The sequence below is a fragment of the Cavia porcellus genome, unplaced genomic scaffold (assembly GCF_034190915.1).
Source record: "Cavia porcellus strain 051 isolate PalLab524CR breed Dunkin Hartley unplaced genomic scaffold, mCavPor4.1 scaffold_5, whole genome shotgun sequence".
Taxonomy (NCBI): Eukaryota; Metazoa; Chordata; class Mammalia; order Rodentia; family Caviidae; genus Cavia; species Cavia porcellus.
Window position 1 is genome coordinate 20,214,989 of NW_026947488.1, and position 576,716 is coordinate 20,791,704.

The 576,716-nt window shown below is 42.3% G+C and overlaps 5 protein-coding genes, 1 long non-coding RNA gene, 2 other non-coding genes and 1 pseudogene across 28 annotated transcripts; 3 read left to right on the forward strand and 6 right to left on the reverse strand.

The window, feature by feature from the left end:
• The first annotated feature begins 29,249 nt into the window (after positions 1-29,249).
• Positions 29,250-35,725, forward strand: Emilin3 (elastin microfibril interfacer 3). The gene is made up of 4 exons (XM_013150421.3): positions 29,250-29,923; positions 31,043-31,165; positions 32,262-32,485; positions 32,743-35,725. The coding sequence occupies exons 1-4, from the start codon at positions 29,757-29,759 to the stop codon at positions 34,542-34,544; spliced, it is 2,316 nt and encodes a 771-aa protein (XP_013005875.3). The 5' UTR covers positions 29,250-29,756; the 3' UTR covers positions 34,545-35,725.
• Positions 35,234-51,685, reverse strand: Lpin3 (lipin 3). 4 transcript variants are annotated; one of them, XM_063248349.1, is made up of 21 exons: positions 51,539-51,685; positions 47,983-48,041; positions 47,603-47,796; positions 46,118-46,213; positions 44,909-45,162; positions 44,644-44,727; positions 44,006-44,126; positions 43,495-43,843; positions 42,441-42,540; positions 42,162-42,322; positions 41,738-41,831; positions 41,594-41,663; positions 40,202-40,294; positions 40,085-40,128; positions 39,294-39,432; positions 38,221-38,369; positions 37,923-38,009; positions 37,539-37,691; positions 37,256-37,370; positions 37,065-37,168; positions 35,234-36,904 (listed from the first exon to the last, which is right to left on the reverse strand). In XM_063248349.1, exons 3-21 carry the CDS (start codon positions 47,792-47,794, stop codon positions 36,760-36,762), a joined length of 2,550 nt encoding a protein of 849 aa, XP_063104419.1. In that variant the 5' UTR covers positions 47,795-47,796; positions 47,983-48,041; positions 51,539-51,685; the 3' UTR covers positions 35,234-36,759. The 4 variants fall into 4 exon arrangements, with proteins under 4 accessions (XP_063104419.1, XP_063104418.1, XP_063104420.1 ...); XM_063248348.1 differs by adding an exon at positions 49,761-49,869 and having other exon boundaries at positions 47,603-48,041; positions 51,539-51,553; XM_063248350.1 differs by lacking the exon at positions 51,539-51,685 and adding an exon at positions 49,761-49,869.
• Zhx3 (zinc fingers and homeoboxes 3) lies at positions 51,507-225,840 on the forward strand. Of its 8 annotated transcripts, none has more exons than XM_063248346.1 (5): positions 66,985-67,228; positions 120,227-120,338; positions 121,239-121,298; positions 209,188-212,199; positions 219,326-225,840. In XM_063248346.1, the coding sequence occupies exons 4-5, from the start codon at positions 209,340-209,342 to the stop codon at positions 219,334-219,336; spliced, it is 2,871 nt and encodes a 956-aa protein (XP_063104416.1). In that variant the 5' UTR covers positions 66,985-67,228; positions 120,227-120,338; positions 121,239-121,298; positions 209,188-209,339; the 3' UTR covers positions 219,337-225,840. The 8 variants fall into 8 exon arrangements, with proteins under 8 accessions (XP_063104414.1, XP_063104416.1, XP_063104415.1 ...); XM_063248345.1 differs by lacking the exon at positions 121,239-121,298 and adding an exon at positions 153,201-153,266; XM_063248347.1 differs by lacking the exon at positions 66,985-67,228 and adding an exon at positions 67,261-67,712.
• On the reverse strand, positions 56,954-57,072 carry LOC111756194 (5S ribosomal RNA). The gene has a single exon (XR_002790670.1). It is a non-coding gene; the product is annotated as a 5S ribosomal RNA (ribosomal RNA).
• On the reverse strand, positions 153,501-154,123 carry LOC106027226 (large ribosomal subunit protein uL22-like; annotated as a pseudogene).
• Positions 225,841-228,127: 2,287 nt separating the features above from the next.
• On the reverse strand, positions 228,128-260,681 carry Plcg1 (phospholipase C gamma 1). Of its 2 annotated transcripts, none has more exons than XM_063248340.1 (33): positions 260,554-260,681; positions 259,819-260,133; positions 243,174-243,326; positions 242,969-243,062; positions 242,772-242,819; positions 240,592-240,676; positions 240,419-240,502; positions 240,155-240,189; positions 239,884-239,956; positions 239,684-239,785; positions 239,371-239,489; positions 239,196-239,281; positions 239,001-239,121; positions 238,157-238,325; positions 237,894-238,016; positions 237,709-237,810; positions 237,433-237,620; positions 236,938-237,138; positions 236,742-236,861; positions 236,468-236,648; positions 235,689-235,766; positions 234,826-234,929; positions 234,513-234,609; positions 234,185-234,254; positions 233,511-233,668; positions 231,990-232,086; positions 231,615-231,839; positions 231,381-231,529; positions 230,285-230,399; positions 230,008-230,169; positions 229,814-229,902; positions 229,539-229,723; positions 228,128-229,352 (listed from the first exon to the last, which is right to left on the reverse strand). In XM_063248340.1, the coding sequence occupies exons 2-33, from the start codon at positions 260,033-260,035 to the stop codon at positions 229,310-229,312; spliced, it is 3,873 nt and encodes a 1,290-aa protein (XP_063104410.1). In that variant the 5' UTR covers positions 260,036-260,133; positions 260,554-260,681; the 3' UTR covers positions 228,128-229,309. The 2 variants fall into 2 exon arrangements, with proteins under 2 accessions (XP_063104410.1, XP_063104409.1); XM_063248339.1 differs by having other exon boundaries at positions 239,884-239,959.
• On the forward strand, positions 258,756-274,076 carry LOC106027209 (uncharacterized). 10 transcript variants are annotated; one of them, XR_010047376.1, is made up of 9 exons: positions 260,735-260,917; positions 261,661-261,759; positions 262,221-262,394; positions 264,694-264,773; positions 265,092-266,303; positions 267,116-267,174; positions 268,396-268,645; positions 270,615-270,703; positions 272,149-274,076. It is a non-coding gene; the product is annotated as an uncharacterized LOC106027209 (long non-coding RNA). The 10 variants fall into 10 exon arrangements; XR_010047380.1 differs by lacking the exon at positions 272,149-274,076 and having other exon boundaries at positions 265,092-265,226; positions 266,276-266,303; positions 270,615-270,701; XR_010047374.1 differs by lacking the exon at positions 268,396-268,645.
• Top1 (DNA topoisomerase I) lies at positions 269,992-356,087 on the reverse strand. The gene is made up of 21 exons (XM_003467756.5): positions 355,823-356,087; positions 355,508-355,532; positions 328,296-328,398; positions 311,764-311,887; positions 310,369-310,424; positions 307,742-307,840; positions 306,728-306,803; positions 302,719-302,825; positions 295,291-295,406; positions 290,900-291,021; positions 289,833-289,955; positions 288,068-288,255; positions 287,662-287,806; positions 280,201-280,344; positions 279,155-279,340; positions 278,205-278,273; positions 277,566-277,680; positions 275,861-275,988; positions 272,801-272,895; positions 272,411-272,560; positions 269,992-271,288 (listed from the first exon to the last, which is right to left on the reverse strand). The coding sequence occupies exons 1-21, from the start codon at positions 355,853-355,855 to the stop codon at positions 271,186-271,188; spliced, it is 2,307 nt and encodes a 768-aa protein (XP_003467804.2). The 5' UTR covers positions 355,856-356,087; the 3' UTR covers positions 269,992-271,185.
• Positions 299,640-299,743, reverse strand: LOC111756187 (U6 spliceosomal RNA). Its single transcript, XR_002790663.1, has one exon. It is a non-coding gene; the product is annotated as a U6 spliceosomal RNA (small nuclear RNA).
• Positions 356,088-576,716: the final 220,629 nt, after the last annotated feature.

The window sequence follows — 576,716 nt, forward strand, 5'->3', positions numbered from 1 at the left end:
CTCAGCGGTGTAAGCATCTGCCTGGCAAATGCGAGGTCAGGCGTTTGATCCCCAGTACCAAAAATAAAATAAAAATAACCATTAGGGAATTATTACAGAAAGACCTGGGTGTCCTCTGCTACCATTTTTCAAGTAAGAAAGTATTACAGGCTTTACAGATCTCTAATCAAGACTTAGTCTTCCTTTCAGGTAGAGAAATAACTTACACAGAAGTAGTAGTAAAATCTTGGTTTCATTTTTTCTCAGACCCTGGTCCAGTAAATCCTGCATCCTTCTATACAGGCAGAATATACAGTCAGTCCAGTACACTGGGCTAGTGTCATGTGTGCAAGCCACAAGTGGCCTCATTTGTCCTCACAGCACTGTGGAAGCTGGATAGAGGAAGGCTGCAGCTAATCTGACTAATGCAAGCCAGCAGGCTTTCTCGGCTATCTCATGAGCCACAAGAAAGCAGAGCAGGGCTACACCTGACCTTCCCCTAGCTGGAGGAGATAGCACCCAGGCCTGGCTTTTGTAAAACTGGGGCAAGGGACTACACTCAAAAAAAACTGGCACTGGGAGAAATGGAACACTTGAAAAAATGTCACACCCTCTGGAAAATTCTACGCTTGATTCATTTACACAGAATTCCTTAACATGGTTTCTTACAAGAATTACTGTTCCTTTGTCTGACGTGGAAACGGCAGAAAGATTTCCTTCTGAGGTCAGCACAGTGACTAAGATCTTGATTCTAGACTGGCTGTGTCTTGGCTTCTCCAAACCCAGCCTGTGAGGTGCAGGCACTCCAAGGCATAGCCCCAAGACTTCTGGTGGCCACCAGATGTGCAGGGTGTCTGGGTTTAGATGGGAAATAGGGAAAGGTAAGTTAAGAACTGTCTCCTGCTAGGAAGATATTCCATAAGATCAACATGGAAGTGGAAGTCAAGATGGCTGTGATAAGCTAGGACTGCCCAGAATGCTGTGGTGCCGCAGTTCTGGCTGATCCCCAGCCCAAGCCCTGGAAGACAAAGGAAAGAGCTAGACTGAGGAAAAAGGAAGAGGAATAGAGGCCCTGGCAGAAATGCAGCTTCCATGGGGAAGAGGGAACAACACATGTATCTTCAAGTTTTGTTTTCTCGTCTGTAAAATGGGTATCATCATGACTTGTGCCTAAGGAATTATTGGTAGGGTTAACTAAAATGTCAAGTGCTTATTACTGTGCCCATTCTATAAGTCACTTATCTTTACTACTTTTAAATAGCAAGTGAGTAGGGATGGCCAGTCCCACTGAAAAAAAGAATATGGGAGAGGCAAAGAAGAGCTTGCTCCAAGTGCCAAGGCTCCAAGTACAGAGGGATCTGGGGTTGGGCTCAAAGCAGTGCAGGAAATGAACTTCCTGGTCTGACTCTGTCCCCACAGCCCTGTGAGGCCACATTCCAGGAGGACTGAGGGGTGTAAAGAGGCCACTGTGGAGCTGGGGATGGAGAGGCCTAGAGTTGCAAAGCCTCCCGCCACGTACAGTTGCCAGGCTCGGGAGAGGAGAGACATCCAGTTAAATTTTAAGTTTTGAAATAATGTTTTTAGTAAATACTGTGCAGTATTTGGTGTATACTAATACAAAAAAGAACTGTTTATCTGGAAGCCAATGTAAATATATTTTATCTGTAGTACATTTATAGTAGGCATTTCCTTTGGGTAGGGCTTGTTTAAAGTGCTTTATTATGCCCATGTTCTTGATCTCTGCAGGAACATTTCGAAATTACCTCAGTATAAGGGAACTGAGACCCAGAGACACTAAAAAACTTCCCCAACCATCTAGATGGTTGATGGCGGAGCTCAGCTTCAGGAACCTAGGACTGATTCAAGAGTAGTAATATGACCCATGGGGAAGCCAGGATAGAGGCAGGCTACCCCTCCACAATAGTATGATAAAACTATGAAACACACGGTGAATGGGGAGAGGAGCTGCAGGGGCCAGTGGGCAGGCAACTAACCCAGGGACATCTCTCCTTTCTGTTTCTGCTGTGCTAGTGTTCAGAGGCCTCTGAGCTGGGGTTCAGCCTAGCTAGGTCATCTTGATGTCCAAGCTCAGACTCACCAGCCTGGGCCTAAAAGAGGAATGACAGGGACTTGGGTACCTGCTCACGTAGAAGGGCCTGAGTGACAGACAGAAGGGAGATGGAAGGGAGAAACTGCACATGTCACCCAGCATGCTCTGGCTGTGACCTGTCCCACACATGCAGCACTGAAGATTGTCCCAGCACTGCTTGGTTGGTGCCTAGTCTGCAGGTCACAGTGTCAGGCTTTAACAGGCATGAGCTTATCTTAACATGTTCTCCAGATGAGAGCTGGTCACTGGTCACCTGCCTTCAGCAATATAACTAATGAGTAGAAAAGCAAGAATCTAGAAATAAGTGTGATTGCAAAATCTAGTATTATCCTTGCTCTGGTGTTGACTTCATACATGAAGCCACTAGACTAGGTTAACATTCATAAATAACTGAAGAAAGCAAAAGAATATTTCATGAACATGAAATGCAAATTTCAGTGACCATAAATAAAGTTTTACTAGAGCACAACTAACCACAATCATTCCTTTATAGGTTTTCTATGGCTGCTTTTGTGCTAAAACTACAGTGGTCACAGAGGCCCTGTGGCCTACAAATTCTAAAATATTTTACTGCCTGGCCCTTTATAAATAGTTTGTCAACCCCTGCCCCACATCGTTTCCATTAATAGATTCAATACAAAGCTAAAATCATTTAAAATATTGGATACTAATTCAAACATGGTTTTGTAGAAATGTGAATCAGTAGAATCAGAGATACATGTATCTACTTTTAAGATAAAAAACTTCAAAGCAGCTTCAGGCAGGTCTGTTATGGGGCCCCTCCCACGGCCCCAGGGCATTCTTTCACTTTGGTAAAAATTTGAAAGAGTGGCCCAGCCATGATGGGTCTTGTTTGTGCATTGTATAAAAGGAGTCAAGACAGGACAGACATGAATAAGCCAACAAGAAAGAGGAAGAGGACCTAAAAAGTGCAGGAGAGTTAGGAAGATATAGAGACCAAGAAGCAAAAACATCCATGATTAAGGAAGGAGGCCCACACAAGAGTCCTCAGTCAGTAGCTGTAGATTCACATCCCCCTGCAGAGTGGGCCGCAGGGAAGGCAGGCCTGGAGGATAAACCCAGTGCTCATATTCACCACTGAAGACCAGACAACAGGAAGGCTAGGCAATTTAGACCCAAAATGGTTCCAAGCCTGTCCTGGTTGCTTTTCTCTCATTGCTGAGACAAAATATTTGACACACAAAATGAAGGATGGAAAGATTTACTTAGCTTACAGCTTATAGAGGGCTCCGTCCTTACTCAGTCGGCTCCAAGGCAAGGTGGCATGGCTGAGCAAGGATTCATGGTGGCTGCAGCAGATACTAGAAGCGACCAGAGCAAAAGGGCAAAAAGGAAAAAGCATGCCTCTTTCCTTCCCTTACATTGTATGCGAGCTGCCCACCCCTGAGTGGGTACCATGCTCATACGGCCAATCACAGCGCTAGACAATGAACCCATCACAAATGCTAGATTCAGCCATCTCTATGATTACACACGGCTTTGGGGGATATCCAAACATAAACCATAACAAAGCCCATACCAAGGCTCTGGCCCAGGCTTTCTGGAAATCATGTCCTAGCAAGCAGAGCTGAGGGGAAAACAGTAAAGAGCAGATGAGACTCTATTCAGGTAAAGAGAGCTCTTCTCCTCCCACACTGAATGGCAGGGGACCACGCACTCCCCAGGAACCCCTTCCCATTGCCAGTTTCACAGAGTTGATGAGCCAGTCTTGACCTTCGTCTGATAGAGCTGATTAGTCAGCCTCCCAGAGGCAGTGGGCTGGCTCCTAGAAGCAGACTGGGACTTCCTGGTTTCTACAGTGGGTTTGCCCTGCCATTGGTGACTGTGATTCTGGTTGGAGACCAGGATGACCTGCAGAGCAATTAGATCCAGTAATCGTTGTCACCTTCTACTCAGCACCGGGTAGTGGGACTTGAGACTCAAGATTGTATCATTGCACTGCACCCAAGTCTCTTGTTGGCCTGTGTGATAGCACACAGTGTGTAATGTGACACAGAGATGGTGCTATTGGTGCTGAGTTGTCATGAGTGACAGAGGTCTGGGAGTTAAGGCAGAGGAAGTATCACAGTTTTTAAAAGAGAAAGACGAAAGTTTACCCGATAGCCTAGTAAATTTGCATTAGTTTTTGTGAGCAAAATTGTATAAAGAATTTTTAAAGAATTTACATTAATCTGCTTCAGCTGCCATAACAAAATACTACAGATTGGGTGATGTAAACAACAGACACTTATTTCCCACCATCTGGAGACCAGAAGTTCAAGATCAAGGTTCAGAAAGGCCAGTTGGGTTTCTGGTGAGGGTTCTCTTGCTGGCTTGCAGATGCCATCCCATTGTGGGCTCACATGCAATCCCCTCAGTACTGGCACATGGAGGAAGAACAAGCTCTCTGGGGTCTCCTCTAAGGATTCTGATCCTGTGGGATTAGGGCCCCACCCTGATAACCGCCATTACCCTTAGAGGCTCTGTCTCCAAACACAATCTCACTAAGGCTAGGGCTTCAATATATGGATTGGGGAGGGAGGCACAAGCATTCAGTCTGTAACAGGGTTTACTAACAGTCATAAAGAGAACAGCCATAGTGATGGGCCAACTGGAGAATGTTGGGTATTCATCCCTCCGTGTATGACTGCACACAAAGGGAGCTAAGAAACAGGTCTGTGTCCATCTAGAGAGACATCTATGGCTCATGGGCTCTTAGATAAAGTGTATAAACTCATATGCCTTTCTGGATGACATGAGTGTGATTTAAAGCACCAACTAAAGACAGTGGGGACTTGAAACTCAACATCTGTTGTCTATGAGAAGCTGCTGGTACTGTCCATAGCCTGTGGATGCCAGGTAGGAATATAGATTCTGCATTGCCTGATATTTCATTCATCAGAGGATGGAAATTCAGATACTTTTGTAAAATCCTCTGACCTTTAAGTGTGCAATAAATTCTGTCTTTTGACACCCCACTAGGCAGACACATGTCTGTCCACAGGTTGGGACCAGTAGGCAGCATACAAGTTTGTTGCTTACATAATTATAGAACCACAGTCACTGACAGGCTCCTGATGGAGCCAGCAGGTGGCCTGTGGGTATAGAACCTAGATGCAGTTAGAGGGAGGTGATCATCCTGTCCCCCACTAGTGTGTCAGCCGGATCTCAGAAGCAGGCTACTACTAACTGGTCAAGAGGCCAAGTAAGTGCAATGCACAGGCCAGACTGAGGTGATTTTACAGCGTTCCCTTGACCTAATCCATCATCAGGCCTCACAACTGCATGGTCGCCGTAACAATATTGGGATGATTATGTTCTCATCCTTCTCTGACCCCAGCATATTTGGGCTCCAGAATCCTGCTGGACTTCTGGAGAGTTAGTGGGCTAATACAGCTTCCTGCAGGTCAGTGTGAAGGGGAAAAGAATGGGTCCAGAAGAGACACAGGCCTGCCTCAGCTTTCCTTAGGTATCAAGCCTCTTTTCTGGCTCCAGTCTAGAAGACTCAGCCCAAGACAGCTCCATCTTTCTGACACCATTCCCACCCCAGCCTGTACTCCAGCTCTGATCCAGGCTTTTTCATTCACAGAACTTAGGTTTCCTAGGCCACAGATCAGACTGACCAAGGCTGGTGAGTGCAATCAGTGGGAGGGGAAGAGAAGAGAAAGCTGTTGGAAGGGTCAGTGAGGATTGGACCAAAGGAGGCAAACTCTTTGAGGGCATCCCATCCAGACTTCCGGGCTCCTTCTCACAGGGTACCCCACAAACTGCTCATGCCATGTGGCCACAGGCCTCCTCCAGTGCAGCCCACAGGTCTCCCACTGACAGGCCAGTGAGGGACACTGCCACCTGTGCCTATCCTAACCCTTAGGATCCATTCTTACCCACTGGACAGTTCTCTCTACACTCTGAGGTGCCTGAAAGAGCCTATGCCAACTGAGTGGAAATCCCGGAGTAGCAGTTGTGGGTACCAGTGTGGAAGGGTCCACGCTTGTGCCTCTGTAGGGCTGTGTCAATCAAGCCTGAGACTGCCTGTGCTAAAATTAGGTGAATGCTCAAACACCACCCCATGTTCTAACACTGGCTGGTGTCTGAGCATTAGGCTCCCCACAGGCATGGGAACCTGCAACCAGGCCTCCCACCCTGCAAGCATGAGGCCACAGAGACAGGCAGCAGCACATAGCTGCTGCTATGTGGGGTGGGCCCAGGGTCTCCATAGAAGGTTCACCAGAGCTGGGGCTGCAGGAGCCCAGAGGAGGCCTGGCTTCTGTATAGCCTAGGGCATCTCTGGGCCTCTCCTTCCTGTCAGTGGAGCTCTGCCTAAGCCTGGTGTTCCACCCAGCTCTGCCACCCTTGGCATGAATCCTGCGATGCTGTGTCCCCCTCCCTGGGTGTAGGAGGTCCTCAGACAAAGCTTAGCCTCAGGCTATGGGGCTCCTCGAGCCGGATGCTCAGCAACTGAGGTACCTATTTAATCCTGAGACTTGCAGCGAGGGTCCTAAACCCCCCAGGCAGGGTCCCCGCCTTCCTGTTAGGCCATTCCCCATGAGTCTTTTTATAAAGAGTTTGGCTGGGAGCCAGGGAAATTTTGGAAAGTGCATGGGCCAAGCCAAGCTGTACAAACCTGTCTTCCTCCCAGAACTGAAAGAGGCCAGGTTGTTCTCAAATGCAGAGGCGGATACAGGAGATGGAAGAGGGAAGAGAGCTATTTTAGGAGGCCTTGCACACTTGCAGAGCCCCCAGCAGCAGTCCAGGGAAGGATAAGATTGGTACAGCCAGAGGCAGCACAGTTGAGGCCCTGGTACCAAAGGTCTCCAGTTAGGTACGACATGGTGACGTAGATAACACAGTATGAAAATGCACATAAACCTATGCTTATGTGTACAGAAATATACATAGACACCTTTACCTGGGTAGTCACTCTGGATACAGTGACATGCACAAACATGCTCATACATACAGACACTAGAAGCACCCTGCAGACTGAGCAGTGCCAGGCCAAACCCAGGAGGCTAGGAGAGGCTTGAATTCCCTGTCAATCCAAGTCTCTGGGACCTAACACACATGTGCACATGTATATTTGTGAGCATATGCATGCGTGTATACAAACAAACACACACCTTGGGACAGAACCACTTTCTTTATGGGAGCTTTTTGGATCCAGCACAACATGCAATCAAGACCTTGTTCTGGGAAAGAAAGCACCTTTGTCTGCTGGGCCTGGGGCCACCAGAGCAGCTGCAGCCTTCCCCAGGATAAGAGCCAGGCCAGTTCCTCACCCCTGGGAGGAAGGTCAGGTCAGGCCTGGGATGGGGAGACGGGAGGTGGGGGGCTCTGGCAGGTGTTGCTACCAATCCCAGAGTGCACTGTCTGGCTGGTGGCACAAAGCCTAAAAAGTAAGTTGTCCCCCAGTCCTGCATCCCTGGTCTGGCCTTGTCCCCAGAACAACAGTGGTTCTGACCTTCAGCCCTGGTGCTATGCTGACCTGACCGAGGCCTGCTGTGTGCCTATAGTTTCTCTTTAATTTTTCTTTATCAGAGTAAATGAAGGTCAGGCTCTGGAATTACACAGATGTGAAATTAATAATCCAAGCATTCTGGGTGGCCAATGCAGAAGGATCACAAGCTCAAGCCTAGTCTGGACAATTTAGCAAGATACTCTGAAAATTTTTTTAAAAAATTAAAAATGACTGATGAGATAACTCTGGACAAAGGCCTTGGGTTCAATCCCTAGTACAAGATTGGGAAAGAGGAAAGGAAAAAAAGGATGAAAACAAGGAAGGAATGAAGAGAGGAAGGGAGGAGAATGAAGGAGCTGAGTTATAGCTTCATCACTCTCTAACTGGGTGATTTAGAGAACATACTAAATACACGTGATCCCTAAATCTGATCAATTACTGTGTCTGATACAACTGTCAGTGTTCGAAAGACAGAAGCAAGTCCTCTTGACTCACCCCAGAGTGTTCAGTGTGCTCCTCTCTGCATACACAGCGTCTCTGGACCTGGGAAAGCTGGCCAAGCCTGGCTCCAAGCAGTCTTTCCTGCTGCTGTGGTCACAGAAGGAGTAGGCCCCAGGTCCCCTTTGCAGGGTTAGCCCTCTTGGGAGCTCGCTGCTTTTGCCAGTTTTCCGCCCTCAGCCCCTTCCCACCATGCTCTGAATGTGCCTAAGACCTGCTCCCTTGAAGCTGAATACCCTGAAAGCCAAGCCTTCGTTAGGAACAACCCCATTCTCTAACTCAAGAAAAGTGCTATGGTTGCACGTGGATGTCCCCGCCAAAACTCATGCTGAAATTTAGTCCCAAATTATTAGTGTTGAGAGATAGTAGGAGAGGTGTATGGGTCACAGGGGACTTGCCTGCCTCAGGGGATTACTGCTGTTCTCTGCCCACTAGTGGGTTCGTTCTTACAAGAGTGAGCTACTCCAAAGCAATGCCGCCCTCTTGCTCTTTCTCTGTCTGCACACGCTGGTCTTTCCTTCCACTTCTCCACCATGTCATGATGCCGCAGAAGACCTGCACTACATGCAGGGGCCCAGTCTTGAAATTCCAGCTTCTAGAACTGTGAGCTAAATAATGTCAGGTATTCTGTGATAGCAGTGCAAAGTGAACTAAGAGAAAGTTGTTTAACCTTCAGCAAGCCTGTAGAGTAGCTGAAGCACCATTTGCAGACACACTTCCACAACCATGCTGGTCCCTCGCTCAGCAAATGTTTACTGGGTGCTTACTCTGCTAGTCCAGAAGTTGAGATTCAGCAGTGAACACAGACACCCAAATTCTGGTTCCTCACAACACGACTGTGTGTGAGCCTGCAGCATAACACGCGCTTGTGAACTGCAATCACCCTGCAAGGGCAGACACACTTCTTGCTTTGTGCCACCACAAAACCTTGGAATGCCGCTCTCATAGCTCTTTTTGTGGCTCCCTGATAAACTGTGGACATGAGATGTGCCTGGCCCAGAGCCTGCTGGACCCTCTCCCTGTGAGCTCTGCAATGGTTTTCAAGGGCATTCAGGTTGTGATATTCCTTGGTGTGGTTCTCTCTTTTGATCCTATTATAACTTGACACCTCTTTTCACTACTATACAATTATAAGACATCATTTAATCATAGTTCAATAACTTGTGACCTTTTAATAAAATCATTGTTTCTGGGGCGCAGTGGACTGAACCTGAAGCTCACCTAGGAGCGTGGCAGCTCAGTCCTTGTGCTGTCACCCTTGGTCTGCTTACCTGTTTCACGTAATATTGGTTGAACCCTTACCTCATTCCAGACCTGGAGAAGGGAACAACGCTGAGGGAAAGATTAGAATTCTGACAAGGACAGTCCCAGTCTATTTTCTGTTACATCAACTGACCACAGACTGGATAATTTAAAAGAAGAGAGATTTCTCTAGCTTACAGTTCTGGAGGCTGGGTAGTCTAGGCCCAGAGTACTCATATCTAGGGCGCTGGGGCTCCTTGCTGCTTGATAACAGTGAAGGCTATCATATCAGAAGACAGAACACATGTGTGTCAGCTAAGATCTCTTCCCCTTCTTTAAAGCCTAATCATGAGGGGTGGGGTCCCACCTGTGTGACTTTATCCAATCCTTACTACTTCCCAAAGGCCCGACCTCTGGCCATTAACAGGAATGTGGAGATTGTTGCACCAGGAATGGGAATAGGGGTCATTCCGACTAGGGCAGGGGCCTAAAAAGATGAGCAGAGTATGCCAATCCAGTGTGACAAGTGCTAGAGAGCCCAAGGGAGCTCCTGGGTGGGGTAGAGAAGTGTGTGGAGCAAAGATAGTTTTGCAGAACAGGGGCTGTTTGAGCTAAAGCCTGAATAGCAGTTGGATTTGTTTTCTGCAGAGATGAGGGAGGGCAGGCCAGACAGACCAGCGTTTGCAAAGGTCATTGAAATAGGGAAATGCCTGGATATGTGAGAAGGAGTGGAAAAGTGTTAGGTGTCCCGGGTGGAGACGGAGGAGAGAGTTTGGGCTGAGCCAGGGAAGCACTGGCATGAGACAGGGTCCTGACTGCCAAGGAGACCGGGGAACCCCTGCCACAGCGAAGGTGCCCAGCTCTGGCCGGGCGCTGCCCTCCTGAGCTGTCCTCCCCAGTTTGCACGCTCCAGCTCAGCCCCACCTTCACCCTGGGAAACTCTGCTTCCCTGTGGTCCAATTCTCCTCAACTGTGGCCCAGGGGAAAAAATACGAAGCAGAAATTCTTGTATAAGCTCTTTATATATTAAAATTGTTGATTTTTTTTTTTTTTTTGCTATTTGACCTTTATTTTATTTTGATGAAAGAAGCCTCACAACGTTATGTTGTTTAAAAAAAAACAAAACAAAAAAACCCTATCAATCTGTTTATATGTTCTCTGTCCTAAAACTGCATGACTGCTTTGGGTCATTTTATGGTTTAACTTCTAACATTCTTCTCTAACATTTAAACCTTTAAGCCATCTGCAGTTTATTTTGGTGTAAGGTAGGAATCTAACTTTATATTTTCCAAACCGTTAGCCAGTTGTCCGCTCCCATTTTCAGAGCACTCCATCATTTCTGCACCAGTTTGTTTATTTTTTTCAGACTTTCATTTTCCCTCTACTCAGTTTTTAAAGGCATAGTTGCTATCTAGAAAAAAGAAGGAGGAGGTGGAATATAGAAATGTATAGTTTAGAAGGGAAAAGCCTTCCCTTCTTACCTTCCCAAAGCAGTACCCACTAACACTTTGTTATAGCCTCTTTCTAATTATGTTGTAATACTTATTGGGTTTTTCTGAAATAGAGGTGCATAGAAGAGAAAATCCAAATATGATCAAGATCTCTAGATGACATTAAAAATATGTTGACTTTAAAAAAAACATACACACAATAACTAAGCATGGTGACGTATGCCTGTGTCTCGGCACTCGGAGAAGCTGAGGCAGGAATCTGGAAAGTTTGAACCAGTTTGGACAATTTGGCAAGACCCTATTCCAAAATAAAAAAAAAAAAAAGAACTGAGGGGGTGGCTCAGTGTCCTGGGTTCAATCCCCAATAGTATAAAAAAAATAAGAATGGAAAAAAACACACATATAATGTTGGAAGAGTTAAATGGTTCTGAGTGTTACAAAATAAAACATAAATATTTCTCCTTTCATTCACTGCAGTCCCATACCAAGCCATTATCCCTAAAGGTAACCATGGTTAAAATTTCTTACTGCTTTATTTGAAGTATATTTTTCTGCCATATTCCACATTTTCATCTGTAGACAACTCTATTTCTGGACTTTGTTGTCTATGACTTTTTCTGCTGTTCTGCTAGTAACGTACTGTTTAAAGCATTTGAGTTTTACCATATGTTTCAACAGCTGGGAGGGCAAGAAATTACATTTACAGAAATACAGTGATGATTCTATACTTATTTTCCATAAGAACTTTATGTCACACACACCCCCACCCACCATTTGATTAGAATTTCGTTGAAATCGCATTGTGCTCATAGCTTCATGAGGGAGGATATTTTCTTTTATACAGTGAGTGTCCCCTTTGACCCCTCTCTCTTGCAGCTGCATTCAGGCTCTGAGACTTTTCTTGTTTGGGAACTTGACTATCCTTCATCAGAGCATCTTGCTTGATGTTTGTCTGGCGTTACAGCTGCAGCCATCCAGGAGGAAAAAGATTGGCACAGACCTGGTTTCCTACACCGAAGGGCCATCAGATAGGAGAAGGATGTAAGCTGCTCAGCAAAGCTCCAGAGAACAAAACGCAGACCAGTTGGGGGTCACCCAGAGGCCGCCTTTGGCTCAGCGATCGGAAGAATGTTCTATCTGTTGGAGCTGCAGGGCCATGGAACAAGCTGCTGGGGGAGGCGGAGAGCTCTCCACCACTGGCTGTGTTCCAACGTTCCAGGGAAAAAGTAGCCCATGATCCACAGAGGCCTCCTGGTTGGTGACAGGCATGGGGGAGGATGCTGGGTCAGCAGGGCCCTGGTCTTTCCACTCTGCCCAGGAAGAAAGGTCCAAGTCTTCCCAACCCTACTCTGTCCTGCTTACTTCATTTCCCTTTTGCGATGACCCTGCCAGGTAGAATGGTGTTACTCTATCTTACATGCGAAGACAGGCATCTCAGCATGCCAAGTGACTTAATGAAGGTCACCCAGAGAGGACTGGTGCCGCTTGGACTGCAAAGCACATCCTCCCGAGAGCTGCCTGCCTGTGACTGTCTCCTGGGAATCCCTGCTCATGGTGAGAGCTGACAATAGAGGGCCGGGCACTCTTCCCATCTTTCAGGTGAGTAGCCCAGCGGGCAGCAGGAAGGCACCTTCAGCTGGTCTTCCATCCCTGGTTCTCCACATAGGGGCTGCCTCTCCCCCCGGGCAGCTCTCAGCTTGGCTCACAGTGTCCCCAGGGGGCCAATGGGCTTCTTGATTCCAGGCTGCACATCTGGAAGTTGACGCTATTAAAACAAACCCCATTATATAACAAACGGCCATCTGGAACCCGTTAGCACAGAGTTTTTAGAAAAAGAAATTGTTTTGGATGTGCTCTCTCCTAAGAATGTGGCAAAGCGCCCTTCCTTGGGCTGTCCAGGAACTGAGGGACCAGTGGCCCCTCCTGAGCCCATTTCTCAAGGTATCTCAGGCCAGGCCAGAGGTGGACTGGGCAGAAACGGGGGCAGAGTTTCCCCACTAGACAGGCAAGTTGGCTGGCTCCTGCCTACATCATCCCAAACCTCCTTTATAATTCAATTTAAATGCTTATTTAGCAAACACTTGCATGCCTACTATGAGCAGCTATTCCATATCATTCACATGCTGCCCCAGATCCCCCAACATCCTGAACCTACACCATCCATCATGGCTTAAGAGAAAAAAAAACGCATAGCAGGTGTGATGGCCATGCGCAGTATAGTTCCAACCTCTCAGGAAACCGAGAAGCAGGATCACTTGTTCATGAGTGTGAGTCCAGCCTGGGCACCATAGTGAGACTCCATCTCAACAACAAAGGACAAAGAAAGAGACCACAGACTTCCCAGGGTTCTAAACAGCCACACTCCAGCACTTTGGGACCTCAGCTTCCTGCAACATGAGACCTGAGCACCTTAGCTGATCGCTAGAACTCCCTAGCCCCCTCGGGCCTCTCCCCAAATTGCCTCCCTGCTCTTCATTATTCCTGGGCACAGGCATGCTGGAGACTAAGCATTGGCTGGGGCACTGTCCCCAAGTGACTTGGGCATGAGGGGGTTCTCTCTGGGTGGACCTTGACAATGAAAAGCCTCTGTGAGAATATGGCTAACACTGTCAAACAGAAAATTTATTTTCTTAATCCCCCCTAAGAGCCTATAATAAAAATATTCAAATATACAGAAAATTTGAAAGAAATGAACACCACCTAGACTGTAAAACTGTTAATAAGGTGCTATACTTGCATTGTTACCTATGTATCCCATCCTCAGGATCAAAAATAATTTACAGACGTCGGTACACTTTAGCCCTTAATACTATGCATGGACTTCATTAACTTGAGCACAGCATTTTGTTTCTGGTTTTCCTTGAGGCAAATTGACAGCATGAGATGCACAATTCTTTTTTTTTTTTTTTTTTTTTTTTTGTCTTTTTCGTTTTTATCGGTACCAGGGATCGAACTCACGACTGCCTGCTTGCAAGGCAGGCGCTTATGCTGCTGAGCTAAATCCCCAGCTCCTGAGATGCACAATTCTTAAGTGAACTATTTCAGTGAGCTTGACAAATACAGATATACAAATATAGTTTGCATAACTCAAACCCCTATCACGATAGACAATTTATCATCAACAGCAGAAAGTCCCCCCGTGCATCTCTAAGCCCCACTCCTACCAGAGGCAGCCACTGCTCTGGTCAATTCACCATAGCTAAGGTATCATGGGCTGAACTGAGATCTCTCAAAACTTCTAGCCTGAGGTACCAACCCGTTAGTACTTCCACATCAGACTGCATTTGGAGACAGAGTCTATAAGGAGGTAATTCACGCCAGGGATGTAGCTCAGTGGCACAAGCACCTGCCTGGCAAGCACAAGGTCCTGAGTTCAGTTCCTGATGGACCCCTCCCCCCCAAAACGAGGTAATTCAATAAAAATGAGGTCATTAGGATGGGCCATAATTCAGTATTGTCCTCATTTAAAAAAAAAAAAAAAAAAGGAGAAACAGGGTTTAGCTCAACAGCACAAGCTCCTGCTGGGCAAGTGTGAGGTCCTGAGTTCGATCCCTGGTACAAAAAAATAAAAAAGGAAATTAGGACACAGGTACACTGAAAAAAACCATGTAACAAATTCAGGAGGAGACAGTCATTTACGAGCCAATGAGAGAGGCCTCACAAGAAGGCAACCTGGCCTACATTTTCTCCGGAAGAGGCGGAAACCACAAACCTCTGTTGCTTAAGGCACCCAGTGTGCGGTACTTGGTACATTGCTTTACCAGCCCTAGCAGACTGATATACTAGATTTCCCTTATTTCAGGGGACGAGGGGCAGTTGAAAACATATTATCCAATTCAAGCTGGCCTTGAATTCACTATATAACACAAACTGGCCTCAAACTCACTGCGAACCTCCTGCCTCAGTTTCCAGAGTGCTGGAGTTACAGAGGTGACCCACCATGCCTGGCTTGCCTTCTTTAGAGTTTAATATAAATAAGGTGAACAGTGTGTTGATTTGTGTCTGACTTGGTTCGCCCAGCATTAGAGCTTTGGGATTCATCCATGTTGTTATGCGAACCAATAGTCTGTTCTTTCATTGCTGACTAATATTCCATTACATCAACATCCCAAAATTTGTTTAGAATTTGGGTAACTTGTTCTTTTTTAATAACAGAAGATTGTTTGGTAATGGTTCACCGTATGTCAGCTCCCGAAAGAGTGAAGATTCCATTCACAAGGGAGCTTCAAAATTGTGCATGTGTGCCCATTCACCCTGATAAAACTTCTTATACCTCCTGGAGTGAACAGCCTCTCAGAGATGAGATTCAGTTGGCATCACATCACTCTTAGCTATGCTAATGCAGACAAATTCGTATTATAGGGGCCTCAGATTATCATCCATTTAGTGGCAAATCACATAGGGTTAGACAAGAGTTGGACTCAGGAAGCTATGGTATTGGGTCTTATGCTCTGAGTCCTTAGGCAAGTCACTTCCTCTATCTGAGCCTCATGCTCCTCCCAGGGAAAAGAGGCTGATGATCCCTTCCTCACGTTGCTTGGAGACTGAAGGAGCTAACATGTCCAGTGGAGAAACAGCAGAGGCTCAGAAAGTGTTCTGTGTTGCAATTTGTCTTACTCAGCAGCCATCAGGGCCAAAACCTCTCACAGGCCGGGGCAGCAAATGTGGATTTATGGACCACCAAGAGCAGAAAACTAGCTTTCTGCACTGTCATATGCAATAGCTCAGACCAAGGCGCAGGGCGGTGAAGACTGTGTCAAATCACCAAGCTGCCAAGATCAATTAAACTGTGCAATCGTAGGAGAAGTAGTATTGTTAGAGTTTCATAAAACACAGTCGCAATGGTGGGATCAAAGTGCTTCCAGTGTGCCCAAGTTTTGCACGTGTTTGACTGTTTCCATGTGTTATTTTGCTCCATCTGAATGCGATAGTTCAGAAATTTAGTTCACTTTGTCATGATCATTTCTGGCAAAATGTGAATTTAAATTTGATAGTCTAGGAACCAATCTTTTATTGTAGATATTAATACTTTTGACAAAGTAGGAGAGATGCATAACCCAAATTTCCATCATTTGTTTTATTTCAGAAATTCTTTTCTTCTGAAAGAAACATTTTTCAACTTTGAAGTCCTTAGGAATTACTTTTTGGCATCATTTATCCACTCTGTCCCAAGTGGCCTTGAAAGGCAAATAATTTAACTCTGATGATGATATTTTTTGGCTTTCAAAGACAAAAGAAAATGTCTATAGTTTCACTTTGAAGCTTGTCAGAAGAAAATTCCTGTGACACTTATCATGGAATAAAAAATTTAAAACAAAAGATAATTTCAGATTTGGAAACAATGATGGAAATTGGATGCTCAGGTCACCTGCGGGATGTGAAGAGTCATTTAGTACAATTTCCTGTGGCCTAGTGGCATCTGAAGTGTTCATTTACAGCTGAGGATGCCGGGAGGCCCAGCACAATGGGCTGGAAAGAATTCACCCTCCCTCCTCACACGTCATCTTCACCGGCACCAAAAGCTTGGAAAACTCTCTTCATGGGTATATCGCGTCATGCCAAGACACAGCTGAGAGCATTTCCTCCTCAGGTGCATCATCACCATGACCGAAAGAGGTGTAGAAACTTCTCAACCACCCTTTGAGACCGCTCAGTTTTCTATGCACATGAGCCATGTAGTTATTTGTGTCATTAGGGACCTGGCTGAGGGGTTTGTTCATATCAATTGGTCTTCGCTTGCTTTTCTGAGGATTTTTTTTCTTTTGGGGGGGAATTTGGGGGAGTGAATGGGGATCAAACCCAGGGCCTCACACACGCTAAGCATGCATTGTGCCTCTGAGCTATATCTCTATTTTTTATAATCATGTGCTAGAGTTAATGTCAGTCATCTCAACATCTATGAAACTGAAAAACTCTCTCTCTCTCTCTCTCTCTCTCTCTCTCTCTCTCTGTGTGTGTGTATGTGTGTGTGTGTGTGTGTGTGTGTGTGTGTGTCAACAGGGCCTCACCAAGTTGCCAAAGCCGGGCTCAAATTTGCAGTTCTCCTGCCTCAGCCTTCCGAGTAACCAGGATTCCATATGTACATACCATGAGCCTCTCTCGAGCCTGAAAGTCCCACTTCCCTCTTTTCCCAGCTCCAAAACTGCTGCAGCAACTGGGTTAAGCTCCAGGGTCAGCCAGACCTGGCAGGTAGGGCACGGCCTAAGTGCTGAGAGGGCTGGCTCAGGACTTAGGCTCTCTCTGGGCTCGGCAGCAGAGAGAGCCTTGGTGAGAATCAGATCTCCACAGTTGCAGGAGAGAACTGGATGCAGGAGTCACCAGAGAAGAGCCCCAGCCGTAGCCTTGAGTGGCTTGAGGAGACACACACATCCCCTCAGCCCCAGGGGTGGCAGCTGCAGAAGCAGAGTGCTCCCTTCTGGAGCACAGCAAGGCACAGCGAGTGTGTCAGATGAATGTGGGCCTTGGGGACGTGACTGCTGCAAGATGACAGAGGAAGGAAAGGCTGCACCTGAGGAGATCCAGCATCCAGAAAGGAAAAGGCTGCGGTGTGCTGGGAGCTGCAGGGAGAGATCAGCTGCAGCCTGCAAGATGTCAGGAAAAAGAACACAAAACAACAGGAATGCCTTTTAAATAATCAGTTGAGAAGTAAAATTCTTTCCTAAGTGAGGAAACACGGTTTTAGATTTAAAACAAATTGGAGGGGGGATGGAAATTTGGGGGACCCAGTGAAAGTGATCATGCAAAACCCAAAGCAAAAATGTGCAAGAGAAAGGGCGTAGAAAAAAGTATGCACCTAAGAGACAGGGATCTAGGAGACATAATTCATGAATAATAAAAATAAGCATTAAAATCCTAGAAGGAAAAAAAGCACAAATGGAAGAGAAGCAATCATTTTTAAAATAGGAAGGCAAACTTTCCGTGAAGAATGCCCTGGGTTCACAGATTGGAAGGCTCCTGGAGTTCCAGGCAGGAAGAATGGAAAAAGACACACAACGAGGCAGAACCTGGGAAGATTCCGAAATTCCATGATTAAAGGGAAAAGTCCCGGAAGAAAACAAGTCGACAGCACTAGGAGAATCAGAGCAAAGTGAGTGCTGGGGGGCAGTGTGCATCACCTCCTCACTGCAGAGAGAAAGCCTTCCGGTACCAGTCCTGCTGCAATGGCAGCCTGACCAGAGAGTGAAACTCCACAGGGCCAGAGAATTTCCTCACACGAGAGGGGGAAAAAAAACAGGCATCTAATCAGGCGATAAATAAATCAGGTGGAGATGTGGAAAATGAAAAACCACAGTGAGGCATGAACCCATAAATCTTTGTGTGGTTAAGTCAGTGCCAAGTGTTAATAAAGATGAGACCGTGCTGTGGTTTGAATGACCTTCAGAGACTCACACGGATCCAGGTATTGGCGGTGTGTACTTCTAATCCCAGCTACTTGGAAGGCTGAGGCAGGAGGACCACAAGTTTGAGGCTAGTCTGGCAACTTATTGAGAACTCATCTCAAAATACAATTTTAAAAGGTCTGGGAGAGTAGTTCAGTGGTAGAGCTCTTGTCTAGCACATGTGAGGCCATGGATCAATCCCCAGTACTGAAAAAAATTCACATTTAAATGTAATTGTCACTGTGACTGTACTAAGAGGTGCAACCAATGGAATGGTGGTACAAACATAATCCCAGCACTCAGGAGGCTGAAGCAAGTTTGAGCCCAGCCTGGGCAATTTAACGGGATTCTGTCTCACACTGAAAAATGTTAAAAGGCTGGGGAGTATAGCTCAGTGCAAAGCTCCTGGGTTTGATCTCCACTGCCACCAGAAAAAGGAGGGGCCTTCAAAGATGATGAAATCATGGGGTGGGGCATGAATGGGTCAAGACCACCACAGAAGTGGGTAAATTTCACTCCACTCCCCCAACACCACCGTATCCTTCCCCTATAACTCAGCAAGAAGGCTGAAAGCTTCACCCACAGCAGCCCCTCAGTCTTGGACTTCCAAACCTCCAGAACCATAAGTCAAACGAACTTTTATGTACAGTTTACACAGTCTGTAGCATTCTGTAACAGCAGCAAAAACGGGATCGAGACAGATGGAATGTGTAAGATAAACACTAAATAAGTATTTTAAACAAGGGACATGCAATAAAAAGCATTGCTAGCCTACAACTAAATGTGCTAAATGTTCTTGGCAAAATGTAGCTGAGAAGGAGAGAGGGGTCCAGAAAAGCGTTTTACGTATCTTTCATTGGCTGGGACAGAGAAATAAAGGAAGAGAGCCTCTTGGTGAGAGGAATTAGCTGGCAGCTACTTACCATGGAAGTCTTTGCAGTACAAAACTCAGGAAAGGCAAAGTCAGTCCTAAAGGAAACCAGCATGTAGTGGAGCTTCCAAACTAAGAAGGGAAAAAAGATGAGTATCTATTGTCAGTTGTTTCATTTTTATTTTTTTTAACACTTTAGGATGTGAACATCTACACACATACTACAAAAGGGGGACCAGCAGAATACAGTAAAACCCCATGGACCCAACACTAGGAACCAGTTTTTTTTTTTTAATTGGTACCAGGGATCAAACTCACGACCGCCTGCTTGCAAGGCAGGTTCTTATGCCGCTGAGCTAAATCCCCAGCCCAGACTGTGTATTCTTAAAAATGGTCATAAAACCCTGTCGTCATCTTGTTTTTTGTTTTCCTACTAATTTCATTTAGAGTTTGCCGAAATTAGTGCTGGCCCTCATTGACCAAAAGATTTCTTCTCTTTCAGTTTTATGTCTGATCAACAACTCCAAAAATATGCCTTCACAAAGACTGACAGGCTGTGCTTTTTGCCTGGTAAATAATATTCTACTTTCTTCACAGCTAAGTTGTGTGTGTGTGTGTGTGTGTGTGTGTGTGTGTGTGTGTGTGTGTGTGTTGGGGAGGAAATCCTTGGGCATCCTAAGCAAGCACTCAACCACTGAGCTACATTCACAGTCCACAACTTTTTTTTTTTTTTTTTTTGTCTTTTTGAGACAAGGTCTTGCTATGCAGTTCAGCCTGGCCTTGAGCTCACTTTGTGGCCCAGGCTGGTCTTGAACTCAACGATCTCCTGCCTCAGCCTCCCAAGTGCTGGGATTTACAGGCATGAGCCACCACGCCTGGCAACAATTGACTTTTTAAATGGCACACAATTGATGAGAGTCACCAAATGCTAAATCCTTCTGATTACAAAGGTACAAAAATCTGTCATTGGCACCAAGCTATGTGTGCCTGTGTGTGAATAGAGAAAACCAACCAGCATTCATTTTCGCTCAGTGAGGGACACCTGGCTTAGAACAGCACCACTGACCCTCTGCTTCACTTTGGTGCCAGATGTTGGTGACTCTGGAAAACTCGGTACCATTGCTGAATTCCCAGTGCGTTCTTGACGGAAAAGAGCAACACAGAGTTCTTAACTAACCCAGCGAAAACCCCAGGCAACCTGAGTCAAAACATCAAAAAAATGGAAGAGTAGGAAATGTTGAGAAGCACATCTGTAAAACCAGACAGGTGGGCAGGTGGACACCAGCCAGGTAAGGAGGGGACGTGGAAATGCCAGCCAAGTTATTGCCAGCATTCCCATTTTCCTCTTTTTTTTTTCCTTTCTTTTTCTGAAAACGTGACTTCTTTTTTACATTGCCACTGTCTTAGTCCAGTCTCTGCTCTAACTGAGGCCCTGTGACTGGGTAGCTTATAAAGAAAGGAGATGTGCTTTGGCTCCGGGATCTGGAAATCCAAGAGCGTGAATCTTGGCATCTGCTCTGGTTCTGGTGAGGGCCAGATGCATGATAAAATGCATGACAAAAAGCAGAAAATCAAGCAGGAGCATTTGGAAGAGAGAAGAGGACAGAGGAGCGCTTTATAACATCAACCTACTCTCTAGTGAGACCATGATCTTCCAAAGAGACTAAGCCAGTCTTGCAGACGTTAAGCATTCTGAAAGGTCCCAACACCATTACACTGGCAACTGAATTTGAACAAGGGTTGATCAGGATGAGAGAGCATAGCAACCATAAAGCAAACGGTAGTGTCATGGTTCATGATTTACATACCTGGTTTCAGGTAGTTGATGACCCTTTCATGATTCTACGGGTTTTAGATCCATGTCCCCCTGAGAACCTGATCAGAGCACACTGATGCTTACCAACTCCTCGCTCCAGATTCTCCCTCACTCTCAAGATCTTCCCTGAAACCTGCTTATACCCCATAAGCAGGGGTCTTGTCTCCACCCTTCAGCTTCAGGGGCTGTGAACGGTGGATAGCCACTGGGTCCTTGCAGCACTACAGCTGGGGTATAACCCCTTTTCAAACTCACTTCTTCTGACCCTCATCTAAATAACCATCCCGCCTTACCCAAATGCCAGGATAATATCCTACTTCCCATTTAGAACAGGAAGCAAAGGCCACCAGGCATGGTGTCATATGCCTGTAATCCTAGCACTCGGGAGGCTGAGGCAAGAGTGTCACCATGAGTTCAAGCTACGTACATGATTTCAAGTCCAGCCTTCACTGTATGGTGAGACACTGTCTCAAAATAAAAAACCAAACCAACCAAACAACAACAAAGAAGCAAAGGCCATTCCTACTCCTACCGCCCACAGAATTCCTACTGCACCCACTTGCTGTGCTGGCCCTGTCCCTCTCCCACCCTTGCGCCGTGGCCTGGGTCCTTCCCTTCCAAGGCCTGGCCTCCCTTTCTTTTTCTGTCTAGAAACAGCTTAGCTCATCCATCCTGGCATTCCGTCTTCTTGGCCCTCACTCATTCCCACCCACCTGCCTTGGACTTGGTCCCTCCCTTCTCCTCTCTCAGCCTCTGCTGCACCCCTTGACCCTGCACCACTGTTGACCCTGACTCAGCCCAGCACGGCCCGGGTAGAGGGCACCGCTGCTTCCAAGTGCTCACCTGTAGCCTGAGTTTCTGAGAAACCTCTCCTCTTCTCTTGGCTGTCTCTCTCTGCATATCTCTGCCTACCTGTCTGTCTGTCTGTCTGATTCTCTCTCTCTCTCTCTCTGTCTCTGTCTCTGTTTGTCTCTGTCTCTCTGTCTCTCTCCTCCCCCTTCTCCCCACTCACACCTACCACCCCTAGTGCCCTTCCTCCTGCTTCTCTGATCGCATCTTTCTGATCTTCCGGGTCCTTCTCCTTGGTTTTCACCTTTAATATCTCCAGCTTTCCTCTCATACACGCCAGCTCTTTCGTAGATCTCTTCGTTCCCTTCATCTTAACTTTTGCCACTGAGCTCACTTTATCTCCAGTTTCAGACAAATGAGATGGTGCAGGTTCTGAACATTCATCTTGTTCTTGTTATGAAAACGTTTTTATTTGTCTCTGCCTTCCACTGCATTAGAAATCCTGAGCCCAAGCCTGTTCCGAAGAGGGTGAGCCTCCCCAGAGTGGAGTGGAGACATCTCTCTGCTCTTGGCAGGAAGGCCATCCTGACTGGCACATGAGTGCCTAAAGTCAGAGCCCTCAAGCTAAGGAACGGCAGCTTCTCTGCTGCTGACAATTTGGGCTCCAGCTGGGGCTTGAAGAGCAATCAAGTTTCTTCCTGATAATAGACAAAGGAGAAGAATGAGATTTGAGGGAGGACCCCCCGGAAAGGAACTCAGTGAGCACCAAAAGAGAGGCAGGGAAGGAGGAGGCTTACTGTCGGGTCTGCCTGACACACGGTTCATGCCCTCTGACCAGTCCTTCACCAGTTTTCTGGGGAGAGACGGGAAGTCACCAAGACCACCAAGCAACCAGTGATGCCCCAAAGGGGGCCCTGGACACCAGTGAGGTGCACATGCAGTAGGTTTCCTGATCTTCCACTAGAGGGCTGTGGTAAGCACACGCAAGTACCCCAGAGTGGGGAAGTGACAGCAAACAGAACATCCAACTATGGACATGTCCTCTTGTCCCCAGATATCCTTCTTCTCTAAGTCATCCATAGATAACCTCCAATTCAAACTGACTTCCCTCCAAACTTGTGCCACCCCTTTTCCTCATCTCCCCTAGAGGGACCCCCAAGTCAGAAACCAGGAGTCATCCTGACAAGTCACCAGACTCCCTAATCTCTCTGGGTACTTCTGCTGCCTTCCACCTTTTCTGATGAGCCAATGCTCTGGCCTGCAGCTTGGGTCCCAGGATGGCCTTCTGACCGTCATGGCAGCAACTGCTCTTCTTGTTGTCCTTCTCTAAGACTCCTTGGAGGGCAGCTGGTTGGGTAGTGGGGCCCTGCGTGAGAACAGGGACTCAGAGGAGGGCGGGTGAAGGTAGTATAGGGCAGTATGTGCAAAGATGCAGAGCCGCCAGGGAGGAAGACCCTGGAGCACAGCCCCATCACCGAGGAGAGAAGGGAAGAATCAAGTCTCACTGTGACAGCCTCCTGTTCACTTTCCCAAAGAAACTGGGGCTGCCAGCCATTGCCAGAAGGCCAAGAATGTGGGAGGTCCCAGGCCAGAGGCTTAACCTGGGAAGGCCCCAAAGGTCACATGGTCAGTTGAAGAGTGGGTAGGTAGCTCCAGGCTAAGGAAGAAGGCTTGGCTTTAGAGGGTGGGGGTAAGAGTGGTCAGGCCCCAGCATAGTATCCTTTTGAGTAGATGCCAAATAGACCACCTAGCCTGAAGCAGGAGGCAACAGCTGGGGCCCTGCCAGGGTTGGGCCCGTAACTCTGACCTCAGCCCCGACTCTTCTCCAGCCAGCTCTCTGAAGCCTGGTGGCTCTCCCTCCAGAATGCCCACCCTCTCAGTCCCAGCAGGAGCACAACCACCTGACCTAGAGTACCCTCCTTGTGGCTACAGAGTATCCCGTCTGAAACCCATGGTTCATCCATTCAGCAAGCATGGGCAGGAAACAGCCTCATATCCAGGTCCAGACTGGAGGCAAGCTCAGGGCAGGGACAAATATGGGTGTGAGGGAAGTGACCTCGAGTGGATTCATAGGGGCTAGAGACCAGGTGTTTCCCTGCACCACTTTCCCGGCCTCCACATTCCTCAGCCTTCACACAGCCCTCCCTGGGCAGCAGTGTCCCTGCCCCAGCCCTTCCCTCTGACTGGGGCACATTCCGCACCGCAGACCCCCTCTGCTCTTCCTGGGACTTCTCCCAACGATCATCTATCTGCCTCTGCCCCTCCCGGTCTTGCATCCTGGGCCCAGCTTCTCTGTGCTTCCTGCACCCAGAAGGTGCCTAGCAAATGTCCCAGTGAATTAAGTCACAGCAGAGAAGGTCTACGACAAGGACAGTGTCTAGATAAAGGTCAGGCTCTGCCTGTCCAAGCATGAACTTTCCATGGCAACGACCAGCCCTTCCCTCCCCCAGAGGGTATCCTGTTTTGGCCTCTCTGTAACGGCCCATCGCATGCCCGCTCCACTGCCTCCATCACCCGCGGGTAATCCTATGTGGTTTTTACTCTAGTGCCTGTGAATAGAAGTTAGAGGACAGTGAGTGGGAGCCTTTCCGAGGGCCTTGTACACACACACACACACACACACACACACACACATGCATGCACGCACACCTGCACACACACACGCGTGTGCACGCACACGTGCCTCAGGTCCTGGGCAGCTCCACTGCTCCTGGAGCCTTTTTCCTCCCTGCCTTAGACAGGCCCAGACACCAGCCCCTCCAGCAGCAGCAGCTCCAGCCCCCACTGGCACCAGACCAACTGTGCCACACACCCTTTGTCAGAAGCTACTGCCCAAGGCCTCCCAGCTCAAGGCTCCGCCTGGCTCTGGCTGTAGAGGACACAGGGAAGGCAAGCCCTGCCCCTCCTCCCTGAATTTGAACCCATGGGCCTCCCCTATCCCAGGCTTAGTATTTTGCTTCTCTTCTGCCTGACATCTTCCAGATGCCTTCCAAATCAGCCACCAGCCCTTCATTCTGAAAGTTCTGTTCCCTACTCTGAGTCTCTGTTTGCCTGGTGGCAGAGAGTTACAAGGGCTGCCCCATTGGTCCCCCACTACTCTACGTGATCCATGCAGCAATAGCCACACAAAGTTTTTCAGGGAGTTCTACATGCAGAACAAGAGTCTGTTAAGTCCATACCCTTCACTAAGGGATTCAAGGTTCCCGTTGTCTGGTTCGTATCAACCTCTGCTGGGGTCTGGAATACCCAGAGCTCTACAGTCTCCTCCAAACACACCAGGCTCCCTCCTGCCTCTAGGCCATGACCAACCCATGATCGAGTCTGGAGTGGTCTATCTCATGATGCACCCTCCGACTCTTTCCACAAGCTTAGGCATTCAGCTAGTCTGTCTCTGAGGACACATACCATCCTGTGGTCCCTTGTATTATGTTCCCTGACCCCTTTGTTTGCAGGTCTGCCTTCCTGTCTGGGCTTGGGTTCCCTAGAAGTGAATCCTGAGACAGAGTTGTGGGTTCAAGAGATTTCTTAAGGCAGGAGGATCTCAGGAGACATTAGTATATAATGAGGCAGGCAGGATAAAAAAGGCACATGGGGGAATTATTGTCAGGTAAAGTCTAGGTGGAGCCTGATTCAAGGGCTCTGCAACATAAACCACACTTCTAAGTGGTCCCCTGGGTGAGGAAGTAGCCTTTGTGTCCCTGTAGCAGCCAATCACTGGCTATGGAGTGGGAGGTTCATAACTTCTCAGGATTGGTGGCCATCATCAGCCAGGGGCGACTCACCAGACAAGGAGCAGATTGTGCAGCAGCAGTTATGAGACCTACAGTGGAAAGAAAAGATGGGAGAGGGAACTGCCCACACTGGCTCACCCCACACTGGCATCCCCCAGCTACATGAGCTACCCTGGGGAAACTTCCTGGCCACAGCCAGAGGGGGGATCGTTGCCACTGTAGGGAACTGGAAGGAACCTAGATATCCAATCTCCAGGGAAGGGATCTATGCGGAACCCTGCCCTACTCATGGAACTTCGGCTATGTTCCATGTAGATGGGAACTTTAGTCAAAGATCTCACCTATCCCTTATAATATCCATCTTACAGATAGAAAAACAGAGGCTCACAGGAGTGACAGGACTTCCACCTCTAAGTGGAAGAGCTGGCATTCAAATTAGTCTGAATGACTCACTGCCTAGTTTCTTCCCCCCAAAGCATGGAGAATCTGGTAGCTTAGTCATTCCTGCCCACTCTAAGAGGCTGGTGAGTCCAGGGTCTCTGTCCTGCAACTGTGCTCAGCTAAACTCAAATCCCCAAGGGTCACATCTGGCATTTGCAGTGGTTGGGAGGTCCACATATATACTTTGCATATAATTTGCATCATGGTTGCATCTGGTTTGCATATGTCCACACTGAGAACCCATCAGCACTGCACAGTTTTTAAATTGCTTCTAAGCCCTCTTACTCAATGGAAGACTACTGGACCTTTACAGAGTCCAGTTTCTATGATATCTGGACTCTCTGGGTTTCACCTTCAGACTGCATCTCTATCTCTCCTCTCCAGGATAGAAGAGGATACGTAAATAGCTGCCTTAGAAACTCATGTGGATTTGGGAGTCATTTGCTTTTTGATGATGATGATGCACTTGTAATAAAATGCTGAGTGAGCTCTGAGCATGCTGGGATTGCACACAGCACTACTGCACAGAACTTCCAAAGGTGGCCTCATGGGCAACGATGTGTACTCTTAGAAAGAGGAGACCTGTGAGGGTGGTGAACAGAACAAGGAGTGTGTGGAGCCTGTATCAGGGTTGATGGCACCACTATTTGGACTAAGGGACACAAGGGCTGATTTTTCTCTGAGCAGTGGGAGACTTATGTACCAGAAAGCTGGCAGAGTCAGTGCTTTCTATTTCTGTCTCTTTAGGAGAACTACATTCCATAATACTGTGTGTTCTTGTGTGGTGAGACCTCATTAAGAGAGGAGAGACACAGCCTAGGCAAAGCAGAAGGAGCCTAGAGCAGGGAGCAGAACCGTGATTTTGAGAAGCATGTGTTTGAGGTGCCAAGCAGCAGGGCTGCATGCTCACCACCAGGCGAACATCTTCCAAGGGCTCATTTTCAAATTTTTTTCTGCCCCTACGAGCTAATCCTTTCCTTCTGCCCCAGGATGCCCACAGAGGAAGGCAGAAAGTTTCAGGGTCCAGCAGAGGTTCTCTCATGTCTCCCCACTGGGTCAGTGATGGACTCTAAATGCAAGACTTTACTCCTGTGTCCATGCAGGAGGGTTGTGTCATCCTCCGATTTTCCTAAGGAGAGGCTGTAGTGACACTTCCCTGTCACAGGGGTAGTGAAGACTGTGACGGTGTGTGCATGTGTGCACATGAGTGGCAGTGCCGTGGAGGGTGGGCTGACTCTGTTCCTGTGTGTGGCCCCCTCGCCTGTCTCTATCCAGGTGGAGAAACTCCAGTGGAAGGCAGGGAGAACAGGACCGTCCGTCTCCCTCCCCTGCCGCCGGCCTCCCTAGGCTTCCTGTCTGGCAGATGCAAAGTGGCCTCATCATCCATGGGGAGACCCCAGGCTCTGGCTGCATCGAGCCAAGACCCCAAGCATCTCCCTGTGCTGACATCCTCCGCCTCCACCAGGATGGGGCCCAGGCCTGGCTCCCCAAACTGTTCCAATTAAACAGGGAACATGGTTTTGATGTCAGCCACCTGGGAAAGGGGGAGGTGGAGTCTAGCTGTCCTTCCAGCCCCCTGCTACATAGACATTTCCCACTTCAAGCAGGGTCCAGCCTCCTTCCTGTGAGTTGTGGGCCCCACATCTGGGGCTGGGGAAGGGAGTGAAAGGAAGGGGTGGGACCCCTTGGAAAAAGATCACAGCTTCTGGGGTGGGGGAGACTTCTCCCAAAGCCAGCTGGTGATGCTGCCAAGCAGTCAGAAACCAGCCTCTGAAGAGGATCCGGGCTCTATTCCTTTCCCCTCAGATATCTCTCTGCAAACCAGAAACTTGGTGGTTACAAGATCAAGAGCATGTTATGGATACTATGTATCTGCCCCCAGCAAAATGACTCATAGCATCTCTGTTAAGGGTTACAGAATAGAACATTCCAAGGGCGAGTAGGTAGGGTACAAGACTGTTTTAAGCATCATTCACTTGCCTAATCCATCCAAACTAGCTCAAATGGTAGATTATTGGAAGCAGACAGGGAAAGCCATGGCTTGTCACCAAATGACTATATATTTCAACCTGAGTTCCACGGTCCTGTCTCACCGCTCCTCTCCCCTGCCAACTCTCCTTCTCAGGTCCCTGCAGAGCCGTGGCTTCAGCGTGCCATGCTGTGTCCTCTCACTACCCTCAAAGGCCCTTGCAGTGGATTGAACAGAAGAACCCTGTCCTCCCAAATTCATACCCACTGGAATCCCAGCATGAAAACAGGATCTTTACCAATACAGTTACTTAACATAAGGTTAGGTTGGGCCCAAAATTCAACGACTATTATTCTTAAAGAACATACAATCACCGAAAGGAAACAGAGTGAAGGTGGCCACGTGAAGACAAAAGCAGAGATTAGAGGGACACCGGTACAAACCGAAGAAGTCCGAGGATTGGCAGGAGCCACCAGAAGCTGAAAGAGGAAAGCGGATTCTTCCCCAGAAGGGAAGGAAATATGGCCCAGCTAACACCTTTACTCTGATTTGTATCTTCCAGAATTGAGAGACAATAACTTTCTGTTGTTTTAAGCCTCTGACTTGTGGTTTTGACTACAACCCTAGGAAATTAATGAAATCCACACCTGGAAGCTGGATTCCCTTCAGCTTCCCTTCCACCATTTCAAAGCCCAGGAGAAAGGCTTTGGTCTGGTATGTGTACCCAGGAACTCACAAGCTGCTGAGGCGGGAAGCAGGGCAGGGCATGGAGGTGGGTTTCAGAGCTGCCCCTTCCAGTATCCCTGTACCATCACCTTACCCAAAAGCCGTTTCTTCACGTTTCTGAGTCGGATTAGAAAGGTCTTTGCAGGCAGGCCAGGAGTCCTGTGAATTCTGCGCACCAGCCAGACTCTGTGTGAAGACACATGGCTGTTGTCACCTGTGTAGATGAGACTAAAACAGGAAGTGCCACTCTGTTGAGAGAGAGTCAGGATTCAACAGGCACCTTGCAGATTAGAAGGTTAACAAGATCTGTTGAATGAGGGCAGCTACAAAGAACACTTCCAGGATACTAAGAATCAATCTCAAAAATAAAATGTGTAGGAAGCCTGGCTTAACACAGCCAAGACCTGAACGTTTTCGTCATCTATATACTCATAACAAACCAGAGCCAGAGCCCAGGAAGGGCAGTGGAGCATTCCCGTCGGAGGAGCCCTAGAGATGCCGGGGTTTGCATCCCTTATGGAGCCTGGAACAACACTGGTCCTGGGAGAAGCAGAGGGGCGGTGTGGCCACCAACCTGGGTTGCACAGGTTGGTGGGGAGAGGAGGCTACAGGGCTATCAGATCTCGCCCACACCCCCAAACAACCAGGAGTGAGGTGGCAGATGCAGCCAACCAACAGGGACCGCCTGGGGTCAGTTCCAAAAAGACGGTGGGGCGTGGTGTTGGTGCGCCCTAAAACACAACCATCCAGGGCCCCGGTCTCAGAGTGCACACGGACTTTTAAGACCAGAGTTTCTTGGCGCGCTGTACTCTGAGAGCCCCTTGCCCAGCCGACCCCAGGGCCGGCATCTCTGCCTCTCCTCCCGCATCCTTGAGACGGCGAGGTAGTAGCTGGGCGTGTCCGGGGGCCCTCCGAGGGCGCGGCGGCCCGCGCCCGCCACCCGGGAGCTGTCCCCTTCTTAACGCTTGCTTGCAGGCGGCCCCTTGGGCGCCAGCTCGGAGCTGGGGCAGGGGCTGGCGGTGGAGGAGGGGGCTGGCGGAGGAGAGCGGCGCGGGCCCAAGTTTATGCTAATCCGCGCAGAGCCCGCCTCCCGCCTCCCCTCTGCGGCCCCAGCCACGAGCAGCGCCGGCCACTCGGCGGGACGCAGCCACCGCTTAGCGCCGGGAAGCCGAGCGAGCGAGTTACGGGGGCCGCGAGTGGCCGTGGGAAGCCGGCCGGAGAGCGGAGGTGGCGGCGTGGCGGGCGGACACCCGCGGGGGCCACCGGCAGGGGCCAGGTGGAGCCGCGGTGGCCGCGATGGGTCGCCGCCGCCTGCCGGTCTGGCTGTGCGCCGTCGCGGCGCTGCTCTCGGGGGCGCAGGGCAAGGGCACGCCGCTCCTCGCTCGGCCTGTGCCGCCCAGCGCCGCCCGCTACAGCCTCTACACGACGGGATGGCGCCCCCGGCTGCGCCCGGGGCCGCACAAGTAAGCGCGGGCCGAGCGCGGCGGGAAGCGGGAGGTCGGGGCTCACGCTGCGCGCCGCCGCTCCCACCTGCCCAGACCCCGGTGGGCCATCGAGGCCGGGGCGTGGGGCGGCTGTGCCCGGACGGAGCCCTTGGCGGAGCGGGCGCGCCGTGCTCCAGGAGGCTGCGGGGCTGGCGAAGAAAACTAAATTGAGGGGGCCTGGCGCGGCGGCTGGGATCCTGGCAGTGCCCGCGGAAACCTTTCCAGTGAAGTAACATTTTCCAGCTGCGCCGAGTGCAAACTGTGGGCTCAGCGGGCCAGGTGGAGGGAGCCGAGCGAGGGCGGTCTGCCTGGGAGCACGCGGGCAGCACGCGGGGCTCCCCCGTGCCGCCGAGGCTTCCCGTCTCTCTGCCGGTCAGGGTAGGAGGTGGAACCGTGCACCCGGATCTCCGCCCCTTCTCCTGAGGCGACCCAGGTCCTAGCAACTCCTAAGGAACCCCAAGCTGGTTGGAGGTCATGGAGCTGCTGGAATCGCCACAGGCCTGGCCCATTTTTCTGAAAGTGGCAGGTGGCCTCAGTGGTCCCCTCAAGCCCTTTGGGAGGTGTTGGGAGAGTGCCTGTCCGTAGCCAACACACAGTGTGCTAGGGCACATCAGACAGCGCAGGCTTCCTGGAGGAGGCGTGCAAGACCTGGTCTAAGTGAGAAAAAAAATGTGCATCAGGGGAGAAAAGAGGACGAGTCTGGTCTCAAAGAAGCCACTCAGTTGAGATCTCAGAACTTCACAGGCAAAGATGAGGCATTTGGAACCAGTGAAGGTGGTGGAGGGCGGGAGGTGTGGCAGGCGCCTGAGGGAAAATCCAGGGTGGTCTCTTCCTGGGAGGGCAGCCAGACCAAGGTTCTGATTTGGTATGGCTCGGGGCCCAGTGGCACCCAGGGATCAGAATGTCAGCAGTGGAGCTGGGCCTGGCCCAGAATACTCTGGATTGCAGGTGAGGGCCCTGACTTGCAGGGATAAGGAGAAAAGAGGAAAGAAATGGGACTCTGGTCCCCCCTGCTGAGACAAACAGGTGGAGGAAAGAGGATAGGGGTGCCATTGGGCCTGACTCAGGCCAGATAATCCAGGCCACTTTGCCTTGTAGGGCCCTCTGTGCCTATGTTGTGCACAGGAATGTGACCTGCATCCTACAGGAGGGAGCAGAGCGCTACATAAAGGCTGAGTTCCGGCAGTGTGGATGGGGGCCCAAGTGCCCTGGGACAGTCACGTGAGTTCACCCCTGTGATGTGCTTGGGATCCCAGTGCACAAGCCCCATTTCTGGCTTTAGCTGGTAGCAAAGTCACCTCTACTGAAGTTCCAGAACTCCAGACATCTCACCTGAGCCCAAGTGGGCCAGGGCCACAGATCCCCTAGGTTTTGAAGTTATGGCAGGGGATCAGCCACAGAAGGATGAGGGGCAAGGGAAGTAGGAGCCAGCTAGGAGGAAGGGACAGAGGCAGTGGGTGGGAGAGGGAGAGAACCAAGGGTCACTTGGGCAATGGTTGATACCACAAGGGGGCCAGGACAGATGCAGGGAGAGCTGTGGTGACCATAAGAAGGGGGCCTAAGGGTGAGAGGTGGGATCCAGAGTGCTGGGGCTTAGGCCAGAAAGGCAAGCTGCATGGAGGGGGTTGTTACACAGAGACATGATGCATGGATTTGCACTTGGAGAGGTCCAAGTGTGTGTCTGGAAACAGAGCTCCACTAGGTCAGTGGGTGAGCAGGTGAGGCAGGGCCCCTGGTGAGCTTTTCCTGTATCTTTAGGTCTTCCCTCTCCACTGAAAATCAGAGGTGCCTTCCTGCCAGCCTGTGACCAGAGCTGGATTCCTAGAGTAGGCTAAGAGGAGTGGAAGGAACTACAGAGGGGCTCGTGGGAGTCAAAAATGGCTGCAAGGCAGTGGAAGGGACCACTAGCCGCAGGTCCAGGGTAATCTGTTCCCATCCACAAGGGAGGGCTTGGAGTTTTGTTCCCTAAGGTACTACTTTGAGCCCCAGTGGAATTTCTTGTGGCAACATGAACTAAAGAGGGCCCATGTGGTCTTGGGAGGATTGGAGCTAAATCTTTGCCAGCCTCCTTTCCAAACCAACAGGATGGATGGGGCTTCTAACCGGATCCTCCACTCAGAGCCTCAGGGCCCCTGAAAGGCCTGCTGCACCCCACTCTCTCTCACCTTCAGCATCTAAAAGGGAAAACTCTTAGGGTGGTGTGGAGGGGGGGAAAGAAACAAACTTTATGCCGGCATCTGAGGTTGACCCCAAGTGCCAGCCAGAGGACAGGACTCAGCCTACAGGTGTAAGATCTCGCTCTCTCTCCCTGGCTCAGGTACCGCACGGTGCTCAGACCCAAATACAAGGTTGGCTACAAGACAGTGACAGATCTCACCTGGCGCTGCTGCCCTGGCCTCACTGGAGAAAGCTGCCCCGAGCACCTCACGGATCACGGGGCCGCCCCACCCCAGCTGAATCTTGAACCCCAGATTCCCTCAGGGCAGGTGGGCTCAGGTCCGAGGCCCCCTCCTTACAGCCAAGCGGCCCCCAGTCCCCATGGTGAGTCCAACTCTGGATACCCTCCAAGGTGCCCAGGTTTCTTGGGCTCAGTGACAAGGACAGGGAGGGGACTGACCCAGGCTCCCGAGCTCTGGCAGGGTTGGGGAGGGTTTGTCTTCCATGAGTATGCTGGTGCAAAGTTGTGCCCAGTGAAAATGTAGGCCTAGAATAAGAAGCCTCTCGGGTGGCCTGGGCACACAATGCCCCGAGAGGGCCAGCCCAGTGATGCTCCTGGTGTCTCTCATCCTCTTTTCCAGGAAGGAAAGGTCTAGGGCTGTTTGGTGAGCGCTTGGAACGCCTAGAAGGTGATGTTCAGCGCCTGGCACAAGCATATAGTACCCTCAGTGGCCTGGTGGCCAGCCATGAGGACCCCAACAAGCTAACTGGGGTCCCCAGGGCTCCTGCTGCCTCTGTGGGCTTTGCGGCCATCCCTGAGGGGCATGTGGATCCAGGAGACAGAGCAAGAGGACCACTCACACCTCCCTTTGGTGAGATCCTGAGCAAGGTAACAGAAGTGAGCAACACGCTGCGGAGCAAGGTGCAGCTGCTGAATGAGGTGCACGGACTCGCCCTTGGCCACGAGGCCCACCTGCAGCAGCTGCGGGAAGCCCCGCCATCCCCGCTGACCTCCTTGGCACTACTGGAGGAATATGTGGACCAGCGGCTGCAGCGACTCTGGGGGAGCCTGCTGGACGGCTTTGAGCAGAAGCTGCAAGGCATCCAGAGTGAGTGCGACCTGCGGGTGCAGGAGGTGCGGCGACAGTGTGAGGAGGGCCAGGCGGCCAGCCTGCGGCTACACCAGAGCCTTGATGGCCGGGAGCTGGCCCTGCGCCGGGAGCTGGCCCAGCTGGGCACTCAGCTGCAAGGCTTGAGTGTGGCTGGTGGGGGCAGTTGCTGCAGTCAGCTGGCCCTGATCAGTGCCCGTGTGCAGAGCCTTGAGAAGAACCTGAAGGCCGTTGTAGAGGCCCACAAGGTCCCCAGTGCTCCAGCCAGGGATCAGCTTGAACATCTCTCTGCTGCCATGCTTGACGGAGGCGTGGATGGGCAGGGCTTAGAGACCTTGCTTGAGGGCCTAGAGACCCTCAATGGGACAGAGAGTGGAGTGAGGAGCTGCTGTCTGAGGATGGAGATGGGGGGCTGGGGTGTAGGTGGCTTTGGGTCCATGTTGGAAGAGCGTGTGCAAAACCTAGAGGAGCGCCTGGCAACATTAATCGGACAGCTAAACCACGACAGTGTCCCACTGGGCAGGTCTGTGCGGCCCCTCGTGCCTACAGAGCTGGCCGTGCTAGAACAACGACTGGTCTCCTTGGAGACCTCATGCACCCCCAGTACCATTTCAGCCACCCTGGACAACCTCGTGTCAGAGGTAAAGGCCTGGCAGAGCCGGAGCGAGGCCCTCCTACACCAGGTGGCCAGCCACACAGCTCTGCTACAGCAGCTCAATGGCACGGTGGCTGAAGTCCAGGGGCAGCTGGCAGAAGGGACGGGCAGTTCACTCCAGGGTGAAATCACTCTCCTGAAGGTCAACCTGAACTCAGTGAGCAAGTCGCTCACAGGCCTCAGTGACTCCGTCAGCCAGTACTCTGATGCCTTCTTAGCTGCCAACACATCCCTGGATGAACGGGAACGCAAGGTGGAGGCTGAAGTCCACAGCATCCAGGAGCAGGTCAGCAGCCAGGGCTCAAGGCTCCAGGCTGGCCACAGGCAGGTCCTGAACCTGCGGGGGGAGCTGGCACATCTCAAGGCTGGTATGGCCAATGTGGCCAGGGGGCTGAGCCGCTGCCAGGACACAGCCCAGGAACTCCAGCGTGCTGTGGGCCACTTCGATCAGCGGGTAGCACAAGTGGAGGGTGTATGTAGGAGGCTCAGCCTGCTGGCTGCCAGCCTGGACAGCTTGCCCACCGAGCCGCTTAGGTTGAAGGAGGGCCTGTGGGGCCACATGGACCAGCTGAATCGCACGCTAGCCCAGCACACAGAGGATATCGCCCGCCTCCGAGATGACCTGCTGGACTGCCGGGCCCAGTTGGCTGAGCAGGCAAGGCTAGGGCGAGCCGGCTAAGCAGGCTGGAGAGGATCCCAGTCCCAGATCACCTCAACCCTGGGGACATCATCCCAGAGCCCAATCTTACCCAGTTGCACATCCCAGCCTCCCTGGACCAACCCAGTTGCCACTTTAGAGGCCACTGGACCAATGGTTGTAGTCCAGCTTTGTATGACTGTCCTGGTCATCAGAGCAGCACAAACTAGACAATGCAGGATAGCAATCGAGGCGAGGATGTCATGCGTGAAAGCTAGGATGGACTTCAGAGAACACACATTCCATGGTCTGCAACTTGCTTTTTTAGACACATGAGTTAGCAATTGCGTAAGTCCTCCATGCCGGTTGTCAGACAGGAGCCTGTCCACAGCTCCCTTTGCACTACAAGGGGTTGTGTCAGCCCTTGGAGAGTTCTGTTGCCTTGTCTCTTGGCTTCTACCCATAGCCATCTGGATGAGGGTTCTTTTTTTTTTTTTTTTTTTGGATGAGGGTTCTGCAGGAAAGTGATCCCCACTGGAACTATCCTCACACCCGGCAGCTTCATGGATGCCATTTCTGAACCAAGGACCAGAAGCCACTAGAGGTTTTCAGCTCCCCACACATCCTTCAGAGCTAAATGGAAGCACAGAGACCCAAATGAGAGTTTTCTTTATGTTTTTGCTCCTCCCTTAAGGTGAGGGTTCAGGCAGCTGTAGATTTTTAGCAAAGAGTTAGATCTAGACAATCTGGAGACCCCAGTTTATTTTTTTCCTTTCCCAAAGACATTTTCAGGGCACCGGTCCTCTTCTTCCTAGTTGGGGAAAAAATCACTTCTGTTTCCCCAGGTCAGTACCTCTGTCCTAAGTGTAGCCTAAAAGAAGCCAGACCCTGAGAAAGCCATAGCTGGAGAAAAAGGGGCCAGGCCTTGCTTTTAACACCCTTACAAAACCCCAGTCCTGCCAAGATGATCACAAAGTGGTAAGAAATTCAGGTATGAAACCACCAAGGCACAAATGGAAAAATGCAAGTGTTCCTGAGGCCCGTGCAGTTCCCACCTGTACTGAGGCTGTCAGCCCTGGTTTCCCTCACAGTCGCTTGGGCCTCCTGTGTCCTTGGCAGGACCCCACAGCCCTGCCTTCTGGTTTCTGAACATTTGGTGCTATGCCCTCCACTCTGGTGCTGTGGGAGGAGGGCAGGATCTGGATTAAAGCTTTCAGCCAGTCTACAGGTGTTATTTTTTCATCAAAGGCAGTGTGAGGGAAGGCTGCTGGGGGTGTTGCCCTGCACCTCAGACGAGACCTCTCAGCAGCTGCACACTGCACTTCTCTGAAGTGGTCAGCAAACACCACCTGCCATGGCCAGGTTTGAGTCTGAGCCCTTAAGGAACATGCTAAGTGGATTGGGGCAGGGCCCAGGCATCAGTGGGGCAAGCAGAAGCCACATTCCCTCAGTCCTCATGGGACCCGAGTCTCTCTCCCTGATTTCAGAGGCTCCCTGGAGCATCCAGACTTGGGGCTGTTACCAGGGCACACTGAGGGGAAGCAGGGCTGCCTGGCTTAGGAGCTGGGGGCAGGGGTATGGAGGAGTTGCTTTTCAGAGTACAGGGTCCCAGAAGAGTATGACTTGAGCGCCGTGTTCTTTCCTGATGGCACTCAGCCTTGCCCTGCTGCCACTGACACTCTCTTCCCTGTGCATATGGGCCTCAAGTCTTAGCAGGGCATTCTTCTCTCTAACCTGTTGAGCTGAGGTCAAGTCCCAGAGTGGCGGGAATGACAGACACATCAAACACAAACCCTGGAAGGGCTTAGGTGACAAAGTCTTTGCTTTTTCAGTGCTGGAAATGGAATTTAGGGTCTTATACTTGCTAAGATATATCTTCAAACTTTTTTTGTGACAGTATTGTAATGCAGGCTGGCCTTGAGCTCACTTTGCAGCCCAAACTGGTCTTGAACTTACAACAATCCTCCTGCCTCAGCCTCCTGAGTGCCGAGATTAAGGGGGTGCATCACCAAGCCTGGCACCCTTTTTTTAGACAAGGTCTTACTAAATTGCCCAGGCTGAACTCACTTGCAATCTTCCTGTCTCAGCCTCCCAAACAGCTGGGATTACAGGAGTGTGCCAGTATGCCAGGCAGTAGCATGCTACAGGTCGAGACCACACTGCGATCTAGAACCTATTGCAACTGGCTTCCCAACCCTTTGCACCTCTAGACACCCAGTCCCAGAGCAGGCAGCAGGGAGGGGCTGCCAGGGGTGGCTCAAACCAGGGCATCAAGGTCCACAGCAGGCAGTGGCTGCCGCCAGTAGCAGAAGTTGCTGTACTCGGGGTTGGTCAGGTCTGTGCTGGGGCCTCGGGCCACAGGTGGAAAGAAGAGCTCAACCACCTCACTAAGCCGGTCATACCTGCAGGCAGAACAGGGTGGCGTTGAGGGCCTGAGTCATTGTTAGACCTTAGCCCCTGCCGCAGTAGATGAGGGCTCAGGATCCAAGGAGAGGAATAAAGTTGAGGCCCAAGAGGGACCAAGGCAGAGGTCAGGGGCCATGTGCCAGGGTTTGGTCTCACGTGGATTTGTGGTTTTTCATGAGCTCCTGGATGAGTTCTCCCCGGGGATTGACTGAGAAGATTCGAGATTCAGGTAGGCCTACCTGTCGATAGGCAAAGACATCCTGTGGGGAACAAGGAGGACACGGTGGTAAAACAGGCTCCTGGGAGCTGGGGGAGGGGCTCAGCCTCGGGTTAGGGGGCACACTCACATTGGGTCTATTTCCAAAGGCAGCATAGAAGGGCTGGCCATGGGGCAGAAAGAGCTGCTGGATGTCACTCAGGCAGGCGACCTTGAATACCTCTGGCTTCTTCTCAATCACCTCCCTGCAGTAGCCATGGCCACAGGCAGGAAAGGGTCAGAGGAGGGGCAGCAACCAGAGGGGGCAGAGTCAGGTGACAGCCCCAGTCCACCTGGGAACAAACGCTAGACTGGGCTGGCCATGCATCTGTCCCTCCCCGCAAGGACCCTGGGCTTGAGTAGGGGGCAGTTACCTGTGGAAGGCGGAGAAGAGGCTGCTGGGAGACAGCAGGATGGGGCCCATGGGGAGGCCGCAGCCACCCTCGCTCACCCACTGCAGGTACCCCTTGGTGAGGTCAGCCATGCCGATGGCCCGCGCGGAGCAGTAGAGGAACTTGTACCCATTTCTGTGGGAGGGGATGAGGTGGCCCAGTGCTGTCAGAGACTTGCCACTCCTACCCCACCCCTTGGCTTTGGCCAGCCTAACCCTATGGTTCTGGCCTTCAAGTCCAGAGGGCTTTGCAGGGAGGAGACTTAAGGAAAATGGCAAGATCAGGCCTGAAAGAGATGGCCTCAATTGCTGTCCCTGCTAGGAGCAGCTCGGGGGGGCCCTGCCTCAGTCCCATCCCAGCACTCACAGGTGGATTTTGTGGTAGAGACTAATGATGCCTTGATGTGTCCAATCTTTCCCCAGCTGGGGCAGAATGTGACCCAGAGCATCCGACCTGCAGTCAGAAAGGAAAGGCCACTCTGAGGCTGAGCCACATGGCCCTCATGCTCCATGGGCATGGCCCAATAGGCCCAGCTGCAGCCCCAGGCTGGCCTGCTGGGAAGGGAGGGCCTCCCGCACAGTCCCCTGCCTCTCCACACACCCAACACAGAAAGGGGTGAGTCTCCAGACCCTCCCCGCCCTCCTTGTGGTCAGCAGGGCCTCACTTGGTAATGGTGCCATCGATGTCAGAGATGATCACCTTGTCGTCCCATTTCCACAGGTAGATGGTGGCCTTGCAGCGGCAGGTGCCCTGGTACTGGGTGGTCACACTGAAGACCACATCATTGGCACCTTCATGCAAGTTCAGGCGCCACTGGGGCCAAGCAAAGGGGTGAGGGGATTGTGATCTGCCATGGCCAGGCATTATCTACCTCTTTCCACCCAGACTGTGGCCTCTCATTCTCTTCCTCCTCCCAGTTCAGAGGCCATTCGTAAAAGGTCCAAAGACAGATGCACACAGACCCACATGGGTAGAGAGTATCTATGCTGATCTGGGCTCTGCACAGGGCTGGCATAGGAGCCCTGACCCCACCACCACCTTTTCTCTCTTAGGATGTGAATCTCAAGACAAGCCAAATCTGTGACTCCCTTTCCAGGTTTCCAGGACAATCCCAATGCTTGGGCTGTTCTTAGAGGGAGACACCCCATTCTATATATGGGGCCCCCTGTGGGATCATCACAGGAAGCCTCTGCTGGAGCTAGGGTACTCGACTGAACATTTCTTTAAAGAGACCTCTTCCTCTATGTGGGCCATACAGGATGAGGGAAGCAGCTGTCTACCAAAGCCAGGTAACTTCCAACCCCTGGCCAATGCCAAGGTGAAACTGAGCCCCAGAGTACCAGATCGATGGTAGCTACCGTGTACCAGACTGGTCAGACCTTCCTGGACATTTCCAACATGGGTGCCACACTCAAGAGGAAAACTTCTTACTGCAGGAGCCACTGGTTACAAGCTTAGGAAACTATAGCTTGGAGGATGGGGGTTGCCCAAATCAGAAGGGCTGTTATCAGCGTTTGTTTCTTTTGGTTCCAAGGGCACACCCAGAACCAGCTTATTCACTGCAGGTAGATGTCTCAGTGAAAGCATTTGACAAAGATATGGGTTGGTATAGAAGAAGTGAGGGCCCTGTCTCTGTCGGTATTCAAGTAGAAGCTGTTAGGGAGTATGCCCAGAGCACGGATGCTGGCCTTTGGTGACCTGTGCCTTAGCGTGGCCCTGAAAGGCTGGCACACTTACAATCTGATCAGAAGAGAGACGGAGGGACTTCTTGTAGGTTGGAGTGTAGGCTGGGGTTGAAGGTGGTGGGGAGAGGGCCTCCAGGATCACAGGGATGTCTAGGGTATCATCATCACTGCTTAGGACTTCAGTCTTCTCCCTGCAGGCAGCACCCACACTCAGGCCACCTCCCCAGCAGAAGACACATCATATGAAGTAGATGTTTACTCTCAACCCAGCCTATGAGCAACCTGGGGCTTGTCCCGGTCCTTCCAAAGACTACCTTCCCCTCTAACGGCCACCATGGGAGCAGGGCAGACACTGGTGCTGGCTGGTTATGTCCAGATTCAGGACCTGCCCTGGAGCTGTTTACCTAAAACACCTAACATGCATCTTAGGACTTATTCCTAGTGCCATGCTTTGGTGTCAGCCAGTCCATCCTTGGTCAAGCACCACCCAACCTCAGATGGCTAGGTCACTTTGGAGGTGAAAAAAGGAAGCCAAGTCATCCAACCCCTGCATCCAGGCTGCAGAGAGAGAGAGGCCTCACCTCTCCTTAACAGTGGCAGCTGCATGTCCAGGCCAGGAGTCTGAGCACCTGTTCCAGCTCCCCATTTCCTGGCTAGGGGACATCTACTATGTCTCTAAATCTCAGTTTTCCCATCTGTGCAGTATGGACAAGTCTCAGGCAAGTGAAGGACTTGAGGAGAAGCAACCACAGCTGGAGAAGGGGCACTGCCCCATGTCCTCTGCTCCCTATCGTCCTCCTCCCCAGATCCAGCTGCAGAGCCCTGCCAGGAGCTCCAACTCACCCCTGCTGCTCCCTGGCTGTCGAGTTCTCCCTGTGGACACCATGCTGTGAAGGAACATCCATCAGAGTTCTGCCTCTTATCCTGTGCTTGCCCCGCCTCGTGTCCATGACCACCCACCTCCTCTGCTGAGAAATCCCTTCGTCGCCAGGAAAACCACCACCGTCCACCCTTCCGAGGCATCTTCTCCTTCTCCAGCTTGTCCACGGCGCTCTGTGGGCAGATGGAGGCTATGGCAGTATTCTTTCTGCACCCCACAAATCTTCCTTTCATTGCATATGGGTCCCCCTTGAATCTAGAGTCAGGATCAACCCTGAATAAATGCACTGTCACCATCCACAGGCTGAGGAGTCACGTTTACCTGCCGTCAGGAATTCCATGGGTGACTCATGAAGCTGTGCACAGGAGACTAGGGCCATGCCTGCTCCTCAGCCCTGCCCTCCTAACTCCAGCCCGGACCCCTCTTGGCCACCAAATACAAGTCAGCTCCTGCACAGAGTAGCTGAAGGAAGTGCTGCTCTGGGAGTTTCTCAAAAACTGGTATTCCATGCAGGATGCTGGATAAGACAGGAGAGCCAACCAAAGGAGGGGCAGTCTGCCTTCTCAGAAGGTAGATAGTGTCACATAAAGGAGGTACTAGCTGTCAGCATCTGATTGGTAAAGCTCTTTGGCTAAGCCTAACCTAACCAAAAACAGTGATTCATGCCAGAGTGGAGCCCTAGAAAGCTCCCAAAAGGGACAGACACAGGCTGGCAATGCCCAATAAGGCACTGTCCTCTGAATGAGGGGCCAGTGGCCCAGGAGGGCCAGGTAGAGCTTGTGGAAGAGAATCAAGAGGCTGGGCCTTTTCCACCTCTGGGCATCTGTACATGCTATTCCCTTCTCCAAACTTCTCAGGGTATGCTCACCCTCCAGTCTGCCCATGGAGCACAGGTTCAGTAACCCACCCTCCATAACAGGCTCTTAGAGCACCCCAGGCCTCTCCTTCCCAGAGCTCAGCTGAATTTTATACTGATCTAGGTGATTTCTTTAATTAACTCCGTCTTCCTAGCGGGTGGGACAGTTTCTGTGTGGTTCATGACTGCTTCCAGTCTGGGTCTAGCACATAGCAGGTGTTTAACAAATGTGTGCTGATTAATCTAGTAAGCACCCCTCAGCCCTGCCAGGAAAAGTAGTCTTAGGTAAAGGTTGGGACCTGTCTCCCTTCAGACCCAAAATCTCCCTATTGGAGGCATGTCCTAGGTTAGGCATCTATTGGATGTTTATGACCCTCTGGTTTGTCCTGAGACCCTCTGAAATAAAGTCCAAGTCCAGTAGGATCCACCATGGCCAGGAAACCTGGAAAGGTGGAGCTTTGCACACATGAGATATGAGTAGGTTTGGGGACCTCCGTCTCCCCTCTCTGAGTCAATCTTGCAGCCAGCAGCTGCAGATCCCAGGCTCATCTCTTCACTTGTTTGCTAAGGGCCCCTCAATTCCAAGCTATAGCCTCAGTGGTGTTCTAACCATTACCTTGGGTAGGTTCTTCTGGAAAGCTTGCATGCAGAGGACCATGGGGGCAGCCACAGCCCAGTTATAGTGCCTAGAGAGACACGATGGGTGTTGAAGTCACAGTGGGTGACTCTGGGCCACCAGCAGCCCCAGCCTCCTACTTACTTCTCATTGATTTTCACCACTAGGTTTGGGTCATCCAGGAGCCCAGGGTTTTTGGTGAGATCCTGGTAGGAGACGATGTGCTGGTTGAATTTCTCTGGGCACAGAGAACGAAGGATGAGCCTGGTATACTCCATGTGACCTGCTATCTCCCTCTAACTACAGCTTCCCATGCTCCACCACACATCTGGCAGGGGTCCTCCCTATCTGGGTTTGACATCTGCTCCCACCCTGGGAATTACAGGAAAGTCACAGCTTTGGGGCAAGCATGTGCTTCTCCGGTACTTGGGAATGGCCAGCACAGCTGGGCAGAGGATGGCAGGGAAGCTGCCCTCGCCTTGTCTCCTCAGTAGGTCTCTCCTGCTGTCGCCTGTCCTTTGGGCTCCATACTGATCCTTGGGAGGGCTCCATTCTTGGTCAAACATACCCTGGGATATGTTCCGGCTGTCAGCCAATCCACCACAGAGGGACAGTGCTATGACGCTGGCTGAGTCGGGCGTGGATTCTGGTACATGTTCAGAGCTGGGGTTCCCCAGGAGCTTCTGGCTGCAGGGTTCACTCCACCTCCTAGCTCCCAGCCCACAGTTGCTGGGGGCAAAGGTGTTGACAATGATATAAATACAAAGAAGAAATGGGTTCCCACTCTTCCCAGTCTCTTGACATGGACCTTTGGCCCCCAGGGGCCTTGGCACCTAAAACCCAGCACCTTTGAGGGAAGTAAAGAGCTGCATCCTCAGAGTCTAGGAAGGATAAATCATCCAGGTAGATGTCACTGTGGCCCAAGTGCTGGCTTTTCTTCAAAGAGCCTAAGGACAGAGGAAGGGCACATGCCAGTAGTTATGAACAGCAATGTCCCCTTGCCTTGTGACTCCCCAGCCAGTGTTGTCCAATAGAAATTTCTGCCATGATAGAAATGGTCCATGTCTGTACTGTCCAATGTGGTAGCCACTAGCCATTCATGGCTACTGAAAACCCTTAAAACAGGGTTGATGTGAGACAGAGAAACTATATGTACATATAATGTTTTTCAAACTGGAGATTGAACCCAGGACATGGATCTGTATCCACACCAATTTTTTATCTTTTGAGTCTCACTAAGTTGCCCAAGCTGGGTTCAAGCTTTTGATTCTCCTGTCTTATCCTCTCAGAATGCTGGGACCATGATGTACCATCATGCCTGGCTTGTTTAATTTTTAAAAACTACATAAAAGCCAGTGGCTATTGATTTGGGTGGTGCAGGCCAAGAACCTTCCACCACTCTTAAGTAAATCCAAGCCTATGAGCTGGAAATGGTCCATCTCTTCTCACTTCCTAGACTTCTTATAACAATCTTCTTCCCCTCCTCACTCAAGACTTACCAACCATCCTTCCTAGACAGGAAACCTCACTCCTGCCTGGGAGCCCTGACTCACGCTGTTTCCTCTGCCTAGGATTTGCCTGCTCCTTGCTTGGCCAGATCTTTATCATACATGACTTGACTCCAGTATCTCCTGCTCAGAGAAGTCTTCCCTGATCACTTGACTTAAGTAATCCCCATTCCAACTAATTGCTCTGTCCCCACATGGCCTATGTCATGCTCTTGCTGTGTCATGTGTGTTGTTTGTCTCCCCCAGTGAACTGTGTAAGCACCATGAGAGCTGGCACCAAGCATAGCTCGCTCCTGGTGCACAGTAGGTTCTCAGAGTGTACCTGAAGTTCCAAATCCCCCTGGAGGGTAACATGAGACCAGGAAGTAATGTGAAGGGTCAGCCAGCACTCACCTTTCCCCCTGGAGACTTCTGGCTGCCCAGGGGGAACAGGGGCCTCCAGAGTGGCCCAGTTCCATGATTTAGAAGCAGGAGGAAGGTTTGCATCCTTGGAGCTCTGAGCCTTTGTTTCTTTACCCTTTGGGGAGGGTTGAGGGGGATCCACCAGAGTTTTCCTCCAGGGGGACTCCATATCCGCCTGAAGCAAGTTATCGCTGTCCCTTGTTTGTGGGATTTTAGGTCCCAAAGGGCTCAGGCCAGCCACAGAGGGGGAAGAGGTGCTCGGTTCTCTCTGGAGAGGAGTGGTTGCTCCAATGCCACTTACAGGGACCACCGAGGACTCAGGCTGCTCCGCTTTGGCCACCTTCAAACAAACAGGGGAAGCTATGGGCTGGAGCTGGCCTCCCTTCCATGCCCCACAAAGCTTCAAGGAACGTGGCTGGAGTCTCAATCACTCCAATCTTGACCCACAGAGGCCAGGGAGCCCCTGAAAGGCAGAGACTGGGGGTTACAGAGAGGAACTTACCTTAGGCAGCCTCCCCCAGGCCCACTGCATGTGGGACTCAGCTCTCAAGGGACTGGATTCCAGTGTCCGCAGCTCCAACTCTGAGTCACTCTTAGGGAATATGAGCCCACCTGATGAGAGGCTGCAGGAAACATACTCAAAGACCTCCCTGTCCCAGTTAACCCACCCTTGGCCACCCAGCCCAGCCTGAGAGAAAAGTATGCACCGTATTTGTGTCTGTGTTAAACGCAAGATACACAAAGAAGTATAATGCTATAAACATTATATTAGAATTCCTATAAATCAAAAATAAGACAATCTAGTTTAAGAAAAAAAATGAGGGCGAGATGTGACTGCTTAATGAGCATAGGGTTTCCTTTGGGGGTGATGCAAACTTCTAGAACTCAATAGTAGTGGTGGTTGTACAATATCCTGACTGTCCTTAATGCCACTGAACTGAATACTTTGGACTGATTAAAACACTAAATTGTGTGTTATGTGTATATTACTTCAATTTTAAGAACCTGCAAAGGATTGACATTACAGAGAAATACAAATGGGCAGTAAACATAATAAGGGGTTCTAAGTCATTAGTCATCAGAAGGAGGCACTCAGACTTGGGTCTGGAGACCCAGCCTGCAGCCCATCTGGGCACTCACCTGTCCTGGGGGAGGCACTCGCCATCAGAGTAGGGGTAGATATCTTTGGACTGCAGTGAGGACTCCTCTTCCAACTGAGCACTGCTGAAGGACCACAAAGAAAGTTACCAACAGGGTAGGACACACCAGGCAGGGGACGGGAGTCTGGACAATCAGGGGCTTGGGGAGGTGAAGTGACCAAAGCCCAGAGTCATACAGCATTCACAGAAGAACCTGTACTTGCACCTCCAGGTTGCACCACAGCCTTCACCAGGTGCCTACTCACCCTGGGGACTCTGGCTTCAGCTTTCTCAGTGGGGACAATTCACCCTCAGCTCCAGCTTCCAGCTCCTCAGAACTAGACTCAGTTGCTACTGCATCTTCCTTTCGCCTGGATTTCTTCCTTCGACGCTTTTTCTTTCGCCCCACGATGACAAGGCCCTCAGGCTCACTGGCTGTGCCAAGCTGGGAGTCTGAGGGGAAGCCAGACAGGCCCCCCCAAGGGATGGGTGAGGTGCACAGGCGGGGGGGCACCTCCTCCTGTGGAGCAAGAAACAGCAGAGCTGAGGCGGATGCCACCACCTGCAGGCAACTTGAGGTCTACTAGAGGCCCAGGCCCTGCAGTAAACTCATTTAGAGTCAGGAGAACAGGTGTGGACACTGGGCAGAGGCATCAGCAGCATGGCCTTGTAGCCACAGCTCACCACAATGCTCCCTAAGAGAGTAAAGCAGCCCCAAACTCAGGGAGCCACCCACCACCCCAGAAGGCCAGCCAGAAACATGACTGTTGCCTCTCATCTCCTCCTTGGCCCAAGTCTTTTATAAATAATACCAATTTTTTAAAACTCTGCCTGATGTCACTTCCTCCCTGAAGCTTGCCCTGACTATTCTTAACCCCAATTCTAATTTCCTTCATTGCAGACACTAAGTAAGTCTATGACTTGTTTGCGTATCTATCTCTTATACTAGCCAGAAACTCTATTTGAAGGCAGGGGTCAGCCCTTGTCTGAGTCTGTTACATAATCTCTGGCATACAGCAGGGGCTTGACTGTACTTTGTAAGGTCAAACAGTTTCAGCTCGTCCACTGGCTTGTGCTGGGCCCTGCTTCTCCTTCACAGAAACCCTTCTTCATCCTCCACCCACGCACTTCTGTGTTCCGGTTGCACAGACCTTGCACCAGACCCAGACAAGGCATAAAGCCAGACTTTATGCCTCCCAGCCCCCAGCCATTCTTCATTGCCATTCTCCTCTGCAAGCTGCCCAGCCTCAGAGGGGGCCTCCTGGGTGTCCCTCAGGGGCCAGCTCAGATGCCCCCTCTTCGGAGACCTAGAAATAGTGCCAGCAGGGCCTCAAAGTCAGCCCCAGCTGATGCCCTTGCATCAGACCTCTCCCAATGGGGTACTTCCAAGGGTGGGAACAGTGACAAATCCCAAGGTCCCATGCAGAGGGGGAACCTGTGATGGGGCAGTTAAAGACTTGGATGGCAGCACTCACCTCATCGCTCTCCAGCTCCTGGACAAAGAAGGCCTCCCCATTTTCCCCCAGCTTCATGTGCAAGTCCACCGGCTCCCCATTGATCTCAATGTCTACCTGCAATGTGGAGGGAGATGCACGGTCCATCCGCAGGCCCCCATGCCTACGCTCTAGTCCACTGAAGACACAGCTCCTTGCTGCTCCAAGCTCTGCCCTGCTGAAACCTTCCAGTGCAGACCTTAGCACACCTGGCTGCTTGTCACTTGGTTTCCACATTCCTCTCCTCCCCATACCTCACAAGCACAGTGGCATGATCTATCTTGTTCCAGTCCTTAGGTTGTTAACCACATGCACAAAGGTGAGAATCACTGCTTACTGGGCACCCTGTGTGGGATTTTGCACAAATTATCTCTTTAATCTTCACAATGACCTCTTGCAGTCACTTCCGTTATTATCTCCATTTCATAGATGAGGAAGCCAAAGCTGGTGGGGAGGAGGTGTTCAACTATTTGTAAGGAAGTAGCCTCACAGCCAGGGAATCTAAGAACCCAGAAAACCTGAGTCTGCAGCCCAAACTCTCAACTTCTGAAGTACACTGTCTCCCATAGGCTACGCTTTCCTGTAAGCATTTTGAATAGTTCACAGTCACCTCAACATACAGGAGATGTGGGCCCATACACGGGACTGTGGGGCTAACAGAAATCTCTACTGTGTTCACCTGAGCCTGGTAAAGACCATGCGGGTTTACAAGGGAGAGGAACTAACCTTGGCATGTCCCCACATGTCTGGCCCTGAGACAGCATGATCAGTGTCCCTGTTTATTCTCCCAATCCATCCCACCATGATGAGGCGGTGAGAGCACATACATTTGCACAGGTGAAGCGACTGTGCTCAGAGCCATGAAGTGAGTTAAGAACAAGAGTGAGGTCTTAGTTAACGCAGCCAGGTCAGACGACTGTAGCACTTGGTCTGCCCCACCCGGCCTCTTCCACGGAAACATGGGGATCCTCCCAGGGGCCCACCCCCAGACTCCCAATGAAAATACAGAAGAGAAATTTGCTGGAAGGTCAGATGTCCACCTAAGAGAGGTGGGACAGAAGTAGACGTCCTGTTTTTAAAAGCCCACCTTGCAAAAGGGCCAGGTGTGATAGTGCATGCTAGAAATCCTACCACTCTGGGAGGAACTGCAGCGGAAAGTTGTAAATTCAAACCCAGCCTGGGCAATTTAATAACTTAGTAAGATCCTGTCTCTAAATGACAAAAATAAAAAGGTGCTGGGGATATAGCTCAGGGCAAAGGCCCTGGGTTCAATCCCCAGTATTGGCAAAAAACAAAAGTGAGGGGCTGGGGATTTAGCTCAGCGGCATAAGCGCCTGCCTTGCAAGCAGGCAGTCATGAGTTCGATCCCTGGTATCGATAAAAACGAAAAAGACAAAACAAAAACAAAAACAAAACTGAACTAAGCCACCATCTCACAGTGGCCACTTGGCCAGCCAGAGGACTCACCACCTTCTCCCGAGACCGCAGGACGCCCAGTTTGCCAAACCGGACATGGAAGGGCGAGCACCGGAAGGAGCCGTCCACTTGCTTCACCACCAGCACGTCAATGCCTCCGCTGAGTGTGGCAGGGTTCAGGCCCCGGTACAGCTCCTTCACCGTCCCGAACACCGTCTCTGCCAGCTGCCCCACATAGTTCATGGCTGGTTGTGGCAGAGAGAGGCAGCGCTGAAGACGAAGACTCCCCCTTAGAGGGCTCACCCTTCTGCAGCCTGGTCATCCAGACGCCACGGTTTATGCTGTATCCTGGCTGAGTAGAATGCCTCTGCGTACACAGCCGTGGGATGTGAGATGTTCCAAAGACAAAGGTCTAGCCCTGGCTCACCTACCGGCCTCCTGTGGGGCTGCTGGACAGCAGGTTTCCTTCTCCAACTGCTGATCCCCACATCTGTAAAAATAAAGGCACAAGGTATGACAATACCTGGGTGCCTGAGCTTCTAAATGCTGTGACTCACGGTAATGACTGTGGGGCTCAGAGGGCATGGCTCATTTAATCTGCACAACAACCCTGTGTGGCCACGCGAGTGGGTGTTATTACTCCTGTTTACAAGGGAGCCAGTTGAGGCTCCGAGAGGTGGAATGATGTGCCTAAGATCTCACATCTAGTGAGGGCAGGACCCAGGATTGAAGCCCAGGTCTCTGTGGTTCACATCCAGAGACTGGGGAGTGAAGCATTGGGATGATTCAAATTGTGGAGACAGCACAGTTTGGGCAAGGACGGGCCGTTCCATGAAAAATCAGCCCCAGGGCCCTGCTGGGTAATGAATGACAACCCTAAAGGAAGGGAGTAGGAGAGTGGCTCTGCTTGTCCATCTAGAAATGTGTTCTGCTGTCTTGTTGTCTTCTAGTTCTGGGGGTTGGAAGGAGACTTGCTGAGCCATTGTGGCTAATCTGTGAGGGATCAGGAGTGGGGGTACCCCGTGGAGCTAAGCCCCCACTCAGCCCTACTTCTGGGTCAGATGCCAAGACAGAACATCTCCGACAGCTGGGAGAACAAGGCTCCAAACTCCAAGTTCCTTTTTAGTTTTCCTGGTGGGATCATGTCCACAGCCTGAACCCAGGATCTTCAGGCCATAGTTCTCAGTTTGGACCAAGACTCAGCCAGGAAGTCCCTGAACCCACACTAAGGGCTTGGACAGAAGCTGCTTCTTTCCCAACCAGACTGGTCCTTCCAGCTCTCCCACATCAAGCAGGGCTGGGTGAAGCAGAAGCAGGCGACTGTGGCAGCACTGGAGCCAGGCTATAATAAGAGCGCCCTCCAAGCTGGCATGGTGCCCCACGTGGGTTCATCATTCCTGCCTTGGTGTCCAGGCCAGTGACTTGCTGCACCTTTGGACATCAGAACTATCCCAAGTCCACAGGGCACGTCCTCTCTCAGGCCTTGTATCATCAGAATCACTGAAGGACACAGCCTGCCATGTAAGATCACCTCTCAAAGTAGCTAAATCACCTTCACAACAATAAGTGGTTTATCCAAGCTCTATTAAGCTAATAAGGCCCAGATGTGTTTGTGTTATGCATGTGTGTTGGTGACTCATGTCTAGGTCTGTTGACTCCATACCATTGGTTCCTATAGTCTATGGTCCCCAAATCACACAACAGCTGTCTAGAGAGGGCAGCCCAGCCCACAGCCTTCTTTGTGATGCCTTGGTCCGCAATTCGGTCCATGGTCCAGCGGCATCAGTATCTTCCCCAGAAACCTGTTAGAAGTATAGAAACTTGGACCTAACACAACCTCCCTGAGTACACATCTGAATTGTCACAAGATCCTCAGATGCTGCTGTACCCTTTAATGTTTGAGAAAAACTGTCTTAGTGTTCACAGTCCAAAGCGTACTCTCAGAAGAGTCTGAATGACCTACTCAGGCAATGCTGCTACCCTTCCTGTCCTGGGATGGCAAACCAAACAGTGCATTCCTTCAGTCCAGGCCAGAACTTCATAAGCAATCTGAACTGCTGAAGTGACAGGGAAGTAAAATGAAACTCTTCAAAGTCTACAGTCATCTTGACATAAAGATTTGAGCCCGTGTGTCCCAATATCCTAAGACATAATCCTTAACGTGTCACTCAGATTCAGTAATTATTTCATCTGTGAGTCACCTACTTACTGTGTGCTGCAAGCTTCCAGAGACAAAAGCGCTCTGCCTGGACTCCATGGGAAAGGCAGAGCAGAGCCAGGATCTTGGCAAGCAGAGGCCCGTGTCTGAGCTGTCTGCCCTGCTGAGGGATGAAAGGCTGGAGTGAAGAGGATGGCGGCAGGGCCAGCTTGCTCTAGTGATCTCTCAGCTTCAGCACTGCTACCACTTGGTGCTGGAAAATTCTTCGTTGTGGGCTGCTGTGCAGGGTGCATCCCTGGCCTCTTCCCACTAGATACCAGAAGCACCTCCGATCCCCTACTCCAGATTGTGACAACTGAATTGCCTCCAAGCATTATAAATGTTACCAGGGGGGCAACATTGCCCCTGGTGGAGAACCACTGATCCACTAGAGATAACGTCAGAGATGGGCACCTAGGGGACTCGGATCCACTCATTAGTTTCTCAGGCAAGTAACTTGCTGGTCTTAAGTTTCCTTTCTATGAAACAGACCTCAATTGACACTGTTTTTAGCTCAAATGTCCTAGGAGTCTAGAATTCTTTCCTCTTTCTGTTCCCCTCTCCCACAAGTGGGATTTTCCACCTCACCTGCCTGCTCCACATTTCGGACTCCTCCTCTCTACCTCTACCCACCCTGGAGGACACATTCTTTTCCCTGGGCTCAGCTGTCTCCTCTTCCTCCTCCTCCTCTGTCTTCACCAGATGAGAAACTCTGTTGGCTCCCTTCCAAGGAACAAGTCTAAAATCAACACTTGATCGTTGTCCCCTGGAAGCCCAGACCAGAGCTTACTGGTTCCCTGCCCTTCTAGATCCTCTGCTCTTAGCCTCCTTTCTTCCTGCTGTCCCAGTTCAGAGCCTTGTTACCAGGTCCCCAGACCATGGGTTGCTGCAGGGCATAGAGTCAGGACACAAGACAGCCTGGATTCTAATCTGTATTATGCCAGATACTAGCTGAGACTTTGGACCAGTCACCTCACCTCTCTGAGTCTTATTTTCAGTCTTCGTTGGTGATTTTATTGAGTATATGTGAGTAATGAGATCATTTGTATAAAACTCCGCTGTGTAATGAATGCCCATGTGTCACCTAGCAGGAGCAGAAGCATCTTTTGGGGCATCATGGCAGCCCCACCCCCAGGCTGGCCCTGAGGGCCCTGGTCTCTGATGCACTCACTGTCCCTGTTAGTCATTGCTCTGCACAACCGTGGCCCCACTATTTGCAACATGAGCAGGTGGGCTCCAGGCAGGTCTTTCAGGGTGCCTTGTCCAAGCCTCAACCTCCACTCAGCACATATCTGCAGGCCTCCCAAGGTGGTTCACAGCTCTACCACTGGGAGCCAGAACAACTGCCGTAGATGGGTTTTCAACCCTTCTGGGCCTCAGATTTGAGAGGTCCAGATGGGTTAGGTTGGATAACCACTTTTAAGGAACACCACCCCAGCTCTCCAGATGATTCCCGGGGTCTCAAGGCCGTCTGGGAAAGGGTCAGACCCTGCGCTGCAACGGAGGACGGAATACCAGAGAGGTAGTGTTCTCCAAGGTCACACAGACGCCCTGGGGGAAAGCTGGGCCAGTCTCCACTTAGGCACCTCCTCTCTGGATTCCACGTTCTGCCCGCCTTTGGGCCGCGGAAGGAAAGGCAGGAAGTCGGCCCCTCCACCCTGGCGTTCCCAGCTGACGGCTACAATGCACTTGGACCCACGACCACACAGAAAGGAAGTTCAGTGGCGGGGGAGATGGACACGGCGGGAGGGGTCAGGGTCACCAGTTCCCTGGCCCAGGCCGGGCCCTACCTGGGAGGCTGCCCGCCGGATCCAGACGCGGAGCGGCCGCCTCTACCTGTGCGCACGGCTCCGACAGGTGAGCGCGCTGGGCCAGCGCTTCCGCCTCCCCCGGGACTGGGTGAGCGCTCGGCTCCGCCCCTTCCACCAGCAGGGTGGAACCCGCCCAGGTCCCAGCCCACCCGGAAAAGGCCCCGCCCCGCCCGCCTCCGCGCCCAAGGCCGGAGACCCGGACCCGCAGGGCTGCTACAGGTGCGGCGTCCCTGCGGGTACCCCCCTGCTCCCCTGCCGGGCGGCCGGGCGGAGGCACTCTGCAATCCAGCAGACCTAAATCCTCCTGAATTTGCTTCCAGCTCGCTCTGTGACCTTGGGGCAAATCCTTTCTCCAATCTGAGCCCGTTTCCTGCTTTGTTAGAGGGGCGACCACCTTGCATGGTGTTCAAGTTGACATGAAAAAGACTTGGGAGGTGCGTGGCGCTCCAATTTCCCGTTCAGGGACAGCTTTCTTTCTGGACAATCATGCTCACAGCCCATGGTTGTAATTCCGTATTTACGTGAGAGACTGATTAATATCAGTCTCTTAAAATTTTAATTGATTTAGTTGATTGACTTTTTTGCGGTGGTAAGGCTGGAACCCGGGGCTGCACGCATGTTAACTAGCGCTCGATCACTGAGCTACATCCCCAGCCCTGAATATCTTCTTATTTATTTGAATTTGAACGCCGTAAGAGCAAATCACGGTCATGCTTATGCTCCAAGGCTCAGCACAATGTCTGTCATACAGCAGGCGCGCAATAAATGCCTTGCTCCCCGTTCCTTTCTCCCCACTCTTCGGTCTAATCCCAGCGTGAGCTCAGTACCACCTCTGACCAGCAGAGGGCAGACGGTGACCGGCCTTCTCACCCAGTCCGTCAAGCGTTGTTTTCTAGCTTAGCTCAGGGATGTGCGCCCCATGAGCGCAGGGCTGGGCCTCAGATGGGAAGATCTGCCGCCTCTTGCATCGCCGGCGAGGACTAGAGCACGGAATGGCTTTTCCCTTTGGATCTGTGGTTCTCAGTCTTCTCTGGATCGAAGACCTCCCTGACAACCTCTGAAGATGTTCAGCTGCTGTAGACCTATACTGAGACAGATTAGAGGTGAAGGAGTTTACGGAACGAGGACACTGAGAAGGGTGGTGCGGAAAAGCCAGGTATAAAAAAAATACGGTAGGAGCCTGCGTTGTGGTTAATGCTTACAATGCCAGCGTTCTGGGAAGCTGAGGCAGGAGAACTGCAAGTGTGAGTCTAGCCTGTGCAAACTTAGGGATTTAGCAAGACCCTGTCTCAAAATACAAAATAGAAAAGGGCTGGGGGGGTAGCTCAGTGCAGAGTCCCCAGGTTCAATAGACATGCTGGACAGAGAGGCAGGGAGAGAGAGGAGGAGAAAGAAAAAGAGGAATAAGGGCTGGGAGAGAAGGAGGGACAGGGCAAGGGAGGGGAAGGGAAAGTAGTTGTGAGAAGTGAGAGGCCGCCATCATTTTTCTGTGACTCAAAGTACCTGAGCTTGTTTGGAAGTGATTGACCTCAGTTAGCCTCAGGTTAGTACCCGTCTTGAACCCGGTGTCCAGTTAGTACCACAAAACAGCATCGCCAGGAAGCACAGCAGTCTCAAGGTGCTCTGAGGGGTTTGCATGTCTCCGACAGTCTTATATATAACCACTGCTGCGACAGTAAAACTTGCAAACATCAGGAATTTCCCGAAGGAACCTGAGAGGGAAGGAAGGAGACGGTCGCAGCGGGGAGCTGCAGCTGCCAGAGTCCATCTACCTGTTGAGCCTCAATTTCATCTGCAAAATGCTGATAAAACTTACCTTGCTGGATTTTGCTGTGAGGAATTACAGCATAAATTAAATCAATAGTTCTGTCATTGCTGTCTGGACTGATGATCAGGGTACTGGAATTTAAACTCTCCAGATGGTTGTAATGTGTAGTCAAGGCTGAAAACCATGGAGCTAAATAAAATGGTGCACAGCACAGTAGGTCTGCAATGATGTTTGTCACACTTTTTAGTTTGCTTAGAGGCAGGATCTTATTTTACTGCTCCAGCTGACCTCAGACTCCTGAGTTGAGCTACATAATCTCCCGCTTCAGCCTCTTGAGTAACTGAAATTAGGAATGTGTGCCACTATGCCTGGCTTTATCTCAGTTTTAATGATGGAGCACAAATTGTTCTTTGTTAGGGGGAAAAGTTGATCTAAAGATTGTTGCAGAAATTGGATTTCCTCCTGTCTTGTTTCCAGAACTGTAAATCATAGGGTCAGAGATGGGCAGAGGCAATCCCTGGTAGTACGCCTTGTTCTAACACCCAGCTGAACTGAACAAGCAGAGACTGTCCCCTAGCTTGTGATTTACCTCATCGTCTCTGAGGCATCCTTCAAGTGTGCAACTGTCATGGTTGCTGTTTGCCCCATTTCTTGAGCTAAAAGAGGAGGCCAGTTTTTCCTCTTCTGGGTACACACCCTAGCTGGGCCTGTGCCACTGACAGCTGTTGGTTTCTCATTAATCCAGAGTGGAAGTGATACTTCCTTCTTTATGGAACTTTGCAGCTTGTGTGTCCCACCCCCTGCTTTCGTGCTGGCTGACCTGGCATGTGGCGAGTAGACCCTCACACCCAGGCTCATGGCTGTGATCATTTGTCCTCAGAAGCAAGACTGGCTTCTGGAAGCATCTCTTTGACCACTGCTGGTGGCCTCGATTAATGTGGGAAGGAACATAACAGACACTGGGGTTGTCTCCCAGCGCATGCATATGTGGGGGACGGGAGGCAAGCAACTGGTGTGCATAGAATTGCCAGGGTTTACAGATAGATCTGTTGCCTCTTGCACCACTGGCTAGGTCTGGACCATAGGTTTTTGAAGAATTCAGATAATGCCAATGAAGAACTCAGTATGTTGCCTGCACAAAAAGAAAAACCAATTAAATTTGAATTTCAGATACACAACACATGGTTTTTAGTATAAGTACGTCCCACACAATCTTTAGGACACACCACAAAAATGATGCATTATTCATCTGAAATTAAGATTTCACTGGATATCTTTTCCTTTCAGTTGCTAAATCTGGCAAAGCTATGTCTGTCCAAACAGGCAAATCTCCAGGACATGGCACTCGCCGTCCGTAATGGCCTCCCGCCCGACTTCCACCTGTCACTGTGCAGCTCCAAAACTCTTCATGGCTCCCGGCTGCTTCCACAGTGCAACTCAGATTCCCTCGCTGCTGTGCTGGGTCTCAGCTCTTCTTACCAGCCCAGCTGACCAGCTTGGCCTCCCTGCACTTTACTCCTGACCTTGTTTACCATACTTGGAATGTCTCCTGCCCGCTACCAAGCCGAGTTCTTCATTTGCATTGTGGCTTTAAATTCTCCAAAACCCAGAAGAGGGGGATCAGCAAATATTCTCATTTTACTCAAAAAGAGACTGATGCTCTAAGACAGTGATTATTTATTTATTTATTGCAGTGCTGGGGATGGAACCCAGGGTCTCCCAATGTTCCATAACTGAACCACTGAGCAACATTTCCAATCCTGACAGTGATCCCTAAAATGTGGCCCTTAGAGGAGCAGTAGTAACAATACCTGCAAACTTGTTAAAGCAAATATTCTCGGGCCCCAGGCCTAATTTGTGGAGTCAGAGACCCCGGGGGTGTGGTGGGGTGGCAGTGTTTTATAAATCCCTCTTTTTGCTCTCCTCAGGTGATTCTGATGCTCTAGTTTGAGATCCATTGCTCTAAGAAGCCAAGCAACCCCAGGAGTCTCACCCCCCTTATAGCAGAGGAAGAGAGATGGGAGAAGCCTACAGGCAGATTCTGATCTTATTGATACCATGCCTGGAGTCACACTGGGCATGTCCCAGGGACCCTACTTTCTCTCTCTGTTTATGGTGCTGAGGATTGAACCATTTCCCATTGAGCTGCATCCCCACCTTTTTAAAAAAATTATTTTCGGGGCTGGGGATTTAGCTCAGCAGCATAAGCACCTGCCTTGCAAGCAGGCAGTTGTGAGTTCGATCCCCGGTACCCATAAAAAAAAAAAAAAGGAAAAAGACAAAAAAATATTATTTTTTAGATCTGTCTAAGTCACTGATTCTAGGCTCAATTTGTAATCCTCCTGCATTAGCCTCCTAGAGTACTGGGGTTACAGGCATGCACCAGCACACCCAGCAGGGATCCCACAGTTTGGAGAGGCCCACAGGGGAAGAACAGACACCAATCAGGCAATTTTGTTGTAAACTGGTGAAGGCTGAGCTAGAGAAAGGCCAAGAGCCATACAAAAGGACATAGAAAGCTTTCCCAAGTAGACAGGTGAACAGAGCAAGGTGGAATTAGATGGAAGTGGGCGGGTGGTGTTCCAGTTGCTGGAAGTTGTTTGTACCACGGCTGTGCAGAGCCACTTGGAAGAGGTTTACTATTGGAGTTGGAGCTACGTGAGAGTGTTTTGTGGAGTGCCCTGCTCTCAGAGCAAATGAGGTCCGTTGGTATCCAGAAAAAGCCTTCTGGGTTCCAGTAGAAGTAAGCCCTGGAGAAGATGAATAGTGGTGGTGAGGGGAGAGCCAGGGGGCGCCAAGCTTTCCCTCTCCCTTAGATCAAGATAGCTTCTACCCTCCGGGGCATCTATAGAGAATTAACCACCAAGTGCATTGTGGGCAGATAGACCAGCACTTTGCAATTAGGGGAGAGGTGAGGATGGAGGAAGGAAGCCCCTTGTGATCCCCCGCCCCTAGCTGGAGAGGGTTCTTGCCTGGGCTGCTATCTGGGTTGCTTTTGCCACAGCTGTGCAGCCCCTGAGGACCTCTTCTCCCAGCCCTTTTGGGATTGGCCCAGGCTGTGATTACCGATCTTCTACTTGTAGTACAGGAGACTTCTGCTGCCAAAGAAACCTTTGCTGCCAGCTGAGGCCTGACCGGGCTTGGCCAGATTGCTTTACTAGTGCGGTAGGGGGCTGGGCAGTTCCAGCCTCTAAATGCCCTTCCCGGAAAGACAGGAGAATGCCGAGCCTTTTTGGAATTCATTTGTGATTCCTAGTCTAGAGAGGAATGCTGAAAGATCATTAACCACTGTATGAAGTAGAACTTTCTGTGTCCTAAAAGTTCTTTCAGGGCTTAGCAAATGTTCCTCACCTCCCATGTGTTTGGATCAATTCTCATGATATGAAACTCAAAAAGGGGCCAACACGGTACCCCCAACACAACACTTAGATACTACAGATGCTCAAAAACATCATACAGGGAAGATTAAATACAGGGGTGTACTCAATGGTAGAACATTTGCCTAACATGTTTGAGGCCCTGGGATGGATCCCAGCACCACAGAATAAATGAACAAATATGTAATAGAGAAGATCAATTTTTGCTGGATCTTGAAAAAAAATATATATATATATATATTTTTTTAAAGCCTACAACACCCGGTATTCCCATGCGGTCTCCCATCCAAGTACTAACCAGGCCCGACACTGCTTAGCTTCCGAGATCAGACGAGATCGGGCGCATTCAGGGTGGTATGGCCATAGACATATGCATGGTATATAATAGGGTAACAGAGAGACTAAGTGTTGAATAAAGGCACCAATTCTGGATAAAGAAACCACAAAGAGATCCCTCACTGGCCCTAAATGGGACAAAATCACCGAGATTGGGTAAAACCACAGATAAGAATAATTAAATGGTTTGAGAACATGTGTATGTTAAGATTGCTAATGGTATGCAATTCTTCATGTGACATTATTATTATCATTATTATTATTTTGGCACTGGGGATTGAACCCACAACCTCACACTTGCCAACCAAGTGCTTGGGCCACTGAGCTAAACTCCCAGCCCGTGACATTATATCTTTTGTTTTGTTTTATTTTTCTTGGTATTGGAGATCAAACTCAAGACCTCACATTTACCTGGCAAGTGCCTGGGCCACTGAGCTAAATCCCCAGTGACATTTTATTTTTTCAAATGTGCAACTGTTTTTCCAAAGATGGGGTCCTTTAGTTTTTCCCAGTGGATTCTCTCAAGCCTTACTTACGTTATTTTGAAACTACTGCCTGGTTACCATCTTTTTTCCAATCTAAAATTAACTGATCACAATTTGTCAATACTTTGTACAATTCTAGCCGCATTCCCAAATCTTTTTCATTGGCTCCATAATATTCAATGTCTTTGGCAAGGTTGACAGTTTTATTTTACTCTCCGCTTGCATGTGTATTCAAAGATCAATGTCATCTAACACTGGGATGCTGTTAAAACCAGTTAGCTCTGCTCAAGACTCTCAATGGCTCCCAGTTATCCTCCCACCATGACCCCCACTTCTCAGGCCTCCTGTCTCACTTGCCCCCTCCTTTGCCCTGCAGCTGCTGTTCACCTAATCAGGCTGCTCAAAGCCCTCCAGAGGCACCACCCCTTTCTACTGGTGCTTCCTCCACCTAGAGTGCTCTGTTCCCAGATACCCACGGCTACGTTCCTCACAACTCATCTGAGGTGACTTTTTTTTCTTTTTATCGGTACCGGGGATTGAACTCACGACCACGCACTTGCAAGGCAGGCGCTTATGCTGCTGAGCTAAATCCCCAGCCCCCTAATTTACTTCTGATGATGCTAGTGTTTGTCTCCCTCCAGAAGAATGTAAGCCCTGTGAAGACAGGACGTTTGGTCTGTCTTCACTGACCTCCAACATCAGTATCTGACACATAATTGGGCTCCAGTAAAGGTTACTGCGTGGAAAGCCACATCTTAGGTGATCTGGCCTCCACCTTGAAGTTTCTGTCCTTTGCTGTTACCCCTGGACTCTCTGCATGCTTCTGGACGCTGTCTCGGGGAATCAGACTTGTGGCTCCATGGCTGCCTGACTCAGGAGGACCTACTTAGTGTGCCAGTGTTTTGACCTTTTTGTGTCTTTGCCAAGTCGCTGGCATGTATGAAATACTCAATTCCAGTTTTGGTTTTTTTTTTTTTTTTTTTTTTTTTTTTGGTTTGTTTGTTTAAAGCAAGAGGGTTAAAAGAAAGAGTCAGGATAAGGGAGACAATGAGAGAAACAACAGATGGGGGAAAAAATACGGTCACAGATTTTCCTGGGGTCCCCACCCTGTCGGCTTTCCAGGAGACTCAGAGCAACAGCCAGCAGTGAGCCAGGGCTGTGTGCCACGTACGCTGAGCTGTGAGCCACGTAGCAGAAGCAGGGCTGTTGAGTCATGGGATGCTCAGCCACACTGCTTTGTAGAGTTTGGTGTGTAGAATATTTTTGTTTTTTATAGTCCAGCTGTCTGCATAATGACTTCCTTCCCGTAGCCTTGTTTAACAAAGTGTCCCTGAGTGACTGAGTCATTGGATTCCTTGCTGCTTTAGACACTGGTCCAAGCACCAACGACCGGTCCCTTCACGTGGGTGGAATCTTAGAGGACTACCGAAGAATGTGCAGGGAAGAGCCCTGTTGTTAACCTGAACTCTTCCCCCAAAAGAGCATTTCAAAAACACACAGTAAAAATAGACAAGAACTTCCATGTGTTAAGTTGCTAGGAAATGACCAAAGCTTGTATCGTAGCCTGAAGAATAATTTGTCAACAACTGCTGCATCAGTGCTAAATGATGTCGCGGAGGAACCCTGGGAATAGAGGCTCACTTGTCTTTTTGCAGTGTATGGGGCTCAGAATTACAAAGAGACAAAACCCTCAGGCTCAGCTGGAAGGAATATCAAGATGCTTAGGTTTTCTATAAAATGAGGATGTAGCTTTCATTAGTAAAATTAAGTACAAATAGAGCAGCTCTTACTCCTGGGAATAAAGCTGAGAAAGTTAGCTCAGCTCTCTAAGAAGACAAAAGGAGGTTATGGGCCGTAGTGATATTCATGGGTAGGAGATAAGCGGAGGCAAAGGAAGCCTGGAGAGATGAGTTAGAAACCTTTGTAGTTTCATAACGTAGAGTTCCTAGTGCAAAGCCATGAGTCAGATATACCTGCGACCACATAGATGGAATTTAGAGTGTTAAGTAGGGAAAACAGTAAAAGAGATTTAAAACAACATTTCCCCAGTTTTATTGAGATATAGACTCCATCACACATATTTAAAATACATGATGTGAGTTGTGATGTGTTCATGTTCTTGTGAAATCACTACCACAATAAAGAATAAAAAATAATATACCTATCACCCTGAAGTACAGAGCATAACTATATAGATTAACATGGAGAGAATGTCTTTGTCTGTTTGAGATAGGGTTTTGCCAAGCAGCTCAGGTTGATCTTGAACTCACTTTGTAGCCAGAGTGGGCTGTAACTCACAAAGATCCTCCTGCCTCAGCCTCCCAAGGGCTGGAATTTCAGGCATGTACCATCATGCCAAATAGATGTTTAACACCCACAGTGAAATGCAAAGGTACATCTGCTAGGTGACCCGAAAGTAAAAACTACCCTCAGAATTATGGGAAAAAGAGACAATAATTCAAAAGTATAAAAAATGTATTCACTGAAATGATAGCAGGGAAGGTTCCAAATCTAGAGAAAAAAATTCAGGTATGAGAGGCACATAGAACCCCAAATAGCGATGATCAGAAAAGACTCTCTGCAGCACAATAACCCAAATTCCAGAAATTCAGCAAAAGGAGAGAAGGATACAGTTGTTAGAGGAAAGTAGTGAGTAACCTAGAAAGGCAAGCTCATCAGAATAGCATCAGATTTCTCAGCACAAACCTTAAAAGCCTGGAAAGCCTAGAGTGAAGTTTTTCAAGCCCCAAAATAAATTATTTTCTTTGAAACTGTCTGTCAACCCAGACTTTTTTTTTTTTTTTTTTTTTTTTTTTTTTGGTAACAGGGCTTGAACTCACAACCTTGTGCTTACCAGGCAAGAGATTGAACCCTGAGCTAAATCGCCAGCCAACCCAGACTTTTATGTCCTGCAGAATAAGCCTTCCAAACTGGCAGAAAGTAAAGACTTCATGGCAAAGAAATCCTGAAGGAATAGGTGACCACTAAATCAGCACTGCAGGAAGTATTTGTAGAATCCTAGAGATAAGAGAGGCCATCAGTATTGAACAGTCCTAAGGAAATATACACATACCTGGGAGAGTAGCTGAGCAAAAGGAAGAACCAAAGGCATCCACACTGGAAAAATAAGGCAACGACAGAATTCAATAAACACCTTACAATAATAATGCTTCACCTGCCTTGCAAGCAGGCAGTTGTGAGTTCCATCCCCGGTACCGATAAAAAGGAAAAAGACAAAAAAAAAAAAAAAAAAAAAACCCCAAAAAAACAATAATAATGCTTCTCAATGAAAAGACACAGGTGGACAGATTGGATTAAAAAAACAAAAAGTGACCAAAATTTAGCTACAAGAGACACACCATATCCAAAAGGAAGCCCACAGGCTGAAAGTGAAAGCATGGAAAACAGTGCTTATTAAGTGGAGCCTGAAAACAAGCAGGAATAGCTATCATATTTTCAGATTCATCAGACTTCAGGCTAAAACTGGTCCAAAGAGAGAAAGAGGGCTGCCATATACTGGTGAAGGACCGAGAGAGATAAGAGCCATGCAAATATGAAACTCATAGATGGAAAGAAAGTATAAAGATCAGAGCATAAATTAGTGATGTGGAGATTAAAATATAATACAAAGGATCAGTGAATCAAACTGTTGATATTTTGAAAGGATGGGAAGGAATCTGGGATTACGGGATGGGAGGAAGTGAAGAGAAAGCAAAAACGATCGAGATGCCAAGGGAAGAACCCTGCTGGGCTTCTGGGGGGTTGGATGTGGTATGTATGTATACCAGTTTTCATCATAGTAAATGATGAATGCAGTTACTATGTATAGCGATGATATACTAATTTTAAAAATTGAGAAAAAAAGGTAAGTAAGTAAGGTGCCATTGGGAGACAGTATAGTATAACAAGCAGATGGGCGTTGGAACCAAACAGCTGAGTTTAAATCCCAATACTCCCTTTGTTATTCATGTGACTTTAAATAAATTAGCTCACCTAGCTTAAAGAAAGCATCTTTTAAAAACTGTTTCCTGAATTATAGAAATAAAGTTGATTTTGACATATTGGTTTTGTATCAAATAGTTTTGCTAAAATAATATTACTTTTAATGTAAATTCTTTACTTTCCCCGTACATATACAATAATATTTACAGATGATGTTTTTCTAACTTTCAAATTCCTTATGAAGTTTTATTTTTCTTATTTTACTGTAAAGTTCAGATCTCCAGTATAGCAGAATAGAAAGCAGTGATGGTGGACATCTATGTCTCATTCTCAATTTCAAGGGATAATGTTTAGTATTTTACTATTATGTATTTATCATGGTTTTGGGATGGTTAGTGCTTTTTAATCCAAGAAATTCCTTTTTTGTAAATGAATGGGTATGACATTTGTTCAGATGCCACATTGTGTCTACTAGGATAATTATGATTGGGGCTGGGGATTTAGCTCAGCGGTATAAGCACCTGCCTTGCAAGCAGGCAGTTGTGAGTTCGATCCCCGGTACCGATAAAAAAGAAAAAGACAAAAAAAAAAAAAAAAAACCAAAAAAACCCCTAGGATAATTATGATTTTTCTCTTTAATTTATTACTGTGGTGAATTACTTTTTGAGTAATCTTAATATTTTCCTGGAATACCATTGCTGGAGTTGAAGTTTATTTTCAATATCTATATGTATATTCAAGAATGACATGTCTTTAATTTTTCTATTTCATATTATCTTTCTCAGCTGCTTTACAAATTTGCCAACATTTGTTACCATCAATTTTTTTTAAAAGTTCAGCAGTTCTGATTTTTTAAATGTTAAACTTATTTATATTTCTAGAACATGGCATGCTTGGTTATGATGTTATTTTTATGGCTATATTTACTAACATTTTATTTAGACTTATTGTATTTGTGGTCATGAGAGATGGGCCCTGGCTTTGTTTCTTGTCATGTTTTTTGTATACATAGGTATTATTTCTTACTGAAGCACTTCCTAGAATATTTCTACCTATCTTTTTTAACTTATGTTTCCTTAAAGTGTCCCTTATAAACATCAAATAATTGTCTTTTTTGTTTAAATTCAGTCTATCAGGTTTTCTTATTAGAATAATTAGTTCATTCATATGATATCATTAGAGATATGATTCTCAATTTATACCCACAATCTTTCTGCTTGTTTTCTCTTTGCCCTACTTTTCTTGTTCTTTTTTTCTTCTTTGTTTTTTTTTTTCTTCTTTCTTTTGGATCTGTCAACTATTTTTCATTCTTACACTTTATCTTCTCTACTGGATTTAAAAATATTTCAGTTAAATATGCACAACATAGTATTTACCGTACTAACCATTAAACACTTTACTATTGTTAAGTATACTCATATAGTTGTGCGGCATATCTCCAGAGTTCTTTTTTTATCTTACAAAACTGAAACTGTATACTTATTGAACAATAACTTCTCCTTCCTCAGTCCTGGAAACTTTCACTTTATTTTCTGTCTATATGAAATTGATGGTCCTAGATATTTTATTTAAGTAAAAGCATATGGCATTTTGTTTTTTCCCAATGGTTTGTTTATTTAACTTAGCATAACTTCCTCAGAGTTCATCTATGTTATAGCATGTGTCAGAATTTCATCCCAAGTCTTGTGGTCCATCATACCCATACACTGTATTTTGTTTTTCCATTCTTCTGTCAATAATGAACATTTAGATTGTTTTCTTCTTTTGGCTGATGTGAACAATGCTGATAGCAACATGAGAGATGTGATTTAAAACTATGATTTGAAACTTTGGTGTTTACATTTTAAAAATTATTACAATAAAAGGCACATTACCATTAATCCTTCCCATAATACTACCCTTCCTTAGATCACACTTATTTGAATGGATTCAAAATGTTTATCTGTCATGGTTATTTTGACTTTCAGGAAGATCCAGAAGTCATATTGTGGCAGATTCAGTGAATAAAATGGATGAGGATATACCATAATATTTTTATTTGACAGAAATTGCCATACCAGAAGTGAATTGTCACACAGAGCATTGTCAAAATGGTGGATAAAACCACTAGTGCGCACCTGCCTGGCAAGTGCAAGGTCCTGAGTTCAACTCCTGGTACCATGATTTCCAGCACACTTTAAAATATACCTTCTCTCAGTTGTAGCTAACAACTGACTGATTGCACCAATTAAGTCGAATCTTACTTGTTTCACATGGTAAAAGGTTCGAGGCATCATTTCTCATACTGAAGATCCCTTTCTGTTGGCTACCACTAGCCAGTAGCATTCACCATATTTTCAGATCACAACTCAGGTATATGAATGCTTCATTGAGATCCTACTGTGGACCTGGGAGTTAGATATTTCCACTCACCTTTTATTGGCCAAAGCATGTCACATGGCCACTCCCACTTCCAAGCTGTAAGGAAATAGGAACCTATCATGTGTCTTCAGAAAGCATAAGGCAGTCACCTTTTCTTGGAGGGCAGAAGTTAGGATAAGGGCATTTTCCTATTTTGATTGTTATCCCCAAATAGGCCTCCTTTATATAGAATTCAGGAACTCAACAATTATGTCATTATCAGGGAGTTTGCCACCAAATGGAAACCATGGCTCTGTGGGGACTTCTATTGAGCTGTCACCTCAATCATACAATTCCTCTCCCTCTTCCCCTGGTGACTGCCCATTCTTTGATCCAGAGAGATGGGCTCCAGATGAGCTTAATGACCTACAAGGAGGTCATGACTGTTCTAGGGAAAGAGGATACCTGGTTCAAGTTGGGTTGGTTTAAAGCCTTTTCATCGGGACTTTGGAATTGGAATAGTTAGGGCTTTTAGTCTTTCTCTATGTAGTTGGAATTGTAGATTATACTTAGGAGTGGTTAGTACATACTTCTCATTTTGTTCTGAAAGCAGAGAAAACAGATTTCCAGCAAAAGTTCTATTATATTCCCTTCCCTTTGACCTGCCCAGAAGCTCTGCTAGGTTTTACGTCTGGCCTCGGAGAGACTAGCACTCTCTCCCTCTTACAAAGTTCTAACATTCCCTGTTTTAGATAAATTGGCTAGATGTATTACTGGTGCTTGCAGCTAACAAACTGGTATGTGTTCTTTGCCTTTGAACCCTGACACAAAAAAGTTCTTAAATATTGTCCATTTCCATAGAATGCAGGTTGGGATAATTATATCATATGAACTGTATTTCTGGTGGTTTCTTTCCTATTAAAGAAAGCTTCTCAAAATGTGAGTGTAAGTGACATTATAGGAATTTTCTGGAATCTGTTTAATCTTTTAGAGTAAAAAACAACTTGCCCTCCCTGGTGGACAGTATTTGTGATGTATCCTCTATCTGGTATTAAATGTATGTTGCTTTTTTTCCCCTGGACTCCCTTTCTCATCAACGCCTCAGGTCATCTCTGGAAAGCCTTCTAACACTGTCCTGTACACGCTTAATTATGCCCCCTTGAATCAGCTGGCATATCCATCTAGTGTTACATATTTCCTTCCACAGTATTTCTGACCCGCCCCCCCCATCCAATGCTAGGAATCAAACCAGGGCCTCTTGCATATACTCTACCATTGAGTTATACCTCCAACAGAAGTATATTTCCTTTTCTGAAATACTGAGTTCCTCAGGGATTAAGAGAGTTCCTTGTTCATCTTTGCATGTCTGAAGGTGTCTGGATCAGAGTAAGTGCTTGGAAAAATTTACCGAGTAAATAAATAGATTGGAACAACATATCCTATATATTCTCATTCATTCACAAGAAATATTAAGTACCTGAGCATGTCTATGTCCTTGATTTTATAGATGAGCAAAAAAAAAATTCCTGCTCTCAGGGACATTAGAGATAATACTTAGGGCACAAGGGTTAGGAGGAAAAGTAAAGCAGAATGAGGAGTGATAGAATGATAAGTGGTGAGATCTGATGTGTTAGTAGAGTATGAAAGTCTTTCTGGGAAGGTGACTAGAAGTAGAAATTTGGAGTGAGGGCACATATCTTTCTCATATCCAGGGGAAGAAAAACTAAGTGCAGAGGTTCTCAGGTAGGAGTGAGCCTACATGTTCTGGGAATAGGACAGAATCCTGTGTGGCTGGCTGAGGAATAAGGGAGAGGAAGAAGGTGCAGATAGAGGGAGGGAAAGGTACGTGGAGCGAGGACAGATCACAAAGGAGGTGAAGGCCCTGGAATAAAGAATTATTTTATGATGAAATGGCATACTGTTGGATGTTTTAGAGGAAGAGAGAGGTTTTAACAGGATCCATCTGCCTGCCGTGCTGAGCAAGTCGAACGAGGGAGAACAGGGAGAAAACTATTATAGTATTTCACGGAAAGAAGAATTATAAAGGCAGAGCTGAAAAGCTTTGCGAATGGCTATGATAGGAAGAGAGGAGTCAAAGATGACCAGAGTGGGTTGGCCTCTGTCACTAGAAGGATGGAGTTGACATTAGCTCAGATGGGAGAAGACTGTACAAGAAGCAAATTCGGAGGGAAGTTGGGTGTGTTTGACTCTGGGCATGTTAAATTGAATACACTGCTCATATTTATGTATAGGTTTACTCTTTGCAGGGTCTGAAGGTTATGTAATACACTCTCTAGTTAGTTTTAGTTATTGAACACCCAGGCAGAAAGCTTCATGTATGCTGTCATTTAATCCTTTCACTTATCCTATTGCATAGTTGCTAATATTTTATTGCCCTTTTATAGATGATAGGTAAACCCAAAGTCTCTCAGCTAATTATTAATCTTCCCCATTAATGTGTATCTGGGATTTGGACCCAGGTATGTCAGACTACAGAGCTGAAATTACAGGATTCTAAAGGTGGAGACCACTTTCTGATTGTACATGCCACAAACTTGGGTTCCATAACAAATAGCGTGCTTGGAACGTGTGACAGTTCAGCAAGAGGCCCACCCTCGTCCCATGCGTGCTGGTTATAGAGTACGGATGAAGAAAAGAGAGTATAATTGTAGCCAAGAAAGCTGATGCCTGAAAGCTCAAGTACGTAAAGACTTAATACTGTTAAGGAAGTGGTGATTGAAAGTTTGTTAAGGCTATTATTACTTTTAAGGAACAAGAGGATATTAAAAATAGAAGTGAAGCCTTAGGTGGAATAAAACAAAGATCAATCCCCGGTGTTGGAAAAGCCTGCATTGGGGAGAGGGGAACGGGACCAACAGGGTCCCAGGGTCCCTGTGTAGTCTGTCCCGGTTTGAAGGCATAGTCTGTTGTGGTCTTCCTTAGGTGGTCTGCTAGGAAGACCAAGATATGGAGTACAAAAGCCGGGAATGTCTGAAGCTACGGAATCAGCCTCTGAGCCTCTGCCTCCTCCCGCCTCCAAGCGGCGGAGAGCCCTACGCATGCGCCGGGGCCAAGGTCCGCTTCCCCGCGACGTCGGGGGCTTGCGCCCGCTCGGAAGCCCCGCCCCACGGCGCCTAAAGCGACCTGGGCGGGGGACCCCCGCCGACCACGCCCCCAGTGGACCCGAGCGAGACCGAGCGGGGCCGAATGCCTCCGAGTGCCACCGAGCAGAGCCGAGCGGCGGGAGTCGGTTGGTGCAGCTGCGTCCCCGCCGCTCAGCAGTCCGCGGCTCCGGCGCTGCCGCCGCCGCCGCCTCTGCGGGGTCTGCGTGGGCCGTTCAGTTGCCCGTCCGCCGGGAGGCAGCCCCGCGGCGCGGGGAGAGCAGCTCGGCCCCGGGCGCAGCGTCCGCTGCCGCTGCCAGGTGAGCGCCCTCCGCGGCCGGCCGACCCCGAGTGCCTCCGCAGCTGTCAGTCCTCGGTGTCTGTGTGTCTCCCTGCCTGTCAGCCCCCGTGTCTGCTCGAGTTCCTTCCCGCCAGGCCGGGCCTCTGGCCCGGCCTGTGGGCTCCGTCAGCCCCCTCGGCGCGCTGTCCTCGTCTTTCTGTCAGCCGCCAGCACCCCCATGCTGGGAGGCTCCGCCCCTTCCCCCCGAAGCCCTGCCCCGCGCCCATCTGTCAGCACCCCCGGCTCCAGGCGCGCGCCTTGGTCCCCGGGGGTCATTGTGCCCCGCGGGCCGCCCAGTGGCGAAAGGGCGAAAGGGCGTGGTGGAGGCGGAGGGGGCGCCCTCGGAGGCGCGCTGAGCCGCCGGGCCGCTGCCTCCTGCTGCCGGGATGGGGCAGCCCATGCCGCTGGTGTAAAGCTCGTCAGCTGCTCCGCGCAGGCAGCTGAGCCGGACTCGAACCAGAGGGGTACAGTAGAATCCTGACTTCTGGGGCCTTGTTTGCTCATAGGAAAGCAGTGAACGTGAAACCTGGGTGTCCCGGTGCTCCGAAAGGCGCATGAGAAGAGTTTGAGAGACTTGTTAAGCTTTCCCAGTTTGGGGTTTTTAAGTCAAAGAAGCAGTTGGGAATGATGGAGAAGTGGGTGAGATGCGGGTTTAGATGGCAAGTGAAAGTTTGAGTCATTTGGAATTTAATGGTTTGCGTTTCTGTGCAGTGATTGCGTTAGGCTTGCGCCCTGCATGAAACTGTTCTGTGCTGGGGATTGGGGAGGGTGTTAGGTACAGGGAGAGAGGGCAATATGTCTTTCCGTTTCAGTCTATGTGCATGGACACATAGTATATGTTTATCTACATATCCTAAATGTTTATTCATGAGGCATCCACATATTTTCAATTTAAAAAAGGATTATTGTAGTTTCCATTTATATATGTGTTTGTGTTCTTGTATGTGCTCTTCTTGATGTTTTTATTTGTGGTAACTGAGAATTGTACTATTTCAAAACTAAGAGAAAAAGCATCCTAAAACAATTGGTATTTTGCCGGATAATTCTCAATCATGAAGAAAGAGCCAAAAATGCACTTCATTAGCTGGAACAATGTATTCGAGCTTAATTTGTTTCTGAGAGACATACAGTGGAAAAATCCAGAAGCAGTAAGGAAGAAAATTCGCAAATGAATGAAAAAAGCCCTCTGTTGCTGCCTGGGAAAGATAGTATCGGAGATGTTTTAAAAGACAGAGTTACTGTGTAATGATAAACATATTAACCAAGTTGGTTTAGCGACCTTGATACGTGGAGCCACGCTTGGTTTGTGCAGTAGTTCATGTCAGGCAAGCTGCGGAAATGTGGTAATTTTTGGAAAATATGTTCCCCACGTTGCTTTTTTATACTGAAGATTTCAGACTAGGGTCGTCTCATGATGCAGTGGGTTTTTGTTTTAAAGATAACATTAAAAATTACAAAGTAATTCATATTGAAGGCAAAAAACAAAAACCTTAAGCAAAAGCATAAAAATCCATAATCTCACAAATGATAGTGAACCTCAGATTGGAATTTATCATTTTTAGTCTACAGACTAAAACTTTTGTTGAACATTTTCCTTTAACTTGTAATTGATTACGAGAGATTTGTGGTAGTTTTATGAGTAAGAAGTTGTGTTGCCTTTGTGATCCTTTTAAAAAGTCAGGTTGTGCCCCATCACAGCATAGAGCACCCCAGTAGTTTCTCTTAAAGTAAAACGTTTGCAATCGCCTACCAGGATGCCTACCTCGCTGTCTGAACTTTCAGGCCAAACCAGTCTCCTTGCTGTCCCTTTAAAACTTTGGGCATACTCCACCCTCAGTGCCTTTGGTTTTGCAGTTCTCTTTTCCTATAACTTTTACATCTTCAGGTGTCGCTTAAATGTAATCGTCTCAGCCTGACCACGCTGTAAAATTTTCTCCGTCCCTCAGTCTTCTTTAACTTGCTTTATTTACCAACACTTGAAAATATATATTTATATTTTAGCTTATTGTCTTCTTTATTTACCTTGAAGTATGAGACTTTCCACGAATATATCCTCAGGGCTCAGAACTGCACCTGACCTGAATGAATGAATGTTTGCTGAATGAATGAACAAATGAACATTCATTATCCATCCATTCATGTGATCTTGCTGGTAGCCTTCTAGATACCTATGTTATAAAGTGGAGTAATAGTCTCTTAAAAGTCGTGACATTCTCTCTTCTATATCTGAGAAGAAAGAATTTTACATGGTGAGGCTTATGATCTCAAAGAATTACAGTCTTGATTTAACTTGAACAGCTGGGGAACATTTTTGGCAAATGTTATTGGCGTTTCTTCTTATATGTTATCCCTTGTGTCATATAGGGAATCTTTGAAAACTATGAAGTGTTCCAATTATGCTTACAGCTGTAATTTCAGTTTGGTAGCTCTGGTGATAATGTAAGTCTCAAGAGCAGAGTGGATTTTTAGTGTGGCAGATACCTGGAGATATAAGTATAGCTTTAAAGTGGTTTCATTTTGGGGGTAGCTATAATACTTTTCATGGCAATTTTATCCTTTTCATCTCTGTTTTATCAGTTTTTGTATGGTTTAGAAGGTACACTTACTTTTAAAAAATTTTAAAAATCCTTGAGACTTTTGAGTATTTTACATCTCTCATATAACTTTTTTTTGTGTGTGTGTGTGGCACTACTAGGGATTGAGTCCAGGGTCTTTGCCCTGAGCTGTAGTCCAATCCCTTAGTTTTGAGACAGGGCCTCACTAAGTCACTTAGTTGCCTAGGCTGGCCTTGAAGTTGTGTCTCTTGTCTCAGTCTCCCAGTGTGCTGGGATTATTGGTGTGAGCTCAGCTTCATGTGACAGTTTTATCTTTCAAGATGAAACAATACCTGTAATAAAATATAACATTACACCTTCATTTAGAAGAAAGGAAAAATTGTATCTTGAGGCAGAATTTTTACAGAGACTATATGAATGTCAGGTTTTTGAAGATTTGAACTTCTATTGGGCTACTTTTTAGTGAGGTTTGTGTATGTGTGGGGGAGGAGGGAGGAGACTCGCTTCTTGTTCTTTTTAAAGCGAAGGATTCCTAAGACAAAGTCCAAAGATCTTTAAAAATTTGCTTTTCTTATGTTTCAAATATACAGGAGCTTGGTGAGGAAATCATAAATGAAAATTTTATTCTTTTAAAGGCCTAGAGAGACTGTGTGTTAATTTTATTTGTACTGCAGGCATTTGTTGAACGTGTATTTGGGCCATTCTGTGTGTCTTCAGTGTGTGCTGAATAACCGTGTTTGGTGTTAGATTGCTAACCAGGTCTCTGATTACTTCTCTTTTCTCTCAGCTGCCTGCTGTCATCAGCTTCTCTCTGTGAATGAGCTCGTCCAGTTGCAGGACCGCAGTGTCCCGCAGACGCGGCTCTTGTCTGTGCGCTCCCACTCCTCTCAGGTTCCAGACTTGCATGCACTTCAGGCCTTCCTGTTCGCTCTGCTTGCTGCTTCACAGTCCCAGAATGATCTCTCAGCTCCTCTTTCACACTTTGAAATTTGTGCTCCTCATTCACGACCCCTTCTTCCTACCCATTCACCAGCCTTCCCCGTGGTATTGTCATTACTACTCACTCATTGTTCAGACACCTAAAAGTCATCCTTCATCCTGCCCTACCCGGGTCCAAACCATCACCTTGGCCTGTGGGCCCGGCCTCCAGACATTTCAGCTTCTTCCTGCCCCGGGCTTTCTAATTCAGGCACTCTTTTCTTTTAGCAGGATGACTGTTTGTCTGCTGCCTCCTGCCTCGTTTCCATGCTTACCTTCTAACACAGTCTCTTTACAGCAGCCAGAGTAGTCTAACTAATAAATGAGGCCAAGCTGCCCAGGGTAGTGCCTTTCTACTGCGCTTACTGTCACATCTACGCTTTACTCTGAGGCAGCAGCCCCTGCCTCCCTCTCCAGCCCCTGCTCACTGGTCATCACACTTTTCATAAATTTCTCCAGTATGACAAGTTCTCTTTTGTGTTGGTCTTCCCTCAGCCTGTCACTGTGTCCCAGCTCCTTTTATAAAAAGATAATTCTCAAGCATCTACTCTCAGCCAAAATGTTTCCTCTGAGCAGCCTTCCTTGATTACCCAGCTTCCTCTACATCATTCTCTGCCTCAGTATATATGTGTCTCCCTTCTTGGTATTTCACCAAAAGTCCAAGCATTTTATTTTTATGCTTGTTTCCTTCTTTCAGGCTGACTTTTCCAGTGGTCTGCAAAATGTATTAGGGCAGGGACAGCCTTGCCTTCGTTATAGCACAGCCCTGGAACCCAGTGCTCTGCTAGCATCTAGAAGGTGCAGGGGCTCAAATATTTTCAGTAATTTTTAGAGCAGCTAACTTTTTTTTTTTTTTGAGATTTACTACGTATCAAGTCCACTGCTAAGTGCATTCACATGTTATGTAAATCTTTGGGAGAGCCTAGTAAGGCGGCAACTACACACACACATATAATATTTTTTTTTCTTTAGCTGAGAAAATGGAATTTAGAGAAATTTATAAATGTTTAAAGTTATACATCAAAGGAAGTAGTTAAATTAGGATTTTAATCCATGTGACTTCACTTTTGGATCTTCCCTCTTATCTATTACTGCTTTCTGATATGAATGGGGGAATGAATATGAGATATGCTATGATATTAATATTTGATAAATCCTCACGTTTGTATATGGGAGCATAAAAAACAAGAATGTTTTAGAGTGTTGTATCTCTCTCTCCCCCTCTCTAGTACTGGGAATGGAACTCAGAGCATCATGTTACACAAGCACTTTATCTACTGAGTTATGTCCTTAACCCCTTTTAATTTTTTTGTTTTGAGACAGGGCCTTGCTAAATTGCTGAGGTTGTTCTTTTTTTTTTTTTTGTGGTACCGGGGATTGAACTCATACTTGCCAGGCAGGCCCTTATGCCACTGAGGTAAATCCCCAGCCCCCTCCAAGGTTGTTCTTGAGCTTGCCATCCTCCTGCCTCAGCCATCCCAATGTCTGGGGTTATAGATGTGTGCCACTTGGTCCAGCCAAAAGTTTTTCTTAATAGTCGGTATGCCAGGCTCAGTTTGGTGGTGCAGGATTGTAATGCCAGTGCTTGGGAGGCTCAGTCAGAAGGAGCACTATGAATTTGAGGCCTACCTGGGCTGTGTAGTTAGGTCAAGGCCAGTCTGGACTACATAGTGAGACCTTGTCTCGAAAAACAAAACAACAACAAAAAAACCTAAAACCAAACCAAAACAAACAACTGCTGTGCCAACCAACATAGATTAGTTTGCTTTCAAACTAGGCTCTGTGTTTTAACTTTACCTCTGCAATTTTCTGTTGGTCCTTGGAAAAATTACTTTTCAATTTTTTCAGCTATAAATGGAAAAAAGTAGTTCTTAGTGTGGGTATGGTGGTGCATACCCGTAATCCCAGCAACTCAGGAGGCTGAGGCAGGAGGATTGCTGAGTTTGAGACCAGCCTGGGCTACGTAAATGATTCAAGGCCAGCCTGGACTACAGAGTGGGACTCTGTCTCAAAAAAACCAAAACCAAGCAACCAAAAAAGTTCTTAGTCATTGGGAGGAGCAGAATTACACACACGCACAGAGTCAGTGTTGGGTATAAGGAAAAAAAATGCTGGGAAAAGGCTTCTAGCATTCTATCACTGGTTTTATTTTTTTTTGAGGTATGTTGTAGTTTGTATCTATATGTCCCCTCAAAGCCTTATGCAGTGATGGGAGGAGTGGGCTTTTTTCAGAAGTGGCTGAGTTTGTGATTAATCGGTACTGTAATGCTGGAATTAAGGGTGAGTGATTGCTGGATCAGTCCACTGATTGGACTGGCACCACCCTAATCCAGGCAGACTGAATACAATATAAGGGACAGCAAGAGGTTTGTTTCATGCTGTCTTACTGCTTTTTCTGACTTCCACTGCCCCAACCACCGTGAACTATTGCCCCTTTGCCATGTGCCACCCTGCCTTGCAGCCAGCTGATTGTGGACTGAAACCTCTACAAACTGTGAGCTGAATAAACCTTTCCCTCTAACTTTGAGTGTCAGGTGTCTTATCTCAGCAACAAGAAAAGTAACTAAGATACACTATGTAGTTCAGGCTGACTTTGAACTTACTATGTAGCGTAGGCTGACCTCAAATTTATAATGATCTTCCTACTTTGTCCTCCTGAGTGCTGGGATTATAGGTATGTGCTACTATATCTGGCTTGGTTTTGAATTTATATAAATTATCAGGGAATTGACTGTTTAGGTTGAGATATATAATTCTATTGACATATAGAAATTTTATGTTTGGATTGAGGTTTATTAAATGGTTAAATGTTTATTAAATGCTGCTTTTTCTTCTTTTGTTTATTTTATTTTTGGTCCCAAGAATTGAACTGAGATCTCGAACTTGCCAGGCAGCCACTTATGCCACTGAGCTACCTCTCCAGCCCCACTGAGCTATTATCCCCAGCCCTCTTCTTTTAAAATTTTTCCATATCCTCAGGATTCTCAGGGTACAGAGATCTTTCAAGAGGCTGAACATACTACTTTATTTTCCTTTCACTAGTGAGATACTCATCACTGTACTGTTTACTTCCTCTCTCCCACAAGTGAGCCGACTTCAAATGACCCTGTGTAAATAATGGCCTAGTTCAGGTACAATGGATTCGACTACCTCATGATAGACTATCTGGGCACAATGGATTTTCTGATGGAATGGCTTATAAGTGAGTACTAATATGGTAGTTTCCATCATCTCTGTTAAATAGAGGATGAAATCTGTTAAGAATAAATGATAGCACATGGTTGTAATACAAGTACTCTGGAAGATGGAACTAGAAGAGTCTCAAGTTCTAACTCAACCTGAGCAACTTAGTGGCTTAGCAAACCCTGTCCCCAAATAAAAATAAAAATAAGGGCTGAGGATGTAGCTTCGCATGAAGGCCCTGAACTCAGGCTTCAGTACCACACATAAATAAATTGATAGAAAGCATTAGAGAAAAAATGAGAAGTTTTGACAAACAGTTGAGGTCAGGAAAAGGGATACTGATGCTGAGACAACATCTACCATGATCTCCGGGCAGTATTTAGAGCTCTGTTAGAGTAGGAGATCATGGATTGATTGGGAAGCCAGTAACATTCATTTATGTATAGTTTTAGGAAGAAAGAAGGCATATAGTTGGTTCGAGCCAGAGTTCAGGTTTGGTAGGGGTGAGTGGCAGAAGGACAGTGGAGCAGGGGAATTGAAATATTGACCAGAGAGTGATTAACATGATTAATAGACCCTAGGCTGCTGTGGAGGGAAAAAAGCCTCCACAAAGGTGTTGATGAAATTAGGGAATTAGAGTGATGAAGTAATAGAAGGACATGGTTAGAGCGGAATATATGAGTCAAAGATTTTAGAATTGTAGCAATAAATTACTGGGCATGGGCAACTCTTATGTTTTGCCACAAACATGAACCACTGAAATGAACTCAGTGAAGATGACCAAAGAGTTTATCCATTGGTTAGAGAAACCATCCAGAAGGATGGCAGCGTGTTTAGGGTAGAGAAAGGGACGGTGGGCCAGATCATGGAAGGAGTTAGGGCAGGGTCAGAGGTCCCAGCGGTGGAAATAGGTATTATAGCAAGTATGTAGGAGCCTCAAATCATCAGGGGATTTTTTTTTTCCTGAAGGAAGTAGAAATGAAAAACCTGGAAGAGTTATTGGTTGCAAAGTGTTTTTGCAAGAAGTCAGTTCTGGGCCAGGTTCATTATCTTTTTTTTTTTTTCCTTTTTTTATTGGTACCAGGGGTCGAACTCACGACTGCCTGCTTGCAAGGCAGGCGCTTATGCCACTGAGCTAAATCCCCAGCCCTGGTTCATTATCTTTTTGAAGTTCTCTCAGTTGAAACGGGCAGCACTGGTGGCACTGTGTTCCTAATCTGTTCATGAAAAAATCATGACTGTGTCTTCGTCACTTTCTCATGATTGAAACAGTCACAATTTAAAGGAGGAGAAGTTTATTTTGGTTCACATTTCAGTCCAGGAAGACAGGGTAGAAGAGTGGAGAAGGAAAGCTATTCACTTCATAGTGGCCAGGAAGAGAAAGAGACAGAGATAGAGACAGAGAAAGTGGGGAGTGGAGAGAAAGAAAGAACAAGAGAAAGAAAGGAAGAAAATATATGAGAATGAGACAAAAATGAGTATGAATGGCAGAGCTGGGAGGAAGATATCCTTCCTGGTCACACTCCCAGTGACCTGCCTCTTTTAACCAGACTCCACTTCCTAAAAGCAAGTCAGTATGTGGCCCCAATAATTCAGTCACCTTCCAAAAGCCTTGCCTATGAGCACATGAAGGCTTTGGGAGACAGTCTTGATCTAGACTGTAGCATTCTGCCCCTGCCCCCAAAAGATTTATATGCATCTCTTTATGCAAAACACATTTAGTCCATCTTTAAAGTCCTAACAATTTCCGTCATTGCAGAAAATCCAAGTTCAAAATCTCCTCTAGGGGCTGGGGATTTAGCTCAGCGGCATAAGCGCCTGCCTTGCAAGCAGGCAGTTGTGAGTTCAATCCCTGGTACCGATAAAAAAAAAAAAATGAAAAAGACAAAAAAAAATCTCCTCTAAAACTTAAGGCAAATTCAGGTGTGAGCTCCTTTAAAAGTCAAAAGAAAGTTGAACACTGGCAACGTATAATAGCACAGGATAAACATTCCCATTCCAAAAGGTAGGAACAAGGGGAAACTAATGGGGCCAAAGCAAGACCAAAACCAGCAGGGCAAACATTAAATCATGTAGCTCTGTGTCAAGTACCTGATGTAAAACTGTGCACTCCCACTGGCCTGGTCAGCTCAATCTTTGTGGCATTGCCAGCAGGAATCCTCATAGTGTGTATGAGGTGACCCTGATCACTGCTTGCAGCTCTCCTTAGATGTCCACATTCTTGGCTTCTACAACTTTTGGATCTCCACTGAACTTTTGGCTTCAGTTTCATAACTACACTACTGCCTTTTCAGGGCACACCTATAGTCTTCCAAACCTTCTGAAATCTGGGTAGAGGTCTCTGTGGCCTCACAGCTCTTGTAATTCTTCATGTCTGTAACAGCAGCACCACATGGGTGACACCAAGGTCTGTTGCCAGCTTGAACAACGACTGCAGAGATTTCTGAATGCTTGGATGACTGAGCAGTATGAAATGAATCCTGACAACCCAATTTCTCAGGCAGCTCTTTTTGTCAAGGTGTCATGTGGTTCAGTCCCCCCCCCCCCCCGCCCTTAAGGCATCTTTCCTGTTATCCTGATGAAAAATACTTGGATTCTTCTTAATGCTAATCTTAGCAGCCAAGTTCTCCCCTGCTCTAAATTTGCAGGCCCTTTTCTAGCAGAACTGAATACTTTTTAAAATAGGCTTTTTGCTACTGACTTTCAGTATAAACCTGGCTAAAAGCTACTTGCAGTACTCATGCCACAGTCTGAATGTTGGGCTACCTTGAAATTTCCTGGAGACTTTCATAGGTAAATGGATGAAACTCAAGACCATCTTCAGTGAAATAAACCAGGTGCAATATATAAACGTTGTATTGTCTCCCTAGTGTGAGAAGCTGAAAGAGTAAAGAAGATCCAAAATGTACAATAGATATTATAAAATGGGGGGAAAAAACTTCAAAAGGGAAGAGAAACTGGCATGAGAGAATGGAGAAAAGAAGGAAGGGAAAACCCCCAAAAGAATATAAAAGGTAATTAAGATAGTTATACTACTAATTTCTTTTTGTTTTTTTTTGTCTTTTTCCTTTTTATTGGTACCGAGGATCGAACTCACGACTGCCTGCTTGTAAGGCAGGCGCTTATGCCGCTGAGCTAAATCCCCAGCCCCCACTACTAATTTCTTTTAGTTCATTGAAAAGAAAAGTTTGTGCTAATATTGTCTGGACAATTAGACCCCGATATCTTGTAATCTAACTAACTAACAATACATAGTATATTGTTACCCTCCTATTAACTTGTTTTGAAATTTTGTTTTATTTTTTTCTCTTAAAAAGAAATTTCACGTGCCAGATTAGTCACCATCCTTAATCTCACTAACTACAAAGTCTCAGGAAATGAATAAAATGTAGACAGATTTTCTGCGAGAGCATAATAAACACAGCCTATCTGTCACCCAGCTGTCAGTGAACTCCTTCCCAACTGAAACCTCCTGAACCTGGTCTTTATGGTTTGTATTTCTATCAGCATTATGGTCTTCGGAGCTCTTACTAGGATCTTACATCAAGCTCATCTTACAGCATTTTAGGGCTTCTCTAGTGACATCTCTTTTTTTTTTTTTTTTGGTCTTTTTTCATTTTTATCGGTACCGGGGATCAAACTCACGACCGCCTGCTTGCAAGGCAGGTGCTTATGCCGCTGAGCTAAACCTCCAGCCCTCTAGTGACATCTCTTAACCTTTTCTAGTCTCCTTCCCCAAGCCAGTTTTAAAGGGTTCTAAATCTAAGTCATGTAGTCAGAGCAACAACCCTCCATCTCTGATATCAAAATCTGTCTTAATCACTTGCCTCATCGCTGAGACAAAATACCTGATACCTTCAACTTGAGAAATTTATTTTGGTTCACATTTCAATCCATGGTCAGCTTCAAGGCAAGAAGGCATGGAATAGGGATCTGGTGGAGGAAAGCTGCTTATGTCATAGTGGCCAGAAAGCAAAGAGGGAAGAAAAGAGCCAAAGAGGGAGATATACCCTTCAAAATCACAACCGCAGCAACCCGCCTCTTCCAGCCAGACCCTGTCTTCTAATAGCAAGTCAGCTATATGGCCCCCATGATTAAATTACTTCCCAAAAGCTCTAACTTTTGAGTGCTTTTGGCCTTTTGGGGGAAAATTTTGATCTAAACCACAACAGAGTACATGTGCTTAAAAATACAGATTCTAGGGGCTGGAGGTTTAGCTCAGTGGCATAAGAACCTGCCTTGCAAGCAGGCGGTCGTGAGTTCGATCCCCGGTACGGATAAAAATGAAAAAGACAAAAAAAAAAAAAAATACAGATTCTAGGCTCTCCTTTAAGTTCCCTGAAATAGAATTGGTAGAAGAGGAGTCTGAGAATATATATTCTTTATATATATATATTCTTTTTATATATATTCTGTACCTTGCACATTACTGTTATCCTATTTCATTTAATAGTATGTCACTTTATACCTAGTTTAACAAGAGCCAGTAAACTGAGTTTCTGCTGTGTGACATATCTGTGCAGTGTGCGGAGGACACAGATGTGAGAGGGCTAGACCTTAACTTCAGGAGTGCCTGATTTAGTTGGGATAAGCCCAAGACTATAGTGTCAATTGTTGCTTAAATTTCCAGCCTGCTGACCTGTTCTTCACATTAGGTTGGTCTCTACTATTGAGTGAGCCAACCCTTTAACATAAATCTCTTAGTTTGTGTGTATTCAAACACACATGCATACACATATATTGATGTATTTCATACTGTTTTTCATATCAGTCTAGAACACACTAACTGATACAGTATTTAATAAAAATACTTGTTATCACTGCAGAAAGAATAGTAAACAATGTGCTCATTGTTTAGCCATGTGCTTGAAGTGCTCATGGAATTGGAATCCAATAGGCAAATGTTGCCAGGTTGTGGAGAGATCACATGAGCGGTCAGGACTGGAAGTACATCCGTATAGAAGTCACCAGTGCACACCAGTAGATTGAAACTATGTTTGTGGATGATTTTAAAAAGAAGCACTAGGATATGTAAGGTAAGAGGAAGTATAAAGATAGAACTTTAGAATACCCCAAAATTTAAGGGAGAGATGAACAAAGAGGTATCTACACACCAAGAAGGTGTAGACAGAGATTAGGAGAATGGGGGTCATATAAATAAAAGCAGAGGAGAATTTCAAGCAAGACATAGTACTATGAACAGTAACAGAAGCATTTAGAATTATCCAGTGAATTTAGTTCCTTGGAAGTGTTGGGAGTGACTATTTCATTGTCTCACATTACAGTGGATAGAAAGAGAATTGTGTTGAAGGATTGTTGCTGCTGCTTGAATTGTGGACATAAGAAACAGCCATTTATCTAATAAGCAAACATACTTTACCTCAAAGAGGATAAATAATATATACATGGAGGTAATGTTACTAAGGTCATGCCTCATCCTAGCTGCAGGCTTTTGTATCAGTTTTGTTCTTTACCATATCATCTTCCTCTTATCTTTGTATTGTGTAGAGAAATAGTTGCTATAATAGACAGATCCTGCTGAAGCCTTTATAAGCTTCAGATAATAGACATTTTCATGTTCTTTTATAATCCAGTCAGGTAGAGTGGAGGAGATTCAGTCTAGATGAATCTTTGCTATCTTTAAATTGTGGTTTCCAAGGTTGCCCCAGGGTGTCAGTTGTTAGCCAGCAGAGTAGGGAAATAGGTTGAGAATTGTTGATTGTCTGGGAGGTCTTTATGCACCAAACCTAGGATGGGAGCCAGTGAGTAAGGCCAAAGGAGAGATGGTTAGGATGAGAAAAGAGGGAGGACTGAAGGGAAGATAAATTTGGGTGTTTGTGTTTATTTGCAAAAAGTTGTGGAGGAGGCTTTAGGAAGAGTAGGGGAGGATCTGTGAAGCTTTAAGACACCATGAGAGGCCACTTCTGTGTTAATGGACAGGAATTGGGAAGGGCTGAAGAGCCTCGGACTGGTTCCTGGTGAAGGCAAGTGATAACAAAGGTGAAAGAGGGGTACGCAGGTCAGGAGGGGTGTGGGTGAGAAGTCGAGATCTCTGTGACAGCTGTGGAGGCAGGCAGTGGTTGTCTTTTTAAGATGAGAATACTGGTGAAGGATCTTAACAAAGGCTGCACAACTAGTAGAGAACAGAAAAAAAAAGGCTAAGGCCTGGGCCTTTGGACCCTAAAGTGCCTGATAGTAAGAGCCAGGAAATACAGCACTTAGAGGACTGGAAAACATGGACTGTGAAAGAATTGGCTGGAGGGGACCGTGACAGGGTGTTGTATGAAGAATAATAGGTAAAGGGAGGCCTGAAGTTTAAACTAAATGTAGTAGATGAGTCAAAAGGAAGAATTCAAAAGGAGATGAAAGTCTATACCTCAGAGCAGAGATTCAGGCTGGAGAATAAAATTTGATTCCGTGTTGCATGTTAGCTCATTTCCTGTACTAAGCTAAGCTTTCTGTGAGTAGCTTTATCCATAGTCTACCTCCTCATGCTCTGCATTTCAACCCTTTGTGCTCTGGTCTCTGAACTCTTCTAGCCTTACCATGTTTTCTTTCTCAGCTTTTAAAATTTTTAAAAAAAAATTTATTATTTTCTACCTCAACTGTTGAGTCTTTTTGGCATTCTCTGGCCCTTTTCTTGTCCTTAAGTCCTCAGGCCAGCCCTGATTTGATAGTGTTCTCCAGGCTTCCGACCTTGGTCCTCCTGGATTTCCTGTGTTCCTCTGCATAGAATGAACTCTGTTTCTTCATCAGGCCAGCACCCACTTGTCTTTCCAGCTTTATCTCAGTGCCCCTACCTTGAGAAAGCCTTTCCTAATCCTGAGGCTGGCGCCACTTCTCCTTTTCTATTTCTTGTGGAGCTCTATGATAGCACTTAGTACCGTTTACTTATTTGCCTCTCCAGCTAATAGTGCTTAAAGGATAGGATTACAACAAAATACTTTATGATCTAGGACAAAGATTGCTTTGTCCAGCTCAAGTGAAAGCCACAGTTTTACAGTGAAGGTATGTACACCTAATTGAATGACTTTAAACAGAGTAGTCATCTCACTGGACCTGAAGGCTGGAATTCAGATATAATATCTTCTGTGAACAGAAGAAATTAATTTTGTTAAGATAATTGTGTTAGTCTTTATCTTCTGAAATGAAAAAGTCACTTAACATGAATTGCTTCAGGAGAGTTTTCATCTGATAATTTGAACCTTCACTCCCTCACTCCTGCTCCAAAATATGTTAATTGTGTCTTGTATTTTGTTCACAATTCTGGTTTTGTCTTTACAACTGCTTCCATGGTGACAAACACTAATGTTCTCCTGTGATGAACTGTGATAGCCCTGGAAAGCAGCAAATAGGCTGAATGAAAGATGACCTTCTGCCTTTATATCGTGCTTATTGTGGTAAAGCAAAAATAAAGAGACAGTGTAGTATACTGTATACAACTTTTGAATTTCTACTTCAGTAAAGTTTGAGGTGGTTAATGTCACTAAACTCACAGGTTCGTCTTTCAAATGTTTTTTTCTTCTTTTGAATCTTTCTTTTTGTCTTTCAGATCCAAACTCACTTTTTTAGGGGCAAGTAGAGCAAAGAAAATAAAATGTTGACTCACTTTCTTCTGATGACTGATTTTTTAGAATTTTCTTTTTTTTTTTTTTTTTGGTCTTTTTCGTTTTTATCGGTACCGAGGATCGAACTCACGACTGGCTGCTTGCAAGGCAGGCGCTTATGCCGCTGAGCTAAATCCCCAGGCCCTAGAATTTTCTTGACTTTTAACTATTTAGCTTTCTGAGCTCTGAAGGGCAAAAAGCAGTGTTACCTATGACTACATGAAATTCTTTTTTTTTTTTTCTTGACTACATGAAATTCTTAGCACGAGTACTGAAAATAATGCAACAATTCTACTCGTACTTTTTTAGTGTTGGGCCAATTATTTTTATGACTAAAACACTATAGAGTTGTTATTTTTAACTAGAATACCTCTCTAATGGAATAAGACTTTATATATGTAAAACAACTAAATTTGAGCCCTCATATTACTTTCTCAAGGCTTTGTTGTGAGCGCTTATGTGCCATATTTTGTGGATTTTGACTTACATTTATTTCTGTTGTCTAATCAAGGCATATATTAAGATTGTGAACTGTCATATAGAAGATGACCATAGAGTTTTCCAGTATGCCCACTGGTAGGATGCCAGCTCCTTTTCTGATTTGGTGACCTCTCTGTTAGCTCAAAAATACTCCTCATAGGAAACAACAATCCTGTCTTAGGACCTTTGGCTCACTAGATCTGACAGTCTTCCACACTATATGCAACATATATAACTGTTCAGATACTTAAAACTCAGTCTTCTCTTTAAGTACTTCTCTTTAGACTAGGGGTTGAGAGTTTCATAAGTGTAACATTATGCTAATTATGATCTTAATGAGTCACCACAAGATTTATGTATGTATTTATGGCTTCATAGATACATTTTTTAAAAAGTTGGCGGCTCAGTCCCTTGTTGAACTTACTCTTGACTGCAACTCTCACAGAGCTTTTCATTGAATGTAGACTTTCAAAAGTCTATGTATGTGTGTATGTGTGTGTGGTACTTGAGATTGAACCCTGGGCCTTTTTGCTGAGCTATATCCCCAGGTCCTCTTCCTGATTGCTTAAAAAAATTGAAAGTCTTGTTATGTTGCTGATTGCCTAGGCTGGACTTGTACCCGAGATCCTCTGGCCTCCACTTCAGAGTTTTCTTTCTTTTGTATTTTCATTGAAGGGTTTGCAGTTGGTTTGGGGCTGTAGCCCCAGGGGATTCATATTTTTTCATTTCCCATTTTCTCACGCCTGGCTCTTACAGTATATTTTAATCTCAGTGGTCTCACTAGCATAGTTTTCCTGTTTTGTTTTGTTACATTTGGTAACATTGTTATATACTTCCATGTAAAAGAAAACAAAAGGTTTCTAAGACTTTGAGGCTTGGTAAAATTCCTGTAAAACCATTAGAATTTGATTTCCACCTAGAAGAGACTTAAGCACTTCAGTGGGTCTGACAACAAGAGCTGGTGTTCACTCCTCACAGCCTGCAAATCACTATGCAGAAGACTATACAGTGTCATTTAGTGTCAGATAACAAGCCTGTTTTAATAATAATATATCATTAATAGTGATTTAATTGACCTCTTTTTTTTCAGTTTTATTTTGAAAGTAGTGAAAATACAACAGGACAGGTCAGAACAAAGCTAATAGAGATAATGCAGTGAAATTGGTACCGAACTTCACAGTAGGATACTGGGATGGTAGTAATAGGTAGAATGGTATATCTTGTTATCTTCACAATAGTTGTCCAGTCAGTTAGGTATAGCGAAATCAAAGCAAAAGCAGAACATTTAAAAACCAATTGAGAGTACAGAATAGAGCAAAAGAAACATAACAAAACAGTAAAAACAACCTTTGCCTTCAAACAGAAGATAGAAAGAAATCACCCATATTGTATATGGTCATCCTCCCAAGAGATGCTGAGACATCTATCCCCAGTAACTACGGGGGTGGTGGTGGTGGTTGATTCTCAGCCCGGGCCCCAGCAGGCTCACAGGAGCTGCTGGTTCTCCTCCTGGTCCACAACGAGTGCGCTTACCAAGAGGGCAGAAGAGTAAGCTGCCAAAGTCCCACCATGGCTGTATCTCAGGAGCTAACTGACCTGTTTTTAATGGGAAAGAAATAGAGGCCTAGAAAGTTTGGGATTTACTTTATATTTCACAGAGTATGAGCTCTTACTATGACCCTGCCGGTTTAGATCTAGTAAAATGAGATTAACTCCCTGCCAGCAGGCTTGACTGACCAGTGGTACATGTATGACATCTCATGCTTGACTGCAGCACTCTCACCATCAGTGTACAAGGCTCCAGATGGGCCAGTCATGCATGTATCATCAGTGGTTCAAGGCAGTGGGAACATGTTATATCTCTGTAATTTCTTCAGTCTTGGGATGACTAGGACCACTCCTGACCTCAGTCTAGTTTAAGCAAGTAATAGTGAGGTAGCTTGGCAGAATAGGCTAACCTGGATGAAGTATTTCCTTTGCTTTGCCTTTAGGAAACTTTGAGCACAGGCCGAATTGGGGATAATGTGTTGCAGTTAAAATTGAACTGGAGACAAGTGTCTGTATTTAGTTCTAACTTTTTATTGCATACACAGTCCCTGTGGACCTCAATTTCTTTACTTCTTCTAGGAGTTGGGACAAAGAGAAAGGTATATGGGAGGTTGGTTATTGCATGTCATTTCCCACTCAATGAGAGATTAAAATATCCCTTTTGCTTGGGGAGTTTGCTTTTGTGCTGTTTCTGAACTCATTTGACACAGTGGAAGGATGGGACATTTGCTGTGTTTCCCTCCCCAAGTTCCTAAGATATTGTGTATTGGATTCCATTATTAATTTAGGAGAAAAGTGTGAATTGTTGATTAAGACTGATTTGGGGAACGAACCAGGTCTTAAGATTGAAGATTTAAAATATAGGGGTGGTTCAATTCATAGGGCCCTAAGGGTTTAGAAATTGATACTCCTCTGGGTCTGAAGAGAGTGGCTCTGCTTTGGGACTGCTTTCGGTCTATTAGGGGAAGATAGGCTACTATTGGGAGTTAGCATTTTAAAATCATCATGTCTTTCCTGCACATGCATCTCAGACTGAGAGGAGCCCCAGCATTACCTGTTCTCTTCATGTTGATTCAGGATATAAGTGATTCTAGAGTGCTATAGAGAGAGCTAAACTAGAGTTCCAGTAGGAAAAATTGGCATTTTCAACTTGGGATAATTACAAGAGAATTTACTTAAAGAGGTGTAGGTCAGATGTAAAGGGAACCATAAAGGGTAGTGCAAGAATCCCAGGAGCTACTATCCCTAGCTCCAAAGGGATGGTGGACAGAAGTAGTTATCAGAAACCAGAAGAGATTGTCATTTGGAAGAGGCTACCTTGAGAGGACTTTTGGTTTAGAAATGCAAGCAGAATAAGTGGAGTGAATTCCCCAGTCATACCCTTCTTCTCCATTCCTGTTTTCCTTCCCCTGATCTCTTTCTGGGCCTTAGCATTGACTAATCCAATCAGAATTCAAAGGGCATAGGAGCCTGTTAATATAATTCCTAAGAATCAGCCTTCTGGATAGGGTAAAGAAATGTAGAGTGTATCTGGAAAGTTTCCAGTTTCATACTGGGCAGACTTTGTATGTGTGTGTAGAAGAAGGTGGATTAAAAGGATGAGATAAACATTTTTTCAGCATCAGTGTGTGCGACTGACTTTCTTTTGACATCACTATGTTAAGAGTGTAGAGAACTTGAACTCAAAAATCTCTTGGCCCTGAGTCAAATCAGTCCTAGTAGATCTCTGTGGTAACAGGTAGTAGTTAAATATTCGTCATATTTTTCTTTGTAAGCCATTCCCAAAAGCCACATTTCACAACATTCCTGGGAGACAGGAGAGGACTTAGACAGAACTGTCTTTTTTTTCCTTCACATTTATGAACTTGAGAAGGAAAAAGGAAAGGAAAAAAACTCAACTTGGCATGAGCGATGTTGAGTGAGAGCAAATAAGGTGAAAAACAAAACAGAATCCAGAAATTTAGTTTTGTTTTTACCCAGAGTTCATGGGCGTCTGCTGTACAAAGTCCTTTGACTTTCCACAAATGTTAAGTACTTTTCATAGTGTGAGGATCGTTATCTTTACTTTTGGAGTTTATGAACTTTATAGCTTTATAAAGAGCTTTATAAAGAACAGGTAACCAACTGAGCATGAAAATCAAACTGTGTCACCTTTGCCGTTTCATTTCTTTTTGATATACAGATTCTTTAATGAATTACAATTATTTTGGTTTCTATTGTTTATTATAAAGTTATTTATTGAATAGTCAGCAGTGAAGTAGAACTTTTGGGTGGAGAAGATCGTAACATACTAAAAAATAAACTTCAAGATTTTCTTTTTTTGTAGTTTTTATTCACATACTTGATTTGTACAAGATTTTTTAAACTTGATAATGTATTTTCCCTTATTTCTATGAATCCTACAAAATTACTTTATAGTAGTTTATAATTTTACCTTAAAGATTTACTTTGTGAATATTATTTTTTAATATTTATATCCTATGTTGTTCCATGAAAAGGATTGATTCTGGTTGAACATCAAGTGGTTTACATATGTTTTCCCATAGTATTCATTTATATCTTTAGATATCTAGTTCCCTACCTGTTGCTCTTTTATTCTTTGTGGAAGTGAGAAAGGAATTGTCTTTTCTTTAGGATGATTTCAGGAGTGGAATAAGCAACTCTGAAACAAGGATTATGAAATACAGTAGTTTTAGAGGAATGGGTGAGAAACAAGAGTGGAACTCAAATTAGTCATTAGGCAGATTTGCTGTTTAAATGCTAATGTGGATTTTTATTAAATCTTAGATTTTAAAATCTTTTACTAGAGCCAAGAATGGTGGCTCATGCTATAATCCCAGCATGCAGGAGGCTGAGGCAAGAGGACTGCATTAGTTCTAGGCCAGCCTGGACTACGTAGTGTGTTCAAGGCCAGCCTGAACTATGCAGTGACTACCTCTTTCAAAACAAAACAAAACTTTTACTAAAAAACAAGTTAGGTACTATTCACATACAAAATTTAGTGGATAGCCCTAAGTTGTATTTAGATTTTTAAAAATTTGTTCTGAGCTAAATTAAATACAGCATAATTCTAAATGAATCTTATAGTAGGTTAATGATATTGATCCAGTTATCTTCTAATCTTGTAATATTACCTTGGCCTGTTAGTCCCTGCTCTGCCCGCTGAGACAAGGTCATACCCTCCCTCCCTAACCCATTCTTCTCAGTCCCTTGAAACCCATCACTTATGTCTGTTCGTTCCAAAACGATACCTCTATGGCCAGAAAAGGCTTTCTTGTATAGTGCCTGTGACTTTCCAGTTACATTTCATTGGCTCTGGTTTGGATTTCAGGTACAACAGACAAGTTTCTTCCACTAGGCAAGAAATATTAGAAACTTGTTTACTCTCAGAGTCCTTACCTCCAGATGTACTACCTGGCACACAGAAGATACTCAGAAACACATTTGTGGTACAGATACATTGGGACAGTCCTTCAAATGTGTGAACACCACTACTATCTATCCACTTGGTCCCTCCTTCAAGTTTAATATCCTCCAGTTTAGCTAGCCCTCATGATAGAATTTCTTGATCCCTTTTCCTCTTTTTACCCCTCCCCATTTCCTAGGTTCACAGTTTGCATCAATCATGGTTAAAATGTGTGGCCAGATTTATCGGCTGTTCTCCAGAAGTGGTCTAACTTGCAGTAATTACAAAAGTGAACATCGCTTTTCCTTTTCTCTAGTAAATCTCTGGTTGCTTATGTATTTTTACACAATTTTCAAGCCTGGTCTCTTTCAGGAGGTGCCTGTGCAACTGTTTCCTTTTAGATTAGTGTCCCTTGGGAGTTAGTAAGGCTGCAGGTATCCTCATGTGCGTCATGAGGAGGCCTACGGGCAAGCACTATGAAAAGCCTCCTGCCATGTGAGCAGCTATCGCCTAACCCCATGCTTTTCAGACTGCAGTATGCCCACACATTAATTTGGGAACTTAGTTATAATGTAGATCTAACTTACTAGGTTTGGGTGCCACCTTTCTAAGTTCTGTGTAAGGTTATATTGATGCTGTAGGTTTCCCAGGTCATACTTTGAGTAGTACAGTGTTTTTTGGGTAAAGTTTGTGAATGCAGATTCTTCAGTGTGTGAATAACTGCTGTACCCAACAGAGCTCCCGCCAGCTGCGATCTGCTGATCACATGCACAACTCTTCATCTCCTGTCTCAGAAAGTAAGTAAAGAAAAGAGTGATTCTATTTAACCAGCTTTTGAGTGGTTGTGCACCTCTTTGTGCATGTTCAGTTGAGACTGTTTATTACAGGCAGACCAGCTGTTTTATTCACCATATTTGTTATCTTTTCAAATTGCTTATCATCTGGACACTCGATAAAATATTTATGTATATTGTTTTTTTGAGTGACTAATAGTATACTTTTATATTCCAGAAAGTTACCAAAAAACACAAGAAAAGGATACTTTTAAAAACATTGGTGGGGCTGGGGATTTAGCTCAGCGGCATAAGCACCTGCCTTGCAAGCAGGCGGTCGTGAGTTCGATCCCTGGTACCGATTAAAAAAAAAAAAAAGCTTAAAAAAAATTAGCTCAGTTTAGGGAAACAAAGTATGGGGCCTGGGGATTTAGCTCAGAGGCATAAGCACCTGCCTTGTAAGCAGGCGGTCGTGAGTTCAATCCCTGGTACTGATAAAAATGAAAAAAACATTGGTTACATAGTATGTACCAATAAAATTCATTTATAAGAAGTGTTCTGGAGCATCCAGATATTTTTACTCTATTGAAATTTGGATAAAATGAATGCATTATTGAAATTTTGTTCCCAAAATAAAAGATTCTAGCATAGATGATAGTCTTTGAGTATATAAGTGAATTCTGAAGACCACAGCATAGAGAGATCAGGAGCACCCGATCCCTCTTTTCTTCTAGCTTTGACTCTTTTACTTTAGGGGAGGAATGCTTCTCCCCTGTACTTGAATAAGGCAAATAACCCCATGACTAAGATTTCTTGGATCATTTTAAAGAATAATGATTATGGCAAGATTTAGCCCAAACATTGACATCTGCTTATTTTTAGAGTGCACTGTGACTTGATTATTGGGATATATGTTTCTGTCGTGAAGATTCCTTATCCTTATGTGAGATGAGTTCTTACTTCTCAGAGGCTTAGGATGAATAGGAAGAAACACTGAAATTTTGGTTTGAATCATTCTTAAACCTTGGGGTAGGGGCCTTGTGAGCTCAAAGCCTGTACTTAGAAACTGACTGGCATTGTTCCATCTCTGACTGGGCCCTTGAGTGCAGTGTTCTTGGGGAGGAGTAGGGTAAATGTAAAAAATCACAGAGTGCATTCTACCTAGTGCCCTTTTTATGGGAATTAATAACCCAGTTACTGCATCTGTCACAATACATACACATACAGTCTCTTAACTTTTACCTGTGCAGGTTAAATTTTATCTTTGTTTTCCATGTAATAGATGTGGTTACTACTCTGGAAGTCATTCTGCTTACTGACCATTAAGAAAGCCTTGCTCCTCTCACCTCCTTCACAGGTGGGGGGGGGTGAATGTTGCTGCTGTAGTTTGTTCTAATTTCCTTTCTTTTAAAGGTGGTAGTTTTCTGTGGTTGCCCAGATAATAGTTTCTCTTGTTCTGTTTGTTCCCAGAGAGTACAGTTGCAGCAGCAATCATGTTATCGCTTTAGCAGTTTTTATTTTGTAATTTAAAAATGTGAGTTACAAATTTCTATGACCCCATCATACAACTTCAGCAGTCTCAACACGCTAACAATTTCATTTATTTCCTATCTCATTTTATTTTTTTCTCTCATCCACCACCATAAGTACATCAGTTCATCTGTAATAGTTCAGTGTACAACGGTACCTAAGTTTCCAAACTTGTTTTTTGACTTCGGAGATGACCGCATTTATGTTTGTGTGGGGAACATGGCTACAGTTGTGTTTGCTACCTGATGTGTAGTTTGTGAATGGAAGCAAAATTTTGTGGAACATATTTATTTGACAACTGAATTGTTTATGAACAGAAGCATGGGTGAACTGAAGTAGTATGTATATTGTAACAGAAATATTAAAAATGTTTCTATTGATGTATAATACATTCAGAGAAAAATGAACATAAGTGCATTTTCACAATTCAAATGGATAAATATAAGCAACACCTAGATAAGGATGTCCAGAAACAAGACAGCGCTACACAGTGGGCTTTTTTTTTTTTTTTTGGTAGGAGTAAATGCAGTTTTAATCTCCAACTCACTCTTTACTAAATATTCTGAATCTCATCTGGTGAATCATTGGAAGTTTTTATACTATATTTACAATTTAACTAGATAAACATAAGTACATTTTCTTTCTATATCTATGAAACATGTATTTACTCTAATTCTGGAAAAAAAACCTGTCAAGAAATAACAAAAGTATTGTTAGTCTCTGTGTGTTTATGTCTTCATTATTGATTAACATGTTTAGATGATTTGACTTTTAATCCTAGAGATACTATATTTTTCAACAGAAGTTGAATCTTGTAACTAGATATTGAATTAGGATATTTCAAAGGAAAAAGACAGTAGCATAAAAGCAAAGCCCCTATTCTGTTGACTTGGTTGTTCTATTTTCAGAGAAAAATAAGCAGTAATGCCCACATTTAAGCCAGATTTAAAAAATGAATAATTTGGATTGATTAACTATGACTGAATTATGGAACTTTAAAAAATAACTGTAGTAAAATAACATACTCCAAATAGCAGTAATTCTTTAATCACATCTAACATCAATCCATTAGTTTTCTCATTGCTCTTTTTTTAGATTCAGGCTTTGTTTTTTATTAACAGACAATATAAAAATTGTTGTAGGTTTAAGTTCTATTTTAATCCTTGAAGCTTTTATTATTTTTATGTAGCCAGTTGTTTCATACACTTGCATCTAAGCTTACTGAGTTATCAGCAAAGAAAAGTATGTATCTTTTTAAACCAATAATTATTGCATCTTTGTTGGAAAACAGTATTTCAAAAGACTTATATTTTCTAAACTTGTATTAACTTGGCTTAAACTTAGATTTATAATTCCTACTCGTAGACACCACTATAATTTTCTGCAGAATCATTTGTATATTGATTTGCCTTTATCTGTCAGACTTAACCTGTTTCTACATATTCTTGGTTTTTTATTTTATGAAAAAATAAAATTTCATAACCAAATAATGAGATAACAATAGTTACTACACTGTGTATCATTATCTTCAAAGTAGTTGTTTAGTACAAGGCATAAACCAAAAAGATTCTTAAAAATGAAACGTAAAGATAGATTTATGTTTATCTATGATAAAGATAGATTTTCTTTTCAGAGAACTAAGATAGACTGTTAGTATAAATGAAACAAATTAGAATATATGTCTTTTAAATTTTTTTAAAAACATAATATGTAATTGAGGAAATATTTGAACTTTTCCATACTCTGTATTTATCTATTTTGTGTTTTGCTTTTTATTTGTGTGTGTGTGTTTACACAGACTCTCCCAAAAAAGGTATATATCAAGAAAAGAAAAACTTATGTAAATGTTTCAGTACCAAATTTATCAAGATGAGATTCATACAACTTACCTTTGACCTATACAATTACAAAAAGTACTCAAAGTGGTAGCCATTACCTTTCAGACGTTTATTAGTATGGAAAACTGCTGAAGTGTATATATATATATTTTTTGATGGACTCTGTATGTGTGTATATATATATATATGAGTGTATGTTTCTCATGTAACAGAAACCATGTGCTATGTGAGCTTGTCTGTCTTGACTTATTTCACTTAGTATTATGTTCTCTAGTTATATCTTTTTCTATGAAAGCTTTACATTTTTCTTTATGGCAGCACAACACTCCATTGTGTATAAATACCATACTACCCTTATCTACTCATCTGTTGATACACGTATACACTGTTTCCAAGATCTAGCTATTATAAGTTGTGCTTCTATAACGTGGCTATACATATGTCTCTAATATGATTTTTAACTCTTTTGGGAAGATATGCAGCAGAGGGATAGCTGGGTCAATAATTTTTTGAGTACTCTGTATACTGATTTCTGTAGTGTCTATACTAGTTTTATTCCCATCAGCAAGGTAATAAGATTCTTTTTCTCCACATTCTACCAGCATTTGTTATTATTAGACTTTTTATGACAGTGGCTCTCTCTAGGGTAAGAAGGTATTTTAGTGTGGTTTTAATTTGCATTTCTTTAGTAGCCAGTGATGATGAGCATTTTTTCATGTATTAATTGGCCATTTGTGCTTCTTCAATTGCCTCTTTTTTGATTGGGTATTTTATTTTGGGCAAGCTAATTTTTGGAGTTCTTTATATATTCCTGATAGTCAATACTCATTTTCCACATATTCTTAAAATTTTGTGTGCTTTCTGTTCTCTGATCTTTCCTTCTTATGTGGATTATTGACTTTAAGATTATGTGACTTCCCTTTCAGTAGTAAAAGAAGCACTGCTTAACCACTGGTTAGCCATATAACCTTATGCAATATCTTTACAATTTCTGTACTTGACATTTAATTTCTTTTCATTAGCCTGTATCAAACAACACCACGCATTGTTTAATATACCTTAAGGTTCCTCAAATTTATAAGTAGTGAGAAGCAAATTGTTAAGGTACTGCTTATCATTCCAGACTACAGTAGCTATTCACCATATCATCAAATGGCCAGACTTCCAAGCAATTCAAAGCAAAATATCAACAGCATTTTTCACAGAAATGGATAAACTATTCCAAAATTCATATGGAACCGGAAGAGACCCAGTATAGCAAAAGCAATCCTGAGCAAATAAGAGCAAAGCAAAAGACATCAAAACTCCAGATTTCAAGTTGTATTACAACACTGTGATAAAACAACATGATAGTGGCACAAGAACAGACAACTGGATCAATGGAACAGCACAGAGGGTGCGGAACAATCCCCAGCACTTTGACAAAGAGGTCAAAAACATGCAGTGGAAAATAGATACCTCTTTAATAAATTGTACTGGCAATCCACACACAGAAGAGTTAGTCCACTGGTTTCTCTCACCATCACTAAACTAAAATCAAAATAGATCAAAGACCTAAATGTTGCAACAGAAACACTTTCTAAACAGAACCTCAGTTGCACAGTAAATAGTACTAAGAATCAACAAGTGGGATCATCTCAAATTAAACAGCTTCTGCACAGCAAAAGAAACAACACGCTGAAGAGATAACCTACAGAATTGGGAAAAAATTTCACCAGTTATTCCTCAGATGATGAATATGTAGAATGTATAAAGAACTCAAAGAAATTAGAACCCCCCCCCAAAGAAAAGACCTATTCAGAAAATGGGCAAGTGAAATGAATAGATACTTCTCAGAAGTACAATCACAATTAAATACAAAAAGAAATGCTCAAATTTCTGGCCATGCAAGAAATGCAATTTGAAACTACACTTAAGATTCTATCTTTCCCAGAAAAAATTGCAGTCATCAGGAAATCAAATAACAACAAATGCTGGTGAGGCTGCAGGAAAAAGGAACCATTCTGCATTGTTGGTGAGAATGTAAACTAGTATAGCCACTGTTCTGGACATTTTCCCAAAATGTGGTTGAAAACATCATACCACAATGATCTGTGTGCATCCATATTTATAGTGGCACAATCCGTAATAGCCAAATCTTTTTTTTTTTTCATCTTTTTCCTTTTTCATCGGTACCAGGGATCGAACTCATGACTGCCTGCTTGCAAGGCAGGCGCTTATGCCGCTAAGCTAAATCCCCAGCCCCAATAGCCAAATCTTGGAAGCAGCCCAACTGCCCATCAGTCAAGCAATGTATTTTTTTAAAAAAGGAAATCAGTATGAAGATTTCTCAAAAAACTAAACTGGAAATTCCAATTTACCCAGGTCTTCCCCTTGTAAGAATCTTCTCAAAAGAGTTAAAGGCATAATATTACAGTGATACATGCATACCCATTTTCAGTGAAAAACATAGTTGCACAACTCATAATAGCTAAACCTTGTGAGGTGGCCTGTATGTCCAGCAATAGATAAGTGAATAAATAAAATGTGATATTTATCCACAATGGAGTATAATCTTGAATAAGCTGCTGTAAGGAATAAATGAGTCATTTCCAGGAAAATGGATGTACCTTGAAACCATGTTATGTGAAATAAATTAGACACACAAGCTTAAAGACTGCATGGTTTCTTTTACACAAAAAGTCCAAATATAAATGAAGAGTAAAATAAAAGGTAATAGAAAGCAGGGAGATAGATCAAGAAATGAGCTAGGGGAAAGAGAAGACAGGGAAAGGGGATGAATTATTAAGATGTCTTACATTCATGTAATACTTCCCCATAAATAATGTAATCATGTATTACAAACCATGTAATAGTAAAATATTTAAAAATAAAGTTATAAAAATACATATAGGCTTGATAGAGTTTAATCTGTGGGTTTCTTTAAAGTTATAATTATGATAGTGGTAAATACTTACATAATTATATCTATCCATTTATTCAGCAAACTTTCATTGACAACTTACTATTTTTTAGGCATGTTGTTGGGCATTTGGAATGTAGCAGTGAACAAGTAAAACAGGGTCATTTCTCTGTGGCATCTCTCACGTAGGGGACAAAAAGTTTTCTTCAGGACCTTGAATTGTTTAAAAAAAAAGAGAGGGGGACAGTTCTCATTAACATTGATAAAACTGATGAAAGAAAAAAGGCACATTTTTAAATGTTTGGTAGACATAGCCAGATCTTTTATTGGTATACTAAGATCGTGACCTTGGGATATTACCCACGCAGTGGGTAATAAAATGAGATGTATAGAGATACTACTCTATATCCAGTGTGATGATTTAACTCATCCTTTAAATTCAATTTTGAAGTAAAGCAAAGATCTCTTTTATTTTCTGTTTGACTATGACTTTAGAGCCACTCATTCATTATCTTCAAATTGGAGGCATAATTACATTAAACAACACAGTTGAAAACAAGTTATCATTTCAACAGTGACCTAGTGATAATTGAAGATGGTTATACATTCAAGAATGTTTTTAGAAAAAAAGAACATTTTTAGGGTCCATTAGTTACCATGTCTAAAAAGTGTACGGATTTCTTCTAAATATTTTCCAAATATATATGTATATTCAAATTTACCTCTTAGTGTTAGGCAGTTGCAAAATATACACAATTAAATAAAAAAATTACAAACCCTGAAATTCAAAGAAACTTGAAATACAATTTAGGATAGACTCCCTTGGTGTGAAAATGCCTTCAGCCTATTTTCCTGTATTTTAGGTGATGGAAAAATGTCAAACTGTAGACCAGGGATCACAGGAATATAACATAAAGATAGGAACTTATTTTTTATGAAGACAGGAGTGGTAGTACCTGTGGAAAATTATACCTACGCCAGTACAATTTTTTTTTCCAGTTAATATTCTGGTCTGGTAAAACTTGTCTATTCAGGCCAGTTTCTGCCTATTAATGTCCAGTGTGTTGCTGTTCCAGTAAATTTAGGTATTGCAGGAGGGAAATGTCCTAAGGGATTTTTTTTTGTATGAGGGTAATATGGGGAAGAAGGTTATCCTTGTGTTTTCCAGGCTGGTCTCAAACTGCTGGCTCCAAATAATCATTCTGTCTTAGACTCCCAAGTACACTATAGGCATGTGTCACTATACCAGGCCCAAGGGTCTTTTAATTTTTGTAGTTAACATTACAGCATACAGTTTTAACTACAAGTGCCTATCTGCAAGGTTGCTTCATCATTTAATATTAGCTTCCTCTAGAAGGTATAATTTAAGAAAGGAAGAAAATGCATCCAACGTGGAAGCCATGGTCTTATATAACCAGATCATGATGTGACATTCCATCATATATGCTGTATTTTATTTGTTAGAAGTGAGTCTGGCCCACATTTCAAGAGGAAAGGTCGACTAAGAATATGTAAACTGTTGTTTAAGTGTAATACCTAGATATCAAGCTAACTATCCTTCAAATATATAGGTGATCTCAAAAAGACAAAAAAAATATAGGTGAGCTGGACATGGGGGCAACACCCCTGTAATTCTACCACTTTGGGAAGCTGAGGCAAGAGGGTAGCAAGTTCTAACACAGCCTTGGTGACTTAGTATGACCTGTGTCAAAAAAATGTACAAAGGGCTGGGGATGTAGCTCAGTGCAGAGGTCCTACATTCAATCCCCAGTACAAAAACAGCGAATTCTTTCCCAAACAAATAGAAGTTTATCATGCACCGATCACTGCTAAAGAGTCGCTAAGTACACAAATGAATACAGAAGGAAAGAATGGGATCCCAAAAAGCAATATTAAAATTATAGATTCAACAGGACCTGTCTTTCTAACTGCCTTTTAAGAGTCTCAGCTGTAAATGGCTAATTTTAGGTAGTGGAAATGATTACTTTCTCTTTGTGTTTATTCTTTTGCATTTTTAATTTAAGAAGAGACGACAAATATGTAAAGAAAGCGCATACTAAATAATGACTGTGGGCTGGGGGATTTAGCTCAGTAGCACAAGTGCCTGCCTGGCAAGTGGGAGGTCGGGAGTTTGATCTCTGGTACCAATAAATAATTGAATACAGACTATTATTCTGATACTAACAATTTAAAAGTATAACAACAGTATTGAGATTTTACTCTTTATTAGGTATGTTAAGCAGTTGACATCTGTTATCATTGAGTCTTTAGTAAAACTGATGTTTTTTCACTCTTTCGTGATAATTAACTTTTTTCTGTTTGTACTTGTTATTAAAGCAGGGCCTTCACACTGAGCTATACTCCCACTGCTTTAATAATTTTTTTAAACAATATTGCTAAGTTGCCTAGGCTGGGCTTGCGCCTGCTGTCTTCTGCCTCAGTCCTTTAAGGTGCTGCATGACCATACCCAGACATCACTAATTATTAAGTAGGAAAGCCAGGATAACACAAGCCAATGGACAGCATAGCCCAAGAACCCAGGCAGGTCCCACACCAGACCTCATATACCCTTTTCTTTCTTTCTTTCTTTTTTTTTTTTTTTTTTTTTTTTTTTGAGGCAAATCTTGCTATGTAGTCCAGACTGGCCTTTTACTCACTGTGTATCCCTGGTTGGCATGGAACTTGTCTTGAGTCTTCCTGGCTCAGCCTCCTGAGTGCTGGGATTACAGGCATGCATCATGCCTGGTGACCTCATATTTTTAACTGCCACACTGCTTTCTCTCTTATGCCCAACCTTGACTATTTTGATAAAGTTGTTTATTGATGTGCAAAATTAAATCATACTTTTCTTGAAAATAATTAAAACTACACTTTATTGGATATAGTGCTATAGAATTTTATAAATGGAAGAGGTCTCAGTTAACTGCTTCAGCTCCTTTATTTTATTAGTGAGCAAAAGAAGGCCTACAGGTTAATTGGCTTCTCCAAGGTTATGCAGGCAGAGACAGCAAAATGAAGAAAACAGTTCTCTTGATACCAATATTAGTATTGTTTTCTCTAGAATCTGAGAACTGTCCTCAGAAAGGGTCAAGTTTCTGTTGTGGTGCCCTAAGAAAGTAAACGTTTTGTTCAAAGATGCGTAGTCTGAAAGCTGGTATTGTGTAACTAATATGTATTAATGGAAACACTTTCCATGGAAAGAGTAGCAAGTATCAGCCTTGGTCTCCCATAATTTACAAATTTAGGGTGGACATAAATGAGTAAAAGGAAATTATAGTTCAGCATTTTAGGTTCTATGAGAAGAGTGAAAAACAGTAGACAAGGAGCCCAGTATTTGGAGGAGAAAAAACAAGGCTGTCCAGGGAAAACTTCTTAAAGAAGTATCTAAGATGAAGCCTAAACGAACAGTAGCAGTATGTCAGCTCAAGGGAGGGTAGGAGAATATATAGAGGAAGTAGAGTACACTAAGTAGTGAAAGCAAAAACCTTGGACCAAGTGAATGCTTGCATCTTGGACTCTAAAGTAATCCAGTGTAGTGAGAGCGTATAATTCAAGGATAGCATAGAGCCTGAGGATAGGGGCATTTAGATTGATGGAAGATGGCTGGAGAGGTGAGAAAGGCCTAGGTTCACAGCATAATATACCTGGACTGGAGTCTGAGGATTCCAGGAAGGGATCCTGAAAACTATCCAGAACTAGAGTAATCAACTTTTGATGTGAGAAAAATTAACCCTGGATTTCAGAGAGCTTGGAGATTGGGATCTTGGTAAGAAGGGCTATTCTTTGAACACATACAGTATTCAGATAAATAATAAACAGTGAAAAACGATTTAGGAGGCAGAAAACTGGCAGCTGTTGGAAACTGATGGGAGATGGGAGGCAGAGGGAAAAGATGGGTTTGGCAGTGGAATATGCACTGAGATTGGCAGCACATGAGATGGATCAGATCTGAGGAAAAGGATGATTATGGTCTGGGATATTGTGGAGCCTACAAGGCAGTGGGTCGTACAAGAGCAGTCATTGGACAGCTGACTCTGGTGAGAGAACGCTGGCATTGGGAATTGTTGGCACGTGAGATGGGACTTGAAGCAACCAGAGCACGGGGGATTGGTACAGGACAGTGAATGGCCTGAGAGTAGGAGAGTCTGGCATGAAATGCTGCCTGGTGCTTCGAGAATAACAAATAAATGTTTATAAACTCACTTGACCAATAGTTGTATTTCCTTATAATAATTGCATAATAAGTATTCCTTATTCAGTAATTGAAACATCATGAAGCAAATATAAGTTTCTCATTACTTTGAGGAAGATAATTCTTTTTTCTATTACAAAAGTTGGAAAGTGGAGTGCTTTATGTAATAGCCCTTCCTCTCCCCTCCTTTTTTAAAGGTTACATAATAAACACATTCTTGTAACATCCCAAAATATTAAAGTATATAAAGTAAAAAGTTAATCTCTTTTATTTTTCTCACCCTCTCTCCACCCAAGACCTTTTAAAATGAGTTTCCACTTAACTTTTCCTAAGAGAAGCTGAACTAAGTTTAAGCTTGAAATTGGAGAATGTAATTCCTCATTATTTTCACCTCACAGTGCTTGTATCACTCAGGGTTTACTAAAGAAACAGGTATAACACAAGGTATACCAGTGTGTAAGAAATTACAAGATTAGCTTACAGTGGTCAGCCACAATGTCGAATGAGGGAGGATGCAGAGGGTGTCTGCTCCCTAGAGGTTGAAGGATCCAGCCCAAGAGCTGGAGCTTACAGCAGTGTCCCATGCAAGTCTATCTCAGGAGGCTGATAGGTCTGTCATGGAACAATGAAGAATATGATGGAAAGAGTCCGAGGCAGAAGCCAAAGAGTCCCAGGCAGAAGCCAAACAGTCTTTCCAAAACAGTCTGTCCTTGAAGCCAAGGAGACAAGGTTCAAGCTGAAGACAAGGTCTCAAGCTTCTCTGAAGAAGCAGCAATCAGTCCCTCCTTATTTGCCTTTTATTGTATGTAGGCTGCTCCCCTGGGGTGGATGTAGCACTCACACCTTCTGAGTCTGTGTGGTCTTCTCTGGCAGGGTGAGGATGTTACAAACTAGGCCTCCTAGCCACCTGCTGAGTCACTTAAAGTTCTGACCTCAAATTGACACAGTGAAAATATCCTACAAAAGTAACTGCTTGACTTTTGCACTCCAGGATGTAGAACTGCTGAATCACTCAGTTAAACTTCTAAACTTCTCAACCTGATATAATGTGTAAACTATAACAGTGCCTATAGTGTTAATGTTCAGTGACTGCCTCTCCAAGAGAGGTACTTGTGTTTGCCCTTACTGGTAGGTAACTTTGATTTTGTAAGATGTTCTTCAGTTTCATAGTTAATGAAGAGCTGAAGTGTTATCTTATGAACCTTAGAGTGTGGTACCATAATTTAACATAGAAGACAGAGTTCTCATTTCCAGGATATAGAAAATTGTTGGTATGTGAATTCATGCATGCATACCTCAGTGGACATATAGGATTGTAAAGTTTCTTTGATGATGTACTGAACTTTATAGTATACTTATTTATACCAGTCTCTAACTGATGAAAATAATTATCTTTAAGGTATGTTTGTGAGAAGTTGAATTAGATTTCCTATTTGCCCAGTTTTTTTTTTCTTTTTCATTTTTATTGGTACTGGGGATTGAACTCACGACCGCCTTCTTGCAAGGCAGGTGCTTATGCCGCTGAGCTAAATCCCCAGCCCCAATTTGCCCAGTTTTATTGTACGTAATGGACTTACATTTCTAGAGTTGATATTTACTCACACTTTAGAGATGGACTTTGTTAGACATGTTCAAAGTATAACTGGGTCTAGTGGATCTCTTAAAGCTTTAAGACTTTGCTGCTTAAAACTCCTTATGCATAAAAATTGTGCTTGACAAAGATTATTTGGTAGGTAGGATAAGAAGAGAAATTATGTAATTGCTTTGGTGTTTGCAGTATACCACAGGATCTACAATTTAAATGAAAAATATTCAGGAGTAATATGGGCAGAAAAATGATGGACTCCAAAAAATTAAAAAAGCACTTTATTAGCTGAGCTCAGCGGAGACACTGTCCCAGAAAAGCACCCAGGGAAGTGTGCTCCAGCCAGGGGCTGCAAGGAGTTATAAAGTAGCAAGGGGCAAGGGGCGGGGTCAGGGTCTGAGGATCATTTTGTCTCCATAAAAGGAATCAGGGAGGCAGGGAGGGGATTACATGGTGAGTATGTTACAAGGTTGCAGCGTAACTGGCAATTACACCTTTAACAGGAAGAGAACAAGTTACAGTAAGTACAGAATATTTTGGGTTTTTGAGCTTATAACAAGGGGCAAAAGCACAGAAAAGATGCTTAACTTTTAAAAATGCATCTTGCTGATCTGTTTGTTTTTTGGTCTCCATCTTGATAAAATGATACCTTCCTGGAGTTAGCTGTTGAAGTCAGAAAACTGGAATTTACCCGTCACAAGTCTGTCCCTTGTGTACAATCTACCCGAAGGCCTGCTGATGCTACCTCCAACACATACAGAAAACCCTTCTCCGCTGCCAGTACTTCCCCCACTGCAGAACCTCTGATAGCCTTCTGCCTTCGCTTTCTTCCATTATGTTTTCCTACCCTCATACATTCTGCATTTCAGCCAGAAATATCTTTTTGAAAGTATTGGTCAACTATGTTATTGTCCTGCTTAAAACTCTAGAATAACTTCCTTTTGCACTGAGAATAAAGTTTAAATTTCCTAACTCTGTCTTCAAGACTATATATCACATGACCTTGTACTAATAAACCTCATCTTCAGCACTCTTCTGTTCAATACCTTTAATTCAGTTTCTGGAGGAGATCGTCCAATCATTTGAACCTAACTTTATCTGTATGTGTAAAAATTTAGATAGCATCTATGTTGCCTCTACAAGAGCAGACTTTAAGTTTATGTGTACTTCTCTTTGCCTGCTCTTCACCTTCCCAGTTTTATATTGATTTTCTAAATTATATTCTTCTAAAAATTCTTTATTGACAACTCAGTTTCACCTCACATTTATTTTATCAGTAATTGTGAAGCTTTTACTGTTTTTTCTCTCTTTGTTAAACACTGTTCTTTGTATCCCAGATCATTTCTTATTTTGTGGATTTAACTTTAATTTGCTGCAGCACATGTTTCAGTTACTTGTACCCAAAATACATGGTAATAAAATTCATGGTTCTCTTGCATGCCCCCATTAACTTTATTTTGCTTTTATATTTAACCAGGTATATTAGACTGGGTGCAGTGGCCCTATCCCTTACTTTTCTACTATAGATTTGTATTTTAGTATAGTAGTAGCCAGCCCGAGTGCATCCCTATGGTTTATACAATGTGTCAACTTGAGAAGTCTAGAAGCTTACCTAAGTGATTCAGCAGCTCTACATCCTGGGTGTAGAGAACAAGCAGTCAGTCACCTTTCTAGGATATTGTTCATTATGTCAATTTGAAAAAGTGGTAACTTTGAATGATTCAGCAGGGAGCCAGAGTCCCTAGTTTGAACATCTTCAGCCTGTGCAGGAGGAGGGCAGGCAGGTGGTATGAGTGCTACACCCACCCCAGGGGAGCAGCCTGCATACAACAAAAGGCAAATGAGGAGGGACCAGATCACTGCTTCTTCAGAGGAGTTCCAGTCTTCACCTTTATCTTGGACTTGACTCCTGGCTTCTAGCACAGACTATTCTGGTTCTACCTGGGACTCTTCAGCCTCCCATCATAGATTCTTCAATGTTCCATCATAGATCCATCAACCTTCTGATATGGACTTGCATGGGACACTGCAGTAAGCTCCATGCCGTGGGCTGGACCCTTCAACCTCTCTGCATGCTCATGCTCCCGCATTCAACTTTGTGACTGATACTTATAAGCCAATCTTGTAATTCCTTGTACATTTGTATATCTTGTGTTGTCTATTTCTCTAGTAAACCCTGACTGATATATACAGGAAGCAATCTATGGGTTTACCCACTTGGCATGATATGTGCACCTTGGGAAACTGTATGCATGTGTGCAAAAGTGACAAAGCAGGATGTTTCTCCACTTTATGTGCTGTGTAACTTTGTTTTTCTTTTTACCTGAGCATCACAGAGGGTCCAGTAGACCCACACCACTCCAGAATTTATTCAAAAAAATATTCTTTTGCATTTTCTGGTAGAAGTGTCCTAAATCAGTACAATGGCACATGAAAAACCAGATTTGCAAGTTTTGGAAGAAATAAAAAATGAATCATCATATTACTCATGCATGGATGAGGAAGGTGATCCATTATGGTAAAATACATGCTTTCATAGCAGAAGAGAGGTTTGGGTGGATGATGGTGATGATGATAATGATGATGATGATGACTTTGATGTTGGCCATGTGACCCAAGGTTTCAGTGACAGTGAATGGAGCAAGAATTGAGTGATACAGATATAGCGAATGCAGGCCTACTTGATTCAGATAATGAAGAAAACAGAAATACAAGTACATATTTGAAATGTGAAGTGGCCATGCAACCAAATGGAATAATCCAGTGTTAGAACTAGGTCCAAAAATACAGTGAAGCTTTTAGTAGGGGTGAGAGATATTGAACAGAATGCCAGCACTGCCATTCAGTGTTGGAAATTGTACCAGATGAAATGCTACAAGGTGCTGTAAAATACATACAAAAAGATTAAATGCAAATAAAACATTATACACTAACAGCCAAATTCAAAATGTATTTATTAAGATACCTTACTAGCTGAACCAAAAGCATTCATAAATATGTTGTGCTTCACAAGACTTTCTCATGGTGATTAGAGGAATGTAAAAGACTTACTGAAAAGCAGTGGGTCAAAATATGACGTAAAAGTTTATGCTCTTGTAGATGAAAAGACTTACTATGCTTTCAGTTTAGACATTTATTCTGGAACTCAACCATCAGGTCCTTATCCATATAGTAATAAACCAAATGATGTTGTGAACAGAATGGTTGCTCCTGTCTCCCAAACTAATCGGAATGTGACATTTGACAGTTGATTTACCAATTTTCAATTGATGTTCCACAAGTTGGCCAGCACAGGAACTATATGCAGGAACTAAGCAAAAATTCGAAATGAAATGTTGCAATTTCAAAGTAGAAAATTGTATAGTATAATCTTTGGATTTCAGAATATAACAGATATAACACTGTCCTCATAAGAAAAACCATTACTCTGATGTCAACATTTCACCATGATGGCAGAATTAAGAGGGAAATCTTGACAAAATGGAAGCCTGAGATGGAAACTTTCTACAACAAAACAAAAGGTAGACTAGATTTTGTTGATGCAGTTGTTATGAAGACTACCTTGGGTGTGACAGTTGAAGCAAAACTTACTTTTGCTTCTATATGTTCTATATGTATTTTCATTGTAGTTCATATCAGAATTTACTTTTGATGATGTATTTTAGGTTTGTAAGCAAATATACAGCTGATGTATTATTTCTCTGGTGTAAGAAGCTAGAAGTGGAAATAAGGATCAAAATGTATAGTAGGTATTGTGAACCAGTAAGAAAATGTTCAAATGGGAAGGGGAATAAGGGAGAGAAAAAGTAAAGAAGGGAAAAGTTTTTAAAAAGTGAAAAAGGAAGGAAAAAATGGAAACAAAGCTTTTGTAAATGGAGAGGAGAAAAGAAATTGAAGGGAGGTGGGGGATGGGAGAAAAGAATGACGTTACAGCATGTACAGGTACAAATTCTCTGTGATGACTGTGATCATTCTGTAATCTAAGATGTACCAGTAAAATCTGATTGAAGACAAAATAACACACAGCTGGTATAAAAATGTTGTTTATTCTAAATGCACAATACATATTAAGAACATAATACTTTATTTTATTGATACTCTATGTTCCTGTTAGCAACACACTGTATAATATAATAAGAACCTCTTGACAAAGTGGTCAGTAAGACCACTAAAATGTCAAGTAAGTCCTGTAAAAAGGCCAGGAAAGCAAAATACATGTGTTGACAGTATAAGCGGTAGGTGTACATGGAACGTGCTGTTGTGATGTATGCAGGCTGCTTTAGGCCTGACAGTTGAAATAAAGTTTTATTTTTGTAAAGTGCTATTGATATTTTCATTGTGGTTCATGTAAGAATTTATTTGTGTTGTTCTTTTTTAGACTTGGTACACCAAAAAAAGTGTTAAATTCGATACCCGGTACCGATAAAAAAAGGAAAAAGACAAAAAAAAGTGTTAAAAATTTTGATGCTTTTTTATGAACAATAAATATTGAAAATTCAGTACTTTATTTTGTGATATTTTCCTGTTAAGTACTCATTGCTTAATAAAACTCAAACTTAAAATTCATAATTCATCAATAGAAATATTCTAAAGAATTCATGTGAGTCTGACCCATGTTTATGTGGCTTGGTAACAAAATTAGGCTTATGTTCTGGATCAGTGTTAGTTTTAGGCAAAAACAGAATTCTATGTTTAAACTTATTTTTTTTAAACACTGTAGAAATGAGTTCATATGTGTTTTTATATCTGTTACAGGTAAAAAGTCTGTTGCAAATGTAATTTCCCATCTGTTATGGTTAGTTTCCTTTTCCACAATTTTAGATTGTACGTTCTCTTTATTTTTGTATTTTAAAATTTTGCTAACTTGTATTTAGTTATTTCCTTTAGTATTTGTATTAGTTGTATTTGTATTAGTGTTGTATTAGTTGTATAACTTGTATTTAGTTATTTCCTTTAGTATTTGTATTAGTTGTATTTGTATTAGTGTTGTATTAGTTGTATTTGTATTAATACCTGACACCCGTAACTTAGAGGAGATGTTTAGCTGGGCTCGTGGTTTTGCGGATTCATTCCTTGGTTAGCTGGCTCCAAGGCAGAAGCATCATGACGAGAGGGTGTGGCAGAGCAGAGATGCTTAATCAGTTGAGGCTGGGAAGCACAGCAGGAGAACAGTAGCAGAGGAAAAGGTGAGAAACAAATGTGGATGCCAAAATCCAGCCTCCATGATCTGTCCATGCACATCCGGAGGTGTGCTTTAATAATCCTCTGAGCAGTTCCCAGACTGACAAAATTCACAGTCCAGCTTATCTTAGTATTGTTTTGAGCTACTTGGCAGACCCTTTTAACTGGACACTCCAGCCTCTCCTTAAGAGACATTTGGTCCCATTATTTCTTTAGTGATTTCTTTCCGTTTACTTTCTCCTTGTTCTAGAACATTAGACATCTGGTGGATATAAATTAATTATCTAGATTTTACTCATGTTCCCTGCTCATGTTTTCTAGTCTTGGTTTGAGAGAATTCATTAGTTCAGTTTCCCAAATCATTGCATGTACCTTTGGTCGTGTTCCTTTTTGCTATTGAGATCTCTGTTGAGGGATTTAAATTTTTAAAAAAAATTTCTTTATTCCCCACTAATAATTTTTTGTTATTGCCCCTAGTTAGTGTCTTTGTGGATTTGTTTTTTTTTAATTTTGGTTATTTTGACAGGCAGGTGCTTATGCTGCTGGGCTATATCCCTAGCCCTTTTTTTGTCTTTTTGAGACAGGGTCTCCCTGTGCAGTTCAGGCTGGCCTTGAACTCACTTTGTAGACCAGGCTGACCTCAAACTCACAGCAGTTCTCCTGCCTCAGTCTCCGAACTGCTGGGATTACGGGCATGTTGCTGCCACACCTGGTACTTCATAGATTTTTAAAGTGGTACTTTCATAGATCTTTCAGAGAACACTGTCAATGCTTTCTGCTTTCTTTGTTAACACTGTTTCCTCTGGAACTGGTTCCTCTGTTCAGTTTAGTGTCACTTTAGAATCTGTTATCTTTTTTAGAACTTGATTTTTGGTTGGGAATAAATGTTTCAGTCTATTGCTGTCTTCAAGGCTATGTACCACAGGACCTTGTACTAATAAACCTCATCTTCAGCACTCTTCTGTTCAGCATCATCAATTCAGTTGCTAGAAGAGATGATCCATTTATTTGAACCTAACTTTCTCTGTAACATACAATAAATTTAAATAGCATCTTTGTTCACATTTTTAAATGAGGATTGAGGTCAGTGATTTTCAGTTCTAAGGGTATATTAAATTATCTAGAGAGCATTCAAATACAAATGCCTGGACCCGTTTCCCCTTATAAATACTGATTCAATTGGATTGTGGTGGTGCCTAAGCAATTGAATTTTTATTTTATTTTATTTTATTTTGTGATTAAAGTTTTAAAAGTTCCCTAGATGATTCTTATGTGCAGCCAGGATGAGAAGTTGGTTGTACTTAGAATAGTAACTATGGTAGGTTGTGTCAGCCCAAGTATGATTGTTCTTTCCAAAGTAAGTTGAGGACTGGGGATGTACTTTGGGAGTAGACTGCTTGCTTGCTTAGCATGTATGAGCCACTAGGTTTAATAGTCACGGCCACACACACACCAAATAAAATGTAGAGAATGGGAGCCCTAGTGCTGCTAACTACTGCGTTGAGAGGCAGCTGACTTCTGGGTGAGTATGTGCATTGTTATTTGTAGTGCTCATCATTGTTCTCTAGCCTTAGCACTTATATGGGTGGTCCTCTACAGCTGACCCCTATTTCTTACAGACAACTATTCTCACAGCTTAGTGCTCTTGGGAACACTGGAGAATGCAGCTGTTTCCCAGACCTTTAATTATTCTCCTGACAATACGTGGCTCGCTTGTACTTCCAATTCAGCTTCTACTGTCTTTGAATTTGGGTTTGTATTCCCCCAGGTACACTGACATTTAGAAATCCCTTTTGTTTGGTTCCAGTTGAAAATTCTTTTATATGGTCAGCACTGCCATCAGTCATTTCCAATGGCTTTTTCTTGGAAGTTAATCACACTGTTTTCCTGTTGATACCTTTCCAGTTTATCCTGTGCTACTGTGAACTTATCCCTATTTTATATTGTTATAATGTGTTACTACTTTTATGGTAGTCTTTTCTATTAATCATTTCAAAAGGATAGAGAAGTACATTTTAATGCTTCATTATTATGATGAACTAGAAGTCTCCACTTTCTTGGGTTGTTTTGCAGTGTCAGACATCCAAGGAATTTAGCAGACTATTCACAGAAAAGAACTATAGTTGGTTTAATCAAATGGAAAAGCAATTTGATTCTGTTAGGAAAAATGCATTGAAAGTTCTAAGATACTATTTTTCTCATCAAATTAGCAGATGTGTGTGAAGTGGGGAGGTTATAGTGGAAGCGGAGAGTGTCAGAGAAAATGAAAAATTAAATGCTAAGAAGGATGTGGAATGCAACCATTCTTACATACTTCTCATGAAATAAAAAGCAGCACAATTTACATATGAACTGTTGTAGTCAGGGGTTATGAGGAGAACAAATAGAATCAGGACACAGAATTTATAATATTTTATGATGGTCACCCAGAGTAAAACGCAAGGAAGTGCAGGAAGTCTGTCCACAACACTAAAGACTCAGAATATTCAGCCAAAGGCCTGGATCCCACAGCAGTGTCCTGCATGAGTCCAGATAAAAACCTAGAACATGACAATGTCTTCCACAAATCCAACTGGAGGTCTAGAGCCCATGAAAAGGACTCACCAGTCTGTTTTACGGATCCGTGCTGAAAAGTCCCGAAGGTCAGCAGTGGAAGCTAGAAAGTCTGTGCTAGCGGGGTGAAGGAGCTGTGCTGGTAGGTTGAGTGTTCTACACTGGAGCAGAGAAGTTACACTCATAATAAAGTTCTGGGCTGCCCTGAAAAGTACAACCATCTTCAGTGATATGGAGGTCTTGAGCTCCTCTGATGGTAAGAATAGTCAAGTACATGCCAGAAATCCAGCATGACAAGTTTCTCCTGGAGATTAATGGCACATGTCTTCCCTTCTGGAGCCAGGTAGTGGTGCTTAATGTAAGGACCAGAGCTCCCCCAAAGGGAACCACAGCCACTCTCACCAACAAGGTCCTGAGCTCCTCCAATGACAGTGATTGAACTCACACTGCAGAAGCAAGTCATGATGAGCTCCTCCAGAAGAACCAACAGCTCAAAACAGCAATATTTAAGAGAGACCACAATGCCTAGCTTCTCCTTTTCCATGTCTCTGTTTATGCTGTCAACTTTCCTCAGGTGGAACATCTGTGCTCAGCACCATACTGATTTAATTCAGCTGGTGTTAAGTTGATCCTCAGTTTTTAATCCATGTCATGGGCCTTAAACACATTCATATTCTTTGACCCAGGAATTCAAATTCTGGCAGTCTATCCTAAAGAGATAATCATAGATGTACACACTAAATTATACACAAAGATGATATAAAGTAAACAAAACAATATTTCAGATGTCTGACAGATAATTTTTAGATTATAATAAATCCAAGCAACAAACAATTCAACAAAATGGAGCTAATGAAAGTGTTTAAAAAATTTTAATCACTCATACTATGATGCTAAGTGAACAAATATGTGCTCTAAAAACAGATTTATCCAAAGTATCAATTTTATTTAAAAAATGCAAAAATTAGCAGTCATGTATGTTACAATTTGAATTGTGCAAGTTTTTCCCCATTGTCTTTCAGTGTTGTTTTTTCCATGTTTTTACAATAAGTGTACAATAATCTGGAGTGGAAAATGAATACTATTCTTCAAATTGCCGGCTTGTCCCACAAAGAAAATGTGAATGGCCAGTAATTACACAAAAATGTTTAATGGTGGTAGCATGGAGCAAAATGCTCTATAAGATGGAAGTGTCGTTATATATGTTTAAGTGAAAAAAGTACCCGCTCATGATCTCATTTGGGTTAAAATTGTGTTGGGGATAACATTTAATTTTCTTCTTTATGCTTATGATTCTGACTTTCTTGATTCCCATCTTACATAGAGTCTTCATACACTTCATTATTTTCCACTTCGCTTGTATTGAATCTGATGAGATTGGGTGCATTCAGGGTGGTATGGCCATAGACTGCCTGTATTAAATCTGTATAATTCTTATAATCAGGAAATTTCTTCACATATAAAATTACAGGTTTCCATTGTCTACACTGAACTCTCCACTCTGAAGATATGCTAGAGGTATTTTTATTCCCCTAGTATAGGAGATAGAAGCTAGTGCCTTTGTACTGAGCTGCATGCCCAACCTTTTTATTTGTTGTTTTGAGATTGTCTCATTTAGTTGCTAAGTTGCCCAGCCTTAGTCTCAAATGTGTGATCATTTTGCTTCAGCTTCCTAGGAGCTGGGTTTACATGAATGGGTTACTACACCTTGCTGACATGCTGAAGATAATTCAGCATAGAGGTTAGAATAAGAGCAACTTGAGTGAATTCTGTATGTAATTAAGTATTAAGAATTAGTTAAATTCATTGATATGTTCCTTTAAAACTTTAAAGAAGTTTGTCTTTTGTTTATAAGAGGTGTATGTGAATACATCAAGTGTCTTACCTCTTTTTCAGAATGTTAGTCACGTAGATGGAATAAGATGGAAAATTGCCTCTGTCATTTTATTTTCTAAAAATAAGATACAAGACTTTAAAACTTCTTACTTTTATTCTTTCATTTGTTTGTTTTAGGGAACTGAATCCAGGGCCTCTCACATATTAGGCAAATGCCTACCACTGATTTATATAGCTAGCTCTTAAACTTCTAAATTTTAAAATTATTGATGTCTAATTTACATATAGCAAAATATACAGACTGTAAGCGTGTACCCAGATGTGTCCAGATTTTGCTTATTTTAAAATTGAGGCTGATTATTTTGTAGCTGTGTTATAAACCTTGGCATGCCATTTGCTTCTCTTTTCCTGACTAGCAGAGATGGCAAAGCAGGCATTTAAGAATTGATTCCCAGAATATTGTAACTAGGACCACCAAAGAGAAATCCGAGAACAAAACTGAAGCAGGCCTGCCAAGTCCCAAGTGGGAATATTAGTGGTTCAACTCTTGGGTGCAGAATGGCGTGGCTGTAAATTGATTGAAAGCTCTCTTTACAGACAGAAAAGGAGAGTAAAGGAAAAGGGGCTACGTGTCAAGAGAGCTTAGCATAGCCAGTCAGGGCCTAAGAAAGCCATCACCACGTAGGCTCAAATCATACAGTTTGGGGATGAAGCAGTTACTGGGCATGCTGCACCCTGAGCACGCTGAGAGTCAAGCAGGCATTTCTCACCCCCAGCCAGCCCTGTAGTAAGTGTCCCCAGAGTGCCTGATCCAGGCCTCTTTTGCGGGGCCTTGTGGACTGAGGAGCACTCACACGCCCCTGATATACTTTCAGCACACCACAGTAAAAACTCAGACTCTGGACTCTTGGAGTAGGAGACACATGCTTGATGACTTTGTCAGGGGATATACCCAGAGGAACCAGAGACTGAAGTGGCTATCATACATTTAGATTCTCAGAATGATATCATACCCTGGAGCAAAACTTGTGAGTGTTGGGTTTGAGAGACACAGGATAGCTCTTTCTGACAGAAAACACTGTCTTCTTATGCAATCTATTTCCCTCTCTGCTACTATTGACAACCAAAGAGAAGGTGGCCTTTACCGTGTCTTCCCAGGCATTGCACTTTTATCCCATTCCTGAATCTTGATACTCAGTTGAGGTGAACTGAGTGTAGTGGAACTAAGGAAATGTGGTGAGAGAAGTACAAAGTTAAACACTCTTAGAGGATAGAAAATTACACAGGCACATTAGGCCGTGGCAGTATCAAAAAAGAAGCCCTTTCCCTCTGTAGTGGGAGAAGGTTTTTCTGGTTCTGGGAGAATGTTTGGCAAAACGTATACCAAGAAAGTCATAGATGTTATTCTGACAAGCCTTGCTATACATGTGCTGAAGGGATCCTCTGACCACGTCGTATTGGGCTCAGTCACCAAGTATTTGACATGTATCCTAGCTCAGCTCTTACCCTGGTTATGTTGTCTGTGTTTTCCTTTAAGAGTCAGGTCCTTACCTGGTTATTCCAGCCCCCAGTTTTCCTAGGCCTATTTTTAAACTTTTTCTCTTACCCCTTACTCTTTTTCTCTTTATCATTAGTACCTATTAACTTTATAAAATATTGGGATTCAATGCATATATTTTGATTATATCCATCCCCCCATTACTCCTTTACTCTTTTCAGTTTAAAGTTTCTGGTAAAAAACAAAATAAACATTGACTCAGAATTACTAACTTTGTATTACTTTTTTTTGTATACTAATTTTTTCCCTGCCGAAGCACTGACTCTAAGCACCTTCCAGAAGATATTTTTATAACCTTTGATTTATATTATAGAATACATGGCATTGGATTTCTTTTTACCAGAATTTGGTTGCTGGTTGTTTATTTCAACACTTGATAGTATTTTCTGATTGAAGTTATTTATAGGCAATTTAATTCTTGAAGCACTTTCTGATTACTGGATCACCTTATAACATGTGTCTGACATGGGTCATGCATTGAGAGCTTTGAAAAGTTGGCACCAGACATGGGAACTGAATCAGTCCACTGCTCCTCAGACTCCAATCTGTTGGTCTCAGTTACTTTTACTTTTGGTGAATATATAATTTTTAAAAAATTGTTAGTCTTAGAAAGCCCCATATTTCTTCCTAGGTTACTATGTTGTCTTCAGTTCTAATTTGATGTGAGAGCAAAAAACAGATTGTGTCCAGCCCAAGGTATATTTATAACCCCAAGTGATTGTTCTCTTATTGGCCTTATCTGAAATTTTTTTAAAGGAAGGACTTTTAAAGTCCCCCTGATACCGAATTATAGTTGATACTTTGGGAATCAAATTCATGATCTCGTGTTCACCACACAGGCGCTTATACCACTGAGCTAAATCCCTGGCCCTAGTTGATACTTTAAACTCTGACTACCTATACTTCTTTAATCAAAATCTTTGGCAAAGTAACTAATGTTTCATAATCAGTTGTAGAGGTACTTGGACTATATGAATGTTCCTGTTACCATTCTGTGAAATCTGTTAAAACAGTTTACTCTTATCAGTGAACAAATATTGTTCATATCTGTTAACTCCTCTGCTAGTAACTGATGTTGAAACAATTACAATTCAAAGTAGTAAAAATCCTTGAGCTGTAACCTTTTTTAATTGACAAAAGTAAACAGTAAAACCCTAAATAATTGACATCTGTTAGGGGGATACTAAAATTGGATTCTTCATTGCAAAAGTAAGCTTTGTATTTTGTTTTTAGTACTAGGAATCAAACTCAGGACTTTGCTTTTGCCAAGAGGTTCTTGTGCCTCTGAACTATATCCCTTGTCCTAAACTTTGTATTTGTGAATTACTCCATGGTGTTAGAAAATAAACAAAGTAGATACAACTAAAGGAAGCTTTTTTTTTTTTTTTTTTTTTTTGTCTTTTTCCTTTTTTATTGCTACCAGGAATCGAACTCACGACTGCCTGCTTGCAAGGCAGGTGCTTTATGCCGCCGAGCTAAATCCCCAGCCCCAACTAAAGGAAGCTTAAACGTGACATTAATATCCTAAAATGAAAAGATATGACATGGTTCTTGGACCCAAAGACAATGTTATTAAGATGGCAGTACTGCTTGGAGCAATCTAAATATGCAGTATAATTCTGTCAAAATTCCAGGGGCCTTCTATGCAGAAATGGAAAACTGATTCTAAAGTCCAAATTGAAATGATCCTAACTAATCAAAACAATCTTGGAAATGAAAAATGAAGTTGGAAGACTCGAATCTCACTTTCAAAATTTACTGCAAAGTTATCATCAAAACAGTGTGGTACTGGCAGAAGGATATAGATTAGTGAAATAAAATTGAGAGCCCAGAAATAGACCCATATATCTATGGTTGATTAATTTTTATTTTGAGGCAGGGGTTCTTCCATGTAATTCAGGCTGGCTTTAAACTCACTAGGTAGCCAAGGCTGACCTCAAACTTACAGCGATTTTCCTGTTTCAGCCTCCCAAGTGCTGGGATTATAGGCGTGTACCACCACACCTGACAAGGACTGTTTTCATTATGTACCATAAATGCTCATACATTGTACTGGCATTATCATTTAATTCTGGGAACTGTTTTATTTCTTCTGTGACTCATTGATTATTCAAGAGTATATTGTTTGGGGCTGGGGATTTAGCTCAGCGGCATAAGCGCCTGCCTTGCAAGCAGGCAGTCATGAATTTGATCCCTGGTACCGATAAAAAAAAATGAGAAAGAAAAAAAAAAGAGTATATTGTTTTTAATTTTCATGCATTGGTATAATTTCTGTGGCAATTTTTTGGCCATCAAGTTCTAGTTTCATTGAGCTGATAGTATACATTGTATTATTTGAATTCTTTTAGATTTACTTAAGCATGGTTTATTGGATAGTGTGTAATCTGTTTTGAAGAATGTTCAGTATGCTGCTGAGAAGAATGTGCATTCTATTGTTGTTGGGTAATACTCTAGAGGTCGTCTTATTACATTCATTTTTTTGAAGATTTTGTTCAGTTCTCATACTTACTTGTTAAGTTTTTGTCTAGTTGCCTATTCGTGAGAGTGAGTATTGAGGTCCCCCACTATAGTTGTGTTGATGTTTATCTGATCTTTTATGTCCAGTAATACTTGCTTTATGAATTGGGTATGCCATTGTTTGGTGCATGTATGTTAATATGTGTTATCTGTTCCTATTGAATTGTTCACTCAACCAATATGTAGTGACCTTCTTTGCCTCTTCTGATCAGTTTTGGCTTGAAAGTCCACTTTTCTGACTATCGAGCAGCTACTTGTTTGTTTTTGGGTTCTCTTTGCTTTTAATCTATGAATTTCTTTTTTATTAAATGTGTTCTTAATATACAGGATATAGTTGGATCTTTTTCTTTATTCATTCTGCCAGTCTGTTTCTTTGATGAGAGTTGTTACTAAAAGGTACTAACTTATTTCTGTCATTGCATTATTTTCCCATTGCTGAGTTTCTATCCTTTCTTTCTACTTAACTACTTACCATATCTGGTTTATTCATTCTTTTGGACTTTTTTGGCATTCATAGCTGGATTGGAAGTTGGTCTCCTTTAGGGCTTGAAGCACTTTACTCCAAGCTCTCCTCACCTTTAAGGTTTGTGTTGGGAAGACTGCTGTAATTCTAATGAGTTTTTGCTTTTGAAGTGATACATTCCTTTGCTCTAACAGCTTTTAAGGTTCTATTCTTCTGTGGCTTTTTTGGTGTGATGTGCCATGGAGAGGTTCTTTTCTCATCTTGGCTGTTTGGGGTTCTCACTTTCTGTAGGTTAAATTCTTACCCTATGTTTGGAGTTTGTGCTATTGTTTTATTAAACACATTTTTATGCCATTTGTGGTATCTTCTGACTTTTCAATAATTCCAGCTAATCTTAGTTTTCTTTGCAACTGTTGAATTCATTTTTTATGTTCTTTTATTGTTTTTAAGATATTTTTTAGAAACATTGTCTTCATGTGGATCACATCTGCTGCCTATATTTTCAGTAAAAATTTTAATCTCCTGAGCTTCTATTTGGTATCTTCTTGTGGACTCTGATTTTTTCTGCTCACAGCATTCATGTTTTGTTAAGTTCAGCTAGTTTTTTATTAGTGTCTTCCACAGACTCACTGATTATTTTATTAGGCCTATTATTTGTTTAGTTATTTTTTTATTTTTATTTTTTTTTGTCTTTTTCCTTTTTCCTTTTTATCGGTACCAGGGATCGAACTCACGACTGCCTGCTTGCAAGGCAGGCGCTTATGCCGCTGAGCTGAATCCCCAGCCCCTAGTTATTTCTTTTTATATTCATTAAATACCTTCTTGATATGTTTTTCAAAAATCTCTCTTCTATTATCCTTTTGATTAATTTGGCTGTGAGGCTTTTGATTTTTTTCACCTCTGTATCCGGTGGATTGGTTTTGAGTGAGTTGGAATTTTTTGGAAAGCATTTTGTTGCCTGTCTTCTTTTGTTTTGTTTTTGTTTCTTTGTTTTTTTGTGCTGGGGCTTGTGGAATGATTATAGTGGAAGACTTTGTTACTGTTGTAGAGACATTTTTGGTTAATGTCCATTTTTCAGAATGCTCTCTTTAGCACTAATAGCATAGAGTTTTCTGTCTAAAGATTCATAAAACTTAATGATTGTAGAGATAAAGAAGGTGGAGGCAAGGAAAGTATAATTTGCAGTGTTAATCAAAAGAAAATAAGGAATAGAGAAAAGTGAGATAGGGGATCCTATTGAGAAGTAAAAAAAATTAGTAATATTAGATAATAGTAATATAAAAATTAAAAGGATGAAAAAGAAAAAAACCAGAGCAAAACAAAGGGAAAAAATAAAAATAAGGAAAGAAATTAAGGGAAAAACAAAACAAAACAAAAGAATAAACCCTAGAGAATTCATCAAGTAGCAGGCCCTCTCTGCAAACCAATGCCTTGCATGGGCTGCTGCCAATGCAGGGACTGCTAGACCCTTGCCTTTTCCTGTGAGTCAGTGCCATTTGCAGACTGCGGGGGAAGAGAACCAGAATTCACCAAGAAGCAAGCCTTCCCTGCGAACCAGTGCCATGCACGGGCTACTGCTGGCAGGGGCACAGCCAGAACCCAACCCCTTCCAGGGCTCAGGCTGGGAAACAAGAAGAGCTACCCCCAACCCCCCACCCCCGTCAGCAGCTGGCTGATCTGGAGAAACACAGGCAGCAATGGTAACTATTCAAGTGAAATGCAATTTGATGTTTGTGGTGGTAGGTGTTTCATGGGCTTCTCAGGTCTAGGGCCAGTGGTCTGATCATCTATTGAGAGGATAACAGTACTAAGTATGGCATCTATTGGGGATCTCCTTGTGAAGGTGATAGCCATTGTTAATTCTCTGTTTTCTTGTTTTGAAGTCCTATATCAGTTTCATTGGTTTAATAGGTTGGGTTTTATTTTGTTTTGTTTTGTTTGATTTTGTTGTGCCCAATGGCATGAGCAACAGTTTCAAAGATAGTAAGATATATTATGGTAGCTATTTTGGATTCACTGTTACCTTGTTTTGAAGTCCTTTATTGCATTCATTGTTTTGTTTTTATTATTCTATTCTGTTATGGTTTGCTTGATTTTTACTACATATGAAGATATCTGTAGCTATTTTGAATACAACAAGAGGCATTATGGAACCATTGTTGATTTTGTATTGTTTTGAAGTTCTGTGTTACACAGTTTTGTTTTGATTGGCCTTATTCTGTTTTATTTGCTTGGTTTTATTCTCTTTAAAAGGGTTTGGGATTCAGCTCAGGGGTACAAGCGCCTGCCTGGTATGTGTGAGATCATGAGTTCAAACCCTGGTACCAAAAAAACCCCCTATTTTGGGGGCTGAGGCTATAGCTAAGCAGCATAAGCACCTCCTTGGCAAGTGCAGGGTCCTCAGTTCGATTCCAGTACCAAAAAAAAAAAAAAAATAAAGTACTTTGCTGGGCTATTCTCTTTCAAATAAAATTTAAAAAACCTTAGGCCCACAAAAAACTGATGAAAGAAAATACAAGAGGAAAAAAGAAAAGAAAGAAATGGAATCAATTAAAAATTTTTTCTTTCTGTTTTTCAAGAGTAGTTTCTTTCCAGGCTCTGTAGTCATGGGATCCAACTAGTTATCATTTTCCCCATCAGCTTTTTTAGGGGCTAGTGCTGTAGACCAGGTCTGTTACTTCTCCCTGGAGCTATTAACTCCCCCATGCTTATCTTTTTCCCATGCTTATCTTTTCTCCCTGGGCATTGGCCTCATCTATGATCAGGTTAGTTTGTTGGTCAGTGCTTCTGCTGCCCAGTATTGAAGGGAAAATAAAACATACTGGGCTTGGAGTTTGTAGTTGGCCTCAGCTAGAGGGCAGAATCCACGGGGCAGAGTCTGGCCGAGGGCAGGCAACGCGTTTGTGGCACATTTCTCCTCTATTCCTGAGGGGTGCTCTCATCAGGATTCTTTATTGCACTTTTCCCTCCTCCATGTCATCTCCCATTGATTAAGTTTCAGATTTTACTTTTTTTATTCTCTGGTGCCCTGTCCTTCAATGTTTGCTAGTATAAACATTAAGTGAACCTTTAGTTAGTTAATTCTGTGCAGTTATTATTATTAAGTGGCTGCTTAATGAGTACCAGATTTTATTTTGGGACAAAGTAGAGGTAATTGGTTGTATAACATTGTGATGTTCTAAATGCCATTTTAAAGAATTGTTGTTTTTATGTTATGTGAATCTTACCTCAATTTAAAAAATTACATCAGATCGTTTCTGTGATCTCACAAATAACTCTGCCTTTGCTGTCATAGTTACCTTGTGACTGTTGGAACCCATGTGTTGTGTAGCATTAGTACATCGAGAAGCTTTTTGTAGCTGTGGGCAGGAAATCTTGAAGATGATGATCCCAAGTGGGTTTCTCCTTACAGTAACAACTGAGGAACATAGTTTTGCCTTTTCATTTTTATTTGTTGAAGGTGAGAAAACATGCTTGAATGGGCCATGTGTTATTTTAAAATGTAAACAGATCTGTTATTGGTTAGTTTCTTCATTCAGTTTGAAAAAACATGTTTAAAATAAGTTCATATCATTTGGAAAAAGAGCACTTTTTGGTTTTATGAAAATTTATAGTAATTTTAAAAGAATCTTAGAAATACTTATGGAATTGCAGTCACATTTTTCTAATAGTTTTCTGTGTTGCATAAGTAGAAATTTTTGTGACATTTTAAAAAACCATTGCAAATTTTTTTATTGTTAGTTAGAACTATCAGGATTAAGAAAATGCTATTTTCAGATCAAGCAGAGTTTGTGCAAAAATTAAAAACATTAATTTTTAAGAATATGTATACCTGTTTTTCTTGTTTGGTTGTTTTTGAAGGAAATTATTTAGGTTTTATTCTGATAAAGGATTTGAGATTGACAAGGGCTTCTTACTCAGAAAGGTTTCTACCTTTGCTGTTGATTATGGACCAACCTACAAACCTTTTTTCTCTCCTTCCTTCTGATGGTGAGGCTGATGTTGTGTTTGTGTATTTTTGGCACTTATTTTTCCAGATGTATTTTTGCTACTCATTTTGCATACTCCTACCTGCTTCTTCTTATGACCTAAAATATGCCATCCAGGTTGAGTCTGTAAATGTGAAGCAAACAAAGCTAAGTGGCCTGGTGGATTGAATCAATAGCTTTTGGCATCATTAGCATCATGTTCTAATCACTTAATTAGAGAGTAAAAGAAATATTTTAAAGTGGTGTGTATAGCAAAATGTTTGAAATGTAATAATCTAAAATAGTGGCTGAAGTCTTAATCTTCTGCAAAATAATTATTGCTTCTGATTTCCACAGCTCATTAGAAAGAGTTCTTTTTTCTGATGTTTATAGGATAATTGTTTTTCAGTACTAGGGATTGAACTCAGGGCCTCAAACACGCTAGGAAGAGCTTTATTGTTGAGCTACATCCCAAGCCCTTGTAAAATTTTAGTTTGAGATATAGTCTTGCTAAGTTGCCAAATGACTTTGAACTTGTCATCCTCCTGCCTCAGCCTCCTGAGTAACTGGTATTAAAAGCATGAACTACTATGCTCACTGTGATAATTTTTTAAATAAGAAAAAGTTAAGTTTTAAACTATGGAGAATTAGCATTTAGATTATTCAGTAAATTATAAATTAAAAAATTAATGAGTATTAACTAGGCATTGAACTACTTTAGTTACACAAGGACAGCAGTAAAAGAAAGTGAAAAAGATGGATGAGACTTTACCTTGCTGTAAAATTATATTTGCTTAGAGGTTTTTGCCTGTGAAAAGAAATATAGCACATTGTACATTTCCTAAGGGAATTTATTTAATTTTTGTGTGCTTCAGTTTCCTCAGTGGATGATTAAAATAGTAGACTCTACCTATTAGGATTATTATAAGAATTAATTATAAGGTCTTAGAATGGAGATTAAAATTGTAAAAAATAGATAATATATGCTAAAGATGTGACAGTGCTAGTGAAAACTAGTAACTACATTGGCAAAGGACGCTTTTTAAAATATATTTTTATTTAGTACCTATTCATTTTACAAAATATTGGAATTCAATATGGCATTTTCATATATGCATATATAACATATTTTGATTATATCCATCCCTATACTCTCTTACATGCCTCTCCCTTATCCTTTTTCCCTTGTCTAATAATAATCTTTCTACTTTCATGCTACTTTTAAAAAAATACCCCAAATATTAGGGAAAATATTTGATATTTGTTTTTCTTAGTCTGGCTTATTTCACTGAACACAGTGATCTCTAGCTCCATTGCTTAATGTGGTAAACTCCAGTTACACCCATTTTCCTGCAAATGAGAGTGTTTTATTATGGCTAACTAATAATCCATTTTGTTTTATATATACAGTACTACATTTTCTTTATCCACTCTTTTGTTGATGGGCAACTACACTGGTTCTATATCTTGGCTATTTTTGAATTATGCTGCAATAAATATGGATATGCAGATATCCCTATGACAGTAGCGGTGATCCTATGGCATGCATGTGGCAGTAGGCTGTTACCATTGGAAGCTCTAAATGTTTGTCACCACTGCCCTATTATACGCTGACTTTAATTTGGGTATATACCAAGGAGTAGTGTAGCTGGGTCAAATTATATTTCTATTTTTAGTTTTTGAGGAACCTCTGCAGATTTGTGTAGGGTATGCTGATGTACATTTCTATCAGCAGTGTAGAAGGTTCTGTTTTATAAGGATTGGCTTTTTGCGGGGCAAGCTATTTGCATTCACAAGTGTTCATAGTCCTGATCCTTTGTAATGTACCAAGGTCTGTAATGTACCAAGGCCACATATAAGTTAATTTTATCATTTCTTCCAAGTTACCTCACATCCAGCTAGGAGGGAAGGATAGAGATTTATTGGTATAAAAAGTGTTAAAAGTATAGATTTTGATGAATTATCTTCTGTTTTCAGAGAGAATTCACTGTTACCTAGCTTCCATTAATATGTTCTAGGTTCTTCTAAATTTTTTTTTTTAGCTTTTTACTGGTACCGGGGACCGAACTCACAACCGCCTGCTTGCAAGGCAGGTGCTTATGCTGCTGGGGCTAAATCTCCAGCCCCTTCTTCTAAATTTTTAATAATTATAAACTGCTGGCTGGTATCTTGAGACCCGTTTTTATTTTCACTGCTTGCTTTTATTTTTTTTTTGAATAGTTGTCAGAATGAATTAGGAAAGGAGGCTAATCAGATTGGCCAGCTCAGTTTCTTAGAATATACTTTCTCTTTTCATGAAGTGATGATATGGTGATTCTTTTACAGGACCTACTGCAGCTGTAGGACCTGGTGACCTTTTAAAGATGTGAATTGGGCTGCATAAATGGTGGGAGAAACTGGAGAAAACAATGAAGTAAAGGAAAAATATATTTCCTGGGTAAGAATGTGATTGATTCTGAATTTTAACTACCTTATTGCTACATCATTTACTATAACTTTGTAATGCTAAATTGTGACAGCCATATTTAGTGTTTATGTTGCTTTTAACATATTTTTAACTTTCTTTTTGGGTAATTTTTATTGCTGAAGCTCTTTGATAAAATTATTTTTGTATTAACCTAGAAAGCTATGCTGAAAATATAGTTAGATGATTTCTTAAGTCATTTGATAGGAATCTACTATACCTAAGGTTGATCATTGAATATTGTCAAAGCAGAGTTGTGTGTGTGTCTATGTTGTTTAGATTTAGGTCAAATTTCAACCTTTAGTCTGAGTTTATGGTATAAAACATATGCTTTGAAAACTAGTATGAATACCAATTATCCAACGTATATTCTCTAGTTGTAATATGTGTGGCATTTCTGGAATAAGAAACATGTAATTTAGTGTAGAAGATAAAGCAGATTAACAATCAGTGTAGACAGATATAATAGACTTCACTTGATGAGATATATGTGTCCTGCTGATACTTTGTGTATGTATGTGTGTAGTAATGGTGCTTGAACCCAAGGTCTTCGTACTGAGCCACATTACCCACCATTTTTATTTTTTCTCTTCAGAGTCTTACTAAATTGCCTAGGTGGGGCTCAGACTTTCAATCTTACTGTCTCAGGCTTTTAGAGTGCTGGAATTACAGGTGCATCTGGCCAGTAATGTTTCATAAATAATAATGAAAATGTTTCATATTATTTTACCGTATAAAATGAAGAAACTTTCTCTGGTTCTCTGAATAAAAGTTTTGGAAAGAAAGGGATGGAAATGAAGGCAGATGGTATAGGAGGCTGGGAGTTAGGTGCTGCAGCATCCTTAGATGCATGGTGATGTTATTCCTCCACAGCCTCCTGTAAATTTTCCCACAGTTATAATCTCTGGAACTTGCTGCCTGGCAGTGTTGATGGTAAGGCTCTTTTCTGTACTTCAGTCATGGACTGTAGCAGGATTACTCTCGGATGTATAACGTCTAGCTTGAATATTCTTTGAATATTAAAGTTAAATAAAGCCTTTCAGTGCCCTTGTGTATTCTCAACTAAAAATAGCATAAGATACACATTGTTGCTCACACTTACACTGACTAGCCTGACTGTGTTTCAGTCAGTCCAGAAATGCTTCTGCCTCTGGACCACTGTATTTACGTTCTCTGCCTGGAATCCTCTTCCGCCAGAAATCTACTTGGCTCCTGTCCTCCTCCTTCATGTTCCAAAATTTATTTTATCAGTGATGGCTTTCATGATGCCTTTAACTGAAAATTATAGTTTTTCACACTCTGGAATCACTATCTTGCTTTACTTTCTCCATATCAATTATCAGCATCTGGCTACTCCATATATAACTTTGATTGGCTGCCTGTGTGCCCTGCCTCCTCATTCATGTACCTTTTTTTCTTGAGCTCTCTAAGGGCAAGAACTTTATCCACAGGGTGTAAAACACTGCTGTACAGTAGATACCCAGCAAGTAGTTGTTGAATGAATGAATGAAGTGTGCTTCTGTTAGGAGGCTGATATAAATTTAGAGATGATGTGATTGGATTGAAAATAGCAGGAAAAACATTGTGGATGAAGCATCTTAAATTACATATTAAAGTTTAATAAACAGGAGGGTTTAAAAACCATAGTCAAAAATAGATCTTTGCCAGACACAGTGGTATGGGCTTGTGATCCTGGCTATTCAGGTGGCTTAGGCAAGGGACTGCAAATTCAAGGCTGACCTAGACAACTTAAGTGATACCTTGTCCCAAATAAAATTAGAGTAAGGGAGGTATAAATGTAGCTCAGCACTTCTAGGTTCAATCCTTGAAAAAAGTGATTTGATCTAGAATATGATTTAGAACTACTTCAGGTTTATAATTGGCAGACAAGACATTTAGATTTAAAAAACAGACATAAAATTTTAAGCAAAAATACCTGGAAAAGCTTTTAATGGTAGAAGATTTGTGAAACAAGCAAACAGAATGGTTCAAATGGGAAATGACTTGAAAGAGAAATTTTATGGTCAGGACAGAGATTATCAGGAGCCCTAGCAATGCCCGTTGTGTTTGGGGTCTGGTAGGTTGAGGACAGTATATCTGATGACTATGAGGTGCATTAGGGGGGATCACTCAACTCTGCAACTCAACTCTCTTTGTATATTCGATACATTGTGCTATTTCTATTTCATATTTAAGATATTTTAAAATTAATCTCTGACTTTTAAGAGTATTTACCATAGGCCAAGGATGTAGCTCAGTAGTAGAGCATGTGGTTAGCATGTGGAAGGCCCTGGGTTTGATTTCCAGTACTGAAAAAAACACATACTCTTTGACTTAGAAATTGTATTTGTAGGAATCTATCTCATATGTATCTTCATACAGGTGTGCAGCTAATCCTATAGTATCTCATCCTCTATTAAATCCTTATGCATTTGGATAGGCACTCAATAGCACTTAGACAGGGACTCTCACTCTCATCATTCTGTTGTGGCCGTGGTCATGTGCCTGTCTTCTGGCTTGAGTATTAACTGCCTGCTCAGTCTAAACTGCAATGGACTGAATATATTTGCCCACTAGCTAACTATATCTTTAGTTAGGTTTCCTCTTCCAAACTCCTATTCCTTTACAACAGCCTTTTTTTTTTTCCTGTTTGGGGATACTATTCTGCTTACACTTTTTGTATTGCATTTTTGGCTATTTAAATAATTAAATATGTATGACTTCTGGGAGAACATGGCGGACAGATAACAGCAACTACCGGAGGCTCTCTGAAAGACTTGGCTCAGAAGCCAGGAATGGTGTGGACTAAGGAGACATAAGCAGGTGGAGATATGCTCTGCTGACTCAGGAATGAACTGGGCTGAGAGAAACCAACTTGGAATGCAGTCCTGGTGCTAAAACAGGAACAGAAAAGCCTCAGTGTGGAGGCTGGACCCCGCGCCATTGGAAGCTGTGATTTGGATTTCCCGCTGCGCGGCGGCTGGCTGCCTCTACAGCGGCTCAGCAAGGAGAGAGACACGCGGAAGCTCTGAGAACGGCAATCTGTGAACGGAGCCGAAAACAGGACGGGCAGGGAGGCGTGCACTGACTTGTGGTGAGGTGAGTGAGAGAAACTGACACTCCAGCACAGTTTGACTCCAGCGGAGGACTTTCTGGGCCCGAGCAATCCTGCGGGAGCAGGGCGCGGTGGTGACTCCAGCCACACATCCCCCTCTTGGGTGGGATTGGTGAAAAGTGCCTGGCCTGCGTGACTCTGCCGGCGGACCCGGTAGGCTGTCCCAACCCAGATCCCAGAGCCTGACGGTGGCCGGGAGGAGGGGCGACGCGTAGGCTGCCTGGTCTGTAACTCCCTGGTGCACAGCGGTGAGCGGGAACACCTAACTGGCACAATTCGATCAGGCTGTGGCTGACTGGGAGAGAAGCTGGGCCTCTTATATAAGCTTGCATATATAAGGAACAGAGAATATGGGAAGAGGCAGCAACAAGAAAGGCTCCTCGGCCCCCAATTCTGAGAAACAGGCAATAGCGGACACCGTACCAATAGACATAAAGCGCCATATAGAGAGCCTCATAGACCAATTCAGGAATGAAGTTATCAACGACCTGAAGCTAGAAGTATGCAGAATAGTTAGAGAAATGCTAAGCACCACCCAAGAAAAAACAGATGGTGGAATGGAAGAACAGAAAAAGAGGGGAGAATTGTTTGATAGAGAAAACAGAGAAAGCATAGAATACATGAAGCAGGTTCAAAGGGACTACCAAGATACTAAGAAGTCTCTCGAAGACTGGCATAACAGCTTGAAAGAAACTAAGGACAGACTATCTGAACTGGAGGGCAGACTTGTAATATGGGAGAATGAAATGAAAAACTTCTTAAAAATAACAAAGAAACAAACAGCAATAATACAAAGACAAGAAGATGATAAGAGGATCCGTAACTTAAGGATTAAGAACATAAAAGAAGAAGTAGGGACACAAACAAGTGAACTACAAAAGCTACTCACAGAAATAATCCAGGAGAATTTTCCTAATTTAGCAAAAGGTAAAGATACTCAGATGTACGAGGCATACAGGACCCCAGCTACCTACAACCCAAACAGAGCAACACCCAGGCATATAATAATAAAAATTCCAGAAATTCAATACAAGAACAGAATATTAAAAGCTGTCAGAGACAAGAAACAGACCACTTACAAGGGAACACCCATCAGAATTACAGCAGATTTCTCTGCACAAACCATCAAATCACGAAGAGCGTGGGGGGAAATAATTCAAGCTTTGAAAGATAATAATCTCCAGCGAAGATTGAGATATCCTGCACAACTGTCCCTGGAAATTGATGGAAAAACAAGGTGCTTCCAGGATAAAGAGGAACTGGGGGAGTTTGCGACCACCAATTCAACTCTACAGAGAGTATTGCAGGATATTCTAAAAAAAGAAAAATACAAAGAATCCAGAAATAGTGGCGGGGAGGCCACAACAAATGGAGCAGAGAACAAAATGAAGAAGACAAACTGACAGCTACTGACAGAAAAAGAGCTCAACAGAAATGAGGCAGAGAAGATTGGATGATAGGAACAGCTATTTTGGAGAAAATGACATCTTAATAGGTAATACTGATTTAGTATCATCTTGTTTTGAAGTCTCATCTAGCTTTTGTCCTTCTGTCTCCAATGGTCTAAATAGGTTGTATCTTATTGGATTTTATTATGTACGATAGTATAAGCAAAAACCTTTTAAAGACAAGGAGATTATACAGAAACCATTGTTCATTTTCTGTTAGTCGATTCTAAATACTCTGTAATGCTGTCATTCTCTTAAATGGTTTTACATTGTTTTGATATACTTAATGCTACAGTATACAAAGTTGTACTCAAGGATTTCAAGGAAAGAGACAATATGGTAACTACTTTTAGGTTAGGATTATCTGGTGGTGAAACACTATTCTGCTTAAATGGTTATGTTTTGATCTGCGCTCTTTCGTTATGCCCTCTTTTATCTCAATCTCCACTCCATTATTTACTTTTTTATCTTTATCCTTTTAATTAAAGGAAAAAAATAGCAGGATATATTATAGTAACCCACTTTGACTTTCCATTACCTCGATTTAAAGTCCTGTATTACTCTCACCATCTGGTTTTTAACTGATGTTCCCCTATTCTGTTTTGCTGGATAGTATCAGGTTCGAAAGTTTAGGCATCAGCTGAGAAGATAATGAGATTCATTATAACGCCCATTCTCGTTGACTTTTATCTACTTTTGAAGACTACAATGTCTCCAATGTTTTGGTTTTGTCGGTTTTATTCTTTACTGTTCTGTTCAATTGTATTATAACTAACGATATAGGCAATTCTATTAGAGATAGCGGGAGGCATTATGGTAAACCATTGTTGATCACCTTGTATTATGTTTTTACATTATCTATTATGTCCACCCTTTTGACTTGACCGATTCTGTTCTGTTGTGTCACATTTGGTTTTACTCTCTTCCAAAAAAGCAATAAGAACCGTGGGAGCAATGAAACCCAAAATGTGTAATAGTCATGGTACAAAAGAGAGGAAATGAAAGTGCTCTAAACTATATAACTGCATGTATATTTAAGTGTATAAGATAGAAAATGATATCACAGAGTTTTATTGGATCATTGAACAGAACTGTTTGCAGTATCATTGATGGAATGTCCACTTTACAAGCTTTAATTTTGTGACTTGAACAATTATTTCTAAGTTGACAATATGTAATCCATTAACTAGTGATTTCCTACTGTTCATTTTTTTTCTGTAAATCTGTATAACTTGTACCCTTTCTCTTTTTTTTTCTTTTCTCCTTAAATAAAATTTAAAAAAAAATAATTAAATATGTAATAGTGAATATCTCTACTTGGCTACACATTGAAATCACTTCAGAAACTATAAAATAATGCCTAATCTCATCCCTAGAGATTCAGAGGCAGATTTTTCTGTGGTGAGCTATAGTATCAATTTTTTTTAAACTAGGAATTGAACTTAGGACCTTGCACTTTGCCTAGAAGGCACTTTTCCACTGAACTATATTCCCAGCCCATGAGGATCAGTGTTTTTAAAAGCTTTCCAAAGTGATTTTCTTGTGGGCTCATGTTTGGGGATCAGGAATACTACTTATTTTTCTATATTGGTGGTGACTCTAGTCACCTTGAACTTATTATAACCATTTAAATGACTTCTTTAGGCTCTATCAGTCTAGTATTATTTATAAAAATATTTTATCTCTGCCTTTACTCTATATGTATCACTGATTTATTTTTTCATTTTAATTATAATTGACAAAATTACACATATTTAAGATGTGTAATATGTTTTGAGATACATATGCCTTGTAAAATGATTACTACAGTCAAGCTAATTAACATATCCATCTCTATCTGTCCATATTTACAGCAATTGTAAATTCCTCCACTTAGAAAGCACTCTCTTTTTTTTGGTACTAAAGGAATTGAACTCAGGACCTTGTGCTTGTCAGGCAGGCACTGTGCCACTGAGCTATATCCTTGGTCTCAGAAAACACTCTTAAACAAAAATATATATATTCAGCATCTCACACCCAGAGACAGATTAAGGCAGTTGAGCAAACACATTCTAGATAACCTTTATATATTAGTGCATTTTTGAAAATAAAAAATTTGGTAATGCTGTATCTATTTTGTAGCATACTATTTTTAACAGAGTAGATAGCTTTTCACCTCAATAAATTCATGTCAGCATCATGATCTCATAATGATAAAATTAATAACTTTTTTTCCAATCTTTGCATTGTCCTCCCGGGATCCCCTTATCCCTGCACCCTTGTTTTGTTTACCTTGTCTAGTAATAGTCTGTCTTCTCCTTTCATACTTTATTGTTTAGATTCTACATACAGTATTAGGTAAGATACTTTTTTAAAGAATTGCCAAATTCCCATTATTTTAAAGGAAATAAGTCCAAGAAAAATAAGACAATAAAAGCAATCAAAACAAATTAGTGCAAATGATAGAGGACAGCCAGGCTGAGGTCTGGCTATCTCTGTGCTAAACTTCATTTGCAGACTGTAGGGGGAGAGAATAGAGAAAATATTTGATGCTTGTCTTTCTGAGGTGACAAACTTAATGTGATGATCTCCAGATCCCCAGTTCTATTTTCCTGCAAGTGACATAATTTTGTTCTTTATAGGTGAGTAATACTTCACTATGTATATATATCACGTTTTCTTTTACATGGATCTCTTGGTGTGCAATGACGTGGTTCTGTGTCTTGTATAATGTGAACTGTGTTTAAGTTGGGTGCGCAGACACCTCTATTGTATGCAATGTGATCAAATGATATGATGTTTAAAATTTTTGAAAGAATTATTACAGTCAAAGGTACATTGCAATTAATTCCATTTAAAGTATCCCTTCTCACTCTGAGCACATTTATCGCATTGTTCTTGCCACAGTCTGAAGTGGTTCTGGAAGTCCTCTTTTGTAAGTGTCTTTATGAAGTGTGATCAGACATGTGGAGAGTGCTGCTACTAAGTGCCATACAGCAAAAAAGCAGGTTGTAAAAATATTGCTGTGTGTCCTCGTCCACCTTATTTTCTGGATGTGGCACCATGTGATGTCTGGCTCTTCCTCAAAGTCATTTACCATTAAAGGTAAACATTTTTGAATCAGTTTAAGACACCAGCATAGCCACAGTGGTACAGTGAAAGGCATGAAAGGTGACTTCCAGAATTCTTATGAAAATGGCAAGAATAATGGGATAAGTGTGTTTAAATGAGGGGGTTATTTTGAAAGAGATCAATGGCAGTATATCCTTTTTTTTTTTTTTTTGTCTTTTTCCTTTTTGTCGGTACTGGGGATCAAACTCACGACTGCCTGCTTGCAAGGCAGGCGCTTATGCCGCTGAGCTAAATCTCCAGCCCCAACAGTGTATCTTTTACTATATTAAACTTTTAAAACTTTAAACGTTCAACATATTTTTATCACATACTTCACATACTGATTTTAACACCTTTGGATGTATACCAAGGGTATAGCTAGGTCATATGGCAGTTCTATTTTTAATTTTTTGAAGAACCTCTATACTGATTTCCATAGGGACTATGCTGAATTTATTTCTGACAGTCCCATTCTTGCCAGCATTTATTATTTATTATATTTTTGATGATAGCCATTTGGACTGCGATGAAATAGAATCTAGATTAGTTTTAATTTGCATTTCCCTAATGGCTAAAGATATTGAACACTTTTTCATATACTGTTTGGTCATTTGTACTTCTTTCGAGAAGTATCTGTTCAGTTCATTTACCCATTTATTGATTGGGCTACTTAATATTTTCATGTTAGGATTTTTTATTTCTTTATATGTTCTAGATATTAATCCTCTGGCAGAAGAGTGGCTGGAAAGGATTTTTTTATTCTGTAGGTTGATTCTTCGTTCTGTCAGTTATTTCTCTTGCTGTGCAGAAACATTTGTTTGAGTAGTTCCATTTGTTGCTTCTTGCTGTTACTTGCTGTAATACTATTCAAGAATTGTTTGCCTATGCCTGTGGCTTAAAGTGTTTCTCCTTTATGTGCTTCTAGAAGTTTCAAAGTTTTAGGTATCATGTTTAGGCCTTTGATCTATTTTGAGTTGATTTTTGTGCAGGGTTAGAGAAGACGACCTATTTAAAGTCTTCTATAAATGAGTGTCCAGTTTTACTGCCCCATGTATTAAAGAGGCTGTCTCTTCTCCTAACATTTTTAGATTGCTTGTTAAGAATTAGTTGTTTTCACATACTTGTTTTTGTGTCCTCAGTTCTACTCCATTGGTCTCCGGTGTCTGTTTTTATGTCAGTACAGTGCTATGTTTGTTACTATTGCTTTGTAGTATAATGTGAAATCAGGTATTGTGATGATTCTACTTTTGTTCCTTTGCCTTAAGATTGGTTTGGCTAGTTGGAGTCCATTGTGTTTTCATATGAATTTTGAAATTTTTGTAAAGAATGTCATTGGGATTTTGATGGGAGTATAATATTTGATTTATTTAAAAAGATTTTGGTCTAGTTAGGTATTTTTGTGAAAAATTTTGCATTGAATCTGTAGATCACTTTTGGTTAATATAGCCATTTTAGCAATATTATTTCTGCCAAACCACAAACAGGAGGAGTCTTTCCACCTTCTAGTGTCTTCTTCCATTTCTTTCTTCAGTGTTCTGTAATTTTCATTGTTGAGAATTTTTGCCTTCTTGGTTAGGTTGATTCCCAAGTAATTTTTAGTTTATTTTTTAACACTTTAAATTAGGATTATTTTCTAGAATTTGTTCTCAGATGGTTAGTTATTGGTTTAATAGAAAAACCACTGATTTTTCAGTGTTGGTTTTGCATCCTAACTCATTTTGTGTTGCTTTGCACTGGAAGGATCATCTGATACTATATTAATTATTTGTGATGCAGAATGCTTCATTTTGTACCTATTTTTAATGACTTCATAACTCACCTTATCAATTACATATTTTATCTTCTCAAAAGCTCTGCACATGGAAATTATTATTATTTTACTTTATGGGTCAGGAAACTAAGCCTCCATGACATCATTACCAAGCTAGTAAGTGGGATTGCAAATCGGGCTGTAATAACAAGTTCATGTTAGAAAAAGGAAAGGAAACACAGAAAGCTGGTAGGGAAGAAGCAGTGGTCAGCAAGGTCTACACACAAAGAAACCAGTAAGATAAAAAGAATCTGAGCCACTGGTTTCTCAGTTAGAAAACTAATAGCAACATCTGCGCGCTCAGTTCCACAAAAGACCCAGGTGTGCACTAGAGTCAGGAGGTAAGGAAATGCAGATGTACTGCAGTTTGGTGGTAGAAGAGGGAAGAGTATGTAACTATGATAAAATATCTGACGTGAACAACTTAAAGGAGGAGGAGAGCCTTACTTTGGCTCAGATTTCAGAGGTTTCAGTGTAGGGTATGCTTGTTTCAGGGTTTCTGGGTCTGCAGTGAGCCAGAACATCCTTTTTTGAAGGGCATGGGAGAGCAAAACTGCTCACCTCATGGTGGTTGGCAGCAGAAAGCATAGGGATAAGATACACCCTTCAAAGGCATGCCCCCATCCCTGACCTGCTTTATTCCGTATCTTTTCATGGTCATTGATAGAGTTAGTGCCCTCATGATCCAGTAACTTCTCTAGACCACCTCTGAACATTGTTGCATTGGAAATCAAGCCTTCAACATGGAGCCTTTTGGAGAACATATTAAATCCCAACCATAACACATCTGATCTGGGAGGCAGAGGTGGCCTCATTTCTGCTTGTTTACAGATGATAGCTTGAGGTATTCTGTTTGGCTTATACATTTTTTCTTTAAGGTTTACATCATAGATTGTCCTGTCTCCAGATTTTTGTCATTAATAAAGTAGCTCTTTTCATGTAACCTACATATTGAATTTAATTATTTGCTCTTTTCTCTTTCCTCTTCTTCTGCCTTTCTTTCCCCTACACATTAGTGACCTTTGCTAATTACAGTATATTCGAGACCCTGGGAGATCTTTCTGGGGGGAGGGAGGAGGTATGGGAGGACAGACAGAAAGAGACATAGACAGAGACACAGAGAGAGACAGACAGAGCAGATTGAAGAGAAGAGAAGAGAAGAGAAGAGAAGGAGAATTGATGGATTTCTGCCCATATGACATTTGCCGTCATCATGGTCCAACATGGCTGAGAGACCCCAGGAACAATTGCATATCAACTTGATGCTTCTTTCCTCAGCCCAAAGTAAAACCTCCTCTTCCTTTTACATGCATGCCAATGTTCCTCCAACCATCCTTACTATGTCATTTTACCCTCCTCCCCCAGGCAGACCTAATGCAAGCCTAATCACTTCTTTGTTCTAGTCAGAGGAAATCTTGTACTCTTCTGCAACACTCCCATTACCGCAATAAAGACTCCCCCGCTTTTCTCTCTGTCCCTGTCTGTCAACTGTGCCAAAAAACCTAATGAGAATGAATTTGTCATCTGAATTTTTTGCTCCCTTTATCTTCCTCCAGAACTCTAATTCACAATTGTATCATTTCTTCAGATTATAATTTGCTCGTTCTCTGACCATAAGAGAGCGTGGTGGTTTGCATGGGCTCCAAACTGGATATGATGGTGCATGTCTATAATCCTAGCTACGCTGCTTGCGTGGCTGAGAAGGAAAGTCTGAAGTATGAGGCCAGCCTGGACAATTTAGTGAGATACTATCTGAGAGAGTTTGGGAGAGAGAGACAAAGAGAGGGGAGGGAAGAGGAGGGGAGGGGAGCACAAGGGAGGGGAGGGAGGAAGAAAGAAAAAGAAGGAGAGGAAGAAAAAAAGAAAAGCAAGAAGGGCAGGCAGGCTAGGAATGTAGCTCAGTGCTTCCCTGGGCTCAGCACTGAGTACCACAAGAAAGAAAGAAAGGAAGTAAAGAAGAGGAAAAGGAGGGAGAGAAGAGAGAGGCAGGGAAGGAAAGGGACAGAAAGAAAATAATGAGCTGCTATGCATCTCGTTTTTCTCATCTGTAAACAGAAAGCAGTAATAGTATCTATTACATAATAGATCAGAATCAGAGTTGAGAGGGTTAAATGAGCCATTGCATGTAAATTACTTAGACACACATTAGGTAGTGTGTTACATGTTGCTATGTTGTTAGCTCTCCTTCATTCTTTCTCTGTCTTAAACATTTTTTCTCTTTTTCCCCTTTCCTTACCCCATATCTTGTCAAAAATGGCATCATACAAAATCCTGAAATGGTTACGTTTAACAGTATATCATGGACATCTTTCTATGTAGTTTGTTGTTCTAAGGATAAGTAGTAGGAGAGATGACCTCTTTCTGATTGTCATTTGGACCACACAAGTCAATGACAAATTTTCAGACTGTTAGGACCTTACATGTAAGTAGATAAATTCTGGAACCCAGATAGTACTTATTTGAGATTTTAAGGAGTTCAGCAATGAATAATTTTAACCTTGATTCAGACTGGCATCTGGAGTTGCAGTTGTCCATTGTGTGGCCTGATCTTCCCCGTGCAGTGTACAGTTGGCATTCATTAAAAAACTGGCCATAAAATTTTTATTTCTATTTTCAGAATAATTCTTCCAGAAACTTTTAGTTTTTCTACTATAGCTGTGTAATCATCTCATCTACACCTACGTTTAACTTCCCATACAATATATATGGCTATCTTTTTCACTTGTCTTGCTGCCTTGGCCACAACTTCAGAAATATTCAAAGTAATTACACTAGTCAATTTCCCCCTTTTTGACATTTGGCTTAGAAGAAGTGAATTATATCATCCTTTCTGTCCACATACCTGTTCTCTTTTGTTCCGGTATTTTTATTAGGGATCAGTGTTATAAAATGATTTTTTGCTAGGTATTTTTATTTAATATTTTGATTTTGTGTTATATTTATCTTGAGCTATCATCATTACATTCTAGCCCAAATCCTTATCAGTTTGGTTATTCTTTTATCATTTGATTTTGAGTTTTTCTTTAAAAACTGTGATTTTTTATTAATAAGACTACAGACAAATAGATTAGATATTTATATGTGATTTATAAAAAAAGAAATGAAGACGTTTTAGAGTACCTCTATCTTTGAGAGTTTTTCCTAGAAAATCTGTGAACATATATTGACATCAACATTTTTATATTATTTTTACAGGTCTCCTCTACATGAGTAATTTTCAAAGTATTTTCAAAATAGCCACTTACATATGTGTGATTTCACTTCATTGTGATTACTTTCATACATTTAACAATAACCATGTATACCGAATGCTTTCCCCCATTACATAGGCTTTGGCCACATATGACATCACTTGGAAGGTTAGCATCTCTTATCAACTGAATTTTTACACAATATTTCTTATATGCAGTTACTCCCCAGTGTGAGGCAAATTTTATATTTGCAAAGTGAAAACCTTGCAGGAAATATTTTTCACACTGCCTACATATATAGAGTTTCTCCCTTGTGTACATTTATTCCTCTATTTGATGGCATTTTTGTGGACTGAATGCTATCCACCATTGTTCAAATACATAGAATTACAACACAGGGAAAGTTCTTTCATGTTTTTCAACAATCACTCTGGTGGTGGAAAGTTTTCCTATATTCCTTATGTACATAGGATTTCTTCCCAGTGTGAGATCTTTTATGTCTATGAAATGAGAATTTATCAACAAATCCGTTCACACATTGCTCACATACATAGGGTTTTTCCCCAGAGTGAATGCTTTTATATACGCAAAAGCTACTATTAGAGCTGAAAGACATCCCAAATTGCTTACATAGATAGGGTTTATTTTCAACACTTCCGCATACTGAATGCTTGGCCACATTGTTTGTATCCATAGAGGTTCTACCCAGTGTGTGTTCTTTCATGACACTGACAGTGACTGTATCTGTTGACTGCTTTCCAACATTGCTAACATACATATTGTTTCTCCCCAATGGGGGGATCTTCTGTTTACAAAATGTGGACTTACGAGTGAATCCTTTTCCACACTGCTTACACTATATATATATATATATGATTTCTCCACACTGAAAATCCATTCATGTTTTTGACACAGAATGGGTGCAATGAATGCTTTCCCACATTGCTTACATACATAAGGTTCCTCCCCAATGTGAATTCTTTCATGTGCAAGAGATTATCATTTTGCCTGAAAGATTTTCCACATTGTGTACATACGTAGGATTTCTATCATGTATTTTATAACTTGCCTTTGTACTGAATGTTTTCCCACATTTGTTGCATACATAAAGTTTTTTACCAGTGTGAGTTCTTTCATGATTTTGACAGTGACTGAGTCTTCTGAATGATTTCCCACATTGTTTACATACCTATAGTTTCCCCGCAGTGTAGGATCTTCTGTCTAGACCATGTGAACTCATAAGCAAATACTTTTCCATATTTCTCACACAGATAGTTTCTCTGCATGTGAATTCTTTCATGACTTTCACGGTTACTGCATGTCCTGAATGCTTTCCCACATTACTTATGTACATAGGGTTTCTCCCCAGTGTGAATTGTTGATGTATTTGCAAGCTATAATTTTGGTTGAAAGATTTTTCACATTGCTTACATGCATAGAGTTTCTCCCTTGTGTGAATTCTTTCGTGTACAAGAAGGTTATGATTCTGGCAGAGAGGTTTTCCACATTTTTCACATACATAGGGTTTCTATCCAGTGTGAATTCTTTGATGTCTACAGAAGACATCACTGTGTCTGAAAGATTTTTTTCCCCTGTGTGAATTCTACCATGTGTTTTATAACCTGTCTCTTTACTTAATGTTTCCCCACATTTGTTGCATATGTATCGTTTCTCCTCAGTGTGAGTTCTTTCATGATTTTGACAGTGACTGTGCCTGCTGAATGCTTTCCCACATTGCTTACATACATATGGTTTCTCCTCAGTGTGAATTCTATCATGTGTTTTAAAATCGGAGGCTGTACTGAATGCTTTCCCACATTTGTTGCATACACAGGGTTTCTCCCAGTGTGAATTCTTTTATGTCTTTGAAAACCACTGCATGTACTGAATTCTTTTCCCACATTGCTTACATACATATGGTTGCTTTCTGGTATGAATTTTTTTGTTTTTTAAAGGAATATACTAAGAGTTAATGCTTTTACACGTTCTCAGTTTTACCATGTAACTCTCTAGTATATTTTCTATAATATTTTTCAATATAGTATGAAGAAAGAGAACTATTCTTCTAGTGTTTGTGGACATATGAACTCCCCACACTGATTTCTCTTATGGATTTGAACACTATTAGGTGTTGAGCAGGCTTTCACACTTTTCTTACCTACAAAGGTTTTCTGCCCAAGTTGAATTTGTTCACCAAGATCAGAGTTGGCCCCCTCACATTACCTGTATTGATAGGAATTCTCTTATCTTTCTCATTTTATGCTCTGAAAGGACTGGAAATCACAGCAGGATTCTCCATCTTCATTACATTTGTATTGCTTCTCTTCAAATCCCAAATAACTGTCTTGATTATATCTTAGAATACTTGAACACTTTTTGTCCTCTTCAATTTGCTAGTTATGTCATATTCTTCCATTAGTATTAATATTCATAAGTGTTTCCCACTTCATACCTCTATGATGCTTTCCTGCTGTGAGGGTGAGAACCCCCTCATCGTGCGCAAGGTCCATCAGCCTCCAGAGCCTGAAACTGCGCTGCGCAGAGGTGGGTACTGTCCTTCCTGGGCTGGAGCCTGGGGGCAGTTTAGGGAAGAGGGAGGCTGTGAATTTTGGGGGTCCAAGCCCAGGCTGGATTCCACTGCTTTGTGGGGGACCTTGGGCCTGTCATTGTCTGTAGTTTTAGGTTTGAGTTCTTTTGGGATGGATTCAGCAAATTCTACTCTGCTGTGGTGAAGTTCACAGCTACATCCTCAAAGGTCACTCTCTCCATCAGGTTACCATTGTGTGGCTTGAGGGTATCCAAGGATCCTTTGCAGCCTACAGTAAGAAGTCACAGAAAATAGAGGTGTAGTCACCTGCAGGCTCTCAACACTCTGATTTTATGTTTTTGTTTGTTTTTCAATGTATAATTCACTCAGAGTTGTCTGAGCCAGAGGTAGTGGCACACATCTGTATTCCCAGCACTTGTGGGGCTGAGGGCCAGCCTGGAATACATAATGAGACCCCGACTCTCAGAAACTAAACAAACAAACAAAAGCAATAAAAAGTTACCTATGACAGGGTTCTTTTTCTGCTTTACTGGGGTTTTAAAGTAAGTTACTTTAAAATTATGTAATACTTATAGACTAAAGATTGAAACTTAGCTGATAATCCTGTTCTTCAGATTAATAAATGTTAGATTTATTATGAAACTTTCTAAATATTTTTTCTCTCCCTCTCATTAATTTTCTCTTTTTCTTAAACATTTTCTCTATTTTTCTTTTTCTTTCTCCCCACCTTATATCTTGCCGAAATGTAATCATAAAAAATCCTGTTACATTTAACATTGTATCATGGACATAGTTCTGTGTCCTTGCAAGTATATCTACTGAATTCTGCATACTTCTTATCTGAATGGTTTTCCCTAGTGTAGAATGACCATAATTTATTTAACCAGTCCCTTTGGTGGATATTTAACTTATTCCCAATTTCTTGCTAATACTACATGAAACATCTTGGTACATGTTTGAATGTAGAATTATCATATGTGATAGGTAACTAAAAATAGAATTTATGAGTCAAAGGTGATAAGAGTTGGGATTTTTATATTGTGAATTCCTTTAGTTGTATGCAAAATGTGATGTTATTCAGTGTGAATTTTCCTAGTCTGACTTTATAGGTCAGAGGGACAAAAAAGTCATTAGCCCCCTCCTGAGAAAAAAATTACTCTCTCACAAAATTAACTTGTCTGAAGTCTGTGGTGGGACTGAGATTTACGTCTGTGGTATCTGACACCAGTGGTACTAAGAGGAAAAAATAGATTCAGGTGTAATACATCAAAACAGCCTCGCGTGCCAGTCTCTGAGGTGAGGCCATGGAAGTTCACAGTGACTTGTGTTTTTATACAAAATTTTTATAAGCAGAAGTAAAATAAAACTCACTGAACAAATTAATAATATGCTCGCATGACACAAATAGCAAGGAAAAGTTGTATTGCCTTATCATTTGGACTTTTTAAAGACAAGGAATAGGTTTATGAATGAGAGACTCAGAAATTCTTTTTTTATTTTAAAAAGAATAAAAACGATATTACAGAATGTCAAAAACAAGGTAACAGATTAACAGTGGTTAATATATTGCATTTTGTTATCTTCAAAATAGTTACTCACATTATAAGATTTAGACATGAAATTGATCAGACCAGATAATGTAAGCACAAGCCATTCTTTTCAGTACCTAAGAGATTAGTAGTATAATTATCTCCCATATATATGATATATAGAATTATCATATATATTCATATATCCTATATTCATATATCCATATATAAAATATGTGAATATGAATATATATTTTATATATTAATATATTCTCTATAGTCATATGTTCATATATATTCACAATATATATTCATATAATCTGTATATGAATTCTCTATATATTCATATATATATATATATATATATATATATGTATATATATATATAATACACTTTTCCCCGTTTTCTTTTCTCCTTTCCCCCATCCCAGTTGTTTCCTGTCATTTTGGATCTTATTTACTCTTTCAGTTATTTACCCTAGGGTAAATACAATGTTTACACATGTGAGTCTGACCTATTTCACTTATGAGTATGGTCTCAAATTGCGTCCAAGTTTATCCTTTTTTATAACTGAGTAATACTCCATTGTTTTAAAATTCCACATCTATCTGCCAGGGATTTAGTTCAGTGGCATAAACGCCTGCCTGGCAAGCATGAGGTTGTGAGTTTGATCCCTGATACAAAACACACACACACACACACACACACACACACACACACACACCCCTACACTTTTTTTATCCATTCCTTTGTTGATAGGCATTTGGGTTGTTCCTAGGATTTAGCTATTATAAATTGTGCTGCTATAAACATGGGTGCACCTATGTCACTGTAGTATGATGCTTTCAGTTCTGGGAAAATACCCAGAAGAAGAGTGCCTGGATCATATGGGGCCTCCAAACCTAGTTTTTAGAGAACTCTCCACACTGATTTCCACAGTGGTTGTGCCAGTCTGCACTCCCACCAACAGTGGAAAAAGCTTTATTTTTCCCCACAGCCCTGCCAGCATTTGTTCCTGGTTGATTTCTTGATGTTAGCCATTCTTCCTAGTAAGGATATCAGTCTTCTTTTAATTGACATTTCTCAAATGGCCAGTGATGTTGAACATTTTTTCATATATTTGTTTGCCATTTCTATTTCTTCATCTAAAAAGTACATACTCATTTCATATGCCCAATTTTTGGATTGAGTGTTTGAATTTGGGGGATCTAATTTTTTTTTTTTTTGGTGCCAGGAATTGGACCCAGACCTTGCACTTGCCAGGCCGGCACTTATGCTGCTGTGCTATATCCCTGGCCTCCTAATTTTTAAAAATTCTTTATATGTTCTAGATAGAAGTCCTTTGTCTAAGGGACATTTGACTAAAATCTTTTTCCATTCTGTGGTTTGTCTTTTCACTTTGTTGGTGATTTCTTTTGATGCGCAAACACTTTTAAAGATGATGAGATCCCTGTTACTGAGCCTTTGAAGTACTTTCCATGCAGTTTTTTTTTTTTCCGTTTTTTTATCAGTACCAAGGATCGAACTCACGACTGCCTGCTTGCGAGGCAGGTGCTTATGCCACTGAGCTAAATCCCCAGCCCCAACAGTTTGTGTTTTGTACATCAACTCTTTGTCTACTTCTATACCTTCAAGATTTCTACTTACCTTGTGTTCCAGTATATTTAGTGTTTCTGTTTTAATATTTAGATATTTGATCCATTTAGACTTTAGTGCATGGTGACTAGCTTTAGTTTTTGGCATGTGGAAAACCAATTTTTACAGCACCATTTATTAAAGAGGCTATCTTTTCTTCCAGTAAAATGTTTGGCCTCTTTGTTAAAGATAAGGTGGCTGAGTGTGTTTGTAGTTGTGTCTGCATCTTCTAATCAGTTTCACTGATCCTCAGGTCTGTTTTTTTGTCAGCACCATGCTGATTTTACCACAGGAGCTTTGTAGTATAATTTCAAGTCTGGGATTATGAAAGCATTGTATTTTTAATGAATTCTTCCCTCAGGATTTCAGCATGCATATCACTAAATAGAAGACATTATTTGCAAAAATTTTTTAAATTTAAGATTTTTGCATTTCCTGATAGTTAAATTTCGACTGTACATTTGCCTGGTTTGAGCAAATGTTTAATCGTGTAACCTGAATTCCTACCACGGTGTAATTAGTCAGAAAGATACCTTGTGCTCCTTCCTGGCCAATGCCCATCCCTGCTTTCAGAAAGATATCTTCTATTTTTGTATTTCATATTTATATACTATTTTGTACTAAAAAAGTTTAAAGTGACTGACTCAAGTCCATAAAATACAGAAAGAAAATGAATGAGAAGTAGGTAGAAGAAAAACCTAAGAGGGGATATTAAATCGCATCAGATGAGCATGTATGATATTCTAAGAACTTTTTAATTTTTTTGGTACCAGGATCAAACCCACAAACTTGTGCTTGCCCAACAGGCATTGTTCTGCTGAGCTAAATCCCAGGGCCCTCCAAGGACTTTTATAAGTAATGTATTACTCAATTCTCACAAGAAGTGTGTATAATTATTTCCATATTATAGGTGGAGAGACTACAAAATTATGTATCTAGTAAATAATAAAGACACTTTGACTCCAAAGTCCATACTTTTTACCACGTTAGCCCCAACAAGTAAGGCGACAGGCAAAATAAAAGCTTACTTTAATTTTAATATGGTTTCAAATGATAGGTGCGCAAGTGTTTGTAAAATTGTTACCTTATCTTCGGGGTAGTTTGGCCATGAGAGATGGCAAAGGCGGAGGCACTGAAATAGTCCTGTAGTTCTTGCAAAGCACTTTAAATTAAGGCTGATGTTTGAATTGTCCTGTGTGACCCTACAGATAGAATTCTTCCATATCCTCAGAGATAGAGGCAACATGTTAAAGAATTGATGCTAACAGTGGGAAATCTTGACTGCTAATGAAAGTTCTAGCAACATCAACAAGAAACATCTTATATGTGAAAAAAACTTGGACAGAGTTTTTAGTTGTGATTTTAATAGGTTTCATTTTTAAAGTTGTCTTAAGAAAGAGTAAAAGCAGTACTTAGGAAAGAATTGTAAGTCCCTAGTAGCGGATCTTAGAACTCTCCGATCTTCTGTATTCAGTGTTGAGTCTCCGTTATAATTATCATTGGATGTAAAAAAGAATGAGTGGCAAAGAATTGAGGATTAATTTGAGACTTATTACTTGAAATGCCAGAATAGTTTTCCACCTGTTTTAAGAAGTTGTCACAGAGGCCCTGGACATGTTCAGGAGATACTTTGAAAAAGAGGAAGACAGCCATGTTAAATTGATAAGTATGTAGCAGTATAAAACAAAAGAATTTCTGCTGGACAGTGGCCTCAGGGTAATAGACTGTACTATTTGGGGCTCATTTGGGCCTGGGGCTACCAGTGTCTGCTTATGTGATCTGGGGTGATGGAGTGAGGAAACTAAAAACCAGCTTTGGGAATTTAGTGACTTCGGTGACTGCAAAAAGGGAGGCAGATATTCAACGGGATGATTCTACTATCGGTACTCTTCTCCTGCCATTCTTGTGTTCCTTTGCTGTATTTTCGAGTTCCTCCCTTTCCTACTCCCTAGATCCCACCCACAAATCTTACAAAAAGGGCATTTCTAGGCCCTCCAGTTCTTTTGCCTGTATCTCTGATCCTCTGGAGAACAGAAAGGAGGGATGGACAGCCAATGCACTAGACCAGTATAGAAGGATCCACATGAATGATGCTACCACAATGTCTTTAATGGATTAGTTTAAAGAAAAAATTTCAAAAATAACATTCTTGTTATAAAAGTAATTTTTATAGTAGATGATCCTAAACACATAGGAAATCATAATAAAGATAATTGAGATTACTATTAGTAATGTCTTGATAGTATTCTTCTTTTTTTTTTTTTTTTTTTTTTTTGGTCTTTTTCCTTTTTATCGGTACTGGGGATCGAACTCACAACCGCCTGCTTGCAAGGCAGGTGCTTATGCCGCTGAGCTAAATCCCCAGCCCCGATAGTTTCATTTTTGCCATTTGTTTAGAATTGCTTAATGTGTGAAGCCATCTTATATATTCATTTTGTATCTTGCCTTTAGAATATTTGTCATCTTATAAAAATGTTCTAAATAATTTCCTGTGTCATTTATAAGCATCATTTTAATTAATTATTTCAGTGCTAGGGATTGAACTGAGGCCTTTACACTGAGCTACATCTCCAGCCCGTTTTAAAACTTTAATTTCTTTTTTAAATTTTGAGACAGAGTTTTGCTAAGTCTCTAATTTACCCAGGCTGGACTCAAACTTTGATTCTGCTGTCTCAGCCCCTCAGAATGCTGGGATTGCAAGAGTTTATCACCACATTTTAAACAGAGATTGATAGTCTATTATATGAGTTGCACTCTCTTTGGTTCACTTTATTGAATTTAAATTAGTTTCTGAGCTATAGGGATATACCTCAGTGGTAAAATGCTTTCTTAGTATGTGCAAGGCTCTGGGTTCTATTCCCAGTACCACTGTGTTAATTAATTAAATGTGAAGGTTCTTGTGAACAGCATATAGCTGGGTTACATTTCTAGCCCTGCTCCCATTCTCTGCCTTTTAATTGGCATACTTAAACCATTTGCACTTAAGGTAATTATTGTTATGTCAGGCCAGTAATTTATACTTTATAATTTGTTTTGTATCCTGATTCCCATTCTTGTTTCTTTTTTCTTCCCTTTCTCTGGATTTGTCGCACAATTTTGGGGTTTTATTTTGACTTTTTGTAGTGTCTTTGAATCTCTTTATATCATGCTTTTAGTAGTTGCTCTGCATGTTACAATTTTACACATATGTGATTTATTACCATCTCCTTTTACCACCATTTTAACACTTTTGGAAACATTACTTCTACCTAGGTTCCCTTAATTTCCTTTTCAAAATCTGTCTTGACCATTAGTTTATGCTGTAATTTTTGTTTCAGTCAACAAATATGATTTGTGAAGCCCATGAGGGATAGTCTATTATATGTACCCATATTTCTGCTTTTTCTTTCATCTTTTATTCTTTTCCAATCCTCTAGGGTTTCTTCATTATTTATGTTTTGTTTGAAGAACTTCCTTTAATCATTCTTTTATGGATACATTTTCTAGTGAGACATTCTTTTAGGTTTGTTTTGTTTTTGACTTCTGAGAATGTCTTTTTCCCTCCAGTATTAAATTCCAGCAGATATGAATTTATGGTTCTTAATTCTTTTCTTTGAGCATGAAAATTTTATGCTGTCTCCTTGGCTTCCATGGTGTCGAATAAGAAATACATTGCCATTTGAATTAATGTTCCCTTATAGATGCCATATTGTATGTCTTTGCTTTCAGGAGCATTTGTTTGTTTCTGAGACACCATCTCACTGTGTAATTCAACCTGGCCTTGAACTCACTCTGTAGCACGAGGTGGTCGCAGACTTGTGTTCCTTCCCCTGCCTCCTGAGTGCTGGAATTACAGGCGTTGATGCCACCATGCCCAGCTGCTTTCAAGAGTTTTTCTTTCTTTATTTTACAGACAGTATGTGTTGTGGTGTGGGTTTTTTTAAGTTCCCAATTTTGGGTTTGTTCAGTTGAATTAGTAGGTGTATATAGTAAAATTTAGAGAAATTTCAGCCATTATGTTTTGAACAGTTTCTTAGTCTTCTTTTTTTCTTCACCTTTTCTGGGACTTCGATGATATGGATATTGGGTCTTTTTTTATTGCCTCACAAGTGTCTAAAGTTGTTTTTGTTTGTTTTCAGCCCATTTTCTCTCATTTGTTTCTATTGAGTAGGTTTGTATTGATTCTCAAGTTTAATGACTCTGACCTCTTTATCCTGTTATTGAGCCCATCTAGAAAGTATTGTTTAAATTTCTGTCACTGTATTCTATAATTTGTATTTGATTCTCTTTTGTAACTTTTACTCCTTTGTTTAGATTTTACATTTTTTCCTTTGTTTCTAGAGAACTTGACATTGCTTGTTGAAGGATTTTAAAAATCCTTGTAAATTAATTCTGATCTCAGATTCACTTTGTGTGTCCGTTTACCTTCTTTTTTCATGCAAGCTGTGCTTTTTCTGGTACTTGGTTTGGCAAATGATTTTCAATTCTATTTTATCTATTATGTAGGAAACTTTAGGTTCTACTTACTCGTTTATTTCTCCTTCATTACTATTGCTTATTAATTTACAAAATGTTGAACCTCATTATATTTTGGTCATTCCACTCTCCAACTTCCCTTGCCCTAGTCTCTCTCTTCTCCCTTATTTCTTCCTCTTGTCTAAGAGTCTCCCATCCACTTTCATGCCATCTTTTTTAGATTCTACATATTAGGGAGAACACATGATATTTGTCTGAGTCTAGCTTATTTTGCTCAACATGATGATTTCTAGAGTCCATCCATTTTCCTGCAGATGACAAAGTTTTGTTCTTCTTTATACATGAATATATTCTGTTATGGTTATATACCACATTTAAAAAATTCATTCATCTGTTGATGGGTGTCTAGGATGGTTCCATACCTTGGCTATTGTGAATTGTGCTGTAGTATGGGTACACAGCTATCCCACAGCTAACTTTAGTTCCTTCAGGTATATGCTGACAAGTGGTATAGCTATATCATGTGGTAGCTCTGGTCTTACTTGTTTAAGGAGCTTGCATACTGATTTCCATAAAGGCTATATTGATTTAAATTCCTACCAGCAATGCAGAAGGATTCTTTTTTCCCTGCATGTATTGTTTTTTGTATTCCTCATGATAGCCATTCTGACTGGAGTGAGATAGAATCTCAGTGTAATTTTAATTAACATTTCCCTAATGGCTAAAGATATTTAAACTTTTTTCAGATATGTATTAGCCATTAATGCGACCACTACTGAGAATTTAGTTTATTTACCTATTTAAGGATTGGTTGGGCTATTTAATTTTTGTTATTTTAATTTTTTATATTCTAGATATTAATCCTTTGTCAGAAAAGTAACTGGCAGAGATTTTCTTCTATTCCATGGGCTGTTTCTTCATTGTGTTAGTTGTTTCTCTTGCTGTGCAAAAACTTCTTAATGTAATGTAGTCCTGTTTGTTGATTCTTTTTATTTTTTCCTACACACTTGGAGTTCTGTTCAGGAAGTATTTTGCTTGTGCCTGTGGCTTCTTGTATTTTCCCAGTTTTCCTTACTTCCTTGCTTGCTTCCTTTCTTCTTGTCTTCCTCTCCCCGCTTTTCTGCTCTGTCGCTGTCTCCCTCTTACGGTACTAGTCATTGAACCCAGAGCCTGCACACTAATCTGTATTCCTTATTCTCCTTTAGAAAGTTGCCCAGAATGGACTCAAACTTGAGGTCCTTCTGCCTCAGCCTCCTTGAATACTGGGGTTACGGTGTGCACCACTATCCTCAGCTTCCTCTGTTTTATTTTAGCATTTAAAAAATTTTGGATCTTGTATCTTAGTCTTTCTGATCCATTTTGAATTGATTTTTGTACAGGGTGAGATTTTTATACAAGGACCTAGTTTCAATCTTCTACATGTAGGTTTCTGGCTCTATTTATTAAAGAGACTGATTTATCTTCAACATATTGTTTTGGCTACTTTGTCCACAATTAGATGTTCATGGGTTTATTCCTGTGTTCTCTGTTCTTTCCTTTGACCTGTGTCTGTTTTTGTGCCAGCACCATGATATTTTTGTTATTGTGGCTTTTGTTTGTTTGTTTGTTTTTGGTATTGGGAATCAAACTCAAGACCTTGTGCTTACCAGGCAAGCACTTGAGTCACTGAGCTAAATCCCTGGCCATACTGTGGCTTTTATGTAATTTGAAATCAGGTATTGTGGTGCCTCAAGCCTTTCTCTTTTTGCTGAGGATGGCCTTGACTATTCTGGTCTTTGTGTTTCCACGTGAATTTTAGGATTATTATTTCTAGTTCAATGAAAAAATGTCACTGTTATTTTGATGGAGATTATATTGAATCTGTAGATTAGTTCTGGTAAGGTGGCCATTTTTGTATTAATTTTCTCAATTCAGGAGGGTTTTCCATCTTCTGGAGTCTTCTTCAATTTCTTTCTTCAGTGTTCTGAAGTTTTCATTGAAGAGATCTTTCACCTCTAATTAAGATTGATTCCTAGATATTTTTTCAGGCTACTATGAATAAAACTGTTTTCCTCTTTTCTTTCTCTAATAGTTTGTTGTTGATATTTTTAATAATTTCATTTCCTGTTACATTGCGGAATTCATTTTTAGGTTCTAAAAATCTTTTGTTAGAATCTTTAAGATCTTCTAAATATAGGATCATATCATCTGCAAACAAAGATATTTTGACTTTCTGTGTTCCTATTTGAATTCCTTTTATTTATTTTCTTGACTAATTGCTCTAGCTAAAATTTCAAGTAAATATTGAATAGGAGTGTTGAGAATGGACATGGTTGACTCCTTCGTGATTTTAGAGGAATCTCTTTGTGTTTTAGGGCCTTTATCTTGAATGGATGTTGAATTTTTGTCAGAACACTTTTCTGTTTCAATTGTGGTAATCATGTGGTTTTTATCCTTGATACTGTGTGTGTGGTGTATTTAGTTTATTGATTTTTGTTTGTTCAATCATTCTTGCATCCCAAGAATGAGAACAAATTGATCATGGTATATGACCTTTTTAATATGTTACTGAATTTGGTTTAGAAATATTTTATCAGGGATTTTTGTATCTATGTTCATCAAGGATATTGGTTTATTATTTTTATTGTTGTTGTTATATCCTTGTTCAGTTTTGATATGACCTGGGTCCTAGTTAAGTCTTCTACAGTATTTTAGTAAGCAGTCACCCTGCTTAGGTTTAGCACATAGGTTAGATTTTACTTTTGTAGAATAACAGTTTACTTTTTAGGGCTTTTATAATACTCTGTTGCTTTGCTTCGTTTACTCTGTGCTGCTTAGTTTACGCTGTGTTCACTGTCATTGTTGGTGCTGAGAGAGTTTTCCTAGGTGCCTCTAGGGGAAAGGAGTCTCTGTCCTGCTCAGATGAAGAGTACTTCATGGGGGCCCTGTAAGGAGAGGGAGAGTATTTTGCCAGAGTGCTTTATTGTCAGAGGGGTCCTAAGATATCCTGCTAATTGGTATTATGACTGGCCTGATATTTGGGGGTTGGGAAATACTAAGCCTCCCACTTTCTTCTTTGAGCCAAGGAGGGGATTATAAAATGCCCTGCTGTTGTATTATTTGAGGCCTGGAGTCCCTAACTCATCTTCCTTTTATTGTTTTTCAGACTTCTTTTGTTGCTTCATGTTATTTCCAGAGTTTTAAATTGTACTTGTAAAGCAGTAGGAGTAAAAATGAGTTAAAACAAGCTTGTCTGGACTCTAATAGTGTTCTATTTAACCATTCATTTTTGGATAATGAGATTGTTTTGAATGGTAAGTACTTTAGACATCATGAAGTATTGGGGATGTAGAGTTGAAGGAGGAGTCCTTCCACAGCTTTGAAATCTGAAAGGCTTTTTATACTCCATAGACCCATGGGCCTGGTCTGGTTAGCAGCCCAGTACAGGCTGTTACTCATCTGTCTTCTACTTACTTGGCTGGTGATGTCAGTTCTTCGTGTTTGCTTTACAGGCAGGCTTTTCTTGTTGTTCTTATGCTTGTTGAATAATACATTAGTTTGCCATACTTCTAGCACTGTTAAAACAGATCCATTGTCAACTTTGTAAGGTCTTTTCTTAGCTTGTCTGTTAGGTCACCATTGTCTCCCTTTTGGCAAAAGAATTTAAATTTAGCCATGCAAACTGTATTTGTGAATTGACTATAAGATATTTAATTTTTATGTAGGCTTTTTCTATTTCAGGACTACAAAGCAGTGACCTTTTCCCCATAAATTAATGTGAAAGACATTTTCTACTTGTGAATAAGAAATTTGAGGTCATTTCAGTTCTTCCAGAGTAAAGGTGCCTTGTTAAAAAAAAAAAAGCTAGAGAAATATTTTATATTGGAAGCCATGGTCATTTTGTATAGTTACAATAATAGTTTTGCACAAATAATTTCAGGTTAGAATTGCATACTACTTATTCCCACCCATTTCCTTTATTGGCTGTGACACACAGGAATTACGCCCATTGCTTGAGTAACCTTTTTGACCTTTTGTTACTTGGCTATAAATTGACTTGGGTCTTTTGCAAAAACACTGTGTGTGGGGGGGCGGATCTTTTTGTTAGAACCCAGCCAATTCCTGCTTCAGTGCAGAACAGTTTGTTCTCCTGAAGAAATGAGCCAGTTCAGTGAACAGAAAAACATAGCCATAAACTGGCATCGCCAAAAACTGCAAAAGCAATTGCCCACGTTTATTCCACAGAGCAGGGAACTTAATTTTTTTTTTTAAAGGAGACTTTGGGGAGAAAAACATACTTTTGAACTCCAGTGACTTTAAGCAAATGTAAGGGACTCAGAGTAAATTTTTTTTTTAAATTTTTATTTAAGGAGAAAAGAAAAGAAAGAAAAAAAAACAGTGAAGGGGTACAAGTTATACAGATTTACAGAAGAAAAAAATGCGCAGTAGGAAATCACTAGTTAATGGATTACATATTGCCATCTTAGAAATAATTGTTCCAGTCACAAAATTAAAGCTTGTAGAGTGGACATTCCAACAATGATACTGCAAACAGTTCTGTTCAATGATCCAATAAAACTCTGTGATATCATTTTCTATCTTATACATTTAAATATACATGCAGTTATATAGTTTAGAGCACTTTCTTTTCCTCTCTTTTGTACAGTGACTATTACACATTTTGGGTTTCATTGCTCCCACGGTTCGTATTGCTTTTTTGGAAGAGAGTAAAACCAAATGTGACACAACAGAATAGAATCGGTCAAGTCAAAAGGGTGGACATAATAGATAATATAAAAACATAATACAAGGTGATCAACAATGGTTACCATAATGCCTCCTGCTATCTCTAATAGAATTGCCTATATCATTAGTTGTAATACAATTGAACAAAACCGTAAAGAATAAAACCGACAAAACCAAAACATTGGAGATATTGTAGGTCTTCAAAAGTAGATAAAAGTCAACGAGAATGGGCGTTATAATGAATCTCATTATCTTCTCAGCTGATGCCTAAACTTTCGAACCTGATACTATCCAGCAAAACAGAATAGAGAAACCTCAGTCAAAAACAAGATGGTGAGAGTAATACAGGGCTTCAAATCGAGATAATAGAGAGTCAAAGTGGGTTACTATATTATATCCTGCTATATTTTTCCCTTTAATTAAATGGATAAAAATAAAAAAGTAAATAATGGAGTGGAGATTGAGAAAAAAGAGGGCATAACAGCGAAACAGGGCAGATCAAAACATAACCATTTAAGCAGAATAGTGTTTCACCACCAGATAATCCTGACCCAAAAATAGTTACCATATTGACTCCCTCCCTGAAGTCCTTGAGTACAACTTCATATACTGTAGCATTAAGTATATCAAAACAATGTAAAACCATTTAAGAGAATGACAGCATTATAGAGTATTTAGAATCGACTTAACAGAAAATGAACAATGGTCTCTGTATAATCTCCTTGTCTTTAAAAGGTTTTTGCTTATCCTATCGTACATAACAAAATCCAATAAGATACAACCTGTTTAGACCATTGGAGACAGAAGAACAAAAGCTAGATGAGACTTCAAAACAAGATGGTACTAAATCAGCATTACCTATTAAGATGTCATTTTCTCCAAAAAAAGCTGTTCCTATCATCCAATCTTCTCTGTCTCATTTCTGTTGAGCTCTTTTTCTGTCAGTAGCTGTCAGTTTGTCTTCTTCATTTTGTTCTCTGCTCCATTCGTTGTGGCCTCCCCGCCACTATTTCTGGGTTCTTTGTATTTTTCTTTTTTTAGAATATCCTGCAATACTTTCTTTTTTTTTTTTCTGCAATACTTTCTGTAGGGTTGAATTGGTGGTTGCAAATTCCCCCAGTTCATCTTTATCCTGGAAGCACCTCGTTTTTCCATCAATTTCCAGGGACAGTTGTGCAGGATATCTCAATCTTGGCTGGAGATTATTATCTTTCAAAGCTTGAATTATTTCTCCCCATGCTCTTCGTGATTTGATGGTTTGTGAAGAGAAATCTGCTGTAATTCTGATGGGTGCTCCCTTGTAAGTGGTCTGTTTCTTGTCTCTTACAGCTTTTAATATTCTGTTCTTGTATTGAATTTCTGGAATTTTTATTATTATATGCCTGGGTGTTTCTCTGTTAGGGTTGTAGGTAGCTGGGGTCCTGTATGCCTCATACATCACTCAGAGTAAATTTTAACTACGTTAGAAGTTTCTTTTCCAGAGCTGTTATAGTCACCAATGTTTTAACATATTAAACAGAAATATAGTAGAATTCTCCTTCCGCCTGCTTCCACAGGCCTCACAGATTGTGTTGAATCATATATTCCCTAGATTTCATCTGATCTGTCCATTGAACTGAAAGCAGCTTCTCTTTAGTAATACAAATACTTTCTAGGTGACTGCTGTGTTCAAGGTTGAGTTGGGTGTTGGCATATTTCTCAAAGAAATATGTAGTAGTCATTGAGTTATAAGAAAACATGAAAAATCATTATGATTGTGGGCCAAGTGCAGTAATAGAAAAACATAAAAGACACAGTCAGTACTTCCTGGACTGGATCACAGAAGTGGAGCCATTTGAGTTAAATTTGGAGACTGAAAGTTTGCCAGGTAATGGAGATGAATAATATGGGCAAAGAGGAGCAGATGTAAAGTTGACAGATGACAATGCAGCATGGAGTTTTAGGTACTAGAGGTAAAATTATACTTGAGTGTAAAGAAGAGAGAACAAAATGAAAAGGTAAAGAGAGAGGGGTCAGATCTCATGCATCCTAAAATCACATGAATAGTTTGAAATGTCTCCTGTAGGCTATAGGAGATACGAAATTCTTGAAGTAGAAAAGTGGCCTGGGGAGAATTAGGGAGGGAAAATGGTGAATTTTCAAGGAATCATGAATTGTGGTAAGCTCCTGCAGGGAGTCTCTGAAGACAACTACCTGTGTCCTGGAAAAGCACATACGGTTGTGATCCTGAAGAACAGACTGGGAGAGCAGTGCATACACAGCATGGGTAACTCAAGTAACTGCAGCAGTTCACAAATGAGAGGAGAGGATGAGCGCTCAGGGGCCACCGTGGGCTGGGGAGTGTAGGTAGAAAAGCAGGAGGGAAGAAGCCCAAAACTTGTACTGAACTTTAAACATGCCTCCCAAGGGCACTTTCACTTATACTGTCTTATTTAATTTTCATTGTGAACTTTGACCTGTTTGCATTCAGATGATTCCCACTGTAGCAGACTGAAATTTTAGAAGTTCAGTACTTTACCCCAGACCTAAGTGATTTCAGATTTGGAACCAGGTCTATCTGACTCCAAACAATGACATGATACCCTTGAGTAGCAGGTGCTATAACTGAGCCACTCAGTGTTTAAAAAAAGTCTTGAAATATATACATACTCATTATGTAAGAGCTTATTTCAGTAAATACTTGTACTACTATTAGTATTTGTGCAAAGAGATATTATATAGTAGTATTAATGCTAATTTATCAATATTTTAAAAGCCTCAAACATCAGATACATGATTTCATTTCTTAAAATCTAACCATTGTGAAAGAATTGGTTTAGGGAAAAGCCCAACCAAATTAGTAAAAAGTATAAATGAATGCTTAAAGAGATGTAATTTTAAGTATTCAAGGGTGTATGTAAATTCATGTTAGAACAACAAACTGTAGCTTTTAGAAACTAGAGGATCTTTTAGGACTAACATCGATTGATGTGGTAATTTGTAATAAGTGTTTGCTTTAAAAAGTCTCAGAAAACATATTTTTCAAGTAACTATATCAAGTAAACTGTAAGACCAATAAGTGATTTTTTTCTATGCAGCATTCATATCATAAATGATTCTATGTAGCAATGGATGCATGAAGTAATAGACTTCAGAGTCAACATAATGTATGACACAGCCAAAACAAACCTGGATTAGTCTCTGGTGGTTAATGGATCATTTGCTGCTGAGTTACCGTAGGGAAATACTGTCCTATTGGAGGTGTGAGTCTTGAAGTTCCAGCACGGAAGCCTACAGTTAAGTAATGTTACAAGATGTCTGTTCAGCATCAGCATTCCATTTTCATCCTTTTTGTGCTTGTTTCTCAAACTGAAGCCACACATTGTGAGTGCTTTTGAGGTAGAGAAGTACAGGAAATGTAGGAAAACTACCTCATCTCAAATATCTTAATTTTAAGCCTGTATGATTTAATAGCAGCACTAGTAAAAATTGCCGAGTTTTTAGGAAAATAATAATACCTACTGTGACAGAGCTGTGGAGCTGTAGCATGGTCTCTGACCAGAATTGAGGTTATATATAACCAGAAATAGAAAGATAGCTCTGCTGTTCTAGTAGTGACTGAGCAGTTGAGAGAAACAGTTATGTAACTGCGCATGCTCATTAGTTCTGCTATAAATGCACTCAGCAGGTTCTCTGTGGGTCCTTTGTGCACCTCAGCATTCTGTTGGTTGCTTCTTTGGTAGCTATGAGGCCTGAGCCTGGCCCCTAAGGAAATACCAGAGACACAGAATCCAAAACCCAACCCCTGGAAGTCTAGTCTACCGGAGCAGATGGACTGTAAACAGCCATAGTTCACGTCGAGGTGGAGGCTGTGAGGAAGTACAGCATGGCTGGGCCTATCAACAAAATCTGGGGTTGTGGTCTCCCAGGAGGTTCCTCAATATGTCAGTTTGCCTCCTTGCATCTCACTTTTCCCTCTGTTTAAAGATTATAATGCCTACTTGTACCCAGGTATTACATAACGTTGTGAACGCTGAATATGGTAACTCATAATGTGGCTTGACCAAATCTGGCATTTTGAAAATACTGTGTTCTCTGCTACTCTCCTTTCCTCTCCTTGTCTAATCCCAGGTCTTTCTTGTTTCCTTTTAGTGAGAAACATGGTCTAGTTTATAAACCCTGTCAGTAGATCTTGCTTAGTCCTTACAATTCTCCCTTTTCATTTTCCTTCTCCTCTTTCCTTCCTGCTTGTCAGGAATAAGTATCCCCAAATTTCCTTGCCACTTTTTCTGGGCAACAGCAGTCCAAAGATGAGAATGAGAAGTGGAAGATTGCCTGAGAAGGTAAGGATGGCATTGCAGTCACAGACGCATTTTGGGTCAGCATTTCTTCTCATTTAAGTCTCTCAGATCTCCCAAATGGTTTGAGAATTCCAGGCTTTCTGTCGCATTACCCATGTCTTCCTCCCTCACTTCAGTTTTCTGAAAGAAGAGAGTAAGAGCTTGTCCTTTCCAAGTTACCTACTTCTAGTATCGATTTCCTCCACCTATAAACATTTTATTAGGGGCTGGGGATTTAGCTCAGCGGCATAAGCACCTGCCTTGCAAGCAGGCGGTTGTGAGTTCGATCCCTGGTACCGATAAAAAGTTAAAAAAAAGAGCAAACATTTTATTGCTAGGCATTACTCTAAGGGCTCCATCATGTGTTCTTTTTTGGCTTGTTTTGTGTTAATGCCGTCAGAGTCCACATCTAAAGAAGCTGATGAGCAATCACTTGGAGTACGCACCAGTAATTAACTTTCCTATAGGTGCATGACCTCCGCTACTTATCTTACCTCCCTCCCCCATCATTTAGTTGTCCATATATTTACCTCTTTCCCAAAGGCAGTGATTCTCAGCTAGGGAAAATTATGCCTTCCAGGAAACATTTGATAGTCTAAGGACTTTTGGTTGTCACAACTTGGGAACATTGTAGGTTGGTGGTGGTGTGCTATTTGCGCTAGCAGCTAAAGGTTAAAGATGTTGTTAATACCCTGTGATGCATAGGACAGCCTCCCAGAATGTAGAGCCCTGTGTCCTACAATGTCAGTAATATTAAGGCTGAGAAACTGATATAAGAGTTTCTCATTAAGCCCTTTTTTTATGTCTGCCTGCCTCCTCCATGTCTATGTTGAAGGACTTTTGCTAATTTAAGAAACTCCTTCTTAGTGAATAGTTCCTCTCTCTCAAGTCTTCCTTCTTCCCTTATTCTTACCAAAGCTGATCCTCCCTCTAGGATTTATAACCTGCTGTGTCTATCATTCATTGCAGCACTCACCACCATTTGGCTTCTGATTGCCTCCTTCAACGTGACTTGTTTTTTCTTCAGGCAGCCAAGTGAGTATTTGATTATGATGAGATTGACCTTCCAAATAACATATATTACTGTTATATAATAATATCCCAAGGGCCCAAGCCTTGGCACTAGGAGAGTCAGCAGCACCTAGTGGAGTGACTTGGTATTTGGATATGCAGTGGAGAGGAACTATAATTTTCCAGTTCTGTGGCTAATAGATCTAACTTCCTTGAGCTTTAGTACCCACCTAGGAGAGACAAGTAATGGCCATTTCCAGAGAGTGAGACTGTGAGGAGATTTTAGCATGGAACCTAGTGCATTCAATTTTTTTTGCTTTTATTTGCATTTATTTTATGCTTAATTTATTTCCATGCTATAAGTTTTCTTCATTTTCTTCTGGGATAACTTTTTCCTCTGTGAATCTTCTGTCTCTAGTTTAGGAACAATTTGTTCCTTTTCAGTAAGGATCATTTCAACGTGGCACAGGGAGCTCAAACATGGATCATTCTCACCATAAGCTCTGTAAACACGGCAACACATCTTGGGTACGTGGTTCGTCTGCCTGTTTTTGATGATCAGACAGTTTGCATCCAAAAATCCTTAAGTTTAGCCTTACTCCCTGTATTTTTAATTATGTGCAACAAAAATTCAGCACTCTATTTGGGTCACCAGTCCTGTGTCTGGCCCCACTCTTGACTTGGGCAAACCTATCAGCTCCACTGTTGTAATGCCAAAATGGCACATATTGCTTCTTTAAAGTCATATCCATCAGATGCTTTGTAGCCTTTTGGATGTGCACACCCTTGATGGCCTGAGAAGTTTCAGAGGTGTTCTTAAAGTGAACGCACAGATTTGAGCCTCTTGATTTACATGATCTTGTGGGGTTTGCTGGTTCAAAAAGTATAGTAAACCATTTTCATAGGTCACTTCATGCCACTTTCAAATGTGTTTTGAATCTGGAAATGAAGCCAAGTTTCCATATGTGACCTTTATAATAGGTAGCTCATAGAGAAAATAGGTTCATCATTGCCTGGAAGGTAGCAATCTTAATTCACGATTCTACCTTATGAGAAACCCTTACTGGAGTAGGGCCTAAAGTACATCTTATTAACTGTGGAAATGCTAGGAAATACTGATACTTTTCCCTAATCCCATGGAAGCAGAGGGAAAATCCATATACCTCAGAGTTCACTCTTTTGAGGAGGAGATAATTCTCCTTCTTTTGAACTTTAGGACCCTAGAAATATACCCTGAGGATCCCTACCTGAGGTAGTCTGAAGTCATGTGTTTTGTAAAGAGACTGCAGAGAGTGAGAAGGGTACCATATCAGCTCACTCCCACAAATTTCTGGTACATAGAAATCAGCACAGAGGAGGTTAGTGATAATCCTGTGGTCAAAGACCATTTTCATATATCCTTAAGGCTAGAGTTATAACAATCATATAAATATTCAAGTACCATCTAGTATTTTTTCAGAAATATCAAACTTACTGTCATTGGGATTGGTGAGATAATCTTTAGAACATAGAGAAGTCTGGGAACATCAGGAGGAGAACTGGTTCCATCCTTAAAGAGAGCTTGGAAAGTTACTAAGGTATACAAAAATGTTAGTTTCTTATTCTATCAGAGGCTAAAGAATGAAGACATAATGAGTAGCTTATGGGTCAGAGGCCAGTCAGAGACAGACTGTGTCCGATCGGTTAAGTCTCAGTGTTGACAGGGCTTGCACAGCAACAGCAGTGTCTGTGGTGCCTCCTTACCTTCTTCCCTTACTTAGCTCCTAAGAATCTCAGAGCGTTTTGCTCTACATTGCATGACTGTGCTTTTCACTCAAATAGTCTGTCTTGTGCTGTGTACTCCTCCAGGATGTGTTTATTTTCTTGCCAGCCAGCAGTGCTGTGGATTAAGAATATAGGCTGTGGGGCTGGGATGTAGCTCAGTGGCGCAGCACCTGCCTGCCAAGCACAAGGCCCTGAGTTCAATTCCCAGTACAAAACAAAACAAAACAAATTGATGTAGACTGTGGAATCAAGACTACTTGGACCTGAGTCCCAGCTGTTGCCTGTAGCTTGGGTCTCCTGAGTCAAGTTATAGTACTTAGTCATTTTAGTTTCTCAGTGTGGAAAATCAAATGGATACTTAGCTCATGGTGTTACTGTGAGGAGCAAATGAAGTGAGCAAATGAATGTAAAGCAATTGGCACACTTCCTGACATATAGTGATTTTATTCAGCTAGTGGTGATCGTACTGCTTGATAAAAGATGCACTAGCTTTGAATTCTTCCCATTTCACCATATTGATAAAGTATCTTGTAGCGATTAATATTTTATTTGAAATAAATGACAGGTGCAGATGTACCCATAGACACGCACTCAGGATAATTTGAAGATGACAGAAATTTGAAATATTTTAGAGGCAGTGTTAGAGCTCATTTTTAGAAATTTGATACATACGGAGTCTAAAATGCGCCAACCTCTACTCTTTGCAAAAACTTCATTTGAAGGGAGGACATCTGAACTGCATCATTTCACTCTTTACTGAAATAACTTCACTTGCTTATGACTTATGTCACCTCCCTGTCTTCTGCAAGATCAGTGTAAAAATGGCCTCTTTTGTTCCACTATACCTTTCTGAAGTAAGACTGTAAGCCTGGCCTTTACCCGGTTTCCCATACACACTATTCCAAGATATTGAGAAACTCTTCTTGAATTTCTCACCAAGAGAATGTCTGTGTATAAATATATATTTTCATTTTTGTTAAATGATAAGAATGTCATCCCAAATTTATTGTCCTTCATATTGAGACCCTCATAATCAAATATAGTGTCAGCTGAAGGGTGGGGAATACCCTTCTCGACGTCTCTGCTACCTTCCTACTCCCTTCTGGAACACACAGACCGTTGGTTTTGTCTTCTGATAGGGGAGACATTGGTTCCAACTCCAAGGGTGGGTAACCCCACATACGTTGCCACAGTGATTAATCCAGTGGCAGTCTCTCAGGGGTTAGTTTACTAGTCCTAGGATGTAACACAGTGTAGACTATCTGAGTATTTGTGAGGACCGTGAAAAAAGAGTTCCTCAGTCTTCTGATAGACCTTCCCAAAGCCTTCCCAAAGTCTTTCTGTCCTGGATGTCACGGGAACACGAATCCTGAGGCTTACCTAACCCCAACTAGGGAAACTACTCTTGGAATGTATTTAATAAAGTGGAGAGGAAGAAACTGGATATGGGGACTCATCCCATAACTTGGGTGGCTGAGGCAGGAGGATTGAGAATTTGGAGCTGTAGTGAGCTACATAGCAGATTCCAGGCCAGCCTCAACTATGTAGCCAAACCCTGTTTCAAAACAAATAGAGAGAGAGAGAGAGAGAGAGAGAGAGAGAGAGAGAGAGAGAGAGAAAGAAGAAAGAAAACACAGGCCCTTGTTTTCATTGTACAGCTCTTGAATCAAACGCAAGCCAAATTGAAGCCACCCAACCTCTGAACTTTCCATTTCCATTTATGTGTGCCAGTAAACCCTCTGTGTTATGCAAGCCATTTTGAATTGTGTTTCTTACTTGCACCATGGACTCCAAATGGCACTTGGTAGATTCAGTTCCTTCTATTTTGTATATATTAGTTATTCTAACTGTGGCCCAAGACCCTATTATGGAGAAGTGGGACTAGGTTTCAGAAGAACTCTATTTTGGCAAGGCATAAATTACTTATATTTCTGCATATTAATTTTTTACATATACATGAATTAATATTTTTCAAGTTTATCTTCCTCTTTTGATTAATTAAATACAAATTCAGGAAAAACTACTGAACCAAGTAGGTTTTATTGTGTATTTTCCATAATGAATAGCTGTTAAAAATGGGAATTTCTTCCAAAAATTTTTTTCATTGAGAAAATATATGCCAAAACCCTACAAATTTTGGTAGTTTTCCCTAAATGGTATCTCATTAAATCTTCTTGGTAGAAATGTTTGGCATAAGAAGACATTGCTTAGGTAAGAGCTTCCTCCTTTCCCCCTTCTTTCATTAGTTACTCAAACTCTGTTAGAAACTGTGGAAATGTAAGTTTTAATTACCTTACCTAAGCCTTTTCCTCAAAGCTTTTATAGTTTATTTTAAAGAAAAGACACACATATCGTGTACATTATAGGGCATGGCTATTTTTAGAAGGGCTTTATTGGAACTTCTGCTGAGAATTACTCTATCAGAAGAGAACTCTGGTACCCTGTGTGTTGATCACTGCCATTTTGAAATACAGTGTTTGCTAAAAAACACAATACTCAAATTCCCTTTTCTTTACCTCTAGTATCCTACCACTAACCTCAGTCAGTAATTCTCAGCCTTTTTGAGCAATACACATCAGTTTTTGCCACAGGTGGAAATTTTTTTTTTTATAGGTGGAAAATTTTGATCTGTGCGTAATACACATGCATACACAGAATCACTAAATTTGCTACAAAGTATTCCAGAATTGTAACTGTCTCTTGCAGCATAGAATCTGCCTGTTTGTTCTGAATTAGTTAAACTATTCATTTGTCTGCTACTGTAGTTGAATGCAAGTGAGAAAGATTTATAGGGCAACCTTGAATTGTCTCCCAGTTTGATCAAAACAAAACAAAATCCTTACTATCTCTGGTATTTTATGTCAGAAGTAACAATGGCCCACTGAGCTCACCAGGAGTGTCCTGACCTCTTGTGCTACTTCTAGAATGCCAGATGGGAGGCCAGGCCAAGGTGGCCAGCTGGCTGTAGAACCCTTATTCTAAGATTGTGCTGCCACTTTCTTGTGACATTAGAGTCAGAAGCAAAAGGAGCTTTCGGCCAGTTACCCAAGGACTATATTCAAGCAGTGACCTATTTTTACACTGTAATCGAGTTAGGTTTCTCTTTTTCCCTCTCAAAGCAGTAATCTCACATTCCTCTGAGTACTTGAGAAGCCAGTTCCCTATTATCTCTTTAGCATGGTTATTTTTTATTTGACATAGATCAGTCTTAGCTGAGGACAGTAATGTTTGTCCCTTTTCCTTTTGTGGAGGAAGGGGATTGATTTATGCATATAAATTTGAGGGATATGAAAGCATGAACCAACTGAGGACAGATACGAAAACCTAATGAACTAGATAGAGAATGGTATTTGGGATTATAAATTCAAGATTCTGCTTTTTAAAATCCTAACCACACATCAGTTAATCACTTAACTGAGTCATCAGAGTTTGCTTGAGCTGCATATGTGCAGAGTGATAAAGGTGCAGGGATAAAGTGGCACAACTCTAATCTGTCCCCGTCGTGAGAGGAAGTTTGACCCACAAGTACAGTGCACTGTCAGCAGTGTGGCACAAGAGATGGGACTGGAACCAAGTCGTGGTTGTTGCTAGGTAAGGGGTGCTGTGAAAGGTGCTGAGAATTCTTGAAGAGCTTCCCAGCTAGGCTCTACCTACTGCTTCCTGCTCCTGCCTGTGTCACCTCTGTAGGCCCAGTGCCTGGCCTGTGTTGACCACTTAGGTATGTCTGTGTGTTTCATGCAGGGGTCAGATTCTTCAGGTGCATTTCTCATGTCTACTGAAGAAGACCTTCAGGGCAAGAGGAAAATGTGCTGCATGACTCTTTTTTTTTTTGGTACCAGGAATCGAACTCTTGACTTTATCACTTGCCAGGTAGGTGCTTAAGCCACTGAGCTAAATCCCCATTTTTGCAAAGGTAACATGCCTAATGGTGTGAGTTTTTAGACTTTAGGGCCTTTTCTTGTATCTTCTGCCTGGATGACAACATCTCATCCTTTAAGGCTGACTTTTGGGGCTGGGAATATAGCTCAGTGGCACAAGTACCTGCCTGGCAAGTGCAAGGTCCTGAGTTTAAGTGCTGGTACAAAAAAAAAAAAGACCTACTGTTAGTGTAAGACTTGCTATTGCAAGTTGTAAACTCTGCCTTATATTCTGAGCAACACTCAGCTGTTCATCTCTGGTATTTCCATTGCCTTTCCTTTCCCAATAGTGCTTAGAGACTTGAACTTTCTTTTTACACCTGTATCTATCTGTCTTTGCCACTGCGCTGTGAATCTTAGTCGTACTGTGTTTTATTTGTCTAGGACATACCAGTTGCTTAGCATGGTGAGTCATATGAAGGAAGTATAAGTGTCACATGAATAAAAGATAGCTCACGATATAGAGAGGACTACAAATATTCCTGATTGATTCTCAGGCATTTTTAACTGATAGTATGTATTTTGTACTTAAAAACAGAAAGACATGGTAACAGTTTTAGAAAAATAATCTAAGGAGACATAAAAAGTGGCCTGTTGGCATTCAGGCAACAAATTAGTAAAGAAAGACTGTGTATATAATGACAAGGCAGGGAGCATATCAAAGGAACTGCCACCATTCACTGGTTCCCTAACTTTGGTACATAATATGCTATTGCGTTCCATACAGAATTAACATTATTTGCAGAAAATATCTTCATCTCTCAGCCTGGAATGTTCATGTGCCAACTGATGTCCAAATCTGAATTCAGTGTTCAAAAGATTACTGGGAATTGTCCATGTTTCCTCACTATGGAAGTTGAGGTTGCTTCCTGGTGCTTCCTGGTACCAAATGAGGAAGAGTATAATATGTGTTTGGTAAAGATGGATGTAGATTAAATGAACACTTAAGATCAATCTTGTATGTGTCTCCCAATTTTTGTTGGTATTTGGACCTTATATTTTGACAAATACTAGCATATATCAAGAATCTTTCCTTGACTGAAAGACAAATATACACATCATAGGGATGCTGTTTCCATTTCATGTATCTACTTCTTTTTAATTCTCATGTTTCTGATTCATTTGAGGACAAGCCAGTAGAGTTTTTCTTAACAAAAGATTATTGAAAGTCTGAACACACCCTGCTCTTTTTCTGCTTTCCAACGTAATAAAGAAGAACTGGCTATGTTCTGTACTTCCTGGGTCTGTTCTGTTGTGTATTATTAACTCTTACATTCTTTGTTAAAACTAGACAACTTCTTATGCTGCAGCTTAAGTGTATTTTCAGTATTCTTTCTTTGGTAGGAATGGAGACCATATGGTCACTGTCATCTGTGTAATAATAATGATTGAAAATGGTTATTAAGCCACCCTTTGGCCTTTTCTCTGGTCTAGGCAAAATTGTCTCTGTTTCTGTGGCCATTCCCCATAAATCTCATTTTCTGATCCTTTAATCATTGTGGTGGCTTTCTTTGGAAAGTACATCAAAGGTTCAGTTTCAGTGCCTCTATGCTGGTGAGGCCTGGCCATCAACATTTAATGGATATGGAATGCAGTTGTTTTAACCATCCGATTCCCATAGCTAGTCTCCACATTCCCAAACTATTTCCAGTCCACGGACCATTAGGACTTCATTGTGGCACTCTTTATATTTTTGATTAAGGAATTGACTAGAATACAAATTTTAGCTTATGAATAATTGTAGCTGTTAGGTGATAGTCTGCAACAGCCTGATCTGTTGCATTTGAAATCCTTTTTTGTCTTCTTGTAGGCAGATAGGTTTTTTCATAATGGAAGATAATCCAGAACTTCCTTTTATTCAGTGTTGATTGACTCAACATCTATGACTACCTACTACGTGTTAGTCTATGCTAGGAATTGAGGACCCAAAGATAAAGCACAGGACTTAACTTCACAAAGTTCATAGTCTCGAAAGAGAGTCTGACAGTACTCAAAAAATTATGAAGTGGGATGTACAGTAGAAGATGGCATAAATGCAGTGGAAGTTTAGAAAATCTTTGCTGATATGTCGTACTTGAATCTGAACATGAATTAGTTCTTAGATTTAAAAAAGACTATTACAGGTGAAGGCAAGGAAGCTAGCATCCTAAGGGTGTCGTGAATTAAGTGTGGCTGGATATGAACTTGAGGGCCTGTGAGGTAACCAGTTGTCAAAAGGTAAAAAGAGGTCTTAGTAGCTACATTTTAAAAAGTAAAAATAAAAAATTACAAAAGGAGCTGTCAATATGTGGAGAGATTCTAAAATGCATGTTACTAACTTAAGCCGATTCCAAAAGCCTGCATTCTGTGTGATACCCATGACATTCTGGGAAAGGCAAAACTATGGGGAGAATAAAAATACCAGTGGCTGCCAGGAAGAGAAGTGAGTTGAATAGGCAGAACATAGAATACTTTTAAGGCAGTGAAATTAGTCTCTCTGTTACTGTAATAGTGAATGCATGTCAATTTGTCTAAACCTATAGAGTGTATAGCACTGAGTAGACTCTGAGTGATAATGATCTGTCACTATAGTTCATCATTTATAACAAAAGTATCAGTCTGATAAGGGATGTTGATTATGAATAGGTTATGCATATGTGGGGGCAGTGATTATGTGGAAATTTCTGCACCTTTTAGGTTCACAGCAGAACTGTGGACCTAAAATTACAGTAAAAATAAAGTCAAAGATGTCAATTTATGTTAATAATATATATTTAACTCAATTTTTCAAAAATACATTTTAATATTGAGGTATTTTATTCTTTTATGTGGTCTGTATTTTAGCACATAGAAGTTTTTGCTAGTTACATTTCAAGTACTCAGTACATAGTTACATGAGTACCTATGGCTACTCACAGCTGTGTTAGACAGGGCTAGGTTTGACTAACGCAAAAGCCTTGGCTCTTTAGGATCCTGGCGTCCTGCCCTTTGATTGCTGTAATGGTGAAAATAAGAGGAAGGGTGCTTGAAGACTTATTTTATTTGCTGTTGCCATCTATGATGCTTGGTGACTTGTTTGGAACATCTAGGGTAGTGCTGTCCAACAGAAGTGTAGTGGAAGATACAGGTGTAATTTTAAATGTTCTAGAAACCACATTGAAAAAGTAAAAAGAAATAGGCAATCCTTATTTTAAGAATGTTTTTAACCTAATATATCCAACATATTATTTCAAAATGTATTCAATATTAAAAATTATTTGTGAAGACATATAGACCACTGGAATATAATAAAGGGCTATAAATTAAAACACATAGGTTGTGATTTTTGATAAATGTGCTAAGTCTTTTTCAATGGGAAAAGAATAGTTATTTTAACAAACGATGCTGGGGAAAGTGAATATCTACATGCAAAAGAATAAATTGCATTCTTATTTTACAGCATATACAAAAATGAACTCAGTATGAATCAGATACATAAACAAAAGAGCTAAAGTTATATAATGCTTAGAAGTCACAGGGGAAAATCTTCATGATTTTGGATTAGGCAGTAATTTTTAAGTATGAAATCAAAGGCATAGTCAAAAAAGGAGAAAATAGACAACTTAAACTACATCAAAATTTTAAACTTCTTTGAATCAGAGGGCACATTCAACAGGTAAAAAGGTACACCTTGAAATGAGTGAAAATATTTCTAAACTATATACTTAATAAGAGGTAAATATCTAGAATATATAAACTCAACCCAGTTGGTGTTTAAGACTTAAGTGTGATGGAAGACAGTAAGGCAGCCATCTTTCAGAAAATTAGAGTCATCATGATGTGTTCTTAACAGAGTACTGCAAACTGAGTGAATTTTATTTCATTTAAAAATCTTTTTTATTTTAAAGAAAATAAAAACAATATTGGGTAAATTTTAAACAGTAGTTTACTTGACTCACGGTTCTAGAGACTGAAAAATCCAAGATTGATGGGCGCACACGCACGCGCGCATGTGTGTGTGTGTGTGTGTGTGTGTGCATGTGTGTGCACATGCACTTGCATGTACCTGTCTGTATGAGCAAGAAATTCATATGTGTTCTACCACTGAGCTACATTTCTGTCCCTTTTTATTTTTTAAGCTTTTGAAACAGGGCCTCGCCAAATTCCCCAGACTAGCTTTCAATTTGCTATTCTCCTGCCTTAGCCTCCCAAGTAGCTGGGATTATAGGCATGCACCACTGTACCCTGGCCATGGCCCTTCTTGCTGTACTGTAACATGGTAGAAAGGCAAGTGAGTGCATGAAACAGAGGAAGAAATTAGAGTACTGAGGATTGAACCCATGGGAGTCTCTGGCACTAAACTATATTCCCTACTCCCCACTTTATTATTTGCTATTTTGAGATATGATATCGCTAAATTATAGACCCCCTTGCCTTTCCTTCCCAGAGTGCTGGGATTATTAGCCATGTATTATCATGCCAGGTAAACTTTTTATTCCTAACTTACTCCTATAGTAACTAACCTATTCCCTCAATAATGGTATAATCCATTCCTAAGGGTGGAATTTCTATGACCTAAGCACCTTTTAAAGTTCCTACTTTCCAAAACTGTCAAGTCACAAATTTCAGTAGGTTTTGTAGAAACATTCCAACCTTAACACCATATGATCCTGCATTTTTAAAGTAGGAGATTAGGGTGTGGCCAGGTAGCTGGGCAAATGGACATGACCTGTCAGACACAGGGATCCAGGACACATGCACCCAAACGCTGCACCTGGGACCAATCAGAGAATGCTAATTCTTCTGGCACTAAATCAAGCAGGGGTTTAATAGAATGTCCCAGATCTGAAGTCAGATTGAGAGGTACAGGAGAGAGTTGTCATTAACCTCATTGCCACTGTAAGCCCTTTTAGTGGCCTGGTCAGCATTCTGCTGATCATACTTCTGTCTCTACCTTCAATACCTGTACTAACTGTAAAACCTTACTATCTTAGCACATTTCTTGTCCAGTTTTTTTTTTTTTTTGGTTAGGACAGCAAAAACCTGGAAAAAAAATCTGTTTCCTGGAATCTACCCCAAAGAATTGATAGTAGTGACCTCCATGTTCACAGTAGCCTATTTACAACAACCAAAAAGTAGAAGCAAATCAAGTATCCTTTGATAGATGAATGGATAAAATGTACAAACACATAGAATATTATTCAGCCTTAAAAATTGCTGAGCACTTTGGCACATACCTATTTGGGAAGCTAAGGCAGGAGAATCATGAATTCGAAGCCAGCTTTGGCAACTTAGTAAGACCCTGTCTCAAAAGAAAACAAAATGAGTAAGCATTCTAGTGCACGTAAGATCCTGGATGCCACTCTCAGAACAACTGTGCATGGGAGGAGGAAGGAGAAAGGAAGAAAGAGAAAAGAAGAAAAAAGAAGAATGAGAGAGGGAGACAAAGCAGAGGAAGGGAAAAAAAAGGAAATTCTGGTATATACGATAGACCTTGAGAACATTATAATAAGTTAAATAAATGAATTATAAAAAGGCAAATACTGTATTCCACTTTTATTAAATATCTTGAATACTTTATAATGTGTAAATGTATCTAAACCGAAGGCAACCAATTTGTATAAGTTAAGTTCATTGTGACTGAAAGCAGAACGGTAGTTGCCAGGGAGGAGAAATGGGGAATTATTGTTTAATGAGTACAGGATTTCAGTTTTACAAGATGAAAAGAATTCTCGAGATGGATGCTGGTTGTGATTGCTCAATAGTGTAAATGTATTTAATGCCACTGAACTGTTACAAATGATTAAGATGGTAAATTTTGTTATTGTGTATTTTACCATTTAAAAAATCCAAAAAGTAATTGTTTCTGAAATCATTAACACTTTATATTAGAAAAGAGAATAAAAGGTAATACAAATGAAGGAAAGAAGGAAAAATACAAACATGCCTAAAAGATAGCATATTGATTTAAAAAAGTAATGTAAACATGATTTAAGACTCTAGAAAGAACTTTATTTTATAAAGAAATTATTTAGATAATAGTTTACATTCCTTTTATTAATGTCTTCAAATCCAGTATATATTTTACCTTTATAGTATATCTGTTTATAAAAACCATGATTAAAGTGCTGAATAACCAGAGGTGTCTATAGTATTGGACAGCGTAAGTCCAGAATCTTTCGATAGGCTAGAAGCCTGCAGAAATTCTTTAAACCAAGGAGAGGCATGCACAGATTTGTTTGGGGATGTTAATGTGGTAGCAATATGAGTAGTTGATTGAGGGGGAAAAAGAGCTGAGATCTGGGAGCTTGCATGATTGTTTATGGCTTCCAAGCCAAACATTGGCTATGCAGATGATGGGGCCAGATTATTTTTGCTTCCTGATTTTAGCCCACTCCAGAGTGCCCTCTCTTCTTCAAAAAGGCAGTGGTATCCTCTGAAGTAGCTAGAGAGGGGGACATACACCACACTGAGAGTTTGGCTGCACTCTGGAGAACAGCAGTTTGATGGCCAGGAAAGACACTGAAGCAAACTATCCCAGTCCATTGGGATGCCAACAAGGAACAAAAGGAAGCAAACGGGAGGGGCAGACAGCTGCTGGCCAAGTTACACCACCCCTCTCCAGGAGGCAGGGGGATAATGAATATCAGGTGCTTCTCATCTGTCTCAAAGGAACTGAGTTATGGGAAAAGGTACAAGGATGATGCTGCTCTCTGTCGTTTATGGTGCGCTTGCTATTTATGTATCAGGTATCGTGTTGAGCCACTTATGTGCCTATTTTGATTTTTACAACACTCCTGAGATTAAGGCTACTATCTCCATTTAGAGAGGAGGAAATAGAGACTTTGAAGGCACAAGCATCTTATCCAGGGTACCAGAGCTCATAGGTAGCAGAATTAGGCCCATTCTAGCTCCAGTGCTTAGATTCTTAAGAGTTAGACTGTTTTTGTAAGAGTGGAGATAAGATGTCAGATTTGAAATATTGTTCCAAGATTTTTAGGATTTTATGACAAGCAGATAAAGGAAAGAAGGGAGAGAACTACATAAATTTGGAATGATCTGGAGGTCACTATTGGACGTCTGGATAAATGGTGCTATGGCCTGAATGTTTGTGTTTCCCTTCAACTCCTATGCTGAGATCCTTACTCACAGTGTGATAAGATTAGGAAATGGGGCCCTTGCGGGGTGATTAGGTTATGGAGACAACAGTCCTATGAATGGAATTTGTGCCCTCGGAAAAGAAGCCCCAGCTCCTCCTCTACATCTTGCATTGTGTGTGGCACAATGAGAAAAGATGGCTGTCTGTGAGGAAGCAGGTCCTCACATCGGACACAGACTCTACCAGCAATTCAACTTTGGACTTCTCAGCTTCTGGAACTGTGAGAAATAAGCTGCTGTACTTCATAAACCAGCCAATCTCTGGTGTTTTTATCTTAACAGTCCAGACTAACACATGGTGAGAAGTAAGATGAAGATCTAGGCTACAGGACATGGAAGCTGAAATCATTTTTTTATGCTTATTTTATTTTGTTGTTTGGGAGGAATTGAATGCTGAGATCATAGGAAGAAGCACCTATTTAAAAAAAAAAACAGGGATCAGTGGGAATTTTAAGTGCTAGATTTGGAGCTTGACTAGTGTATCAGGGCTGGCAAGGCATTTTGGAAGTCACCTGGGTACAGGAGATGGCAAAGTATTGGGCATGGATGAGTTTGCTCCCTTGTGGAGAAGTTGTAAAAGTGCAGGTCTAAAACCCTTTGAATTCTGCATGTCTTGAAATTCAAAGGGGCCAAGGAATTGTTGGAAAGGGCCACTTGACTGGTGACCTTGCACTAAGTAGTCTGAGCAGAAAGGGAGGAGGGAATGTGCCAACACTCAGTGGCTGAGAAAGTTGAATGAGCAAGACTGTGGCTGTCTGACTTGGGGAGGAAGGTTTGAGAAGGCCAATTAAAGGAATGGTTTTTGTTTTTATGATAGTTAAGTGGTATTTTAAGGAGGGTCAGATGAAATTTTATTGTCCAAGGTTATTATAGAAACAACAATAAAAAGCCAGTATACAACAGTAAACTAGTCTTTTTGTTTAAAAATAGATAAATAAAACTTGTACTACATTTCTGATGGTAGAGACATCACAATAGTTTTCAAAACATGACATCAAGAGAAGTTCTCAGAAATTTAGGAATAACACACATACCCACACACACATATATTAGCTAACATAATTATACTACTAGTTTCTTGTAGTTCACTGAAGAGATCGGTCTGTGCTTATATTGGTTGATCAGTTTTGCATGCTTGTGTCATGTAATCTGAGCAACTGCTTTAAAGACAGTAGTACTCAGTGTATTAACCATTGTCCACTTCCTATTACCCTGTTTTGAAATTCTGTATCATTGTTTTTATTTTTCCCTTTAAAATAAAAAATTAGGATTTTATGCTTCTGAAATCTCACAAAAAGGAAATAAATGCCCTTTTTCCCATAGAAGTTACCTGATCCTGATACTCTTGAGTGTCTTGCTCGTGAGTTTGTATATGTTTGTGCATGTGTGCTTTATGTATATACAGTCGTATTGCAGGAACGGTGAGGTATGTGGAAGTATGTGTATTTTATTTCTCCTTTGAAGATGGTTGTGAATAAACAGATCTTCAAAATTTTTACTTTGTACTACCATAGCCTGTCTTGCTTTGTGACTTGTAATTAACTTTACTGCTTTCTAGCTTAAAGAAGTTTCAGGTGCTGAGACCTATTCCTCCTTTCTGTAGGTCACCTCATTGCTCTGAGGTCCCTCAAAAACAGAGCCAACCGCCCTGAGGAACCCCCAAAGTACTTTCTTTTAAAATTTTATTTAAGGAGAAAAATAAAAAAGAGCAGAAAAAGGGTACAAGTTATACAGAATTTCAGAAAAAATAAACAGTAGGAAGTCACTAGTTAATAGATTACATATTGTCATCTTAGATATAATTGTTCAAGTTACAAAATTAAAGCATATAAAGTGGACATTCAAATAGTGAGACCGCAAACAGTTCCGTTCAATGATTCAACAAAACTCAGTAATATGGTTATCTGTCTTATACACTTAAATATACATGCAGTTATACCATTTAGAGCGCTTTCTTTTGCTCTCTTTTGTACTATGACAATTATACATTTGGGGTTTTATTACTCCCACAGTTCTTATTGCTTTTTTTTTGAAGAGAGTAAAACCAAATGTGACATAACAGAATAGAGTCAGTCACATCAAAAGGATGGACTTAATATATAATGTAAAAGCATAATACAAGGTGATCAACAATGGTTACCATGATGCCTCTTGCTATCTTAAAAAGAATTGCCTATATCATCAGTTATAATAAAATTGAACAAAGCAATAAAGAACAAAACCAATAAAACCAAAACATTGGAGATATTACGGGTCTTCAAAAGAAGATAATAGTCAACCAGAATGGGCGTCATAATGAATCTTATTATCTTCACAGTTGTTGCCTATACTTTCGATCTTGGTACTACCCAGCAAAACAGAATAGAGGAAAATCAGTCAAAACAAGATGGTGAGAGCAAAACAGGGTTTCAAATCAAGTTAATAGGAAATCAAAGTGGGTTATTACACTATATCCTGCTATTTTAAATTTATTTTTCCCTTAATTAAAAGGATAAAAATATAAAAGTAAATAATAAAATGGAGATTGAGGTAAAAGGGGGCATAACAACAAAACAGCGCAGGTCAAAACATAACCATTTAAGCAAAACAGTGTTTAACTACAAGATAATCCCGACATAAAAGTAGTTACCATAGTGTCTCTTTCCTTGAAATCTTTGAGTATAACTTCGTATACTGTAGCATCAAACATATCAAAGCAATGTAAAACCGTTCAAGGGAATGACAGTATTACAGGGCATTTAGAATCAACTAACAGAAAATGAACAATGGCTTCTGTATAATCTCCTTGCCTATAAAAGTTTTTCTTTATATTATCACATATAATAAAATCCAGTAAGATACAACATGTTAAGACCTATGGAGACAGAAGAACAAAAGCTTGATGGGGCTTCAAAACAAGATGATATTAAATCAGCACTAGCTATTATGATGTCTTGTTTTCTCCAAAATAGCTGTTCCTACCATCTAACCTTCTCTGCCTCATTTCTGGTGAGCTCTTTTTCTGTCATTAGTTGTCAGTTTGTCTTCTTCATTTCACTTTCTGCTTCATTCATTGTGCCTCTCTGCCACTATTTCTGGAACCCTGGTATTTTTCTTTTTTAGAATATCCTGCAGTATTCTCTATAGAGTTGAATTGGTGGTTGCAAATTCCCCTAGTTCCTCTTTATCCTGGAAGTACCTTGTTTCTCCATTAATTTCAAGGGACAGTTGTGCAGGATATATCAATCTTGGCTGAAGATTATTATCTTTCAAAGCTTCAATTATTTGCCCTCACACTCTTTGTGATTTGATGGTTTGTGCCGAGAAGTCTGCTGTAATTCTGATGGGTGTTCCCTTGTAAGTGATCTGTTTCTTGTCTCTGATGGCTTTTAATATTCTGTTCTTATATTGGATTTCTGGAATTTTGATTATTATATGCCTGGGTATAGCTCTGTTTGGGTTCTAGGTGGCTGGGGTCCTGTGTGCCTCATACATCTGAGTATCTTTACCTTTTGCTAAATTAGGGAAATTCTCTGGATTATTTCTGTGAATAGCTTTTGTAGTTCATTTGTTTGTGTCCCTACCTCTTCTTTTATGTTCTTAATTCTTAAGTTATAGATCCTCTTATCATCTTCTAGCTTTTGTATTATTGCTGTTTGTTTCTTAGTTATTTTTAACAAGTTTTTCATGTCATGCTCCCACCTTACAAATCTGCCCTCCAGTTCAGATAATCTATCCTTAGTTTCTTTCAAGCTGTTATGCCAGCTTTCAATAGAGTTTTTAGTTTCCTGGTAATCTCTTTGAACCTGCTTCATATAGTCTATGTTTTCTCTATTTTCTCCATCAAACAATTCTCCCCTTTTTTTCTGTTCTTCCATTCCACCATCCGTTTTTTCTTGGGTGGTGCTTAGCATTTCTCTAACTATTCTACTTATATCTTGCTTTATTTCATTAAATGCTTCACTTTTGAAGTCATCTATGAGGCTCCGGAGATATCGCTTTATGTCTATTGGTGCCCTGCCTGATATTGCATGTTTTGTGTTCTCATTCTCCTTTGTATTTACCTTTCCTGGATCAGTGTTCTCAGGATTGGGGGCCGAGGACCCTTTCTTGTTGCTCCCTCTTCCCATATTTTTGTTTCTTCCATACAAGTGTAAATAGGAGGCCCAGTTTTTTTTTTTTTTTTTTTTTTTTTTTTTGTCAGTTACAGTTTGTTTGAATCCGCCAGCTAGATGTTCCCACCCACTACAGCATAGTAGGGAGACACAGACCTGGGCAGCCTCTGCTGGGCTCTGCTGGGCTTGCCCCTCCAGGTCAGTCAACCTATTGAAGGCTTCACTGCTAGGGTGCACCGCTGGGTGCTGGGACCTGGTTTGGGCTAGCCTACTGGGTCTTAGTCCATGGTGTCACCAGGCCAGGCTGTCCCACTTAAGAGGGGAATATGTGGCCCAGCCGAGACAAGGCGACTCCGGTCTGGCCCTGCTGCCGCCTCTCCCGCCCAGGGCCCATACTACCACCGCTGCGGCCTGAAGGTGAGCATCCAGCCGAGTGGAGGCGACTCCGGTCCGGCCCTGCTGCCGCCTCTCCCGCCCGGGGCCCATGCTACCACCACTGCGGACCAGAAGGTGAGCATCCAGCCCAGCAGAGGGGACTCAGGTCTGCCCGCTGCCTCCTCTGGCCAAGGAGCACACCATAGCTGCTGGCCAGTAGGAGGGAGCTGGGCCGAGCTGCTGAAACCTGCTCTGACCTCGCCTGTGACCTTCTTTTGATCTGGAGAGCACCAGCACTACTGCCACTGCCTGGAGGAAGGAGCAGTCCTGCTGAGGAGGTTTGAGGCCTACTTATGCCATAAAGGAACCTTTGATAAGCCTGGGGAGCTTTGCCATCCAGGGAGCTGGATTGTTACAAAACATCCAATTCCTGGGAGATTATGAGATCCTTGCTCTAGGGGGTTGGGGGCCCAATGGGCTTGCAGCCACACTATACTGGACTTAACAGGATTTGGGATTGCCTGGACCACACCAGGTGGCCTTCTATCCCTCAGGGGAGCTTTGCTACCAGAAGGGGAAACTGTGCAAATTGAGGAAGCTTTAGGTCTACCTGAGAGGAGCCTGGCAAGCCTCTTTTAATCCAGGGGCTCCACTGCCCAAGGAGGGAGCTACTACAAGAGGAGTCCCAAGATCCCAGGACATAAGAATCAATTTACAACACGACCAGGGGAAACTCTGGAACAACACTTGAAACACAGTAATATAGGACAATGCTAAAACGAAAGACCAAAATGCAATCTCAAACATCCAACCCATCCCAAGAAAGCCTAGGAGCCATGTACATAGAAGAAAATACATGCCATATACCTGAAATACCTGAAACAATAGTAACAGAAATAAAGAAGCAGCTCCAGGAAGCTTTGAAGGAATTCAAACTAGAAATAATCTATCAGGTAAAAGAAGAAATAATAAAAGAAATGAAGGAGAGGCTGAACATATCTAAAGAAGACATAGCTAAAAAATTGGAGGAACTAAACAAAAGGATAGAATCTCTGGATGAACAATATGAGAAACAAACAATATATAAAACAGATGCAGAGATATACAGGAAATCAAAAGCTCCATTGAAAGTTGTAAAAACCGCCTGAATGAATGCGAAGATAGAATTTCGGACCTCGAAGACAAGATTGCAGCCAGTGAACAGGAAAGGAAAGATCTTTTAAAAATAACAAGAAATCAAGAAATAACAATTCAACACCTGCAAGATGATGCAAAGAAAAACAACATAAGGTTGATAGGGATAAATGAAAAAGGAGGAGACAATACAAAGGATGTCAAGAGGATATTTAGAGAAGTAATTGCTGAAAACTTCCCAAACATGAAATTGGAAACTGATATCAGGATCAATGAGGCATATAGAACTCCAAATAGCCATAACCAAAATAAAACCAGATATATAATAATCACCATTCCAGAAATTGAACAAAAGAATAGAATATTAAAAGCTGTCAGAGAGAAAAGACAGATCACCTATAAAGGAAAAACCTATCAGAATCACAGCAGACTTCTCAATACAAACAATAAAGGCAAGAAGAGCATGGAGTGAAGTATTTCAGACCCTAAAGGAAAATGATTTCCAACCTAGACTGATGTACCCTGCAAAACTGTCCTTCAAAATTGAAGGAGAAATAAGATACTTCCACAACAAAGAACAGCTGAAGAAATTCATGATCACCAAGCCAATCCTGCAAAGAATACTGAAAGACAGTCTAGATACACTTAAGAAAAAACCACTTAATAAAACAGACAATTAAATAGAACAGAAAGATAAAGATGCAACAGCAGAAATATAACATGTCACCAATAAACCAATATATAACAGTTATAACCATTAACGTAAATGGTCTCAATGCACTAATTAAAAGAAATAGACTGGCAGAATGGATCAAGAATCGAAATCCAACCATATGCTGTCTACAAGAAACCCATCTAACCCAAAAGGATACTCACAGACTGAAAGTCAAAGGATGGAAAACAATACTTCGTGCAACAGGAACCCAAAAAAAAGCGGGAGTAGCTATTCTGTTTGCAGACAATGTGAACTTCAATAATGATCAGAAGAGACAAAGCAGGTCACTACATACTGGTTACAGGAAAACGTCAAGAGGAAGAGACAACTATCTTAAATATATATGCACCAAATTCCAGGGTACCCAGTTATATAAAACAAGTAATAACAGAAATGAAAAACCAAATTAGCAGTAATACATTTATAACAGGAGATTTTAACACACCATTGACACCAATGGACAGATCAACAGGACAGAAAATCAGCAAAGAGATAAAAGAACTGAATCACACCTGTGAACAAATGGAATTGATAGACATATACAGAATATTCTGCCCAACAACAACAGAATACACATTTTTCTCAGCAGTACATGGGTCATTCTCTAAAATAGACCATATGTTAACTCACAGAACATATTTAAAGAAATGCAAAAAAGTTGAAATCATCCCCTGCATGTTATCAGATCATAGCGCTATGAAATTAGTAATTAATGACACAAGATATTGCAAAAATCCCATAAACACATGGAAACTGAATAACACACTCTTGAGTAATCAGTGGGTCACAGAGGAAATTAAAGAAGAAATTAAACAATACCTACAAACAAATGAAAACACAAATAAAACTTATTGGAATCTGTGGGATGCAATGAAAGCTGTCCTCAGAGGGAAATTTATTTCACTGAGTTCACACATCAGGAAAACAGAACTAATACAAATAAATAACTTGATGCTACACCTCAAACATCTAGGAAAAAAAAGAGCAATTCAAGCCCAAAGCCAAAAGAAGAGAGGAAATAATAAAAATCAGAGCAGAAATCAATGCAATAGAGACTAAGAAAACAATACAAAGAATCAATGAATCAAAGAGTTGGTTCTTTGAAAGAATAAATAAAATTGATAAGCCCCTAGCTAACCTTATTTTTAAAAAGGGAAGAAAAAGCTCAAATTCATGCAATAAGGAATGAAAAAGGTGAAATCACTACAGACCCAATAGAAATACAGAAGATCATCAGCACCTATATCAAAAACCTCTACTCTCAAAGGTTTGATAACACAGAAGAAATACACAGATTTCTAGAAGCATATGAAGTACCAAAACTAGGTCAAGAAGAAGTAAAACTGCTGAATAACCCAATTTCTATTAATGAAATCGAAAATGTAATTAAGTCATTACCTACAAAGAAGAGCCCAGGCCCAGATGGATTTACTGCAGAATTCTACAAGAAATACAAAGAGGACCTAATGCCGACACTCCTCAAACTCTTCAATGAAATTGAAAGGGAAGCAATCCTTCCCAAGTCATTCCTGGAAGCAAATATTACTGTAGTACCAAAACCTGAGAAAGACCCAACTGAAAAAGAGAACTACAGACCAATCTCCCTAATGAACACAGATGCAAAGATCCTCAATAAAATATTGGCAAATAGGATGCAGCAAGTCATCAAGAAGACTATACACCATGACTAAGTGGGATTCATTCCAGGTATGCAGGGATTGTTCAATATATGTAAATCAATAAATGTAATCCACCATATCAATAGAGTCAAAAGTAAGAACCACATGATCATTTCTATAGATGCAGAAAAAGCTTTTGATAAGGTACAACATTCATTTATGATAAGAACCTTACAGAAAATTGGAATAGATGGTCTTTACCTCAACATAATAAAGGCCATCTATGACAAACCAACAGCCAGTATCATACTAAATGGCCAAAAATTGCAGACCTTTACTTTAAAATCAGGCACAAGACAAGGATGTCCCTTATCACTGCTCCTATTTAATATAGTACTGGAAATACTAGCCAGAGCAATTAGACATGAAAGAAAAATAAAAGACATAAAAATAGGAAATTATCACTATTTGCAGATGATATGATACTCTACATAGAAGACCCCCAAAACTCCATTGAAAGACTCCTAGATATAATAAACAAATTCAGCAATGTGGCTGGATACAAAATCAATACTCAAAAATCAATAGCATTCTTATATACTAACAACAAAATCACAGAGAGAGAAATAAGAGAAGCTACACCCTTCACACTAGCAACCAAGAAAATGAAATATTTAGGAATTACTCTCATGAAAGAAGTGAAAGACCTATACAGGGAAAATTATAATACATTGAAAAATGAAATTGAAGATGATCTCAGAAAATGGAAAGACATCCCTTGCTCATGGATAGGAAGAATAAATATTGTGAAAATGGCCATTCTCCCAAAACTGTTATACAGATTCAATGCAATCCAGATAAAAATACCATAACATACCTCATAGATCTCGAGAAATCAATCCTAAAATTCATCTGGAGTGAGAAGAGACCTAGAATAGCAAGGACAGTTCTAAGCAGCAAAGGCAAGGCAGGAGGCATCACAATCCCTGACTTGAAGTTATACTATAAAGCAACAGTAGTAAAATCAACATGGTACTGGAATCAAAACAGAGCTGAAGACCAATGGAATAGATTAGAAGATACAACCACAACTACAAACACACTCAATCACCTTATCTTTGATAAAGGGGCCAAACAGGTTCACTGGAAGAATGACAGTCTCTTCAATAAATGGTGTTGGAAAAACTGGCTCTCCATATGCCGAAAACTAAAACTAGACCCATGCCTGTCACCATATACTAAAATAAAATCTAAATGGATCAAAGATCTAAATATTAAAACAGAAACACTAAATCTATTGGAAGACAAATTGGGTAAAAACCTTGAAGACATACGGGTAGGTAGAGAATTCATGAACAAGACTCAAACCGCACGGGAAATACTTCCCAGAGTTAATAACTGGAATCACATCTTATTAAAAAGTTTCTGCACATCAAAAGAAATCTCTAACATAGTGAAAAGAAAACCCACAACCTGGGAAAAAATCCTAGTGAACTGTCCCTCAGACAAAGGACTTCTGTCTAAAACATACAAAGAATTAAAAAAAAATCAGACCCCCAAAATTCAAAGACCCCATCCAAAAATGGGCATCGGAGATGAATAAACAATTTTCAGATGAAAAAATACAAACAGCAAATAAATATATGAAAAAATGTTCAGCATCACTAGTCATTAGAGAAATGCAAATTAAAACCACACTGAGATTTCATCTCACTCCTGAAAGAATGGCCAAGATCAAGAAAACCACCAACAACAAATGCTGGAGAGGCTGTGGGGAAAAAGGAACTCCTGCACTGTTGGTGGGAGTGTAGAGTGGTGCAACCATTGTGGAGGTCAGTCTGGAGATTTCTCAGAAAGCTGGGACTGGAAGCACCATTTGACCCAGCTATTCCACTCCTAGGCATATTCCCAGAAGAACTGAAAGCATCATACCACAGTGATATATGTGCACCCATGTTTATAGCAGCACAATTTGTAATAGCCAGATCTTGGAAACAACCTAAGTGTCCATCAACTGATAAAAAGTTGTGGTATTTTTATACAATGGAGTACCACTCTGATATAAAGAATGATCACATTGAGACATTTATAAATAAATGGATGCAGCTTGAGACCATACTCATAAGTGAAATAAATCAAACTCACCTGTATAAATACCGAATAGTTTCCCTAGTGTAAGAAACGATAAGAATACATGAAAGTATGTGATAATCATGATTCCTAGTCACACTGGTTTGAAGCCATATAATGTTTTCACTCATTAATTGGAATGGTTTTAATTTGGGTGGTTTTATTTTATTGTCTGTGATACTACAAATAACTATTTTGAAGAAAATAAGAGCGTGATAGCTAGCGCTGATTTAATATCATCCTGTTTTGAAGCCCCATCAAGTTGTTGTTCATTTGTTTCCATTGGTTCTAACATGTGGTATCTTATTATATCTTAATGTATGTGATAGTAAAGCAAGTTTTTTATAGACAAAGAGATAATATAGAGATTCATGTTTGGTTTCTGCTAGTTGGTTCTAAATACCCTGCAATAATTTCATTCTCTTGAATGGTTTCACACTGTCTTGATAAATTTGATGCTATAGTATACGAAGTTAGACTCAAATATTTCAAGGAAAGAGTCACTATGGTAACTACTATTAATGTCAAGCTATCTGGGGGTGAAACACAATGATGGTTAAATTTTTCGGTTCTGACTGGTGTTGTTCTATTGATATGTTCTTTTTTATCTCAGTCTCCCCCCCTTTTTCTTTCCTTTTTTTAAAAAAATTAATTTATTTCTTAGTATCTTTTAACTAAGGGAAAACTAAATTAAAAATAGTGCGATAGATTATAGTAATTTTTTTGCTTCTCTATTAACCTGATTTGAACCTCTGTAGTGTTCTCCACATCTTGTTCTGACTGATTTCATTAAATTCTGTTTTGCTTAATAGTATCAATTTTGAGGGTATAGGCAACCATTTGGAAGGCAACCAGATATTCTATGATGCCCATTATTATTTGATTATTATCTTCTTTGGAATCCTATAAGCTCTCCAATGTGGTTTTATCAGTCTTATGTACAGTTTTGTTCAATTCTTTTATACTAGCTGATATAGGCTACTCTTTTTAGGATAACAAGAGGCATAATGGTAACCATTGTTGATCACCTAGTAATCCCTTTTTTTTTTTTTTCTTCATTTTATGGTATGTCCATCCTCCTGATCTAACTGACTCTGTTTTGCTTTGTCACATTGGGTTTTTCTTTGGTCCGTCTTGTTTTGTTTTTTGTGTTTTGGCCTTTTTAAAATCTTTTTTTCTTTTCCTCTTCAAAGAAAAATGGAAGTAATGGAAACTAAAATGTGCGATTGTTAGCGTAAAAAAGAGAGGAAGGAAAGTGATCTAAAGGATATAACTGCAAGTTTATTTAAATGTGTAGGATAGAGAACCATATTGCTGAGTTTTTCTTGGATCATTGAACAGAACTGACTGCAATCTCACTGTTTAATCTCCACTTTGTATGCTTTAATTTTGTAATCTGGACAGCTGTTTGTAAGATGACAATGTGTGATCTATTAACTGGTGAACTCTTACTGTATATTTTTTCTCTTGAAATTCTGTATTCTAGCCTTTTACTGTCTTGCTTTGTTTAGTTTTGTTTTTCTCTTTAAATAAAAAAAAATGTAAAAAAAAGAGGGGAATATGTGACTAAAGTCACTGCAGCGTCCTGTTCTGGCTAGTCTGCCCAGTCCCAGAATGTCCCCTGTTGGAGCTTCCTAGTCTATGGAAGAGTCTCTACTTCCACCACTCACCACAGGTCGATGCAGGGCTCCCCGCCAGTCCCGCTCTCAACTCTGTCCACCGATTCCTGCTCTCAGGGCTTTCGCACTTCTCTCTTCCTGCTGTGCCAGTTCAGATATAGCAGCGGCAGCAGGAAATTCAAATTGCGGCTTCCAGAGGCGCGGGTTCCAGGTTCGGCGCTGAGATTTCATCTGTTCCTGTTACAACACCAGAATTGCATTTCCAGTTGGTTTCTCTCAGCTTAGTTCATTCCTGGATCAGCAGGGTATATCTCCCCTTGCTTACGACACCCCTCTCCGCACCATTTCTGGATTCCAAGCTGGTAATACCAGAGAGCCTCTGTAGCTGCTGCTATCTGTCTGCCATGTTCTCCCAGAAGTCCCTCATTCAGAGTTCTTGTTTCATGGTGTTTGATAGCAGGTTCACAGTCATTTTGACAAGTGAGGACAAGTGTCTTGGAACTAGTTCCAGTTTTTGGAGGTTTCAGTCCGTACTCAGTTGGCTCCAAGACAGGCGGGCATGGCTGGGCCGTAGTTCATGGCAGGTGCAAACAACAAACAGGAACCAGCAAAGAGGCCCCCCTCCCCCGCCCCGCCAAAGTACTTTTTAACTGGCTATCAGTGCCTCAATCTTTTGCGTGCAGGATAATAACATGAAAATGACTGATTCGGAAAATTCCTGGAAAGAAGTGTGGCTTTGTTGATCAAATCCAGTAGTATCCATTAGTTGGTCATCATAAGATTGGAAGTGGATTTGCATAGAAATACTCTGGCTAAGTCATAAGACCAATCAACTCAATGAATGGTCCTTAATTGTGTCATCTATCAAGAGGAAGTGGTAATTTCCTGATGAAATACCAACAGTATTTAAAATACTACTTATAATCTGAACACTATTAAAAATGCCCATGAGAAAAAAAAGAAAGAATGCTCTTGGCCAACTGAGGTGGAGGCACAGCCCTTTCCTGTTCAGGAGCTGGGCCCTGGTGCCCTGCACCTTTGCTCTGCACAGTCCCAGGACAGCACATTCCTCTCAGTGAGTGGCTGGGAGCACTTCTGACAGAGGGTGAGGAAAGGTTTAATTGCTCCTTTCCCTTTTTGACAAAGAAATAAATTTGAAATTTTACCTGTTGAATTTACTTAAATAGTGGAACCCCAGAGCACATGAAAGAGGAAAATCTTGACAGCAAAATAAGTTAGTGAGAAAAGCAAAAAGATGAAGGTAAACTGGTGGCTCTCATAACTGCTGTTGCTCTGCCAGTATTTAGGGTTGTGGAGAGTTTAAGGAAGGAAAAGAAGTGTGTACCTCAGCAAGGTAGCAAAATATCTTAAGAGATATTTACACTTCTGTTTTCACTGAAATATACTTACAGTAGCAAATAGGTGGAAGCAACCTAAATGTCCATCAGTGGATGAATAAATAAAGAAAATATGATATATACATATAGTGGGATATTTAGCCTTAAAAATACAGGACATAGATGAACCCCTGTAGCATAGATGAACCCCTGATAGCATGGTGCTGAGTGAAATAACAACAAAAAAGACAAATACTTTTTGCATCTAGGTTGTTGGTCATATTAATACTGGCAGTAGCAGCATAATGAAAATACAATTTCCATTTAATTTTCTGTTGGACTAAGTATGATTTCACTTATAGGGGTATCTTATGTAGCCAAACCCTTAGGAAGTAGAATGATATCTGCCAGACGCTATGGGAAGGAAGGGAATTCAGTGAATATAGAGTTTTAGTTTTGCAAGATAAAGAAATTCTTGAAATCTGTTCTCCCTAGATAATGTATTCTTAACGCTACTATACTGCATACTTAAAGAAAAGAGACTTTTATGTTGTGCTTTTTACTACAGTTAAAAAAGGTGGACAGGATAAAATAATTGATGTATCTTTAGCTAACACAGTTAATTATCCTCAGCAGTCACTGAGTGGGAGATGATGGTGATAGAAGAGCTGAAATAGCTGTAGTAAATATAATTTTTGTTTACTGTATGCCAGACAGTGTGAGAGTTGACTTTTTATAGTTCTTATAAATGCACTGAATATGGTGTCAGCTCTGGGATGTGATTTTACCAGTGAGGAAACAGATCATGAAGAATTAAGTAATATACCTAGGAATATACAGTTCGTAATGGCAGGGCCTGGGACAAAAACCAGCTCTGATGGTAGAGTTCTTAATCCTATTCTCAGATCCCATGCTTCATCCATTAATTCATCAAAAAGCAGTATTATTTGCCAAGTACTGGGGATACAGTAGGTATAGGCTTCGGCCTCACAGGAGAAGACAGTAGGTAATGAATGAAGATACAGTGACAAATTCTGATAAATAGTATGAAAGAAACAGGATGCTGTGATAGAGAACAATTCAGCATGAAATTGAAAGACCTACTTAGACATCTAGATGGCATGTTCAGAGTTCTCACATTCCCTGCTTATAAGGTAGAATTCAAAGAAGCCAAGAGAAAGAAAGCCTAGGAATTCTGTATCAGAATTATAAATAAATTTTTAAAACTATGTTCCTAAATGGCCTTGTGATGAAAGAATCTCAGTTCTGCCCAGTTCCAGCAGCATTCCTTTATCTGACTAGGTCACCTCACCTTAAATTCTTCCTGCGGGGAAAAAGAAAATAGAGCTTAGATAAGTTCATATTTTCAGGGGGAGAAGAATGCTGAAAACACACCGTCCATTCAGCTCTCTCCTGGTTGGGCGGCATCTTGAATTCTTTATTTGGTTCTAATTACCACACTGTGAGACACACAGAAAGTGTCTAAAGAACTGGTCACCAGAGAAATTGTGGGATGAATTCTGGATAATGAAAATACTACATACAGTACAAAAGGATAAGATGATGATCTTCAACTTTGTGGCGAGCCAGTATAGAGAAGACAGTTGATTGATCATGTAGTGAAAAGAATCAATGTAGGCTGTGCCTCAAAAGCAGACCTAAAACCTAGGAACCAGGATGATCTAAGAAAAAAATTTTGTTAAATGATCATTGTGAAAATGAGTCCTCGTGCTTTGGCAATATGCAAACGGAAGAATAACAAGTTGCTATAAAATGTATTAATTAGGAAAGAAATTGGACCACATATATTGTCTCATTTCTTCATATTGGATGTTTCTAAATTTGTTGTTATGTTCTTTGAGACAGGATCTTGCTATGTGGTTGAGGCTGGCCTCAAACTCATGACATAGCCCAGGTTGGCCTCAAACTTGCAGGCATCTTTCTGCTTTAGCCTCCTGAGTATTGGAATTATAGGCATGTGCCAACACACTTGGCTGAATTATTTCAGAACCATCACTTTAAGCGGAGGCAAATGAAAGATACTTAATTTTAGGGACTATATTATATTTAATTGTAGATGAAGTGTCCATGTAGAGCATCCCAGGATTTAAACCAAAACCACAGTTATTAAAAATTAGAAATGTAAGGGAGTTCTGCTTGGTCTTTGACCCCAATCACATATTTTGTTAAGGGCTTCTTTGTCAGCCCCATTAGCCTTTCATTTTCTTACTTGTTGCTTTTGTAACAACCTACACACTTTAGGAAATATGCTAACACTTTTTTTCAATCTTATTTTTGGTTTTCTGAGACAGGGTCTTGCTAATACAGTTCAGACCAAATTTTCACTCACTGTGTAGCTCAGACTGGCCTCAAACTTGCAGCAATCCTCCTGCCTTGCCTACCAAGTGCTGGCATGCACAACCACTCCCAGCTTTCTAATTTTAATTTTTTGCTTTGACTACAAAGGAGATTCATATTGTTCAAAATTTAGAAGAGATCGTAGGGAAAAGCTTCCTTCAGCTTCCTCTTCCTGTCTCCCAAAAGCAAACAGGATTACTACTGTCTCATATTTTTTATTATCATGTATGTTTTTATTGGTAGGTTTGTAGTACATGATGAATACATTCATTGTGGGCAGCTGATACATGTACACCTCGTATCTTATTCATTTTCCCCCTTCCCTCCCTTCCTGTCTCCCTACATCCTTAGATTCCCCTTCCCATCTACCAAAGGTTTATCTTTTGGTTTCCTGTCATCTTTTTTTTTTGATCTTTAAATATTTATACTTTGAATTTCTCATATAAGAGAAATCGTGTGCTATTTAACCCTCTGTGTCTGATTTTACTTATATCCTTTTTTTTAAAAGGATATTATAGTTTTTGTTATAGAGGTCTTTCACTTCCTTGGCTAGGTTAATTCCAAAGTATTTAATCTTTTGAAGGTATTATAAATAGGATTTTTTCTAATTTCTTTCTTTGTATGCTCATTGTTGGTATATAGAAACAATTGATTTTTGTATATTTTGTATTTTGCTTTTTGCCTGAATGTTTATTAGTTTTAGGAGTCTTGTTGGATTTTGGGGGGTGTTCTGTGTATAGGATTATGTCATCTCTGTATAAGAGTAGTTTGACTTCTTCCTTATGTATTTTTTATATCTTGGAGATCTATTTATCTATATATATGTATACATCCTTTTTCTTTCTTTCTCTTGTCTGATTACTCTGGCTGAAATTTTCAGATACTTTATTGAACAAGTCTTAAGAGTGGACACCTTTGTCTTGTTCCTGATTTTAGAGGAAAAGCTTTGTTTTTGCCCATTAAGTGTGATGTTGGCAGTGGATTTCTCATAAATGGCTTTTATCAGCTTGAGATAAGACATTTTTATGCCTATTTTCATTTTTATCGGTACCAGGTTTATACCTATTTTCATCAGAGTTTTTATTTGAATGAGTGAATGCTGGATTTGGTCAGAGGCTTTTTCTGCAGCTATTGAGATAATCATGTGATTTTTTTTCCTTCTGTGTATGTGACATACTAAATTTGTTGATTTACCATATGTTGAACTTCCTTACATCCCTAGGATAAACCCACATTGGTCATAATGTATGGTCTTTTATAAATTTGTTGCACTGTTTGCCAGTAGAGTATCTTTTTGAATATTTTTGCATCTATATTCATTAAGAAAATTATTCTGGAAAAAAAAGAAAATTTTTTAGTTTTCTTTATTTGTTAAGTGCTTGTTGTGTTTTGGTGTTTAGGCAGTCCTAGCTTTCAGAAATAAGTTTGGCAATCTCATGCTCTTAAAATTTCACTGACAAGTTTGAGAAGTATTGGCATTAGATCTTCCTGAAGTTTTGGGGTCCCGGGCTTTTGTTTGTTGGTAGAGCTTTTACTACTGTCTCTATTTAGTTATCTCTTATTTGGGTTTCAGAGTTTTTATATCTTTAGTTTGATTTTGGTAATCCATGTGTGTTTAGAAATTCTCCTTCTAGGTTCTTTATTGTAATACAAGTTTTTGAAATAGTTTCTTATAATTCTCTGGATTTTGGTGATGCCAATTATAATTTCATCTTTGTCATTTTTAATTGCATTGATACGGGTTTTCTCTTTAACTTTTGGGGGGTAAGTTTGGCTCAGGATTTTATCAACTTTGTTTATTCTTTAAAAGACCCAACTCTTTGATTCATTGACCCTTTGTATTGTTGTTTGTCTTAGTTTCATTAATTTTTAAAATTTTTTATTTTAAAATTTTTATTTTAAAGAGAATAAAAAGAAAACAAAACAGAACAAAGCAAATCAGAACAGAACTATGCAAGCAACACAGCACTTCACAATAATACAAAAGGATATCAAGAGTGGCTACCCTAATGTCTCTTGTTTTCTTTGAAATAGTTGACCATACATTCACATACAATAATAGCAAACATAACAAAATAGTATAAAATGATTCAAAAGAATGAAAGCATTATAGGACTTCAAAACTAGGTAATAGGGAATGAGCAATGGCTTCTGTAATATCTCATTTTCCTCAAAGTTGTACTATCACACATAATAAAATCAAATAAGGGGCTGAGGGTTTAGCTCAGCAGCATAAGCACTTGCCTTGCAAGCAGGTGATTGTGAGTTTGATCCCCAGTACCGATAAAAAAAAAAAATCAAATAAAACACAACAGGATAGAACCAATCAAAACTTTCGTTAATTTTTGCTCCTGTTAATTTCAGGATTGAGTTGCTCTTGGTTTTTGGGAGAACTTCAGATGCATCATGTTAAGAGTATTCTGGCACAATAGAGAAGTAAAAGTACAAAATGAACAGATGTATTGAGTTGAACACGTGGAAAGGAGCACACAACCCATGGCGGCTGGGCTGTCTCCTTCAACCAGATACAGAGAGGCAGAGGGCTACATGACTTCTGATGAGAAGTGGTGCATGGGGTGGATATTGATGATGTGTGAGAAACCGATTGGAATTCTCTGCATGAAAACAGGAAGGGGAGTTGCAATTAGGGCTGAAGAAGACGAAGCAGGAAGTGGTAAGCAATCCCACTTTGGCCTTCTGCCATGTTAGACCACCGCCATAACAGTACAGTAATTTATACTGGGGCAAGAACCTTTCATTCCTGTTTTTGTATTGTTAGGAAAAGGGCGAAGACTATCTCTTATTACTTAATGCTGCGTAGGGGAATCATGTTAGGGTTTGGGGGGTTAACCAGATGACAGTTGATGCCCATGTAGAAGCTGGTACCAGGTGTTTCAGCCAGGACAAGGAATTAATCATTGGTGAACACTCACATCCTAGATTGGATAAATAAAAATATAAGGTGCTAGGAGGAGATAGATCACTATCATAATTAAAGGATCCAGGAAAGGTAGAAGGAAAAGTGCCCTTGATCTAAATGTGTCGTTCCATCAAGGCCATGGTGAGGAAGAATCTGAAAAATAAGTATGGGGTTAGGAGGAGTGAAGTTATAAGAGTAATTATTCCCCCATCTGAAAGGGTAAAAGTTAAAAGTGTAAGTAGGTAGGGCTTGTTTTTGGCCTAGGAGTTGAGCTAGAAAGAATAAGAAGCATGAGGAATATAAGGCCTGACAGTTGAATCATGTTTGGGAAATTATAGAATAGGGATGGGGAGGGCTGTGGCTGTGTCACTGTAAGGAAAGTAAGATCCTAGAACCACAGGAATCTCACATTTAACTAAACAGCTGAGGGTAGAGAGGACTAAGATAGTTGTTACGTAGAACAAAATGAAGACAGTTTTATGCATGATGTGAGAGTCTTTAAGAAAGACTGCCAAGAGTCCTACTGAAAAAAATAACTAATAGAATGTAAGGGATCAGGAACAAATAGGATAATAAAACATGACTTAGCCTAAAAGTTGTGGCTGTGGGGCCTCGGTGACACAGAGACGGGTGGGAGATAAAAGATGAGATGACCACTCAGGATGTTTAGATTCAGGGTTAGGAGGGCACCGCTTAGCTTGAGTGATGTCGAACCAGGATGGCAGTCCAGTAACCTTGACCACAGTTGAAGTTCTGAGGAAGACCAGGTAGGAGCCACTCCATTTTAGTTGTAGTCCTGTTGAGAGATCTGAGGAATTAAGGCTGGGTCATTATCTGACTGGATACTCTGAAGTAGACTAAACCTTGGGATGATTTTCTATAATAGAACTTTAGTAACTATATCAACAGTCACCCTGGTTGTGGGAAAGGATTTTATCCTGAAAAAGTACAAACAAAGGTGAGAAGATATTTGAGAGTTTGTGGCGGCGCATGTGTATAAAATCTACCTGTCAGTCCTGACCAGGGATGTGTCCAAGAAATTGATGAGTTGGAAAGGAAAGGGTTGGTATGTGTCCCTGATGGAGAGGGTCTAGTATAGAGATGACAGGTGTAAGTTGTTGAGACCTGAGGGTGTCTGGGTCAGTCTACATAAACACAAAGGAATTCTGACAGGCAGGGTGTCGGGGATGGTAAAAAAGCATCTTTAAGGTCTAGGACTATGAAGTGAGTATTGGAGGGAGGGATATGAGAGATCATAGTACAAGGTTTTGGCACCATTGGGTGAATTGGGGTAACAGCATCATTGATTACCCTAAGGTCTTGTATCAGACTATAGGACCCATTAGGCTTGGGTACCAAGAGAATGGGAGTATTATAAGGTGAATGGGTCACCTGTGACCTCCATGGTCACAAAGAAAACCATTGTCTAAAAGACACTTGATTATAGGTTTAAGTCGCCATAAATGTTTGGGAGCTATAGGATATGGGAAAGTTCAAGGAAGAATTGAAGGATCCCAGAGACGAATTAAAATAGGCATGACATGGGTAGCGCAGGTGGGGTTGGAGGTGTTCTCAAACTGTGGGATCGACCAGAGAAGAAGGGAGAGGGGGGAGTGGCTTTGCGGCACATTGTGAGGGTGTTAGGAAGACTAGAGTTGTGGGGAGGGAGAAAGTAAAGGAGAATTTAAGCTTTTGAAAAGATCCCTACCTAAAAAAGGGGTGTGGGACATATTGGGAATTACTAGAAAGCGATGGGTAAAGAAGAGAGTCTGGAACCTGCATGGAATAGGCCCTGTCCACAGGGGCTGTGTAGATTGACTGTCAACACCCACTACAGAGACTGAGGACTTAATACAATGGCCTGAAAATTCAGGAAGAACACTATATATGACCTCCAGTGAGACTTGGGGCTCTGAGAAGGATACCTTAATGGGGGCTGAGGGCCCTGAGCCCCATCAGTCTTAAGCAGCAAGTCCAAGTAGATCAGTCAGCAATGAATGCAGTGGTGATGAGATCTCCTGTGAGGGCGGGGATCTAGACTGGCAGCTAGGACAGTCACTCTTCTAAAGGCCCTTGAGATTGCAGAGGGACATTCTCTTGCCCAGTGTCCTTTTTGTTGCGCCTGAAGCATGGTCGGAGAGGGGCTTGGGCAGCGCCACCTTGTCTCAGTTTACCTATCTCAGAGCTCCAAGTGTCACTGCTAAAAGATCAGATTGTTATTTTTCCTTTTGATTTTTATCTCTGTTGTTGAAAACATGAAAAGCCTTACTAACAAAGTCTCACTGTGGGGTTTAAGGGCCAAGTTGAGCCTTTTGTCTTGGGAGCTGGCCTACAGCAGGAGGTATATATCTCCTCCATGGTCACAAGACATCTGTCCTCTGTGCTGGCTACTTTGAGGCCCTGTCTGACTGCCTATAATATTTTTAACTGACTTAGCTGCCTGTAGCATTTTTCTCTGAAGAAGTAACCCAAACCGCCATGAGGGATAATGGGCAGTGACCAATCTGGCTTCTTCAGGCTGAAAGGGGTTGAAGTTGAATGGCAGTCAGGGATACTCTGCAGAGCTTTTAACTAGTGGCCCTCAGGAGGTAGCAGGCATTTTCATCTTGAGTAGGTGTATAGCTTTAAGTCTAAAGGAAACAAAGGCAAAGACTCAATTAAGTATGCAGGAGTCAAATAATAGAATCAACAGGATATTTGTGAGTATAATTTTTAGTAATGGCTTCCCATAAAGAAGACAAGGATAAGGTCCAGGAAGTTTTAGAAACTGACATATCATTCATTTGTCATGCATAAATTTAGATTTTACAGTGATACAAGTACCTCCTGCACTGTTAGAATGGCTGCTGTCATCTGAATTTGGAGGATAGCCTGTTTTATTAATTTTACCTTTTTTAATTTAGGAGAGAGTTAAGCTGTGGTGTCATTTAAGGCCAGTTGAGTATAGTTAATTGTGGCCCCAATATACATCATATAACCTTTTTCTGGAAAAGATCTGGTGGACCTTAGTAAAAGAAATCCAAAAGGAATTTATAATTATCTCTGACTTTTAGTCATCCAGAAGAAAAGATTGATAACAGTACAGTGTAGTAAATTCCATAAGCTTAACATAGAACATTAAATGGAACTACTATTTTCTATTAACCATGAGTGTTTGAACATTTGAGCACTGAAGAAATTTGTGACATTGTTTGGACCACTAAATATTTAAGCATCTCTAAGTATAACATATACATTACATAAATTTTTGTGTAAAAATTATTATTTGATCAGTGACCTCATGTTGGTTTGACTTGGATCTCCTGGCTGGAGCACACGAAAAAGGCAGAGGTCTGCATCTTAAAGAAAATGTTTGTCATCATAAGCAATCCCAACTTTATATTTGAAGGCTTGAATATACTATCAGATACCATCAGATCAGCAACAATGAATTGTCTTAGTCATATGAACTTTAGTTGAGGTGTCTCCTATAAAGCTAGATATTATTGGGGCCTCCGATTAATGAATAAGAGCTGGTTAAAGTTACCAAGTGGCCACTTTCTTATTCATGAATTGAAGGCTTGTCCAATGTCTCCTCACCTCAAGGGATTTTGTTTAACCAGTTTTAGCATCATTTTGAATAGCTGGAAACCTAGGTGGAAGCATGCTTTTTAAATCTATAACCCAAATAAACCTTGATTAAATGATCTGAAAATGTAAAAGAAGAGGAAAAAAGATTGTTGAGCTCAAATAAAAAGGAACAGCTGTTTACAGAGTAGACAAATGGACAAACATGGACAGATGATCTGTACGTATAAACAGACTAGACAAACAGCAGATATATAGACTGACAAACATCTTACAAAATAAGAGTGCACTCAAATATATTTTGCCAATTTGAACTATAATAATAAACTAATGTGAATCTTTTTGTAGATTAATTAGTAGCTATCTCTTGAAATAAGAATAGCAGAAAAGGAACCTAATTTATGGTTACTTTGAGATAGGTTGGCAAGGGGAAAAAAGAGCATGGATATGAACTAGTCCCCCAGGACCAGCCTGTTCTTGAAGGGGGAATAAGGACTGAAGCTGAGAAGGCTGTGGAGTGGGAGGTGTAGCCAACTGCCCAGCAAGCGTCTGTGGACAATTACCAGGTGATTGACTATAAAATGGTTGCTCGTCACCATGTGACAGGAGAACACAAGATGGTGACTGATTACCAGGAGACCCACAGCTGGATGGCTGCTGCTGGTCCCATGACGAGGGACTGACATGTGGCAGAGGGCTGCAAGATGGCAGCTGTCCTCCACAGCTGTCCTCCACAGGAGCTGCAACAAGATGGCTGCTGAGAAGCATGTGGCCTGCTAGGTGACTAAAATGCACAAGACCAAGTGTCATGGTGAGCCAGCGGAGAAAATGGTGACGCAGGAGTAGGGAACACAGAAGAACAGCCTGACGGAATAGATGGCTCAGGTGGAGGGGATTGAGAAATCTGGGACGGGAGAGAAACTAAGAGAAGAATTGGAGGCCGCTGGGGGTGAGGAAGGGGGAGAGGACGGCGGAAATCTCTGGCTGAGAGCCCTGTGAGGTTGGATCTAAGACATGGGGGAGGAGCCATAAGGACAGGAGAAGCCGCATCTGAGGGGTCTGGTGGGGAAGAGGGGAGAGGTTTTGGCACAGTAGAGTTAGTTAGAAATATTTGGGCCATCATACAAGACAGAGTGAGAGGACACGTCCTCAAAGTGAAAAAGGCCTAAAAATGAAGACTTTCTGCCAGCTTGCCACCATTGTGACAAAAGTATAAATAAAATATCTGACTTTTGGTTTTATGGCCTTCTTGAGGCCAAGAGCACCAAGGTTATGAACCAGGCACCTCAGAGGTGTGTCTTTCGGGGACAGGAAATGGTCCCCATGACTGAATTATAAGTGAGCTGAGAGAACAACTCGGCCTCAGACCTATGAGCTTTAGCTCTCTCCCAAGGAATGAGGAAGGTTTCCTGGATCACACCTATCAAAAGAAGTCGTCACCTGCTTTGAAAGTGTGACCCTGAAGGTCCAAACACCCAGTTTTCCTCAGCCACCCTGAAGAGTGCAGGCCGGGTCCAGGGGACAAAAATCACAGTGTTGCCTCAGGCTGTGCAGCCTGTCCTGGGACGGCAAGGATAGGTTTTCTGACACAAGCTTGCAAATTTTAGGAACAGAAACAGAAAACCCTGGACAACAGCTCACCTGTGATGAGTGACGAAGGTCACTGTTGCATGCGGATTGGTGATAGCAAGTAAACAGACGCAGGAAAAAAGGTGGTTCAGGGGCTGGGGTTTAGCTCAGCGGCATAAGCACCTGCCTTGCAAGTGTGTGGTCATGAGTTCAATCCCTGGTACTGATAAAAAAAAGAAAAAAAAAATGGTGGTTCGCAGACAAGGTAGCTCAAACTGGGGTGACTCCCAGGAGCCAACCCACTCTGCCATCCGAGTCATAAGGCACCATAATGTTAAAGAATTCTGGTGCACAGAGAAGCAAAAGTACAAAGTGAACAGGTTTATTGAGTTGAGGACATGGAAAGGAGCACACAACCCATGGCGGCTGGGCTGTCTCCTGTCTCCTTCGACCAGATGCAGAGGCACAGGGTTCTGTGACCTCTGATTGAAGTGGTGCGTGGGGCGGATATTGATGTCTCCCTGTGATGTGCCCTTATTTGTTGTGTTTTGGTGTTTATACCCCACTTCAGCCTACACAGTATAGTATATGAGGGTGGCTTTAGTGTACTGTCTTCTGGGGGCTCAATCTCCAGCACCACAGAGAGGAGAAAACAAATTTCAGGTATTGACGTGCAGTAAAAACCAACTAGCATGGGCTGGCCATTTAGCTCAGCGGCATAAGTGCCTGCCTTGCAAGCAGGCAGTCATGAGTTCGATCCTTGGTACCGATTTAAAAAAAAAAAAAAAAAACAAAAACTAGCAGAATAACTAAGCTACTACTCATAATAGCGAAGAAATCAGCAATAATAATCAGAGAGAAACCAGATACTGACCAATAAAAAAGCCAATAAAAACTACCACTGTATACTCTTATCAATGGAAAAAGATCTACAGTAATATAGACACAAAGACAAAGCAATTATTGACATTCAATAAATCTGCTAAATGTAACAACTATACCACCATTGACAATGGAAAAGAGTTCAGCAACAACAGCATTTAGTCAAATATCTAAAAACTAAATAAAGTTTAGTTGTAATAAAAATGGAAGGGGTGGGAAAAGAGATAAATAAAATTTGAAAAAGAAAATAAAGGATAAAGGGAAGAGAACAGAAAAGTAAGATAAAGAACCCAATTTTTAAAAAAATCTGCTGGATATGGTGGCGCACACCTGTAATCCAGCACTTGGGAAGCTGAGGCAGGAAGATCACTACAAATTTGAGGCCATTATGGGCTACATAGTGTGTTCAAGATCATCCAAGACTACATAGCTCAAGACCCTGCCTCAAAAAACAAACAGCAAAAAATACAATTGAATATAGAAAGTTAATAGAATTTGATAAAAGTAACTAAAAAGGACAAGAAAAAAATAAGAATAAAACAGAGCAAAAGAAAGGGAAAAAGAAAAGAAAAGAAAACTAAACTTAAAAAAAAAAAAAAAAAGAAACATGAGTCCAAAAAATACCTCTATGGGTTTAAGTGAGTGATTTCTTTGCAAGGCAAATAGTGCTGGGTACTAAGTACTGGGAATGATAATGAGTCATAACCAGGGCCCACTTTGCACACTCATTTCAGTGTGTGTGTGTGTGTGTGTGTGCGCGCGCGCGCGCATACATGTTCATTCCTGTTCTACCCTTCCTGCTGGATGGGGTCAGTCAGTGGTGTGATTCTGCCTGATGGCATACTCATCTCATCAGCACCCCGTGTCCGGGCCCGCCTGTGTGCTCTGAGTCACTGCTGTCTTCGCTTAGCTCCATGGCCTATGGGCTTGTGAAGTTCCCTCCATTCCGGGGTCCCTTCTGTCTATACACCCTGGGTTCTGGAAGTACGGTACCAGTCCGAGCTGAGGTGTATCCCTGATCACTCTGGCAGAGGGGGAAATCAGACAGACCACAAGCTCGGTGCAGGATATGGGCAGTGAAGGGGACTTAATGCCAGCACTTTCAAACCCAGACCCTCAGAAATTTTCAGCTTCCTACAACAGAGGCAAAAGTTACTTCAACTTCTTGTGGGGTCTATGACTAACCCACCTCCTCTCTTAGGTTGCTTTCCATGGTTGTCTCCCACTCAGTCACTCTAGTAAGATGTTCCCAGAAATGTAGTTGTTCTGTGACTTCGGATTCCCTGAGTGGCTCAGTCTTGAACAGTTAATACCAGTTGCTATAGTGGATTTCTTCACGTCTAGATTGCCATGCAAAAAGAGTCACTTTCAGAGTAAAATTCCACAATAACCAAAGCTTTTGAGGGGTCTAGAACTGGTGGTCCATTACTTCTCCTTTGGGCTGCTCACCTTCAGTTCACCTGTGTGTGCAGAGACAGGTCCCCTTCCCGAAGCCGCGGTTCAAATCCTGGATTTGGTTCTTTTGTCTGCATTTTCTTCAGTTTCTCTGTGATTTTTTTAAGTCTTCCTGTTGCCTCTTCCATGTTTCTCAGAATTCCTTTTCCTTTTTTCTTTGCTAAATTATTGTTTTCCAGGTCCCTGGATTCAAGATCCTGGAGAGGTTGTGATATGCAGCCAATCTTCACCTGCCATTTTCTCCTCTCATTTTTCTAGAGATATTTTAGTATGTATGTATGTATGTGTGTGTATGCATAATTTTCTTTTATACTTTGCTTAAAAATGTATACATATAAAATAGATAAAATGTAGATATACACACACAAAGATCAAGATATTTTGAAGGTTAATCCATATAAGAAAAGCAGTATAACAAATACAGCTTCATTTCTTCTCACAAGCACATGTTATTCCATTATATGTATGTGCCATAATTGATATGACTGTTTCTTGTTGGTGGATGATGAGGCTGTTTTTAATCATTGGCTGTTACAGTGCTGATAGTGGGTTACCTCATACTACTTCACAAATATGTCTATCTGCAGGCTACCCTCCTAGAGGCAAAATCGCTGAAATCAGAAAGAGAATTTGCCATTTTGTTAGCTATTGTTTTCAGTAGAGTTTTACCAGTTTTCACTTCTGCAAGCTGCAGGTGAGAGTGCCTATTTCTGAAAACTCTTACCGAGTCAACATACTTTTTCCAAGTAAGTGAAAGAAAGAGATGCAGAGTAGTTTTAATTCATATTCTCTTACTGTGAGAGAAATTTAGCATTTATGTATAAGATCTTATTAGACTTTATAATGAGCCCATTGAAGAAGTCATCAATGTAGACTAAACCTAGAAGGAGGAAGAGGAACATCAGATCCACAGGGGTGAGCCAGAGAGTTCTTTATCTAAATGAATTTTCTTGAGAAATTTAAGTAAGCTCAGCAACAAGCAAGCTCTTTAGCCTGTAACTGTCTGGCCCACACATTGAAAAATTCAATTAAAACAAGTCAAATCACATCTAGAACAAGCCATTTATATTGCTTTTTCAAATTCTTAGTTTTTAATGTAATAATGTACTTCTGTACTTGAAACAAAATTAGCGATGCAAGCACACATTAAAGTACAGTATTCATCTTTGAGAGGAGCAGCTCCATACCTCTGAGGGTATAGTTTCTGACCGCTTGGCTAAGCTTTATGTTGTTCTAGGTTTGCTCTCATCTTCATCCCCTTCATACTCCTCCATTCCACTTTGAGTATTTTCTCTGTGATTTTAAGTAAGTGTTGGCAAAGACCAGATCTTTTCATCGGAACATTAGCATTGTACCACCCCCATGCTTATTAGCAGTCTCATCCATTAATTCCCTTTGGCACTTGAGATTAAACCAGATTAATCTAGTATTTCTCCTAGAAAAGGAACTTTTCGTTCTTGGCAGTTAAGATTTGCTTTTGCTTTTTTCATGAGGTTAGCAGGCTCAAACTTATAGTGGATGACAGCAATTCCATTCTTTTAGTTGCTTAATTCAAAAATATCAGAGTCATTCTTGATCCTGTGGATATGTTTACACTCTCCATCTGATCCTATAGGAACTCTTGTCAGCTCTACTTTTAAAATGTATTCAGAATCCAGGATCCTCATTACCTCTATCTCTAGCATCTTGATGCAAATGTCTGTCATCTCCTGTCTGGACTGCTACCAGAAACTTGATGGATTTCTCTGTCTCCACTAGCTTTTTCTAGAGTCTGTTCTCAACACAGCTGCAGAAGCCTTTTCATAGGATGTAGCTGGAGACTGTCAGCCCTCAGAGTACACCCTTGGCGCTGCTTGTCTCAGAGAAACTTAAATTTCACAGGGTCCCTCCCACTTCTTTGACTTGTCTTTTACTGCTTTCTCTCCACTACCCTACTCAGCCCTACTGACCTATTTGCTTTTGTTTGAACGTGCCAATAACTTTTGCATCTCAAAATCCTAGTGCTTGCTGGTGCCTTTGCCTGGAATGTACTTGTCACCTCACCAGTTGGCTCCCTTCCACACTTCTGAGTCTCTGCTCCAGTGTCATATTCTTAGCAGGGCTTCTCCTGACAATGAAAAGTGCAGTCTCACCCTCTCCCTACTCCCCACTCCTCCACGTCTGCTTTTTCTCCCTTGTGCTTCTTGCTATCTAATATTATTTCATTTACTTTTCTGTCGTTGTTTCCCCCCTCTGTTCATCTCTCCTCACTTTTCCTCTAGCTAGAATGTAAATTCTAAGGAAGGAGAAATTTTTCTCTTTCCTTTTTTGTCATCTCCATATTCTAGTACTGGGACTAGTGCATTTGTTAAACTTTCTTTACTCTGTAACATTTGTCCCTCAAATTCTGCCAAACCTACACTGAAGCAAACAGGTGTTGTGGTATTGGTGATGTGATTTAAATCCGAGAATACTGATCTATATTTGAGGAGGAATTCCCACATTGTAAATAATCTGATATCATTTGGATGGCAGTATTTATGAAAAATTAAATGTGATAGAATTATCATACAGGTAGATGATAAACACTGTTACTGAGGTTATCTCTGGAGAATTAGATTTAGATGCTACTGTGGAGAGGATGAGACAGAGGTAAGAGCACAATCCAAGGAAATCAGAGTGCCGGGACTGAGGATTACCATCTGGGGGAAAAGAAGGCTAAGGAAATACTATTCCTTCTTTCAAATATTGATAAAGGTGTCATGTAGAAAAACCAAGGGTTTTCTCAGAACACCTAGAATCATATCCTCTTTGCCCTTCACCTCATCAAAAACAGATCCAGCTTTTATGGAATTTAAAAATTAACAGGGGATCCTCCTAAGAAAAAATAGAATATGAGCAGAAAATTAGAAAAACATATATGAAGTTAGATATAGGCATTGAAGGTATGTGTGAAATGAGGATTCGTGAAGTCTCATCTGCATTGGCTGTGCAGTAAATCCACCATACTGAGATTTAATATGCCTGCAAAACTGCATTACTTGTAGTTCTCCTGATATACCGTATTTTCTTTTCACTCTATGACTTTGTATAAAGTATTCCCTTTGTCTAGAATACTCTTTTCCCAACTTATCTGCTTAGTAGATTCTATTCATATTTGAAGCTCTAATTCAAAGATTGCTACTTCATTGAGGCCTTACTGCATGTTCCAAGAAGACTTAGGTATTTGGCAGATCTTTTGCTGTGCCTCTGTTGGAGCTGTGTACGCTTCAGCTGCAACACAAGACTTACTGTTTGATTTTTATTGGTGTGTTGATCTCATTTCCTTTGCATGTGTGTCACTCAAGATAAGATGCAATAATAAGTATCTCCAAAAATTCAATGACTTAAGGCAACGAAATTTATTTCTTGCTCACATGGGAATTACTGTTTTTTTTGTGTTCTTTTTGTTATATATCCCTGCTGACAAATCTTGGTCTAGTCACTCAGCTCCACTGTCAGAGTTTTCTGTTCAAATGTGAATAAGTAATACAGTCCCTCTTCTATCAGTGTAAAAATATTATAAATATTATGGATGCACCTTGAGATAATAATATTAAGTGAAAAAAATCAGACACAAGTTTAAATATTACATGGTTCCTCTTATATGAGAAATACAAAATATAATAAAGAACAAAATAAAAGATAGATAATAGCAAATAGGGTGATAGATCTTTTACAAGTAGGAAGGAGACCAAAAGATGGAGGGAGGGTGGTGGGATGAGGGGAAAAGGGGTGAAAAAAGAGAGAGTGACGTGTACGTGTGAACCTCCATGAGGAATATGATTATTATGTACTAGAAATACATACTAACAAAGTAATTTTTAAAAGATCATAAATATTAAGAAACATAACATCTCTAGAGTCTGAAACATGACACTGGAATAATCCAGCTTGTAAAACTTTTGAAACCTCTATAAGATGAAAATATAAAACTAACCAAAAGGAATGCATTTATTAGTTAGCAGATATTTAGAGAGAATGTAGCCTGTAGTAGAATTTAAAGTGAGAACATCTGTCATGTGTGTGCTGTGTGACCAGTCGTAACACCTCTCTTTTGTTGCTCAGTAACTTAGAGCTAAACAATATTGATTAGTGAGACACGCTGAAGTACTTATGGGTACAATAGTTTCTCACATGAAATTACTAGAGGTAGAAAAAAACAAATGGCAATATTAACCAACTCAAGAAGCTGTAGAGATATATCAGGATTGATCAAGCTGTATGAAAGTGCTTTGCAGGCTGTGGTGCACTTTGATGTAATTAAAGTGAATTTAGTTTTCTGGTTGGTCACAGAAACTTCCCAGACAGCCAGTTGATTTATGTTCACTTGAACAACTTGGGCAACTGCTGCTGGTTCTTAGAGTCAATGTTAGTGTTTTTAAAGAAGGAAAGAAAAATATTTAAAATGAAATGTGTTTTAAAAGTACAAGTTTAGGAGCTGGGTCTGGTGGTGCATACCTATAATCCTAACATTAGGGAAACTGAGGCAGGAGGAATGCTGTAAGTTCAGGGCCAACCTGAACTGCATAGCAAGACCCTGTCTCAAAAATACAAAAACTAAAGTAAAACAAATTTAAGTAAAACAAAAACTAAAGTAAAACTCATTTATGATACAAGTTTTCTTCTTCTATAAGCCTGAGACTTTTTTTAAATGAAAATGTGAAATATACATAGAAGTAGAATGAGTAAACCATATGTATCCCAAGCCAATTTGAATAATTCTAAATTCATGTTATATTTGTTTCATCTATTTCCATCCAATTTTCCACCAGAAAATAATTTTCGTGGGTTTTTTTCTACCTCTAGTAATTCCATGTGAGAAACTATTGTACTCATAAGTACTTCTGTGTGTCTAACTAACCAATTAGAACTTTTGTTTCTGACATAATGAAAATACTGTTATTCACACAACGAACGATCTTAACAGTAACTTCTTTTCTTTCTTTTTTTTTGGGGGGGGGGCGTGTCTTGAGACAGGGTCTTGCTATGCAGTTCAGCTGGCCTTGAACTCACTTTGTAGCCCAGGCTGGTCTTGAACTGGCAACAATCCTCCTGCCTCAGCCTCCTGAGTGCTGAGATTACATGCATGTGCCACCATGCCCAGCAGTAACAGTAATTTCTTAATATAATTTAATGCCTAGTTGTGGTAAATGGGATCCAAAACATGACCACCGTCAATTCTGTACCTCCCTGCATAGGAATTTAGCTCCTCTCATGAAGAGGTAGAGTTTGTTTAACTTCCCCTTAAATCAGGACTGGGCTTGTAATTTGTAACTTGTTCTGACAAAAAGCTAGAAATAACACTGCCAGTTCCAGGCCAGTCTTTAAGATGACTGGCAGGTTTTGCTACTTCTCACAGATGTCATCTATCATTGATTATTCTTGACCACCACATTGTAAGAAAACCCAACTTTCCATGTTAAAAAAAAAGTGAATCTGAGCATGCATGGTGTGGTACACACCTAAAACTTGACACTTGGGAGGCTGAGGCAGGCTGAGGAAGATCACAAAATCACGGCCAGCCTGGGCTACTTAGTGAGTTCAGAGTCAGCCTGGATTACATAATAAGACCTGTCTCAAAGAAACAAAAAGCACAAAACTGTCCTAGATACAAATCCAGTCTTATCCCAACCATTCCAACTGAGGTGTCAGACATGTAAGTAAAAGACGCTGCCTTATACATTCTAGCTCCAAAAGGTATCGCAAAGAACAGAAGAATCTCCTGGCTGAGCGCTGCACAGAATCACAAAATATACGTTGTTGTTTAGACTGCTAGGATTTGAGCATCTTTTTTTAAAACATGGTAATAGGCTAAAATACCAGTATATGGTCATACTTTGCCGACTGTCCCCAAAATGGCATTTGTAGCTGTCGATTTATTAAGAATTAGGATGCAGGTAAGGTATGGCTCATGTTTTCAGATGAAATCTTTAATCACACACAGCATTTGCTGTTACAGCCTCAGCAGAAGTTTATACCCTTGTTAAATTTCTTTGTCTCTTTTTTTCTTGCTTGCTTTTTTTTTTTGAGACAGGGTCTTGCTATATATAGTTCAGGCTTTGAACTCACTATATACCCCAGGGTGTCTCAAACACCTGGTGGTCTTCCAGTCTTGGCCTCCCAAGTGCTGGGTTTCATTTGTGTACCATCATGCCTGGCTTTGTTTGCCATTTTTAATCTATAAAATTCAATGAAATCATCTTGAATAGATTATAAAATCCAGGAAATTTAAATTTTGTATTTCTGATGGTTAGCCAGATTGGCTAATACAAGTTTAACAGTTACCTTTTTAAAATTCTTAATTTCTCTGTATATTAATATAAGAAATTTTGTCCTGATATGGAGCCTTCGAATTGTGGTATGAGTTACAAATGTTGCCTAAGATACTGAAGATACTAACAATCAGATGATGAGGTAGACTGCTTTAATTCTTCTATTCTGTCAGCTTCTTAAAGATAAAGGCTTTTTTATACCAGTATTTACCAGTATCTAGAGATCCAGTTTCCAAAGTTAATAGAACTGTAATCAAATACATTTGAACCAAAGATCTAAGACCAGTAAAACACATATTTTCCTGACTGGTCATGAAATATGAATGTATAGTCCTTATTCCTTTGTTTTCAAGTTCCAGTCTCACTCCCTTTGTAAAAGTCAGTAAAATATATTTCTCTCTAAACTTGAGATGTAATCATTGAAGGAAATAAAATAGAATCGAATATAGACTTTCATGGTAATAAGAAATAGAAGAAAATTACATACTTAAGAGATTACTGCCAGTTTTTTATTAAATATTGTTTAAGATGCAATCTAAAGTTGTTTTATTATTACTTGCACTTCAGCGATTTCTCAACTTTGACATATGAAAGTAATGAAAAAATCTTTCATTATCTCAGATGTGATCAGGGTTTTCAGTCTTTTGTAGCTGGGAAAACTGTTAAGCACACTAGAAGTTCTCAAGCTTCGTTTTTTCAGTCTCCATTTGGATTTGACCGTTAGCTCATAATTCAGTCAGTTTTCCTTTTTTATCACTTTATTGTCATTGGAGAATTGAGGGCTAAATTAATAAATCCAGTATCTGTTGTCACTGGTGTTAGTGGTAGGTGTTTGTTCCGTGACAGTGGCCACGTTAGGCTCCCAACATAAAGAGGCACTCTGTGATGCAAATGTTGTATCACTTCAGTTGAGGTCATTGATCATTCCTCCTTGTTCCTCAGTCACATTTATTTTCCTAAGAAGCAAATAGTAAAATTTGTTTTTTCAGCATTCTTTGTATAAATTGGACTTTTTGTTGTTGTTGTTGTATTGGGGATCAAACTGATGACCTTATGCTTGCCAGACAGGTGCTGTACCACTGAACTATATCCTTGGCTTTGTGGGGACAGTCCTGGGAATCAGAATCATGACGTCACACTTGCCAGGCAGGTGCTGTGCCACTGAGATTGTCCTCAGTCTGGCGAGTTTTCTAAAAGCAGATAACTTTTGTCTGAATATTGCTGTATTATTCTCAGCTGTTTGTGCAAATATATTGAGTTCAGTTTAGATGTTGAAATGAATATGCCAAGTATAGTAGAGAATGAATAAAGATTGTATTTTTGAAGACTTAATTTCAGTTATTGCTCAGTTGAGAAGAAAGCTAATGGACAAGCCTCCTTGGCTGTCTAGGGAAGAGTTAGATTATGTACTTAGTACCAGTTTACAGAAAAAAATACAAGGAGTAATAATGGAGAACAAGTCTTCTGGCGTTTACAGCTCCCACAGATAGAGCTGATATTATCCTTCAGTTCAAAGACAGGCAAAGGCAGATATGTAAGGTTTGCCAGACAATGAAAGGTCTTGATTTGAGAAATTTGTTTGCTTATACAAGCAGCTGAATCTGACTTTCTAGCATAGTTATGGTGCCATAAGTGCAAATTGATCCATTTGAGTCTTATGTTTCAGAAGTCTTTTGAAATGGATCTATCAATTTTGTTGGGAGTTTATAGCAGCAGTTTACAGTGCCCGTCACTGCACCATGGCTTGACTCATGCCAGCCTGTCTTGGAGATACTCATTTGTTCTGTAGCTTACACCCTAGTATTCTAGAGTAGTTGCCATGATTTCATATAAGAACCTGCTGGGTTTTTCTTTTTTTTTCACCTCTGGCCTGGAGTGCAACTTTTGACATTACCAGTGCCTGATAACTTACTAATTTTTCAGATAAATAGTATAAATCCACAAAAATTCTGTTTTTAGGATGTTTGTAACTAGAGCTTTTTTTAAGTGTAAAACTTCCTTATTTTCTAAGAATTATGCCTCAAATTGTTTCTTTATGATATCAGAGGGCTTTGACCACGGAATGGTCAAATTCATTTTTGTATTGAAGTTAATATTTGAAAACAGTGAATGTTCAGATTCCCTCTGCTGGTCTAGTATGTGCAAATCTATAGCATGTATGCATGCATGCATACCACCTGTTTTGGCTAGTTAATCCATCTCTCTCTCTCTCTCTCTCTCTCTCTCTCTCTCTCTCTCTGTCCCTCTCTCTCTCCCTCTCTCTTTGATTCTTTCTTTCTGTCTGTCTGTCTATCTTAGTAGTGGGGATTGAACACAGGGCATGTCAAGCTGTATTCCCAACCCTCCTTTTCTATTTTGAAACAGGATCTCCCTAAGTTTCCTGGGCTGCCCTCAAACTTATGATTCTCCCACGTGGGCCTCTCAAGCAGCTGGGAGTACAGGCATGTACCATCTTACCCAGCATGGTGTTTATTGTTCCAGTACTTCAACAAGATCAGGTTGTCAAATAAATGAGATACTGATATCAATGAGGGTCTCCATGTAAGAATTTTTGTATCTGAGGGACTATCAGGGGTACCCTCCTCAATTCATGCACTCTTTATGTCACACTGAAACTGTTCAACACTTCATCAGCAATCAATACTCCACATACTGCAGGACATACTGATTACAAGCACTAATAAATTTATTTTCTTTGTTTTTCTTTTTGAAGTCCTGGACTTAGGACCTTTACTCTGAACCGCATTCCCTGCTCCACCCTGTTTTGTCTTGAGACAAGGTCTTGTTTGCTAAATTACTAAATTGGCCAGGCTGGGCACAAACTTGTAATCTTCCTGGCTTCCAGAGTGCTAGAATTACAGATGTGTAACACCATGTCCAACTTTTATTTTTGTTCTTATTGTTATTTTTTTTTTGTCTTTTTTTTTCGTTTTTATCGGTACCAGGGATCGAACTCACGACTGCCTGCTTGCAAGGCAGGCGCTTATGCCGCTGAGCTAAACCCCCAGCCCCCTCTTATTGTTATTTTTAAATTATGAAAGCAACACATGATTGTAACAAATTCAAATATAGAAGACATTAAAAACTTTCTAGGGCCGAGGATTTAGCAAGCTCTAGGTGGTCATTGATCCCTGGTACCAAAAAAAATTTTTAAAAAAATACCCCTTTTTCTCCTGCAAAGTCACTTATTAATAGATCAGTATTCATTTTTGGATTTTAAGTTTGGTTCATATTCAAACAAATGCACATCTCCACAGATTTTTTTGAAGCAATGAAATAATATATATTAGTACATTATATAGTTAACTTTTAAAATATGCTTTGGGTTGTATTTATTATATTTGAGCCCTTGCTAAGTTGTCAGGGATGATGGCTCAAACTTGCCATCATTCTGCCTTAGTCTTCCAGGGATCTGATATTGTATGTCCAGCCTTTTTAATTTTCACTAAAGTTTTGTAATCATTGTCAGATTTTACACATGTCTAATAAGGCTCTTTCTAAGGTCTCCCCCCCCCCTGTTTCTCTTATTGGTTGTTGTTGGCCTATAGAAGACCAAATGATTTGTGTGTGAATGTGTGTGTTGTTAATATATTTAATCATGTCATTCAATTTTCTTATTAGATATAATTGTTTTTCAGGGAATTTTCCCATTTAACAATTCCCTCATCTGCAAATGTATCGGTTTTTTCTCGTTATTCATTATTTCTTATTTCTTATATTTTTAATCGTTTTTCACTGTCTGTAATACTACAATACTGAATAGTAACAGCAGGAGTCTTGTCTTGTTATTGACCCTGATGTTATCTGTCATGTTAGTTGTGGTTTCAGGTATAAAACCTTTACCTGAGGACATTTCCTTTTTATTTCCTTTATTTGCCAAATCACTTCAAGAATCAGAGTTTTAAAAATTAAAAACAGGGCTAGGGGTTTAGCTCAGCGGCATAAGCACCTGCCTTGCAAGCAGGCAGTCGTGAGTTTGATCCCCGGTACCGATAAAAATGAAAAAGACAAAAAAAAAAATTAAAAACAAAGAATGAGAGATTCAGTTGGAATACCACTATAGACTAACTGGACCAAATGACATACACAGAACACTGTACACAAAAGAACAGGAAACATGCTCTTCTAAGTGCATTTGGAACATTCTCCAGGATAGTCACATGTTATCTCACAAAATAATTCTTAGCAAGTTTTAAAACATAACAAATATCTCTTCTGACCTCAAAAATGAAACTACAAATCAATAGCAAAAGAAAAGCTGGAAAATTCACAAATATGCAAAAATTAAACAACATAATCTTGAATAACCAATGAGTCAAAGAAGGAACTACGAATTAGAAAATATCTTGAGACAGATGAAAACAAAAATATACCAACATTATAGTATGCATCAAAAGCAGTACTAAGAGGGAAGTGTTTGTAGCTGTTAATGCCTACCTTAAAAAAGAAGAAAAAGATCTGGAACCCCAACCTAACATTATTAGGAAGTAGAAAACGAACAATGAACTAAACCCAAAGTTAATACAAGCAAAGAAATACTAAAAATTAAACCATAAATAAGCTAAAGAATAGAAAAATTAATGGAACTAAGAGTTTTTGGAAAAGATCAACAAGATTGATAAATTCTTTGCTAGACTAAGAAAAAATAACCAAAACTGGAAACAAAAGAGGAGACACTTTCAGGAGCGATGCCACAGAAATAAAAAGGATTGTAAGAGACTACTATGGAATAATTAGCCATAAATGGATAGCCTAATAAAAATAAATTCCTGGAAATACATATCCTGTCAAGACTGAATCACAAGAAAAATTTTTTAAAAAATCAACATACCTATATGGAGATTGAATCAGTAATCAAAACTTCCCCCACACTGGGAGTAATGGATGATGCCTGCAACCCTAGCACTCGGATACCGAGGTAGGAGGATTGCCACAAGTTTGAGACCAGTCTGGATTACATAGTGAGTTAAGACCAGCCTGGACTACACAGTGAACCCTGTCTCCAAACAAACAAAACAAAAAAACCATCCAACCAAACCAAACCAAAACAACAGAAAGAAAGAAAACTTCCTGCAAAAGAGAGCCCAGGGCCAGATGGCTCTGTAGAGAACCCTACCAAATATTTAAAAAAGTATTGCCAGTCCTCAAACCTTCTGAAAAAAAATACAAAGAAGAGAACACTTCTAAATTTACTTTATGAGGTCAGCATTGCCCTGATACCAAAAGTAGATAAAGATACCATAAAAAAGAAAGCTATAGACTAAATCCTTGAAGGATATTAACACAAAAATTCTTAGCAAAATACTAGCAAACAACACTCAACAGCACATTAAAGGGACTATATTCTGTGACAAAGAGGGACTTATTCCTGGAGTACAAAGACAGTTCAGAGTATGAAAACTAATCATGTGTTGTGCTAAATTATATTAGCAGAATTAAGGACAGAAAACACATGGTCTTCTAAGTTGATCTAGAAAAAGCATTTTAGAAAGTTCTAAACCATGATAAAAAGCATGCTACAAACTTGGAAAGTAACTCAATATAATGAAGGCTATATGTGAAAAGCCCACAGCTAATGCCTACTCAACAGTAAAAGCTAGAAGCTTTTTTTCTAAGAACAAGATCAAGGCAAGGCCTTTCCATATCCATTCAACATTTTACTGTACTGGAAGTCTCAAATAGAGCAGTTAGGCAAGAAAAAGAAATAAAAGGCATTAAAGTAGCAAAAGAAATTATTTCTTTTCAAAGATAACATAATTTTATATAGGGAAAGCCTTAATTTTTTTTAGAACAAATGAGTTCAGCAAAATTGCAGGATATAAAATCAGCACAAAGCAATTAGTTGCATTTCTTTGTAATAATAATAATAACAACAACAACAACAATAATAATAATAATAATAAACCAAAAAGGAAATTAAGAAAAAATCCATTTATAACAAAAAAGAATAAAATATTTAACAAACTTAACCAAAGAGGTGAAGGATTTAACACATTTAAAGCTACAAAGCACTGCTGAATAAAATTAGAGAAGACACAGATAAATAGTGCTGTGTTCATGGTTTGGAAGAATTCAGATAATTCAAATGTCCACTCTACCAGGAGCTATTTAACAATTCAGTACAATACCTATCAAAATCTCTGATGTAAGAGCAGTCTGGCTGCAACATCTGTCACCCCGCTGATTGCCAGTGGCCATTCGGCTGGTCTGGTTGGTTGCACAGGTGTCCCCTCCCTCCCTCACTGCTCCATATGTGTCCCTCCTGAAGCTGCAGACGCAGTCCAACAGGAGGACCATTTCCTTGATCAAGGATATGAGCAGCTGCACTCCTCTGCTAGAACCTCCAAAATCACACTGACATTTTTTTGAAATAGAAAAAAAAACCCTAAAATTCTTAAGGAATCTCAAAGGATTTTGAATAGCCCAAAAATCTTGAGAAAGAAAAACAAAGCTGGTGGCTTGCTCACTGATTTGGGAAAATAGTACAAAGATATAGTAATCAAACAGAATGATACTGGCATAAAGACAGACATATAAACCAGTAAAACAATAGACTTAGAAATAAGTCAAATGTATATGTAGTCAGATGATCTTCAACAGAAGTTGCCAAGACTACACCTAGGGTAAAGATAAGTCCCTGTAAAAATAGTGTTGGGAAAACTGGGTATCCACACACACAAAAAATCAAACTATATTCTTTTACTTTCTATGGTTCCAAAAAAAATTAAGTCAAATGGATTAAAGACCTAAAACTACAAAATTCCTAGAAGAAAATATAGGAGGGAAGCTTTATGGCATTGGATTTGGCAGTGATTTATTGACTGTGATACCAAAAACACAGATAACAAAATCAAAAATAATGTAGCTCTTCCTCTGAATCTCTTGACAGCACAAAAACTTTACATTTTCCAGCTTGCCTTACTTGGACTTGATTTGGGAAACTGTGTTTCTATACTGTAATGCTTCATTTGTCAGACGTGCTCTATGTCTTCTTGATGATGATTTTCTAGACAGCTGGAGATTTTTCTCAAGCACTGCTTTTAATAGATACTTTTAAAAAATCTGTCAGAAATGAACCCAAATTTCCCTTAGTGGATAGCATTGCTAAAAACAACCTCTAATAAACACCTACCTGGGTGGGCATATGGATGTTGTATATTTAAATTTTTTCCTAATAAGTGCCAAGAAAATATCATTCCAAGGGAGTATGAAAAAAAACCCTTATACCAGTAATTGTAGGGTAACTCAGAAAGCTTAATGTGTGGAATGGTTGAGAGCACCTGCTTTGGAGCCAGACTGTGACGGTTCTTATTCAAGCTCTGCTACTTTCTGGGGGTGTACCTTTCAGACAGCTACTCTACTTCTCTGAGCTTCGCCTTTCTTGACTATAAAAGGGGATTTGTGAGAATGTTGTGAGAATGAAATGAGAGTATATGTATAGAAATACTTCTTAAGCTATTGGTAAATGATTGCTGGTACTGTCACTTCCCTTACTGCTATTTTGTAATAGGCTATAATTAATGGCTTCCCCACTCCAAGAATGGTTAGCATTGTTACCCTCCTTTATCATTTATTTGAATGACAATTTGGGTCTAATTGGAGACATTTTTGAAAGACACTGCGAGTATTCCAAAAATCAAATCTGTCTACATGTTGTCCACTGCTCCGCCTTAATAAATAAAACACCAGAAACATAATTTATTCACCCTTTCCTTGGGGAAACCCAGTCCCCATCACCAAGTAGCACTTCTGGCCTTGGTTCTTGTACCCTGGAGGCAGAGGCCTGAGTGCTTCTGGACAGCCTGTGCGCTCTTCCTTCGTGGTGGTGCTTCTTCCAGCTGGTTAGTCTGCCTCTTCCTTCTTTCTTGCCAAGCTAGGTGTTCACAGTCACTGCCATTCACCTTTACCCAAAAAATGTCACCAAAGGAAGTCAGGAAGTGCTGCCAAATCATGTCACCTGTATTGGAATTGTAAGGGTGCGTGTGATGACCTTCTTCTGCATTACCGAGTGTGGTAGCTCTGTCACTTACCTTTCTTGGGTTCAGTTTTCTTTTAGTAGTTTTCAGTATATCAAACAGTTATGAAGCTATCCCCACTATCTAATTTTAGAACATTTTTTTCATCACCTTAAGAAAAGACCTTATACCCATTAACTGTCACTTTGTTCCCCCTCTTTACCTTCAGCCATGGCAACCACCAATCTACTCTCTAACTTTAGATTTTCCTTTTCTAGACACGTAATACAATATGTGACATTTTATATTTGCCTTCATTCACTTAGCATAATGTTTTCAGGTTCACCTATGTTGGTGATCATATAAAAACCCCATTCCTTTTTAGTGACTGAGAAATATTTCATTTATGGATATACACAGTCTATTAATTCATCAACTGATAGTCATTTCATTTGTTTTTACTTTTTAATATTATGATAACAGTACTATAACCATTAGCAGACAAGTCTCGAGAAATAGCCAGACTCTTTTCTGAATTGGCCACATAATTTTTGTGTGAAGGTTCCAGTTTTTGGCATCGTCTCCTGTGCTTGTTATCCGTCACTATGATTGTAGCCATCCTGGTGAGTGTAAAGGAGTAGCTTATTTTTGTTTTGTTTTATTCTATATATAGTGGTACTGAGGATTCAGTGGTACTGAGGATACATACTGAGCAAGTACTCTACCACTGATATGTATCCCCAGCCCTTCTTAATTTTTATGTTGAGACAGAGTCATACTGAGTTGCCCAGTCTGGCTTCAGATACCCAATCCTCCTGCCTCTGCCTCACGAACTAATTGAATTACAAGTATGCACCACTGCACCCTGCTTTATTGTGATTTTGACTTACACTGTATTTTCCTACTAGTGGTAGGAAATTTTAAAATGTATTTTAAAATGTACTTATGGATGATTAAGTATCTCCTTTAAAAATCTTTGTTTAAATTCTTTATTCAATTTTAAGTTTTTATTTCTGAGTTGTAAGAAGTTATATATTTTAGATGCATCTTATTGTATACATGATTTTCAAAGCTTTTCACTTTTTCAGTAGTCTTTGAAACACAGAAGTTTTAAGTTTTGATGCAGTTTAATTTACCTATTTTTTCTTTTGTCACTTTTCCTTTCAGATAGTCTGTTTGAAGTCTGCCATGACTTGTCTAAAAATTTGACTTTGATTCCAAATCCTTGCCAATTATATATAAAATAACTTAGAAAGTGATAAATTCATGAAGCTGATAAATCCATGTCTGTGGATTAATCTCAGGAAATAATTTGATAGAAAAAATGTACTACATTCTTAGAGCTGTTCATTTAATTGTGAATCATGAGATTAAGGCATTGAGACCCTCTGCAGGAGAAGTCTGAGTTAATCCATGGTGTACATTAGTAGGCAGTTAGCCAGATACTGTACCTATGAAACCAAGTATTTAAAAGGTTAATAATATCATGTTTAATAAGAAAAAAATGGTAGAACCGGGGATTTTACTCAGCAGCATGAGCACCTGCCTAGCAAGCGCAAGGTTGTGAGTTCAATCCCCGATACCAAAGAAAAGAAAAAGGAAAAGAAAGAAATATCCATTGAAAATATCTATAAAATATTTGAACTAGAGGAAGGGTGAGTACCTATAATTACAGGTTGTTTTATTTTCTTAAATTTCATTTAATATTAATCTTTTATGTTTACAGTTATAAATTAAGTTAAAATACATGTACATGACATTTGGATGGCAGAATTAGTGAGGATCTGTCTATATCTGCATATCTCACTGCAACTTTTTAGAATGATAATTATTTTAATCCTGTTGTGACCCTCATGCTCATCAGGATTAGGTTTAGGAACGACAAAGAAGGACTGGCCATGGTGGCAAACACCTGGAATCCTAGAACTTTGAAGATTCAAATAGGAAGGTCAGGTGTTGGAGGCCAGCCTAGACCACATAGTGAGACTGTGTCTCAAACCAAAAACAAAAAGAAAGCACAAAAAATTGTTGTGTTTGTCTACTAAGATTTTAATAGAACTATTTTAAATTTCTATATATTTTTATATCAAATTTCAAACACTGGTTATAATTTTATTTTAATTTATAATTGCTGTTATCTTAGCCATTAAAGCAATACAATTTACTGAGAAAAAAGGTAATGATTATGGTGATATGTTAGTAGTGTGGCTCATAGAAGCACTTTTCTTGTGGTATCTCATCAGATAATTATTATTACAGTTATTTTACATATAAGTAAGCCAGTCTTTCACCTTTGGAGTGAATTTCAAACCAATCAAAGATTTAATAGGTTTTTTTAAGAAGGAAAAGTAAAGGCACTCAATGAAAAAACAGTAAGCACAGTGAAAGGTCATATGTAGTATGTGCATCCATGGTGTGGCCCTACTTTGAGTTACAGGGCCACAAACTGGGTTTATGAATATTCTGATGCCCTCTGAGGTTTGATGTCATCTCAGTGACAGTGATCCTCAGTATAACCAGCAATTATAAGGCGATCCTTTTCCTGAGGCCTAGAATGGAGTAGTAGGATGACAGTGAGGGAAGGCCGCACAGAGACGCCCCACCCTTACACAATCGGGCAGTCTTCCCACCCAAGCCTCCCCTGCACTTGCACACTGCTGCTAACTTGGTCTTGAGGGCTGGCTTGAGGGACAGAGGCGTCGTCATGTTCTCATACGTGGGAAGGCTGTGAAAAGAAAACCCTTGTTGGCCCAAACATTTAAACAAGAATTACAGTGGGTCTTTTGTTCTCACTCTGACATGGTCAGAATTAATTTAGAGGTCCAAAAGAGAGTGTTTTTGTTTTTGTCTTTAAACAGAGTTACTTAATGCAAACATATGGAGGGGGAAACAACAACAAAAAACATTGCTTAAATTGTCAAGTGGTATTGGAACATCCCCAGGTCATCCTTCAGATCTTTACTCTGTTAGTGACTGAAAGGCACCTGACTCAGATGCCACAGCCAAACTGCTGATGAGATTCTTGTGAAAAGACCTAGGAGATAGAGGGCAAGCAGTGGGGTATCTCTGTAGATCTAAGAAATTGAGATTAAGAGATCTTAATTATGTTTTTTTCTTCTTTATCAGCTTTAATAGGAAAAATCTGCTTTTTGAAATTTACTGAAAAACTGCCCTTAGAAGCTGTTTCTTGCATGCTTGTAAAATAGCTGGCATTTATACTGTACGGCCTGTGGATGGGACAAGCTGTCACCTGCTGATCACCCAGAGTGGTTGTCATCATGGCCAGCAAGAGGAAATCTACCACCCCATGCATGATCCCAGTGAAGACTGTGGTGCTACAGAATGCCATTGTGGAGGCCCAACCTGCTGAGGCCTTGCCTGAAGGACCCCAGCAGGATCTGCCCTCAGAAGCGCCTGCCACCACTAGTGAGGCAGCCCAGAACTCCAGCAACACTGAAGGTTCTGCTCTGGCAAATGGACATCGGAGCATTTTGGATGGCTGTTTATACTCCTGTAAAGACTGTGATTTCAGATCCCAGGATATGACCCAATTTGTGGGACATATGAACTCAGAGCACACAGACTTTAATAAAGACCCAACTTTTGTATGCACTGGGTGCAGTTTCTTGGCAAAAAACCCTGAAGACCTTTCCCTGCACAATGCCAAGTGTCACTTGGGAGAAGCCAGCTTTGTATGGAATGTGGCCAAGCCAGACAATCATGTAGTGGTAGAGCAGAGTGTGCCTGAGAGCACCAGCACTCCTGACCTTGCAGGAGAGCCCAGCACTGAAGGAACTGATGGACAGGCTGAAATCATCATTACTAAGACCCCAATCATGAAGATAATGAAAGGCAAAGCCGAAGCCAAAAAAATCCATATGCTCAAGGAGAATGTCTCCAGTCAGCCTGGGGGTGAGGCCTTGTCAAAGCCATCAGGTGGAGAGACAGAGGTGAAAGAGGGAAACCATGCTTCTGTCAATGGGGCAGCTCCTGTCAGCCAGACATCTGCCAGCTCTGCAAAGCCTCCCCATGGTGCCAATGGGCCTCTGATAGGATCAGTGCCAGTTCTGCCAGCTGGCATAGCACAATTCCTCTCCCTCCAGCAGCAGCCCCCAGTGCATGCCCAGCACCATCCACACCAGCCCCTGCCCACATCCAAGTCCCTTCCCAAAGTGATGATCCCCTTGAGCAGCATCCCAACATACAATGCAGCCATGGATTCCAATAGCTTCCTGAAGAACTCTTTCCACAAGTTCCCCTACCCAACCAAAGCTGAGCTCTGCTACCTAACTGTGGTGACCAAGTATCCAGAAGAACAGCTTAAGATCTGGTTCACAGCCCAGAGGCTGAAACAGGGTATCAGCTGGTCCCCTGAGGAGATCGAGGATGCCCGGAAAAAGATGTTCAACACAGTCATCCAGTCTGTACCTCAGCCCACAATCACAGTTCTAAACACACCTCTGGTTGCCAGTGCTGGCAATGTCCAGCATCTCATTCAGGCCGCTCTCCCAGGCCATGTTGTGGGACAGCCAGAGGGCACAGCAGGGGGACTCCTGGTCACTCAACCACTGATGGCCAATGGGTTGCAAGCACCAAATTCATCTCTGCCCCTGGCAGTCACATCTATCCCCAAGCAGCCTTCTGTGACACCTATTAATACTGTGTGTTCAAATACAGCATCAGCTGTGAAAGTGGTCAATGCAGCCCAGTCACTCCTTACTGCATGCCCCAGTATAACTTCCCAAGCCTTTCTTGATGCTAACATGTACAAGAATAAGAAGTCTCATGAACAGCTGTCAGCTCTGAAAGGGAGCTTCTGTCGGAACCAGTTCCCAGGGCAGAGTGAAGTTGAGCATCTGACCAAAGTGACTGGGCTTAGTACCAGAGAGGTGCGGAAATGGTTCAGTGATCGGAGATACCACTGCCGGAACCTGAAGGGCTCCAGAGCCATGATGCCTGGAGAGCCTGGCTCCATCCTCATTGACTCTGTACCAGAGGTCCCCTTTCCCCCATTGTCCAAGGCCTCGGAAGTGGCCTGTGTCCCAACAGTGGCCTCGCTAGCAAGCCACCCTACTGCTAAACGGCAATCGTGGCCTCAGACTCTTGACTTCACTCCAACCAAATACAAAGAAAGAGCCCCTGAGCAACTCCGTGTACTGGAGAGCAGCTTTGCACAAAACCCACTTCCTCTGGATGAGGAACTGGACCGTCTGAGAAGTGAAACCAAGATGACGCGGAGAGAAATTGATAGCTGGTTTTCAGAGAGACGGAAAAAAGTGAATGCTGAGGAGACCAAGAAAGACGATGAGAATGCCTCTCAGGAAGAACAGGAAGCTGCTGAAGATGAGGGTGGAGAAGGAGAGCTGGCCCATGAGCTGAGGGTTGCTGCTGAAAATGGCTCCCCAGAAATGCCTATTAACCAGACTTCAGCCGAGCGCAAAGTCAGCCCCATCAAAATTAACCTCAAGAACCTGCGGGTCACTGAAGCCAGTGGTAAGAATGACCTTCCAAGCCTGGGTGTCTGTGAGCCTGAGGATGATGGGCTGAACAAGCTGGTAGAGCAACCCCCAGGCAAAATGAGCTACAAAAAGACAGCCCAGCAGCGGCACTTGCTGCGGCAGCTCTTTGTCCAGACACAGTGGCCAAGCAACCAGGACTATGACTCTATAATGGCCCAGACAGGTCTTCCACGGCCAGAGGTGGTGCGCTGGTTTGGGGACAGCAGGTATGCCCTGAAGAATGGCCAACTCAAGTGGTATGAAGACTACAAGCATGGCAACTTCCCGCCAGGGCTGCTGGTCATCACCCCTGGCAACCGAGAACTGCTGCAAGACTATTACATGACGCACAAGATGCTGTATGAGGAGGACCTGCAGAACCTCTGTGACAAAACTCAGATGAGCTCCCAGCAGGTCAAGCAGTGGTTTGCTGAGAAAATGGGTGAGGAAACACGGGCTGTGGCAGACACAGGCAGCGAAGACCAGCACCCTGGTGCTGGAGAGCGTCTGGCAGTTCACAAAGGCCTGGGTGACACTTACCCAGAAGTGTCTGAAAATAATGAGTCGTGGGAACCCAGTGCCTCTGAGGCCAACTCGGAGCCCTTTGACACATTGAATTCCCAGACTGGACTTGAGCTAGGTAAGGAGCACGTGGGAACCATGGCTTTCCTCTGTGGGGGAGGGGGAGAGGAGGAGGCATGCAAGAGGTGGGCGCTGAATTTCTTGCCTTGGGGACATCTGCTGTCCTTAAGGCTGGCTGGCAGTAGTGTTAAGGATCTGATTGCTTAAGGAGACAAACAGCAACAAAAGCCATGGAAGGCTAAAACGGATAAAAGGGTGAGACTGAGTTAGGATTTCTTTTGGGTTTTTTTTTTTTCTTTCTCTTCAGCGTATGCAGGGGAAAGAACATGGAGAACCTAAAGGCATCTAAACTTTTCTAGCACTTCTTAGCAATAGGAGAATAAATAAAACATCATTTAAGTCGGGCAAATCCCCAGTAACTGGGAAGGAGAGAGAGCAAAAGGACATGGAGGAAATTCAACTCAAGTTAGTCAACCAAATGAAAGAGAGCCTTTGATTTTAGACACTGGAAGTGCTCCTGTTTAGTGGTGAAAACCGTCTCAGGTTTCTTTTGTTCTTCTTGATGGAGAAGAAATGTTTATTAGTTGAGCATGGCCGTGCACACCTGTCATCCCAGCACTTGAGAAGCTGAGGCAAGAGGATCACCGTGAGTTTGAGGGTAACCTGTTTCAAAAAAAGGAAAAGAAAAGCAAAATGTTTATTATGTAAAATCACTCCCCTCTTTAACATATATGGAATCCAAAACTTAAATTCTGTTCCTGAGTTTCTCCTGAGTCATATCTTAGTATTACTTACTCATCTCGTTGCTGAGACAAAATACCTGATAGCCAAAGTTAAAGGAGGAAAGGTTTACTCTCCTCACAGTTTGAGGAAGTTTCAATCTAGAGTCAGCTTGCTCCAAGGGAGGACATGGCAGGGGTACAGCAGTTCATGGCAGCTGGAATAATAGAAGACAACAAAACAGCAAAGGCAAAAAGGGGAGGGCAAGCTTCTTTTCCTCCCTTATATATATGCAGGCTACCCGCAGTAGGCAAGTATAGCACTCACACCCCAACCGCAGCACTAGACAATGAACCAATCACAAACTCTAGATTCAGCTGCCTCCAGAAAGCCCCTTCTTGCCCCTATGACCTCCAGACACAAACCATATTATTTAAGACACAGTTGTAAACCCATAGATTAGTCATATTACTGGATGATTTCTATATTCTTTGTCCCACAGTTCCCAGCCTCTCTCTCCCTCTCTACTGTTTTGTGTTTGCCTCCTCATTAGAGGCCCTGTCCCAAGGGATCCAGAAGCCCAAGCAAGAGCCAGGAGAGAAGAGTGTTGCAAAAGCCATGGGCATTGGTGGCTGTAAAGGGCAGCTATGGCCCTGGGTTGGCTGTGGTGGAGTGGTGCTAGAGATACCCAGACTTGTGGAAACTGGTCCTTGGAGACTGTGGTATAGGTTGCTTCAGTGTGGACCCTTGTATTTGATATCTCATTCCAAGAATAAGACCCTGCCCCTCAGATAGACCCAGTTCCTTCACCCAAGTTGCTTTCTACTTAAGACCTCTAAAAAGAATAAAATTACTTTTCTTTCTCCAAATATTTTAAATGCATTAGAGCACAATTTTGAAGTACAGTTAAGATACTGGGTTTTTTTCACTCATTGAAGGAAATGGAGGCTTACATGTCTGCTCCTGTTGGGGAAGGAGTGCCATATTTTCCATCTGTTTAGCATTTTCAGAAGGCCTATTCTTTTAATGTTCACATACTAATGCAAAACGACTCTGTGAAGCAAACAGAGCAAACACCTGGTAGAGCCCAAATCCCTGGTTAGGAGATACGGCAAACACACAGAACTGCTAGCTTTTTGCTTGTATCTCTATCACTTCCAGCCTGTTTGCAGTGAGGAAAGCCTGAAGGGAGAGGCACTTCTCTGGGGTCCAGACTCATCCTGCCTCCTTCAGGGGCTGGTGAATTTCTGGAGTTGGAGCAGGGCAAGGGGAAGCTTGCCTGTGGCTGGTTTGAAGTTTTTCATTGCAAAGCAGGTTATCTGTCCTCTTTGGAAAGCTTTATCCAAGTTGGTTGAAGCGCGCAGAGTTACACTTCTTTTGCCTGCCAGTAGGCCAGGTGTCATGCATAAAAGAGATGATGATGCTTGAATAAGTTTGGTTAAAAAGATGACTTGGAGCCAGATGTGGTGGCACATGCCTATAAATCCCAGAACTTGGGAGACAGAAGCAGAAATGTTGCCAAGAGTTCAAGGCCAGCCTGAAGTACATACTGGTAGCAGGACATTGTCTCAAAAAACAAAATGAGACAAAAATGCTTCCCTGAAAAGCGTTCCATCATAGAAGATGGTAGTGCAGAGACTACCAGTCCTCCATCAGAATAGCTATTAAGCTGACATAAACTGGCTGAACCAAATATTATTGGAAGTCTGGAGCCTAGCTGAACATTTGCAACACATAGAAAAGCTTGATACACAGCATCATCTCTCCCAGCCCTGCAGCTGGCGTCCGTGGTGACTGTGGCCCAGGTTCCTAGTATTTTTTTGTTGCCAGTCTGGGCAGTAATGACTGTGTCTTCTAAAAGTCAGAGTTTTGAGTTTTGATTGCTGAGAACTGTATTTCCTCAGGAGCCAGCATACAGACTGTCACTGTTCTAAAGCCCATGCCCTGACACAATTTCCTAGCCATAGGCAATTTAAAGAGACAGAAAGACTTTTAAGAAAAAGTCCCCCCTTTGGATGAGCCAGATGTGTAAGAAAAATCTTGGGTTACCAAAGAGACTCGAGACAGAAACTTCAGTGACCCCACTGCACAAGTAATACACACTTCGCAAAAATAGTCTGGAGAAGCCACAAAGCTCTCCACAAGCAAAAATGAGCAAAGCTGGAGGTTAAGATAATTATATTTGAATCACCATACATAGTACTCGGAATGTTTAGTTCTCAACAAAAAAATTATAAAGAAATAGGAAAGTATGTCTTGTTCATAGGAAAAAAAATTGACAGACTTGAGGAAGTCCATATATTGGAGTTATCAAAGATGTTAAATCAGCTGTCTTAAAATATGTCTAGTGAGCTAAAGGAAATGATCAACAAAAATCTAAAAGAGCAGGGCAGCTATCCATAATGGAATTGAGAGTATCATCAGTAATGAGATAGAAATGACAAAATGGAATTAAACTGTAGAACTAGAAAGTACAGTTACATGAAAAATTTACAAGGGGAGGAAGGTTCAGCAACAAATTTGATCAGGGAAAAGAAAGGATCTGTGAATTTAAAGATGACTGAAGTTAGCCAGATGTTGAGAAAAAAAAATGAACAGACCCTAAAAGACCTATGAGAAAGAATCATAAAGAATATTTAGGGATAGGGATGTAGCTCAGTGGCAGAAGCACCTGCCTGGTAAGCACAAGGTTCTGAGTTTGATTCCTGGTACAAAAAAAAAATTAAAATGAACTAAGGATAGTGGCACATGCCTATAATCTAGGTACTCTCAGAGGTCGAGGCAGGAGGATTACAAATTCAAGCCCAGCTTGGGCAGTTTAGCAACTTAGTGAGACTGTATTTAAAAATAAAATATAACAAGGGGTTGAAGATACAGCTCAGTGTGAAGGTCATGGATTCAAACTTCAGTACTGAAAAAGAAAAGGCAGAAAACTTTTCAAGTCTTATGAGTGACATGAACATACACATCCAAGAAGCTCTGAACATCAAGCAGGATAAACTCAGAGATTCATTAAGACTCATTAAGACTGTCAAAACCCCAAAACAAAGAGATAATTTTGAAAGCAACAGTAGAAAAGGAAATCGCAATACGCTTAATAGTTGATTGTTCATTGGAAGCCTGGGAGGCCAGAAGACAGTGGAAGGACATATCCAAGGTCCTAAAGGGGGAAAAAACCCTGCAAATCTACTGACCAAGATTCCTTTGTCTGACAAGCTTGTCCATCAAAGATAAAAGAGAAATTAAGGCATTTTCAGATAACAGAAGCTACATGGTTTCATTACCAGTAGACATGCCCTACTAAAAATGATAAGTATTTCAAACTGAAATGAAAGGATAATGAACAGTAATTTTGAAGTCATAAGACAACCATAACACTAATTTATAGGTAAATAAAGCCAGTATCATTGCATTTTATTTAACTTTTGTCTTTTTCCAATATAATTTGTGAGATAAATCACATTAAAAATTATAAATCTATGCCTGTGGTGTAGAGTGTAATAAGATGTAATCTTCAAGAGCTTTCCCTATTTTATCTTCCAGAAAATTGTTTCAACAATCAAGTAAGTATTAAGAAAGGTAGTGATGGAGAAATTAAGTAGCCAAAAACATGGAAGACATAGAAAAACCAAATAGCTAGATGACAGGAGTAAATTCTCCATGTTCTTTTTCTAACTTTGTGGATTAAGTTCTGTTAAAGACAAAGATTATCAGTTTGGACTAAAAGGATCCATCTATGCTGCCTACAAGAAACTCATTTTGAATATAAGACACAAAACAATTGAAAGTAGAAGGATGATGTCTTAGTTACTTTTTACTCATTGCTGAGACAAAATACCTGAAGCCCAAAGTTGGGAAAGGAAAGGTTTATTTCTTACAGTTTTTGGAGGTTTCAGTCCATACTCAGTTGGCTCCAAGGCAGGCGGGCATGGCTGGGCTGCAGTTCATGGCGGCTGCAAACAGCAAGGCAGAAACTGGCAAAAGAGCAAGACACACCTTCTTCCTGCCATTACATCACATCCTGGCTCCACCCCTTTGTGGGTGTAGCACTTGACACCATCTAAGCACTAGACAGTGAACCAATCACAGATGCATAATGCAAATACATGAGACCTCTAGGCCACCAACATAAACCATGACAGATGGAAGAAGATATGCTGTGCAAATAGTAACCAACAGACAGCTGAGGTGGCTATATTAACAGACAAAATGGGCTTTAATCAAAAAAGGCTAAAAAGACAAGGAAGGCTATTATATAGTGATAAAAGGCTTAATACTACAAGACAGAGCTAACATTTATATACCTAACAGAGCCCTAAAATATATGAAGCAAAACTTAACAAAGTTAAAAGGAGAAGTAGAAATGGTTGGAGAACTTTGTACCCTGCTTTTAATAATAAATATAAATAATAGAAGATCAACAGGTATGCTGGCCCAGGCTTATAGTCTCAACACTTGGGAGGCTGAGACAGGATTTAAGACCAGTCTGAACTTAACCTGAATTTAAACCTACCTGAACTACATAGTTAATGCAAGCCCAGTCTGAACTACATAAGAACCTGTATAAAAAAAAAAACAAGAAACTAGAGGACTTGAAAAACAATACAGTTCATTGAGACTTAACAGACACAAAAGGGATGTAAGCAAAAGGGCAAAAACTGAAATACAATACAGATAGAAGCCTTCCAGATCTTGGATTAGGCAATAATTTCTTAAGTCTGATAGCAAAAGCAGAGGCAGCAAAAGAAAAAGTAGATAAATTGGACTATATCAAAATTTTGAAATTTTTATATATCAATGAGTAGAGAGTGAAAAGATAGCCAACAGGGTAAGACAAACATTTGAGAGTCACATTTGATGAGACTAATATTCAGAATATAGGACTTCTGCAACTCAGAACAGACAATTCAACATTGAGCAAATGTTTTAAGTAGACATTTCTCTAAGATATATTAATAGCCAGTCACATGAAAAGATGAAAAACATTATTAGTCATTAGGGAAATATAAGTCAAAACCACGGTGATAACCAGGCATGGTGGTGCACACCTGTAATCTCAGCACTCAGAGAGGCTGAGGCAGGGGGATCTGTGTAAATTTGAGGCCAGCTTGGGATACATGATGAGTTCAAGAAAAGCTTGGAAAATATAGCTAGAACCTGTCCCCAAAAAACAAAATAAAAACAAAATCATGATGAGACTCAAGTTCATCCTTAGGACAGCTATAACACATGAGCACACAAAATAGCATGCACTGTGAGGATATGGAGAAGTTTCGGTGTTTGTGGGGTAGTCTAAAATTTTGGAAGGCAATTTGACAGTTCTTCAGGAGGTTTGATTTAATCTAGCGGTTTGACTCATAGGTGTGTATCCAAAAGGATTGGAAAGAGGAATTCAAGTGTTTGTGCACCAGTCTTCATAGCAGTGTTATTCACAAGATCCAGAAGTTCTCCTAGTGTCCATTGAGAGGTAGACAATCAAAATGCATGGTATATACATACAATGAATGCTGTTCAGCCCTAAAAAGAATGAAATTCAAATACATTCTGTAAGAATGTTCCTTGAAACATGCTGAATGAAATAAGCCAGACACAAAGGACAAATACTGTATGACTGCACATATATGAAGTATCTAGAAGAGGCTGATTTATGGAGGTAGGAAGTAGAATATAGGATACCAGGGTGTGGAAGGAGGGAGTGAGTGTGGGTTGCTGCTTAAGATGGTGTGGTTTCATAACATGGTGAATGTACTTCATACAGTGAGTGGGTCTGAGTCAGAAGCATTGGCTGCCTTCAGCTACTGAATCCGGCACAAAGTGAAACGTTGGTGTCCTTGGTGGGGCAGGAGAAGCAGCTGAGGTGGCCATGCCATTGTGGATCATCTTTTGAGGCTCATCTGTTTATCCACATCTGGTTTCTCAAATTTGTCAGCCAGCCTCAATGCAAAGGTGTTAGCTGTGTGCATCGTGGATAATGACCTCTCTAATCAGCCTCGCTGACTTTGATTTTTAGGCCTACATGTTACAAATGAAGACATCAGTAGAACGAGACCCAGCTGCTGTATAAGAGTGATGTGTTCCAGGGAACCTGGAGGGGGAAGGCAGGATTCTGGAGATGCTGGTGGCAGCCTGGGGTACTGGGTTGGGACAAGCCAGGGATTGTGGGCCTGGAGAGGCCAAGCTGTTGCTTCAGCTGCTAGGTCTGGAATTTGGCCACCAGTCTCTTGGAGAGTAGTCCGAAGACCTTGCCTGACTTACTTAGCCTGTGTCCTCTGCTGAGCCACATACTCTCTTTCACTTTCACTCAGGCTGGAGATGGAGTGGCCAATAGAAAGACACTGCTTGTGGAATGAAAAAATCCCCAAAGCCAGTGACAGACAATATCTTGGCATAGTGAGGGCCAGGGTGCCATGGGGATATACAAGCTGCAGCTGCCATAGAGTGACAGAAGTGTGTTTTCTCCTCAGAAACAGACTGAATTTGACCCAGTTACCATGAAGAACCGGCCAGTCTAGGACGCTGCCTGCCATGTGGAAGAGCCAAATCCACCTGTCTGCTGCCACATAGGGTTGGCATGGCCAGCCACTGGGCACCCAGAAGAGCCTCTGGAAGTCTCACTGATATCCTGGAGCCCAATGCTGCCATCTTCACCCTGGGCCTGCCACCATGAAGCAAGTGGCAAGCAGGGGTCACCGTCGGTCCTTCCTCCAAAGTGTAGGGCCTTTCCTTTGCCTTCCAGGGATACAATAGTCCAGATTTCATATTTGTAGACACAGAATCAAGTTTTTAACATATACATCTGCCTATCTACATTTAATAAAACAGGTTACAAACACTTTCACTATATAGAAACTTTGGTTAGCAAAGGAATATACTGTTCACATCATCTCTGAAAATGCTCCATGTCTGTTCTCTGGAGAGTGCTGGCCAGTGCCCTCACCTTCCACAGGCAGCTGGAGGTTAAAGGCACACACAGAACTGTGTCCAGGCCACTAGACCTCTGCTGTGTCTTTCTGCAGGCAGCAGTATTTTCAAGAGATCTGTGCCTCCTTAGGCAGTGACCAGCCACATTTCATACCCAGCTTGCCTTGCATTGTGAGCTCATCAGATCAGAAAATGGCCCAGCTGAGATTAATGTCAGCTGCTCACCACTCTTAGGGTAATTTTTTCATGGGAGTGTGAATCTTGGACCATAACTTTTTGGTTATTAGATTAACTAGGGAAACATTGATTGTTAAGCTTAATACGCTGACCTGTGTGCCCACTTAACGTCCCCCCGCTTTAACCTGGGTACTTTGGAGTGAGTGGAAAATGGAAGGTGGCAGTGGGGGCAGTATAGAAGTGGAAGGTGTCCCTGTGTCCTCTGGCGCTGGCCACGACTCAGAGACCTTCCTCCCCATGTACTGCAGAGCCTCCTGCTGGTTGGGAGGGAAGAACACACACACTGGCCCAGTGGTGAGTAAGGGCTGAAGGGATTCAGGACTGTTTGGAATGGTCAGAGCTGGTAATCTTAAACTGCAGTGGGGAGTCCTGGCAGAACACCCCGTGACCCAGTTACACACTAGGGCCTGGCCAGTGTGCTGGGTGCGTGCCCCAGTGGTGCTGGGCATCACTGGACAGGTCCTCGTGAAGATTTATATTGCTAAACTGGGAAACAAGAACTTATTTCATGACCTTTGAATTGAGAAAAACCACAGGAAAAGGGGCCTTTTAAGTGGTGAAAAATGTGCTTAGAGTTGTACTAAATGGCAATTCTATTTCCCCAGTACTGGCCACTCAGAGCTAAGGACCTGTTACCTCTGGTGTCAGCTCTTAGGAACATCCTGCTTCCCACAGTACCACACCAGGTACAAGGACCTCATGGGCTCGCTCACAGACCTGGGCAGGGTGGAGCACCTCGAGGCACAGTGTGTGTACTAGGCACTGTTCCTCCTTTCCCTACCAGAGAACTGGAACAGCTGGGCCACCGGGCTGGCGTGGCTTCCAGGACGAGCTTGGTGGCAGCACCTTCTGCTTTCCAGGAGGGAGCTTTCTTTGGAGAGCAAAGCCCTTGAACCACTGTTCTAAAGTCTCTTTTCTTGCCCTCCACGTCCCAATAGGGACCACCTCTTATTTGTCTCAAATTGGGAACTTGTGAGTACTTGGCAAGTTTTGCAGCCTATTTTTGTATTCTTTCCATTTGGGGATTGAAGCTATTTGGTTCCAAAAGCCTTTGAGGAATTGCCAAGATTGGAGACTGAGTGCCTTCCTTCAGAGAACAGACACCTAGAACTTTTCCTTTAGTATTTATGTACATGCAGTCTAATTTGTGTATCTACATATATGCAGTAGAAATGCTCACTTGATAATTTGTTAAATGTACATATGATATGTGCCCTTGAGGAACTTCATGGCATGTGGGTATTGGGGGAAGTGGCCAGTGTGACAGGGAAAGTCAGTTCCTTGCACAGCTTTGGTGGCCTAGCACAAAGCCATCTGCAAGAATCTGAGAAGCTGACCAGTGTCTCACCCCCAGATTCTTGCTGATGTCACCTCCAGAATCTTGCATGTACTGGCCAAATAGTGTCAATTGAGATGGTTTTCTTGGTTATTTGTATTGAACTTTAAAACCCAAAGACCAAAACAGAAAAAATAAGTCACATGGTGGACAAGTTTATACAGGACATAGAGTGCCCCAGCCTCAGGCACCAGGTTGTCTTTTAGATGGAAGTTATAATGATGTCAATCCCAGCAAGTTTTTCTCAAATGTTGGCCCTGCTCAGCGGTGAGGGCCATGCCACAAATGGCCCAGATAAGCCCAGCAGACTGGGCTGACACTGCTTCTTCCTGTGCTTAGATGGTAGTGATAAGGTATGATTTAAACCTTACATTGAAAAAAGTAAGATTATCAAAGGTGACACTAAAAGAAGTGGTCATTGAGTAAGGACTCAGGGCTTTGAGTGCCAATCTCTGAATGCAGTGTGTCAGGCAGAGACGTGCCTTCATGAGCCCTCAGGTCAGAAACACGCAGTTGCAGTGGAATGACAACAGCCAGGTCTGTGGCTCGTCACAGTACACACTGCTAAGGGGTTAAGTTAGGTGCCGTTATGTTCACTAGAAAGCTGTCTTTGGGCTGAAGATGGGGGGATGGTTCATCTTACAAAGAAAAAGCCTATTTTATAAGGTGACAAGTATTTTCCCTTTTCTGTATATGCCCAACTTATATTTCTTGTTGCTTATTGTACCAGTTTGATTTAATTTTTTATAGGGTTACATATATTTAGTTCTAACAGGTGAAACCAGATCTCTCTCTCTCTCTCTCAACAGGGTCTTGCTATGGGGTTCAGACTGGCCTCGAACTTACAGTGATCTTACCACTTATCCAGGTCACTTTCTGATAAAGGAAATTTGGAATCATGATACATAAATGCATATTTTGATTACTTGCTTTAATTTTTGACTGTAGAGGACCTTTTTCATTTTGGGAAGAAAATTATTTTCAAAGCTTGGTTCCTGAAAAAGAATGCCCTAGTTTGATAGCTCACCACCACCTTGAGATTTTGGCCTTAGAGCTTTCTCTCTGCAGTGACCCAGCTGTCTAGGTGGACCAAAGCAGCTCAGCCCAAGGCCCACAGCTCATTCTCTGGAAGCAAAAGGGGAGTTAGTGGGAGTGCTGGGTGGTGCCTTGTCGGCTCCCTCCCGCCTGCGCTCAGTCTTGCTCCCACAAGGAAGCTCCTGTGTGTTCTCCGGGCTGAGCTGTGGCTCCTGTGGGTTTCATCTGGTTTGGTCCTTACCCCAGCCTTGCTTTTCTGGCTCTAGGACACCTGTCCCAAAGCTGCTTCCATGGAGAGTGGGAGGCAGCTTTTCTGGCTGGGTGCTCAGATTTCTATGCACATTCTTTTCCCTCTGCTTCTTTCTTATGCTGTTCCTGTGTTGGACCCTGCTGCTCCTGTTTTTGTAGTCTTTGTGGGTTAAAGCCCCTGGATTGAAGCATTTCTTGTTAGCTCAAACATCACAGCCCAAGTGGATAGAGGCACTTTCCAGGAGAATCCAAGAAAACCTTAACTTTAAAAGTTGGAGTTTAGGCTTTACCTCCCACCTCACTTCCTTAGCTGATACCCTGGGAAGCTTGCTGGATTCAGCACAGTTCATGTACTTTGTATTTTTGGTCGTTTTGAGGCAGGGTCTTACTATGCAGCTCAGGCTGGCTTTGGCCTCACTTTGTAGCTCAGGCTGGTCTTGAACTTCCAACGAGCCTCCTGTATCAGCCTCCCAAGTGCTGGAATTACAGGAGTATGCCACTATACCTGGCTGTTTATGTACTTCTAAGTTTAAATTTTTCATGTATCACATCTATCTGTAAGGCTGTTGCATGCTGGTGAAGGGAAGCCCTTGACACATTTAGATCAGCATAGCCAGTGCATCCTGGCCAAAGCCAGCAGCCTCCCTAGGTCAGGGCCTGGTTCTTCTGACCCTAGTTGTGGAGATCCCTCTCTAAGAGCATATTGAGCCAGCCTTTTTCTCCCACTTTCCCTGAGAAACAGGCCTCCCCAGCCCTCTGGAGCTGTCTTCATGTGCATGGAGAGCACAGAGTTCAAAGGACTCTGATGTAAAGCCAGCAGGCAGTGGTGGTGTTCAAGTCTTTCTCGGAGTTCAAGTCCCTTCCCTAAGTAAAGCTTCAAACCAAGATACTGTGCGGCTTGTGGCTCATGCAAGCAGGCAGGGTCACACTGAACCAGGAAAGCCCAGGACTTTACAAAGCTATGGGGACCTCGTGAAAAGACCAGTTTTGGTTTTATCTGAGTGACTGGATGGAAGTGGTGCACACAGTGCTGCCTGGCTTGCTAACCTACCCCAACTTGGAAGTCCAGTGGGGTTAGCAGACCTCAGATTAAAACAATTTCCGCTGCAGCCTGTGTTCCCAGTGGCCAGGAACCCTGTTTGGGGAGAGGGGTAGCAAACCCATGCATTCTCAGAGCTGACCCTGCATTTGCATTTGGCGCTTGTTTTTAATAGAGAATGTGGCCCTAGAAAGGATAGAGAGCCTGCTTTGGGGTCTTTCGTCTTGAATTCACTTGTTTACAACAGCCAGCCATTCTATCCTGCCTGCTCTGAAAAGAATCTAGTTCTTTACTAGACTGGAACAATGACACAGAAAAGTTGTTCTTACCGCAGGCTCTGTCCTGAAGTCGGGGGCATGGACAGAAACCTAGAGGCTAGTGATGAGACTAGGCTGACTCTGCCTGCCCCATGGATGACAGCAGGGGGCTAGTAGCTGCTTCTTTGTTGTTTAAGTTGTACTTCGGTGCACTAGACTTGGGGAGCTAGAGTGTATTGGCTTTATCCTCCTTTCCCTGAGCAGCCTGGTCCTTGATGCTGCTTGACAGGAGTCTGGCAGAGCCTAGAAAGGAACAGAGAAAGCCACTGTTCCAGCAGGGACTGGCTGGCATCTTTCTGCTGGCCCTGAGGGTGGGTGGTGAGGTGGCAAGTCAGAATACCTGAGAGGGATCTGTGTGCTTATCACCTGCTCTTTGCTGCGTCAGCATGGGGCAGGGGGAATGCACATCTTGTACACATAGATGGGCATCTACATGTGTTAATCAGTAGCTTTTTTTGGTTAATGCTTTTAAACTTGTGTTCCCTTCCGTGTCAAATGGGTGATTTAGAATTATTCAGTGACTAGAATCAAAGGTAAACTGTCCAGGATAAAAGCTGCTCACTGAGCATAGAAAACCATGTGCTAGGTCTTTTCTGAATGTCAACCCCATAGTAGTACTACAAAGAGGGTAACAAAATTAGTCAACATGGTGCCTAAAACCCCATTTGTTTTTAACACATTCCCACCTTGAACCACCAATGGTTCATGCATGATGTCCCAACCAGGCAGCTTGTACCACTCAGTGGGACTGTCCCATGCTATCCAATGGGACAGCCATGCACATAGCACCAGTGGTTCAGAGCTGCCCAAAAGACATATGAATTATGACCCCATTATGAGAGAGGGTTCGTGCCCCCAAAACGCTCTCTTGCAGTTTGCCTGATAGACTGGAGCCAATGTGAGATTGCTGGCTAGAGCAAGAATGGTAACACCCTCCTCATGGGGCACCAGCTTGTCAGTCAGGTCAGAGCCTAGGAATCTGGGCGAGGGCCAGGAGCAGTGGACACCCTTGGGCAGTAAGCTCCCACTGTGCTCCGAGAAGCTGCTTTGTTCAGCAGTGTCAGAAGGGTGTCAGGAGGGCCAGACTGTGCCATAATTGTTATCAAAAAGAAAAACATGCCAACTTTCCTCTCCCTTGCTGTGTATTGTACATTGAGTTTACAGTCATAACCTTTGAGGGAAGTTAGGGAGGTTGCCAAGGGCTTGCAGATGACCTTCTGACAAAGTCCTAACTCCTAGTCCTGGAGCACCCATGTGTTCCGATCTTTGATGCAAACCCCTTTGTTCCCTGTGGGCCAGACTGCTATGAACTGCAAGGGGGAATGGCGTGAGCAGTTTGTTTCTGGTGCACTTCCTGTCTTTGGGGACAGTTGAAGTAGTAGTCATCCTGGTGCTAAGTGAAGGCCAACTGTCCTGTTACATATACTTAAACTTCAGCCAAACTGTACAAGGGTCCCACCTCCTACTGTGACCAAGTGTGAGACCAAACAAAATGGCACACACTTGTCGTTTAGGTGTGGGATGGGAGTTTTTTGCCCAGTGGATGGTGAATGTTTAAACAGAAAGGTGGTGCTTTCCTTTGGTGTAGACTGTGGTTATGCGGGGGTAGGAGGTGGAAGAGGGAGGTGGAGGGTTGGCCTCTTTGGGCTGAATCTTCAGGCCTCACAAGGTCCCCTGTGGGGATGCTGCTATTTCTAAGATGCAAATTGCACACTTCTAGATTTTGTATCTGTGGATTTGAGAAGGGGAGGGGAAAAGGGACAAATGCTTGTACAGTCTGAAATGGACCTTGATGGTACTTCAAATCTTTTGATTGTTCTTAAATAAAAATGTACATACGTTTCAGATCTGACTCATTTCATAGGGATTTCAGAAAAAGTTAAAACCGTTTCATGGGATCTGTTGATTTAACCTGTGGGCAAACTGCCCATAAGCTGATGACAAATGGAGTCTCTCTCCGCTCGCCCTGTTCCCTGATTGCCGAGCTCACTGGAATGGCTTGTGTGAAAGCAGTAAAACCATGTGGAAATTGTGTGAGAAAGACAAGGGCAACTCAAGCCAGAGCTGGGCACCTGGTGATTGGATACTGGCAGGGTTTCTTCTTTTTCTGTTCTTGTGAGAAGTGCTGGCAGACTTGTCATCTGCTGAGGAGTTGCACGGGGATGTAGGGGCCTTCTGGAGAACGACGGTTAAGATCACGACTTCTACACATCAAGGCAACTGGGTGGCTAGGGTGGCCTTAAGGATATGTGGTGCAAGAGAAGAGCCCCCCTGAGAGTAAAAGCGCCTGGAGTAGACACTTCACATTAATGATTCTGTTAGCATTTATGTACAGGGCCCTTCTAGAGGCCGCCATCGTGGGATCTGGGTAGCAGTTGTTGCTGAAGAGCCAGGTCGTTGAGTCAGACAAAACTGGTGTAAAACCCCAGAAGCTGAACCCCACAGTGGGCACAAGGCTCAGACACTACCCACTTTGGACTTGCTTTGGGCGGCACTGGCAATAGCGGCCAATCAGGGATGTGTGGCTTCCAGGTAGGAAACAGAATGCTCACTCTGACCCCGGGACTAAGTTCCCTGGGGATTATCAAGATGACCTAGGGAGGACAACCGTCAGGGTGAGTCAAGGCCTGACTCCCTGTATAGGTATGACAGAGCTAGTTTGCTGGGATGACCCCATTCAGTCCCGTGTCATTCTCCCCCCGCTCCTCCCCAGCAGAAACCGTATGTGGACAAGGTGAAAGACATTTATTTCTCACCCAGGCCCAGCTCAAGTTGTACCTGGTCATGAGGGAGGCCCTTCTCTTTTTTGGCTCAGGCCTAGTTAATGGCTTCACTCAACTGAGGCCACAGACTGCTCCTACCTTCTGCAGGGCACTTTCAGTCCCAAGGCAGAAGGTGTTAGTGCCTCGACCTTGTAGGCAGTGCCCTGTGTAGTCCACTGGGTGACAGCTGGTGAAAGTTACCTTCTGCCTCTCTGACTCATGTGCCTGTCCCTGGTCTGCCAGACATCTAGGAGCAGGGGCCCTTCTCTTTGTACCAGAGTACCACTCACTTCCACCTTGCTCTTCCAGTTTCCTTTGTCAAAGTCGGTATTTCTCAACCCTGACCACTCTTTCTCAAACAGGGAGCTTGTAAACAAGTTGGTCTCTAGAAAGGCCTGGTATGTAGATGCTAGCAGAATCATTAACTTGGTGTGTTTCTACCCCTGGCATTTTTTTTTTTTGTCTTTTTCGTTTTTATTGGTACCAGAGATTGAACTCAGGACTGCACACTTGCCAGGAAGGTGCTTATGCCACTGAGCTAAATCCCCAGCCCCTACCCCTGGCATTTTTATTTTAGGGTTCCCTTTTCTCTTCTGCCTCATGTCCTTAGCACCCCCCCCCCCATCCAGGACATTTGTTCCATTAACAGAGATACACACTGACAAAGAACTAAGTGATCAGCACCAACAAGCCACAGATATCATCTGGCCATGCAAACAGGCCCTACATGAAGTGCCAGCCCAGACTTCTTTCCCTGATAAGGAATGCTCTGTGCCTGGGTCAAAGAATCGGGAGCAGAAATGGAGATACCTCGCGTCCAATATATTCCCAGCCACAACGTTCTTGTGTGTGGGAAAGGACCACTCTCCTTTCTCCAGGGTGGTGAAGCTCCAGGAAAAGATTCAGGCTTGGACAGGGGCCCACCCAACTAAGTTAGCACATGGCATGCACTGTTTCACATTCGGGAAACTGTTCCACACCAGGGGAGACTAGGACAAACACAGCCTCAGGAAGGGAGGGGGGTCTCTTGTAACTGTTCTCCGGCCTAAGAGTTCAGTTGCAAATTATAGAGGCAAACAAGGGGTACCTAGCAGTACACCTTAATGCAGTTTCAAAATGAGGGTGTTCGTGCAACCAGGAAAGGACTCTGGGTTCACTGTCAAAGCTGCCTGAGATTCCAGGCAGGATGCATTCCGCTTAGCCACACTCTTTCTTGTCTTTGGAGGACAAGGTGGCAGTGATGGCCTCGTGCCTCCTGTTAGCCCAGAAAAAAAGATCTGCTTGAGCTAAGAAGTGCCCAGGAACTTCACACTAGTTTGTTGCCTAGTAATCGTGACAGGTTTTTCTGAGCCCTGCAAAGAACATACAGGTTAGAGGAAAAAGAACATGAGGATGGTTTATTTGGCAGTCAGATCTTAAAAGGGCAGCAGAACTAGCAAATGGCCAACCCTGAGCCCAAGTGTGGGCAGTGGGTTTGCATGTGCTGAATGCTGGCTATGCTATGAGGCACCGTTACACCCACTGGCCTGGATTTCAGCCTCTTATCTGCACAGGGGGCTGCATTCCCACCCTTTCCTGCACCGTTCGGCTGGCTAGACAGAAGCTGCACTGAGCCAGCAGCTTCACTTAGCACCTGACTGCCTGGCTCCACATACCTAGGAGGTGGCAACTCCCTGATCCCCTTCTCATTCTATGGGAGAATATACTGTGTCTTCATTGCGTTAAAAACAAAACAGCTCACTGGGACAGGCACTGTCCCTTCTCTTCCCGCCCCTCCTACATTGGACACTGCCTTGACATCGTGCACACAGCCCTCTCAGCATAGCTGGCAGCCACATTCAAGGCTCTGCTCCAAGGCTTCCCTACGGGCGAGGGTGAGGAGCAGGCGGAGTGAATAACTTAGTTAAGATACCGAGAAGAAAAATAATACTGCTATTTTTATCATGATCCCCTGTATCTTTCAGGCTGGGTAGCATTCCCAGCCGTGGGCAATGTGCCCTTGTGCTGTGTCCTCCTTGGGCAGGGCTGCGCCCTTCTCCACACAGGCCCCACATCACTCCACTCTGTCTTCGGGGCCAAACTGCAGAGGCACCTACCCTCTGGGCGTGCCCAGCTGTGTTTTTAAAGCTACAGGACAATGTAAACTTTGTTTCCCTGGCCCAGCAAGGCTCCTCCTCTTCCTCCGCTCTCAGGAATGTGAATGGCTCCTTGAAGCCTCCTATGCTGCCAGCTGAGGTGGCCTCTCCAAGGGGCTTCGGCCCTGCTCCTGGCCCGATAGGATGGAAGGATCCATTTCCAGAAGTCAGGGACAGATATGTGTGCTTAATGCGAGACACAGTACAGTTTTTGCCTTCACCCGGAGCTGAGCCTGGAGGCCCAAAACAGTACATCTCATTAATGGCTTGGTTTTGTCTAGCATTCACCACTGGAATCCAGGCTCCAGGCTGCGAGACCAGGAAGGCTGCCACAGTCGGCACCTTCTGAAGAACCCAGTTTACGGCATTCCACGAGGCATGCAGCACCTGCTGCTCTCCACTGAGGTGGGGGCACAACTAGAGGCGGTTGTCTCCATTGACCCGAGTCCTTCTAGGGGTCCTGAGTGAAGAGAAGAGTGTCCTTACTGGCAGCAAGGCTTTGTAGCTGAACAGAACAGCCCAAAGCCAATTATAGCTTTTTTATGCAAGAGAAAGATACTGGAAAAGCAGCACCTCACCAAGCTAGTCCCCCTTGCTCCAGCACCCCAAGCTGCACACTGGCCATCTTCCCTTCCACCTTCCTCACCTTCGTTCCCGAATGTCAAAATGGTCTGCAAGATGCTCCTGGGAAATGCGGAAATCCTCAAACGGTTGCTGGTAGCGCGCTTCAAAGGAGCCTTCTCGGGCCCGGCTATGAAACAGCTGGCCAGATGCATCTGAGCCCCGCTCCCGGAGGGACGCACCACCAAAAGGACTGAGGTCTCCGTTTTCCTGCTCAACAAGGACAAGAGTACAGAGGTCAAGGATCCTCTGCACCTTGGGAGGGTGCTGCCCGGTTCCCACCCACCCTGCCACAGTTACCTTGGCAGGGAAGATGTCAATCTTGATAAGCAGCGAGGCCAGCTCCAGGTCTTCGCTGTAGTTGTTCTTCAAAGGCACTGCTCTGTATCCTAGAAGGAGGCAAGCCTGGCCTTCAGCCCACAAGGGCACCAGCAAGGAGCCCACCCTACCTGGCAGCAAGCTCAGAAGGCACTGTGTCCAGGAAGACTCCTCACCTGTCTTCAGGCCTTTTACTGGAAAAGTGGCCTGAGCCAAGAAGTTCTGGTCACTAAACATGTCTTCCTCATACACCACAAAGCGGAGGAAGGCAAATTCAGGGTTACTGATTTGGAAGTGGAAAGGCTTGGCTGGCCACACAGGGTTCAGTCCATTGTCCACTAAGAAAGCAAGAGCAAAAGAGCTCAGGCCCCCACTAACAGGACAGGGGACTGTGAGGAGAGGACTTCCGTATGGCCAGGAGGATGAGGATGGTGCAGGGGAAAGCCCACGTACCCACAAACTCTGTCTTCTGTTTGGTGTTGTCATACTCTGCTCCAGCTACCTCAATCTCTACAAAGGGACACACAATGCCGCGGCCATTCTTTGGGAGATGCCGGGCCCCCAGCACCTGTAAGGCAGGCAAAGATGAGGCTAAGGTTGTCTTGCTGCTCCCACCGTTCCCACTACTGAGGCTCAGGCAGCAAAGGTAATGTGGATGCAGTGCACCCTCTGCTGGGCCCCAGAGACCAACAGCAGCTGCTGTCAGAAAAGTCTGAGCTTTAGCCAAAATTTTAATATGAATTTTGCAATCCACTTCACATTAAATCCCTGTGTCTCAATATGGACGTCTTTTAAATTTCTCCCCCTCGGGAAAAACCTCTTCTCAGAAGGAGCAGTTATGCAAATTTCTCCCCCTCGGGAAAAACCTCTTCTCAGAAGGAGCAGTTATGCTCATTTGTAGCTCTGCACTCTCATCCTAGATGTGCCCAACTCACCCCATGCTGCCCATACTCCTTTGGGACTGCCCTCAGCCCCTCATTGTCCCTTCTCCACAGTACCATGCTACTCCTTGTCGCAACTTCTATTTGGGATATGCTGGGGAGCTCCAGAGAGCACTCTGGGGAGCTGGAGGTTACCCGTCACTTTTGAGCAAGCCCAGTTCTTGCTTTTCCCACAGAGAAGACCTGCACTTGGTTCGCCATCAGTCCTATCTCCCTGCCTGTCCTCTACTACCCTAACCAGCCTACTTCTACAAGGCAGTGGCCTTCCAAAGCTTGGCCTTACCAGATAGATAGCCTGAGTCCTTGGTGCTAGGAAGTGGCCACAGCCTAGCTGTTCGTCTGTCACTGGAACACCCCACCCCCACCCAGCTGACTTTCTACCTCATGGACAGTTCCATCTTCCTGGATCTCAAAGTCAGCCCCCCATTCAAGACTCAGGAAATGCTCTCTCTGCTGGCTCTGTGCCCTTCCCCTTTTATGCTGACCAGCCCCCCACCCCAGCTTTGACTCCTGGAACAGCCTCCAGTCTTGGCAAGTTCAGCATAAACATCTCCAAGCTAAGAGCAGCCCCTTTCCCACCCTGAGGCCCACAGATGAGTACCACCCACCTCGATGCTGATGGCGCATGGCTCCAGCCCGCGGAGGCTGCTCTTGTCAAAAGGGTCAAAGGCCTCGTCTCGCATAGTACTTGGCTGTAGCACGTAGCCGCAGTGCCCACCAGCCAGGAAGAGGGCCTGATTCATCTGCATAGGTTTGTCTGCAAAAGCCAGGTTACATGCATTCTAGCCCAACTACCCTGGGCTCCCATCCCCCTTCCCAACTGCTCACAGGAACCTCCTCACCTGGGGTCTGGAAGTTGAGGGCCACAAGCTGACTGCCGCAGATCCACATGGGCAAAGGATCATAATTGGAAGAGTCCAGCCGCTGGCCCTTGGGGTAGATGCGGGAGAGCTGCAGTCGATTGTACTGAAGGAATTTCTTGCCTTTGGCCTTGTTCACATATTTCTCAGCCTTGGTTTCCGGGAAGGATGACATGTCTCGGTAGCAGGCTCGTTCTGTGCCAATCTCTGGCCAAACAGGGAGAACACATACAGAGCCTGCTTCCCAGGTATTGGTGGAGGGGACCAAAATCATCATCTCACACCAGCTGTGAAGAACACCTGTGCCACCAGGCCCCCGCCACTTCCCCAGCAACCATCCCTGGCCATAGCTCTTACTCTCTTCATCAAAGGGAACAGGCCGACAGTAGACAACAAGCTCAGAGAGTTCCAGTGCGATCTTCTTCCTCCGTTCCATCATCTTGCCCTCAGTGAGCTGGTGATACACAAAAAGCCTTGTAGCCCCAGGGAGCCCTGCCCAGGGAAAGGAAGCCCCCATGGCCTTGGGCGCGCTCACACTGTAGTGCTCTGGGTCTTTTTCAACCTCCCCTGCAGACAGGAATTTCTCTGTCCTTGGCCTCAGCAAGAACTACTGTCCTCTGTCCCTGAGAACATACTTATCTTCCAACCTTCTTGGGGGTGAATCCTCACCACCACCTGTGCCCCAAATGACCTCTTGGGGACCCAGGGGTTGACCATGCCCCAGCAATACCTTCTGATCATTCCCAACACAGCTTCATCGCTGGCTAAAACACCTGAGACTTTCTTAGTTACCTGAGACTATACTGGGGACCTGGTTCAGGTCTGTCTGTGCCTAAGGACAATTCTTTTTTTTTTTTTCTTCTCTCTTTTTATCAGTACCGGGGATTGAACTCATGACCGCCTGCTTGCAAGACAGGTGCTTGTGCCACTGAGCTAAATCCCCGGCTCTCTAAGGACAATTCTTACTGCCTCAGTTCCCGAAATACAACAGGATCACCTCCTGTGCATGCCCGGTCTCGGCTACATGCACTCCCCTCATTTTCTCCCCCATGGAGCTCCATCTGTTCCCATCTCTCCATCGAGATTTTCTTGCCTTTCCAGCTAAACCAGATCTGGTCCTTCAGCTACCTACTTTTTCAGCACCTTTCTCTCACGGCACAACCAACAGAATCCTCAAAACCCCAACCTTTCTCTGCCTGGTCTCCAAAGCTGCCACAGATGTGTCCATCAAATGTACTGGCTAATGGCCTCCAAGGATGAGTTCCTTACTGGAGAACACTTCTGCCTGCCCCAGGTTCAATAGGAATGGCCTCCTTTCTCCAGAAGGACTATCCTTTCAATCAAGCTTGCCCTCCAACTATCAAACCCCAGGACCCATCCTGACACACAGCCAGCTGTTCCAGGCTGTGTGCAACCCAGCCACACCACAGCAGCACACCAGAACGAAATCTAATAGGCACTTCCTGTTTCTTACCATGTCTGTAGCCCTCAACACATCAGAACTCTGCTGCTCCCCTGGACCTCAAGCCTCTCTGCCTACCATTCCTGGGCTCACCTTTCTCATAAAAGGTGTCTCAAGAATCCACCCATGTCTTGTCCTTTCTTTGTAGTTCTTCATCCTGCCTGTATGAGCTCCTCCCTGAGCATCCAAATGCCCACTCAGCGACTTGCTCAGATGACCCATGGCAGCTCACATTCCACACCCCCTAAGCATATTCTACTGGTGTTTGTGTGTCTACTTCTTCTGGGTCTCTAAGGCAGTGCCATCCTCTGCTTTGAAGGGACTGTACTGAGAGCCAGAGGCCTTGGCCACCTGAAAGGCCTACGCACTTCCATCAGCCCCTCAGCAGCACCTTCCACACACTAGTGGGGTCTCACCCTGGCATCTGCAGTCTGGGCCACTTCTCGGATCTTTTTCACCCAGTCCTGCAGCTCTTCTTGTGAGTCAGCAGCAACATCCAAGGACCACTGGGCCACTGATGCCATACTGATGGAGAAGACGAAGAGCCGGTTGTTCTTCCCCTCTGGACGGATGGCTGGAAGGGTGAGAGAAGAACTGACTTTTTACAACACTGACTCAAATGAATTGTTTTGTCCCACTTCCTCTTTACCACACACCATGAAAGGGAAGACTGCTGTACAGGCCCGTTTTATAGAGGAGGAGGCTGCCACTCAGACATTAAGTCACTGGCAGTTGGGGGAACCAGTGTGCCATCCCTGCTCTGCCTGACTCATGCCTCTTCCTCAGGCCACACCTTCCACCCACACCATCTCCAAGTCGGTCATATACCTGTGACCCAACCCATTAGGGCTGTGGCTCAGCCAGCCATCAGCATCTTTGCTCTCTCCCAATTCTGACCGACTCCAGTGCCCAGCCTAAAGGTACAAGATGGAGGTGACAGAGGGAGCCTAGGGTATCAGGGGCCTCCAGATTATGGAATGAGGGCAGTCTTTGGGGATTAAGCCACTGGCTTTCTCCCTGGAGCAGGAAGAGCTACAAAAGGAATCTGATCCTGAGGATCAGTGGGCAAGAGAAAAGGATGGGGGCTCACCAATCTGACAGGCCGGCACATCTAAGACCCCCCGCAGCAAGTCCCCCAAGGGGCTGTTCTCATCCAGGTGCTGTGGGAAGCAAAGCCCACAGGATGGTCAGCATGGCTGCTGAGTATGTGTGAAGAGTTTCTGTGTGAGTGAGAATACTCTTGTGGGTGTACCTGCAACTAGCCAAGGGCTGTGTGGATCTACTGCAGACCATGGGCAGATACACAGCGTGCAACTGGCTCAGTGTGACAAGTGTTTGTTCATGCAAACAGGCCTGGACTGTGAGATGCACACGTGTGGAGAACTGGAGACAGGAAAATCCTGTACCTCTGGACTCACCTCTCTCTCAGGTTCCAGGGCTGCTGGGTTGACCATCTCTTCCACATAGTTTGACGGGAACCACAGCTGCTTCTTCCCACCATAGTCCCCTCGCCACCTGTGGGAACCACAGGTACTGACTCCAGCAACCACCCCAAATTCCCACAAAGAGAGTATCCTTAAATGGGGCTCCCATACTTAAACCAGGTCAATGTATACACTGCTGGTACATGTCGGGAACAGGTCTTCCACAAAGTTTATGGTGGAAGCCCTCTCAGCACCAGCACTACCAGCCCACCACACTACAGGCTCTGGCCTCAGGGACCTGGCTCACCAGCCTCCCTCTTGCTTCTCCACATTCTGGATGATGGCACTCTTGGTGAAGGTCAGCTCATCCTCTCTCTGGGCCTTGTAGTCAAAGAGAGCCTTGACTGCACACTGTAGGGGTGAGACACAAAGTTAAGCACATGGGCTTCCCTGTACTCCTGATGGGTCTCACACCTGTATAAACCACAGGGAGGTGCCCCAGCCAACAAGTCTCACCACTGCCTGCAAGCAGCTTGGGGACAAACAAGATGGGGAGGAGGTGGCCTCTCCCCAGAGGCTTCAGGTCTTCCAGCTGGAGCTATGCAAGCCCCACCCCTGGGTACAGAGTGAACTTCCAGTCTGCTCCCAGGAGTCAGGCTGGGAAGGGAGTGTCTGCAGTGGCCCTGCACCTCCTCCCCTGGACCTGTTGTCTCGGGAGGGTAATGGCTAGGACCCCATCACTCCTCATCTCTGAAGGTCCCATGGCTCCTGAGGAGAGTAGGTGAGGAATTGGGCACTGTTGCCTGTGACTTAAAAAGACGGGTAAAAAGCAGATCCTCTCTGATAGATCTCAAAGAGGTCAATCAAGCCAGTGTACCTCCCACCTCTGCCCTGCACCACCCATAGAACAAACACAGGTCACTAACCCCTAGCGTAGTCTGCATCACTGCTGACCCAAGGGACAGGGGCTAGGGAGCGAGTGGGTCAGCCCTGAGAGCGCTGTGGTTGTTCACCAACCACACATTTCTCACAACCTCTTGGGCTTCAGAAAACCACAACCACTACTTCTCCACACAGACCACAGATGGGCCCAAAACACAGAAGTACATGCACCAAGCAGCTGGGCAACCCACCCCCACCCCAGCTTCCTGTGCTGAGGTTGCTCTGTACCTTGAAAGTTGGCATAGGGTTTGCCTCCACATAGAAGCCAGGGTTGCGGCCCTCATACAGGGCCCCGTAGTCGGGCTCCTGGAAACAGGATACATTGGAACTTAAGGTCTTAAGGGTTTATCCTCACCTTTGCACATTCCCACTCAATTTTAAAATCTCTACCTTGCCTCCTGAAGGCCCAAATACCAAATGCTCCTAAGATGCCTGCAACTTTGTCCCCTGCTTCTATTGAGCAGCAAAGTCTGCCCAGCCCCTGTGGAAAGCAAGCCTCTCTCTCTCTGGTTACTTATGTTGATGGATGACATGAGCTTAATTCACCTCCTTTCCAAGATGCCTTCTTTCTACCCAAAGCCATGATCTTAGTCCAGGGCACTTGCTGACCCCTGTATCATCAGTCCTCCTCCTTCCCTCACTATTCTCCCTGCTGCAACCCCAACAGGACCTGTGTACAACCACACGTCCCTCATCTGGGACAGTCAGGCATGTGCAGCCCTTCTCCCTGCATGAGCTCCAGGACTCTTCACACCACACCTTGGCTCACAGGGGCCCTTCCACTTCAATGCCTGTGCTCATCCTTGCAGGTACAGCTCAGATGTCACGCCCTCCATGACATCCTCTACTCATTTTGCGGCCCCCCAGCAAGTCTCTGACACTCTCCTGGGAGTGTCAAAAACACCCCAGGACTTGCTGTCATACACATGCAAGCTACCCAGTGACCATCACCTTCCAGGGCTCTCCCGACTACCCTCTATCCACCCCCAACCCCTCAGCCTCCTCACAGCTGTGCCAATCTTCTCCAATGCCTCCTCATTAATGGGGTAGCGCAGCTTCATCTTCCGGTACAGCGGGTGCTTCTCATAGTAGCTAATGAGGTCGACAAGACTGTCGAACTCTGAGTTCCCCAGCATCACAGTCTGGCCCTCCTGCTGGACGCGGCAATGCTTGATCTTGCCCTCAGCCCTTCACAAGAGGAGGATAGCAACATGGGGTCAGGGAAGCCCTGACCCTGGTAAGGCCCCACACCCCTCCAACACCTAGGGGTTGATTCCTCACCGGAAGGAGATGGCATATGAGTTGGGCTCATTCCGTTTCCGCACCAGGAAGGCCCCATCTCGGGGTACACGCATCAGCATATGTTCAGCCTGTGCTCTGGTCAGGCTTGCATGGTACCACCTGAGGACAAGCAAGAGTCAGGCCCCAGCCAGCACCACCTACACCCCTGTCTGCCTGTCCCCATCTCTTCCCGTACTCTTTGCTCTCGTGGGCATTGGTCTGCGGGACAGGCTCTGAAAGGCGCATCTCAAACTCATTGCAGCGCAGGGGAACCTGCTGATAGTGTGTGATAAGGTCGTAGAGGGAGTCAAAGACCAAGTTGTCTGTCAAGAAGAACTTGGGGGTCCCGGCATCTTGCCGAGAGTGGATCCGGCAGTGTTGGACCTTCCCATTTCGCCTGATGGAAGAAGAGAGGATGAGGGCAGATGAGAAACAGTCCAGGGCCTGTTACATCCAAGTGAGGCATCAAATTTCTCAAAGGGAGGTGACTCTCCTAAGCAGCTCAGGTAGGGAGAGGCCAGCAAGTGGCCTTTAAACAGGCTGAAAATGTGAGTGTGCACATGCATGCATGGCCAAGGAATTACATTCCATGTGAAAAGCCTGGAATGAAAGGCTCGTGAGGTTAACTGTGGTTTAGTCTGGTGGTGTAAGTACACACAGTGAGCACATGCAACACGCAGAGAGTGGTTACCAGAAGGACAGCGTGTAGTCACCCACGAAGGTCTCACTCTCTCGCACTAGGAAGGAACCATCGGGAGCACCGGTCTCAATGCAGTACTCAGTGAGCAGGCGCTCAGCAATGTGCCGTCCGTCTCGTCCTGCCCCAAGCTTCCCATGGAACCACTTCTCATTGGAGTGCAACTCTGTGCTGCCACTGGCCTGTTAAGGACAACAACCACATAAAAGGACAGCATTAAAGATAGCCAGGAATTCAGTCCCCAGACAGCCCAGCCCTGACCCAACTCGCCTCTTTGGGCTCCTCTTCATCTTCATTGCCCTGGTCACTGCTAGTCTCCTCAGAGTAGTAGATCTTGCTGCTGGTCAGAACAAAGTAGTGGGGATACCATTCCTGAAACAGACAAAGGGGGTCTATGAACCAGTGACCCTTATTACCTCATCCCACCATGCCCGCCCAGCCCACCTGGGCCTCACATGATTAACAGGGTCCTCCAGGTAGAGGATGCCGTTCTTGATGGAGTTGCTGATGTCATTCTCAGAGTACATCACAGACGTGGGCACCTCCTCATAGGCACTGCCCTCAGCCAGCTTCTTGTGCTGTGACAAGTAGCACACCAGACTGGGGCAGTGTTCATGACAGTCCTAGCCCCACCTTAACACTCAGGGGTGGACCTAGAGAAGTCCTGACCTAGGAAGGGTGCTGGAAGTGGGTTCCTCACACCACATTCCACCCCTACCTTGATTAGGATCTTCCTCTTAAGCTGATTTGGTGAAGGGAGCCCATCAGCAGAGATGTCTACAGGCTTGGTGAGGAGTGTGTCCCCAAGCACCTTCTTGAAGTACTGGGCCATGTTTCTCTGCTGGGCAATGCTGCAGTGGTCCTCGATAGACAAGATGACTGGATACCTGTTGGGCAGGGGATGTTTAAGGACACAGACCATATGATTCTCTGGGGCAGAGGCTCAGTCCAAACAACTCCTCATAGAATGAGGGGACTGGGAGCCAAAGGCTGGCAGCACTGTGCCCAGAGCAGCTCTCTCAGAGGCAGCCATGGCTACTCTTCCATAGCAAGCAGCTATGGAGGCAGTGAGACTGGCAGCTTGGCAACAATTCCAGAATGCAGCCTCAGTTTTGGCACAGTTACAAAGGATGCCCACCAGTGCAAGTGACTCCATACTAAAAGGGTCCGAAGACATGAGCAGCAGTCTCCAAATGTGCTACTGGGGGTCAACAAGGTTGAGAGAGATCAGTAGTAGTGGACACAAACTAAGGAATATGTTACAAGGAACACAGACAATTCTCTGGGCTGTGAAGGAAAAGGAGCTGGTAGGATACCCAAAGTTAAGGAAATGTTTTTTTGAGGATGAGATGAGCTTGAATGCATTCCACAAACTACAAGAGGGCTCACAAACAAAGTTTATAGGAAGCTGAACTTCGCAAACAAAGGCTCCAGTGAGAAGCACAAGAGGAGGTGTGGCCAAGAGGAAGGATGCAGACAAGGATGGTGGGGAGTGAAGGCAGAGCACGTTAAGTGACAGAGCTGGAGTCTCATTTTCCCCTGGGTCTTCCACCCCAACTCACTCTGAGGCCACAAAGGCATGCTCCTTGATGGTGTGAAGGACGTCTGAGAACTTGATCTTGGTGGTAAGGGTGTGTCCATGATAAATGACTGGCATCCCATCTGGACCATCCCAGCAGTCCACTGGAAAGCAGTATCATTTTGGTCAAGTGGACAGGCCTCCCATTTTCCCTCCCCAGTCCCTGGCCCCCACGCACACTCAATGCAGCGACAGCCCATCCGTAGGCAGCGAGCATAAGCTTCCAGAGAGGACTCACTGGAGAACTGGTCCCCAGTCAGGTACCTGGATAGGCAAGGAGAGGCAGGTGTGGTCTGGCGGCCTCTTCTCCCTTCCAAGAAAGGGCTAAGAGGGGCTGAGAAAGCTACACTCACGTGTTGTGTGAGGAGGAAATCCAGTAGTGGGAAAGAGGGTTGTTCATGGTGTCTGGGCACACTGCGTCCAACTGAGAATTCCACACACTGTTCTCTTTGGAGAACAGGAAAGTCACAAACTGTCCAGGAACAAATGTGGAAGGGAAAAGAAAGTAAGCCCAGGCTGTGAGATGGGACTAAAAGAAAGTATTCAGTCTCCACGGACTAGACAAAGTGGACAGTAGGTAAAAACAAGCTAGTGTCTTTAAGGAGAACCCAGGTTCTAAGCCCACACACGATCAGGTCACCCTAAGATTTCAAAGGTGAAGCTCACCTCATCCAGGCAAAAGTAAGGCTCCTCGATCTCTCTCAAGGGGTCACGAAGGAAGCTGAGCATGAACTCTTGCACCTGGAGCCGGTCAACAGCCCACAGCTCCTGATGAGTGAGGAGGGAGGCATGGGAAAGGCCTCTAATCAGTGATTCCTCACTTCTCCCCCGACAACCCAGCTCACCCCAGCCCAGCCCAGCCCTACCCCCTGGTACTCAAGGAGGAACTGCTGGAACTCAGGAAGAGACACTCGGCAGAGTTCTGGCCGCTCCCCAGACCTGCTAGGAGAGAAGGTAACTGCCTGGCAGCCGGCTAGCTAGCACAGCTGACCAGTAAGTGGGGCCTCTTAAAAGCAGACCCAGCTCTTGGCCAGCATAGACAGCCAAATGCTCCACCAGGGCTCACCCCTCCCATGCCTTCCGACCTAGAGCAGGAACCACCCAGAAGAACCCCCATCTCCCTGCTTCAAATCAAACCTCAAGCTGCTGGTGTCCAAGAAGGGAAGGTCCATCTGCAGGAAACAGAACCTGGTCAGGGCAAGAGCCCTGAGAGGCCATGCAGGAAAAGGGCTCTCAGGAAGAGAGGCTAGGGCAGCAGATGAGGGCAGGCCTCAGGAGGGGAACAGGAGCAATAGCACCCAAAAGCTCCCAGGCAGCGGGTAGCAAGGCTCAGGCAAACAGGGCTGGGGCTGGGTTGGAGGAGCAAGGGCAAGGGGAGGGGAGGGCAGGTGGCTCATGCACCGTCTTCTGGGCGCTGTACATGAGGCTGCGGTACAGCTGAGCGAACTGCCCATAGGTTATGTCCCCACTGCGCTGCTCCAGGTCCTGCACAGTATGAAGCAGAATTGCCTGTCAGACCCTAGCTCAGAGGCTTCTGGTCTCCCCTCCAGCAGGCAGCCAGAAGAGGCTCTTACCGTCAGCCGCTCTCGGAGGAAGCGCATGTTGGGGACACGGTAGTTGACCTGAGACAGCATGTTCTTCAGGTCCTTGGCTGATATACTAAGAAAATAGAGATCCCAGTGGCCTCACCTAACTTACCATCTCTGACCTGTCATGTGAGACCACCTAGGGCTGGACTGAGGTAAACAACCTTATGTTGAGAACCTGGAATCTTGAAGGTAAAAATGGATCAGAACCAGGAGTCCTGAGGGTAAAACAAGTGTGATAGAGGGAAGTCTCTTCCTTTCTCTGGGCTTCAGTTTATCTCAGTAAAGAAAAACTCCTTGATTCTGGCAAGTAACCAGGCTCAGCAAAGCAGGTCAAACATGGAGGAAACAAAAGCAATCTCCAGCCCCACTCCAACCAGTAGTGCTCCAGTCTGGTCTTCCAGCTCTCCTTAGTCCAACCAAAATGGAAGGCAGTGCTTCCTCACAACTGCTTGGCACTTGGTTCCTCACTCACTGCCCACTGGAACCCTCAGAATCTGCAGGATCAGTCAGCACTATAGTGCAAGGGGCTACAGAGGGGCAGGCATGCACAGCCAAATACCACCACTAGGAACTGGGCACTCTCCTGGCGCCAGACAGGGTATGGGCTCCAGGAGAGATACTTTGTCAGAGAGCCAGTATCCTTGCCCTTTAGAACTCTCCTAACCAGCAGACAGGGCTAGGATGTGCATCTGGCAACAGGATGAACAAGATGGAGAAGGGAAGCTTTCTCTCCTGGAAGGTGATGTCAGTGGGATGGAGGGCATACCTCCTTTGGCCTTAGAGTACAGTGGCAAGCACCAAAACACCAAGGGGACTCTGCTCTCCATGAAGAGGTCAAATGCTGAATAAATGCTATCTGCCAGGGGTCATCTCACCCGACCTTCAGTCACCCAAGAGGTAGGCACTGTCCAGGGAAAGCATTTTCCAGTAAGGCAATGGACAGCTTCAGACTACTATCCTTCCCCTTTGTACTCTCTTTTCCATGAGCAAACAAATACGCTCTTCCTTCTGCCTATCTCTTCAGGTGCTACTCACTTCCTGCTGTTCTCCATAGAAAAACTCCTGGGAAGTCACACTCCCTTTATGTCCTTCAACTGCTCCCTTTATGCTGCTTGAGCATCCAGTGGGCTGATATTGCTCTGCCCAACACAATGGTCAACTTGCAAACTTCACTCCCTTTTCTCCAGGGTTTCTTCTTATCCTTATTAGCTACCACCTGGCCTCATCCCTAATGTGGGAGCCCCTGGACCACTTTCCTTTTCTTTCTATATTCATCCACTTCCAATGCTTTCCATATCACCTATCTACTTCCATATTATTATCCACTAACCTAACAACTCTATACCTCCACCTGAAGATCTAACATGACCATAAACTTACACCCAACTGAGCCCCTGAGGATCCCATGATGGACTTCTCCCATGGTCTTCCCATCTCTGATAACGGCAGCTCCATTTTCTAGGTGTTCAAGCTAAAAAGTATATCAATTCTCAAATCTCTTTTTCACACTTTGAACTCAACATGTTAGTAAATTCTTTTTGGCTCTATTTTCGAAATATAATTAAAAAAAAAAACCCACAATGTAGCAAAAATTTAGCCACTTCCTACCACTACTGCTTGGATCCAAGCTCCTTCAACTGAAGTGTTAAAGCAACTCCAAACAGCAGTTCTATAACAACAGCCAATGTGATCTAAGTCAGGGCACATCACTCTCCTCTACAGAACCTCCCATGGCTTCCTGACTCTTGGGATGATCAGAGGGCCATCATCACAGCACAGTACCACACCCTCCCATCTGGCAGCTGTTCACCTATGTCTCCTTAGCAGTTCAGCTGCCATACAAAATCTTAAGAGTCATAAACTTAAAAATACTCCCTCATATACTACCAGCTGACCTGACCCTCAGGGTAACATGCAGGACCCTTGGGAGTCAATTCCACAAGTCTGCACTCTGGCCAGGGACAGAGCACATCACATATTCTTGGTAGTTTCTCTCATCAGCTTGCACCAAGGCTTTTTCTGCAGAAAGCTACCTGTGCTAGAACTCTTTACCCTACCTAAGGCAGGTGGGTTCCCTGACTCTCCAGGAAGCTGCTCAGAGGGACAGATACTATGCTGGCTACCTCTACCCACCTGCTGGCCATGAACCACAGCTCAGCACCTACCGATCCTCACGATTCCGATCGACAGAATAGAACTGCTTCCGGAGCCATCTGGAAAGAGAAGCCTGAGGTGAGGGCCATTTCTCAGCTAGGATAAGCCCTGGGGAGGAGAGGAGCAGGTGGTATTCAGGCACATAAAGGTCTGGAGTGTTTGTCCCTGTTCCCCTATCTCTAAGGCCCCCAGCCCTAACCAAGTGTACCTCTCGATCTGCAGGGGTGTGGCTGCCTGCATTGTGTCCTCCATCAGCCAAGTTAAACCCTTGATCCACATGTTCACTTCATCCTCAGACGTAGCTGTAAGCAAAGGTAAGAGTTAAATGAGAGCACACACCTTCTACTGAATGAGGGGCTGGCAGGCCTCCCCTTAACTACCCCCTGCGCCTTCTTCAGGCCCCTGACCCTCACCTTGTAGGCTCAGGGTCTTCAGGCGGAATTCCATTCCGTAAAGGATGACAAAGCAGTGTGACTGGTCTGGCCGAAAAGCAGGGTCTTCTTGATAACGATCAAAGTCCCGTGAAGTCTTCCCAGGGCGGATCTCCTTGATTTCACGAATATCAACTACAAAGATAATAAAGAAAGAGCCAAGGTCAGAATGGAGCTTCCCCGAGTCAGCACTAAAGGAAGACAACCTGGTTTCCTCACTCATTCCCATACTCTCTCTGGGAGGGATCACTAAGAAAGACACTGTTTTCCCTTCCCTAGGAGGAGAGACCAAACCAATCACAGGCACCAGTAGGTGACAAAACAAAGCTATGTTGATCTAAGGATAGACCTTTGCTAAGGGCTAAGAGGTGAGACTGGGTTATATGGAAAACAAGGAACTCTGTGTGGCATCCATTTCCCATCTTTGTTCCTTTGCTGAGAACACAGGCTAGCTGCTTTGACCTAGAAAGGACCTATGGGGACCCAGGTTTCATTTACACAAAGCACACATGCATACAACTGTAAGCCCTAGGAACAGGGCTGGGCAGGTCCAGATGGGCCTTAAAATCCCTGGGAGAAAACAGGTTCAGGCCTAGAGAACTGGCATATGCCTGAAATACCCACACCCTAAAGATTCTGCACACAAGTCTCTGTTAAGAGGCCTAGTTCTCCCTAAGGCAGCATTGTCTAAGCACAACCACCATCCTAAGCCTAGCCCACTCTTTGGCCTAGGGCTTCTTCCTCACTGTTGCTACCAAGCCCTTGGCTGCTTCCCTTGCCCTCACAAGCATAGACTGGAGAACTACACAGGCATGAGTGGCCAACAACCTGCCTTGGCCACTAACTGGATTGAAAATGCAGAGTACCCAGGGCTGAGTGACTCATTCACTTCTCACAGTAAGTTTTAACATCTATAAAACTGAGTTTCTCAAGAAGGTAGAATGGCAGGAGAAAAACCATGCATGGGCTCTGAGGTAAGACTGCTTGGACTAGAATCCTAGGTCCACCTCATGTTAGCTGTGTGATCTCAGGGAAGGGATAACCTCTGTCCCCATTGTTTCATTTGTGAAAAGGTGACAAATAAGCATCAGGGGGATGTTCCACCTTGTCCCTGTAGTGGACCTCATCTATCCCACCTGGGACGATGGTTGCACTTCGGGCCCTAACCTCAAGCTCTCCTGACACCACAGAACTGATTCTCCCCCCATCCCACTCCATCCTCCTAGGAAAGGCCCTCAGGCTTGTCTCTGAGCTGAGAGCCCTGATTTTCCTGCCACTGGCCCTAACCCTAGCTGTCAACAACCACTAGACTCCATATCCTTCTGACTTGACCTGGTGGCACCACTCACATCCCTTCCCAGGCTGCCACTGCCAGCCTAATGAGAACATGCCCCCTCAATGGCCTTCAGGATGGTGACTCAGAGGTTTACTTCTAACCTTTTGCCTTCCCATCTTCTTCTCTGTTCCATCCAAAGTAACCCACTCCACTCCCAAGTAGAAGAATTCACTTCTTTTCCTTCTTTGCTTCCTTCCCTCTTTTCCTTCTTCCCTACTGTGTATTGCGAAAAGAAACCCCACAAAACCCTACATATGTGGGGCTAGAGATTTAGCTCAGTGGCATAAGCGCCTGCCTTGCAAGCAGGCAGTCGTGAGTTCGATACCTGGTACCGATAAAAACAAAAAAGACAAAAAAAAAACAAAAAAAAACAAAAAAAACCCCTACATATGGTATCTATCCTTTTTTATACTATGATAAGGGAAAAACACTTTATCTTTGGGGGTGGGGCGCAGAGTAATCCCAATCTATACTCCAAACAGCCACTGCTTCCTGTCCCCATTTTGTTCTGCTCTCTGGCCTAGCTTCATTCTCTCCAACTCAATTCTCTTCCACCGAAGACCCAACTGAGAAGCTCCGCCTAGCACAATCGTTCTCTTGATGCACAATGCTGCTACATAAGTGGATGTTGTTCATCTCTCCCCAGGCAAAGCAGAGCACTTCCAAACCTCCTGAATGAGTAAAAACCAAAAAAGTGAAGGAGGAGCAATGAAAGGGGGACAGAGTAAAAATGAAGCACTATAATGAGGTGGGAAAAGGGAGGGGAAAGAATTCAACCATAAAGAACCAGTCTGAGAACAAAGAGTTGCCAAACATAGGAGGAGCTTTCATCAGGGAAATGCCCAGATCAGAAACTGCAGAAATACCACAAACTCTGCCTTCTGAAATAGAAACCAGCATGATCTTCCGGTGCAGAGATGCACACTCCCCTCCTACACTGCTTACAAAGGTGTGTACACACACAAGTGCATATGGACCAAGGCCTGCACGGTGCATAGCAGGAGCTTTCCCTTCCACTGTCCACTAGGTACCACATAACTCTACAGTGATGTGGCTACTATTCAGCACGTAACTGCAGCACCAGTCCAAAGCCTGCTGCCAGGACACACTCAGCTACGTTTAGTGTTTTGTGGACAGACACACACACAGCAGGCCCCAGGTGAGCTCCAGTCTGCCTGCCCTGTGTTCCTGCAGCCACCCCACCACACCTGAGACTAGTCTGAAGGCAGAAAACGTCCCTGCTTGAGACAGGCACCAGGCAAGCAAAGAACAGTTTCAGGCCAGGCACCCCAGGCTTCAAAACTCTCACTGTGCACACCTAGTCCCTTGTTCTCTCTTCTACAAGAAGACACGAGCCAAGTCCTGATGACCCGCAAGTCCCTCAAGCCAAACGCACACTCAAAAAAGAGCTTGGCAGCAGTAAGATACCAGGGTCCTGAAAGCATATCCTGCACTACCTCTACCCCACCCCATCCTCCCGCCTCCCAGAACAAATACAGAAGAGTCTTTTTTCCTGATAGTTGAGGCTGGTCCCCCAAGAACCACCTGCATGGAGACACTCTAGTGAGGCATGGCCTCTCTCCTAGTGGTGGCTGAGCTAGTCAGACCTTCCATGGATCAGGAAAGTGGGAAAAGATCCTTCCAGAACCCAGAAGCTTCATGAGGAGAGGACTGCTCAGGAGCAGACAGAACCTTACTGTGTACCTGGAGTCTAAAACTCAGCTTCTACTGCATGCAGAACAGAATACTAGGGGAAAAGAGCAAAGGGTACCAAGAGAGCCTTGCTATGCAAGAGATGGGGGAGTGAGAAAGAGAAACTGAGGACAAGGGAAGGATCCCCTAAGAAGGGAGCCACTCCATGTGCAGCAAATGACTAAAGCGCCGTCCACAGGTGCACACCCCAACCCTAGAGCACACCTAGGCCAGCACAGCCTGCCAGAGAGGTTCCTACAAGCTCACGTGTCCCAGAACCAAGGTTCCCCACCCAAGCTTCAGAGCAGGCTCGAGTATCCTGCTCCGAATATGTCAATGGCAGTGGCAACACAAGTTGCCAGGAGCAGTGAGAGGGACCCAGTCTCTTAGATTTAATCTCAACAAACTGATGGAGAAATAGACTCAATCCTTGAATGGGAGGTTACTAGGGATGGAACTGACTGAGCCACATTCCCAATCCTTTTTATATTTTGAGACAATGTCTCATCAAGTCATCCAGGCTGGACCTGCACTTGTAATCTTTCTGCCTCAGCCTCCCAGAGAGTTGGGATTACAGGTGTGCACTACTGCATTCAGCTAGATCTTTTCTGAGGGGCTTTGAGGAAATAATGGACTACTTATCTCTGTGCCAAAGGGCTGGTATCACATGTTAGCTGAGGGCTGAGAACTCTTTTATACAGATCAGGCAGCCTTCAGCCCAGGTAGACTCCTAGGGGCTCTGCACTGCTCCCTGTCTGAGTATACATCTACCTCCTCCTGCTCCTTCAGGAGGCCTGCCCTGATTATCTGCTTCTTGAAGCTGTCAGGACTAGCAAGGAAAATCACAGTCTTAAATTCCAGCTGTGATGCTGTGGCGGTCCCATTTCTTTAGCCTCAATTTCATTAGGAAATGGGAATTTCCTTTACCTCACAAGGTTGCTCTGAGGGCCTTGCTGGGAACCCGGCTGCCTGCCTATCTGTGTAGTGCTACTGACATGGGCCTAGAAAAGACAGAAGACACAAATGCTTGTCAAAGCTGGGCCACAGGGAAAAGAATCGAAACATTTCCTCAGCTCAAAATGGGGTCTCACACAATGGAGCACTGTATGAAGAAGAGTGAGACTTTGGGACCTCATGTTCAGCTCCAAGCACGCGTGCTTTCAGGTATTGCTTCCTGAGCCTATGGCATCCCTGTCAATCTGAGGCACATGTGTCTTCACCACCTCACACACACTGGGGTAGAGTAACAGGAACCAACAGGCCTGAAATCACAAAGACCAAGTTTGCTATAGCTTCAGTGAGGGTATATCTGCCATGGACCCTTCCCTACACAAAGACACCTACCTAGGAGTGTCAGTCCTGCTCTGTTTAACCACCTCTCAACTTCAGATTGTTCTGTGTCTGGTATCCTTTTCTCTTTTTTGGATTTGTTTGTTTGTTGAGATAGGATTTCACTACGTAGTTCAGGCTGAACTTGAACTCACTATGTAGCCCAGGTTGGCCTGGAACTGACACTGATCCTCCTGCCTCAGCCTCCTAAGTATTAGGAATATAGAAGTATGTATTTTGGGTTTTCAACAGAAGGAAACATGATTGCTGATTGGCATTTGAGACCAGCTATAATCCTTAAGGTAAACTACCATAAAAGTGAATTTATAAAATCAAAACTTGCATGACCCAGCTAGGGATTCTGGAAAGGGCAGTGTTACTTTTCTCTCTCTTTTTTCCCTCTCAGCTCAGGGACACACTCCCAGCCTGCAATCATGCCAGGAGCAATGGCAGTCACTGTTTCCTCATCTGAGTCACAATGAATCCCAAGTACTCTGAAAGTATGAAGCTAAACAGATCTCAGCGCAGCTCCATAGAGCCAGACAATTCTTCTCCAAGGTAGGAACACAGTAGAGACTAAAAGCGGAGAGAGTACACCATGTTTCTACAATACATTTCAACCACAAAACTTTAAATTAGACTCAAATTTCTTGTTTGGAGCCTGTGTTCCTCTACTGTCCCCTGGCCTTAATAAAGCCATTTTTTGAACAGCCATGAAGACAGAATTCCCCTACATGAAGGGCACAGGGTAATGTGGCAAAGGGAAAATGATGCTGGGCCATATACTTCTTCTCATTCCTGTGTCGCAGCTGTTACCAAATCAGACCAACAGCAGCAGGGCAGGGGCTAATGCTTCCTTCCCAGGACAGAGAGAACCTTAGCCAAACTGCAGAGTCCTGGTTACATCCACAAGGGGATTCCCCAAACACCTGAGAACAGCCAAGCCCAACTTAGCATCCGGCCCCTTTCCCATCTTGGTAAACAGGAAGAGCCATTCCAACAGCTGGATAAGATCGGTGAGGTCCCCCTACCATGGGATTCTGCACAACTATGAATGGCTGCTTAGGTCACAGTTACCTAGGACCTTCATTAATACATATATTACCTAAGTTTAGATTCTAGAGGAATTTCCCCTTTACAGCAATGAGGAGACAGAGGGCTCAAAAGGTTTTGTCATGGTCATATAGTAACTCACAGCTAGCTGTCTCCCAATGGTAGTATCCCCAAAGCAGCCACTAGTCCTGACATCAAGAATACAGAGAAAAACGAGGGCAGCTGAAACAGTGAGCCTTCTTGCCACACAGGTTGCCTAGGATGCGAGCTTATTCTCACTCACTTCCCAGGTGGTGATACCATGTCCAGCCCCAAAGAAAGAAGGAGAAGGTCACCTAGAGAACTCAAAGCTAGAGGAGAGTGCAATGTTCTCTATTAGGCTTATTAATTCATTCCATCATCTGATCAAACACCAACTGGGTATCTACCTACTCCACATCACGTGATGGGCTGGGTCCTGGGGAAACAGATCAATAAAGCATTTATCTTCTGCCCTAGAGAAAAACCCCTGCCTCCTACAGGAAACAGATGGGAAAGCAGATAACTATGAGGTCACGCAAAGTGTGCCAACAGGGAGTTATCTGTGGTGCAGAGTCTTAAGAATGCTCCGAGGAAGGCAGATCTGGAGAGCTTACCTGTGCACGCTGGGCAGATGGGGTCCCGGAAACCCATATATCAATACAGAGAGGCTACTGTGTTGCAGAAACAGCATGCAGAGTGGTGGATGAGAGGGGAGGAAAGGTGTCTACAGAGGCCTTGATCACTATAGTAGGGAGAAGGCAGCAGCAGGGAGAAGTGGCTTTCCCCTATTTCTCTGCCCTAGCCCAGGGGACCCCCAGACAGCCAAAGAATCAGCCTCTGGGGGCTGGGGATTTAGCTCAGCAGCATAAGCGCCTGACTTGCAAGAAGGCAGTTGCGAGTTTGATCCCCGGTACCGATAAAAAGGAAAAAGACCAAAAAAAAAAAAAATCAGCCTCTGGGCCAGGAGCCCTGTGTGCTCTCACCTCTGCCTCCTCGAAGCTGATCCCACCTGCTTCCTTTTGGATGGTCTGTATCTGCTGACCTCCAAGCCATTGGACAGAGGTTGGGGGTCCACCAGAGCCAGGTCCCAGGAACTTCCAGGATCTCGAAAGGCCCCAAAAAATGCCTCTCAAAGTATAGGTCACGTGGAGAGTAAAAGTCCTTAGTATAAGGCACTCTTCGTTCATTCTCTTTCTTAACCTCAAACATCCCTCCTACTTGAAGTTCTGCCCTTGGTCTTTCCCACACACCTTGCTTGGGTTTTCTACAGCTTTGTGAGCACAGGCTTATCCCCATTAAACTCCTGGCCTTTTTTAAGGCTCAGTAACTCCACTCCTGGTTCTCCTGTTTCCTAGTCAAGTGTCAGCCATGCCCACAGTTGTAATTATCTACTGTATCAACAATTCACCAATAACCACATGTATATTTCAGGCTATCTCCTTCACTAGAATGTAAACTTCTTTGAGTTGCATATTATCTTCACTGCCCCATACCCTGAAGCAACTTAAGTATTTGTGGAAAGAGAAAATATGAGTCATTATTGCTTGACCTGTTGCTGCTCACTAGAGAAATGAGACCCTACCCTTACACCAGAATACTTGCAGGCCTTTTTCTGACAATCTGTCTCTACAGGACTTTCCCAGAGGAAGCACACACATGGATTAGAAGGGAAAAGGGGAATCTGTTGTCTCCCTTCCAGAAGGGCCCAAGGGCCCAAGACTGAGATATGTGGACAAGTAAGAGAGGGGAGAGCAGAGGCCTTTCCCTTGTGGAACTCTTGTGCCCCTACTGTCTCACCACTAGGCCTTGGATCCCTGCTTTCTGTTTATTATCACCACACGGTGGGGCCACTCTTAAATCTCAAGAAAGAAAACCTCAGTGACAAATGAAGTCATCCAAGGTCTGCTCACTCAGATACTCAGCCTCTGCAGGTACAATGAGGCTCTTACATTCTTAGGGCTATGTGACCCAGCCCTCCACTGCATGTAACCACATACTCTTGGGGCCATGACAGCCCAAGTCACTGTGTCCCTTTTGCTTCCTGATAGAGAAAGGCCCCAGAGAGTGATACAGTTCTGACCTCATCCCAAGGTAACAGAATCACTCACTGCCTCACTAGGAAGCCCAGTTCAGATGCTTCAAAAATCAAATTCCCATCTACTGTGAGATGGTTCCCTCTCCACTGTAATTCCCTAATTCAAGTCTCTTGGAATGCTTCTCTGTTTCTCTTCCCAGATCTTTTTTTTTTTTTTTTTTTTGGTACTGGGGATCGAACTCAGGACTTCGCATTTGCCAAGCAGGCACTTACACTGCTGAGCTAAACCCCCGGCTTCCCAGATCTTTCTAACACACATCTTTGCCTGGAGTTTCATGCTTCAATTTGGGCTTCTCAGGCAGGGGCTAAGGCTGCCTCTTCAGAGCAGTCTAATAACTAAGCATTCTGTCTTCACTGGAAGGAATGCGCTTGTTTCACTGTGGGCCTCAAGAGGCCCTTCCACAAAGTTCCTGATAGAGTGACACATGCTATCTTTTTCTAACCTCCTTTTGTGGATATGCCTGAGCTACCAAGGGAAGTCCACAATCCCAGCTGGGACTAACAAGCTAACACAGTCTTATACTCAGTGTTGCAGGCAGAAGAACTGCTTTGGAAGAGCAGCGCTGTCCCCAAACACCTGGAACATGAGGTGAGACAGGGAGAGATCAGACGGAAGGTCTGCAGAGTCTCAGAGACACCAGTAACGCCTACTTCTATTGACAACCAGCATGTCAGCTCAGGGAATCCGGTATGCTTCTTCGTGGACTTGCCTAGTAGGCTGAGAAACTCGTGGGACCTGCGGCCTCCTCCCCTCTTGCGTAGGGTTAGTCATTCTGTGACCTCAGGCCCACACTCTCTAGAATTTCCCCACCCCCACCTACAAAACCAAAACCCAGCATGCTCAAAGCTCTATTCCTACCACAGGCAAGGACAAATCAAGGACACTGTGACATAGCAGCATGCATAACCTCAACAATCACTTTCCTTGGGACACTTCAACTCTGTCAAATCCCTAAGTCTCCAAGAAAGCAAGAAGTCAACCTCAAAGTGAACTCTCCACTTGGGCCAACACCTCACCAGTTCACTGCCAAGGTCTGGAGTTTCAGTTAGATCTTTTACCTAACAATGGCATGCAGCCAATAGGGCAGGAACTCCATGAAGCAGGAATGGTTGCTACAGAGAGAAAGCTGACTTCCATCTGAGTCCCTGGGCTCAGCCTACAGTACTGGACACCACTGTTTCTTGAAAGCCCTGGGCTTTCACAGTTTTCTGTAATCGTCCCAAAATTAAGGACTATCTCACTTTGTATGTTCCCAGGATCACCTTTTCTTGGTCTGTTATGTGGAGGTTGGGCTTAGTTAATGAGGTATCAGTCTTCTGTAGGAGAAAGCCTCACCCCATTTATTCTACATCCTGCTGAAGCCAGGGCCACCAGCCAACATCAGGGCTGGGACCGGAAGGAAGCAGCACAGCCTATACACAAAGCCTACATGTGGGCTGTAAAAAGGAGCCCCTCCCTATTCCTCCCCCCCAACAGGCCTGGTTCCTGGGAGGTAAAGTGTGGAGACAGACTTGTGCCTGGCACACAGACATTGCAGTCACTCAAAGGCATGCTTAGCACCACCTTATGAGGAACTCGTCTTACAAGGAGGGGTGTAGGAACATAAAGGCTGCCAGGAACAAAAGTGGAGACTTTCCAAGCCCCATCTCTTGGGACTACTGCCTCTCCCAAAGCCAACAACTCTACTATCTCCACTGCCTCTTCTCCAACTCCATGGTACTCATACTTCTTTGTCTTCTTTCGGTGGGCTGAGTGCTCTTGCTAGCAGCCTTCAGGTGTCTGGGCTCCCACTGTCCAGAGCTCCAGCACACCCAGCAAAGGAGTTCTGGGGAACAGCCATGATGAGAGGCAGTGAGCAGCTCTAATTCTAATGGTAAGATAGTGTGGGCACAAAAACCAGGCTCAGGGCACAACTCAGGTAGGAGCATTTCCACAGGAGGGAGATTACAATTAGGTAAGGACCTTGGTATGGACACAAAGGCACCTTTTTCAAAGATACCAGCCACAGCAGTGTCAATGTACATGAGCAGCAGTCTGTTCTACAACAGCAGCAGAGCTACACTGGTGTGACTAACCCAAAGTCACAGAAAATCATCCCCACCCAACCACTGTACTTCAAATCTCTCTTCAGCCTTACCTGCCCAGAATGTTCAGGGCTGACCCAGCACCACTGAGACTACTCTCCCAGGGACACTGGTGTGGATCTGTTAAACATACATGCTTAACCTAAGGGACAGCCACTGATGTTTGGGGTCATCTGTCATCACAGCATGCCCTCACCTACCCTAACAAGAGTATCCTCATGCTTGTCTTCTCCACAGCACCTGCCACACCCTGTAATTATTTTAGCTGTCTAGCCATCGATATCCTTTCTGGCCATGTCAACCCTGACTTTATGCAAACTACTGGACTCCTTGGCACAACTAGCAAATACCACAGTGGGGAGCCAGGAAAGCACAAGTGGTATTGTGCTTATTCAATGAATCACTGAGGCTCAAGAAAATGGGTGACTTTTTTTTTTTTTTTTTTTTAAGGACAAAGAGTAGGTATGGAAAGCAAACCAGGCTAGAGATCTACTGCCCTTTGGATGAGTCAGAAGCAGGAGCAATCACAGACAGCCCGATGTGCCAAGAAGAGAGGTCTACAACCCATGGTATGATAATGAATGAAGCAAGACAGAAACAGACGCATGCTCTGAGTCTGTCCTAAGAGGATCATGGAGCAGTGCTTCTTAGAGTATCTGTGGCACTGAGCCACAGGTCCCATGTTTTCCTGTGGAGATGTAAGAGGTTTGTCACCATAAGCCAATAAGAGGAAGTCCAGAGGACAAGGCTCTTCCATGTCTCACAACAGCTAGTACCTTCTCCCCCACAGGAGTTGGGGAAATGGTCTGGTTAAGTTACACGTCTTGATGAGGGTTTTAGGACAGGATGAGAGCAGAAGATGCTCTGGAACAGAGGTAATGAGTACAGCTTGTTCACAAATGGAAGCCTGCGCTGGTCAAACACATCAAGCCAGAGGGCAGAAGAGAGATCAGGTATCTTGGTCCACATTAACAAGAGAAAACAAAAACATCTCTGGTACAATTCATCTTGTTATTTTCTCCAGAGTGAAAAGTAAATGATTATCATTGCAGGAATCAAAATCCTAGGCTCTGCCACAAACGTGCTATGTAAACTCACATATGGAACTGTTTCCTCCTAAGAGAAGGATAATAATTTCTGCTTCCTTGGATTCATGGAGCTGTCGCTCCATGAACATTCCATATACTATGTAAATACTAAAATTTTTTATGCTCCGTATCTCTGTGTAGACTCAGGAAATGAATAAACAAGTAGCTAACCGACTCCCAGGCTGTTGTTAGGCCAGCCACTTGTGATCATGCATGGTGGTAGAAAGAACGGGAGCACTGAGGTTAACTAAGGTAAGAATAAAAGAAACAAATACTTTGTGTCACTTAAGTGCCAAACGCTGCACTAGGCACTTTCATATAAAATCTTACTCTTATAAAATCTCAGTAGATTAAAATTATTCTTGTTGGCGGAAGACAAGTTTGATAAGTTAATGTAACTTGCCCAGAGTCACAGGACAGATCAAAGTCAAATGTGTTGGCTCTTGTCATGATCTCCAGACCATACAGTGAAATACCTACTGTCAGCATACAGTTCAACAGGGTGGCACCATCTGGCCAGTGCTGCCCTAGACCACTCCTATTACTACTTCTCTCAGAGAATGATTCCCCAGGGCTGTACTGGCACACTATTTCTCTCAAAATGGAACCCTAGAGGGTACACCTGGACATTCCCTTCCCCCTACCATACACGCAGTTCTAGGACTAAGTCCACACTGGCTTCTTCAGGTCTGAGAGAGTTTGAGGGCAGTGTGTCTTCTAAAATCAGGCCTTTGTGGCTTCAGGCCTCACTTCTCCCTCCAGTGTATCTATCTGTGGCCTCAGTGAAGCCACATACCACAGGAAAGGGCACAGAATGAGAAGAGATGTTATGAGTGAAGGAAGACAGATGCAGATGGGGGCAGCAGCAGAGGCAGACTCATCACCCTTGGCTGAGGCATTAGACCACTTCCTGGAAGACAGGATCTCCCTGCCAGCATATTCAGATAGCTAGGGACTTAGAACAGACCAATGTGATGTCTTAACCCCACATATTACCACCTAAGCAGCTGCTTCTGCCCACTGTCCCATCTTCCTGAAAATGCCTGTAATGGGCAGCCTCCTCACCCTGTCTCTGAGGGCTGAGTGGACAGACCCTTGGCACAACAGGTATGCCCAATCTCCTTCCCACTAAGCCTTCCTAGAGACTTAATCCTAACCCTGTCTGAGATCCACACATTAGGCAAGTATACCACCTTACACTCATTGCCCAGGACTTAATCAAGATTCTCACTAAAAAATAATCTTTGAAATAAATGCCATTTTTTGCTACCTCCCTTTTATAGATGAGGAGATCAGAGAAGTACATGCTCAATATCATACAGCATTAAACTGTACAACAGTTGAATTATAACCCTGGCAGACTAAGATCAAAGCCCAAATACTTAACAGTCTGCAGACTTGCCTCTCTCCCTTCTGCCACTGAATCTCTGCCCCACCTCAGTGAAGTTGTCAGTGCTCCTCTGTAAACCACAAGAACTTCCTGGCCTCTTTCCCCAACATCAACCTGACAGACCATTAGTACAGCAGCATCCCAGACAGAAGCAAGTCAGCCCCACTGCAGCCTCTGCTGATTCCGGCAGCTGATGGGATGGAACATAATCCACTCCCTAGGGACAGGTTCGACTACGCTAGGTTAGCCATCCCAATCTTGTCTCTACTGTGAAAATGAGCCCTACCCCTGCACAGAGACTCTCAGTCCTTCCACTTTGGCACAGGCAAATTCCTCATTCATTCGAGGACCAACTCAACAGTCACCTCTGCTGAGCTGCATTCAGAGTTCCTGTACAGACTTTTATTATACCTAACACACAGGATCATAATCACATGCTTCCAAGTCTGTCTCATCCAAGAGTTCCTCAAAGGTACTGACCATGTCTTAGTCATTCTGTGAACCCTCAATGTCTAGCACTGGATGGTTAAGAGATGTACAAATAATATTTACTGGGCAAATGTCTGTCATTCCAAGGGGCCATCTAAGCAAATGTAGTGGCCAAGATCTTTAAACTCCAACCAATCTATGCATCTGTGTAGACATACACAGAGTCCTAGGATAAGCTAGAGATGTTAGGGATCACAGCACTGGGCATGTCCAGCTTCTATAGTCATCTGTGAAGCAGGCCCTTTTCCCTAGCTTTACAGGAAACAGAACCATAACTGGAAACCAACACTCCAGGGCAAGACCGGGGAGATGAGGAAACACTGAGAGGTCTGACTTCCCCTGGAAAAATGACAGACAGACAGCAAACAAACAGGCAAGGATGGCTAGCTCTGGAGACTTGGACATGTGCTCTTGCCCATGGGGAATAAACCAGCCAGCACAAAGGGATGCTTCACAACACCCACCTGGCACCCTCCAGTGTGGTGGGCCCAGTTCCCACAGCAAGCCTCCTTCTTACTGCTGGAACATTCCATAGCTACAAGGGTCACATTCCTCTTTGAGCCTACTTGCCCCCAAAAGGTAGCTATCCTCTTTTGCCACTGCCCCCTCATCAAAGGTACCACTCAGAACTGTTGTCTGTTTTAACTTTCCCTATTTCTATTCACTGAGAGAACCTGGTATCTAGAAGTATCTACCTACCAATCAGCCAAAGATAAAAGCCTGGGGCTCTCCAAGTCCCCACAGATGTGCTTACCTAGCATCCACCTAGGGTTGTTGTGTTAACAATGGTCTTTAACTGAACAAACTCACTAAACATGGTCTGAACCATCTCACCACTGAAGGTCCAAGATTAGAAAAGATGGAACCAGAGTCTAGAGAGGCTGAAGTTATCTTGGGATAACCTCCAAGCTGAAGCAGACTTTACCTGTAAAATAGGCACAAAGCTTTTTCCTCACAAGGGCAAGGCAGATGGGAAGCCTGAGGCAGCATAATCTGAGAGAGCAGTCACCTTGGAGTACAGCTAGTTCTGACTGGTTGCTGGACCCCACTGAGGTGCTGAAACACACTGGCATTAGTTGCTCCTCGTGTTTCCGTTTCCTCCTCTGTAAAATAGGTTAGTATTCCTGTGTGTCCTACAGGATCCTTGTGATGATTAGCCCAGAAAAAAGGGTGAGAAGTTCCTTTAGCACCCAGCAGAAAGTCTAATTGTTTTTTTATTCACTTAAAGTCTGCAACATAAAAGTCAATGCCAATCTCATTCCTGACACACCACCTCACAACCAAATAGCACCAAAGTACTTCCCATCCCTCTTTTAAGCCAAACTCATACCCTAGAAATCAGCAGGTACCATTTCACAAGTGGTCAAGTGAGAGAGCAGAGTTAGGGCAGAAAGAGACTTCAAATATGAGCGCTGTGCGCTTTTACTTAACCACTGTGCCTCTTCTGGTTCATGAATACTTTGAGGGTAACACAGTGTCTCACTCTTTGGCTGAGCTTCAGGCATAGCATGGCATGCTGGCAGGGTCAGCATGAAAATGCCACAGATACCTGAGGCACCTGAGCAAGATGCTAAGTGTCAGACTTCCTCAAAGTCTGCAGGAGGCTGCAAGTGTCAGAACCTATCAAGGCAGTGAGCCCTGTCTGGGCAGAAGTGGGGTAAGACTTGAGCAGGAGGCTCCACCTGTATGGTCTGAACTCTACGCATCATCTACTACCCTTTTTCTCAGGCTCCTTTGATCTGGATCCCCAAATCAAAGAGTCAAGGCCCCTTTAAACTGTCTACCCGCCTCTCGGGTTTCAGCACTGAATTTGCACACCTCTGGCTGATTCACCTTTAGGTACTAGGGAAATCAGGTCCTCTGCTTTCCTGCCTCCATCCTGCAAAAACCAAAGTGAGACACAATGGACTACCTGGTCCTTTTTCCATAACCTTGCCTTCTGTTCAAACCCCAATTTGAAAGGAAGAAAGCCTCTCCTCAGAGTGAAGTATATAAAACTCCAAATACTTTTTCTATAAAAACTGTCCTACTTGATGGGTGGGTGGCTTAGATGAGTTAGGACAAAACACAACTGTTTCCTTCTTTTTGAGTTACAAGTTAAGTGAAACATAAACTTAGTCTCTGTCTGTCTTTCTGTACCATAACCCTCTCTTAATAGTCAACATCCCTTACACGTCCCAGTCCAAACCTCTAGGAGGGCAAACCATAGCCTTTTACTGTTATTATCACTAACAGCTGTGTATTAAACACTCACAAGGTGTCAGGCACTACAATGTATCAGCTCACATTTATTAAATATTTACAGTGTCAAACAGTGATACTTTACATCAATTAATTCACTTGATCTTCTGAGCAACCATATGTGGTAGCTATACTATTGCCTTTCTTTTACAAATGAGAAAATTTAAGACTCAGAGAAAATAAGTAACTGGCTGGATGCACAACTATCATATGGACTTCATGGAGACATGCCTTCTACCACTGTACTACACATTCTCCTGGCCAGTTACCTGCATGGTCTAAAATGCAACTCTTACCCAGAAGATCTCCGCCTTGGAACCTCCAGCCTATGCAACCACTATGGCATAAGGAGTACCACAGAAGCAAGGGGGCTGGCCTGGAGTCTGATCCCTAGGTGAGGTTTCCAGGGTTATCTCAGCATTTTAGAGTGTCTGCCTTTCCTCCACATTGGAACCCTCTCTCAAATCACTAAAATAATCTCCCTGGGGCTCACAGAGCCCATGGAGGCACTGAGGAAGCCAGCTGCCACCTCAACGTTCAAGCAGTTCTGCCAGATCTATATCAGATCTAGAGTTGTAGCTGAGTGTGGCTGCTTTACCACAAGACCTTTCTCTCCACCTCCTCACTCATCTACACGCATGCACACCATACCCAAAAGGTCTGTGGGATCCTCTCTAGGGCTGTCACTTCCTGACTATCTCCACTCTTCCCCTTCCACCCCTTGTTCTCTCCAACACCTGTCTCTGGAGTGTTTCAGGAAGCAACTCACAGCCTGGGGTTGAAAACACATCATCTCTTGATAAAAGACACAGAACTGGAGGGCAGAAGGGAGTGCCTATATTGGCACTCACTATATAATCAGAAAGATCTGGGGTTTCTCAAAATCCCCCAACTCCCTCCTCCCACCAGAGACCTTTGCTGAAGCAAGCCAACCTCAGGCCTGGAAAGGCTAAAAGGCAGGAAACCAAGAGGAGCGGCTCCTGGCTCCCTGCGGTCACCGGACACAGGACACAAAGAACTGGACCCCAAACTGGCTGCACATTCTTCCGAAGAGTACCTAACTCCAAGTCACTAGGGCTGGGCTTTCTTGAGCCAAGATCCTGCTTACATTAACGTTTTCAGGGGCAAGGGGAGCCTGGCAAGCCCCAGTTCTGGCTTTGGGTGTCTGCCCAACATACCAACATCAAAACTCAACTTCAGGACAAAAACAGGATTCGGAAGGGGGCTTGGGAAAGCGGTAATATCCTCTCAGGTTTTTCCAACCCGAACAAGCCTACCTTCCTCTCTCTTCTGAAGAGGAACATGAGTAGGCCCAGCTGTGCTCCCAAACCAGCCCCATTCCACATCTGCCCAAGTTCTATTTAAAAAACCTGAAAGTTTCTTTGCAAATAAAAGTTAAGCCTTGGGGGCCGACACTGTTTTACGGACTGCGATTTCCAGAGCGTTCTGGCCCCAGGTTCTCGGGTCGGGTGGAGGCCACAGTCTTGGCTCCCCTCGGGAGTGTCCCCTGGGGCTGAGGGGTCCGATGCCTGTCGGTCAGTCTCCAGCCACCGAGGGAGGACTTTCAGGCCTCAACAACACTACCCCCTGCTGGGGGAGGGAGAGTCCTTTAGGTGATCGAAGACCCGGATGACCCCCCGCCCACGGTGACCACCCTTGACTATAGATGGGGGCGGGGTCCGAGAAGGAAAGAACCTGAAAGTTTGCCCAAGTATCTGGGGCTACGAGCCGCGCGCAAGGAGCCGGGCAGGGACCTTGCAGATCCTTTCAGGAGCACAGAGGCCCGGGCGGGGAGGGGGCGCACTTACTGGCACCCTCGATCTTGTCGGCGCCTCGGCTCCACGTGATCTGGCGAGTCTCCAGCTTGACCTGAAAGGTCTTCCGCTCCGGCCGCTGAGACTTCTTGGAGTAGAACAAAGTCATGACGGTGCCCACCTCGAGGCTGCGGCAGAGGTGCAGCACCTCGGCGTCGGAGGGCGCGCCGGGCCCGCAGCCGTTAGCGCAGGGGGACGAAGCGCCCGCCATGGCTCTGGCGCGGGGGCGCTCGGGCGGCGCAGGCCCGGCGGGCCCGGGGTAGACGACGACGGCTGGGGCGGCCGGCGAGCGGGACACAGCCGCGGCTCCTGCGGGCGGACACGGGGCGGGGCCTGAGCGCGGGGGCGGGACAGCACGAGGCACCGCCTCGCCCGCGCGCCGGGAACAAAGGCGCCCGCCGGAGGACCCCCGCCCATCGGCCGCCGCGCCTGCGCCCCGCGACCCCCGGACAGGCCGCAGGCGCGGGGGCGGCGGGGCGCGCCGTTCTCGGGCAGCGCACCCTCGCGCAGCGCGGGACACGGCGTGGGGCCACGGCTGGCTCCGTCACGCACGGCAGCCCCGCCCCCCGGCTGCGGCCCGTCAGTCAGCCGTACATCGGCGGGCCCCTGTCCCCCGGTCCCACTCAGGCCCAGCCGCTGCCGTTGCGCCCCGAGCGCTGTCCACAGGGTCGGCCAGGAGGGCTATCAGTGTGCGACGGGCCTCGAGGTCGCTGGGCAAAGCCCGGTTACCTGTGAGGGCTGCCCGGCGGAGGAAGCCAGGCTGGGGCGCCTCACACCCGCGGTGGCGGCAGCGGCGGCGGGGGCGGACCCTCCGCGCGCCCTCTCCAGGGAGGGACGGGGGCGGGGCCACCCGTGGATTGGCCGGTGGGCTGTGATAGACAGCACTCGTGTCCCGCCCTTAAACTGCGTTTTTGCTGGCCGGGAGGCCGCTGCTGCAAAGACCAGACGCTTACTTCCAGCCCCTGGGGCTAGTGGTGTGGCCTGCTTGGCCACTTCATTCGGAGAAGTCTTCCAGGCGTAAAAGGCGAGTAGAACCTGGGCTGCGCTGTCCGAAGGCGGGACATGAACCCGAAGTGGCCTTCGTCTCTGTCTGGTATCAGTTGCTGCCTGCCCCCCGCCCCACTCCTGTTCCTCGCACTGCAGGATTTAGTCCCTACCTCTTGCACCCGCCGGCGGAGGCTCTCCTGAACCTTGGTTTTCCCCTGTCCTATTTGCCTCGTCCTTCTGTAGGCTTCCGTCTCAGCCTCTGGATTCAGTGTTAAGTCAGTCCTTAAGACACTCTTACCTTTCCCATGGTTTTGCCCTCTACACAGACATAATGACTCTAAACCTGGCTTTCCCCTACGCTCAGTACCCAGACAGATCCATTGCTGCTCCACATCCTCTCTTAACTCAGCTATGTCGCCTGTCCTCCATGTCTCCGTGCAGTTTTCACTTCTCGGAACATGGCCCTGAACTTCTCTAAGTTGCTGAGGCCCCAATGTCTTGTGACTAACTTTGCTTCCCTCTGCCTCATCCCCAGGTGAAAACGAGGCCTCGTCACTCTTCCCAGGACCCCATCTGATCTCACTCAGACTATTTATCCTCATTGGTTTTGCCTGCATCTGTGCTCCCAACTGTACTAAAATGCAGTACTATCATGATAATGCCCCTGCCTAGTGGCGTGACGTTCCATTGCATGTAAAGCCCAGACGACCTACCTAGCCCAGCAGGTTCTTTCTGACCTGGTCCAGACTTGTGCCTCCCCCTTCATCTCACAACACTTGACACTTCACTCTCCAAAGGCAGTGGAGCCTTTTTGCAGTTATTGACTGATTCTCTGTTTCCTTTCTGAAGGTATCTCCTGAACAGCACCACCAGAATTGAGGACACATAGAACACCATGGAGCCCATCGGACATTCCGGCAGTGAAGGAAAACTTACTGCATGTTAGAGGTAAGAAGGCTCACAGAGGATCCAGCTGGCAGAGAAAAATCAAGGTTTTTTGGGATCTCTGTGTCTAGAACTTGTGAGTATATAAGAGCATGACAGGCAGCCTTCGCAGTTGGACAGGAACTAGTGCAAGTGTGTGGGACTGCCTCAGACTTTGTCTTGCTATGTTTTGATTCTCTCAAGTGTGCCCCCAAGAAATTCATAATTTAGTGATACTCAAGCACTTTATCCTAAGAGGAAATAAGTTGAGAAGGACTGCCACTTAGTGATAGCCTGTAAAGTACAAGAGAAACTAATTTGACTGAGTGCTGAAAGGGTGTGCATATGGTCACACCTGATCCTCATAATGACTCTGTAATTAAGGATGATGGTTCCACATTTACTAATGGGGAAAAGATTTACAGTTCCACAACCTCCAAGGCCACATTACTAACGAATGGATTTATTCTATTTGTTTGAAGCAGGATCTTGCTATGTGGTTCAAGCTGGCCTCAAACTCACAACTTTACTCCTGCCTCAGCCTCCCGTGTGCTGGGATTACAGGCATGTACCACCACACCTCACACTAACAAATGGATATTTGAGCCCACATCTGTCTGACTATGCATTTCTATCTCCCAGGAGAGCCACTGGCTTAGGTAAGTCCTTGTAAGTGTGGAAGCTAGCTGGCTAATCCGTACAGAAGATAGGAGGCAAGCCCACAGCTGACTACACACAGGAAACCCAGCAGAATATGGGTGCTCACAGAGTATGGCTTGTAGTGGTTTAAAATGGTGCTGTTTCCTGTCTGCAGCCTATTATGTAAAGCCAAATGTGATGAGAGCTGTAGAGAAAATATAGACAGAGGGCTGTGCAATAAAATACAGTAGACCTACTTCAGGTGAAGTAGACATGGAAGATCTTTTAATTCTTTAGGACCCAGCAGAAGCCCAAAAGATGTGGGTAAATGGCAAGGTAAATTAGTAAGGGTAGGTTGGAGGAAAATACTTTCCAGGCTGGTATAATGGAAGATTCAAAGGCTCTGAGGTTGTTAAACTTAGGGGTAGAAAAGGCTGGTGTTCATCCAGGGAGGGGAAGGCCAGAGAGGGTGATGAGGCCACAAAAGCTGGTGGGGCTGAATGGGGCTCTCCTTTGCCTGCCTGATCTCCAGTTTTCCTGGAGGACCCCTCTGAAATGCTGCAACCCTCATTGAGCTTTCTCTGCCAACTTCAGTAGGCTGCAGGCTGCAATGCATTTTTAAAATCTGTTTCTCTATTTTCTGGGAACTTCTCCATGAAGAGCCCAAACCTCCTCGTATTTACTCTTGCCTCTGGGGCCAGACCTCCAGGGGCTCTTGCGATCACTGCAAATAGGAACTTGAGCTTTCAGTCTGTTTCCAAGCCTGTAATCAGGAAGCTGGGCTCATTTCCTCTCAGGACTTCTGGGCACCATCCCAGGGCTCAGGTACCTCCTGCCACTGACGAAGGGTCAGGAAAAAGAGGGCACACAGAGGGTGGGGCTAGTGTGGGCTTTCCCCAGCTCAGCATATATATGGGTGTGTAGGTGTTGCTGGCAGTTCGTGCAGCTGTGCTATCTGTGAGGCGCAGCACAGCACCCACGAGGCCTATGCCTGTGACATCACCAGGCCAGCCCTGCGTGGGCCTATTTCTGAGAGTGCTTATGTGTTAGTGTGCTGTACCACGTCTGTGCCTGGAATCTGCTTGGGAGACCCAGCCCAGCACCTCGAGTCTATGGACTTGGTCTCACAACTGGTTAATAACCAGTTAGAGCAACGGTTGGCATATTATCACCCTGAATAATCTTGCTTTATCCACAGTGGCTCATTTCTTCCTCATTACAGCTATACAAGATAAGTATTCTTATTATCTCTGTTTAACAGAAGAAAAAACTAAGGCCCACAGAGATGAAGGAACACGCCCATGGCCACACAGCTAATAGGTGGCAGCCCGGCTCCAGACTCAATGCTGTGTTGGTTCCCGTCTACACATGAACACTTGATTGCATATCTTTTTAATCCCTTTTCCAAAGCAACCCTACCAGGTTTTCTGTTTTTAGTTATTTTGTTCAGTGTTACCAAGGATGAGTTCTTCTTTGGGAAGCAGGGTGTGACAGGTTAGTGTGTGGTACTTATCAGGAATCAGCACTGCGGAGAGGACAGGAAGGAAACAGTGGGCACCTGGAGGAACGAAGCTGTGATGCAGGACTGCTGACAGCCTCAGTCAAGCCCTAGGGAGCTCTGTTGTCGGGCATTGGTCTGAAACGGATGTGGATTGTTCTGGGAAGAGCTCAGCCTTGGCCACGCTGTTCTTTGCAGCTGAGGTGATCCTGGTCTGGCAGCTGAAGATTTTCTACTGACGGTTCTCCCAACAGTTAGGCAACAAGTCCTTCCTTAAAGGGGGGTCTGGGCGGCACCACAAATTCATTACTTTCCAGCCCTTTCAAAAAGTTTAGATTACTTAAAAACAAAGAACAAAAACACTGTATTGTATAAATGAGGCATGAGATTATAAAAAAGGATTATGCTACAGTTAAATGGGTTAATGTAGTTACTGTGACTGACACTCAAATGTGGTCTAGCTTCCTGGTAGCTAAAACAGTTACAGTTTCTATTCTGACAACTGATTTCTTGGGGAAGATAATTTTTCTGGGTTTACCTTGTAAGAGAAGTTTTGCCTTAAATAATGGAGAAGGTTTTCAATAGATTAATAGCAAATGCTATCTCAGTCTTTGTTTGTTCTTTATGATCGTTGTCATCTGAGATGAGGACTTAACTGTAATCCTGCCTCAGCCTTGAGTCCTTGTAATGGTCTTGAGTGAATAAAGAAGGCATAATTTAAAAGCGTAACTCAGTGAAGTGCCTCCTACAAAAAAGGCATATTTATAGACAAGGGTCTAATTTGATCCATGCCTAACCCTGAGTCTGTTTTCTTTAAACAGTGCTTTTTAAATTCAGTTGCTTGTGTTCCACATCTGAGAAACACAGGCTGAGGAAGCCCTCAGCACACAGATCGGACTTTGTAAGTATTCACCTCGTTGCACCTGAGCTCCACTCCAGTCTGCAGCATAGGTTCTTGAACCCTGGTCCCCAAATCTGTCTGTGGCTCTAAGTGAGTTGTTGGGCCTCACACTTCTGAGTCATGTCCTCTAGCTTTCCTCCTCACCTAGGACATAGTCTCAGTCCCTCTAGGGGCCGTTTTCTTATTTGAGGCAAAATCTAATGGCTCCCCAGCTTCCAGGGATTCTGCTCTCCACAGGGCCTGCTACTCCCCTGCTGACTGTCCCCACTGATGCTGTGCAGCAGAGGGAGAGCAGACTACTGTGTGCGTTTCCCCGAGGTCAAGTGTGGCAGTGAAGGACAAGAAGGAAAAACCAAGGCCAGGGAAGACCTGCTTTTGCTGCTCCGTTTCTTCCAGCAAACATTCCTCATGGCACATCGAGAGCACTGGACCAACTTCCCACTTCAGAAGAGGGTACAGAAATGCCAAACAGCCCTTGCTGACTCTGTGTGCTGAGGGCCGTGGGAGCACTGAGAAGTGACACGTGGCCTTAGCTGGATCTGTTGGTGGCTGTGGGGGCAGAGCAGAGTGAGATCCATAAATACCTTAACAACCCCTTCCAAAAAGGCCAATACTCATTTTTACAATAAGGTCATGCCAAGGTGTTCTGTGGGGTTTTGACAACTAAAATGCCAACAGTATTAGAAATAAATGATTAAAATATCCAAAGACATTTACTTGGTAATATATATGTATGTATATTATTTAAAACAATTTATTAACTCATTAATAATTGGTTTTTCACATTTGCTGTAATACATTCAACTTTTTCATGAATTGATTTCTATGTACTTTCCCCAAGAGCCACTTTTTGAATACCTAGTATTTTCTCAAAGCATGTCATCTCCACTGGTTTCTAAATTGAGCAGTTTCAAACAAATCAACTCTATCAATAACTTACCTACAAAATGCATCAATTTTTATAGAATTGGATGAGCCTTTTTTTTGCCCCCTATCTGGAGGTGCTGGGGATCCCACTTCAGCTCAATCATAGTGCTACATCCTAACACTTTATGGAAACTTTTAAGATAGGGTCTTGCTAAATTGCCCAGCCTGGCCTTAATCTTGGTTCTCCTGCCTCTACTGCCAGAGTAGCTGAAGTTACAGGACTGAATCACTGCTACAGCTGAATTTCATGTGCTTTGACAAATGTATTGCTTTTTGCAACCTGCACCAAATCAGAATCAGAACATTTCCATAACCCTGGAGTGTTTTTTTTCCCCCCCACTTCTTTCCTTTTAGTATTGATAGAACCCAGGACCCTCACTAACCTGTGTACCCAGCCCTTTTTAGTATTTGAGACAGGGAGGATCTCACTAAATTCCCTCAGTGGGAATCAAATTTTTGATTCTCCTGCATCAGCCTCCCAGTCTTGGGGTTATAGCCATGTGTCACGATACTCAGCTAACATTCTAGGTTTTTTGGTGCTCCTTGGCAGTTATTTTTTTCTAACTCCTGTCCAGCAACTACCAGTTTACTTCGTTACTCCAGGTGAGTTTGCTTATTCTAAAATTTCACATAAATGGAATCATATAGCATGTGTACCTGTGTCAGAGTGTGCTCAGCATCACGATTTTGAGATTCATCAGTGATATTGTAGAAATGCTGTGTGTTCAGTGGAAATTTCAATCTAAGCATAATTACCTCTGTAACATTAGGTTTCCCATTTCTCTTGTATTTATTAACCAGCTTTTTAAAAATCACTGTATCATGAAAAACATTTTATAGACAATCTCAAATGTGTAAATGTAGACAGAATAGTTAAGTGTAGTGAGCTTCCATCATCTAGCCTCAGCAGTTATGTTTTTGCAGTGCTGGGGATCAGACCATGGGCCTGGAGCATAGGAGGCAAGTGCTCTGCCACCAAGTTGCATGTTCCACCCCAGCTTCAGTAATTATGAACTTATAGTCAGTCACTCGTTTCATGCTAAACTCTACTAACTAGGTCCTGTATTGATGCAAATCTCAACTGTCATATATCTGTAAATATTTCAACATTTTCCCAACAAGGATTCTCTTAAAAATATATACACAGGGCTGGAGATTTAGCTCAGCGGCCTAAGCGCCTGCCTTGCAAGCAGGCAGTCGTGAGTTCGATCCCCGATACCAATAAAAAGGAAAAAGACAAAAAAAAAAAAAAAATATATATATATATATATATAATACACATACACTAAAGACAGCCTTTAAAACAAGTTAACAGTCATGTTATTTAGTGAACTTTAATATGTTTGTTTTACACCGAGTACTCAGGATTGTGGAAATAATTACCATGTTAAATTTCTTTGCATCCTTGTTTACAGATTTTGTCAGTGGACTACTTATAAGCATCCAAAACAAGTTTAACTGAAGTCATTTGAGGGTAATGTGTTTTCTCCAAAAAGTGCTTTTGGTTCAAAATGAATGTGTCTTGTATGAAGGAATTTGCAAGGACTGAAATTTAGGAAATAACTTTTTTTCAGAAGAAAATTTTAAAAATTATTTTTCCAGTAGGGGAAATGTGTAGCGTATGTGACACTAGGAGACGGGAACAGGGCTACCTGGACACAGAGCCTTTCACTCTGCCCCAACAAGCTGTGAGTCGCAGGTCCTGAATTGTTCTGGAAATGCTGATGCTGGTCCCTGTGGGCAGCCCTGCAGAGCTATAGTTGGCAGTGAAGTCTGGAGCTCAGGGATAGTCGGGGTGGACACAGGGATAGAATCTGCATCTGGGGTATGACGAATCAGCCAGGGTAAGTGAGACCATGGCACCTAAGGACTTGATAGTAAGAGGTGACTCAGCAGTGGCCTGATAAATGAGTAAAAGCAGCAGCAGATAACGGTGAGAGCTGTTTTTGGGAGTGATTGCGCATGATTCCTTTGACATGAACTGTCCAAAAAAGACTAGAGACTAGGCTATGTGTAGGAATGATTATTAACTAACAAATGGACATGAGGGACCTTACTGGGGTGTCCTTGGCAGCCTGTATTTTACTTAATACAGAGAAGAAGTTAAAGAGCCATCGTTTCTTTGGAGCAAGAGATTGCAGCCAGGTATTTTAACATGTGTGATGCTGGCAGGGGGAAGGCCCAAAACTGATTTGTGGTGAGGGATGCACCATCAAGTCACTAAAATCACTGTGCACGTAAAATGCTGGATTATTTGTAAAATACACTTCAGTAAGAGCACATAAAGGAGTAGTCAACAGTATCTAGTGCCAAAAATTGCTTAAGCTAGATACAAAATTAAGAGCCCATTTATTGGTTTGGTCATTTACAGTCATGTGACTGTGATCAGAGCACGGAGCAGACAGAAGTGAGAAGCTAGTTGTGGTAGATGGGGAATGACTGGGTGATGACTCAGGCAGGTGTTTGTGAAATGGAGAGGAGGAGAGGTGGCAGCTGGAAGGGCTGGGGATTGTGACTTGGCTTTTCACTGTGTTGGGGACTGAACTCAGGATCTTCATGTTGAGCTACATCCCCAGCCCTTTTCATTTTTTGATCCTCCCGCATCAGTCTCAGAGTGCTAGGATTACAGGCATGCGTCACCACGCCAAGCTCCTCCTTTCCTCTCTTCCTTTCCTACCCTGCCCCACTTTTTAAGGTGGCAGAAGCCCAAGGTGGATTGAACAAGCCTTGCTGACCAGATGTGAAGGGGAGGAGAGAAGGAAATGGGAGCGGAGGCTGCACCCAGATGTCTGGCACATGGAAACTCACCCACTCTCCTACCCCAGCATGCAGAGGCTTGACAGTTTACTCAGGACTTGCTGATCTGGCCTGAAAGAGACCTGCTGAGTGACTAAGCAAAGGGCAGGTTTACACCTCTCCAGCCTCTTCTCTGATCCCGTAGCCAGGTCAGCTCATTCCCTGGCTTTACTGTCCCATCACAGTTATGTTGACCACCCTTTAGGTGCAGAGCCTTGTAGAAGGCGGCTCTGTAGGAGAAGCCCTTGCCAAGGAGGTAGGTACTGCTTCCTCCTCAAGGTCTTCTACCTGTAAGGAATCTTGCAACTTGATTTCTAGTTGTGGACAATGGTTTGTACCCTAGTTGTGTCTCAAAATTCTGCTTGAGTCCCAAATGTTTTTGTTTTGGAGATACGGTGTCATCATTCAGACTGGCCTTGAATTCATGGCTGTCCTCCTGCGTCAGCCTCCCAAGTGCTAAGGATTACAATTGTGCACCATCATGCTCACCTCAGTCCACTTTGTTGTCACAGAGCCTCAGCCATGTCCTTGCAATTTGGGTACCTGAAGAGCCTCTCTGTTGCTGGTTCCTGACAATCCATGTCCAGCCACTTTAGCACCACACAAGTTTAATACCTGGCTGCAATCTATTGCTTCAAAGAAGTGATGGCTCTGTGACTTCATTTTGTGTTGAGCTGCCTCCAGTGATCAATGAATACAAGTTGGCAAGGACACCCTCAGTGTCCCTGTAGTGGGCATAGCACCAACCCTACTTCCAGCTTCAGAAAAAATAGACCATCAAAGAGATCACTCTTAAGTGTATCTGCAGGCTAGTAAGAGCCCAGACCTCTCACACTGACTTACTCTGACCACTCTGCCTGCACTACTTCCTTTGACCTGGAGACCTCTACTTTCATGGAATTCTAGACTATAATCTTAGATGGTAACAGGGAAAAAAACCTTTGTGGTGAATGAAGCCAGCTAGGGTACTCAGAGCACTTAGAAATGGTTACAGGCCATATCCTTTGATCCAGCCAATCAATGCAAGAAGTCTTCATACCATCTAGGAAAGGCTTCTGGCATTTGGTGCTCTCATAGTTTCAGTCAGTTTCCATCCTGACTGTAGGCTTAGTGACATAAGCAGACCCAAAAAAGCTGCCTTCTGTTTTGGGCCAACACATGGCAGGCTGTCTAAAAATCTGCCTCCCAAATACACCTGGTTCTATTTGCTCAATAAACCTTACCTACACTAGGTTTCAGGGACAGTTCTTTTGTCACACCTGTTCTTGTGGATTTTCTGTTCCATCACTTTCTGGGCCTGTCCTTAGCTGAGGATGTAGAATTTGGATCTCCTTTTCAACCTATACTCACCATGGCAGACAGATGCACCTCTTCCTAAATCTGGCTCAGTTCAGTTGCTTCTGAAGAGGGCCCCCACCCTTTCTGACCCAAGTAGTCAGACCACATCCCACAGTAAGTCCCAGGTCATTGGTAACAAATACTCAGACACTTAAGCTTCCATTAAGTTGTAGGAATTTATTTTAAATAACCTACAGTTGATTAAAAGGGAATTCATGATAAAAATAGAAGATACTTGAGGAAAGATGTGGGAAATGGACTCTGCACACACACTAAACTAACAATGCCTCTAAAACTAATGATTATAGCAAAAAATGTTTTCACATTAAAATTCTGCTTTTTATGGTTTTTTTCCCCATTTTTTACACAATTACAAAAGAAAAAAATAAAAGCCCTAAAATCTTGATTATTTTTCCTCTGTTGGGCCAAATACTCATTTTCTTCTAAATTTACTGACCTGTGGAACTTTTCATACAATAAAATCTTTCAAGTGAAAGACTGAGGTCTTGAGAAAAAAAAAAAAAAAACGATGGATACCTTAAAGGGTACAGAGAATGCTCCAAACAAAGAATGATGGGAAAATGGTTTTAGTCATTGATTATTTCATTATCCTTAGAGACTCACTCGCCCTTTATCCCTCCCCAACCCCAATTTACACGATCTTTAAGATCAAGAAAAGGTTTAAATATTTTAAAATAATTAAAAAGAAATAAAAATTCACATTTAAAAAGGAACACTCAAGTCAGGAAATATTTTCCCATCATGCTTTTCTGTGAACAGGTGTCTGAACCAAAACACTGCCAATGTCACGACTGCTTCAAGTCTAATGAAAACTGATTCCCATGACGATAGAGTGATGACTCTAACAGGTGCGCTGGGTTTTTGTTCTACTTAATTTTAAATTCCTGAAATGGGGGAGAGGGGAGGGAGTTTAGGAATTTGTTTCTATTAAAATATAGAAGTTATTGCAAAACCCTAACTGTAAAAACGCACCAATATAATCAGACTTCGCATACAGTAGCTAAGAGAATCCAAACACTTCAGTGAAACAGTGAATTTGCCTGGCAGAATGCTGACAAATCCCCATCCACTTGCCCCCTTGAAAATAAACAAAATTCAAAACAAATCATACAGCTAGAATTTTGATATCTGAAATATTTTTAAATAAGTTGTCCATAGGACAACTGGCTCAGTCTCCCTTATAATATCTCCAGGTTTATCTTTTCGCAAAGATGTTGGTTAAGACTTGCTGCCTCTCTCCCTCAGGCACAAGGGCAAGTGAGGCTCACAGTTTATCCATCTTCCCCAAACCACACTGTTCTTTTCACAGAACCCTGCCCCTTCAGACTGGTTAAAACTCGTAGTCCTCATCAGCCATGTCGATGGCCCAGGCAAACTTCTCCCGCTGGGTTTTGTTGAAAATTTTTTCAATTGGGACCCCCCACTTCTTGCACCTGCAAAAAAGGAGAAAGAAAAGGATGTGTGTGACTCAGGCGTGGCCAGCTCAAAGGTGTAGGTTGGAGTATGCTGCCTTCTTCACATCTGTCTGATGAGGATGAGAATGATGCACTTAAATGTTCCAAGGGCAGTTATTTAATCGGGACACCCATCTCTAAAGTAAATGCTATGCCAGGATTCAGCTCAGCTAAATTTAGTGCCTGCCTGGCAAGTGCCAAGGTTGGGAGTTCAATTCCTGGTACACCCTACCTCCCTACAATAAATAAAGTGCTGCTGCACCTGCAAAAATGAGAGACAGATGAGTAAGAAGGCAGAGATGTTAAGTAACATGTCCTTATGTAGCTACTAAGTGGCAGAACTGAAATTTTAACCCAACTAATTTGGCTACAGAGCCCTTAATTTTAAGCACTGTACCAAAATGCCACAGAGAGTTAACCCAAGAACAGCTAGGGGACCAGGGACTCTGAGCAACGTCGTACAAACTTTCCCTCTTAACTCTTGCACCAAAGAATACACAGCACAGTGGAGCTGCTGGCCCAAAGGTTAATTAGAGGTGATAACATCACTTAGGCCTACTAATTAAAAACCTTCACCAAAAAAAAAACCAAACCACACACCTCGCTTGTTTTAGATATTGACTGTATAAGCATATATGAGACAGAATGAAAGGGACTAACGGTGGGTAAACAATAATGTATCTGCCTTTGTTGAAACATCTCTACCTCTGTGTAGGCTGCTCAAGTTTGTATTGTCACTTTTGTGTTTCCTTGCTTGTTCTACCTTTTTCCTTCATTTGTGAAAATTTCATTGAGGTTCAGTTGAATTACAGATGAACGGACTCTCATTTTTTTTTCAGTCTTTAGGTTTTCAAAACAGAATGTAAATACACTCAAAAGGCAATAAAACAAGAATGAATCATAGGACCATCTAGGATGTTCCAATGCATTTGAAGACAAGGGTCAGCAACCAGAACGCTAAGCATACAGCAGAAGCCAGTTTTACTCACGAGGACTGGAAGCATCCTGCTTAGAAATGGCACATGGAGATCAACAATAACCTCAAACTCTTCTACCTTTCTCAAGCCAGCAAAAGGAGCTCTAGAAAGGCTCCATGCTTACCAAGCCACTGTGATCCTAGGGTCCAGATAATTGAGTTTGGAGGTTCCCAAAGCAACTTGCTTATTCTCCTCACGATCTGTAGCCTGAACTTCTAGCTTCATCAACTGCTCCTCCAGTCTCTGCACAGCCTTCTTCTTTGACTCTACTACCCTAGAAGAATGGCAGAGTCAGTAAAAAACAAACCTGACCTTTAAACAAAAACATACTGCAGCTATATTCTGTCTCTTAGAGGCAGTAAAGCTATAAAAGGCCCATGTACAGAGATTTCAAAAAAAATTTTTTTTAAAGTGTGATAAAACCTTAAAAGAGCTGGGTGACCAGGGCCTCTGAGCAGCAGATAAACTTTTTCCTCTTAACCAACCCTAACTTTACACAATACTAGACACATACTTCTTGGTCTTTGCATCTTTCATGACTTTGGCATCAGCTTTAGCACTTTTCAGATCCCTCCGAGCATCTGCTAGCTGATCCTTCTTGGCATCAATCTAGGTGGGGAAGAACAACAGTAAAGTCAGGAAAAATAAGATGAAGAAAAAAAAAAAAAAGAACCAAAGAGAAAACAAGAGGGCTCTACCAAAGGTAGGAGTCACTTCCACAAGTCAGGCTACTTTTCTTTGTGCTTTGTTGGGTAAAAACACAAACCAGTATCTTCATGAAGACACAAAGGAGATATAGTGGGACTGCTGAATTCAGCTGCTACTTGTTCATTCTAGTCTTCAGTGACCCTTCAGGGTTCTAATAAGGCAATATCCTAAGCATGGGTGCTCATCTTTTGATAAAATACTCTGGTGTTAAGACTCTCTGAGAGGAAGGCACATATGACAGATGTTTACTAACTAGACCTTGTGCCAAATTTTAGTCTTTCTTGTAAAAATACTGCAGAGCAAATCCCTTTAGGGCACTGAGGGGTGGGTACATGTATTACAAAATAAGCCCAGCTCATTCCTCACGTTCTGCCAGTTGTCTGGGAACTGCCACTGAAGAAAAAAGGATGTACTGATGAGAATATCTAAGATAAACAACACACGGTGAGGCCTGGCTTTGGCATTCTTTTTTCGTAAGGAGAGAAGTCTGAGGGAACAAAGGAAATCTTGTAGAATCCATATCCATAAAGGAAAAGACATACAGTTCATCCTTTTAGGTTGAAACCCCTAAAGCACCACTGGAAAAATCTCAGTTGCTCTTGAGATGATGCTTACAGATAGCAGCAAGTAATGCCAGGGACCTAAAGCTTGAACCCATGAAGACATGTGGCTGGGGGCAGAATACCATCCTTGTGGTCACCCTGCTGACCTTTGAGGTCAAGAGAACCTCCCAGAGTAAATAACATGCTTGACTCACACACACATTGGGCTGCTGCTAAACCTAGAATTTTCTGTTAGATACACATACAGTCAAAGGTTGGAAACAGAGGCCACCACTGTAAAAAAAAAAAATCAATGAATATTTTTTACTATGAGTGGCTTACTTCCAACATCTATGTTGTCCAAAGCCAAGCTGAAGGAACTAATTCTATACACAAAAGCATCACAGTTGCTACTAGCCAGATTCTTAGACTAGAAATGCAGCAAACCACAATCTTTTAACCATTTCTGTGAATGCTAAATTGGCAGGGTATGTCAAGTTCTCTCAGAGCATCAAAGACACCATTGATTCACTTGGCAAATGTGCATGTGTTTGCTTTGTGGGCACATAGGAGAGGGTTCCTGGGCTTGGAGGGCTCGTCTGGCAGGCAGCCTGGGCTGCCCAAACAGTAGTTCCAGAGTGAGAGCAACAAAAGATCTCCTCATACTCCAGGGAGGGTCTTCTAAATTAGGTAAATAGCACCTGAATATCCGTAGTTTTATTTTTTACTTAAATAATAGCATCAGGAGAGTAAACAATACCAAGTAATTCCATTTTAAAAATGGCAGCAAAAGGGAACTGCTAGAATGGGCAGTCTCAGAGTTCCCTGCTTGCCACCCATATCATCCAAGGATGAGGGAGGTCTATGACTGTATATGCATTCACTGCGTACATGTACATTTTTCAGGCAGGCAACATCTGTAGCATAAACTGTAACGTGTGTAAGTCTTTAGACCCAGGTGTACTATTCCTAGGCATTTACTTTGCAAAACATTTCAACCGAAGGAAAGCACTCTTAGCTTGAAAATGTATATGTAAATCATGCTCCACGCAAGGTTTTTTTTTGGGGGGGGGGGGCAGAGTCTCATTATGCAGTTCAGGCTCACATAGCACTCACTACAGTTGTCCTCAAACTTGTGGCAATCATTTTGCCTCAGCCTATCAAATACTGGGAATACAGTTGTATGCCACAACTCCTCGCTCCATAGCAGTTTTTAAACTCCAGTTGTCCAAGTACTGTACAGAATTACATAAACTTGCATAGAAAAAAATTACAGCTATATTCTCATTAATTTCTAGTTGACACTGATGAATATTTCTTTGCTTATGAATTGTGGGCAAGAAACAACAGTAACATCGATAATATCTCTGACTTTACTAATAATGTTATTTAGATATTTTCATATATTAAAATTTTTGGACAAATATCATCTATATGCATTACTATCCTGAAATTTACAATAGTCATTAGAACCACCTTAAGACTTTTTTGCAGTGCTAAGAATCAAATCTAGCCTGTTGCACGTTAGCCAACTGCTCCAACCCTCAACTACACTGCCAGCCTACCACCTCAAATTTTAATAAGGAAATACATCTATCCTTAAAATATAATGATTGTCTTTCAATAATTGGTTTCCTTTGTAACCCTGTTTTATGGTGAAGTATTTGTGAATTCTTATCACATTAACAAATGAGGACAGGTCAACTAGCCAGTACTCAGACAGAAATACTCATCAGAGTCAGAGAAGGACAAAGGAGAACAGCATCACCTGGTTCGCCAATCAGTCTCTTTCTCTATGGTACAACTGTGACACACAACTAATATTAAACAGATGTTCAATGATGAACTATATAAGAACATGATTGATCATCTTTTAAATCTTACAACAATTTAATTTGAAAATTGCTGTATTTCTCTCTCTTCTGCAGCTTTGGAGATCAAACTGAGGGCCTCATGCAGACTAGATGAGTGCTCAGCCACTAAGCCAGCTCTAGTATTTCTACGATAGAGCAGTAAGACTCCCTTTATATCCATTCTCCTTGTGTACAATAATAACAATAATTAGAACTGAAATTAGCACTTCAAAATAGTGGTCAATGCTGAACTTCTGTTCAGAGCATTAAGATCTGTTGAACAATGAGTACTCCTGATATTTTTAAGTATCATATTGTCTCCATTTGTTTATCTTTTGCTCCAGAGCAGATCAAGATTGACCTGCTGATATCCGAACCCAAAAGGTTAGATTACAAAAGTCTCTCACTTTTAATATCTGCTCAAAACTGACATAGTTCACTCTGTGACCCCATCATCCAGACACAACATACCTTAGACTGCAAGTTCATCATAGACTTCTCAAAAGTTTTTGGTGGTGCCCTCTGATGGTTACAAAGAATCGCAACAGCTCGATTGGCCCGGTTGTAAGACAGAATCTTTGCTGGGATGTTCTCATCAGCTGTAAAGAAGCATGACAATAAGAGAATTCATCTGTACTACAGATAAAGGTCATACACAAAGTAGATCCTCTAGTGGTTTATATCTTGGTTGCATTGATATGATCAAGCTTCTGCCAAGCCATAAAGTCAAAATTTTATAGTCCATGGTTTTCATAAGAAAACGACAGTAGAAGTTTCTGTGTTAAGTCTAACCAGAATAAATTCCTATCAGAAGAGGAATTCATTCATTCATTCATTCATTCATTCATTCATTCATTCATTCATTCATTCACTCATTCACTCATTCGCGGTGGCATTCTCAATGCTGCCTATGTTAGTTCCAACTTCTGGAATCAAGTGATTCCCCTGCTTCATTCTCCCAGCATGCAAGGCTTATCTCTAATATTTTATAAAATTTTTATTCATACATAATTGCAATACGTAACGATTGCGTTCATTATGGGGAACTGATACACATATGTAACACATCTCAAACCCTACCCCCCTTTTTGACAAGCATTAGATTCATTTATTTCTTATAAATCCTTATAAAGTTGATTCTTCAAATAACCAGACTAATAACTCAAAAACCATATAAAACATCTAAAGCAATTATGCTAAATCAAGGTATACTTTTAGATACACTGTTCATGCTGGATTACAATAATTGTTTTTCCCCTTGTCTGTTTTTTTTTTTTTTAAATTGGTGTCGGGGATCGAACTTACAACCACATGCTTGCAAGGCTGGTGCTTACACCCCTGAGCTAAATCCCTAGCCCCCTGGTTTTACTTTCTATTTATGTATTTTCTCACATAACAGCATACTACAGTGAAAGGTCTACATTTCTTTCCACCCAAGGAATCTGGCCGGGGAAATTTCTGCTTGCCTCATTTTCTGCCACCCACCTACTGTCTAATGTGACCACCAAAGAAAACATGGAATAGTGACAGAAGTTTGTAGAGGAGAGAAAGATGGGGGGACCTTAAAGTTTTTATGTTTAAGGTACAAAACACTATGTTGTTTAAAAGAAAAAAATTACAAACATCATCTAAAAACATTTTCTGCTTACACTATGTGGCATTATTTGTATTTATTACCCTAAACATACCATCTCTAGCTTATCTGGCTAATATTCTAAGACTATCTGACATATTTACAGAGGTCAGTGGAAATTTTTTAGTGACTGGGCCCCAGGGAAAAAAGCCTATAGATCTTGCTGATATCTTCTGTAGCTAGTGTTGAAAACTTACTTACTTATATTGGGGGTAGAGAAGACAGAAACCTTAGCGAAAGGATATGCTCCCATATTTTTTTTTGGTAACCATGACAACTTTAACAAAAAATCACAGCATTATGTCTTCACCATGGGAGCTGTTAAATAACATAATATATACAGAACACAAAATGCAGGCATTTTCAGAGCAGATGGAATGCTCCTGTCAGCATTCCACGAAATTAATCTAGAAGTTGGGGTAGGAGCAAGAGAATAGCACAGAGCTTATGTTTATACAACTAAGCCTTAACTCTCTGCTAGAAGACTAGAGGGAAAAATTTTGGTCACGGCCCTGGTAAAAAGTATGGCCAAGCAATACTTACGGGCTGTGAGTTCCTTTAGCTGCTGCTGTAGCGTGATGGAGGCATTGTATGTACGAAACACCTTGGCTGTCAAGCCCTCCATGAGATCCTGAAGGTGCTTATTTAGAATACCAGTCTGAAAGAGACAAAGCAACAATAAGGACATGCAAACTGAGATGAAAGACACACAATGCCACCCGCTCTGGCAAGACCTAAGAGTCAGTGATACCACAATTAAGAGTCAAAATCTTATCAAGTTTACTGGCTTTCAAGAGGGAAGAAGAAGGAAAGTAATTCTACAATACAGGATTTCACAATGCCTCCCTCCTAAAGTACAATCTGAAACAAGACTAAAACAAATTCGTCTTGCCATAGACAGCAACAGCAAATCTTGGTTTTTATCTGAAGTGGCAAGACATGCAGACAATGGAAGGCTCCACAGGAAATGGGACAATAAAAGGTAAAGCTGTCTGCTCCATTCCTCAAGGCAGTCATGGATTCACTGTGTGCCCTATGGGACTAAGAGTACACCAAACGCCACAGAAAAGGCTCAGCTAAAGGGAGAACCTAATCAACCACCTGGCAGCCCTCTCTTTTAAGAGTTTATGAGGCTCTGCCTAGGTGTCCCTTCAGCTAACTCAGTGTGCTTTGTCCACTCACATTAAGTCTATCAAACAGATCGTCCTCAGGCTGCTTGTTCTCCATAAATAACTGCAAGTTCTTAAAAACCTAAAAGAAATAAGTGAAATTCAATTATTATTTTTAAACCTCTTACTTTAGAACTAATTTCAAATTTATAAAAACTTGCAGAAAAAAAGATACAAGAACCACTCATATATCCTTTAAGAGATTCTTACTATATTTATATTTATGTATGTTCATACATAATTATCTAAGGCATTTTTAAGTAATTACATTACAGTCGTTTAGCAATAAAGATTTCAGTGTGTGTCCTACGAACAGTAACACTCCTTTACATGTATAGACATTTACACTGACACACATACTGTTGCCTATTGGGCTGGTTACTAAAGCCATAAACCAGTGATGGCACATTTTTTAGGACTTTTAATGACACAAACAGCCCATTGGAGCATGTGTCCCATAGGTTCACCATCACAGCTATACTCTTTAAGTCTGTTGTTCAGCATAATAATGTGGGAAAGAGTAAGCTGAGGGTATAGAGCTGTAGCACCCTCTACAGTCATGACTCGAGATTTGGAAATTAAAGAGTTACCATTTTACTCAGTTAGAAATTGGTGTGAAGCTGTGCAACACATGCAAGAGGGTAAATGTGCAACATGACCAAGGGATGCTCTGTTATGGTTAAATCACAAAACAATGTGCCTCAGTTCAGTCTTACATTGACCTTGCTGTAGGGGCTAACTCTCCTATGGCAAGGCTCTATGGCCCTCATGCCCAGGAAGACATTACAAGTTGGGGGACAGGGAATAAAAAAAGAGGTAACTAGCACACCAAGCAATACCTTCCCCCCTCCTCTCAAGTCATTTTTGCAAAGTGCCAAGGATACAAAAAGCTCTCAATGAATGCTTGTTGAATGCAAAACTGAATAAAAAATAAGCTATGGAATATCAGACACATTAACTTACTCGTTTCTCAACTGGGACTTTGTTATAGTATCTAATGGAATCTTTCCCAAGGAAGTCAAACTCAACCACGTATTCCTGACCATCCAATTCTGGGTGCAGGTTGATATGCTCCACACGAAGTGAACAGCAACCTACAGTGTCTGCGGTTTCTCCTTCTTCCTTCTCATTTCCTGCTCTCAGAGCAAGCTGCTCAGAAACAAACAGATAAACAAAACATGAGGGAAGGAATATAAATCTCATATGATTTTCCAAAAACTCCAAAACAGAAGCCTCTCAGTTCTCTTTGGGGACACAGTGCCAGTCTGTACAACATGAAAAGTACATCTGTTGTGTCAACACTTCCAGGAAAGTCACAGAAATGCTAAGCTTATAGATCCAATTCTTTCCTATACTCCATTCTTGAATATGAAGATAGAAGAAAAAAAAAGGCTATAGTTGTGATAAACTAGTGATTTATTTAACCAATTATATGGGTTATACTTTTTTCCAAAAAAGGAAATGAAATAGAGTAACAAACAGGAGAATTCACTGCTAGTAGTAACTAATATTAAGCACTCTTTTCACTCAGTTAAGTAGTAACTAACATTAAACACTAATTTGTGCAACTTTTGACTCCTGCTGGTTTTTTTTTTTTTTTTGTGCCAGAGATTGAACTCATGGCTTCGCATTTGCCAAGCAGGCACTTACACCACTGAGCGAAATCCCTAGCCCCTTGTGCAACTTTTGATTCAGTTACACACAAACATATATTACTATGTATGTCTGGTTGGAATGCAAAGTAAATTTCTTGTGAGTCACGTTCAAAAAGTTTAAAACCATTTTAGTATTTTCCACACATTCAGATTCATGAAAATCCTATTAAGCAGACCCCAGAGAGCAGCACACAATATAGATGCCTATCTCTCCACAGTTACCTTCCATACTAGACTGGACTTAACGTGCCACTGTTTCCCTCCATCTTCCAGTCCTGGACACAGGGCCTAGGGCAGAGCAGATACTCCCTACCCTACATCTGTTAAGCTAAGCTGACAGAAAGCTGGTCCTACCTTGTCAATGAAATACAGTGCTACAGCTCTCTGCCGGACTTTCATCTCTTTGGACTTCCAGTCTTCTCGATACTGGTTTCGGATCTTATCCACACACTTCTTCAGTCGCCGAGCAGTCTCATATTTCTGCCAATCTTTCTCACCCTGCAAAGACCCAACCCCAAAGGCAGACTGCTTAGTGATGAGAGAGTCAACTTTGAATATTCAAGTTTAGAGTTCTGAATCAAAAAGCAGGAACTTTAGCTTAAGCAAGGCTGAAAAAGCACAGAACTGAAGAGACAGTCAAGGGATTTAACATAGCGAGAATACATGCTGTTCCACTTTCATTATGAAGTACAACTAGTGCCTGTCCAGTAGAATTTTGCTTTTCATTCTATGAAATGTTCATGCTTTTAGGGAAAGCCCATAAGGCATGTCTTAAAAACTGACTTCTGTTAAAGCAAGATAAACTTCCACATTCCCTCATCAGCACCACAACCTTGCTGCCCAATCTGTGATGCAACAGCTGTTTCCGGCTAGCTCTGACTTCCATTAACTCTCAGACAACCATTCAGAGTTTGATGGAGCTGTCAAAGAAGCAGAACCAAAGACAACACACAAATTACCAAGGAACCTGATAATTTCCAGGAACGGCTTTAATTATTCACCATTTTCTAATGTAGGCATTTAAGAGTATGCCTTGATTAGACTGAGGGAAGATTTTTGTTGAAAGAATTTTTAACATGAGAGCTTTTGGTGTAAGGTTTAAAAACTGATTCTGAAGCCAGTGAAGGATTGATGTATGTCATGTGCTTTAACACGTGACAAGACTAGAAATTTAACAAAGACAGCAAATAGAGTAGAGAACCATGTTGAGTGAAAAAGAGATTTAGACTCATAAACAAGAGAGGACTCATTAATACTGACTGAGAAAGATGAGATTTTAAAAAAATCTTAAGAAATCCTGCACAGGCAAGGTATGCTACAAAAGACACAAAACTGAATATAACATAACACAAAAGTTTGGGGGGGGGGATATTTTTCTGTTTTGTTTTTGGGGATAGGGTTTTGCTCTGTAGTTAGGCTGGTCTGGAACTCCCTATACATTCTCGGGTGGCCTCAAACTTGTGATGCTTCTGGCTCTAGCCTCCTGAGTCCTAGAATTATAGGTATGTGACACAGCATCTGGCCTAGGAAAGGATCTGAGAATCCAAGAACTTCTGACTCCCTGACCCCATAACAAAGGACAGAGGTAGTGGTTTCCAATCAAGCATACCTCGTTTTCACCTATGACTTAACTGCATGGATAGTCCTTAAGACCCAAGAACTATGGTCAAGTTAAGCAGCCTTTGTGCAGGGAGCAAGAAATGTCTATTCTAGTTCCCAACAAGTGCTCAGAAATTATAGCTTACATGAATATGCTACGGAATCATCAGCATTTTCCTACAAATATGTTTATGGTTACACAGTTTGGTAGAGTAAAATAAGAGGTTCAGAAATTACATGCTTTTGCGGGTGACTTTGTAGTTATTAATGCAAAAGAAATAGCTGTGCCTTTATTTCGTTTTTTTTTAAATCGGTACCGAGGATGGAACTCACGATCACCTGCTTTCAAGGCAGGTAACTTATGCCGCTGATCTAAATCCCCAGCCCTTGTGCCTTTATTTCTTGAAGAGCTGGACTTTTCTCTCAGGTTTTTGTAAGTATATTTTGACATTTAAGAGGGTGAAAAAGTGTGATGAGAAGTCTTCACGCAGAAATCAATAAGGAATTCTATGACAAACTGTTCTTATACATTCATTCACAGAAAAAACTGAACCTGAAGGGCTCATGCAAGTACAGAATCCAACAAGTAGTGGACCTCACCCCAATATACAATATCCTCCAAAACTTGTCTCAGAGTTTGCCTGGGTTACATTTACTCAGTTCCTTAGGCACTAAAATTTAAGGGAGGACTCAGGCAAACAAGGTTTAGGAAAACCCAAGATGTCATTCACACACATAAGATAACACTAAACCAGCTTTTCCTTACAGGGTTGGCTGAGCTTCTGGAACAAAAATTTAAGTTCTCTCAAGTAAGAACATTAGGATAGGGTAGAAGCAGATCAATCAATCAAAGTCCTTCAGGCAAGATCTCATCAAAGTATCTCATGTTTACTTGTATTGGAATTTAAACACGGAGCTTTTAAACTGAGATGTATCACAGCCCTTTCTTATTTTATTTTTTGACAGAGTCTCACTAAGTCACTAAGGCAGGGCTCAAACTTAAGATCTTTTTGCCTCAGCATCCCCAAGTGCTAGGATTATAGGCCTATGCCACTATGCCCAGCAACAAACAGCTTTCTATACATACCTATTTTAAGGTATATTTGTGTTTTATTATTTGTAAGGTTCTTCATATGTTCTGAATATAAGTACTTTCAAAAATATCGAAAGTCTTAAGTACATTCTTCCAACACGTTATTTAAAACATTAAGCTACAGGGGCTGGGGATTTAGCTCAGCAGCATAAGCGCCCGCCTTGCAAGCAGGCGGTCGTGAGTTCGATCTCTGGTACTGATAAAAAAACGAAAAAGACAAAAAAAAAAAAAAAAAAGATACTTGGCCACCTTATATTTGACAAAGGGGCCAAACATGTTCACTGGAAGGATAGCCTCTTTAATAAATGGTGTTACAAAAACTGACTTTCCACATGCTGAAGACTGATACTAGACCTCTGGGTATTACCATACGCTACAGTCAAAATGGGTCAAAGATCTAAATATTAAAACAGAAAACACTAAATCTGCTGCAAGACAAGGTAAGTAGAAATCTTGGAGACACAGAGGTGGGCAAAGAGTTTATGAACAAAATGCAAGCCACACAGAAAATATTCTCAGAATCAGTAACTGGGACCTCATCTTATTAAAAAGTTTTTGCACTTCAAAAGAAATCACCAACAAAGTAAAAGAAAACCCACAGAATGGTAAAGAATTTTGGCCAACAGTCAAAGTCCCTCAAAGGACTTATATCCAGAACATACAAAGAATTACGAGACACTAAGCAAAACCCATTCCAGAAACTGGCATCTGACATGAATACATGTTTCTCAGATGAAGATACACGAATGGGAAATAAATACATGAAGAAATGTTCACCATCATTGGCCATTTGAGAAATGCAAATTAAAACAGCATTGAGATTTCATCTCACTCTAGAAAGAATGGCTGCCATCAAGAAATCAACCAATAACAAATGTTGGCAGGAAAGTGAGGAGAAAGGAATACTTCTCCACTGCTGGTCAAGTGTAGGCTGGTGCATTCACTGTGGAAATCAGCATGGAGATTCCTCAAAAAACTCAGATTGGAAGTTCTGTTTAATCCAGCTATCCCCCTCCTGGGTATTTTTCCAGAAAAACTGAAAAGTCATGTCACAGTGATATATTTGCACCTATGTTTAGAACAGCACAATTTTTAATAGTTAATCTTGGAAATAACCAAAATGCCCATTAACCACAGAATGGATGAAAAAGATGGGGTATTTTTGCACAATGGAATATTGCTCAGCTATAAAAAGAATGATCTTGGGGCTTTTACAGGTAAATGGAGGCAACTTGAGACTATACTTATAAGTGAAATAAATCAGATTCACATTTGTAAATATTATATTGTCTATGATAAAAAAAAACCTGAAAGAGTAGTAAGATCCAAAATGTACGACCGATATTGTAATAATGAAAGGGAAAGGAATTGCTTCAAAGGAAAGAACAACTTGTAGATATACATATATAACTGTATGTATGTTTAAGTGTGCAAGATAGATAACCACACTACTAAGTTTTTGTTGGTTCACTGAAAAGAATGGTTTGTGCTATCATTGTTTGGATTGTCTGTTCATTTTTAATGCTTTGATTTTGTAACTTAACTACTTCTAAGATAACTATATTATTAACTAGTGATGATGTTATTCTTTTTGAAATTCTGTATTATTTCTGACCTTTTTTGTTTTACTTTTTAAAAACATTAAATTATTCATTCTGAATAATTTTAACTTTAAAATCTGATACTATATAGGTTTATGTCTACAGTTTGATAAGTTCTGGCAATTCATATCTTCTATAATTTACACTTTATCAAGATAGAAAAGTATCTTTCGTTCTAGAACAAAATTTTATAGCAACTCACCACTGATTCTTTATGTGATTTTTATCATAAATTAGTTTTGCATAATCTATATTATCATACAAAAAGAATCATATGATACTGACTTGTGCATGTATAACTATTCCACACTGTATTTATTCTCCTGTCATACTTCCAATTTGAACTCTTTTTTTTTGCTTTTTCGGTTTTTTCTCGGTACCAGGGATCGAACTCACGACTGCCTGCTTGCAAGGCAGGAGCTTATGCCGCTGAGCTAAATCCCCAGCCCCAGCACAGTATTCTTACGAGTTCAAATTGGGGGGCTGGGGATTTAGCTCTGCGGCGTAAGCGCCTGCCTTGCAAGCAGGCAGTCGTGGGTTCGATCCCTGGTACCGATAAAAAGGAAAAAGTCCAAAAAAAAAAAAAAAAACTGTGCTGCTATGAGTATTTTTGTATAAGTGTTTCTGTGGATATATGCTTTCATTTCACTTGAGTAAAAATAACCAAAACTGCAAGTGTCTCGTTTTGATTTACATCTTCACACCACTAATAACAATAAAGTTGAACATCCCACATGCTTATTTATTGGCCATTTTCATTCAGTATCTTGCTGTTTTGTTTCAAGTCTTTTGTTCTTTTTAAGGAGGATGTATTTCGTATTACACAGTTATAGGAATTCTTCATTTTTGCAAGTATTTTCATGTTCTATACATAGTGAAAATATTTCCTCCCAGGCTGTGTCTTAGATATTTATTTTCCTATTAGTATTTTTTGTTGAATATAAGCTTTAAATATGAATAAACCCCATTTTATGGATTGTTTTACTGTTAGTGCTTTCTGTGTTTGAAGAAATACCATCTAGGGTCATAAAGATGTTTTAATTTTCAGAAAGTCTATATTCATCTTCGATAAACTGATTTAAGACTTTTTGCTACTCTGGAGACTGAACTCAAGGCCTTTTAAATGGGTTACATCCCTGCCCTTATTTTTTCGATGTAGGGTTTCGGTTAGCTGCTGTTGCCCATGCTGGGCTTGAACTTAAAATCCTCTTGTCTCAGCCTTCCAGCAGACTGGGGTATATTCTGCGACATCCATTTTATAATAAGAAGACATGCTCAGAATATTATAACTTTCAACAATACACAACAGATCTCTCTTATGGGTGTGTATGTGTGTGGGGTTGGATGCAAGAGCCTCAATGCATGCCTGAAACTGCAGTTAGTACTGAACTCTCTATTATTTTTGCTATACAAATAGTCCCATGATAATGTTTGATTTATAAATTAGGTATAGTAAGAAATTAACAATATTAATAAAACTGAACAATTTAGGATACAATTGCCAGCATCGGTGCACTTTGGGGCCACTACTAAAGAAATTAAGGGTTACTTGATAACTGCAGCAGTCATCCTCACAGCCAAGATGATGTAGGAACTGAGTGAGAAGATAGCATACACAGCACAGGTACACTAAACAAAGTGATGATTTGTCTCGCAGGTAGGACAGAGGAAGAGGGAAAGATTTCATAATGCTGCTCAGAATAACATGTCATTTAAAATAGACGAACTGTTTACTGCTGAAAATTTTCACTTAGTATTTTCAGAGCATGGTTAATAGGTAACTGAAATGGTGGCCAGCTAACTGCAGAAGACACTACATTATGACTTATTTTGTTTTTATAATAAAATCAAAATCAGACAGAGTTTGTAATGGTATCTACTCCTCAGGTAGCTACTTTTATTACCACTTTTTTCCTTTCTCTTTTTGAGATGAGTTTCACTATGCATTTAAGGGTGGCCTTAAGTTCACTCTGCAGCCCAAACTGGTCTTGAACTTGTAATGATCCTCCTGCCTCAGCATCCTGAGTGCTGGGATTACAGATGCAAGCCACCACATCCAGCTTTACCTTTAAAGGGGCACAAGCACATACTTTTAAACTCTTACAAAAGTGAAAGTTCTTAATAGAGAAAGGGCAGGCATGTATACTTGATACTAGGAATGTCTTAAAGGGAGTAAATATAATGTCAATATTGATCCTAAAGTTTTGCTTTACTTCATTTAAAAGGAAACTCAATAAATTCTACTCATAAAGTTAAGGCTGGTTTGAAGAATCTTACTTTTATGCTTTTTTGTATGTGTCTAGCTTATCTGGGATCTGAGTTTCCTTGGCTAAAATTATAGATTCCAGAAGGCAGAATGCTTTTTTAATGCTATTTTAGATTCTACAGGCACTGAGGTACAAGGTGGGAGAGAAAGGAAACGAAAACACTCACCCAGTATCTATAGAATATAAATCATGGGCAGAAAAAGCGGAACAAAATAGGATGAGCATGCACAAAAAGATGTGAATAACTGCAGCCTCTACAGTGTACGCTACTGTCACTTTCCAACACATACCACCATCCAGGAAATGCTGAAGACACATTTTGTTTGGGGTTATGAGTTACGATAAAAATGAATATTCAGGTAAGCAAAGTTAAATATCTGCCACTGCTGATCTTCACTAAACAAACATTAAAGAGACTATTTCAATAAGAAAAGAATATTCAAATGGTAGGAGACACAAGAAATAATGACTTCATAAAAATTAATGAAATATGTGACAGTGATAATTACTGAGTGGGGAGAGGGTTGGGTTTTATGGATAATTACATTTAAAATAAAAAGTAAAATTTGGGCAAAAGAAAATGAGATAAGGCACATTTTATTAGGGAAGGAAGATTGTGGGATTCTCCAAAGTAGAGTACACAGCTGGCTAATGAGAGTCCAAGACTGTTTATCCTTCAGTAACTATCAATAAGGAATCACACATTCATTATGTAACATAGTTCACAGTGTACTTTTGCTCACAGTATATCATTTAGTTCTGGTACAATCTACCTAAAATGAGACCCGATGAAGCCAGAGACATCTAAGATTTTACATGTTACCCTTTATTTCTGGGTTCAGAGAAATTGTATTTTTTTTCTCTGAGACAAGAAAGATGAGGAGCAGCTGTGGGAGAAGCCAGTCTATGTTCAACACACTCTTTATCCCTTTCTGATCACTAGACAGTAAGCAGACACTGTGAAAGCAGGAACTGCATCTGTCCTGTTTACTAAAAACGTTTCTTAGCACTGCATATACACTGTATCTGGCACATAGTGGGATCTCAGGAAATGTCTATGAATAAGTGAACAATATTACAGTGTGAAGCAAAAAACCCAATACATCCTAGAAAGATACTTGATGTTAGCCAAAAAATGACTTGCCATTTTTCAGTGAGGAGAAATTTAAATGTCAGTTTACATAGCAAGAATATTACATTTCAACAGAGGTTATCAGCCAGTGGGGACTGGCTGCAGCCCTTAGCTAATTTTTACCTTGATTCGTGAACTGGGATTCAACATGATGTATTTAATGGAGCCCTGGATATTCTCTGTCCAGGAGACCAACCAAGTTACTTTATTGTCATGCCTGACCTCTTTCCACTTATGTCCTGGAGGAGGAGAAGGAACCTTGGCATCTCTGTGAAAATAACCAAGTAGGAGGGAAGAGAAACAAGTAAGAAGTAAGTTCTCCTTTTTTGACTCCAAGTACACGGTGAGCATGTATTTCCACATTTTCTCATTAGGCAATGTTAAAAAAACACATGGAGAACTGTCCATGGAAACACAAAGCTGCTCCTAAACATCTCCTTTCCAGGCAGCCCTCCGTGCCTAGGAGACAGTACTTGCATTCAGCAAGGTAGGAGCCCTCTCTGTACCTGCCTGGGAAGGCTGTACTCACTTGCTGCAGTTTATGATGATGTCCTCGGGCAGGATCCTCCGCTTCAGCATGCCCATCTTGGGGTGGTTGCCTCGACCACGAAATAGCCCTGGGGGCTCTATCTTGAAGTTAGCAATCCTCTCTCTGTGGTTATCCATAACACAGAAGCCATACTCTTTTAGTAATTTTTCATTTTCCTCTTTGATTTTCTGGAATACAGCAAGAAAGTACTCAAAATAGATTGAAACTGCTCTTCTCTAACTTATTTTTATCTCCTGTGGGAGAACAGGTCAAGATGCAGTCCAACAATCACAAAGTGGATTCAGAGAAAGAAAACCTCTAGGTTTTTCAAACTTACATAAAATTCCCTAAAAGATCTATCTAGAAGAACTGACTCCAGCTACAGAGTCAAAATGAATTTTCGTATATTAAAGGATGCTTCCTTATGCACGTTATCTGGGCATTTCTAAATATAACTTTACAATTCCACACCCTGTGAGCAGTCTAACACAGGCTAAAGAAAATTTCTAAAAGAAAATAGCTCTAGAATTATTTAACTGAACAACATTTCATATGGGTTTTTAAACCCAGAGAAAGCCGTCTTCAATTCTTTCCTAGGTATATGGATATTTACACACTTCCTACTTAGAGATCTTTGCTATACCACGAAAGGGGGTGGGAGGGTATTTTCAGCGGCCTCATCCTCTGTCATCTCTTCTCTATCTCACACATGTTATTTGATGACTAAGTCCTGCTCCTTTGTGGGTGGAAAAAACAAGGTTTTGCTAGCCACTGGTGCCTTAGATAGGAACTCTTATCAAGATAATGTTTATAAATGCTTCTTTATCTGGATCACTATTCTAAGAACAAAGCTCTAAAGCGATCTTTAAGTTTAAAAGCATGCCAAAAATAAATATATAATACACTAAATTCCACTAATTTAGAAAGCCAGGGATAAGAGCCACCTGAGACAGAAAAGTCTGATCCAGTTATTCTTAAGGTAATTTAGTTAGTATTTTAAAGTTTGGCCTAAAAAAATAGCCTAAATGATGTAAACATGAAAGCTCTTTGGTTGGGCATGGTAGTGTACACTTGTAACCATAGCATCTGGGAGGCTGAAATAGGTGAAGTACTATGAGTTTGATGCTAGCTGGACAACCTTGTCTCTCGAAACACCCAAAAAAGTCCTTTGAAGTACTGAAACTATCATCAGGATTGAGGGTCATTTAGTCTGTTTCAGCCATTCATATCTGCCACTGCTGTACAAAAGCAGTCACAGTAAACATGTATGTTTCCATTAAAATTATTTACAAAAACATGCAGCCTATGGAAAAAAAAATATGTGCTTCAGCAATGAGGATGATCAAGACTGGGAGAAGGCGATGGCTAAGCGTGGCTAGAATCCAGAGTAAAAAGACAATCACAGGACAAGGAGGTATAGAGTCAGTATGACTTCATCTGTTAAATCCTCATATCCAATAGTCATTGTGGAACAGGTTTGCCCATTCTTAAATACTGTGTTAGTGAAGTTGCTAACTGGTTTTTAGGTCAGTGAAATACCAGATTCTCACTGTAAGCTACTGAGCAAAGAAAGTACTTACTCACAATTTTAAGTCTAAGTAGAACTCTTAGGAAAATCTAGACTTTATTAGTCTGCAATTCCTAAATCTTTAGTATAGAATAATGTGAAATTACTGAAGTCAATGTATCATAAGCAGCAAGAAGCACATTAGACGAATAAGCAGTATTTTGTAATTCTTTAGAGGTTTATTAAATCCTGCAGTACCAATTTTTCTTCCTTGCTCATCTGTTTTCGAGCTTCTGACTGGGCCTTGAAATACTGGCTCATCTGAGTAAAATCACATTTGCTTAGGTTGGTGATGGTATTCTTCTCTTCGTTAGTCATTTCCTAGTCAGAAAGCAGAGACAAAAGAAAACTATAAACACACTAAGTCCTAACGTTCCTTGCAATTATAGCAAAGCACCATTTTTTCAGCCAAAAACATGTAGAAATAAATCAAAACTTTGTGATTTTGTTCTTTAACAACATCCAACTACATATATATTTAACATAAAGATGTTTAAATGACTTATGATTGACAAAAATTACTTTTATGTAATCTCTTGGGCTCCCTGGCAAACTGCCACAAACCCCCAGGGATATGAATACAAGTTTGAGAAACAGCACAAATACGTATCAAATATTTTAGTAACAAGATTACAAACTCATTATTTCTTAGAAAAATTACCTCTACTCTACATACTAAATTTTTTTTCAGAGCTAAGTCAGGAGGTAAATCTTAGTTTAGCCTTGATTCACATTATTCAAATTGACAATGACATTCCTAAAAACTCACCTACACATGTATAACATGTGAATTCACGAGCAGAAATTATATAAAGCAAATAAAGCAAGAATCAAGACAGAATGGGATGTCAGATTAACATCTCTCTCTGCAACAGCAGAAAGAAGGTAGTCTTATAGACACAACTATCCTTAATGCAACCGGATTTGAGGTTTTCTGTTAGGCCTAATCTGATGAACCCTTTCCTGTAGTTTTATGATAGCTGAGAGAAAAGGTAAGTACTCTTGTTGGGTAGAAACTTCATATAATATAGTAACTCTTTTTATTTTTATTTTTTTTCCAGAATTGGGAATTAAATTCAAATGTCTGCACATACCAAGAAAGTACCCAACCACTGAGCTACATCCCCAGCCCTTAAATAACTTGTAATAAAACTCAAAACTAAATTTTACATCAGCAATTTTATTTGTAAAATTATAGTATGTATTTGGTATTTGATTCAATATTTTTACAAGCTATTACAATATTAATACATGGGCTACAATACCTTTCTCCAATCTTTAAAGAAATTTTTCCTAAATATTTCCTTAGTAGTATATTCATGATCGAGCATTTTTGCAAAGAATGTAGCTATTTCTTCTGCTTTGGGGCTCAGCTTCATGACTTTACCTAGAGGAGAAAGTGGTTCAAAAAAGTGATATATACTATTGATGTTCTCAGTATAATTACTGAGTGTTTGAGACCTATTTAATAATAGGTTACCTCTTGAGGTATACAAACGTCTGGTGACACACGGTTAAAACAACAAAGACAACACACTGATTTATATCTACTTGAATAAATTCTCCTTCCCTTTACCAGATATTTACCTGGGTCGTTGGAGACTACGCCAGTTAATTGTTCCCGGGTACCTGCTCAGGACAGGGATAACCTGAAGGCCCAGCCACTCTTCCTTTTCCTTTCAGCAAGCGGGGTCCTTTACATCTCTTCAATGGTTTTTAAAAATCAAATCCACAGAGGGACTCCTGCCACTGCTAAGCTAAGCAGCTTCTATTCAAGAAGGGGAGGAAGGGATAGGGCAGGAAGTGGAAAAAAGAAATCGTGGGGAAAAGAAATAGGCATCTTTTTTCTTCAAAGTTAGGTGGGTGGAATATAAAATTAAAAACAAAAAACTCATAGCAGGGAAGCCCAGATTTCCCATATGAAAAGCCTAAGATCTTCCTACACATCAGAGGGTGGTTTGTAGGTCAAAAGCACCAGGACCACAAGGGAGCAAGTCAGACTACAGCACTGTGAGACAGGCTTTAGACCTAATGAATCATAAACTGTACACTAGCTAAAAATGCACAGCTTTGAAATATGGGTAGTGTGCTACCGTCTTTTAAGAATAGGGTTCATCCATCAGGATGGCTGGGGTTCCTGGTAGCATGCAAATGTTTCTGTAAAAGCAACTCTAGAAGAGCCCTGATACTTCACAATGAAAGCAGCTAACTTGTAAAGAAAATCTGGATTGGGGCTTTGTGCACCTTAATTAATTAGAAGAGCAATTAAAGGAAAGTTGAGTACTTCGGGGTTAAATCTACTTTCCAGAGAATATACTTACTTTTAAGCATACTTTTATGTCCAATTTTTCTTTTCTTTGAAAATCCAATTTTACATCATGATCTAGAACAAGCCATGCCAAAAAAAGGCATTTGGCTATCTTATAAATGAGGCTAAATATAATTCCACTGCCTTACCATTATATAGGTATTAGTCACTCGATGAAAGAATTTCTTATAGAAATCTAAAGCAACCAAAAATCCATCTATTACAAAATTCATCAGACATTTTATCCTTACGATTCTAGGAAACTTACCATCTCCAACAAGGAATATTGGTAATTATCCAAAAAATTGAAACCCCAGATAGAAACTTCTTAGAAGCCATAATTTAAAAGGCCAACAGGTGGCGCGGCTTCCCTTTCTCAAATGTCCATAAGCTTCTGCTTTGGAAGGAAAAAACTTTGACAAGAATAAGCTAATTTTAGGTTTTCAGGTCTTTTCTAGAACTCCCCTAACTCAGGCCTAAAACTCAAGTTGACAGAAAAAACTAACATGCTTCCAAATATAAAGGGAAAATATATCACTTAAGAATAAAATTAATGAACTATAATAAATAGCATGAAAATGCAAACTGTTCTCCAGTATGTCTGGTATAAACCAAGTATTAATAGTGTTTGGTAGGCAGAAGGAAACTTCTGGGACTATTTCACTTAACTCTTCCACAAAAGCAGCAATTGTGACTCCTCTTTTTCTAAATGAGCTATAAAGAAATGAAACACCAGCTCCCTGCAGCAGAGTGGGGGGAGGATGATGAATTGAAAGTTCCTGGCAATGGCAGTACTTTGTGGAAAAGGCAGAGCTCCAGGAAAAGGAAACTGCTGAGTCAGAGCTGAGACTGAAGGTCTGTAGAGGCAGCATTCACTGTTTTCAGTAAGCCCCCACCTCCCTGGAAGGTTTCAAAGGAAATCTGAGAATTTTCTCTAGAGAGACAGGATAGCACTTATATTTATCAGTTTGGACTATTAAGCCAAATACTCCTGACTTACTGCAGAGTGGGAGTTTGCACAGTTAAAGGCAAGAAACCCAAGGGAAGATCAAATGAGAAAATGCCAGAGCCCTGGAGCTGGAGCTCTTAACATGGAGAACTAAGCAACAGGGAGCGGTGGGGGGGTCACAATGGATCATGGTGACCAGTCCTCGGCTTCCTATTTTGAAAAATAACGGAAACTCCAGAAGTAGGAGATCTGGCATTCCCACCTAGCATTGTAATCTCAAAGAGATTCTTTTCCAGTTGAGCTTGTAAAGCTCTTAGCCCAGACTAGGGTTACAGAATACCCACACTTTTACAAAGGTCGTCTTCAAGTTTCTGGGCATTTTCTCTTTTTGGTTTTAAGTAGAATGTAGGAGTCTCCAGGAATGACCCAATGTGATAACCACAGGAACTCTGTCCTATGCTCTCTGGTTGACACAAATCAAACTACTTATCTGATATAAGGATATACCATTGATACTATAAAGGTTTTGTTTTGTTATAAACTTCCTAAGATCAGATATTAAGTCAGCTACATTATCCATGGTTGGATCTTTGTGTTTGAACACATTCAACATATACATCTCTTCAAAAAAAAGAATTCTGGCTTCCAAGTGGGTACTTTACTCACCTACAGATAGACCTTCAGCATCAACTGTAGGTTAAGCATCCCTTATCCAAAATGTTCAGAACAAAGTGTTTAGGATTTGGGCTTCCCCCACCCCAGATTTTTGAATATTTATATAAACATAAGATCTAAGATGAGGGTACCGAAGTCTAAAGATGAAATTCTTTTGCTTCATACAAACCTTATATACATAGCATGAAGGTAATTTTACATAGCATTCTTTAATAATTTGGGGCATGAAACAAAATTTTATTTGGTGTGGATATTAGCACCCCAGAATATTTATATTTGCAACTTCCAGATTTTGAAATCTGGGGTGTGTGTGACCTATGTACCACCTAAGTGTATGTGGCCATTAGGCTACCATTTACGGACAAAAAGATGCACCAGAGCTCTTGAGCATTTGCCGTTAACATGCTGATAGTTTTCGTGCCCCATGTTTCTCAACATTTGGTCAGCAGACCACTTGGTTCAGAATCACACAATCCCACCTCACAATCTATTAAATGGGTACAAAACAACTTTGGTAAATCTTCAAAGCACATGAGGGTGTAAGGAATAAAGGTCAGGTCATTTCTGGATAGAGCTCTTGGAATGAAAAAAAAAAATCAGCTGAAAATAATCCAGATGAACTACAATGTGAACACAAAACAGAACAAAGGTTATTCTCAAACCTTTCAACCTAAGGATAGAACTACCAATAAGCCTTAATAGACAACTCCAAGGGTTCTAAGAGACCCAGACAGGCATTTCTTTAAAACAGCTCATCACTCTTGACTATACAGTTAAGACCCAAACTTATGAACAAGTTCTGTCCCAGGAGTACATTCATGAATCAGATTCATTTGTAATCTGACAAAGTGAGTATTATACAGTACACATGTGAAAGTTCACAACTCAAATGGTCATAAATCAGGGACTTACTGTACCTAGATCGCCAGCAAAGAGTTGCACTATGTAGCACAAATGACAGATTCTACCTGCCCTAACTAGATGTTGATGGCAGACTAACTGTCCGCCAACTACTACTAGTATTCCTAAACAACTTTTATTGTATTATCTTAACTAAATAATAGTACCATTCAAATGAGGCTTTTATAACAACTCCATTGCACACAGTAGTTTCCTAAATATGAAGGTTAGAAAAAGACTTTCAATTGTGGACCATGGCTCATGAGCTGTTGTTCCTCAAAAACTTTATGTGCTCAAGAGGCAGGGCTTTTGGGAGGGGTGTGCAGCATGAGGGTATGATACTCATTAGTGGATTAGGTCTACTAATGAGTTTATAAATAAATGTGATGTTGGGAGGTGGAGCCTGGCTAGAGGTGGGCCACTGGGGGCATGGCCTGGACATGTCTCCCTCCCAATTCTTCCCTTCATTCTCTTTCCTTTCTGCCAGATATGACATGGGCAGCTCTCCTCCATCATTCACCTCTGCCATGCTGTACTTCTTTGCAGTCAGCTAACAATGGAATGAAACACAGGCCAAAATAAACCTCTCTTCCCTTTGTCTTGGGTGTCCTAGTAATAAGGGAAGTAGCTAAGACAGTCAAGTAGATGGATCTTTTCTTGGATTATGTAGGTAAGATTTTAGCAGCTCCTTCCTCATCGTACTTTGTCAGCAGCAAATGGGCCTTTAAGATTTAGAGTTAACAATTAAGGATTCACTTGTAAATCTCTAAATAGAAGCAGCCTATTTTTACGGCCAAGAATTAGACAACCTTTAAACAACTCACCATCATAGTAAAACTTGACACTTTCTGGAAGAGGCTCATATGGTGGCGCAAACACAGGACCTTTATGTTCGAGGAATTTCCACTTGATGCCTTCAGGATAGCGTTCTTCTTCCCACCTTTCAAAGATAAGCACAACCTCGTTTAGTGATCCTCTTGTCTAATATAGAAATCACCACTTATTAAATGCCAAAATAATTATCCGCTGAACTGACTGGTACTCCTTCAAGGTCTGGATCAAAATAACTAGTATCTTTCACTTTGAAAAAGTCAGCAGTAACAAAATTAGAATAGTCACATGAATGGAGGGAAAATCCAATTTAACAGTTCAGGTCAAAGACAATGGGTATTAAAGATCATCATTCAATGAGCTTATGACAAGTGAAATGGAAAGTTATTCTACCACAATGCTCAGATAGTATATGACACAATGGTATTATTTATGCTGTTGATATATAGCAAAACACCTGCTGAGAGTAGAGACGCCAAGTCAAGCTACAGGAGGAAACAATCCTATGAGAAAGTGCATAGTATGATAAACAAACAGCCCCCTCCCAAAAAAAAAAAAAAACCCCAGGGAATAAAGATACAACTAGGGCACACTGCATTTAAAATTCTTATAGGTTATCTACTATCTAGGACACACTCACAAATAAACCTAAAGCTCTGTTCAGAGGAAACAATTCTTTTTTTAAACTTTTCATTTAAAAATGATCGAACTGAGCTGGGCGTGGCAGCTCACGCCTGTAATCCCAGCACTTGGGAGGCTGAGGTGGGAGGATCATTGTGAGTTTGAGACCAGCCTGGGCTACAAAGTGAGTTCAAGACCAGCCTGAACTGCATAGCGAGACCACTGTCTCAAAAAAACCATAAACAAAAACAAAACAAAAAGGTGTGATACTTCACAAAATATTTCAGCTAAATGTCTACATAAGCTGCAACACAACTTTATTTATTTATTTATTTATTTATTTAGGTACCGGAGATTAAACTCGTGACCTGGTGCTTGCAGGGAAGGCACTTATACAACTGCACCAAATTCCCAGCCCACGCCATACAACTTTAATAAATACTATTACCTGACACAATGGACAATTCCCCAGTATCCCATGGCATTCAAAATGACCATAATCTAATTGGAAATTACATACTGCAACACATGAATAGGTGTCCAAAGTCTTGCTTTCTCTTGAACGGTACATTCTGCCACCACCTTCATATTTTTTAAAGGATTACCAGATTTATCTTATATATAGTGATTTATCTTATATATATTTAGAACTTAATATTTTTTCAGTACTTTTACCTTAAAATATTAAGACCTATAATTCTATACAATCCTTTTGAAGGCAACTGTTTCTTTTCACTCATTCCTAGCCCAATATTTTAAACAGCCAATAACAATTACATGTATGCTGTAACAATAGTACTATGAAACCGAACTTTATATATGCCTATAGTCTCAGGTTCTTGGGAGGCTGAGGCTAAGTACTGAGTACTGCTTGAGCTGCATTCAAAGATGGCCTGGACAACACAATGAGACCCAATTTTTTCCAAAGCAAAATAGGAGTTTGAGGCAAGGGAAATTACAAGTTCAAGGCCTTTTTGACCAACTTAGTGAGACCCTGTCTCAAAATATAAAACCTTAAAAAGGGCTGGGGATGTATGCAGCTCAGTGGTACAGCACTTGCCTACCATATATGCATAGCCCTGGGTTCCCTACTGATTGGGTCGGCACTACCCTAATCTCAGTAGCCTAGATAAAAATATAACGAGAGGCAGAAAGAAGCTGCTCACTGGTTTTCTTGCTTGCTTTAATGCCTACAAGTTCTGCGCACCATTAACTGTTTCGCTGCTGTGATGCTGCTCTTCCATGTCAGCCTGTTTTGGTGCCGGCTGTTTATGGACTGAGACCTCTACAAACTGTGAGCTAAATAAACCTTTCCTCCTTTAACTTTGGGTGTTGGGCATTTTATCTCAGCAATGAGAATAACTAATTCACTGATAAACACAAAATAGAATGGTGGTTACTAAAGCTGGGACATGAGGCAAACAGAGTACAAAGTTTCAGTTTACAAAGCAAATGTGAGTTCTGGAAATGAACTGGTGGTGGTTATGGTTACACAGTAACATGAATCTATGCATATTCTTAATGCCACTCAACTGTCCATTTAGAATATGAAGATGGTAAAATTAATGTATTTTAAATACATTTAAATAATTCTTTAGAAAAATTTAATAACATCTTAGACCTGGAAGGAGCATTAAAGATCTTTTATAATCAATTTATCACTTTACAGATAGCAAGTTGACAGAATCTGTTGTTAATGAAGAGAGACCTAGACGCAGGAATCCACCCAGACTGAGAATATACTAGTTCTCTTCAAATACAAAAGTATTATATATGCATGCAACTGTAAAAGTATTTTCAAGGAGCATTATCTGTTATAGTGGTCTTAACAGATAAAACTGATTCAAAATTTTATGTTTCTGCTAATTCCAGGACTTGGCTTCATTCTTCTCAACTCCAGTATTTCTAAATTAAGACTCCAAACTGTTTTTATAATTCTTCCAGTTTTAAACATGGTTTAAATAGAAGACCTACAGTAATTTCTTTACCATTTAAACAAATCAAGTTTCAATGACTCACTAAACACTAAACCTCAACTTAATCAGAAATATAGAACATATCCTCCAATACACTGTTAGACTGATCACCAGTACTGATGGAATAAAATCATACAGTGCTAGCTTTGTAGGCCACCTATTAGTGCTTAAACTCCCCCTCTCCTTTCCTACCAAAATTAAGAAAAACATGTATTACATAACGAAATGCCCCTGATGGCTTGTATTATAAATTGAAGTTAGGTATCAATTTTATAATGAAATTTGCTTGAAAGGAGGAAGTTGGAAAAATGTTGGAAATGTGTGTAACATATTAAGTATATTCCATATACCTTTTGAAATCAAATTCCCTTAACAAGCATTTCACATAACTTTTAAATAATAATTCCTTACATTTTTCCCCTTTGGGAAAGTTCTGGAACTGAACTCAGGATCTTGAGCTTGACAGGCAGGGGCTTTGCCACTGAGGTATATCCCAGGCCCAATTCCACACATTTATTACATTTTCCCTTTGCTGAGACACTTGAAATTCCATTTAAAGTCATATCTAGTGCCAGCAATAAGTGTTCCAGTTTCTAAGTCTATGTGCAAAGAATCAACTACTTCAGAATAATTTGGGACTTTGGTTCCAGTAGGTCAGCCCTGACACAAAAGTGTACTTAACTCAACTGAAACTGCATACTGCTAAAAATGGTTAACAGTTAAAAACAGGGTCATAGGTTAGATTTTCCTGGATGAATCTAAGTATAGTGCTACCACTTGCAAAACAGTTTTAGTGGAATACTGTAATAACCACAACCACCACCACCAAATCCACGGGGATTTGTGAGCATTTTCCCATCTCCACAATTACCAAAGAAAAGAAAATGTGGATTAGAGTAAGTTTTGTTCTGTTTTTGGTGAGCAGGAACATATCTACAGACTTTGAATAAAGATAAAACAACTGCACATCTGCCAAACTGGTAATGTTGAATGGGACAGCAAGAGGAATACTAAAAACTGAAAGTATTTACATTTATTTAAGTGTCCAAACTAGGTACCGGTGGAAGTCAGAACTTCAGACTACAATGGGAAGCCTAGAATCACTGATAAAAAAGCTATTCATTCATATTCTGTATTTCTAAAAACTTCCATTTTTCTGCCGTTAGGCATTGCATAACGAAAGGAATGCATAAAGTTGAACAAAACTTGAGAAAAGTTATGTATTAAAAGCTGTAGAAAAGCAGTACTCAACCCAAACCAACCATTTTTAAAAACATGTCAGAGCTGTGGTAGTCCCATGCCTGTAATCCCAGCAGTTGGGAGACTTAAGGCAAGAGGACTGCTGTGAGTTCAAGGTCAACCTAGGCTACAGAAGTGAGTTCAAGACCAGCCTGCACTACATGATGAGAAATTGCCTCTCCAAAAAAAGACTAGCCAGCTCATTTTTAAACAAGAGAAACTAAAGCCATTTGAAAAGCTCTATTTCCATTTTTTCCCTTTAAATCCTTTTCTCTTATTCCTCTTCCCATTTGAAAAGTTCTAACTGCTATTATCTGTCCTTTATTTCACTCTTTATATTTTGGGTTTCTTATACATAAGAGAAACCGCATGATAGTTAAGCTTGTGTGTCTGACTTATTCATGTAACCCTGTGTTCGCTGGGTACAGTTATCTATGAACGCCTCAAATGTATTCTTCATGGCAGAGCAGTATGACACTGTACAGAAATACCACCTTTTTTTTTTTTAAAATATGGAACGCTTCACGAATTTGTGTGTCATCCTTGCGCAGGGGCCACGCTAATCTCTGTATCGTTCCAATTTTAGTATATGTGCTGCCGAAGCGAGTACAGTACCACCTTTTCTTAATCCACTCATCTCTTAAATGGATATATAGGCAGTTTCCAAAATTTAGCCAATATCAGTTGCGCTAATGGGCATAGGTATGGGTGTGTCACAGTAATACGATGACTATTTTAGGAAGGTACATAGAAGGGTATGGTTGGGTCAAATGGAATTTCTATTTTTAGTTCTTTGAGAAAATCTCCATAACTTATCTCCACAGTGGTTGTGCTAGTTTACATTTCTACCAACAATACAGAAGGGTTCCTCCTCCCGCCCCCAGTCTCACCAGCATTTGTCAAATGGAAAGAGGATCAAGCGTTAAGAGGTAGCAAGGAGAGATGGAAGGGAAAAGGAAGGAAGATGCACAAAAACTCTCCACAATTAATGTAAACATTATGTATTGCGAACATATACTAACAAAAATACACAATTAATAAAAATGAATACATTAAATAACAACTAATGCAGAAAAAAAACCCTAAAGCCGTATCTCAGAATTAACGTGGAGCAACACTGATAATTTCAACTACAAAAGCAAAATTAGGTTACTAAACCCTTCAAAGGTATCTAATTCTACACACACAGGCTGGACTAGGAAGAGTCTTGGGCCCAACAAAAATCAAAGTTCCAAAAGAAGAAGGGAGACAGCAGAAGCTCTTAATGAGGAAGAAAGACAACAGACACTTATCAAGCACCACCACAGAATAAGAGATACAACAGACTAATGAATCACTAACTTACCATTCTCAGGACTTTCAACAGTAATACCTAATTTACACAACCACTTTATTTTTAAAAATAATTTTGAGGTCATAAAAACCTTTCATTATTCTATGAACAACCTCTTGGAGAGATCACTGAAAACTTGATTAGTTTATAAACAAATAAAACAAAAAAGTAAAGTAACATTACATATCCTTTTGGTTGTTTTTTTTTTTTTTTTTTTTTTTTTTTTTTTTTTTTTGTCTTTTTCCTTTTTTATCGGTACCGGGGATTGAACTCATAACTGCCTACTTCCAAGGCAGGTGCTTATGCCGCTGAGCTAAACCTCCAGCCCCGTCCTTTTGGTTTTTAACTCTGACTTCTGGAAAGAGAGCATTCCTCTAGCCTGTGACCTTTTTCTACACTTCCTTTTAACCCCAAATGTGACACCAGCATGTCAATCATTTAGCCAACCATTGCTGTGTGGCTTCTGCTCTGCTTCCACAAACCCCACCCTGTTCTTTTCCCTTCCTAAGAAGTGCTGGGAACATCACTATTCTAAATGATAAAAGTCATTAAGAGTAAATAAATGCACACACATGACTCTGGAAGTCACATACCAAACTATAAACAGAGTCTAGAAAGAATAATGGGATTGAAGAAGAGAGGTAAAGGGGAACTTCATTTTTTCTTGTAACTCAGACATACTTGCATCCTTTTCTTTCTTAACATACATACAAATCATGTATTAGTGGTATAGTACACCATATGAAAAACAAGCATTAAAAATGTGTTGAGCTGTGCATAAGGATACATGCCTATAATCCCAGCTACTCAGGAGACTCAAGCAGGAGAATCACAAGTTCAAGGTCAGCTTTGGGTAAATTGGCAAGATCCTGTCTCAAAATAACATTAAGGGGTGGGCACGCAGTTCTTTCTTGGTAGAGCATTTCTTAGCTGACATAAGACCCTGGATTCATTACCAAGTGTGCAGAGAGGATGGGATGGCACATAGATGTCTATTTCAAAAAAATTTTAAATAAAAGTTCTCCACCTAAACATACTTCACAAAAGAAATCTGCAATTGCTTCAGTGTTAACTTGTTCCACCAGTGGTACATGCATGACTATCCCATCAGGTGATTTGTACCACTGGTGGTAGAAACTAATACAATCGTGGTTTCCTTCCCCCGCCTCCCTTTTGAGACAGGGTCTTACTATGCAGTTCAGGTAGAGCTCACTTTGTAGCCCAGGCTGGTCTCAAACTTGTAATGATTTTTCTGCCTCAGCCTCCTGAGTGCTGGGATTACAGGCATGTGCCACCATGCCTGGCTTGTGATCTAATTATTTTATTGGTCTTTCTCTAATAAAATTAATAAAAAGCTGCTTGATGGGATGGTCACACATACACCACCAGTGTTTCAAATTGCCTAGCAGCAAGACATATGAAACATGGCCCTGCCTTAAACACGTTAAACTGCCCTCTATAAAAACTGTTTGAATCAGCACTTGCAGAGAAAAAAATGTCTGTCTGTCATATTCACAATGTTAGATACTTCTACTTATCATCTGCAAATTGTGAGGAATTAAAACAAAATGTGTCATCTCTTATTTTTCTTTCCATGTTTGATTTTTTTGTTAAGTTGTATTTATTAAACATTTTTAATGGACCATTACTTTCACAGTGACATAAAACTCTGCCACACAGAAAATTTCGATTTTGATGTATCAAATTTTAAAAGATCATCAAAAGATCTTTAAAATTCCACAATTACAAATATTCAGGTTTTACTGTGGTAGTTTCCATTATTAACAAATAGGCAGTTTTTCCAACATGACTTAGAAATTCAGTCATCCTTCCCTATCATTTTAAATGCATTTGCAATACCAATAATGAAATACATTCCACAAAGTCAGAAGGACACTGAAAATCAAAAAGGCATGTATGTTTAACCTGACAACACAAGACGGCATACTGTATCAAAACATGGCCCCACAGAAATTTACAATTTTTATCTGCCAGCTAAAAAATAATTTAAATGGAATAAATGAAAGCATCTGTACTTTCTTCATATGCTAAATTCTCATCTATATAAAAGCTATTTCTACAATCTTCTAGTTTTTGAGAATTAGTGTATTTAAAGATAAAGATTTCACTAGGACCTCCAAAACTTATTTTAGATGTTACCCTATTGATGCTTTAATTTTCCCCCAGATTTCTTGCTTAATCAGATTGTGCAATGAAAGTGCTAGCATTTTAACCCACTGCTGAGAGGTTACCATTTCCACTTCTGTTCCTCTTCTTTCTTCGGTTTCTTTTTCTTATTATCTGGCTCAGGAAGTTTTTTTTCTTTATCTTTATTCTTGGGTTTTTTCAATTTACCATCCTACAAAGAAACATGATGAAACAAGCACATCAATGAGGATGGATCACACCTCCAGAGAAGTGATCATCACACTTCCTAATGGTTTTTGGGAGGCATTAGGACGAGAAAACTGTAATCATAAAATATTAGAAATGGAAGACAGAAAATAGGGAAATAACTCCTTTCGAAATAGCACCAAGAAAAACGAAATATTTAAGAATGAATATAACCAAGGAAGTAAAAGATTTTTACACTGAAAACTACAGTATTCTGACAAAGGAGATTAAAAAGGATATCGGAAAATGGGAAGACATTCTGTTTTTGGACAGGCAAAACCAGTATATGAAAATAGTTGTACTTCCAAAACTACTAGGACTAGGATCGGATGTCCAAGCCTTCATTTGATAGATAAATAAAAATCTACCAGTACTAAACAATGGAGCAGTATTTTCTAAAATTCTCTTGATTATGCAGAGTGGTTAAAAACATTCTTCAGGCTCAGCCTATATAGGCATATACCTATAATCCCAAGCACTAGGGAGGCTGAGGCAGAGGGATTACCAGGAGTCTGAGGCCAGCCTCAGCTACATAGTGAGTTCATGGCCAGTCTGATCTACATAGTGAGAACCTGCTTCAAAAACCAAACCAAACCAAACCAAACCAAACCATTCTTCGAGGGGAGAACCTAGAAAACAATTTTGTTTTAAACCCCTGGGAGAGTTTGAGAAAACACTGTTAACAGAAAATAATCCTAAATGCATTTTTCTCATTTTTAAATTTATTCAACTTTAACCTTTTCAAATATCATTGTCTAATCTTGAATCTGAAAGGAAATTCCCAACTGATTCAGAAGAGAATTCCATCTCTGCTGCTTCTTATACACAAAGATATGAAACCAGGCAGGTATATGGGAGGTTCAAAATGAATACTGATTTCTACGGTGCTGTTTCTTAGTGGATCTTTCCTGACCTGCGAACATGTATGAATTGATCATGTTGGTACATTAAAAACAGCATCAAGCCTATATAATTCACTGATACCAGAAGATAAATCTCAAGACATGTGCCCAGACAAAACTATGATATTCAACAAGTGGAAGTGCCACTCAATAGAATGCAAACTCTTTTGGAGAATATTTTACTTTGTTTTACCAAATCAACATAATTTAAATCTTACTTTAGAAGGTTTACATAGCAATGGAAAGTGCTTCTTAACCAAAATGGTCCATTAATAGTAAGAGCTTTCTACATAGTTTTCTTTGATGTCTTTGGATTATAACCAAGGAAACTCAAATACAGGTTTGTCATTGATCAAAGTCCTATAGCTATTACAGATCATGAGATGTGATGAGAAAAATAACTAAATGTGATTCATGGGATGACTGAAATAAGCATCCAAGGACTACATGATGGAGTAGCAATTAAGACTGGGAGGAATCCCTGGTCTATAAGCAAATAATTTTTAACACAGAAGGGGGAAGCTATAATATCCCATTTATTTTAAGACAGACATAGAGAATATAAATGTGTTAAGCATGTTTAGGAGACATTACTAGAAGAGCACTTTAATAATAAATAAATAAATAATAAAAATTAATATTTACTATTTAGGCTGAAATACTCCACAGGAAAGGTAGATGTTTTCAAGATCAGCTATTCTTTGAACAACCTCTAAACAGGCATCCAGATGTACCTAGTAGGAAACTACTGGCATTGCATATTTCAAGTCTTAAATTGTGATAACCACTCACTCAGAATCTTCAGAACAATTCCCAGAAATTAACAACACTAAAAAAAAATTTCAAAGTCATCATAGCCTGCGAGTGAAGTTTAATGATAGATTCTACCATCTGGAGTCCCTGCCACACACAGTAAGACTGTGTATTCACAGTCCTTCAGCCTACATTTATTTTCCTTTGGGGAGAGTTGCAAACAGAATAAAATATGAAGTTAAACATTCATTTTTTCCACATAGTTTAACAAACACTGAGAAAAAATTATTTTACATAAATATTATTAAACATAAAGGCAACAGAATGCATAAAGAGCTTAAAATTTTGTATTTCTTTGACTATTCTATACTGACTACATGAAAATGAAGTGACTGGCTATGTTCTGCTAAAAACAGACTAATTAGCAAAAACAAAAACAAAAACAAAAACCTGCAATTTTCTAAATTTCAGGACCTGATAACTTATGGGTCCTCTAAATTATTAATATTTGAATATGATTTCATTACAGAGCTTTCTTCTTTCACATTATGGAGTTAAAAATAAGCCCAGTCCCTTGGAAGAAAGCATAACATGACAGTTAATGTGCTGTGTTTGGAACCAGACTACATGGGATCATATCTTGGCTTTACCATTTCGTAGCCATGTAAACTCAGTTCATCGATTCAACCCCTTTATACCTGAATTTCTGCGTTTGCCCAATGGGGACAATGTGGGGATATTCACTTCTTTTGATTGTTGTAAGGATTAAATGATATGATACCTATACAAAGCATTTAGAATTTAATCTGGCAAATAGTAAGGAACGGTTACATTTGTGAATATTAGTATTATACTTACTACTGTGGTAAAGTTACAATCTTAAGCCTCACTGCCTTTACTATCACTTTTACTGCTGGTACACCAACCCATCTACTTAGTACTTAAGTCATTTGCCCACAACAGTGATTAATCTCAAAAAAGAATTAAGATGATATGCAGTCCTTCCCATTTCTTAGGAGAGTGTAAGCCTAAGATACCTATAAATTTCTGACATATATTTTTTAATTACTTGCTTTTTTAAAATTTTTTGTCTTTTTAAGACAGGGCCTCACTAATGCAGTTCAGGCTGGCCTTGGGCTCACTTTGTAGCCCAGGATGGTCTCAAACTTGCAACAATCCTCCTGCCTTTGTCTCCCAAGTGCTGGGATTGAAGGAGTGGGCTACCACACCTGGCTTCTAACAACTTGTTAGTACAAGAAATAAAAAATGTGAAAAGGAAGAAACATACTATTTTACCTTCAACCTACCGGTACTGAATAAAAAAAAATCTAAGTATTGGAACTTGAGATTTTAAGCAAAGTTAGAAGCCAGGAGAAGGGAAGAGAAACATGTATGCTCCTGACAGAAGGAAAAGCTACATAAAGCTGTGAAACAGAAGAATTTGGTATGAAAACAAATACACAAACAAAGAAAGCCAGTATGGCTGAAACAAGATGAGATCAAGAACAAGTCAACATGAGGCAAAAGGTGTAGGGACCAGACTGAAAGGAATTGTGATTCAGGGTTTGTATTTCATCCTATTCCAAGCGGTACCCATTAAAAAACTTTAAGGATGTTGACTGAAAATAAGTAAAGAGCATGCTATTTGTTAGATATAAGAAAACACTACAAAACTTCTTAGGGAAAACTCTTCAGGGTTAAAAGTGAAAATGTTTTTTCATATGAACATTTTGTTTATTTGAAGATAGCATAATTTCACTAAAAACATCAGAAGGCAGCATAATTACAGATGGATGCCAAGGAAAGCAGAGTAGAATCACTGCAGGTTAACATAGTATACTTTTTGCTACTCAGATTATAACATGAAAAATGCCACAGTAACCACTTGTGTGTCAAAATTTTTTTCCTAATGTTATTACCATAAGCAATAAATTCCTAAAGCTCATCTGCTTTCAAACATTTTATGGTCAAGGATACTGTTGGACACCTATAATCGCAGTTATTCAGGAGGTTGAGATAGGATGACTGCAAGGATCACAAGTTTGAGGCCTGCTTTGAGAAACTCAATGAGATCCTATCTCAAAACAAAAATTTAGGACTGCATGTGCAGGGTCCAGGGTTCAACTCACAGAATTAAAGAAAAGCAAAGGGAAAAACACAGTTGCTTTATGGGAAACTCACATATTCAAACTCAAGCCCCTAAACAACTAACCTCTTCCTCCTCTAGTTTTCGTTTCTTCTCCTTCTTGATATCTTCTGTTTTAATTTTCTTAGGTTTGTAATCAGCACTAGAAAGGTGAACATAAACATGCAATTAATTCGTTTATGGCTCAGGAGTTCTCACCCACAGGATTAGACCTCCAAACTCCCGTAAGCCTCTGTGACAGGTGAGACTGCTCCTCTTGGCTAGGCATTCTATGGTCAGGAATAAGAGGAATGAAAAAGTAAAGTCAGCCAAACCAACCACCAGTAATTAAAACTCTGAACAAAAGAACTGATACTACACACTGGCCTGGAAATGAGCTGGTGCGGTAAAATATATAGAAAAATCAATGTATACATTCTTCTACAGATCTACAAGATGGAAGTATGAAAACCAAACGCAAAGCACAATGGCTACAACACAGTAATAACTTGCTGGGAAGAGGAACAAAAAACCCTCTGTACTGAATGAATACAACCATTACTAAGTATTTTTTTCCATTGCTACCTATTTTATTAATAATACTTGGTGGATTCCTATGACACTGTAAGTTATAGAAAACTGAAATGAGTAAAAAGAATCTAATCTCACCGATCACACGGAAAAGAGGTACCTGTAAGCCTTAAATAACTATTTTGAGAGCAGTTTTATTAACTCTATAGACTGACACTTCAAATACAATGAAAGGCAGAGATCCCTAGAAGAAATGTATCTGTGCTAGAAGTCATGATAAAGTTAAATATTATCCATGAATTCTGTATTACTGGAAATCTCTACAATAGGCACTGTCTTGTTAAAAGGAAAAATTTTAAGAAAAACTTAAATTCCACATGAACCTCAGATATACTAATTATTTGCTTAGAAATTCAACTTCTGACAATTCAAAGAATTATCAGAATCAGCAGACTAGCCCTTAATCTCAAATAACAAATAAATAAAATAAAATTAATTCACTTTTTTTCATCACATTCTCTAAACACTCCTTTTTGGTTTTCAAAAGTCAAGGTAGAAAGAAACACTCACTCATCCTCATCTCGAGGTCTCTTTAATGGCTTTAGATCCTCTTTAGGAGGAGGAACAAAATAGCCATCATCTTCAGGTTCATCTTTAATTCGTGGTGGGCTAATAAGAAAAAATAAGAGCTGGTTACAAAATGCTAGAACATCTGTATTATATTAATCAATATAAAATGAGTATGCCTCATTTCAATGAAAGAAGCTAATAAGGATAACAATGTACGTATTATGCACTATAAAGATTTCCGACAAGCATTTTTTCTTACATAATTCTTAACCATAACCCTGTGAAGTACGTAATGCTACTGTCCTCATTTTATAGATGAATGGGCCTGGGAGGAGTCTTCTCCTGTCAGTATTCTTTCCCACTATATCTTAGCTACCTTTGCCAGTAGGATCCAAACCATCACAGGAATAAACCTAATTGTTTCCGTGACTTACATGAGAGATGTGGTGCAACGGATGATGTTAACTAATTGGTCTAACATTCTAAAGCTAAAATATAGTTTTTAAAGGGAAAAACAAAACAAAACACAAACTTGACTTCCCAAGTTTGGTAACTCAAGTTTCACAAATCTGGCAATAATGCAGATAATTAGGATATATGGAAAAATAACCAAGTTGACAAAATTACAAGATAAGCAGCGTGTACAGTTAATAAAAAAAGATGGCCCTGTGGGACAAACATTTTGAACCGAAAAAAGACAAGGAACAGAAATACAAAACAAAACAAAGCAAAGCAAGAACAACAAACACCCTAGATCAATTCTCAGTGTCAGAATGTTCTTGGCCTAGTGCATCTGTTCAGAACCTCATTTCTCCAATTTAGTACAGGAAACAGGCACCTTACATGAAGACGCCACCTATGAAGGAGCGGGTCTAAGGGCCAAATAGTTAGACTCTGCTGCAAAGTATGTGTATTTAGAGTTTCAATAGTAAACAGTGCATCTACCTTTTCTCCCCAAGAAGCATACTGGATCCCTTTGCTTGAGATAGCATACAAGTACTTAAAAAGATTAGCTGTCCTTATGGTATACTAGTTCCCAAATGCTAACACCTACAGCTGACTATCCCAAAACACCGAATCACCAACAAAGCCCTGAAAATCCACGAAGAAAGCAACCTTGTCATTTCCTCAATTATTTAAGTAAACGCTAGACACAATGGGACTGTTATGGCTGAATTCAAAACATATGGTAAGGGTTACAAAGGCCTGAAGGAAGAAACACTATATAACAATTTATCAGAAAACTACACTCCAGTGAAGCATCTCCGTTATCCAGAAAGACACACCGCATGCAAGTAAGCAAAAAGTCTAGTAAAGTAAATATAGAGATCAAAGCCTACAAGAGTGTGTTTTTACTTTTATAATTTTTTTTTGTCTTTTTCCGTTTTCCTTTTTATTGGTACCGGGATCGAACTCACGACTGCCTGCTGGCAAGGCAGGCACTTATGCCGCTGAGCTAAATCTCCAGCCCCATGTTTTTACTTTTAAACAAGAAAATCTGAAAATGATGATGACTACAAACTAAATATAAAAAGAATCTATTCGTGTATTAGTTTAGTAAGTTTCGGCAGTCACTGGAGGTTATTAACTATGAATCTCAGTCACTTTAACAAATCAGAATTCCCAGAGTAGTACAAACCACAAAGCTTTCCCCGTTTTTATTATTCTGCATTCCTAGAACAGTTACAAAACATACCGAAAGAGGACACCTATTTCATCTATATTATATGGTGCAATTCTCAAAATTTCATCAAGCCAAACAGAAAGTCCAAAGTCTTGAGGAAATAAAACTCAAAATTCTTTATCCTATTCAGTGTGATTGGGGGGTGGGGGGAGTACCGGGGATCTAACTCACGACCTCACGTTTGCCAAGCAGGTACTTATACCACTGAGCTAAACCCCCAGCCCCCTCACTGTGAATTCCTGTTCCCAATAAATCTGCTGTACTTCAGTAAATACAGTGATAAAACAGTATCATAAATGTCCAGTTTTCTGATACTAGCAGAGATTTGGGCGACTCGTATTCTTAGAAAGCTGAAGCTGGTGATGAAAACAGAATGAATGCAAAACTAGTATAGAAAAGTCACCTCTAGATTATGAACATCTTCTTCTCCAGACAACATACTTCTACTTAAGTCTATATCCATCCATAAAAGTAGGTCATGTAAAGTTGTATGTATGTGATCCTCACAATATTATTTAAGGAGGAATTCAGGAGATAATTTTTCAGGACACTACTTAATTACTACTGAAGAGTTCCTTTGTAGAGTGGTAAAAATATTCTTGATTCAAACAGGGAGGTTGCCCTGGCAATACAGTATACTAAAAATCAATAAACTGTACATTTTACATGGTAATGTTTGTGTTACGTATATTTTAATTTTTAAAAATTTTATCTGGTCAACTTCCTTTACTCAAAATGACCTTCTGGAAAATATGCTGGTGAGTCCCACTAACCAACATTCTAAAAATATTCATGTTGGCTTCAATCAAGCCCTCTCATTGCTGACTTCCTGAAAACATCAAAGTGGCTAGGCTGATATGTTTTTGGTAAACTGAGATAATACTATGACATAAATGGCAGTCCCACTGGCACGGGGGAAGCAAACAAAACAGAAGAATTTTACCTAGAGAAACCATTTTCCTTCTCCTTCTTTATTTTTGCATCCCCAGAAGCTCTAATCTGAAAGGTAAAATGCCAACAGATTAGTACCTTGAAAGGATTACATCCCAAGAAACATCTCTTACATAAGAATATTTAGCAACTCTTGGAGCATCTTGATCCTAGGCTGGATCTTCTTGTTACCAACAATGAACAGGTGAACTAAGAGATTTTGACATTTTTCCAAGATTCATGTTTGATGATTCTTCTGAATGAAATTCCCAATTAAGAAAGATTTCCCTTAAAGACTGTAACTTGTTTTCTTTAAATAATGGCAGGACCCTTTCCTCAAATAAATATTCCACTACTCAAGGATCTGCCACTGGCAGTGCAGAGAGGAACCAAAAATTAAAACCAGGAACATAACAGAATAGTCTATTTCTGCCTTCTCTGATTTAGGCAAGGTATGCTCAGTTTCCCCCTCTCTTTCAACTTTCTACTTTTTAACCGGGCTGGGGATTTAGCTCACTGGCATAAGCACCTGCCTTGCAAGCGGGCGATCATGAGTTCAATCCCTGGTACCGATAGGAAAAAAAAAAAAAGTCTCAACTTTCTACTTTTTAGATCTGTCAGAAACTCTAGCGTTTCAAAAATCTTCATATACACCCACAGAAAAGAATCTATACACACACACAAACACACACACATATATATATATATCTCTGGAAAGAAATAAAACATAATTACTATGAATGGCTGCCTCAGGGAAGAATGGGGGCGGACAGGAACCCATTTATTGCATTCTCTATTTTAGTGCCTGCATTTACCAACTATCAACATTATTTTTTTTATAAATTCCAATTTTCACTCAGGACGAACTTTTATGGCACACATCTATAATCCCAGCACTCAGAAGGCTGAGGTAGGATGACTTCCTCAAAACCATCAGAAGGCTAGCCTGTAGACTAGCCTGGACTACACAGTTAGTTCAAGACCTACCTAAACTTTCAATTTTTTGATCAAAAGAAGACCAGAAAACTTTCAGCCTTATCTCCAAAACAGAATTTATTTTCCCTAATAATGAAAACTGACATTTCTAGAAATCCTAGATTCTCAATTTGTCCACTGGCATGTAAATTAATATTACTGATAAGATTTATACTGTGAGAAACATGGTGGTAAATAATTTGGTCTTCATGGAGGTCTTTTGTTGTTGGGGGCCCCCACTAAATTGTCCAGGCTGGCCTCAAACTTGTGATCTTTCTGCCTCAGCCTCCCAAGTAGTTGCAATGACAGGCATGAAGCACCACGCCTGACCTGCTTTTCATAGTTTAAACATACTTCCATTACCTGCTCTTCCCAAAAGTAAGAATAAAATATATCACACATCCTTTATTTCACTCACTGGAAAGTTCCATACCTTTTCCTCCTTTCGTTTTTCCTTGTCTCTGTCTTTATGTTTGTCTTTATGCTTTTCTGAGCTTCCATCTTTGTGTTTAGTTTTCTCCTTCTCCTTGTGTTTCTTTTCAGAATCTTTATGTTCACTGAAAAATAAGACAAGGGAGCCTAAAGTAAAGACCACAGGGTTCATTTTACAAGATCATGAGACACCCTAAGATAGCATGAAGCACAGAAACTTACAATGCTTTAAATAAAGTCTTGACAAAAGGTTCAAGTAGAGAGGCTAATGGATACATCAGTTGTTTGTCTGTTTGTATGTTTGTTTGTTTTTAGACAAGGTCTCACTATGCAGTTCATTTTGTAGCTAAGGCTGGGCGCAAACTCACAGAGATCCTTCTGCCTAAGCCTCCCAAGTGCTGGGATTATAGGCATGTGCCACCACACCCAGCTTTTATGTTTATTTCTGCAAAGGAACCAAACCGAGAAATGTCATCATTCTATGCACAACGGAACATCTTTTAAAAGTGACAAAGGTCAGTGAGTGAGCCTGCAATCCGGAGCTTGGGGCAAGAGGATCACAAACTGAAGGTCGATTTGGGCAACACAGACCAAGATCCTGCCTCAAAGTGAAATAAAGAGCTGCAGATGTATCTCAGTGGTGCGACACTATTAAAATGCATGAGGTTCTGTTTTCAAATCCCAGTACCCCTCTCCAACACACAAAATGACTAAGAAAATTCAGCAAGATCAGGGTTGTACAACATTCTACCAGTACAAAAACAAACACCAACTATGAAAGCTCTAACTTGAATGTCTATATTTGATATTAGGGGGTAAAGCCAACTCACCAAAAATGCATTTGATGACTGTGCTACACTTAAAAGACATATCCCATATATAATAAAACCAGGACTTTTGGGGCAGCCCAAAATAATGAATGTTTTCTTTTAGTTTTAATTAGAAATAGCTGGTTCTAGAGGGGGTTTATACATTTTGCATGCTCCTTTTCCTATGACATATCAGAAAATAAGGTAAGTTTTGTGCTAAATGTTTTAAAGCCTGCTTTTAAAAGGTATCTGCTCATACCAGTAGTACTGTAAAAAGGCACTGCTCCCTTAGAAAGCAAAAGATGACACTTTATGGCAAGTCATTAAGATGATCATAGTATTTATGTAGGATATAGCTTGTGGAAATTTCTCTTAGGGAAACAGTATTACATATAAAGACGACTGGTTTGGTGCTTCCTGAAATAGCAAAACAACAAAACAAAACACCAACCAAGAAAGTCAATATAACCAAAATGATAATGAGAGGGAAATGATATCAAATTCTATAATCTGGAGTATGGCAAATATGCATAAAAATTATGACAGATAAATCATGTGCTATTTCAGCTTGTGTGTCTGACTTACTTCACTTAAATGTTCTGAAGTTCTATCCACTTACCTAGGAAACTCACACGTTTATCTTTGGGTTTTTTTGTTTTTGTTTTATTAGTCTTTTTGAAACAGGGTTTTGCTATGCAGTTCAGACTGGCCTTGATCTCACTTTCTAGCCCAGGCTATCTTTGAACCCAGTGATCCTCCTGTACTGGTTTCCCAAGTACTGGGAGTACAGGCATGTGCCACCACACCTGACCAAAATTTATCTTTATGGGAGTGTTGTGCTCCATTGTGTATAAATATATCTTCTTTATCCATTCATACTGTATATTGCTGTTTCCAAGAACTAGCTATTATAAGTTGTACTGCTGGATATGAATGCATCCTGCAATATGATTTTAATTCTTCTGAAAGGTAGCTAGAAGGGGGATGGCTGGGCATGAAATGTCTATTTTTAGTGTTTTAAGGACTCACTAATTTCCATAGTGGTTGTATTAGTTTACATTCCCAACAACAATGCAGTAGTTTCTTTTTCTCTATTTCCTTGCTAGCATGTTATTAATAAATTTGAGTGATAGCAATTTGTTCTGCAGTTAAGATGGTATCTCGGTGTAGTTTTCAATTTGCATTTTTCCAGTGGCCAGCAATGCTGAGCAACTTCTGATTACAGTCTATTCACTTCAGCTGCTCATTTGTTTTGGAGTAAGGGGCTTTTCATTTGGGGGATGGTTCTTTATATATTCTTGATATTAGTCCTCTCTCTATGGAATAAATAAACATTTTCTCCATTCTACAGATTGTCTTATTGTTTCCTTTGCTGTACAGAAGCTTTTTACTTTGTCCCCAACTTTTTATTTCTATTTGTTGATTCTTGGCATTATTTCTTGTGCCACTGAGATACTGTTCAGAAAGTCCTTGTCCACAACTATGTCTTCATGAGTTGTATCTATTTTATCTTCCAACAGACTGTTTCTATTTTAACATTATTACAGCTTGTATCCAGATGCCACTCCAAAGCCTCATGCAGTCGTAGGTGGGGCTTTTCGGAGGTGGCTATATCTAACATGTGAGTGTGGGTAAGGATATGCAGTACTGGATTAGTCCACTAATTGATTTATCATAGTTCTGTGTGTGGGTAGTACCACTCAGAGGCTTGTAGCCTGGACAGGATAAAAGGAAAAGGGAGGCTTCCTGCCTGTCAGGTAAAGGACTGTTTCTCTTTTGTGATGCCCCTCAGCCATGCCACCCTGCCCTGGAGCCAGCTGACTATGAACTAAAACCTCTACAAACTTTGAGAGAAAATAAACCTTTTGCCCTTTAACTTGTGAATGTTAAAAGTATTTTGTCTCAGCAACAAGAAAAATAAGAAACAGATTACTAATCCATTTTGATTTTAGTTTAGTACGTAGTAAGATAGGTGGGTCTACACTCAAATCTTCTGCAAAGTAGATATACAAGTTTTCCTGCACTGTTTCTTAGAGGTCAATTTTCCCTTGGTGTATGTTTGTGGCTCCTTTGTCAAAGATCAAATAGCTATGTATGCCTGGAGTTCTTTCGTTTATTCTGTTAGATAGGATTAGCTCTTGCCATTCCCACCAGGTACTTGCATTCCCCATGTCATTGTAGTCCCTTCAGCATGGAGAAAATAAGATATTACTGGCAGTGAATTCATTAGGTTATGTTCATCCCATGAAGTCTGTTCTAAAGGGATACGTATCCACAAAGAAAACCAAAAGAGGAGAAACAAATGGTGGGATTAGGTTAAGCCAGAGAACCTGAATCAGGTGTATCTACTGTCATACATATGTATACACAGAAATACCCTAAACTTCAGACAGACATCTGGGTAATAAATAAACAGAAACTAAGAAATCTAGGCAAGAGGACCAGGATGATTAGTAGAAATAATACCATAAGTTTAAGAACAATTTGGGAACTGGAATAGATAGGGGAAAAAAATAGTGCCCCCCCCTTTTTGGTTAAGTCCTACCTCTATATTGCTCTTATTAGGCATTTATATGTGCTCACATTCAAATAACAAATTACTACATGAGCAAATTTTAACTGAAGAGTATAAAAATGTTGGAGACAAATGGTGACTAAGTTTCCACTTTACTTTCTCTTGCCTTTAAATGACATCACTGTGTTCAATGTGTTCTCATAACATGTTTCTATCAAAATGCAATGGCAAAAAAAAAGTGTTAACACTGTTATTTATTTGTTTTTACTAATTTCTCTCTCTTGAGAATAAATGGTGAGTAGTAAGGTTGCTGAGAATAGTCCTCTGATTCTTCAGGAGTTAAAACAAATACAACAATAGGCACAAAGTTCTGTTATGACCAGCACTTACCATTCTATTACAAAAGCACTACAGTTTATTAAAAACAATAACAACAAGGAACCAATAGTTACCTTAAGTTTTTACCTCAAAAACAAATCTGGAAACAACTGTATTCATATCAATGAATAAATATACCCCTCCCTTCAAGCCTACAGAGAGGAATCAACCCACTCCATACTCTAGATGCAAGCACTTGGTCCTTGGTATTTTTACATACATTATTTCATACAGTTCTCACAACATTCCTGTGAGGTAGGTTTTATTATTCCCTTAATTTACAAACACAGAAGACAGCAGTCAAGAGACTTACTTAAAATTAGTGTCAGAGGAAAGAGAAGTTAGGATTGAAACTCAGTAATTCTGTTTCCAGTTGGTATCAGGTATACTGAACCCACTACACAGATACCATTTTCAATTCTGCTAAAACTGACACCCAACACTTAAAGTAGACTGGTAGGAGGGAGATTAGGGTCATAACTTTATCAGTAAAGAGATCTTAGTACTTTCTAGTAAAGAGATCTTAGATGCCTGAAAGAATTAAATCTTTGTGGTTGCTTCCTAAGAAACTGTTAACTGGTTGATTCAGGGATCCAACTTCTGAAATGCCCCAGACTCCACGTTCCTTTACATTCTGTCTTTCCCCAAGCTCTTGTTCTTTTCTCAAAGAAAGCAATCCTTAGAAAGTTAGTTAATTTCATGGCTTTCTAGTAGCTGTGCAATCATCGCACAGGCACCTGTAAGTACATACACATCCCTCTCTCTGGTTTTCATTGCCTACCAAACAGTTAAGAAAAAAAGTAAATCAATAAATGAAAAGACAACAAGACCGTTTCCCACATTACCCCAGGAAAACCAGAGTTCATTGATACTTCCGCCTACTAACTAGAGGAAAATCTAAATAGAAAACTTAAGGTTCTTGGTAGAGTACCAATCTTCTTTGAAGGTCATATTTAATCATAAAGACCAGAATGAGGTGACACTACCAATCCAACTTTCCAAAGGAACTGATTCTCCTCTACTCCTGTTTTATTTTTGGTACCAGAGATCGAACTCACAACCTTATACTTGCCAGGCAGAAGCTTATGCCGCTGAGCTAAATCCCTGGCCCTACTCCTGTTTACTAATTTTTTTTACATTGAATTTATTTTGTTGTTTTTTCAAATTTAACTTTTTATTAGTACGTGTTTACAGTACATCATGATTATATTCCTCATGGGGAGTTGGATACATGTGCATAACACACCTTAATTCTTTTTTCATGTCCATGCCTTCCTCTTCCCCTTTTTCCTCTCTATCTCTTTGTTCCCCCACCATTTTCCTTTTTAAAAAGATCTCCCTATTTTCTAGTATCTATCCTTAATTTTGCTCTTTGTTTATATGTTGGGTTTCTCACATCTGAGAAACTATGTGATACTCAAACTTATTTGCTTTCTCAATGCCAGCTATTTAGATATGAAAAAGCAGGTATAAATTTTTATGCTAGAACTGGGCACAGATACTTCAGGCTTAAGCACAGCTTGTGGAACAAGGCATTTCCACTGTTACAAATTTGGGTCTATGGACAAGGCCGCTGAACACACTGTTAATCACCTATTTATTAGATGTTATTCCTGACCCCGCCTCCAGAAACACAGTGTACTCAGGCCAATTCTTCATCTACAATCCTACTGCAGGAAGCACTGGCAAACAGCAAGCCCCTAAAGTGCTAAACTTTCCTAGGAATCTACCTGAAAAAGATGGCAAAGGCACTAACTTGAGGTCAAAGTAAGGCTATGCCACAAAAATCAGAAAAAGGAGTTGGCTAGTGGTTGAGACTAAAGCTAAAGTGGGGTCACCTGAGCTTACTTGTCATTTGAGATTTCCTAACATTATGTTATGGTTCCAAAAGGCTTAAGACTAGTTCAACTTTCATAAAGGCTTACAGCTGCACCTTCCTAACTAGAACCAGCGCTCAAGAAAAGTTCATATGTGGACTGCCTGTTTGAGAAATACTAATCTTGCCTCTATACTTACCATGCTTCTTTTCCATTTACCATAGATACAACAGAGCAAAGCCATGAAACTGGTTTTAAATACAATGGCAGGTTACCATATTGGCCAAGTTTGAAGGCTGGAGAACAGATGACTACTGAAGAATTTTGAAAATTTGATGAGGCTATATAAGAAAGTGGAAGAAAATGTAAAACCAACCATAGGCAAGAACTCAAAGATAGGACTAGAAACACATTAAAGAATAAGTTTAGTCTGAGATATGCTGAAGACCAAACTACAAACAAAAACTATTCTTAGAACCTCTCTGGATAAAACATACCACAATAAAAAAATTATAAAATCACTTAAAAAAATTTTTTTAAATCCTTAAAAATACAAATTTATCCCACAATCATGAGATATTCAGAGAAATAACATCCAATGATAGCTATTCAGGGATGACTTCTTGGATCAGGTCTCATATCTGTATGAGAGTAAGATTCCACCTCCTCAACAGATGAGAAAATGAAGATTCAAAACCACCTTTCCAGAGTGTTCATGCTTGTCTTATACTTCAATTAGATATACTCTATTATTAATAATAATAATGTAGAGAAAAAGTAACTTACACTATCTTTAAAGTGCAATGATGAGTCCTTTGGTCTATCTATGACTCACCTTGGAGCTAAGCAGACAACAGTAAAGTTTGATTAGGGCTTCTCTAAGACACTTAGGAAGGTAGGAGAAAAGTAAGTGGTGAGTAGTAGCAGAAAACGAGAGAAAAGTATTTTTCAGTCTTGTGAAATATTCTGGAAACCTAGAATGCTACGCATGAGAAAATATTTAAATCAGTCCTCTGTCACCAATAAGAAGTACTTAGCAAGCAGGATGTGGTAATCCTAATTACTTGGAAAACTGAGGCAGGAGAATCACAAATTTAAGGCTAGAGGGCAACTTAATGAGACTTTGTTTCAAAAAGAGGGAGAGGGGACAGGTACCTCGCTGGCTTCACATTCAGAATACAGAGAGAGAGAAAAAAAATGTTCAGTAGACAACAAAATAGGACCATATAATAGGTGCTCATCAGAAGTATTCAAACATCAAAACTAGTATCTCCATTTTACGGATGTAGAAACTAAGACGCACAGGTTAAATAACTTGCCCAAGGAAACACATCTAATGAAAGAGAATGAGGATTTGAACTGTGGTAATATGGCTCCAAAGTCATGCACATGACCACTCAGTTACTTTCCAAAGCAAAGCAGAAAGCACTACCAAGATAATGTAGCCCCCCTACCTACTGAAAGTAAGATTTAACAACTAATGGCCCAATTATCCAACCAATCCTTAAGGCAACAGACCTCTACAGGCTGTAGCCCAGGATTACAGGGTATCTCTGCTCTGAAAGAGCAAAAGGGCTTCAAAACTGTAGAATAAGGGAAATTAATAACCCTTTCAACAAAAACAGAAAACTAAAAGTTTGAATTTTTTTGTTAAATAAAAAAAACTCCAGGCAGCATCAGGAAAACAGTGATTTCCAGAAAACTCTGAAAATAAAAGGCTATTTAACATTTGTCATTATCATAGGTTACTATACAAAATCACAATGGCTCTGCTTTTCTATGGTACAGTAGTCCGCTCTTGGGTACAACACCTAAGTTGATGCCTGAAAGCAAACAGTACTGAACTTACATACTTACGTTTTCTCTTATACAAGTATATCTATGATATAGTTCAACTCATAAATCAAGAGCAATCAGATTAATAATAATATACCATATGTGCCAGCATCTTATTTTTCCCCCCTTTTGCTATTAAGTTGAGGTCTTTCGTTTCTCTTTGTCATGTCCTACTTTCCAGTATCACTACTACAAGTGTTAGTGCCATTATTAAGTAAAATAAGAGTGACCTGAATATAAACACGGATATGATGACAGATGACCTGACGATAACATGGCTACTCAAAGGACTAAAAGGTGGATATAACATGAATACGCTGGGAGAAAAAAAATGACGAATCAAGTCCCAGGTTAGATTTCATCACGGTACACAGAATCACACATAAGTTAAAACTTGGGAATTGCTTATTTTTGGAATTTCCATTAAATGTGTTTTGGACTTTGGCTGACCAAAAGAAATTACAATTGCAAAACATAAAACTGCAGATAAGGGAAGGCTATGGCATGGAAGCAGTGAAATTTCAAGTTGAAAGAAATTTTATTTTTTGTAGTGTGGTGATTAAATTTAGTGCATTGTACATGCAAGGCAAGAGCTCTATCACTGAGCCACATCTCCAGCCCTGAAAGAAATTTTAGCCATTATTTAATCTTTATGGGCCAGCAAGGATAAAAGGATACATCTGAAGATGCTAAAAATCAATACATATTCTGAACTTCCATTCCTTTTCTAAGTTCATTACCTTTATTAATAGTGTAAAGAATCAATTATCAACGACAGAAACTTTCTGCATTGGATATGCTGCTTATTACCCATTTCTAATGGCTTCTTAGTCCTTTCAGAATCAAGTTTGGACTTCCTTAAATATCTTTTAACAGTTTCGCATCAAGCCACTGTTTTTTCATTTTCTTCTATCTTATCCTATGTAACTCAACCATTTGTCTCCTAAAACAAAGCACATACTACAAAACTTCCATACCTTGCTTTAGCACAACCAGCGACTGAACTCTGGATCCTTCACATGTTAGGCAAGAACACCCTCAGCCCATTTACACTTTTCTCGTATCTGGAATGACCCCCACTTTCTAGCCATTACATTTCCTTGTTAAGATCTTAACCATCTTTCAATGGCTAGCTCCAATGCTTTGTCCACAACAAAATCTTAAAAGTAATGCTTAAGAGTTCATTACAGTAAAGCTAAAAATAATTCGAAGTATAGAGGCTCCAAAGCTTTGTTACCAATAATTAACTATTGAATTAGAACCCACTACCAAAACTGACAACTCCAATTTATCTATACAATATTCCATCAAGTTCTGTGGTAATCAGCATCAGTATCTTATTTAGAATGTTATAGTTTCTAGTGAGTATCACGTAAAAATAATCTGGCAGTACTGTCAATGCCTGACAAAATGAGAAATGAGATAGAGAAAAAACAGCTTAGGACATACAGCTTGTAAATGACAGAATCTTTTGACTTCTAATTTCTAAACTACCCTGCCTTTTCTACCTACTTTTATTAATTGTCCATTTCTCCCTAATAGGTAAGCATAAAAATGTGTAAATAAAAGATTTCAGCAAAGAGCTTGCAAGTATACCTTTTATGTTTGATTACTTCCAACAACAACAACAATCTGAGAACTAGATACTTGACTCAGTACATTCTCCTGAAAATCATACATTTCCTCAGTTAAAAGCAGGTAGAGAGCCAGGGCCTGCCTGCTCAGTAGTACAGCGCCTGCCTGGCAAGCAAGAGATTCTGAGTTTAATTCCTGGTAGCCCCCCCCCCCCAAATGCAGGTAGAATTTTTAGTTGAAGGAAAGCAGAAGCCAAAAGCATCCATACTCTCAGATGTTTTTTACACTGTGAATATAGATTAGCCTCGCCAATACGACTGGAAAAGTACTTCCCTCACTATTAGTTTTTTTTTCTCTGGCTTTCCATAAATTTGTCACAAGAGTCTGATGCCAGGTTTAAAATAAGCAAGAAATGCACAATCAAAAACTAGCAAGAAGAATCTAACTTTTCATATGTGATAGCTTATTTATCTATCTTATTTATCTAAAAAGTCCCCCCAAAACTCTTTAATAGTAGTTGGTTAATATAAGAGATCTAATATTGAGGAAATTTTATGATTAAGAATGTAACCTTTAAAAAAATACCTTTATTTGATGAGATCCTATAAGATCAGTAATTCTTGGGCATCTAAAAAGCTAGTCCTTTTCTTTTTGGGGGGCAAGGAACTGAAGAATAAAATATTGACAAATGCTAGAAGAAATTACTTTTAATTGACTTTAGTGTAATCTCATCCTGTAATATCACAGGCTAAACAAGGTAAGGGAGAGATGAGGTTTTCATAAGGTATTACATGTGATGAATATATTCAATGCCAAAAGTTTTAGAGATTTGGGGGTCCAAAATAAAAGGAAGCAGTGCTTGGAATACATTTCTAAGTGTTTGCCTATAGCATGTAGAAAAGGAAGCAGTGCTAGTGCTTAATAGTTTGATTACATAACTGACTTTCCTTAAGGGGGAAATTTTTTATTGAATGGTATAATTCAGAAGCCCCATCTCCTCATTCTGCTACCACACTGCTGTGCAACTTTGCACATGTGACCTGAGATTCCTGTCCACACAAAGAGAAGAAATAAAATGCTCTTTAATATCTGCTCCACTATTTTGCACCTTGGGTGAGGATAATAAAGAGAAAATCAAATGAATAAAGTGGGACCTCTGGAGTGGTGGTAATGATGGACAGCAGTCCACAGCCTCAAGAGACAATGATTAGCCTGACATTTCAACACGTTACTAAAAAATAACATTCCTCTGGGATGAGTCATGAGTATAGTATGATGACAAATAATTGATACTAACATATAGCAGGAAAAAAGACACAGAAACACACCAACAACGGTTTCCTCAAGGTAAAAGTTGATCTGAGGATAACAAATAGCCACAAATGTTAGCTAGACTTTATTACTAAAGATGTAAATCAGAAGCTTTTAAGAACAGGTCATGCTAACTCTTCATTATTCTAGGCTTCACAGGCAATGAAACAATCCTCAATGTTTCTGTAATCTGCTAAGAAAACTGAAGAAACCAAAAAGAACTAGAAAGATCAGAAGTCACTTAAAAAGGAACAGTGTATAGAATTTTACTGGAATATAATCAATACACTTGCTTTGTTGCAAAGAGGTAATGTGTCAGTCAAAGAAAGTATTTAAACATTGGCTTATAACATATCTTCTGGTTTAACTGTCGAGTCAGGGCTAGATTTAGTCATTTGTAAAGAGAAACTCCATCCAGACTTTTGGCAAACAGTCCATTATTTTCTTGAGTATTTGACTATAAATAAAAATATTAAAATTCACAAAAATGTGCCAAAATACGCCCAAACTTGCATATGCTATAATCTTGGAAAAGTATGGTTTAGAAGAGGTTTAAAAAAACTATTGTACATTTCTGGAACAGTTTACAAAGACCTCTTCCCATGATAACCCTTGGAAGTATTTATTCATACAAACATGAAACAGCTGAGTTGAGATGGAGGTTAGGGTTAACTTAGCCAAGATCACATGAGACCTAAGTGGATGGAAAAGGATGAGCACTGCTCCCAGATAGAAGCTATTAAATTATTGTGGATGTCTCACGATAACTAACAAAAATCAGATCCTTTATTTTTAAAAACAGATGACTGTGGTAAAATAAGACAGGGCCAAATTTATGTCTAAGTTTAGTGGAGCTTATCTGTAACCCCAGCTACTCGACAGACAAGAGGATGGAGGATCAAAGCTAGCGTGGGGAATTTAGCAAGACCTGTCTCAAAACAAAAAAGTCTGGGATTTAGCTGGTTCAATCCTCAGTACCAGAAGAGGGAAAAACGTTTTACATTTTAAATATAAACTTATTTTTATAGTCTTTGGAAAAATTTATAGTAATATGGAAATCAGCATTTCTTCATCTTCCCTGTAAAATTGTATCTCTCAGCACCTCAGACGAGGTTCTTTATGGTCAAAAGTTACTTCTTCTTTATTTATTTTTTTCAAATTTCCTACCAGCAATAAACATGGTGGGTAGGATACAAATAAATTGTTTTACTGCTACATATACTATATACACAAATGATTTGAAAGCAAGGATTAAACATATACTTAAACATCAATGTTCATAATAGCATTATCCACAGCAGCCAAAAGATGGAAACAACTTAAGTACTGGTCACTAGATAGATGTTTTAAATGTTTCGTACAATGGGTATTATTCAATCATTTAAAAAAGAACTGAATACTGACATGTGAAAACACAGATAAACCTTGAAAACATAATTTTAAGGGAAAAAGGCCCAGTAAAAAAAAGGGTAAATATTCTGATTCCACTTCACAAAGTACCTAGAATAGTCAATTTCATAGAGATGGAGAGTAGAATAAACAACAGGCTGAGGTTAGTGGATTTGTTCAAAGATTGGGAATAATGAAAAGTTTTAGAGAGTGGTGATGGCTGCATACGGGTGTACTCAATGCCTTTCATAACAGCAAATTTTATGTCACCTACGTTTTACTACAAATACACAAAAAATTATTTGAAAAACTGGGTCAGTCAATGGGAACTAATAACTATCCCATGGACACTGAGCATATATGAGAAAGAGAGAACTGGTGTATCCACAAGTCGTCTACTCACTGACTCATTAACAAAGACTAGTGAGTACCAATCATCTGCTAAGCTCTAATGATGTAAAATAAATATAAAACTACTCCCACTCTAGGTCCTGTTAAGTCCCATGGGATTAAAAGAAAAAAAAAAATTACAATACCAACACAACTTGTTAATTACTATGAAAGAGATATATTCATGGTTCCAGAGTTTTATAAAAGAGGCACTTAATATGAAGAGATAGTCAGAAAGCATACTTGAATTAAAATCAAGCCCAAACTATTGCAAGGAGGCAAGAGAAAATTACAGAACCAGCCACAGCATGTTTTAAGGCCTACTATAGAACATGCTGTGTTTGAGAAACTAAAAGGAAGTTTATATGTAAGACTAGAGATAGAATGTAAGAGGGAGCAAAGGGCAAGAGAGGTAGCAGAATAAGACAGTCAAAGACTATTAGAGTATTATATATACATGAGAAGAAGATAAGATGGCAGGAAAAATGGAAAAGGATGAAGGCATGAAAGCCAAGGGAAGGCAGATTTAAGAAGGGGTAGGCCTAGATTATAATTTATCTTTCCATCTGTTCACTGTGCACCTGAATACATAGTCTAGTCTTGTTGAGTAAGTCTATACAGGTCAATTAGATCAAGTTAGTTGATCTTGTTCAAGCCTTCATTTCCTTAATAGTTTTCTGTCTACTTGCCCTAAAAATTAAGAGGTAAAGTCTTTGATTATAATTATGAATGCCTATTTCTCTTCACAGTTCTATTAAATCTTTATATACCTGAAGTTCTGATACTAGTCAATATAAACATAATCATTACATCCTCCTTATTAATTAGTCCCTTTCTACTAAGTAAGTTTTTTATCTATGGCACTATTCTTTGTTCTCCAATCTACTTTTGTAGCAGTACACATTTTGTGAAGAAATATCTTCTCTAGAGAAAATTAACCTGGTTTTTAATGATTCATTAAAAAACTTATTCACTAGAAATATACCAAAGTTTTTAAGGATTCATAAAAAGAAAACATTTAGTAATTTTCATTTTAACTAGTCCACAGATTGTAGGACAAGCAAACAGTTTTAATGAAACTTAGGATGCGACAAATGAACTTTACCCTCCCTGCTAACAAAACTAAGGCCACTACAGGAATGCCATACCCCTTTCTTACTAACCAGTATATGGAAAGCGCAAATTGCTATTCAAATGAGTAGGTTTAGCCACTTAACTCCTACATCAAAAAATGGGACAAAAGGAACAATAAAGAAATCTTTCTGGGGCTTAGATCCAGTAAGGAGCACTGCTAAGTTTCATGTATACTGGGTGAAAGCTACCAAATTTCTTTCCAGGAAAATCTCTTATATTCAACCATTTGCGCAAGATTTCAGGGGTGCAAAGATCATGGAAACCCTAGTTAAGAATTTTTTAAATTTTTTATTTTTGAGAGAATAAAACCAAACAAAACAGAATAAAGCCAGTCAAAACCAAACAGTGAAAGTGATTCAGGACTTCAAAAGAAGGTAATAGGAAATCAACAATGGCTGCCATAATACTTCTTGTTATCTTCAAAATAGCTACCCATACCATCAGATCTAATAAAATCAAATTAAACAGAACAGAATAAAATCAATCAAAACAAAACAACGAAAGTGACATAGGACTTCAAAACAAAATAAGAAACCAACAATGGCTACCATAATATATCATGTTATCTTCAAAATAGCTACCCATGCCATCAGATATAATAAAACCAAACCAAACCAATGAAAATGATACAGGACTTTAAAACAAAATGACAGGGAATTAACCATGACTACCACCTTCCCTTTTTAGACATTTCCTCCCCTTCCGCTTTCATGTCTATTGTACATTTTGGATCCCACTAACTCCTACAGTTTTTTATACTAGTGAGACAACATGATGTTCAGGTTTGAACCATTCCACCTACGAGCACTTCATAAGTTGCATTCATTTACCTACAAGAGCCTTTTGATTATCATTGTTTATAGCTATGGATATAAAATGCTATAAAATGCTATGGATACAAAATGCTATGGATATAAAATATCTTTCTTATCCACTCTGCAGTTGATGGGTAAGCTACTCTTACTTTTTGCTAGTTCCCTGTTGCATGAAGCATTGTTTTCTCTCCTGACTTTCAATCTATGAATTTCCTTTCGAGTTAATGTGTTTCTTGTATATCACATATTGATCTTATTTTTTTATTTACTCTGCCTGATTTCTTTTTATTGGTGAATCAAGGCCATCTTGCACTGATTTGTCTCTATCATGATTTCTTTCTGCCCTTGGCTCCCTATTTTTCCCCTCCATTCAACTCTCTGTCCTGCTCAGTGATCTCACTTTGCTGTTCTTCCTGGGTCATTTTTATCTCTCTCTAGAATATCCTTCAGTATTCTTTATTTAAAGGATTGACTTGGTGTTCATGAATTCTTTTAGTTGTTCTTTGTCATTAAGTATCTTATTTCTCCATTAATTCTAAAAAATAGTTTTGCAGGTTACATCAATCTTGGTTGTTGGTTTTCTTTCAGGACTTGAAGTACTTTACTCCAGGCTCTTCTTAACTTGGTTTGTGTTAAGAAGTTTGTCATGGTTCTGATGGGTTTTCCTTTATAAGTGATGTTTCTTTTCTCTAAGCCTTTAATATGCTGTCTTGGTGGTGAGTATCTTGGATCTCAATTATCATATGTCTGGGTGTAGATTTATCTTGGTTATGGCTAGTTGGGAGTTCCACATGGCTTATTTATCTGTATGTCAACTCCTATTCTCATGCTGGGGAAGTTGTTATTACTTCTGTAAACAGTTTCCTTAAGTCATTTGTGTTGATAGGTTTCATTGAAACCTATCATTCTTATTTTTCTTTGTATCGTCTTGTAGCTGTTGAATTATTTTTTCCCGTTTCTTGTTATTTTTAAGAGATCTTTCCTTTCACAATCACTAGCTGCCATTCTGTCCTCAAGATCTGAAAGTCTTCAGTTTCTTTCAAGCAGTTTTGTCAGTTTTTAATGGAGTTTTTAATTTCTTGGGTATCTCTTTGAGTCTGTTTCATGCATTCCAATTCTTCATATTGTTCATTCAAGGTTTCCCTTATTCTCCGATGCTCTTCTTTTTTAAAATCTATGTCTTTTTTAGATATGCTCAGCAACCCTTTTATTATGTTTATCATTTCTTCTTTTACCTGAGATATTATTTCTGATCCTATTTCTTTTACAGCTTCATCAAGTAATTTCTTTACTTTAGTGGCATCCCAGAAATTTCAGGTGTGCAATTCCTGCTTTTTTCCATGTCCATGTCTCCTGGACTTGTTCTGTTTGAGTTAGAGGCCAGAGATCACCTTTTGCTCCTTCGTCTTGATACTTTCCTGAGTTCCTCCAGATGATTGGGTTATGGGGTCTCAGGTGCTTCCCACATTGGCTACCCATCTACAGTGCAGGGAAACAGGTCAGGTGCCTGGGTCTCTTGTAACGCAGGTTCCCTAGAAGGCAGTGAGGTGCAGGGTGGGCTTCTCCAGACACTCATGGCTTCTCCAAGGCACGGCTGGCTGGTTCTCCTGGCTCACACTGGTAACCAGGAGAGACGCAATGGCAGCCAGTGTGCATATGGGGACTAGGCTAGCTGCTTTTCCCCACACGTGCTGGCTACCCACAGGAAGAATCTTAATGGTGGCTAGAATGCATGTAGGGGCTGGGCTTCCCTAGTTAAGAATTTTTAATGTACATCCTTTTGTGTGTGTGTGAGACAGGGTCTCACTATGCAACTCAGGCTTGTCTTGGACTCACTAGGTAGCCTTGATTGGCCTTGAACTCATTGATTGGCCTTGAACTCATGGCTATCTTCCTGCCTCAGCCTCCCAAGTGCTCGGATTATAGGTATGGAGCACTGCATCTGGTTTATATACCCTTTTAAAACACCAAAAGAAAGAAGGGGGTGGGGCAAATGAAAATCAGATCTCTAATCTAACTCACTTTTTAATCAAGGCACACTCCATTAAATGTCACGCCATCATGTATTACACTGAATCCATAGTTAAAGTTAAAAAGTATGTATTTTTGTCCCTAGCACCATAAAAACAAAATCAAAAAATGATATATTTTTAATGAAGTATATATTGAAAGAAGTCACATACTTGATTTTGTATACCTTGATCTGAGTAATTCTTTACAGTTCTATTAAGTCTTTGTATATCTGAAGCTCTGATACTAGTCTATATAAACATAATCATTTAGTCCTCCTGATCAGTCCCTTTCTAACCTTACAAAATGTTTTTTTTTTTAAATCCATGGTAATATTCTTTGTTCTCCAATCTACTTTTGTATACTGATTTTAACAATGGCATCCCAAATCAGGCCTGAAGAATTATCAAAGCCAGCCTCTTAGCAATTCTAGGATCAAATACAATCTCTGTGTATTTTGTACTGCCCATGCTATTAACTATAGCTGAAGTTAATGTCTATTCTGGGAAGCCGAGATGGCCAACCCACTGCTGAGTGATGAGACTGACCCTTACCTGTTGCTATGCTTGGACTTTTCCCGGTCCTTTTCCTTGTCCTTCTTGTGCTCTTTGTGCCGGTGTTCTCGATCTTTGTGTTTATCTTTATGTTTATGAGAATCTGCAACCATAAGCGATAAGTCAGTTAAGAAAGTCATAAGCTACCCACCTACCATCACAAGCTGGTCAACAGGCTCAGAATTCAAATGGCACAGTGGCCACAAAAAGCACATTCCTCTAGAAGTGGAGATTTTACAAGGAAGCCCAGACAAGGTATTCTATTACCTTGTCTGTAAAACCAAGACTATATTACTATTACTAACATATGGTAGGATGTGGGAAGGAGAGCCAATTCTACTATGAAAGGACATAGGTTTGGCATTCTTCCTAAATCTTACTATTAAGCCTAACTGGTAAGTGATACAAAAGGACAATCCTGAACACTGATTCTAAAGATTAGATGGTCATCTACATAACTTCTGGAAAAGTCCAAGCCTCAAGAAATATTTTTAAATGAATTTTAATACATCTCAAAAACACTGTAGCGGGGCTGAGGATTTAGCTCAGCGGCATAAGCGCCTGCCTTGCAAGCAGGCAGTTGTGAGCTCGATCCCCGGTACCGATAAAAAAGGAAAAAGACCAACAAAACAAAACAAAACACTGTAGTAAATCTGACATATACACAGGTATAATCTCCACTACAAATAAGATTTTGAGGTAGATAGCCCAGAAAGTTCAATCCATATCTCTTACCCTTTAGCCCAAAACAAGCACTGATGTGACAACACTATGGTTTAGATTTATAAGTTTCATAAAAACAAAATCAATCTACAACCTACTTTTTAGTTTCTAATTTCTTTCACACAAGATGTTGTTTTGCTTTATTTTGACAGATTCTTATCACACAGGCCAGGCTGGTCTCAAAATCAAGGCAACCTCTCTGCCTCAGCGTACCAAGTACTAGAATTACAGGTGTGCACCACCATGCCCAGCTCATCTACCATGTTTTCGACATTCACCCATGCTACATGTCATGGGATGTAACTAGTTTGTCCCTTTTTAAAATTTTTTGGTGACTAAGGATTAAATCCAGGGCCTCTCAAAAGCTAGACAACCACTCTAACATGGACCTACTTCCCTCACTTCCATTTTAGTGCTATGTAGTATTTTACTGTATGGATATACTATAATTTATCCATTCACCTATTAATAGATATTTGTTTCCAGACACTGGCTACTATAATAAATCTGTCATGAACATTCATATGTCAGTCTTTCTAAAGACATTTTCACTTTTTTTGATATATATTTAGGAGCAAATTTACAAGATCATACAATACAATTAAGTTTAACTTAGTAAGAAACTACTAAACTATATTTCAAAGTGATGCTACCATCAAAAATTCACTGGAGTTCTAGTTGCTGCAAATTCTCAATAAAATCAGTTAGCTAGCCTAGTGGATTTTATAGTTCATGTTTTTCTGATGATGACTTGTAATGACCTTCATCTTCTCATGTGACACTCAAAACCTTTAGTCAAGGACATGTTCAAATCTATTAAAATTTTTGTCTCATTGTTGAATTGTAAAAGTTCTTTGTACATTCCCAATTGCAATTTTTTTTTTTTTTTTTTTTTTTTTTTTGCTGTTGTTGTTAGCTTTACTACATATATTGGAAATATTTTCTTATCAGCTACTGGCTTGCCTTTTTAAAATTTCATAATAGTGTCTTTCAAAAAGGAGTATTCAACTTTAGTGCAATTTACTTCTTCCTTTTTACAGTATGTTTTGTGCTCAAAGAAAGTTTTGCCTACCCAAAGTCACATAGATTTCCTCTTATTTTTTGTAGTTTTACAGAGATAAGGGTCAGGGTTCATTTTTTTATCTATAGAGCTGTCTAGTTGTTCTGGCACCCATGAAGAAAGGAATCTTGGTTTCTTTACTGGAAATCAAGTGACCATGTATTCATGTCTAATTCTAGAGTATATTCTACTCTTACACAAACACACTATCTTGACCTCTGTAGCCTCACAATACTTAATTTTACATCTTATGGTTCATGAACATGGTGTATAGCTCTACACCTCTATAGATGCCTCTCCAACTTTAATGTGTATTAAAACAACCACCAAAGTTGTTCACTAGTCAGGTGACCCTGATTGGCAAACACGGATAAAATGGAAATGCCAGTATGTATATACAACATAGGTCATGTTTTCATGACAAAATATGTCATGAAAGGCATATTTTCTTTTTGGCTCTCTCTGTTTTGAGAAGTCAGCTGCCACATAGAAAGACTCATAGTGAGGCACTGATGACTTTTACTTTCATAACCAAACCATTTTGGAGGTAGATTCTCCAGCCTCAATAAAACCAGGTAACTGCAGCCCTAGCTAACAAGCTGATAGTAATCTTCTTTTCTTGGTCTTCACGCTCAAACCCAAGGTCTTTATACTAAGCTATATCCCCAGACCTTTTAATTTTTAATTTGACATATGGTCTTGTCAAGTCTTAAATTGCCCAGGCTGGGAAAGAACTTGTAATCTTCCTGCCTCACCTTCCCTAACTGCTGAGAATTCAGGGGTGTGTGTGTGTGTGTGCCACCACATCTGGCTGACAGCAATCTTACAAAAAAACCTCAAGCCACCATCAGATAACTAAACTGCTCCTGGATTCCTGATTCACAAGAATTATGTGAGAAAGTTAGTGTTCATTGTTTTAAGCTACTAAACACTGAAGTGACATGTTTCATAGTAGTATATTATAATATGTAGGCACTATGTGTATTGAGTCCACTCCCAACACTAAAGAAGTCATATTTGCCATAAGCTACTAAACATTCTCTCTGCTAGGCCCTGGACAAAGAGAAATTTCCATTCCATAGAGACAGAAAAAATTAAACACACACAGTTATCAGAAGAAGGACTTGAATCCAATCTTCCATGTAATACAGAAACCCTCCAACTTCAAAGTCTTAAAGACTATAATCTTAAAAGGCTGAATCAATCAACAAGGCTGATGACCTCTGCTTACTTAACAGTAATATAGCCTACGACATCTGCCTCAAACCATACTAATGACAATATATGCAACAGCACTACAACCTGAAATAAAGTATGTGTCACTTTATAGACCAAATTCAACAAAGTAACTTCAAAACTTCAAGATCTGTTATTATAATAAGTTGAAGATGGCAGGCATAATATTAAAAAAGAACAGTACCACCAAACAACCTGTATAATTTAATAAATATAACATGTACAAAAAGACATCAAAACATCTTGCAGACAGACATCAAAACAGTGAAAGAAGTGACCTCTGAGTGATATATTCATGACTTTTTGTGCATATATTTCATCCCCCTACAATGAGTCACTTTTATCAGAAAAATGAGTAATTCTAAATAGATTTCAGATAACTAGAATGTCAACTTGTTTTCAAAACATACAAAATTTCAAAATTAACTTTTTTAATTAAAAAAAATATTTCAATATTGGTGACTAAATCCAGGACCTTTTACACTGAGTTACATCCCAGACCTTTTTTTGAGACTGGGTCTTGCCAAGTACCATAGGCTGGGCTCAAACTGGTGATCCGTCTGCCTCTCAGAGGGCTGAGATTATAAGCAGACACCAACAAGCACAGCCTGAAGTAACTTTAAAGCCAATTGTCCAACTCTTTCAAAGCAACTGCTATCTAAATATACAAAACCAAAATATCTAGTGAGAAACATGGGGCTATAGTTGAAAAATCTTACTAATACAGGACATAGGTAAAAGAGCTACACTCCTTGTGCCCTTTATTTAAAGTTGCTAAATGTCTAGCATATGCCCAAACTGTGCTATCTGTACTGTGACAAGGTATGAAAAAGTATAATAAGAGTCTTTAGTTGTGTTACTGTTGCTGCTTTGATGTCCTAAATCAACTCACCTTTACCTTTCCTCATTGTTTTGATCCAAAGAGTTAGAAGTTGCATGGTGCCAGATCCAATGAATAAAGACATGCTCTGAGGTTTTTATGAGCCTGCCTTTTTGTGGGATGGCATTCAGGATCAGTATCTGCCTCATTTCTGATCATGTCTCGTGAAGTCATGAAAGAGGACTTCTAGAGCTGTTTCCGAAAGTGGAAATAACAATGGGATAAGGTGTCTAAAGCAAAAGGAGAGTACGGGGGAGGCAGGGCAAATGGCAATGTGTGTTTTACTACAATTGTTTCTTTAAAATTTAAGCATTCACCATATATCTTGATCATCCCTTATAAATGGCAACTTCTTGTAGCTGTGTCCAACCTATGGTCTACCTGCCTACCTTGAGTGAAGATGAACAGCCTTGGGCTGCATATAAAATATACAATATAATTAATCTATGTAAATAAAGTTTCCCTAGGAAAGCAGATTTGGGTTAGCACAAAAACAGAACTGCCCACAAACAGAATGGGGTGTCTCCTAAACATGAAAAAAAGGCTAACCAACTGAAGAAACTACAAAGAGGACTCATACACTGATAGGTAAACTGATAGGTTAAATAATCTCCAAATATGAATTCTAAAACACTCCTGAGTGATGACTAGAATTTGTTTTCAAATATCTGGGGAAAAGAGGATTTTAAAGATACAGGTATGGATAAAACACAATTGGCAAAAACTTGTTCTTAAAGTTGGATGATAGATGAATACAAGGGAGTTCACTACACCAAGTGTTTGTGTGAATTCTTGAAACTTTTCACAATAAAATCTCTAAGTTTCTTCTCTTCCAATTCTTTATTTTTAGCATTACATAAGAGTAACAGCAAGAAGACTATCTAGTTTCAGAGTGGATTTATACGAAGGAACAGTAAGAGATAAAGTTTAATAGATAAAATTAAGCCAGAATCAGGGTGCCGTACTCAAGCATGACAAGGAGCCACTTCAAGCAGAAAAGGAACAAGAAACATTTAAAACTAGTTGAAAGATACTGTATATAGAAGTATAAAGGTAAAATAGCTAAAAGCTTTTAAGCAACCTAGAAAATTGTGACTAAAAAGGAGGAAAATGTAAATGTACATGTGTCCAGCAAAATTAAAGTAGAACCCAGCCCTAGGAAGTCAGTGCTGTGTAATGAATAAAGAGTCAAAGAATACTCAGTCTTTTTCTAGTCACTGTTCAAAACAATGAGCCTTGGCAAGAACAGCAAAGTGTGTAGAATAAAAATGAAGCAAAGGAAAAAGACTGGAAAAAAAATGCGCCTAACTGAAGTCATACTGTATTTAAGGTAACAGTGGGACATCAGGCTGAAAAGTCTGGTCGGAAGAGGTGTAATAAATGAAAAAAGTAAAGCAAATTAGGGTACAATAATTTATCTCTCATGGTGAAAACATTTGTAGAGAACATATTAGTAGACTTGAGGAGAAAAGTAAGTGCACATCTTTTTCCCTTAACTGGAATTTAAGAGTAGATACTGTTAACACGTTTTAGAGAAAGGATGCCGTCACTTCAATCATCTGTTAAATGCAGAACGAACTGTGTTGAATTTGACTAACAGATAAGGAACAAAATGAAAGATATAAACCACTGTATATTAAATCACCAGAAAATCTTATTCACTATGAATCTGGGTCACCTAATGGTTCCTGATAACAACTGTTTTGGACTCCTAGTACTTAAATCTATAGATAAAAATACGATAAAGAGGGGCCAGGGATTTAGCTCAGCGGCATAAGCACCTGCCTTGCAAGCAGGCATTCGTGAGTTCGATCCCTGTTACTGATAAAAAAGAAAAAGACAAAAAAAAAAACAAAAAAAAAAACGATAAAGATTGTGGAACTAAAGTTACCTTTAAAACTCAGAATACTTACAATATCCAACAACTTATACTAGAATTACCTGGAGTTAACTCCATAAGGACAGAGTAGTAAATGAATAAAGAGAACAGAGATCAACATGTTTTTGTTATTCAAAATATTTCTCAGGATTAGAAAGCTTTCAAATAAAGAAACTACCAAATAGGGGCTGGGGGTTTAGCTCAGCGGCATAAGCACCTGCCTTGCAAGCAGGCGGTCGTGAGTTCGATCCCCGGTACCGATAAAAATGAAAGACAAAAAAAAAAAAAAAAAAAAGAAACTACCAAATGACAAAAGGAGAATGCCTCTTCTCACTGTTAAGAATAGTTATAGTTAGCACTACACAAGGACTTGATGGTTACTGTGGGAAAGATACTTTTACTCAACTAGATTCAAGAATATATTTCAAGGACCAATTTAATTTATAATCAAATATATTCTTTAAACCCAAGCACTTGCTAAAGAAGACTCATCATCAGACAAGGACTCTGCCCTCAAGAAATTTAAAATCCAGTAAGGTAATCAAGACATAAAACTAATCAGCCACTGTCCAAACCACATAACAGAAAGGGCACTAATACAGTTGCCAGCAACATATTAGGGTACATTTTGTTAAAATGTCTCACCGAACTTGTTTTGTTTTGTTGAGATAGGGTCTTGCTCTGTAATTCAGGCTGGCCTTGAACTCACAAAGTAGCAAAAGCTGGCCTGGAACTTGGAGCAAATCTTTCCTGCCTCAGCCTCCCAAGTGCTAGATTATAGGTGTGTGTCACTATTTCTGGCTTTTACGTCTCACTTAATTTTCTTACCACACTTGCAAAAGTGAAATATTCTCATTTCAAAGTTAGTAACAACTATCCATTACTAACTGTGTATTCTGCATAAGATAGTACTGTGCTACATATAACACTTCTAACTCTTCCAACTTTGGGTGATATGTATTTTATCCAGTCTAAAGAACACTTTACTTAACATCGTTGAAAGTAGGGTACGCCTAGTTGACACAATATAGAGAGTGAATTGGGCTATATCTAACAAAACTGACTTACATGCACTCTCCCTGTTTTGACCCAGCAATCCTACATCAGGGAATTTAGCCTCAAGATATACCACCCTCCAGGGTGTATATAGAGGAGTGAGTGGACGATGACATAGTCGGCAGGAAGTACTTGAGAAAACAAGTAACAGGGAAAAAAGAAGTCAGAAGTCAGAATCCCAGATTAAGAGAATAGCAAACTGACTAAGGAAAAATGTTTTTAAGGAGAATACTGGGCCAAGGATTCAGCTCAGTGGCACAAGTGCTTGCCTGGTAAGCAATGAGGTTGTAAGTTTGATTCCCTGTACCAAAGAGAGAGAGAGACAGAGAGAGAGAGAATATTGTAAAGAATTGTAACAGAATTTCTCTATTCTCAATTTTGAGAAATTGTAAATAAGCATTACTTGTAAAATAGCAAGGAAATGTATGCTAATCTATATACACATGAAAGCAGGCAGAGAAAGCTCAGTCAGCACAGAAGAATCCTTTTAAAATCTTAGATTTGCTGAAATGGATTACAATTCCTACCCTCAAAATCTCAAACTAGTGAAAGTATCATACTTTCTATTGCATAACAATGCTCATTTAGAAACTACAAATTTCTTGTAAAGTTAATAGACATCTTTCCAATTGTCTACACATGAAACATGTATCATTAGGATTACTTAATTTGCCAGCATAAAGGGGCCAGAGTAAAATACTGAATCAAGGCTGTAACTGCCTTCCCTTTGCTTCCAAAGTGTGAAACAGCCTGGTTACACACAAACATACACATAAAGGTAAAATAAATACCCTGGATGAAGGAGAGCCAATAGGGAGCCAACAACAGTTTCTTCAAAGAGACAGTTTGAGCTCAGCCTTACTGAAAGGTAAGAGAGTCTGAAAGGCACAGGAAGCCAAAAAGCATTGCTGGCAGATAAAAATACTACATACTAATGTAAGAAACATTAGTAACAAAAGCCATTATTATCATTGCTGAAAAATTCTTTTTCTTTTGATTGAGCAAAATTAAGAACATATACTTCCTGCCAGCTGGGAAAAGGTGTAATAGATTCTTCTCAAGAACATGCTAAAAAGTAAAAGAAAATTCAACGCATAAGGGTTTGACCTCAAACACTACAATAATGGATAAATGAAATTCATAAGTTATATTTATCCAAGACCATGAGTCCCAAAATTAGTTTCATAAATGATAAATTACAGATGTGCTCCTACTTCTGGCAGTTCTAGAGGACTAACCCTCTACTTAGGTAAAAGAAAAGGCAGAAGAAAACATAGTATCTAGGATTAAGACTTGTCAAGTAAGTCCAGCAAAGTTTGATCCAATTGCTTAAAAATCCTTCAAAACTGACCAAATCCCAGGATACCAATGAAGGTGTAAGTTTGGAAACCAAGTGTTAGGTTAGCCTCAAGTGGCCAAATTAGTGTCAAATCAGGCAAAAGATGAAGAATTCATTCTCCACAAGGAAACCAGACAACAAGAAAGCCAAGTCCATAAAATACTTTGTTAAACATGTTGATAAGATAAAGCCAAGTGCAGACTGAGGCAGGAGAACCACTTGAGCTCAAGAATTCAAGACCAACCTAGGCAACACCCAGATTGGACCACTGCCAGCTAAACATTAACAGAGTAGCACATAATAGAATGGATCTCTACAAGAAGCAGGTTGGCTCAAAAGTGAAAACAATCTAATACAAATCCTTACTCTGTTACTTACAGGATGACATTGGGTAAAACACACTTAACTAGTCAATCTATAAGAAAGCAGCATAAATCAAATATTGAGTGTTTCAAATTTCGGCTTATCATTTATTTAGTATCTTTGACCCTGACAAATAAATTGAATAGGCCAGGGCTGAGAAAACTTAAGCAATCTTAATATTTTTATTCTGAAAATTAATCTTTATGTAGCTATAATACAATTCCTGGCTAATTTCCAAGAAATTACAAATATATTAATAACTGTCAATGAGATAGTCATTATTTAACCCTTTTCATGGTTAGTTTACAAAGGACTGAACTGAGTTTACCCAATCATGTAGAGTTAACATTCTCCCCATAACTTTATCCTGCCTAAGTATGAACAAAAGACTTCAATTTTCTTTCCTGTACTCAGATCCAGGAAAGAAAACACTTATATAAAAAAAAAAAGAAGAAGTAAAACCTTGGCCCGCTCTAACAACTCTATATTCAGAAGCCTAAAGAATTTAATTATTTTAAGGCATGCACTGATGATACCAGTCGACATCCCCATGAGGAAACACATGCATTAATTAAGCTGCAATTAGTAGGGGACTGATAGTGTTGCCAATCCTTTTCTACCTAGGGTCCCTAACATAATCAATGCTCAATTCAAGCATAAATACCTATACTTTCTTAAAGAAAAAGACTGGGTATGTGATTCCACAGTGCTATAGCACTTGCTTAGCATGCCCTAGGTAGAGCCCTAGCATGAAAGAGATAGAGACATACACACATGGGGAAATGGAGGTTGGTTAACAAAATACAGGCACAGGGCTAGAGAATCAAGTCAGAATACAATAAACTCCTTCAAATGTAGCAATCAAATCAAGTACACAAGTGATGGAGGTGGCAAGTAAGAGTTGCACAATCAAAAACTGCATGAAGACACACAACTAGTTCATTAAAAGTAGATGTTAGAACAATTCTAGTAAACACAATGCAGAGATTAAATTTCTGGGGGTTTGGTTTTGTTTTGTTTTGTTTAGACAGGGTCTCATTAAACTCTTAAATTACCCAGGTTGGGCTCAAACTTGAGATTCTCCGGCCCCATCCTCCCAGATGCTAAGATTATAGGCACCATGCATAGCTTAAAAAGTAAAATTTTCAGAGATATTTATCATCTCATTATAAAAAATCTTTTGGGACAAATCCTTATTATCTTTTCCTTCATTTCTATTTTTAAATCCATAGATACTACATCCCCAAAGTTGGTTTAAGTAAAATCAGCATTTCTGCTTAACACTACTACACTGTTTTTGTTTTTGTTTTTGAGTCCTAGGAATTGAAGCCACAGGGCCTCTGCAATGAGCTGGCATCTCTAGTCCTATTTTGAGAAAGTATCTCAATAAGTTGCTCATGCTGAGCTCAAACTTGCAATCTTTTTGCCTCAGCACCCCAGAGTGTACCACAACACTGGCTCCCAGTATGCTGTAATACTTTAAAAGAACTGTTTTTGTCTATGACAGATAACAAGCTGGCCTAGAGTGATAAAGACTGACATCCGGGAGTGTGGTCAGTATCAGGGGTATGTGAATCTTGCCGGGAACTTAAGGCTAAACAAGCTAAAAGCAGTCAGGAAGGCTGAAAGTTTGTTATCATTAAAAGGAATGAAAAGGGAAAATTTTATACCATTCCTTCTTTTGGAACACAACTAACATTCACACTTTACAAATGTTGGTTCAGTTTCAAACCAGAAAACCCAGTCTGTGATCCATCTCAATAGTGGCTGATTTCAACTGAGCCCTAAAGAGTATTTATCATTATTTTGCAGCAATTCTCAATGAGAACATTTCCAAAATTCCAAGATATAGTTAACAATCTTTCAAAATAAGGAAAACATAGGCAGTTTCTGGTGAAAACTCAAAGGGCTGTGGGACTCAAAAGTAAAAAGAAAAATACTAGAATGATTCCCTTTTAAAGAAACCCTTTAATTCGAAAGTAGAAAATATTAGTAACATTTCCAACTTTTAAAGTTCAAATTACCATTTGTTCTCCTCAAATGTGCTCTGCATTATAAACAAGGCTTTTTGTCACAAAGAAATTTGTTCATTATTAAAACTAATAGGGTTTCTTCTTAGGGATTTGATACTGTAGTCTCAAGCAAACGAAACAAAAGACATCTTTAGCTGGGAAGGTGGCAGACCAGTATAAATCCTTCTTAGAGAAGCTGTGCTTCACAATACTCACTTGTTGAAATGTTTATTAAATGGTAACTCTATGTCAGACATTGTTCCAGGTGTGGGAATACAATTAGAAACAAAATCAGTCCCTGCCCCCCAAGAAGTTTCACAATAAACATACTATCCAACAAAACCTTTCCAACAGCAGCAGCTGTTAAATGAGTAACTGAGAAAAGAGAATGAGTCTCCAAAAAAACCCACTTTCCTTGGACTTGCCCCTATGAAATTCCAAAATCACACTCTGACATTGCAGCTGGAAAAGACCTTCAGAAGAAGTTAAGAAACCAGAAAGAGGAAGAGGAGGAGGAGGAGAAGGGAAGCACCAGCAGCAAACTAAGTTACCAATTATTTTGCAAGTGACTGCACCTTTCTCCTCAATATCCAATACTTGGGAAAATCTCATTAGAAACTTAGAAGTACACTGCAATAAAAGACCCAGCATTTTAAACTTTAAAAAAGAAAAAAAATCAGCTCTGAAGCACAGCTTCAGATTTTTAAAACCTGCCACTATATTTTCCAAAGTGCTTACATGTTCAGAAGAAATGCCACAAATGACTTAAAAAACACTTAAGAACCTACTAGGTTTTCGAACGTAACAAGCTGTTTGAGATTAGTGGTCAACTACTAACCAAAGGGCCTTGCCATAGAAAAGGCACCCCATCCCTGAAGACATCTACTCACCTACCTGGCTTTAGACATCACCAGAAAGGGAGAGGGGGCTTAAAAATGGACCGAGGGTGTTCTCTCTTCCAATCCACTTCCACATTTAAATCAGACTCTCTTCATGGTCTTCTAATTATTCAATTACTTTAATCTGTCTCTTCACAGGCCTTTCCTGTTTATGCACTTTTAACTATTTTACAACCCTTTTTCCTATCCAACTTCTTCCATTAAGCCCTTAGATTTCAAGTTCATCTTCCTTTCTTCATCTGGTTCTCAACTCCAGTTACCAACAATTATATTTAAAAACAAAAAAATAATTCAGGTTTAAGTCATGAATCCACCAAACTATCTTTCAAAGAAATACGTTACCTTGTTAACAAAAATTTTCTAAGCTGGAGACTATAAACACAATTAGAACCAGAAAAGACTGTTTAATGCTATACTATGCCACAACTGTAATGACGGATTTTTAAAGTTAACTCAGCCTTCTAACAGTCAGAAGACAGATTCTTGGAGAAACTCAGGAGTCTAATTACTGCAATGTCCTGACAGGTCTTGGGTAACTTATTTCTTGGTTTTGAGTCTCAGTTTTCTAATATGTAAAAAAACCTCTACTGATCCCTAAGTTTCTATTCTATTCATAAAAGTTCTACCAACTTTATAAATTGTTTTGGTCCAAACCGGTGAGGGTAAAAAGAAAAACTGCAAACGCTCGAGAACAGCAGTTCTCAAGCATTTTGGTGTGTGAGTCCTATAGTCTAGACCTATCCCCTGACATAGGTATTTTAACACAAGTTCTTCCCAGGTGGCTATACTCCAAATTGTCCAGAATCAATAAAAAACAAAAACAAAACCATCCTGCATTATTTCTTGGTTTCCAAGTCCTCTGACTAATAATAGCAAATGTCAGCTACCCTCAAAAGTAGACAGATTACTGATTTTATTTTCAGTTTCCACTTGGATAGAGGACCTTTTTCCTTTAAAAGGCAGGTAATAAGATGCTGAGTCATACTTGTTGCTATAAAAAAAAAAAAGCAGTTGATACTATTGAGTATCAGTTTTACATCTAAGTGAAAAGGGTTTGTTCTCACTTCCTACTCTTCCAACTCTAACCTGAGAGGAAGACCCCACCTAAGGGGTGACACAGCTACCTTAATTTAAATGAAGAGTAGGACAGTCAAACTTTTTTTCTGGACATCAGTAGGCCAAATCAAGCTTAGAGAAAGACAGTTATCATCTTGCTAGTGAGACTGTTCAGAAAATACAGTACATGGAAAAATGATGGATTAAAATTTGAAGCTAAAACTCTTGACACATGGTTTATACAAAGTCCTTTGATAAAGACAGGCAGGCTATAAATTAACAACATAGGAGCCAGGTACACAGTTCAGAGCATAAGCACCTTCCCGCCAAGTGCAAGGCCCTGAGTTCATTTCCTGATACCAAAAGAAATCCAAAAACACATGACAGAATCCTGTGAGCTTCACCTGATATACACAAACATACTCAAGTCAGGTGAGCAAACTATTCTATAAATGGCCAGGTAGTAGTAAATAGTTAAGGACTATGCCTATTTAATTTCCATTGCAAATACTCAAATCTGCCTCTGTAGAACAAAAGCAGCCAGCCCTATACTTTATGTAGATAAATAAGCATGACAACATTCCAGTAAAACTTTATGAACAGATTTTTAAAATTTAAATGACTTTCCTGTGTCACTGAAATAACCTGTCTCTTCTAACTATTAAAAGTCTTAATTCATGGACTATAAAAAAAAGCAGGCAAAGTCTACAGAGCACTGTATTAATTATAGCTACCAACTTTCCCCAATGCCTCCTACAGTGAAGTATCATTCTCAAGGTCAGTGTATAAAGAGGGACCACACCCACATCATTTACCTAAACTGTTAACTTCTAAATTTTCTTCTAAAGGATAACCATGCTACGTCTACTCCCCATCTTTTCTAATCACGTTGTGTAGTTAAGGTTTCAGGCCTGCCAGAAGTTTGCTGGAATAGTGGGGACGTCTGAAAGCAAGTTGCTTCTACACAAAGGCTCTGAAGAATCAAATTAGTGAGCACCTACACATACAACATTTCAACTTAATTCTATTTCAGTAGTAGAGCAGACAAATCCCATTTTTAAACTTCTGAAATACACCATTAAAGGTGAGATGTTTTAATACTGTCTCCATATACTTTTCCTAAACCATGTTTTCATGAGGATATTCCTGTATTGAGAAGGCTACTCCTGTTCCAAGATGTAGAACTCAAAGGAAAAAGAGACCTGTCTAACCTGAAAATATACCTTCTGAGACCAACTCAACTAGGGCAGGCCCATTCCTGCAGGCTTGTCCTCCCTCTGCTTCTACTGAATCCTTAATGACTGGGAAGTAGTGAGAGTAACTGAAAACTTATCTGAGCAACATAGGCAACCCCAGCTCTGCCTAAACTCCTTTGTCTCCACTGATCATGGGCTTCAAAATACTCCCCAGCCCACATCACTAGCCATAAAGATGTCCAGTGAGTTTACGCATTACTTCATTTATGCATAAACTTTATACATTTAATCTTCTTTAGTGTATGCACTGACTTTTGTTTAGACTTGCAGTGATGGTGAACCTTTTAGAGCTTTCAATGATAACGAACAACTGGCTGCAGCATGCATGTAAAAGGTTTACTACCACTGGTCCAGAGTATTACTACTAGTAGACTGTGCTTGAAATTAATCAGGCCATTATGTGGGTGACTAGCTGGAGAAGGAGACTCCAGAAGTCACCTCTTCTACTGAACTAATGTACATTATTTAGGAATGTATGAAGCCTTTCTAGTGCTAATCACATAACTGGCTCTTTAAAGATTTTTATGCTCCAAGGTCCCTCCCCGCATTATGGATTACTTCAACATTGTAACTTCAAGGAAGCACCAATTACACTATACTATTAAACTACCTAAGTCATAAACCCTAGCTATGGCACTTGTGAAAAAGCAAGAAACACTGCCTACAAGTCTGGATTGCTACAAAACTAGCTTTAGGCTTTACATGACTTGCTCAAGGACACTTGCTCAACTAACAGGAGTTGACTCAAGTCTAACTCCAAAGTCTATCTTCAGTTTTCTCCTTAAAATGTGAGGCTCAACAGATGAATTTCAAGGCTTGCTCTATTTCATTTGTTCTGAAACTTTAGCCTGCATCAGATCACCTGGCAGACTCCATAAAATCCAGATGACTGCTCTCCCACTCAGAATTTAAGTGTGGTTAGATGTGAGTGATGCCCAAGAATTTGTAACAAGTTGTCACACAATGTTATCGCTGCTAAACAAAAATCATTTTGTTGTGAACCACTGCCCTATTCATATCCTTCCATTTCAATCAGTTCTATTGGTAAGTGAAGAGCCAAGTAATTCAAAGGTAGTGACCTCCATAGACTAGATTATTATTAATATACTCAATTATCAAATATTATCAATTATACTAATACCTTCTTTTAAAGGTCTGTCTTACACCTATCCTAGAAATATTAGTACAAAGATGACCTCTTATTCTTTGAGCTCCACTTAGTCTCCCTCTCCAAAGATAAGACATCAGAATTAGATGGCTTGTTAAAACATGGAAGTAGGAGAAAAGATTTGGATTCTGATGAGACATAGCAAAACATCTGCAAGACAATTATCTGCTATTTAAGTAAATGTTCCCTGAAAGCCAAAAGATACCTACTTAGAGTGGAGTAAGCATCAAATTATTAGCATGAGGCATGATCAAAATTTATGATGTAGCCGGGCGTGATGGCTCACTCCTGTAATCCCAGCACTTGGGAGGCTGAGGCAGGAGGATTGTTGCAAGTTCGAGACCAGCCTGGGCTACAAAGTGAGCTCAAGGCCAGCCTGAACTGCATAGCGAGACCTCGTCTCAAAAGACAAAAAAAAAAAAAAAAAAAAAAAAAAAAAAAAGTTTGATTTTTTAAAATTACAATAAAAGACATTGCCATTACTGCTCAAATTACTTCCTCTCATTTCAAACATGCATCTCACTGTTTTCAACATTTGTTGTAGCAGTTCTGGAAGTCCTCTTTCACATTGTTACCAGGACTGATCAAAAATACAGTGAATGCTGGGTGCTAAATGGCTAGAGAAGGGCAGGCTCATGAAAACCTTAGGGTTTCTCCTCACTTTAAGCATCAGATCTGCCCCTATGCAACTTCTGGCTCTTCCCCCAAAGTCACAAATGACTAAGAAAAGTAAACATTTTGAATGGATTTGGGACAGGAGTTATAACTGCACAACTAAGGACATTCATGAAAGAGGACTGGTTTAAAGGGGAAAAAATGATGGAATAAGTGTGTCTGAAGGGTAGTATTTGGAGTGGAATTAATAGCAATGTGTCTTTCGCTGAAATTAAAAAAAATTAACATTCACTATATCTTTCTATCATTCTTCATGTATTGAAAAATGACGTTCTGCTACAATGTTCTGATCCCTTTAACATGTTCAGAGAAATCAGTTTCTCCCAGCTGGTTCATAGGTCACCAATATAATCAGAATCTTTTGGGATTCTTGGAGATACATTAAAAATGTTGATTTTCCACAGCCTCCACTTACAGAACCAACTTCTTTGGTTAAGACTACGAATATACATTGTTACTAGTGAGCCAGGAGTGCAAGGGGGTTCCCATTTCAAAATTTGAAAATTTGTCGAAAGCATCTGTATTGACCATATAGACAATGTAACAATACTTTTACCCATTTCAAAACACAAACTCCTACAAACTAGAATGAAAACTTGAAAAGGGTAACCAAGGCTGCTGCAAGTCAGAAAAGTGATTGCTTCTGGCTTGGGATTAAGTAGTGATTGCAGCATTTTCTAGAAAAGGTTCAGTGGTCCCTCTGTTCACAAACTTAATTCTTTCCACAATTCTGGTGGCAAACCAAACTGGATGAAAACTGAATTAAATTCAATGGTTAGGTTCAACGTTGACCTTATAGGGAAATTTGATTTGGTTCTCATCTAAATTGGTAAAGAATTAAGTTTGTAAATTGAGGCTCCACTGTATCTCTGATTGTGCTCAATACTGAAACTGACAGAGATAACTTTCAAGGAGTTCATGATATTTAGCATTTTCCTAAAAACAGGTAGTAAAATGGAGAAGTATTCAGTGTTACCTATTTAAATTTTACCAAATTCTACATTCTACAATAAAAGAAACATTTGAACAGGTATAATATTGTCTTAACAGCTGAAGAAGAGCTCTATTTCTGGAAAACAGGGTTGCTACACACAGAAGGCCTATCCTAATAAAAAAAAATCCAATTTTTCAATAAATGTATATACTTGTAGGGGAGGCACATTCAAGTTGGGTACCTGGCCTTGGAGAACTTTTGGTTTGGAAATCAGTGTAACAAATCAATTGACTACAAAGATTAATCAATTTATGTTCCTTCTCTGCCCTCTTGTTTCCATTCCTAGTTACATGGAAGCACGAAAATTAAGAAGCAGATCTTGAGGTACGTCAATTCCCTGAGAAGCTCTTGTTTCTTTATTGCTGATATTAAACATCAAGAACTACTGACACTAATTGCATTCACTCCTCAAAAATGCACTATTTTAAGAATATAGCACAATAAGTAACATTCAGTCTCACTAATTTTGCTAATACTCAGATCACTGTTGGTAGATTTGGTACAATAGTTCCTCCTTAGCCCTCTTAGCCTCCAAGATGCTGAGAACAGAAGTCAATACATACTGTCTTTTTCCTGCTTACCCATGCTCACAATAAAGTTTAACTTACAAATTAGGCAGTGATTAACAGTAATTTATAATAAAATAAAAGTATACCAATATACCATAGTAAGTTATTTGAAACATAAATTGCCAGACATGGTGCACATCTATAATCCTAGCTGCTCAAGAGGCCAAGGCACAAGGATCACAAATTTGAGGTCAACCTGAGTAACTTAGCTAGTCCTTATCTTAAGAAAAAAAAAAGAAAACTAAAAATAACCAAAATTTTTTATTTCTGGAATTTCTCATATACTATTTTCCAACTGCAACTGACTATGAATAAATAAAACCACAGAAATCAAAACAATGCATAAAAGGGGACTGTCATATTACTTACATTCTCTGTACCTTCTGAAGAATTTAGTAACTTTCGTGTCACATCAAAATACTTCATGGGTAAAAATGAGTTTGAACTGTTTCTTAACTTAATTTTCTAGTACTGTGTAGTGGGTCTAATTATTAAGATTTTGATTCCTTAAACTTGTAAAAATGGTAATTTTAAATTATTAGAGGTAATTCAGTTCAAGGTTTTCTAAATAACTGATTAAGCTAAATTAAGCTTTTCTAAATAACTGATTACCTGTTCACACAAGAGTCTTTTTCAGAAAGCAAGCATTTATTATCACTCTGACAATCTCCTGTTCAGAGAAACTTGAAAACTTATCTTCTAAAATTCATGTAAGAGATGTCTGATACAAAAAAAGATGAGAAATAAACCCACAGAACTTAAAACTGGAAGAATCTAGTAAGCATGTAAGTATACTAAAATCTCATTTTCTATTACAGTACACAGAGTATAGACATCTTAGGAAAGGTGAAGCTCCTAGGTTTCCAAATTCCTTAAAGTGAACAAAACTTACGGGAATAAATGGAGATCTCATTCTCTTGCACTGATATCATAATATTAACTGCTAAAAGTACCTCCAGTTCCCATTCACCCTGGCACCACAGAAGTCTTTGTACTGTATGAAGCCGAAAGAAAAATATCAATGAAGGAAATAAGTGCACATAACTACAACTTCCTAACTTCAAGTTATTTTTTCTGAGTCATATGAGATTGTCTGGTTCATCTGTGTTAATTAGATTCAGATATTCACTTTTTGAAGGTTTTGAAGGTTCACAGCAACTTAAAATTTCCACTGATAAATTAGACATAAAATATTTAGCTTCTTAAGTAGACTTTTAACTGCACCATCCCAACTGCAAAGGGGAGAACATTATTCACCAAAAATTCCTAACCTGTAATTTAAGGTGTGAGAAACAAATGGCTTGTAAACAACAGGCACTGGCCACTGGCTGAATGAAGCTGCCCAAAGTAAAGGCAACTGAGTACTGCCAAGTCAGCCAGTCTTAAGATTCACAGTAACTACCATTTGCAAGAGCCCCTAGTGAGTCCTCCGGTGAGGGTTAAAAACAAAAAACAAAAAACAAAAAACAAAAAAACCTCATGATCTATACCCAACTTTACAAAAGTCAAAGATGTTATCTTTGTACAAAAGAGTAATGTATCTGTATCTGGATATTATATTTTTTAAAAGATTGACAAGGAAGTAAAATTTTGTTCAAAGCTTCACCTTTCATAAAGAAATATTTACATGTTCTTTATTCTTCAATCTTAATAGGTAAGCATTATACATACCTACTTTACAGATGAAGAACTAAGAATTTAATATTAACTGTTTCAAACGTCTAGTTAATAAGGAAAGCTCAGGAACTCAAGTTTGATTTCCTTGATTGCAAGTCTTATTATCATGTATATATACATTACGTGGGTAGATATATGGGTTAGTCACATTGTACATTATGGAAAAATGCTAAGAAAAAGAAGTCTAAGCTTTCAAGACTTTTAAATTCAACTCTATTGTGGACATTCACTCTCCTTATGTTAAGGCATCAAAGCTATACAGCAGTAAATTTTAATCTGCCCAGTTTTTTCCCATAAATTTTAAGAACCATATTTCCTTAAGATGTTTAATCTTTTGAATACTATCGCTGAAAACTCTATCTCACCAATAAAATCTAGTTATAAAAAAGAAAACTCTGGGGCTGGGGATTTAGCTCAGCGGCATAAGCGCCTGCCTTGCAAGCAGGCAGTCGTGAGTTCGATCCCTGGTACCGATAAAAATGAAAAAGACCAAAAAAAAGAGAAAACTCTTTATCCTATCTGTATTTACAATTATTTTATCTGACCTATCTTTAATTGAATATTAATTTAAGTCCGCTCCCATCATGATGTTTCTGTGATAATATCCTTGATCAATGTTTTCAGATTTCTATTAAGATTCATTAGGCTTAATCTAATGGATATCAGTGAATATCTCCCTAAATTACTTTGGTTTATTTCCTTTAAGGGGCACTTCTAAAATAACAAGTTCAAAGCTAGACTTATGAGCCATTACTGAAATTTCTGCTATGTAAATTTTTTAGTGTCTTCCAAACGGATATACTCATGTACAATTATTAACATGAGATGTCCTACTAAATTTTTCTATATGAGCTTTATTATCTAAGATATTCTTATTCCCAAGAATTAGCTACTTCACAGGAAGTTAAGTTGGTCACTTTAAACAACAATTTGAATAAAATTAAGGCAATTGGCAGGTCCTCTGACTATTTCAGCTTACAATTGTTTTAGGAAAGTAAAATATGGGACCTTTGAAGAAACATGCTGACAAGATATGTTGAATTTTGTGGTTAAAAAAAAAACCATATCAATTGGAATTTCACTTATTACTTGCATCTAAAACATAAGGCTCTGGATATCATTAATAGAAAAATCCATAATTAGTAACATCAATAGCCTTCATTTTTGAGCCAATCTTTATTGCTCAAAAAATTCTCGTGACAATGACCAGCTTGCCTTAAACTCATTCTTAGAAAAGGACTCCAATATGTGCTTGGCTTTTTACTTAGCCCAACCTTGATACGTAGATGCAATTTACTTAGTAGTGACTACCTTACAACTGGGAGAGATCAGCGCAGAACATTCAGTTCAGTGGGTAAAGAGTCAACCAACTCTAGTTACATGCTACAATTTACTGCATAAACATCAGGAAAATTTAAATGTTCACAAGAAATACCAGTGAAGAAGAAATTTATCAACATTATTACTTATATTTAACATTCAAAATAAAGATCTGTTTTAGAATAGAAGCTGTCTGACCAAAGTTTAAATTTTACAATGTGGACAGGCAGCATTTTCACATACTTAATTCTCAATAGCTTGTAAAAACATCATTTTTTATTAAGAAACAAGGTTCAGGGAACAGGCCAAATTTCAGACTTATCAGGATTACTCTAGATAAAGTAAAATAAAATACTTACACAGACTTTTCTGAATTCTACTCCCAATTTATGTGCAGCTGCTCAAGAGCATTATCTCTTCACACCCTCCTTCTTGACTACCACCTTCAATATCAATCTGGTCCCAGCCTTAATCACCAAAGAATCTCTTAGAGACCTAAAATTCCAAGTGAAAGGAGTCCTGACTATCTCTACCAGCAGGTAAGTAAAGGCAGGTTGTGACATCTGTTACTAGAAACTTCACAGTTATAGCCTGATTGTTATTTTTGAAATCTATACCAGAAGCAGTATGCAACCAAAATGGAAAGATTTTTTTTTTTTTTTTGCTGGTCCCTGGTTCTCCCATAAGCCTATGCAATCTCTCATAGGCCTAGCTCTATGCAGATTTTAATAAAAATATGGTGTCTAGTAAGCTATCAAAATTAGTTTCCTTCCTCCCAGTTTTACTGCTGAGCAAGAGCTCAGAGAGCTGACTATAAAGAAAAGGGTCATTATAAAGGAATTGGGTAAATTAGGGGGATTTAGACAAGGAGATCCAAAAATGACAGTTATTTATACCTGTTAGACTGATCTCCTACCTAATCAGTAACATGTCTATAAGCTTTAAAAATCTGGACTTTTATATATGGCAGCAAGATTAAAATCTGGACTAAGTGGCAAGAAGGCACATTTTTCTGATGTAGCACTAACCTTCAATAGTCAAAGGTATCTTTGCTAGGCTATGCTAAGTGAAATAATACAAAATATGCTGGAACCAATGATTGGCTGGGTTTTGTTCTAAAAATATAAGAAAATGACAAAATACCCAAGGACTGTTAAATTTATTCCCCAAAACAACATTTTACCTACATAAAAAAGACAGGCACCTGAAGTCCTGATAATGCTGACGGCTTTAACGACTTTCTCTTGATTTTACCTAGATGTATCTAAATCAGGCAAGGTGGCAGACAACTACTCTTGAGGTCCAGGTCAGCCTGTACTACAGTGAGTTTGAAGCTACCCTGAACTACTCCTGTCTCAAGAGGGCAAAAAAAGGCAACTAATGAGCTGAGCTACTTGACTGCTTAAATTCACAGAAACAAAAATATTAATTTTAAAGGCTCAGAGTGGAAGTAGTATCCCCATACAGATGTTTCAGCTACCCCAAATTTGAAGAGGGTGGAAAACAAATGTACACAGAAATATTTACTTGTGTCACAAAACTTCTTCAGTACAATATATAAAAGTGAAGTTGGCAGGGAGATACAAAATGGACCTAAAAACTCAAGACAAAAAATAAAAACCTACCAAAAAAGAAATTACAAATTTACTACCTCTTGGAATTTCTTCTTTTACTAAAATTTAGAGGCATAAGTGACAAACACAAAATTTTTCTATGGGTAATCTAGGTTAATGATGTTACAATCTATACAATCCTGATACATCAGATGTATCAACAATGTCACTTGTCTTCTAGTTAGAACGTATTCAGGGACCTTCTTAAACATACAGACTATAAATCATGTTCAAAATACCTATTTGCTTTTAAATCATTTCAGCAAACTGCTGCATTTCCTATAACAAAATATTATTAATACTGTAGCTAAACTGGGCATGGTGACACACACCTAGTTAATCCTAGGTTAGACTGAAGGCAGGAGGCTCACCAAGATTTGGAGGGTACAAACCGAGTTCAAAGACAGTTTGAACTACACAGTGAGATTCTGTCTCAAAAACACAAAGTGAAACAAAATAAACTAAAAAAACAAACAAAAAACCTGTCAATATCTATTGGATATTCTGCTAAAAGCTTTTTCCCACATCAGGCCTTGGTGCCATCCTCCACCCTTCTTCACACTCTTCCACCAGGTCCAGGCCCTATGCTATCAACACAGCACACACTGCAGCCATCTAGATAAACAAAGTGGGCTGGGAAAGTGAAGACTGACAAAATGCAAATTAATTCCAAGCTGTCGTCCTCTATTTCAGATTTCCTACTTCAGCTTGGATCCTCGAGTTTGTAAGACATGGAAATACAGAAAAAAATCTCATTTCCAGCTATTACTACTTAAAGTTAACGTTAATGCTCTCTTTACACACAATACTTCATTTACTTTTTTTTTTTTTGTCTTTTTGAGACAGGGTCTTGCTATGCAGTTCAGGCTGGCCTTGAGCTCACTGGTCTCTAACTCGAAACAACCCTCTTGCCTCAGCCTCACAAGTGCTGAGATTACAGGCGTGAGCCACCATGCCCGGCTTATACTTCATTTACTGTTTAAGGGCTTGTCCAGAATTTCTCCCACCCTAAACTCTTCACCTTAAAAACTGGAATTCTCAACTGCTGCCCAAACACCCTTGTTATACAAAGTTAACAGTTTCACAATCCATATTTTACAGTTTTCTCAAGAGAATTTTTTTAACCTCAGGGTCCTACGTAAAATACATTTATAAACATTTCCATGGCCTCATTCAGAGCAATTACATTTAAATCCAATTTTTCCAAGTGATCCTAGAAATTTATTATGAATTTTAGATAGGAAGGATACAATCCCTCACAGAACACACTTTTTAGGAAAACCTCATGTTCGAAGAAAATGAGTTTTATTTGGCACCGGGACTACAAAAGAAGACCTGTAATATACACAGGCCCAATGTGTAACATATACATTATGCCCAATATGAAACAACACAATTTCAGTAGTCTGAAGTCTTCTAAGAGACTTCAAAAAAAAAAAAAAAAAAAAAAAAAAAAAGCAAAATCATTTCCCATACCATAAGCAGAGAAAATCATTACTGTAATTTATAATATAAATTTTTCTAAAATATTTATAGACTCAAAAGGCAGATCTTTTTTTTACAGTTCCTCACACCACATACATACAAAACATTTACAATTTATTTTTGTAATATAAGCTTTAAGGCACATAAGTTAAGGATCCCTGGCTCTCAGGAATAGGTATTAATTTACTGTATCCCTGAAAATATTAATGAACTGCTCTCAAATTCTCCATTTTTATGTGACAGAAGGTTAAAAAGTCCAACTCACCCTTCCCCCCTAAAATGCCTCCCCACTTTTCGAGCTATTGGTTAAAATGAGATTTAGGAACTGGCCCTGGGTTCCTATTTTTCATTTTTATCTACAAAAAGTAGGAGTTGGCGGCAGTTAGCAACATAATCCAATTTTTACTTTTTAAACCATAAATTCTGACTTCTCTAAAAGTAACACTTGGATTTTTTTATTAGGAATGCTCAATCCTAAATTTTGTTGTAAGACCTGATATACTGCAGGATTCCACCAGTTTACTATTGCTAAAAAGGCACCTCAAGGAACCTCACTTATGAGGAAAGACACACTGCAGCCTAATGTTTAAGCATATATAGATTGAACTTGAAAATGTTCCAGATACCAGTTAGAGATGCATCAGTTTCCATTTTCAAAAAATGTGATCACAATTTTCAGGACAACCTCATCAGCCTTCCCACCACCTATCCCAATTCAACAGCACAAAAATACAACTAATATATCAGTTAATATCAGAAACAATTCATATTTAATGCCCCTCATTGTTTGATTCCATTAAACTATCTAGAATCAATATATGATGTCAAATGATGCCAGGTTAGAGTCAAAGTATCTTAAATTGCTAAAGGGTAAGAGGAAGAACTCAACTCCTGAAAGGCAAAAGTTTTGTTCTTGAAACAGAAAAAGAATCACAAACACCCTAACCTGATGTTATCATTATCAATTCTAAAGACAGCTAGGTCTATACAGCACTATAATAATGACTCATCTCCCATATTAGTTAATGCTACCAACACTTACATAGGAAGTCTTTCACTTAGCAAAAAAGGTAATGATTTCTACTCCTGAAACTCCTAGCTCATTGTCAATACTGAAATACAAATGCATTTCACAAATAACATTTTCCCAAAATTTGAGTATGGCCCAGAATGTTCTAAATTCCATACAAACAGCTACAATTTTAAATATTACAAAGAATGAGTCTCAAAAGTAAAAAAAAAAAAAAAATCTTTTACATCTTAAGAGATGAGGGCAAGAAAAATGAGGATGTATGATCTTAATAGATGAACTTAATCAGTCTGCAAGATGGGTCATGCCCACGTAAAATCATGCTTAAACACAAACCTTGGAATGGATCTTAATACCAAGATCAATAATGATAAGCCTCAGTATAAATACTGTTTATTTTTTAAAAACTGTTTCATAGTATCGTAAGTCACTAGTTAACAGTATATAATTGACAGAGCAAATACACAGTTACTAATGCATGTTCTAGATAGTATTCACAAAAATAAATTACTTCAGTGTCAAACCCTTTTGGTGGTAGTAAGACTAGAGTGTTTATCTCTGTAAGCGGATTTAGAATTAAAAAAATGACAAAGCAGTAAATTCTTCCCTCTCTTTTTCAACTCTGTAACAGAGATGTCTAGCTTTTAATTTCTTATACTAACAGCATTCCTACAGCAGAATAGCTAAACTCTGGGTAGTGCTTTGGAGTACACAAGTCATTGCCCTTGGGCAAATAAATGTATCAAAGCCTCAGTTTCCTGATCTATAAATGGGGGATAATAGTCCCTAACTCCTTCCAAGAATTAAATTAAATGAGATAACCAAACAAACAGCTGAGATTCACACTAGGCTGTCAGTAAATATTCAATAACTATTAGATATTGCTAGAAAATGTGAATAGGGTACCATCTAAAAGTTAACACAGGCGGTTTCAATCTCTAATCATGACAGTAAAGATCTAACTCACTTACCCAGCCCAAAGTCATTCATATATTTAATAGTACCTTTATATAATTTAGGTGAAAACTATGGAATTAAGTTCCTTATAAGGAGAACCGACTAAATCTGTTACACTAACATACCTGACCCAGTCTAAAAGAAAAATTTTTTTCTAAGATACTATCTTCCTTCTGAGATCAAAAAGATGTCTTACAACCTCAACAGCATTACTCTTTTGTCCCATATCCCTGAAGAAACATATCCACACTCAGTGACTTTCTAAACTGCAAGGATTCATCTTCCTCTTAAAAGCCTGATACTTTGGCTAAATATAATTAACAATTCAATCCCTGACAATTCTCGGCACCTAGTCTTACACAATATCCTGTTCAAGAGTCACCTGAGAAATTTCCCCAGGCCTAGACAACACTAAGTTCCCTATGCTCCCAAAGCATTTTGGATACACATAGGCTGCAGCACCAACCTTATAATTAACCATGGTGCCTCCCCCATGGGCTAAACTAAGAGTAAGAGTGGTGGGGTGGTTGAAAGTTCAGCTCTAGTACTCTATCTAGCACAGTGTTTTGCCCCTTTTGGATGCTCAAGAAATGCTATTTTAATCAGAGCCTCTCATACATCAGTACCATCTCTTGCTAGATACCCCACTTCAGAGTCTCAACATAATGCTGCTCTCAGTAAAGGAGACTAACATGAGGGACAGCTGATTACAACATCAGAAAACTACTCATCAGCTTCCCCCATTGGAGAGGTTCCCGGAACCCAAACTCAAGTGAGGATTATGTGCCATTAGAATCAGTGGGAATTCCCAACACACTACACCTTCTCATTCAATGAGTTTGAAAGCCTGCAAAAGTTAAGTTTTTGTTGTGGACCCTTCCCTAGGCAAGTGAAGTGGAAAGAATAAGTGTCCTAGTTTGGCTAAAAAGGTTCAAAAATAAAAAGATGTGGGAAAAACAGGATTCCTAAAGAACAGTAGCCTCTTAAAAGAATGAACAGGAAGCAGGATTGGTCTGTTCACTCTTTGTTTCCAACAGATAAAATCTTTTCTTTCCTACCTACAACTTGAAAGAAAAGGCCAACACACCAGATCCAGATGAGATGCTCAACAACCGGGTCTTCTGACAAGTACCCTAAGTTTTCTCTCTAAAGATCGTCTTAGGGACCTCAACAACAATCAAAAGCTCTAGCCACTAATACTTTAATGTACAAAAAGTCAATATGCCCAAGTCCAACATTCACACTAGGTGACACCAAGTACTTTACAAACTTTCTGAATGGAGATACTTTTGCAAATCACACAAACCAAAATATAAAGAACTCCACAAAGAATGGTTTTAGTTTTAGAGTCATCATTCACATAAGCATCTTGTCCCCCTCCAAGCAAATCAACAGTTGCCTAAGGGAATCTTTTCATTTTAGAAGCCGAAAAGGAAACAAACATGAAGCAGAAAGCGTATAACCTCCAAAATGAGTTGTATTTATAAAAAATGATAATAATTCAGTCTCCCAGCCTTCCCTCTCTGCTGAGGTCTGTGATTTATATAGCTTTGATCTGCAGAAAGCTCCTTCTGGGCAGCTCAAGAAAGGAGCCGAGGGAGGGAGAGAAAGACACAGGCACAGAAAGGAGAGGAGAGAGAAAAAGAAAATGGCGCAGAGACTAAGTCCCGACCGTCGACAAGGCGACTTTCCCGGGAGGAATCCCGGCCAGGAAAGGACGCCTGAGACCCGGCGACGGGCAAGGCGGGATCTCCGTTGCCCCCTCTTGGGGGGTCCGTGATCTGGGGGAGCTAGGACCCCTGTAAAGGGGGTCTAGAGGCGGCCCGATGGGAACAATGGGGCCGGTGAGCGAGGAGCTGGGACTTAGTCTCTGGGACGCCATGTCTGTCCTCTGCCCGGCTCCGGCCCGGCGCGGGGGAGGCGGCCGGGAACCGGGACTCAGGGCGGGGAGGGGGGCACACTCACCATTCAATCGGAAATCCGCTTCGATCTGGAGAGAGAAAAAAGGAGGGAAGATGAAACAACAGGCACACGAAACCCCCGGGCAGCGAACGAGAACGCGCGGTCAGCGGCCGGGCCCACCTCGCACCCTGGGGATGAGGGGGGTCCTCGAACGGCCTCCTAGGGCAGGACCCACCCCCAACTCTTAACTTGGCGGTTCCCCCCGGGCCTTGAGAGCCGACCACGTCCGACGGGTGGCCCCTGCTCAGGGACTCGGGCCTGTCAAAGTGGCCAGGCTGGGGCCGGGGTCTTGGGAGGGCCAGGGTCGGTAGGCCATACCTGGGAATCGTTGTGGAGATGGTCCCCACTCATATCGACCGGAGCTGCAAACGCGACGGGCGCGGCGGACTGCGAGACGGTGCAGGCGAGACGCGGATAGTCGGGTCGGCCCGGGAGGTCGGGCTGACGGGGCTCCCGGAAGCTCGCGGAGGCGCAGGTAAGCGGCGACAACGGGTCCGAGATGCTCCGAACGGCTGTGGCGGCGACGGCAGCGGCGACGCTGACAGACTGCCGGGCGGGCGACAAGAACAGACCCCAGCAGTTGTGTAACAGCCTAAGTTCGCATTTCGGCTCACTGCGCCTGCGCGGCCGCTTTTAAATGGAACGTCGGCGACGTCAGTGCTCGCGGAAAGAGGCTGAGGGTTGCGGCCCGCCCCTTTGAAGCTCAGAAGACGGACCCGGCTTGGCATCGCAAGCCCCGCCCCCGACTCGCGCGCGCCGCTGTGATTTGCATAAGGAGCAGACTCCTCCCCTGGCCGCCCACCCAAGCAACCTCCAGTTCCTCTCCGGGATTTTTCTCTGAACCCTGAAGCCCAGCGCTAGGCTATGCGCAGGCGCCAACGGGACGCCGCCTCCGGACCGGGGCTGGCGGCGCGGCCACGTGGTGGGCCTTTAAAGGCCGCGGCGGGACTCAGCCTGGCCTGGTTGATGCGGTGTGCTGCTTCCCGGTCCCTTTTTAGCTGGGAGACTCGAGACTGCAGATAACCTTGGGAGCGGAACCCCTCAGCTGTCCCAGCGTCCCGCATCGGCTAACGCGGCCGGGAGCGGGGCCTGGTTTGCCAGAAGGAGCCTCCCCCCACCCTTCTGGATTATTTCACACCAACTTCTTTTTAAAGATAAGTTATTTTTTTCAGTCACCCGTGTCTGTATCCAGCTGTATAAGCAGAGCTCTGTGTCACAGGGTCATTATTTCATGCATTCTCATTAAACAAAAATATTTAGTAAAGACCTAGTATGAATCGGGAATTGTGCTGTGGAAAGGAATGAGGCAAGAATCAAAGGGAGTTTGTACCTTTAAGGAAACATGGCCTGGCTCTATATCTATTTCAACATGTGTAAGAAAAGAAAAAAATAGCTAGTGTATCAAATCCATGATTACAACTGTTTAGGTGGAGGGGGGAAGTTGGATGATTGATTTAAACAAAAATATCCAGAAATAGCAAAGAGGAGAAACAAAAGACAAACTCAAAGGCAAATAAGTGAAGTTTGGGAAACTACTTTTATGTCAAGACTGCTCACTCAAGGGCTAGTTTGGGGGCTGGGAATTTAACTCAGTGGCGTAACTGCCTGCCTGGCAAGTCCCAGGTTGTATGTTTGATCACTAGTATAAAAAAAAAAAAGTTTTTTCCAGAAGACTTCTGAAAGTCTTTAATATGCTAGCACCTATATGACTTTTTAAAGATGGATATGGTGTGTAGTATTTCAAAAACATCAATAAGCCCAGAAACCCTTTGTTTTAGTCTACCTCTTGAGATTTTGGGTCTTCAAAGTGACTGGACTCAGCACAGCAAATCTAGGTGGTAGCCCTAGATTTACCCAGTATATGTTTGCCTCGAACTCTCCTGGACTTGTATCTTACCAGTCTGGTTCAACTCTTTGTTTCCCAGAATGAACACCTAGAGTTGCCTAAAAACTTGCTTTTCAGGAACCTTTCACCAAAATTTGCTAGGCTGTGGAGGAGTAATGAATGCAAATATACAGATATACAGCCATTCTGACCAGGACCCCTTGGCCTAAACTAAATCACTCAGATTAAACTTCTTAAAGACTTCAGAACTGAGAAAAGTCCTCAGCCTGTAGCTCCACAGTAGAGCACTTGCTTAAGCATGCATGTGGCCCTGGGTTTAATCCACAGCAATACACACACAGACTCTCTTCTTGGTAATGGATCTATAATATGTAAATTAGGGAGCTGCTCTTGGTAGTACTTTATTTAGAGAAAGTTGGGAGACAGAAGGAGGAGGTGAGATAAGGAGGGTAGTTTATAAGATAGAAACACCTTGGTTCCTACCTCTGGAGCTGGGTTTCATTCCTGTTCTGCATAGTTAAATAACCTCTCCTACCCCAGCCTTTTGCTTAATCAACTCCTGATGGAGCACATGGGACTAAGAGGTGTACATGATTGATTGATTTCAATCTACGCTTGATTCCCAAGCACTCCCAATGACTCTGTGGCCTTTTGGACCCTATTCTGAGATCCTTGTGTCCTGCCACCTGGATGCCCCTTCCTAACATTTTGACCCAGGATGCTGCTGCATTCTAGATTTTGCTATTTCTTTAACAACTGTATCTTCTAGTTGTTTTCTCTGCCCATGGTAGCTTGCCTACAGAGCCACTGTCTTTTCAAGATTTGAATACCCTCAGAAAAGAACCTGTGTAGTGTTCCATGCAGAGATTCAAGCCGGTGACCCTGGTAGCAACCACAAACAATACTTTTTTAAAAAAAATTTAAGAGACTAAAAGCAAGCAAAATAAAACAGAATAAAGCCAGTCAGAACAAACCAGTGTAAGTAACACAGGATTTCAAAACAATAGGAAGTCAACAGTGTCAGAATAGCTGTAGATACCTTCAGATGTAGTAAACCCTAAACAAAACAGAACAGAATAGAACCAATAAAAACAAAACAATGAAGGCAATAAAGGACTTCAAAATAAAAATAGTAAATCCAAAATGGTTACTATAGGGCCGGGGGTTTAGCTCAGCAGCATAACTTGGCAGTGAGGTCATGAGTTCAATGCCCGGTACCAAAAAAAAAAAGCAAAATGGCTACCATAATATATCTTGTAATCTTTGAAATAGCTGCCCATACCATTGGATATAATAAAATCAAACAAAACAAAACAGAATAAAACCCAACAAAACACTGAAAATGCTACAGGACTTCAAAACAAGATAATAGCGAATTAACAGTGGCTACCACTTTCAGAAGGAGATTCCCCCATAGATGCTACATTGCATATTGTTATCTTCTGAATAGATTATTAGACTACCGGCTTTAAACCCGCAAAGTCAGTGAAACACTAAACACCACAAGCCTTAAATTGTGTTTTACCTCAGTAGCTATCAGCACAGCCTGTGTTTCTCTGGATCAGCTGCTTCCTTACCATGTATGTGAGTGGGAGTGGTTCTTCTTGTTTTCTAGCCCACACACTGGATGGGGCTGGCATCTGATTCTCCCTGAAGTGGCCTGCACGTGGCACTGATTCGAAGGGAGGGCTTGCTTCTTGGTGACTTCTTGTTCTTGTCCCCTGCAGTCTGCAAATGGCACTGACTCACCGGAAAAGGCTGGCATCTGGCTGTCCCTCCAGCAACCTGCACATGGTGCCGATTCCACAACCACAGACATTATTTTGCCTGCTAATAAAGAAACAATTCAGCAAAGTTTGAAAATTGTGAAATTAAAAGGATAGAACCAACAGGAAAACTGGTAGTCCTTAAATGTTCAAAGAATAGGAGGTGACTCAAAAGGATTTAGGTGCCTGGGCATGTGGCTATGGTGAGAACATTTTTTCATTCAACCAGTATTCCCTGAGGAATGAGGATACAGTGGGTATATAAAGGAGACAGGTCCTATGCTAAGCCCTGTGAATACAGATAACAGTACTAATAAGACCTAATACCCATTTTGGAGGAGTTTGTAGTCTAATAATGAGACAGATATATTCTCTTACCCTAAGGTACAAGGGGTAATAGAGAAGAGGTGGCCAGCCATGTGCTGCTATGGGAACTCTGGGTTAAGGGAGGCACATCTTATTCACTAGTGTTGGTGGCAGGGGCAATGCTGGGGAAGACTTCCAACTGGATACCATTCTTGAAAAATGAAGAGGGAAAGGCCTGTAAAAGAAAGGGAAGATAATTGCAGGAATTGAAGCAACATGTGCAAAAGCAAAGGATTATGGGCATGAGTTGTTTCAGTTAGGATGGATCAGAAAGTAAATGTGAAGGTACACTGGAGAATGAGCCTGGGATGGTGAGATCAATGATATGGAGCTGCTGTAGGATGACAGGTGACAGCGTGTTTAAACTGGTATGAGAATAACCATGGCAGCAGAGCGGGGACATTTTCCAGGACCAGGAAGATTAGTGAGGGGGTCCATGAACACCAGCGCAAGAGTTTCCAAAGCCTTCTTACCCATGGAAGCTCATTTGGAATGACTGTGAAGATGCAAACTGTGAAGGGCACAGCAGGATTATGTACCATTTCCAGAGTACAGCTCAAGGAGAAGGTATGACAGCTACTCTGCACAGGATGTTCCCTGTTAGAGGATGTTTGGCTAAGGTACCCTGCTGCTGCTGCTCAGGCTCAGTCACCTCCAGTTGAAGGACCAGTGGACAGTGAGGGACAGACAGAAACCAAAGCTCCAGGAAACACCAAACACCAGAAGACCCTGAGAGTGACAGAAACCCCAAACAGACTCAGTGTGACTCCCTAAGAGAATGGAATAGAAGTAGCATCTTCACTCAACCAGCAAGCAACAGTTTAGCCACAGTCAGATTTGTTATGCTTTGTTTTGTTTTCTGAGACAGTCTTACAATGTAGTTAGGCTGGACTTGAACTCACTATGCACCAAAGGTTGGCCTCAAACTCACAGTAAACCTCCTGCCTCAGCCTCCAGAGTGCTGGAATCACAGGCATGTGACCATGCCTGGCTCAAGGTCAGGTTTTGAAAAGATCTACCTCCCATAACCCTGCAACAAATCCTGCAAGTCCTCAATGCCATCTCTTTTCTCTCCTCAGAACTTGGTTTATTTGTGTATCTTCTTACCCTTCTGCACAGTCACTTAGCTCCTTGCTTCCTTCTTTCAATTGCCCTCCTTGACCTTGTTAAAAATGACGTCTTACTTTAATTGGTTACTTACTATATGCTCAGGCTAAGTGCTTCATATACATTATATTATTTAATCCTTATAATAACCATAGGAAACAGGTACTACTAGTTCCGTCATTTTGCAGTTAAGAAAATTTGGTTTAGGAACGTTAGGCACATTAATTTATCCTTGTAGTCTGAAAGTGGAATCTAGGCCAGTAATTCCTTATCCTGCTTTCTAAATTGTCCTCAGGTTACTGTTTCCCTCACCACTGAGATTTTTGGAAAGGACTGTTAATGCTTGCTGCCTTTTCTGCATTATTTCTTATTGCTTAATCTCTGTTGATCTAGCTTCCAGGGACTTCCTACTTCCCAAATACAGTAGGCTAGCATCCACTAAAATGATTGGCAGCACCAAGTATTGGAAGTTGTTGAGAATGGGAACTCATCCATGTCAATTAGGAATATAAAATGTCACAAGAATTTGGAAAGTGGTTTGGCAAATTCTTTAAAACTTAAATACATAACTACCAAGCTGGGCATGATGGCTCATGCCAGTAATTGCAGTATTTGAGAGCCTGAGAAGGAGGATTTCCATGAGTTTGAGGCCAGACTCGGCTACGCAGTGAGTTCAAGGCTAGCCTGGACTACACAGCAAAACTTTGTCTCAACCCCAAAGTAAAGGAATAAATACCAAAAATCACGAAAAGCTACTATCCCAGTGATTTCATTTCTACAAGGAAATGAAAACTTACTTCCATACAAACACTTGTACATGAATGTTGATAGCAACTTTATAGTAGTCTCTAAGTGTGAACACGTATCCATCAAGTGAGTAGATAAAATGTGATATATCCATAAATGAAATATTTTACTACTCATCAGTAAAAAGGAATGGATTACTGGTGGCTATAACAATATGAATGAATTTCAAAGTCATTCTGAGTAAAATAAAAAAATCTAGACTTTAGAGTAATATATACAATTGATTGCATTTATATGAAATTCTAGAAATGCAAATAGTGAAGTGACAAAAATAGAGAATGGGACACCAAAATGGCACAAGGAATTTTCTGGGAACAATGCAGATGTTCTATATTTTGATTTTGTTGGTGTTCTTTTGGTTATACACAACTGTCAAAATGCACTGAGTTGAACAAATGATATAGTTTATCATTTATGTTATAGTTTGTGTCTAGAGTCCCCCTAAAGCCTCATGCACTCATGGGAGCAGACTTTTACAGAGGTAGCTGAATCTACAAACTGTGAGCTAATTAAACCATTTCCCCTTTACTTTTGGATGTCAATTATTTTGTCCCAGCAACAAGAGAAAAATAAGTTACATCTCAATAAAGTTGATTTTTAAAACACAAAAATATAGTAGGCTTATTCTCCTTCACCTCTCTGCAGCACTTAATGATATAGATGAGCACATTCTTTGTAACCTCTGTATTTAGCATAAATGACCACTAATTCTCCTGGTATTTACCCTACCTCCCCCAAAACTATACCATTTCTCTGCTTCTCTTTCTTCTGCTAACACAATTTAAGTGTCCCTACAGTTTTCAGCATCAGCCTTCTCTTCCCTCGTTATACTTTCCTCTTGGTAGCTTTATGGATTCTATATTTATTTCTGTAGGTAGCCTCTCGGATGTATGTCTTTGACCTTGACTTTTTTTTTGAGCTAAGAAATATTATGTCTATTACCCGTGTTTTAGAGGAACATCTAGACACAAGTCATAACAGTAGGTGTCTGACTATGTTTGTTTTAGGAAGGAAAATACACTCATATATAATAAGAGGGTCTACTAATTTCTACTCAAGGCTTTTGAATTATCCTAAACTCATTGAAAAAGTATTAGCACAGTTGATACAACAAGAATTCTGGGTTGAATAAGAAGGCAGATCTCTTTGGAGAAGATAGCCTTCTTTACTTCTAGAAAGCAACAGGATGCTTCCAACCTCACTTCCAGAGTTTTGGGTCCTTTCCCACAGGAAATCAATTAAGATTGATTCAGATAATTAGTTTTTCAGTTGAGCTTATTCAGGCCTCTGAGAAGACTCTCTCCCCCAAAGGGCAGAATCGTAGGTTTCAGGGAAGGTCTCTACCTTCTAGGACTTACTGTATTTACCAGGAATGGGATCTGGTAGAATAGATACCAGGTTTGGTGATAGAGTTGGAGAAATATACTCAAAGCCCAGAAACATGGATGTTCTTTAGTTTTTGCAATGAATTTAAGTTCCACTGACATGTTCTGATGCCTGTGTGATACCAGGTTTAAAAGTAGTATTGTGATGCATTCAACACAGCCTCCCTCTACCTGAAGAAGGCAATAGTCCTGTAGAGGACTATTGAGACAAGTAATGTATCAATTGCAATGTAGTATTTTGGGTTCTGTGAGAAACAGCCCTCATGGCAAGGGAGCTAGGAAGACTCTTTCACAAGATCCTAGCCTCAAGGACTTGATGGGAGAAAGAAAATGCTAAAGACTCCAAGTCCTCCCAATGACCTGGAATTTGGCTCTTCTGCTATTTTAAGGAAAATGGTAACACAATCTATTTGAAATTGATTTTTTTCTCCTGAAGACTTCCCTTCCTGGTTAGCATTTGTGTTCAGAACTGGGAGATAGAACATTGAGAAATATTTGAAAAATTTTTGAAGAATGTCCAAGTCTAGCTTTGGAACCCCCAAATTAAAAGCAGATGAGGCCACCATTGCTGGATGTTGGAGATGTGCCTACGTTCAACCTTCAGACCTCTTTTCTGTGTTATTTTTATTTACCAACTTACTCCTACTTGTGGCTTACATACTTATTGCATACTGAGAAGTCCTAACCTTGTATCTTTAATCAGGACTTTGCAACTAGTCCTCAGACTTGTATATCTAATATCTCTGGATTTGTTGTGGATTTCTTATACTTCCAGTCATCTTTAATTCTTTCTCTTTTCTGCCTACCCCTCATATCCAATCTGTCAATAAATCCTGTTGATATCACTTTTAAATATCCAGTTGCTAAACATATTGTACCATTTCTTTTGTTGCTACATTATCCCAAATCTTCATCACCTCCATGTGGTTTAATGCAAGAGCTCTGCTTCTGTGTTTGTTATTCCACAGTACTCACTAAGAACAAGCAATTTTTAAAAACAGTGTGATCCTTTTAGAATGCGAGATTCATCAGACCAGCCTGAACATTTTGTTAATACTCCAGGGGCTCCCATCTCACTCAGGGTCAAGTCGAAGTCCTTAGAACAGCCCTCAAGACCTACCCAACACGGTCTGCTCTAAGACCCCCCATGACCTCATCTGCAGATATTGTCCACCTGGATCACCTCTTCTCAGCCTCCCTGGTCTCTTTACGATACTTACCACAGGCTCTCACTCTCCTGCTCAGCTCTTTGCATGTGTGGGTCTTTCTACCTACAACATTCTTCCCCCAGATATTGCTGTGGTCCAGTCCTTATTATCTTGCCAACGTGTATCCTTTCAGGAATAAATACTCTTGATTACTATATTTAAGATTGCAACGCTGAGCTGGGCATGCTGGCCCACACCTGTAACCCCAGCACTCGGAAGGCTAAGCAGGAGGAGGATCATTGCAAATTCAAGGCCAGCCTGGGCTACAAAGTGAGTTCAAGTCCAGGCTGAACTGCATAGTAAAACCCTGTCTCAAAAAAAGACAAAAACATTTGCAGCCCTGTTCCCTGACTTCTTCCCCACCTTTCATATCTGATGTATTTGTCTCCAAGATCATCATGTGACCTATTTTATTTTACTTGTTTGTTTATATTTATTTCCTCCTACAAGTATGTAATCTTGATAAAGGCAGGGATTTTTATCTATATATTTTAGTGCTAAATTACTGTCATACATAGAAATGCCTTTGGTGCTCAATTAACATTTACTGAATAAATTTTAAGCAGTAATGAGCTCCTGACATGGATCAAGCAGGGGCTGAAATGTGCCAGAAAACTGCTGTTACTAAGTGACATGACTCTCACTTTGCAGATAAGGGGACCAAGGCTTGGAGAAGTATAATGTCCTTCTTCTCTATTCCCATAGTAACCTGTGCATGGTCACAATTTCAACACCTGTCATAATGTACAGTCATTGTCCACTTCTTTCACTACATGGGCATTTTTGAGTTTATATGGACACTGGCAATCAAACTCAGGACTTCGTGCTTGCCAGACATGCACTGTGACACTGAGCTATATTCCTTTCCTCTATATGGGGATTTTTGAACTTAGGAAGCACCTCTTATTTAGTGTTGCATCTCCAGCCTCTAGCAGTAAATTGCATACATAGTAAATGCTTAAGATAGACTTGTTGCATGAATTAACCAGTGAATGCAATGACCCATAACTCAGCAAAGTCCATGCTCACTACACTCTGGTGCAGGATATTCCTCAGATGGAAATCCTTCCCCTGGCAGAGTGTCTTTTGCAAATACCCTGAGTCAGAAGTATTTCAGGTGGGGAAGACTACGCATGTGTACACACACACACAGGTAAATGGGGGAAATGCCTCCACTCAATCCCTCCTTGGTCCCCAGATACAAAATCAAGGGCTTTAATTTCCTCCATCCAGATCTGCAGTTTGCCTCTCTGGTTTGTTCCATCCTCAGCTACTCATTGGGCTGCCTGACCATTCATCCACTCACCCAGCATTTAGCCAACTATCTCTGTGAGCCTTCTGTGAGCTACATGATAGCTGAGCTAACTCCCATTCTATTCCACTGTGAGATGGCTTGGTTCTCTGGGTCTTCATTTCAATGAGCTCTCTCCTCTTCCTATTCTCTTTATATTCTGCTGCATCCCCATCCTGTCCTAAATTCATGGAAGTGGCTCATTCCATCCATGGATAATTGTGGGCCTCTTCTCCTAGCTGCTTCCGTCTCTTGACTCTTTATTTCTCTAAATCAGTACTTTTTAAACTAGCGCGGTGGGCGTGCCATGGACTGCTCTGAGAAGCTATAGTCCATCCCCTCCAAAAATACATGTAAGCTTAAATACGGGAGAATTTTAAGTAGTCCTTGATTAAAACACCTTCTTCCTAATGGTCACTTTTCCCTCCCGTCCCCTCTCAATTGTTTGTTTTTTTGCTCTTAAGTCAGTCCACCTGGCCTTCTTTTGGAGGCAGAAGCTTCCCCCTACTCTATTATCAACATGATTATTAACGGCAGCTATAAGATTTGCACATTTTTTGCGCATCAGTTGATTTCATCTTCTCAATAACCCCAAGAGGAAGGAACTATTATTGTCCCGTTTTTACAGATGAGAGAACTGCTTTGCTACATGTTTTGCCAGTGTCACATAGTTTCAAGTCTAGGCTTTCTCCTTTCTTTGCACAGTGATGTGTTGACTTATTGTGGGGGGGGGGTCCTGGGGATTGAAATATGAGCCTTCATGTTGAGCTACATCCTCAGCCCCCAATCCCTACAGTGTTTTAAAAATTTTTGATACAGTCTTGCTAAGTGGCTAAATTGCCCAGGCTGGGCTTAAACTTGGATCCTTTTGCCTCAGCCTCCCGCAGTGCTAGGATTATGGCTGGATCCATCACACTTGGCTTGTGTGGTGCCTACTAACTGCTTTCTTTTACCTCTCTGTCTCTATCACCTGATACCTACCTTCCCTCCACCCTTACTCTATTCTGTATTCCCTGTGTTTTCTTAACTTTTGCTCTCAGCCTACCCGCATCTCTACCACCTGAAATTCACCTTCTTTGTCACCTCCCTACACGTCTCTAAAGCTCTCTCTCACTCTTCAGTTGACCACAGGTGGTTCTTGTAGTTGCTTGTGCACATGTGAACCATTCAAGGGTTTCATTTCCCCTTCCATTCTCAGTCCAGTTGTGGCAGCCTCTGTGATCCTTGCTGACCCTAAGTGGGGCATACTCTGGTCCCCTCTCATAGCAGGCCTGAGGACTTCTGGGATGACCACCCATGAGATTCATGTGAGAAGAAGGAAAAACACACTTAGTTGAGTACTTATAGTCATTGGGACACAGCGCCCAGTCTTTAAAAGCCTCAATTTAAAAGCCTCAATGCCCAGGCATTTCCTAATGATGAGCACTTGAAGTCTCTAAGATGACTGTTCTAACTCCATCTGTTCTCTGGATCTAGATGCGTAGGGACCTCTGCAGCAAGGCTAACCTTTAGCTGCCCTCTTAGCTAGCAAAAGCACTGCTCACATCAGGCATAAGGAAAACACCTGGCTGATTCTTAACTTCATCTCAAATGTTAGAGCATCCTGATAACTTTAATTGGGTTCATCAGAACCATACTACTTTTTAGTGCAATAAAGTAATATATCACCACAGAAGAAATTTCTAAACTTTTTATTAGTGTATGTTATACATAAAAAGTGCTTGTATCAAAAATGCACATCCTAATGAATATTCATAAACTGTATCTATGTACTCTGCACCTAATCAAGAAGTAGAATATTGGCAGCATCATGAAATCCCCTGTGCTTCCTTTCTGTCATTACACCCAAGGGTAGCCATTATCCTGATGACTTCTAACAACACAGACTGGTCTTGCTTGGTTTTGTCTCGTTTTAAAAGAAATAATCTCAGATATACATCACATTTGCTTATATGTTAAATGTGTATATGTATAATATGATTTTTGAAACACTGGTCAAATATATCATTAAAATTAATTTCACCTATTTCCTTTCACTTTTTAAAGTGTGATTACAAGAATGTTTATAACTATATATGGCACATGCATTATACTTCCATTGGAAAGTGCTGCTTCAACATTCTGGAGGTGGTGAAGGCTCTTTTGGCCTACATGGGGAAATGTTAGACGAGGTTGGGAATTGGTCACCCAGTTGAGGAAGTACAGCGGCACTGGGGAACTCTTTAAAGGGACAGCCCATGACGCTGACGAGGCGGGTGGTCAGGAAGTGGTGACTAAGCTGAGACTGAAAGATGAGAAGTGTTAGCCAGCAAAGGCAGGGAAATCAGTGTGTGCCAAGGTCTTGAAGTGAAAGAGGAAACTAAGCGTTCCAGGATATCCAAGCCTGACAGAAGGTAAAGAGTGACCCAACATGAGACCAGAGAGGGCCGCAAATGCTAGGACATTTGGTGAACCCCAGAAGAGTTTATCTTAAAGGCAATGAGAAACCGTGAAGGGCTTTCAGCTGCATGCGGCTAGGCTGACTGATTTGCATTTTAGAAATATGTTATTACCCTGATACGTGAGTCAGGCGTGGATGGGTATATAGGGACAAATTGGAGCCAGAACAGCCTAATAAGAAGCTGTTGGAATTATCTAGGAGTGAAGTGATAAACTCTGGACTATGCTACAAAATTAGAATCACATAAAGCCTATGTCTGGGAAATAGAGTCAGAGGTGTTACCGATCCAGACTGCTACTTGGAGATGGGAATGGGGCAAGGTTAGATAAAAGGTTGATTATATCCTGGTTCTGAGTAATGAGGCTGCAGTGGGAGACCAGAAGTCTGTGGGAAGGGAAGATGATGTGTTCAGGGTCATTCAAATTGAGTTTGAGAAGCATGTGAGGCACATACATAGGGATATTCAAGAATGAATAGTCCAGTCTGGAGATGAAAGGTGAGATTAAAAACTGGAAGTAGAGTTTAGAAGGAAATATTTCTCCACAATTAGATGAAGGTGGTCATCTGCAAAATGGGTGTGTAATTTACTTTCTAGAGTTAGTGTGGTGATTAGCTGATGTTACATGTCTAATGCTGTCACACCATGGGTGCTTAGGAAATACTGATTCTTTCAGATGGTCTATCATGTGGGATTCCTACATGATTGAACTTGCTAAGGTCTTTATAACTACTAGCTCCTCCTTCTTTCCCCATAGAACGCACATCTATGTGCTTCCAAATTCTTTAGTGCAGTGAGGAGAATTTGTTGCTGGAAGAAGTTGTGGGAAAAAGGGAATAAAGACAGCTCTGCCCTGCTGCATAGAATAGAAAGGGGGCACATGGTTAGAAAATACAACAGACAGGACTCTGCCTAGGAGGCATCAATGCAGGCCGAGCTCCAGCTCTGCAACCAGCACAATCAGTCCACCTCGTCTCGTGCTAATCTTCACTTTCTCTACTGGTTCAAGTCAGAGTGTGTTAGCCAGGCCCTTCCCTGTTTTGTCCCTGCCTCCTTCTTTCTTCCAGAAAATCTCTTGCCTTCCCTTAACCCACAAAAGACATTACTTCCTTGAAGACTTGGCTCACTTGGAGCCTCCTGGCGTCTCCTTCCTGGGGCAGATGGCCAAAATCTTGACATGATTAAGAAGAGGTTTTGAGACTGGGCCAGGCTGAGAAAACAGGAAAGATGACGAACAAAACTCCCCTCAAACGGGGGTTGTTTATTCCAGTGTTCCCTGTACAGAGTTTTCTGGGCACAAGGCAACTCGTGGCTTTTCTCCTTCTGCCCAGCCTAGTGCCCTTTCCTGCCCCCACCTGCACATAGTGAACCCTCGATTACAGAGCTTATAGGACAGGCTCACTCCTGTGTCCACTTGGCTGACTACATGGACTCCTGGAAAGCAAGAAGAACACAGACATCTTGACTGAGTGCCTGCCATGTGCCATGGGAGGCACTGTCTTCTCAAACAAACCTTTCTATAGCTCCTTAGGGTTAGCAGTGTTCTCATTTAGCAACAAAAACTGAGGCTTTGGGGAGCTATCCAAGGTCACCCAGTGTGTTGGTGGAGCATCCAGAAATGGGTAGGATTGAAGGGATAATGATAGGATTCCTTGTCAGTTCAGAGCATATTATTGGTAGGCCAGTGAACATTTCCGGGTTTGAATTCTGCCTCTGCCATTTTCTGCCCAAGCAATCTGGGCAAGTTCCTAGTAGAAGGTAGTGTGGGGTAGCAGTTAAGAGCTCAGGCTTCTAGGATCAAATGTCATTGCCACCATCAGCTAGTTATGTGACCTTGTGCAAGTTCCTTCGCCTCTCTGCTCTTCAGCTTTCACAGCTGTAAAAAGGCATAATAATAGCTTCTACCTCATCAACTTGTTGTGTGGATTAAATGTGATAATCCATGGGGAGCACTTAGCACAGTGTCTGGCCCTCGGTCCAGCCCCATCCATGTCAGCTATGGCATTAATGCAGGCCTGACTGACTCTGGCTACCACCTGTTTTCCTGCCTGTCACTCATCACTCTGGTCGCTCACTGTGGTGGATTACCTAATGTCATCTTGTAACACCCAACCGGACTAAATCAGCAGGGCTCTGGGTATGGAAGGCCCAGCTGAGGACTGTTGCCAACAGCATAAAAGCAGAACTAGAAGGGAAGATGGGGTGCTGTTGATTCTTATGGAGAAGCTTGTCATGCTGGATTTCCCGATATGAACTCAACTGTTTTCAGATTCAGAGGAGCTCGGGTCCTTGCTGTCACTGACAATGGCTGTGGTTCTCTTTGGGGGAGCTCTAGTGCTTGCCTTGAGCATCACTTCCTGGCTCCAGTGCAGATCCCTCAGCCTGCTGGCATAGATCCTTTATCACACTGACATAGACTTTCTAGCTCCCACCACTGACCTTTGGGCCTTCCCAGTGCAGATCCTTGACACAGATTTGCATGAGACATTGTTGTGGGGTTTAGGCCTCCAGCTGGACTCCTGGAGGATACTGCCATGGGATCCAGACCCTTAGCTGGATTCTTTGGGTCTCTGGTGTGTGGATAGATTTCTTGCATTTTTCTGTATTTGAATTTTTTAGGTGAATATTATAAAATAATTTTATAATTTATGTGTCCTGCATTAAATCTATTCCCTTGCAAACCTTGGCTGTAACACTCACTCAACACTTAGTATCTACTAGTTGCTCACTGGCTTAATGACTGAAGGAGTGGCTGGGCATTGACTCAGTGTTTCTGAATACAGGCTTCTGACAATGTGTGGGAGTAGTGTTCTGGAGGAAAAGGATTTTCAGGAGTTTCTCAACCAACCAGCAAGTACAGTAATTGCTTACTGCATGCACTAGTATGAAATTTAATGTCTTTCCAGGTTAGGTTTTCTTTCTGCAGTCCATGCTATTAGAAGCCTGCCTATACTCACAGAAGGAAACAATGCTCATTGTGGACTGTTTAAATGCTACTTGAAACTTTTAAAGAGTTAAAATGTTGCATAACCCTGCTTCAAAAGAGCTGCCCACTGTTTAACTGAAGTCCTTCTAGATTGTCCTATGCTTGTACTTTACTTTTGAGCTCTATAGTGTGTAGCATCTGTGTTTGACACTGAATGTCCTGGGAAAATTTTGAGGTGATTATCTGAACCTTAGAAGTGGGCACAGTTGCGGTGGGGCACAGAATTCAAGGAACACTAAATCAGCAATCAAAAGTACCATTGCATTAATGAATCACATTTTTTTTTTTTGTACCAGGGATTGAACTCATGGCCTTGGGCTTGCCAGGCAGGTGCTTAGAGTACTGAGCTAAATCCCCAGCCTTGAATCACATGTTTGACACACACTTGCCACTTGAGGGTAAGGGATCTGGACATCAAGGTTTTATCTGGCTTCAAAGTGAGACCTAAGATTGGATCAGTAAGGAGATACCTGCCAACTGGTCTCAGTGAGACCCAGAAAATAACATTTTGCTGCCTCATTTCCCAACCAAGTTTAAGGAGCCAGAAAGCCAAAGTTTTCCATGACCTTACGCAAGTCTCTTCCCTTGTCTAAATCTCATACCTATCTTGAAGAGTAGAGAGACTCTTCCTGCCTTGAAAGGCACATTCTCCTATTTGCTCTCTCAGTGACTTGTTTATAAAAAAATGCAGTTTCATGAGAGTGTGGGAGGATTTCTCAATAAACATGGACATCTAGGAAAAAAAAGAGCTGGTCGTTTGTTAGATTGTATTATTGTTCAGCAAATATTTACTTCCCCCACCTCTCCCCACTGTGGGAGGAATATACTTCCTTACCCTGTTGATACTAGATTGAGTCATGTGACTTGCAGCAGCCGAAAGAGTACGTGTGGAAGTGACGGGGCCAGCTCCAGGGCACATTCCTACCTCTTGAGCAACTGTCCTTGACTATGAGAACTCCAGACAGCAGAAGTCCTTCGGCTTGGGCTCAGGATGAGCACACACACAGCCTGAGGTCCAGCCCCACCTAAGAGTACCTGGATGAGCTCCACCTGTTGCTCCTACCCATGAGAAAAGAGTGTTGATTGCTATAGACATGGAGTTTCTGTGTCTTTCATTAAATTTAATTTTAATTGACATATGATCATTGTACTTTTTATAGGGCATAGGTTGATATTTCAATACATGCATATATTATGGGATGATCAAATTAGAGTAATGAAATCTATACATTTATATTTTCTTTGTAATATGATGTTCAAAGTTCTTCTAGCTATTTTGGGCAGACCATGAATTACTGTAAACTGCAGATACCCCACTATGTTATAGAACTATTCCTTCTCTTTCCCTCCTCCCTCTCTCCCTTCCCCCATCTCATCTTTTTTTTGAGACAATGTCTCATGTAGCTTTAATTGTCCTCAAAATCGTGATCTTGCCTTAGCCACCCGAGTGCTACAATTATAGGCATGTGAGATAGGGTTGTACTATGTTCTCTGGGCTGATCTTGATCTTGTGGTATCAGGCAATCTTCCTACCTCAGTCTCCCTCTGTATCTAGGACTACAGGTAAGTACCACCATGCCCGGATGATTATTCTTTCTTAATAACAATTTTGTACCTGCTAACCAACCTTTTCTTATCTCCCCTCCTCTCTACTCATGGATGATGTTTTTTATGCAGCATTGTCACAGCAAAGTCTGACCAATGTAGATTTTTAGCTTTTTTATGCCACTGACTTTAGCTTGGGTGATGGGGAAGAATTCTCTGATTAGGCTATATACAGCTCAAGATCTGAATGTTTAGAAAGGATTAGTCATGTAGCCATCTAGGAGGAGAAGTTACCATACAAAGAGTCCCTAGGCTGGAGGCTGGGCTTATTCAGGAATTGAAAGGGGGAAAGAGGTCTGAGCTGTAACTCATAGGTTCAGTAGGGTATGTCACATTCCCACTTGGATGTCTCTCAGATTCTTTAGACTCAAACACCAGACCCAAAGTTGGACTCAGTTTTCTCCTAGACCTGTGCTCCCATCCTCATTTCCCTGTGGACTCAACAACCTGGTCACCTCAGCCAGAGAGCTGTACATGATCGTTAGCTACTCCCCCTCTCTCAAACCCATGTTTGATCCATTACAAGTCCTGCCAATGCCACTCCACTTGTTTTCTTCTATTTTCCCACTTTTCTCAGATTCACTAAAATGACCTAGTTGAAGCCTCTGTCTTTTTTGCCCAGAAAACAGCAGTAGCCACCTCCCTGGCTTCCCGGCCTTCATCTTTAACCCTCTTCTAAGTAGACCTCAACCAGGTAGCCAGTGGTTTTATTTAAAAACACATCATTCCTCAATTGGCAAATGAAGACATTGTATTACATCCCTACAATAGAGTTATTTAGAGATAGAAAGGAATGAGCTAAGTTCTGAAGATGGTTGGTGGGGTGGTTGCACAGTGTGAATACAGTAAAACCATGGTTTGTGAGCCTAGGTTATTCCAGAAACATGCTTGTGATCCAAAACACTTATATATCAAAGTAAATCAGAAATAATAGAAACTGAGATGATTTGTTTCACAATCCAAAAAATCCATGTAAAAATGGTTACAAGATAATAAATGGTTACAATATAATAAAAATAATAGTATGGAAATGCAAAATATAAAGAAAAAGAAACAAATTAACCTGCACTTACCTTTGAAAACCTTCATGTTTGGTATGAGAGCAACAAGAGAGAGGAGGCTTATTGTGTGGGACCACTTTCACTATCACTGTCAGAATCACTTCTGTTTATTGGCTCAGTGGAATCTTTTTCTCTTCATACAACTTTAATGAGGAACCTATCCAATGGCTCTTTCTTTTGCCTTCTTTTGAGGATTTTACGGAAATCTTGCAAACAATCCTGCAGCGAGAGAAAGAGTGAGAGGGAAGAACCATTCGCTTAGTTGTGATCATGTGACATTCAGCATCACATACTACTTGTATTACATGACGTTGCTTGTTTATCAAGATAAAATTTATTAGAAATGTTTGCTTATCTTGCCAACACTTGCAGAACAACTTACTTGCAATCTAAAGCTTTTTGTGTAGTTAATTCCAATCAGCTCTACACATAAAACGCTAAAATTTTTGTAATGTATATCTTACTATTCCTTTCTTTCATGAAATGAGTGACTGGCCATGAAAGACAAGAAAGAACCCTGGCTATTATGAAGTGAAAGAAAGCAGTCTGAAAAAGTTATATACTCCATCATTCCAACCACATGACATTCTAGGAAAGGTAAAAATACAAAGGACAAAATGACGTCAGGGGAGACCAAGAAGGGGTGAAGAGAGGAAGTATTATCTAGCACCCCAAAACCATTCTCTATTTTTGTCATTCTATGATACAAGTCATTATGCATTTATCAAAACTCAACAAACTGTACACCAGAAAGAGTGCACCTTAACGGTGCACTTTTTAAAATGAGTTTAACCTATAAATAAAAACAAAATATCAAATTAAGTTTCTAGATTCCCCTGTTTTAACCTTTCAGCACCTACTCCATATCTAGCCCCAAAGATTTATTCCTTCTTCTTCCCTGACTTACCCTCTCCTCTCCCCTTTGATGGTTGTGCTAAAAGTCACCTCTTCAGGGAAGCATCCCCTACTTCTCAAACTCCATCAGGTCCCTCATTTCCCATTCTCTATGGATTCTGCTCTTCAACTCTGCAGCATTTCTATATTTGTAGTTAATTGTGTGTCTTTTTGAAGGCAGGAATCATGTCTCTCCTCTTCACCGTCTTGCGTCTAGCACTTAGCCTGGTACCTAAAAGTAACTGTGTGACTGGAAATAGTTTGAAATACAAGGTTACGTATTATATGATTCCATTTATATGAAATATCTAGAACTGATCAAAGGAACAATGCAGATTGGTGGTTGTCATGGACTAGGGTTGAAGAAAGGAGAAGTGATTGCTTAATGAGTATGAGTTCTTTTGGGGTGTGATAGAACTTGATAGAGATGGTGGTTACAAAACATTGTGGATATTTTGAATACTACTGAACTCTATTTTTAGATAATTTATGTTATATGAACTCTATGTCAATTAAAAATGGTTTGAATTATTAACCAATATGTTTCCTTTGTGTACAACACCTTTAGGCCTATGGTCTTCCTTAGGTTCAAACTAGTACCTTTAGCCTTGAAGGTGGTTTTTAGAGCGGCAATGAAGGGAGGCTCAGAATTAAATCAATGTTAGTGTTTTTTCTTAAAACATTTTATTATAGAAAAATTTCAGTGCATACAAAATTAAAGAGAATAATATAGTGAGCTCCCACATATCTAACACCTAGTTTCAACAGTTATCAGCTCACAAATTTATTTCTTTATATACCCACTCACCCCGTTCTTCTATTAGATTATTTTAAAGCAAATCTCAAAACATCTGATTGTCTCATCTCTGAACATGTCTATGTCTCTCTAAAAGATAAGGACTTTATACATGTAACCACAACACCATTATTATGTCTAAAAATCATCAAAATTTGTTAATTTTGTCAAATACTCAGTCATTATTCAAAGGTACTCAATTACTGCATAATTTAAAACCTGTAATGTATTTGAATCAAGATCTAGACAAGAACAATGCATTATTTCGATTATACTGCTTAAGTCTCTGTTGACCTATAGGTTCTTTACCATAGTTTATTGTGAATGAAGGTGGCTGGGTTACCAGGTTTGCTTTCCAAAGTCCACCTTGTCTCATGTATTACTAAAGCTTGGTGAGCAATGATCTAGGCTCTTATTCTGTATCATTCCGTATACGATCTGAGTCAGATTTACCCAAACTGGTGAGAACCAAATGCTACACGTGCATATATATATATATATATATATATATATATATATATATATCCTATATTTGTAAATTAAGGTTTTCCAAGTAAAACTAGTATTTAAATTTAATATTTGAGTACCTTGAGGGAAAAATATCTATAGTACTACTGTCTTTAAAGTGTGTGTGGGCTGGAAAGGCAGAATTGGAGAGGTATTCTTTCAGTTTTTAATTTATTTATTGAGACCATAAAATATTTTTCTTACAGAATTTCTTGCATTCTGGATTTTGGTGATTGCATCCCTGTGGTGTCCTTTAACATAGTCCTCTGACCCCTTTATTTCATAAAACCAGTGTCTTATTACTGTCATATTAAATGTTTTAGTAAGAGTATTTCACAGGCGATGTCATGTGCCTCTACCAGGAGGCATGTTCCTTATGCAGTGTTTGTCTCGCACTCTGTACAATTCCTGGTCTAGCTCCATCATTTCATTAAAGGCTATCAAATGGAAAATTCCAGTTTATTATTTTTTTCATTTATTAACTGAAATACTGCTATAAAGAGAAACTTCCTCCAATTATTTGCTTACAATAAGACAGTTAATGACCAGAAAAGTCATAAAAATGGTTCTTTCCTCTATTTGCTAATTTTCAAAATAATGAGTTGGTTCCCTAACTAATGTAGTCGAAAGAAACCCAGTGAGTTTCTCCTCTCCTTCCTCCCCTGTAGCATTATAAAATTAGGAATTTAAAACCTATTTAATTTTAAATCTTACTGATTCTCTAATTGTCTCTTTGGCCAAGAGGTTTCATTGCCTTCTGAAATGACAAATATTCCAGGTTTATTTCATACATTTTTGTTTTGTTTTGTTTTTTGCTCTAGATCTTTTATCAACCACTTTGGGTCTGGGTCTCTGATAGGAAGTGGTTTTTAGATCTTTCATAATCTTTTCTCTAGGGGTGTTCATAGCTACTACATTGGTAATTGTTTCTGAGCTTTTTTAGTGACTAGAGTGACAGAAAAATGTTTCAAAGAAAGATTTTGAGTTCATGCTGACATTTTCAATTTCATTTTAAATTACATTGCTTGTGATAGGATAAAGTTACAACTTGATTAGCTTTTGGATTTGCCTTAGGGATTGGTGGTGCTCCCTTGTAGGTGTGTCTGGATGGGTCATGGAGGCCAATAACTTTCACTGGAAGCCCCTTCTTGAGCAGGTGTCTGAAAGATTGTTTTCTCAAATGAAAGTTTGACACTTTTGCACCCTTGGGCTCACAGTGGATGGGGTCCTGCTGATTCCTGAGATGGCCTCAAAGTATTTTTCTTTTTGTCCTTGTACAAACGATTTGATTTCTTTTTAATGTGCTGCTATGCTCAGCACCAACAATTCCTTTGGCCCCAATTTTACACATGGTTCATGGAATTCATTTCACTGTGTTCAACCTTCTATGTACTCAGACACCACGGTAGCCATGATCCAAGGGGGTCTGGCTATTGCTTCTACTGACAATAGACTTCAGTATCATCACTGCTGGTTTTACTGGCATACAGAATGCAAGACTTGTGGGGCTGGGGAGGCTTCTACCCAGATTTTGGAGGAAGGCCTGGGAAACCACGTAAGGAGCCTGAACAAGCACAATGTACAAAGCTGTGGAAGCCAAAGGTGCAATGGAAACCCTAGGAATTTGGATATGCTGGGAATGTGGAATGTTAGCTGAGAAAAGCTGCAGGCTGTGAGTGAAGCCAGCCCAAGGGAGAGGCACTCGGCTGGAACTAGGAAGACTATGGCGGTGGGGCCGGTTATGCCATCTAGAACTCACATCCTACCACCATGTGTCCCAGATACTGGGCACAGAGTTACAGGATTCCATAGTTGCCCTGCTGATTTTATGTCTTGCTTCAGGTCAATGCTTTTCCATCCCCCTATTCATCCATTTTGGAATGGGAATATTTCTTCTGTGCCATTGTATCTTGGAACTATGCAACTTGTTTAAAGAGGTTCTCAGTTAAGAGTTTTCTTTGAGTCTCAGAAGGACTTGGAACTGTTGACACTTTAGGGGAAAGGAATTATTGTGTTTTTAGTGGTGTGCAGGATAGTTGTATTATGTAGTCAGAATTATGAACTTCTAATATTAAATTTGGAGATTAAACATGATCTAAGAAGTTGTGTTTGGCTAGCAAGTTGAACAGGTCTGGAAGGTGTCAGTTAGGGTGATTTCAGCTTTCTGCCCTGTGGGTTGGTGGAGCACACTTCTAGATATATCTGGGGGAGGGGATTATGCAGGCTTAGCCTCGGGGTCCCTTATCCTTGTCTTTCTGGCATTCTTCCCTTTGTTACTACCTGGCTACCATGAACTAAGCAGCTTTACTCTACTATGCTCTTTTCTATAATGTCTCTAACCTTGGAACTAACACATTACAGACAGAAACTCTGAACATATTAAATCTCCTGAGCCAGGCGTGGTGGCTCATGCCTGTAATCCCAGCACTTGGGAGGCTGAGGTAGAAGGATTGTTGCGAGTTCGAGACCAGCCTGGGCTACAAAGTGAGCTCAAGGCCAGCCTGAATTGCATAGCGAGACCCTGTCTCAAACACACACACACACACACACACAAATCTCCCACACTTTCCAATTGTGAGTGTTGTGTATTGGGTCTCAGCAACAAGAAAACTAACACAGTATTTTTACTTCTATAATTTTATATTTGTATTTCTTTTCTCTTGTGCCAAGGCTTAGCTTTCAGTGGCAACAACATTAAATTTATTTGCTTTATCCTAGGTTATATGTAAAAAAAAATTTTAAGTTAGTAATATGATTATAGAAAACAGTTTCAGAAATATTCAAAAATATTTTTGTAGTTGTTTTTTCCTTTTGGGCATATCTTGATGGTAATTCATAGTCAAATAACTATCTTAAAAGTCATTTGAAATAACTCTCTGAGTGGTTACACCATCAGCTTAATCCCATTTGATACATTTGTTTTAATTTTTTTCAAATTCTAGGGATTGTTTTATGTAAAATTCATTTTCATTTTAATAATATTATGAAACATTTAGATGGTTTTATAGCTATCTTGTTTACTTTTCTCTCATTGTTGGTACAAAATACCTGACACCCAAAGTTAAAGGGGGAAACATTTATTTAACTGACAGTTTTTAGAGGTTTCAGTGCATAATTTGCTGGCTCCAAGGCAGGATGATGTTGCAGAGGGGCAATATCAGGTGGGAGACAGCAAAAGCAACAAAGTTGGGGAACAAGACTTTTTCTGTCCCTTATATTGTATGCAAACTACCCATTTTAGGGTGGGTATAACACTCACATCCTTAATCCTAGTCAGAAATAAATCAAACCAATCAGTGGAGTAATTTACTAATCACACACCCTTAATCTCAGCATCACACACTCTAATTTCAGCCAGTTTTGAAAAGCCAGCCCCAACCCCATGACTACATGAGGTTTTGGAGAGACATCTAGACCTAATCCATAACAGTAGCCAAATATTCAAAATAAAGTACACTCAAATTAGTCTAGCTTCTGTTCCTGTATCCTCTGCTCTTGTCTTTCCCCATAATACATGTACTCATTTTTTTTTTTTTATTGGTACCAGGGACTGAACTCATGACCACGCGCTTGCAAGGCAGGTGCTTATGCCGCCGAACTAAATCCCCAGTCCCTATGTTTTTTTTTTTTTTCATGTACTCATTTTTTAAAAAAAAATTTCCTTATACTTTAAAAATATATGTATGGTATTTGTAGTTTTTTCTTATATAAATGGTAGCATATCATATTTACTCTTATTTGCCAATATTCTCTGAGATCACTGTCCTACAGAGAACACTCTTTTTTTTTTTTACAGCTCCGTAGGAATTCTATTGTGTAAATGTAGGTGATTTATTCACTTTATACCCTGTGAATGGATATTTGGTTAGTTTCTAGCCATTCATCACTACAAAGAGTACGGCAACAAATTGTGTCAGGCTTTTGCCAGTGTATTTTTGGGATTGATCCCAAGAAGCAGTATTGTTAGGCAAATGCATGCGTAATATTGGCTTTTAGCTCTAGGCCAAAAATATTTTCTCTCACCTTTTGTATTTATACTGGGTCTTCCTATGTAGCCCATGCTCATCTAGTCTCACTATATCGCCCAGACTGGCCTCAGACTCCTGGCCTGGCCTCCTGAGTGGAGAGATTATAAGCATGCACCACCATGCCCTGCTGTATCTCAGTCTGTCATCTGCAAAATAGGAGCAAAATCCCTCATAGGATTTTTGGGATAAGTAAATAGGCTAATGGTTTTAAAGTGCTTAGAACTGGGTGTGGTGACACATGCCTGTAATTCCAGCATTTGGGGGGACTGAGGCAGGAGTACTGTCACAGTTTCAAGGTCAGTCTGGACTACATAGTGAGTTCAAGGCCAGCCTGAGCTACATAGTGAAACCCTGTCTCAAAAAACCAAGAAAACAAACAAAAATTTTAGAATATATCTGATACATAGAAAGTATTTAATGCATTTTAGCTGCTTTTATCATAATCATGAAGGAGTATATGACCAGGTATACAGTAAAGTTAGCTGTTGGCGTAGACTCTGAGAGGGGATTCTGCATCTGCTTCTCCTGCCCCGCGGGGTTGGTAGGACCATAGAATCCAGAGATGAAGCTGAAGATGAAAGCAGAGATTAAATGACTAGAACATGAATTAATATTTGGATGCCAGCAGACAGTGCCCTCTACAGTTCTAGATGTTCCTCTGCCCACTACTTGGTGCTGGCTACAAACTGTGTGCTTGGAGAGCTAAATGATCTCTGAGGGAAGAGAAGGAGGAAACTCTTATCTGGCTGCTGGTAACCTGAATTCATTTTGAGTAAATATCTAGCACTAGGCAAGACAGGCACTTAGGTAAATATGAAATTCAATTATAGAAATATAAGGTTTTTTGATAGCCAGGCGTGATTGTGCACACCCATAATCCCAGCACTAGGGAAGCTGATGCAGGAGGATCACCAGGAATTGAAGGCCTGCCTGGGCTACATAGTGAACTCAAGGCCGGGCTGAATTGCACAGTGAGGTCTTGTCTCAAAAACCAAAAACAAAAACACACATATTTTATACATACCTTTTACATTAGTAATGGCCTATGAAATTCAAATGCATTTAAAAATTTTTTTTAATTTTTATTGTTTTGTCTTTTTGAGACAGGGTCTCACTATGCAGTTCCGGCTGGCCTTGAGCTCACTTTGTAGCCCAAGCTGGTCTCGAACTTGCAATAATCCTCCTGCCTCAGCCTCCCGAGTGCTGGGATTACAGGCATGAGCCATCACACCCGGCTCGAAACTCAAATCCATTTCAATATTGTTTTTTACTGGCAGCCTGAGACAAAAGAAAAGAAGGATGTGAGAAATGGGAGCGAAAGGATGGGACATAAGAAATATTAAGATGCAGCTTGCTCACCTTACACATGGGTCTAGAACCATGCTGTCTAATAATGTAGTAGTGACCATATAAGAAAACCCACTATAGTAATTTCTGCCACAGCAGAAAATTCTATTGGATAGTTCTGATCTATCTGGACCTCAATGAAACAGCTCAAATAGAAAAGTTGATTAGATGTGTATGAAATGGTAGGTTGGTGCAAGGTCTCATCTTAGTACCTCCCTTTCTAGTACACAGTAAAATGGACCCAAACTGGTTCCCCAAAGGTCTTAGGTGGCTTCCCCCATTTATGTGGCCAGCCAAGTCTGTCTCAGGCTTTGAGTTCCTCTTTGCTTCTTTGAGAAATACTTGCCTGCAGCTCTAGTTCTCCCACACTGTTCCCTCTGCCTGTTTTCCCCAAAGTTATGTCCTGCCTGATTCCCAGGATCCCAGAAGGCTCCAATCCAGTTGGTTTTCATCATCTGCCTACAATGGATGAAGGTGGCCTGGGAGGCTACTTAGAGGTGGCAGCAGGCAGGGCACCCCAAATTGTTTCTTGCCAAGACTCCACTGACTTACAGGATGTGAGAGAAAAATGTGAGTGTTTAAATTTAAAAAACAATTACAGTGTGGTGGATTAACCAGTGGTCAATTTGTAACACACAGCTGAACTACATCAGCATGGTGCTGGGTGTGGAAGGCCCACCTGAGGATTGTTGCCAACAGCATAAAAGGAGAACAGGAGAGGAAGATGGGGGTGCTGCTGATTCCCATGGAGAAGCTTGGCACACTGGCTTTCCTGATTGGACGCAGCTGTTTGCATCATTGGAGAGGCTTGGGTCCTTGCTGTCACTGAGTATGCCTGTGGTTTTCTATGTGGAAGCTCTAGTCCTTACTTTGAGCACCACTTCCTGGCAGATCCCTCAGCCTGTTGGCACAGATCCTTCAGCCCACTGGCTCAGACTTTCTGGCTTCCACCACTGACTTTTGGGCCTTCCCAGTGCAGATCCTTGATACAGACTTGCATGAGACAATGTTGTGGGCTCTAGGCCTCCAACTGGACTTGCAGAAGACGTTGCCATGGACTCTAGGTCTTCAGTGGACTCGTACAGGACATTGCTGTGGGATTCAAGCTTTCAGCTGGGTCCTTTGGGTCTCTAGAGTGTGGATAGATCTTGTGCACTCTTCTGTATTTGACTCTTTGGGTGAATATTATAAATGATCCTATAAATTAAATTAAATAAATTAAATCTATTCCCTTGAAAACCCTGACTACAGCATTCACTAACAGATCCTCCGTCATTTGTATCAGTTGATGCTTAATAGAGAAACAGAGTTAATGTAAGATGTATAAATCTGTAAGAATTCTCCAGATTGACTTACAGTGGCTGCCTACAGAGGCAGATGTGGAAGAACGCTGAAGTCTCTGTGCATGCTGGAGATCTAAGGCCTGGAGCTCAGTATAGTGTCCTGTATGAGCTTGTATCAGGAGGGCAAAGGGTTTGTGCTGGAGGCTGGAGGGTCTTCACTGGAAGGTAGTAGACAATGTCCAAAGTGAAGATAAAGACTGGAGCTCTGAAAAACAGAAATGATCTTTGCTGGGCATGGTGGTGCATGCCTGTAATCCCAGCACTCAAGAGGCTGAGGCATGAGAATCATTGTGAGTTCAAAACCAGCCTGAGCTACGATGTGAACTCAAGGCCAGTTTGAACTGCATAGAGAGACCCTGATTCAAAAAAAAAAAAAAAAAAGCTGGGGATTTAGCTCAGTGGAGTAAGTGTCTGCCTGGCAAGTGGGAGGTTGTGGGTTTGATCCCCATACCAAAAACAAAACAAAACAAAACAAAAAAACACCCCAACAACAAGAAAACAACAAAAAAACCCCAAAAAACAAACAAACAAAAACGTGATCCTTCATTTCTCACGTATCATTCAGGCAACAAGCCATCCAAAGCTGGGTCTTCCATTTTCAGTAAATCTCTTCAGCCACGTTCAGAACAGTAAACTGACCCATTTTACTTGGGGATTTTTTTACTTAAGTTGACAGAATCACAATATTATTCTATATGTCCTGCTTCAAGACCCCTATCCAACCATTCTTACCACTTTCTGAAGCAGTTCTGAAAGTCCTCTTTCCTGAGTGTTTAGCTATGCAGCCTTGATGTCCTGAATCAGTTCCAAGTGTTTACCTTTCATGGTCACTTTAACTTTGGGGAAGAACCTGAAGTTGCACAGTGCTGGATCCCGTGACTAAGATGCATGAGGCCACACCATGATGTTTTTATGAGGCTGCATTTTTATTGGACAGCACTTAGCAGTAGCATTTGCCATATTGTGCACCCTACTTTGTAAAGATGCTCATGAAAGAGGACTTCCAGAACCTCTTCAAAAGTGGCAAGAATGAGGGATAAGTGGGTTTGAAGCAAGGTCACGTTTTGAGGAGGACCGATGGCAGTGCATCCTTTACTATAATACATTTTAAAAACTTTAATACTCATTGTATATTTTAATCATACCTTGTATATTTCCTGTTTTCAATAGTCAGGTCTCTCGGCCTATCAAAGGGTGATGTGGAAACCTGCCCCTCCCTCCGTTGAATTTACTTTTGAAAAAGGGGAAGTGGAACTACCCAGGATCCGTGAACACTTTTGGCCTGTAGAGTGTGAGGTGGGTTTGTGAACAACAACATAGGAATCCAAGCAGCCAAGTTGATAAATTTGGAGTTTAATTAGCTGAGCTCCGGACCACTTGTATACAGACCCCCTCGTTTCAGAGTCCAAACAAGTGGAACCAAATTGGAAAGTTCCTCAGTTGCTAAAAAAGAGAATCACAAAAGACATCCTGTTGGAAACAATTTAGCTAGATCTTACATTAATTTTTGGTTGACACCTGTATCCTGCTTCTTTTGTTGAGCAGGTTAATTTTTCTCCTGTGGGTACAGCTCATTCTGCTTTTCTCATAGGACTTATACCCTGAGTAATTTTCCATTTTCCTGGGTCAAATACAGGGCACTAGTTAAATGCAGGGCTCAATATGGCATCAGTTATGTCAAGCTACAAGTTCAACCCTGAAACCTCCAGCTCGTAGGCCTATTTAGGAACCTTCACCTGCCCCATAAAGGCTTCCTCCAGAATCACAGAACCAGAGGATGCCTCTCTGCTGTGTTCTACTTGATTCTGCAGGGATGACGTGACCATCTCATTGCTACTCAAGTCCTCTTCAATAGGTATGATCTTTGATTCTGAGCCGGACGTGGGGACTGCAGGCTCTAAATGATGGGTGAGGCTCTTGCTTCTTGGATGTCCATTCTAGTGGTAGAGACAGACAACAAACAGGAAAAGGGGATGTTGGTTGAGGAACTGGTCAGAGAGTGGATTCTAATATTGGGGGTTCTTTTGAGTGGGAGGGCCTTGTGAGCTCTGGGCGGCCTGCCAATGAGGGCCAAAGCTGTCTGTGATTCGGGCAAAGTTAGGGGTGTCTGAGCAGGATTGGTAGTTCTCATAATTGCCTGCCATTTTACAGGACCTGGACCCATGCCCCAGATTTGCCAGTTTGCTGCCACTGAAAAACATTCTGTGGCATTTGCCAGCATTTCCCTGAGTTGAAACCTCTAGCCTGTCCCAGCTCAGGATCATGATAGGTCCAGGCAGCTCTACCAAGCTTGAGTTTCTCTTTCAGCAAATTATTGAACGGAGACATTAAGTCGCCAGACCCTGGGATGGGCAGAGTCCGCTGCCAAAGCAGAAGTTACTGGCTGAGCCCTAATCTGGCCAGCTGAGTGTTGTCCCTGGATCTATGCTCAACCTTGTGCTGATGGAGCCCTGATCAGTCACGTAAAGCCCTCTAACCTGGTGTTGGACTACAGCCAGTCTCCTTAAACAATAGCCTCTCTGCAAATCTGTAATCACAATGACCCAATTCCACTTAAAAAGCCTACTGATGAGTGGCATATTTGTTAAAATGCCCATATAACCAGAACTGTCACAAACTAAACACATCCATGTATCTGGTGCTTATTGTAAGCATTGTAGAAATCCTTTCTGATCCCCTGCTCCTCACTGCTTCCCCAGGGTATCCTGACTCCAGCATAAATGAAGCAGTTCCACTTCTCCCAGATATGGGAAGTCCAAAAATCTGGTGAATTTTTAAATTTTTTAGGAATTTATTGGGCCAGGGACATGGCTCAGTGGCACAGTTCATGCCTGGCAAATGCAAAGTCCTGAGTTTGATTCCTAATACCCCCCAAATAAAATAAAATAAAAATTAAAAATTTGTTACAGTAAAAAAGATACAGTGTTGTTAATTCTCCATGTTTGCTCCTTTAGTTTGAAAATGCTGATCCCATCATGCTTGCCACTTTCTGAAGTAGTCTTGGAAGTCCTCTTTTGTGTGTGTGTGTGTCCGTCTTTTTGAGACAGGACATTCACTATGCAATTCAGGCTGGCCTTGAGCTCACTTTGTAGCCCAGGCTGGTCTCAAACTCACAGTGATCCTCCTGCCTCAGCTTCCTGAGTGTTCGGATTACAGGCGTGGCCACAACGCCCGGTAATTTTTTTTTTTTTTTTTTTTTTTGGAAGTGGGGCTCAAACTCCAGGCTTTGTACTTGCCAGGTAGGTGTTTATACCTGCTGAGGTAAATCCCCGGCTGGAGGTGCTCTTTTGTTAAGTGTCTTCAGTTGCTATTTTTGTAGCTTCTCAAATCAATTCAAAATGGTTAACACCTCTGATCATTTTAACTTTGCCGAAAGAGCCTTCAGCCTTTCCATAGTGCCAGACCCAGTGGATGAAGCAGATAAGGACACACCAAAATGTTGCCATTTGTCAGAAATTGTGGTGAATGTTTCATCCATGAGCAGTGATCAAATACAGAGAGGGTTTAAATTAAAACATTTGGGGGCCGGGGATTTAGTTCAGTGGCATAAGCTCCTGCTTGGCAAATACGAGGTCATCAGTTTGATCTCCCTGGTGCCACCAAAAAAAAAAAAAAAAAAAAAAAAAAAATTAAAATATTTACTGCTGTACAGACACGTTGAAATGAATCCCCCTGTAAATCCTCCCTTTCACTTTGAACACACTTATCCCATCGTTCTGGGTGTTCTTGGTCAGTATCTTTTACTGTAATAAGTTCTGAAAAAATATCTAAGGATTAACCGTATCTTTTCATCATCAAGTCTATTAGCTTTTCTGCATGTATACTTTTAAATATTTGGAATTAATACTGGATATACGTTTTGGTATCAGATTTTGACAGGTGCTCATAAACTATAGTTTGCAACATTAGGACTTAGCGGTAGCCACCAGGGCTGCTGCTTCTCATTTAACTGCATCTGGTTCCTGCTGTCCAGCCTCCCCCTGTCCTTTCTTCCCTCTCCCCTTCCTGGTTTCTCACGACCACTGCTCTAATCTCCTTTTTGAGGTCAATTTCTTGAGCTTCCACAAATGAGCAAGAACATGTAGTATTTGTCTTTCTTTGTCTTTATTTCGATTCACACAGTAACCTCCAGTTCCACCCAAGTTGCTGCAAATGACAGGATTTCCTTTGTCTAATGGCTGAACAATATTCCATTGTATATGTGGGTGTGTGTTTTGACAATGATTGGACCAATTTACATGTCTTCCTCCACTAGGATATGCAAATTCGGATCGTTGCACACGCTTGCTTTTTTTGGGGAGGGGTGCTGGAAATTGAGTCCAGGAGCTGTCTACTACTGAGCTACATCTCAAGTCTGAAAGTGGGCCATATATACATACACACACACACACACACACACACACACATATATATATATACATATACATATATATATATATTTTTTTTTTTTTTTGGTAGGGTCTTTCTAAGTTGTCCAGGGTGCCTTTAAATCTGTGATCTTCCTGCTGTAGTCTCCTGAATAGCTGGGATTATAGACACATGCCACTGTGCCTTACATTATTCCTTACATTCTTCATTGAAGACTTCCTGATTTTTCCCTTTTAGCCTTTCTGGATGGTGTGACCTGATGGCATCATTTTCAGATAAGCCTGCAATGCAGATGAGATTATATACCGATGCACTATTTTTGTCATTAGCGATTGGATGTGATGTTAATGGAATACTGGCTCAGCTGTTTTCTTATTGACATTGAGAAGGCACAAGCACAGTTAAAAAGTTTGTCACTTTGGCAAAAATTACAAACTTTTTAAAAAAATTTTATTTTGAAAGTGGTAAAATACAACAGAACAAGACAGAATAAAGCCAACTAAGATCGTACAGTGAAATTAGTACAGAACTTCACAGCAGGTTACCGGGATAACAGTAATAGGTATCACAGTATATTTTGTTGTCTTTATAATAGTTGTTCTTTCAATCACGTATATCAAAATGAGATGAAATACAGAACATTATAGAACTTATCAAAACAGAATATTGAATAGAGCAGTACCATTAATCAGAATAGAGCAAAACAGTAATAAAAATATTTGCCTTCAAAGAGATAGTAGAAGGAAGTCCCCTTTATTTGCTATGGTCAACCTCCCAGGAGACGCTCAGATTTCTTGTTCCCATTTGCTAACGGGGGTGGGGGGGGCAGGGGAAGGTGGGTAGGGGAAGTGGGATGTTTGACTCTAGGCCGTGCACCAGTAGGTTCACTATTGCTTAGCAGGGAGGCAGGCTGGTTGTTTGGTTTCACAGCATCCTAAGTTCCAACATGGTGCGGATCTCAGGAGCTGCTGCTGGTTCTCCCCCTGGAAGGGTCGCAGTCTGCCACACCGCCACCAAAAATTACAAACTTACTAAGCCCATAAACTCACAAAGGACCACTTCCACCACTTAATTGTTTCTTAGTAACCTTGATCTGAACACAATTTTGTAGCACTTGACCTTGGAAGATTTGCTAGGAGTCACTGGTTTTCTAAACTGGGCTTCGAATTATACTGTCAGTCCTTATTGAGGAGATTTATAAGAAATGGTCTCAGGAGACTGACTGCTTCATTTATTGTTGGATCTTGATGAGGACAGTGTTCAATCATTGTTTCCACAGTGTTTTCTCTGTATCAGCCTACAGATAATTTTTCCCACTTCTAATCATATTTTCCATATGGATCACATTTTCTTTTTCATAGTGGCTACTGCGAAGCTCAGAGTCAAATTTGTGGTCTATGCTTTCCAGTTACCTAGGACTCTGTTAAATGTGCTGTTTGCACTAACTTTGTCCCTGGTTGTTCTGAACATTTTTTCCCTTCATTTTCTTCTTGTCCCTATTTCTTCACTTTCCCATTTTTCACTTTTTATTCTGGAATTTTTAGTTTTTGAGGTAACTGCCTAGGAACATGGGAATGAGAGAATTAAGATTGCTTTTGAGAATTAAATACTGAGATTAACCCAGTCTATTGAGGGCAGAAAAGTTCCAAGTCTCTGGGTAGAGAGAGGCCGGTTTCCAGGTACCAACACTTCAGTGTCACTTGGTTTGATGTCCTAAGCAGTCTCCATTCCTAGCATGGTCTCCTGGTCACATTCCGGCCATCGAGGAATGAACGAGGTTCTGATGTTGGTATTTGACCAAAGGCTCCCTTGAGACTGTGAAGGTTGCCTGCTTCCTATGATGTTTCTCCTAAAAGCAAAGGCAACAATCGATTTGTCACTTAAACAAGAGGAGATTTATGACTTTCAGCTAAAAGAATGGTTTTTACAAGAGTGATTCTTGATTGGTTTCCAGCTGCAGGGGCTTTCACAGGCTGACCCCTGAGCAGTCCTGCCTTCTCTTCTTGCATGGTCACTGTTGTTGGAAGTCCAGACCCACAGGCAGCAAATCAGGTGAAATGACAGTTGGTCCCCTGAGGCAGGATGTGGATATGGGTCCCTGAGCATGCCAATGCTTTTTTTTTTAATCCATTTTGTATTTTCTGCAGAACTAGAAGGCAGCCTCCCCAAATGGCCCTGGACCATTGCTTCATTGAACTATTAGAAAGCAAAGAAATGGTCTTTCTGAGCATAAATGAGAAAGAAGATGTGATGTGCTAGGCCAGGTGGTGCACACCTGGAATCCCAGCTACTCAGGAGGCTGAAGTAGGAGGATTACAAATTTGAGGCTGGCTAGGGCAATTTAGAAAGATTCTCTCTCACAAAATAAAATAAAAAGGGCTAAAATAAAATGGGATGTAACAGTTGTACAGCAAGCACAAGGTTCTGGGTTTAATCTTAGTGCCACAGGGAAAAAAAGAAGGAGGCCGTGGAGGAAAAGGAGAGAAAGAAGAATATTATGAGGAGACGGAGGAGATAGCAGAGGAAGAGGAAGAAGAGGATGGTGGTAAGGTCTGTTATTCCCATGGGTGGAGCTTGATACCCCCTTCTGATGTCTATCTACCCTCATACTCAGCTGCAGGTGAATGTTGGAATCCCAAGAGGTGAGCATCTTGTCCAAATGCTGGAAAGATCCACAGGATAATTCACATCTTTTCTTTATCTTCTGATGGGACGTTTAATCAAAAGCTGTTTTCGGACTGAGAGATGGTACCATTTTTTGGATTCTAAAATCTTCCTTTTAGTGGAGCAGAGGGCCCAGCATTGATGGCATCCTGGGAGTTTATAATATGGCTGTGAGCTAGGCAGAATTAATGGCCCCTCAAAGTTACTCAACATCCAAATCCCAGGCACCTGCAAATATGTTACCTCCATAGGACTGAAAGGACTTTTAAGTTGTGATTCGGTCACGGTTCTCGGAAAAGGGAGATGACCCTGGATCATCTGGGCCTGACAGAATCACAGGGGCATCAGGGGAGGGGGGCAGGGTCAAGTCAGGGGGAGACATGAGAATGGAATGGAGATCAGAAAGGTACAATTGCTAGCTTGAAGATGGATGAAGATCATGTGCTGTGGAACTGTGCGTGGCCTTTAGAAGCTGGGAGAACACTTCGTGTCTAGAAAAAAATGTAGAAGGAATGCAGCTCTATGCATACCTTGATTTTGGCCCAGTTCTGAGCTAGCATTTCTTAAGTGACTAGGCTATTAGAACAGCAACAGGAAACTAATACAGTCGTTTCAAACACACATGCAACACATAGCATTTGAAATATACTTTGGAGACTTTTCTTCATCTGGCTGGAAATATACAGCTGTATAAAGAAAAGCATCATCTTAAGGACTGGGGTTTGGTAAGTTGGAGTCTAGAGCTGGCAGAGCCTGTTACAGGCACATGCTGAGCAAACCTGGCCACATGGAACAGACTTGACCATCCAGGCCTGATGCCCTTGAACATGCATTTTTGGGCTGAGAATTTAGGGCTGTTCACAGGGAGCGCATGCCCTGGTCTGGCCAGTGAGAAGATGCTGGTCTCCACTGCTTACCACATATTCAAAATCAGGCCTTCTGGGCCACTGCATCCCTGTATACTGATGATAACAAGGAAACATTTATTAGGAATTTACTATGGGCCAGCCCTTTACATGGATTGGTCCATGATATGTGTCTATCTCTCTGCTCAATCCGGGGCTGTCAGTGTGGCTGTCAGAGTGATCATAGAATCCTTTAAGCTCTGTGCTGAGAGGGCATTAGACTACTAGCTCATGTCACTGTACCCACTTCTGTCAATCAGGTAGCATTGCTGTAAGAGAATACCACTGACTGGGTGGCTTAAACAACATGCATCTCTCATAGTTCTGGGACTGGGAAGTGCAAGATGCAGTATCTGCTAAGAACACTCTCTTGGAGGGTAGACCCAAGTCCATAATGGTTGTAGACTCATTGAGGGAAAGGGAGGGGAAGGGGGAGGGGAAGGAAGGGGAGAGAGAGATCCTGTCTTATAAGGACATGAATTCCATTTATAAGGGCTCCACTTTCACATTCTAATCACCTCCCAAAGGCCCCACCTTTCTATCTCTTAATATCATCACATTAGGGATTAAGTTGAGTTTTTTTTTTTTTTGTCTTTTTGAGACAGGGTCTCTTTGTGCAGTTCAGGCTGGCCTTGAGCTCACTTTGTAGCCCAGGCTGGTCTCAAACTCACAATGATCCCCCTGCCTCAGCTTCCTAAATGCTGGGATTACAGGCGGGAGCCACCATGCCTGGCTGGATTAAGTTGGATTTATGAATTTTTAGGCAGGGTACAGATCTTCAGTTCTCTGTAACGCCCATCTTTCATTTTCTTGATTTTTGCAAAGCTGCCTTGAATCTGGGAAAAATGTAGGCACAAATAGATGGTTAATTAGAAAATATGACTACTGACTGGCCACAAGTGTACCCTCTAATTCTAACCTGACACTAAACTTTGGCTCTCTCCTCCCTTTGATCGCTGACGCCAGCTTCACACTGACCTTTAATCTTATGTTGAAGAGGTCTTAGCCTTGGCTGACCTGTCCTGGTTTACAAGAAAACTCATTAAGGAGTTACTTACTATGTGTTGGGCACTGATCTAAATATCTGACTTTCACTGACTCACTTAGTCTTCCCAGTGACCCTGTGGATGACATAATCATGACTCCTGTTTTCAAGTGGAAGATGATAAAAAGTTTTCATTAAGGCTTGGTCTCTGTGAGATACAGATGATGCATTAAAGTCATCCATCCATCCATTCACTCACTCACTCACTCATCAAACATAGGTTGTATCCTGCTTTGTACAAGGCCCAAAGTCAAGTACAGGGATGCCAGGAGATAAAGCTGGTTACTAGAGGGGGCCCCAGTCTGCAGGGCTCATGGCGCAGTTTCATCTCAGCCCCTTGGCCCCAAGTCATGGCTGACCTGCCCTAGGCAGAGTACTCAGAAGGATCAAACTGACTTCTTAGTTTCAGACAAAGATCTTTCCCAGGCTCTCCTCCTCTCTAGGGGAAGCATGGTCAGGGGGGTGTTGAGAAACAGAAGTGAAACTTGATCAGAAGTCTGGTGAATTCAAATGCGTTTTCATCTCTAGAGTGTGGTTGAGGGTGTGGGCTTGGCTGTTGCTTCTGAGAGCCCCACATGGGTCCTGCACAGGGGACAGGACCTTAGGCATTCTACGGTTTTGGGTACCAATACCAATAACGTCCCTTTTGCGTCCCTTCCCCCACGGCAGAACAGGTGGCTGGGAAGTCAAGCTGTTGTAACCCAGCTGTTTTCCTAGCAGCAAACTCAGCGAGTGTCAGCAATTATTTGTTGAATAAGCAGATGAACCTCACTTGGGTGGTAAGCCTGGCTGGGTAGTTTAGCAGCTGTGTGGCCTTGGGCAAACTGCTCTCCTCTCTGAATTTTCACAGTGAGGGCTTCTAAGGTTGTTCATTCATCAGTCACTTGAGTGTTTTTTTTTTTTTTTAAAGGCTTGTAATGATAAAACAGACATAGATAAAACCACACTTTTGCAACCAGCATTCAAATTGAAAAATAGACCTTGCAAGGACTGAACCCAAATACCTTCAAGGTGCATTTTCCCAATCTGAACTCTCTTACGCCCCCACACAATTAATGAGTAGCATGATTTTGGGGAGGGGGGTTGTTACTAGAGATTGAATTCAGAACATTTGCACTAAACTACATTCACAGCCCTTTAAATTTAAATTTTTCTTTTTTAAATTTTGAGTTAGGGTCTCATTAAGTTGTCAAGTTGCCTAGGCTGAGCTTGGACTTGTGATTCTCCTGCTGCAGGCTCTCAGACTGCTGGGATTACAGGCGTGGGCCACCAAGCTCAGCTTTAAAAGCATTATTAAAAGTGGATGTTCTCATGCTCTATGTTTTAAAAGTGGTCTTGTAATGGCATTGTCAGAGCGTGTCGTTACATGCTGTATCTTCTCTCTCACAATTCTCATTTAGTCTCTGTTGTATAAGTAACTATACATTTAATGTTGCTACCAGTCTTTTTTTTAAATCATCCCAGTCATTTTGGGTGCCTTCGATTTTCCTCTAATAGATTCTTCAGGAAGGGCTCATGATAGCAACAGACATTGAGCTCTTTCATGTCAACACTGTAGTTAGTTAGCTTTCCGTAACTATAACAAAAATACCTATGGTAATCAACTTATAAAGATAAAAGTTTTATTTTGGCTCACGGTTTTGGAATTTCCGATCCATACTTGGTTGGCCTTGTTGCTTTGGGACTGTGATGAGACAGCTCATAATGGGGGGAATGTGCAATGGGAGAAAATAACTTACCTCACGACCAGGAACACAAAAGGAAGAGGAAAGGGTTGAAGTCCAACAGTTCTCAGAATCATGCATCAGTGACCTACCCACCACCAACAATTTGCCTGCATCTATTAAATTTATGAGTGTGTTAACATGTTCTGCCACTGAATATCTTAAGTTTGTTAATCATTTTCTTATGGAAAGCAGAATATCTAATAATAATCTATATTTTCTTACATCAATGATCTATTCTGCCTAGACTCCCAGTGAATTTTTTTTTTCTCTGAAGTCCAGTAATTTTGTTAGGTTATGTCTTAAATATGCCTGACTTTCCTGGATTGACATTTTTAGGTGTGCAGTGTGCTTTTTTAATATTCAATTTACATTTAAAATTTTCAGTAAGTTTTCTCAAATCAGTTTTTAATATTTGTTTTGTTCTCTGGCTTTGGTTTTCTTTTTCAGGGATTTTATTGTTTAAATGTTGGAACTTCTCTTCCAAATTGAACATTTGTCACCCCTCTGGAATATTTTAGAGCACCACTTTATCTCCTGTTGATTTAAAAATATTCCAGTATTTCTGCCTTTTTCTCTCGGGGCATGTTTTAAGATTGAGCCCCTTTGTTCTTGTGTTCTTCTAGTTAGCCTTATTTTCTAAAATGATTGTTTCTATATTTCTAATTCTTCCCTGAGTTCTATCACTTTGTTAATATGCTTTTTCTAGTTCATACTTATGTTCTTTCACATCTTGCATAACTTAAAAAACGCCGTTTAGGCCATTGTGAAATAGGAGTTTCTAGTTTTGATGTGTTCTGAGAAACGCTTAGTCAGCCTGCCTTTATTGTTTGTAGGGTGCTATTGGCTCCTGTTCTCCCTTTTTGTTTAAATTAACTTCAAGTGAGATTTGGCCTCAAGACTTCATCTTTTCTGCTGTTACTCATTTATTAGCTATTAGTGTGTGCATGGTGGCCTGTGTGCTGAGGCATCCTGGCTCAGTTCCTCCCTCCACTTTTCCTGGGATCTTTCCCTTCTTTCTTTCTTTCTTTCTTTCTTTTTTTTTTTTTTTTTGTCTTTTTGAAACAGGGTCTCGCTATGCAGTTCAGGCTGGCCTTGAGCTCACTTTGTAGCCCAGGCTGGTCTCGAACTCGCAACAATCCTCCTGCCTCAGCCTCCTGAGTAGTGGGATTACAGGCGTGAGCCACCACACCCGGCTCCTTCTTTCTTTTTTGATGGTCCTGATCCTACTCCATCCTGCTTCTTGTACCTCTTGGGATTAAATCAAGGCCCTCACACTGAGATCCGGCCTAAACCTTTATTTTGAGACAGGCTCTAAACTGCCCAGGCTGGGTGCACGCCTGCCATCCTCCTGCCTTTCCCTCCCAGAGTGCTGGGATTACAGGCCTGTACTGTCGCTGCAGTACTGATGCTGCTCCATTTGATCCCGCTGCCTCAGTGAGAGTCCCTGTCCTGGAAGACAGCCCCAGGGAGTCAGTGTCAAGAGTTCAGAGGGCTGGGCTGAGCAGGTCTTGCTGATTTGAGCTCACTGCTGTGGGCCTGGGCAGGACCCCTCCCAGTTTCAGTTGTTTTATTCAAAGTTATTCCTCTGTGCTTTCTAAGGAAAGCCCACTAGCTATTTTGGGTTTCTCTGTTTTCAGGTCCCTCATTTCCCTCTGTTGCCCGGAGGATAGAGCACCAAAGAACCAGAGCACAGCTAGGGACAGTATCCCAGGGAGCCTGAGGCGCACCTGGTTTCATTAGAGAGTTTGCCCCCAGCTCCTACTTGTGTTTTAGTGTTCACAGGGATACCTCTGGCCTGATTTGCCAGCAAATGATGCCTGCGGGTTTTGCTTTTGATAATTTGACCGGTTTATCTTTATGTGGGAATAGGAGAGATTAAAAACTATTGTTAGTTTGATGAGTGTTTTTAATTCTGGGTTCCATGCTGGGCCCTAGGAAAGATTCAGTGTAATGGTAAATGTCCGCAGCAGTGTACAGTGTCCTTAAACTAGTTGCTCCTGCTTTTTGCTTCCTGGCAGCCAAGCTTGATTCTCTTGCTCTGCTGCCCCAGGCTTGACCTCTGGTCCTTGTGCCTGGCTCAGAGGATGGGGCCCCTTAACTGGCTGCCCTGAGGCTGCTTCCCCCACCTCCACCCGGCTTGTATGCTCTTCCTTGTCCTCCTAGAGCCTCTTTGGTCATTTTCTCCTAGAACAGGTTTTGGAGCAGAGAAGGGAAAGTTGCTACCCCACCCATAAACGGAGTGGCCCCTGGGGTGAAGTGCCAGCTGTGAGCCTGCCTCGCCACCTGCTGGCCATTTGTTTAATGGCAGGTAGGAGAGGTGGGAGGCCAGGCCCTCCTACCCATCAAGCAAGTGGGTTACTCCTGTGGCTGAGAAAGGTGCATTTATGTTCATATAATGATAATAAAGAAAGGTATAGAGAAAGCATTCTCATTGTTTATACAAGGATGTCTTTCTTTATTTTTAAAATCATAAATAAAAGTGTGCGTGTGCTTTTACCCTAAAGAGACCAAGCCTATGTGTCTTTCTCTTTTGGCTCATGAAAAGTAGTGTGGAAGCCTAAATATTCACATTGGTTCCAGGGGAGAAAGAATTTGAGTTCTATAGACTGAAAGACTTGGCTTTGAATGCCACCAGACACCACCTGAGTGAGATGGGCGAGTTAATCCACCCTCTGGTTTCTGAGTCTGTATGTGCTGAGCAGCATAAAGATGTCCGTGTCTTAATTCCCGGGAATAGCAGTCACGTTCCTTTACATGGCAGAAGGGATGGACCCTGCAAATGTGATTAAGGTTGCAGACTTGGAGATGGGGAGATGGGCCTGGATGTTCCTCATGGGCCTGGTCAGATCGCACGAGCCCTTCTTACCTCAGCAGAGACTCTTTTCTGGCTCCATTCAGAGAGATGCGACTGTCATGGTTTGTGTCTACATGTCCCGTCAAAGCCTCATGCACTCATGGCGGGTGGGCCTTTTGAAGCTGGCTGAGTCTAGCGTTTGTGTTTGGTTTAGTGTCTAGTGCTGGGATTGTCAATGTGAGTGCTGTACCTGCCCAGGGGCAGGTAGCTGGCATGCATTATAAGGGAGGGAAGGAGGCACGCTTTCCCCTTTGCTCCTTTTGCTCTGGTCACTTCTGGTATCTGCTACAGCTGCCATGAATGGGTGACTCTCAGCCATGCTACTAGGACTTGGAGCAAACTGAATATGGACCAAAACCTCTCAAGCTGTGAGCTAAATAAACCCTTCCTTCCTTCATTTTGGGTGTTGGGTATTTTGTCTCAGCAAAGAAAGAAAAGTATGAAGACAGTGACATTGAAGGTTTGGAAGCAAGAAGAAGGGAGCCACGAGCTGAGGAATCTGAGTGGCCTCCAGCGAGAATGTGGCCCTGCCTGTCATCTTGCTTAAAAGCCTCTGGGACCCAAGCTACACTTCTCCCCTTCCGATGGTAAGGTGATAAACCTGAGCTGTTTTAGTCACAGTGTTAACTGCTTATAGACAGATGGGAGTTGAATGTACTGTAGCATACAGGTAACAGTAAGATCACGCAGAGAATGGAATGAGAGCACGTAGGGGTTTCATAAACAGTGAAACATTTTACAAGTGTTGCAAAGAGTCCTGTGGGAAGATACTCATTTTTTTATCTAGTCCACAGTCATTATCCGAGCACTTACCATGTGCCAGGGATGTGTTCGGTGCAGGGCTTACAGGTGTGAATGTGGCTCTTCTGTTCAAGGCTTCCAGGTAGGAGGGTAGCAGGATGAAAAGCAAGCCACACAGGTACACCGTGGTGTGATGGATGTGATGAAGGGGTTGTGCAGGGAGCTGTGTGGAGTCAGGAGCTGGCAGAGCATAAGATCAGGCCTTAGACTTCAGGCAAGACCGTCAGAGCTATGACTTGCCCTTGATCATCTTCCCACACAGAGAGGTCTACTCCGATCAAGGGTGGGATGCCAGGAACTAGGACCCATGTCAGGGATCAGTGGATGGGACCCCACAGGGATTTCTGTGCCAGTGCACTGAGTATAGGGATCTAAGACTCAGATTTGAACCCAGTGGGCTTAGGGCTGCTTGAATAGTGGTCAGAGAAAAAGACAGGGCTTGATACTTGGCCACAGACTACTGATTGGGCCAACATGTTCTTCAGCAGCAATTCTAGAAAAATAGCTTCCTGGACTGAGCTGGGCCAAGACCATGACTTCACAGAGGGGAGCTGAACTCGGCTTTAGGACCAGGTGCCTGTGGTACAGATTTTGGGATGGAAGTGGTACACCTTACAGGACTCTGGAAATTCTCTCTGTGGGCACTGGCCTGAGCCCCGCATGTTACCGCCCAAATTCTCCAAAGCTGGCTGGTAGCTCTGCCTTAGGCCTATAGCATGATGGAGTGGAATGGGCTCCTTCAGAAACAGACTCGCAGGGGCCCAGGAGATCTCTGTGCCCCAGCTGATTGTAGTGTTTTATTTAACTGCAGGGAGTTTTTTCAGTGGGGTTCAGCAGGTATAGAACAAACCATACATCTGAGACAGACAGAAGAAACACAAGGCTGGGTCTAGGAACAGATCAGAAAGTCCCAGCAGACCTCAAAACAGTGAGAATCCCAGGCCAGAGAAAACACACTTCATGCTGGTGGCGTACTTTAGAGCTGCTGTTGGAGCAAATGTTTGTTTTTAAAATCTTTATTAGCACATGTTTAAGGTACCTAATAATTACTTCATTGTGGTACTTGATTACTTCATATTCATATCTTATTTCTTTTTTCTTTTCTTTTCTTTTTTTTTTTTTTTTTGGTCTTTTTCATTTTTATCGGTACTGGGGATCGAATTTTATTTTATTTTATTTTTTGTCTTTATTTCTTTTTTCAACCATTTTGTTTAGATCTGAGCAGTTCAGCTCAGTTCCTGACAGAGTGACCAGGAAATAAATTTCACGGAGAAGTTAGTAAGATCTGGTCATATAGTCCCTTCACTATCCTACATTGGCCAGGTTCATCATTGTTCTGAGATTAGGGAGAATTCCAGAATCAGGGTTGTTGCGGTCATCCTGCACCCCATAAACCCTCTGAGAGAACACCCTGGGGCACCGTGGGTCCAAGGACAGTGTTGACAGATTCTTCCTCAGATCTGACACTCTGGAAAACCCCGATGTGAAGTTCACCCGTGCATCTGCAGCCAGGTGTAGGGGTCCTAACACCTGACAGAGATCAGTGGGAAATATGATGATGCTCCCTGCAGAACTGGCAATGTGCAACCTGGCCCAGCTGTGGAAAGAAATATAGATTATTCTGTCAAAACAGCAGCTGCAGAAACCACATACCTGTGAGTTACACGGTGTAAGCACAGGAGAGCCACCAACTCTGAGACCAGACAGCTTGTAGGCCACAAAAGATTCTGCTGAAATCCTGAAATCAGGAATGCAAACTGCAGTCCTGCATACAAAGCAAGTGATTTTCTAAAAAACAGCCTTCAAAATCCTGGATGTGTATCTTGAAGAAGTTCTCTGTAGTGAAAAAATTAAAAAAGAAAAAGGAGAAGAAAAACATGGTCTTCTCAGAAAAGTGAGAAATGTTTTTTCTAATGTTTCTAAGAATTTTAACTTAGCTTCAGTCAGGGTAAATGAACTGGTAAATGAATTTGTTCTCATATATACTTTTTAGTAATAGAATATCATTTTCTCCTTACTTCTATCAAAACAATGTGGACAAATATTTAAAAGAACATGGGCAGGCACCTCAGGGGAACTGCTGCAGACGTGCTTTGAGAGACGCGGACTTTTTTTTGTGTCTTTTTTGAGACGGGGTCTTGCTATGCAGTTCAGGCTGGCCTTGAGCTCACTTTGTAGCCCAGGCTGGTCTCAAACTCGCAACGATCCTCCCACCTCAGCCTCCTGAGTGCTGGGATTACAGGCGTGAGCCACCATGCTCGGCTGAGACGTGGACTTTTAAGATGTTGGCTGTAGCATTGTTTGTAGAAATGAAAATTTGGAAACAAACCAAGCGTCTGCAGGGGTAGATGAGTAAATTGCATTGACAGATGTCAGTGGAGTTAAGATGTCTTTAGTAACAATGAATGGTCTTTTTGCACGGACAGGCAAAGATCTGAAGACAACACACACTGTGCAAAAACACACTGTGTATTCAGTATTGTTTTGATAAATCTCTATATGTATGACAAAAACACACAAAAAAATGGGAGAAACACACTGTTTTCATTTGTCAATGAGCCAATTAATACTTTCAGCCTGGATAAATCCTGATCATCTTTCAGACTCGGTTCAATAAATCACTTCTTCCGAGAGGACTCCCCTGACCATAAAAGCATCTTGATACCGGGACGCACACCCTCACCTGTCCTTCGTGTCTCTTGTCACTGCTAACATGTGACTATTTAATTACTGTTCTTCTTTTCCACAAGTTTCGCTCAGGCGGGGAGCCTGGCCACTTTCCTTCCTGACCTAACCCAGTGTGTGGCCCTTGCTAGACGCCTAGTGCATGACTTTCTGAGTGTCTGTCCCCTAACCAGGCTGTAAGCTCAGTGCCTGTTGTCTTCCTCATGAAACTCCCCAAGGCTGAGTGGTTAGGAGGACGACTGTGGAGTCAGCATGCCCGATCTCAAATTCCCAGTTCTGCCACACTGGTGGTTGTGTGACCTTGAATAAGTAACTGAGTCTCTGAGCTCAGTGTCTTCATTCATAAAGAGGATAATTATATATTTTTTAGGTGTTTTTAGAGTTAAACGACACAGTGAATGAAAATGGCCTATCGAAGTGCTGGGTGTTAGGATCTCAGTTTATTTGTGAGTGTCTGAAGGCCAAGCTTTCGAGGTGGCGAGCCCTCCTCCATCTTCTTCTGGCCTGTGGGGCATTCCAGGCAATCTCCCATGGTACCAGTAGATGGCGCTGTGGTCATTCACAAGGGTACTGATCGACCCAGCAGCTCACACAAAGCCTCAGGGTGGCTTTCAGGGTCCCCCCCTCCGCAGGTCCCCAAGGGGCTGTTTCATCTCAACTCTCACCTCTCAGTGACTGTCCCCATGCTGGACACTCTATCCTGTGGGTGGCGGTAGCTGACCCAGAGGACTGGGAGGGGTCAGGAGGCACGTGGGTGGGGGAGGCAAGTGGCTCAGGGTGCAGATTTTAAAGAGGTGCTCATCTCAGGACTGTGCTGGTGGCCTCAGAAGGCCTCCTGGGGGCCAGACCATAGCTCAGTCCAGAGTGTTAGCACTGCCTGTCCTGCGCTCCATGCCCCCATCCATCCTCAGAGCACCCAGGATGTGCTAGGCTGTCTGCGAACAGTTCCATTGGAAGAGCTACTGTTACCCTCACTTCCCCGTCAGAGAATGGACGCAGGGACACGCGCAGAAGCGCATGCATGTAAAAGTGGCCAGGCTGGGCTGCGGGCCCTGGAGGCGGCTTCAGGCGCTGCCTCTTGGGCTTTCTCCTCTACTGCAGGGAGTAGAGGAGAAAGGCACTGGGAGGCGGCAGGGAACTGTTAGCGGGGTCATTATTGCAACATCGTGGGGGAGCTGTTTCTGCCATACTAGGGCATCTGCACAAGATGGCTCCAGTCAGGGCCTGAGGCTGCTAATGGAAGAGGGTGAAGGAGTCAGTATGCCAGCTGGGTACAGTTCACGCCCACAGTCCCAGCTACTCAGGAGGCTGAGGCAGGAGGATTTTGCTTCAGCCCAGGAGTTTGGGGCCAGCTTGGACAACATAATGAAACCCCATAACCCCCAAACCAAAAAGCAAACAAACTGAGGCTCCTGGTTGGAAGCTTCACTTTAGCATGTGACTGTCTAAGACACGTAATTTTGGAAAAGTCTCTTTGTCTTTCTAGGTCTTCTAAAGCAGGAAAGACTGACCTCAACTTTGCAGGATCCTTGTGGTTATTTTGTGAAGGGACCAGCACTTGGCACATAGTAGGTACCTTTGTAAATTGCCACTTCCTGTCCTCAGGAGGAATCTGAGAGCCACGTAAAGCCTGGGTTCAGCACCATTGGGGTATCTGGCATCTCTTTTTCTCCCAGGGAAAGTCTGAGCCTCGTATGAAAGTCTATAGGATTTTAGTTTTCAAAATCCTTTTTTTTTGCTCCTGCTTGGATTTTGTTCTGGGAGAAATGGGGGTACATTTGCCAGATGTCCATGCATGGTACTCGCAGAGGGACCCTGGGGTGCTGGTGGGAAGCCCCGTGTGGTTCAACCTCCTCCAAGGTCTAGCGCTGCCCTGGCTCCTTCTCTCTCCCCTTCCCACCATGCTCCTGATGTCTCTGCCTCTGATACTAGGAGGGGGGCACACAGCTGGAGGGCGGGTGAGGCAGGCAGTGCATGGTTACCCAGGGGCCAGGGTGAGGAGAGGGCAGCTGGGCAGTGAGAAGTAACTGTCCAGGACTCTGGCTCAGAAGGTCGCTGTCACCTGTCTTCATGACAGTGCTGTGAACCACACATGGGGATGAGCTCACCCTTCTTCCTGGCTGGGGGCTTCCACACAGCATCACCGACACTATATCCATATCTCCCCTTTCCTTTCAGAGCTGAGGAAGTTGTGCCTCCAGAGAGGACATGGTGTGACCAACCCTGGATCCTGCTGCAGGAAGCATAGGAGTCCAGCATGGAGAACACACTGTGCCCACGGCACCCTCCTTCTGCCCCCCTCCAGGGCTTTCTGGCCTTATGACTGCGCCTCTGCTAGAGGAGAGAATAACTATTATGAGTGAACTTGGGCTGTTCCAGTGGGGCCAGCTGTGGGCAGGCAGCAGGTACTGCAGGAGCCCGTGTCCTGGGGAAGCTGCTCCCTAGACGTGTATTTCCCTTCCCAGTTAAACCAGCTGGAAGAAGACCCTCATCCTGGAGGGGTTGGCACATTTCAGGCTGGAAGTTCCCAGTCTGCACAACGGGGGTCAGCCCTCTTCACCCATCAGCCCTAGGCCTGGAAAAATGGGGTGAAGGCACCTGTCATTGGGGTTCCCCTCTCACCCAATGTTGGGCTGTTTGGTTGGCAGCAAGACCTTAAGAAGCTTCAAATGGCTATTTTTAGATTTTTTCCCTCTAAAACTGAAAGAAGCAATACAATCCTAATAAGGGAAACAAAATAAAATAAACAGCTATAAAAATCTTTCCCACCCTAGGCCTAGGTCACCTGTGCCACGGACCCTTGGTGGTGGCACACAGAGATGGATGTGGTCCCACTTGACTTGGTCCCAAACCTCCCTGAGCCTCAGTGTGCTCTGAGCCATCAACTGGGGTCCCATTACCACAGGAAAGGAGAGGAGGACTTGCAGGCATTTTGTAAACAAGGACTTTAGATGATAATTTTATCATAGACATGAGACAACGTACTCACACGCCCCCAAATCACTAATGGGCCTCCCTCTGAAGGTGCTCCTTGCTTCTTGAGGCTGCGTGATTACTCAGTAGGTTCTGTGTAATTATTTAATCAAGCCCCAACCAAGTCCTCTGCATGGAGCTGGGCGGTTGACCAGACCCCATCCTCCCTCCTCTCCCCCTGGGAGCATAATCAGAGCTGCAGAGAGGGAGCGAGAAACCTCAAACACTTCTTTTCTTTGTATAACAACTGGGTCAAGGGAGGGGGCCAGGTCACCTTGGGACTCCCTTGATGAGGACGGGGCAGAGCAGCCATTTGAGGTCCGTTTGTGCAGCCCCCCTTTCACTTTGAGGACACTGAGGATCACTGCCCTCTCCACAGGGGACCTCAGCTCCCAGTCTGGAGACCCTTCCAGGCTGTTTTCTGTGCATTCACATGCTTACCTAAATTCTTACAGCAGTACTTTTTGGGTTTGGTTCACTCACATAAACGTCCCTGATACTGTCTAGATCAGTGGTTCTGACTGTACTCCTGCAGGATGTTAAGCAATGTTGGATATTTTTGATCATCGGGACCGAGGTGAGATGTTCCTAATGGGTAGAGGCCAGGGTTGCTGCTAAGCATCCTACATTGCACAGCAGGGCTCACACAGCAGAGAATTATCCTGCCTAAAATATCAATAGTGCTGAGACTGAGAAATCCTGGCCTAGAATGGTCTCAACTTGCTTTTTTCTAATAATAATAATAACAATATATCTTGGAAGTCTTGGCAGGTTAGCAAATATCTTTCCCTCATTCTTATTACTTCTGCATCTTTTTTTGACTATATCACAGCCCATTTACCTAATTCTCTTTTGATAGATTTCAGGTTGCTTCTGATTTGGGGGCATTACTGGGAACACTCTTGCCTTCCCTGGTTGGGATGCTTGGGTGTGGGGTTGCTATGTCGGGGGGTGATGGTGGTAATTGGCTGATTGATTTCCTATGCCCGCATATAACGCTTCTATTTTAAGCATGGAATACACTTATTTTCAATTTTAGTAGATATTGCATTTTGCCTTTCTACAAAGGCCAATTTGCCATCTCAGTTTTTCTACCCCACATGCCAGGTTGGAAGGATGGTGATAAATTTTTTTTTGTGTGTGGGGATATAGCTACTATATTTCTAAGTGAAATGAAGGGAACACAACTTGTATTGGTGGGTGGGGGCCCTCTGCCGGTCCCATGCCATGCCTGCCATGGGCTTCCAGTGTGTAGTAAAGAATGAGCTCATCTGCTCCCACCAGCTCTGTGCAGGGCGAGGACAGGGATGGGTGTGTGCCCCCCATGGTACAGATATGGCTTGGAGAGGTTATGTGACTTGTTCACTGGCTTTGAGAAATCACATCCTCCCAGAGGCCCCTCTCAGAAGCTGACAGGTTTAACCAGTGGAGAGCAAGTGCTTAGAGTAAGGTGGGGCAATGGCCACAGACCCTGGGAGTTACTCTTGCTGTAGTCCATTAAATGCACAACCACATTCCGTGGAGTCCTGAGGCTAAGGTTGCCAGACTAGAGTGCATGGCATCCATGCAATATTTGGGACATTCCTGCACTAAAATAGTTTTCATTGTTTACCTGAGATTCAGCTGTGGACAACTGTGTCTTGCCTGGCAGCTTTACCTGGGTCATACCTCGCTAAGTCTTCTCCACTGATAGGGAGGAAGGAGCAACTGGCTGGGACCAGAAAACCCCCAGGTTTCTCCTCACCCCTTTCCCCTTCTGTTCCTCTCTTCTCCGAGCCTGGACACCCACATTGGTGAGCTTGTTCTTGCTTGTTTGTGAGTGGCAAGGCTAGAGCTGAAGACAGTGAAGTGGCCAGGGCAGCACCAATGGACATCTGACCCCACCTCCCCCCATCGTTCACATTTACAGCCAGGGGCCGCTGCAAGTGTAATTAGTTAATAAATCATCCTGAGTGATAAATAGAATGATAGATGCAGGTTTCACTTGATCACTTTTTTATTAAGGAGAAATAAATCAACACCACATTGTTGCTATAAACCTTTCAAACTGGTCAGATCCTGGCTGGTAGAAGCTGATTAACATGGCCACATGTAGGGACCATTTGTAGCTGATCATTGAGATCAATCAATCCCTGTCACTTTTCCTCCTTAGAGGAGATGGCAGAAGCCAGGTGCTGTTCCACTATTGGCTGCTACCCTGGCTCTTTGCTGCTTGGGTGGTGGGGCTCAAGTGCCTGTATGCCTTGGTGTGAGCCCCTGAAGCTGCTAGCCTGTCTCCAAGTCTCCTTCTTCCTTCCTTAGAGACTTGTTCTGAGCATTGTGGTGCCGAACGTATTGGATCCCTTTATGTGCCTTGAAGACCTCCCAAAACTTTTGCCTACAGGAACTATTTCTATCAATATTTATTGTTAGAAATTAAAACAAAATTTAAAAAACATTCATCTATGAAATGCTATTAAATGAATATTAATTTATTTAAATTAGTAGCCATAATCTCATTTAACTTCAATGTAAATAAGTTTTTCAGTGCAAAACAACTTTATTTTCCAAAGCAGGAAAATATGAGAAGAGTGGCATTGTATTATATTTTTGCAAATCTTCTAAATTTCTGGCTTCACAGGAGCCTGCTAGATTCTCATAGCCGCTTCTGCAGTCATTCTGAATTCACTGTGTAACTTGTGTTGGTTCAAGAATATGAAAATCTGATCTTACTGAAATACGTAGCTGGAAAAGGGCAGAATAATTTTGTTTCTTTTTGAGACAGTCACTCTGTGCTGCTCAGGCTGACTCCAAACTCCTGAGCTTCATCCAAGTGATCCTTTTGTCTCAGCTGGTACTCCCAAGCAGCTGGTACTACAGGTATGTGTTACCAGCCTGGCAAGGCAGTTACTGTAGTTATGCCAGGCAGCCTCTGGAGAACTTGCCCAACACTGTGACAATAGTTTTTGACCTTGAGTGCCTCTCTAAAGCGCTCCAACCCTGTGAGACACACCAACATAATGACCAAATGAGCAGGAGTTGCCCACAGAGGTGGTCCCCTGCAGAAGCTGGCTGCCATCCCAGAGCTACTCAGCTATTAGGGTGCCTACCTGCCGACATCTTCCAGCGGCTGCCCCTGTCTCTAGCCCATCTCCTCTGACTGCTCTGGCCCTGGTGTTGACCTGTGGAAGTGCACCCTGCGCTCTCTCAACTTCCAGCGTCTGAGTGGATTCTACCAATGGGAGGTGTTCTGGCTGCAGACTGAGGGTGGAGGATCCTGAGGTTGGGGAATTTCGTTTTTTAACTCCTTCCTGGCAGGTTGTTGACAGGAGTCACAGCTGCTGTTGGTAGCCTCTTCTCTTTTGGGCTTAGTGACTACACCCATTCTGCTCCCTTCAGGCATTAGCATGATAAAGGCTCTCTACTGCTGCTCTCCCTGCAGTACAGCGACAGCCTGGTTGGTTTTCCTCCATCCTGGTCATTTTTTAAAAGATTAAACTGTTCTTAATTGTCTCCATTTCCAGTAGGATTCCAACTGATGTAATTTTCTGGGTAAACTCTCGTTTCTGGAGAAGTCTGGAGGAAATTCACTGAATGAAGAATGACAATAACTCTACACCATCCAAGGGCTAGGGCTTTGTGGTTTGCAAAGTGTCTTTCTGCCCTGGTTCATGAATTCTTTAATAGAACCTCTAAGAAACTAGCCTTAGAGAGGACAGGCCTGCCTAAGTTCACTCAGTGGTAGAAACTCTGGCTAGTCCTGGACATGCTTTTTTTTTGGCATCAGGAATTGAACTCAGGACATTGCACTTGCCAGGCAGACACTGTGCCACTGAGCTATATCTCTGGCCCTGAGCGCACTTTTAACCTCTATTACTTCCAGCATTGTGTGAGCCTAGCAGGAGAAACTAGCTTCTTCCTTGGCTCCAACAGCCCCTGTCCAAACCTCTCCCTTTCCTCTTTCTTCTCCTCTCATTTTTTGCTAGCGCATGAATAAGTTAGCCCACTGCTGCATAACAAGCTATTGCAACAGTTAATGGTTAAACGTGATATTTATTTGGTAATTTATAATTCCTGGAGTTAGCTGGATGGCCTGCTAGCTGTGATTGGGCTTGGCTGAGCAGTTTTTCGGCTCTCAGGTGGGGCTTCCTCACATGCCAGCTTGTTGTTGGCCGACTGGACTCCTTTTTCCTCTCCATGGCACCTGGGCAGGTTTCCGGTAGAACAAGCAGGAGCATGCAAAGCTGCTTGAGACCGAGACTCAGAACTGGCACAGTCTAGTACATTCTACTGGGTAAAGCAGAGCACAAACATAACTAAGCACTGTGTCAGGTGTGTTATCAATACTGAGCCATCTAATATTCAACACGGCTACAAGTATTATTATTCTTCCTATTTTTATGGATGAAGAAGCTGAGGCATCACAAAGTGGAGTGGCTTAGCTAAGGTCACACTGCTCTGAAGGAGGAGCAGAGAGATTCACACCAGGATGTGTGGCTCCGCTACCCCTCTGATCTTTCTCACTATACTGTGACTGTTTTCTTCAATTTTTTTTTCTCCAACAAGAGTGTGAACCTGGTGAAGGCAGGGACCACATTTTCTTGCTCACTGTTTTGCAGGCACAGTGTCTGGGACCCATCAGGCACTCAGGAAACATTTATGGACTGAGTGGACCGGAGGCATTAGCCATAGCTGAAGGGATTTTCTACAGCACCTTTGAGATGCAGACTCCTGGGGCTTTGCATTGGGTGATCCCCTCCTGAGGGTTGGTTGCTTCTCCTGTCCCAGGAATGGTTCTGCAAGCCTGCAGGAATGGCAGGAATCTCACTTCCCATCCAGTGTCTCTGGCAGCTGCTTGATCTGCAATGGCCTCGAGAAAGTTTCAAAAATGCCAATTCCCACTGCTTTGCAGCCACCCCTGAATGAATGACCCTGCTAAGAGTGCAGTTTTCTCTCCCTCTCGCCCTAACTTTGATTTGATCAGGCCAAATCTGCAATGATGTGTGAAAGTAATGATATTTTGTAATTAAATCTCTGGTGACGGCCACCGCAATTTGTGCTACATGCATTGTTCATAAGGAAAAAACGCATCAATTCATTTTCTGACTGGCTACTCCAGGGACTGGCAATTAGGAGCTGCTCATCTCTTGTTGCCTCGCATATTAAAGAGCTACTGAAACGCAAAGAGAACTTGGGAGGGTTTTTTTTCCCCCCAACCTTCTAATAATGTTAGCTTAATTAGGGAGGCTCAGTGATAAAGGGAAAGTTTTGGATAATTTGAACACATTGTGGAGGAAGGAAAAGAAAGAGCAAATAAAGGGAAATGAAGGTGTCTGGCAAAAGAGCTGTGATGGCTAGGAGATGGGGACTGTCTGCCCTGGGGGCCTTGACTACATGTGCCGCATCTTGGCTTGATGGACACCATTGACCCAAGCTAAGTGCTGGTCCTCTGCCTAGAAGGTGGGAACTTTTCCCTTCTCCTCCCTCCCTCCTTCCCTTCGTTCCTTCCTCCTCCTCCTCCTTCTGCTTCCTCTCTCTCTCTCCCTCCCCCTTGGAACATGTCTTTATTTGTCCCTCTAGAATGTGACACCCTTGGAATCATGCAGTATGGAGCCTATTCTAATTGACTTTTCTTTACTTTCTCACATGGCTTTAAAGCTTCTCCTTTTCCAAGTTCACCTCTCAGGATTCAGGAGAGCTGTCTTAACCCCCTCTCCCAGTGTGTCCCAAACCTTGGTTCTGTCTGTACATGCCCTAGCTTGGTTTCCCTTTGAATGCTGATTGGTTGAAGGGCAGAGCCCCTGAGTATGAGAGATAGCAATCCCAAAGGGTGGGGTGGACTGGATGGATGGGGATGGTGGTGGTGCAGATGGGGCCCACCTAGAAAAATGGGGAGGCTTGGGATCCATGGATCTAAGAGGAAGAAGGGCAAAGCTACGTGCCACTATGGTAGATGCAGTGAGCATTATTTGTGCTTTAAGATCTTCCAGACAAGGTGCTGGTCTAGTTCTTCCAGTGTGAAGCCCTGGCCAGGATGAGTCTTACTTCCAGGGGTGTCTGATACTAGGCCAGCGTAGAGATTCCTGCAATGATGGAATATTCTGTATTTGTTCTCACAGTATGTGACATGTGGCTAGTAGGACTAAAAAACTGAATTCGTAATTGCATTTAATTTGAATGAATATAATTTATTTTATTTTTCCACAGGGTTGTACTGTATCTTCCAGGTTTGCTTCAAACTCTTGGACTCAAAAATCCTTTTGCCTCAACCTCCTGCTGTGACACAGGTGTGTACCCCTGCTCCTGGCTTCTAAGTTTAAGTTGAAACATGTGGTTAGTGGCAAACCTGTTATACAGCACAGCACTAGCCCCTTGGAGATCTTGGTGCAGACCCCCAGCTGCCCTCAGCCCAGGGATTACTCAGTGCTGTTACTGCTGAATTGTCTTCTTACATCTTGTCTCCTTGGGAACTCCAAGAAGGGTAAGGGGCCTGGCTTTATCTTTTGCATACCTCTCCTTGCCAAGCACAGAGTCCAATATTGAATACGTTTTTTATCAATACTTGCTGAATAAACACTGGCTCATGCCATAGGCTTCCCCTCACAGGGTTTCAATGCATCTTCTCAACAGCCCTGTGCAGCAGTTGCATTATGATTCTTATTTTATAGTAGACAAAAAGAGAGAGCTCAATGAGGCTAACAGAAATCGCCTGAGTTATACATCTGGTAAACATCTGGGCCAGATTTGGAGCCCACGCAACTCTACTAAAGTCCATGCACTTTTCTATGCAGCATGTACTGGGACTAGTTTAGAGTGGATCTCCATTATAGCTGTGGATTCAGGGGCACAAAGTATTGTTCTTACCATTTGTCTTGGTGCACATGGATTCAGATGCAAGTTATTTTGGAGGTAAAGGTAATGAGACAGGAAAAGCTGCACACTGACAGAAGGTGCATGGCCTTTGTCCTTAATTTCCACTGGACAGTTGAGGCTCAGTGGTGCTAGGGAAATATGGAAGTTTGTATGGGATACCACAGAGTTATTACACTGCAGCATTGGGGAGCTGGGTGATCTCCCCACCACCTATCATCACTCACTGATTAGAAGCAGCTCTTAGTGCATCCTCGTTTTCTGGCCTGCCATATAAGGGGACAAAGTGGAGTCTGGGTACAGAGAAAGCCCTCAGGCCAAGAAATGGCAACTGGTTGCAAAAACCTCAGAACACTGTAGAAATCTTTTACACTTGGCTAAAACCCTGGGGTCACTGTTTCATCAAAACTCCGGGCTCTAAACTGCTCTGTCCTTTAGAGACCTGGGCTTGCCTTTAAAGAGGTTTGTACTATAACAAAGCAGATGGTGCTTTGCTGATGATGTTTGGAGACTGTAATCTATTTGCAATTTAGAAAGGGTTTGGATTGGGAATCTTTGCATATGTAAAAGAAGGCTTTTCCTAAGAATCCTAACGGTGTCAATAAGGTTTAGGTGCAAGTTTAAGTTTACTTAGGGTAGAAATGGGGCAGCATTTCCAAGGTCTTTAGGAACATCCTTCAGTATATAAGCAACTCACGGATTACAAATTATTCTTCTGCTTCATTAAAGAAAGCCCCCTAATATTGACCACAGGCAACTCTTAGCCTACTCTGAGTAACAGTAAACATTTGTAAAAAGGTGGGTTTCTTTTTTTTTTTTTTTTTTTTGTCTTTTTCTTTTTTATTGGTACCACGGATCGAACTTACGACTGCCTGCTTGCAAGGCAGGCGCTTATGCCGCTGAGCTAAATCCCCAGCCCCAAAAAGTGGGTTTCTGTGTATAATCAGTAATTCAGGTCAGCATGACATCCCTAATTTGAATTGAAGTTGGGACATAACTTTTTTGGTCACATCGTCCTCATGATTAACTTGTTAGCATTTAATTTTCTTCCTGTTGCCTTAGCTGCTTCTAGGTTTTTAAAGAAATTCAAAGCTATAATTTTCATTCTGGCTACTTACTTCTTGTTGCCTGCCATCTGAAAATGAACATTTATTTAGCATCTACTAAGCTCTGGTTCTACTTTAGTCTCTGTTCATTTTAGCTGAAATCTTGTAAGGGAGGTATTTGTCCTCTGGATTTTCTAGAAGGTTGAAACTCCTCAAGGGAAATGGGTGGGAAGATTTTAGGGAGTGTTCGCCAAGTGAAGGATGCCAGGTGCTTAGGAGTTAGATTTGTGGTTCTCAGCCATGTTAAGTCACCAGGGCAGCTTTTTAAAAAAAATGTCAATGCTCAGGCTGGCCCCAGATCAGTAAACTCAGAGTGTTTGGGAATGGAGCTTGGGGCTAGTTTTTTCAAAGTTGCCCATGTAAGTAGTCAGGTGAGTCTTCAGTGAGGCAAGACTGTAAACTACGTCTAGCATACACGGTCTCTTTCATCACACTGAATCCTAACATGGGGCAGTGGAGGTGACATGGCCAGCAAATCCAGGCAAGCTTGGGTTTGAATCTTGACTCTGTGACTTTTAGCTGTGATTTTGGAGGAGACATCTTGTCACAGAGAATCTGCTTTTTCAACTTTGAATACTAATTAATAATAGAGCTTAACTTGTGGGGTCATTTGGAAGACTCAGTGGAGGCACTGAGATACTCAGGAAGTAGCAATTCCTTGATTAAGAACCACAGTACCCTCCTCTCTCAGCCAAATACGAGGTAGTCTGGTCCTCACCCCGCCTGAAAGCCTGCTGCTGACCTCGAATCCCAGTGGCCATCTCAGGGGAAGCACCCCCTTTGCTGATGCCCGCGACGTGCTCAGCCGTGCCTGGCTTCTCCCGAGGAGGACGGTATCGACATTTCAAAAACAGTTTAATTATTCTGCGGCTGCCTGGCTATTAGCTGCGACAAGAGAGCTCAGGGCTATTTTTCAGCATTAATTTTCCATTTGAAATGAATTCCTTTTGGTTACACTTTTTAAATGTTTCTTTTAATTAGACGCAATTACTTCAGAAGAATTGCTTTTATTCCTCAGCCTGAGATCCCAGTGATAAAGTCGCTATCTGGCCCCACCGAACGGCCGGGACGGTTCATTTAGTCGCTGCACTAAAGTATATTGAACTAGGAAATTATACAGCGAATCAACTATTAATTCCTTTTATGATCGCTCATTCTAACATCTTGAATGAGATCTTCAGGGGGAAATTTAGACACAATGGGAATCATTGTTCTCCACCTCTAGCTGCGGCTCAGTGTGAGGGGGCTAGCAGTAGGGGTACCCCAGTGATAGTCCTGGCACAAGGACAGATGCCACAGGGGCTCCTACACTTCTGGGGTTTTGGGACAGGGATGGGAGAGTGATCTGTGCAGCCAAAGTCCTTGGCTAGGCTTCAGGGGGTCTCTGACAGCCTCATGCAGAGGGAGGCGGCGGTGGTATTGCAAAGGGAGAAGGCTAAAATTGCTCTCTTTGAAGGCTGCACATTCTGGTGAATCCTTTGGCGGTTCAGTTCCGGAGGGAGCCTAGCGGTCAGTAGGTGGCACTCTTCCCTCTGCGTTTGCAACTAGGCCTGGGCAGAAGAAACAACCTTTGAAGCCCAAGCCCAAAGAATCCTTTCTTTAGAGGTGACAGCCCAATCTGGTCTTAACAAATGGGGAAACTGAGCCATGGAGGGTAACATGGTCACATATAAACACTGAAGCCCACCTATTTACTCCTGGCTACATCTTTGAGTGGCTCTTGAGAGCTCCTATAGAATCAAAAGCTTCTCCACTCTTGACAAGCTAATGGCTTCTCCTGGAGGGCATATTGTTGGTGAAGGTCAGAACTCTGCCCTTCTGGGGCTATTCTTCTTTGCCATGCATCATCCCAGAGGGGTTGCACTTTGATCCCTACAGTTGAGAAAGAGGTGGGCAGGACCAGGGCTTCCCTGGGAACTTGGAAACAGGGCTGCAGGGGCTCCTGGGTGGCGTAGGACAGAGGGTTCAGATACTGGCTGTGACAGTGTTACAACACTGTGAGACAATTGCTGTAAGATAGGGACTGAGGTGGTGGTCAGGGCTTGAGGATGAGGAATAACTGACTGGGAGGAGATGTTCACTCCAGGTCCCCAAATTAGGGATATGTAAAAGTTCTCTTAGAGGAGCTGGGATTTGAAGGATGGCTAGGAATTTGGGAGTCATGCTGGGCATAATGCAAGGACAAAGCTATGGAGGTATGAACGCAGGAAAGCTGGGGTGTACTGAGGGGAGCATGTGTGATTACCTCTGGGGGCCTTGTGTGCCAAGCTGAGGAGTTGGGACTTTGTCCGGAAGGCACTTGGTAGCTACTAAAGGTTTTCAGCAAAGAGGACAAAATGATCGGATTTGTGATTTGACAAGCAGGTACTGGCTGCTTTGTGGAGGACAGATAGAAGATTTTAAAAACAATTTTATTTAAAGAAAAAAACCCCAAAACAGTGAAAGGGTACAAATAATACAGAATTTCAAAAAAAAAAAAAATAAACAGTAAGAAATCACTAGTTAATAGATTACATATTGTCATCTTAGAAATAGTTGTTCAAGTTACAAAATTGAGCATACAAAGTGGACATTCAAACAGTGAGACTGCTAACAGTTGTGTTCAATGATCCAAAAAAAAAAAAAAAACAACTTAGTAATATGGTCATCTATCTTATACACCTAAACACACTTGCAGTTGTATCCTTTAGAGCACTTTCTTTTCCTCTTTTTTTTACAATAACATTTACACATTTTGGGTTTTATTACTCCCACATTTCTATTACTTTAGATAGAAGATTTTCAAGAGCAGGACATAGACCCAGGCGGTGGCTTTTGCCTCTGAGTGAGGGGTGAATGTGGCCTGAAGTAGGACAGGGCCAGTGACTGTGACAAAAGGCAGGTGTATGTGGCTCTTCGTGAACAAGGCCCTAGTGAGAAATTTGCAGGCACTGTATACTGCTGCCTCTTGGGCCCTCCACCAAAATAGATTGGCCTGTGTTCTAAAACTTTCATATATCTCTGATGAAAGAAAAGTGAGTTTGGTGTGGTGTAGGAGGATTGCAAGCTTGAGCCCAGGGGCTGGGAAACCCCTGATTTAGCAAGGCCCCATTTCAAATAAACATAAAAAAGAGCTGGGATTGTAGCTCAGTGCGAAGGCCTTGGGTTCAATCCCCAGAACCACATCATACACAAATGCATGGATGCACAGATGCACGCATGCATGTATGCACACACATGTAAACATATTTGTCTATTCTAATTCTAAAAGTTCACTTCCTCCATGATTTTGAAGAAAATTAAAACATCTTTGTGGACCTCAGACACTGTTCCTGTGCCTGATTGAAAAGCCAGTCCTAGTTTGGAGGAAAGAAAAGATGGAATTTGGAGCTCAGGTCTCCTGCTTTGTGACTAAGGAAGGATGTGGGACCCGTTCTCCACCCTTTATGTACTCTGGAGGATGATGGTAGTGATCTTCATTAACACCAAGTGAGCACTTGCAATGCCAAAAACACGTTCCATTCCTGCTTTGATTTACTCCAAGATTCCTGGAGGTTGGGATTATTATTCTTGTTTTGTAGGTGAGAAAGTTAAGTGTTCAGAGAGGGTCACCTGGCCAGGGACATACAGCTTTGGGGAGGAAGAGGGTTAGGAGTGGTGGGTTAGGAATGGCAGAGAGGAAGGATGATGAGCCAGTTCTGGATGGGGCTGCATCACAGTGAGCAATAACTGTTTAGAAACAGCTAGCACTTTCTGGGTGCTTACACCTTGTCTAGATTTGCACTATTGTTATGGCCTCTTAGCCCTTGATCTTGTGGGGACAAGGGTACCCAAGTACTTTGAGGTGGCCCTGCCAGTTTAGAGGCCAGGGTTGTGGGGCTGGATGGAGATACAGTGAGAGAAGATGGCCCTCATCAAGAACCTGACCTTGGTAGCGCCCTGACCTCAGGCTTCCAGCACCCCATCCAGAGCTGTGAGAAGTGAAAATTTGTCGTTCATACCACTCAGTCTCTGGTATTCTATTATGGCAGCCTGAGCTAAGACGCTCTCCTTTGGCTGAGCAACTGTTTGACACTAGTCATGGCCAGATATCCTTCCCTATGGGAGCCATGGACCATTGCTTAGAGCTCTACAACTGGGTCATGGCTGGCTAAAAGGAAAAAGGAACTCCTCCTGCGTGGTGAAGTAGTCAAGCATGGAGTCTTTTCCTAGGGTGCAGCACTTTCAGCCCTCGAACTGGGCCAGTCCTAGGCAAACTGGCTATGTGGGATTCTATAGGCTGTATACATGTGACTGTAATGCAGAACTGAAGATAGCTAGCCATCACCATTTTTTTTGAATGACATCTAACCTATCATACATTTTTGTGGGAGCTGACTTGACCAGTTCAGGCAGTTGGAAGGAATAGGTTGATTGGCTGATTAAAACACCTTTGAAGGTAGGTAATAGGCTTCTTAAGGTATTGGAGAATTGCTGTCTGAACATGAAGGTACACCTTATTTTCCCCAATTGGAGTTTCATTCTTTCAGGCAATATATACCTGAAGCTAGTCATACCTATGAAGTTTCAATTTCCATTCGAATTCCAATCCTGTAAGGAAATGTGGGTGCCTGCTTTTTGCATTTTAAAAGTTTAACTAAGTTCCACAATGTTTATGAAAGAAAAATGCATGATGCTTACTCGAGTGGCTAATGGTGTTTTTAAGCAGTTCGAAACTTGATTAAAAAAAAAAGTGAACACACAGATGTGATAGATGCCCGGTGTTAACCATTTGGAAAAGACAGACCAGGATAGGACAGTTATTTAACCACTGGGCAAAAATCCCCAACCTCTCTAAACTCTGGTTGCCTTCACTATAAGAAAGATATAGCAAGTGTTCGATTGTTGCAAGGATTAAACAAATGCTTAAAATACTTAGCACAGTCCCTGGCAAAGGACTTGCCAAGGGGGAGTTTATATATATATATATATATATAAAATGAAAAAATACAGATGATCAGAGTAGGAATCTGAAGAAATCAAAGGGGCACACTTTCTCTAAGCCAGTGGTTCTTAGATTTGGGAATCATCAGAATCACCTGGATGGTTGTCAGTCCACACAGTGCACACTTCACCCTAGAGTTTCTGCTGTGGTGGGCCTGGGAATTTGCAGGTCCATTAAGTTCCCAGGTGATGCTGATGCCGAAAGCCCTGATGTGTTATGAAATTGGCCTCGAGAGAGGGAAGAGAAGTTGCCAGCTCTGAGGCGCCTTCACTGTGACGTGACTTACAGGTAAAAACTGAAGCATGAATTATGGAAAGGGATGATCTTCTGCAGCCGCTACCTTTAAAAGTGGGGAGCCAAGGCAGTTTCCTACATCACCCTGGGAGACAGCAGCAGAGTTTCATCAAACAATTTGTGAACAGAGGCGTTTAATGATGGGTATGGTAATTAGCTCAATTGTGATGTATGTGAATCACATGTAAACCTTAAATGTACGTAATTTTTATTTGTCAATTATATTTCAACAAAGCTGAAAAATAGAGACTAGTGTAGGTCAGGCTTTCTAGAAGGTACTGGAAAGGAGATGGCTGGATCTGCTGGGCTGACCTGGGCCTGACTGATGAGAGCAGGCTTTCCTAGAGGAGGGAATGGCACAGATGTATCAGAGACTGAGGCATTCAAGGGCAGTTCAGAGAAAATCAGTCTGCTCTGGCTGATTCTAATGGGTCCAGGAAGCAGTGAACAATGTTGGAAAGGGAACTTGAATGCCGAGGAAGGAGTCTGGACTTCTTCCACTGGTAACCTCTTCCGGTGAACATTTTTCTTTTTTCTTTTTTCCCCTTTGCCTCTTGGAGCTCAGCTTCAGGGTGCAAAGACCAGGGAGAGGGGCAGACTCTTCTGTTTGTGCCACCTTGTTCCCTGTTCAAGTCAAGGGCAGAGAGGAAACCAGGCTCCAGCTGGACTCCTGAGAACATATGGGCCTTGGAAATCATCATAAGAGGGAACCGTCTTCTTCATTAATTGATTAATGTAATTAAAGAAAGATAAGTATGTCGATGGCGACCACATTAGAGTTAATTTGTACAGGCAATTAGCTGCACTCCTCCTTCCTGCTAACTGCTTCAGGCATGATATGCACAGCCACCCTGGGGTCATTAGTGGGCTCGTGGTTCAAACCTGGTCCCCATGAACCCTACTCTGGGCCCCTCAGTACCCAAAAGGAGCGCTTGAGCCCCTATATTTGGACTAGAAATGGGCTCAGTGACCCTGGGAACAGTCTCCTAAATTCCCTGCCTCTTGCTGTCTTGTCTGTCCCATGGACATAAGTGTGCTCATCTCTAGTGGAGCACACAGCGAGGAGATGTGTGTGCCAGGTCCTGGTGAAGAAAAGGGGCCCTTCCTTCCTGTGTCCTACCAAGGATGTCTTCCTCTCAGCCTCGGTGACCATCTTTGGGCACCTTACTCTGGGCCCATATTCTAATACATTCCTGAAGGGTTTCTAAGGACTTTGTGGGTCTGGTTCTCACTCTGCTTCTCCTCTACTTGTCTCCATTCTCAGTTGCTCTGCTGGGGCTGTCTCAGAGCTTGTCTGTCTGTCTGTCTGTCTGTCTCTGTGTCTGCACATGTACTCCTCCCAGGCCATGGTAAGCTAGAAAACATGAAGACCTCTCTCAGCCAGATCTCATCTTGGTCTTCAGACCTGAGGATCCAGCTCCCTGTGTGATGTCTCTACCAGGATGCAGCAGTTCTAAAGCTGGTTCTTTCATTTGTCCTGTCCCAACACTCCAAATCAGGTCCCTTGTTAGGAGTCTCAACTTTTGTCACCCACCCTGCCTTTGTGACTACTGTAGGTGCCACTGGGGTGCCCTGTCTCAGCTTACTTCTTCTCTTGTCCTGCAGAAGTCCTTCCTAACGTGACTTCTGCCTTACTCTCCCCCTCCCCCTTTGCCTACCCATTTCTTTGAGAACCCCCCCTCCCCTCTCCTCCCCTCTTCGCCCTCTGAAATTCCTGTCCTCAACCGTTCTCATTCCACATTCCTTTGTGCTGCTGGCTTGATGTTCCCCAAACATAGGTGTCCTCTTCCCTCAAATCACGACTTCCCTTCTAATGGCAGACTCATACACACACATCTTCTCCATATTTCCACTGGGATATTCAATTTAAGATGTCAAAAATTCTGTTTTTAACCCCTCTCCAGCCTGCCCACAGTTCCCTTGACCATTCTCTCTCCCATGCCTGGAAATGGTGCTTCCATCTGGCTCGAGCCAGAAGCCTGTGCATCCTGGGGATCACTCCTGACGCTCCTGCCTACCTCACCTGCCACAGCCAACCTGCCAACAAGCCTTCGTAACTTTTTATGGTTTACTGAGGAATAATTGACATGCAGTAAAGTGCACAGTTTTCATATGAGTGTATGCACAGGGATCATCACCACATGGAAGATGGTGAGCACATGCATCACTTCCCGAAGTTTCCTTGTTATGTTTTGTGACTCTCCCTGGCCATACCTGCCTCTCCTTTTCATCTCATTCTTGAGTAGTCATGATTCATTTTCTGCCATTATAAAATAGTTGATTTTTATGAATTTTATATAAATGGAATTATACAATGTAAATCTTTTTTTGTCTGACTTCTTTCACTCATAACTATTTTGAGATTTATCCATGCTATTGTGTATATTACTAATGCATTCTTTTTATTGCTGAATAGTATTTGACTGTGTGGATATACCACTATTTGTTCATCCAGTCAGCTATGGATGGAATTTGGGTTGTTTCTAGGTTTTGGCTATTACAACTAATGCTACGGACATTTCTAATCAAGAGTTTGCGTAAACATATAAGTGAATTTCTCCTAGGAGTGGAATGTCAGAATTGCATATTGATATATATTTAACTTTTTAAGAAACTGCCAATTTCTCAATGTGATTGTAACACTGTACACTTTCACCATTGTGTGAGAGTTCCAATGGCTCTTCCTCCTTGTCAATGTGACAACTTGTCTAAAGCTTAGCCATCCTAATGGGAGTGCACTGGTATTGGTTTCATTTGCATTCTTCCAATAAGTAATAACGTTGAACATTTTTTCATGTATTTATTTGATATCTGTATATCTTTGGTGAACTATTTGTTCACAATTTTTGCCTATTTTTTCTTATGAAATTGGACTTTTGATTTTTGATAGTTTTTATTTGGAATACAAATCCTTTATTATGTATGACATTTGAAAAAAACCTTTTTCCTCTGTTTTTTGTCTTTCCATTCTCTTAATAATGTCTTTCAAAGAGTCAAATTGCTTAATTTTAATGATAGAATTTATTGTTTCTCTTATATGAATCATGCTTTGATGCCATATATGAGAAATCTTTGTCTAATCCAAAGTTACAAAGGCTTCCTCCTATAGTTTCTTCTGAAGCATTATGATTTAAGGTTTTACATTTAGGGCTTTTTTTGTTAATTGCTTTATTGAGATGAAATTCACATGCAATACATTTGCAAATTTAAGAAGTACAATTTAGTGGATTTTAGTATATTCACAGAGTTGGACACTCATCACCACTTTAATTCCAGAACATGTTTATCACCCCCAAGGAAATCCTATACTTACTAGTGGTCATTTCCCATTGTTCTCTTCTTCCCAATTCTGGAAGCCACTAATCTGCTTTGTGTTTCTTTAACTTTTTAAGAAACTGCCAATTTTCCCTACGTGATCATACCAGTTTACACTTTTACCACTGTATGAATGTTCCAGTGACTTATGAATTTACCCATTCTGAGTGTTTCATATGAGTAGAATCATATAATGTGTGGTCTTTTGTGGTTGGTTTCTTACATTTAACATAATGTTTCAAGGTTGTAATATATATACGCACTTCATATCTTTAAATTGTTGAATAAGATTCCTTTGTATGGAGGTGTTGGAGCTCTTTACATTATTTGATAATGTGACAACTTTTAACTGAAGTTCAGCCATTCTAATGGGAGGAGATAATAGCTTGTATTTATGGTTTGTATTTAGATGTTCCCCCAAAGTCTCAGAGGTTATGCTTTTCAGAACTAACTGGATCTAGTGTGTGTGCTACTGAGATTAATGATGTATAGTAGTAAATTAGTCAACTGATTGGAATTAACATAGTTCTGTGTGTAGCTAAATGGATTTACTGAAAACAGAAACCCCACCCCTGGGTGTGGGTGGCACCACCCTAACGGCTTGTAGACTGGATGGGATAAAAGGGAATGGCAGACTGCTGCCTCCTGCCTGCGCTGCCATAAGCTGTTTCTCCTCTGGGGTGCCTGTCTGACATGCCGCACTGCCTTGAAATAAGGTGACTATGGGCTGATACCTCTATAAACTGTGAGCCAAAATAAATTTTTCTTCCTTTACCTTGTGAGTGTTGGGTATTTTGTTTCAGCAACAAGAAAAGTAACTAAGACAATAATGGTATGAATATTTGCATATAAATATTTGTGAGGACATGTTTTCTTTTACATACATACCAAGGAGTGGAATTGCTGGACTGTATGGTGACTCTATATTTAATTCTGGAAAGTGCCAATGTAATTTCCAACACAATGTACATGTTCCAATTTCTATAATCCTTACCAATACTTCTGGTTGTTCATTTTTTCTGCAGGGTGGTGCTGGGGCTGGAACCCAGGTCCTGTGCATGCTAGGCAAGTGTTCTACCATTAAATTACATCTATTGTACCTGTTCTATGGATGTAAAATAGTATTTCATTGTGGATTTTTTTCCTGGTACTGGGGATGGATCTCAGGGCCTTCACATCCCAAACCTTTTTTAAATTTTGAAACCAGGTCTTGCCCAGGTGGGCTTAAAATGGTGCTCCTCCTCCATCAGCACTACAAAGTACTGAGAATACAGGTCTGTACTACCATGTCTGCCCAGATCATTGTGATTTTGATTTGCATTTCCCTAAAGATGAAGTTTTAAGTATTTTTAAATGTGCTTTCTGAATATTTGTATATTTTTGAAGAATATCTGTTTAATTGTTTACACTGAGTTATTTGTCTTCTTATTGTTGGGTTGTAAGAGTTCCTTATGCACTGGATACTATAACTTCATCAGGTAGATATACAATTAGAAGAAATATTCTCTTCCATTCTCATTTTGACTCATTCTTTTCATGTTCTTTTTTAAAAAATTTTATTTAAAGAAAGACTAAACAAAACAGAAAGTAGGTAGGAATAATGCATACGTTCAGAGAAAAAAAATAAACAGTAAGAAATCACTAGTTTATGTTTACATATTGTTGTTTTACAAATAGTTGTTCAAGATACAAAAGTGGAACATATAAAGTGGGAATTCAAATAGCGAGACCGCAAACAGTGCTGTTCAACTGTCCAACAAAAACTTAGTAACATGGTTGTCAATCCTATACACTTAAACATACATGCAGTTATCCATATCTTCATTTATGTTTATATTAAACAAACTAAAGCAGGTTAAAATCATTCTGAACAAAGAATAATAGTACTGCTGGATATCACATCATGACACTCCATGATCAGCAGTGGGTACTACAGTGTCTTTTTAAAAAAATTTAATTTAAAGAAAGACTAAACAAAACAGAAACGGGTAGAAATAATACATAATTTCAAAGGAAAAAATGAACAGTAAGAAATCACTAGTTGATTTCATATTGTCTTCTTACAAATAGTTATTTAAGATACTGAAGTGAAGCATATAAAGTGGGGATTCAAACAGCGAGACTGCAACCAATTCTGTTCAACTATCCAACAAAAACTTAGAAATATGGTTATCAATCCTATACACTTAAACATAATGCAGTTATCCATATCTTCAATTATGTTGAGATTGAATAAACCCAAGTTGGCTAATATCACTCTGAACAAAGAATAATACTATTGCTGGGTTTCACATTATGACACTCCAGGATCAGCACTGGGTATTTTAGTGTCTCTTTTTCTTCAAAGTATCTGTTCATTTCATCATGTGTCATAAGATCAGTTCTCATAAACTGTTTATAGATTCTACACATGCATGAGGTTTTTTTTTTTTTTTTTTTTGGCTTTTGTCTCGCTATGTAGTTCAGGCTGCCCTTGAGCTCACTTTGTAGCCCAGGCTGGTCTTGAACTCACAATGATCCTCCTGCCTCAGCCTCCCGAGTGCTGGGATTACAGGTGTGAGCCACCACGCCTGGCTACATGCATGAGTCTTAACATGTATTTCTATCCTTTCTATATTAGAGAGAGAAACAAAACAAAGCAAGACAAAACAAAACATATTCCCATAAACACATGAAACAAAAAAACCATATAAGACCGTCGTACAAAGAGTTCTACCATGGTTCCTGTGTTGTCTCTTGTTATCTCCAATAGAATTGGCTATATCATCAAACATAGTATAATTGAATATATCAGTACATAACAGTATTAATAAAAACACAACTTTGTATGTGGTATACAACCTCAAAAACCAGCAGTTATCAAACCAGAATGTGTATTGTAGAGTCTTGTCATCTTCAGTGTAGTTGCCTATACTCTCAAACTTGATACTATCAATCATATCAGTTTTGAATAAAATCTGTCAATACCAAACAGCCATCAAATGAACCAGATTTAATTAAGATTAGTTATGATAAAACAATATAAGTCATACAGGGCTCCAGATTAAGATAATAGGAAATTAAAGATGATTATTGTGCTATATCCTGATGTTTTTGGGATAGCTATCTGTGCCCTCAAATCTAATACAAGTAAACAAACTAGGACAGAATAAAATCTATCAGAAAAAAATAGAATAAAGTCTATCTAAGCAGAGTGGTGCGAGTAATGTGGGTTTTAAATCTTGATACACTATTAACAATATCTTCTGCCATCTTTTTTAAGACTCTCCCTCCTCTATCACTTCCCCAGCGTACACCATGCATTTTTGGGTCTGCCCAAGACCCTTGGTTTTAAATTGGCAGGGGAGCAACCTGCTATTTACCTTAGTGTTTCTGAACCTTCTCTCTCTTGGACTTGATCTCTAATTGTATTCCTTTACCTATTAAAGCCTGTCTTTCCAACCTATCCACAAATACTGGTCTAGTTACCTCTATTACTCTCTGGTTCTATGTCACATAGAGCATTGTTTTCTCATATTTGATTTTCAGTCTATGTACTCTTTTTCATGTTAATTATATTTCCTATAAATAGCATCTTGGTGGACCCTACCTCCTGATCTATTCCATGCATGGTTCTTTTTTTTAATTTAGTGTATCAAAGCCATCTATATTAGAGATTATAACCAACTTTCTCCGCCTCATTTCTGTTATGCTCTTTTTTGCCATCAGTTGTCTGCTTGTCTTCTTCATTGTTTTCTGCTCCATTCATTGAGGCCTCTCTGCCACTGTTCCTGGAATCCTAGTACTTTTGTCTTACTCTAGAATGCCCTGCAGTATTCTCTGTAGAGCTGGATTGGTGGTTGCGAATTTCCCAAGTTCCTTTTTGTCTTAGAAGCATCTTGTTTCTACATTAATTTCTAGAGACAGTTTAGCAGGGTATATCAATCTGGGATGGAGGTTATTTTCTTTCAGGGCTTGTAATATTTTGCTCCAGGCTCTTCTTGACTTGATAGTTTGTGTCGAGAAGTCTGCCATTATTCTGATGGGCCTTCCTCTATAGGTAATCTGTTTCTTGTCTCTAACAGCTTTTAATATTCTGTTCAATTTCTGGGATCTTGATTATTATATGTCTGGGTGTAGCTCTGTTTTGGTTGTAGGTGGCTGGAGTTCTGTATGCCTCATATAGCAGAATATCATTTCCTTTTCCTATGTTTGGGAAGTTTTCCTTAATTATTTCTGTGAATAAACTTTGTAGTTCCTTTGTACCCCTGCTTCTTCATTCACATTCTTTATTCTCAAGTTATAGATCCTCTTATAGTCTTCTAGCCTTTGTATTGTTGCTGCTTGTTTCCTTGTTATTTTTAGAAAGTTTTCCCTTTCATAATCCCACATTGCAAAATTGTCCTCCAGTTTGGATAATCTATCCTTAGTTTCTTTCAAGCTGATTTGCCATCTTTCCATAGAGTTTTTAATTTCCTGGTAATCTCTTTGAATCTGCTTCATGTATTCTATATTCTATTTATATTCTTCATCAAACGGTTCTCTCCTTTGTTTGAGTTGCTCCCTTCTTCTGTCTGTGTCTGCTTGAGGGGTGCTTAGCATCTCTTTTATTAATCTTCTTATATCTTGCTTTACTTGGCTAAATATTTCACTTTTGAACTTGTCTGTGAGTTCCTGAATATATCTCTTAATGTCCACTGATGCCATGTCTGATATTGCATGTTTGCTGTTCTCATTCTCCTTTGTATTTACCTGTCCTGGGTCAGTGTTCTCAAGTTGGGACCTGGGGACCTTTTGTTGTTGCTTCCTCTTCCCATCAGTTTTGCTTCTTCTAGGAGGCCTCAGTTTCTTTCTTTGTTGGTTACAATTCTTTTGAAGTGTGCTGGCTAGATGACCCTTCCCACTGCTGTGTGCTAGTGAGTTGCAGACAGGGATAGCACATGCTGGCAGCCTTCCCTCCGGATCAGTCAAGCTGCTGTGGCCTGCACTATATTACTTTGGCCGCCTCCCCTCAAGGTCAATCAAGCTGATGTGGCCTGCACTGTATTTCTTTGAGCTGCCTCCCCTCAAAGTCAGTCAAACTTCTGAGGCTTCACTGGGTTAGTGTGGTTAGTGTGCGCCGCCGCTGTAGGGTCTTGATTTCGAAGAACCTACTGGGTCTCACCCAGGTCACGTGACCCAGGCCTAGCTCACTCCACCAATCCCATTTGGGAAGGTAACAACTGACTGAAGTCACTGCTGCCCCTTGTACTTGCCGGTCCTGCCTGGTCCCAGAATGTTGTCTGCCAGAGCCCCCCTTTCTATAGAATGGCTCCACTCCTGTCACTCTCCACAGGTCAGTGTAGGCACCTTGCCAACTCAGCTCTCTGTTTGGCTTGCTGACCCCGAATTCAGTGTAACTGCACCTCCAGTGGGTCGACAAGTTGCCCACTGTGGCAGGAACACGGAACCTTTAGCTGTTCCAGTAATAGCACTGGGACTGTATGTTTAGTTGGTTCTTCTCACCTTAATTTCTCCTTGGGACGAGAGAATTCATCTCCCTCTGTTTGGGGCTCCTCACTCTGTATTATGTTGAATTCTAAGTTGACTATCTCAGGGAGTCTCTGTAGCCAGCTGTTAGCTAGCCGCCATCTTTGCTTCTCTTTTCATGTTCTTGATAGTGTCCATTGAAGCAGAAAAGTTTTTAATTTTGATAAAGTCCATTCTGATCAAATATGAATTAATTTTGATCATGGTATATGATATGCATTGAGGTTTTTTCTTTTTTCCCCTTTTTAATGTTATTTTTCTTCATTAGATTGCCTTGGGACTTATGTTGAAAGATCAATTGATATGCATAAATGAATCTATTTTTTAAAAAACAAACCCTATTAATTTACCTCTCAAATTTTTCCTTTTCTTTATTTCTGCAGTTATGCTCTTAGTCTGGGCCAGCACCTGCCATTTGGATGACTAAAGGTGCCATCATCCCATCGCCTCCCTGGGTCCCTCTGCCCACTCTTGCCCCTTCAGTTTATTCTGCATTCTCTGTCCAGAAGGAATTTTTATCAGGTCACTGCCATATGGGACTTTCCTTCTGATGTCTCCTTCTGCCAACATGTTCTCCCTTGCCCTTTGGTGTTTTTTGAATTCCAGGAATGTAGTATGCCCTTTCTTACCTCAGGGCCTTTGCATGTGTTATTTGCCTCCTGGGGAGGCATAAAATTTCTTCTCCATATTTGCACCCTTATGTGTCTAAGTGATACTTGTATTTCTTTCAATATTGCTTTTTCAGAAAAATTAACTGTTCTCTCCTCCATCTAAATCTAATTTTTTTTGCCTAACCCTCCTCTCATCTCTTACTAGGCTATAGCTTGTTCATTTATTGTTATGTAACAACAACAACAATCAAAAACAAATAAAGAAAAGCACAGAGTCTCAATGACAAACACTAAATATTTTACTCATGAATTGGTGACCTAGCTCCATCCACTTCTGATCTGTTTCCTGGGATCAGCAGCTTACCAGGATATGTTCCATGGCCACGGCTCAAGTAAGTGTAAGAGGACAAGGCTCAATGTGTAAACACATTTCAGATTCCTTCATATATCATGACTACTCACATCCAGTGTGCAAATTAGTTGAAGTCCACAAATGGGAGGAACCATAATGTTATTCAAGCCGATATACAGAGAAGAGTGGAGAATTGTAACTGATCATTAAATCCACCCTTCATCTATGTCTTCTCTCCTCTCTCTCTCTCTCTCTCTCTCTCTCTCTCTCTCTCTCTTTCTTTCTTTTGTTTTAAAATGTGGTACTGGGGAATGAACTCAGGGCTTTAGGATTGAGCTACATCTCCAGTCCCCTTTTTAATTTTTATTTTGAGGCAGGTTTCACTAAGTACCCAAACAGGGTTTGAAACTGATATCCTCCTGTCTCAACTTTTCAGAGTTCTGGCTTTACTGGCATATATCTTCATACCCATTTCCCATCTTTTTATTGATCGCATCACAGAAATAAGAACAATGGATTTCTTAAATTATTTATTGATGGATATTCTTTCTATTTCTTTATTCTTCAGTGTCTAGTTCTGTGCTAGGCACATTTTAGGTGATAAATATTGAAGTAATTGGTAGAATGAATGAGTGTAGGAGATTATTTCATTTTTTTCAGTCTCTTTTCCTTCTCTAAAAATCAGGGAGCGTAATGCTCTGATTACCGGATTGTTGAGGGGGTCCACCTAAATTGGACTTTGTCAGTTGAAAGGCCTGTGGAGATTTAGTAGTTTGAGCTGCAGATTACACTGAGTCCCATCCTCAGCAGGGGACCTGTTCCCACTCACTAGGGAGCAAAAACATAAGCCTTCTGTAGTCAATAATTTGCATCTAGGCTCCTGGAAGTCAGTGACCTCATCTGAGTGTCCCTGCATCCCCTGAAACTCACAGCTTGACCCCTCACTCCCCAGGATGAGTATATGCTCTTGAGGCCAATTGCCACTGCTCAATGGGGCCTGCTTGGCTCCTTCTGCAGACATTTTGTGCATAAGCATTTTGTAATACTGACATCATATTTATCATCAACATTTATAGGATAGCAAATGCCACACCCATAAAGATATCTTCTAATATTTTCTCTTACTGGAAAATATAAATTACCAGTCTGCAGAAGGAGGATTCTTCCCAACGGGAATGAATTTGGGGTTGGGAGTTTAGTGGCTTTCAAACCCTTTGTCCTAGCCCTGTCCCACAACTCTGTCCTCCTGCTAGGTGAGATCAAGGGGTTCTTCAGTGAGCCAACCCATCCTTGACCTCTTCGTTTGGGCTTGAAAGTCTCATTTTTCTTTTGCTTTTACATCATTATTTTTTCCATATCTTATGGATTAAAAATAATACACTCAAAGCAATCCTTATTGGGAAAGTAACGAAGCCCTATGCTGGTCTTTTTATAAGCCTACAAAGTTCAGGAGCTAAGTAACACTATCATCATATTAAGTCACTGGTGTGAGGTTATGCTGTGTTGGTTCCTTCCCATGGAGACTCATATGATTAGAGGTCATAGCTCTCACCCACCCCAGGACCACCTCAGGTCTCCTGAGTCCTTGCCTTCCTAGACTTGTGGCTCGCTATCTTGGGGGTAAGGACAAGGTGGTCCTAGAGCACAGGTCTTCAAAATCCAAGGGATCTTCACTGGGAACAGGAGGCAGCCCACCTACAGGGTCCATTTCTGGCAGTGAGCTTGAATTTACTTCATTCATATGTTATGGAGGGCAAGACTTCAGTAGGCTGATAGACTCAGTGTGGGCCCTGGATTTCACACAAACACCCAGCTATTTCAGTTGTTGTAAAACCTATGTTTTTAAGAGGATTTTAGAAACATTTCATTATGTGAAAGAAAAAAAATACTATGTGATAAAAAGCCATCTGAGAGGCAGCCGTTACCATCTGCTCCTGTGCAGCTGCTTCTCGGGTGCAGAACTCTCCCCCACTTCTCTCATGATGGGCAGGGTTTTGGGCCCAAGACTGAAGTGTTGGACGGAAACCCAGCATTTTGAGTAGGAAGCCCAAGGCACCCATGAAAGGTGGACTAAGAGCCCTCAGCTTGGGTCAGATTCGTCTCTTAGCCATCTTTCTCAGCGCCATTCTTTTAGAAATTATTAGTTTGCATTTTAATTAACATATAATATTTGCACATATTTATGGAGTACAGTATGATGTGCATAGAATGTTTAATAATCATATCAGGACAACATTACTTCCAATTCCTTAAACATTTATCATTTCTTTGCATTTGGAGCCTTTAAATTCCCCTCTTCTAATTCTTTATAAAATATGTAACAAATGGTTGTTGACTACTATATTGTAGGACATTAGTACTTATTTTTCTTACCTAACTGTATTTTGGCATCTGTTATCCAATTTACCTCGATCTGTTCTTATTTTCCAAACCTTTAGTGACCACTTTTCTACTCTCTTTTATGAGATGAGCTTTTTAGCTTCCCTGTGAGTGAGACTGTTCGCTACTTTCGTGCCCGGCTTATTTTACTTAACATAGTATCCTTAATTTTCTTTTTTTTTTTTTTTGGTACTGGAGCGCGAACCAGGCAGGTGCTTATGCCACTGAGCTAAGTCCCCAGCACATCCTTTGAGTCTATCCATGTTGTTGTAAATGGCAGTAAATCATCTTTTTTGTATGGTTGAATAAAATCCTGTTTTATGGATGCATGATTTTTTTTATCCATTCATCTGTCTATGGGCACTTCAGTTGAATCCGTATCTTAGCCCTTGTGAATGGCAACTGTATACTGGTGTGTGTGTGGGGGTGTGTGGTGCTATGGATTGAACTCAGGTCCTTCACATTGAGCTGTATCCCTGGCTCTTTCTTATTCTTACTTTGAGTCAAGGTCTCTTTATGTTGCTAAGTTGCTCATGCTGAGCTTGAAATGATGACCCTCTTGTCTCATCTTCTCAGAGTGCTTGGATTACAGGTGTGAGCAACCATGTCTGACTAATTGTGTACTCTTGACACAGTCAAGCCTTGGTTCCTCCATCTGTAAAACAGGGTAATATTTTTATTTACTCTTGGCTCTTGAGCTCAGGCCCACAGAGTAGCTCTTGCTTTGAGTATAAAGCCAAACTTCTTGTCTTTAGGCCTCTGGATCTTGTCGATCTATCATTCATCACCCTAATAATAAGTTGTAAAAGGAGGAATATAGCAGGTAGTGCTTACTAGAGAAACAGAATGTCTATCTATCTATCTATCTATCTATCTATCTATCTATCTATCAATCTATCTATCTACCCACTCACTCACCTACATATCTATATATTTGGCATACAATGGCCTTCTGCAGAGTCAGGTGTGGAAGAATGGAAAAAGACTGTCTGTGTGCTGGAGATCAAAAGTCCAAATCCTGGAGCTCACTGTAGAGTCCCACAAAAGTCTGTGGGACTTAGGAAGCCAAAATGTCTGTGGCAGAAGACTAAAAGATCTGCACTGGAAGCCAGGAGATGGACATTCAAGGTGAAAGTGAAGACTGATGTTCCTTCCAAGAAACAGAAATAAGGTTTTCTTCTATTCCTATTTTATTTCATTCAGGCTACAAGCCTATCAGTTAGTGTCATTCATCCCTGGGAGGGTCTTCCATCTTCAGTGAATCCATTCAGCTACACCCAGAACTATGTTAAGTCAGCCAGATAGCCATTTCTTTTTATTTATTTATTCCTTTGGTCTTTTTGAGACAGGGTCTTACTGTGCATTTCAGGTTGGACTTGAACTTACTTTGTAGCTTGGGCTGGTCTTGAACTTGCAATGATCCTCCTGCCTCAGCCTCCCAAATGCTGGGATTATAGGCACATGCCACCACGCTTGGCTCAAAATGGCCATTTCTTACTCAAATTGACACAACAATGAACTCTCACAAGGAGGGATGTACAGTGTTTTCATGTTATCTTTATAAGCTCCCTGAGGTGACCTCAGAAAATGAAGATGGTAATAATTTTCAACTGGACTAAAGAGAAGCCAGGATGGAGAATTTACTTGTCAAGATGTAGCTAGTGGGTGAACTCAAATCAGCATGGGGAGTATTCTTCCTGAACAGAGAGCATTGGAGCCTAGGCACTTCTGGGTCTTTCCATTTGTGATGTATGATTAAAATAAACTCAAGCTCCTGTCAAGTGGTCCCTGTGTTTCTTCCTTTGGGTTGGTGTCAAGCTTCATGCTGCTAGTATGGCATAGATGTGTGAGCTGACCTTGGTAACAAGATGTTTTTAGGCAGCGGGAGTGAAACAGGATCTAAACACCTTGCCAAAGTCTTCTGAACTCAGAGGGAGGATGAAGAATTGAATTGTTTTGATTGTTGTTGTCATTATCATCTCTATCATCATCACTGGGATGGGCAAGGTGAGGTAGAGATGGCCAGTTGACCTTCAAAAGTTCATGTCTCCTTTCATAGAACAAAACTGATGTCCAATAGGAACTAAATTTTCCAAACTCCTTTGCAGCTAAGTGAGACCAGTGTGTTTTAATGGAAGATAAGCAGAAACAACTTGTGTTAATTTTAGTCTATAGAAATTAAGAAGTGTGTCTCCATTTTCCTTCTCTACACTTTTTTCTTTTATCTCCTGTGTAGAAGCTGAGGTCTCTGAGGCCCTAGTAGGAATTCTTAGCTTTTCTGTGTGCCACATACTACTATTCATTCTGATGCAGAAAAAGTATTTGACAAAGGTCAACATCTTTTCTTGATAAAAACTCTCAAATGCTAGATATGGAAGGACATTTTTTTTAACATAAGTAAGGCTGTTTATGAAAAGCACGCAGCCAACAGCATAATTAATGAGGAAAAAGCTGAACGCTTTCCTGTAATATCTAATGAGAGGTGAAGATATTCATTCTCATCATTTTTAATCAATATAGTACTAGTAATACTAGCAAGAGCAATAAGACAAGAAAAAGACATAAAATTAATGTGGATCAGATATAAGGAAGTACTTTTTCCTATTCATAGATGGCACAGACCCATGTAAATAGCTTACAGACTTCACAAATAATCTATTATAAATAACAAATGCGTTCAGTAGAATTATAAATTCCAAAATCAACATAGAAAATCATGTATACTTCTGCAACTGCTGGTGAGTTTCAGAATTTCCTTCAGTGAGAGTTCAAAGCCTTGATATAAGGCAGAGACACTTCTGATTCAACAGGTGGGATGGGACACCTGCCACATAGGATTCTGGGCACTTACGTTACTAGTGTCAGAAAAGTCCGGAACCAGGTTGGAGACTTTTCCTGTCCTCTAGTTTTTGTGAAGTCACTCACTACTTCTTTAACAAGGAACAAGTGGCATATTAAACCTGGAATATTAAATCTGTGGAACTTAAAATTTAATTTAATTGGTTGGCAGATTGCAATGAGATCTCACTGAGGATGAATCCCATCATTCAAAATCCCATTACTGTCCACACAAAGTTCTGAATTAAAGAATACTTCTGGGCTTTACCATACTTCAACCCTTCTTTCTAAGGGAAATAAATTCTGTGGTTAAAAAGTAAGGAACAGGGCTGGGGATTTAGCTCAGTGGCATAAATGCCTGCCTGACAAGTGCAAGGTCGTGAGTTCTGCCAAAAAATAAAAGTGAGGAATGTTCTGGCCAAGTAACTTTAAGGGTTTTTATTTGTTTGCTTGTTTTCCTTCTGCTGTTTATGACCTACCTCCCCCAAATCTCCACAATGCAATCTTGACCCCCAGTGAGATAGGATTAGGAAATTGGGTCTTTGGAAAGTGCTCAGGTCATTAGGGTAGATCACACATGAGTGGGACTGGGGCCTATATGAAGGAAGCTCCAGAGATGTCTTTCCTTTTATACCATGTGAGGATACAGCAGAGGTCAGCAGTCTGCATCTAGAAGAGAGGGCTTTCACCTCAGTCTGTCACGGCACCCAGAACTTGACTTCCACGCTTCAGAATTGAGAGAAATATTTTTTTTTTAGCACTGGGGGTTTGAACCTATGACCTTTGCACTGAGCAATGTCCCCAGATCTTTCTAAAAATTTTGGTACAGGATCTTGCTAAGTAGTAAGTTTCCTAGGCTGGGCTCAAAATTGCAATCCTCTTGCCTCAGCCATCCAGAGTGCTGGGATTGTAAGAGTGTGCCTCAATGCCTGGCCAGGAAAAAAGTTCTGTTGTTGTATGAACCATAAACCATCCAGTCTGTGGCCTTTTGTTAGAACAGCTGAAACTGAGAAGTGTGTAGATTATGTCTTTTGAGATCTCCACTTATTACTCAACAGGATCTTTCAGTGCTGGACCCATGGAGGGACCCTGCTCTGTTTTTCACTGTTTGGGATGATGTGTTTGCACACTGGCCACGCTATGGGACTCTTGATGGCAGATGCTGGCACCCAGCAGGGATAGACCAGATCAGCTGCCCTCTTTGAAAGTGGACCAAATTCAGGCTCATTCTTGTCCAGGTGCTATCCCAGTTATTTGAACATGGAGGTCCACCTAGGTTACTATGAAAGCATGAAAGAAGGAATTAATTCTCTTTAGGGATGCAGGGGAATGCCACATTCTGGGAGTCATGCTTGTTCTGGGGCCCTAAATCATTTCCACACTCAGTTGTACTAAGACCATATAAAGCAAGTGGGAATAGAGAGAGGGATATTTCAGAGACAGAAAATAGCAAGACACAAATGTCCTGAAGTATGAAAAAACAAGATGCTTTTAGTGTGCTTGGAGAGGAATATGTTAGTGTGGCATATCCAAGCAAGGGTAATAGGCTCATGTTAAACTGTGAAGGGCTTTGGGTGCCTGGAGAAGAGGAGCTAACAGAACTAAATACAAAACAAAACCCCGCACAATTACTAATCAGTTAGAATGAGTAATATATGCACGATGCTACAAACCAGATGATAAACAATGAACAACAAACCTCACTCTGTTTTTTCTCACTCCCCAAACCTTCCCCTCTCTACTGAATCTAATATCTGCCATCTTTCTTAAGGTACCCTATGCACATATAAGCATAGATGTATATGTCTATATATTCTTAAAACACTCACAAATAGCTGCATTCTAATCACACTGTTCAGCATTTTGCTTTTTTCACTTAACAATACATCTTAGAGAATGTTTCATATCCGTACATAAAGAGCTGCCTCATTCTTTTTTAACAGCCATAAAGATTTCCATTGTAAGGATATATTGCAATTTATTTACGCAGTCCCCTCTTGATGGACATTCAGGCTGTCTCCAATCTTCTGTTATTATAAGCCATGCTGCAGTGAATAGCCTTGTACATCCAACTTTGCATACATATATGCAAGCATGTCTGTGGAATACATCTGAGAGCTGTGGGATTTATGGGTCAATGGGTACGTGCTTGAGAGATTTTGATAGAGAGTGCCAAATTGCCATCTGTGGAAACTGCCAATGTACACTTCAACTAACAGTTAGAGTGCTGGCTTTTCTGCTCTCGGGCCAGGACAGTGTAGGATCAGACACTTAGAACTTTGTCAGTCTAATAGGTTAAAAAATGGTACCTCATTGTGGTAATAACTGACATTTCTTTTTTTAAGATGGAAGTTGAGTATCTTTGTTTTGTTTTGTTTGTTTAGAGTCTGTTTAAATTTCTTGATCTGTGATCTGCTTGTTCATTTCCTTTGCCCATTTTTAATGGATTGTTGGCCTTTATTCATATTGAATTGTTAGGATGCTAGTATAGTGGCTAGAACTCCTGCCTGCTGGTAAATTTCCCCTGCCTGAGACCCATTCTGTATATGCAGCATGTGTGTACATATACCCCTTCTCGGGGTGCAGGCGGCAGTGGTGGAGACCAGAAACTGGCAGAGGTTAGGAGAATGGGTGTTTGGTTAGCTCTTCTGTGGAATCAAAATAAATGGGATGGAGTCTGTCTCTTCTCCACAGTGGAGCAGAGCCCCAGGAAGCCTTCTGGTGGGGCAGCCAGCACACCCCTTGCTTTCCACCAGTTTTTACTTCCTGGTTCAGTATCACCCTCCTTTCCCATGCCCCAAGGGGCCTCTCTGTTCAGTTTCCCCTTTCCCAATATTAGCACAGGCACAGCTCTGTCCCCCGTCACAGGCAGTGATTATATAGCAAATTAACCACAAGCTGTTCGGTCCTCGTCCGGTGCAACTGGGGAGGGGCTATCTGAGTAATGGCTTGTGTAGTCGGTGCTCTCATCTGTAATTTGCATGTGCAATAAATGTTGAAATAAAAACCCAATTCATATGAAAAAGGGACAAGTAGAAGGAATGGGGGTGGGGGGAGAAATCATGAATTTTGTGGACTGCATCTTACAGTCTGGCTTCAATTTCCTCCTGACTAATATAATCATTGCCTACATTTGACTGATGGCTGTGTGTGGCTAAAGGATGGAGGCAGACAGACAGCCAGAGAGGAGGGTTTGAATTCTGGCTCCTCCAAGTGTATCTTTGAGAAAGGGACAATTAATCTCTCAACCTCAGTTTCCTCATCTATAAAATGGGTATAGTAATATTTATATCCAACAGATATTAAAAGCTTGGATTCTGGTACATGGTACATATATGTTGTAGTAAATATTACATTTCTTCCCTTCCCGCCTCTTTCCTTCTTCTCCTCTCTTTCTCTTCCCCGCATTCTTTCTTTTTCTGACTTACTTTTTTTTTCTATTCCTTGATCATATCTGATAGGGGTTCCTAAAAATGAACTTCTGAGATAATTATCAAGTCATATACATTTGTAAACAAGAATACAGAAAATTCTATGTATCCTTTATGCAAATGTCCTAGTAGTAACATTTTGTAATTCTACAGTATGATGTCACAGCTGCAGTATTGACGTTGATACAATCCACAAACCACACTACTGTTTTCCACTATCTCTGTACCTGGCATGTGAATTTAGTTGTATATGGTGTCATTACATGTGTGGGTCTGTGTGCCGTCCACCACAGCTGAGATACACACAGCAGCTCTGGTACCACAGTGAGCTCTCATGCTGACCTTGAGTAACTGTGCCCACAGCCTATCTGCTTCCCAGCCCTTGGTGTCCAGTTCCTGGCTATCACTAAGCTGTTCTCCATTTAAAGACTTGTATTTTAAGAATGCTACATACATACTGAGCTTTGGGACTAACTATTCATCATAATTCCTTAGAGGCTTCTGTGTGCATATTAATATTTATTCCTTTGTATTACTAAGTATTTATCCCATGTATAGATACACCAAACTTTGTTTAACCACCCATCCACTGAAAGATGCCTGGGTTGTTTTGTTTTTGTTATTATTAATGAAGCTGCTATGAATATTCAAGTGCAGGTTTTCATACATTTTCACCTATGGATGAACACAAAGTTTCATTTCTATGGCATAAATATTCAAGAGTGCAAATGCTGGGTCACGTGACACTCAGGTGTTTAGTTTTTATAACACACTGCTAAACTCTTTTCTGACCATCTTACATTCCCATCGGGAACTTATGAATGATCTAGTTTCTCTATATTCCTGCTAGCATTTGGAATTGCTACTATTTTTATTTTAGACATTCTTACAGCTGTCTGGTGATATCTCACTGTGGTTTAAATCTGCATTGTCCTGGTGGCTAAAGATATTTTGATTATAGATTATAGAGAGCTTCATGCGCTTATTTTTTGTCTTTGTCTTTAGTGAAACGTTTTTAAATGTACATTGTCCATTTTCTAATTGGGTTGTTTTGTTTTTCATTGGTGAGGTTTTAAATTTTTTGTATTGTCTCTTTTTTCAAATAGCAGCTTTATTGAGAAATAATTCACATATCATCAATTTCACTCTTTTAAAGCGTATGACTGAGTGGTTTTTAGTATGTTCAGAGTCGTCTGTCACTACTGTCTAATTGCAGAACGTTTCATCACCGCAGAAAGCAGCCCATCCCAGGAAGCGTCACTTTCCACTTCCCTTTCTCTAGCCTCTGGCAACTACTGATCTATTTTTTGTCTCTGTGAATTTGCCTGTTGTGGAGATTTTCTTGTGGTACTTGGGATTGAACCTGGGCTCCCACACCTCTTAAATACACTGTACCACTGAGTGACAGCCTGAATCCCTGGCATTTTATATAAATGGATCATATAAATGATTTTTATTTATGGATTTCTTTATTTCACATAATGATTTCATGTTTTATCCACATTGTGTAGTATGTTTGAGACCTTCCGTCCTTTTTATTGGTGGATAGTGTTCTATCACGTGACCATGTCACATTTGTATTCATTCATCAGCGAATGGACATTGGTTGTTTTGGGTGATTATGAACAATGCTGGTGTGAGCGTTTATGTCCACACTTTGGTGTTTTCAATTCTTTTGCATATACACTTCAGAACAGAGTTACTGAGGCTTCATGGTAACTGTTTCAAGGAGATACCAATTGGTTTTTCAGAGTGACTGCATCCTTGTACATTCCCAGCAGCCATATATAAGGGTTACACTTTCTCCACAGTTTACTAACATCTGTTAATGTCCATATTTTGATTATAGCTATCCTAGTGGGCCTGAAGTGGTATATTATTATAGTTTTGATTTATATTTTCTTAGTGACTAATGATGTTGAACATCTTTTCATGTGCTTACTGGTCATTTGTATACACTGCAGAAATATGTATTTGAATTGGCCCATTTAAAAGTTGCATTATTTTCTCTTTTTGGTCAAGTTGTAAGGATTCTTTATATATTCTAAATAGAAGTCTCTTATCACATAAGTACTTTTTCTCATCCTGTGTATTGTGTATTTTTTGATAATGTCTTTTTAAATTCTTTTAAAATTTTAGTTAAGGAGAAAAAAGAAAAAAATCAGAAAAAGGGTACAAGTTATACAGAATTTCAGAAAAAATAAACAGTAGGAAATCACTAGTTAATTACATATTGTCATCTTAGAAATAGTTGTTGAAGTTACAAAATTAAAGCATATAGAGGGGACTTTCAAACTGAGACTGCAAACAGTTTTGTTCAGTGATCCAACAAAACTCAGTAATATGGTTATCTATCTTATACACTTAAATATATATGCAGTTATATCTTTTAGAGAACTTTCTTTTTCTTTCTTTTGTACAATGACAATTATACATTTTGGGTTTTATTACTCCCACAGTGCTTACTACTTTTTTTTTTTTTGAAGAAAGTAAAACCAAATGTGACATACCAGGACAGAGTCAGTCAAATCAAAAGGATGGACATAATACATAGTGTAAAAACAAAATACAAGGTGATCAACACTGGTTACCATAATGTCTCTTGTTATTGATAATGTCTTTTGATGCACAAAATTTTTGATTTTAGTAAAACCCAATGTATTTATTTACATTTTGTTGTCTTTGCTTTTAGTGTTATGTCTAAGAAGCCATATCTAGGGGCTGGGGATTTAGCTCAGTGGCATAACTGCCTGCTTTGCAAGCATGTGGTTATGAGTTCGATCCCCGGTACCGATAAAACAAACAAACAAAAAAGAATCCCTTGTCTAATCCAAGCAAGATTTATTACATATATTTTCTTCTAAGACTTTTGGGCATTTAATTCTTATACTTAGGTTCTTTGATTTTGAATTAACTTTCATAAGGTATGAGGTAATTTTTTTTTTGTCTTTTTCATTTTTACCAGTACCAGGGATCGAACTCACGACCGCCTGCTTACAAGGCAGGTGCTTATGCTGCTGAGCTAAATCCCCAGCCCCCATGAGGTAATTTTTTTTGCATGTGGATATCCAGGTGTTCCAGTACAGTTTTTGGAAAAGACTATTTTTTTCCTATTGAATTGTCTTGAAAATTATATTAATGAAGTATTTATTTCTTGACTTTAAATTTTATTCCATTTTTCTGTATTTCTGCCCTTATACCAGAACCAGTGTTCTAATCACTATAACTGAATAGCTGGTTTTAAAATTGGGAGGTGTGGGTTCTCTAATTTTGTCTTTCTAATGTTATTTTTGTCTATGATACCTATGTTTTTTTTCTCTTCTAGCATTTCCATATGTATGTTAAGATAGGCTTATCGGTTTCTATAAAAATGGCCATAGAGGTTCTAATAGGGACTACACTGGTTGTATATAGTCTCCTGTGAGGCATATTATCATGTAGTCAACATTAAGTCTTATAATATGTGAACACCAAGTATGTTTCTACTTATTTAGATCTTTAAATTCTTTCAATGATGCTTAGTTTTTAGTGTGTGAGACTTTATTCTTATTTTGTTGAACTTATTTCCAAATATTTTATTCTTTTTGATGTCATGGATAGAACTGTTTTCTTAATTTCATTTATGGATTGTTCATTGCAAATGTATAAGCAGGTATCTGTATTTCTGGTCTCAGGAGGAAAGCATGCAGCCTTTTACCATTAAGAATGATGCTAACTGAAGGTAATTTTTTTTAAATGGATGATCCTTATCAGGCTGAAAAATTTCCCCAGTGTTTTAATTTGTTTTTTAAAATGTTCTTTAAAAGCCATAAAATGATATTGTGTTTTGTTAGGTACTTTCCCTGTATATATTGAGATTATCATGTGCTTTTGGTCTTCTATTCTGTCAACTTAGTGTATTACATTGACTGATTTTTCTGTTAAGTCAGTTTTGCATTTATAGGGTAAGGGCCACTTGGTTACCTGTTACTGAATTTGGTTTGCTAGTACTTTGTTGAGGGTTTTTGTGTCTTCCTCTTGAATTTTGAGAGTTCTTTATATATTATAGATATTAGTTCTTTCAGGGGACTTTTTTTGGTTGCAAGATAAATTGAGCAAGCTCTAGTTAAGACAGGAAAACCTAGTAACTTTTTGGAGCATGTGAAGTAAGTATGTTCAGTTCTAGTGGTAGAGTCTGGTTAACTGGAATCAGTACCAATTGGAAGAAGGAGTCTGTTGTTTCTGATCTCACTTTACCCACCTGACACTGAAAGTTCTGAGAATGAACTCGACTGATTCAGGTGGGGTCATGTGACCAGGACAGAAGGGCACCTCCAATGACAGTTCCAGAAACAGTGCAACGAGGGCCGAGGGAACCCGACACCTGTCTTAGAATAGGGCCAGTGGGATTCATCTTTTCACATAATAGTTTATGCTTTTTAATAGTAAAATTAATATCTTCCCAAAGGGAATATTGAATATATTAAAAAATACAAAGAAGAGAATACAAATAACCTGAAAATATATAATCCAGAGAACTCAGCTTCTAATATTAGGGGTCATCATTCTTATTCCATAAATATTTCTGTGTGTAAACATTTGAAAAAAAGATAAAAAACACATTATGAATATTATTTTGTACCTGATTTTTCACTTAATAATAGAGAACAATCATTTTCTCATGTCTCAAGTCATTCTTTATGGTATGACTTTAAAAAATTGCCAAATACTATGCTGTATATTCACATACATATCACAATTCATTAAAACCAGTATTCTATTATTGGACATTTAAGGAGCTTCCATTATTATAAATAATATTGAAATAAATATTTTAGAGCATGAATTTTAGCACCTGTCTGGTTAATTCTGTAAGGTAAATTATTGCAAGTGAAACTGGATCATTTTTTAAATTAAAAAAGTGTTTTTTACTTTATCATATTGATACTCTATACAAGTATCTGATTTCTCTACTATCTCACCAACACTTGTTACCTTTTAAAATTTTTGGTATCTCATTGTGGTCTTAGTTTGCATTTTCTTGATGATTAGTGATTCTGAACACTTTTTCGCATACCCACTGACCATTTTTGTGTCTTTTGAGGAGAAATGTCTGTTCAAATGCTGTGTCCATAATTTACCCAGATTCTTTAGCTTATTTTTATTTATTTGTGAAGTTGAGTTGTAGGAGCTTTTATAAATGCACTTTGAGTATTAACCCCTTTTCAGACAAATGGTTTGGAAATAGTTTCTTCCATTCTGTAGGTTACCATTTCACTCTATTGACTGTTTTCTTTGTTGGGCAGAAGACTTATTTTAATGCAGTCCCACTGGTCTATGTTTGTTTTTGTTGACTCTGCTTCTGGTGTCATACCCATGAAATCATTGCTAAGACCACTGTCATGAATATTTTGCCTTATTCTCTATGAGTTTTACAGTTTTGAGTCTTATGCTTAATTCTTTAATCCATTTTTAATTGATTTGTGTGTATATTGTCAGATGAAGTCCAATTTCACTCTTTTGAACATGGATTTCCAGTTTTATCAAAACCAGTTATTGAAGAGAGTCTTGATTCCCTATTGTGCATTCATTTCTTTGCTTCCCGCAGTGCTGGGGATTGAATCTAGGACCTCACACTTGCTAGGCAAGCGCTCTCTCATTGAGGTCAACCCTGATCCCCTACTGTGTATTCTTGAGTCCCTTGTAAAAGATCAGTTGTTGCATTTTAAAAAGCTAATACATATACATGCCTAATATGTTCCAAACAGTTCAAATGAGTATTCATTAAAAGTAAGCCTTCTGGCTATTAATCTGTGTTTATGATAATTAACTGATCAAGGCTTAAAAATACATAAATCTGGTTCTGACAAAAATAGAAAAAGAAAAAGAAACTGAAAGAAAGGTAGACAGAAAGAAAGAAAAGAAAAGAAAGGAAGAAAGATAGAAACATTGCAGGTAAAAGACTACAAATCACCATTCATCTCTCAGAGTTGAGATCATGTCTTTAAAGAGATACAAATCCTATAAATAGCAAACATAGTCAAGCATCTGTTATGGTTTGTATCTTAAATGTGTTGGAGCCTGGCGTGGTAGCCTGTGGTGCTATTGGGAGGTGATCAAACCTGTAAGAGGTGGGGACTGTTGGAAGAAAGTGGTCATTGGAGATGTGCCCTTGTAGGGGATATTAGGACCTTTGAACTCTTCCTGTATTTCTCTTTGCTTTTCAGCTGTCCTGAAGTGGTCAACTTTGCTCCACCACGAACTGCCAGTCATGAGGTTCTGTCCACCACAGGCCCAAAGAAATAGGACAAGTGACTATGGACTCTAACCTCTGAAACCATAAGTCAAAATAATAAACTTTTTATCTTTCTAAAAATAAAAAAGTAAACCTTGTTTTTATCCATCATTTTAGTTCCTTGTGCTAACTTTCTAGAGGCAATTAGAATGGCTAGTCTGTTGTACATCACTGTACAATCATATAGATATGAATATAAGAAACATATTTTCACTATTATCTCATTTTTCTTATTACCATCTAACATTTTTAGCACCTTTATTACACTTAACAATATATCTTAGAGATCATTAATTACTACTGAATGATCTATAGCTATTTTGTATTTAAATTGCTTTTTTTTTTTTTTTTTGAGACAGAGTCTCATATATAATTCAGGCTGGCCTTGAACTCACCATGTAGCCCAGGCTGGCTTTGAAATTGTGATGATCCTCCTGCCTCAGCCTCCCAAGCGCTGGAATTACAGGCATATACCATGATGCCCAGCTTTCATATTTAAGTGGCTACATAGCGTTTGTTTGCATGTATGTGCTAAAATTTACTTAAAATACTTACTGGTGGGCATTTAGGTTGCTTACAGACTTTTGCTAAAAGTGAGCTTTGTCTGGGCATGATGGCACACATCTGTAATCTCAGTCACTTGGGAGGTAGGAGGATTGAAAGTTTGAGGCCAAGGCCAGCCTAGGCAAACGAAACTCTGCCTTAAAAAATCAAAAGGCTGAGGTGTAACTCAGTGGAAAAGCATTTGTCTAGCATGCATGAAGCTGTGGTTCCACTACCATACACACAAAATTTTATTCATTGACAAAAGTGTCAATGAATAAATGTTACAGTCATCATCCTTGCACCTGAAAATGGCATACTTGTTGGCACAAATATCTGCAGTAGACTTCTACATTTAAAACATGAATACATATTGCCAGAACACCTTTAAAGAGTGAGCACTAATGGACGTATTGCCAGTGTTCTCTGTTGATGTCTATCTTTCCTACTTGTGCTAATGGCATGTTATTAAACATTTTGATCTTTGCCCATGATTGATAAAAAGAGGTTTTGGGTTGTGGCTTAACTTGAAGCAATGTGAAGCCAACTATTCTTTCATATATTTTAAAGCAATTTAAATTTCTTTTCTGGGAACTCTGTTCATTACCCCTGCCCCCAGTTTTCTAATTTTGCTGTTTATTGATTTGTAAAATCATTCTTAGGTAATGGTGAATTAGTCCTTTGTCTATTTTTATATTTCTGGTATTTCTTCCTTGAGTTTGTCAATTTTTATTTATTTATTTGTCTTTCTTGCCATGGAGAGACTTAATATTTTTTTAAAAAATTTTTTTATTTTTGTCTTTTTCCTTTTTATCAGTACCAGGGATTGAACTCACAACTGCTGGCTTGCAAGGCAGGTGCTTATGCCGCTGAGCTAAACCCCCAGCCCCTGAGACTTAATCTTTTTAAGTGTAGTTAAATGTTTCAAATTTTAAAGATACTGTTGCTTTCAGATTTTATCTCCAGAAAGTGACATAAAAAAGGCCTTTTTTCCCCTGAAACTCCAAAAAATTTCTTCTGACGTCTCTTTTTCTTCTCATTTTCTTTTAATAGTATTTCAATTTCATTTTTAATGTTTAAAAATTTTGATATATTTGGGATTTATTTGGTATGAAGAATGAGGAAGGGATCTAGTTCCTAATTAGTTTTTAAAATTGAATGGTCCTAGAATGGATTTTTCTTTTTTTTTTTTCTTTCTCATGCAGTACTGAAGATTGAACCCAGAGGTACTATAATGCTGAGTTTGATTACCAGCTCTTAAAAAAAAATTTCAAGGTAGGGTTTTGTTAAGTTGCTCAGGCTGGACTTGAACTTATGATCCTTTTAGGAGACTTCAACCTCTTTACCCCTAGGATTACTAATATGCACCACTGCACTTGGCTGGATTATTCTTTCTTTTAAAAAATTTATTTCCATTAATGATTATATTCATCGTGGGAGTTGCTACATGTACAAAACACATTTTAATTCATTTTCACAGTTTTCCCCTCTCTTCCCTCCCACTCCCTTTACCTTTTGGTCTTCTTCCCTTTTGAAAAAGATCTCTCTCTCAAGGAAAGGAAGGTGGACTAAGGGTATAACCGCAGATATGTTCGAGTGTGTAGGATGGAGAACCATATTACTGAGCTTTTGTTGGATCATTGAACGGAACTGTCTGCAGTGTCACTGTATGAATGTCCTCTTTATATGCTTTAATTTTGTAATTTGGACAACTGTTTCTGGGAGGATAATATGTAACCTATTAACTGGTGATTTCTTACTGTATATTTTTTTTCTTGAAATTCTCTATTACTTGTACCCTTTTACTGCTTTGTTTTTTCATGTCCTTTTTTTCTCTTTAAATAAAAAAGATCTCTCTCTTTTCTATTATCTATCTTTTATTTTGCTCTTATTTTGTACTATAAAAATTTTAATTGAAATATTTTGAGATGGGGTTTTCACTCCATTTCTCAAGCTATTCTCAAATGTGCAAATTCTTCCTTGCTTCAGTTTCCTGAGTAGCTGGAGTTATAGGCATGCAGCATCCTGCCCTGGCACTTACGTTACTTTTCTGATAAATAAATGTGGTATTTTGATACATATATACATTATAGAATGATCAAGTTAGGCTAATTAGTATATCATCTCAAAAATTTTATAATTTATTTGTAGTAAAATTATCCAAAATCCTTTTTTTTTTTTGCTATTTTGAGGAGTGGATACTTTCTAAAGATGTTTTGACTCTGCTTCATGATCCTAGTGGCTGCAGGAAGCTGACATGGTGTCACTGAGGACCAAAAGGTGAGTAACATCTCGCCGCCTTTTTGCAGGATTCTGGGCATTATGCAAGGCCAGCTTGTAACGCATCGTATTTGGCTTTATCTTGGATGGAGAAGAGCTGTCAGAAAACAGTGCGAAAAACATTGCTCAGGACTCTGCAGAACTGCTCTTTTAAAGTTTAGTTGTTGTGTTATGCCTTTGATTCCTCCTGTGGATTCTACAAGGAACAGCCATATGGAACCCTGTGGCTGCATTACCTGAAAGGCTTTTTGGGGTACATTGTTAAAACTCATTATTTCTCAAGCAAAGTTTTGAATTTTTATTTTATTTTGAAAAACTTGCATTTTAAAGTTATATCAGAATTAAAATTCCCAGTTAAGAAAAAATATAAAAGAGAAGATAACTACTGATCTTCTATAAAGAAAAAGAAGCACCAAAGAAAAGCATGTCTTTATTATTACAATACTTAACAGATACGAGACAGGGAGTGAGAACTTTGCCCCGTACTGTGTTTGAATGGTTCCTATCAGAGGATGTTGTCAAACAGATGGGTTTACCCAGTACAGTGTAGGATAGCCAGTTACATTTGAATTTCAGATAAAAAAGAATGCCCTTTCAGCATAAGTATGTCACATAATAAATATTGCATGGGACCTACTTATATGAAAGTATTATTCATTTTTTAAATTTGAAATGAAAATTCATCTGAGCATCCTGATTTTTTTTTTTTTTTGAGACAAGTTATCATTAGTTCAGGCTGGTTTGAAGTCACTATGTAGCCCAGGCTGGCCTCAGACTCATAGTGATCCTCCTGCTTCAGCCTCCTGCCAAATGGTAGGATTATAGGCATGTGCATTATGCCTGGCCTGAAATTTTATTTGTCAATTCCAACAACTCTACCCTGTAGGACCTTTGGCAATGTCTAGAGACATTTTGGATGTCACAGTTTGAGGAAGGTTTGCTATGGCATCCGGCAGATAGAAACCAGGGAGACTGGCAAACATACTACCGCAAGAAAGGAATTATGTAGCTCAAAATGTCAATCAAGTTGTAAAGGCCAAGAATCTCTAGTGTAACATAACATAATTCTCATAGACTCTAACTGAGAACCCATTAGTACAAGTTTTCTTTTAGAACAGAATTCCAAGGAACCTAAGCTTCTCCCAAGAAACAGGTCTTTTTTGTTTTGAAAATTTTATAATTTTTTTATTGTTTTGGGTTTTTTTGAGACAAGGTTTCACTATGAAGTTAGGCTGAACTTGAACTCACTATGTAGCCTAGGCTGGCCTTAGGCTCATGGTGATCCTCCTGCCTCAGCCTCCTGAGTGCTGGAATTACAAGAATATGTTACCACTCCTATCTCCAAAAATTTCAAAAGAAATGGCAGCAAGAAAATAATCATGTTACTGATTTTATTCCCTTTTTCCTCTTTGACTATCAGGAAACACAGATCAAATTAAAGGCACTGTCATAAAAGCTATTTGGGTCTTACACGTTGTGTGTATATTTATTTCCTTTTGGTCTTAATATTGTAGGCTAATTTGCATTTCCTGGATTCTAATTCTTTACTCATTTTTCACCATTTCCTGTGCATTATTCAAATCTCTTGTGGAATAAAGTGGGACACACACACACACACACACACACACACACAGATGCATTGATATAAATATTTAAGCCTGTATTTTATCATATGTTTGACGTGAGCTTACTTTGTCTTTGGGAAGCAGGTCGAAAAAGGGGAGCCACACAGTCTCTCCCCTGACAACCTGCCAGTCTCAGGAATTGCGTGGCACTCTGTGACTCTTTACTTTCAGGTCTATGCCTTGGCCCTGAAAACCAGAGCTGTCATGAGGCTGGACTTGGGCATCCAGTGGACATCAGCTTCCTCCACTTGATGTTGGGAGGCAATGAAGGTCCCTCTTGCCGCCCAGAAAGTGGGGGTCACTCTGCAGAGGCCAACAGGCAGGATGCGTGAGGCACTGTGGAGGACCACGAAGACACACACTGGGAAAGGACGAGATTACATCTTCCCCCGGACGAACGAGATTCTATAAACATAATCAAAATGTAATAGAAACTTTTTGGAAATGCTGTTATGAGGAGAAAGCATCAATCTTGATGGAACTCCGCTCAACAGGCTTTGCGGAGCTAATCAATCATGGTCAGGACTCGGCCTCCCCATCTGTCTGCGCCGGGACCAGGCAGAGCCCGCTCACTCCCCGGCTGGGGCTGTGTCCTCTCGCCAGGCAATCCATCATGCTGCAGGGGGATGGCGGGAGGGGAATAATAGCACGCTAATAAACTAGGGGCTTTTTTCATTCCCAACTAATTTTTAGTAAATGAGCCCAATCCAGACGGAGCAGGAAAAGAGCCTGAGGAGATGGTGCTTTCGAGATGCGCCTGGCTGGCTGGGGACAATGGCTCCTGGGCCTGAGGGGAAGCAAGGAACCAGCCCAGCCCAAGGATGGCTCTCAGTGCTCAGTTGTGACGGCACAGTGAGTTCTGAGCGACTTCCGCACTGCTGGCCTAGACTTGTGACTCTGGCTCTAGTGCTCACGTCAGTGATCCTGAGGCCAGCTTGGAGTTTAGGAATGAATGAAGCTCATGAGTGGAGTCAGAGGTCAGAGGTCAGAGGTCAGAGACCTAGGCCCAAGGATGGGGTGAGGGTGGACACGAGAAATAAATCCAAGGGTCAGAAGCCAAGGAGAAGACTGAGGAGTAGAATGCAGGACGACCTCAGGACAGACGCTGTGAATAATCCAGAGGATATAGGGACCATTTTCACCTGGCAGCATCTGCTTTAGGTTGAAGCTTCCCAACAGGAGATATTCCTAGAGAGGCCTGCAGCTGGGGGAGACTGTGGGTGTTTACCCACCCTGCTATCTCCACACTTTGCTTACTGCACAGCACAAGACAGGCACTCACAAATACTCGTTAAATGAATACATGCACGGGAACTGTCCCCAACAGTAGGGCTTGAAGATCTAGTCTCATTAGTTCCTTACATGCAGCGACTTCAAGTTCTATCCCGAAATACATCATAGACCCAGTTTCTGGGTACCTCTCATCCAGGACCCTGTCTTGCACAAGGGCAGAGTAACAGATTTGGAGATTTGTAATCTCTTGTGTGACACAACACTTTGAACCGACTGGTTGTGAACAACAATATGTGTATTATCTTCTATAGATGCTATAGTCAAGGCTTAAGGAGCTGTTTCTCTGTTCTGTCTCTGGATCTGGTGAGTCTTTTTGGATCCGTGCTCATCAGTTTTGGCTCCAGGAATTTAGGGATGGCTACAAACTAGTTTGACATTCTTCTTATTAAGACATGAGGTCTATCTCTCCTCTCTTTCAATCAGGGTGGGTCTACGATTATATGTTCAATAGAATACAGAAAAAAATAATGCCCATGCCAGTTCTGCCTGGTTTTTAAAGGACTAGTGGTTCTTATTTTGGTCTCCAAAAGCCTGGAATTTCATATCTGCAGTCTCACCATGTTGCTAGACATAAGAGAGAGGCCTTGTGTCCACACAGAAGGAGAAGGCACCAGACAGATGAGTCCAGCCTTCCAGGTTTTCCTGAGAGCCACACCTATGCGCAATGCCATCTTGGTCCCTCCAGCCCAGCTCAGCCCAGCTACTGGCTGAAGACCAAGTGAACACAGCCAGTGCCACACAGAGCAGTGTGCCCTGCCACAGAATCATTAGATGTAATCAAAGGTTGTTATTTTATGCTACTAATTGTTTTGCACTGAAAGTTAACTGGAATGTCAAAGAGAGATCATAAATTGTGTCTGGTCCAACTACATTTTCTGGGTATAAATAATTTTTAAATTACTTTTCCTATTCAGTCATTTACTTATATACCTTTCTAGAGGGTTAGGGCGATTGTCACCTCTGGTAGTATTTCCTTATCTAAAGGGATAGTTTGGGTCTCTTCCCTTCTTTCTTCTCTGATTCCATTCTCTCTTCTCTGTGCTTTTCCCCTTTCCTTTGTGAATATGTTTGGGGAGAGAATCAGAGAATAGTTCTCAGAGGGGATGATGCTGGGTTGGGCCTTGAGGGGAGTGTAGGAGCTGAACAGGCACAGTGAGATAAGTGTTTCTAAGCAGAACATGTGCAAAGTGTTGAGAATGCATAATGTTGGAAGGGTGTGAATAGTGAGACTTAAAGTGAGAGTTGAGAGAGTTGGGGCTACATCAAAATAGGCCTTGATGCCACTCAAGAGTTCTGGCTTCATAGCCAGCCTGAGCAGAGAGAATTCCTTCTCAGAAGCCGCCCTCTGGATGTGGTGGTGGGGTCAGTGTGGCAGCAACCAGTATGAGGTTGATCTGATGAAAGAGCGTGGCAGCTGGGATGGGGGTGGAGGTGATGGAGTTGTGGGATTGTGAGTAGTTTGGAGAGTGTGGCTTGTGTTTGCTTGAGAATGTGTAATTTTGCCGTAATGAACCAGAAAAACAAATGGGATAGATGAACTTACTGAGAAGTGTTTGGCATAATGGTGCAGAAACTGGCAGCTTGCGAGACAGGGACAAAACTTCAAGGATATGTTAAGCATACACAGTGAGGAAGCTTGGGAGACTCAGGCTAAATCCATAAGATGTGTCAAATACAAATACAAATACATATACAGTAAGAAGTTGGTAGTCTACCAATCATAGTTGGCTTACACAGTGAAACAAACAAGAGTGTTATAAACAGAAATGGGTAGAAAGACCAAATTATGATTGCATCAAGTCTGGTACAACAGCTAGGTCATCCTTCATGGTGTTGCCACCTCCTGGTGTTGCCAATGCTGAGCCTATTCTGGCCACACAGCTGTCACATCAAAGCTAAAACCTATGAGTGTTTGGCAGGCCAGTGGCCAAGCTGTAGTAGTAACTAGGCATATGTAATTGCCTCTACCTCTTGATAGAACATGTAAGTGGGTTGGTCCCAGGACTTTTCATGTGCTAGACCATGTATTAGTCTGTTTCTGTTGCTAATAACACAATATTATGAGCTAAATAAAGACAATATTTATTCGGAAGTTCTGGAGGTTCAAGGGCCTGCATTGGTGATAGCCTTCTTGCTGGCAGAATCCCAATATGGCACAGGGCCTAGCTCTCACATGACAAGAGACAGGAAGGTGTCACATGTGTTTCCTTTGGTCTTTTTCTTCCTACAAAGTAACCAGGATGCACCCTGCACCCTGATGACCTTATCCAATCTTAATCACATTGTAAAGGTCCCAGATCTAAACACTATAGTCAGATCAATGGGGATTACATTTCAACACACAAAGCCATATTTAAGCCATATTCGAATCATAGGACCCCCCCAACCCCCCATTCTGGTCCTATGAACCACACATCAGCTAGTGTGTGTGTGTGTGTGTGTGTGTGTGTGTGAATGAGAGAGAGAAATAGGAGAGAGAGACAGAGAGAGAGACACAGAGAGAGAGAGAGAGAGAGAGGCAGAGAGAGAGAGAGAGAGAGAGAGAGAGAGAGAGAGAGAGCAAGAGAGCGAGAGAGCATGAATGAATCAGGGTCCCTAGGGGTGTTTCTTCTACCCACTTGCATCCCATCCTAAATGGGCCAACCAACAGAATCTCTTTTTCCTTGATCTTTAGTTTTGTGTTTTAATTACTTTAATGAGTGGTGTGATTTGAACATCCCAATTTACTCTCTGAGCCTTTCTGCTCTGTGGCCTTTGAGGTAGTTTGTGGTGGTATTTTTGGAGAGATCACTGCAACAAGATAATTGTCTGTGAGACCCAGAGATATTTGGAAGAAGATTTGTCAGAATCTAGCAGTGGTTTCGATAGGAACAGCGGTGCTGAGAGTGGGAAGAAAGCAGCCCTGGTGTGATACTTGGGTTTTGGGCATCTGGGAGAGTGAAAGGCAATTAGTAGGAAAGAGCTGGCGTGGGGAGACCACTGTAGATTTTGTATTATCTGTTTATTGCTGCATTATAACCATATTAAAAACTTAGTAATTTAAAGTGACATGTGATTATTGTCTCACCCTTTCTCTGAGTGAGAAGGTTGTGTCCTGTAGAAACTTGATCAGGGCAATAGTTTCATCTGAAGCTTGGCATCTGAAGTTTGTTGGCGGTGTTCAACTCCATGCCAGTTGCTGGCCTGAGGGCCCAGGTTCTGGCTGGCTCCTTTGCTGGCTACTATGAACCAGTTGCCTTTAATTCTTTGGCAGACGGCTTTTAGAGACAGTGCATGACATGGTGGCCTGGTCTCTCAGATTCTGAGAGAGGGGAGGGGATCACATAAAGGCTCAGTCACTAAGAGGTATGGATCGTGGGGTCATCCAGGAACAGTGTACCATGCATTTAGTTGTGTGAGGGTTTGCTGCTCTGAGACTGGTCTTTGGGGCATCTGGTCTGTCCTTTCCCTTCTGTGTATAAATGGTTATGAGGAGTTAGGGAGTGTGATATACAACATGGTAGTTAACAAATGTAGACTGAAAGATGCCCTTCACTAGGAAGATACCCACATCAAATCCCTGAAACCTATAAATATGGCTTTATTTGAAAAAAAATCTTTGTAGATTTTATTAAAGATTATGAGATAAAATCGTCCCAGAGAACCCAGCTGGGCCCTCTCTCTAGTGACAAGCATCTTTATAAGAGACATGCAGAGGAGGGGAGCTGGTGACATGAAGATGGAGATGAGAGTGATGTAGCAATACCAATTTCCTGGAGCCATCAGGAGCTGGAAGAGGAAAGGAGCAGATTCTGCTCCAGTGTTCCTGGAGGCTGTGGAACACTATTGATACCTTGGTTTCAGACTTCAGGCCTCAGAAATATGCAGCCACCGGTTGTGGTGTTGGGCTACAACAGCCACAGGAAATGGATGTAGCAAGTTGTGGGAGGACAGAGCTCTGATCTGAGCCCCAGAGGTCTCATTTTGGGCTTGTGCCTGCCTGTGGGAGAGGAACTTGCTGTCTTTGGGATGCAGATTTCCTACATATACAATGTAGAACAAATAATAGTGGACAAAATAACATGGAACAAATAATAGTGAGGGGGTCTCATGGAGACCCCAAAGACTTGACCTCTTGAATGTAGACCTGGGTGGTGTGAGGGCCTCTGTATTGAAGACGGGAAGGCAGCCACACTCCACAGGCTCCTCTTAGACATGGTGGTGACTCTGGTGTCCTTTCCAGGATTGTGCTTCTTGAGATAGTGTGGTGCTGAGGTACCTCAAGTTTGCAAAGACTGAGAGGTGGAGGTGCTTCTGTCCGGGTGCAGCTCAGAATAAAAACAGCAATGAATGCAGAATCACAATGTTTATATGTACGTTGGCAGCTTTTTGACAGTGCTTCAAACTTTATTCATTTTACTTGATGAATAATACTTGTTCGTATTTATGGGTTATACTGTGATGTCTTGCTTTTCCTTTTTGTTTCTTTGTGTTTCTAAGACCCTGTACATGCTACGCAAGCACTCTACCACTGAGGTCTTAATGTGATGTTTTGATCTGGGTATATATTGTAATAAGAGTCAATGCAGCTAATTAACACAACTATTAACTCATTATTTATGGTGAGAATGTTAAAAATCTATTCTTTTCAACAATTTTGAAGTATACTTTATTAACTGTGGTCTCTGTACAGTGCAATAGATCTTTGAAACATTCCTCCAGTCTGAGACTTTATATTCTTTGCTCATTATCTCCCCTTACCCCATCCTTTCCTCTCCCTGTTAGCCTCTGATAGCCACTTGCTGATCTCTATGAGACACATTTTAAAAGCTTCTACATATAAGTGAAATCAGATAGTGTTTAACTTTCTGTGCCTAGCTTATTTTACTAAGCATAATGTCTTTCAGTTCTACGCATGTAGTGCTAAGGACAGAATTCATTTCTCTCTCTCTCTCTCTCTTTTTCTTAAGACCTTACTGTTTCATTATATATTTACTGCATTTTCTTCATAAATTCATCTGTTGCTGGTTATTTATTTTGCTTTCAAATCATGGTTATCATGAGTAATGCTGAAATGAACATGCGGTATAGATAGCTCTTTGATGTACTGATTTAAACTTCTTTGTCTATATACTCAGAAGCAAGATTACTGAGGCATATCAATGTCTTAAAAGTATACAATAACAGTAAATTTATTTAGGCTTTTGGCATCAGATGTATGTGGCTATTCTGTCGCTGGTAAGCCACAGGCTGCTGGAGTAGGAGCTTTCATCCTACCCTATCATCATCCCGTCTCATCAGAAGATCCATGCTGCTTCCGACCCTGTGACCACCACCACCCCGATCCACGCATCACTGTCTCTCACCTGAACCATCTTGCAGCCTCTCAGTCTCTGCTCCATACAGCAGCCCCAGGGATCCTGCTGGAGCAAAATCAAAGGATATCTGTCTGCTTTCTGGTCTCAGATGTCTCCCCATATCACTCACAGTATATCCAGAATCCATTTTATATTTTTAAAAATTAATAGACTTTATTTTTAGTGAAGTTCCAGGTTTAAAGAAAGATTGAGTGGAAAAATAGAGAGTTCCCTCGTGACCCTTCTTTCACTCCCCCTCTCAGCATCTCCTGTTATTTGCATCTTGCGTGAGCGTGATACATTTTTGACTACTGATACACTGCTACTGACACATTATTCTTAACTAAGACCTGTCATTTACACTGGGGTTCATGCCTGTGTTGTGCACCATGTAGGTTTTGACGAATGTTTAATGTCACATATCCACTAGTATCATAGAGAAACGTTTCTTAAAAATTCCCGTTTTTCACATTTTCATTTCTTCTTCCCTCTTCCCCCAGCCTCTGGCAGCTCCTGATCTTTTCAGTGTTATTGTAATTTTGTTTTCTCCACAATGCCATACATCTGGAATTGGACAGCATGAAGCCTTTTCAATCTGACTTCTTTCACTTATCAATATGCATGTAAAGCTTCTCTACAGCCCAAAGTCCCATTAGTTGGAATATGGTGCTCTGGGGATCTCTTCTCAAGCCAACTCTGAGGCTGCAAAGGCTGGTGTCCTGTTGGTTCTTGTGATGGCCGCAGGCCACCTTTTCTGTTGTCTTCTGAAATACTTGGCTTTTTCTTTCTAGTCTTTTCAATGACCAATTTTTCCTCTGTTCCATCTTTGCAGGCCACAACTTTACTGGAGCTTCCTTTCTGGCCAAACTTACAACATTTTGAATCATTCTGCTGGGCTGTTTGCTCTTGATTCTCAAAATAAATCTGACTAAAAGCCTCTAACAGTAGCCATGTCACTGCCCTAACATTAGACTGCCTTGAAATTTCTTCTGCAGGATTAATTAGTTCATCGCCCTTAATTTCAGTCTCAGGCAAAGTCTCTGAACACAAGCAAAATGCAGATAAACTTTCTGCCAAAGTGCAACACACATTGCCTGGAGTCCAACAGCCAATGCAGTCTTTTTTCCCAGCAGAAATCTCACGAATCTGGTCTTTACTGGCAGCATTTCTGTCAGTATTCTGGTTTTTAGAGCTCTGATCAGAATCGCTCATCAAATACAGCCTAAGGCATTCTCTACTTTTTAGCCAGCATTTCTAAATCTTTCCTAACCCCTCCCCTTTCCACAAGCCAGCTCCAAAGGCTCCTAAACCACATAGTCAGGTATAGTCATAGCAACAGCTCCACTTCTCTGGTACCAAATTCTGTCTTGGTCACTTTTCTCATTACTGAGACAAAGGACCCAACTCCTATAAATTAAGAAACGAAAGATTTATTCAGTTCACAGTTTGTAGAGGATTCAGTCCAAAATCACGTGGGTCTAAGGCAATGTGGCCTGGCAGACGGATATCATAAAAGAGAAACAGTTCATGGTTGGCACAAGACATCATGAGCAAACAAGCAAGAGGCCTTAGCAGCTTTTTTTCTGCCCCTTTTATACTCTGTCTGGGTTACAGGGATTAGTGTGGTGCCAAAGAGATTCAGTAATCCCAGCATCACACACTCTGGATTCAGCCATCTCTGAAAACGTCCCCGCTTACGAATGCGTGAGGCTTTGGGGGGACATCTTAGACACAAACCGCGTCACCTTCCTCGTCTCCTCATTCACTGTGTCCAGCCATGATGCTTCCTTGTTTTTCCTGGAATATGCCAAGCACATTCCTGCTGTTGGGGCTTTATACTTGCTCTTCCCTCTGTCTGGAATGGTTTTCCTTCAGTACCTGCATGATCGATTCCCTTAACTCCTTCAGGTCTGCTTAAATTTCATCTCCATAGAGAGATACTCCTGCAGCATCCTTGGTGGCAATCTTAACAATCTGAAGAAGCAGTCCCCATCTCTATGCCCCTGCTTTATTGTTCTCCATAGAATGTCCTCTGATAGCATGCTACATGACTTACCTTTGAATTTTAGTAATGACTAGAAGCTCCAGGGAATTTTCCAGTTTTATTCACTGACACAGATCCCCAGGGCCTGGCATGGAACAGGCTCTTAGGAAGTGTTAGTTGAATAAATGAGTAAGTGTGAGGCAGTGCAGAGATGATGAGACAGGTGAGGGCACAGCCAGGCTCCTGGGGCTCAAAGCCCAGCTAGCCTGGTCCCCAGCTGTGGTCCCCAGCTGTGTGACTCTGCTAGATTACTGTGCCTTTCTTTTGCTTCGTGCCTTCACTTTGTAAAAATGAAGCCAGAACCGATACTAACTACTTCTTAGGCTTGTGGTAAGTACTCAGTGCAATAATTTACACAAAACACTTAAAATAACGCCTGGCTTTTTGGTAAGAAGTCAGTCAACTTAGTTTTTATTAGTTTTTCATAGCATGCATCCCTCAGTTTCTTTCTGTTATATATCTATGTGTTTTGTTGCTCACCTCCTTGATAAGGAAATAGGCGGGCAGGGACTGTGTCAATGTATCCACTACCGTGTCCTCAAGTCTGGAAGAGCACCTGGGACATAGGAGGTGTTCAATGAATATTCCTGGAGTGAGCCGATGGATGGGGTTTCATTGGTAGACTCAGGGCTGAGTCATAGTAGCCTTCAGATATGTTGTGTTCAGGGAATGCAGCCCTTGGGAGGGGACGAGATGAGCATCAGGAGTTCTCTTGAGTGATCAACTTCCATCTCTCCTTGGGGGTACACATTTCATGCATGCAGGGAAGGTGCTGGGAGGGGTGGAGTTATAAGGGAGTGATTATCAGGGCCCTCAGCTTTTGCTCTTGTGGACTAGTAACACTAAAATAAGTCCTAAATCAGTGCATGCCAGCCAGACCTTCCTAGTTTGTGCCTTCTTTGCTCTTGCTGAGACAATTGTGCTGCCCATAGCTGACCCCGGTAGCCCACATTTTATCCTTAAAGGTTATCCCAGAACACAGATCCTAGCTAGATATGATGTGGCATCTACCAGCTTGGAAGTGGCAGGTTCTTGAGGAATATGAAAAGCATGAAGTAGGAGTAACATGTTTGCATTAGTTAGTTTTTGCCACCTAACAATCCCAAACATTTATTTTTATGCTTTCAGGTCATCTCACATTCTGTTAACCTTGAATGGATTTGACTGGGCCCAGCTGCACTCCTGGCTTCCAGCCAGTTTCAGTTTGTTCCTTGTGTCTTTATTTTGAAAGCCAGGCTGAAGAGTCAGAAGCTAGCTGGAGCATGAGATTGTCAGGGAACTCCTCACTGGAGCACAAGGGCTGAGGCTATACAACTACACTTAAGGCTTCTTCAGGCAGCACATACTTCTGCTAACATTTAATTGGCTAAAGCAAGTCACATGACCAAGCCTACATCAATAGGAAGATTACTCAACCTTAGAAAGGAAGGAGATTCTAATACAGGTGGTGACAAAGATAGACCTTGTGGACATCATGCTAAATGAAACAAATCAGTCATAAAAGACATATTGTGTGTTTTTGTTCATATGAATTGCCTAGAATAGTCATTCACCGGAAGAGAAAATAGTGTCTCCCAGGGATGTGGGGAGAAAGGAGTGAGGAATTTTGGTTAATGGGTATGGTTTCAGTTTTACAAGATAAAAAGTTCTGGAGACACATTATACAACAATGTGTGTGTGTGTGTGTGTGTGTGTGTGTGTGTGTGTGTGTGTGTGTGTGTGTGTGTGTGTGTGTGTGACACACTGGGAACTGAATGAAGCCAGGGCCTTTGCACTGAGCAATATTTCCAGCCCTTTTAGAAGTTAATTTTTTTTTTAACTTTGAGACAAGGGTCTCACTAAGGCTGGGCTCAAACCTGTACCCCTCCTTGCTTCAGCCTCCTGAGTGCTGGGACTACAGGTGTGCACCACCATGCCTGGCTGTGAATGCACTTGTAACAGTGTTTGAGGTTGCAGTTAAAAATGGTAAGATGGCTATGATGATATTTTTTGTTTAAGGAAGTTTAATTTACATAAGAGCATTCCATTTAAACACCAAATGCTATAGAACAAGTGTAAAGCCAAAAGTACCATATTCTTCACCATCCCAGCACATAGGAGTAAACACTCTAAACTCCTTGAAGAGCCTGCCAGGCATTTCTCTACGGTTGAATAGCCAGATGGGAGCAGGTGTCAATTTTCTTCAAAAGAAAGAATGTTGCTGCACAGGCCTTTTTGTGACCAACTTTTTTCAAGGCAAATTGCTGTGTTGACATGTTTGGAGTGAATCATCAAGCTTCCATCATTTTTAATGGCTGGATAGTATTCCATGTTTTGTGTATTCTAATTGTATCAGTTCATAATGCATGTAACAAAACACCTCAAAACTCACTGCTCCTAAGACAACAACCATTTGTAACCACTCCTGGGGATTGTTGTGACACATTTTTCAGGGAGATTGCTCTCAGGAGTAGGGAAAGTGAGGAAGCATGATAAAGTAGCAGAAAAAATTTAAAATACGGTATTAACTTGACATAGCTCTAACTTGTCTCCAAAGAAGAGTCTGGGGCAGAAATTACACCCCAGCACTGGTCCCACGTAAAAGTCTGTGATATAGACCTCCCCTTTCGATCTATCACCCGCCACCAGTCGGCAGATCTTTTTAGTCAATGGCAATTCTCCAGGGGAGGCGAAGCTATTAGCAGACAGTATTACAGCAGCCTCGTAAAAGAGATGATGGTAAATTTTATAATTGTATGTTTTACCACGGTTGACAAAAAAATCAGCTAGGATGGACGTACACTGCCTACAGTGGGAGGTTTCACAGAATAACAAGGCAAGGGATGTGGATGTACAATCTTGATATGGTGATGTTAGAATTGGGCTCAGTAATCCATCAGGTTTGCACAGTGGGAAAATTTTCCTGGCAGTCACTGTGGACTGTGAGCTGGGCCTCAATGAAGAATTAACAGTGCAGGAGATGGAGCAGCCTGCGGCAGGCTCAGAGCAAAACAGCAGAAGGAGTAAAGGAGGGAGTAATGGCCACATCAGTGGAAGACTTGTTACGTCTGAAATACAATGCCTGGGCCTTTACTCTTCTATTCCATTTAAGCTTTCAGCAACCCAGTGACATAGATCTACCACAAATTCCATTTTACAGATGAAGAAACTGAGGTTGTAAGATAAGAACTAGAACTGACTTTCAACCCCCCTTGGTCTGTTTCCAGGCCCTTCCACCCTGGGAATCTGATCTCCCCTCCAGGGATCTGATCTCACTTCGGGTTTGGAGAACTGAGGCTGAGCACTTATTCTGAGATCAACTGGGGACACTGACGTGCAAGGAAGAGGTGACAGCTGACCGATTGTGAAAGAAAGCGCAACGCTTTCCTCTCTAAAATAACATCATTTCCATCTGATCGTGGTCTTGTCCGCTGTTTACCTGTAACTTCTCCCAGCTTCTGCTGGGGACAGAGAAAGGAGGATGGGAATCCTCCGGGGGCTGAGGCTGTTGTTCAGCTCACAGCGGAGCCTGACAAATCAAGTGGGTAAAACCCATTAATTAGCAGTTTTGGAAACAGTTGCAAAGTTAATTATTCCGTTTTCTGATGAAAGAAAGCTAATTTTTGGCATTTACCCTGACAGTGACATGAACTAACATTTTTCGAGTAGACATCCCTCAAGATAAATGATGCCATGAGGCACTTGTGTAAACATCCTGACCCACAGCTCGCTGCCAAAGACGACTGCTGTGGGTGCCTTCACCACCATGCTTTGCCCAGTGGGCTGAGGCATGAGTGAGCAAAGGAAGGGGGTGGGGGGCAGAATAAAGTAGAATAAAATAAAGTAGAATAAAATAGAAAGCTGGTGACACACAGAGAAGACTGGAGGGGACATCTGCATATTCAGAAGATTGCCTTGCAATGGAGAGAGCAGGGCATGCATTAGCATCTTTGACCGTCTGTCTGCCTGCCGGCTTGTCTGCCTGTCTGTCTGTCTGTCTGTGGTGCGATGCATATCCAGAGGAGGAGTTAATTTTTTCAAGTTATTGCTTCCAAATTTAGATATTCTCCCCAGAGATTGCTTTTGAGCATGACACATGTGTATACAACTGTCTGCCTGACATCTTGCAGCCACCTCACACTCAGCCTTGATGCAAAGGAACCACAGTACCCTGCCAGGGTTTGCTCTCCTCCAAGCCTTCCTCCTGCAAGGAAAATGACACTGTCACCCATTCAAATGCTCGAGTCAGAACCATAGTCATCTCTCTGATACTTTCCTTCCCTTTTCTCATTCCTGACATCCAATTTGTCAGGCTCCCGAGGTACCAAGGCTACCTTTGAACCCATCTCAGATTTGTTGTGTGTTTGTATCTACCACCCTTCCCTTAGTCAAATGGCTATCATTCCTTCCAACTCAGTGCTGTCTTATGGAAACATAATGAGCGCCACACAGAAAGTTTCCATTGCCTTGGAAAAGGTAAAATAGAATAGATGACTTTCATTTTAATAATATATTTTATTTAACTCATTATATTCAAATTATTATCGAGACAATTACTGTTATTGAGATAATTTACATTCTTCTTTTGTCCCAAGTCTTCAAGATTAATGCACTTATACTTATAGCACATTTTAATGTGGATATTAAATTTTCATCAGAAACACTTGACAGATATTTAAGTTTTATAAAACTTATAGTTGAAAAACTAGAGTCATATATAAAACTTTTGGTTGAAAAACTAGAGTCACAAATTGTTCCAAACATACTTCAAAGTTGTTAGAGTTGAGTCAAGTGGTGTTTGATTTTAAGTTTACTAATTTTGTTTTTTGAAATGGGATTTTGTTATGTAGTCCAGGCTGACCTTGACTGACTCACAGTGATCCTCCTGCCTCAGCCTCCCGAGTGCTGAAGCTGTAGTGTATGTCACCATGCCTGGCAAGTTTAACTAATTTAAGAATAAAGTACTCAGATAGTTGGTCAATTAGCCACATTTCAGGTGCTAGAGTTTGTTTTGAAGTAGTTTTCTTTTCCACTTGGTTCAACTCATTCTCTATGAGGAGCTGATGAAACACACCATACACAGATTGGGCTATGTCACTTTCTATCAGACCTAGGATAAAATTAGAAATTTCTTCCTACAAGTCTGGAAGGCCTTGTGTGATCTGGTTCCTGCCTACCTCACCCACTCACCTCATGTCCTTCACCCCTCCATCCACGACAACTAGTGACCTTGGTTGTTTCTTCTTCTTCTTCTTCTTCTTCTTCTTCTTCTTCTTCTTCTTCTTCTTCTTCTTCTTCTTCTTCTTCTTCTTCTTTCTCTTCTTCTGCTTCTCCTTCTGCTTCTCCTCCTCCTCTTCCTCTTCTTCTTCTCCTCTTCTCCCTCCTCCTCTTCTTCTTCTCCCTTTTCCTCCTCCTCTTTTTCTAGCTCTTTGAGCATAACCCATCTGGCATTGCTAAAGTGCACATTTCCAAGGATGGCATGGAGGTTTCTAGGTGCCTTTCAGGCCCAGTGACCCCAGAAGTTCAAGGAAGCCCCGACTGTTCTGTGTGGGAAATAGGTGGATAAGGATCTGCTTAGTCTTTCGTGGCCTCCCCTCTCTGTTTCTCTAAAACTGAGCTGGAATCGCATGCTCCGGGCAGCATCCCTCTTAACACAGGCAAATTAATTGGAAACAGATGTCAAGCGTTGGGAGTTAAATACAGACATCTCACCAAATGTCAGCCCTTCCCCTGGGCCATGGTGGCGTCCTTGCTTTTCCTTCTCAGCAGGGAATTGGGACAAAGCCTCTTAAACACGCTGGTGGCATTGTTGACCCCAAGAGTCTTTAGTCCTTCACAAAACTCAAGGCAAATTAGGACTCTGAGAATCAGAACGAACTAGGTGAATTTCTCTGGATCAGATGCATGTAAACAAAAGGTGCTTTCAAACAGCACAGACTCTTACAATAACCATGGAACCCTGGCAAGGACAGGTCCGGACTAGGAAGATTGTTGCCCAGGGCCACTCATCAGGTTAGTGTTAAAGCTAAGAGTGAGACACAAAATCTGAAGCTATTTTCTAGAGTGAAAATGTGATGCCATTCCTCCAAGCTTCTCCATTGTCTGGAGAATAACCCCAAGCTCCTAGGCAGGGCTGGCAGGTCCTTTACTCTCTCTCCTCTACCTCAGCACCATCTCCCCAGCTCTCCTGGGTTGAGAGACTTCTTTGCATTCCTGAACACCTATCTCTGATGTTTTTGTCCATGATGTTTTCCGTACCGCATCTCCATTTAGTAAACTCCATTCATCCTTTACAACTCCATTCAAATGCATCCTCCCCTAAAAAGTCCCCTCGATTACCAGGTTAGGTTATCTGTTTTCCTTCTGGCATCCTACAACACTGAATGCACCACTGTGATTTTTCTGTTCTCCTTTCCCTAACCCCTCCATTTTATTTAATTTTTGCTTCCCTGAAGCTTGACACAAAGTCTGATCTATAAACATAAGATACTCAGTAAATATTTGTAACTTTGGCATTGCCAAAGCCAAGGGATCCCTACCTTTGTTTTCCATTTTTCACTGAGGCCTCTGATGCCACTGAGCTCTCTCTCCTTGACGTGCTCCTCTCTCTTAGTGCCTGGTTCTCTCTTCTGTCTCTCTGACTGTTCTGCCTTAGTCTTTGTGTTAGTCTGCTTTTCACTACTACCATAACATACCTGGGGCAGGTTCACTTTACAAAGTGAAGAGGATGATTTAGCTCACGGTTCTGGAGACTGGAGGGCTCGGAACCAGCATCAGCTCAGTTCTAGTGAGGACCTTTTGTACATGTGGAAGAAAAAGATCACCTCTCAGAATAAGAATCCAAAGGGTGTATCAGGGGCCGGGCTCACTCTTGTACCAACTCACTTTCATGAGTGCTTAGAGTGATCTCCTTCCAAGGACAGCTTCCCCCAATGATCTAAGAATTTCCCTCCTCTGGAAGGTCCCACCCCTAACAGCACTGCCTCATTAAGGACGAAGCTGTCAACATTTGAAGGAGTCTCACTCAAACTATATTCAAACCATCTCCTCTTCAAATGTCTACTCTCTGTAATTGTCTAAGGACTTGTTTTGATCTCCTTTTTGGAAGAGCTTTCCCTGTCTGTATTTGATATGGAATTCAAGCCCCTTGAATATGCTGTTCCTTCACTCTGGGACACTTTTTGTTTCATTTCAGGTCCCACAAATTTCTTCCTAACCTTTGGGTTTCAGCTCAAAGTTCACCCTCTGCGACAGTCCTTTCCCAACCTCTGGGGACCCAGCTTGAAGTGGAGTCTGGCATCTGGCATGAATGCTGGGTGACTGGGAGAATGAAGGAGTCGGCAGGGCTGCAGAGCGGACCACGGGGGAATCTGCAGGTGCTGGTGTCTGTGGCACATCCCAGCAGCTCCAGAATCACTGGCAAGAGGTTCTGTTTCTCAATCTAGAAACAGGTAGGCCTCAGCATTGTTGGGTTATTAACTCCCTTCAGTAAACTTCCAATGAGCGTGCTAAAACTCTCAGCACAGTGCAACAAGAGCTCATAAAAGCAGGATTTAGTGGCATTTTATAGATGTCAGGGCTGACTTCTACACTGAAGCTGGTGTATATTTAAAATTCATGCACGACTCACTGGCTTTGTGCAGAAAGACTGAGACCTGGGAGGAGACAGTGACAGAGCTGTACTCACTTCTTGGGTCTAGCACCCCTGGGTGGATCAAAGGTGTGAATCCCCTCTTAGCGGGGATTAGGCCAAACCAAGCGAGGTCTCATGGGATTTCCTTTCAGGAGCCAGCTGTCCTAGTGGGCTGTGACTGTGGAGTTGGGGTCAGACAGACCTGTGTTCAGGTTCTGACTAAATGGCAAGCGATGCTTGTTTGCCCAGGATGTAGACTTCCAGTGCTAAAGCCAGAAAAGTCTAACACATCGGGCGAGTTGGCCTTCCTAATCTGGGGTTCTACCACTTCTTGGCATTGTAAAGTTGACTCACCTATCCTCTCTGATTTTCATTTCATACAGCTGTCAAAAAGAACAGTGAAATCTATCTTTTATGTTTATCAACACAAACTGCAACAATAAACAAGTCTTAAATCTCCATGGCTTAACACAGTGTGAGTTATTTCTTTCTCCTCTCATAGTACAGTATAGGTTAGGGGGCTCCTCTATAGCGGTGGAGCACTTTTATGAGCACTTGAGGGAGTCAGGCACTTTCATTTTCATGGCCCTGTCTTCCATAGGCCTTCTTAGAGTTCTCTGTTGGATCTTTAGTACTACCTGTGAGTGAAGTTTTAATAGGGGGCATTTTGGCAGGGTTGGCAAACTACCCTCACAAAACAAATTTAGCTTCCTGTTGGTTTTTGTAAATAAAGTTTTATTGGTATACAGATATGCTCATTTGCTTCCTTATTATCTATGGCTGCTTTCATATTGCAGTGACAGAGTCGAGTAGCTGTGACAGAGGGCATAAGGCCTGCAAATCCTCAGGTATTCATTACCTCACTCTTTGCAGAAATGCTGGCTTCTGTTTTAGGAGCCAGGGCTGGAAGTGGACCCAGGGTTTGGCTGTGCTGACAATCCCTGCCATACCTATTCTCAGGATCATTACGAGGATATAGTGGAGTAATGTTTCCTGGAGGGTAACAGAAATTTTTTCCTAGAGGGCCTGGGCCTTGGTAACACTTCATAATATGCTTATGGCTCCATAGGCCTGCGGACCATGCTGAGTGGCTGGGGTGTGGGATTGTGTGGGAGAACCCACTCCCCACCCATCCTTGGGAGAAGGCTGTGAAAAAGAAAGAACTAGATTGCTCAGGTTTCTCAAGTACTGGCATGTGAGCTGAATGACTTGTCTATTTGATTTGAATTTTGGTCTAGGTATTTTCCATGTGGCCAGCTGAGTTCAGGAGCAGGAAGAACTCAGGGATGCTTGTTTGAGCCCTCAACCTAATACATGTCATCATATTTTCTACTGGGCAGGTAGCTGCTGTGTGTTCATTCACCAGGCTCAGCCCTTAGCGCATTGCCCAGGCTCGTGATTTCCTGACCAGACGTTCGTGATCTGATGTCTGCTTGCTCCCTAACCCCAGCCTTATCTCAGTTACCAATTAAAAGCAGCATGTTTACAAAATTAAAAATGCTTTCTATCAATTATAGTATATGATATATATACACACATATATACATATATAGAGAGAGCATATGTTATTAATGATATTTTTATGTTGAAAAGTAACTATAATAAACTTTATTTAAAGCATCAACTGGAGGTTAATTAGTAGTTAAGCCTGGTATTTTAAAGTTAATTCACTAATGTGAGGGTGATTATTCACTAATAATAATGAGGTAATTTTCATTTTAGTTCAAGCTTACTAAGTTTCCTCCCTTCTTATATTGGATTTTCCTCAGAGTTGAGATCTCAAATGTGTAGAAATGTGGCAATAAAAACACAGCAGAGTTGTCAACTTTTACAAAAGTGATGCAAGATTATTTTTTTAAAGTAGAAATCTAGAACAAGAGTTGCATGAGTATTTCATTTTAAGGCCATAGTCTAGAAATAGAAGTCAATTCTAGTAGAATAAAAGAAAATAAATTAGCAATAACAACACAGCAATCATAGTTTTAGTTGTACGGAGTCTTGCAATACTTAGAAAATCATCCATGATTACTGTCTCAGCTTTAGATCACCTTGCAGCACCAAGTCTATCTGAGGATGCCCACTTGAGTCAGGAAGAAGCAAAGCTCTTGTTTGTCCCAGTGAGAAGCCACTGTCCTTGCTGATTGAGAGCTGGTTCATCCTCCAAGTCACTGTTCTCAACTCAGGTCACAGTGATGTGCAGTTAGATTCCCTGTACTAAAGAGCCCAGGATGAGTCACCAACTTCAGGACAAGGAGGCAGAAAGTGTCCATGTTTGCTGTGGGTTGGTGGCATTGGGACAACTTGCTGCGGTATTAGGAATAGGCCTTCAGAAGGAATCAGATTTGGGTTCAGATTTTGGCTGAGCCGATTACTAGCAGTGTCCCCTCCTGCAAAGCACTTAACCTCTCAGTTTCCCCAGGAGTAAAACACACCAGTCTCATCAGAGGCAGGAGCTCACAATGCTTCATTCTTTTGGTAACTCAGGCCTCTATGCATTTTTGCCTCGTGAGCAACTGTTTGAAGATTCTGTTCAGAAACCAACTCTTTGGGTCTCTTCCAGAGTTAGATGATTTCTTCTGGATATTGGTGGAAAATTGTGACTACCTTGATGATGGCACTTGCCATCACGATCATATTATGTCGTTTACCAACTTCCCATAGAGAATGTAAACGTTGTGTATAACACACATGAACTAATAAACTAAAAAAATCAGTGTCAGAATACTTTTGGTAGTAGGTAACAAATAATCATATACCAAGCAACTTATTCAGTGGGAAAATTAATGAAGTTAAGAAATAAAAAGCCTTAAGGATTTAGGCTCTTTTTCTGAGACAATCAAAAGGAAAGAGAAGATGATAGTTTAAAAATATGGCCGAAAGGACTAGAGTAGAGCTCTTGCCTGGCATGCAAAAGGCCTTAGGTTTGAAACTAAGTATGCCCGGGCATGCGCGCACGCACACACACACAGACACACACACACACACACACACACAAAGACAAATTAAAAATAGGACTGGAATTCCATATGCTAATTGGCCAGGCTACTCTAGTTCCATTGCTTTAGCTTGCGTTGAGGAAGCTGTCACCAAATTACCTGTTCTGTGTAGACCCACATCTGATTTCTGAAAAACAGAAGAGATCCATGCCTCTAGTATGCATGCACATATTTCCCACAATGCACACGGGCTCATAATACATAAGCAGTCATGACAGCCCTGGGCATTGGTGTTTAGGGTGAGTGGACCCTGTAGGTAGTCCTGGGGGGTTCTCGCACATCTTGAGGCCACCGTGTTGTTCTTAAATCCATTGCCTTTCAGCTCTATTTGCTGCCAGAACCACCTGAAAGTTATCTCTGATTAAATCATCGGTAATTTTCAGAGTAAGAGACACCTTTATATTTAACATGCCAAAAGAGCTCACTGAGCAGGTCCTGTCATGTCAAGCCATCTTTAGTTTCCTGGACAGCCAGACTGATGGCTGTCAGGGCTGAAAACACACTGACCAAGTTAGGCCTGTACCCTTCACTTCCTTATGCCCAAATACCAGTTCTTCTGTCCCAGAGGAAATTTTCTCACCTCTATGGTGTGACACAGTGCTCCTGTCTGTGGCTAGTTTGGGCCCTGTTATATTTAGCTGTCCTGCTACGTGTACCTCTCTGCTCATGGCATAGTAACCTTTTGGCGAGGGAAGGAAGCCACCTGGGCTGAGGCTTCAGATGTGGGGGTGGTGCCTCCCAATGTGCAGCTTCTATCCTGCTGAGTGCCTAGTTTGGGCTTTCTGACAAGGATAGCTGTTCTTGAGTCCTTGTTATGAGCAGAGGTTTTGAGCAGCAGCCATGTCTGGTCTGTCTGCTTTGTTTTTGTTGTTTATTTTTTTGGAACAGGGAATCAAACTCATGATCTCATGCTTGCCAGGCAGGTGCTGTGCTGCTGAGATATATCCTCTGTCCTGTCTGGTCTGTTTTGGGAGGTCTGACAGAATCTTTGGTTCCTTTCTCTGAAGAAAGCCAACACAGACGAGTTGGCTCTAGTGTCTGGGCTCAGAGCTTGTGTATCAGGGCGCTATCTTCCCTATCATCCTTTGCTTTTAGGGCTTCCTGTTTGGCTCCACTTCCTTCAAGCCTTTAGGGCATGTGTGGAGCAGCCCCACATAAAGAATGAAGGGGGAACATGTGGATGGTGGGCTTGTGTGTCCATGACCAGCCATGGCAGTGGCAATGGCGCCGATGGTGGACAGGAGTCTGAGCTTCCCTAGTCCAGAGATGGTCATGGAGCAAATCAGCGCTGGATGAGGCAGAGATGGGAAGGGCAGAAGTGAGAATCTGGGGAGGAAGAAAAGGAAGGAGGGAGGAAAGGAGCCCTGAGAAGAAGGGGGAGGGGGGGGACAGATGCAAGGCGAGGGGCAGAGGGAACAGGGGTCCTTGACTGGGGGGCATTCAAAACAGGGTGACACATGAGTGACACCCAATGACTTAAGAGGGAAGGAGTTGGTGGCCTGAAAGGGAGGGAGACAGAAAGCAGGGTTTTTCAATATGAGCATTCATGTTGCTGTGACAGCAGTCATTTATCATGTCCTGAATGGGAGGCGGCCTCCGCACGGCTGCCAAAGGCCTCTGGTTAAAGTTTTACCTGGGTGTGAAAGGGACCAGGGACCTGCTGCAAGGGGATGGCCCCTGGGGCCCCATCTGTTTGGAGCGGAAAGACTGGCACCAGGGGAGGGGGACCCCGACAGGATGTTTCCCAGCGTGGGGATCCCTCCAGGCATCCCAAGCCACTGCGGGTAGGAACCTGCTTCACACACGGGCCTAGAAAGTTTTGATTAGGGCTCTGGATTAAGAACCTGGAGGTACTGGGATGTGGCAAGTAGGGATGCATTTTTGTCATATGATGTCATTTGCACCCAGGTCAGAATTTAAAAAAACAATTATTGTTGGCACCTCCCAAGTGTCGGCACTGTGTATCCCCCTGCCGCCTGGTCCATCTGGTTTGTCCTAATTGCTTTGGGGGACAGAACAGGGAGCCTGGAGGGGCGTGCATTTGTGCTGGGCACAGGGGACATTAAGTGAACGGAGTCCCTCTTGGTTTTTCATGTCATTAATTGGTGATCTTCCGACTCTGAAATAGCATTTTCACTCTCCCATCTCTTATTTCATTATGCTCAGTTCAATACACACCAGTGCCGCGCGAGGCAGGCTGCTCGGGTATATTAGGAATTATTTAAATGAGATGGGGATGTATGGGTAGTTAAAAAAGCACTCTTCTATTCTGCCCTAATTATGTACAAAGCTACGTTACAATTATTCCCAAATATAAACTTGCCGAGAACCTTAAAAGGGGAGGTTCTAGAAACATCAGGAAGAGAGCGGAAAGGCACGGAGGGAGCAGTGGTCCTGAGCCTTAAAAATGTCCTGAAGTTCAGACAGGGTATGAGTGTGTGTCTTTCTTTTCCTTTTACTCTCTTTCTTTCTTTCTTCCACGAACCCCACTGCTTGGCCGGGTACACTGATAGTTTGGAAAGAAAGACTTTGTATCTTAGCTTCTGTGCCAAGCTATAGACTAAGCCTTTACCATTCTCCAGCTGTGTGGTCTGAGAGAAGTCTTACAACCTCTCTGAACCTCAGCTTCCTCTGTGAAGTGGGGGTGATGACAGCAGCTGTCTCCTTCTGTGCCAGGCACGCAGGCAGCGCCTGGAAAATATGATGAGGGGATGTGTCTCTGTTACTGCTCAGACTATTGGAACAGTCTCTGTCATTTTCTCTGAGGGCCAGGAACCTGTGAGGCCTCTCTTCCCTGTGTCTCTCACTTCCTCTGCTCAGCCGCTCTGGCTGAGCCAGGCCTGGGGAGCCATGATTTAGGGCTCAGGTGTCAGCGAGGATGCAGCCTCAGGCTTCTCTGGTGACTCCACAATGTTTGCAGGGCACCCATCTTGTGTGGGTGATTGGACAATATCTCTTCTTCTTCTTCTTCTTCCTCTTCCTCTTCCTCTTCCTCTTCCTCTTCCTCTTCCTCTTCTTCTTCTTCTTCTTCTTCTTCTTCTTCTTCTTCTTCTTCTGTACTGGGAATCGAACTCACAACCTTGTGCTTGTCAGGCAGGTGCTGCACTGCTAAGCTATGGCCCTGGTCAGTGCCTCTTAAGTGATGCCCACCCTGTCCTGGGAGGAGTGGATGGAATGCCTGAGATTTTTTCAGCCCAAAGTGCCAGAGTAGGCTTCACAGTTATGCCTGCTTCAGAACCTGGGCGGTAAGAGGGAGCCAGCTCCCCAGGCACTGAGCCATTTTCCCTTCGTTGCTTTTATCTGTCTGTTTTGTGCTGTTAGTCAGCTTCTTCAGCGGCTCTTGGGAAGGGTCTTGATTAATCTTTATTAATACCTCACTAATAATTATTAATCATCGTGAAGCTACTGATGTTACAGGGCTCTGAGTTTGGCTTTTCCATTTCTCTTCTCGTGTGCCTGCTGCCCGTTCCAATTCCAGGCTGCAATGCACCCTTTCCCTTGCTTTCTAGTTATTAGGTGAGTGGCATTTCCCAGGGCTGTCAGAGCATTTTCAACCAAGGTCCCCAAACATGCTGAGACCATATGAGTTGAATTACACTTCTCAAAAGATGTCAAAGTCCTTGCCCCAGTACCTGTGAATGTGAACTTATTTGGAAATAGGGATTTTGCAGACAATCAAGTTAAAATGAGGTTTTTAGGTGGGCCCTAGTGCAAAATGATGGGTGTTCCTTACAAAAGAGGAAACTTGTAAAGATTGATACTCAGAGGGGAGACTGGGAAGGGGCTCAGGGAGAAGACCATGCAGAGCTGGAGGCAGGGGATGAGCCATATGTCAAGGAATATTAAAGATCACCAGCATCCTCAGAATGTAGGGGAGGGGCAAGCACTACATCCTCCCCTCCTGCTCTCAAGAGGAACCACTCCGGCTGAGACCTCAATCTTGTGGCACCTCAATCATGGACTTGTACCCTCCAAAACTGTGAGACTATAGATTTCTACTGTTAAGTCATTCAGTTTGTGGCGCTTTGTTATGGCAGCCACAGGAAACTAATACAGAACTCAGTAGTGGGATGGAAAAAGGGAAGAAGCTGTGAAGAGCTATTGGGTGGGGACCAGCAGTCTGGCTCTGCTCAGTGTTCTAGAAATGGTGGTAGGACTGATTTGGGCCAAACTGGCAGCCATCTTTGTTAATGGGTGAATGGGGCCCTGTGATAGCCAGAGTCTTTAAACAGTGATGGTGTGTCTTCCCAGGTCCAGGTAGGGGCTGAAAGGCAGGGGGCAGTCTGTAGTCTGTGAAGGAGGGGACTGGTGATACCTCTGCATACAATGAGGGCCTTGGAAGATGTCTGGGCACATGTCCCCATACCTTTTGCTTTGTTCCATTGGTAGGGACGAGTCACATGGCTGCTGGGAAGTTGGCCTAACTTGTTACCAGTGCCCGTTGCATCTGACTCATTCTTGCCAGTAGAATGTAAGGAGCAGTGCTGGGAGCCACCACTGGATAGGGTGGCTAAGCAGGACATGCCCTCCCTACCAGTCCTCGCTTACTCTGAAAAGGACTGTGGGGTGGGGCTTTGACACCAAAGCCATCTGGATCTTAGGATCTTTTCTTGGAGGCAGCTCCCCTGGAAATCTGCCTAGCCAATTATGGCCCCTGCAGTCTACTAGAGAGAAATATTAGTGCTGTATAGTGTTATATCTGTTCTGGGGCTTCCCAGCAGTCTGGGGAGGAAGGAATAGGGCGAGCTGGGCTGTGCCGCTGGCCTGACACTCCCTGGTCTGTGGTGTCAGGCACACACTACGACCTTAGGGGCTCATCTGCCTTCAGTTTAGATTACACAGGGTCTTTGTGAGTGGTCTAGGCAGTGCAAATACTTGGCAGAGAGGTCACATTTGCCCACTGTTTATGCACTTTCTTTCTGGTATGCCATGCCTCAACTCCAGAGTTGAGACCACATGGATTAATCCTTTTTGTTTTTTTTGAAATAACCCTTTCCTAATGAGACCTGTCCTCCAAATATCTTCTACACTCTCAGAGAGAAGCTAGGGTCTTTTAGACTGACCTTGCAGCTTTTTTGATTTTGCAAGTTTGCTTCTTTCCATTTTTAAAGAAAGTGCTTCTAATTAAGGTAACCAAAACCTTTGTGTTATTTTTGGATGCAACTTCCTTTTTTTGGTAAGACAATTTGTGCTAATTAGATGTAAAAATCATTCCTGGGAAAATTATGTAATTGACATGCAATTTACAAAATAGACCTCTGATATTATTTGTGCTGCTGCTTTGCTATGAAATTAGTAAACAGTATGAACCCTGGACGGAAGAGCTGCAAGCACCTAGGGAGGAAATGCCAGCTGGCAAGGGCTGGTATCTCCGAGTGGATGTATTGGAGCTGGTCTCGCTTGCACTGAAAATACTGCAGACAGGATTCAGTTTCCATTTCTGAAATGAGATGCTCCTACCAGTGTGCTGGGGTGATACTACATGGGATAATCACTAACAAGGAATCAAGAGAGGACATAGAACTGCATGTCCCTTCTTCCTCCAGCCTTGCAGTCTCCCTTTAAGCCTCTTGCTGACAAAGCCCAACATAAAGCCTTCTGGCCAGGGAGAAATGTGGTTTGCAGAGCTCCAGCAACAAAAAGCAGAGTATGGAAGGGTGGGCTAAAGCTGGTAGACAATAGCTTAATGACTGATGTACCGTGAGTCAGCAGATGTTGAATGTGGTTCGAGGCTGCATTATTAGAAGTGAAGAGTTTAATTTGAGGGAGAGGACGGTACCCTGTACTTTGAACCGGTCGGCTCTATTATGTTTAGGTGTGTAACTGTAATTTAAATGAAATCTAGGCTCCTAGAGCCCACCTTGAGAACTTCAGCTCCTCAGCTTCATCTGCTGAGGAGATTCCGGACCATGGCAATATCAGGGACACAAAATCAGAGGTCCTGGAGCAAACAGGAAGTGAATGGCATCTTCAAACTACTGAGACTGCATAAGACAGAGAGGGATGATTTTATCTGGAAGTTTCAGGTAGGTCATAAGAGGGGTGGCGGGCTCCAGAAAGGCAGGTTTCAGCTTGGATAAAGCCTTCATTTCCTTAAGAAAGAAAATTAAAATACTTTTTCCTTCTGCTTGTAGAGGTGACACCTGCTTACTATAGATACCTTAAAGCACACAAGTTACTGAGATGTCAGCTGGGTTGCAGGGAAAGATGCAGGACCTCCTAGAGTTTCAGGTGAGTTGAACTCAGGGGCTGTCAGTGGAGGACACACAGAGTCATCACCAGTGGGCTGTGCATTCCTGGATCATTGTGCCCTCTAAGCCCCTGGTTCCTAGACCCTTGCCCAAGTTGCCCTGAGAGGGAGGTTTGGCTTGACAACCTTTTCCTCTCTGGCTAGGCCTTCGTGAATCCAGCTTTTAGCTCATGTGATTATCTGGGTATTTCTCTAAAGCTAAACTTATTTTTTTAGCTAGAAAGAATTTTGGCACCAGACCTTAAAATAATTATATTTTTCCACCTTTTGCACGTAGAAAAATTTAAAGAAGCAAATAAAAATCATTCATAATTATACCTCTTATAGATGATCACAGTTAACATTTGGCTTTTCTTTTCTGCTCAAATATATTATTTTTTAAGATAACCGGGCTCATAGTAAACATACAATTTTGTTTCTTGCTTTTACTCCCTCAACGTGTGAACATCTTAAAAGGCCAATATGTGTTTTTAAAAATATTTTTAAGAATTGTGGCTTAGTATTTCATTTTTGGCTATATCATAATTTGTATGAGGTGCTTATTACTGATTTTTGTTTTCTGCTCTTGTGACCAGTTTTCTTGTTGATATTTTTGTCAATAAATCTTTTGCATACATTCCTGATAATTTCCCCAGGATAGAATCTCAAAGGGTGAATAGTTTGGCCTACATGTTAAAAATAATTTTCGTTGTAGAAAAACATTGACGATACGCAGGAGAATAGTACCATGGGGTGGCCATGTGCTGACCCAATTGAAGAACTACTGGCATTTTGACCATCAAGTTTTAGCTTGCCTTCCCTCCATCTATGTTTGAATATCTTAAATCCCAAATGTTGTGTCACTTCCCCTTTGAAAACTGTCTTATTTCTCAAAGGGCAAAATAACTTAATAAACTTAACAAAGATATAACTAGCACATCTACAAACATGAACAATAATATTATCTAATATCTTGCCATGCTCAATTTTCTCCAGTTATCTAAAAGCTATTATTTTAGAGCCAGCTTGTTTGAATTAGGATACAAACATTTTGTATTTGGTTGCTACAGCTGATAAATTTCTCTCAATCTATAACAGATACAGCCTGCTGTGGTACTCAGGCCATAGGCTCTGCATGACTGATTTATACCATTTTGTCCTGTTTTGGAAACCGTGTTCTTTTGTATGATAAAGGATCTAGCATAAACACGACTTCTTTCATGCCTGACTTCTTTCAGTCTGGGAATTTAATCCAGGGACTTTGCACTGAGCTATATTCTTTAGCCCTTCTTATTTTTTTTTTTTATTTTAAGAGAGTTTTGCTAAATTGTTAAACTTGAGATCCTCCTGCCTCAGCTTCTCAGAGTGCCGGGATTCTAGGAGAGTTGTAACAGTGCCTACCTCAGCTAGCAGCGTGGGAAAGTGCACGTCTTGCCAGTACTTTACATGCAACATATTACAAGTTTCTAAAGATCAGCTTGTTAGGAAAATTATGGTGTGTTATTGCTGCTTTAACTTGCTTTTGTGTGATTATGAATATGACTGAACTTTTTTCTGCTATGCATATTAGTTATTTGTGTTTCTTCTTTTATGAATTATCTTCTTTGATCTTTGTCCCTTTTAGAGTGATTATCATTGATTATCATGATTGACTCTATATTACAGAGAAGTTTAAAATTTTTATGTAGTCATAGTCATTATCTTTAATTTTATTGAATTTTCCCTTTGTTTTTATGCTTAGAAAATTCTTTCCCTACCTTCAAATGTCATTCATTGCCATTTTTTTCTTCTAATTTTGTTTGATTTTCACTGAGTTTTAAAATTCATATGGGATCCCATATGGTTAGACTATTCATTGATCTAGGACCATGAATAGTTCTTCTTTTTTTTTTTTTTTTTTTTTGTCTTTTTCGTTTTTACTGGTACCAGGGATCGAACTCACGACTGCCTGCTTGCAAGGCAGGCACTTATGCCACTGAGCTAAATCCCCAGCCCCTTGAATAGTTCTTCTTTCCTTCATTAATATGTGATGGGTCTTTATCATGCTGTAATTGTATGTATGTTCGTGTATAGATACATACAACATATGCATGTATGTGTACCATATACATATGTGTGTGTGCATACACACTGATCTATTAAAAAAAAAAGAAGAACCTAGGTGGTCTCTAATTTCCTGGAGGCTTTCTTGAGTGCTCTATTTTGAGAGGTGAGCAGGCAGGAACTGGTCAAACAGAGCAGTCTGAGATCTTCTACCTCTGTTGTTCCGGGGATTTCTGATTTCCCTGTCCGGAAAGGCCTCTGCTGTCCTATCATCTGCCTCTGCTGCTCCTCCTGCCTCCAGGATGGGTACTCAGGCTGCTGTTTGTATCAGTGTTGATGACAGAGATTGGAGCCTGGACCTCACTGGAGAAGCTGGGCTAAAGAACCCAACTCTAACCCTGACTGGGGACCCACAGAATGCCCACTTCTCCAGATATTCTTAGTCCTCATAACATTTCCTTCAGCTCATCTTTACAGTAAATGTGGTTTGTTGCCTCACTAGACTATACGCCTGGAGGACAGGGGCTTGAGTTCCCACACCTGACACAGGGTGGCATCTAGGAATTGGAAAAAAGAATGGACGACTGGTCCTTTGGACCTGGTGGGTGAGGGCTACAGTGGCCTCATAGTCTGAGCCACAAACAGAATCATTTGACCAGGAAAAAAAAAATACTCTTTAGGGAACAAAGGGACAGCGTATTTGAAACTGGGTCCATCCCAGAAAATCCAGAACAGCTGTTCGCCCCAGAGATGGCTGAGCCTCCCAAATCGCAGGTCTGTGTGGATCTGTGAAAGTCACTCATTTTGACCCTGAGCTGACATCTGACCCCCAGAGCTGATTATTCCTCTTCTCTAGGAGCATATTCCCGGCAAAATGGGGTCGGGAGACATTTGCATCCAAACCACCAAGCTCTTTAAATGCTGGGGCCTGGAGGCCCGATGGGTTTATTAGATTATCATTGCGGAAGTTAATAAAGAATTAATTTCTCTTCATGTGACATCCAAAGGCAGTTATTTCAGGAGCCTGTCCATTTACACAAAGCCAAGTATTTGTCAAGTGTCAGAGGCAATTCCCATGTCCCAGCCCCCCCTCAATAATTCTGGATTAGGGACAGCCTGAAATGACATTACACAAATTTTCTTTCAAGATGCATTGAGCTCTGGGGACCACTCAGGAATTTCAGGTTCCTGAAGGTTATACTGTCAGCAAAAGGGCTAGGCGGGGCGGCTGGAGCAGCTGCAGCACTTCAGCTGGGCCAGCCCTGGGGGAGGGGTGCGCAGGGGATGGGGGAGGCCACCGACAGCCATTAGTCTGTGGGGGCCCATTTGCCTTCTGAAAACAACTTACTGCCATTTGTATTGCAAACCTAGTGCCCAGCTTGATGGTTTTTTCTTGTTCTTTGCTCAGGCACAAGGAGGGGCCGTGGCCTGACTGGGACTGCAGGACTGGCCTGCGTCACCTTGTGGCAATATATTAAGGAGGGTCAAGGCACCATCAATACCTGTCTTGGAGCTAAGTGCTGGGAAGTGGAGCCACTGTGGGTCAGACTCACTCCTGGACCCTAAAAGCATATCGTGGGACAGTCAGGAGCCCTTCAGAGTTATGGGGCAGAAGTCTCTGAGGCTGGGTTGTGGGAACTCTGAGTTTGCCAAGTTTTGGAATGGCATCAGGAGACCTATGGGGCAGGCCAGGCTTCTCGCCAGAGCTCCAGATGTGGACTCTCCCCCATGAACATCCAACAGTCCCCTCATACTCTGCATCCTTTAGAGCTGCACTCAGCACCTGTGCTTTGTCACCTATTTTCCTGGTGCTCCAGCTGGGGCTGGGCATCGTCCTCTTCTCTACCTGCATCAGGCTCTTTTAGACTTCTGTGGTCTCTGCTTTCCTAGGAGTGGCTCTCTTTTTTCACATGTGATCAAATATCACCTTCTCTATAAGGCCTCCCAGATTGCCTTAGGAAAGATCAAAGTCTCCTACCAGGGCCACACTTACCTGTGCAGCCCCTTTGCAAATTATGAAAAGTTCCCTCCCTTATCCTGGGTGGTCAACATCTTTTGGCCAATGGAAAGAGCCTGTATGTACATTAGAGAAAGGGCCTCCTGCACCCCTGCAAAAACCCCTAATGCTAGAGCCTCATAGGTTAGCAGGAAGAGTGTGGGGTATATTTCAACCCCATTGATTTCCTGAACTGGCTACTTTTGGGTAGGGTGCAATCTGGATGATCAGATGTGGCATTTCTCTGAGATCCTGCAGCTCTCTTAACTCTGTGAACTGGGTGTGGTGGCACCCACCTGTAATTCCAGCACCCAGGAGGCTGAAGCAGAAGGATTGCCATGAGTTTGAAGCCAGCCTGGGCTATCTAGTGAGTTCAAGGTCAATTAGAACTATGTAGTGAGACCTTGCCTCAAAAAATGAAAATCAAAGCCCAAGCTCAAACCCAAACCCAAACTAAACTCTATGTGCCCATGTATATCAGCTCTCTTTGACTGTGGTAATAAAGTAGTACTACAAATTAAGAGGCTTAAAACAACATGAGTTTATTATTTTACAGTTCTACAGGTCAGAAGTTTGAAACACCTCTGCCCTGGAATGAAGTCAGGGTGCTGGCATAGACTGACCCCTGCTGGAGGATCTGTTTCCTTCATCTCCAGCTTCAGAGGGTCCTGCATGCATTCCTTGGCTCATGGCCCCTTCCTTCATGTCAGAGCCAGAAGTGTGGTGTCTTAATCTTACCGCCTTTGATAGTTACATCTGTCATATCTCATCTACATCTGACTGTCCTGCCTCTTTTCTTGCTTATTGGGACTTGTATGAGTCTATTAGTCCACCAGAAGAGCCCAGGATAATCTTCCCATATCAGGTACTGAACTTAATCATCTGCAAAGTGCCTTTTGCTGAGCAATGCAACATTCACAGTTTCTGAGGATGAGAACATGGGCCTCTTTGGGGGTTGTTATCCGGCCTCCTGTCATTTTGCATCAAAATTGTTTTCTCTTCCAACTAACAATATCCCTGAAAACAGGATCACTGGTATAATCAGTGGTCCCTTCATACCCCATCAGAAGCCCATATAGAAGTTTTCAAAGAATATTTGCTGATTGGCTACATGGAGAGGAGGCAGTGAGCGATGTGTGACACAGCTTCCCTCGGATCTGGTTTAGATCTCAAGATCCTTTGGTTTGAGACTGCAGACATTTTTTTTTGTTGTTGTTGTTTCTGCAGATGCTTCTAAACACTCTTCAGTACTGGTGGGTATCAAGTATAATACTTAGTTACAAATGTCCACTTGTGGAGATTGGGAAATACTGCTTTAGATCAGAACTAAGTGGTTTGAAAGCCCAGGAGGCAGCTGTGTGCTGGGACTGGTACTAATTATCTCAGTGGAGCACAGCCTTTATTCTCAACAGGCCGAGCTTCTCCATGTCCTCAGAGATCAGAGAAAGGACTAGGGGTGGTCGCTAGCCAAGGTCCTAGAGCTGGGCCCTGAAAGGGTCAGGATTTGGAATCAGACCTCCCCGATTCACACAGGAGACAGATGGAACTTCTAGAGCAAAGGTGGACAACGCTGAGCATGCCTGCTCTCCTGCCTCTCTCATGGTCCTTTTCTGCTTTTTTGGTCGTGGTGCTTCTCCTGAGCCCATCTTCCCTGTACCACAGGTTTGGTGCAATTTCCTCTCGTTCTGCTTTCCCTCAGTGAATTCTCTGGAACCTCTGTTTTAGTTCAGAACTTTTTTCCAGCCCTGCAGTCTCACATTTTGTATTGTCTTGTGGCCTTATCTGTACTTTCCATCAGCACAGACTGGCTCTGATAATGTCACCCTTAAAAACCTTCGGTGACATTGCATGACCTTCACTTAACTTCAGCATCGTGGCCCTGTGAATCTCCACCTTGCTCCAGGCAAACCCAAATGTTCACTGCTCTTTCTCCAAACTCACTTTCCACTTCCTCCCACTCTTGTGTTTGCCTGATTTGTTCCTTCCACCCTGAATACCAGCCCTCAAATTCCTGACCTTTCTCTCCTGGTACCTTTTGGAGTTGCACAGACTTGATCAACTCCTATGATTAACTCCTTGATCCATCTGTGGGTTTGGTAGAAGTAGGAGGTTGAGTAAAGAATCAAGCATTTTGTCTATTTACCCAGCAGGACACAACTCCGGCACAGGCACAGGGTAGATTTGTCATACAGAGGAAGATGAGAAAGTTGTCTCAATTCTTATAAAGCTTATGTCCTCCAGGGAGCAGCTAATTTTGTTGCCCATTACTTAATTTCAGTTGTGGTTGGGCTGCTGAGAGATGTTTGGGGGGAATTGCAGGAGTTGGGTCACACGAAGATTCTTCAGGAGGTGCCATTTGGGTCCTAAATGGGTGGTTACTGCCTGGACTTGGACTCCACTCTGGGAATGGACTGGGCTGGGGCTGGTGCTGCAGAGCCGAGCTGGGGAAAGTGGGAAGGTGGAGGGAGAAGCTGTCTGCTGACAGGGCAGCATGGCCAGAGGTTGCATAAATCAAGGAGACCTCTGCCAAGCCCCTGGGCTCTGTGGAAAGGTTATCCCAAGCTGTGGTTTCTGGTCAGGTTGCCCAGACACCATTAATCCAGCTTCCAGGAAAGACATCAGTCTGGGAAGGGGTGGAGGAGGGAGGGTGGTGCTTCAGGGGCTGGGAAGGCCAGGGCAGGAGGGGTGAAGCTAAAGTGGGCTGAGCAGTCCAGGAAAGGTGGGAATGATTATGTGATTGCTGTGCCAGCCGCCATGCAGCTTCTTACCTGGGGCTGTTCTATGAGTTTGTAGTTGCTTACACTTCTCCATCAAATCACCCACCACAGCCTGTAATCGTAACTTTGCTCAGGTGGCTGTACTTGTCTCCCCTGTCACCTACAAACTCATGGGAAAGATACCAACACATGACAGCACCCCCATCACCTTGCACCAGGCTTGGTGGGTGTTCAGAACACATTTGCTGCATGAATCAGATCCCTGGGGTTTACTTCTCAAGTGGCCCAACAGGGGATTGTTATAGGCTGAACTGGTCCTGAAATTCATATGTTGAAGTCCTAATCCCAAGTACTTCAGGGTGTATCTACCTGCATTTGGATGCAAGGTGATTATAGATGTAATTAGTTGAGATGAAAGCATACCAGTGTAGACTGAGCCCCTAATCCCATATGACTAGTATCTTTATAAAAGGTAGATGTTTGCACATAGGTGAATACCCTGGGAAGATAACAGTCATGTGGCCCTAACCTGGTAGTGGTGAACTTACGGGGCTCATGCTGCAGCTGGCTGTTTGTATCATTGAAAGCTCTAAAAGGTTCATCATCACTGCCCTAGGCCAAGGACTTTTCAGAAGCCCATCCTTCCCTCGAACCTTCAGAGAGCATGTTCCCCCACACCCCAACTTCTTGCTCTATGAACTGAGAGAGTAAATACTGTTGTTTAAGCCACTTAGTCTGTGTAACTTCCATTTTGCAATCCCGGCAGACTAACATATGTTCTCTGGGAATTCCCTGCCCAAACACTGTAGGTCTGCTTGGCTCAGGGGTAGCATGACTTGCAAGGTTGTGTGTGTGTGTGTGTGTGTGTGTGTGTGTGTGTGTGTGTGTGTTGTGTGTGCTCCCTGGTAGCTGGAGGCTAAGCCTCAACTTCTAAGGATGTGAATGATAGATGTCATTCCCCTGGCAAAGCTTCTTCCCATGGCCCAGGGCAGAGTAGGGCAGGCTATCATTTGCTTCCATTCCTGGAGTCAGGATTTGCAAATCAAAGGACTTATTACAGGAGTCCCTGGGCTATGGGAGCCTGAGTGACAGTGTCATTCTCCAGGTCCCTATAGGCTTTGCTTGCATGGATTTCAGGGGTTGATTTGGGGAGGTAGCCGGAAGGGAAGGTCTGGTAGCATACAGAAGCCAGGTGCATCTGAAAAGGGCCTACCATGAGCTCTTCTTTCCCTGCATGGTGGCTATGGCCCCCACTAACAGACATCCTGGGCCAGGTTAACCTTTAACCAGGTGGCTCCGGTCCTCAGCTGCTAAGCCTAGGGCTCCTGCAGACTGTGAGAAGGCCTGCTTTTCTGTTCTTGTCTCTGGTGAACCACAGTCTCTGATGAATTGCCCCCACACCCCTACCCTGAGACCTGCCACCATGTTGAGTGCTGGTGTCCCCAGCAAAGATGAATGGGTCCCACTAATGAGCTGGATGCCGCGGCACCGTGATCCCTGACCCCACGCACTGGGAGCCAATGGCCTGGGGAATGGCTGCCCGGAGCCTGCTTAATGTGTCAGGCTGGCCTCTGAAAGAAAAACACATTTATTGCTACTTAGAGAAAATTGATCTAATTGGGATGGAAACATTCTGCTGATGGAACATGGAATTTTTATTAGGAGGGTGACTCAAGTTCAGCCAAGGTATCCAGGCTGGGAGGAGGCGAGAGTGTTTCTAGGGATTTTATCCCCAAATCTCTTCCTCACTGAGGCTCAATACCTGAAGTTTTGCTTTGAATTTTGGTGGTGCTGCCTATGGACCCCATGGCCTAGAAATATTTGGCAGTTTCTGTCAGGCTTGGTTTCATAACTATAAAATGAAAAAAAAATAATTATAGTGTTCTTGCAGGCTCATTGAGAGAGGAAAATGAAATTGTGCATGCATCAGGACTGTGGCACTGTCTTTAGCAGGAGACTGAGTCCAGTGGGACCTGTGTGAGCCAAGACTGCACGTGGTTTCAGTCTCTTTGGCCAAGTCCCCTGAAATTCAGTAACAAACCAGCCAAATCCTTGTTGGCTGTGACAGTAGTGGCTAACTTTAGAGCTATTTTTAGATAGAGTCATGGTCCCTAAAATGGGGGCTACAGCCCCTCGATAACCTCAGAGTCACCCCAATTCTGATCCTCCATCTCCTACTGCAACCAAGTTTGTTTAAGTTCTCCTACATTTTGCTACACTTCCCTTGACTCTGTCTCCAGGCTCAGCCCTAATAATGCTGTCATGGTCACTGACTTCTCTAGCTAAGGAACTGTACCGTCTCCTCTCTGGCTTCTTATTTTTGTTCTACCTTAGTCATTCTCCAAACCAGCCCACCCTCCATACAATTTGTTCCCGAAGGTGAATCTTTCGAAAACAGAATTTGGATCGGATCACTCTCCAGCTTAAAACCTTTTCCCTGCTCCATGTTGCCTTATCCAAATGCCTCAGCCTACATAGGCTGTCTACAGGGTGATGGTATAATGTCATCATCTAAACTAGGACCATTTTATCCAGGCCAAATCATAAATTGCATGGGCATAAACCCAGTCAAGTGGCATCAACCAGTACTGTGCTAGGCAAACTGGGGCATATGGTCAGTCACTTTGTCTATCATGGTCTGGTCTTTGTCTCATCTCTAGGTATTCATGTGGTGATTTCTGTGCTTCTGCAAAGCCCCCAAATGCTGGGTAATTTCACTCGCCTACACCTTAGCACCTCCTGTTCTCTCTACCTAAGACAAATATCCTCTGCTTTCATTTTGGCCAGTGTTCCTCAAGCACTAGTGGTCATTTTGGAGTTTTCCAACACTCCCGTGAACAATGAAAGCTCTCTATTTGTGTTTTAGTTGTCTATTTCTGCATAGTGAATACCATAAAATGCAGTGGCATAAAATAACACACATCTATTATCCAATAATTATTGTGGCTTAGGAATTTGAGAGTGGCTTAGCTGAGAGACAGTGGTTCAGGATCCTCTAGAGGGTCAGAGGATAAGAGGCTGAGGGCATCTGGAGGCTGGGCTGGGGCTAGAGGGTCCAATTTGAAGATAATGCCACATGTGGATGATATGATGGCACTAGCATTGGCAGCAAGTCTGGGTTCCTTTCCATGTGGGTCTCTGACAGGCTGCCCAAGTATCCTCAAGGCATGGCAGCTTCCCCTAGAATGAGTGGTCTAAGAGAGAGGGCTCTTATGTCTTATATGGTGCTCAAATTTCCTCCAGCTAAAAGGTCAGTTCTTGTTCTTATGCCCCTTTCTCTTGGAAATAACACATCTCACACCACTGTTTCTGCTTTCTACTGTTCATTAGAAGCCAATTACAAAGTCTAGTCTGTGATCAAAGGGAGAAAAATTAACTTCCACCTTTCAGAGAAGTGTCACAGCATTTTGGACACAGGTTAAATTAAACAACTTTGTTTAATCATGGAGTTCTTTAAAGGCCAGTCCACAGGACACCTGGGCACATACAAAATGCAGGTTCCTAAGTTTTACCTTATCAAGTTGAGCCAGAATCTGAGGGTGGTGGGACAGACAGAGGTGATGTGGCAAAAAAAGTTTCCATTTGTGTAGAAGTTTCCCTAGGTTTGGAACTTCTGGCTTCAGAGAACAGTCATTACAGATGTGGTGCTTGCTTCTCTAGGTTTGAACCCTAGCTCAGTCACTGAGATGTTATGATTTATGCTAATAATACCTTTATTATCTGGAGAATGGAGATGATAATATGTCATATTCTTTTCCGATCTAAATGATTCATATTTGTGAAGGGTCCAGGATATTGCTTCATAATGGGATAAATGATAGAAAAGTTTGTTAGATTAAGAAAGTATCTAAAAACAAATGTATATAAATATAGCTCATTTAAATAGTCTCTTTATTTTCCCATGTCCCATATTAGGGTGAAGCTCTGGAAGGCATCTCTGTACATGCAGTCCCTGGTCTTCAACCAATGCTCTATATGTTTGTGGATCAACTGCTGATGGTTCTCAGTTAGGTATTTTAGAATCACACACAGAACTTACAAAATAATGGAAGAATTTTTGACATGACAGTCCAACAGAGTCAGCCTTTTGGTCTAGTTTCTCCAAACTAGAGAGTAGGTGGTCAGGATTAAGGATGAACAGGATGAGGAAGTGAAATACAGGCTTCACTGGTCAACTTGAAGTTCAGGTTTAGATGAGAGTCTTCCATAACAGGATGATTAGGTGAAGAGCCAGTGGGCAGGTGCTAAGGGAATTAGTGCTAAATGTTTTCCTAAATTGAAACTTGTACCTGGTGGCTGAGTGCACGCTCATGTTCCCTAAATTAAATAGAAGCTGTCACTTGGGTGCTAGAGTAGTGTTTTAAGGAGTGATGGAAATGCTTATTGCCAGTAGATACCATGGATGGATGGGGGCACCTGGGACCTGTGGTTTCAACTGTTCCCAGAAGACCTGGGATGGAGTCCTTGTTGTTTCTAGGGGGCCTCCAACTGTGAGAGGGTTACCACGCTGATCCCACAGGATGGCTGAAGGAGTCAAGGAAGTGATGCCCAAGGCACTGCAAAGGTGAAGAATTACACTGTTAGTAAAATGAAGCTCATCAGAAATCAGGAGTTAGGATGGACAGTGTCGGTTCATTTTTCTGAGCATGTACAACTCAGGAGGCACATAGCCCAGCTTGCTTTGTGGATCTCCTCTTGGGGGTCCTGCATTAGCCTTGTACTCGAAGGATCCTGGAGCTGTATGCATGTGATAGGTGCTGATATTTCTTCTGGCAACAGAGCATCTCATATTTTTAGGTAACTTCCCTGAATTATGGGTGAAGACTGGATCGGAGGCAACTGGGGTAGAAGCAGGACAACAAGCTAGTGTAGAGGGCTGGCCTGGGATGGAAGCAGTGGGGATAGAAGCATCCAGGTCCGAGGTTGGTAGTGGTGCAAGAGCGGAGGGGAGCTACAGATGCGAGGGACAAGGGTCAAGGTCAGAGAGGAATTGAGTAGTCCTTGGTGCTTGGTTCAAGCAATTGGGTGGGTGTGGGAGTGACATTTACTGAAATGGCAACATGGAGATCAAAAGTCTTGGCCATGATAAGCTTGAGATGCCTTTTGGAAGTCTACATGAAGAAAGGATCTTGGTGATAATGTTACATGAAACAAGTCAGACACAGAGGGTCAAATATTATATGGTTGCTCTTATATGAGAGACCAAAAATGTAATTAATTAAATAGCAAAATAAAGAAGAAATAGTAGGAAACAAGAAGACAGACTTTTTGGGGGAAAGGAAAGGGGATCTGTGGAAGAGGGGATTAAAATACAAAAATGATTATATATATTCCCCCAAAAGCATGCAAACATGCACTAATTTAAAAAATTTGGGACAAGGAGTTTGGGACAAGGCTGGAGATCAAAAAATAAGGATGGGAATAAATTATATAGGTGCTTTTGTGACTGTGTGAACTCATAGTGTGAATCTACACAGACCTAGATCATCTATTATATACCTATTCTACATGGTATGTACAGTTGTACGTGTGGGCCATTGTTGACCAAAATGTCTTTACATGCATGACTCTGTTGATCATATTTCAACTCTGGGAATGGATGAGATTATTTAGGGAGGAAGGGTTGGGGCATCCAGTGTAAAGCCCTAGTTGATCTCATACTCAGAAGTTGCTTAAAGGAAGCAAGGGAGCTGCAAAGATAGAGAAGGAGCAACCAGAGGGATGGGAGGAGAACCAGGTGAGTGTGATGCCATGAAAAATAAGAAAAGAAGAGGCTTGCAAAGCCAGGCAGTCAGCCAAGATGGCAAGTGAGAGAGTCAGAGGGACTATGGGTGCTCAGTGATAGAATAATAAAACCTGATCTTGCAGAAGCAGTCCCTGAGAGAAAGATTTAAGTGCGGAAGTTTGAGAGGTAACTCTGAATTCACTTGTAGGAGAGGAGACAGTGAGAAGAGAGAGGAAAATGAAGTCAAGATAGGGTGGTGTTGACTCTCAGGTTTTGCCTTGATCAGCTGGAGTACAGTCTTACAGGGAGGCCCCCAAGGGTACAGTGTAGAATGGCACATCAGGGTTATCCAGCCCAAAGGGCGAGGAAACTGGGGTCTTCCTGCTGACTTGTTGTCTGTCATTGTTGGAGGTTTGCTTCTGGGGTGTTAATCTGGAATGCTCCCAGCTCCCTGCTTGTGGATGAACAGACTCATGCAACCAGCAGTAGCTGGGTGGTGGGGCTGCAGGTGGCAAGCAAGAAGCTGGAGGTGGGCAAAAGAGCTACAAGATGCGTAGAGATGTGGGCAGGGCACTGTGAAGCTTCTAGGCACTGGTGCCCAAGGACACGACTCTTCAGAGCAGGTGATCTGCTTTCACCCAGCAGTCCTCAGCCCTCAGGTCCCCAGCCAAAGGTGGTTGATGAGGACTGGTTCAGGAATCAAGTCCATGTCATTGAGATATGTCTGGTCCTGGAGACAGAGGCTGCAAGAAGTGGGAGGGAAGGAAGCGGGACGCCAGGCTGGTGGACTTTGGCTTTGCCCCAGACCGGAGAAGGCTTGAGTGCTGAAGAGGGGATGAAAAATGAGCAGCCTGTGTGCATTAAATATTTAATATTCTCTCCCTGGGAGGTGTCAAGGAAAGCACCCTATAATAAATACTGCACAGGACAATTCCATCACGGAGCTCGTCAGTTAATGGTCTCGTTTGCTCTGACAGACGCATTACAGATGCTAGTTTTGGGGCACATTTTTGGAGGATTCCTTTCCTGAGCCTCAGGCCCAGAGGGCAGGGAACAGGCTGTATGGGAGGGTCCTCTGGTTTGTCAGCTTTTACCTTACAGCTAACTGAGTTAGGGGGATGATAGTTGTGCAGAAAAAAGATTCACGTACCAAGCAACACTTGGAACTAGCCAAGCCTATTATAAGTGTTCTGGGGATCTTAATGATGATATTTTTGGCTATTACTGCATTACAGTGATTTCTTCCACTTTATAGGTAGCAAAACTGGGAATCTCCTAAAGAACGTATCACATTTCTAGTAAATAGAAAAGGCAAGATTTGAAGATCATCAGGCTGGCTTCATAGCTTGGTTTGCAACCATGGTGCCTTGTCCCTGGGGCTTTGGAATGGTAGATTGGATCCCAGCTCAGACACTTATCAACTGCATGGTAGGTCAACATGTCTCAGCCTCTCTGAGTTTCAACTGCTGTGTGTGAAAAACAGGGTGATACTGAACCATCCAGGCTCTTTGGTGTTGTGTGAGGAATCATTTGTGAAGTTTTAATCCTTATATTGATAAAAATTGGCTTTCCCCATACTGGAACCCTATTTATAGTGTGATCTCACGGTGAAGAGCTTACTTTCTCAGTATCAATTTACTTGTCTGGGTGGGGTTAAAATTTTCATCTCCCAAGGTATTGGGATCATTGTTTGATCCCTGGGCCTGAAGTTTCAGTGCAAGCCAAGGTGCCATGGCTGAGCCCAGGGGTCTCAGTGGGACTGGCTGTCCTGGGCTTGAGTTGAGAAGTCCCACTGTGCTCCAGTGTGTGACATTCCTGAGTTGGGGGCTCAGTGTGCCTCTTGGGTCTGTCCTGAACATGGGTTTGAGTGTGGCTAAGTGGGTTGTCCTGAGTCAAGAAATCTGTGAACTCTGACAGGTTTTCAGCCCTGTGTCCCTTTCCTGGTACTACATTGCCCTGGGCTTCCTGATGGGCAGCATTTATGTCTTGAATTTTGATGACTGAACTGATGTGGTCATGGCAGGGCCTGGCCTGACTTGGACTATTTTCAGGAAGAAAAATCACAACCCTGTATGTTAGACATGCCAGAGCCCTAGGCAGCCTGTGATCCTAGATAGTATTTTGGAAGTTATGCATTACCCAGAGCTGTTGAACTTGAATTCTGTACTACCAGGCATTATTCTAGTTTGTGAGCCTAGATCCAGGTGCAGGTGTGCATGTCTGGTACCTCTGGCCCAGGGCAAGAGGGTGACATAGGACAGCTGGACTCTGCTGCTGAGCTCAGGACTGCCTCCTGCTTCTAGTGGTAGTGACTCTCTGGACAGCAAAGTTGCAAAGTTCTTCCAAAGATTGCAGGTTCTTGGTGGGTGGGGTGGAGAACCTTCGCCATCCTATTTTAGACCCCTGGAGCTTAGAGCTGGTGCTGAGGGCAGGGAGGGAGGGAACACACAAGCACAGGGAGGAGTGCTCGGTCAGCAGCAGCTTTATGGATGGTTGCAGGAATGTGAGGTGAAGGGAGCCCCAGCAGTCCTGTGCTCTGCCTGCTTGGAGATACCAGGGTATGTTCAACTAATTTATATTAATTCAAGATCATTAATGATGAAGTAACATCTCTCTTTTCTTTCTTCTTTTCCACAGCAGGAGAACAATGCTCAGATTCAAGAGCTGGAATTTTCTGGTCCTCAAAATTTTGGGTAATAAACTGAGGATAGAAGTCCAAATTAGACACCTCCAGCTCTTAATTCCCATGACATCCCTCCTTTGAACCCAACACACAATTTCCCAGGGTTCTGCTTTTCTCTATGTTCCACTAGCTCTTTTTGAATTTGTGTGAAAAGTCCAATGCTGATGTGAGGATGCAAAAACTCCCACCAATGGCCCTGTACTTATCACAGCCACACAGGACAGCCTGCTCATGCTTAAGACTCTTGAAGGAGTGGCAGCGCTTCCTGTGGCCATGTTGTGAGGAATGGATGCCACAGCCTTTGTTCCTGACCTAAGTGAAATTTCACTGTGGTCCTATGAAGTGGAGATAGGGCTGCTGGTATTGTTGTCATTTTATAGAGGGAGAAAATGAAGAAGAGGGACAGAGAGAGAGACAGAGAGTCAGAGAGAGAGAGAGAGACAGACAGACAGACAGACAGAGACAGACACAGAAACAGAGAGACAGACAGAGAGACAGAGAGAGACAGACATATAGAGACAGAAACAGACAGAGAGAGATGGAGAGAGAAAGAAACAGGGAAAGAGACAGAGAGACAGAGAGACACAGAGAGAGACAGAGATGGAAAGAGGGACACACACACAGAAAGAGAGAGAGAGGGAGAAAGAGAGAGAAAATAGAGAAAAATAAGGCCAAGACACAAGACTTCCAATCCAAGTACACAGCCTTAAAGCCATGTGGTAAGATTTCGACTAATTATCTGGAAGTAATTGTTCAGTTCCTATGGAGCTTGGGACAAGGGGACATCACACAGATGGAGGCCTCACCCCGGGGCTGGGCATGACAGGCACCTTGTTTTCAGGTGCCAAGGGAGAAGTGTACACTGTCATACATGTGCAGGCCCTTGGACAGCAGAGTAGGTGCTCTCTCTCTCTCTCTCTCTCTCTCTCTCTCTCTCTCTCTCTCTCTGAAGAAGTTGTGAAGAGAAGTCCTCTGGGCAGGGGACTCCAGTCAAGAGTCAACTTTCTTCTCTTCCATGCCTCAGTCTTTCCATCTGGACACTGGGAACCATCTAGGGAATCCTGTGCACATCAGCCTGCAAACTCTTGAGTGAGGCCTCCAGGAAAAGAAGGCCCTTTGAGCACTGTGCCTTGGACTGGGTCCTCTATAGCTTTCTGAGTCCTGGCCTCCCACGCCACTGCTCAAGGGCCAGGGGGGACTGTGGGAGCTGCAGAACAGGACCCAGACCTCCAGCTCTCTCATGCTCTCACCTAATGGCAGCAGCTTTAATTCCTGCTTCTGCTTTTTGGTCCTAGTAGAAGATGGTAAACTTGGGGGCATTTTTAACACTTGCACACAAACCCACACAAATGATTTTTCCCAACATTAACATATTTTCTTTTGAACCTCTGTGAGGCTTTTCTCCAAAGTAATGGATTTTTCCCCCCACCCCAAATGTATTCAAATCTGGCCTTGGTTAAGTCAGAAGATTCCTATCTGCCCAGCAGGGCTTCCCTCCCATTTCCTCACAAATCAGCATCCTTTTTATTTTCCCCTCAGATCTCTGTGTAAAAGGGAGGCTTTCTTTGCAAAAGTTTCACTGGGACAGACAGACAGACGTGATGTTGCCAGGGCCTTTGATAGCCAAGAACACAAGATCCGACTTCAGGGGGCTCAAAAACTTCATCAGCTGAGGAGGGAGACGAGGAGAACAGGATCCCGCTGAAACAGCCCTTTGAAATCTCCCAAATGATGTTTGATGTGCCTGTGCCTTTCAGCCTAAGCCATACCTTTGGCATCAAAAGCACCTTTTGAAAAAAAATTAGTTATTTTTTAAAGCATAGAAGGAGTAAATTTAATATTAAGTCCTAATGGCAGAAGTCTTTGAAAAGGTATTTCTGGGCTTGGGATCATTTAATACTCCCCCCAACCTAGCAGCACAAATTCTTACCCTACCTTCTTTAGCTCTTAATCCTCCCCTTTCCAAATCCTGGGCTTCTGTGATGCAGTCAGGAGGGCTGGTGTTCTGTAGGGAAGCAGTGACCTCCAGCAAAAGTGCCACTCCTTTGGCTGCCCAGATCTGCCCAGCATTTAAAGCAACAGCCAGCACTAGAAATTTTCTTCTGGCTTTTAAGGGCACGGTCCAGGTCTGGAGAAGAGATACTAGGGTAATTGCTGGTGCTGGATTCTGGAGCTGCAGCCTGATTCCTCTGTGAGACAGACCTCTCAATATGTCCTGCAGCCCAGACAATCTGCGATGAGAGATGGAGGTCTAGGTACTGAGGAATTGTGGACCACTCCTAAGACCAGGGACTTTTTGTGTTCAATGCATCCTAAGCATCCCAGCTTAGATTGACTCAGCTCCCCAATACGCTACTTGATGAACCCCTCCCTGGCTTAGGAAGTTCTGCCTCACACTTCCTTTCCTGGGACCAAGGCATCCAGTACCAAGGACAGTTCCAGGATCCTCCATGCTTGCTTGCAAAGGACACTTGGTACACCCGGCCATCCTCTGAGGGTTATGGGGGCTTGTTGGGATAAACTCTGCTTAACTTTTTAAGAGTGAGTTTAAGAGTTTAAGATTTTCCTGCACACAGGGTCTTACATTCAATTTCCCAAGGGAATTCTACAGATTGTGGGGAGCAGAACAAAAACTGGAAATATAGTAACATTCAGAAGGTGTTCCAATTTGGATTTTGAAGATTCTCCAAAAGGTCATGTGTTGAAGGCTTGGTCCCCAATGCAACAAAGTTCAGAGGGGTGCTTTTGAAAAGTGAGTGGATCATTGAGGCTCTGATATCATTAATAGATTGCTCAGTTCGTAGGTTCATAATTGAGTAGATTATTGGGAGGTGGAAACTGTAGAAAATAGGGCCCGTATGGGGGAAGCAGGTCTATGGTGGCATGTCCTGGAAAAGTATCTCCTCTCTACCCTCTCTTCTTTATGATTCTAAGACTCATTTCAGGTTCAAAGCAATGGGGCCAAGTGACCTTGGATTGAAACCTCTGAAACTGTGAGCCAACATGAATTTTTCTCCCACTAAATCATCTTTCCTGATTTTCTCAGGTATTTTTTCACAGTGATGGGAAGCTGACCGGTATAGTAGGACTCCTGGGTTTCCTGATTGCAGACATGGGGACACTTGTTTGGAGCAGGAGGTTCGGGTGGGTGTGTTTAGTATGGGGAACAGGTATTGGGAACATTCCTGGGGGAGCTGTGTGATTAGAGCACCCTGCCTACATCCCCACCAACCCATCTCTCTGGTGGCTTGCTTGTTTGAACTTTTCCAAGTACAGTTTTTTTATTAATCTTTATATTCATGTCACCCCAAACCCAATCTCCCACCTACCCTCAATAAATGCTATTATCTTCACTCTGCAGATGTAGAATCTAAAGCTCAGAGATCTTAAGTAACCTGGTAAAGATCATACAGCTAGGAAATGGAATACTCTGTGGTGAGGGGAGATATATAAGAGAAAAGGAAATTCATAGAGTCAAAAGACTATTCTGGAAGCCAGAACTTTCTGAGTGGGTAGGTGGCCAGTGGGAGTCTTCTTTTCAAGGAAAACCTTCTGGCCCTTGGACACAAATGTCCCAAGGGTGACCTGAATTGGAGGTATCCAAGGTCCTGACTGCTGGAGTTGGAGTCCCTGAGACTGCAAGAATGAGAGGAATGTGCAGACTGAGCACAAATGGGACATGTAATTGGCATTTTCCGGGTCCTGCCAATACTGCCCATGCCTGGTTCTGAGAAAGTGTTGAAGGACCTTAGCCCCAGACCACAGCTCCCACTGATTCACGTCGGTTCCCCTGTCCACCCGAAGGCATTAGTCCTTTATGATTTCATATTAATCTGCAGGCACTTATTGCTCTGCAAGGCTGTTTTGACAAAAGTTCATTATCAAGGCTGCTAAATGCTTTTAAAGCATTGATTGGGCGAATTATTACATCACTAGGGTAGACACTGTGTTTGAAGATGGATGGTGTTGCTCAGACCATCTGAAATTTTCCTTCTTTTAATTGGATCGATCTCCAGAATGAACGAAGTTTAATTGAATTTTGAGGAAAATTGAGCAGTTGTTTGTGAGTCTCTGTCGATAGGCATTATTTCAATTACACGGTGATAAGTGAGCAGGGGCGGGTGGACGGGGTGGACAGGGTTGCGCTTCCTGCATACACGCTGGATGAACGTTCACCCCAAATGAATCCCTGTTCTGAATTTCATTCAGGAATATTTATTAAAATTCAACTTTGTGCCCCAGTCTAGCATAGAGACACTTCCCTCCTGTTGGCTGAATTCATTTAGCTGACACTACTACTGGTGGCCAGGAACAGACTCTAATGCCTCATGTACCTTGGTCTAAATTCTGGCTCACCAGAATTAATGCTTTTCCCAAATCACAGTTACCCAATTTTTCAAATGAGAATATGGTATCCCTAAACCTTGCGATTGACATAAGCACAAAATAACATGTAGTTATATCTGGAAGCTTGGGGGGGGGTCTAGTCCTATACAAGGGGAAAGTGGTTTTGAACACATCCAGGTAATGATGGAGAATTTTAATACTGTCGCTGACTTAGTCTCCATGCTTCCTTTTTTTTTTTTTTTTTTTTTTTTTTGCCTTTTTCGTTTTTACCTGTACCAGGGATCGAACTCACGACTGCCTGCTTGCAAGGCAGGCACTTATGCCGCTGAACTAAATCCCCAGCCCCCAGTCTCCATGCTTTTATGTATTGTGAAGTTTTTCTTTCTCCCTTTCTCTGTTCACTTGTCTTGCACTTTTTTCTTGAGTGTGCCCTCTCAGGCTCACATACCCTCCCCTTTTCCCACAATTCCTTCAACTCTTCACCCACAATATTTAGGAAGAGTATGGAGTGCTGTACAGTGTGCCACGGGTACCTAAGAGTTCAGGGCAGCAGGGCAAGATTCTGCGAGGTGGCAACATTTTTAATTTTTAATTTTAAAGGCAAAACTAAGAAAGTATAGAAATGATACAAAATTTCAAAAAAAGTAGGAAATTAAAAGTGGTTAATATTTTGCATATTGTTATTTTGGAAATAGTTGTTCGGATTACATGATTTATGCATAAAATGATCAGACAATGAAACAATGAAATCACAAACTGTTCTTTTTAATGAACTTACAGAGATTAGTAAATATAACATCATGTAGTTATCTATCTTATGTATGTATATGTACACATGTATCTATACATGTATACCTATATACATATAATCTTTCCCCTTCTTCCTTTTCAAGGAGGCAACATTTAATCTGCAATCTGAGAAATGACTAGAGTGAGTGTGCTAGCTATCTGTGTGTGTGTGTGTGTGTGTGTGTGTGTGTGTATGTGTGCGTGTATGTGTGGTGTTCTAGGCAGAGGTGACAATGTGTGCAAAGAACCTGAAACTGAATGTGGAACTGTCAGCAGACCAGTGTGGTTACAACATGGTAAGGGAGGAAATGTCCAGATCAGAAGGGATGGACCACAAGTGAGCTCAAACACGGGTTTACAGAGCTCTGAACTCACTCATTCCATTACGCTATAACATCTGACCAGCTTTTCCCCACTCTTTCTTGAAGTTTCAGGCAGAATGAATCTAAGGGGCTCTATACTCCCATCTTCCAAGGGCTCTTTAGAACAATGGGCAGGATTTTCAGATTCTACAGAACACCTTTTTGAGCTAGACAAGTCTTTCTTGTGAATCCTCTTCCAAGGTAATCAAGATTCAGATCTTGTCATTGAAGGCAGCCAAGGGTTGTCAACTATTTTCTCTGTGGAAATGTTAGCAGTGTCTGCAGATGGTTTTGAATGATCAGATGAAAGGTGGCATTAGTAACTTCCAGTAGTTAGAGGCCATGGATGTTGATAAATGTCCTTCAGGGAAAAGTGTGTTACTATCTAAAGTAATCCTGGTAACTGGCCATTGCTCCTTTTACACCCAAAACTGGTGAGGCCCTTTGGGTGTAAGATAAAGAACACTGCTCCTCAGAGGCTCCGCTGCCATTGGGGCCAGTTGCCCCTGGTGAACCCGCTACTGTGAGTCCAGAGGAGCAGAAGCTGTGCTCTGAGGCCTGATGCCATGGGGGAGCATCCATGAGCTGCTGCCTGGCTCTCTCCACCACCTCAGGAACTTCAGATGGGAGGAACCCAGGTGCCTAGTCCAATTCCCTGCGGGATGGGCAGCCAGTGCAGGAAGCACCCAGGACCCAGCAACCAGCTGATTGGGAGGAACACAAGAAAATGTCAAGATGAAGGAGCAAGGTAAAATCTCAGACCTCCAGTCCACCCAGAACAAGTCCAGGAAACACAGATGCAAAAGAAATTAGAAGCCACACACCTGAAATTTCTGAAATGATAGCAACTGAAGTAAAGAAACAACTTAGTATTTACATTGTTTGATTGACTTTGCATGCCTGTGTCTGGTAGTCTGAATAACTACTTGAAGGATAATGGTGTGCAGTATAGTAACTACTGTTGATTTCCTACTGTCTTGTGCTTGAAATCCAAGATACTTCTCACTGTTCTGTTTTATTTTCTTTAAAATAGAAATAGAGTATTGCTTCTCAAAGCTGCTTAGTAGTTGGTCTGTGTTCCCTTGATCTCCAACTTGTCTTGTGCTCAAGAAAACTCCCATCACTAATATTTTCTACACTTCAGTGGGCAGCTGGGTCTCCTGACTTTAAGCACTGACTCTGTTGTCAAAGCTTGCAAGAGCGTGTATTTTTCAGTATCCTCTCCAGGGGTTCAAGTTTTTCATGGCTGTATTCTCTCAACCCCCTCTTTCTCATCAGAGCTGAGTACTTTGATAACACACACCCTGTGTGATGTGGAGTGATTTGGACATTTTCCTCACTTGTAACTAATTGCAAATCATAAAATAAAGCATTGTATTGCTACCAAGATTGCATTGCTGTTGAAATCAAGTCCATTTCCATTTAAACAAATTTGTGAAAGACACCCATTGGAAACAAATGTTTTTCCCTGAACATGAATTTAAACATGACAAATGGCTTCTTTTGTTGTTTGTTTTCTTGAATGTCTGTTTCTTCACTGGGAACTTTTTGAAAGTGCCTTTTTAACCTCTAGAGACAGGGCTAATCTGGTCACATTTCTCCTGGTCACTTTCTTGAGAATAGGATTGAGAAGAGGGCAGATGACTTTAGGGGAGTGCAGCCTTGTTGGGAAGAGAGTGGAATGGATGTGAACCCATGGTGTCACTGCTATGCTGAGAAGCAGGACTCTGGTGACAGCATTATGAAGGCCTACCTACTCCAGTGTATTTGGGGATTCTGCATGTGGTTCCTGTTTACCTTTTTGAGCCTTTTTGTTTCTTCTTCATTTCAGAAGATTTTCCTCCCTTTCCTGTGTCCTGTATTGTCAAAGATATTATTTCTTTCCCTAGAAATGCTCTTGCAATTCATGCTTGTGAGGTGATCATATCCTTCTGGCTCCAACTCAGACATTACTTTCTCTGGAAAACCCTCTTGCACCTGCTGGGATCCTCTCAGTCTTTGTATTCTCAAAGCACTATATCCAACCTCTTTGGAGCATGTCAAGTAGAGTAGAAAAAAATATATTTACTCATGTAACGCAGATAAAACCAAGGCCCCATGTGGTCCATCTCAGTATGATATCACATTCAGACAAGTACATATAGCAGTCAGAAGAATTTAAAGCAATTTAAATCTTTTACTGATATCTCTCAAAGAATGTCAGAGAAGATTCAAGTCCATAATTCACAGTGACGCTTTTTAAAATTCTCCTTCCTCATTCTTTTAGTTTTTCACTTTTCTCTCCCTTTATTTTAACCCAGAACCCCTCTTTTTTCCCTTCTTATAATTATCTAAAATTCTGTCCAGGGCACACTACTTATGGCTCTTAACTTTTTTATATTACTTTTTATCCTTCAATTACTTTTGTCTTTTTGAGACAGAGTTTCACTGCACTGTCCAGGCTGGCCTTGAGCTTACTTTGTAGCTCAGGATGGCCTTGAACTCATAACAGTCCTCTGTGTCAACCTCCCAAGTGCTGGAATTACAGGTATGCACCACCATGCCTGCCTTCTCTTCTCTTAAGGTTTTTTTTTCCTTCTTGAATGTAAGTAAAAACATCCCCAGGTAATTACTGAGAGACTCAGAATCTCTTTCTGATGGCAGTGGAGAAAGAGGGTCAGAGAAGTCAAAGACTCACTTACTTTAACCACTTTGGGAGGTGGATTGACTGTAAATACTTGTAATTCCACATTTTGTCCCTCACCCCCACCCCTTAACTGTCTCTACCAATGGAATTTTCTTCCCATTTACCTCGGTCTCTGGTTCCATGTTTGTATCCACAACTTCTCTCACACAAGGAAACTAAAGCATCACGCTTGATAGATTTCAGGGTTAGTCTACATCCTCTGGATTACATGTTGTGGTGGGGACAATGGGAATGTGAGTGTTCTGAGAATAATTGTAGTTACCCTCCATTGGGCTTACATCTTGTAGGAGTTGCTTTATTTTTTTCCCTGTGGCTCATGCTTGTTTTTGTTTTTCATCTGTGAATGGACAAATTATTTTTGCATGTTCTCTGTATTTTGAAACAGAATTTTAATTATACATTTTCAACTGTTTTAATGTGAACATATGAGCAGCTATCAAAAGTGCAGATAAATGCACCACATTTCCAATTGTTTGTCACAATATTTGCTTTTTTGCAAAACATTCTGAGGATATGGTCTCCTACATCTGCATTTTGTAGGCTGTTTTGGAATTTCTGCCAACGGCATGGCCAGTGTTGTGAAAGCTGAGAAGAAGACTGGAGCTTGTACAATCATTGTTTGGGTGGGTGTGTTCTGGAATATGCTACAGCATCTCTGCTCAAGCTGTGTGTACAGCAGGAGAGGAGGTGGGATTGATTTGAAGTAGAGGGACTCCGTTAGACCAATGAAGGATATCCAAAGCGTGTGCTGGGCATTTATCCATTCATTTATTCCTTTATCAAACAATTCTCACACATCTATTGTGGATCTTGCAGTCTAGAGGAGATTCAGAGACTTAAGTGGTGAATATCAAAGCCTGGAACAAACACTGCCCTAAGGCTTTGGGACATGGCAATTCTAGGTCATCACTGGAATTAAGTGATGGGCAGAAAGACTGATGCATACACAGTGTGAAAATGTGAGGTCTCAAATCTTATGTGCAAGACAAAGGAAGATCTCTAGGCATCCTGTCATCTCAAGGAAAGGGGAGTAACACATTATTGCCAGTGTTTTAAGGTCTATGATGAAGTACAGAGTGATTAGGCCAGCATTCCCTCCTTCTTTGGCTTCTTCCCATGTCCACTGCCTTTTTCCATGGCATGAATATGTTTACACGATCCATTGAATTAGACCTTACCTTGTTTCTTGTTCATAAAGGGTATAGCTCTGTTCTTTCTTCTTTGACTTGGGGCTTAGCTCTGTGGCTTGCTTTGGCCAATGAAAGGTCAACAGAACCCAATCTGTGCTCTGGAGCCTTACTCAACCAGTCACAGCCTAGAGAAGTCAAATATCAGATGATCTTTAGACCTATTGGTAGAAAATGCATGATTAATTTCATACATTACTGAGGTTTTGAAGTTGTCATACAGCAGTGGTTTTCTTTCTTTCTTTCTTTCTTTCTTTTTTTTTTTTTGAGACGGCGTCTCGCTATGCAGTTCAGGCTGGCCTCGAGCTCACTTTGTAGCCCAGGCTGGTCTCGAACTTGCAACAATCCTCCCACCTCAGCCTCCCAAGTGCTGTGAGCCACCACACCCAGCTCAGCAGTGATTTTCTGATATGAAGATCTGGCAGACAGAGAAGGCTGTGTCACAGCCCTTATCAGTCCTTGCAAAGTCACTCTTATCATGTCAGTTTTAGGGGATCAGGATATCTTGGGTCACTGTTCTGCCTACTACAGTCTCCTCTGATGCCACCTCCCTCTTGGATTCCTTTTTGAGGCTCTCAATCCCCAAAAGCCCTCCCTCCTACTGTTTCTGTCTGGGTCTATAAGAGTAAGAAGAAACTTTCAAACCTTACTGATTGGATGGGTAGGTGGACACAGAAAAGCACTGCTTCCTTGGAAACAGAGGGGTGGTTGGACCAAAGACAGCAAGTCCCACTTCTTCATTAGTAGAAGATCACAGATTTCTCTTCAAACCAAGCTATTCCTTAAGGTAATGTTTTTCTGTTTACCCACTGGCTGAATGGGCTGTAAGCCTTTAAGCGTAACCTAGGACAATTAATATGAAGCGTTAGTAAGCTGTGTGTTTCCCTTGCAATGATGCGTCTCTGGCATTGTGTGTAGCTGCAGCTGGGTCCCTTGATCCATCAGAGGAGGCCGATGCCAGCCTCTGAGCTCATGACCAATTTTCTCACACTGAATGAATTAATATGGCAGATATAATTTCTCTTGGTCAGCATACTTCATCCTGCAGACTCATCTCGGGGAGGGCTGCTGAAGCTACCCACTTGCCTGGTCTAGGAGACCTTTTCTGGGTCTGTCTGTTCCAATCACTGGCCCAGCTTTTGCTTCTATCTGAGAATATCCTCTTCTGTTTAATCACCAGGGGTGAGGAGGGGGACACAATCAACTTGGGTGTAAAATTCTGAAGTATTTTGGAAAATGCAATTGGAACATAATCCTGCCTGTTAACATTTCCTAGTTAATTATCACCGGCTGTATTTTTGGCATCAAGGCTGAGCTGGCAGGGTGGGTGTAGTGGGATCTCTGTTACAATACCAGTTTTAGGAGTCATTCATCTTGTCTTTCAGACTAATTATCCCAAACTCACCACTAGGCTGTCACACTTACATGCTCCAATAAATGTAGTTTTAAATCAGCCACTGACTTTGCGGCTGGGGTGGCAGCATTCCTGGTTCGTGTCTAACTAGGTCCATCCATCTGTAATCATGGCACTGAGAGGAGGCGCCTGCATTCAGGTCTCCATGAATGATCACACTTATTTATATGCAAATATGTTTGACAAATCAATAATGTATGATTTAGCTGTTCCTTGTATGTTAGTACATGAGCCAGTACATCCCAGGTCGGGATTCCACAGAGGGTTCATTCTGGCCTCTTTGTCCCATTCCACCAGGCCTCTGCTTGCAGCTGTGTTTCCTTGCTGGCTCCTGCTTCCAGGGTCTCCAAGTTCAAGGCTCTTCCTTGTCAGATTAAGACACTCACTAACATGAATGTCTTCATCCCTACCTCAGGCTCTGTCACAGTTAGGACTTTGCCTCTTTGTTAGACTCAGCACACTGTTAATTCAACAAGCATTTATTGAGCATCTACTATCCAACCTATATTTATACCTCTCTATACACATATATAAAACACACCCTTATATAGCATGTACTATGTTCCAGCACAGTTCTTGAGTGCTTTGCATATCATAGCATTTAATCCTCCTGAAGTGCTATTATTGGCCCCACATTACAGAGGAGAAAGCTGAGGTATTGTACTGTCTGAAGCTATACAGCTAGAGATGGTCAGTTCTAAGATTCAGATCTTAGACTAGACTCTCTGCTTTTCTGTGCTGGGCTTGATTGTAAAGCACTGTGATAGTGATGGGGTTAGAGAAATGAAGAAGACATATAGTCTCTGATTTAATGGAACAGGCACGCTGGGGAAATAAAAACAAGAACAAAATATAAGTCAAAACAACAGCAAAACTCATACAAGTATGCCACCAGCCAACTGAAAATGAGCAGGTAGTGATCACTGCTGTGAAAGAAAATGACAGCATGATAGAAACACGAAGCAGGAGTCAGGAAGCTCACCTGGCTGAGCACTGTGCTGTTAGAGGATGGTCAGTGACAAAGTGGGTATTTGCCTGTCTTGGTCTACTCCTGGTGGCTTCTAACCAGGTTGGAGAGGCTGCCAGTGAGGGTCTTAGGGGAAGAATCTCATATAGTGTCTAAAAGTTGGGGGAAAGGTTGGCGGTGGGAAGGGAGCCTGTCTAGATTGCAGAGAGAAAACCTTTAACACAAGTAAGGGCTCATTCGGTTTTCGAGATACCAGGGACATTCTGTGCATCACATGCCTTATTTCAATCACAAGTCAAATTCTTCTATCATTCTCATTTTACAGATGAGAAAACTGAAACCTACTGGCAGTAAGTGACTTGTGTAAGAACACATCTCCAGCAAGGGAATGGAGGCAAGGCTCACATTAAGACATCTGCTGCCTCTGGTGACCTCCCTCCTCTCTACAGTTCTAATCCTAACTTGAAACCTCTTTGAAGTCTCAGTAGAGTTTGACACTTTCAGGGTTGAATCAGTGTTCTGGTTCAATCTCTCCAACTCACCCAGACTTAACCACTCTTGATGGGATGTAGCAGATTTGGGATTCACCTTACTTGTGAGAAGTATTCTCTTTTGTTATGGTTTGTATTCAGATAGCACCCTCAAACCTCTTGCAATCATGGATGTGGCTGAATCTAGCATTTGTGATTGGTTTGTTGTCTAGTGCTGGGATTAGTGATGTGAGTGCTGCACCCGCCCAAGGGTGGAGCCAACATACAGTGTAAGGATGGGAAGAAGGCATGTCTTTCCTCTTTTGCTCTGTTTGCTCTTGCTGTTTGCAGTGGTCATGAACAGCTGCCTCAGCCATGCCATCCTGCCTTGGAGCCAGCTGAATATGGACTGAAACCTCCAAGAACTGTAAGAAATAAACCTTCCCTTGCTTCACTTTGGGCATCAGGTATTTTGTGTCAACAATGAGAGAAAAGTAGCCACAACATCCTTCAACCCTTCAAATGCCCCCTGGGTTCCTTGGGAACAAGCCTGGTATCCAGAGCCTTCTAGAGCATTAACCACATCAGACTCTTTGTTATAGTTGACTGGCTTCCTCATGCAAGAGGCTCTGTGCTATTGGCCAGGCTATTTACCTCTGCTGGACACTTTTCCCTCTTCTTCATTTCTTCTAGGAAGACTTAATATGTTGCCTTACACCAGGCTAGCTACTCTTCCCTATGATTCTACTTGCCCCACATGGTAACTGTCCTCCAAGATGGCCTCCAGTGGTTTGCTTCCAGGTATTCATGTCCTTGTAGTGCCCTCCAACAGCATGTCAGGATTTATCCATGTGATTTATAGAATAGGCCAAGGCAATAGTTTATGACTTCTGTGGATAGACCATAAGACATTTATGCCTCTATCTTGTTCTCTTGGATTCTTTACTTGGTAAAAGCCAACTGCCATCTTGTAAAGTGCTCAAGAAACCTTGTGGAGACAGAATGCAGAGGACCTAAGGCCTCAGGCTAACCACCAGAAGCATACTTCCATGAATAAGAGAGCCCTGAGCTGGAGATGGACCCTTCAATCTCAGTCTGTCCTTCCAAGGTGCCATCTTAGTTCACCTTCTTGTTTGTCACATTCTCATCAAACTCACCCACCTAAACTGCTTCTAAATTTCTGATGCATAGAAACTGTATCTAATAATAAATATTTATTATTTAAAGGTGCCAAGTTTGTAGCAATTTGTTAAGTAGCATCAGACATTCAATGTACTGAATTAAGATTTTCCATTTTCTTATCTGTTTTCTTCCCATTTGACTATGAGCTTCATGGAGACAAGGACTGTGCCTTCTTCCCAGTAACTGCTTCATCATGTAGGCAGAAACCTGGCACTTCCAGAGAGGAAGATGATTGTTGAGGGATCAACTCCAGGGATGGGAGTTCTCAGAGGCAGTTCAGGGGGTGCTGGGCTTGGCTTGGGCTCATGATTCATCTTCTAGCACATCCTCAGAAAGAGTGATATCCTTCCTTGGAGGACTGTGTATGACCTGCTGTGTGCTAACTTCTGTTCCATTCTCGTGGCTTGGGAAACTATGGTGAAGTGGCTTAAGCAGATTCCTTTTCTGCAGAAGCTTCTGGGAAACAGAAGCTGGAGGCAGGAAGCAGATATTTCGCTGACTTGAGAAAGCAGTGAAGCCCCAAATGATGGGGGCTCATCAATTCCACTTAGCAGCTCCCCTCCTGGTTGAGGAAATCACCCTGGCCTGGTCTCTTGGGCTACTAATGCTGACTCTCCTTAGCATATATTGCTAGACCCAGCTCTGTACTATGGACATTTACTTCCTGCAGGGCTCACAGCCATGAAATATTCAGTGCCAGCAACTTCCTCTCTCATATTTCTTCATATTCAGAGTGGCCACTCAATTGATATGTAAATAAAGTGCACTAGCACCAAGCCCGTCCCACGCTGCATTATTTAAGCTGCAAAACGATGCATCATCTGTCATGGGGCCCATTGGCGGGACCCTGCTGGGTGCCGGGCAATAAAGCCCGCAAGAGCCTCATCAGAAGCAGCGGGTGGCCTAGTGGAAGTTCATTTATGCATGAAATATTCAGCCAGCAACAGTGCCAGCCTTAAACATCAGTAATTGGGGGGTTTCTATTGCTCCTAACTAGTGCCTCTAAATTATTGCAAAAGACTGGCCAATTTACAAATTACATGTATTTGTCATGCTCTTGTACCTTTCCTGAACTAACTGAAATGGCCCCTGTGTTGGGGCTGTTTGCACACTCACTGTGGTGAATAGTGCCCAGCGGAGCTGACTCCTTCGTGGTGCAGAACAGAGTAGAGGCTGCAGCAGACAAGCAAGCCCTGCCTGCCCCTGCACTTGATTCTCCTGACTGTTCGCAGCACCTCCTTCTGCACCCATCAGTGGGGCCTCCTTGGTGTAGAGGTTAGGTGACCCAGCCTCTTCCTAAGGACTGGCCCCAATATCTCCCCTTGTGTGACTTGCTTACCTCTGAGCTCAACCTCTCATTCAGCAAATATTGTTGGGGCATCTTTTCTACCCCAGACTCTGGGTGAGATGTTGGGGGAGAGCAATGAGCTGTAAAAGAGGTCACTCTAGTCTTTAAGGCACTTTCAGCCCCATTGAGATTGCAAAACAATCACTGAGCAGGATTAGGATTATACATCGGCTCTGAGACAAGTGTGGCTACAAATGATTTATTTGGGAGGTTGCCCCGGGAGAGAGGGGTGGACACTGGGAATATGGGACACGGTAGTTACCACAGGACATATTGATGAGCATAGCTGTGGAGCTCAGTCCACCTGTAGCTTCACAGACATTGTAGAATGGACTGAGTGTTATGTCACCCAAGGGTAAAGGAAGGGGGTGATTTACCCATCAACTCCTGCCAGCTCCTAGACCCTCAGTTTGTGGAGTGGGAGGGGCTCTGAGAAGGGCTGATGCTTGGCACCTTCCCCAGTGTCACCCCTAGGAACTGGCAGCCTCTTACAACCATCTGGACGGAGTGCTCCTCATTTTTCCCTCTGGGTTCTGGCACTGGCAGGGCTTTGAGGTGTGCTGGGACAAAGGGAGAAGGTCCCTGGGCAGGGCTCAGTCCAGCTCATGTAGGGGAACACTAAGCTTTCTTGCCGAATATCTTTTGTCCTATAGCTGAACACTGCTATCATTGGGTGAGGATGAGAAGGAAGCAGAAAAAGGGGGAGCTTCCTGTCTCATGACCATTCACAGGGACTGACTGAAGATCTCAAAGGTATCTTTTCGTTCAGCTGGTATTTTTGTCTTTAGGTCTCAGTGAAAAGTCACTTCCTCAGAGAAGCCCTCCCTGACTACCCATGTAAGTATCTCACTGCCCCTTTTGTCATCATCTGGTCTTGTTTCTACCAAAGTACTTGCCACAATCTGTGGTGCTTTTCGTATTTTTCTGTTTGCCTTTTCACTGTCCCTCTACAGTTAGCAAATTCCGGGAAAACATGATGTACAAGCTCGATTCACTCCTCTCCCCAGCGACTCATCCAGCACGTTGCTGGCAGAGAGTCTCAGTAGACACTGTTGGGTGAGTGAATGAATAAGCAGAGGTTATGAGACAGGCGTTAAGATTTCTTCTGTCACAGATATAGAGAGACCAGGAGACTCTCAGGAATTGTCTAAGGCAGGGATGGAACCCTGATACCCTTTAGCAGTTTCTTCCATTCTCTTCCAAACCCTTGGCATTGCACCAAAGTCCTTGAGACCAAACAAAGCTTGAGATACACAAGAGATGCGATCCCATGAATGGAACTCCCTGGTTGCCATGCCTAGCAAGCCAGAGTGAGAGGGTCATGCCTGGAATCTCTATGTCCTGTCCTTGCAGGGCATGATGTTGGGCATTGAGTCCCAAGACTCAGCCTCCAAAGGAATTCAAGATCCCAAGGAGGAGAAAATACTGAGGAAACCTTTTGGGTCCAACATCTTTTTTTTCTCAAAAATTCTTCAGAGGCATTTCTTGTGCTGGTAGTGGCTCTTCATTTTACTCTTCACAACAGATTGGAATTTTTTGTATATCTTTTTGAAAAAATGTGGCAGATGAATCCCAATGGGCTTAAGTGATTTAACAAAATTTTTAAAAATTTTGAGGCAATAGCAGATTTATGGGAAAGTCACAAAATATTGGCAGATCCTTGTATATTCTTTACCCAGATCCTTTCCACACTGGCACATTACCACACTTCTCATTTGTGTGTCTGTTTGTGTGCATTCATGGGACACAGTTGTTTTTCTGAACTGTCTAACAGTAAACTGAGATTTCTTCTTGATGGTTCTGTGCTTTCCAGGGCGCCTAAGTTCCTGTAGTGCCAAAAGACACCAGCTTCATGCTTCATGCCTTTCCACATGCTGTTCCCTCTGTCAGGAAAGTGCATCAGTTACTGCTGCAGTTCAGAGCTGGTTCCTTATTTATCTAGACTAGAATCTTTTGAGGGCAAGCCTGAGTCTCCTTCGAATCATACATCCCTCAAACCTAACACAGTGCTTGGCTCAGATGAGTATGTGGAAAATATTTGTGGGATGAGTTAGAGTAACAGTCTCTTTGATCTAGCTCAAATATCTGCACTGTTTTTATTCAAATCCTAAACCTAGGTTTTGTACTCATTGGTTTGCTAAGAGATCTGGGTAAGGAGAAGAGAAAAGTCAGCCACACTGGCCTGATTTGGACAGAACATAGGCTGTTATTTTCCTCCTTCCATATTTCCCTAATTTCTACATTTTTCTCTTTCGAACTGCCCCAACCCCAACCATGGGTGCCTGCTTCTCCTCAGTTTCTAAGCTCCCCAAACAAACTTCCCATTAATGCTTGCCTGATGCAAATGTCAAATGGTCCTACGTGGATGCTATTAAAATAATGAATGCAGGAGGGGATAGATGAACAAGACTGGGAATCGATCTTGGACCCCTGATGAGATCATTAAGAACTCAGCGAAAGGAGGGGGCATCACTCTCACAGGTTGAAATTTCGCAAGTGCCTCTTCCTCCCCTCCATCAACTCCTTTCCTTCTTCCTTCCCCTTTTGATTTATGGCTGGATGCTTACCCCTCCCCTATCCATTACCCTCAATACAGAGCTAACTCACCATGGAAAATCTATTTGTGTCAAATGGAACTTTTTTCTTGGTGTAGGAATTAATGCATTTTGTAAAAGATGTTTTAATCCTGCTTTCCCTATGGCAAGAATATTGTGTAAAAAATTGCTGGCTCAAAGACTCAGGCAGGTGTCATGTAGAAGATATGCTTTGATGTGTTACCCTTGGCAGTGGGTTCAGACTTTGTTATACCAGTGAACTATGTATTGTGAGAAGGATGCATGGGGAAATTTTCAGCTGAATGATAGAGAGGAGCATGAGAGATCTTTAAATTCTTCAGAGAAATCGCCTTATTATTACCGTCAATACCTTATTCTTGGCATTGTATTCTCAGATCTTTGTAAATGAGGAAGACTTAAATTCTGATTACTTGATTCAATCTGTAAGAGGCTGAAGAGTGTACATGAAATGGGTAGAAAAGCCACACATGCACGAGTCCAAATCCCAGCTGCATTTCTTCCTGGATGCGTGGTGATGTCTCCCAGAGCTACAGTTAAAAGAGGAATTACTTTAGTTCCTACCTCCCTGCTGCATTATGAGGATCTGGTGAACAAATATACACAATACCGCACAGCTTGTGTCTGGCACAGAGGGAGCTCTCAGTAGACTCTTGGTGTACTGTCCTCCTGTCCGTCCTCCCTCCCTCTGAGCCTGAAGACATTGGGTCAGGTGTCACCACTGCCACGTTAGAGTGGTGAGGTAGATAATAGGTACTCTCTAAATATATGTTAAGTGAATGAACAGTTTATTTTTTGGGGTCACAGATGAAATTGTGTCCTGGCTTTTTAAAGATAAAAATGCAGCCAAACAGATCTTCCCAGGTAGGCGTTGGATTTGCAACTCTCTCTGCAGCCTGCCTGGAGTTTTTCTCCTATACTGCCATTCTCTGTGATATTAGTTGGTTTAAGTTCAACTCTTTTATTAGCTGATACTTCCTTTTATATTAACTTATTTGCTCATTCTCTCTCTTTTTCACTGGATTATAAACTTCATGATGACCTACATCTTTCTCACATATCATTGCATCCCCAGGACTGGCCACATAGTAGGTGCCCAATAAAATATTTAATGACTATATTTACAAATAAATGAGTAAGCAGGATAAATGGAATTGCTATTCTGTTGTCACTGTTGTTATTGATTCCTGTCTGATTGCATATGTGCCAGGAAAGCAATGCTGGGCCAGAGCATTTTCAGAATGGATGTACAAAGATCTTAAAACTGCAGCTAAATAAATAAGGGTGGCTGAGGGGAGTATCCTATAAGAATAAGTGCCTCATGGTGCAATGTAAGGTCTATGAGCACTGTAAAAATATGCTCCTTCCTCTGTCATCCAATCTAGATTTCAAAGGCCAGCTACTCAGTGAGTTAGAGGAGGGAAGGGCGTGGGTTTGGTAGCAAAGCAGAAAAGGGTGTTGCAGAGATATTCCTGTTAGAGGTGCCCCAAAACTACCTTTCAAGGCATGGATAGAGGGGGTTCTTCTCTCACCTGCCCCTAGTTTCATTGCTGAAAGGAGAGATAATGCACACACTCCACGACCTCTCTTTTTCCTACCCCCCGGAGCTGCAGAAATGCCAAGAGTAACAGAAGGTGCTGCAGGAGCCCTCTTGCAGGTAAGCATAACTTCTAGGCTCCTAGATGCTCAGGGCAGAAGCTTGTTCATTGCTTCACACTGGTTCAGGCTCTCACGACTCAAGGATGAAGCACTGACTACTCAGATTTGATCTCTCTGCTGTGGATTATTTTGGAAAACAGCGCTACCTGGCTGTTGAGGAGTGGGAGGAAAATGGCTATAGGAGGAGTGAATGGGTGCATTCATTCATTCAATCATCATAGCATTCAATTAATTAATTCACTGTGAATTCTTTTGAGCACTTCCCATATACCAAGAATTATATCAGGACAAAGAATTCTGTAGGGTATAAGACAGACATACCATTTGGTGGCACAAATCTTATGGCCTAATGGTAGGAAAGCACTCATTAGATGAATGCATGAAATAATTTATAATCACAGTTGTGATCTGTTAGGAAGAGAAATTTTAGAGATGCATCAGTGGTCGATTATCCCAAAACGCTGCATAAGGAACCAGTCTAGAATATAGCGTCTTAAAATACCGAGCCCTTAGGATGAGCCTAGTGTGGTGGTTCTTCTGGTCTTTTTCGTGTTCCTCATATATTCTCATTTACCCGTATATGTGTAGCTTTAGCTGGAATAAGTGGAAAGCTAGTCTCTGTTCATGCCTCTCTCTCTAGCTTGCTAAACTGTCCTGGAGAAGGCAGAAGGCCAGAGGCAAGTGAAAATTCACAGTCCTCCTTGAGGCCTCAGCTCAGTGCAGTCCCACCATCACTTCTGCGTCTTTTGATAGGTAAGCAAGTCCTGAGGCCAGCCTACATTTCAGTGGTGGAAAAGTGAACACTACTTCCATATTAGGAGGGGCTGCAAAGTCATAAGGCAAGGGAGATGAATGGGGATGAGGAGGCATGCTGAAGAGTTGGGGCATCAAACTACTGCAGGATATCCTGATCAGGTTTACTAGGAGGTTCCAAATAATGGTTATAGGAGATCTCTCTGAAGATTCAGCATCCCAGCTGAGCTCTGAAGGCAAGGAGGAGTCAGACAAATGAATAGAGAGGAAGACCGCTCCTGATTGAGACTACGTGCTCTCTGAGCTCTGAGGTAGAAGTGGCTGAAGAGACCCAAAACCTAAAAGCTGGCAGGAGAGACAGGCTTTGGGTTCAGAGGAGGTTGGGGAATCACAGAGGCCAGCACAAGGTTGCTCCAGAAGAAGGCCTGCTGGAGCAGAGGCTGTATTTGAAATAATGACCACATAGGACATATCAGCCCTCTGATTTATTGAGCGTTTTTGATGAGACAAGCCTGGGCTGGTGGGATGGAGTCCTTGAAGGGCACAGAGAAGAGTGAGGAAGTGGCAGATCACGTGAGTAAGTGAACATACACCGAGAGAGATGACGCCAATTGTGGGCTTCTGGAGGAGGGACATAAAGTAGAGGCCCAGGGAAGAGGAGGGGGTCAGAAAGAAGAGCAGGGGTGGCAGATGCTGAATGAGGGAAGAGCTGGGTGGAGGGGAGGGTGTGGTGAGCCAGGAGTGTGCAAGGAGGTATCTGAGGCATAGGGGGCCGAAGGGGCAGGCAGGGCTGTGGGAGATGCTAGGTCTAACTTGAGGGTTGGGCCTTGGTGCTAGGGCCAGAGGAGCCCTGCAGGGCCTGAAGGGCAGTGGGGGTGGGGTGGGGGGAGTTGGAGTTTCACGGAAGAAGCATTCTCCTGTGTGGTTGAAGTGGGACAGCGGGAGCTGCTGTGTGGAGAAGACTTGGGGAGGAGCTGTGGTGTGCAGATGCAGGCTGTGGGGAGGTGATGTAAGTTCTCGCAGGTTCAAGGGCTGCAGAAGAGGAGAGGATGGGATGGTGAGAGGAGCCATGGAGGTTTGTGGCGCTCTCGGGTCACTCCAGAGAAGCAGGAGTGGTAGGACAATCCACAGTTCTGGTTTCTCCTCTCTGGCCTCTGCCTCGGGACTGAAGGCCTTAGGGAGCGGATGGTTTTTGTGGTGTGGGAATGAGAAGGTGCCTTAGGGCTGTGGGTGGGAGGAGGATGGGGATGCAGTCCCAGGGGAGTCTTTTCTGCTCAGCATCGGGGACAAGAGAGGGGCTTGAATTCTGCTGTGACCAGGGATCAGTCATGTCACCTCTCTCAGTCCAGCTTTCCTTTCCTACAGAATGGTGCTGAAAATCCACCTTCCTTTTTCCAAGGTTATAGGGAGAGGCTGATGGAATGCTTAGCATGTGGTCAGGCTTGCAGGGCCACCTGGGAAAGCCAGCAGGGCTGCTACATCGGGCAGCTTTAGGGGACACCTTTACCCAGACTGCAAGGTGAGTGCTGCCTTCTGGGCTGCACAAGAGACTAAGAATTGAGACGATGGCGATTGTTGGCCTGGAGGGCCAGGTGACTTGGTGGGACTCAAAGAGACTAGGGCCCAGGACCTGGAAGGTTTGGCACTTGAGGGCACACTGGTCTGTCCTCACACTGCCCTCCCATGCTCACAGAAGCTCTCAGTCTGTCAGGGGCTCAGACTGTCACGCAGGCTGGTAAGGAGCCCTGAGGGCAAGGGACGCTTCCCTTGACAGAGGAGTCCTTCACTGTCAGTGGCTTTACTTCGGTGGGTTAATAAAGTCATCCATCAACTTGCTCCATGCCAGGTATCTAAATGGCTGCTTAATACCACCCTGGGGAGCCAGAGTCTGCATGAGGGATGCTCTCTGGGGCTGGGTGCTGGGATGGAGGCACCTGCCTGGTTGTTTGGAGTCTTGTTGCAGTGTAGATACGAACCCAGCCCAGGGTGTCTTGTAGCTTACCGGCCTGGCTTTCTAGATCACTGTTTTGAGGCTGTGGTCTCACAAATGGAATGGAGTAGACACACTGAAGTTTCTGTGTGCTATTTTGCTGCTTGCAGAGGACAGATATGGGAGTGAGGACAAGTGTCTGCTAGGCAGGGCTGCTTACACTGCTGTCCTATGCATCGGCCTCTGACACAAGGGTCAGAGTTGTGGTGGCTTCATGGAAGCATCATTAAGTATCCACCTCTGGTTGTTCAAATAAAGACATTTGAGATGCCCAGTTTTTATGCCCATGGTTGTTTCACAAGTTTGGCAAAGGAGCTCAAGGAGGCAGGCAGGATCAAACTATAGGCTCTTGTTTAATGAACATTTACTATGTGCCCATCACTTTTGTTATGCAGATGGTGAGACTGAAGTCCAGAAAAGTGAGTTGTGTATGATCACACAGCTAGAAACATAGAGCTGGAATTTGAAACCAGGTTCATCTGACTCTGGAGCCTGTGATACTTTGCTGGCATCCCAGGCTAGGTGCTCCTAAAATTCTTCCACGTATGGGCATGAGGAGAAGTCTCCTCCAAGTCCTCAACTCCTCCAAGTCTCCTCAAGAGGAGAAGGAAGTTCACAGATGCCATGTGAGTATATAACCTGGAAGCTCAGAGCTGGGATTCAACCCAGTTGTTTCCAAGTCTACGTTTCTGTGTTTTCAGCTTTTCACAGCTGTGTTGCCTCCCTCCTTCCTCCTTCCTCTCCCTCTCTCTTCCTCTTCTTCTTCCTCCTCCCCTCATCCTCATCCTCATTGTTGTCATATTTGTTGTCCTCTTCCTCTTCTTCTTCTTTGATATCTTATATGTGATTGTAATATAAAAATAAATGAAAAATGGTGCCACTTGGGTTAAGTGGGGGATTGTTTTACTCTGTCTATTTGATACATCATCCAAAATGTGGTGACTGAAACACGACTCCTTTCTGATCTCTCACAGTTGTTATGTGTCAGGGATTCAGAGAGGGCACAGTGGGGATGGCTGCCTCTACTACACCATGTCTGATAGGAGACTTAAAGCCCGTGGTTGGAATTTGCAAGAATGTAAAGGGTCAGCTTCATAGGTCTGGTGGTTGGTGCTGGTGGTGAGTTGGGAACTGCAGTTCTTTCTCGTGGAATTTTCCTGCAGAAGCTAGTTTGGGCTTCCTCACAAACATGGTGTCAGGTTCCAGTGGTGCATGTAAAAGCCATAGCACCTTGTATGACCTTGCTTTGGATGTCACAGGGTATCACTTCCTGCCAATGTCCATGGAGAAGGGAAATGAATTGGCTAGTATGTGGGACTGGGAATATTACTGGGGCTGGAAATGAACCGGGGGGGGGGGCCTAGGAATGCTGAGGATCTTCTCCTTCAGTTAGTCCTCACGCACAGCCTTTCCAGTTTACCTCCTGCAACCCCTGGGAGCTCTCTACTGTCCCCCGATTTGTTGTGAGGGTGAAAGCTTTTGCTGTGCCTGCCTGTTTTCTTCTCCTGGTGTCATCCTCTCCTAGCCAGCTTGAAATTGCCCCCTGTCTCTAGCTCCTCAGGGGCCTCCTAAGTCCCATCCATCCACTTTTTTCTCACTTGCTTTTGACCAGCAGCTGTATTAGTTGAGATAATTCTGTCAACGCATGCCTTTTATACCCAGAACGTGCCTGGTAAATTTGTTAAAGAATACCCCAGGCTAACACATCATTACACTCCCAAACTCATCTATCTTTTACTTCGGATTAATTCTTTTTTTTCCCTCTCTCTTCACCTCCTCCATAAATCCTGGTGCACTTAATTAATTTCAGTTCCACTGTAAGGTCCATAATACAGAATTGTTCAAGCAAACACAAAATTAATTATTCTATTTACAGCCTTCTCATTGAGAGGAGCATTTCATCTTTCATAATTACATTTTGGAACGTCCAATTATGAATTCAGGCTCCTGCTGTTTTGCATACGGGGACAGTCCCTGAGTGTCCCTGAGGTAGGAGAGTTGGGCTGGTGGGCTCTTATGCCTTTGACACCAATATAAGACACTGCTGGTTCAATCCATGGACTTGTAAGGAGACATTGGGGTAGGGGACAGAATGACAATCTGGAAGGGAGCAGAGCTCAGAGAAGTGGTGAAGAGAAGGAGGAGGTGAGAAGGGGTGAGGAAAGGTGCAGGGCTTGCCAGTTTAACTGGGATCTCACTATAGGATCAAGAATATTCCAATGGGAAGCAGCAGCCCTGTTTGTTTTGCTGGCTTGGCAGGGAACATTCTTAACTTTACTGCAAACCAGTGATGCAGGCGCTTGGAGCCCGCCTCATGCCTAGCCTTGGCCCTTGTTTCAGGTGTGAACCCTAGGAGCCCGGCTTCTCTCCCTTCTCTCTGGCCGTGGAGAACCACTTTGGTGACACGTATCTCACCAAGTCCTTGGGCTCTCAGCCAGGACATTTTGCCCAGAGTGGGGAAGCCACTCTCTTCTCCTCAAGGATTGCTCTTGAAAGTCATGGATCAGCAATGTTTCTTAGCTAGGGCTGGGAAAGACATTCACTTTCTGTTCAGGGCCCTGCTCTGGACACTCAGGGGCTGTCCCCTGAAGGTAACTATGTGGCTGTGCATGGGGCTTGACCTATGGAGTTCTAAGACCCTGAAAGAACCTCTGTTTAAAAGTTTTTTTAAAATCAGTTCTCATTTGACTCACATTTAGATAACATTTGTTTAAAAACAGATCATCATTCGTTAATAATTTATTAAAAGGAAGGCCTACTTCTTGATGTAGGTGTTCCACTGGCCCTCAGTTGGGAGAGGCTTCCTTCCTTCCTTGTAATCCCTACACCTCACTTTCACAGAAATAGAAATGTCATTCTTTCCTTTTAAAAAGATTTATTGAGCTTCTACTAAGTGCTGGACAGCACGATGGGCCCTGTGTTGGGAATTTTGCATACATTGCTAATTTCATCCTCAAAACCAGCCTATGACATTCAGAAGTGAATTACTGACACATGGGAGCCTTATCTCAAACCAGTACATGTAGGTGGCCTTGAAAAGCCTTGAGTTCCAGGTGTGAATGGACCCTACAAGCTTAGGGAAAGAGTTTAAACCATGAAACCTGAAAACCAGCTATGGTTCACAAAAGCTAGTGTCCGGGCATGCTAGGACTTTGGTGGTAGGGCAGGGAGGGATGTAAGTGGCCCTCAGTGTCTGTTATCTATTCATTTGTATTTCTACCATGTCTCTGGTGATTAACACTCTCCAACAGTCCCCAGTTTATTTAGAATATAAGAATGACCCTTGTGGAGACCCGTAAGGATTCCATCTTTGCCAGTTTTTCAAACTTGCCTATTTCTCACTTTCTCCTTCACGCTCTGTGTTCCCACCGTGCCAGTCTGCTCTCTGTTCCTTGAATTGCTGATGTTTTTCCCACCTCAGGGCCTGCGCATCAGCCATTTTCCTTGCCATGCACATTTCTCCTTCAGCTCTTAGCATGAGTGGAATCTCTTTAGAGAAACTTCTCTGACATTCCTCCCTGTAAAACATCCCTTGGCTCAGTCCTCCTCATCACACCAGTCTATTAGTTACCTTTTAGCCCTTACCACTATCCGTAATATCTTGCTTGCCTTCTCATGTATTGTTAATCTTTAGAATACTGGGATATGAAGACCCATAGGAGTGGGAAACATGACTGTCTTGCTCAGTTCTCTAATCCATGATTCATAGTAGGTGCACAATAAATATTTTTACATGAATACTTTACTCCCATCCCCAGTGTGATGGGACAAGTCTGGGAATGACGATTTTTAGAACATCCTTGCCTGTGACTAGCTGTGAAGGAAATAACCTAATTGTCCCATCCATGAATTTTCTGATCTTGAGGTGCTTTCCTCCATCTGAACAGACCTTCAAGATGGGAGTGAGCCCCTGATTTATCTCATCAGTGAGTTTTTACAAACCTGCCCACATCACAAAATTACTTACTTTTGTGAGCCAAGAATGTCTTCCTGTAAGTTCCTGTCCACCTGGTAGGTTTGTTTTGTTTGTTTAATTAGCTGTTAATTGCAAGAGCTCCTAGGAACTGGAGGTCTCAAAGTTGCACTGGGGAGTCTAGGGCAAGTGTGGACCAGTTCCTGGACACTGAGCTATGTATTTCAGACAGTGTCATGTCCAGATAGTAAGTTTCTGGGATGATGAGCGATTTTGTTAATTAAGTCTCATAAACACTACAGCTTTATTTCGAGCAGTGGGCCTGCAGCTGATGGGTGCGAACTGCCAGCAGCTGCAACAGGACTGTCCTTGAAGAAATAGGCCGCAGACGCATGGGAAGGCTGAGAAGGGAGGGTGTTCACAGGCAGGAACCTCATCCTGGGTGCATTTTTTTCTCCCTTCTTCCTTTTGTCCTTAGGTTGTTTCTCTCAGTCAGGCTTGTCCGTGGAAATACCCCAGCTTGGTGAAAAGATATCGACCACACATGATTTGAAGGGAGCTTCTGGGTGCTTATTCTACCCCAGAGAAGGAGCTTTCTCCTTTGCCCCAGAGGCCTGAGTCAGAACATTCATCAGGGTTTTCCACCTTCCTCTATTGTACCTTCCCGTGAACCCCCACTTCCTCCATGTCTGAGGAAGGCTCCCATAACTTGTCATCAAGCGTCTCTCTCTGTCTCTCTGTCTCTCTGTCTCTGTCTGTCTCTGTCTCTGTCTCTCTCTCTCTCTCTCTGTCTCTGTCTCTCTCTCCTCTTTTTGACACACAGTTTCACTATGCAGTTCACGCTGGTCTTGAACTCACTTTGTAGCCCAGGTTGGCCTCAAGCTTGCAGCAATCCTCCTGCCTCAGTCTCCCAAGTGCTGAGATGACAGATGTGTGCCTCCACGGCTGGCCTAGCATCTTTTCTCTCGCTGTCTCTCCTGCAGCCCTCCTCTACCTGCCACTCTCTCTGTCCTTGAAGACCCTAATAACCATCTTGTGAGTATATTTGTTGCCAAGCTTGGTCGTCTAATTTTTTTTTCTCCACAGAACAACAAATCCCATCTCATTCTAAAATCATGCCATTCCCCTCTTAAACTTCTCCAGCAATTTTCCATTTCCTTTGGATAAGGCCAAAGTCCTTTTACATGGCCAACAGAGCTTTTACTGTCCTCTGTTCTGCCTCCTGGTCTTTGAATAAGGTATCTCTTCCTTCCACTAGGAACATATTCTATGCTCTGCTGGCTGCTGAGCTACCCTCTAACTAGAGTATAGCATGTTCTTTCTGATTTGTTCACTTATTTCATGAGCTTTTTGGTTAAGAATCATTTAGGGATTTCTCCAGTGGCCATTTATTTTTGGAGCTGCCAATATCCACAGCACAATATACCTAAGACCAAGCTATAGCAAATTTGGCAATGTTATAAAGTGATTCTATTCTGGCTCTGAAGTTTGCTTGGGCTCAGCTGTGTTCTATGATGACTTTTGTGTCCTTGGATAGCTCACTTAACCACATTATGGCTTTGTTTCCTCCTCTGTAGGATGACTATAAAATAACACCTAGTTGGGGGGTTCTACAGCATGAAATGGGATAATATAGTACAAATCTTTGTTGTCTTTAGCACCTTAATCCTCATCACTCCCGGCATCACCACCACCATCCCTTTTCTTTCTGATCTTTAGCCTTTGTTTTTTTTCATCATTTTATCTTACAATTACTTTAGGAAAAAGAAAGGAAGCCGGTGATTTAATGAGAATGTACTGTATGCTAGACACTTTCATATATGTCAACCTCGTTTCCATGCAGACATAGTATTTCCCCTTATCCTTATCCCTCTCTCCATGTATTACTGTATGCAGAGGCTAAAGCTAAGAAGGTAGGACTAAGTAAGCCCACAAAAATACAGCTAGTAAGCGGTCAAGGTGTCCTGTGAGTCTTTCTTACTTCAAAGCCTGGTTGATGAAGTAGGAAAATGAGGAAATTGTAAAAGAGGAGATTTTTCTTTCCTCCCATTTTTCTTTCCTCAGGAGTAATTAACTTCTCTTCTTTTAGCAGATTTTGATGTTTACTTTGTGATTCCATAAAATATGTTTGTCTTAGTACTTGTTTTCAGGGTTTAAGCGGTACATCAGGATTTAGCTTTCTTTCCTTACCATCCTGACCACACGTTTACACCCTTCGAGGCTTCTGCATCTTCCAGGGTAGTTATATAATAGTTTTAAGATTAGTGCTTAATATTTTTTATTGTTATGACTGTGTAAACATGCTTCACAATTGACCCAGGTAATAAACTATTATCACTTTTCTTTTCCTACACAACTTTTAATTTCCCTAAAGTTAATATTTATTTCTTTGTCATTGACTTAACCTTGCACTCCTTGCTAGTTGTCCAAATCACCTGTCAAGACACTAAAACACATCAACTATCATATCATCCCTCTCTTCCTGGAGAAATCCCTCCCAGACCCATATTTACTTTATTCTGGTCCAGTTACCGCTCATCCACCATCCTACTGTGAATTCTTAAGAATTCACTTCCTGAATCTTGTTATCCTCTTTCTTGGTTTACACACTCACTTTGGTGGAGCTCTTCTTTCACTGTGTCTTAAGAAGAGGAATTGAAGCAGTAAAAACATCTAAAAAGTTCTCACGTCTGAATATGTCATTCTGTTCTCACACTTAAATATTTGACTGGCAGTAGATTCGTTATCTTTCTCCATAATTTCAAATTCATTCTTCGGTAACCAACCTCCAGAATAGTCATGAGAATTCTGGCCTCCAGGTATTCGTGCCCTATAGCGTTCCCTCTCACGTTGAGTAGGGATGACCACTGTGGACAGTGGGATATTCCAGCAGTTATGGCCATAGCAGACATGTGGCTTCTCACTTGCTGTTTTAGGACCACCATTTCTGAGGGAAGCCTGCTGTCATATGATGAGGATACCCAGTCAGCCTTTTGGAGGGTTTGGTGGTGAGCAGCTGAGGCTTCCTGCCAGTAGCTCATCCAACTTTCCAGCCATGAGCATGAAGCATCTTGGAGAGGACCCATGGGCTCCAGTCAAACCCTTAGGTGACTGCAACTCTGACTGACATTTTGATTATAACCTCATGAATGATCCCTGAGTCAGAGCTGCCCAGCTAGCTCTGTCCTGAATTCCTGAGCCACAGAAACGGCATGAGATATAAAGGTTTACTGTTATTGTAAGCTTCTGTTTTGCGTTGTTATGCAGCACAAAATAACTGATACACACTGTCCCATTGTCTTCTACTTGTTGAGAGGTCTGAAATGTTTCTGTTTTCTGATCCTTCATTTGATTTCTTCTTTCTTTCCTTCTCCCTTCCCCCTTCTTTGCCCTTCCCTCCCCTTCCCTTCCCTTCTCTCCTCCTCTCTCTTCCATTCTTCCTCATCTCCACTTATAAACTCTTCTGTTGTATCCAGGGTCCTAACATTTTCATAACACTTCATAACAATATGCCTAGTATGGGACTACTTTTTATTTTTATCCTTTTTATAAACCCTTTAGACTCTTTTTTTTTTCTTACATTTTTTTTGGTCTTTTTCTTTTTTATCGGTACCAGGGATCGAACTCATGACTGCCTGCTTGCAAGGCAGGCGCTTAAGCTGCTGAGCTAAATCCCCAGCCCCAAACCCTTTAGACTCTTTAGTAATTTTGATTCCTTTCTCCCCTCATTGTTTTTAACTCCTATAGTTTGAATGGTGGGCATCTTTAACTGGCTTTCTAATCTTTTCTCTCTCATGTTTCACTTGTTTGTTTTTAATTTTATTTTCTGGGGAATATATTTATAATCTGAATTTTCTTTTGAAATTTTTATTTAAACTCTGTTGCACTTTAAATTTCTAAAACCTCTTTTTAATGTCTGAATGTTTGTTTTTATATTCAACATTTGTTTTATGTGATCTTTTTTTATTCTATGAAGATTTATACTTCTGTATGTATAAAAATACTTTGTTGAGATTTAATTCATACAATATGCAGTGCACTCATGGAAGGGTATGGTTTTTGTTATATTCACAGAGTTGTGTAGTCATCACTACCATGAAATTTACAATAGTTTCTGCATCCCCAAAATGAACTCTGCATGCTTTATAAAGCTGCCACCCAAAAAACTCCTTACTTTTGCTCCAGACCTTGGTTATCAGTAGTCTACTTTCTGTCTCTATATATTTGCCCATTCTCAACATTCCTTATAAATACAGTCATATTTGTCAAAGAGGACAATTTCTACTTTCTCTTTGTTGTTACCCACCCAGCAGGTATTTATTTGCCTGGGTCTCTATCTTCCATGTCAGAGGTCCTTCTCCGATGGCTGTAGATGCTTGTTGTCAGTGTCACCTTGTCAGTTTCCCTGGACAGGGAGAATTAGCTAGCTGATTGGTGTGATTTGGCTTGTTGGCTCTGAATTTCCTCAGAGAGAGTCACTTGTGGCTTATTTGATAGAACAGCCTCAGGAGCCATTGTTTTTCTGAAACGGCTAGAATCTTAGATGAACATCTTTTAGTCTAGGAAAGACTAAAGGGTGGGGGCAGGGCAGCAAAGTTTTGGCTCTCACCATTCATTGTGTGCAAGTTAATTTGATTTCTTGTTTCTTTTTCCATCCTCTCACCAGTGACTGGTGTCCTTGTTCTAGAGAGCTCATGAGTTATACTCTGGAGAAGAATGCTTCATCTTATTTGCAGGAGGAAATTGTTGCTTTGTAAAAGAGAAGGGGAGAAAAATCCAAGAGTCTGACTGTTTCTTGAAAATATTTTGAGGGCCTGAGTTGCTGCTTAGTATGTGTGAGGCCCAGAGTTCAATCTCTAGCACCAGATAATTTAAAAATTTTTGTTTCTGTTTATCTACCAAACCCTTACATGACCACTACAATTGGCTCTTCATGTCTTCAGAGTCAACAAATCTCAGACGGAAGATATTTGGAAAAAAATTTTTTGTCTATACTGAGCATGTACAAACTTCTTTTGTTATTATTCCTTAACAATATGGTACAATTTACACAGCATATGCATTTTGTTACGTATCAAGCACCATGTAGAGATGATTTAAAGTGTGTGAGAAGATATCTGTCAGTTCTATGCAAATACTAGGCCATTCTCTGCAGGGAACTTGAGCATCCATGAGTTTTGATACTTAATCAGTGTCTGCAATGAATCCTCCTCACATAAACCAAAGGATTGTGTGCCAATTACTTTTCTAAGCTCTTGATATAACTATCTTTGAGATCATTTTATAATCCTAACAGTGTTCCTAGGTGCCTTTCATATTCCTATGAGTTTTGGAAATTCCAGCGAATCAAGCTGGTTCTCAGCAAGCCCTGTTGCTATACTAGAATCCAGTTGTCTTGGCTGCATTAGTTGGGGTCTTTTTAGAAGTTGACATAAAGATAGGACTAAGTATGCAAGAGATTTATGGGAGAAACCACCTCTGTGATGCTGGAGCAGGCTGGGATTGCTGTTAGAACATGATGCGGATTTAGCCACTTGGAAGGAAAGAGGAAGGTTGGACAAAAAGAGTGTTAGACACTATATAGTTCCAAGAACTATGGCAAGGCAAATGGGGTGATCCCAAACCAAAACTACCTATGAGAAGAGTCATATGTCTCCCGAGAATGGACCTGTCTTAGTATCACTGTTCTGCTCAGCCAGAGGTTGAGAAGATGTAGTGATGAAGTCAGAAACAGCCCCTGGAGTTGGAGCCCCTGATCAGCCACTCTGGAGTTGGAGATCAGATGAAAGGCACATTCTCAGGGGAACACATAGCCCCAGCAAGTGTGTTAATTCCCACAGTGTAATGGCACAAAGGGACTTTTAATGGAATAACTCAAAAGGATGGAGATAACAGGAAAAGATGATAATATAAAAGTTTGGAAGTCATATATATATTGATATTTAATCTTTCATATTTACTCAGAAATTTTTTGGTATGTTTTTCTTTATTCCTTCTTGTTCTCTAAACGATGCAATCAAGAATACAATTTTGCCTTGAAGTACTAGTTTGACCTTAACATTATATTAACCATGGTTAATATGTAATTGTTTCGTTTTGTGATGAGTATAGAACTATCAGTGATAGAGGTATGTAATACCCTGCATAATACATAGCTTTTATTTCTAATTTTGGTGTTGTATAAATATGATCTTTATGACAGGAGCTATAATAAATCTGCACTGAATGGATGTCCAGAACCAATGGGTCATTTCAGTTTAGCTCAAGAGATGTTTACTGGGCTGTACCAAGTGCTTTGAAATATGGAATGAACCAGAGTGATGTACTGTGACTACAATAACGCAATAATGCAATGAATGCTGTGGTGCAGTGTACTGTGTCAGAACAATGAACTCCTAGTTCAGCCTTCAAGGCTCATGGGAGGTTTCTTATAGAAGATGGTAGAGTGTTCTTGCTTATCCATTTATGATACTTTGGGAAGTTTCCTGAGGCTACTATTATCCCTATCTCCAGGTCCATCTGGAGATCTTGCAGTTGCTTGAGGTGAGGGCATGTCTGGGGGCGGGTAGACATTCTCCCTCATTGTCCTGTTAGATGGATTCTGTGCCACCTTGCCTTGTCTCCTCTCACTAATCCCTTTTGTTAGCATCGTCTCATTTTGTGGCCCTCACATTATATTCTGCTAAATTGTACTCTGTCATCTCTATTTTGTAGGACTCAGGAGTTTAGAGACCCTGTCTCTAAAGACACTGCTGTCTGGCTTTGAGGGCAGAATGTCTGCTCAGATTTTCCCAAGTGCCCCAAGAGTCACTTAATAAGAAGGGTGTTGGTAAGGGAAATGTGATGAAGGTGGGGCTGATCTGCTGGCAGAGGTGTTTACCTGATGAGTGACCTTGGCTGGATTCTTTAACAAGCAACCATTGGGTGATACCCTTTTTATGCATAGCTATATGCTGGGCTCTCAAGGAACGAGCTGTTGTAGGGCAGAAATACAAATAGAAAGGAGGATTGGGAGGCTCACTGAGATCAAATTTAAGCTCTCATGATCCTCAAAAAGGTGAACATGATCATGACTGTACAGTCAAAGATGTTACAGTTTAAAGAGGTCTTGTAATGTGCCTAGAGTCCCTGTAACTATTATTGCCCAGTATTACAGTCATTGTCCTCCAAGTGTGCCCACTAATGTGACAGCAGCAGAGATAACAGCTCTCAGACCATTCGTTATGGCCATTGGCCACTTCTTCCTGTCTCTGGAGGGATGGAGACTGTCCCAAACTTTTAGGCAGACCCACTTGAAGTGGGCAGGGAAGCTGAATTGGTGGCCTCAGATAAATCCATTTTTTATCTTCAGCCAGAGTCTAATTGCTTCCATTTCCTGGACCCTGGGCAGAGTGGTACCCACAGCTAAGGTCTATGGGAGGACTTACTACTGGTGTTCCTTTCCTTGGTATATGTGATCAGTGGGGCTGGGCATGTGTGCTAGGCTGTCAGGAAGAGTTATCTCCAGACAGGGCCTGGGCCTGCCTGCTTTCTCCTCCACTGTCCCCTCCTAATTCATTTTCCGCCTTTAATGTACTGTTGTGGAGCTTCCTCTCCCATTAGGGCCTGTAATGTGCACCGATTCCCTTCAGCTTGACTGCTCTTAATAGGCAGCGTAAATAGAATTTAGTGTGGCGTGCACTAACATCTCTATCCATTGTCCAGAGATTAAATACTTGCCACCGATGGTTCATGCATCATCAGCCCCGAGCCCAGCTTCATAGCTCCCAACCAAAGGAGGATATTAAATTAATTTGCAGGTTGCTTTAGCAAAACCTAACAAAAAAAAGCTCCATGAGAGAAAGGGAGGGGGGTGCTGATGCATCTGCTCACCATCAATCATGGGTGGGTGGGAGTGGTTAGAAGCCACAGAGGGGCTCTGGTCCATCTTGGGCTGTGTTTTTGGTAGGGCCACACTGCTCAACTGCTTTCTTCCATCCTCATTCTCATAATGCTTCATTTTCAGCTCTTCTATTAGCTTTGGATTCAGCTTTCTGGCATGAGAAGTGGAGTGAGGGATGGAGAATAGTGGGAGGGAAATGTGGGCACCAAATCCAAATTGTAAGGAGTAGTTCTTTCTTTTTAGGGGTACAGTAAGAGGATAACAAGTGACTTCGTTCATAGTTAGGGAGATGCTGAAACCTCTCGTTGGACAATTGGGTTCCTTTGGTGTCCTTTCTTGTTGGAAACCTGCCTGAGTAAGAGTGTAAGTCTGGGTCCTGGGAGGCAGACAGTGAAATGTCACAGTGAGAAACAGCATGGACCTTGCCTCTGAAATCCAGTTGAGGCACTTTCTAGCCCTTTTGCATTTGGATGATGATTTGTGTTGCTGGGCACAGTCCTATTGAGAAGACAGATCTTCACACAGACACTGAAGATCCAGGTACAAACAAGGGCATCTGGAGTTGTAGATAACAGCTTGGTCTCACTTAGGGGCTCACATAGTTTGGACATTTAAAGGTAAGCAGGAGTTATCTGGTAGGTTGGCAAGGAAGAAGGTGTTCCAAGCAAATGTCCTAGAGATGCCCCATGCATGATATTGTCAGACAATGTAGGAATTCAGAGTAGATGGAAGGCACAATGAGTGTGGGGAAAGATGGAAGATGAGGCTGGGAGGTGAGATTTCTGACGGCAACTGGGAGCCATAGCACTGGGAAGGGCAAATCCCGACGCTGGCCTGAAAGTTTCTGAAAGCAGGGAAAGGTCACATCCCTCCTTTTAGCTCTGGAATGCCAGTGAATCAGAAAACTGTCCTAGTGCTGGGAGGGCATTGAGAAGAAATACTGGATCTGGATTCCTGTCCTGTGGGCTTTGACTGCCTAGAGCAAGACTGAGGATGAAAGCAGGCAGGCAGAAGAGGTTTGACTCACTCCACAGGGTTAGAATGGAAGCTGCCTCCAGCTGGTGAATGGACCAAAGGGAAAAATCACTCTCCCAACAGGGTTAGGGCAACAATGGTGACACAAGGTAAGCATGCCACCACCTTCTAATTCCTTGCTCTGGCAGATAGCACAAATCAGTCAAACTGTTTTTCCCAGAGAAGAACAAAAACCATAGGAATTTCAGCACAGACAGCATGAATACCCAGGATCACAGGGCTTAGCCTGCATGGCCATCGCTCCTGATGGAACTGATAGAACCAGCCTGTTATTTGTTTAGCTTCAAATCAGGGTGTCATTTCTCCCGGATGGTGGATGTGGAAAGCCTTTCCTGTTTTCAGATCTTAGCGGATGATTCTAGTCTGTGTCCTGTCCTTCACTACACTGTGGCAATGAGGAAGGCCCCGTGGTAAAGGCTTTGGAGGCAAGGAATGATGAGAAAGGGAGAGAGAGCTCAGCAGTGGTCCAAGGCTCCACGATGGGCTGCCAGCTCCTCCCTGATGTACATCTCCAACAGTGACCTCCACTTGTGGTGGTTTATTAATAGCTTTTAACACGATCATTTGGACTAATTGAAAATAGGCGTAGAGCTAATTATGGCCCTTATATTTTATTCCTTTTTTATTTAAAAAAGATGCTAAAAGCATTTATTGAGTAGTTTCTGGGGAAAAGAAATAAAAAGGTCTACCCCTGGGCTGTTGTGATGGCTTGGTCTCCTGCCAACACCCCACACAGGGGTTCTCACGGTTCATTAATGTGATTTAAAGTGTCCAGGTAACCCCGTTATACAGGCATCAGTAAGAGGTGCTTGAGACACCCTTTGCTTCCTGGTGGCTCCACCTGGTCCTGAAGGTAGAGGATGGAGGACACTGCACGGGGCTTTTAGCTGATGCTCCTCACTGTGGCCTCTCTGTTTATGAGTGTGGTTGTAGTGTGGGCCCTCCTGTGGGAATAAATGCTCTTCTGTCTTTATAGTTAGGATTAAAAGTCACAGGTCTGATTAACCTGGTGTAAGGCTAATGCCCAGCTCCCAGTCAAAGACAGCAGGTATGCTGAGTATTCTTCATTTTCCTTCTCTTTCTTCCCAATTTTTATTAATTATTATTATTTTATTTTAAAGGGAATACAACAAAACAATAAAATAGAACCATATAAAATAGTGAGAAAAATAATGAATTTCAAAAGCAAGACAGAGAGAAATCTCCCATAGGTGCTATATTGCATATTGTTATCTTCTAAATAGATGCTAAGATAACCAGCTATAGACCTGCAAAGTCAATCAAACAATACAAGCATTAAGTTGTTTTTTACTTCAGTAGCTATCATCGCAGCCTGTGTTCTCCAAATCAGCCAGTTGCTTACGGGAAGTGGTGGGAGGAGGCTTGGTTCACCTTGTGTCCCAGCTCACAGGAAGGGCTTGGCTTCTTGGTTCTCCTTCCAGCCCGTGACTGCCGCTGGTGTGTAGAGGATCTTCAGGAAGTGTGTGCCCTGGATGAGGGTGAGGCACAGGACCTTAAATGACCAGAAATGGTCAATTCTTGGTGCATTATTGGGTGAGTTACTAAAAATTCATGTGTGTAAGATTTTTGATTTTTATTTATTGTTTTATCTTCACAATTTTCAGGGTGAAAATGGTAACCTATCTTATAAAATTCTCAAATTGGCTATAATCTTGGCAGGAAATAAATAGTACACCCAGAAGTGTTGCTGTGCAAAAGACATACCAGAGAAACTATACATGTGGTGAAGGCAGGATTAAAGAAATAGAAAGGGATCATGAGGCAGATCCATGCTTAGGAGTAAACCAATTGCCTTTCCTCTTTGTCAGGTTGAAGGTCTAGGGAAAGAAAAGTGTTTCTAGAGGCCTCTGGGAGGTGGTGTCTTGAAGAAACACATGAAGATGCCTGAGCCATGGAAGATGCAATCATGGTTAGAACCATGTCAGACCCTCTTGTCTCCTGCAGGTGCTTTCTCAGAGCCTAGCACACAGCTCGGGGGGAGAGAATTGAGGTGCTAGAGCAGGTAGAAGTCAGTATCCTGGGCATGGCCTGTGTCAGAGAAGGTCAGAGAATAGATCTGGTCAGAGGAGCAGGATGAGCCAAGTGAGAGCAACCAGAAGTTGGGAGAATGACATTTGCCAAGTGCTTACAGCAAGGTCTGTGTCTAATGTTTGATGAATGACAGCTATGACAGCCTGTGGGCATATAGGATTCTTCAGATGAACCCGGGTAGCCTGTCCCCTCTGGGGAGGCTGAAAGCTCTTCCTTTTGAGCTGGTGAGGACCAAGCTGGGTAGGGTGTAATGTAGCCCAGCTTGGAGGACTTGTACCCAGGCCCCATCTCATAGTCACATCCCATGGACCCTCACCTGAGCCTCCTCACCTTGGCCGACTGCAGCCATTGACTTCACCTCGTGGTCCTCGGCCTTGCTCAGTCTCCTCTGTGTTCCCTGGTTCCATATCTTATAGCTTTTGGCTGTGATTCTGAAAGTGGGCCAGAAGTAGAAGCCTAGAAATTCCTGTCTGGGGAAGGTATATCCTACTCTCAGAGTCCCCATAGCACCCAACTATCCATGATTAACTGAGGGGACTTTGCTTTTGTGAACCCTTTCTGTGCAGGTCCTTGGGTCAGTAGGTTGGTGAATTCTAAGGGGTTTCCATGAGACCTGAGCTCCTGGATGCTTTAGGGCATCATCCCCCAAGGGCCCAGGGCCCAGGGTATTCACCACGGGAGAAGGACAGCAGAGGGGGACAAGAAAGTGACATTTCATGAGTGCCAGAGCTTCTTGCACATGGCTCTGACTGCTGGGCTGCCTTGTAGATCACATAGGCGGGACCCACCCAAGAGGCCTGGGGTGCTGTGAGCTGGGCCAGAGGCCTTCCTACTCTGTTTTGACCAAGGTCAAAGGGATCTGAGTGGATCTGAGCTGAGCCCCTGGACATGACATAAGGAGAAGAGGTTAATGGTCCTCTTTCCCTCTCCTCTCTAGCTGGTTGCATGTGTCCCTTGGGCTCAAGGGAACCCTGGGTGCTCCCAGCTTCAGTGTGTCCCGACAGTCTACCCAGGGTAGCCAGATAGCAGAAGGTGCCTGGTTAGATTTGGCTCTTAGATGGACCATGAATGGTTGTTTAACAGAAGTGTGTCCCCAACATTCCATGGGACATGCTTTTAATAAACAGTGATTCCTATTTATAGGAATGCTAGATTTAACTCAGTGTCCTTTGTGTCTGTGTCTGGATCTATACATGCACATGTCTTTTTGGTGCTAAATATGACTAGCTCATTGACTGCCCCCGCCCTGCCCCCTCCCAGAAGTAGAGGTTTCATTGTGCACTCTCTTTATTCCATGATTCCCTTACGAAGGAGTATCCGAGCTTGAAGAGATCTGAAATGGAGCAGTTTCAGATTCACAAAGCCCCATGGGCTGAGGCCTGGCTCCTACTGGCCTTTCTCTGAGCTCGGGAATGGGGTAGAGCAGAGGTGATGTGTGAAGGAAAATGGGGCCAGACAATGGCTACTGCTGCTGCCTGACCTCCCACATTGCTGTTGGAATCGGGGATCAGCATTCGAATTGAGCATGTACTATACCTGGTTTACCTTATTTCACTCTCTCACAGCCCTAGGGGGCTGTGCGGAGGCTCTTACTGTACTTGTGAAAACTAAGGCACAGAGGGGTTTAAAGGCTGCCCCATGCAGCACACATGTGACTGAGCCGGGTTGGAGCTCAGGTCTGACCCAGGGTTGAGCTGTCTGCTGCCCTTCCAAATTTCTACCCTCCAGGTCTAGACCTTCTGGTTGCCTTGGGTGTCATCAGCCCCAGATCGTTTCATGGAAGGGACTCCCGAAAGAGGCTGGCTTGGGGATGTTTTCCACACTCCCCGGCCCCACCCCCCGTGCAGCTGTGTAATGAGCCCACATCTGTTACCACCACATGTTGCTCAGCGCTACGCAGATGCAAAGTCTCGATTTTTCTAATTAGCGGCAACACGAAGTCTATCTTAATTTTCTCCTCCCCTCCCTCTAATAAATGTGATATTAACAAGGTTACACGTCTGCATTTTTGCTTGGTGTAATTGAATCAGGTCGCAGGTTTGATTAGTGGGTGTGGGGCACTGGGGTCTGGTCAGGTTGAGGGGCTGGGAGAAGCAAGACCCAGATTCCAGACCTTGACAGACTTGCGATGCAGAGGAGGGCAAAGGGGAGAGAGAGAGAGACAGAGAGAGAGAGAGAGAGAGAGAGAGAGAGAGAGAGAGAGAGAGAGAGAGATAGAGAGAGGTAGAGACACAGAGGAATACACACGTACACAGAGCATGAGCATTAGGCAAAGATAGAGAGAGGAGAACAGAGAGGCACAGGGCAGAAAGACAAATGCAGGAGTAATGGGCACTGCGTCCCTGGGCCCAGGGAGGGCCTGGACTAAGGAAGGTTAGGGAGCCACAGGGTGTCCTGTACTGTACTGCTGAGCCTGGGGGCTGCAGGCCTGAGTGCTGGTTCTGGTTCTGGGTGACCAAGGGTCAGCCAGTTCCCCTCTCTGGGCTTCAGTTTCTCCCTTTTTAAAACAGTGGTAAGTACTACTCACTGCAGAAAAAGTCTGAGAGGATTTGCTGAAGCAATTTCCCCCCTACTTCTTGGACTGGGAAACCCCAAATGGGCAAGCAACAAAGGTTCTACCACTTGTGAAAGTGTCTTAATCAATTAGCCCAGATGACATGTCCCTGGAAGCACTCTGCACACATCCAGTATGTGGGTGTAAGCCATGTTTGGAGGGGAGAGGGCACCCTTGACCCTAGTGGCTCTGTGAAATGCCAATTTCTAATTGTAGTGGACCTAGGTACCCTTTCTCTTCCACTGGCTCCCTGACAGGTAAACCCAAGTCTCTAGGTCACTGTGGTTTCTGCTTACTATGGCACTCTGTCTTCTTACATCCTGTGCCCAGGCACACCTGGGGCTCTTTTACACCTTTACACATTTGCACCTCTGCCCCCAGACTCTATCTGGTATTCCCTTCTCACCTCTGCACTTCCCTGGGACAACTCAAGTGTCATTGCTGACTGGGGACCTGCCCTGATAGCTGAGGGAGGAGTGACTTCTTCGTTGGAGTGATGGCACACTTCTTTCCTTTTATATTGCTAGGTACAGTATTTATGGGACTATCTCTGGTCACTGTTTGTGTCACTGGGCCTGGCTGGCATCTGGTGTGTTCTCAGTATGTATTTGCACATGTGAAAGTGTGAGCAGGGGTGTGCAGGTACCATACAGGGTGTGCAAAAGGAGGGCTACAGTGGCTGCTGCACTGTGGTAGTGCTGCATTCCTGCTGTGACAATTTCTCCTGCTGATGACTCCATCCCTAGGGCCTTGGGAGATGCTGAGAAGCTTCTGTCAAGGGGCAGTGGCTTTTCTCCCCTTGCTAAAATGAGATATGAATAATTGATTCAACTCCTGAATAATTAATCAGATATTCAATAAGGAAAGTAATTGTTTGGCACATTCTCCCACAGATTGCCTGGTTCAGCCACTGCCCACATGGGCTGGATGGCTAGTAGGGGTTATGGGCTCATAGCTGAGAGAGGTCACCTTGCCCGGCACTTTTGGTATTCTTTTCTGGCTCACTATTTCTTGCATGACCACTGTTTGCCTCTGTATGTCCAGCAAGATGATGGGCTTATAGTCTTTTCATCTAAACTGTCTGGCTTCTTCCCTGAGCCCCTCCCAGTTCTGAGATAGGACCTTTTCACATAGGGGACGTGGCACTCCCTGGACACTGTCATCTCCCAGGGGTGATCTGGCCTAGGTGTCAGCCTGCCTCTCCTTTTTATCCCTTCCAGACTACCAGACCTTTGGGAGGTGTCTTGGTTACTTTTCTCTTGTTGCTGACACAAAATACCTGACACCCAAAATTAGGATAAAAAGGTTTATTTAGCTTACAGTTTTTAGGAGGTTTCAGTCCATGCTCATTTGGCTCTAAGGCAGGGTGGTGTGTCTGAGGGGCATTTGTTCATGGTGGCTGCAAACAGCAAGATCAAAAAGGGCAAAATAGGGGAAAACATGCCTCCTTCCCTCCCTTATAATGTACGCCAGCTCTGCCTTGGGTGGGTACAGCACTCACACCACCAATCCCAATGCTAGACAACAAACCAATCACAAAAGCTAGATTCAGCCCTCCATGACTGTGTGAGGCTTGGGGAGCCACCTAGACACAAATCATAACATGAGGTTCTTCCCACACCCAGGGTGGGCTTTCCCATTATCCACACCCAGAACTATGCAAAACCAATCACTGTGTTAATTTAGTAATCATACACCTGTTGAGGACCATCTGAATGTCTCTCCTCGAACAAAGAGCAATTAACTCCACTTTGGCTAGATCTGGCCCTATCTCCACGTATTGATGTATACAGAGTTTGCTTTCCCTTCAGTGGGCTCTGAGCAATGTAAATAGTGCTAGCCAAGCACAATTGCTGTTTCCCTACCCTGTGACTCTCAAAACATGGTTGATCCAGGAATGGAATATAGAGCTACCACTCCAGGGCTGTCAACTGAATTCAAGCCTTGAGATGAGGCTATGACTTCCCAGGGCAGAAAAGTTTGCACATCAGAGCTGAAGCACTGCCCCCTAAACATTAAATGCTACCTCAACTGTATTATGCAGATTGGTCTTTCTGCATATTCTTGTCTCTGCATATTGCAGAGATGCTTTCAAGCCTGCTACATAGCCCAGATCACAGTACTCACATATTTCCAGCCATTCTCACAGCCACTCATCCTCAAACTACTCCCTTCTTCACGAATTAATAAAATCCAAATTGGGCCCTATGTCCTGAGGCCTCTGTTCTGATGAATTTTCATTCTGGTCAGATTTAGGACCCCTTGGCTTCCATATTTATAAATATACCTTAGTGATTTTATTCTCACCGGGGGTTGCACTAGAAATGTTAGATTGGAATTAACTTAAACTTCCTGGACCGAGACCAGGACTGGGAAGGACTCTTTATACACACCCTTAACCCCAGCATCATACACTTAATCTCAGCATCACACACCCTAGATGCAGCCACCTCTGAAAAGCTGCACCCAGGACTACACGAGGCTTTGGTGGTGGTGGTGGGGGCTTCTAGCTACAAGCCATAATGAAGTGCATGCATATACAGTATATGTGTATAGATAGGTGTCTGCACATGTGAAGGTGTTTCAGTCCCTTTCTGTTGCTATAATGGAAAAAGAAAGTGAGTAATTTATAAGGAACAAAAATTTCTTTCTTACCTTTCTGGAGACCAGCACATCTGAGAGCAAGGTGCCAGCAGAAGCAGATGAAAGGCCTATTCCTCAGAGGTGGTTTTCTCACCTGGCTCAGAAGATTGGAGAGTGAGGAAGCTCTCCAAAGATTCCTTCACTAGTCTCTTTAATCCCACCCCTTACTATCATTGTCCCTTGCTGCAAACTTCTGGGTGTGAATTTGGGTGTTATCTGCAGATTGGAGCCATGGCAGTGGGTGTGTATGTCCTGCTCACAAACACATCAAGCCCCAGAGGCTGAGTAAACAGCTGCTGGGTTTGTGTCTCCCAGGCTTTGTCTGTTCTGCTTTATTCTGTCTTTTTGTGTTCCCTTTAGGGAAGTGTAGTACAGGTCACTGCTGTGTCCCTCTGTGGACTTGGTTTGTGACTGTTCAGCCAACATTGCAGGGTACATACCTGAATTGGCCATGCAGGAACCTGTGTCTGGGAAGCTTGTGCTGGATGTGGAATTCAGGCTACAGATTGCAGGTGGCTACTCTGGGCAGGGATCAGAAGGGGGAAGTGCATAGTGGCTCCTGGTCCCTAGCTAGTCTGATATGTTACCTTGGTTCACAAACTCTATTTTCTCCACAATGTTGTTCACTGGGATCAAGCTCTGCATACAGAATTTGGAGTTTATCCTACCAGTTGGCCACCAGGATTGTCCCAAGTGAAACAAAAAAGCAGTCTTTACCTAGGTGTGGTGGTACGTGCTATAATCCTACCACTGTGGGAGGCCGAGGCATGAAAATCGCAGGTTTGAGCTCAGCCTGGACCTGTTTCAAAAAGGAGTGAAAGGTTTGGGGATGTAGCTCAGTGAAAAGGCTTTGGGTTCAACCCCTAGTGCTAAAACAAAACAAAACAACACAAAGCAAAACAAAACACAACCAATCTTTATGGGACTCCCAGTTAAGTAACACAAGTGTCCCAGCCTTAGAGAAAAGAAGTCCCTAAATCTGTGACCCTGGACCCATCCTGGGAAAAAGGATTTTCCTCAACATTGCTTCACGAGTGAAATCTTTGGGAAACACTTAGTTGTCATTCTGGATTCAACTGGCCTTTGGGAGAGATGCCTTTGGCCCTGATACCCCCAGCCCATCAGTCTACTCACTGCTGTGGGCAGCTTTCACTGTCTCTCAGAGTGCAGGAGGATAGTGCTCTGCGTGGCCTCCCACCTATCCTTCAGATGTGAGACTCTGAGGAATGTTTCTCAAAGTCCCTGGAGGGTCTGCAGCCCAGTTGTGCACCACAGAAACTTGCTCAAGGTCATGCCATTGGCTGGCTTTTGTCCCTCTCTTCTGCTTTCTAGTTTTTCAGATAAAAGACCTCCTTCCAAGTCCTATGTAGGGGAAACCCAGCTGTGACTTTTCTTACCTACTTCCAGCAGGGTGACAAGAGAGAGGATCTTGAGCCTGCCTTTTCTATGGTTCCATTTTCTTTGTCATTTTTGAGAGTCCAGATGGTAAATGTTCTACTTGGAGTCCAGCAGCAATCTCAATGCCAATTAGAACGGTATATTTCTGCACCCAAACTTTCCATATCCACTCATAGGACAAAATCTAGCTATACTCAAGAATATGAACAATGTAGCTAAGATAAAATCAGTGTCTTCTGAGATTTCCATGGGCCTTTTCTCATCCAGGTGTCAGCAGAAATAGTTCTCAATGGCTCAAGTTCCTTGGAGGCTCTAAAAAGGTTCTCAGCTATTTAAACAACCCGTGCCTGAATGACTGGTCAGTGCCTCTGATTCCTGTTGTGTCTCTTTTGGAAATTTCCTCAGTATTCATTTATATAGGTGATTGCTTCCCTCTGTTGTTCACCTGGCTCTGTCTCTTTGTCCAGATTGCTTAATATGGCTGTGCATTTCTCATGCTGCACAATCTGTGTGCCATTCACTAAGATTACGATGTGGATGACATTCTCTAGGATTTTGTACTATATGGCTTAATCAGCTGTGCACAGTAGCCATTTTCTTGAAAAAAAGTAGACTTCCCTCCTGTGTTCTGTGGCTACTATTCCTAATCTCACCTGGATTCTTTTGCTGCCATGGTCCCTAGCATAAAGATAGGATTGCAAGCCATATGCTGATAATGGACTTAGTCAAGTCTTCCCACCAGCACTTGCTAATGGTAAACACAGGAGGTGGAAGGCTGAGAGAACACAGACACTGGAAGGCAGCCCGTACCCTGGGCACAAGAGATGCTTGCTTCAGGCCTGACCTTACTTCCCAGAGACTTCTCTCCTGCTGCTCTGCAGTCTCCAGCTCCTGGCCGCCCTTTTGGGACCCGGGGTTCCTTCCTGGTACGCTGACTCTCTCTGGATTACAGAGGCTTCTGGTACAAACCAGCTGCCAGGCCTTGCTCAGATTTGCTAAAGGCTAGAGCTGGAGGCCCTTAGAAAGAATTGAGAGAAACCTGGCCACTAGACCCTTCCGGAAGGAAAAGATGTGGGGAAAGGAGGGTGGCAACATCTAAGTCAGAAGAAGGAAATGCCACCCAGGACCTAAGCTCTGGGTTATTTATGCACGTTCAGAAATGGCTTCATGCATCCAGGCGCAATCCAATGATTTGTCAATGAAGGCCTCCTCACGCCCTCTGCCCCCGCCCCTGCCTCTGATAACATTTACAGTAAATCTATTGCACTGACCATTAAATCCGAGGCCGCCTCGAGCGATCGCTTCAATGGGGTGCTGACAGGCCGAGAGTTAATAATGATGCGGACGCTAACCTGTTTATTGATTTGCTTTTTGTACCCTTCATCCCAGCTCACTTCTTCTCCCTCTCCGAGGAGAAATCTTGGGATTAGTAATCAGGTGACAGCCTCACCCCCCTCCTGTTCCCAACCATGTCATCCTGCTTAAACTCTCTGAGATAAATTGCCTCTACCTCCCCGGCCCCTGCCAGCCATTCACTCTCAGTTACTCAGCACAAGATGTTGCATCTGTCACTGGAGCCAGCAGACAGAAAAAAAACATTAACACAGACATGGAAAGCTTTTAACTTTGACAAGAGGAGTGCAGGAAAGTTTTATATTTAGCCCCTCCAGCAAAGGCCACGGTCAATCCATTAGGGGGGAGCTTGTCAGACTTGGGGTGCGGTGGAGAGGGCTGGGGCCAGGCAACTGGAGGAGGAGACACTTGGTCGTAGTCTGAGGAGCCTGGATATGGAACCAGAGGGTCCACTGCCTCTCCTTTCTTTAATTTGGGGAGGGGATAATGCGCCAAGGGTAAGTCATTAGGGGTTGAGGAAAGGCCCCGGATGTGGGCCTGTTTCTGAGCTAGGGTTTTAGCCTCTGTCTCAAGATTCTAAGATGTGGTGCTGCAAAAGCTGTTCTGTTTTGTGGCTACAACATTGTCATTATCCACAAATAAAGTAGATCTTTTTATGGAAGCCTCAAAAATAAAGAGAGGTTGGTTTCATAGGAGGCAAAACTTAAGACTTAAAAACAAAATTATTTTCTCCTCAAGAACTAATCATTTCGGGCTGAGTATGATCATGATCCCTCACTTCTGCCCCTCTTCTTCCCCCATCTCTGTATTTATCTCTCTCTCTTCCTCTCATTCTACTCCCTCAATTTTCTAAATGAGCCCTCTCTGTTTCTTGCCCTTTCTTTGCCTCTCCTAAGTCTATTTTTTCTTCTTCAAGAGGAAACTTCAGAAGTAAAGAAGGTATGTGCTTCTCAGAATTTTCATGGCCCCCATGCCTTTCCTTGGACTACACAAGGAGTAGGGACTGAGCTGGCAGTAGGCGGGGGCGGGAAGATAATGAACATCCACGTAGTTACATGTGTATGTGTGCATTGCTGCTCCAGAGTGGGAATGGTGAGGATGGCTTTGTGGAAGACACAGAATCGGGACCTGCCTTAGACAGACCAAGGATCCTTTTGGTCAGCATTTGGAAGTAGAGTGGGGACAGGAGGGGGTAGAGGCTCCAGGTCTGACTCACAGGAGAGGCCAAGGAAGGGACAGTGGTTTGGGATTGGAGGAGGGAAAGGTAGCAAGTTTGGGCAGAGGAACTTGGTGGAGACCAGGTGTGCAGAAGCCTTTGGATGCTGCCTTAGGTGAGGCTCCTCCCAAAGCAGCCCTTGATATGATTCCAGTGACACTTGTTTATTTGGGAAGTAACCCCAGGAAGCACTGGACAAGGGTGGTGAGCGAGGTAGAGAAGAGGAGGAAGTTAACATAGGCTGAGTTAATGAGCAGGTTGCTGCTGTGGGAAACTGGGATGCGTTCCCGCTGGAGACTCCGGGTACACCACATGGAACTCACTTGCATCACCCTTGCTGTCAATAGGAGGGAGGGAGCTGGGCCACTGAACTGTCGGCTCTCCACTTCCCATCACTGGCTGAGGCTGCTCTGAGTGGCAGGGGCATCATCTCAGTAATTCTGGGCCGTGAGAGTCTCTAGAAGGTACTGAGGTTTGGGAAGATGCTTGAGAGAGTAGTAAGGAGTTTGGAGGTTTATAAAGATAAACGAGGCACCAGCAACACCTGCTTCAAACTCCCAACTGTCAGAACGTGTATGCCCCGTACTTCTGCCAAATGAACCCCTACAAGTTTGGAGCAGGGTCTTTGCTCTCAACGGGTTCTTGGGGGCAAACTTGCAGCAGAGAGAGAAATTATGTGTTAGTGTTTCCTTTTGTCTTTTAGGGACTGGATTGTATTCATCTTTTTTTAAAAAAATCATTGTATTTTACAGGGTTTGGCTCTTGTATATAATAGGTCCTGGAAAATGTTGAACATTATCTCCTTGTTGTTTCTATATTTGCACTTTTCTATTTTTCTGAGTTTATGAGCTGGTGGAGAGCAGCAGATATGTGTTGGTTTTAACCTTTGGATGTTAGCATAAGCCTGTGCACAAGTTAGGGGATCATGGAAGCTTTGTCAAACTCACGAAGGAAGAAAAAGCATTGGAGCTTTTGTTAGATGGGTTTGAATGGACAGGCTCTGTATTAGAGTTTCATTTGCTTGGCCAAAACACCTGACACCCACTACTTAAGGAGACAACGGTTTAATTTGGCTTATGGTTTCAGGGGTTGCAGTACATAGCGGGCCAGCTCCAGGGCAGAAACTTCATGGTAGAAGGGCACTGTGGACTAAAGCTGCTCACTTCATGGCAGCTGGAAAGCGGAGAACAGAAGAGCACCAGCAAGAGATACACCCTCCTAGTGACCTACTTCATCCAGCTGGGCCCTACCTCTGAATAGTAACATTCAGCTATGAGCATCAGAGAATTAGTACACTCAAGAACACAGTGATCTACTCATCTCTCTATGCGTCTCTTAAACCAGTCAAGTTGACAATTAAGATGAACTGGCAGAGGCCTTATGGATCCTTGCTCTGGTGGACTTGGGCAGAGCTGTCTGAACCCCAGGTGAGCTGATGGCCCTTTTTCAAGTATAGGGGAGGATACTGGAGTGGGACAGAGGGTGGATTAGAATAGCAAAAGATACTATGTCAAGTGAGCTAGAAACCATAGACTGTCCAGGGAGCCCCAAGAGTAAAAACCATAAACCCAGCCCCAAGCTCAGTTGGAATCTGGGCAAGAGATCAGCTGTGGAGAGGGGAACTGGCAGTACCTCCTTCCTCTTTCTTCCATGATTTTCCTTCCCTCTCCTGGTCAGTCTTAGATTCCCAACCAAGCCCTGGAGGGTCCAGGATGACGTGGGTAGGCTTTAGCTATAGTCTTGAACTTTAAACATTGACTTTAGAATTTCAGGTCCATTCCTTCTCAATACTGCCTAACGGTACCAGGAACTCTCGGGAAGGCTTCTCACCCTTCTCAGAGCTCAGGTGAGGATGAAAGTGGGGCTTCTATCTCTGGAACACATGGGGCCCTGTTATAGCTTTCCTTGTGGGTCCCATACCTGGCCGAGGTCTGGAAGGGACTTCATTCACCAAGGACACTTGGTATGTGTCCTGGCTGGATACAGTTTTCCCAGGGCAGGTAAAGATCCCAGTCCTGTGAGTGTTGAGAGAAGGAGGTGTCTGGTAACCCTGAAGGCTGGTATCATTTCACCAGTCCCAGACGAGGTGAGTCCTTGGCCGCCAGACAGGGCATAATGGCTCTTGCTTTGCATATGATGATAAAGGTGGAGAGAAATGGAGCCAGAACAGATCTGTGTCTCCTGTAGCAGCCACAGTTGCTGAATCTGCTGTTTCTGAGAAAGTGAAATTTCAGTCCCTCCACTTCCCTCCTAGCTGGATTGTCAGGATACGTGGACAAAGTGTCAGCGGACATCTCTGGCCTCTTGGTGGAAAATGAATATTCTTGTGCAAATCCCTTAAACAGACTGCTGCAGTCAATCTGGTGATATGGTTTCTACACATCCAGAGCTTGGTGTGAGGGAAGCTGGAGAGGACTCCTATGTGTGGCGAGTTTCCTTTTTCTCTGTCTGATGTGGTCTGAATGTTTGCGTTTCTCCAAATTCATGTGTCAGAATCTTTACCCCCAAGATGATAGTGTTAGGAGAGGGGATCTGTGAGAAGTGATTAGGTCATGAGAGAGGAGCTATCATGGATGCACTTAGGATCCTAAAGAAAGAGGCCCCAGAGAGCATCTTGGCTCCTTCTACCATGTGAGGTCACAGTGAGAAGCCACCATCTATGAGCAAGTGGGCTTTTATCAGATACTTAGTCTGATGGTGCCCTGATCTTGGACTTCCCAGCCTATATACCTGTAAGAATACAATTCTTACAAGTCACTCAGTTGATGGTATTTTTCATCACAGCAGCCGCATGGACGAAGACAGCAATGTTGGGGGTGAGCACGCCAAGAAGGCAGAGGGAGCCTGGTCCATGCCCTGCCTCCACGGAAATGATGCCACCGCCCCCTCTCTACCTTTCCATCTCTTACAGTACAGACAGGAGAAACTTTAGTCGGAAATGTTCAGAATGCTGAGAAGATGGGCTGGAGAGATACAGGAAAAGAGTGGGGGGAAAAAGAAGAGTTTACATTTGTGGAGTATTGAGGAGGATTTTGCAGGCTTTAGGGAAGTGTGGATAGGAAACCAGTCCTTGATAGACTCTGATGTGTGTCCACCTATCTCCGTGTCCCTTACCTCTGAGGGGCTGCAGTTAGGTGGGGCCGTGGGCTGGTTCTGGCTGGCTGACTCTGGTGGCACTGAGGTCCACTGATTCCAGGTCTTACTGCTTCCCACACAATACTCCATTTTCTCCTTCGTCATCTTCTGCGTGGACGGAGAGGACTCAGAGGCTCTGGGTATGTTCAGAAACATGGACAGAAGGATTCTCAGTCCCAAGGAGGACCATGAAGTCGAGAAGATCTATATTACTCTCTTGTACTTCAATTCAGTTTTTCTCTCATTCATTTATTTGGCAGACATTGTGGAGTGCAAATGCTTTTTTCTTTGAAGAATGCCGTGGGGAGGCCAACACTGCCATTAGGTGCAACAGGAATGTGTGTTTGTTAAAAAAAAAAAAAAAGAAGAAGAAATGTGTTGATTGCTGAGGCAGGGGCTGGGTCTTGGGACAGTGACAAGGGGCTGAGTTGGGCATAGTGATGAGTTTGGGTTTTACTGCAAATGGCAGTGCGATGCCACTAAAACATTGCGCAGAAGAATGTGATGTTAGAAGCTGCATACTTGGAAGACCCATTGACAGCTACATGGAATTATCAGAGTGAGCACGAGGTGGGGACCACTCAGGAGGCCTCTTGCCACATCTGTGTTTGCTTTTGCTGAAGTTTTTTCTTCTCCAGTCAAATTCAGGGCTGGCTTTTGACTCTTTCATCTCGGGGGAGGCCTGGGACTGGGTTGGAGGATGTGGCACAGAAGATGCCAAAAAATAGAACCATCTCAGTAAATTTTTCAAAATCAACTTAATGAACTCTCTTGTCTACAGTTTTCAAAGCCTATGCTTATTTGGAGGTCACTGACTTTCATGCTGCAGACTTCTGCAGGTTCTGCCATTCTCCTGCATCACTTAGGGACTAGCGGCACAGATTCTTCTAGGAAGATGGAATATATAGCCAGGCAACTAGACACAGATTGTAAGCCTGCTGTTTATGGTTTAGATCTAGAATGTCTCCTGAAGTTCTTATGTTCAGAAATGGAGCTCTTGCTTCCTGGGAGTGATGCACTCCTCAGTGGATCAATCCATTGATGAGATGCTGTTAGAAGGTGGGGCCTGGCTAGAGGGATGGATCACTGGGGATGTGACCTAAAAGGTTAAATTCTTGTCCCTCTCTCTTCTTCTCTCTCTGCTTCCTGGCTGCCATGAGGTAAGACAATTTCTTCTGCCAGGTCCTTCCGCCATGTTTTTGCCTTGGAATCAGTCAACCATGGACTGAAACTGTAAACCAAAATAAACCTTTTCTCTGGGTTGTGAATGTTGGGTACTTTGTCTCAGCAACTGGAAAATGGAAAATACACGCTCCATCTGCATTCAAACTTGCGATGTGGTTTAAATTACTTGGCTTCTCTGGGTCTGTCTTTATAAACAGGGTTGTAATAAGGGTCATATGAATTGAGGCATGGGAAGTTGCTGGCTCATAAAAGGGACTTCTCCTCTCTTTCTTCCCCTTTCCTTCCATTCCCAGGGCATGAAGTTTTGAACCTATTGTCAGCTCCTCACTTATTTTTGGTCATCATACTTTTGGCCCAGGACACCTGTTACCAGCAAGGGTGAAACAATCAACTGGGAGCTCTAATTAGGGATTTTAAATCTCTTACCCCTTTCACAGCATCACTGTTTTTGTTCTGTAGAAGCTGCCTTCACTGAGTTTTTATTTCTACCGAGTAAGCAGTCACACAGAGAACCTGATATAGGTTCTCAGGGGTTGTTTGAGTGGCTTTGAGTGGGGTAGTGGCGTGCTAGGAATGTTCAGGAAAGACCACGATGCCGGTGATTACAGAACCTGGAATTTTATTTTTTCAACTCTAGGCTAAAAGCTCTAGAGCATTTCTTTGTTGCCTTAGTCGGAAGACGAGGACAGAAGTGACAACAGAGAGCAAGATACAAGGTTGGGAGAAGGCCACAGCAATGATCAGAATGACAAACCAATGACAGATGGAAGTGCTTTGCAGAATGCATTTTTGTTCTGGGCTGAGTTATGTCCCCCTAAATCCATACACTGCCATCCTAACCTCCAGTACCTCAGAATGCAGAATGTGGTTGCATTTGGAGAGTGGCATTACGTAGCGATATATGAAAATGAAATCAGGAGGGTAGGCCCTAGTCCCAAATGATGTCTGTCCTTATAGGAAGAGGACACTTGACCCAGAAATGTGTAGAGAGGGAAGGCAGTGTATAAAGGATCCACACTATCCACAAACTATCCACAGGCTATCCACAAACTGAGTGAAGATGCCTTGGAGGAACTTAACCTGCCAACAGCTTGATCCTGGATCTTCAGCCACCAGAGCCACGAGGAAATAAGTTTCTGTCACTTAAATCACCTGACCTACAATACTTTTTACATCATCTCTAGAAAAACAATAAAACCTCAGAGGAAAGAAAGATATCTAAGTTCTGGCGTTGTAGACCTACACCTTGGCAAATTAAGGCACCAGTGCCTGATGCTATGGATGATGTAGCTGCTGAAAACCTTGCAAAAACAGAGGTGACCCAAATGTGACTGTTCTGACACTGATGGCTTTAATGCACACGAGTTAATCAAGAAAGCAGAATCAAGGGGAAAAAAGAAGGTAATCAAAATGGGACTCAGGGCAAAGTTTGAGGTTAGGAAGTGCTTTCGTTGTCTGGCTTGTACAACCCTGCAGCACTCTGAATCCATGGCACCTGCAAGTAGCTTGTTGTAGGACTGCCACATGTTAGCTGATCAAGAGGGCCCTTTGAACTGTCATGTATGGGTTTTGTTTGCCCCTGGACAGTCCAGTTCCAGCAGTTGTACTATTTTTTGTTTGTATAACAGTGTTCATATCATTATGTTCACATTTACACTCTGTTGTCTAGAATAAATGGAAAGTGAATGTTTTGAGACTAGTGAAAAAACCATATAGGTCTCAAAAAATTCAACACTGGTGACCAAGTTGGAACTTAGAAGGTGTCTGAGAAAGTAAAGTCTTTTGCTTCATTGGATGTGCATTTGACTTAGGGAGGTTGATGGAGTGTTGGATCGAGAAAGAAAAATAAAATTGAAGGACTATATACAAAAATGCATTTCCTAGATAATGTTTAATGGCAAGGGGTGATTTGAATTTGATAAGTGGCTTAGCTCTCTAAGAATGGAATATTCCTCTTATACAATGTTTAAGTGTATGATTTAACTTTCATTCAGGCTTTATACACATTTCTGAGAATGCATGATAACAGGAAAGCAGCAGGCAAGGGTGGTGCATAGGGGAAGAAGGGAGTCCTTTATATTGCCTATCTTTTATCACGTAACAATTGACCACACATTTAATGGCTTAAAGCAACATCCTCAACATCATTCATTGTTCTCTAGGTTAGAAATCTAGACTGGGTTCTGTGCTGAAATGAGGGTGTTTGCTAGGTTTGTTGGGCCAGATGACAATCTAGAAACTCAGAAGGAATCCGTTTCCACATTCATTCAGGTTGTTAAGTCCAGTTCCTAATAACTATGTCTAAATTTCCTGCTTGTTTGCTAGTTGCCAGATGGGGTCTGTTCTCTGCTTCTAAGATCCTCACCTTTCTTTTCCTGGGGTCCTCTCTATTTTCAAGCCAGCAACGAGTTTAAATCTGACTTCTTCCACCAACTGGAGAAAGTTCTGTTTGTAAGGAATTATGTGATTAGACTGGTCCCACCTGGATAATTTCCCCTTTAAGCATGACAATACCACAGTACAATACGGGATGTTTCATCCTGTTCTTTGGTCTAGGAATCAGGGAACATGAAAATTCAGGGGCCATTTTTTAAAATATCCTGGCTATCCCACTCTGTAGATGTCTCCATGCCTGAGGCTCTGTACTGGAGTGGTTATTCAGTTGTCTGATGTTATAACCTAGTATGGGATAGTAAGAACACCTGGTTTTGGGCAAGTGATTTAGCTCAGTGGCATAAGCCTGCCTGGCAAAAGCAAGGTCATGAGTTCGACCCCTGGCACCAAAAAACCAAACAACTTCCCCTCAAAGCCCCTGGTTTTTCCGATTACAACTTTGACCTTATTCTAGAACTCATGGTTTCACAGGACACCAATTCCAGACTGTGTGAGTTTTGCCCTCGGTATTTCACATTGTTTGAGTATGAACTAGCTTTCCTCTGTGATTTCTCATCTAGGAACCTGAGATTTAGCAAAATGAATGAGGTTTGAGTTTTGTCTGTTACCTAACTTCTGGACTTTGTGCTGGTTTCCTAACCTGTGTTATCCTCGGTTTTCCCAGCTACCAATTGGCTTGGAAAGCAAGATTCTTTCGGAAAATGTACCTTCCTATGCAATGATTCTCCTGGAAAACAAGCCACAAAGCAATTGTGCAATGTGATTCCATTTTTAACCAAATTAAAAATAATTAACATTAATAAACATATAGGAAACTGCCTGGGGCACTTACAGCAGTGTTAGTAGTGGTTGCTTCTAAGGTACATCAGAATTTTATTCACAGTATCACCTAGTTCCTGTGTCTATTTTATAATCAAAGAAACTGAAACTCGAGGACTTTGTGTAACTTGTCTAAAGTCATAGGTGGAATTTTTTTTTTAATGAGGTTATGTTACTTTTCAAATGAAAATGTAATAAAAATAAATTAGCACAGTGCCTGGCACATAGTAGGTCTCTCTCTCTCTCTCTCTCTCTCTCTCTCTCTCTATATATATATATATATATATATATATATATATATAAAATATGTGTATATATTACTCTTTTCTCTAGGGAGGAAGGGGAAGAAGAATAATCTCAGTACAGACAGCCGCAGCCAGACAGAGGAGAAGAAATCAGAGCACCGTGGGCTCCTGCCTGACTGGCTGGGGAAGGAGAAAAGCAGCCCTCAGTCCTGAAATCCCAAAATAGTCCTGTTTGTCGACCTCAAAGATTTTAGAGAAAACCTCTCCTCCCTTGGGCTCTGGGTAGAGCACTTGTCTGGGGAAGTGGGGATATAAAAAGTCTAATGTCAGATTCCATTGTTAATATTCATCTCTTATTTCCCTCCAACCTGTTTGAACAATCAGGAGTGGAGTGTACACAATGGTCTTTGAAAGATAAGCTCTCCTCTTTCTCAGTTAGGAGTGAAGAGTTGCTGCTGGGGTATCACAGGCTCTTGCCTTTTATCAGGGGAGCCAGCCCTGGAAGGATAGTGTGAACTGGCCCTTGTGGTGAGAGCAAGTATCTCCACGTCTCTGCTGCTCCTATGCACAGTCAAGGTGATGAGTTGAATTCTCTTTGTTCCTGCCTTTTAAATCAAGGCTTTAGAAAGATCATACAATTATTTCCAATACTTTTAATTTCATGGGCCAGGAAATGTTAAAAGGATATTTTGAGGGCTAACATAAGTATGCCAACTTTTAATTTTGTCAAGTAAAGACATGAGGTAAAAAGAAATCAAACAACCATCTCACTGCAGAATTAACCTTCTATACATAAGAAGGGCATGATTTTAAAGAGCAGTCCATCCCCAGGAAAGGGAGTTAAAAATCATACAAGGGTATTGTTATGGATTAAGAATTGGTGGTCAATTTAATGCCAGATGGATTACATCAGCATGGCACTGAGTGTAGATGCTCCACCTGAGGAAAGCTGCCAGCATAAATAGAGATGTGGAGAAGAAGGAAGGCGTTAATGCATTAGGGCATTGAGGCGCTGAGGCTTTGGGGGTTCTCCTACAAGTTGCTGTTTGAGCCATTGGTTCTCCTGGAGAAACTTTGGTTCTCACATTGAGCATTGCTTCCTGTGCCACTTGGTCTCCAGGATGAACTCGTCATGCTGGCTTCTGGCATGTACCAGACTGTGCTTGTTGTCGGAGGAGCTCAGGGCCTCCGTGTTGCTGAGGATGGCTGTGGTGCCTTTCAGGACAGCCTTGGTATTTGTTGTGAGTGTGACTTCCCAGCTCCAGCATATAACCCTCAATCCCACCAGCACGGCTCCTTCACCCCACTGGCATGGACTTTCTGGCTTCCACCGCTGACCTTTGGGCCTTCGCAGCATGGACCCGTAAAAGAGACTGGCATGAGTCTTTCTTGTGGGCTCTGGGCCTCCAGTTGGACTTGTGGAAGGCATTGTCATGAGCTCTAGGTTTTCATCTAGATTCATGTGAGACACTGCTGTGGAATTTAGGCCCTTGACTAAATATTTTATGTCTTTGGTGTTGCAGATAGATTTCCTGCAGTTTCTTGTGTTAACTCTGGATGACCATCATAAAACAATATTAAAATAAACTCCATATCCTGATTCTAATTGTTCTCTGCACAACCCCTGACTACAACAGGTATAAGACATTTGACTCATTTTTTTGTGGAAGTGTGAGGAGAAGCTAAAGTTGAAGATCAGACACAGGTGAGAGGCTAGAGGAAGGCCAGCCCCAAGAACATAGAATGCTCAAGGTGAACCAGTTGCTCCAGCCCAGAGAACACGAGCTTGTGTTCTCTGCCCAAGATGCCCAAGGTGAGCTAGGCAAACAAGCTGTTAGGCAGAGCGGTTTCACCCGACATCAACCTTTTGAGTGCGTAAATAAACGCACTGCAATCATTGGGCAGCCTCTTTCTCCTCCAAGAGACGTGGCTCCACCTGACCCCCGCTTCCTGCATTTTCACTCTTGCCTTCTTTTCTTCATGGTCCTCTCCCTGGGAGTTTCTCAAGAGCTGTTCTGAATGTGGCATGAAAGAATGAACATGTCACCAAGGATCTGCAGCGCATCTAGGAGCCATGATGTCTCAGCTAAGTCTTTGGGGTTAGGTAGGTCTGGGTTCAAAATAGGTCTCAAAAACTTACTTGCTTTGTGACCTTATGGCAGCCAAGTGAACTTGTTAAGCTTTAACATCCTCATCTACAAAATGAAGAAAATGAGACTGCATGACCATTTTAAGGACTGAATGAGTGAGGTCCTGTGAAGTGTCCAGGGTGTTCTGCTGCATATGAAAATCATGAATCAGTGTGCACTCTAATGTTTCCATTTGTTAGATTTTTTGCTAAAATTTACTAGAAATGACTGTGAGGATGCAAGGAAATGAAGGCATAGACATATAGACTCTAGAATTCTGTGTTCCTTTAAATTTCTTTTAAAGGAAGATTTTCGCAGCTTTTCTCCACTGAGTACTAAGGAAAATGAGAAAAATGTGCCATTGGTACCAGTTTCTTGGGGTCTTGCTTGTTATTCAGTGGAGGAACACTTTTAAGTAGAACATGGGAGTGTACCACTCAAATGTCTCCGAGACACTAACCTGGGCAATGCTTTCTGTTCTATCCTCTCTCCTGAGCTCTAATCCTACTATCATTGGACATCTCAACATGGGTGCATCACAGAGACCTCACACCAGTGTTACTTTTCTCTCTAAATTTGCTTCTCCTCTATTCATCTCTCATATCTCCTCTGTCATTCTCCAAGTCCATTTCAGACACAGAACCTGGTCCACTGGCTTACAGAGTCTCTCTTGAATCTGTTAACTTGCATTTATTCCACTGGGCCTGCCTTAGCTCATTTTTCCATCAGTCCTTTCATAGAAAATGGTTTCAGCATTCAGATCACCTTACCCTAAATCCATCACCGCTACAGAAATTGTTTTAAGTAGAAATCCATCATGTGACTTCTCTGCCTCAGAACCTTCCAAGACTCCCATTGCCTCAAGCGTTAGATGGACAACAGCAACACAGCAACACAGCACCCATGACCTGACTGTCACTGTCCCCAGCCCTATCATACATGTCTTCCTTGTGCATTCCTAGCTAAACAGTTATGCTAGACAATCACTGAATGTTGGGAGTTCTTTCATGAGTCAATATCCTCTGTCTCTCCCTTTTGTCTACCTAGTGAATGCATCATCCTCAAATATGCAACTCAAAGTCACCACCTCTGTGAAGAATTCTATGTTCCTATCACATAGAGAGAACATCACCCTTCCTTTGTGCTCTCATCACAGTCTATTTGGACTGCATTACAGGACACAGTGGTTAACTAAATGATTTGTGGTGCTGAGGTCCAGCTGTATCACTTGCTGGAGTTGTTGAGGATGAGAAAATGATTTAGCCAGCTAAGACTTAACTTTCTTAGGTGGAAAATAGTAACAGCATAAATAAGCAAGTAGTGCATACCTCTTAGATATAGCACAAGACTTAAAAGAAACAATGAATTTAAAGCTATACAGAGTACGCTTTCAATAAATACCAGCTATTATAATATACTTATTTATGTGCTGTCCATCTTCCTCTCCAACCTTATGCTTCCAACTCTGAATTTCCAAGGGCTTAGGTCAGGGTTTACTTGTCTTTGTGCCTTACATCTAGGCAGCCAACATAGAGGTTGTTACAACACAGGTTCTCAGCTTTAAAACATTTATTCATTTTTTTCTCCTTTGCTTTGCTGCAAAAGTTCTGCAGAAAAGGAGGTTAATAGATGAGAGAGAAAGCACGACGAGACAGGCTGGAGGCTTAAAAGGGCTGTATTCATTGCATGAGGGAAACACTGTAGACATGGGAGAAGCAGGAGATGGTAGATGGGTAGGGAGGCAGGACGGAGGGGCAGTAGACAGGGGCATGGTGAAAACACTTCAGGGGTGCTGTGGGAAAGAGGAGACGCTTGGGGCCTGGCGCCCACAAGTTGGGTGGAAATCTGGGCAGTGCTAAAAAACCAATGTACTCTGGGATCCCAATTTTCCTCTGCCTTATATTCCAAAGACCTAAGGACTGCTGGATTTATTCCATCCTTACAGTGAAGGTCAACTTACCTTGGCTTGCCTGGGTATTTGCCCTAAAAGTTCCATATCCCACAATTCTTCATAGGAAACCCAGGATTATCAGTCATTCTATGTATAGCTACATGTAGATTAGAAGTGGAGAAAATGTCCAGGAATCCACCAGGAATCCTCAGGGCAAGAGACCCAGATTGTCTGAATTTTAGCAGGGAACAAGGCTGATGCCAGAAGCCTTGTGGTATTGTCTTGTACGGTACAAAAACCTTTTAAAGAACAGAATGCCATTTTCGGGGCATTTTCCCTCTTATTTCATTGGAACTTAATGGACTTTAAGTATACAATTTTATATATAAGTAAATACGCAAACATAAATTTGTGTATATTTATTAAATATTGGAATATATATGTACATTTATATTTGTGCTTGATCACCCAGAGATTTGTACAGTATTTACATTTCTTTTTCCATCAGCAAACCATCAAGACTGCCGCAAACATAGCATATAAGTGTTTAAAACTGGTAAGCAAAATTGACTTCCATTTAGAAGCCAGCCATGATCACCTGGTAAAGGCCACTGGTAACACTGTGTAGGGAAGTATCAGGGCAGCTTCTGGGCTTTATGATGTGCCAGCCATAACTGGTTGGTGATGTCTGTCGCCATTTAAGAGAGAGAAGCAACTGTGAGCATACTGCACACTTGCTATGCTTGACTGAAAGTCTGAACACACAAATGTTCCTGGATTTCTCTCTTCTTTTTACCCAGTTTCATTTCAAAGTGCGCTGTGCCTTCTGGTCAGATCTCGTGATTGTTACTGTCATTCCCAAGTGTGGGCCTATTTTTCCGGAAAGACTTTCCCCTGTCGTGATTCTCTGTCTTCTCACTCTCCCCCCTGTTAATGAGCAGCCTGTGTTTCTTCTTTCTTTTTGGTACTTGCAGCTTACTGGCTCCTCTTTTCCTGTGGTCTTGCCTGACTGGCTCTCGATTATCTTTGCTGAGACATGTTCAGGAGCTCGGGAGCCACTGCATGGCTGTGCTGGGCAGAGGCTGTTTCTCCCACTAAGAAATTAAAACAAACTTTGTTCAATCAGAGTTTTCTTTTAACACTATAAAGGTTGAATCAGTAATTTCTTTTGTGTTCCTTGCAATTCATCTGTGTTATTCATTTTTTTCTACTTTAAAAATTTTTGTTTCTCATATTTTGTGTAGCTTTAAAATATGTTCCTGGACTTTTTTTTTTTTTTTTTGCTTTGCTTTTTGTCATTATGGGACTGTATGTATCCTCTTGCCTTGAATAATTAAACATCCAAATAAATCCAAAGGTTTCAGACTTTAAATGTCAGTTAGGGCAGGATGGTATCCTTTAAAAACAGGGAAGCAAAGGTGAGCCTTTGGACTACCCTGAGGCTCTTCCTGGGGAGGGTTCTGCAGTCAGAAATGCAAAACCCAAGCTGTGACGAGCAAACTCAGAGAGGCCAAGTCTGGTGGAAATTTCAGGGATAAAATAGCAGAGGGGAGAGAGTAAGAGCCATTGAGAGTCCTGCTGTAGCATGCCTGTGCTCTCGGCACTCTGGGAGGGTGAGGCAGGAGGATTACAAACGTGAGCTCAGTCTGGGCAGCTCAGCGATTTAGTGAAACCCTGTTTCATAATAAAAAAGCCAAAAAGTCCTGGGGATGTAGCTCAGGATGAAAGCCTTGGGTTCAATTCCTACATTAAAAAAAAGAGCCACTTTACTTTCACAAGTAACTTATATCGGGTCACTCTCCGTCATATTCCCACCATGGCTCCCTATTGCCCTTATATGAAATATAAAATGCCTTATTTTGCTAAGACCTTGCCTCACAGGGCTTCTGCTTGTCTCCAGCCTTATCCCATGCTCCTCTTTCCTTCCTTGGCTCCGCTCCAGTCTCCATGGTTTCCTTTCAGCTGAAGACACATGAAGTGCTTCCTGACCTGAAAACTTTGCAAACTCTTCTGCGTGTCTAGATTCTTTCCCTCAAGTCCACACTGGATCCTTGTCACCCTGAAAATCTGATCTGGTTTTTATCTCTGCAATTCCAACAAGGTGGTTCACCTCTTCCTTCTATCATGCTGCTGTGTTCATTTTTCTTGTTTTGTTATTGCATATGCAATAGTTTACTCCCAGATACCTCCAAACCCTAAACACCTTGAGGACTTGTCTACCTCCATCACTCTTTGCACTTACCAATACCTCTATGAATGTTTATTAATAGAATGATGTGCATGTTTCAAAATTTAATCTGGGTCTGGGGAGGAAAAATCCTTTATTTCTTTACTCATTCATTTGCGCATTTGAATATTTATTGTGCTGGGCTCTGATATGCTTAGTGCATGGAAGAAAATCACATATTGGGTTCTTACCCTTAAGATACTCAGTTCAACGATGCCATATAAACTTAAAGGAAGGATGTAATATACACCAAAGCACTGGAGAAGCATCTACATTTACATGCAAATAAAGAAAAGCTTTCAAACGTTGACTCTTGAGTTAGGTTTTGAGGGATGAATAGAAGTTTGTGGTTTGTGCAGGTTGAAAGAAATTGTTCTACATGGAGTGCAATAAAAAGTGCGGTGATGTGAATAAGCACAGAATGGCAGGAAGAAATTAAAGTAGGTTAGTACTGGTGAGGTATAACAAGTGAGGGGAGTGATTGATATAAGAGATGTGGCTAGGTATGGCAAATTGACGTTATTGATTTGTGGGATTAGTGGGATCACATTGTTATGTCAGGAAATTGTTCTAGCAGGGAGAAAAGAGAAAGGTGGACTGAAGGGTGGGAGACAACTGAGCTTTTCATAAGCCTCGATGCCAAGTTGCTCCCTGCTTAACGCAGACCTAACCAGTAGGATGCTGTACTCTTTCCCAATGAGCCTAAGAGTCCTCCACACAGCCCTCGCAGTAGGACTGGGCTCTCTACATGCAGCTGTGCGCTTTTCTTGGACCAGATATGTCTGGGGACACTTCCAACTTTGATAGTGTGATTTTAAAACATAGATTAACTCAATGATGAGTATTTCTACTTTGACAAGGGAGAATGCCTTAGGTCGAGAAAGTATAGCTCTAATCGTGAAATTTCCCGAACCGGCAGAGTAGGAAGAGTATTTTGAAGGAAACCTCCCGGTCCTTGTGGACATGTGCGTGTTATATTACCGGTTAGGCTGCTGACCTTTGTGTAAGATATCGCTCCTTTGGCCAATACACTTGCAGGAGGCCCAACTATCCCACTTTCCTAAAGCAACTGGCTAACACTGATAAGGAGGCGATTTCTGCAGCGCGGAGGAGGGCAGGTCTTTGTATCACCCGACTTGGGTCCTAAGCCCTGTTCTGTACTTCTCCGACTTCAGAAGGGAGCATACATTTCCCGAGCACCTGTTACATGCTGATCCCAGGCTCAATACCTTCATTTTTATCTTATGAGTGGGGAAACTGAGAGTCAAAAAAATTAATTAGTAACTTCCAAGCTGTGAAGGGCTAGAGAAATTCTTGACCTCTCTAATTTCATATGTGTTCATTCGTAAAACACGGCTGAGAAATCTGAGTTTGTGAGGCTGTTGCCAGGAACAAATGAGCCAAGAGTTGTGAGAGCACCTAGTAGATAGGAGATGCTCTCCAATGCCAGCTCTTTCAGTCTCTCTTTGGCAGGAAGACTGGCTGTGCTTCCAGCAAAGAAAGCCTCAGTTTAGGGTCCCCAGGGAGAAGCACGTCTCTACTCTGGGCTCTGAAGTCCCTGGTGCCCACAACTTAATAGACTTACAATTGGTTAATTTTCTCTTGACATTGATCAGCAACGGGTCGCGTCAGGCACTGCTGGCCTGGACCTTGCGGGGAACCGTGAGATGCTTGGCCTGGCCTCCCTAACCAGAAATTCAATAACTTTTTCATATAAATTGTCCGTAAGAGAAAACTTCTTGTTTTCGGCAGTTGTAGCTGTTTCAGCATTTTTCTGCACAAGATGAAAAACTTTTGCACTGAGCAAAATACAGATTTATGGTCAATAAAGTGAAGTTTAACAGTTTACAGGGGCCATATGTTCTTTCTTAAAAACTGATATTAAAAGCCATTTTTCCTAGTCTTTGTAAAAATGGCTCTTCTATCAATCAGGACTCGGTTTGTTTAAATGACGGGAGAATTAGGAAAAAGTCACTCATCAGATGACCTGCAAACACGTGCCAATCATCTCTGGCCCTGCAGCTTTGCGGAGATCAGGGTGTGTTTCTTGAAATGAAATGTGATTAAGCTAGAAACTAGAAGCATCTTAGAGCCAGAAGTGAGCTGGAGGTCAGATCCTCAGGTGGGGCTTGAACAGTGATGCGTGCAGTGATCAAGAGGGATGCACCTTTTATATCCAGCTCCCATCTGGTGCTTTTCACTTATCCAGCACACAGTCATGTCCACCTACTATGTGGTACAGTAAAGCTGGCATAACAAAGGGAAATCAGGTTTGCTTCTTGCCTTCAAAGTGTCCACTGTTGAGGAAGTGAGTCAAGCAGATAGTCAGTCACAGTGTAGTAAGAACAGGCACACCAAAGGACACCTCGCCCCGATGTAGACAACTGTGAAGACGTCCTGGAGGAGGCAATGCCTGAATTTAGTCCTAAAGACAAGGGAGGAGGGTGGGAAGGACAGAGCGGACAGATGAGACAGTGGGCAGGGTGAAAGATGGTCCCTGCCAGGTCATCCTCTTCCAGGACAGCCTGGGAGAGTAGGGGTTTGTCTGGCAGTAACTCCCTGCCCAGTGTTCCTCCTGGCTACTCGCAGGTGTACCATGGACCTGCTCACCCAGAGGCTGAGAGCTCTGTCTCCAACCATGTGAGGCTGCTGCTCAGAAATTTCACAGTGGAGAGCCCGTTTCCCTCTCCTTCCTCTATGTGTCCCATCTCCATTGCCGTATCCCCCGTGACACAGGGCTCTCCAAGTACAGTACACTTCACGGAAGCTGGATAATCCCTGATAGAAACAATGCCAGAGAATAAAGTACGGCTGCCCAGAGTTCCAGAAAGGATACTGACAGTAACAAAAATATTCCGAAGGGGTTTCTGAGCCCTTAGTGCTCCCTCTTTTTTTTTATAAATTGTCTTTTTTTTTTTTTTTTTTTTTTTTTGAGTCAGAGTCTTAGTATATAGTCCAGGCTGTCCCAGGCTGGCCTCAAACTCCTGGTTTTCCGAGTGCTGGGATTACAGCATTCCCCTCAACTTCCAGCTCCCTTTAAAATCCATTCCTCCTTCTCCTTTTTTTTTTTTTTTTTTTTTTTTTTTGTAGAGAAAGAGTCATTCTCTGTAAACCTCTGTGGAGCACAAAATCTGCTACTCCTCTATTCTGGCAGCCCCCTCTCTCCCTGATCTCCACCCATCTCTGTGAAGAACTCTTCACTATTCACAGAACTCTTCTCAACCTGTGCAAATAACAATCCCTACACACAGAACCGTCTAGTTTCCTCCCCTGTGGGTCGCAGCAGCGTGTTCTTGGCCTGTCCATCCAGAACTCTACAGCCCCTCATGGATCTTCCATGAGGGAGGACTGCCTAGGACTTGCCAGAACTTGTAAAACTCATTGCTGGCTACCTCTTAACTCACAGCAGAGGTCAGTGCTCCGAAATATGGTTTTCTTTAAACAGGGCATGACGGTCCCTACACCCCAGTATTGGTGGGATGGTGCTCTTCCCACCCCAAAGGGCTAGAACAGTATCACCTAGTAGGGACAAGAGTGGGCCACACATGTAATTGTAATCTTTCTAGTGGTCATATTTCAAAAGTAGAAAGAAATAGGAGTGAAATTAACTAATTAACCAAATATTAAGATCAGCTAGCCAAAATATTATCATATAAGCATGTAATCAGTAAAATATTGTCAGTGAGATATTTTATATCCTTTTCAGACCAAGTGTTCAAACTCCAGCGTGTATCTGTATACTCACTACACTGCTCAACTCAGAGTAAGCATGTCGAAGTGCTCAATAGCCATGTGTGACTAGAAGCCGCTACACTGACCGCATAGATAGAGCATGCCACATATGTAGGGGTGTGTGTGTGTGTGTGTGTGTGTGTGTGAAGCAGGGGGTGGGGTGAAGAGGAAGGACAAAGTATCTAGAGATAGAGGTGAGAAAACATTTGGAATTTACCTTGGAGAAATGGGGGCAGATGTAGAAATGTTTTAGTAGAAAGCTGTACAAAGTCGTACAGAGAGAAGTTATTGGAAAGAGTGAAAGTGCTTGGAGGCAGGCAGACTTCACTAGGAGTGTTGCTCTGTGGAGGAAAGGGGGTCTTCGTGGGCATGGAGAAAGGTGGATGGATTCTACATTGTTGAAGGTCGCGGAATCCACAGGAGTTGTTGGCTGTGGAAATGTCAGTGGGCACCAGTGAGGTCCAGGAGTCAAGGATACTATGCTCTACCCTGCATACTGGTTATGTGCTGGGATGTTTACTAAAATGTGGCATAGAAGGAAATTCCTGCCTTGGAGGGTGGATGGTGGTGGGAGTCCTTGAGGACTTGTGAATGCCTTTGAGAGAGCTGTAGATATCCAAGCAGTGATGAACTCATGGATCTGGAGCTCACGAGGCAGGCATTGGCTAGAGATGAGCTTATGGTGTAGCCCAACCATCCTTCTGCCTCCTGTGGACCTTTTACAGGTTCTGCTTTCAAAGCCTGTCCTAAGGATCCATAGAGATGCTGTGTACTGTACCTGTGACCTGCTGGTGATGACGCTGTTTATATGAGGTCCTTCTTGTTTATATCTTGCCTCCCTAGGTTTCTTTTTCATTAAAGTTTTTATTGACACATATATTGTAGATATTAATGAGACTCAAAGGTGACATTTTCATACACACACATGGAGTGCATTGGTCATATCCAAACACCGTGGTTCTTTTTCCTCCATTGTTCCCGGTAGCTTCTTCAATCTCTAATAATCTCTACTCTATATTCAGTCAGCTTGTATTTTTTCTTCAGTTTTCCCCTATGAAAAAGAACACTTGATACTTATATTTCTGTGCCTATTTCTTTGGTTTAATGTTATGCCGTCAGTCCAGCTTGGCCACTTGCTAAAGGCCCTGTGTGTACGGAGGGTGATGGTGGTGGTGGGTGTGTGCGGAGGGTGGTGGTGGAGGTGGGTGTGTGCGGAGGGTGATGGTGGTGGTGGGTGTGTGCGGAGGGTGGTGCTGGTGGTGGGTGTGTGCGGAGGGTGATGGTGGTGGTGGGTGTGTGCGGAGGGTGGTGGTGGTGGTGGTGGGTGTGTGCGGAGGATGGTGGTGGTGGTGGGTGTGTGCGGAGGGTGGCGGTGGTGGTGGGTGTGTGCGGAGGGTGGTGGTGGTGGTGGTGGTGGGTGTGTGCGGAGGATGGTGGTGGTGGTGGGTGTGTGCGGAGGATGGTGGTGGTGGTGGGTGTGTGCGGAGGGTGGTGGTGGTGGTGGGTGTGTGCGGAGGGTGGTGGTGGTGGTGGGTGTGTGCGGAGGGTGGTGGTGGTGCTGGGTGTGTGCGGAGGGTGGTGGTGGTGGTGGTGGTGGGTGTGTGCGGAGGGTGGTGGTGGAGGTGGGTGTGTGCGGAGGGTGATGGTGGTGGTGGTGGGTGTGTGCGGAGGGTGGTGGTGGTGGTGGTGGGTGTGTGCGGAGGGTGGTGGTGGTGGTGGGTGTGTGCGGAGGATGGTGGTGGTGGTGGGTGTGTGCGGAGGATGGTGGTGGTGGTGGGTGTGTGCGGAGGATGGTGGTGGTGGTGGGTGTGTGCGGAGGGTGGTGGTGGTGGTGGGTGTGTACGGAGGGTGATGGTGGTGGTGGGTGTGTGCGGAGGGTGGTGGTGGTGGTGGGTGTGTGCGGAGGGTGGTGGTGGTGGTGGGTGTGTGCGGAGGATGGTGGTGGTGGTGGGTGTGTGCGGAGGATGGTGGTGGTGGTGGGTGTGTGCGGAGGATGGTGGTGGTGGTGGGTGTGTGCGGAGGGTGGTGGTGGTGGTGGTGGTGGGTGTGTGCGGAGGATGGTGGTGGTGGTGGGTGTGTGCGGAGGGTGGTGGTGGTGGTGGGTGTGTGCGGAGGGTGGTGGTGGAGGTGGGTGTGTGCGGAGGGTGGTGGTGGTGGTGGGTGTGTGCGGAGGGTGGTGGTGGTGGTGGTGGGTGTGTGCGGAGGGTGGTGGTGGTGGTGGGTGTGTGCGGAGGGTGGTGGTGGTGGTGGGTGTGTGCGGAGGGTGGTGGTGGTGGTGGGTGTGTGCGGAGGGTGGTGCTGGTGGTGGGTGTGTGCGGAGGGTGGTGCTGGTGGTGGGTGTGTGCGGAGGGTGGTGGTGGTGGTGGGTGTGTGCGGAGGGTGGTGCTGGTGGTGGTGGGTGTGTGCGGAGGGTGGTGGTGGTGGTGGGTGTGTGCGGAGGGTGGTGGTGGTGGTGGTGGGTGTGTGCGGAGGGTGGTGGTGGTGGTGGGTGTGTGCGGAGGGTGGTGGTGGTGGTGGGTGTGTGCGGAGGGTGGTGGTGGAGGTGGGTGTGTGCGGAGGGTGGTGGTGGAGGTGGGTGTGTGCGGAGGGTGGTGGTGGTGGTGGTGGGTGTGTGCGGAGGGTGGTGGTGGTGGTGGGTGTGTGCGGAGGGTGGTGGTGGTGGTGGGTGTGTGCGGAGGGTGGTGGTGGTGGTGGGTGTGTGCGGAGGGTGGTGGTGGAGGTGGGTGTGTGCGGAGGGTGGTGGTGGTGGTGGTGGGTGTGTGCGGAGGGTGGTGGTGGTGGTGGGTGTGTGCGGAGGGTGGTGGTGGTGGTGGGTGTGTGCGGAGGGTGGTGGTGGAGGTGGGTGTGTGCGGAGGGTGGTGGTGGTGGTGGGTGTGTGCGGAGGGTGGTGGTGGTGGTGGGTGTGTGCGGAGGGTGGTGGTGGAGGTGGGTGTGTGCGGAGGGTGGTGGTGGTGGTGGGTGTGTGCGGAGGGTGGTGGTGGTGGTGGGTGTGTGCGGAGGGTGGTGGTGGTGCTGGTGGTGGGTGTGTGCGGAGGGTGGTGGTGGTGGTGGGTGTGTGCGGAGGGTGGTGGTGGTGGTGGGTGTGTGCGGAGGGTGGTGGTGGTGGTGGGTGTGTGCGGAGGGTGGTGGTGGTGGTGGGTGTGTGCGGAGGATGGTGGTGGTGGTGGGTGTGTGCGGAGGGTGGTGGTGGTGGTGGGTGTGTGCGGAGGGTGGTGGTGGAGGTGGGTGTGTGCGGAGGGTGGTGGTGGAGGTGGGTGTGTGCGGAGGGTGGTGGTGGTGGTGGGTGTGTGCGGAGGGTGGTGCTGGTGGTGGGTGTGTGCGGAGGGTGGTGGTGGTGGTGGGTGTGTGCGGAGGGTGGTGGTGGTGGTGAAAAGAAGGAAACCACACCAAGCCTGCCTCTGTCTCAGGAACCAGCAGTTCACTGGCTCACCCACCATGAACACCTGCCTCCTGGGCCACACCTGATTCTTTCTTACTTGGTATTAGTTTTCCTTGCCTTTAAATTCTCATCAGTGGCTGGCATGGAACCCAGGGCCTTGTGCATGCTAAGGAAGTATACTATCGTTTGGCCCAACTTCCCTACCTGGTGTTGACAGTGCTCTGCAGCACTGCCTAGTCCCTTTATTCTGAACCAAAGGATCAATTCTACCCACTGCTGGGAAAGTGGTCAGTTCCTAGCTCTCAGTTGCAAGCCCTCTGCAAAGAGTCTCATCGCCCAAGGTCATGGCTCCTTCCTGGGGCAGCCCACACACAGTGGCTAGTCAATGCAGACTACAAAGGCCTGGCTTTCCTGCCCCAGGAAAGGTCATCCCGCTTCAGAGTTCCATTTGGGGTCAGCTTGGCTGCACTGCAGACTGTCCCTCTCTCAGCACACTCCAGCTACCCGCCTTTCTCCCACAGCATGGGCTTTACAACTCCCAAGTAACCTTCTGTGTCTGAATCACCATCATCAGATGCCTCTCAGGGAATTCAACCTCTGATATGTGGTTTTGTCATTTTGTTCAGCCATGAAATTATAGCCTGTGTAAGACACACCCTCCCCCATAATATTGGGCATTCACTCATTTGGTCACCAGGTCTTATCTTTGGACAATCCCATCACACTGCGCTAGGCATCATCTCTTCACTTCTTTTCTCTCACTTCATGTCTTCTTTGTCTCTTCCTTCTTTCATGAGAGTAAGCTCTGACAATATAACAAAACAATTAACTTCCAGGTTTTTACCTTTCTTAGAGTATGGTCTCCCCCGAAACCAGAGGCAGAGATACAGGAGAAATCACAGGACCCTTAAGCCTTGGTGCCTTCACTGTCTCATCTCTGAGGCATCCTGGGCCTGAGAGGTAGAGGGCATTTGAGGGCTGTGTCCTTGGAGTCCCTCAAGCCGGGCCTTGTGGGGCGGGTGAAGATTTCTGCAAGGATCTCAGATTGAAGAGCCTGAGTCTTAGCTCACGTCCCCACCAAACAATGAGGCTTGATGAACGGGGTGTGATGTGCAATTGCTGATGAATATCAAGCTGATTCCCTCTGACTCCCATCGGGTGCATGTGTGAGAGCAAAACTGTTGTCCCAGGAGGGCTCAGTATGGGCTCCAAGTTTCCCAACTTCCTGGCCTCAAAATTGATGTGTATGAGGGAAAGAGCGACAGACAAGGAGGGAGACAGACAGGAAGGGAGGGAAAGAGGGAGGGAGGGAGACAGAGAGAGAGAGTGAGAGAGAGAGAGAGAGAGAGAGAGAGAGAGAGAGAGACCTACAAAGCAATATTTTCCAAGGCACAGGCTGACATTACAATGTCTCTTTAAGCACTCATAGTACATATATATATTTATATTTTCCTCAAAGCTCTGACAAAGCTCTTTCTTGCCAAAAGCGACTGTTATAAAATTATGACTTGCGCATATATAATGTTTGTGTTCAACAAGAAAACAGAAATGCCACCTTATTTTGTGGTTACAGCTGCACAGTTCACATCCGGCAGGATTGATCATATTAAGGTTATGCAATCATCTAATTGCAGAGACAAGCCTTGAGTAATAACTCCAAATGCTCACGCTTCAATCTGCACAACAGAGTCGTTGCCGAGTCCTGATTAGTGCCTGACAGCATTCGGGCACCATTATCTGCTCTGGCATTGTCTAAATCTCCATTTCCAGCTGAAGCAATCTACCACTAACTGATCTATGACAAACAGGCCCTTCACAGCAAAGATGTTTGGGCTGCAGATACATACGTAACAAAATGATTCTCTGGGCTCTTTCCAGCTTTGTAGCAGGCTCCCCCTTTCCCTGGAGATAGCAGACTCCTCCGCTCCCCACCTCTTCTCTTCCCTCCTCCCATTGTCAGGAAGCTGTAGGTGACTGGACAAGGGATTTGTCAAATCTTTACCAGATTAACTCCTACTCAGCTTGCTGATTTGGCTCCAAGGTATTGTCCTCAGTTGCCTCTCCAGGCTCGCAAGCGATACAGTATTCCAGAGCATTCTTTGTTGCATTTAGAATCACTCACATCTGTACCTGGGAATCCTAATGGGTTCCCCTCCATTTAGAGCCCCACCACCCTTCATACCTCTACCACGAGGTTCTGCTCCCATTTCTCCTCAGGGTCATGGCACCCTTCTTTTCACTGGTCCTCTCAGCCCTGTGCATGTCCCTTAGACCCCCTATAATCGATCCTTTTTTGGCAGACGAATGCTTGTTATTTTGTAGTTCCATAATAATCTATTTTGAATTTAAAGCATTTTTGACACATAGTAATTGTACATGTTTATGAGATAAGATGTGATGTTACGATTCATACACATGTAATGATCAAATCAGCACAATTAGCATTTCTGTCACATAAAACATTTACCATTTCCTTGTGTTGTCAAAATCCTCTCTTCCAGCTATGTTGAAATATACAATAAATGTCTGTAAACTATCTTCAGCCTCCTGTGCTTCAGAACGCTAAAACTCATTCTTCTTTCTGTTTGGGTCTCTCTTTTCTAGCCTCTTTGGGGCACCCATCCCTCCTTCTAGCCTGTGGTGACCACTATTCCATTCTCTATTTTCTGATAGATTTAAAAATTTCTACCTAGGAAGACAAAGTACTTTTTAAAAGTGTCAAAGTACTTTTAAAATGTGTCTGTGTGTGTGTGTGGGTGGGTGGGGAATAGACTGGTGGTAGAGCTCTTGCATAGTGTGTTTAAGACCCTGAGTTCAATCCCTAGTATCACAAAGCAAAGAAATAATTATAAAATAAAAATATCAATTTGATAATAGCATTCTACAGCATAAAACTCTGCACTCGCTCCTCTCCTTGTGTTGTTGTTTTTTTTTTTCCAGTTTGTTTTGAGACAAGGTCTTCTTGGTTTTGTAGCCCAGGGTGACCTTGCACTCACTATGGTAGACCAGGCTGACCTCAAGCCAGTGGCAATCAGTTCTTCTGCCTTAGCTTCCCAAATACTGGGGTCACAGGATGTGACACCATATCCAGCTACGGTTTTATTTGGTTTTGCTTTGTTTGGAGACAGGGTCATTTTAAGTTGCCCATGCTGGCCTTGAACTCCTGGGCTCAAGTGGCACCACTGTGCCTAGGTTCTTACTCTTTCTTGAACAGGCAGGCACACTCTTACCTCAAAACCTTTCCACCTTGTTTCCTTGGCTTGGGACTCTCTTCCCTCAGATAATCTACATATGTGACTTCCTGTGTCATTGCTAGAATGTCACTTTCTCAGAGACATCGTTCCTTATTTTACCCAGATAGTAAGCTCCCCCACCCCAGTACTTACTTCTTTTTTTGTTTCTTTGTCTTTTTCATTTTTATCGGTACCAGGGATCGAACTCACGACTGCCTGCTTGCAAGGCAGGCACTTATGCCGCTGAGCTAAATCTCCAGCCCGCCAGTACTTACGTCTTAACTCTGCCTTATCTTCTACAGTGGCACATCTCACACTCTAACCTGCTGCACAACTGACTCACTCACTTTGTGGCTTGACTTTCTGCCCTCTCTCCAGTGTAAGCAACTCGCTCTAGTAGAGCTTCCTGAGCAGGGATGTTCTGTCTCTGTTCTAGCCAACATACCTGCCACTGGCATGTGAGGTTATTGGACACTTCACATTTGGCTAGTGAGACTGGGGAACTGAGTTCTTAATTGAATTTGATTCTAATTAATTTAAACATCAGAAATCACATATGGCCAGTGGCTGCCATATTGAATAGCCTATCTGTTCCATGAGAACAGGATCTTCTGAGAGGCAATTTACAAGCATTATCAGAATCCTTGAAAATATTCATATACTAAGACCCTTCAAGGATTTATGCTAAGGAAAAATGCACTGTTAGGAATAATATTGAAAACTGGAAATAAGCTAACTGTCATAAGACATTGAAAACTCAGGCACCCTGATAATGAAAACTTTCCACCTGTTAAATTCATCTAGTTAATCATTAGTGATATGCATAAAATGTTTGTTATATATTATTAAATGGCCAAGGAAACTAACAAAACTTTATGCCAGTACAAATTTCAGGGAAAATTTATGTGTTATATACATAGTGGTTAAAAACTGGAAAATATGGTAGATTTGAATGTGTTTTATTTTCTTTGATGTATATTTTTCTGTGGATTCCAAATGTATAACAGATATGCAACACCTAATTATCCGTATAAACTCAGCATAACTTTTTATTAGAAAAACAGTATTCTAGTGTTTCTGATTTGATTTTGCCATTTGACACAGATTTTATGGACAGAAATGATTTAGATCCTTGGTCCTTGTCCTCAGTGACCTTTAGTCTTCCCTGGGATGCTGCTGAGTGTTAGTTTTTCCTCTAAAAGGTCCTGTTTTACTGGCCCTTAACTCTTTTTAAGTCTTGGGTAATCTTAGCATGGTTCTAGTTCTTCCCTCCCCTTCTAGAGAGTGATGCTTTGGGAGGTCTGTCCATCCCAATTTCAGTATTTACTAATCACAGAGGCTTTTGTGCTTGTTACCTACTCAGGATTCCAGCATTGTGTCTCTTGAATTTTAGTGATTTGTTCCAGTAGGATGCATTTTCTCCTATCCAGAGACCTGCTGGCTCATCTGGGCCTTTTGAAACTTCCGGAAAAATGCTCCCCTTCTTACATCATGGCAATGGCATCCCTCAGCTTGGAGACTTGCATGGTCTGCCAGGAGGTTCACCTGTCTATCTTCTCCTCTTCCCATGCCCCACTTGCACACCAATGATGGAGCTTCCTCAAATCCTAACCTCTTGCTTTTGCACAACCAGCTCCCCTGCTCCACGTGCCCTTTCTGCCTAGACTTACTTCCTCTCTCCTCATCATGCACTAAAACCTAGACTGATTTTTTTCTTCCTCTGCTATGTTGACACTTTATTTCTGGATTTACTTGGTTTTTCAATGCAGCTCAAACACTTATATGTCGCAAGCTCTGTGCTGGCTTTTGGTGATAGGAAATTGAAAGGAACATGGGGACGAGAAAACAAACATTTGTCAGGTTTCTGTGATGTGCCGGACAATTTGCAAATGGCTCTCAGATTATCACGGCAGACAAGACAGGTGAAAGGGTGAGTGTGGCAAACATCCCACAAAAGTGTAGAGAAGATGTCATGGGAGAAATGATTTCTACTGGCGTGGTATGGGCAGTGAATAGTTTCAGGAGAAAGGGCAGTTCAACTTGCATTTTAGTAAAAGAGTTTTCATTGTTAAATAGGAGTCTGACTGTACAATAGTGAACAAAACTCTTTGCCTTTCTGAGCCTCAGTGACCTCATTTTTAAAGTGCATATCATGACTCATGCCTGGGTCACCTCCCCAGGCCATTTTTAGATCGCCCAGGTAGAAGATGCTGCTGCTGCCCCTCCCTTGACTCTTCCATCTTTGGTATGTGTGTGGCTCTCCATCTGAGAGTGAGTAGGTCTAGAATGTCCTAGAGTTGCTGCTCTAGGAGGAGCCCTCAGGCAATGACAATCTGGAGTGAGTATATCAATGCCTGGCTCCCTTTTTCTTTAGGTGGAGTAACTTGGAGGGGCATAGTTTATACCAGTTCTGAGCTCCTTAGAATGGAGTCCCATTTGCTGCATCCTTGACTGGCTCCTTTCTCCTTCCTGTCCCCCACTGGTGCATCCTGGGACCACCCTCTAAATACATTTCCTGTCCTCATATCTTTCCCTCAGGTTCTGCTAAGGAAATGCAAGGCAGTGGTCCTCAGCTTCTCTCTTTGGTATCTCTTACCCCTCTCACACTTGCCCTCTTTCTTCCAGTGTTTTCATGTGGCTTTGGCTCATGCTTGTGACAAAAAAAAAAAAGAGCTTCCAGAGCATGCAACCCCTAGACAATAGGAATGCAGAGAACACCTAGGCTCAGCAAAATGCAAAGAAAGGGTGGATTTTATTTTACAGTGTGTGTGGGAGGGATCCTCAAGGGGCTGCCACCTCACGCCAATCCATCACCTCTTAGTTCTCCATTCCAGAGGCTTTTGGAGCTGGTGGCTATGGGGGTGGGGAGTATGATAAGATCCAGGTCCATGTGTCTTTTGTGTTTCCCCAATCACTTCAGTCTGGGATGAAAGGAAGGCTTATGTTTCTGGTCCTGCTCCTCCCAGCATCCTCCTCCCTCCAGGGCCAGGGTTCTCCTCCTGGGTGGGGCCTCTGGACAACGGGCCCAATCTTTGCTCTCCCTCTTGACGTGAGGAAATTGCTGGCTCAGCCACCCATTCCAGCTCCTCCTCCCACACAGCACAGGGCTCAGCTCTCACAGACAGCTTCTCCCCATGTGCTCCCTGGGGCGTGCATCTTTGGAATCAATTAGAATAGACAAACAGGCACTGAACACCTTTGTGGTGCCCAGCCTCCAGCTGGGAGCCTTGGTGGACATTACCTCACGGGCTGAAGGATGTGATCTGTTTTCTTCAGATGAGGAAACTGAAGTTGGAAAAGAGGCATTACATTTTGTTTTTTTGATTGGCAGAACCAGCCACCCAGAGACCATGTCCCTGTGCCAGGGAGGGAGCCAGCAGGTCCACACCCAGGGTTACCTTCCTGTGCCTGCTTGCCAGAGCCTTGTTTGTGGGGTGACAGTGCAGCATGTGGCGTTCCCACCAGCACCAATATCTGGGACGGGGTGGGGGTGGGGCTCCAATTAAAATGCAGTGACTTTATTGGCACCAAAATAAACGTGACATTTATCAGAACCTGCTAAATCTATTCAGCGCTTGCTTCCTTCGGAAGTGCAGGGTTTGTGCCCTGGGCTTGGAGTGAAAAGGTCTTTGCTGCTGAGAAAATGGGGATGGGAAGGAAAGAGGGAAGAGGGCAGCTGGGAGGGGAGGCTCATGCGGAAAGTGCAGCCAGGAGCTTTGCAAAGGCAAGTCGCTGTTTTTAAGGGGAAAAAAAATTCCCATGTGGCACTGGGGTTGTGTTGCCTGATATGGAAATAAAAATTAAAAGAATCCTCCCAGCTTAAACCAAACTCATTTAACCTGTTTTGGAGCCTACAGAACATGGCTGGCACTTTACAAAGATTATCTTATTTCTCATGATAATCTCGTAAATTGCTTTTCATTCCCAAGCTACAAAGGGGCAAACTGAGGTCCACAGAGCATAAGAAAGCCATGAGATTGTTCAGCTAGCTGTAGCAGCTTCTTCATAGAGTGGTGGAGAAGCAATGTCTCATTACTGTGGACTGGGAGGGTTCTGCTTCTAGTCACCATGTGGCTGTTGAAAGTTGTTATTCAGGAAAATACGGTTCCTAAGATTTCCCAGGTTCTGGTATATATATCAATCAGTACTTGTGTACCTTCAGATACCCACTATGGAAAAGTTCCAAACCACCATTCCCATAGCTCTTCCTCACATCCAGGTCTCTGGAGCGGAATGGGGAGATCATGATTTGGTCATTTGTCAGGGGAAGTGACATAGGGTAGTGGCACTCTGACTGCCTGTGTTTGGATCCCTGCTCTATGGCTTACCAGCTGTGTGATTTTGGGCAAGCTACTTAACTTCTCTGAGCACTCACACATTTTGTTGTGAAAATTATGAATGTAACAACAGCGAACATTTATCAAGAGTATTTTGTCAGGTGTTGTGTTAAGAGCTTTCCATGTACAATTTCATTTAATTATCATAGCTGTCTTACGAGAAAGTTACTTTCATTCTCCTCATGTTAGAGATGAGGAAATGGAGGCTTAGAAGTTACAATCTTAGATGTGACCAATCGTGTTTCCTGGAAATCAGGAGAAACTCAAGAAATTTTATTTCTTGCTTCTTCCTGGCTGATGGATTGGGCATTCTTAAAGAAATAGTAATAGAAAAAATAAATTAGCTTCATTTTAGCGAAGAGGTTACTTATTTTTCTTTTAAAAGATCTAATGCAGTGCCTGGTCCACAGTTACTGAAAGCTAGTGTTTTATAGGAGTTTTTCTCTGCATGTCACACACTCTTAGGACCCAGAACCTTTTGCAGATCTCTTTCCTGGGCTCACTGGGGGCATTCGGTGTGTAGATGAGTATGCAAAAAATCATTACTTGGTTCCTTGAGCCTTGCTGCAAAGCTGTCCTTCAGCTGGGTGTCCGAGAGTTTGTGGAGAGGAGGTTATGAGTCCAGGAAGAACCTGAGCTGGCTGGTAATGTGCTCAAAGCACTGACAGGGACGAGTAGGCACCTTATTTTCTGACCATCAGGCATTTGGACTCCGTGTTTCAGGGAAGAAACTCAAGGCAGGATCACACCATCTGCAGTAAGTTGAGAGACAAGAACCTAAATCCCTGACCTTGGCCTTTCTTCCCCGGCCATCATCCTTTCATACTTGAAATGGTTAACAGCGAGTAAATTTTTTTTTTTTTTTTATTTAAAGAAAAGGAAATGAAAAAAAAATACATGGAAATTAAAAAAAAAGGGTAGAAATAATTCTAAATTACAGACAAACAAAAGGTAAGAAATTGCCAATTGATAAGTTACAAATTGTCATCTTCGAAATGGCTGTTCAGGTTATAGAATTAAAGTATATAGAATGACATTCAAAAAAAAAATGACCCTACAAACCATTCTGCTCTATGGCTGAACAAAAGCTCCGTAATATGATTATCAGTCCCACCTATTTGTTTTACATCTCTAAGAGGATAAGGTTAACCATATCAAAACAGAACAGAACATTTTAAAAAAAAATAAAAAAACAATTTAAAGAAATACAGATTTCAAAGCAAGTCCACTGGAGATCTACCTTATCTAACTGTCTCTAGCTTCTTACAAATAGTTGTCCCTAACTTCACCCACTTTCTATACTTATTGCATATTATAGAACTAATCAAATCATTACAGGATGATGGAGTCTTTTTAGGTCCTCAAGTTCCAAATTAGGGAAGACAATACCAACTACCATCGCATCTCTCATTCTCTTTGTGATAGCCCTCCCCATCTCTGCATATGAACAGCGAGTAAATTAAAAACAAGTGCTAAATGCAATTACAGCAGAGCAGTTAATACATAATTGCATATTTTTATAAACAAGCTTAGAGGCTTTTTCAGTGGCCTCTCTGTGGCCTTGTGGTTTTGTAGATAAATTCTCTTCTCTTTTGCACTCTGATTTTAATTGGGAGCAACAGCGAGGCGCTAGCACTTGAGGCCCTAACTCCCTTACCCTTTTTCTTGGTGTCTGTGTGTATCTTGCACAAGCTCATTTGGCAGGACAGAATGAATGACACAGCAAACCCATGACAGATTCTTCTGAGAACTCTGAGAGAGGAGTGAGGATTTTCTTGGGTCTTGGGGGAGGTGTCATACAGCAGGAGCAAGGAATCTGGTTTCTGATCCCAAGACAACTCTGAAGATCTTCAAGGGAACCATTCATTCATTCACTTGTTTCTCAGATATTTATTGAAGCCTGTCGTGTTCCAGTTTCCCTGGGTAAATAGCCCAGAACAAGCCAGATCTGGTCACAGACCAGCCATGAAATGTTCTATAACCATATTTAACATTTCAACAAGCTCCTCTCAGGGTCACCCAAGTTACCTAAAACACTGAGTCTTGCCCTGGGCAGAAATTCTACCAGTTTAGTGGGTCACTCTGCTGGCCTGGAAACCCTGGCTAGTTACAACAAGTTAAAACTGTATGTGAGTAGATATTTGGGGTGCTGTTTGGCAAACTTTTGAAATGAGTATCTTGGCAGGGCTGCAGTGGGTCCTGCCATCACCCTGGAGCACCCTGGTTTCCATCTTCCCCCAACTTTCTCCAGGTGTGTTTCTGGAAACCCTGTTAGAAGGAGAATAAGCCTCTCCAAATACTGCTGCTGTTCTCACCAGTGGATAGCAGGGAGACTGGCTCAAAGTTGCCTCTTAACCCCCCCCCCCATAGCCCTGTCTTATGTCAATACAGAGGGCTCTGTATTCACTGGGCCCAAGGCTCTGACTCCTGAGTGCCCAGGTCACACTGAAGTCACTGTGTCCCTTGTTTCTGTCGTACTTGGGCCTTTGCTCCTCAGTTGGGAGCTGAGTGGGGCTGACCTTTCCACTGGCACCTCTCCACCAGCTCTGTAAACTCCCCACTGCTGCAGGCCGAAGGGGCTGCCTAAGGAGCAATGTTCCTCCAGCCCTGCCTCTGGTGGGCTCAACAAGGAACCGAGTAGAACCAGCTGCAGAATAGCAGGTTCCAGAAGATCAGGCATCAGTGTGCAGAGTGCCCACTGGACAGGAGGGAAATAGAAGCCCTGGGTGGGGGAGTCTTGATCCCAGTGCCTGAGGTATCAAGAGACAAGCTGAGCTCTGTGGCAGCCAGCTGTACCCTTGAAGACCGGGGATCTTCCTGGAGCCAACAGAAGACCACATCTCACCCCAGCATATGGGAAAGCAGGGTTAGGCAGGAGGTCAGGCTTCAGGATCAGTGTGGAGTCTCAGTTCTGAGATTCCTCAGTCCCTGAGTTTCAATGTGTGCTCCCATAAACAGTTTCCCTATACCCACCACCATACCCACCATTTTATAAGCAGGAAAATAACCTAATTTGTAGGTTAGTTGTGAGGGTGGAAAGATTGGAATTAGCATAGTGCCTGGCACACAGTATTTGATAAGTGGTGTTGGTGAAAGGGTTGGTGATGTCAGTGGTGATACAAAGGACGTGGCTTGTGCTGAAGGGCACTTGGCTCCCCAGACCTCTTCTCCTGGATAGTGACCTTTCTGGCCCTGTACATCTCAGCGGCTTGGTGTGAGGTGGATGCTGAGTCTCAGTCCATGGAGTGAGAGGTGGAGTGGCAGGGGAGATTCCAGGCTTGTCCCAGCTTGGAGAGGCTGAGAAAGGCTTCAATCCTGCTTTCTTCAGGTGGTGGCTAGGTGAGAAGCGAGTTCACCAAGCCTGTCGCCTGTGCCAGGACCCTCAGGTGAATCCAGCCCAAGCCCCTAGGAGTTATCAAGCTGGGATGATTGGGGCATCACAAGCCAAATGGGAAGAAATAGGCTCAACTGAGAATTCTTCTGCCTGCTTGGCAACAAAGTGCAGATCTGAGCTGACATCTGGGAAGCCCTGAGAGCGCTTTTGATGATAAGTGGTTTAAGTGGCGGAGAATGAGCCTCTGGGGCCTGCAGAGCAAACACTTTTGGTGGGCCCTGTTTTCCACCCGACCTCCTTGCCTGCAAAGAGCCTCCCAGCTCCACTTTGAGCCAGAGGGTGGCCACCAGCTTCAGGCCCGGAAGGCGAGAAACAAGGGGCTGGCTGGGCTCCTAGAGGGAGCAGTGAAGAATGACTTCCATGTTCCAGGACCACCAGACTTCCGGCTCTCCTGCAAGCTGGTCTGCACATGGACCTGCAGGATTTCTCTGGGCATCTCATTATTCCCAAGGTGGTGGGAATGTGCTACCTTCTGAATAGTGATAAAAAATAATGAGAAGGGCGTAGTAGTTCCTGGGCACCATGTCTCTGGCCCTGTCAGTGTCAGCATCTGTCTCACTGCTTGCCCACCCACCTCTTGCCATCTGGCTGGGATCATGAGAAGTTATCAGTTGCCCCTGGGGTATGGAGGTCAGAACCTCTGCACCTGCTGAAGCAGGTGCTTGGCAAGGACTGTCCCTAGCTTGGTAAGTCTCTCCTGGTGTCTGCAACTCTCTTCTCCAGAGTCCTGCTTGGCCTCTGGTGACTCTCCCCATCTCAGGGCTCTCTGTTTTTCTGTCACTGGGTTTGGTCCGGCAGCCTCCTCAAACCAGACCTCAGGTCCTGCCAGCTCCTCCCTCCGGTTTTGTGAGAAAGAGGCAGGAGGTAGCTGGTATGCTAAGATCAGCAAAATTCTCACACTCCATTCATAAAACACCAGCTTTGGCTCCTCTCTCCTACCTTGGAGCCTCTGACTGCTTTTCACACCAATTCCTATGTTCTCCTCAGCCTATCCAGGTTTCCTGGGAAAGTTGGTGTCAGGGTGGTTCTAAATGATGTTGGGCGGTGGCTGGTCTGGGTTCCCATGGGAAAGTGTGTGTGTGTGTGTGTGTGTGTGTGTATTCTCAGCCCATGGTCACACAGCCCCCACCTGGCATGGGTCTCTCTGCTGGCTCAGCTTCTCCAGCCACAGACCACCTGGGTTGTCCCATGTATGGAGAGACGTCACGATTCAGAGCTGAGAGCAGGGAGAGCTTGCGGTTCACGGCAGGGCACAGGGTGGGGAGGAAAACCACACGTTTCCTGGAGCGTCCTTTCTGCCTCCCAGCTAGGCCCAAGCCACAGGGAGGGGTGAGAATCAGTGAACCGGGCTTCCTTCAGGGCAGCAGAGCCAGACTGGGTGTTGGGTAGGCGCCCTGTGTCCTCTGGCTGGTAGCTCATCTGTGTGGGGCTCCAGCCTCCAGCTACAGCAGTGGTGGTGACAATCCTAGAAATGTGTCTTACTGATGTTGCAAGGAGGCAGCCATGGCACCACAGAAGTGTGCAAGAAAGGACAGCCTCCTGCCTCTCGCCTTGCTCTCCTTCCTTTCCCTCACCTACCCTTCTCCCATCATGTCATTCCTGAGCACCTCTAGACTGCCACATGGTGGCACGTGTAACCTAAAGGACCTGTGCTGCTAGAGTGAAGTACCGCCTTGTCTTTGTGGTAGTGAATGCAGCACATCAACAATTGTAACAACACATCTCTTGAGCTCACTGCAGACCTAGCAACTGTGTTTAAGCAAGATCCCCAGTGGTTTGAATGCATATTACACGGCTGGTCTTGGTAACCAGCTACAGTCCAACCAGTCCAGTTCAACCTGACTCCACTACATACCAACTGGTAATTTGGGGCAAACTGACTAACTTCTCTGGGTCTTGATTTCCTGAGTTGTACAATGTGACTAATAAAAATTTGTTGCCAGGTATTGTTGTGAGAATTAAATGAGAGATCATGTCCCAAAACCGGAGTGAAGGACTCAGAAAGCCCTCTGTCAGTGTAATACGACCAGGTTAGAGCTGTCTGTTGTCTCCGGAGTCCTCTAGCCCTAAGTATTTGTGCTGATATTGCAATAAGAAAGACTGAGCCCCCCCCATTCATGGACAACAGAAGCCCAGGAAGGAGTAACATTCATGGGCTCCAGAGCAAGATTTCCTAGGTTCCAAATCAGCGTCTGCTTTTTATGCTTACAGAATGACCTCCGGCAGGTGGCTTGCCCAAGTCTTTGTCTCCCTGCCTGTAAAATGAGGCTGCCTTACTGAGCCAGAGGGAGCACTTCGAGCACCAATTCCCATTGAATGCTCCCATTTCCAAAATCCTTGCTTTGCTTAGTCACCCCCATTCCTGTTTCCTGTCTCTTATACCTTCTTTTATGAAGCACATGTTTGCAACACAGAACAGTGTTGTTTGTTTTGGGAAACGGGTACAAACACATAACTCATCTTGATCTTTTTCAGTCTGTTGACTCCCTTCGTGCTTTATCCCTTCTCCCTCAGCTTCCTTCCCTGTCATCGGTCCTTTATTATAGTCACCCATTTATTTATGTTTTAGGGTTCTTATATACTAAGCCCTGGTTTAAGAATGGGTTCCATTCCAGGAGAATTGTTGGTAAGTCAGATTTGTTTGTAAGCCAACAGAGCGAGTATTATACAGGATGCCTGTAACCGTTTGTAACTGAATGTTCGTAAGTCAGGGGCTTATTGTGTAAGAGAAATTATAAGTACATGATACTTAAATTTATGAATTTTGCTTGTTTCATTTACATGAAGATCTCAAGTTCTATCCATTTTCCTATGACACGATTTCATTCTTTTTTATGGCTGCGTAATACTTCAATACACCACATTTTCTTTATCCAGTTTCCTGTTGATAGGCATCTAGGCTGTTTCTAGAGCTTAGCTCTTATTCCCATTCCATTTGTTCAGACCCCAAAATGACCCAAAGCGGAGGGTGATGAGATGTAGAGATGTGTAAAAGGACTCTCTTGGCTCATGCTTACTGTCCCATCATGTTATCTCTTTTCTCATTTTACCTCAATTAGACAGTCACTCTATCACACTCTTTTTGTGAGAGATAGTTATATTTGGAATACTGCTACTTTTTTCCAAAAACTTTATTGATGTCTAGTGAACACACCTAAATTGCATGTTTTTGAAGTACATACTTCAAAAAACTCTCACAACTAAGTATTTGTTCATGAAACTATCACCACAATCAAGGTAATGAATATGTCCATCATTCCTCAAAGCTCTGGAAGACTTTCTACAGATGTCCAGGCACAGTGTCATGTCACCTTGTAAAGCCAGCCCAGCAGCCTTAGACTTTCCTGGTGTTTGCTTTCCCCATTCTTCTTCTGTCCTCCCTCTAGGAACTCCCATTCCCACTCTCCCAACATCTACAACTTTTCTCATGCAGTTCCCCAGCCAGAGGCTGTCAGATATTTGTACCCAGAACAATCATCAAGGCTATTTGTCCAACATGCAGATTACTGGGCTCCACCTGGTAAAATCAGACTGTCTGGGAGTTGGTTGTAAAGCTTCACTTTCTGCAAGACTCTCAAGTGACTGATGTGAGTACTTAAGCTCATCCCAGCTGTATGTCCCTTCCTTTGTTTAAGAAAACCTAACAATTCATCAGAGTGTTTTTCCAAAGGTAAATTTTTAGCTTAGTAGAATGTAGCTGTTAGTGTTTGCTGTGTAACAAATCCATTCAAACTGAGTGGCTTAAAGTAACAACCATTTGTTATTTATCATGATTTTATGAGTCAATGTGGCTCAGTAATGTAACTTTCTTTCTCTGGGTAGTATAGGCTAGATTTAGCAAGGTGAATCCTTCCAGGTCTTTCTCTACAGCAACAGCATTCAGTCCATATGTTTCATGGTGTGACATTTGGCTTCCCTGAGCAGAAGCAGAAGTGGCAGAACTCCTCCTCATTCTCCTTTTTATGGAACTGTATACTGAACTTGGGATCTTTGCATTGAGCTACATATTCAGCCCCTTTTTTCATTTATTCTGAGACAGGATCTTGCAAAGTCGCTGGGTTGCTAGACTGAGCTAGAGTTTGCTATCCTCCTCTCTCAGCCTTCTAAAGTGCTGAGATTATAATATGTGCACCGTCACACCATGGATGGACTTCTTAAAGGCTAGCCTGGCACTGGAACATTGTCACTTCTGCTGCTCGCTGTTGATTAGTACACATCGCAAGGCCAGCTCAGATTCAAAGGGAGAGAAAATAGACTTTTCTCTTTGCTGGGAGCAGCAGCGGGGTAAGTAGGAATGGGAGAATTTTTGGCAGTTGTATTGGTAGACAAATTCCCACATAGAAATTTTGCTGCTGGTTTTTTAAACTCAAATTCTCCCTTTTTGGTTGGAGTAGCCACTTTTATTAATGGTAGCAGAATAAGTTGCACAGCTGGGCTATAATCGAGAGGACTGTAATAGAAGCCAGAGATCGTTCCCTGTAGCTGGTACCTACAGAGGTCAAATGAGAAGAGAATGGATAGGAAGGGGAGTCCAGAATCCAGACAGGGGATTGAGGGTGTGAACCCACCTGCAGCTATGGCAGCGAGGAACTAAATGGCTTCCTACAGCCTAGGGATCCTGGCTAAGTAGGCTGGAGGCTCCGCAGGATGGAGGCTCTTAAAGGCACCCGTTGCTGTGCCCTAGAGCATCAGGGAGAGAGGCATCTGAGGCCCCCACTGGGGAAGTCCTATGAGGTCTTGGACATGAGAGGGGACCCAGCTGGTTCCTGGGAGGCATTTGGGAACCTTCCTTCTTGCAATGTTCATGGGCAAAAGCAGCTTCATTGTCAGTGGTGTTCTCCCCACTTTCATTTGTGAGACCAATTACAGAGCATTTTGCACCACAATTACCAGCGTTAAAGCCTCTCAGTTCCGTTTGATGAATTTTAGTAGTAATTGCACAGAGGAAGCTATCACACAGGAGATTGTCCCATTGAATCTGCCCACGCACTGAACTGTGAATTCCAGCCCTCCCCAAGCGGTCACCGGGGACCCTGTGGTCCCACTTCCTTCCCACGGGGGTCTTGCACAAGCTCATGTGAGTGATCAGCTGTGTGAGCAGAAATGGCTCTGGCCAGGGACAGCTATGTGGTGCCAGGTCCTGGAGACCAGGACAGAGATAGAGAGAAGGGGAGCCCTTTAAGACCTGAGAATCTGTAAGCTCTGCTCTTGCAGAGTTCAGATATTGACTCACACCTTCATTTACTATATTGGAAAAAGACCGTGGCATTTCCCCTGCACTTGCGCCACTTCTAAGAGCACTGCAAGTAGCAACTTCTCTAGCCCTCAAGGCTGCCTCCGAGTAGGCCTTCTTTTTATTGTTCCCATTTGATGGACTAGGAAATTGCAGCTCAGAGAGGTTAATTTGCCCGAGTCACACAGCCAGCAAGCTGCCGATCAGCTGGACTCCAAAGTTCCTCCTCTACATTTCTTCTGGTGTTTTCGTCTTCGCTTGTTCAAGAAATCTTTTCAGAATTCCTAGGTATATTAAAGAAGCTGAGGGGTCCGTTCCTTTTAGCCTGGAAGAACAAGGGAGCGGGACAACAGGGCTGGCATCTGCTCAGTGTGGGAGCAGGAGTCCAGTGGAATTCCTAAGGATGAAGACAGACCCAGGGCACGAAGACAGGTCTGGGCATCTACCAGCTACTCTTCACCGGGAGGTTCTGTGTCTAGACTCCAGACATGAAGTGCAGGTTTGTTTTAGGGGAGAAGGTCTCACTCCATTCCCTGGGTGGTCTGCTTGCTCTGGTCTGCACACTAGAGGAAGATACCGGGTAGTCATCTCCATCCATTCTGTTTCCTTTGTGAATTTAGAGCCAGATGCTTTCAGGGATTAGCTGCATCCCTTGAACACTTACAGAATGAAAAATAAACTAAGTCAGAAAATGTCTTAGATCACATAGCCAAGGAGTGGCTGAATCAGGTTTCAAACTCTGTCTGTATCCAAATCCATGATCTATCCATTGCACTCCACTGCCTCCTTGATTGGGACAAATATGTACCATTCACACAGCCGTACAGGATGGCCCAAAGATGCCATGGGTGAGGGCTCAGCAAACCTGCTATGGGAATTTGATTTGTGTCTGTCTGTCAGTCTCTCAGTTTGTCTGTACCCTCTGCTCAGTCTGACAGCTCTGTGCGGATCTAGGTTGGGACCTAATTGTCTTTAAATCCACCCATGGCTTGGCATCTTCCAGCAGCTGCTGGTTGGCACAGGGAGTTGAAGGAAACAGGGCACGCTGAAATCTGAAACTCATAGCTGGAGACAACTCCCTTTCCTTGAATTTAGGAGTTTCTACATAAATCCTTCTGGGTAAGGTTTAGTCCCATTTGAGTAGCCTGAGCCAGTCTGGACTTCTTACATCTCCATCTGGGGGCTACTTCTGAAGTTTAAGTTTGGCTGAAAAGGGACAGAGGATCTTTAGGAAGTGGCAGGAATGTCACTGGGACTGGTCTTTCTCATTAGGGAGGTGGTAATCCCTCCTCCATGTTGTATAACTAGCTGGCCATCCTCCAGTCAAGAGCTTTCTTTGAGGTTTACCCCATGGTACTTGGACAGGGACTGGGCTAGGCGCAGTGATTTGGGGAAAGGCTTTCCCTCAGGTGTCAGAGCTCTGAGGCCTAGTTTGGGAGGGACCAAGTCACCTGCCAGAGGACAAAAGGCTCCTGTTCTTTAGATCATGGTTCTCAAACTTTAATGGCATTTGAGTTACCACCCAGAATGCAGGGCCCTACCCTCAGAGCCTCACACGGTAGACTTAGGTGAGACTAGAACATCTGCATTTCTCGCCAGCTGACATTTATACCGTTGGTCCAGGGATCAGCCTTTATGGATTACTTTGGACATTTCTCTCTTGATCCCTCCCTTGTGGAATGTTCCCTAGCTGGCACTGGGCTGGGTGCCTACCCTATCACATGTCCCCCTCTGCTGCCGATGGCCTGTAGGTTAATGGGCAGGGGCAGGGTAGCTCAGGCAGAGCTGCTAAGCTGATGAAAACCCTGCAACAAGAAACCTAGAGAGGCTTTGGGAGGAGACTGGGGGCCCTTCGAGGGCTGTGGAACATTCTTTTGATGGCAGCTGTGTGGAGCAGTGGAAGGAGCAGATGCTTTGAAGGATCTGCTGCTTTCTGACTGTAAGCATGTGTGATGTCTGAGCCAATTACTTTCTTCTCTGCCTCAGTTTCTTCATTAGTCAAGAGGGGCTAATAATACTAATAATACCCTGGTTTATTTCAGGCTGTAGATGACTCTGCAAATGGGAGCATTCCTAGGATGACACCTGCCATGAAACCCATCTGCCCTCCCCACTCTCTTACCGTCCCACAGACCTTATTGGCCTGGCTTAGCTTGGCTCTTTCTCTCTTCCAGCCTCTTCAGCCACTGGACCATCAGCCTATGTTATCATAAAAAGAGGCTGGATTTTAATTTGTGGAATGTTTCTTTCTTTCTTTTTCCTTTTTTTTTTTTTAGAAAAGCCTAATTAGGAAGCCCGTTAAATGCCTGCAATTCCAATATAATTCTATTAAATTCTCCCTGTAAAGTTAATGTTACAGACTTTTTAACAGATGTTTTAATTAGGCATTGTTATTAAAGAGAATACTGTAGAAATTAAAACCAGACCCTAAACGGGGGAAGAAAGGCAGTTTTCTTGTGCTGGGTAAATGGTGGCAGCCGCCCAGCAAAGAGCTGTTGGCAGCAGGTCATGAAAAACACTCACAAAGGGAGTGGGAAGGCTCAGTGGGATCCGCATTGCTCAGCAAGAGGCAAAAATGCCCGCGCCCGGTCCACTCAGCCAGCACGGCCTCGGGCCTGGCCAGAGTGGGGGAAACAGAGCGGCGGGAGGGGCAGAGGCATGTTGGTCTGCATTGGCAGTGTTTAGAGTCTGTCCCTATTGTGATTGTCCCATTTAAGCCTGTCTTATCTGATCCTCTTATCCATTTTACAGATGAGGAAACAGAGGCTCGCAGACATCTGATCATCTCCCCAGGTGTACGCAGGAATCCTGTGCGTTTGGATTTCCTGCTCTATGGTGCTGGCTCATTCATCCAACAGCTGTATAATCCAGTGATTTTCAAGTATGCAGGATGGACTTTGGAGACAGAAAGACCTACATTTAAGTTTAGGGTTTGCTTCCCACTGGCTTTTTTATTTCATCTGAGCCTCAGTTTTCTCATGTGTTAAAATGGGGGAAAATTGTAGAACCTATTAATTCATGGTGTTAAAATAAAATATTGTATATAAGGGACCCAACAGAGGGTCTGACAGGGGCCACATGCTCAGGAGTTGATGACTGATAGGATAAGAAAAGTATTGGCCGCTAAGTGGCAGAGTTGGGGCCCCCTTCCTAGATGTCTGATCCAGAGGCTGTTCTTGGCTACAGATCACACTGCCTGGCGCCCACTGGCTGCCACGGCCTGTGCCCTGTGATCTGGAAAGTAACATTGCATCTGATGCCAGCCAAACACAGGGTTGGCTAGAGTGTGATTGGCTTAGGTGAACCATCCCAGGGGAGTCATTTGTCACCATGGAGACCCCAAGTGAGTCTCCAGCCTCCTTCTGAGATATGTCATAGCTCTAGGTGACTCTCCTAAGCAGGGATGGAGAAGAGAGGTTGGAGAGATCTAGACTCAAATCCTGCCTCCTTTAGCAGCCACAGCGAAGCCGCTGACACGTTGGCCTGTGGCCTCCACTCCTTCTTCTGTGTCATGCTATCTCTTTTCCCCCAGCACTGAGCCAAGGTCTGGGGTGAGGGTGAGTGTGGCTTGGAGGCTCCGAGGTGATTGCCTCCCCCTGTGAATGCTCCTGGTGACATGTTCAGCTCTGCTTCTTCCAAGGGGTAATTTTCCTGTCCATCCTCCAAGGCTGTCATTACTCAAATGATGTTTATTTTGGTCCTGTGACCCAGATAGATTTGCTATGAGCATTTTTTTTGAGAGGAAGAAATAATTGGAAGGGAGCCACTTTGCATGTCTCATCCCTGAGCCCCTCTGCAGCCTTCCTGGAGCCAACACCAATTTCCCTCCTCTATCACTGCTTCTGACGCCATCATGCAGGTCATCTTTCTGGGTAAACCCTGTCCTTGGGGATGACTTTTATTCAGTATGGTGGTACAAGGTACCAAGGGAAAAAGTGCCTAGCACCCAGGAAGTGCTGTACATTTATTGGATGTGGAAGGATGACTTCACCCCCTGACCTTAGGCATCCTTGGTCACTGGCTTCAAGGATATGGAGCAGCTTTCTCAGTCACCCTTCTTTAAAAGCAATAACTACTGTAAGATTATGATCTCTGAATTTTGGGGTTGCTATGTGAGCACAGGCAAGTGGCTTAACCTCTCTGAGCCTCAGTTTTCTCATGTTTCAAGTGGGGATATGGTATTTATAAAGTCTGACTGTGTTTTTGAATGCATCTGATACATAGAGAGTGGTTGTCAACAGGAATGAGCAAGACAGACATGGAGGAGCATACCTGTAACCCCAGAAATCTGGAACACTGAAGCAGGAGGGTCACAGGTTCAAGCCCAGCCTGGGCAAACTGGTGAGTGAGTGAAAAAGGGGAGGGGGTCTGTGGATATGGCTTGATGGGAAGACCCTGGATTCAGTCCCTAGTAGTGCAAAACAAAACACAAGCATAAAACACAAACAAAAATGAAGGTAATGGGCAGAGCAGTTATTGTATATGTGCATATATACATTCACAAATCCTGAGAATAAATGGAAAAACATATATAACAATCCTAGAAATTAGCCATGTAAATTACCTTTGGAGAGTGGGTCTGAGGGTTTGAGGATTTCTTCTCTTTACTTCAGTTTGTGTGGTTTTAAAATCATTGTCCTACATTATTTTTTAATTTAAAAAAGGCAGCAAAAACTCAGTGCAGAAACCATTGGCAATTTTGGGCCCTTTGTTTAGTGGGAGTCAGCTGATTTTCAAATAGCGGTCAGATCCTTTAACACATAGGCTGTGCTGACTGGGCTACTCCTCTAGTTGGGGGGAATTGACCCATCTTTAGATCCTAGGAAATGGTGTTGGAATTCTGCCTCTGTGATTTATTAGTCACTCAACTTCGGTGGGGTTCTGAGCCTCAGTTTCCTTGTCTGTACAATGGGACTAAAGGAAGCTCTTTGTAGGACTGTGTTAGGGAAACTGAGAATGATGTGATGCGTCAGTATAACACACACACCAGACAAAAGCAGTTTGAGTGACATTTGGGTTTTCCTGCTGCTGCCTCTCTCCCAGGAGCCTGGAAATGCCTGAGTCAGGCAAGGTCTTGGAGAGCTAACTCTTCACCACTTACCTGAACATTGTCTGGTCTTCCCCTTCCTCGACACCGCAGGAACCACACTACTGAACTTTCTTGGCCCTTGGAAACCAGTGCTTCTTCCTTTAAGTTTCCCTGTCTCCCTATGGTGCTAGGCTGAGGGTGTGGGGACACCTGGTTCTCAAGAATCTGCAGGTGCAAATCATCTGGAACAATCTACGTGTCCATCCAAAGGGATCTGGTTGAATTAGCCCCCATACATCCTTCCATGAACCCTGCATATCTGCTACAAGTGAATTGGACCATATCTTCTAGATAGGTGAGATGTTTCACAACTGATTAAATGGAAAATAAACAGGTGAGGTTTATGGCATGATCTTGCTTTGAGAAAAAGATATAAGATGAACCAATTCTTGGGCTGGAAGCAGTGGCACTCACCTACAGTCCATGACTTGAAGGCTGAGGCACAAGGATTACAAGTTGCAGCCAGTGTGAGCTCAGTATGAAGGCCCTGGGTTTAATTCCCAGAAAAACTCCTACCAAAAGTCCTTATGATAGCAGAGAGTAAGAACTTTTTTCTTATTGTTAACTTGCGTTAACAACAGCAGCAGCAATGACAACAGTAATAGAGGTTTTAAAAAATACAAGAAAGGCAGCTTTATTTATTATTGCTAAGACTTGGAAGCAACGCCTGTGTCCTTCAGTAAATGAATAGATACATAAATTGTGCTGTGTCTGGACAATGGAATATCATGTAGCACTCAAAATTGGGCCCTTGAGCCATGAAAAGACACAATAAATGCATATTACTAAATAAAGAAGGCAATCTGAACAGGCCACATATTCTGTCATTGTAACAATATGATATTATAGAGAAGGCAAGACTATGCAAAGAGTAGAAAGGTCAAGGTTGCCAGGGGTTTGGAGTTGGGAAGAGCAGAGGATTCTTAGGGCAGTGAAACTGCTCTGTATGATGCTGTAACGGTGGGTATGGTTCCTTGTACAGTTGTCAAAGTCTGTAGAATATACAATACCTTCATGCGAAGTATGGATTGGGGTGATAATGGTGTGGCAATGTACTTCATTCATTGTAATGTAGGCACTACTCGGGTGCCAGATGTTGGAAGTGAGGAAGGTTGGGCTTGTAGAGTAGGGAACGCGTGAGAATACTTGACATGTCCTGCTCTGTCTACCAAAAAAACACATGCAAAAACTTTGCTCAGTCAAGTGCTGAATGGATGAGGCAGGAAGCCTGGAAGACTGGTACTACTGGGGATCTCTGGGGTGAGCCAAAAACAGACAATTGAACTTGCATGGCGAGCCTGGGGGCAGCGTTGCATGCAGGGGCGAGCATGAGGTGGCAAAGCATTCTTCCAGAGACCCCAAAGACAAGGTTAATTGGTGGCTGGGCTGTGTCAAAGTAATCTCTACTTTGCAGACCAAGCTAATGAGGAGTTGATTTGGGACTGTGGGTAAGGGAGGTTGAAATAATGTGGCTCCTCCAAAAGTGTCTACATCCTAATCCCTGGGACCTGTGAGTATGTTAGGCCATACGGTGAAAGGAGAAGGTAGCTTACTAATTAAGTGACCTTAAAACATGGAGGTTATCCTGGATTACCTGGGTAAACACACTGTAACCACAAGAGCTCTTAAAAGAGGAAAGAAGGAGGCAGAAGGAAAGTTGGTGTCAGAGGGATTTGATGTGAGAATGACTCAACCTACCAGTTTTGACTCGAAATGTGGAAGGGGACCATGAACTTTGTGTACCTGGAAAAGACAAGGAGCCAGATTCTTTTTTAAAGTCTTCAACAAACAAACAAATACACAAACAGCAAAAAACAGGATCACAGCCTTGTGACACCTTGATTTTAGCCCAGCAGGACCTATTTTGGACTTCTGACTTCCAGAAAAATGTAATGAATTTTTGTTGCTTTAAACTACCAAGTTTGTGGTGATTTGTTACAGCAGCCACAGAGAAATAATAAAGTAGGGATCTCTCTTTAAGCTCCAAACTTTCAAGGATAAGGAGTGAATTGTGCCTCTGTGTGGCATGTAGCTCCAGTTCCAACCAGCACCAGGAACAGATGTGGATCTGTGTGACCTCCAGACCCGAATGGAGTTCAGGGACAAAAGTGCCAGTTGCCTATTGGACTAAGTTGCAGTTTTCTGGTCCATGGAATGGGCATGTTGGTGATATGGGGCAACATCTCTGTTCCTCCCCCAGGTCATGACTTGTAACTGCCGTGTAGCAAAAATGCCCATTTAAGACTGAAGCTGAACCACAGTTCTACTGCCACTGGTGTGTGTGACTCTCTGAGCCTTAAAACTGGGCTTAGAACTCTTTCAGTTTTCATGTGAGTCAGGTGAGGTACTGTAGATGCAGCACTGGGATTGTTTCTGGTTCAGTGGGGGAAGCAGAGATACAAGCGGGGTTTTGTGGCTCATTCATATGTGGCAAGTGGGCAGCCCTTGCTGATTTGCCACCAGAGTCACTGTAAAGGTCCCCCGGATATCCTGCCAGGTCCCTCCCAAGGCTTATCTCTTTTCATGGACATGTATCTTAAACTTGGCTCTTCCTATCATCCTATTGACACACACTTTAGAGAAGTCCCCTTTGTGTTCAAAGTCCCTTGACAAAGTGTTTTCACAGAGAGGCATAATTGGACATTTCCAAGCAGTCAGCAAGCCCTTGTGCTGATTATTAGGTAGAATTCTCTCTTTTCTGATTCATCCTGCCTTTCTGCCAGCCAAAGCTTATTTTCCTAAGACTAACTTCTCACTTCTAGAACTCACTTCTCTGGTCTCACAAAGTTGTGATACAAATAGGCTCAGTTTCACAGGCTGTGTGTGGGTTTGGAGCAATACCTGCCTTATCCAGCCCCAGAGAGTGCTACCGTGACTTTCATCTGAACTATTGAAGGACCAACACACAAACCTTACTTCAGAGTAGGCAGAGTGGCTTCCTACACCTCAGGACTCAAGGACAAACTGGTAACATGCCCAGCTCACTACAGAGATCTAATTCTGGGAAGGGATCTGGGCTTTGTCTTCCTAGACCAGATGTCCAGGAATTCTGTTAAAGGGGTCTGTATGGCATTCTTTGAGTGACACTGATACATGGATAGAGCAGAATCATAGGGCCAGGCAGACCTGGATCCCAGCTCCATCACATCAGGAGTGTGATCTTAGCCATGTC

Excerpts from the sequence above, each read along its gene's own strand:
- Emilin3 (XM_013150421.3), top strand. The coding sequence starts at position 29,757 with ATGGGTCGCCGCCGCCTGCCGGTCTGGCTGTGCGCCGTCGCGGCGCTG. Across the intron at positions 29,924-31,042 it reads CTGCGCCCGGGGCCGCACAA|GGCCCTCTGTGCCTATGTTG; the intron begins GTAAGCGCGGGC and ends TTTGCCTTGTAG. Across the intron at positions 32,486-32,742 it reads AGCGGCCCCCAGTCCCCATG|GAAGGAAAGGTCTAGGGCTG; the intron begins GTGAGTCCAACT and ends CCTCTTTTCCAG.
- Lpin3 (XM_063248349.1), bottom strand. The coding sequence starts at position 47,794 with ATGAACTATGTGGGGCAGCTGGCAGAGACGGTGTTCGGGACGGTGAAG. Across the intron at positions 44,728-44,908 it reads CTGAAGCCAGAGTCCCCAGG|CAGTGCTCAGTTGGAAGAGG; the intron begins GTGAGTAGGCAC and ends GTGGTCCTTCAG. Across the intron at positions 42,541-43,494 it reads AGAAGTCTCCAGGGGGAAAG|GCTCTTTGAAGAAAAGCCAG; the intron begins GTGAGTGCTGGC and ends CTCTGTCCTTAG.
- Zhx3 (XM_063248344.1), top strand. The coding sequence starts at position 209,340 with ATGGCCAGCAAGAGGAAATCTACCACCCCATGCATGATCCCAGTGAAG.
- Plcg1 (XM_063248339.1), bottom strand. The coding sequence starts at position 260,035 with ATGGCGGGCGCTTCGTCCCCCTGCGCTAACGGCTGCGGGCCCGGCGCG. Across the intron at positions 238,017-238,156 it reads AGAGGAAGATCCTAATCAAG|CACAAGAAGCTGGCTGAGGG; the intron begins GTAGGGGTGGAA and ends TACTTGTCACAG. Across the intron at positions 234,610-234,825 it reads GAGAAGCAAGAGGGAGGCTG|GTGGCGAGGGGACTATGGTG; the intron begins GTGAGCCAGGTC and ends TGGTTCCCACAG.
- Top1 (XM_003467756.5), bottom strand. The coding sequence starts at position 355,855 with ATGAGTGGGGACCATCTCCACAACGATTCCCAG. Across the intron at positions 355,533-355,822 it reads ATCTCCACAACGATTCCCAG|ATCGAAGCGGATTTCCGATT; the intron begins GTATGGCCTACC and ends TTCTCTCTCCAG. Across the intron at positions 310,425-311,763 it reads AAAAACGAAAGGAGGAAAAG|ATTAGAGCTTCTGGGGATGC; the intron begins GTATGGAACTTT and ends TTTACCTTTCAG.